At 52.5% G+C, this 558,432-nt stretch overlaps 18 protein-coding genes, 3 long non-coding RNA genes and 1 pseudogene across 78 annotated transcripts; 13 read left to right on the top strand and 9 right to left on the bottom strand.

The window, feature by feature from the left end:
- The first annotated feature begins 1,223 nt into the window (after positions 1–1,223).
- CCL22 (C-C motif chemokine ligand 22) lies at positions 1,224–6,965 on the top strand. The gene is made up of 3 exons (XM_004264923.4): positions 1,224–1,357; positions 2,574–2,697; positions 5,204–6,965. The coding sequence occupies exons 1-3, from the start codon at positions 1,285–1,287 to the stop codon at positions 5,286–5,288; spliced, it is 282 nt and encodes a 93-aa protein (XP_004264971.1). The 5' UTR covers positions 1,224–1,284; the 3' UTR covers positions 5,289–6,965.
- A 6,475-nt stretch (positions 6,966–13,440) lies between these two features.
- On the top strand, positions 13,441–25,614 carry CX3CL1 (C-X3-C motif chemokine ligand 1). 3 transcript variants are annotated; one of them, XM_004264924.3, is made up of 4 exons: positions 13,441–13,679; positions 13,976–14,699; positions 20,470–20,590; positions 22,502–25,614. In XM_004264924.3, exons 2-4 carry the CDS (start codon positions 14,432–14,434, stop codon positions 23,580–23,582), a joined length of 1,470 nt encoding a protein of 489 aa, XP_004264972.3. In that variant the 5' UTR covers positions 13,441–13,679; positions 13,976–14,431; the 3' UTR covers positions 23,583–25,614. The 3 variants fall into 3 exon arrangements, with proteins under 3 accessions (XP_004264972.3, XP_033274902.2, XP_033274903.2); XM_033419011.2 differs by lacking the exon at positions 13,441–13,679 and adding an exon at positions 13,732–13,863; XM_033419012.2 differs by lacking the exons at positions 13,441–13,679; positions 20,470–20,590 and having other exon boundaries at positions 14,566–14,699.
- Positions 25,615–37,065: 11,451 nt separating this feature from the next.
- On the top strand, positions 37,066–45,949 carry CCL17 (C-C motif chemokine ligand 17). Its single transcript, XM_033419306.2, has 5 exons — positions 37,066–37,080; positions 41,563–41,682; positions 43,170–43,191; positions 44,948–45,065; positions 45,701–45,949. The coding sequence occupies exons 1-5, from the start codon at positions 37,066–37,068 to the stop codon at positions 45,819–45,821; spliced, it is 396 nt and encodes a 131-aa protein (XP_033275197.1). The 3' UTR covers positions 45,822–45,949.
- An 8,900-nt stretch (positions 45,950–54,849) lies between these two features.
- Positions 54,850–68,707, bottom strand: CIAPIN1 (cytokine induced apoptosis inhibitor 1). Of its 2 annotated transcripts, none has more exons than XM_033419024.2 (9): positions 68,574–68,707; positions 63,750–63,931; positions 62,773–62,925; positions 60,783–60,859; positions 59,180–59,342; positions 57,671–57,744; positions 56,675–56,790; positions 56,102–56,183; positions 54,850–55,579 (listed from the first exon to the last, which is right to left on the bottom strand). In XM_033419024.2, exons 2-9 carry the CDS (start codon positions 63,904–63,906, stop codon positions 55,469–55,471), a joined length of 933 nt encoding a protein of 310 aa, XP_033274915.1. In that variant the 5' UTR covers positions 63,907–63,931; positions 68,574–68,707; the 3' UTR covers positions 54,850–55,468. The 2 variants fall into 2 exon arrangements, with proteins under 2 accessions (XP_033274915.1, XP_012386730.1); XM_012531276.3 differs by having other exon boundaries at positions 60,783–60,862; positions 68,574–68,706.
- COQ9 (coenzyme Q9) lies at positions 68,667–82,251 on the top strand. Of its 2 annotated transcripts, XM_004264926.4 has the most exons (9): positions 68,667–68,808; positions 71,079–71,247; positions 72,414–72,549; positions 77,829–77,971; positions 78,232–78,316; positions 79,377–79,481; positions 80,749–80,904; positions 81,205–81,258; positions 81,567–82,251. In XM_004264926.4, the coding sequence occupies exons 1-9, from the start codon at positions 68,739–68,741 to the stop codon at positions 81,600–81,602; spliced, it is 954 nt and encodes a 317-aa protein (XP_004264974.1). In that variant the 5' UTR covers positions 68,667–68,738; the 3' UTR covers positions 81,603–82,251. The 2 variants fall into 2 exon arrangements, with proteins under 2 accessions (XP_004264974.1, XP_033274912.1); XM_033419021.2 differs by lacking the exon at positions 79,377–79,481.
- Positions 82,252–82,405: 154 nt separating this feature from the next.
- Positions 82,406–92,418, top strand: POLR2C (RNA polymerase II subunit C). Its single transcript, XM_004264927.4, has 9 exons — positions 82,406–84,586; positions 84,757–84,806; positions 86,954–87,022; positions 87,165–87,217; positions 89,665–89,793; positions 90,237–90,288; positions 90,416–90,584; positions 90,730–90,804; positions 91,399–92,418. The coding sequence occupies exons 1-9, from the start codon at positions 84,501–84,503 to the stop codon at positions 91,541–91,543; spliced, it is 828 nt and encodes a 275-aa protein (XP_004264975.1). The 5' UTR covers positions 82,406–84,500; the 3' UTR covers positions 91,544–92,418.
- On the bottom strand, positions 92,337–105,665 carry DOK4 (docking protein 4). Of its 4 annotated transcripts, none has more exons than XM_033419020.2 (10): positions 105,499–105,663; positions 100,403–100,511; positions 99,656–99,886; positions 95,991–96,098; positions 95,718–95,832; positions 95,364–95,483; positions 95,081–95,270; positions 94,264–94,402; positions 93,979–94,102; positions 92,337–93,809 (listed from the first exon to the last, which is right to left on the bottom strand). In XM_033419020.2, exons 3-10 carry the CDS (start codon positions 99,719–99,721, stop codon positions 93,796–93,798), a joined length of 876 nt encoding a protein of 291 aa, XP_033274911.1. In that variant the 5' UTR covers positions 99,722–99,886; positions 100,403–100,511; positions 105,499–105,663; the 3' UTR covers positions 92,337–93,795. The 4 variants fall into 4 exon arrangements, with proteins under 4 accessions (XP_033274911.1, XP_033274910.1, XP_033274908.1 ...); XM_033419019.2 differs by having other exon boundaries at positions 92,337–93,861; positions 105,499–105,661; XM_033419017.2 differs by having other exon boundaries at positions 92,337–94,102; positions 105,499–105,665.
- On the top strand, positions 95,721–96,403 carry LOC125962649 (uncharacterized). Its single transcript, XR_007474080.1, has 2 exons — positions 95,721–95,851; positions 95,960–96,403. It is a non-coding gene; the product is annotated as an uncharacterized LOC125962649 (long non-coding RNA).
- Positions 105,666–111,877: 6,212 nt separating the features above from the next.
- On the bottom strand, positions 111,878–141,305 carry CCDC102A (coiled-coil domain containing 102A). 15 transcript variants are annotated; one of them, XM_049702814.1, is made up of 12 exons: positions 140,680–140,813; positions 132,353–133,103; positions 129,950–130,176; positions 128,210–128,318; positions 125,817–125,933; positions 125,257–125,466; positions 123,650–123,820; positions 122,650–122,753; positions 120,284–120,404; positions 116,877–120,194; positions 114,743–114,920; positions 111,878–113,556 (listed from the first exon to the last, which is right to left on the bottom strand). In XM_049702814.1, exons 2-10 carry the CDS (start codon positions 132,941–132,943, stop codon positions 120,147–120,149), a joined length of 1,698 nt encoding a protein of 565 aa, XP_049558771.1. In that variant the 5' UTR covers positions 132,944–133,103; positions 140,680–140,813; the 3' UTR covers positions 111,878–113,556; positions 114,743–114,920; positions 116,877–120,146. The 15 variants fall into 15 exon arrangements, with proteins under 15 accessions (XP_049558771.1, XP_049558775.1, XP_049558776.1 ...); XM_049702818.1 differs by lacking the exon at positions 114,743–114,920 and having other exon boundaries at positions 111,878–113,059; positions 113,437–113,556; XM_049702819.1 differs by lacking the exon at positions 114,743–114,920 and having other exon boundaries at positions 111,878–112,839; positions 113,437–113,556.
- A 4,651-nt stretch (positions 141,306–145,956) lies between these two features.
- ADGRG5 (adhesion G protein-coupled receptor G5) lies at positions 145,957–172,446 on the top strand. Of its 4 annotated transcripts, none has more exons than XR_007474282.1 (15): positions 145,957–146,093; positions 147,164–147,336; positions 150,851–150,952; positions 151,168–151,246; positions 151,877–152,033; positions 152,635–152,751; positions 153,463–153,579; positions 154,954–155,106; positions 155,842–155,963; positions 156,224–156,492; positions 160,039–160,316; positions 160,696–166,451; positions 166,856–168,358; positions 169,451–169,581; positions 171,925–172,446. XR_007474282.1 is itself a non-coding variant. In XM_004265066.4 (13 exons), exons 3-13 carry the CDS (start codon positions 150,889–150,891, stop codon positions 160,782–160,784), a joined length of 1,563 nt encoding a protein of 520 aa, XP_004265114.1. In that variant the 5' UTR covers positions 145,977–146,093; positions 147,025–147,336; positions 150,851–150,888; the 3' UTR covers positions 160,785–160,930. The 4 variants fall into 4 exon arrangements, 1 of the variants encoding a protein (XP_004265114.1); XR_007474281.1 differs by having other exon boundaries at positions 145,977–146,093; positions 147,025–147,336; XM_004265066.4 differs by lacking the exons at positions 166,856–168,358; positions 169,451–169,581; positions 171,925–172,446 and adding an exon at positions 157,104–157,221 and having other exon boundaries at positions 145,977–146,093; positions 147,025–147,336; positions 160,696–160,930.
- On the bottom strand, positions 167,708–168,311 carry LOC101275052 (nucleic acid dioxygenase ALKBH1-like; annotated as a pseudogene).
- Positions 172,447–172,889: 443 nt separating the features above from the next.
- LOC117199443 (uncharacterized) lies at positions 172,890–187,325 on the bottom strand. Of its 2 annotated transcripts, XR_007474284.1 has the most exons (4): positions 187,218–187,325; positions 186,367–186,428; positions 185,310–185,466; positions 172,890–173,282 (listed from the first exon to the last, which is right to left on the bottom strand). It is a non-coding gene; the product is annotated as an uncharacterized LOC117199443 (long non-coding RNA). The 2 variants fall into 2 exon arrangements; XR_004480685.2 differs by lacking the exon at positions 185,310–185,466.
- Positions 187,326–204,669: 17,344 nt separating this feature from the next.
- On the top strand, positions 204,670–275,268 carry LOC101281790 (adhesion G-protein coupled receptor G1). Of its 10 annotated transcripts, XM_049702786.1 has the most exons (26): positions 204,670–205,015; positions 209,229–209,330; positions 231,150–231,244; positions 231,738–232,160; positions 233,835–233,967; positions 234,535–234,709; positions 235,346–235,477; positions 235,828–235,944; positions 236,168–236,213; positions 236,472–236,575; positions 237,355–237,473; positions 239,370–239,638; positions 240,737–240,845; positions 241,855–242,123; positions 251,955–252,117; positions 261,601–261,739; positions 263,341–263,487; positions 263,650–263,742; positions 264,309–264,443; positions 264,995–265,034; positions 265,192–265,310; positions 265,440–265,552; positions 268,219–268,499; positions 268,698–268,791; positions 270,062–270,345; positions 272,119–275,268. In XM_049702786.1, exons 3-26 carry the CDS (start codon positions 231,184–231,186, stop codon positions 272,229–272,231), a joined length of 3,678 nt encoding a protein of 1,225 aa, XP_049558743.1. In that variant the 5' UTR covers positions 204,670–205,015; positions 209,229–209,330; positions 231,150–231,183; the 3' UTR covers positions 272,232–275,268. The 10 variants fall into 10 exon arrangements, with proteins under 10 accessions (XP_049558743.1, XP_049558741.1, XP_049558745.1 ...); XM_049702784.1 differs by lacking the exon at positions 209,229–209,330 and having other exon boundaries at positions 204,671–205,015; XM_049702788.1 differs by lacking the exon at positions 209,229–209,330 and having other exon boundaries at positions 204,672–205,015; positions 265,210–265,310.
- Positions 275,269–279,675: 4,407 nt separating this feature from the next.
- On the top strand, positions 279,676–298,244 carry DRC7 (dynein regulatory complex subunit 7). Of its 5 annotated transcripts, XM_049702795.1 has the most exons (18): positions 279,676–279,760; positions 280,044–280,274; positions 280,691–280,865; positions 281,905–282,030; positions 282,725–282,919; positions 284,653–284,808; positions 285,648–285,866; positions 288,350–288,478; positions 291,142–291,214; positions 292,081–292,209; positions 292,399–292,527; positions 293,541–293,761; positions 294,773–294,988; positions 295,712–295,822; positions 295,910–296,020; positions 296,897–297,091; positions 297,683–297,822; positions 297,916–298,244. In XM_049702795.1, exons 2-18 carry the CDS (start codon positions 280,078–280,080, stop codon positions 298,007–298,009), a joined length of 2,616 nt encoding a protein of 871 aa, XP_049558752.1. In that variant the 5' UTR covers positions 279,676–279,760; positions 280,044–280,077; the 3' UTR covers positions 298,010–298,244. The 5 variants fall into 5 exon arrangements, with proteins under 5 accessions (XP_049558752.1, XP_004264979.2, XP_049558754.1 ...); XM_004264931.3 differs by lacking the exon at positions 279,676–279,760 and having other exon boundaries at positions 279,767–280,274; XM_049702797.1 differs by lacking the exons at positions 279,676–279,760; positions 284,653–284,808 and having other exon boundaries at positions 279,767–280,274.
- A 1,210-nt stretch (positions 298,245–299,454) lies between these two features.
- KATNB1 (katanin regulatory subunit B1) lies at positions 299,455–323,520 on the top strand. 6 transcript variants are annotated; one of them, XM_033419056.2, is made up of 20 exons: positions 299,455–299,611; positions 300,754–301,047; positions 305,327–305,457; positions 309,232–309,349; positions 314,693–314,793; positions 315,184–315,225; positions 315,862–315,945; positions 316,160–316,275; positions 316,730–316,801; positions 316,963–317,113; positions 317,286–317,476; positions 317,583–317,713; positions 318,133–318,183; positions 319,118–319,185; positions 319,341–319,460; positions 319,552–319,701; positions 319,893–319,969; positions 320,057–320,131; positions 320,360–320,476; positions 321,262–323,520. In XM_033419056.2, exons 2-20 carry the CDS (start codon positions 301,008–301,010, stop codon positions 321,317–321,319), a joined length of 1,893 nt encoding a protein of 630 aa, XP_033274947.1. In that variant the 5' UTR covers positions 299,455–299,611; positions 300,754–301,007; the 3' UTR covers positions 321,320–323,520. The 6 variants fall into 6 exon arrangements, with proteins under 6 accessions (XP_033274947.1, XP_033274946.1, XP_012395024.1 ...); XM_033419055.2 differs by lacking the exon at positions 321,262–323,520 and adding an exon at positions 320,814–321,234 and having other exon boundaries at positions 319,392–319,460; XM_012539570.3 differs by lacking the exon at positions 321,262–323,520 and adding an exon at positions 320,814–321,234.
- Positions 322,244–357,878, bottom strand: KIFC3 (kinesin family member C3). 12 transcript variants are annotated; one of them, XM_049702850.1, is made up of 21 exons: positions 357,734–357,878; positions 353,622–353,829; positions 350,919–351,061; positions 347,332–347,470; positions 344,213–344,415; positions 334,626–334,691; positions 334,004–334,147; positions 333,642–333,881; positions 332,941–333,114; positions 332,278–332,425; positions 332,065–332,195; positions 330,773–330,884; positions 329,312–329,493; positions 328,162–328,266; positions 325,947–326,077; positions 325,335–325,458; positions 324,977–325,106; positions 324,645–324,874; positions 324,122–324,256; positions 323,565–323,673; positions 322,244–322,853 (listed from the first exon to the last, which is right to left on the bottom strand). In XM_049702850.1, exons 2-21 carry the CDS (start codon positions 353,785–353,787, stop codon positions 322,828–322,830), a joined length of 2,838 nt encoding a protein of 945 aa, XP_049558807.1. In that variant the 5' UTR covers positions 353,788–353,829; positions 357,734–357,878; the 3' UTR covers positions 322,244–322,827. The 12 variants fall into 12 exon arrangements, with proteins under 12 accessions (XP_049558807.1, XP_033274934.1, XP_004264983.1 ...); XM_033419043.1 differs by lacking the exon at positions 357,734–357,878 and adding an exon at positions 323,052–323,080; XM_004264935.4 differs by lacking the exons at positions 344,213–344,415; positions 347,332–347,470 and adding an exon at positions 323,052–323,080 and having other exon boundaries at positions 357,734–357,877.
- A 48,995-nt stretch (positions 357,879–406,873) lies between these two features.
- Positions 406,874–498,668, bottom strand: CNGB1 (cyclic nucleotide gated channel subunit beta 1). Its single transcript, XM_049702859.1, has 35 exons — positions 498,436–498,668; positions 475,608–475,762; positions 473,050–473,107; positions 472,672–472,744; positions 471,766–471,886; positions 471,619–471,664; positions 471,389–471,425; positions 469,701–469,776; positions 469,462–469,501; positions 468,927–469,086; positions 467,729–467,804; positions 466,416–466,452; positions 460,609–460,768; positions 459,572–459,640; positions 457,262–457,294; positions 453,105–453,198; positions 452,413–452,449; positions 444,631–444,662; positions 444,335–444,549; positions 441,325–441,423; positions 439,105–439,262; positions 437,479–437,634; positions 436,130–436,338; positions 435,046–435,096; positions 434,702–434,788; positions 432,494–432,558; positions 431,467–431,589; positions 425,576–425,717; positions 424,746–424,905; positions 422,825–422,922; positions 422,645–422,728; positions 419,588–419,706; positions 419,168–419,314; positions 412,542–412,758; positions 406,874–409,920 (listed from the first exon to the last, which is right to left on the bottom strand). Exons 1-35 carry the CDS (start codon positions 498,527–498,529, stop codon positions 409,489–409,491), a joined length of 3,960 nt encoding a protein of 1,319 aa, XP_049558816.1. The 5' UTR covers positions 498,530–498,668; the 3' UTR covers positions 406,874–409,488.
- Positions 482,253–489,664, top strand: TEPP (testis, prostate and placenta expressed). Of its 3 annotated transcripts, none has more exons than XM_049702862.1 (8): positions 482,253–482,340; positions 483,079–483,338; positions 486,783–486,844; positions 487,070–487,244; positions 487,673–487,734; positions 487,947–488,011; positions 488,365–488,397; positions 489,532–489,664. In XM_049702862.1, the coding sequence occupies exons 2-8, from the start codon at positions 483,116–483,118 to the stop codon at positions 489,563–489,565; spliced, it is 654 nt and encodes a 217-aa protein (XP_049558819.1). In that variant the 5' UTR covers positions 482,253–482,340; positions 483,079–483,115; the 3' UTR covers positions 489,566–489,664. The 3 variants fall into 3 exon arrangements, with proteins under 3 accessions (XP_049558819.1, XP_049558818.1, XP_049558820.1); XM_049702861.1 differs by having other exon boundaries at positions 482,285–482,340; positions 483,114–483,338; XM_049702863.1 differs by lacking the exon at positions 487,947–488,011 and having other exon boundaries at positions 482,285–482,340; positions 483,114–483,338.
- Positions 498,584–500,172, bottom strand: ZNF319 (zinc finger protein 319). Its single transcript, XM_033419308.2, has 2 exons — positions 498,636–500,172; positions 498,584–498,588 (listed from the first exon to the last, which is right to left on the bottom strand). Exons 1-2 carry the CDS (start codon positions 500,170–500,172, stop codon positions 498,584–498,586), a joined length of 1,542 nt encoding a protein of 513 aa, XP_033275199.2.
- Positions 500,173–503,446: 3,274 nt separating this feature from the next.
- Positions 503,447–520,601, top strand: USB1 (U6 snRNA biogenesis phosphodiesterase 1). 2 transcript variants are annotated; one of them, XM_033419060.2, is made up of 6 exons: positions 503,447–503,634; positions 504,496–504,662; positions 506,430–506,613; positions 517,235–517,288; positions 519,565–519,670; positions 520,468–520,601. In XM_033419060.2, exons 1-6 carry the CDS (start codon positions 503,537–503,539, stop codon positions 520,543–520,545), a joined length of 687 nt encoding a protein of 228 aa, XP_033274951.1. In that variant the 5' UTR covers positions 503,447–503,536; the 3' UTR covers positions 520,546–520,601. The 2 variants fall into 2 exon arrangements, with proteins under 2 accessions (XP_033274951.1, XP_049558817.1); XM_049702860.1 differs by having other exon boundaries at positions 520,441–520,545.
- Positions 504,505–528,776, bottom strand: LOC117199446 (uncharacterized). The gene is made up of 4 exons (XR_007474089.1): positions 525,725–528,776; positions 517,583–523,655; positions 516,716–516,871; positions 504,505–508,618 (listed from the first exon to the last, which is right to left on the bottom strand). It is a non-coding gene; the product is annotated as an uncharacterized LOC117199446 (long non-coding RNA).
- Positions 528,777–536,374: 7,598 nt separating this feature from the next.
- Positions 536,375–557,577, top strand: MMP15 (matrix metallopeptidase 15). The gene is made up of 10 exons (XM_004264942.3): positions 536,375–537,384; positions 547,917–548,065; positions 548,732–548,857; positions 550,626–550,933; positions 551,270–551,431; positions 552,366–552,619; positions 552,981–553,119; positions 554,121–554,271; positions 554,404–554,519; positions 555,592–557,577. Exons 1-10 carry the CDS (start codon positions 537,223–537,225, stop codon positions 556,047–556,049), a joined length of 2,025 nt encoding a protein of 674 aa, XP_004264990.1. The 5' UTR covers positions 536,375–537,222; the 3' UTR covers positions 556,050–557,577.
- The last annotated feature ends 855 nt before the right edge of the window (positions 557,578–558,432 follow it).

The following is a 558,432-nucleotide window of genomic DNA, read 5'->3' as shown; positions in this document are numbered from 1 at the left end:
AATAAAGGGAGACCCCACCTTCTAAGAGCTTGGAGTTTGGCTTCTGGGAGGAGATTGAGAAAGAGAAAACCTGATGTAGTCTGTTCAAGTCCACGTTCTAGGTCACCTCAGAGAATTTTGGAGTCCTGAGGGGGTGTGTTTACCTAGAAGGTGACATTTCAAATGGCTCTTGAGGCACGAGTAGGAGTTTACGCGGTAGAGAAGTGGCAAGGGCATTCACGGCCAGGGACAAGCCACAGACCTCTTTGAGAAACTCTGAGGACTGTGGATGTGATTCCTCAGGGGAGTGAGACCAGCTGGGCAGAGGTGGTGGGGTCGTGTCTGGAATGGAGGCCTTGAAGGCCACAGTCAGGGGCATGGGTTCAGGGGGCCACAGCAGGGTTTTGAAGCAGGAGAGAGGCATGTGCAGCTTTGAATCCGGGCTACTCACTCTGGTCACTGCAGTGTGGATAGGGGAATGAGGGGCCAGCATCTGAGCCTGAGGTGGAGGTGGCCTGGACTGGGCAGGGACAATGGGGATGGAGATAAGTGGACAGATCCGAGACAGACTGAGGTAGTAGAATCAGTGGGACACGGCGGTAGATTGAGAAGGGGCTGGGTGAGGAAGAGCGTGGAGACAGCTGCGAAGGAAGGACAGGCAAGATGGAAATGTGTGGAAGCTCTTTATAGCTGTTGAGTGGACCATGAACTGGTCCAAGCTGAGACTTTGTGAGAAGCCCTAGAGGACACCGGTGATGGGGCAGAGAAACTAACCCAATGGCTTCATGGGCTTCTCCCTTTGAAGACCGATCAGTGATGAAGGTCACCCTTCATCAAGATGGGCCTCAGTTCCAGGCGAGGGTTTAGGGCTATTTGGCTCCTGTCCACATCCTCACTTGATGTACAAACAACCACTGGGGTAAATACGTAGGACTGCAAAACCATCTCTCCCATTTCTACATGGGTAAACTCAGTCCCAGAGACATGGCCAAGGCCACACAGCCAGCAGACCCCAGGGAGAACAGGCCTCCAAGAGGCCCAGCTCAAGGGGATTTTGCAAGTCTCTTGGGACCCAGAGGGGAGGTCAGGGTGGGGGTCCCCTTTGAGTGGTTCCTGGCCGCAGAGAATTTCCTTCTCTTTGGAGGAAGTGGGAGTTCTTCTTTCATAACGTGAATGTCAGAGATTCTGGGCTCACCGGTGACTAAGAGTGTCTGAGGCTTGTGGGTGTAGCAAGCGTTTAAATACCAGAGCTTCCTGTCCTTTGGCGATTGTAGGCACCTGAGCTGGGACACACAGGACGAAAGTATGGCCAGCCTGCAGACCCCACTCCTGGCTGCCCTCATCCTCCTTGCTATGATACTTCAAGCAACAGAGGCAGGTGAGGCTGGGAAGAGGGAGGGCTCTCTGCAGAGGTCAAGGTCAGATACTGGGGTATCTTCCTCATGTGGTAGAAAGAGCACTGAACTGAGAGCAGAAGACTCCAATCTGCCACTGGCTCTTGGGCTAGTCCCATTGCTTCTCTGGACCTCAGTTTATACATCTGTTAGATGGATAGTCTTGAAGGCTTGGAGTCTAGGATCTATCTCAGCTGGGCTCGGGGTTGTAGTGGGCATGGCCCAGGGTCTCCTACTCCAGAGAACTCAAGGGTAGGGCCTTGGGATGTGAAGAAGGAGCCACTGAAGGAGGCCAGCTGGGGTGGGTAAAGGCAGGAGCAACGGTAATAGATGTTCCCTTGGAAAACCAGTCCTGCCCTCTCACCGCCCCATTTTTCTCCAGAACCTGCCCTCAACACTGGGTTCCTGATTTCTCTTTCCATCCCAATGTACACTCTTCTGCCCTATGATGGGTAGGGGAATGAGAACTGGACTGGGAGTCTGGGAGCTAGGAACAACACTGCTCAGTTATTGGGGTTCCTGAGTACCTTCCCTGCATGACAGGCCCCATAGGGTAGGTACTATTATTACCCCCTGGGTCTGAGGAGGAAATCAGGTCTCAGATATTAAGTGACTCACGGCAGAGCGAGACTCGAACCCAGGCTTCCATGCCTGGACTCTGCCTGAGCCCTTGTCCTGACTCTCCAGGGTCATGCTGTGTGATCTGGGCAAGTCCTCCCCCATCTCTGGACCTCAGCCCCACCATTTGCACCATGAAGGGGATTAGAGTAGATGTGAGCTGAAGGGACGTTCTCAGGTTACCTGGGAAGTTCTTCAGAGTGTCCACCTGGTTCAGCAAGGCTGGGACTAGGCACCGAGCTTTTCCGACAAGCTCCTGGGTGATGCTGATGGTGTGGGTCCACAGACCTCAACTTGAATAACAAGGTTCTAAGGCTCCTTCCTGTTCAGCGCGTCTGGTCCCACCTAGAGCTTAGGGCATTGTTGATGCTCGGTCATTCTGAATCCCTCTCCCTTGAGCTGACCAAAGCAGAGTGTAGACTTCGGGCACTTAGCGGCTTCTCAGAGGCCCCAAGAGTGGGGACTTTGAGGGCCCAGAATCCTCTGGACACCAACCTTCCACATGATAACAGAAAAGCTGGGTCAGAGGTTTGGGCCAAGGGAGAGCAGCCTGTGACTCCTCTGAGCACCCTTCTCCCCCAGGCCCCTACGGTGCCAACGTGGAGGACAGCATCTGCTGCCGGGACTACATCCGTCACCCCCTGCCCCTGCGTTTGGTGAAATATTACTACTGGACTTCGGAGTCCTGCCGGAGGCCTGGCGTGGTGTGAGTAGGAAGCCGGGGAGACAAGACCTTGGAGAGCTTGACGGGTGGGGCCTGGGAGGCTGCAGGTGCACCCAGGGATGGAGGAATGCAGCCAGATGTCAGCTGGGAGCACTTGGCCGAACTAGACGGCTCAGCTGAGGCTTGGGTGGACCAAGAAAAATATCACGTTATCATTCAACAGATATTCTCAGGCACCTCTTATGTGCCAGGCAGCGTGCCAGGTTCTGAGGATGCAGAGGGTGCCGCTCCACCCCGGCAAGGCAGATAGGTAGTGCAGAGCTGCCGTAGAGCGTAGGGTTCAGGGTACGGGCAGTATGCCTGGTTCCGCTGAGTCAGCAAAGATGCTCCCATCTTGGATCCCCAGTGCCCTGGGAGTCAGTTACTTGAGGCAGCCTATTCTTACTAGGAGCATATTAAGAGCTGACACTAAGTGCTTCCTCAGGGCCAGGCACTGTTCTGAGCATGACTGTTTAATTCTCACAATGATCCTATAAGGAGGTGCTATTCTTTCCATTTTACAGATGGAGAAACAGGCTTGGGGCGGGGTGAGGGGAGAAGTGACTTGCTCAAGGTTGCCCAGGCTGGAACCAGGACTCCTGGGTCCTCGTTTAGGGCTTTCTCCTAAGGTTCTTATTCTCCTTTGCTTCTTTGCTTCCTTTTCCTCGGCCTGGAGCCTGCCCCCGCCCCTGCCCCTCCCCCTGCCCCTGCCCCTGGCTGGGTGACGGGACCTGTCTTTTCTGGGGCAGCCCCTCTGGCTGCTGCCGGCCAAACCACAGAGTGGGGGGTGTTTGAGCTTGGGGATTTATGACCCCCTTTGGGGCCCTGTCATCTTCTCATCTGAATCCTTCTCACTCATCTTCCGTCCCTCAGAGGGGTCTGTGGGTAAAGTACAAGAAGGCTGAAACAGGAAGGCCTGCCACAGTTCTGGTCACTTCAATACTGGGCCTCAGTTTCCCAATCAGTATAGCGGGAGTGATCACTTTCATTTATTTTTTTAATCAAAGATGTAGAGAGTGCTTGTTAAGTGCTAGGCACTGTTATAGACGCTTTATAAACATTAACTCATTTAATCCTTCAAGCAACCCTATGTAGTAGGTACTGTTACAGTCCCAGGTACTGTTACAGTCCCCTTTTTTTTTTTTTTTTTTTGCGGTATGCGGGCCTCTCACTGTTGTGGCCTCTCCCGTTGCGGAGCACAGGCTCCGGACGCGCAGGCTCAGCGGCCATGGCTCACGGGCCCAACCGCTCCGCAGCATGTGGGATCTTCCCAGACCGGGGCACGAACCCGTGTCCCCTGCATCGGCAGGCAGACTCTCAACTACTGCGCCACCAGGGAAGCCCCTACAGTCCCCTTTTTACAGGTGCATAAATGTGCACAGCGAGTTACAGGGCCTCTCAGGCATCACAGGGCAGAATAATAGTAAGTGGGAGGTGTACTGCTCAACGCCTGACATATAATAGATACTCAGTGAGAGACGGTACACATGTGATTATTGGATCTCGAGCCGAAGGGATTCTAGAAAGAATGTGGCTCAATGAATGAGAAGATCAAAGCTCAGAGAGGGTCTGCGCCTTGTCCAGTGTCACAAAGCAGCCAGGGCAGGCTGTCCACGTGGCCAAGATCAACACTGCTTTGCTGCCTTCTTTGTTCTGTTTATTGGTCATCTGGGGGTGCATGTGTGTGTGTGTGTGTGTGTGTGTGTGTGCACGCAGATCAGGGGTGTTTGTTGCAGCTCTGGCAAAGGTGGAAGCCTTAGCCCACTACTGCCATGTGGTCTTGGGCTGTTGTTCACCTCTCCTCTCTGTGCTCAGGTCTCTCAGAGGGGCCTGGGTGGGGATGCTCGTTCACAGCGAGCACGATGAGTCAGGTCTTACCAGCTCTGGCACTTAGACAAGTTGCTTTACCCCATTGGGCCTCGCTTTCTTCAGCTATTAAGTAGATAGAATATTGGAGGCTCATAGGGTTGTTGTAAGGACTTATTAAGGAAATCAATGTTAAAAGTTCAGGCCAGGTCCTGGCACAATTATATATCACCTACTGTCTGCTGTGCACTGTTCTGAGCACTCCAGTTTATATTAACTCATCATATCTTCATCAAATTCCTATGAGGTTGGACCAGAATTATCATGCCCATTTTACAGATGTGGAAACTGAGGTTCAGAGAAGTTAAGGGGCTTGCTAACATGTGGCAGAGCTAGAATTCTAATCCGGATAGGCTGTCTCCAAAGTTCATGCTCTTGGCTACTACCCAATACTCTCTCCCAAGGCAATGTCAGCAAAGATTATGGGACTCCTGGGCATTCTATTTCCTGGCCTGCCCTGGCACTCATGGCTGGGGCTGAAGGTATGGGAAGTCTTTGCTGCTTATCTCCCCCTCTCCGTCTTAAGAAATGTGTTTGCCTACAGCAGGTGTCTCATAATTGCTAAGGTTCTGCAGCGGGGCTGTGGCATCCTTGCTGCATGCTAATGGCGCCTCCTTGTCTCCCTGGTGTTTCCGCCTTCCAGCTTGCTAACCGTGAGGGACCGAGAGATCTGTGCTGATCCCAGACTGCCCTGGGTGAAGAAAATTCTCCAGAGGCTGGACCAATGAGGCAGGCCCTGCCCTGATGACCGTGGCCTTGGCTCGTCCAGGAAGGCTCATGGAGCCCCACCTCCCTGCTGTTACAGCTGCTCCCCGACACAACCCTGTACCAACAACCCTCTCAGCGGTCCCTGATCTTGATGTCTGCAGCTGTCACTCCCAGTCAAGCCTCCCACTGTCACTCTCATCTCCCCACTTACCCTTCCAACCCATCCTCTGCCCCACCAAAGCCAGAGGGTCCACAGTCCTGGTCAGTCAGTCCCCTGCTCAAAATCCTTCCATGGCTCCCCTTTGCCCTAGGCTGAGGTCAGAGCTCCTGAGCCTGGCATCCCTGCCCTCCAGATCTGGGTCTTATCCTTTGCCTCCAGCCCTGCCTCATTTCCCTCCATGCATGTTGGACTCCGGCTCCCTGTTCTCCCAAACCCATGTCATACATTTCCACTTCTGGCTCTTTTCCCGAGCTGCCCCTGACACCCAGAATGTCTCCCCATCCTCTGCACATGTCCAACCCCGCCAGCCCTCCAGGGCATCACTCAACCTAAGCAGCCAGTAATTGAGTCATTTTTAGACTTCCCCTGGCCCTCTGCCCCCTTTTAACAGCCCTGATCACAGTCTACCCAGAATTCTCGGGAACTGGGAGCTTGTCCTCCAGCCCCACCAGCTGGACCAATATCCACACCTGAGTTACTTTGTCTCCCGGCCTCTGGCACAGAGCACAGGGCATGGCTCAGAATCAGGGCTCAATAAGAGGCTGCAGGTTGAATCAATAAAAGTAATGTCCGCCTCCCACCTCTCAAGGGCTCTGACACATCAATACAGAGACTCAAGGTCATCTAGAGAAGGGCTGGCGGGGTTCATTAGGAAGCCTCAAATTTACCCAGATTCACCTTTCTTCCCCATGTTACCTCTTTAACCTTCTTGCCTCCCTTGGGTTTTTTACTGCTTCTCCAACATCCAGGCCTGACCTCTTCAGAGTCCCGAATTTCCTCTTCCTCCTTCCCCAAATAGCTGACAACCAAATTCCTGCTATGGGGTGAATGAGTACCCTTGGCTTGGTATTATAAGCTCTAGTTATATATGTATAAGAAAAGAGGGCAAATGCTTAAAAGGCCCAATGGATGACTGGAAGAATTTTAAGAAATGTGTGGGAGGGGGACAAGGTAGAGATTTCCTGGTCCTTGGAGTGAATGTGTGGGGTATAGTTAAGTGAAAGAGCCTTGGATGGAGGTCGTTCTCAGGTGGCTGGGGCCAGGCTAAGGACTGGGACTTGGGACTTATCTACACCTCTTTGAGGACCACAGCTTCCCCAGGTATCTGTGCTTGTTCCTTTCGGAGGGAGCCTGGTATAGTATGGCAGGGTGGTTGTTGCTGTGTGACCCTGAGGAGACCATCTAACCTCTCTGAGCCTCACCTGAGAATGAGAATACCTACCTTATGGGATTGCTGTGGGGCTCAAATCCAAGTCACAGAAAATGTGGCTTTGCCGGCCATGAAACTCAGTGTCTTCCGGGGCTTGTGTCCCACCAGGAGCCCAAGGTCATTTGCCCACTATAGGCACCAGAAGTGTTAACCTACTGCCCATGCACAGGGCCTTCAATTTTTCTGGGATCTCCCTCCGCTGCTGTCCTGCCCTGCCCTTGCCCTTGCCCCTCAAGCCTTCTGGAAAATAAATCCTCTACAACAATGTCTGTTTTGTTCCTTGGCATGTGCTGTTCCTGTGAGGTGGGGCAGGGGACGCATGGCCCCTCTTTCCCAGTGGGGAGGCCCTTGACGTTGATATGTGAGCTGGCTTGCCCAAGGTCACCCTGTGAGAAGGTGGGAAATCCCAGCCAGACATGAGGACCTGGGAAGTAGCTGAGCAGGTACCAGCAGGGAACCCCACACATTTGTCCACCCTGGGACCACTTGTCAGGAGGAGCTGATAAAATCATTCATTCAGTCCTCAAGTCTAGATCTTTGAGCAGCATATTCATCCATTCATTCAATAACCCAATCTCAACCTTCCCACTTCAAGGGTGGACACAGAGGCAGAGGAGAGTATATCAGTCAGGAAATGCTACTTCTTGCAAAAAACAACCCCCCAAATCTCAGTGGCTCAACTCCATGGAAGTTTTTTTCTTCTCACACGAAGTCTTATCAGGCATTCCTGGTCTGTGGGCGACCTTCCATCCATGTGGTCATTCAAGGACCCAGGCTGCTTCCTTCTCATGGCCCTGCCCACCTCCAGGACCAGGTCTCCTCTCCCTCATCCAGCAGATGAGAAAAGAGAATAGAGGCTTGTGGGAAGGTTTTTTATGAGCTGGGCCAGGAAGAGGGGCTCATCACTTCTGCCCACGTGCCATTGGCAGAACTTAGTCACATGACCACCCTGACAGCAAGGGATGCTGGGAAGTACAACCAAGCTGTGTGTCCAGGAGGAAGAGGGAGTGGGTTTGGGGAGCACTTCAAACCCAGTTCATCTGGCGCTAACTTCCCTGGACCCTCAAATGGGCCTGCTTCCCTGAAGTTCCTGGACACAGCTCACTCTGCCAAAACAACAATAACAAAAGAAGGACTCCTCTGCCCTTGTTGCATCTTCATTATTTCCTCGGTGTGCATACCGTTCCGTGGACATCTTGGCACAAGTGGCCTTTGGGCCCTTTTGGATCTGGCTCTCACAGTGGGATTTCCAGGGTTGAAGCTACAGACACCTAGAACATTGTCTGGGAGGCATGGAGAAGCATGATGAAGGGCACAGGTCACGGATTCAGACAGATATAGGAACTCTCACTGGCTGCGTGTCTGGAACAAGTTACTTGGTCCCTCTGAGCCTCAATTTCTCCCTCTGTGAATAGGGGGCAATAAGAGCACATGGTGCATGTAGTTGTGAGAATCTCATAAGAAGGTACAGACAGCCCAATAACAAAATGGGCAAAGACTAGGATGGACAGCTCTCCAAAGAAGATATTCAACTGGTTAACAAGCACATTGTAGGGCAGCAATGTTTGCCACCCCAGAATGTGTCTCTTTGGCACGAGGACTAACTTAGGCTGATTATTTTTAAGAAACAGAAGACTCGGGAAGTTTTCCTTGTTACTTCCACCTTAACTGCCCGAAAGAATTTAGAGGAAGGACTGGTCACAGTTACAGAGCTATCGCCAGAGGTATCTGCAAAGAATATGGGGCTCACTGTGGTGGGGAGGACTCGGCAGCATCTAGAGATCAGGGTCCACTCTGTGTCCCGTTGTCTCTGCATGACCCAGCAAACATTTATTTACCAAACATTTGCTTTTCTATCTCCCTGTGGATTGTATTCCTCCCCTTTGAAGTCCCAAACTACTACCCCCAGCGACCTCTTGTCTTTAGCTGAAGATAGTATTTAACGTGAAGGTTTCAGCCATTTTGGCAAGTTACTCCGTTTTCCTGGGCCTCTCCCATATATACAAGTTATTAAACTTTTGTTTGATTTTCTCCTGTTAATCAGTCTCATGTCACTTTAACTCTTTTTTTTTTTTTTTTTTTTTCACTTTAACTCTTAGACCAGCCAGGAGAACCTAGAAGTGTAGAGGAAAATTTCTTCCCACCCAACACATGAAAAGATGCTTAACAACACTAATCGTTAGGGAAATGCAAATCAAAACCACAATGAGATACCACTTCATACTCATTAAGATGGCTATTATAAAAAAAAAAAAAAACAAGGTTGGTGAGAGTGTAGGGAAATTGGAACCCTCGTGCATTGGTGATGGGAATGTAAAACGGTACAGTTGCTGTAGAAAACACTGTGACTCTTTCTCAAAAAATTAAACATAGAACTACCATATCCAGAAATCCCACCTCTGGGCATACACACAAAAGAATTGAAAGCAGGGACAGGAGCAGATATTTGTACATCCGTATTCATTGCAACATTTTCTGAAATAGCCAGAAGGTGGAAACAACCCAAGTGTCCATCGATGGATGGATGCATAAGCAACATGTGGTCTATCCGTACAATGGAATATAATTCCGCCTTCAAAGGAAGGAAATTTTGACACCTGCTACAACAGGGATGAACTTTGAAGACATCGTGATAAGTGAAATAGGTCAGTCACAAAAAGACAAATACTGTATGGTTCTTGGAGGAGTCAACTGCATAGAAACAGAAAGCAGAATGGTGGTTTCCAGCAGCTGGGGCAGGAGGAAATGGGAGTTATTGTTTAGCAGCTCCAGAGTTTCAGTTTTGCAAGTTGAGAAAGTTCTGGAGATGGATTGTGGTGATGGTTGCACAGCAATGTGAACGTACTTAGTGCCACTCAACTGAACACTTAGAAGTGGTTAAAATGTTAATTTTTACGCTATGTGTATTTTACCACACTAAAAAAGAGCGTGTGGCCAGGCATGTGCACAGAGGGAGGAAATGCCCGGTGCATGCGGGTAGCCCTCTTTACTGGTCACAAAAGGTGAGCTGGGCAGGACTGGCTGGGGCAGGGAAGGCTGTTCCCAAGGGGCCCTGGAGATGACCACCGCACTGGCCACCACATTCCTCCTACCATCCTGGGACCCCACAGGGGTGCCCAGGGCTCCCCACCCGGATCCCCATGTTGTTTCTGTTCTGCTTCCAATGCTGGGGGAATCTCTCATGTTCCACAAGAACGACACAGGCTCCCTGCTCTGTGGGACACCCATGCAGGGCCCCAGCCATCTGTGGGCCTGCACAGGTATGGGTGGGAAGACCCCCATCCCTACCATCCCACCGACTCTGAGAGAACCTACTTGCCTGCTGCCCAGTGCAGCTCTAGTTACTCCTCAGCTCAGAAGATCCCCAGCTCCCCTTTGCCCCTGAACAGCATTCTCTTTCCTCACTCCAGCTTCAAAGTGTCCAGCTGCAGCCTCCTGGCCCACTCCTTCCTCAGAACCAATGGCATTGGACCGTTCCCCAACCCCTGCATAAGTCCTGTGCTTTCCACCTTGGTTAAGTTTTCCCTCTGCCTGGAATGGTCGGTCAAAATCCTGCCTGTCTGCATATGGCAAGTTACCTATGAATCACAAAGGGAATAACACTTCTGCAGTGGAGAGATCTAGCGGTCGACCATCAATCTCTCAAGAATAGTGGAATAACCTGTCCATCGTGGTGGATGTGATGGTGTACAAAGTATTACTCATAATGGATTCTTACCAAGGATTTGTAGCCAAGCTCTACGGGCCTCTAGATCTAACTTCCAGTTTACAGGAAATACATAAGGTAAAGGAACAAATTGGATGACATCACAATGAAACAATTCAATAAATTAAGAATGAAGGCTTCCCTGGTAGCGCAGTGGTCGAGAGTCCGCCTGCCGATGCAGGGGACACGAGTTCGTGCCCCGGTCCGGGAGGATCCCACATGCTGCGGAGCAGCTGGGCCCAGTGAGCCATGGCCACTGGGCCTGTGCATCCGGAGCCTGTGCTCTGCAATGGGAGAGGCCACAACAGTGAGAGGCCCGTGTACCGTAAAAAAAAAAAAAAAAAAAAGAATGAGAACAGCATGTGAGACAATGGTCCTGACTCTTCAGAAAGTCAATGTCATGAAAAATGTAAAGGAGGTCTATCGTACAATAAATAGAAATGACCACACGCAATGCATGAACCTAGATTGGACCCTGGTTCAATAGATAGATAGATAGATAGATAGATATGTATGGATAGATAAATAGGTAGATAGATAGATAGGAAAGAAGGAGGAGAGAGAAAAAGGGAGGGAAGGAGAAGAAACTTAAAATACATTTTGAGATAATTGGAGAAATTTGAATATTAACTAAATATTATAAGACATAGGAATCATTGTTAGTTTTGTTAGGTGGGATAATAGTATTCTATTTATGTAAGACAGTATCTATACAATGGAGGTACATGCTGAAGAGTTCAAGGGGCAAAGTATCAGGCATCCATAATTTACTCTGAGATGGCTTAGCAAAAAAAAAAAAAGAAGAAAGATGAAGCAAATATGAAAAAATGCTAATCATTGAATCTTGCTGGTAGAGATAGGAAAGCTCTTTGTTTCATTTCTTCTTTATTGTTTACAGATTTTTCAAAACGATAATGTAAAAAAAAAAGCAAAATTCTGCCCATCTTTTTTTTAAAATAAATTTATTTTATTTATCTATTTTTGGCTGTGTTGGGTCTTTGTTGTTGCACACGGGCTTTCTCTAGTTGCAGCAAGCGGTGTACATGCTTCTCACTGTGGTGGCTTCTCTTGCTGCAGAGCACGGGCTCTAGGCGCACAGGCTTCTGTAGTTGCGGCACGCAGGCTCAGTAGCTGTGGCTCGCAGGCTCTAGACCGCAGGCTCAGTAGCTGTGGCGCACGGGGTTAGTTGCTCCACAGCATGTGGGATCCTCCCAGACCAGTGATCGAACCCGTGTCCCCTGCATTGGCTGGAGGACTCTCAACCACTGCGCCACCAGGGAAGTCCCTCTGTCCATCTTCTGATTGAAATATCGTCTCTCATTCCTGCCTTCCTTGATTCCCAGACAAGAACAAAGGCTTCTCTCCCTCCCTAAAACCTGTAGCCTTTGAATCCCTGGTAAGATTTGCATCTTCTACCTCCCAGTGAGCTGGGGTTCCTTGGGGCAAAGACTTTGGCTTATTTGCCTATGTTCCCCCACCAACCCTGTCCCACCACAGTGCCAGGCACACATCAGGGCTGAATAACAAACACCAATGGTTTCTGTGTGCCAGGCACTCTGAAAGTCCTTAGTTTTATGAACTCCCCCAGGGAGTGATTTGATGAGGTGGCTTTAGCATCCCATTTTACAGAAGGGGAAGCTGAGGCTCAGAGATGTTAAGTCACTTGCCCAAAGTGATACCCCTCATAAGTGGTGGAGTCATGTTTGTCTCCAGGTCCCACCAACCTAAAAGCCTGGCTCCTGTGTCTGAATTGAATCTAAACTCAGTTCTTAACACCCTGATGAGATAGGTGGGGTGACCATTCCAATTTTATGGGAGGGAAAGCTGGACCAGTAGAAGATAGAGGACGTTCCCAAGGGCTGAACAAAGAAAAACAGTGTTATATCTGTGTTTTGGCACCTGTTTCGTGCCAGGCTCTGAACCGGCACCTTAAGGGCACAAACTCAATTCTCACAGCATTCCACGAAGTGGGGATGGAGGGAGGTGGTGTAGTCTGGTGATCAGGAGCTCAGACTCCAGAGCCAGCTGGCTGGGGCAAATCCAGCTCCCCCACTTCCTGGCTGGTGATCCTCAGAAAATTCCTTAACTTCTGCATGCCTCAGTTTCCCCATCCATAAAATGGACCACGATAATGGTATTTTGCTTACACCTGGGTTTGTTGTCATGATTTCCTGAATGAGTCATACAAAGCACTTAAAACAGTACCTATCTCAGAGTAAGTGTGAACTCAGAGAGGCAGGGAAGCCGCCCAAGATCACGCAGAGATAGTGGCAGAGCCAGGATCATCTGATCCCAAAGCCCTTGCTTTCTAAATCCTTCTTTGGAGCATAGTCTGGGGCCAAGGGAACAAGGGTCTTTACCCCCAAATACCTGGCCCAACCCGGATCTTGTCCTTTATGAAGTGTGGGGCTTCCCAGGACTTGCCTCTCGCCTCTCCCCTCTCCCCCTTCCCTCCTCCCTATTTCTCCCCCTTCCTCCTCCCACTTGTCCCCTATCCCTGGCCCTCCCCCTCCTCTTTCTCCTCCCCCTTTTCTTCATCTGCTCCTACTTGGGCAGAACAGAAAGCCTTGGACCTCAGTTTATTTCCCTTCTTGTCCGCCTCTGGGCCTCAACAGCTATACACCGAGGGATGTGAAGGTTACTAGCTTCGTATCTGCATGGGCTGCGACAGATTCTCCGAGCCTGAGTGGACATTGGCGAGTGCCAGGGGTGTTCCTCCCTGTCAAGGAGGGTCCAGGCTCTTAGCTCCACACCTGAGGCAGCTTTACTGTGCTTGGGTGAGAGACAGGTACCCTGGCCTTGGGAGCTGTGACCCCTCCACCCAGCCCAGCCTAGACCAATTGGCTCCGTAGCCTGCAACAGTGCCTCACAAACTGGTTTTGCTCTGGCTGGCAGCCCAGACTTGCCTAGACGGGAGTGGGTTCACAGTTAACTCCTGTCCCAGACTGGGCTAGGCTCCTGTTAGACTCTTCCAGAGTCTTGGGCATTATTGCCACTGCCTGCAGGGAAAGCAGCCATGAAAGCAGCTGTGCTGCACCCATTTATACCAGCAAGCCCTTATACCAGTTTGGTGGGAGCTGATGGCCGATCAGGCCTGGTCCTGTTGTCACCACCTCTAACAAAGAGAGAACCCAGAAAGTCAGAGCTGCGCAGCTCCCTCCTCAGTGGATAAGCCCAACTCCCTCCTTGTACAGATGGAGCCCCCGTGAGGGGCCGGACTTTTTCAAGCATGCTATTGAGTTAAGGACCAACCGAGAGGCCCTGAGTTACCAGGGGTGAGGCTGGCAGCTGTATTTTTCCCGTGGGCTCACAGGGGGCCAGAGCCAGCTATGGGAGTGGGTGCAAATGAGGAAACGACAGGTAGCGGGGCTGGAAGCAGGGAGGCCGGGGCTCTTGCCTGTGTCCTGCCTGAACTGCCCACGCCCCGCTCACGTCTACTCTTCTCTGTGACAGCGGGAGGTGGGTTCTCTGCTCTGATGACCTCTATGACCTGGCATGATTCTGCCCCCTCTCTGGGCTTCAGTTTGCCCATTTGTCCCTATGAAGTTGGGCTGGATCATTCTTTCGGCAGGCATTTGCTGTACGGAGCCCCTACTGTGTGCCAGGCTGCATGCTGGGCTCGGAGGATACTTCGATGAACAAGGTCCCCCAGGTGTTGGGGCTTTAAAAGGTAAGGGCTGGAGGTCCTTCTTGGCGTGGGAGAGCTACCTCCCAGAACAAAGGAGACTTCGTCAGACCCAGACTGACGGGCCCTGTGTCCTCCTGGCTTGCCCGCAGCCAGCATTCTCTAGTCTTCTGTCCTTTGGTTTACTGCCCACTTAGGAGCTAGGACCCCAGGTCAGACCCTAGGACGTGTGCCAGCTCCCAGTAGGAAGGTGGTCCTAGCAGATGGGAGGAGGGGAAGCCCTTTGAACCCTAGCAGGCTTCGTCCAGCCTCGCAGGCGGGTCCCCGTATGAGAAGCCAGCCCATTGCCCCCACCAGGAGCCCTCACCCAGAGCCTGGGAGCCGACTCAGCTCCTTGGCAACATGCTAAGGAATTCAGTCGCTGAACACGCTCCCTTCCTCTCCCCTCCCACCGCCTGCCTGCTGCCTGCGGGGGCGAGCGAGGCAGAGGCAGTGGAGCCCGGTTATAAACCGCGGCAGAGCTCAGGCAGCGAGGGGACAGCACGGAGCCCCGACGAGGGCCCCCACCGCCTGCCCCGGCACCCCCGGACCCCCTCGACCATGGCTCTTCCACCTCTCTCGTGGCTGCTCCGTTTGACTGCCCTCTGCCATCTGATCGTGCTGCTGGCTGGTGAGTGTGGTGGACTCAGGCATAAGCGGGGTTGGGGAGCCCCCAGCCCCACTTCTGCCCCTCAGGCCTCCATGAGAGCCCCCGGACCCTGCCCGGGTAAGGCTGAGATCCGTGGCAGCCCCTTCCTGACTGACATGCCGGAGGGGGCTGGGCATCTCCCTGCTGGTGGTCCCGGACTCAGGGCTGCCCCTCCGGCTGGAAAGATTTACCATCTCCGGAGACTGTCCCTGCCTGGCCCAGTGAGCAAGGTGGCGACAGCATGGCAGCACAGAGAGGTGGTGGGGGCAGCACAAGATGCCGGTGTGGAGGGGTGCCAGGAGGTGGGGCTGTGGGAAGCCCGAGGATGCTCTTGGTGGGCGCTGGGGTGGGAGGCCTGGCAGACTGTGGGCCGGTCTCCCTGCACAGCCCTGACTCCTGAGTCTCAGCTTGGCCCTGGGCTAAGCCACAGCTGGGACTTTCTCCTGCCCTGATTTCAAGTCCTTCCCAGGAGTAGGGGGCCCAGGACCAGTGGAGGTCAAGGTCATTGCAGCTCATGAATTCGGCTCATCACTGTTCCTCTGGCCTGTAGCCCCCAGTCCCTCTGCCTGTGTCTCCCCCATGATACTGCCTTTCTCCTACCAGCATAGCTTAGAAATGTTTGCACCTCCAGTCACTTGCTTTCTGGAGCCTGGGACCTGATAAGGCATGATGTATCCATCCCACCCGACATGAGTAAGATGGAGGCGCAAAGAGGTTTAGAAACTGGCCTGAGGATGCACAGCCAGCAAGTAGGGCAGGAGAGGGTAAGACCGGGTGCAGGAGAGAGTGTGGATGCATGCTCACCACATCTGTGCATCACACTGCCTTCAAGAACCGTTTGAGTCAGCCCCATCCTCAGGGAATACCCGGGCCATCCGGCAGGTTGGGGCTCAGAGAGGGTGGGAGGCTGCCTTAGGGCACACAGCCAGGCTGGGAAAATGAGAACCGGTCTCCAGCTTCCAGAGCACCTCCGTGGAGCAAACTGTCCCCCGAGTCCCTCTATTTGGGGAAAACCCACCAGTGGGGCAGAGAGCAGGTGGGTGGTGTGGTGCGGGCCTCGTGCCGCTGGCCCTCCTGCTTCCTGGGCTAGAACACTGAGCTCCGAGGGGTTTGGGGATAGTGGGTACTGGAAGACGTGGACTCCGATGGAGGTTGCTTTGCCATAGCCCTGACCCTGAGTGGGGTCTTACCTTCTTTGGTCCCAGCTGCTGCACGTTTAAATATAGCTATTGCCTCCACGTGGTGAGGCTCTAATGTCTATGAGGACGCTTTGAAAGTGGGAGGAGGAGGGATTACTTATACGAAGCTGGGGGTGGAGGCCTTCTATGTTAGGATGGAGAGGGGATCCTGGGGGCACTCTGGATGCTCTGTCCAGCAGCCCGAGGCTTCAGAATCATCAAGTTCCTGCCCTAATCTTGGTCACTGGTTTTGCTGGGACGTACTCACATATTTCAACCTTTCTGAGCCTCAGTTTCTCCTCCTTTAAGACTGGGCACTTGGCCGGGCTCATCTTGGAAGTCCTTAGCCACACTGACATTTGTGCCTCTGAGAGAGCCCCTGGGAACCCCTGCAGGACTAGGGAGTGGTCCACAAGCCAGAGAGGCCTGGAAGGGGGCTGGGGACTTCGTGGCTACTGCCCTGGCCGGTGCAGGGTGGCGGCGTCAGTTCCCAAATGTGGGTTTGCAGGGCTGTGTCAGGCAAGAGGCTCTTCTGCTTTATATAACAAACCTGCAGATAGAAGTCAGAGCAGAGAATTTTTCTCCCCAAGCGCTGACGCATTCACTCCCACTCAAGCTCCAGCAAGAAAGAGAGAAAAAAAAATCTGAATTAAGCTGCTGTCGTCTGCCCCCCTGGTTAGGGTGTGGGTGGGGGGAAGGCAGGGGAGGATAAATCCAGGTCAGGTCCAGGCCCAAGTCGAACTTAAATTAAAAGTCCTCTATGTCTCCGTTGGTTAGGATCTCATATGTCACAAAGCGCTTCCTTGTGCATTTTGTTGATTCATCACTGGCCGAGCACCTACTACGTGTCAGGCACAATGCTAGGTGCTGGGGCCACATCAGTGAATACAACTGCCAGAGATCCTAGCCCTCGGCGTGCTGAGCATCAACTGGAGAAGACAGACGGTCCTCAAAATAAACAGATTTGGTCTGTTAGAAGGAAAAAAGCGCTGTGATTTTAAAAAGCAGGGAGTCGGGGGTGGTGGGGAAGGTGTTGAGGTTTTAAGTAGTGGGTCAGGGAAGAAGGGGGCGTTGAGGGAGCTGGGCGGGGACGCATGGGTGTCTCCAGGGCAGCACTCCTCAGTGCGGGATTCGGCCTCCAAGGGGACATTTTGCAATTTCTGGACACAGTTTTGGTTGTTACATTTTGGTTGGGGGGTGCTCGGACACCTAGTACATAGAGGCCAGGGACGATGCCAAATGTCCTCACAGAACAGCCTCCATAACAAAGAATTATGTGGTCCAGGATGTCAGTGGTGTCTGCTGTTGAGAAAACCCTGCTCTAAGGGTCCAGGTATTTTTAAAGCTTCATTCTCATAACTATCCTGCAAAGCAGGTGTTATCATGTCCATTTTACAGGTGAGGGAATGGAGGCTCAGAGAACCTCAATCACTCGTCCAGGACACACAGCTGAGCAATGGCTCAAGCCTTCTCTACCACCCAAATACCCAGAACATTCCCATCTTTTCCTGCCTGTAATCCTCCAAACAGTCCTTGAGGTCCAGCCTAATGTACACCTCCTCTAAGAAACGTCTCCTGATCACTTGCAGCTGGAAGTGGTCTCTCCCTCCTGTAAACCCTGGCACATTTGGGGTCTGTTCTGGAACATGGTGTTTTTACCTGGTGTTTAAGGCAGCCCAGAACAGCGGATGTCTAGGGGCTGGGAGGAAAACCAGATCTGCCACTAAGCAGCTGTGTGGCTTTGGGCAAGTCATTAAACCTCTCTGATTCTCAGCTTCTGCATCTTTAGAATGGGGATAAAAATCATCCCTTTGCAAGAATTAATGAGAGCAGATGTGTGTGTGCTGAGCATAAGGTCCAAAACACAGTAGGTGTTCTACTAAGAAAAGCTCTGATACTTTGTGGTTATGTCTTAGCTGTCCATCAGGCTGGGAGACTTCTGAGGGCAGAGATGGGCCTTGTTCATCCCTCTACTCCTCACAGGGCCTGGCAAGAGCCAGGTCGGCATTTGTTGATTGACTGAGTAAACATGGTGATCTGATAGCATTCATTGGGATTGAGGTGCTCTCTTCAAGCCCAGCACCAGCACCTTCGGGAGAAGGAGCTCAGGGTTAAGGATGAGAGGGTCTGGGTCTTTGCAGATACTCAAAAGTAATTCAGACAAGTGTTGCCTGAATCAGGAAGTGGATGGATGAATGGATGGATAATGAAAGATGTGTGAGTGGGCTGGTGAGAGATGGAGGGGTGGGGAGATGAAGGGGGCGGAGGATGCGTAGGGGATGGACAGGTGATGAGTGGTTGAGTGGGGCACAGATAGACTGATGGACCAGGGTGAGTGGAGATGGATGGGAGGTAGACAGGTGGGTGGCAGGGAATGGGTAGGGGATTGACAAGGGGGTGGCAGATAAATGGATGGATGGATAGATGGATGGGGAGGTATGTGAAGGGATAAGTAGATTGAGACATTATTTCCTTCGATGAATATTTATATCTACCTTATGCTGGATGCTGGGAAACACTGTGACACCAAGACGTACAAGGTCCCTGTCCTCCTGACACTCATCTGACAGGTAATAGATGACTGGCTGGTGGAGGCATTATCTCCAGTTAAAGAAAAGAAAATTTCAGCTCTGAGAAGAAAAGACCCCCCAGTTAGTTCCACAACCTTCTCAAGCGGAACCAAGAACAGAGCCTGGCCGGGGCCATTCAGGCACCACGGCAGAGGGCGGAGACTTTAGGACAGGCCGCCTCTGCGGCTCTTTAAGCCCTGGAGGTGGGCAGTGGAAGCAAGTCAGAAGAGCAAATTGACCTGCCCGAGCTTATCCCTCCTGTCCGCCGGACAGCCTCTCCCGGGTCCAGGCCATCTGGGGGCACCATTTTTCTGGGGATTCCTCTGGAAGTCACCGGGCCGGCTCCTGGCTCTACTCAACAGGACCTGGGGGGGCTGCAGCTGAGTCATTCTGAGGTCCCATTGTGGGAGAAGGAGGGTGATAAAGCGCCTTTCACATCCTGTTTCCTCAGAGAGAAAGGGCTACCGGTGACTCAGGGACCAGCGGCAGGGAGCCCGCCGCCCACCTCGGGGCTACTACTGCTGCCCCCTGATGGCCCAGCCTCACCCTGCAAGCCCTGTACCCTCTTTCCCACAAAGCAGGGTGGGCCGAGGCAGGGGAAATGATGAGAGAAGGGGTGGCAGATTCTAGAAGGTGTGTGTGCACGCCTGTATTTGGGAAGGCGGAGCGTGTTTGGTTTGCGTGTCCACACACATAAGTATTTGTGTGTGAGCTGTGTGTGTTTTGGTGGAACCCCGGGGGGGTCACCTGGGGCCTCCCTAGCTCTGCAGAGCTAAATTAGTTTGTTCCCTCAGCTCCACTGCCCTGGAAGTCCTGGCCTCTAGATTTTTGCAAAACCCTCTAAGGTCATGCTTCAGGGGCATATGACCTTGACCCAGATCTGACACTCAGGTTCTTCCTCATTTTTTGCATACCCCTCTAGAGCTTACAGCAAACACAGTAAATTTTGCTGGAGATTTTAGGGGAAGGTGGAAATGCAATGCAAACCACTTCAAATGTTTATATAAAATATCTGGGTTCTCAGCTATCTGTTGGGTCACCGTCATTCTGTCCTGGGGTTTCTGTCTGGCTCCACGTGGGACGCAGCCATCTGCAGGCCCCCGCCCATCTCACTCTGTCCCCACTCCATGTACAACGCATCTCCATTCCTCCTCCTCCTTACGCCTGCTCCCAGCTTGCCCTGGGAATCCAAATGGCCCATTGCGTTCCTCCCAAGAAAGTGCTTCCAAAATCATCCTGGCTCTTAATGGCAGAACAAAGGATCACCTACTCAGCACACTCCTTAGAAGGTGGTTGTACTTATATATTTAACAAATTTTATTATCCGCTATGTGTGCCTGGTTGCATGTATGCCTTTATGTGTTTTTTTGGGGGGTGGGGGGCATATATATATGTGTCATTGTGTTTGTTGCTATGAGTGTACGTGTGTGTCATAGGGTATACACGTGGGCTGTGGATGGACCGAGGTCTGGGTGTGTCCCAGAGGTTGCGGCTGAGAGGGACGGATGGGATATGGTTGGGAGGGGGCGATAGTTGAGCAGGTGACTTTACTGGAGTAAAAGCATGGTGGGGGGAAGGGCAGCGCCCTGGGCCCAGAAGGGCCGGGAGCCAGGCCCGGCAGGAGAGCCTGTTCCATCACTTGCTGGCTGTGTGACCTCAGGCAGATCCTTGTCAGTCTCACACTCCTCTCTCCTGGGTGAACCAACTATAGCGATTTCATTTTTAAAATTAAACACAATGTGCCAGGCAATAAGAGCTTTATAAGTAAGAATTCATTTTCATCACCTTACAGCAACCCTCTGAGGTAGGTTCTATTGCTGTCTCTATTTTACAGGTGGGGAAACTGAGGCATAGAGAGGCGTGGCCGGGGACAGGGGGCTGAGGTCAAGGGTGTGGGGCATCGGTTCTGGTTTGGGGGGTGCGCGGCGGGGACAAGCTGGCGTGGGGCTGGGAAGCCAGATGCCCATGGACAGTCCTGCTGACTGGGGGCCTCTGTGGGCTCAGGACAGCACCACGGTGTGAAGAAGTGTAACATCACGTGCGGCAAAATGACCTCGGAGATCCCCGTGGCTCGTCTAGTTCACTACCAACGAAATCAAGAATCATGCGGCAAACGTGCCATCATGTAGGTACTGCTCTCTTGGCCTCTGAGTTCCTTTCAGGCCCCGGGGGTGGTTCCCTGGCCTCCGCTAATCCGTGTCCACATCCTGTCACCCAAAGCTGGGCTCTTCTCTTGCTCCTGACCTGCTAGCCTCCTCGCCAATCTTACTATCTGTGCCACAGGGCAAAGATGAGCTGTGGCTTCCTGAACGGCCGTGGCCTGGAGATGCCACCCAGGGTGATGATTCCTTCTGGGCCAAAGGGTGTTTATGCAGCCCTCGAACCTGCTGGATTTCATGGGGGATGAAAACACGGTGCTCTGAATGTGCAGGCTCCAGACGCCAACAGATCTGGTGCAAATCCTGGCTTCACCACTTACAGACTGGGTGGCCCTGGTCATGTTGCCTACCCTCTGCACTTTAGTTTCCTTATCTGTAAAATGGGTAGTTTGGGGAAGCTGAAAAGAGATAATGAAACTAAAGTGCTTGGCAGGGTGCCCAGAAGCTGCTGGCAATAGGAGAGGCCAAGGTTATTATCACCATTGGACAGATGGGGAAATAGAATCCCTCTGAGACTTTGGGGAGGGGTCAAGCCAAGCCAGCTTCCCCTCTGGCTGTTGGGATCCCTGGCCATCGTGGCTGCTTGCTCCTCTGGGGTCCTTCTTGGGTACTGCCAATCGCCCAGCCCTGAGGCCTTTCCCCAGGACTGACCTTTGGGTCTTAAAGCGGCCTCAGCCAGACTCAACCAGACCCTGAGTCTTGGCAACAGGAAATGGCCAGTGGGCCTTTGAAGTAGGGTCTCAGCTAAAGGAAGTTGTACTTCCTCCCACTGATTGTTACTAAGAGGAGCATGTCTGCTACTGCCTGACCTCTCTGCTCACCTGTCAAGACTCGCTTCCCCCAGACTCCCCCACGTATATGTTTCTATTTTGTAGGCGAAGGGGAAGTGGGACGCTCCAGAGAGGGAATGATGGCACTAGGGCAGCACTGCACCTGTGGGGCCTACAGGGTCACGCTTGCTTTCTGGACCTCTCTGGCTTCCTAGCATACTGGAGCCAGGCACATTTACATTACCTCTCTGAGCCTTGGTTTTCTCATCTGTAAAATGGGGGTGCACGTGGTAGCCATCTTACAGGATGGGTGTGAAGTTTAACCAGGCAAAATGCCTAGCACAGGTCATGGCGTGGAGCAAGGGTCCCCGCCAGCTCTGAGCTGTGGTCTCGGTAGTAAACCGGCCACACGCAGCTTCAAAGGAAGTTCAAGATTTGGATGGCGCTCAGGGTCCCAGCAGGGCCACCATATATAGGGTCGGAGCTCCCTAGGGGCCCTTTCAGTCTGAGGATACACACTAGGAGAAGAGGGTAGAGGTCCGGAGGGCAGCCTGCAACCGAGGGAGAGGAGGAAGAGGACGTTATGACATCGAGTCCTTTCCAGAGTGAGGAGGCCCCACCACCAAGCTTGCCAGAGAACACCGGTGACATCTTCTCCCAATCAGAAAACTTGCAGCCCACAGCCCCCACCTTCATGTTAATGACATTATTATTAACATTGTTATTATTTTGCTGATCTCCTACTCTGAACCAGGGGCTTTACATCATTTTCATCTTCTACAATAACACAGAAGTAGGGTGACCCACTTGTCCCAGTTTGCTGGAATTTTCACAAAAAGACCCGCATCTTGAGAACGCCCTCAGTCCCAGTTTTTCTGGGATGGTTGGTCACCCCGCGGAAGGTAGGACTCTCTTTCCGGTTCTCAGGTGAGAACACGGAAGTTCCATAAGCTGAGCTGCCCCAGCTAAGAACTCGTAGCTCCCAGCTAGTAAGTGGTGGGGGCAGGGTTTCTAGCCAGGTCTGCTCACCTGCAGTGCATGTGCGTGATACCCCTACTCCGCATGGCATCTGGGCATCACTGGGTCCCTCGTCTTCCTTCCTTGCAGCCTGAAGACCATGAAGGAAAAGTTATTCTGTGCTGACCCGCAGGAGAAATGGGTCCAGAAAGCCATGGAGCATCTAGACCGCAAGGCTGCTGCTCGGGCTCCAAATGGCGGCACATTCGAGAAGCAAATCGGCGTGGGTGAGCCCAGGACCAGCCCAGCCACCAGGGGGATGGACTGGTCTGAGGCCTCAGAGACCAAATTCACAAGCGAAAGCAGTAGCCAGGAGGCACAGAGGGCCTTCGGGACTTCCCCAGAGCTGCCACCAGTAGTGGCTGATTCCAGGGGGACCAGGTCCCCCTCCACTTCAAAGACTCCGGATGGAGGGCCCGAGACAACTGAGCTTTTCAACAAGCCTGCCGTCACCACCACCACGTCTTGGCAGAGCTCTACCGCCTACCAACCTGGGGCAGACCTCGAGGCTGACGGGAAAGCCTCTGAGGCCCCCTCCACCCAGGCCCCCTCCACCCAGACCCCCTCCACCCAGGCCCCCTCCACCCAGACCCCCTCCACCCAGACCCCCTCCACCCAGACCCTCCCCACCCAGGCCCCCTCCACCCAGGCCCCCTCCACCCAGGCCCTCACTATTTCACACACAGTCCCAGAGAACAACACTGGGTCCGAAGGCCAACCTGGGTGGATCAAGGGACAGGACCCCACGCCAGAGAACTCTCTAGGGTCCAAAGAATTGGGTCCCACTTCAGCTCACACGAATGCTGTCATGGGGCTCGACAGCGTGTCCGATGTCTTCGTGGTCCCTGTATCCTCTGAAGGGGTCCCCAGCACGGATCCACTGGCCTCTGGCAGCTGGACCCCCAAGGCCAAGGAGCCCATTCACGCCACCATGGATCCCCAGAGGCTGGGTGTCCTCGTCACTCCCATCCCCGACTCCCAGGCAGCCACCCGAAGGCAGGCAGTGGGGCTGTTGGCCTTCCTCGGTCTCCTCTTCTGCCTGGGGGTGGCCATGTTTGCCTACCAGAGCCTTCAGGGCTGCCCCCGCAAGATGGCAGGAGACATGGTGGAGGGGCTTCGCTACGTCCCCCGGAGCTGTGGCAGTAACTCGTACGTCCTGGTGCCAGTATGAGCTGCCCACCTGCCTGCATCCAGTTGTTCAACTCAGCTGCCTGGGGTCCCCCATCCTCACACTCACCCTCACCCAAGAGTCTGGCCCAAGCTGGAATGACTGGAGTGAGGAGGTGGGATCCTCTGGGCGGAACTGCCCCCAGCTCCTGGAGGCCACCCTTGACCATCCTTGACCTACTGCGGACCGAGGGGGTGGCCTCCACAACTCGCTCCAATGTCCCAAGTCAGAAAACTCCCCTCTGCTGTTGGCTGGTTAGAGGGTCCCTTAGATACCGTGCCAGCCCCAGTGAACAATTATTTATTGAACGCCCGGCCCCTCTGACCCATACCCCTGCGGGTACCACAATCATCCCTTCTTACCAACGAGGCTTAGGCCAGGCCCCTTCTCCCCACTCCCTCAGACCTCATCGTGTCTCTCGGTCCCGCTGTGGTTGCCAGTCACCCCGGCCACCTGCGGTGCTAGCTCCCCTGCCCCCTGTATAGACCCCATGCCCCAGCCGGGGGCCTGTCTTTTCTTGCATGAGGCTAGTGTGGTGTTTCCTGGGACTGATCCCGGCGAAGGATCTGCCCTCAGGTAGGCATCATGGGAATGGGAAATGAAGTTATCCAGTGGTTTTGATTCCCACCCGCTGCCTTGCCCCGTCTGTGCTGTGAAGGAGCATTGACTACGAGCGTGAAGGTCGGGGGGGTCTAGTCCCAGGCCCACCAGCAACCCATCAAGGCATTCATACCTCTGGTTTCCCACCTGTGAAAGGGGAGAGGGACAGCAAATATGTGGCAATAGCCTGTACCCCTGGCAGGCATCACTAGTTGATCCAGAGACCCCTTTCTGCAGACCCCGGGGGCAGCCTCTCAACCTTCATCAGAAGAAATGGTCTCTGCCAATCGATGAGACCGGCACTTCCATGGACGCTGGGACCTGGAGGTCCTGCCCCGTTGTCAGCAGTGTGGGCCCCCTGGCGGGGGCTAGGCTGGGGTACTTGAGGTGCAGAGACCAACTTTGAAGGCCCCCCCTCCGGCCCCGCTGGCTTTGAGACGAGTGACAGGCTGAAAGAGGAGGGGAGGCCTGCAGGCTCCGAGAAAGGAGCCAGGGAGCGGCTGCGGCTCCTTCGCTTCTTCGTTAGGGACCCGAGTCAGGCATTTTCTCTTTCTTTCCTGCGGCCTGGGTCCTCTTCCACCTCTCGTGCCCTGAAAACACTGTCCTCTGCACTCTGATTTCTTCTCCCCTCACCTTCGTCTGCCCCGCAGGCAGGGCCAGGAATTTCCATGAGATCAGAATCCACCAGGGAAAGCTGAGGTTCCCGTGTTTACTTCTGAAAGGGACTCTGTCTTGTGGGCAGGGGAGGGAAGCTGTGGGCATGAAGTCAGAGGTTCTCTTTTTGGCACTGAAGACTCGGGGCAGGCCTGGATGGGGCCGAAGGCTCACCGGGCCGGCCAGCACCCCGCAGTCAGAGCCGGACCTGCAGGTCTCTCAGGTCCCTGGCGGCAGCTCCCCACCTCCCTCCGATTGTCTCTGATGGTGTTCTTTGCCCTCCACCAGAGGGGTGTCCCATGGGCTAGGCTTCCCCCAGGTACAGGTGACATGCTCCTTTGTAGACAGGTGCTGAGAGGAAGCACCCAGGGCTCCGGTCCACAGAGAGGGAAGCCGTGTTTCCCTGCCGGCCTGGCTCTCCTGCACTCCCCTGCAGGTCATGGCACAGGATGTTGGGGCCTGGCTCCGGTTGGTGGCACTCTGACAGCTCAGAGAGGAAGACAGCGGATCTGAATGCACTTTTGGGGGCTTCTCTGGCCTGGGAGCCTTCAAGGGACGGGCACCCATGAAGGGGCTCCCCTCTGTGAGGAAGCAGCTGGGGAAAGCGTGTCCCCCTTCCACGGATTTTGTGAGCTCCGCCAAGCAGGACAGGTACAAAGACAATTTGGGGAGGACTTCAGAAGGAGTTGATTGATCCTTTTGCTTTTCCAACACTATCACCAATGTCTGTGCCATTTTGTATTTTACTAATAAAATTGAAAAGTCTTGTGAATCAAATAAAGTTGCTTTTCCTAGGGCAGGCTCAGGACCAGAGCCTCCGGAGGATGGAACAAAGGAGAGGCCAAGACTCTCTGGGAAAGCGGGACTTCCCTGGTGGTCCAGTGGTTAAGACTCTGCGCTTCCACTGCAGGGGGCATGGGTCAATCCCTGGTCCAGGAGCTGAGTTCCCACATGCCAAGCTGTGTGGCCAAAACAAAGAAACAAACAAACAAAAGACTCTCTGGAGAAGTACTGGGGACCCGTGGGGCAGAGGGGCAGGATCTTGACAGTCAGCAGGAGAAGGGGGCACTGGGAACGGGGCTGGGGAGGGTTGAGTCTCTGGCCTGGCTCTGCTCTGCCCAGGTATGTGACATTGGGCCATGTATAAAATCAGGTGTGAGACTTCTGGTGGCTCCCATCCCTGGCAGGAATCAGAATCCCTTATGAACCACCACCCCACCCCTGGCCCATGTCTACTAAACCACCATCTTGGGGGCCTTGGTATCACCATTAGTGATCTAGTGACCCACAGGAACAATCTGGGCCACATTTTCCTCTTTACTGCCTTGACTCATTGCTGGTCCAGATAAAGATCAGAGAGGGATTACTCCTCAAGGGGTGTTCATTGATATGACCCAAGTATAAACCTCCAGTGCCCGAGGTGGCATCATAAGAGCTGCTCTGTACAGTTGTGTAGGTTGGAAAGTGTACAAGGTGCCAAAGGCCAAGCCCAGCTTATTATTATACAGTATATCATGGATTCTTAGAGGCACATTTTTTTTTCACATTGTGACATCTTTGGAATTGGGATTTGTCCTACAGTCAATGACATCACAGTTTAATTGACAGGTCTTTTGTTCTTTATTAGTAGTTTATTAAATATCAGAATGTTTTGCAATCAAAGCCATCTTAGATTCGATGTCTACATGGTATTTTTAAAAATTAGAGGCAACATTTAAAAATCAGGAAATTGGGTTTCCCTGGTGGCGCAGTGGTTGAGAGTCCGCCTGCCGATGCAGGGGACTCGGGTTCGTGCCCCGGTCCAGGAAGATCCCACATGCCGCGGAGCGGCTGGGCCCGTGAGCCATGGCTGCTGAGCCTGCGCGTCCGGAGTCTGTGCTCCGCAACAGGAGAGGCCACAACAGTGAGAGGCCCGCGTACCGCAAACTAAATAAATAAATAAATAAAAATCAGGAAATTACACACACCAGCTCACTTTTCTATGTTCTCTCAGGTGATTCAGAAGGTCTGGTCCCACTGGGTGGTTTAACCCCCAGGATGACAGTGGGCAGGGCCTGAGCAGTGGCTGCCCCTTGAGAGGGGGCAGGCCAGGCTGAGAACCCCCAGTTTTCTACCATCCTTTCCACCTCTTGGTGGTCTGGACCCTGTGGCCATGTCAGTGGCCATTTATCATCACCGTTCTCTTGTTTTTCTTATACTAAGGATATTTTTCTCTGAGCCCAAGTCTTCATCAAAAGTAGGACAAGGAAAGACAGAATATGATGGGCACATAATTTTTCTTACACATTGCTTGCCTCATTTTCCTACCTGCCAAGCCCCATAGACATTTGCGTTTGAGGTTCCTGCAAGAATCTGAGATCGCTGCCTCTGCGCCAGCAGCACGTTCTATTTATTTATTTTTTTTCTTGGCTGCAGCCTGCGCGGCATGCAGGATTCCCCAGCCAGAGATCAAATCCACGCCCCCTGCAATGGAAGTGGAGTCTTAACCACTGGACCGCCAGGGAAGACCCTGCAAATTCTAGTACTGCCCTTAGCAGTGTGCAGTAGCTCTCCCGTTCCACCCCAAGTCCAGTCCCTCCTGCTTCTGCCCATTCCCACCCCTAGGAAGGAGCTTGGAGGCAAAGTCACAGCCCTACAGCCTCTCCCCGAATACCACCCTTTCAGCAACATGAGACACCAACGGAGGCTTTGAAATGAAAATGCTTGTCCCTGTCTTTTCATCACATTCTCAGATAAGGAACTCTTCATGTGCCAGAAGAGGATGGAGAGTGGGGAAATTTTATTCCCCCTCAGTCCAGAGCACCTCCCTAGGGACGCTGGGATGTTTGTGTTTTATTTTCTCTTTCAGTTACAGAGCTAAACTTTAGCTGAAGCGATGCCTCACAGTTAGTGCAGAGTTTCATAGAGACTTGGAGGCCTCTGAAATCTTGGATAGAGCAATCAGGGCTCTGAGATATAATAATAAAAATATTATTATTATTAAAATAGCCATTGTTTATTTAATGTTTACCATGTGCCAGGCAATATACTAGGTTCTTTACGTACCAGGGCTCCCACCTTACAAATGACGAGGGTAAGGCTTTCAAAGCGTACAAGACTTGCCCAAGGTCACACAGCTTGTAAGCAGCAAAGCTGGGATAGGACCTGAAGTCTTTCTCCAGGACTTCAATCTTAATTACTATTTCTGAAAGCGTGAGCCACAGATTGTCAAAAGTACAGACTCCCGAGCCCCGCTTCAGCCCTGCTGAATTCAGACTGCAGGGGTGGGAGAGCTGGGAATCTTCAAGCAGTGGCCCCTTCCCCCTCCTCCCCTCCTCTCCCCCTCCCCCACTGCCCTGCCTTCCAAATTAGGGGATTTGGCTCCTAGCCAAAGTTTTAGAGCCCTCTGCACCAGGCCAGCCCACCCCCACCCCTCCCAGGTTTGCAGAGTCCTTTGGGTGGTAGCTACCTGCATTCTTCTCACCCTCTGCCCTTTGTTGTTATTCCCCTTTCGCTCTTCTTTGTTCTCTGTACATTCCCCAAAAGGGTGAGGCCAGACAGAAAAACACAGACACAAATGGCTGGGAATTTCCAGCACGAGGCTGAATAATAGGCATCTGAGTGTGTGTGTGAGTGTGTGTGTGTGTGTGTGTGTGTGTGTGTGTGTGTCTGTGTGTGTGCCCCTGTGCGACTAATAGCTCAGGAGACCACCCCGTGCCCCATTTACTTCTTCTCAGTCATGTGCTTTCCTGGATAAGTAATGTTTCAGCTGCTGGGATTAAAGTAGAGATCTAGGGCTAGGCTGGCTTTCCCCAGATGACTGCAAACTTCAGCGGCCAGACCCATGCAGGATCTCATTAATCTCACCAAGTCGGCTGGTGATGGTGATGCCTCTGAACCTAGGAGAATTCCAAAGCAGGGAATGTTTTGGAAGAGATGCCCCCTCTTACCTTCAAGGGATCTGTTGCCCCCAGACGACAGAACAGAATTATTTATAATGAGCCTCTTGTTTTTTATCCATACAGGAGTGTAATGTAACATGGTGATCTTTGGCTGTATGACTTTAGGCAAGTTGCTTAACCTTTCCGGGCTTTGATTTTCTCCTCTGTAGAATAGGAATAATAACAACTCTCCTCGTAGGGGAAGATGTCATAAGATAATCCTTGCTGAACACTTAGAAAAATGACGTGCCTGTAGTGAGTTCTCGGTAAATTAGAATCTATGATCAGGCGATAGATATTTCCAAAGGGTTCGAAACATCCTATTTCTATTCACTTTTGCTATTGGTTACCCAAACAAGACTATAGCATTATAGGATGTGTATAAAGAAAAGCAGTCTTCCTGTTTTCGGTAAAGATGAAGACATGTTATAGTGTCAGCAAGCAGATAAAAATCATTTGTAATTTGCATAATTTTTTCCCTAAGCTGATAGATGCTGTTCAAATTGGTGTAACTTTTTTCCTCTAAATTGCTTTTGAACTTGGCAAGGTCAAAACTCATGAACCCCAAGTAATTAGAAGCAGACTAGCAAGACGCCTGAATCTTAGACTTGGACAGGATGGGAAGTTAGTTTCAGCATCAGTCTCTCTGAGTCGTTCTGGCTTACTGCCCCTAGGCATTCAAGAGCACTGCTCTTCTTGCTGCCTTGGCGTTGGTGAGATGCCACATGACCAGTTCTGAACTGGCAGTGGGAGAAAGGTTTGTCAAACCAGATTCAAACATTTAATTATCAGTGAGAGAGCCTTCAGAACTTTTAGTTCCTTGGGTCCAGAACTTGGCAATATTCCAGAAAATGACAGGTGCGTTACCCTGGGTCCCAGAGTGAGGATGACTTAGAACCTCCAGCCAGAGAAAGAGCCCCAGCAGATCTATGTGGAAGAAACAAAGCTTTGTGGTTTTAAACCACTGAGAGTTTGAGGCTACTTGTCATTGCAACATAACCTAGCCTATCCTGATTGATGCAGCAATCAGGAAGAAGAAATATATTACTTGGTCTAAGTAGGAATGACTTGTCAGTAATGTGCATGACGCTGTTAAAAGGCTCGAACCATTCCCTTAACTGGGGTAAACAAGCTTTCCGTTATCGAGCTCACCTGTCTTCACTTGCTCTCTTGGCAGATGGGATGAAGTTCATCCTTAGCCCACCGGCTGTTAATGGATTTATCTGGGATTCTCACTGAGTGGAGCTGGAAAGGAGAAGGGTTTTGTAGTTGCGTTGAGATACACTGATACTCGGGAGTTCTAATGACTCAGATACGCTGGTGATCACTGCAGCAGACAAGGAAGGAAACAGAGAGAAGAATATTAAAATGATTGAGCACCGGCTGTTTACCAGATGATCTTCATTAATCAGTCTTTCACGTACCTCCTAAGCCCAGAAGCCCAACCAGTGTAACCTAGGCCTGTTGGCACAGAAATCGAGCATAGTTCTAGGGACTGACAAGTGCATGTTCCGTGTCTTTGTTTTCCTAGAGGATTTCAGCTGGCCCGCTGGCTCCAGGCTCATTTCCCCTGATGCGGGTTCCCCCGTTCTCACTCTACTCCCCCACATCACCTTTGGCACACATTTTGTTTTGTTTTTTTTTACATCCTCAAGTCAATCTTCTCTCTCATACCTCTGAGCCATTGCACTGGCTGTTCTCTCTTCCTGGAATAACTTCCCCCTTCCCTGTTGCCCTTGCCAACTCCTACTCACCCTTTGGTCTCAGCTTAGATGTCACTTCCTCCAGGAGGCCTTCCCTGACTTAGCTTAATGAAGGCTCCCTGCCACGGGTACTCACCTCACCTGCGCCCATTGTATCCCTCATGTGACCCAGCTTGTTTCATGGTGCTTCCGTAAGACCCGTGAGAGCAGGCATGTGTGTGTCGTGTTCCCTTTGTGCCTCAGTGACCCCCACAGGTCCTGGAAGAAGAGAAAGAGGGGAAGGACCAGGGCCCACAGCTGTCTGTGTCCATTGGCCCTCTCTGACCTGGTGCCTGTGCCACACCCCTTTCTGATTTATTCAAAGCCCGCCCATCCATGGCGGGGAGGTGCATTTCAAGGCATTTCCTGGTGAAAATATTTAACTGCCTCAAAGGGACGTCAGAGACTGAAAGTGGCCTTCTGTGAAAATGTGTTCAAGTAACCCTGGAAACTCTCTGACCCTCCGCCATCTCGTTCTGGTCAAGAAATTGCTCCTTAGGCCCAGCAAGGACCCCTGGGAAGCCTGGACTGGGTCAAGGCTCTGATTGTCACCCAAACGCACAGAGGGGCGAGCAGGTCGAGGGAGAACCTAGCATCCTGGGATCTCAAGGGTCTCAGCGTGGGCGCCTCTGCCTGGCCTGGCCACTTTCCTGGGTCTTCCCTTCTCCTCCCCAGCCCTGGTTCTCACTGTCCCTGTGCAGCCTGCTTCCTCGTTTTTATATATCATCATGACTGCCATCAACATGATGGAGTTGAAGTCCTGTCGGCGTGAACACTCAGAGGCCAGGTACGTAGGCCCGGGTCCTCTTTCCAGGGTGTCAGGAGCAGAAGCCGAGGGGCCCCTGGGTGGGAAGGGGAGCAGGGGAAGGAGGAGAAGTTGTTCATTTACGGCCAGAGACACCGATGAATAGGACACTAGCCTCCTCCTCCTCGGGAGGCTCACTGTCCCTGTCACACACCACTGTGTGCCTTCGAATGAATTCTCTCATTTATTTATTTTATTTATTTATTTTTGGCTGCACTGGGTCTTCGTTGCTGCGCACAGTCTTTTTCTAGTTGCGGCGAGCGGAGGCTTCTCTTCGTTGCGGAGCACAGGCTCTAGGCGCGCGGGCTCAGTAGTCGTGGCGCACGGGATTAGATGCTCCGCAGCATGTGGGATCTTCCCGGACCAGGGCTCAAACCCGTGTCCCCTGCATTGGCAGGTGGATTCTTTTTTTTTTTTTTTTTTTTTTTTTGCGATACGTGGGCCTCCGACCGCCGCGGCCTCTCCCGTTGCGGAGCACAGGCTCCGGACGCGCAGGCTCAGCGGCCATGGCTCACGGGCCCAGCCGCTCCGCGGCATGTGGGATCTTCCCGGACCGGGGCACGAACCCGCGTCCCCTGCATCGGCAGGCGGAGTCTCAACCACTGCGCCACCAGGGAAGCCCCCAAATTTTCTCATTTAAATCCCTTCCTCAGGTTTCAGATGATGTCCTACTAATAGGAGCCCCATTTTCTAGATGGAAGTGCTGAGGCACAGACCGATTAAGGGAGCTTAACTTGACCAAGCCAGCAGGCAGTCCAGCTCCAGAGACCCCACTCTCCTTTTTGTAAATTGTAGTATAGTTATTGTATGGAAGAGCATACAATATAAAAAGAAAGAAATACATTGATACCTGTCAACACACATGACTCTCAAGTTCAACACTGCAAAATGTGAAAGTACAGATACAATATGACAGTGTTAATATGAAGCATAAAAACATGCATGAACAGTGCTATATATTGTTTAGGGACATACACCTATTAGTAAAATATGAAGAAATGCGTGGGACTAATGGATGCCCAGTTCAGTTTTCTCTAATGCATAGAGGGATGGATTAGGAGAGGCACACAGGGCTGCCGTGAGCAGTAATATTGACTCTTACCTGGTGGTGGGTTCATGGCTATGGTTAATGGTGCTGGTGTCCCGCCCAGAGCCCCACTCCCTTCGGCTGCTTTTACTTCTAATTCTCACTTAGAGCCCCTGCGGGGCCAGGCAGAAACTCCCTGGGGGACCGTGCCTGACATCACACCTTCTCTGGGCTTCCATCCCTTCCCTGCCCTCATTCCCACACTCCTCCCCATCTCCCCTGAGAGCACGTCCTTAATGAGCCCAACCTCAGACATCGGAGACAGCCTGTCACCCTGCTCCCCAGCCTGTACCCCACAGGAGGTGACTGGGGGAGGAGAGGTCGGACAGGCTAAGAAAAACTTCAAGGAGTAGATGGTACAGATACCCAGCTCCCTAAAGACATCTATACATTCAATGTGATCCCAATAAAAATACCAAATTATTTTTGGAGTTAGATTAGATAGTTTTAGTTTCATCTAAAAAAAACAACAACAACAAAAAAAACATGAGTCTGGAGAGTTGATGGGACGGAGGCAAGGCAGGAAGGAGGGAGATGCTCAAGCAAGTGGGGTTGAGGGGGAAGCCCCGCGTGTGGTAGGACAAGCACAACCCACCTGGCTGGGCCCGGAGGGCTGCTGAGGCGCCGGCTTCTCTCTGGAAAGGGAACAGGGCCTTAGCCTCTTCTGCGGGCTCATACTTCCCAGGTCTGGACCCTGCTCAGAAGTGGCCACACCCCCTCTGCCCTCACTGGGGGAGCCATGATCCACGTAGGACTGTGCCACGTGTCAGATGGCCCAACGCCGCTGCTCTTGTCTCTGTTGGCTTGTCTGCAGTGGCTGAGATTGGACAGGAATGCGGGGAAAGCCCTAGACTTTCAAAGAGGCCAGATCCACCAGGCAGGCTCCTTAGCAAGGGTGCCGTGTTCTCCTTGCAGGACGCTGGGCTCTGAGCGCTGACCCTGGTGCTGAACAAACCTTTCTTGGGAGCACGAGGGTCAGATTAGATAAGAAGGACCCCCACCCCGCCAGGCTGGCTGCAGACTTCTGACATCCGAACCAAAGATCCGTCATTGCTCCCCGAGGGCTAAGTGCCTTGAACCGGTCACTCGGCAGCACAGCCTGGGATTGTCCCAGTGATGTCAAGAGACCAAAGACCTGCCTGTGAAATAACTTGGAAACTGGGACACATGCTCCCCAGAAAGAGAGAGTTGGACTCTAGCGTGAATAAAAGGAACTGTTTTACAGGGCTGGAGCGGGAGCCCAGATGGAGTGCTAAAGCCCAGGCACGAGAGAGATTGAGACAAGTCCATCACCGGTAAGAGTGAGACTCCATGAGAAGTGCTTCTGTACTCTGCCCCCGGAACAATGTCAGCCATTATTGGTCCACTCACTGAATTCTACCAGTATGTAGAATATGGCCCACTGTGTGCCAGGGGGTATGCTTCAGACAAAGACTGAAAGGCCTTTGTCCCGTGGAACTTACATTCCAGTGGGGATGGGGGTAAGGGGATACGGGTAGGAGACGGGCAACGAACAGCAGGCAGAATAAGTAAGTCAGTGGTATAGTATGTTTGAGGGTGGTAAGTATTACAGCAAAAAGAAAAAGAAAAAATAGAGCAGAGGAAGAGGTGGGGGTGGGTTGCAGTTTTAAATAGGGTAGACCTCACTGAAAAGCGACATTTAAGTAAAATTTGAAGGAGGTGAAGGAACAAAGCACGCAGGTATCCAGGGAAAGAACATGCCAGCGTTAGCAGGGTAGGGATGGGTGCAGCGCACACGAGGCCTTGTAGCTGCTGTGGGGTCCTTGGTGTCTCCTCTGAGTGCGATGGAAAGCCATGGGGATGCTCTGATCAGAGGACACTCACGTTCCCTGTGGCAGCTGTGCTGACAGTAGATTGTAGGGAGCAAGGATGGAGGTGGGGAGACGGCAGGAGGCAGTGTAGGAATCCAGGGGAGAGATGACAGGCTCTGGATGGATTCTGGAGTCAGAGCCAGGCGATCACCGGACAGATGGGAAGTGAGGGGGTGAGAGAAAGAGGCGTCAAGGATGGCAGCCAGGTTTCTGGCCAAGTAACCGGACGGAAGGGGCTGGCACAGCACAGAGGAGGAGCAGGTGTGGGAGTGAACGGGAATGGGGAATTCAGTTTTGGACTTGGCGGTTTGCGACATCTGTTTGACACGTTGAGTAGGCAGCTGACACACAAGTCTGGAGTTGGCGGGAGGAATTTGGGAGTCATTGGCATAGAGATGATATTTAAAGTCAGGAACACGTACTATTTGCCAGAGATAGGCGCTAAGGCAGTTGACGCGAACTCAAAACTTCTAATGCAGTTACTATTATTATTTACACTTTATAGATGTGGAACCTAGGCTCAGAGGGAAATGACTTGCTTGAAATCCCCCAACTTGCTGATGGCAGAGCTGAATTCAAACCCGGGTTACCTGACTGTGTTTGTTCCCAGCCCCTCGGCTCCACATTGACCCCCTTGCTTAATCCGTCATGGCATGCCAGATATGAGAAATGGGTAGAAAGTGGGTAATCTAGAAAAGCAGAGGATAGGAGATGCAAACCCAGGCACAGAATATAAGGTGAACCCTGGGGATCCCTGAGATGAGACTGACTAGGGAGGGATGGACCAGATTGACAGTAGGGCTTAAAGACTGGCCTGAAGAGTTTCTAGTGGAGGCAGAAGGAAGCAGGGAGCCATCAATGGTTCTTGGGGGGGGGCAGTAGCCCTTGAGAAAGACCTATCAGACATAAGCATGCAGGTGGGTGGCGTCTAGAGGACCAGAGAGGAGGAAATAGGATTGGAAATTGTTGATACAGTCTGGGTGTGAAGGATTCGTGTGGAGCCAGTGGGAATGAAGAGGAAGTGAGAAAGCTGAGCGTTGCCTGACGACATCGCTGAGCAGAGTCTGTGCCTGATGCAATGTGGGGGCTGGAGGCGAGGAATGAGTCGAGGGCAAAGTTTCAGACCAGTGAGGCAGATGGGGAGGTAGGGAATGATATTGGCTTGAACAGAAAAAAGGGAAGTTGGTAAAAAGGGAACTTGGTTCTGCCTTTCTGGTCCTTGAGGCTGAGTGAACCGTGAGGGGACAGCTTTCTTCCTCTCTGGAGCTCAGTCCAGTGTGGGTGACAGACCTGCACAGAGCCGTCTAGACCGCAAGGCAGAGAGAGCTAAGGCATCTGACAGTGCAGGCAAGAGGAAGCCAGAGGATGGGGTGGAGTCCAGGGGTGTGTGTTTGATCTGTTGCTGGCAGAGGCTGGGGACAGAGATTGAGGAAGCATCCATCCCAAGATCAAAGGCCTGAGTGGAGACATCAGGGAGGGAGAAAGGGTTGCTTCAGGTGAAAACACACCCTAGGACAGAGCCCCGGGCATGCTTCTGCCACAGGCTAGCTCTGTGCCCTTGGAACAGTTTCTTTTTCTTTTTTTTTTAAATTAATTAATTTTCTAAACATCTTTATTGGAGTATAATTGCTTTACAATGGTGTGTTAGTTTCTGCTGTATAACAAAGTGAATCAGCTATACATAAACATATATCCCCATATCTCCTCCCTCTTGCATCTCCCTCCCACCCTCCCTATCCCACCCCTCTAGGTGGTCAGAAAGCACCGAGCTGATCTCCCTGTGCTATGTGGCTGCTTCCCACTAGCTATCTATTTTACATTTGGTAGTGTACATACGTCCATTCCACTCTCTCACTTCATCCCAGCTTACCCTTCCCTGCCCCTCCGTGTCCTCAAGTCTATTCTCTATGTCTGCATCTTTATTCCTGTCCGGCCCCTAGGTTCTTCAGAACGATTTTTTTTTTTTTAGATTCTATATATATATTTGTTAGCATATGGTATTTGTTTTTCTCTTTCTGAAATGGACCAGTTTCTTAACCACCGTGGTTGGCCCCAGTTTCCTCATCTGTAGAATGTAGATAATAATAGCTCTTACCTCCTAGGGCTGTTGTGAGGACAAAGCAAACCCGTCCATTAATCCATGCGTCCCCTCCCCCATAAACATAACTGCTAAGAACCTCGCCCAACCTGTGGTGAGAGCTCAGGGATGTTACTGAGAGGAGCCTACAGAGAGCCCAGGCAGGAACCATGTGTCAAATCCCATGGGGAGGAATGTCAAGAAGGGAAGTGGGTTCTCGGTGATGACAAGGAGACTCATCAGACCAGCTGGGGATGAAGAACTTTACATACATCATCTCAGTTCATTTTCCCAGTAATACCGTGAGGGAGAGTCTACCAACCTTCCCCTTTTTACAAATGGGGACAGTGAGGTTCATAGTCTTGTTCTTGGGTCACACAACCAGGGACAGATAGATGAAGGACTGGGGCTGTAGATAATGCTTCCAGAGCACCTGCTGGTAACCACTGCCCCACACTGCCCTCTGTGAGGGGATGGGAAGTTCAAGGAGTGGCCATGGAAGGGGGGGATGTTGAGAGGCCCAGAGAGAGTCGCTTCCGCAGAGTGTCAGTGCCAGAAGCCACAGTCTAAGAATTAAATCACACGTGGGTCGAGAGGAAATTGGTAATGGGAGGTGTAGACCACACATAGGAGAAGTTTGGTGCTGAATAAAAGGGGGAAATAGGAGGACAGTGTGCTGGGGTTTAGGAGAGAGGGGAGTTGGGGGCAAGGAGAGGTTTTATGGAAGCAGAGAAATGGGATCATGTCGTGAGCAGAGGGGAAGGGGACCATGGGGCAGGAGACTGTGAGAAGCCAGGACGTGGCAGCGTAATGGAAGGAAGAAGGCCCTTCTGGGACGAAGAAGGGATGAGATCAAAGCCACAGTTGAAGAAATTTAGGTTTGGCAAGAGGCAGGAAATGGCCACAACCCACAAGGAAGCTGTGAACTAGATGGAAACAGAATCAAAGAGTGCCTTGGTTGGGTTCCTCCACCTCATCCATGACAGAAGGATTCAGGTGTATCTCATGAACTGGTGGGACACACTAGATCAAAAATCACTTGTCCTTGGGACTTCCCTGGTGGTGCAGTGGTTAAGAATCCGCCTGCCAATGCAGGGGACACAGGTTCGAGCCCTGGTCCGGGAAGATCCCACATGCCGCGGAGCAACTAAGCCCGTGCGCCACAACTGCTGAGCCTGCACTCTAGAGCCCGCGAGCCACAACTACTGAGCCCATGTGCCTAGAGCCCGTGCTCTGCAGCAAGAGAAGCCACCACAATGAGAAGCCCGCGCACCACAACGAAGAGTAGCCCCAGCTCGCTGCAACTAGAGAAAAAAGCCCACACTCAGCGACAGAGACCCAATACAGCCAAAAAAAAAAAAAAGTCGCTTGTTCTGAGGTGAAGGAACCACTAGGATAGAATGGAAGCTGGGCCCAAGCTGTACTTCAGAAATGTGTTAGGTGTCCATCCATCCATCCACACATCCATGTGTCAATTCACCCATCCATGCATCCACTCACCCAGCCACACATCCATCCATCCATCCCTCATTCGTCCACCCATTCACCCATCCACCCAACCATCCACCTCTTCATCCATTCAATAAACATATCTTATAGAGTACTTACTGGGTGCTAGTCCTGGAGGTACAAGCTGAAGGAAGCCCCGTAACACAGGGAGATCAGCTCGGTGCTTTGTGACCACCTAGAGGGGTGGGATAGGGAGGGTGGGAGGGAGACGCAAGAGGGAGGGGATATGGGGATATATGTATACGTATAGCTGATTCACTTTATTATACAGCAGAAACTAACACAACAATGTAAAGCAATTATACTCCAATAAAGATGTTAAAAAAAAAAAAAGAGAGATCCTGTTTTCAAGGAGTTCACAGCAATAAACCAGCCATCACAATGCAATGGAAAGAAAGTGTAGTGGGAAAGTCAGTGACTTATGAGGACACAAAGGGAAATTGGAGCTGAAGGAAGGAAGTGAGAGTTTAAGCTGTGATCTGAAGGAGGGTAGGGTGTGGGGTGTGGGGAGCAGAGAGAGTGTTCTAGATGGGAAGCAGGGGACAGGCTGTGCAAAGGCTTGAGTAGTGTCAGTGAGAGCCTGGCATTTTCAAGGAACTGAAGAAACATCGATGTGGCTGGAAAAAAGTGACATGGTAGGTGGCAGGGCTGAGCACAAAAGTTGAGGCTGAGAGGGCTTCCCCGGTGGCACAGTGGTTGAGAGCCCACCTGCCGATGCAGGGGACGCGGGTTCGTGCCGTGGTCCGGGAAGATCCAACATGCCGCGGAGCGGCTGGGCCCGTGAGCCATGGCCACTGAGCCTGCGCATCCGGAGCCTGTGTTCCGCAAGGGGAGAGGCCACAACAGTGAGAGGCCAGCGTACCGCGAAAAAAAAAAAAAGTTGAGGCTGAGAAGTCGGTGGGAATCTGGACCTCATCCTGAGGGTAATGAAGGGTTTTGCAAGGGGAGAGCCTTGCTGAGGTTTGTGTTTAGGGAAGATCACTGGGCTTTAGAGAAGATGGACTGGAGGGCAAGGCTGGGAGTGGGGAGATGAGTGTGGGACCGTGGCCCAGCAGAGAGATGCAGGGGTGGCCATGTGGATGGTGAGAAGGAGGTGGATTCAAGACATGTCTATGTGGCCGACTCAGTAGGAGGGGAGTGGGGGAAGACCCCAGGGCAGGGATGACCCTTGCGTTTCTGACCTGAGGAACCAAGCAGACCCACAACCTGTCAGGAACAACCTGTCAGGACATCAGTGCATCAGTGAGTACATCAGGCCCTCAGGGCAGGGGAGTGGGACATATCTTGGGATTGGAGGATGGAGATAACTTTGGGGACCTGCACACCTCAGCCCCCATGGGCAGGGCAGGGCAGGACGAATCTGGCTTCAGCTGCCAGAGGATGGAGCTGAGTAGACAAAACACTCCATCTCCTGCAGGAGACCCTGGGCCTCAGCTGACATGGGTGTGACCCACGGTGACAACTTTGCTGCCCCAGTGACAACTGTGCAATTTGAAGATGATAAAGAGCTTCCACACCCCAGCAACCCGGTCCCTGCTCGGTGACTTGGGGCTAAGTTTTGGGGTGTGTGACAGCAGCATCCCCGGTTCCCACCCAGCCCGTGGTAGAGCCAGGGGTGGGCCAGGAACCCTCCCTCCCTCCCTCCTTCACCTGAAAGGAACCCGGAATCAGGCTGGTCCAGCTCCTTCAAGCTAAATCTGGGGTGGGGCATGTTGACCCCTCTAGCTGGTTTTACCCTCGAGGGACTCCTCGTGGCAGCAGTGTCAGGGCTGGGGCAGGAGGGGTGGCAGGGTGTCTGGGCGGCTTGGGGCAGAGGTGTTGAGACCTCTGGAAGCTTCGCCACTTCCTCCCGCTCCGATGCAATTCCCCTTTGATGCTGTTCTCTTAACAGGCCTGTATCTGGCCTGCTTCTCTGCCTGTGCCGGCCCCCTCCCTCCATCTGGAGCGCCCCCTCCCCTGCGGCCCCTCTCGGCTTCCCTCCCTCTCCCTCTTCCAGGGCGCATTCCTGATCCCCCTGACAGACCTTCGAGTCCACATAGCACCATAAAGGCCTTTTGAGACCCTTATCACAGGCCCACCCTCCAGGACACTCATCCGGAAGGTCCCTTGGAGTTTGTTTCGCAGCTGGGAGAACCAAAGAGGAATAAGTGGGTTAATCCCTGGTGAGGAAAGCACCTCAAAAATGTCCCTGGTCTCCTCTGTCTCTTGCAAGTTAGGCTGAGAGATGCACTCATCCCTCCCGGCCCCGGTTCCTACGCCGTGTCACCAACCTGCCTTTCCGTCCTGTACTCACTCAGTCAAGGCTCGTTGCGAGCTGCTGTATGGCAGGCACTGTGCTTGGCGCTGGGGACACACACGATGGTAAAGAAGGCAGACATGCTCCTGTCGCCACGGAGTTTACTGTCCCGGTGTCACATCCAGGCCATCTTCCCCACTAGGGTTCCCTGCTGTTTCCCCCATTTATCTCTGCACCTTTGCTCCGTGCTCCCCTCATGTGAAATGCCCACCCCTCCTCTTGGTATGAGTCCTCCCACCTGCCCGGCCCAGCTCACTGGCTGCAGCCTCCTTGTGGCCTCCAAGGTGGCCAACCTCTCCCCGCACCCAGGCCCTGCAGCCCTTTACCTCACCTGCACATTCCCCTGTGAGGCCAGGCCTTGTTTCTCCATGCTCACTTCCTGCGAACTCCCCCAAGGGCAAGGGTGACATCTGGCCTCTGCCCGCCCCATAGCCCCTGGCACAGTGCTGGGCACATGGCAGGGGCTCCCTGACACATTTGCTGCTCTGTTCCCCGTCCCCAGCTAGGCAGGCTGCGCCAGCCCAGAGCTAGTCCAGAACCCTCTGCTCCTGTTCTTATAACCTGTTCCCTAGAAGGGACAGGGGAACTTGGGTTCTTCCACAGAAAAGTTCTGAGTCTGTGGCAAAACAAGGGAAACTCAAAACCCACTCAGGGAGTTTCCCCAGCAGTGGGTGCTGGGGCGGCCTCACTGTTAATTGCTAATCATTGTCGTAACAGTTTACTGTTGTCCAACAGAGAAGAGCCCCTGTGGGAGGCGGAGTGTCCACAAGACAGGGGGCAGAAGCCACTAGGCAGAGGGCATGGGGAGCAGAGAGGATGCAGAGACTTCCATCCAGGAGGGGCTGCATCAGCAGACATGCCCCCTCTGCGTCCTCCAGGACACAGGCCCTCCCTGAGCACCTCTGGGCTTTTGTGTTTCCTTTCTGTCTCCAGGCCAGAGCTTCCCCTCCCAGCCAGGGTGGCTGAGGGCACCAGCACCCCTTCCCCAGCTGGGCCTGTTTTCTTCTGACTCAGCAGGAGGGGGGCTGCCGGGCACTCCTCTGTGGGAGGTACAGGTTGCCCCCTCATCTGTAGGAAGCTGGCGCCAAAGATGTGCACAGACAGGAAGATGACACTCCCCTCCCCTCTGCTCCACTGAATGTGCAAATGGAAACCTGCCCCGGGGATAGAAGGAACGCCAGCAGGACAGGCTGGGGGCAGAAAACCCTCCTGGGCTGTGGCTTGAGGAGTGGGTGGGGTTAGGGGTCTCTGGCAGGCGATGTGACCTTAAGAGAAGCAGACAAATTGTCCTCCACTAAGGGAGGACCCCATCTTTCTCAGACCTACAGTCTTGGTGGGGCCTCCTGAGTCCCCCTACAGGAAATGAAACTGAGGTCCAGAGAGGGTCTGCAAGCTTCCTGAGGTCACACAGCAAGGACACGACAGAGCATTCCACCCACAGGGTGGTCCTGCCATGGACAGGAGGACTCCCCCAACCAGGAACTGAAGCAGCCCAGCCTGTGGGAGGTGGCCCTGGGGGAGGAGGAAGAGCACGTGGCCTCCTCCTATGATCTAGTCCAGTGTCATGGTTTCCTTTCACAGGTGAGCTGTGAGGGCTGATGAGGTTATAGTCTGAGCACTGTTCCAGGTTTTAACAAACAGTGCCTGATTTTAACCTACCCTACAAAGCTGAAGTAATCAAAACAGTATGGTACTGCACAAAAACACATAGATCAATAGAACAGAATAGAGAGCCCAGAAATAAGCCCACACTTATATGGGCAATTAATCTGCAACAAAGGAGGTAAGAATACACAATGGGGAAAAGACAGCCTCTTCAATAAATGGTGTTGGGAAAGCTGAACGACTACATGCAAAAAAAGTCAAACTGGACTACTTTCTCACATCCTATACAAAAATAAGCTCAAAATGGATTAAAGACTTAAATGTAAGACTTAAAACCATAAAACTCCTAGAAGAGAACATAGGCTCAGTTCACGCTCTCATGAACTGAGAAATAACCAGTATTGGCATATAACCTGTACTTTTTATCTGTGTGCGTAGATTACATTTTTAATGTACAGTTTTATAAAATATACCATATATACTGTTTAAAAAAAATAAAAAAGAGAACATAGGTAGTACAGTCTTTGATGCTGGTCTCAGTAATATTGTTTTTGGATAGGTCTCCTCAGGCAAGGATAACAAAATCAAAAATAAACAAATAGAACTACATCAAACTGAAAAGCTTTGGCACAGCAAAGGAAACTGTCAACAAAACAAAAAGGCAGTCTACTGAATGGGAGATTATATTTGCAAATGACATATCTGATAAGGGGTTAACACCCAAAATATACAAAGAACTCATACAACTCAACATCAAAAACACGAACAAACAAACAAAAACCAACCTGATTAAAAAATGGGTAGAGCAACTGAATGGACATTTTTCCAAAGGAGACATACAAATGGCCAACCGGCACATGAAAACGATGCTCAGCGTCACTAATCATCAGGGAAATGCAAATCAAAACCACATGAGCTATCACCTCACAGCTCAGAACGGTTATAATCAACAAGACAACAAGTAACAAGTATCGGTGAGGGTGTGAAGGAAAGGGAAGCCTTGTGCACTGTTGGTGGGAATGTAAGTGGGTGCAGCTACTGTGGAAAACATTATGGAGGTTCTTCAAATAATTAAAAATAAAACTACCATGGAATCCAACAAATCTACTCCTGGGTATTTATCTAAAGAAAACAAAAACGCTAATTTGAAAAGATATATGCACCCCTATGCTTATTGCGGCATTATTCATAACAGCCAAGATATGGAAGCAACCTAAGTGCCCATCAATAGATGAATGGATAAAGAAGATGTGGTGTATATATACATATAAAAAAGAATGAAATAAAAAAGAATGATATCTTGCCATTTGTGACAACATGGATGGACCTAGAAGGTATTATACCAAGCGAAATAAGTCAGATAGCGAAAGACAAACACCGTATATTTCACTCACATGTGGAATCCAAAAAACAAATGAACAGAGTAAAACAGAAACAGACTCATAGACACAGAGAACAAACAGGACCTGCAGGACACCCATGCAGGTGAGAGCAGATCAGAGGCAGCAGGAGGAAGGGACACTGGGCAAGGAGGAGTGGGGGCCCTGAGACTACAGCAGCTGGCCACACACATTATTCCTACACCCCACTTATTCCTACAAAGATGCGAGAGGCCGGCAGCAATAGGATTTTTTTTTTTTTTTTTTTTTTTTTGCTGTACGCGGGCCTCTCACCACTGTGGCCTCTCCCGCCGCGGAGCACAGGCTCCGGACGCGCAGGCTCAGCGGCCATGGCTCATGGGCCCAGCCGCTCCGTGACATGTGGGATCTTCCCGGACCGCTGCACGAACCCGCGTTCCCTGCATCGGCAGGCGGACTCTCAACCACTGCGCCACCAGGGAAGCCCCAGCAATAGGATTTTGAGGGAGGCGTTCAAAGGAAAATGATGGAGATGAGGATGCGGATGCCCCAGGACTTGGGGCTCAGCTTCTGAGGAACAAAGTACTTGCATATCTCACACTGCAAATGTTGTGAGGCAGTGACTGTGGTTGTGTTTTGACAGTGGAAAAGGAAGAATTCTCACAAGTATTTGTTAGAGTCTATTTTAGTAATGGGTCTTATATACAATGAGAGGATCAGCATAAAGGCAGGAGAACTGGTTCCCAGAGCAGGTGAAAAAGGAGATTTTTATACTCAGTTGGGAAAGGAAGACTGAGATAAGACTGCTACTTTACAAATAAAGCTGGTTAGCGCCCTGTGTGGTGACATGGTGACACAGCTGCAGTCTTCGGGGTTATCTTAATGGGGTGATCTTCATAGTTGGCTGCACGTTCACTCTCACTTCATAAAACGCTGGGCCTGGTCAGCTCCGTGTTAGTCAAACCAAGTTCCACCCCCGAAGTGGTCAGAGGACAGTCAGAGCCTTCCTAGAAAACACTCTGTCGCGGCCTTAATTGTGGTCACAGATTACCAGCTTGCCAGCTAGCAAGTGCTGGATATTTTTTCTTGTGCAAAGATGAGGACACTGAGTCCCAGGAAAGTGTGTTCACACCCCAGACCTCCACTTTCTCATCTGCAGAATGGGGTAGTGACAGCACCTGTCTCCAGGTGTGCTTGAGGGCTGAAGGGGCAGCGGTAGCAAAGGCTCAGCCCAGAGCCTGGCCCAGAGTCAACATTTGGTGATTCGGGGCTGGTCTGAGTGTGAGCACACACGGATGCACACACATGCAGACACACACATACATGCACAGACTCCCCAAACACATGCAGATACACACATGCACACACACAGAGATCTCACACACACAAATATGCACACATACAGACACACACTCACAGGCACACACACAGACATGCATACACAAACCCTCCCAAACATACACAGACACGTGAACAGACAGACACACAAACTCAAAGGGCCCCCCAAAGCACACACAGGACCTCATGCACACAATCGTGCATGCACTGACACACACAGACACACACAGACACATGTGCAGACCCCTCACATACGCCCTACACAGAAATACAATTACAGACCCTTCCCAACCACACAGACACACACATGCAGAAATACACACACACACACGGATCCACCCCGATATCACAGACACACACAGGCACACCAACACACATGCAGATATGCACACACAGACTCGGCTCCAGACACACACGCACACACACACACACACACGTGCAGACCCTCACAGAGCCTCCGCCACAACCACAGCCATAGCCATGCACATGCCCTCCCCACGCAGACAGCCGCAGACACACCTGCTGCTGCTTTGTTTCCCCCGCAGCTCGAGGAGCCAATGTGGGCCGGGAGTGCTGCCTGCAGTACTTCAAAGGAGCCATTCCTTTCAGGAAGCTGGTGAGGTGGTACCGGACCTCAGGGGACTGTCCCAGGGATGCCATCGTGTGAGTCTGCCTGTCCCCACCCTGCCCCTGTCCTGGGAGCTGAGTGTGGGAGAAGGCAGAGCCTGGAGCTCCCAGAAGGGCCACTGGGGAGCAGAGAGGAGAGAGCAGGGCCTTCGTCCCTTGACCCCCTGGTCCCGCTCCTCAGGGCAGCCCCCGTACCCGACACTGCGAGCCCCCAAAGGGCCCCAGGCTGTGAGGTCTAAGCTCTTCATTGATTTATGGGGAAACTGAGGCCCTGAGAGAGATGGGACAGCCCCATATCACACGGGCAGTCAGCGGCCCATGTGGTCACTTCGCAGGCCCTGGGCTTGAGCCCTGAGCACTGGGCCCCTCCCGGGCACCCCTCGTTCCCAGGCCTAGGTGGGTACAGGCGGTCTGAGGACGGGGGCGGGCAAAGTCGTGCGGCCCCGGCTCCCTGGGAGGGCCAGGCCTGGCAGGGACCCTGGGAGGGTCAGGAATCACCGAGGACAGAGCCGGGTGTCTCAGAGCTGCCGCTGATGCCCTGGGTGACTTCAGACAAGTTTCTGCCCCTCTTGCGGGCTCAGGGTCCTCGTCAGTGCAGGGCGAGGCTGGTCCCGGGGCTCTGGAAGGCCTTCCTGCCCTGAGTGCCCGCGCGGTTTTCTCCCTCTGTGTAGGCTGGTGACTCTCCACGGCAGATCCATCTGTTCAGACCCCAAGGACGGGTGGGTGAAGAAGGCAGTCAAGTACTTGCAAAACACCACGAAGTCATGTGACCTGGCCGCCCAGCCGGCCTGACTTCTCCCTGGCCCATCTGGAGTCTTCCCGCCTCCACGTTCACTACCCCAACCCCGAGCTCCCTGGGTCCAGTGGAGGCCTTACAAGGACAAAGAGGCCCCTGTCCCCTTCTCTGATTAAAGTTTTTCTCCCCCAGTCTGGGTCAGTGTGTTCTGTCCACTCTGGCCTGTCGCCCTGGAAGGGCCGGCAGAGAACATCTAGTCTCACCCTGTCCAGGTCGGAGAGGGAAAATGAGGCTTCGAGTGTGCAGACCACCTTAAAGAGGGGAGGCCTGGGCAGGGGTAGGGCTGAGGGGGGTCTGTGGGGCGAGCAGGGCAGGGGTGACAAGAGGCCAGCAGGTTCTCCCCTCTGCTGCACGCAGGCAGGAGGGGGACCTGGGAAGGGCCGTCTGGATTCTCTCCCATCTTATCTGCCCATGGAGCCCTCCCAGGCCTGCCCCATTCTCCTCCGTGACACCCCAGCTGATGCGGAGCTGAGGACACGCTTCGCCTTACGCATTTGATCCAATTCCACAAATGGTTCTAGAATTCTTCCGCAGGCCAGGGTTCTGTCAAGTGCTGGGGAGCTCCCTGGCCCGGAGGCTCCCGCAGCCCCTTCCCCATCTCACCCACCTCCCAGCCCCCACCCACCCTCGAGCCCAGCCAGCCCCGCCCGGACGATCTTTGCAAGACCAGCTCCACCTGCGCCCAGCTCCCTCTCCCGGCTCCAACCCCAGGCCGCCTCCCAGGGCCGAGCTGCTCCACCTCATCCGGAGCCTCACCCCAGAGCCCGCTCATCCCCACTGCCCCCAGCCCTCGCCTCCCGCCCCAGCCTGGCCCCGTGGTTCCTGCCGACCTGAAGTGTGAGCCCTGCCCTACCAGGTGACATCTCACCCAGCCTCAGCCCAAGCCAGCCTCCAGGAAGCTGTCCCTGAGAACAGCTACCCCCATTCTCTCTCTTGCTCTGATTCCTCCCGCTTTCAGGGACTCTGGGGCAGCCCGAGGGGGTTGTTCTCCCGTCGACTCCTGTGTGGGTCTGTAGTCCTGACTCGTCCGTTAGGCTGGGAGCTCAGTGAGTCTCACTGGGGACCCCATAGTGCTCAGAAGGATGTGGACCAGGACCCATCCCCAGACCCCTCTGTCGAGGCGCAGCTCAGGACTGGAGCCGTGGGGGGCTGGGGGAAGTTAGGGTCTTCGGATTCTAGTTCTGCCTCACCCTCCTGACCAGCTGTAGGCTGTGGCTTCTCTCTCTGGGACTAAGTCTGGGAGCAGGCGCAATGGGTCCTTCTCTCCTAGGATTCTGTGACCTGTGTTGTTTGGCGGGGCTGCAATTGAGTTATTTTCAGGTAAAGCTTATGCCTTCTGCTGCTCCCCTGTGGCCAGTTGTCTTATTGCAGGGCAGATGTCAGAGCCAAGCCCACTTTCGAAGAGGGACAAGAAGAAAACAGCAGCAGTACTGCTACTACTACTACTAAGGCTGATGATGGTGATGAACTGTGAACTGCTCTGTGACCCCAGGGTCTCCTCAGCCACAGGTGGGCTCTTTCCCTGCCCTGGTCCCAAGGAGTATCCCTTGAACAGCTGCCTTGGATCCAGAGTCCTTGGGGCAGCCTAGTCTGAATTCTTTGTGGAAAAATGTCGTCTGGATACATGGGGTGAGGGGTGAGAAAAAGGTGATCTCAGAATAGGGGGAGGCAAGGAGGAGCCCCTGGGACAGCAAAGGAGAACAAGGGCTGGGGCCCAGATCCCTCGCCCTGCCAGAAAGACACTCAGAGAACATGCATGTAATCCAGTGCATTGAAAACTTGCCTTAAAAGAATCAAAACCTTTTTTTCCTAGTGAAATATGAAAGTGAAAGTGAAATATTCCTCAGAGGCCCATATTGTGAACTCGGATAAGTGGAGGACGATGAGGAGGTAAGGGGTTACCAGGGGGAGGCCCTGAGAGTGACCGAGCAGGGGGTTGGCTTAAAGGTCCCTCAGTGGGGGAGAGGTGGAGCCAGGACTGGCAACAAAATGCAGGATTCAGAATCCAAGTGTCTACTAGCGGAGTCAGGGTGCAATGTGGGTGGGGCAAGATGCAGGAGATGGGACCAGCTACCATGTTCCCCTGGGAAGAAGCCATTTTAAGGACTCGTGACTGGGAGACTCCCCATGACAGGCTAGTAGGGAGATAGGAAGAAAGAGGACAGGGCAGGAACCAGAGAACACAGAACGGTAGGGAGGGGCGCTGGTCTCTCATTGTTCCTTCCGTCTGAAAAGAGCTTCGCCTCCTCCACATCTGAAATCCAGTCCCCCTTTAGAGCTCAGCTCAAATGCTGCCTCCCTCAGGAAGCCCTCCCTGGTCTCCTTGGTTGCAGTTGATGCCCCACTCTGTGTCCTCCATGAGCTCCCTGCTCTCACCTCAGCTTTACCACATTGTCCCCGGTAAATGTAGTTACTTGCATGTTTGACTCGATGATGAGCTCCTTGGGGCAGGTATTTGAATCAGGCAACTCGGTACTTACTGACTCATTTATAAGGGGGGAAAAGTGCTTTGTGCATAGTGGAAATTTGACATATATATTTTCATCAACAAGCCCCTGGGTGAATCCCATGACGGGCACGTCAAGAAAGAAGCTCCCAGAGGAGCGGTGCCCTGATAACATAACTGGGCTTCAAGCCCGGCATTGAAGTGGAATTTTGAATTGCGCTGCTCTTCGGTTTCCCACCAGAGGGCGCTCCAGCTCCCAATAAAGATTGAGCCTGATTGATGTCCCTGACCACCAGGTCCCTGGCCTCAGTGCTGTCCCCAGGGGCTGGGGTCACCTACATCCGACTGTAGCTGCTCAGGGCCTAGGGTCAGAGTGTCTGCGGTTGGCCAGCCCTTCTCCTAAGGGAGCAGAGGCAAGGAAACCACCAACGACGCTGCCAGGGGTTAGCGAGATGAAGAGGAAGAAGGAAAACCACTGCTGGGAATTGCAGGGCCACTAATTCCAGATGCAACGTGGGCAGTGCTGAGAGCAGTGCGCCAGGGGTGTTCTCACCGTGTCTTCTTAGATTCTGTATTTGTCTACTTGGCATCCATTCATCACAAGTTACACCTCCCCTGTGATCCAGCTTTCGAAGGCATGCAAAAATCATATTGCAAACTCTCCAACCAATCCTGAATCCCCCAACCACTTCCTTTATATAACTCACTCCCCAAATGAATATTTCCCCAAATCACCCAGGGCCGGGTACCAGACAATGAGGGACAGCACCCACGCCCCAAAGCCCGCTGGAATGACTCCCACAGGCCAATCCTCAATTGCTGACCCTGCCCTGCCTTGCTTTTTCTACAGAAACCCAATAAGGGTTGTGGCCTCGGCTTTCCCCTTGCGTCTCCTTCTGCCCTGCGTGGTGTGGCATGGCCCCTTCTCTTGGGAAATGTAAGTAATAAATTCTTCTTTGGTGGCATTCAGTCACCTACATACATTTAAATCCCATGGGTTCATTTTATTTATTTATTTATTTATTTATTTTTATTGACATACAGTTGATTTACAATGTTGAGTTAATTTCTGCTGTACAGCAAAGTGACTCAGTTATACATATACATACATTCTTTTTTATATTCTTTTCCATTATGGTTTATCCCAGGACATTGAATATAGTTCCCTGTGCTATACAGCAGGACCTTGTTGTCCATCCATTCTTTATGTAATAGTTTGCATCTACTAACCCCAAACTCGCAATCCATCCCTCCCCCATGCCCCCTCTCCCTTGACAACCACAAGTCTGTTCTCTATGCCTGTTTCTGCTTCGTAGATAGGTTCATTTTTGTCATATTTTAGATTCCACATATAAGTGACATCATGTGGTATTTGTCTGGCTTACTTCACTTAGTATGATAATCTCTAGTTGCATCCATGTTGCTGCAAATGGCCTTATTTCATTTTTTTTAAATTAATTAATTAATTTAATTTTGGCTGTGTTGGGTCTTTGTTGCGCGCACGGGCTTCCTCTAGTTGCGGCGAGCGGAGGCTGCTCTTCGTTGTGGTGCGTGGGCCCCTCATTGCGGTGGCTTCTCTTGTTGCGGAGCACAGTCTCTAGGTGCACAGGCTTCAATAGATGTGGCATGCGGGCTCAGTAGTTGTGGCTCATGGACTCTAGAGCGCAGGCTCAGTAGTTGTGACGCACAGGCTTAGTTGCTCCATGGCATGTGGGATCTTCCCAGACTGGGGCTCGAACCCGTGTCCCCTGCAGTGGCAGGCGGATTCTTAACCACTGCACCACCAGGGAAACCCCTTATTTCATTCTTTTTTGTGGCTGAGTAGTATTCCATTGTATATATGTACCACATCTTCTTCACCCATTCATCTGTCGATGGACATTTAGGTTGTTTCCATGTCTTAGCTATTGTAAATAGTGCTGCTATGAATATAGGGGTGCATGTACCTTTCTGAATTATAGTTTTTTCCAGATACATGCCCACGAGTAGGATTGCTGGATCATACGGTAATTCTATTTTCAGTTTTCTGAGGAGCCTCCATACTGTTTTCCATAGTGGCTGCACCATGGGTACATTTTAACAGAAGAGGGTCAGGGACCTGTTCTGTCTCGGCTTTGCCACTGACTGGTTGTGGGGTTTTTTTGCGGTACGCGGGCCTCTCACTCTTGTGGCCTCTCCCATTGCAGAGCACAGGCTCCGGACGCGCAGGCTCAGCGGCCATGGCTCACGGGCCCAGCCGCTCCGCGGCATGTGGGATCTTCCCGGACCGGGGCTCGAACCCGTGTCCCCTGCATTGGCAGGCGGACTCTCAACCACAGCGCCACCAGGGAAGCCCTGGCTGTGGGTTTTTGACACGATCGCTTCACCTTCCTGGGCCTGTTTCTCCATGAAATGATGAAATCGAACCCTTCTCTAACCTGCTTTAGGGTGTAGCCAGTTAGAGAATGGGGCTTAGTCTGCTGCTGTCCTGCCTCTCACATTGCCCTTAGGGGAGCAGAGTCTTCGAAAACCTGCAGTTTCCCCATAATTGAATTGCCATGACCCCTTCTCCAAAACCACCACGCACACTGCAGGGATGAGACACTCAGACACGCAAAGGGGCTGGGGCCTTGTTGAGAAGTAAGCCTTAAAAGGACGTGTTCAGCACATGGACACACCCGTTTATAGCAGCGCTATTCACCAAAGCCAAAGGTGGAAACAGCCCAAGTGTCCATCAGTGGATGGATGGATAAATAGTGTATATCCACACAACAGAATATTATTCTGCCATAGAAAAGAGTGAAGTACTGGTACTTGCTACAATGTGGATGAGCTTTGAACACATGCTGAGAGAAGCCAGACACAAAAGGTCACATATTGTGTGATTCCATTTACGTGGAACGCTCAGAAGAGGCAAATCCATAGAGACAGAATGCAGGTCGGTTGTCACCAGAGGCAGGGGCATAGGGCAGCCTGCTAAAAGGGTACACGGTTTCCTTTGGGGGTGATGAAAATGTTTGGAACTAGACAGAATCAGTTGTTGCACAACCTTGTGAATACACTGAATGCCACTGAATTTTTCACTTTAAAATGGTTAATGTTATGTTATGCAAATTTCACCTCAAAAAAAAGAAAAGGGACGCATTTCATACAAGCTCTTTTCTGCAGAGTAACAATATAAACGTAGGCACAGGTGTGATATATGACCTCAGGATGGAGAACACCTCTGAGGAGGGTAGGGAGGGGAAAGGGATGACACAGCTGTGACATTTCACCTATTAAATAGAGTGATCTGAATCAAAATATGGCAAACCCGGTTGTCTGTTGTATTATATCTGTAGTTCTCTGTATCTGAAATCTGTCATAATATAAAAGAAAGAAAAGTTTAATTAATTGTTTAAAAAAAGAGAGAGAAAGAGAAAAGAAGGAAGGGAGGGAGGGGCTTCTGAGCACTTCTGAGCCCAGCTGGGTCTAAATGTAGCTTTCAGATCATCACAGGGCTTTGCAGAGGTAAAGGCCTCTTATGCTGGATGGTGGTGAACAGACCACAAGTTGACCACCCAGAAGTGACAAAAGAAGGTGAGGTCTGAGGCCACTAAGGTTGGAGTGGAGCGTTCAGTCCCCACTGTGTAGCGAGAGGGGTGAAGGGCTGCCTGCAGAGCTGCACTGTCCCTACCCCGCAAGTCTGTCACTGCAACGGGACAGCAAGGAAGCAGAGAAAGACTGAAGGAGCAGAGAGGATAACACAAACAAGCACAAACTAGAAACATTTCTGGACTCAAAACAACCATGTTTGTTCTGCTTGTTTACAGAGAGTATCACACGGCTTTCACGGTAAGGGACCCTAAGCATTAACAAGGCCCCCTTGCGATGCTCAGCCCTCTGCATGCGCGGGTTCTGGGACTAGAAATGCTAGCAAACAAAAGTATTACGTTTAGTATTGAACGTTCTGTATCTTTTTTTGTTTTCATCAATCTATGGATCAACTCTTGCTTTATTTCTGGAAAAGGTCTTGAATTACATCTTTAAGTAATTCATTCTGATTCCTTATTGGTGTTTCTTCTACCTTCTGTGCCTAATCATTTTCCCACTGATCCTTTCTCCCTCTTTATTTCCATTTCATTTGGTTGGTCTTTTATTCCTGTCCCTGTTTTTAGCCCTGTCCATTCTCCTAGTGTTATTTCCAATATTGACTTCATATCTAGGATGTTATTTTTTTCACTTCTTGCCTCGGCTCTGCCAGTGCACGTTTCCATCACGGCTCTCTCTCTCTCTCTCTCTGCCTCATTCATCATTTCCTTGAGCTCTTGTATCTCTTTGATATATTTTATACATTTGTGTAATTTGTAGTAAAAATTTTGGTCACAGGCAATGTTTATCTGCTCAGTGGCAATGTTCTCTGTTCCTGTTACTGTTGTTATTATTATCATTTGTGTTGGTTCGTTTTATAATTTTGAATGAGACGTTAACTGGGCCAAATATTTCCTGGAGGTTCCTGTCAGGGAGGCATGGGACTTTGTTCCAGGCTAGTGGGCATTTTCCTTAAGACCCAGAGTTTTATGTGTGGGTTTCCCTGGTTTTTTAAAAATGAAATTTCTTATCAATACAAAATACATAATGTATGGGGCTTCCCTGGTGGCGCAGTGGTTGAGAGTCCGCCTGCCGATGCAGGGGACACGGGTTCCTGCCCCGGTCCAGGAAGATCCCACATGCCGCGGAGCGGCTGGGCCTGTGAGCCATGGCCGCTGAGCCTGCGCGTCCACAGCCTGTGCTCCACAACGGGAGAGGCCACAACAGTGACAGGCCCGCGTACCACAAAAAAAACAAAACAACATAATGTATATGTAAGGTAGACAAACCAATAAAAAATAAACACCTGTATACCCACCATCCAGCTTACAAATAGAACCTTCCTGCTGCTCTGAAGTCCCCATCCCCCTCCCTGTTGTCCTCCTCCCATCAGCCTCCGGAGACATCTACGCTCCTGAATTGAGTGTTCATCATTCTCCTTGATTTTCTTTCATTTGTCACATGTGTGTATATACATACTACATATGCACGTATGCACACATCCCTAACAATATGTTGATGCATCTTGTATGTTTTTAAACTCTTGAACTTTATGTAAATGTAACGTATCTCATACACATGCTCTCCCGTGACTTGCTTTTGCGGCTCCCTGTTCTCTGAGATTCTTCCACGCTGATGTGCACAGACAGCTACAACTCATCATTTTCCCCCATGTGACGACCAACCCCTTCACCCATCCTCTTGGTAATGGCCACTTGGATTATTTCCAGATTCTTGCTATTACAAACAGTGCTGCTTTAAACATTTTTTAGCTTGTCTTCTGGTGCATGTGTCGAAGAATTTCTCCAGGACAGTGGCTCTCAACTTTGGAGGCACTTACCTGGGAAAGCTTTGCCGAAATGCTGACACCTGCAGCCCTATTCCAAAAGATTGACTTAATTGGTCTTTGGAAAGGAGGGATCCCAGGCAATGGTGTTTCTGTTGTTTTCTGGGGAGGGGGAAGCTACCCAGGTGATTCTAATGCATGGCTAGTGCATGTATCTTTTTGAATTAGTGTTTTTGGTTTTTTGGGTATATACCCAGGAGAATTGCTGGGTCATATGGTAATTATATTTTTAGTTTTTTGAGAAACCTCCACACTGTTTCCCACAGTGGCTGCACCAATTTATATCCCTGCCAACAGTGTTTGAGGGTTCCATGAGGGACTTTTTTTTTTTTTTTTTTTTTGCGGTACGCGGGCCTCTCACTGTCGTGGCCTCTCCCGTTGCGGAGCACAGGCTCCGGACCCACAGGCTCAGCGGCCTTGGCTCACGGGCCCAGCTGCTCCGCAGCATGTGGGGTCCTCCCGGACCGGGGCACGAACCCGTGTCCCCTGCATTGGCAGGCGGACTCTCAACCACTGCGCCACCAGGGAAGCCCTACATGAGGGACTTTTAACTACATCTGCAAATCCCTTCACGTCTGCCACACAAGGTAGTCTAATCACAGTAGTGATGTCCCATCATACTCACAGGTCCTGCTCAAACTCAAGGGCAGGGCATTATACAAAAGTGTGAGGCATTGGGGTGTCATCTTAGAACTCAGCCTACCACAGGGGCTTCAGAGTCAAGCCACACCCATAACTAAAATCCACCAGCAGGGACCAGGATAAGCAAAAGCAAACTTAGAGGATCAAGTCAAGTTTCAAGGACAAATACCAATGAACACTTTTCTTTATTGTCAAAATAGAAAAACCCAGGTCTCTTAAATCCACATGATCTCTCTGCTATTTGGCAAGATCCATTCCGAGTCTGCGTTGGTGGAGAACAAGAAGAACAAAGTGTCTCCTGCTCAGAGGTTTACTGTTGGGTCAGAATTGTGTCCTGCTTCTCTCTAAATGCTACCAACCTGGACTCTCCTAAAGTAGATGGAGAGAGGCCCTGATCTCTAAGTGCAGGACTGGCCCCATGTGGTGTGACTCAGCCTCTCCAGAAAAGAGTTTTGTGGTCCCAGGTGAGCTTGGATGGCTGTGTCAGACATCACGCGTACACACACACACACACAGACATATCCCCTCTTCACAGCGAATATACATTAGTACGTAAGTTTAATACCTGGAGATTAACAGAAATGACAGTAGGGCACAGATGCAACACAATAAAACAGGGATGGGGGGTAGGACTGGAGGGGGCAGAGGGACACTGGATATGATCACAGCAACCAAGGAGTGATTCCCTTGGTGCTCTGAGGTCATGAGACACTTGCCTCTTGTCACCAAGAAAACTGCATGGTGAATAAACCACCAACTCTGGAAGATAAGCCGTGGCACTACTGCGGAGCTTAGAATGGGGGGGGGCCCTCTCTGTCACAGTGTTAATACTCAAGGATGGCGGGCTTGGAGAGTGTTACGAAATGTCAGCATTTTGACCTGGCGAGAGGGGCCTATTTGGGATGTACCCCGTTTACCTAACACTGGGTGAAGGAGGTCCCCACTCAGGGTAACCGGGCCCCGGGATACTGTGGTCTTGATCTGCAGCAGCACTCCACACCACTGCTCCCAGCCAGCTCCACTCTGTCCACTGAGCACCCTCTCCGCAATGGACCTAAGCCAGAGTGAGCCAATCGAGAGGAGGCGGGAGGAACCACGTGGTGGGATGGAAGGGGCAGGAGCTGGCAGAGGAGCAGGCGTGTCTCAGGCCGGGCCCTCCCCTAGGCATCATTGAGGCTGCTGTCGCTCAGGAGCACCTTCTCCCCAGGTCTGAAGGCCGGCATCCCAAGGTAGGGGCAGCTGGCGCAGCGGAAAGCATCACCCAGGTAACACTGTTGAAAGAAGAGACCATCATACAGGGAAGCCAAGTGTCAGCTCTCCCAGAGATACAGGCCTGGAGAAAGGGATCCCAAACTTCATAGTATGGCCACAGCGGCCTGAAGAGAACGACTGCGTACATTTGTAGGTCCAACTGGGATCCAAATACTAAGAGTCTTTAAGATCTCTGATTTCATGAAAGACAAAAGTCTAGAGAAGTTCCTTAGGTGGACATACTTCTATATTCTCAGCAGTTCACATCACAGCCACACTCAGCAAATGGCTGAGTAGCATCAGGCCTAATGTGAAGCAGAAAGAAAGGGGCCAAAAATAAGAAATGACAAGTGCCTCCCCTACGGTCATGAGTGTGCTACCCACCCTCATGAGATAACCCCTCTTCCCATTACTACCTAGAGACACGTTCTCGCATGTTCACCTATTATTAAAATACTTGGGCAGTGAACTCTGTAGAGCTGGAGCTGGTCTGTGTTTAGTTTAGGCCTTTGTGAATACTGAGTAATCAACCAGATACTCACGTTTCCACAAGCCGACTTGGGCTGGGAGCTTATCTGGTCCCTCACCTTCTCTTTTTCCAGTTCTTCTGCGAGGCCACAGGTGCTGGGGGAAAGTTAGCAGCTGATGAGCGGGACCTGCCACCACCCAGAAACTCCAAATCCTTGACAGACCTTTTCCCTGGGAGCCTTCACAGATATGGAGTATTGACCTTTCCTGGCCTAGTCAGGTTTGGGCTCCACAATTCAATGATGGATTGTTTGGAGATTCACACATAGACAGTAAACTATCGAAAAAGCCAGGAGAGGTTAGCACAAATTTGGGAGAATGGTAGCCTCTTGTAAGGAGAGGGAGGGAGATGCAGCTGAGGGAGCACGCAGAGGCGACTTCTAAGGAACAAGTCATGTTCCTGGTTCTTCAGCTGGGTGAGCAGTACATGGGTGTTCATTTTATTGTTCTTTAAAATGTACTTATTTAGCATACTCTTCTAACCGTCTGATACATTTTACAATAAAACATGTTTTAGTAATTGTAAAGTACAGCGATTCCTTGATAATCAGAAGCCGCTGGCAGCCTCTTCTCACCCCAAGGCTTACCAGTTCTTGCAGGCCTTCCTCTTTTTCCCTTCCCCACAGGAAGCAGCCCGCAAGGAAGCTGGGTCTGGCTTCTTCATATCTTCTGGATCCAGCAGTTCATCTGAGTCAATGAGATCCTGGAGAATGTTCGAAGCCATTAATGACACAGTCATGGTCTCTGCTAAGGAACAGGTGAAGTGGCCACAGTCCACAGCAGCAGTTCGCCCATCTATGTAGAAGGCACCCATCATCCTACCCGGGCTTGATCATCACGCCCAAGCTGACCACACAGTGAGTACACTACGTGCACAGAAGCTGTGTTAGGCTGTGAGGGGGCTGGGGACTCATTTACGATGTGCAGAGAACATGTGTGTGGAGGGCAGGGAGGGAGGGGGCAGGAAGAACAAAGAGAGAAGCGTTATATTTATGCGAATATATAAAGGGCTGTCGTGTGAGAAAAGGGAATGGAATATTTTCTATATAATTCCAGAGGAAAAGGCAGATAATGATATATACACTTGTGTAATTCTTCGATAAACGTGTAGACAGTTAATCTGTAAGCTCTGTGAGGGCACAAACCGTCGCCTAGTTTGCTTACCACTCTAACTTCAATAGTTGTAGGAATGAAGAACTTTATTACAGAAAGCATTGATCTGAGTTGGAAGAGCATTACTGTTAAGACAGTGAGCATTTGGTGACTTGCCCAGACGAAGGAGCCAAAAAATATTTTAGCTGACAAACTCTTTTCAGGTTTACGCATGCCCACAAGAGTCTTTAATACATCACATGAAGTGAGAACAAGAAAATCTGCGGGGGGAAGGATGCTGAAAAAGAAGTTTAAAATGCCACTAGTGTGGAGTTTCCTTCTGAGTCAAAAAATGCCAGTGGCAGGCACAGCCACAAGGCTGGGCTTTAAATGCTTTCACACCTACAAACCCAGAGAGGCCGCTCCAAACAACAACATTCCCACCCAAAGTGGGAAAAGAAAGCAATCAGGTGACCACAGTGCTGACTCACCACGCTCTCATCCTCCATATCGTTGGCCGAGAGGGTCCAGAGCTTGGCAGCTGCAGGGTCCATAGCAGGCTTCCCTGAATCCAACCAATGAAAGAAAACAAGCTCCAGAAAAGCAGCTGGGAACAAACTCCAAGCACGTGTAAGCGCTTTCTACTGAGGCTGTGCAGGGAACACACTGGGCCGGCGGTCAAAAGACCTGGGTTCAAGGCCCAGCTCTGCCACTTAGAAAGGCATGAGAGGAACCCATCACTTTATGGCAATAAAAGCCATCATTTGTTAAGCTTTGTGCCAGATACTACATTAAACATTTTACATACATGATCTAATTTAGTCCTGCTCACCACCTTATGAGGAAAGTTCTTGTCATCCTAACTTTATAAATGAGGAAAGAGGTTTAGATACTTAGGCCAGTTACACACAGCCACAAATAACACAAGTACAGACAGAGTCTACCTAACGCTTTTAACTTCCACTCCATATTGCTTTCTCCTCCTTCTCTTAGTTCCCATCCCTAGAACATGGGGCTAATAGGATTCCCTATACCCACTGCAGGAGATTTGAATATTAAACAAGAAACTGTACCAAAAAGCATTATAAATAGCAAAGCTCCAGTCACATGTAGACCTGTTACAGACAAGAAAATGGGTTCGAGAGATGGTGGCGGCGGTGTAACAACAGATCAGTAGCAAATTACACCTCCTGATTCTCCCTCTGGGCCCAAAAGAGCTGAGGGTTCAGGGTGGGCCAGTCCACGAATGGGCCTTGGGGGGAAGTGCACCCCCCAGAGATCACTGTCACACTGGATGCTCAGATCTCCCGCAGGGCAGGTCATCTAAGCTGCTCCTACCCATCCTGGAACTGTGACTCCAAAGGTTAGGACGTTAAAGGATTTCTTGAAGATTTAGGCTGGACAGTCAAAACAGAGCAGTGTGAATGTACCTGTAAATTTTTGCATACCTCACAGCTAGGACAATTTTTCTCAAGTCAGGCATTAAAAAATAGTGATAGGAAGGGTGAGAATGGTGACAAAGGGTGGAGTGCGATCTTCTGAGAGGAGATATTTTTATAAGTGTCTTAAGATCCTCAAAGAAAAGCTGCATTCAGTGGTACAGAGAAAAGGACACATGGGAAGGGGAATAGCACACTCTTATCCGCCATGACCGTCACTGTGAGGTCTTCTGAGGGTTAATGTCATAATTCTGGGGTCTGGAAAGACTTCATCAACTAATGAAGCTACGGGAGTCTGACCTCTAGAATCTGGAGACCTCAGTGTCCTCTGGTGCAGAAGAAGGGGCTGAACTAGGTAATATCTATGCATCATTTCAGTTTTGGATCCGAATATGCCCAGAACAACAGTACATTAAGCATTCTTCCATTTGGAAATGAGGGAAATTAAGGAAGGGAATGATCCTCTGAAGATATCACCACCTCATTCCGATCTCTGGCTCAGTTTTTAATAGGGCTCTTCAGGCCCACTCAGACAGAACAATGTCCCTAGGCCAGTCTCACCGGAAGACTTCTTGGTAGTAGAAAGCTTAAGTTGACTAGAAGAACCCACTTCAAAATTGGGCTTTTTTCCTGTGATCTGCACAGAGAGCAGGCTGTCACTGTGGTAACCCAGGTGTTCTCGGACAGACTGAATCTCCTCAGGGCTCAAGAACTTGCGCTGCAGCTGAAATTCAAGATATCAGAGGATTAGGCCACACTTCTTCTACAGTATGATGGTGTACTATGTCCCCCTCACAGGTGTCAAATGCTCACATCTGTAGTAAGCACACGACAGCAGGAGATCACAGACATTGCCTCGTGCCTCACGTTCAGTTTCTCACTGATCAGGACCCTGGAGTGTAACTTCTGTCTACATGTTTATGTTGAGCCTGCCCCTTGGAGAGTTTTATCAAATATCTGTCTATTAGGTACAAGGCACTGTGCGAGGCATTGTGGAGATTGTAATGATTATGATTATCAAGATGAATCGGACATGTTGAAGAGGCTGTCGAATGGAATCGAAGCCTGTGGCGGGGGAGCATGCCCACAGTAAAGATGCTAGAAATGAAATACACAGTAGAGAAAGAGAACCACAGGGGGAGGGAAATGCTTTCTATGTTCCTTGGGAAGAAGCTGGGGGTGCCGCCTCTACGTCCGACAATTATGGAACTGCTACATAAACCACAGTCCATCTAGAGCACTGAACGCCGTTCCATCATTAGTAAGGAAGTGGGTCAATACACTGAGGTGGATAATGTCGAAGACAGCTAAAGGTGGGGAAAAGAGCTAGTGACTGAACACTGTATACATATGACCTTGTTTACATTTAAAAATGTGTATACACACACACAAAACACACTTGTAAATACATAAAAAGAAGTCCGAACAGCAACACCAAAAATGTATTGGTGGCTCCCTCTGGGGAGGAAAGTGTAAGCAAGGCCTGAGATGTCACTTTATATTCTTCAGTCTTAACTGAATTTTTATGAACATCCCATATTTTGGAATAAAAAATGGAAGAACTTTAACTAAAAAGAAAAATAAGAAAGGGTAGGCGTGAAGAAACTGAGGCCCTAGGTCATGTACAGATCAATGGTATAACAGCTATCGTGGTATAACACCTCTCACACAAGGAAATTTCAGCATTGGAGAATAATGTAGAACCATAAATACCTCTATTTAATGTTAATATTTCTAATGAATTGTCAGAAAAGGATTTCCCGCTCCAACCTATTCTAGCCTCCCACCCAAAAGCTGAGGAAAATACAGGCAACTGCCCTTCACTTAGGCCTAAGATTCGTGTCCACTAAGAGATGTGTCGCTCTCTCCCTGCCTCAGTCAGTGGTCACCACTAGTACTGAGACCAAAATATGTCCCAACCCACATGGGACCAAGCTGAGTCTCTTCAGAGGAGATTGATTTCAGAGGTTTCGTCCTTCGAGGCATCTGGTTTCTCCCATGCAGAGCCCTTCTCAACTTGTTTCCTAGTTGAGTGACACTGATCACCTCACCTTCAGGGTTGTTATTTCTCCCAGATTCTCTCTGTATCGTCTGACAAAAGAGATAGTGGGTTTAGTCACCCAAGGCTTAAATTCCCAGCAAAGAAGGTCGTCTACAAACATACCTCTTTTACTTCCACAAGACCAGAAAGAGTCAGGGCTGAACACAGCTTAGATGCCGTCTTCACTTTGCTATTGTTAACTGCTAAGAGGAAAACCCCAGTTAATAGCTTTATAGGTCAAAACAGGAAAAATAATAAAGGCTCTCTTCAGGTCAGCAGGCACTAAAACAATAATAACCTATTCTGTTCAATGTATATATATTTTAGTGATAATATTTTAATTGGACAACTCCTTTTGGTTGTTCAAAGTGCTCTTACTGATGCTCTTAAGTGTCATATAATAATTCCATTATTATTGCTTCATATCACTCTCTGTTTCTTTGAAAAACCTAACCTTCCAGGGGCTGTTGGATAATGACCAAGAGGCTGAGAAACTGTAAAGTATACAAGTATCTCTGTATAGTTCCGACAGACACTGTGTTTAGTCACCCAAGGTTTACATCCCAAAGAAGGCTATAGCTGCTATTAACATCACAAGCTTATATTTCCACATAAATGCCTTTACACATTTCAAAATACTTTTTTTTTTTTTTTTTTTTGTGGTACGCGGGCCTCTCACCGTTGTGGCCTCTCCCATTGCGGAGCACAGGCTCCGGACGCGCAGGCTCAGCGGCCATGGCTCACGGGCCCAGCCGCTCCGTGGCATGTGGGATCTTCCTGGACTGGGGCACGAACCCGTGTCCCCTGCATCGGCAGGCGGACTCTCAACCACTGCGCCACCAGGGAAGCCCTCAAAATACTTTTATTTCTATTATTTGATGAAATAAGTCTTCACATTTTGATAGAAAGTCTAGTTAAAAATGCTAAAAATCGGGCTTCCCTGGTGGCACAGTGGTTGAGAATCTGCCTGCCAATGCAGGCGACGCGGGTTCGAGCCCTGGTCCGGGAGGATCCCACATGCCGCGGAGCGACTGGGCCCGTGAGCCACAAGTACTGAGCCTGCGCGTCTGGAGCTTGTGCCCCGCAACGGGACAGGCCACGATAGTGAGAGGCCCGCGCACCGTGATGAAGAGTGGCCCCTGCTTGCCACAACTAGAGAAAGCCCTCGCACAGAAACGAAGACCCAACACAGCCATAAAGAAATAAATAAAAAAAATTTTAAAAAAAGGCTAAAAATCTAGAATGATTCTGACAGCTTTACCACTGAGCAAAAAAGAGGTTTTTATTTCTTGGATTCTATCTTTACTTTCACATGAATCAATACTTAGCTCATCACTCTCAGACTTCTAGTCACTATTTTTTTAACTTTTTAGTTTGAAATAACTATAGATGCATAGGAAGTTAAAAAAAAAATGTTCAGGGAGGTCTCAAGGACCCTTCACCTCTTCTCTCCACGATATATCTTACACAACTATCATATAATATGAAGACCAGGAAGTTGTCACTGATAGTCCACAGAGCTTATCCAGATTTCACCAGTTTTACATACACTTGTGTGTGTGTGCGTAGTCTTCATCACCACAAGGAACCCTCACACCACCCCCTTTACAGCCTCACGTACCCCCTTCCTCCCATTCCTAACCCCGACGATGGCCAACCTGTTCTCTGTCACTATAACTTTGTTATTTCAAGAATGTTATATGAACAGAATCATACAGCCTCTAAGCTTTTGAGATTGGATTTCTTTCACTCAGCATGATTCCTCTGAGATTCATCCAAGTTGTTGCACGTGGCAATAGTTTGTTCTTTTTTTAGTGCTGCATAGTTTTCCATGGTGTGGATGTACCAGTTTAAGCATTCACCTGTTGAAGGATCCAGCCATTTTCAGATGAGCAGTTTCCTTCTATTTTACTACCTAATGGGTCAAATATCACAATTTATTCAGATGTGCTGGTTCAGAGTTTTACAATAATTCATCCCTTATCCCTAAGGATAAGGTTCAGTACAGGACTGTTGATCTCCAAATTATACCTCCTTCTCAGAGAGATGCGGTAAACATACCTAAAGATTCAACCCTGTTAAACTCTAGTCTTTCAGGTGAAAATTTCCTTACCTACAGCTGTCTCTACCGGCTCTTTCAGAAAAAGACATCCACTAGGCCGAAGGATCCGGGCCATCTCAGCCAAAATCTCAGCACTGTGCAGAGTGGTGCTTCCAGGAATTATACCCGACAAAATAATGTCAAAGCTAGATTCTTTGTGGGCAGCTGAAAAGAAGGAAGACTCTAATCAACAATCACCTTGGCCCCAGAATCTCCCAATCCCTCCCAAGTCCCCACAAAGGTTACATGCGTGGCCTTGTAGAATAAACACCTACCTGTTCAGCAAATGCTATTATACCACCGTTACTAGCAAGAGGGGCAAGGACACTGCTGCCCTGCTCTCCCTCAGTCTTACTAACTTCATCTCCTTTTGTATGCTCAGGGGAAAAAGTAAAAAAGGAAGGTGGACGAAAACCAAGCTTTTTTAAAAAATGTGGAACATCTAATAAGAAATAAGAACTTACTTATACAAATCATCAACTATACTCCTAAGTCCACTGTATCTCAACTGAAAAAACTACTATCATGTGCCACCCCCCCAAAAAAACCCTCAGCTATTGGGCTTCCCTGGTGGCACAGTGGTTGAGACTCCGCCTGCCAATGCAGGGGACATGGGTTTGAGCCCTGGTCCAGGAAGATCCCACATGCCACGGAGCAACTAAGCCTGTGCGCCATAATAACTGAGCCTGCGCTCTAGAGCCTGCAAGCCACAACTACTGAAGCCCGTGTGCCTAGAGCCCGTGCTCCGCGATAAGAGAAGCCACCACAATGAGAAGCACGTGCACCGCAATGAAGAGTAGCCCCCGCTCACAGCAACTAGAGAAAGCCCGCACGCAGCAACAAAGACCTAGCACAGCCAAAAATAAATAAATAAATTTATTTAAATAAAAAAAAAAACACAAAAACCCCCAGCTATCAAGGAACGACAAGAAATGCAGCACTGCCATCAAAACCGCCCTCCCTGTAAGACAACCTGGGTAGGTACTTACACTGCAACAGCTGGTTGATGTTTTCCACAGACACTCGGCCCTCATCGCCAGTTAAGGCTTGAAGCTTATCCACCAGATCTTTTAGAGCCTCCATCGGAGATGACTTATCCCAGACCACTGCCACAAACTGGCCAGCTGAGATCCCAAAATCTGCCATTCCTGCAGTGCTGTGGACCTAAAAGCTATGGGCCAAAGGAGAGTCAAGAGTGAGCAGAGACAAAACGCAATTCAATCCATGGAGTACCACCAAATGTGCTTAGAATTGCAACCTAATTCTGACCTCCCACCAGGGAATGCTGACCACATTAGAAAAACTCACTGTAGATACCAGAGTGTGAATAAATAAACCCATTATCCCAAGGTTTCATAACCCCAACATTCCCAAATATGGCAGGTGGCTTCCTTGGTGAGAATCCTGACTGCGCGGTCAAGTAAGGAGGTTGAAGGCACAAATATTCTTTTCTCTTTGGTATGAGACAACTCAGCTTGAACAGAATGTAAAACACACAGGACATTAATTAGGCAGAAGTATGACTCAGCAAGGGAGGCAAATAAATTGGCTGATATAACCCAACCACAAGCTTAGTGTATTTTTTAAAAAGAGACAACATATGTAAATTTAGCAAACTGAATAATGATATTTTCCCATTCATCAAGATATGAAAATTCAATTCTATTGACTCTGCATTGATCAATAGTATCTACTACCTCTATCTCTAACAATTAACATTAGCCAGACTCTTCAAAGCATTTTACTACATTATCTCAATTGAACCTCAGTACAACCTTAAACTAGATACTACTCCCATTTTACAGTCAGGAAACAGGCTGTTGACTATGCCCAGGTCACACGACTACTAAGTGTTGTGTGGAAAAAGTAAAAGCTGGGATCTGAATCCAAGTCTATGTGACTGTAAAACCCATGCTTTTAACCTACGGAAATTTCCTCCTGCTGGGGTCAACTTTCTCTTTGACTTGATACTCAGATGAGTATAGAATGTCCTCACGATGCAATCAGGTCAGGAGATAGCAGTCTACTCAGTTCCCCATTTCTTTCTTAAACATTAATGACTCCAAGTCCCTGGCTTCAGACAGCTCTACCAAACGACATGAGACCAAAGCTGCGGGAGAGGGATCACACACAGATGGGTCTTAAGCCGAATACTTCTGTATTCTGCAGAGGTGGCTAACCCAGTGACAATTATGCCACCACAGACACTGCGGGACCAAGTTTAAGTCAGGCCTACACACTCTTCCTTCTTTAAAAATGTTCCCTTCAGGGACTTCCCTGGTGGTCCAGCAGTTAAGATTCCGTGCTCCCAACGCAGGTGGCCTGGTCTGATCCCTGGTCAGGGAACTGGATCCCGCATGCCACAACTAAAGTCTCCGTATGCCACAACTAAAGTCTCCGTATGCCACAACTAAAGATCCCGCATGCTGCAACGAAGATCCCACGTGCTGCAACTAAAGACCCAGCGCAGCCAAATAAATAAATAAATCTTAAAGAAAAAAAAAAGACATGTGAAGCAATCTGAGTGCAGAATCTTTAAAAAAAAAAAATGTTCCCTTCAAATGATTTGCTCCTCAGCCTACAAAACATGCCTAGGTCAGCCAGTCATCCTTAAATACTGTAGTACTTTGATTTTGCTGCTCGTTTCCTAAGGCTTTTATTTTCTAGAGCAAAGTCAAAACTCTTCAGTCTTCTGGATTCAGGTGCTCCGTAATCTGGCTCCACCTGTATCTCCCACCTCCCCAAAGTGAATCCTTCCTTGTTGTATGAAAAATCTTGGCATTTTCACTCTATCATGCTTTTTATCTGGTTCCTTCCCTGTGGAATGCCCTCTTTATTATCCTGACCTGACTGCACGCCATGGTAAAAGGATGCCAAGTGTTATCAGATAAACAGGATTCCTTAGTCATTGAATTGTGGTTTTTAAATCCCTAAAAAGCACACAATCAAGAACTGAAACTTTAAGCTTTCAACTGTAACATGTTGAGGAAGAACCCTTACAAATCTTTCAAGTGAACAACTCTGGATCAGTCTCACATTTAAGAACCAGCTGGGGAAGATAGGAATATGGATTGCTGGGTATGAAGTTATAAGAAATAAATGATCTCCTTCTAGAATGATGTTGGAACAGGCTCTCCCTTGGGACAATAGAAAGAGATGAGAAGTTCCCTTCCCACTACAACCTTGCACTGTACTCACAGAAAAATCCTCATGGAAGAACCGAGGGGCCAAAGGCTACTCATTAACTAGAAAAACACAAAAAGCCAGATGTTGAGACCTTTTCAGCAACCTTAATGGAGGCAGGGTTTTATTTTTTCATTTTTATTTTTTTGAATTTTATTTTTTTATACAGCAGGTTCTTATTAGTTATCCATTTTATACATATTAGTGTATATATGTCAATCCCAATCTCCCAATTTATCAGGCAGAGTTTCAGAGAGCACAGGTTTCGAATACGGATGAACTGGGGTTCTACCTACCACTAGATCTTCTATTTATTAGCTACATGACAATGGATCAGTGATTAGCCTCTTTTCTCATTAATAAAGTAGGGAGAATAATCTTATATTTTGCAAGGCTGCTGCAAGAAGTAAATGAGAAGATAAAAATATGCAATGTACTCAGCAGGACCTGGCACACAGAGCTCAATAAAATAATGTTCTAAGAGAACTCTGAGCCTCCACTTCTCTGTGGCCAGTTTATATGCCTTTGCTTCAAACAGTCCTATAAAATCTTGTTCTTCCTCCTCAGCCATACCTGCTGGGAGGACACCCCAGGGAGAAATGTGAAGCTCCTTTTTTATTGTTAAAGTTATACAACATAAGAGCTGCACTTTATGACATCTTATACAGTACTCCAGTGGGATTGTGTCTGTAAATTAGAAGAATGGAAAGTGCTTTGTTTTCCATATCCCCCCAAACTAATCTTCTATGGCAAAATGGAACTCATAAAATACATTTATTAAACATTAACTCTCAAAAAGACACAGCCACCACTTTCAGTCAGCGTTTTCCAAATAAAATGGGACACAATGTTCTTTTAAATATCTAAAAGCCAAAGTGTGATACTATTCATCATCAGAGTTTTATGTTGTTGTCAATGTCTTTTCTAAAAAAACAAGGAAAAAATGTCTGGCACCTAAGTCAACACACTTAGAAGTGTGACTCAGAGCCCAGTTTCATAAATAAAAAGAGGTGGAATAGAAGTCATTGTCACGTCACTGGACTTGTTAAGCATCTCTCCAACTCTGACTGCTGCACACACATGCCCACAGCCCTTCTAAAATGTTGTAGACAGGTAGTGAAAGCAGATGTCTGAGAACAACTTCTGGAGATGCACTTCTTTATTTTTAAGGCACCCAGTAAACATCAAATCCTGAGGCATTAGGCTCCTTTTAAGGATGAAGAGGGCCAAAAGAAAATAAATAAGATTGAAGTTTGGGTATCAGTTCAAACCAAGGATCAAACCTTTTAAGTCAAATGCATAAAAAATTCTAAGAATACTGACAGTTAACAGAAAGAAAAATTTAATTAAAATGAACTGACTGAAGCGCGCGCGCGCGCACACACACACACACACACACACACACACAGAAAAAAAGATGACAATCTGCAAGGAAACAGTAAACTCAAAGGAAAAGAAATAGAAGACTTTGTCTCCAGGCAATTAGGTGTGTGTCAAACTTAAGGGTTTCAGGAAGGATATCCAAGTGCTAGATTTTCCACAGGAAAGATTCATTCGAAGATAAGTGGACAAAACTCAGAAAACAAAACCTCATGGAGAGATCAGTAGTGCTTTACCGAAATCCAGAAATTTTAACATTTGGGGAGTAGTTTTGGCTTAGGGGGAGGCGTCCCCCACACTCACGCAGGGGAGAATAAGAGGTTCTGAAAAGGTTGATAAGGAGTGTGCAAAAAATACAAAGACAAGGGTCTAACTGCACAAAACTTACAGAACGGCATGCTTAGCTCCAGCTGTTGGTTATCCCTCATCCCCAAACCATTTACTTCTTCCGACTATTATGAAGCCTTCCCTGGTGATAGGTTTCCCAGTGAGGCGCTCCGCATTTACATATCTGCTCAGTGACTAGTCCATGACCTCTCTGAGTCACGCAGAGCTTGGCACTCAATGTCAGAATAAAGGCCACCAGCCTTTCCCAAACTTGCAGATCGTCCAAATCACCCGGGGGCATTTGTTAAAATAAGATTCCAGGGCTAAATAAGATTCCAGATGTACTGAATCAACTCTCCAGGAGAAAGACCTCGGTATCCGATTTATTAACAAGTGTCCTGATGGTTTTTCCAATCCGGCAAGTTTGGGAATACTCAATTATATTAACTCAACACTTTGGAGATTCAGGGAAGTCAAAGTTTCAAAATTACAACCTGGGGGGTCCAGGTACCCCCAAAGACGGAAACTTAAGCTTCCCTGATGTTTGCGAAGAGCGACTGAGACTCAAGGTCACAACATCTGGCTACTAGCAGAACCGGGTCTCAGATTCCGGTCTCCCGGACCCCAGCTCAGCGCTGTCCCCCGGGGCCTCAGGCCGGGTCCGGCAGCGCGGGAGATAAGGCAGCTCGGGAAGGGCAGAAGCCACCACGCCAGGAGACCGGGACGAGGCACGGCGGGCCCGACCCCTCACACCGGCTTCCCCCGGGCGAAAGCCCGCTGTGGTCCTCAGGGAGGTGGCCATAGCCACGTTTCCGCCGAAGGACGAGGCTGGGGATGGGAAATGAGAGGACATGGGCAGAGGGTGGGCCGGAACGGGGGCGTTGGGGAAGGTCGGGCTCTCGGACCACCTGGTGATCGCTCACCTGCCGCCCGGGTCTCGCTCCCGGCTTCTCAGCATCGGCCGGCTCCGCACCTCGCGCCTCTCGCGAGAGGACGAAGCTCCCGCGGCGCGGGGAGGGCGGATGTGGCCATGCAGCTGACTCGGTGCTATACGGCGCGTCGCTGTAGGCAGCGTGCCCGCTTCCAAGATGGCAGCGAGGGTGTCTGGCGCGCTCGGCCGGGCGGGGTGGAGGTTTCTGCAGCTGCGGTGCCTCCCCGGTGAGAGGGCGGCCGATCCCGGGAACGGGGAGGGAAGGGGAGGGGGCGCGAAGCCGATCTGGGCTGGGTGAGGGGCGGAAGAAGCCTCGTGGCGGCTCGAGAGCAAGGTGAGGTGAAGGGCATAGCGGCTCGCGCCGGCGCCTCGGGCTCGAAGTGGCCGCCTGGCTGGCTTCTGACCCCATTCTCGACCTGTGAGGAGCGAGAGCATCAGGGAAGGGTCTGTCACTCCCATTTCATGGAGTTGACGCAGCCCGAGAGAGGGCTGTGGGTGCCCAAGGTCACACAGCTCGGTCGGTTGCAGACTGGCACACTTGTACCCAGTCTCTTAACTCCATTGTCAAGTCCCTGGGCCCTGATCCCGGGAAACAGACACAGACAGCGCCTAGTCTACTTTTTCCCAAGTCAGTCATTTCCCCACCTCTTCAGTAATTCTTCAGTATCCTCGTACCACCTTTGCCACCATATAGTCAGTATTTTTGTTTATACGTCTGATTTCGTAAAAATATAGACGTTTTCTTAAAAGAGGAAGCTTTATATCACTACCATAAATGGAAAACCAATGTCATCTTCCACAAATAGAACGTATGAATTAACATATTAACATAAATATATAACTAATGAAATAATATTCTCCTGTATTTCACCTAAAATCTTCTCGTGGACTGCAGTGGTTCTGCAATATTGCTTTGGGACCTCCCAGGTCCTTTTCGAAGTTTTATGAATATTTGGTCCGTTTTTTTCTGTACCTATGCTAAGATAATTGATATTTTCACACATAGGTGCTGTTTATTTTAAAAATCATTTTTTCCTGATTTGGTCCACAGATTTTCTTTAAAATGAGTGCTGTTTTGTTGTTTCTATACAAAGCTCCAAACTAAATATGTTCAGTAAAAGTAATGCCTATGACCCAGAAAATCTACTTCGAGGTATTTACTCAACAGAAATGAAAGCAAAATGTCCACAAAAAGGTTTGAACAAGTATATTCATAGCACCTTTATAATAGCCAACAGCCCAGGTGTTCAATAGAATAGTGTTTCTTAGTGGAATGCTACTCAGCAGTAAAAAGTAACAACCTCCTGATTTTCACAGAAATATGAATCAATCTAAAAAGTATTCTAAGCAAAAGAAGTCTTATACAGACACAGGATACACAGTATGATTCTATTTAGATGAAATTCTAGGACAGGCAAGACTAGAATGAAAAATTCAGCATAGTGTGGGTGGGGAATAACTGGGAAGGAATAAGAGGGAACTTTCTGGGGTGATGTTAATCTCTAGATAGGGGTTCAAGTTAGGCAGGTGTATACATTTGTCAAAACTCAGAATTGGCCCATTTAAGATTTGTGCATTTCATTGAATGTAAATATCACCTCAATAAAAGAACAGTAAATATTCAATAAATATTGAACTCTAGTTAATGATGTGCATGTTGAAATGTTTAAAGATAAAGAATTCTGAAGTCTGCAACAAATGCATCAAAAAATAAGATGGATTGGGGAATTCCCTGGCTGTCCAGTGGTTAGGACTCGGTGCTTTCACTGCTGAGACCCAGGTTCAATCCATGGTTGGGGAACTAAGATCCCACAAGCCGTGTGGTGTGGCCAAAATAAATAAATAAGATGGCTTGATGTATGAAGAGTGTGGTGGATATACAGGTGTTCATGCCACAATTCTTTCCACTTGCTTGTATGTTTGAATTTTTTTTTAATAGTAAAATACTGGGAAAGAAAATAGTATGAGCCTTTGCTTAGGAAATACAGTACTGTACTTTTCAAAAGCCCTTTCCTAAAGTAAATGGGTGTTGCAATATTGCAGATGAGAAAACAGATAGAGACGCCACATAACCACTAGGGAGTCAGTACTCAGACCTTCTAATTTATAGTCCAGTGCTCTTGCCATGATATATAAATATATAATGTTTTCAAGTCACTTTCATTTTTTTGTTTGGGCCTCGCAACACTCCCATTGAGTAAGTAGAGATTATTTCTCTTAATTTGCGTATTTTAAAGTCGTGCTCATTGGGGTGAAATGGTTTGCCCATTAACACACAGCTAACAAATGATGGAAACATGTCTAGAAGACAGGTCTTCCGTTTCCTGGTTCCTGCTTTTGCCACCACATCATGTCGAAAGGTTCCCAGTTTACCCAAGAATTTTGTGTGGTTCTGGTTTTCCTCTGCTTTTCTTCCTCCCCATCCCTCGTACCACTCTGGGTCTCAAAGGGTCTTCTCTGGTGAGTGTCCCTGGCTGACCAGCTCGGTTTGTTTCAGTGTCCCGCTGCCGACCAGCCCTGGTGCCACGTGCCTTCCACGCTTCAGCTACACAGCTGAGGTCTTCAGATCAGCAGGAGCAGCAACCTCCCCCCTCTTTTTCTCAGCAACATTCTGAGACACAGGGCACAGAAGAACCCAGTCAGGAGTCTTCTCGTTCACCCCCCAGGTAGGCAGTAGAACGCCAGTCCACCCATTTCTGACCACTTTGCGTGCTTGGGTGAATCTGTGCTTCTCCTTCCTCTAGCCTCTCTGTTCCCTTCACAGCTTTCACCATTTTCAACCTTATCTTTGAAAGGAACCTGTTGTTTGTTTGTTTTATGAAAACGGTGCCTGTACCTTCTAAACCATTCTAAATAATACAAAGGAGTTCACAAAAGTAAAAAGATTATCAGAAATCGCAAACCCAGAGATAACTCTTTGTGAATATCCTTTTCTCTAACGTATTTCGTATATAACCCTGTATATATTATAAATGATTAATTACACTGTGCACTATACATGCTGTTCCAGAACCTGTTTGTTCACTCAATAGTACGTTTATAATGTCATTTCACAATCTATATTATTTTAATGGTTGATAGTATTCCAGCAAACGGCAGTACCAAAATTTATTTGACCTGTCTTTTATTGATGGATATTTAGATTTCCTTCACTGGTATGAAAAATAATGTGATAAAGTAGATGATTCTCTCAGCAGTGGGAGCGCTGAGTCAAAGGATATGCACATTTTACATTTCGTTACACATGTGAGGCCAAATTGCCCTCCAGAAAGGAAATAATAATTTACATCTCCGTTAGATGTTTCGTCTTTACTTAATCCTGCCGCTGAGAAGTTCCTCTGGCTCTGAAATTGGAGTGTTCCCAGTCATTTTTCTGGTCTCCCAATGAAAGTAGTTTTCATTTCAATTCAACAAATATTTTTTGAGGATCTACTTTGTGCCAGGCCCTGTGAATAACGTAACCGTTGTCCCTGTCCTCAATGGAGTTACAGTTTGGTACAAATCCAGATAAAGAAACAATGTGGTAAGGCTATAAACTGGGAAATCCAGGGTGCTGTGACAGCATGCACCTTCCTATCACCTGACCTCCTCGCTCATGGTTCCTTTCTCTCAGTGACTCTATGGGAGGCGAAGGATGATATGATTTTTGCTCTGTTGGCATTCAAATGCTGATACCGACACATAAGTATATGTCCTCTCAACACGTGCTGAGAGGAGGCACAGAGCCTGTGGTTTCTGGCCAGGCACCTGTTGCATGCCAGGCAGCAGGCGGTGAGGTGAGGTGAGGTGTGCCGGGCTCCGTCCCCATGTCTCTCTTGCATTTGGGTCTCAGGTACACAGACCAGGGCGGTGAGGAGGAGGAGGACTACGAGAGTGAGGAGCAGCTGCAGCAGCGCATCCTGACGGCGGCCCTGGAGTGTGTGCCCGCCCACGGGTGGACAGCAGAGGCAATTGCAGAAGGAGCCAAGGTGTGTATGGGTGCGGGCGGGGCAGCCTGACCAAGATCAGCCAGGAGGGAATCACAGCAGCCAGAGCAGAGGGCTTTCTTCCAGCCCAGCTCAGAGCCCCAGAGCTCCTCACTGCTATACGATTTTCTGGTTCTGTGTTGTTTGTTTTTCCCCAATAGGGTAGAAATGGCTTTGTTTTTTAATTATTTTTTAATATAAAAAGAATATACCGTGGAGTTGGTTCTTGGCAGTTAGGTTCTAAAGGCAGCTCATTAGACAAGAATAGCCTGTGATCAAAACTGCCAGGGGCTTCCCAGGCTTCCCTGGTGGCGCAGTGGTTGAGAGTCCGCCTGCCGATGCAGGGGACACGGGTTCGTGCCCTGGTCCGGGAAGATCCCACATGCCGCGGAGCGGCTGGGCCCGTGAGCCATGGCCGCTGTGCCTGCGCGTCCGGAGCCTGTGCTCCGCAGCGTGAGAGGCCACAACAGTGAGAGGCCCGTGTACCGCAAAAAAAAAAAAACCTGCCGTATTTCATTGACTCTAAGATGCCATTGGTTGTAAGAAGCGCCATTATTTTATGCATCACTAAAAAAGAAAAATGCTGTCTGTTAAACTGTGACGCATCATCAATTTATGATTCACACTGATTGTTTAAAATGAAAAAAAAATGGAGATCCTAGAATTGACAAAATGTGGTGTTTGAAAACTCCCAAGAAGGCACCACCTTGGAGACCAGCACACCTCATTTTTCTATGTAAGTCTAATAATCGGTGTTTCCTCCTGCAGTGGAGCAGCCTGCTCCTTTAGATTAAGCCATAGGCTCATGTTTAGGCCTCATTGTGCAGAATCATCAAGCATAGCCACATACCATCCTATGAAAGGTCTGTGAGGATGGAGACTGATGGAATTGCAGATTCACATCTCCCACCCCAAGCACGTGAGATATCTGCTCCTGAAATGGGACAGTGGGCAACTTTGCTGCTTTTTTAAAATTTAACTGTTATTTCTCTTGTCTTCTCTCACTCTCCCGAGAGCACGTATGGTAACAGAAGTCACATAAGTGGAATGCGTATACTATATGATTCCACTGTGTGCTCACTGTGAAAGCTTTGAACAGTACAGACAAATATAAAAAAGATAACAAAGATCAACATTTTGATCTTTCAAATTAGAAAAAAACCCCTTTCATTTATTAATCATTCACTCTTTAAATATTTATTGAACAGAGAGTGTGCTAGGTCCTAGGGACATCATAGTAGTCAGGGTGGGCAAAGTTCTGCCCTTGTTGAGCTTCCAGTCTAGTGACGTTAATCACATATATACAAATACATATTTATAAAACGTGGTAAGGGCTATCAGGAAAAGGTGCTATTGTGACATGCAGTGGAGGGACTGAATCTAACTCGGGGTGGGGTGAGAACGTGGTGAGGCAAGGCTTTGGAACTGAGAGCTGAGGAATGAGAAGGCTTTACCTGATTTGGTGGCGTGGGGGATGGACAAGTCCAGACAGAGACACAGCATGTGCAGAGTGGAAAGAAGCCTGCACATTAGAGGAACCAAAGAAAACCATCATGCCGAGAATCAGGAAGAGGTCTGAGCTGAGTGAGGCTGGGGAAGGGTCGGTTGAGGCTACATCAGGCAAGGTCCAAAGGTCATGTTGAAGAGTTAGGCTTTCTTTTATTCTAAGAATAATTGGAGGTATAGAATTCAATGTGACATTTCAAAACCATCACTTTGGCTGCTGGATGAAAAAGTATTGGAGTCAGAGAGTCACTGGGAGCGGCTGCTCGTCATCCAGGAGAGATGAGGGCTTTCTGACCTAGAGCAGGGGCAGTGAACGTGGAGACAAGTGGGTAGATTTGGTGAGAGAATGACATAGGAGGGAGTGACAAAATGCCACCAGAGCTGCCTGCCGGTTTGCATGCGTGGGTACATGGTGGCGCCGTTTTCTTAGATTAAGGCCACTGAAGAGCCAGGTTTGAGGAAGGCCCATGGGTACAGCCTTTTTTTCTTTCTTTCTTTTTTTTTTTTTTTTGCTGTACGTGGGCCTCTCACCACTGCGGCCCCGCCCGTTGTGGAGCACAGGCTCCAGACACGCAGACTCAGCGGCCATGGCTCACGGGCCCAGCCGCTCCGCGGCATGTGGGATCTTCCCGGACCGGGGCACGAACCCGTGTCCCCTGCATCGGCAGGCGGACTCTCAACCACTGCGCCACCAGGGAAGCCCCATGGGTACAGTCTTGAGCTTTGTTGAATTTGAGGGGTCTTTGGGTCGGCCAACGGGGGACCTCAAGCATACAGGCCTGAAACTGGAGGAGCTGCCTGCACTAGAGTATATGTTGGGGCATAATCCACATGTGTATGTGGTCATTAAACCATGGAAGTGAGTGAGATTGCCTAGGGTGGCATGAATGTGCCTAGAGTGTCATGTGAAAAGAGGGAGGAGTCTAGGTCCTCAGGGACCACTGACATTTAAGGGTGGGGTGGAACAGGGTGGGGTGGCAAAGAAGACTGAGGTAGAGGAGCCTGCGCTGGAGGCAAAGCGGGAGAATGTGGATGAGGCAACTAGACATTGGTGACTGCAGCGGCAGCCGTTTGAAGGGAGTACAGGTCCAAAATAACTGGTGGGTTGAGGAGTGAGTAGAGGTCAGGAAGTGCAGAGGTGTTTGGCTGCGAGGGGGAGAAGAGAGCTAGTATACTAAGCAGGGGAAGTGGGATGGAAGTTTGATGAGCATGTTTGAATACTGGCAGGAGGGCACAGAAACACCGGTGACGGTGAAGATACAAGAGAAAGTGGCAAAATAAAAAACGTGAGGTTCCTTGAAGGCAAGGATTATGAAATCCGGAAGACAGGTGGAAAGACTAGCCTTCGATGTATTAGGGGCAAAGTTGGAGAAGACAGCTGCAGGCTTAGTTTCTAGAAGAACCTTTAAGGAGTTCCCAGGGAATGGCTTCTGTTTTCTCTGTAACGTAGGTGTGGTTGTCTCCTGATCGTGAAGTTAGGAAACAGTGGGAGGAGACAGAGGTTCGGAGGTAGCAGAGAAGGTTTGAGAGAATCATTACAGAAAGGTGTGGAACCAGGGGAGGACAGAAATGTAACAGGATTGTTTGGAAAAATCTGATTCTATTGAATATTCTATGGTTAAATTTTTCACTCTTTTTCATATGCTTTTTCACTCTGCATATCTCCATTCATACGGCTGCATAATACCTATTGCATTTACTTGAACTCAACTGATAAACATTTGGGTTGTTTCCAATTTTTTTAATATTATAAGCCTATTTGTACGACAGATTTAAGTACATTTCTGGTTGGTTTCTTTAGGACAAATTCTGAGAAGTGCAGTTGGTCTTTCAGGGAGTGCATCAATCAGAAGAAATCACACCGGTTACTCAGAGAGAGAGAATTTAACACAAAGAATTGTTAACTAGATGTGAAATTGGTAACCAGGTAACTGAAAGGATGAAAGAACACTAAGGTATGGTAGAGGTAGCACCTGCAGGGAGGAGCTGTCATCCCAGGGGCTAAGGAAACAAAGGGAAGAGCTGGAATGATTACAGCTAGGAGCTTGAAGGAGAGTCCCTGTGGCGGTGAAACCCCCACGTCTCCGGAGGACACGCTCCTCAGCGGGTGCTGGTGTCGCTGACCTTGGAGGAAGGGTCCTTTGGGGCTGGCACTTGGCCTCTGGGGTTGGGGAAATGGCAGAGCGGCTGGGAGGGCTGGGAGAGGATGGTGGCTCGATGAAACTGGGTCTGCACCTGTCGAGAATACTGCAGACTGGGTTCAGCTGCTGCCACTGGACAGAACTGCTGCGGTGGTGAAGGAGGGCGCTACTCACACAGACCGCTAGCAGACGGGAAGTAAACCGCAAGGAGCCAGGCCCTTCCTCCTCCTCCAGCCTTGCAGTCTCCCTCTAGAGACCCTATCAGCGGACCTAACATGGAGCCAGAAGTGTGGCTTGCAGAGGAAGGGCAGGTTTGGAGCTGAGAGACAGTAGCTCAACAACTGGCCCAGGGAGTGTGTATATTTTCGAGGTTCCTGTTACATACATGTTAGAGGCAGCATAGCCTGGTGGTTAAGAGCTTTAAGCCTCGGTTTCTGTAAAATGTGGATGATGGTAATACCCCCCTGCTGGCGTTGCTGTGGGGCTGCAGCAAGGTCGTGTATATAGTGCGCTCAGCCAGGCACCAGGCACACAGGGAGCACGGTCACCCTTAGTACTGATGCTCCTGCGGCTCTGGTGTTGAGGTGAATATTGCCAAGCTGCCCTCCAAAACGGCCGTGTACTCCCACCAAAAGAGAGGCACTTTCCCAATGGTGGGAATTTAGAGTTAATGGTTTTTTTGGTTCCTTTTCTGCCCTCTGTCCCTGCTGCTGTCAGGGTTCTCCCTCCAGTAGCTGCTCAGTGAGTCCTGTATGTGAGGAATAGTAAAGGATCTCTGTGGCTTTGTTAACTCTTTGACAACTCATTAGGAAAAGTTTGTGAGGGACTTTCCTGGCAGTCCAGTGGTTAAGACTGTGTCTCCAATGCAGGGGACGCGGGTTGGATCCCTGGTCGGGGAACTAAGATCCCACATGCTGCGGTGTGGCAAAAAAAAAAAAAAAAAAAAGTTTGTGAGACTTTTTTTTTTAAACAACTGAGAGACCTACTTTCCAAGAGGCTTAGGTTAAGTGAGTTGTTGAGGAAGAGAGTTATGAGCGCTCTTCCCAAGCCCCTTTTTATAATAGTTACAACTCTAGGTTACAAGTGTCAGAACTCAAACTCAACTGGCTCAAGCAAGAAAGGGAGTGTTTGGCTCATTTAATAACAGAAAGGTCTGGAAGTAGCTCTGGCTCGGTGTTCTTAGATTGTTGCTGCTGGGAACTGTCTCTACAGCGTATCTGCTTTGCTTTCTTCTCTGTGAGCTTCATTCTCAGCAGGGGCTTCCCATGCAGGACTAAAAATGGCTCAGCAGCCCCAGAGGAAAGAGGGTACTTCTTTCCCATCGGTACTAGCAAAAGTGTGGAGGCGGCCTCGTAGGGCTGGATTTGGTCACGTGCACGTTCCTGAACTAGTTGCTGTGAACTCCATTTATCTAGGTCTGGATCCCCTGCTTTGCATCACACCCAGGGGCTTGATGGAGTGTGGAGGGACTGGTGGTCAGCTTCTCCCAGATCACACGGACAAGAGTGAAGAGTGGGGTGTCCCACTGAGAACCAAGCTGCTGTTACTAGAAGAGGAGGCCCTAGTGATGAACAGGCGGCAAATGTCCACTCCACCTACCCGCCACTTTCCCGTTTTCCCTCTCCCCCTTTGTAGTCTCTGGGTCTCTCCAGTGCGGCTGCCAACATGTTTGGGAATGATGGCAGTGAACTGATACTGCATTTTGTGACCCAGTGCAACTCTCGGCTCACCCGTGTGCTGGAAGAGGAGCAGAAGCTGGTACAGCTGGGCCAGGCAGAGTAAGTCCCATGGCATCATTGCTCGGGGTGGCAGCTAAGGTTCAAGGAGCTTAGGCGCCACTGGCTGTCCCCAGGAGGCCAATCCAAGCAGAGCCAAGAGGGTAGCACTGAGCAGCCCTGCTGCTCTGCTGGGACTGAAACGCAGCTGCCTGTCTCATCGGGAGCTGGTGGGGCCCTCCCCACTAGGGCTGAGTAAACAGTGTAGCACCGAGCCCATGCCTTTGATCCAGAAACACAGTGTTTTCTTTTCCCTCTTCCAGGAAGAGGAAAACAGACGAGTTCCTGAGGGATGCTGTGGAAACCAGACTGAGAATGCTGATCCCGTACATTGAGCACTGGCCTCGGGTACAGAGTCCACATCCAGGCCCCAGGGCAGAAAGTATTCGTGTTTATGATCCTCGGCACCTTCACTTGGAGGGTCTGGCACACGGTTCAGAAGTCAGCTCATTAATCTCCACAAAACTAGGGATTCGCAGTGCAATTGGTGGAGCTAGGTTTCAGATTTGCGAGAGCCAAAGAGAGGACCTCTGAGCCATCTGTGTCTCAGTTCCTGGAAACGTGGGTGGCGTGGGTCCTAGATCACGTCCTGGGTGGGGTCTTAGTGGCCCGAGTGTGCCACCAGGTCTTCAATGAGGAGGAATCCATGAAGGGGATTAGAAAAGTCAGAAGATTTTACTGGCCATCATCATTAACAGGCCTGTCGCGTTCTAGATCTCAGGGAACTGGGACTTCTTTTCAGTATGTCAGTGTGATGCTTAGAGAATTGGAGTATTCATTCCAAGGGCTTCCCACTCCCCTTTTCTAAAGGTCCTTTTTTCCTGTTTCAAAGTGTGTCACAGTGCAGGCCATTCTCTCAGTTAAGAACTCAAAGCACATCAGCACTGAGAGGGCCCACGGATCATCTAGTGTCCTCTGCCCAGCTGGGAGACGGCTGAGCATGTAATTTCAGTTGTGGGCGGGAGTGAGGGAGTACAGTCCAGAGTCAAGTCCCATCCCCTGCCCATGCTCACCACGCTTGGTTTCAGATCTCCAGCTTGACCCTTTCCACCTCAAATTCCACCCCCAGACTCCCCAGCTATCCCTGCTTCTTCCTCCATGTTACAGAATGGGGTGCTCTCAGTACTCAAAGCCACCAGTCTAGAGCTGGCTGTCTGCATTCCCAAGTCCACATGCTAGGGATTGAGAATCTGACTGGGTCAGCTGAGGGTCGGATCTGCCCCGGCTCCCATTAGCTGTAGTCGGGAGCATTAGACGCCAGGAGCTCACACGAGTGGGTGGAGATGGTGAGTCTCAGAAGGAGGGCCGGGCAGGCCCCCTTCCGTACCTCCAGGGGGAGGTGAGGCACTAGCCACCTGAGCCCGCCGCTGCCGGTGTGCAGTCCCACTCCTCTGCCGTCTCTCCTCAGGCGCTCAGCATCCTTCTGCTCCCTCACAACATCCCAGCCAGCCTGGGCCTGCTCACCAGCATGGTGGATGACATGTGGCATTACGCTGGGGACCAGTCCACTGACGTGAGTGCTCTCTGCAGGCCCGCAGGCTACTGGCAACGCTTGGATTAAGCATTTCCTCAGGAAGTTTGTGAAACTTCTTTGATAACAAATCCTTCACGGGACTACAGTGTCATTCCCATCTTGGAAAGGGGAGGCTAAGGTATGAGGAGGGTCCCTCCACAAGCCACGGTGGGATCTAGGTCATCTTCATTCAGGGACCAGTGCCGTAGCCATGAGCCATTGGTATTCCTTCCCCCACTAGACTGGTGACAAGGCATCAGAGGGCCTTGTGATTGGATTGCCATTTTATAATCATTTCCCCCTCAGTCTTCTATGATTTAGATTCCGTAGCAGACTTTCTCAGTGTGTGTCTTTTATGAGACTGATTAAAAAAAAAAAAAAAAGAATGCCATGGAGACACTCGTTGCTTTAAAAAGAAACTCTCTCCCTGTAGTCCATGTTGGCTTGCTTCGCTAAGAGATCAATAAGCCTTTAAACAGGCACCAGGAAAGAATCTGACTTGTTAGTGCTACCATATTTCTGGTAGGAAATTAAAAATATATATATATATACCTTCATAAAGGAAATTAATGTGTGATGGTACTTTGTGGAATCCAGGATGGGAGGCGAAAAAGATGCTCCCACCACAGTTATAACAAAGTGCTTTAATAAACTTCCATCGTGTGGGAATATACCACCAACAGAGATGGTAGGAAAATGAAATTAGAAAGCTAAGAAATCAGAGGGATAAAACACAAAGCAGCCGAGCTAGGGCTCTAAAGAGTGGTTCGCCAGGACAGTCAGAAGTTGCTGAAGGACTTGAACTCTCAGCTCTTCCTAGGTATTCCAGTCTGTCCATGATGCTGTCTCAGCCCTCACTTCACTGATGAACACGCGAAGGTTTGGTCATTACTGCCTGACCACAGGGCCTCCCTGGAACTTCGATGTCCTGAGACTTAGGCTTTTCACTGGCGTTTCCAAAGCCGAGTGGATGTAGCAAAATCACGTGGGGCGCTTATGAAACATCCAGACCCCGGCACTTATTTCAGACCTCTTGACTCTAAGATGTTGGGCCCAGTAGCTTGCATGTTTAATCTCCCAGGTGATTCTGACACCCAGCCTAGTTTGGGAACAGCAGTCTTGTCTAGAGGGCCCTGTGTATCTGTGAGGAAAAGAAGAAATCAGGAGGAAGCCCAGGAGTGCCAGTGGCTTTGGGTAGGAACTACCCAGACTTCCCCCAACCTGCAGCAACAGTGGTGACCCACCTCTCTGATGGGTTTCTTTGCAGTTTAACTGGTACACCCGCCGAGCAGTGTTGGCTGGCATCTACAACACGACAGAGCTGGTGATGATGCAGGACTCCTCCCCAGACTTTGAGGACACTTGGCACTTCCTGGAAAACCGAATTAACGACGCAATGAACGTGGGCCACACTGCCAAGCAGGTAGCTGGGGGCTAGGCATTTGGGAAGCCTCCTCACTAGGCACACTGTCTTCCTTGGGCTGCACTGGTCACTTGTCTGTTCTCTTGCTCCCCTTTGACTTCAGCTGACAGTCCCCAGGGCCTACCCCGAAAGCCACACTTGGCCCATTTGTGATTGTGTTGTCCATGGGCTCTTCCTCCAGTACACAGAGCCCTCTTGACTCTACCTGTCGGGGCTAATAGGCCTACTGATTTGTCCTACCTGTCTCACCTTTGAGCTAGTGGTGGGGGCCTGAGAGAACCTGACTCTGACTCCTTCTAGGTAAAGTCCACCGGAGAGGCACTGGTGCAAGGACTCATGGGCGCAGCGGTGACAGTGAGTACTGCCCAGCTCATCCCTGCCCATCCATTCTCACGTGTGTCACTGACCCCAAGTAGTTTTGTAGCCTTAAACTGGAAAGCTAATAATAAGACTGACAGTGGTTCAGTCCCAATCTCTAGATCCCAAGTACCCCACTTCTATTTTTTACTGGCATCAGGAAACAGTGCTTACTCCCGGGACCCTGGTATGTCAGATCTCTGCATCATAGCCACGCATGCTGCCTTGGAAATCTCAGTCTTTCCCATTGGAGTCCTAGGGTCAGGGCAAGGTCTCATCACTCTCTGTTTCCATCCCTTTGTCAGCTCAAGAATTTGACAGGTCTAAACCAGCGCCGGTGAGCAAGAAAGGGTGTAAGCTAGAGTGCCCAGAAGAATACCCGAGGATATATTTAAAGGGCTTTGAAACGTATGAGGTGCCGTCCATGAAACAGGGTGTTAACGAGAGAACACCGAAGGCCTCTACACACTACCACAGCCACCTGGAAACCACAGGGCACTGGAGGATAGATACAGTTGTAGCCCAGGGTTGGGCCACTTTTTCAGTTCCTAACACCGGGCCCGGCCTCCTGATGCCTTTCTGCATTGCAGCACTCAATCAAGCATTCAAGCCACAGAAACCCAGCACGCCCCTGTCCTCGTCTCTCAGGCACCTTGATCATGTCTTAACCTGCCTAGAAATGCTCTCTCGGGCTCCCAGGTCAGAGTCAGGGTCTGAAGCCACCCCAGGTGGTAGCTCATCCACAGCACAGCACAGGCCTGTGCACCCAGAGGGAACCATGCTGCCCTTTCCTTCTCTGGTGTCCTGAGATGCTGCACTGGAAACCCCCTCGCAAGCTGCCTCACCTGAGACAGGTGCGTGCTGGATGGTACTGCCCAGCCTGGCCAGAGGTGTGATTCCAGGCCCTGTGTTGAGTTACACCAGCATGCGTTGCAGGACTATTCATGAACTTAGAGTCTGTAAAAATTATAATAAATATGTTTGAAGCAATTTCCTGTTGTGTAGGTAGTTTCCATATAGACCATGGCAGGTATCCAAGACGCCAGAGTGAGACAACAGTGTTGTGGAAAAGGCTTGAAACTAGCAGCCAGGAGACCTGAGTTCTGGTCTTGGTGCTGCCTAATACTACTGAGCAGTTAGGACAGCTCTGCATCTGTGGGCCCAGGCTTCCCATCAGTAAAATGTGGATGGCAGCGGCCTTTTCCCCCTCACCATTAGCTCCTTTGACTCCTGTCTGTCACTAACTATTTCAGTGGCACAGTCTTTAGCTTTACTAGTTCTCTCAGCCTCTACACTGTCTGGGCTTCCTTTTTCAGTCCGGTTAACTCTGTTTCATTAGTCTTCCCAGGCTGCTGTGATGAAATATGGCACAGTTCTAGAAGCTGGAAGCCCAAGATCAAGGTGCCAGCCAACTTGGTTCTTAGAACTTTCTTCCTGACTTGCAGACGACCGCCTTCTCCCTGTATTCTCACATGACAGAGAGAGAACAAGCTCTGATGTCTCTCCCTGTTCTTATAAGGGCACTAATCTCATCATGAGAGTCCTACCCTCATGACCTCACAAAGAGCCCCATTTCCAAACATCCTCACATTAGGGGTTAGAGCTTCAACATTTTGGTACATACAGCATCGCACAGCAGCTGTCTTCTGCTTTGCTGTCTCCTACCCAAGTAGACTGAATGATGGGGGGAGTAACAAGCTAGTAGGAATTTCCAGTCTCTTCTTGTGTTCCTTCCTCTGGGTCCTTTCTGCACCTCTCTAATTCTTTTACCTCGACATCCTGTCAAATTCCCTGCAGTAGCTATTCCAAATTTCATTCCATTCTCTCCTTTATAGGATCTGTCTTATACTCAGAAGACTACTTTAATTCTTAATTTACTGAGATGACACAGGCTGTGTAGCAAGGGCCCCCTCAATGCTCTTCCCCTCTGTCTCAGGAGGAGGTGTTACTCCTTGCTAAGGCAAACTCCTCCTCATCTCCTCTGATTACTCTTCTTCTGCCCCCTAAATGTTGTCCCCTGCCAAGTTCTATTTTAGGGCTTCTCTGTATAAGCTGCTGCCACCTGGGAATTCCCTGGCGGTCCAGTGGTTAGGACTCTGTGCTTCCACTGCAGGGGGCATGGGTTGGATCCCTGGTTGGGGAACTAAGATCCCACAAGCCACACGGCTCGGCCAAAAAAAAAAAAAAGCTGCTGCCACCTTTTTGAAGCCCACTCTAACCTCTCTCTAGGCTGTTTAGGGGACTTTGGTAATTCTTTATTGAATGTTCAACCTATGAGATGCACACTGCCAGGCACTGGAGATGCAGAGATGAAGAACTCATACCTACTCACTGCAGCTACACAGAACTGTAGATGATATCAATACATTAAAGAGCATTGTATCTTCTTGCAGTTTCAGAAGTGCATGATCCAGACTTGGGGTGTGGAAGGGAAAGGGTATAAACCTGTTGTTCAAGTATACTTTGCTAAAGTGTACGTTCATCCCTCGGTATCCGTGGGATACCTGCTCCCCACCAAAACCTGTGAATGCCCAAGTCCCTTATGTGAAATGGTGTAGTATTTGCATATGACCTACACATGTCCTCCCATATAATTTAAATTATTTCTAGATTACTTATAATACCTAATACAATGTTTAATGCTATGTAAATAGTTGTAAATACAATGTAAATGCTATATAAATAGTTGCTGGGCATACAGCAAATTTGCTTTTTTGGAACTTTATGGAATTTTTTTTTTTTTTTGATCTTCAGTTGGTTGAATACACGGATTCAAAACCCTTGGATACGGAGGACCGACTGTACTTTTATTCTTCCATAAATGTACAGACTTCATTCTTTTAAAAAACGTTACTGTATTCCTATGTTTGTATATTTAATCAGGTCTCTGTCAATGGGCAAGTAGTTTTATCTTCTGCTACAGACTGCTGCAGTGAACGTCCTTGTAGATGTATCTTTGCTTACTACTGCAAGTACTTCTGCAGTATGAATTCCTAGAAGTGTTATGGTTGAGTCAAGCGCGTGTGCATGTTTTGCCAAATCGCCCTCCAAATGGTTGAACCTGGTGCCCTTTAGAGAAGGGGGCGGGGGTGGAAAAAACTTTGGGCCTCCGAGCAGCAGGTGGCGCTCTGAGCGCCTCTCCGCCGAAGCGGCAAGGCGACGCCGACCGACTTCCGGTGGCGGCGTTGGCGCAGGCGCAGTACAGCCGACGCTGGAGGCCGAGAGAGTGGAGGGGCGCGATGCCGTATGCCAACCAGCCTACCGTGCGGATCACGGAGCTCACCGACGAGAATGTCAAGTTCATCATCGAGAATACGGACCTGGCGTAAGGCTTCTGAGGGAAGAGGCTGGCGGCTCTGGAGAGCCGCGGGCCCCAGCCTAGGTGGGGCGGGGGTCATCTTTCCAGACCAGGGCTTTCGCTTTGGGAACCGTGGGTCGCGGGGAAGGCCTGTCGAGGCTGCGGTGCCCACACGCCGCTTGGTTTTCATTCCTCAGGGTGGCAAATTCTATCCGGAGGGTCTTCATCGCTGAGGTGCCCATAATAGGTAAGCGACCCCCGCCTTGTTGCCAGGGCCACCAGGTCTCCCCCCCAGCCCTCCCCATACCTTGGCGCTCCTGCCTCCAGCCTTGGTTTGGGCCGGGGATGGGGGCGCTGAGAGAACAGTAATGCTGCAGACTTGACTGGTCTCTGTGCCCTTGGCCCTGGGCCACTCTGGTCACCTCCCTGGGCTATTTAGTTCCACTCTTCCACGTGCGTTGGTGGAGAGCACGGGTTCAGGAGTCTGTGGACTTGGGTTTGAATACTGTTTTCACTTACTGTCTCTGTGAAATTTGGGCAAGTTATTAAACTGTGTGCTGCAGTTTCCTCTCTAACGTTCGGACACTAATGGTAGTTATCAGGATGATGTCAAGTATTAAGGAGGTAATCTCTGTGCATTGTGTTCAGTGAGTGTCTACTACCGGTAGATGTGAATCTGTTCCGTCAACTGTATTTAGGGAGCATATAAGCACCAGGCAGTGGTGCTAGGCATTGGGAACGCAGAGCTGTAAAGTACAGGGTTCCTGCCCTCCAAAGGCTCACAGTGAAGTTGCAGGAGAAAGATGAATTCACAGACAACCCAAATGCAAGACAGACTTTTGGATCAATTAAAGAGAAGCATAGCTACAGGGCCCTTGGTGCCTAGAAGAGGGAGAATCTGTTTCTGCTTTGGTTCCAGCCATTCTGCACTAGGCGTTCTACACGTTTACAGATACACTACAAATATCTTCTGAGTGTCAGCCCAGAGAGTTTGGGTTATAGTTGCTGCATCAAGCATGCAGACGCCTAAGGAAATAAGCAGGCCAAATGCTTGGTAAAGAAGAGAACGTTATAGTTTTTCCACCATTACCACCCCCAGAGACTTTTTCAACTCAGAGCTTGGAGGGCTGGTCCTCCTTCTCTGCCTGATCACTCCATGTCCCGGGGCCTTAGTTCCATCACGAGTAAAATGAGGGACTTGTGCTTTAGGATGCAGCCCTGACATTCTAAGTGCCACTTTTCCCACAAATAATATTGAGCACCTGCTGCATTCCAGGCCCCAGCTAGGAATACAGAAGTTAAGACATCTGAAGACCCTGCCCCAAGGGATTTTTGAAGCATGAGGTAGAGACAAGACACACAAATATAACACAAGGCAAAATATGACAGGTGTCTTAAGAGAAGTCTGGACAGAGTTCTGGGAGGGAGGAGCTTACAGGGACAGTGTTCGTCTCTGTATCATGGAGGGCAGGCAAGGCTTGGTTTATAGGAGGCTCAGGATTTTCAGCTGCACAGGAGAGGTTAAGGGCATGCCGGTGGGAGGAAAGACACAGAGGCAGAGAAGCATGGCTCATGGTCCTTATTTGGCTTGGGTTGAGGAAGCAATAGGAAGCATAGGACAAAGCAGGTTGGGGCTAGGTCATGTCTGGTCCTCTTCTGACCTCCGTACCTAGTGTCCATGCCCCTCATTGGGCAGTTGGGCTGCAGTGCCATTTGATTAATGAATTTAATTGTTTATGTGCAGATGTTTATTTGTGAATGAATGAGTGAATGTGTGTTTAAGTCAGGCGTGTGTGACAGGTACAGTTCTTACCATCCTACTAGCTCATTGCTGGTAGGGATTGGGTTGTATACTTAGTATGCCTCGCTCATTAAAGGATTCTGTAAGCATTAGTTGGTTGAGTGATAATAAAGTATTAACTTGAGTAATCTGAGTAATCTGGTCACTATATCATAAAATGAGATGTGGACCATAAGTCTGTGTTACTTCTGTGAGGTTTGTCTGAGTTTCAAGTGCTCTTGGATTTGGTGTTGGCATGAATAGCAGATTTAAGTGCTTCCCACAGAAATAATCAGCTCAAAGAAACACGTTCCCACTCCCGTGGTATTCTCTAATAAGTAAGTCAGTGTTTTTTCGGTGGTACAGGGAACTCTCTGCATCAGATCCACCTGAGCAGGGAAGCAGGGTGTGGTGTGTGTGGTTCTTGTTAAAATGCAGCTTCCTGGTCCCCACTCCAGAGCTGTGAAATCAGAGTCTCTGGCAGCCTGGCCAGGCCTCTGCAATTTCATAAGCATTAGATGATTTTTAAATCTGGAGAACCATTGCTCTTAAGTCTTTAGATAAATGTGGTGGCTAAACTGCATGTCTCCTTTTCTGCTTCCTTCATTCTTTAGCAATTGACTGGGTTCAGATTGATGCCAATTCCTCAGTCCTTCACGATGAGTTCATTGCTCACAGGCTTGGTGAGTGCTGAGTTTGGAGAGTTAAAGGGAGGGGGCTGTGCCGGTGTCAGAGGAGAAAGCCTCCTCACTCCCAGGGTGACTTCTGGGTTCTCCTTTTGGCTTGGCCCCTTGGCCTTCTTTAATGTGCTTTTCTGTCTTCCAGGATTAATTCCCCTCACGAGTGACGACATTGTGGACAAGCTGCAGTACTCCCGGGTATGCTGTGTGCTTGGATAGAAGGTCGGGAGTGGGGGGAGGCAGGGAACTTTAGTTCTTACAGGGATTTTTCCCGACATCTTGCTTTCAGCTTTTAGAAAGACAATGTGGAGATGTTGTCTAGAGCCCAAAGCAGGCATTGATTGGTCTTTGGTTCTGATGGACCTCAGATTGATTAGTCTCAAGGGGCATCGGGGAGTCTCATTAGCCAGCCACATAAGAGGGGGCATACTCCTGGATGCCCAATTATTCGGAACGGGTGGGGCTGTTCCTCTTCAGACTCTGCTTTCCAGAGCATCTCTTCCCAGGGACAGGGGCCTAGGAGGCTAAAGGAAGTCGACAGAGGTTAGAGGGTGAGGAGAAGGAGCAGAGGGAGTGAGAGCTGTCCCACCGAGCAGCACCTGAGTGACTGGGGTACTGGTGTCTGCAGGTCTGTGCCTCACCCCGTAAGTTCTGCTAGTTCAACACGGCTCCCTGCCTCTAGGGCCAGGTTTGCACTTCCATGACACGTTAACAGACTTAGAACTAGGGAGAGTGTAGGACAGGATTAGGTTACCTGCATCCTTTCAGCAGAGCTGCATTAGGTAACAGCTTGAGACTATTCCTTCTTGATGGCTGTAGGTGATCCTGAATCAGCCCATTTTCTAATATTCCCGAGGGCATGTCATTTTTATGGTGGCTAATTTGATATATTTTGTAAATTTATATGTGTTTTTTAAAAGAACTGTTCAAGCACACAGCAAAGTGTGGAGCTAATATAACAAATAGGCATGCTCCCACCAAACCGGTTGTCACATTCTAACATTTCACCATTTTGCTCCATGTCTCCAGAGTCTGTTTTTAAGAAATAAAACATCACATATATTGGTGAAGACAGTTGTACAACCAGTTGAAGACCAGTTAGTCAGTATCTTATATAAAGATATGCATCCCCCATGACCTAACAGTTCCTTCCGTTAAATTTGTTTCTAGTATTGCATTTACTGAGCAAAGATGGTATGGATTTTTTTGGGGTTTTTTTTCTGAAAATCTTCAGAAAAGTGAAAAGTAGAATAAATACTCATTGTCTTTTCACCTGTAATTTCCAGTTGTTGATATTTTGCTGTATTTGCTTTGTGTTTCATATAGATGTGATTTTTGCTGAACGATCTGAAAGAACGTTGCAGAAATCATGACATTTCTCCCCCGAGCTACATCAGCATGCATGTCCTAAAAATAAGGATATTTTCCTACATAGCCGCACTTATCATGCCTAGGAAAATTAGCCATGATTTGTACTATCTATCTACAGTCTAAATTCAGATTTTCCTAGTTATCCTCAAAATGTCCTTAACGGTTTTTTTGTTTGGCTGCACCACGCAGCTTGCGGGATCTTAGTTCCCTGACCAGGGATTGAACCCGCGCCCTTGGCAGTGAAAGCGAGGAGTCCTAAGCACTGGACCGCCAGGGAATTCCCCTTAATTGTTTTTTGTTTGTGGGTCTGTCATTCATGCATTGCATTCAGTTGTTATACCTCTTTAGTCTCTTGATCTCTTGAACAGACTCCTCTCTTTTCATTATTTTTTTTTTGAGGTTAAGTACCTTTTCATATTTTTGTCTTCCATTACATTTTGCTTCTTTAATTTCATATTTGTGAGTGATTCAGTCTCAAGGGTCTAGGTTGCCTTCCTGTCTCACCTGTGTATGATTGCAGACTATCCAGGTATGGCCCCTAGATCTTCCTCATTGTCTTGAAAACATCGAAAATAGGTTGGATTTTCCTCACTGGCGTGAGGGGGAGAACAGTTTGCTTGATTACATTCTAGTTAACTCTCGTCTTGCCTGAAGTTAAACGGTAGCAGCTAATCTCTAATACGGGAGTGTTTCAAGAATCAGTTTAAAGAATGGCAAATGTGAGAATTATTGAAGCCAAGTGATGCTTACATTGTGGCAGTCTCTCACACTCTTCTCTGCTTTTGTGAAAAAGTTTCCGTATGAAATTTTTAAAGAAAAGGTCAGTAGTCTGGAATTTAAAATGTACTTTTTTCTATTGTTCCCTGGATTGTTTTATTTTAAATGGCAATTGCATTCCCAGGCTAGTCCACTTAGCTCAGGGGACGCTGAACTATGCAGTGTGAAAGCCTCTTCCTTCTTACCGCCTTGGTTCTCTGAGGAAGAGCGCTCCGGAGCCAGGGTGAGATGTTAGTGTGTCTCCCAGTGGTGGCCTGGCAGCGAGGGGTGGGAAGGACACGTGGACGCCAGCGTATAGGCGGTCTCTGAGCTGGGATGCGCCTGCCCTTGAGCAGCCTGAGTGGTGGGCAGATGGACACAGCCCACGAGAGCCTGGAGGCTGTGATCCACCCTCTCCCAGATGAAGAACCTTAAGGAACAGGGTATTAGAAGCGGGGAGCCAAGCCAGGATTCGCCATCTCTCCGCAGACTCACTCCTGCCTCTCTTCCTGCCTCAGGACTGTACGTGTGAAGAGTTCTGCCCCGAGTGCTCGGTGGAGTTCACCCTCGACGTGCGGTGCAACGAAGACCAGACGCGTCACGTCACGTCTCGAGACCTCATCTCCAACAGCCCCCGGGTCATTCCGGTCAGGAACGCTCTCCCTACCCAGGACCTTTGCTCTCCTGGCTCCAAGTGGGCCAGATCGGGGTGGATTCTTATAAGACACCGACTTTCCCTGTGTTACCTTCTGCCTTAACCTAAGCTTGATGCCTAGAAGTGCTAATAATTCTGGACTCTTGCCAGTGTGGGCAGAAGCACTGGTGCTGTGGGCCCTGTCCACTAAGGACCCTTTTAAAGGCCATGGTACTGTTTTGACTGGGGAGGTTGTCACAGAGCCATGAGGTAGGGGTTAGAGGCCAGTAACCAGCACAGACTGGGTCCTAGTGGGCACTTCTGCCACCTCCTCCTCAGGTATCCTCTCCTCGGCTCGGCAGGTTGCGGTCTGGAGGTACCGGAAGGTGGGTGCCAGAAGGGGTGCGTGGGGAGATGCGCAGCAGCTAATAAGTGCCTCTGTCTGGGCCCCTACAGGTGACATCCCGGAGCCGAGATAATGACCCCAACGACTACGTGGAGCAGGATGGTAAGGGCCCGAGGGGCGGACACCAGACCCAGGCTCTCGCGCTGCCTGGCCCTTCAGTGGCGCTGCAGGTCGGACTGCGGAGAGCTGTGCCTCTGCTGGCCCTCGACTGACTCACATCTCCCCACAGACATTCTCATCGTCAAGCTGAGAAAGGGCCAGGAGCTGAGGCTTCGAGCCTACGCCAAAAAGGGCTTTGGCAAGGAACACGCCAAGTGGAACCCGACTGCAGGCGTGGCTTTTGAATACGATCCCGACAATGCCCTGAGGCACACGGTGTACCCCAAGCCGGAGGAGTGGTATGTTCCTGCTGGGAGCGAAGGCAGGCAGGGCGGGCGGGTGTGGAAATGGCTCCTGGTGACCGAGATGGGGCAGCCTCACTGTGAGACACAGGTGCCCTCAAAGCGGCAGTAGCAACCTGTGCTGATCTGTGTTTGATCTCAGGCCAAAGAGTGAGTACTCAGAGCTGGACGAGGATGAGTCGCAGGCGCCCTACGACCCCAACGGCAAGCCGGAGAGGTAAGAGCCCGGTCTGGCACTTGAAGGTAACGTGTGTAAGGACGTACAGTTCTGATGCAGCCTCTGAGTTAGGGAGGCCCTTTCCCGCCCATCCCAGTTCCCCTCAGCTGAGGAGGGGCTGGTAACTGCTGCACCCACCGTATGTGCACATCCAGGCAGATTATCATCCCCCTTTGGTCGCTGGGGGAAGGGGGGCCCTCCAGTTATCCAGACTGTTCCTAGTCTGATTTTTCAGCTCCCAAAGAAAGATCAACCTAGGATCAAACCTAGGGCCCCAAAGTGACCAGAGCCTTCTAGTGACGAACATGAAAGTGCTGGAGCAGGTGACATGCTTACTTATCGTTCTCTTACCCCCAGTGTAGAATACATCCATACACGGGTGTTTTGAGATATTGTTCTGAGGTAGCCGTGGCCTCCTCGAGGTCCTGCAAAGTGCCCTGGGACCACTGTTTGTAAGAGGTTGGATGGAGGTCAACCCTGGGGCAAGGTCGAGTTCATGGGGAGAAAGGAGTCAGGACCCAGGAGGGAGGCGGGCCTGTGTCCATAGCTCATGAGAGCCTCATGGAGGGCTCTCACCAGACTCTTGCCTCTCAGGTTTTACTACAACGTGGAGTCCTGTGGCTCTCTGCGCCCTGAAACCATTGTCCTGTCAGCCCTGTCTGGATTAAAGAAGAAGCTGAGTGATTTACAGACCCAGTTAAGCCACGAGATCCAGAGTGACGTCCTGACCATAAACTAGCTGCAGCTCACCTGTTTCAGCAGAACAGCAGTTGAATTTTAGGTCTCTCCTGAGACTCCAGATCTTGGCTCCTGGGGACTGGACAGCTGTTGCTCAAGCTTCCTGGCAAGTCTTCAGTACCAATTAGAAAGGTAGCAGCGGGGAAGGGTAGGTCCATCCCAGCCTTGCGCAGTCACAGATTACCAGGGCCAGCACTGCTGTTGGAGGCAGGACGGTCCCTTCCCAGACATTTAGCGTCCCCGGCCCTGCCTGCTGATGGGCAGTAGTGCTGCCCGGAACATCCCTTCTGCCCTGTATTCAGTGTGCCTCAGGGGGCCATGGCATTCCCCTGTTGAGAACCACTGAGCTGAACTCTCATCTTCTGGGTATTTCAGTTCTTTACTTCAAATCCTTTCTGTTCACAAGTTGGAATGTTCACTGTTGCACCTTAGGCTTCTGTGTTAGCGCTGAATCTAGGACCCTACTCAGGCTCCTGCCAGCCCTTCCAGTCCCTGCCCCGGCCAGTCTATTGGTTCTTCACTCAAATTCCCAAGTGTCCCTAATTTGAGAATCCTGTGAGAGTAGTGTTAGGCCCAGGCTATCCCCCTCTTCCCGCCAGTAAGCCTTGTATTTTGTTCTCTACCCATGAGTTTTGAACATCACCAACAATGGCCAGGCTATTTAATTTGTGGGGGAGGGCAAGGGCCTTCATGGAGGTCTGGCCTTGACCACTTAGCCCTATAGGTAGGAACATACCCAAAGCAGTTCATTAGGCAGCCAGGCAGGAGAAGCCTGGAGAAAACCAGAGATCTAGTACAAAAAGGAAGGGTTATTTATTAACAGTAGTTGTCTTTTAAAGTTTTTATTTTTGGCAATAAAGAGCAAAACGTACGTAATCGCCTTCATGCGTCATCGTGCCACTAACCAAGCCAGCCAGCTCTGCCTCCCCTCCGTGGCCTTTGGGCTCCCTTCTTCAGGCTAGCTTATTCCTCTAGGTGGTCGTTCCCTGGGTCAGGGTCAGAGCTGAGCGGGCTGTGGCCACCTCCTGGGCTCCAGTGCTCTGTTGGAGGGGGCCTCTTGCTTTAGCAGCATCCTGCCACGACTTGAATAATGGTTATTTACAAGAAGGTCTGTTCCCTCAAATCAGAACCCTAAAATATTAAAAACAACCCAACACACACGCAACTAAAGGTTTGATGTGAGTAAAAAGATAGCCCTTCTGCACGGTCGTCAGTAAATACCAGCACTAGAAAATCAGTTGCTTTAATTGCATTTCAGCAGGGAGCCTCAGCACCATGTGGAGGAGGAAATGGGGAGGTCTCTGACCAGCTTCTGAGTACTTTGGCTGCCGGAGGGAGGCCAGACAGGGCAGAGGGGCTCCCTCTGTGGGAGCACTGCCCACGCCGGTCACTGAGAGCGGGCAGCAGGGTGCTTCCCCACTCCCCCTCACCGCAGTCCTCCTGTGCGGCAGGCCTGGCCCGAGGGCAGGAAAGAGCCCGGGACTGGCTGTCCTCCCTGGGCGAGGTAACCAGCACCCCCCACCCCCAGGGCGTCTCCTCAGCCTGCTAAGCATGAAGGAGTCTGGGCAGAAACCATTTTCAAGCCAGATTTTTCACCTGAGGTGTCAACCAGACGTCACCTCTGCTGAAAACTCCAAGTGCAAGGCTACCAAGTGGCACAGTGTAAGTTCGGATCCTTCCTGTGCCACTCTAGGCCCAGAGGAACTGAGAAGCCACCTGCTGTCTCCGCCCCTGGGCTGCTTGGGAAAAGCCAGCAGCCAGCGCGGCAGCCGGGAGTGTGGAGTGTCTCCCTCCTCTGGCCCTGGCAGCTCAGGTCCTGGCAGCAGGAGGGCTGGTACCATGGGGGACAGGGAAACCGCTGCCCTCACATTCAAAACAGCCTTGACTGTGGCCTGGTCATGGGATTAAAAACTGTGTATGTGGTGGCAGGGAGGGTCAGAGGGGGAATCTTATTAATACAGAATACATCATAAGCCATATATATTAAAATCATTAACAGTATATAGTCCCATGGTAGCTCCAGCCCCTCACACATGCTCAGGTGGCATGGCCAGCCCTTTGCCTTGGTCCAGTCTCACCCTCGGGGGCAAAGAAGGGACCGCTTGCTCCCTTTCCCCAGGCTCTTGGCCCACAGCCCCTCCATGCCATCCGTGACGCGCTGCAGGCAGCCCCAGTGGTCATCTGTGTGCCAGCTCTGCCGTCACTGGGAAGGGGCCTTGGCCTCGCTGCTGCCCCCCTGGCTGGGCTTTGGCTTTAGCAGGATGAATCTGTTGAGGAGGTCCGTTTCTGAGCTGGCCTGGGCCGTCCCATACCCCTCACCTGTGGACACACAGGCAGGCTGAGGCCTTGGGCCCGGGACAGAAGGCCCCTGCCCAACATGCCCTGTCCTCCACAGAGCCTCCTGGCCGGTGCGGGTGGGGCCCAGCAGTGACTCACCGGCATAGCTGGAGGCCTCAGCGATGTTCTGGGAACCGGTGATGTGGTGCCAGTAGGCACTGCGGGGCAGCATGGTTGTGGGCGTGCAGGGGTATGAGTAATGTTCCGTGCCCTTGTTCAGCAGCTGTGGGGCAGAGAAGGGTCAGTGGCTAAGCCCAGAGCAGCCAGCCCAAGACCCTGCCTGCCTCTCCTGGACACACCAGCTGGAGACAGCTGCCACTCTCCCGGCCCCCGGCCCACCCGCCAGCCTCCCCCTACCCTGGACCGAGACACGCACTGCCTCACCCTCACGTTCTTCTCCATTTCCAGCAGGACCCTCTTGTGCTGCTCGGCGATGGCCAGGGTGGCACTGTGGACCCGCTGGTAAATCTGTTCCCCATCCTGCGTCTGGAAGGTGTAGAGCCCTTCCCCAGCGTCACACATCCTGGGGACACAAGTAGCGCCGAGAGCCAGGTGGTGGGTATAACCCCATGTGTGTGCACATGCAGTCAGGCTCTCGTCTGGGAACAGGCAGGGCTGTCATCTGAGGGTCTGACCACCCAGCTCAAACACGCTGAACATTTTCTGTGTGCCAGGTGGGGGTCTATATGCTTTACAAGGATTAATCCATTCCATTTTCCCCACCACCCCACTCTGGTCTGTGTGCTACTACAGTTTCCTCGTTATTATAATTTTTCTCAAGCCATTTTATAGATGAGGAAACTGAGGCATTCAGAAGGTAACGACGAAAGTTACACAGTGGATTATACAGAACTTGAGTCTAGGCAAGCTATACCCAGTCCTTACCGTAACCCAGTCTATGAGGTTAGGTACTTTTATTATCCCCTATTTGACAGAGGAGGAAACTGAGACTCGGGTCCACAATCACAGAGCTAGTCAATGCCAGTGCCAGCATCTGATCAGAGCCTGAGCAGTCTGACTTGGTAAACAGCTTCACTTGACCTACCTGCTGTGAGTCTCAATTTCTTCATCTGTAAAATGGGTTCCCCGTCAGCATGCTGTGCTGATAAATAACTTAAGCTTCCAGCACAGTGCCCGACACAGTGAATGGCAGCTACCATCATGACCGCGGTGGGACGGCGGGGAGGCGAGTGGGTCCTACCGGCCAGCCTCGAAGGTAAAGCGTGTGGCATCCCGGCCATAGCGGCGCAGGGCGCAGAGGGGCCACGAGACGAGCTTCACGCGGGGGTTGTGTATGTCCCAGAGGTAGATGTTCTCGTGGGTGATCTGCAGCTTGCACTCGCCATACACATCCAGGTTGGGGCAGGGCAGCAGGAAGACGTTGAAGCGATCTGGATGAGAGTGGACAAGTGGGCCTGGAGCTTTGTGGGGGGCCTGGGGGGGTCTCCCTCTCACCCCCACCCTGTGCCAGCGCCAGGCCTCACCTGTCTGCTCGCACTGCACTCCTGGGGCCAGGAGGTCCGGCTCTCCCAGACTGATGTCGTTGAGCCTCGACCCCAGGCACTCCACAGAGAGAGTCTTGTACCACTCCTCTGCCTCCAGCTCTGGAGAAGATAGTCCCTCTTCGTGCCGCCAGCTCAGGGGCCCACAGCAACCCACCCCATGTGCTTCAGCCGGAGTTACCCCACCCCGCCAGGCAGAGAGGGCAAGGCCAGTGGGTTCTGCGTGCCTGCCCCACCTCACCCTGGGGCTGCTCCCTCAAAGGTGCCCTCCACCCACACATCATACCCAGGCAGTGGACCTTGACCAGCCCACAGCCTGCAGCCGCATCCCCTCACCTGAGTCACAGGTGAAGGTACGTGCCGAGTCGTCGGTGAATATGATGGCCACTGCTTGTCTCTTGGTCTCCTTGGGGAGCCGTGTGACACACTTGACGTTGCTGATCTCTGTCACCTGGAACAGCATCCACAAGGTACTCGGCCAGGTTGAAGCATCTCCCTCTGCATCCCCCACGGCTCTGCCACCCCCAGGAGGGTCCTCTTGGCCCTCAGGACTCTGAACAAATCCTCGCTGCTTACAGGTTGGGAGAGCTAGGGCCCGGGCCCCCTAACCTTGGGGCAGCCTCGGAGGCACACTGACTTCTCATCTGGATACTTCTCCAGCCGCTGGGGCCCCTTGCTGGAGGATTTCCGGAACACCAGCCAGCACCTCCGGTAGATCTGTGGGACAAGATGGCAGGGGGATCAGACCCCGGACCACCCCCAAGGCAGCCGGTGACCCTGGAGTTACCCCTGCCTACCACAGCAGGCAGTGCCGCACAGCCTTCCAGGGAGCTCAGGCCCAAGAGATCTGGGGACAGCTGACACCAGCATGACACCCTGCCCTGGGGAAGAGGACCCTCCCCGAATTGAAAAGTCAGTCGTTTCTTGGCTGGCTCTGAAAGGCTGTCCCATAAAGGGTGCTCCTGAGTTACTGTTTACTGAGCTCAGCTCTGGGTGTAACGTAAGTAGCCAACATTTATGGAGTGCTTCCTATTTGTACTTTTTGTTATTAGCACTCTTCACATTTAATCTCAGGGTCACTCTTGAGGTCGCTTCTATTATCATCTCCACTTTATTAGACAGGGAATGAGGCACCCCAAAATTGAGTAACAGCTAATGAATGGTAGAGCTGGTATTTAAAACAGGCTGCCTAGAACCAGGGCTGTCCTGGGAGCCCGCTGTGCTAAGGTTCTGCCCAGGGCCCCAGGAGCACCCGCCACGACAGAGGCAGTGCTGCGGGGACAGGGATTAGGCCCTTGCCCGGTCCCAGCCTGCAAAGCACCGTGGCCCTTGTTCTTAGAGCCGGGGGAGGGCTCTTGATGTGGGTAACACCCCCTCTTGTCTCTAGGACCTTTCACTAACCCTCTCTTCTCATTCTCTGACCAACCCTGGAGTGTAGGGAATCAGGGTTAGTTCCCTGTTCCAGCTGGGAAACCAGAGGCTCTCAGAGATCAAGGGGCAGAACCAAGAAACTGGGGTTACCCCAGAGCACGGTGCCTTCCCGGGCAAGTTCCCTCCTTGTCCCAACCACTGCCCGTACCTAAATCCACCCCAATTCTCTGTAGCTTCACGGACTCCATCCAAGAGGCAAGAGCCAGGGAGCAGGAAGCCAACCACTCTCCGGGGCTAAGGGGCAAGCTGGCTTGTCAGACAAGCCCCCACAAAGGGGTGGCCCTAGCCACCTGCCTGGGCTGCTGACTCTTCCTCCCATGGCCCCCTCCCTCCCACCTTAGGCTCTCTTCCAGCCCAAAGTCTGGGTGGGATGTACCTCCTCTTTCAGCAAGCACTCCAGAAGCCTGGCAGAGCCATTCCCCGGGAATCTCCAGTGCTCCTCTCACTGGCAAACAGTGGGGAGACTGAGGGGCCCAGAGCAGAGGAGGCGAAGGGGCCTCTGGGCCACAGGCTCAAGCCCCCTCCCCTTCTCTGCCCTGCTGTGTGGGTACCAGGTCCTCGGCAGGCAGGATCCTGGGGTGCGGTGGGCTCAGGCAGTCCCCATCCCAAGAAGCTACTCACAACCAGGCTATTTCTGGCCCCTGAGACTAGGAGACATGTCTGTCCCTGCCCCCATGACCCTGGCTCAGCCCCTGGTCTATCCACCTAAACCCCAGCAGGCCTCAGCTCTCAGCTGGGGAGCTCCTTTAGGGCAGAGACTATATTTTATTCTCAGAATCCTCACATCCCAGTCGCTTCGTTAACAGACCTCTGCTGAACAAGTGAATGATAATATGAAGGGACCGTGAATGAATGGATGGATTGATGGATGAATGCAGGAATGCTGCCGACCCAGATATGCCCTGCCAGGATGGGCTCCATGCCGTCTGCAGAGGCAGGGGCAGAAGTCCTGGGGGCCTGAGCACTCCGGTTGCCTGGTTACAGGACACACACACACACACACACACACACACACACACACGCAGCACGCACACGCAGCACGCACACACACAGCCCCAGGGAGCCACTGCGCTCAAGAGCCCTCCTTCCCCACTTCTCATAGGTCTTTGATCAGCGCTTCAGAAACACTCTGCCAGAGCTCTGCCTTGGGAGGAAAGCCCTGGCAGGTAGGACGATCTGCTCCTGATCTCTTCCACCCCTTACCGCCTCGCCTCTGTGGGCTGAGGCAAGAATGGCTGCCCCGGGACAAGAGCAGCTGGGTGGCCGCAGCCCCTCACAGCAGGTCTGCAGGGGGAAGCCGGGTTCCCTGAGTGCGAGCGATTCCAGACCAGGCCTGGCCACGCCCCAGCCCCTAAACCGTCCCCCTGACTGTGCCCACCATGGGTTCCCAGGCCTGCCCCTGGAACAGGCCTGGTTCTGAGCCCAAGCGGCCACCCCAAGTGGCTTGCCTTCCTGGGAAGCTCTGCTCTGGACAGGGTCGCAGCCCAGCTGGCCCCTGGGGACCTGACAGGTCTGGGCCCTCAGGAACGAGTCACCACACTAGAACCTGGGCCCCCACCCCCTTGCCTCCCCACCTCAGCCTTAGTTCTTCTCCTTGTTCTGTGCGCAAAGTGGGTTCCATCCTTCTCTCAGGGCACGAACAAGGTGGCCGATGGCCACCACAGCCCAGGTTGGGATACAGTCCAAATCCAGTTAAGACCCCAAACATGCCCACCAGCTAAGCGGCCGCCTCCTGCCGGGACAGAAGAGCCTCCCGCAGGGGCCCTGGGGGTTGAGGGCACAGGAGGGGAAGGAGGTGCAGGAACCGCCCTGCTCCAAGGCCAGTCCTGCTCTGTCTGGTTCGCAGGCAGGGAAGCTGAGTATCAGAGCCCTGCTCCTCCCCCACCCCACTCAGCTGAGCCAGGAAGCCTTGAGCGGTCCATCAAGGCCATGGGGGAGGGGGGAACGGAAGGGCAGGGGACCCAGGTAAAACACAAGACTTGGGCCACTTCAGTCGCCAGGGTTTTCTTTCTACTGGGGAGACCCCTCACTGGAGGAGGGAGGAGGGTCCGGGAATAAAGCCCGCTCTCGGGACAATCTCACCAAGATTATTAAATTGGTCCCCGGGGCCCCTGCTCATGCCTTTTGGGCGGTTTCCAGCCGTACGGGGTGGGAGAGGGTGCACACCCAGCAGAGGTGTGTCTGAGGCCTCATCTCCACAGGCCCTCCAAGCCCCCAGCCACCTCCAACACCTGGGAGGAAAGCAGCCTGTCCCAGTGCCACGGGCCATCCAGCCCAGCCAGGTTCTCTCTCATAAACCACGTAAACACCGGCTTCTGCACCCCTCCCACCACTGCCCTCTCCCCAGCAACCAACCACTCTCCTTCTCAAATGCTTTTTTTAACTGGAAAAGCAACCACCAAAGATAAATAAATAAACGCCCGTACACAGAAAGCAATGGGAAGCAGGGGAGATGAGGTACTTAAAAGCAAAGAGGCCAGGAGAGGGGAGGAAGGAAACGAGGAGGTGATGGCAAGGGGAAGTGAGAAGCCCGTCTCAGCTCGGACACAGCCCGGCATTTCCAGCCGCTGCCCTGGCGACAACTTCAACAATAGCAGGGGAGCCGCCTGCCCATCGGCTGCCACCGCTGGCCCAGCCGCTGGGATGCCAGCCAGCCAGCCCGGCTGGGGCGGGAGCTGCAGCAGGCAGAGCCGGGCCCAGGCACATGCTGGGCAGCCCGCTGGCCAGAAGCCTCGAGACCAGCAATGCACGATGCCGGGCCACAGGCGGGCAGCCGCACACCCCAGACACGCCACCAGGCGCCAGCCCAAGTTCCTTGGCAGGGCCCCCTGGAGGTGGCTCACCCCGAGCTTCCTGCTCTTCATCTTCACGTAGCCCTGCTTGACGATGTCGTTGAAATTGGTCGCCATGGTTTCTCCACCGTCTTTGAGGCTCTGGCCGGCCCAGGCGAGGGGAGGGATGCCCAGGTGGCCTCGGTTTCCCGGCTCCTCCGATCACCTGTTCGAGATACTCCGTCGGGGCTGCCTCAGCATTGTTCTAGCAGCTCTTTCGCCCGGAGCCTGCTGGAAGTAAAACTGACAGGGAGATTACACAGTGACATCTTTCTCTTCCCCTGGCTGTCTCGCTCTTTCTTCCTTCCTCTTCCCACACTCCTCCCTCCCTTCCTCCCTCAGCCCGCCCTTCTTCCTTCCCTTCCCTCCCCACCCCAGGACGACAGAACCATTCAGGAAAACCGAGGTGGAGGCAGCTACGAGGAAAATGGTCCAGCCCAGTCCCCTCCCTCACGGCTGGGGCTGGCGGTTAACCCCTTCCTGGGAGGACTGGCTCCGGCTCCTGCTGTGGAGGTGCGGGCAGAGGAAAGGAGGTGGCCCCGAGCTGCTGTCGGGCCCTATCTCCTGCTACAACTTAGGGGTAGACTTAGAGCAGGCCCCCCTCCTGTGCACAGGAGGCTCCACACGGGAAAGCCTTCCCAGAGATGGGGCTCTTGGGAGATGGCACAGATTCTGGGACCCATGCTCCCCGAGGTTAGACAACTTCCCTTGTCAGTCTCAGCAGACCCCCCAATCCCTCTGCCCCACCCCGTTCTATACCTGGTTCTCCTCAGCTCCAGGCAAGAGGCTGAGAATCGTCACCTCAAGCCCACTCAGGCCCTGCTCTCTGCCCCTGGAACTCTTCAGCAGCTCGTCTGGGTGCTGCTTCCTGGGTGGGAGGGCAGAGTCCAGTGGGGCGGGCTCTCAGATAAGCCTGAGGAATGTGCTGGGCAGGCTGGAGGTGGCCACTGTGGAAGCAGTCACCTCGCCCTGGCGCTGGGAAGGTCAGGCTGGTCTGTGAGGGCACTGGGTCTGGCCAGGACTTGCGGTGCCCCACATCCTGAGCACAGGCAGGAGTTAATTACATGGAGAACTAGCAATCACCTGGGCTTGGGGCAGAGGACAAAGCTGGACCACACTGAGGGGCACCCAGGGGCAGCCAATACGCATCGGGAAAAGGGGTGCCGTCAGGGGCTCTCAGAATCAGGCAGATTACCAGATAACGAAGACTCAGACTTAGGGGGAGGTGTCTCAGGGATGACCCAGTCCAACATCCATTCTACATCATTTTACAGTTGGGGAAAAGAAAGCTGCCCAGAGGGGATAAGCAGCACGGCCAAGGTTACACAGCAAGCCCATGGTTCAGCCAGGGACAAATAAGTTCCAGAGTGGGAGATGGAGGCAGGCCTGCGGGTGGAATGCCCTGCCACATGGCTCTGGCGGCCTGCCACCACCTAAGCCTTCTCTGCCATCCAGGCTCAGAGGCAGGGCTGTGCCAGCAACATGGCCCCCCGTGTCTCCAGGATTGCTGGGTGGGAACGGAGCAGTATTTCTGGGGTCAGCTGGGCATCTGTGCTGCCAGGACAGGGCCCTGGGGCAAGCATCCTGCTGGAGCTGCCAGCAGCTTGGCATTAATTAATCTTCTGGAGGCCTGTCGAGTCCCTAACAAGGAATAGATGTGACTACCCCAGTGAGCACACGAAAACAGGCAGAGGGACAGACGGTAGTGCTCCCTATGCCCCTTGTACCCCAAGAGCCTCTTCAGCACCCCTCCGTGGCCTCCCTGCCCATCCACTCGCTCTCTCCCAGCTCCCTGGGGGCCAAGACCCTTCCACACCCAAGTGGTCTGCTTTCCTCCTATAAGGTCTAGCGTGGGGTACCCTCCCTAGTACTGACCCCCAACATCCTTGCCATACCTGGGTGCTGGCACTCAAAGAAGAGTAAGTTTTCCCAGCTCTGCCTCTACCAGCTGGGGCTGCCTTGTCCCCACAGCGAGGACCAGCTCCGTAAAAGCCCCTCCCAGGTGCCAGCTGGCTGGCTGCTGGCTGAGGGGCCGCAGCGCGGAAGGCCCCTTTCTGAACACACCTACAGCGAGGCCCCTGGTTCATCCAAGGCAGCCATAGACGTGGCCCAGCCAGGAACATGAATCGACTGGCAGGTGGTCCCGCGTAAGCCATTTAACTCCTCAGCGCCTCAATTTCCCCACCAGTTAAAAAAAAAGTGAGGATAAATCCACCTATTTTAAATGAGGAAATGAATCTATGAGGCACCTGCCTGCCCACGTTGGACCCAGAGCTTCTGCCTTGAAAACCCCAAGGGCTGTTTTTATTGCGAGAGCTGCTGCCCAGCCGAGGGCTGTGAAAGCACCCTAACTCAGCCTTCCACCTGCCCAGTGCAGGCCTGCTCCTTCCTGGCTCCACCAGTTACCTTCTCAGCAGCACCCCTTGAGTGACTGCCATCACCAAGCTCTCAGGAGCACCTGTGCCATGTCTGTCCACAGTCCCACACCCCATGCTCTAGCAATAAACCCACAGAGACAAACCACTGGGAAGAGCAACCTTCCAGGGGAAGCCTGGGTGTCGAAGGGCCTGGCAGCCCACACTGGCCTGGAGTCACAGGTGGTGCTGACCTTACTCAGTCCCTAATGAATATGCAAGAGCAAGACCCACGCTGGGGCCCAAAGTGGTAGAGCAAAGGGGAGTTGGGGAGGAGGGAGAGAGGGGGAAGAGCCAATAGGTAGACTCACAAATCTGATGGGCAATGGGGACAAGGTGAGAGGGGGCACCCAGAGCCAACCCATGCCCCAAAGGGACTGCACTGTGTTAAGCAACAGAAACGGCCCCCAGGCTGAGCCTGTGCGGACCCAATGAGGCATCAAGGGACGGAGAGCAGCTGAGCTCAGCAGGCCAGGAACTGGGAAGGCAGCCCCCGCCCTGCTGCACCTGGGGCCACTTTCCCCATCACTCCTGAACAACCACCAGCTCTGCCTCTCACGAGCCTAGAGCAGGGGAAAAGGCCCGTGGTCTCAGGTGTGCAAGGTTAGCTCTGAGCACCCAGAGGGGCTACGCAGGACGCCCAGCAGCCCCCTCAGCACTGCGGTAGGGAGCAGGGACCCCCGTTCCTCCTCCCAACCTGGCATCGAAGCAGCTGCTCAACCAGAGATCGTCCCCGCCCTGGACCAGGCCACCGCTAGCTCCTCCAGAAAGAGGAGGAGCCCCCCCTCTCCCAGGAAGGGCAGGTGTCCTGTGCGGAGGGGGCATGAGACTCCCTGGTGCCCAGCAGAGGGGTGGGGAGCGGCCCCCTGCTCACCTGCCCCATGTGGCAGCCGTCTAAGCACCCCTCCCTGCACCTCGATTCTGCCTGGAGGCTTTGGCTCCAGAACAAACGCTACCCGCTGCTGTTGGCAACCAACGACTGAGCAGGAGCGGCTGCCTGCCTGGCTGGGCCTCCCCACCCCATGACAGATCGGATCTTATCAGGGCTTCAGGGACAGCCCTACCTGGACACTTGGACACCGTCTCACTGACGGCTTGCTGTCTCCACCCCCCGCAAAGATCCCATTGGCGGGATTCTCTCTGGCGTGAGGGTCATTTCCCATCACCTGCCTGGTCCTCTCTACCCCTGTGTGATTATTATCAGGGGCCAGGAGGAGGTCATCCCCTCCCCAGACGGCTCCACCCCTGACCTCCACCTATGCAAATCCCCACAAGCAACCACCACCTGAAACACTGCAGGTCCCAAGATGGGTGGCAAAGACAGATCAAAAACCAACGGGGTGGGGGGGTGGGGGTTCACTGGTGGCGCAGTGGTTAAGAATCTGCCTGCCAATGCTGGGGACACGGGTTCGAGCCCTGGTCCAGGAAGATCACACATGCTGTGGAGCAAATAAGCCCATGAGCCACAATTACTGAGCCTGCGCTCTAGAGCCCACGAGCCACAACTACTGAAGCCCATGCGCCTAGAGCCCGTGCTCCACAACAAGAGAAGCCACCGCAATGAGAAGCCCGCGCACCGCAACGAAGAGTAGCCCCTGCTCGCCGCAACTAGAGAAAGCCGCACACAGCAACGAAGACCCAATGCACCCAAAAATAAATAATGAATTAATTATTAAAAAAAAAAACGAACTGGGCAGAGAAGACTGGCGGGAGGAGAGGACATCTGAACAGCCCTCCAGTTAGGAAAGTGGTGCTGTGTCTCCACACCACTGCCACTCCGCTCTCTCCAGGTTGCCTGCTCACCCGTCCAGCCTCATCTCCCCCGGGGCTGGCCTTCTTTCTGTTCTTCAACATGCCTAACTCCTACGCACACAGGATCACTGCACTTGCTGTTCCCTGCCTAAAACTCTATTCCCTCAGATGGTCCAAGGTTCATTCTACTGCATCATTCAGGTCTCAGCTCAAAGACCGTCACTTCAGAGAGGTCTTCACAGACCATGCTGGCCAAAGGAGCTCCCCAATCAGCCTCTATCGCAACACCCAGTTTCACTGTCCCCCTATATCACTATAGGGTTTGCCTCTTCATCTGCTGATTTGCTACTCGGCCACTCTCTGTCTCCTACAGCGCCCTAGAACGTCAGCTTCCTGATGGCTAGCCTGTGTCTGTCTAGTTAATGGCTCCATCCCAGCACCTAGAATGGTGCCTAGTATGGCGTAGGTGCTCGGTATTTGGGGACTGAAAACATAATTATTTCCAGGACTTGTTCTCCTCATCCTTTCTCCCACCACCATCAATATCCACCTGGTCAGACCCAGCTCAACTTCCAGAGACGTGTGAGCAGCAGTGGGTTCCCACCTCCCTGGGCCCCAGACCCACAGTTTGGTTCAAAGCTGATCTGGGGAGGAGACAGCACTGCTGACACTGTGTCCAGGCCTGGCCAGGTGGCCCCACCTTGGCCTCGGTTGTTGGATGAGGTCATGCCCAGCTCTGCTGCCCTGCCTGAGAGGGAAGAGCTAGAAGTAGCCAGTGCCCAGGCTCAGAGGGGCAGGCAACTGGGCGGGAGGGGGCACAGCTCCTGAGACCCATCCCAGGTGGGGGACAGGAATGGCCTGCACTGGAGCCGCATCCCCTAAAAGGGGCAAGAAAGGAATCTGCACTACATAAATAAGCCCAGCCTCGAACTGCTGCTGTGAATCCTGCCACGCTTGTCACTGCCCTTGACTCTCAGCCCCCTACACCTGAAACGCTCCATCCAAGTCTCCTGGCAACTGCCACGCACCCACGGCTGGGGACAGGGAGACTGCACAGAGGCCCTGCTCTGCCCACATCAGCCAGGTGCCCAGGCTCCGCTCGTACACCTCTGCAGTGACAGAAAGCATTTAACTGGAAGCAGGGCTTTGGGTGTCCTGGGAGAGAAAGTGGACAGGACCCCAGGACCAGGGAAGAAGAGTCAAGGAAAGGAGGCAGCTGGCTCCTCCTTTAAGTTGTAGGGTAGGAACCATTTGCAGGTAGGGTGGGCAGTAGGGGGGCAGATGGAGAGTGTTGGAATTTGGGGGTGGGGTTTGAGAGAGCAAGAGGCCATGGGAGCAGGGAGGGTGGGAGGAGGATGGGGGCTGTGATGCGCTGGGTTATGCCCCTTCGGGATGGCAGGCCCAGGGCCAGGGAGTACAGGGACCTGGGCTCCTCCGATGAGTGAGTGTGGGGTAGGCGTGAGGTCAGGCCCCGACCTGGGCTCCCCTGGAGAGGAGAGCTGGGGGTAGGTGGAGCTCAGGGGGTAGTTTTCAGGGGCCGGGGCTGGCTTTTGGAGGTGGACCCCTGAGGCCCCCCACAGGGTAGGAAGGTCCCACGGGCTTGGAGAGTTCTCAGGCTGGAGTAGCCGAGGGTCTCGAGAGTTCCGGCGCAGCCTAAGGTCCCTCCCCTCCTCGCGCCCCCCTAGTTACCTGGGCGCCGCGGCCCCTGCTGGGGGCGCTGGCTCGGCGGGCGGCGGGCCAGACTCATGCCCGCGTCACGGCGCGGCCGGCAGGGGCGGCGGGGCGGCGGGGCGGCGGCGGCAGCGGCGGCGGCGCCCGGCGCCGGGTGGGGACTGCGAGGGAGGTGCAGCCGCCCAGCTCGGTTCGGGCTGGGAGTCGGCGGCGCTGCCCGGCAGCCCGGCTCCAGCCACTCCGCCCCGCCCCGCCCCGCCCCCCCTCCCCTACGGCGCGGCACTCCCACCCTGGGCGCCCCGCCCCCGCCGTATTCCTCCGAGCCGAGGGACAAGAACTTCCGTCCCGGCTTCCTTTCCCTCCCCGTTCCCCAACCAACCCCCGTCCCCATCCCCAGCTCGCCTCCGCGGCCCCTTCAGGTAGCCCTCGGTACCCCGGCTCAGCCTCACAGCCCCTGCCTGGGCCCCAGATTCCAATCTCACTTCGCCTCTCAGACCCTGAAAGCTGAACACGACATCAGCTCCCAGCCTCCAGATCTCAACCACCACCCCGACAACTTCTACAGGAATCATACACACATCCACTGCTCCCCTATCCCCTACAGGACTTCCGGGGCCGTCCACAGCCTAGCCAGGACCCCCAGTGACATCCTTATCGCCCCACCCACCCCCGCACAATCCTGAAGCTTCGTGCGCGCCTCTCTCCTAGCCTGTCAGCTCCCCTAGCAGTCTGCAGCCTCCCCTTCCTCCCCTGGCCTCCTCACCGCCCTCAAAACACCCAGTACTCCCATCCTACCTCCCCCCCACACCCCGAGACTTTGCCCTCAAGTGCCAGCCCCGTTGCCCTCCATCACCTCCCAGCACACACACTCTCCTCATTGCCCCTCAGTCCTGCGCAGGTGTCCTGTCATGGCCCTGCTGGAATCACAAACCACAGGCCTCCCCAGCTGTGCCAGGCAGGGATGAGGACTTTGCCTAGGGCCTCCCCACAGGAGGGACTGTGTCACCCTACTGGTTTTCTTGTCTGCACCCTTCCACACCAGTGGTTTGCAAAGTGAAGGGTCAGCATCAGCATCACTTTGAAACTTGTTAGAAATGCAAATTCCCTGCCCCAGCCCAGACCTGCAAAATCAGAATCTCTAGTGGTGCCCAGAAATCTGCGTTTTAACAAGCCCCTACGTTATTCTAATGCACCCTAACCACTGCTTTACACCAAATATACAAAACTAAACAAAAGGCCACACCTAAACAACTGAAATCCTAAAAAATGAAAATGCCTCCCAGTCCAACCCCTGTCCAGGTTTCCTCAAAGGAAACCCCACTCTAGAGAAGCTTCCTCCAAGCTATCTAGGGCCCAAGGACCACAGCACTCACCCATGGAGTCCATGCCCCTGCCTCCTGGACACTGGGCCTCAGCCTGGCCTAGTCTTGCCCACGGAACTTCTTAGGGGGCTGTTTCTCTTCCCCTGAACATTTCCCAGAGAGGTCACTGTCATGCCGGTGGCCACCAAGGGAGCCCCAGGGACTCCCAGCAGCCTCTGCCGTGGGCCTGAGCTAACCAGTCTTACGCGGCCAGGGGAGGAGGTGGACGTGCTCGACCTGTCCCTGCCAGCCAAGCTGGCCTGGGTCTTGACCTCCTGACCTCCCCCATGCACCTTCCAAATTTGAGCCCACCTGCTTTGCTTCAAACCACAGCTCATAAAGCCCCCAGCACTTGATCCATCACAGCAAAGTCTTTTCACCACCAGTAACCTTTGGAGGAGTTTTGGCCAACAGCAGGCACCAAAAGAGTGTTCATAATAAAAAATCATCTTGTCTGGAGTGGGGTTTCTGAAACTTCTTCATTCTCTCATTCTCCTAATTTTTGCCCAATCCACTCTCTGTCTGCAGTACTGTCACCCAAATTTTTTTTAATTAAACTTTTTATTTTGAGATATTTGAAGATTCACATGCAGTTGTAAGTTGTAATACGGAGAGAATCCGTGAGACTTTACCCAGTTTCCCCAATGTGACATCTTGCAAAACTGAGTACAATATCACAACGAGCACGTTGACATTGAAACAGTCAAGATACAGAACATTTCCATCACACAAGATCCCTCCTGTTGCCCTTTTATAGCCAAACTCACTTCCCTCCCCCTCTCACCCCTCCTTAACCCCTGGCAACCACTAATCTGTTCTCTATTTCTATAGTTTGGTCATTTCCAGAACGTTTTAAAATTAGAATCATAAGTACATAATCTTTGGGGACTGGCTTTTTTTTTTACTCAGCATAATTCTTTGGAGATCCATCCAAGCTGTTGCAAGTATCAATACTTTGTCCTTTTCACTGCCAAATAGTATTCCATGGAACGCATGTGCCACAGTTTATTTTGCACATTCACTGATGTCTGGGTTGTTTCCAGTTTTTGACTGTGATGAATAAAGCTGCTATAATCATTCATGTATAGGTTTTTGTGTGAACATAAATCTTTACTGCTCTGGGATAATGTCTAGGAGTGCAACTACTGGGTCATATGGTAATTGTATGTTTAGTTTAAAAACTGCCACTCTGTTTTCCAGAGTGGCTGTATCGTTTTACATTCCCACCAGCAATGTATGATGACCTCATTTCTTCACATCCTTGCCAGCATTTGCTGTTGTTATCACTTTTCTTTTTTTTTTTCCAAGCCATTCTGATAAGTGTGCAGGGATATCTCATTGTGGCTTTAATTCGCATTCCCCTGCTGGCTAATGTTGAACATCTTTTCATGTGCTTATTTGCCATCTGTGTATCTTCTTCAGTGAAATGTTTGCTCATGTCTTTTGCCCATGTTCTAATTTGATAATTTGCCTTTTTATTGTTGAGTTTTGAGAGTTCTTTATATATTCTGGATACTAGTCCTTTTGTGGATTTACAAATCGGTTCGGGCTGGGACTCGGCGAATATGTAAAGCACCTTTTGTGGTTTATAAATATTTTCTCCCAGTCTGTAGCTTGTCTTTTCATCCACTTAACAGGGTCTTTCACAAAGTAAAATTTAAGTTCAATGAAGTCCAAATTATTATCGTTCCTTTTATGGATTGTGCTTTCAGTGCCAAGTCTAAGAAGTGCCAAGTCTAACAAGTGATTACTCCTCCCATAACCTCCACCCTCCAATGGGACTCTTTTGGCGGGGAGGGTGTGGGGACAGTGCTCTGTGAGGAGTTACACCCCGATATATTACCTCTCCCGTGCTGAGCGCAGCCCAGGCCTCAGGGCCTGTCCCAGGCGTCCCGCTGGGAGGGGGTACTTGAAAATCCTCACTCAGGACAGAGGCAGGGAAGCACGTGGGGGTCGATCCCAGATGTGCTGTAAGACCCTTCACCATTTGGAGCCTCAATTTCCTCCCCCTAAAATGGGAACAATGAGAGTTAGATAAAATAGCATCGGTGGAAGCATCTCCCCAGTGCCTGGTGTATAGAATGGAGGGAGAGCTATTATCACACGTTACTGGGTTTTGAATCATTAATAATATACTCAGGCCCAAGATTTACCCCCAGGAAACCCAAAGCCCTTCTCTGGTGTTGACCCTTCTGGTCCCTCGCCCACACTCCTGTTTGTACATCACTTGACAGTTTTCAAAGTATTTTCACCCAAAGTACTTTTGCCTGTGCTGGAACGATATTTCCCAAGCCCTAGCCACTCCAGCCCCTTTGTGATTTTTCCCAGATTCAAGTGTCTCCTGTGCTATTATTTGCTCAGTGCCTTTCTTTAAATCACCTCACATTTTTCTATTTGCTTCAAGAGCAAACTACATAAATAAAATACCTTGAAAAATAAAACAAATGCATTAAATGTGTGCTGGCTAACACTGCTGCCTAGAAAGCTAGCTCCAAGTCTTTTGTTAAAAAGGAGTTTAGCAAGTGTTAGAGAAACGCTGAACCTACACTTCCACCTGTCTGAGACCTTCTTGAAACTGTCAGAGGATGAAAAGAAAAATGAACACAGAATCGTTTATGCGTAGCACGAGCCCATGGTGGAGTGTGTGGAGTGTGACTCCCATCATTCTACCGGCCATGGTGGTGTGAGTCCACAGCTGGGGAAATGCCATCCGAGCTTACTGAACCTCATTGCAGCAACCTCGAGTAGATGTCGCAATCCTCATTGCACAGGTAGAAAAACTGAAGCCCAGTAAGTAGAAGAATTTGTCCAGGGGCTTCCCTGGTGGCGCAGTGGTTGCGAGTCCACCTGACGATGCAGGGGACACGGGTTTGTGCCCCGGTCTGGGAAAATCCCACGTGCCGCGGAGCGGCTGGGCCCGTGAGCCATGGCCACTGAGCCTGCACATCCGGAGCCTGTGCTCCACAACGGGAGAGGCCACAACAGTGAGAGGCCCGCGTACCGCAAAAAAAAAAAAAAAAAAAAGAATTTGTCCAGGATGATGTAGCCATGCCCGGACTTGAACTGGAGACCATGAAGTCTCTGTTTTTGGGGGCCTTGACATAACCTAGAAGGATGGGGATCCTTGTCCATGCTGGTCTCCCAGGGGGGCCTCCAGCAAAGTCCTCACTCCTCCCATACCCCCAGGTCTGCTCTTGGGAAAAGGGCAGGTTTGACAGAGCCAGAGCCAGAGGAGATGAAATCTGGAGCTGGGAGGAATCCCCAGAATCCCGGGCAACCTTACCGTAGCCATCAGATTGGTGAGTTCTTTTCAAATGTTGTCGGTGACAGGCTGGCGCCCCTCCACTTGCTGTACAGGAGCACTGAGATCTGGGCCAGTTCGCCAGTCAAGATGAGGCCCTGATCTGTCTCCCTCCCTCAGCTGGACAGTGACACAAACCAGCCTCCCCAGGAACCTTCACATCAAAGGGGACTAACTAGGAGGGGGGTGGAGAAGAAGGAGGTGGGCCCGCTTGCTCCCTCTGCTTCCTTCCAAGGAGGCTGGGCAAGGGGCAATTTCCGATGGATGCAGAGAGCAGCTCTCAGGAAGGAGGTGACATTCCAGCCCCATCTCCCAGCACATGGCTCTCTCTAGGCAGTTCTCTCTGGGCTGCCATCCTGAGCACATGTGTCATATGCTACTAGCAGGACTGACAAGCTGTTCCCTGGACAGGCATGGCAGCCAGCAGTAAAGGGAGGCCGCGTGGTCAGGTCAGCCTTCCCTCCCTCACGGATTCGCTGATTCATTCAACAAACATCTGAGCACTTAACTCTGTGCCAGGCGCTGGGCACTGGGGACACGGTGGTCGACAAGAACAGCCTGCCTCTCAGGAGTTCTTAGTCTAGTAAAAGCGATAGGCGTGGATTTAAGAACTCCACAGTTGCAGGTGCAACTCATGAGGGCAGAGAGGGAAAGAGGCTACAGGGTGCTGGAAGAGGTATGGGGAGCACCTGACCTGCCTGGGAAGGCTTTTACTGAGGAAGTGATTCTTAAGGTGAAAGCAAAAGGGTGTGTTAATGTGGTGGAGAGGGATGGCAGAGTGTTCTGAGTTGGGGGAACTGCCATGTGCAAAGGTCCTGTGGCTGAAGAGAGCCTGCCCTGTATAAGAGCGTGGGAGGAGGCCCGAGTGGCTGGAATGCAGAGGGAGATGGGACGCACGGTGCTCAGTGAGGCTGGCTATGCAGAGTCTTGACGGCCAGTTCAAGGGTTTGGTCTCCATCTTAAGAGTAATAGGGAGCTAATCAAGGGTTTTAAACGGGGAAGGGGATAGGATCCAATTTGCATTTTGCAAAAATCCTTCTGGCTGCCCTTAGAGAATACATGGAGGGGTCTCAATGGAATTGTGGGGAGCAAGACAGGAAGCGAAGGCAAGTCTTACAGGAGAGAGGTGGTCTGACTTAGGTAGTGAGCAGGGGTGATGGCAAGGGACAGATAAAAGAGATCCTCAGAAAGTCAAGTGTCCCTGACTCCTTGGCGATTGGCCACCAGAAGCCAGGAGAGTCAGGGATAAAAAAGAAGAAAAATAATGACCCCGACACTAACATTGTGGTGTCGATTCTTCCACACAAACGGAGAGAAAACCGAGCCGGCATTGTATGCTATATTCAGATCTGATTTTTCACTCACTCCCTTTTCTTTAACAAGCTTCATCTTGCTGACTGTCCGGCATCCCCCTGGAGAAATGTGCTGTCATGTATTTCACCAGCCCCTGACCACCGGCTGTTTAGCTGTCTCTATTTTTGCTTTGTAAACAATGCCACAATGAGCGCTGTGTGGCTAAACACTTGTACCCACGCTTCTATATTACACAGGCTTACAGCCTTCCTTAGGACAGGTTTCTAAAAGTGACCCGTCTTTGTTTTAGCTGCATTTTGCCAGTTTGCTCTGCAGGGATTTCTACCCTTTTACCGTCTAAGGATGCACATTGATGGAGGAAAATGTTCCAACACCTGTAAAAGGTCAAAGCCGTTGTACCTTTAATATCTGTTGCCTGGAGAAAAAAAAAACAACATGGTGACTGAGGGCTATTATGAATTCTACAGATCGTTTAAATGAATTCATGTCTCATCTGTTCTGTGGTTTCCATGCTTCCACTTGACGAAAGTGGTACCAGTCTGGAGGGAACATATGGATTTGAGAACCCCTTTGCTTTCCCCGTAGAAAAGACACCCTCCCTAGAATCCCCTCCCGTAGAGATGCCTGGAGAAGTCATTCCCCGCTCAGAGCCCCCATAGGGAGGAGATGGGAGCCACAGGGCTTCTGAGCTGGGGGATCTGGGGAACGTGAGGAAGGGAAGATGAGGGATAAGGCCAGTCCTCTGGATTGGAACGAGTGATGGTTAAAGGCAGGGGCTCTGCTCTGGGGACCCACCCTCTGGCCATTTCCTGAAGCAGGTCTGTCCCTTGACAGCAACACCAGCTACAAAATTTACCAGGCCTGGTGCAAAACGAAAATGTGGGACTCCTTGTAAAATTATTAGTAATTTCAAGACACTGACAACAGAGCATTAAACCAAACACAAGGTCCTTCAAAGTACGAGGCCCTGTGTGACTGCACGAGCCACACACCCAGGAAGATGGCCCTACTTGGCCAGTCTCTCCCTTCCAGAAAAGAGGTGTCAGGAGCATGGAGCAGCAGAGAGGGAGTGAGGGAGGCCGGCTCATGGGCAAGGCACTTAAGAAAGGGCCAGGGGCCCGGCCAGCCCAGCCCAGCCTCGGCTTGATGCTCTACAGCTGGGGACCCTCTGGGGTCTCACTGAGGCTGCCCGTCAGGCTGATGGAGTGGATGGCTGGGGTCGGGAGAGAAGCAGATCTGGCCAGAGGCCAGGCAGACAGGTGCTCACAGAACACCTCTACAGCCACAATCCTTGCAGCAGAGCGTGGAGGCCGATTCAGAGCCATCCCGGAGGGAGGAGGAAGGAGGTGGTCCAAGTCACCCTCAGGGGAGAGGGGCGCGGACCTGAGGGCCAGGAGAAGAATGCTGAGATTAACAACAGTGTGAGCACCAGCAGCCCTTCCTGGCTCTCTGTACGGCCCTCAGAGTCCCCACCTTGAACCTGGTGGCAGTGACACTCCACTGGACAGACGAGGAAACAGAGGCTCAGAGAGGTGAAACAGCAGAAGCTGGAGGTCCCAACTATTCACTCACCTTCTCTTCCCTGCCTGCTTCTAGCCCCACCCTGCAAGGGACAGATAGGGGAACAGAGGCCTGGAATGGTGTGGAACCGGCCACTAGTGGCACGGGGGTGGGGGAGGGAACCCAGGGGTCCCAACTCCCAGAGCAGGGCTTCCCCCCACAGCCATTGCCCCCACCCTTGGGCCCTCATCTCCTGTTTCTCCTCCCTTCACTGAGCCTGTCTATTGGGTCTGGGGGCAGGGGCAAGTGTAAGAGAGAGAGAGAGAGAGAGAGAGAGAGAGAGAGAGAGAGAGAGGGGGAGAGTGTGTGTGTGTGTGTGTGTGTGTGTGTGTGTGTGCGCGCGCGCGCGCATGCATGCCTGGGACGTGCAGGGGCTTCTCCTCTTCCCCAAATCCAGAGCCAACTCCATGGCCACATCACCTCTCCTGGTTGACCCCCAGATGGGTGTCCCTGGCGCCTTGGTGACTGTTTTTGAATCAGCTGTGTGGTGGCCCTTCTAGTCTATCCGGGTTTGATCGTCCATAAAAAAATTAATGGTCCCTGCAAACAAAGAAGCACAACAACAGAGGAAGGCTTTTTAGACAATCAATTAAAAGCCTAGGAGAGGGATTATCTCATTGAAATATCAATTTTTAATAGCACTGTATCTTTGAGTTTCCTCTCAAAAAACTTTGCACGGTCCATTTGCCTGCCCTGGTTTATAACTTCATCTCTTTGCTGCCTTGGACTGACCTGAGCCTCTGGGACTGGCCTTGGGGAGCCCAGAGCAGGGGCCTGGGAGGGAGCATGGGCACTCATTCATTCATTTGTTCACCCATTCACTCATTCATTCATTCATCGAAGTTTAGTGAGCTCCTGCTATGTGGCAGGCATTGGTGTCGGGGGTACGAATGTGACTAATAAGAACCAAATCCTAGGCCTTAGGGAACTCACAGGCTAGCAAGTCAGCACCAGCCAGGTGAGTAAATCGGTAATTACAGGAGAAACCATCTGGAAAAATCGACGTCAAGGGACTGAGAAGGAGGTTAATGGACACAGGAGAGGGAACATCTATGTAGCTCGTGAAGCAAGGGGAGGATACGCAGGCAGAAGAAAGAGCGTGCCCGGAGGCCCAGAGGCAGAAACGGACTTGGGGTTTTAGAGTAGAAAGGAGGCCAGTGGTCTGGATGGTAAGTGATGGGGAGAGAGTGGTAGATGAAGCCGTGCACAGACACCATCCAGACCTGCAAGGGCCCTGGAGGCCAGAGCAGGGGTGTGAGTTACAGTTAAAGTACACCAGGAGCTGCTGGGCAGTGGTTACCAGCATCCTTGCTAGAGAACAACGGCCCGGATTCACGGAGCTCCTGAGGGTCTCAACTTTGGTTTTCTCACTTATAAGGTGGGATGATACCTGGGGTCACCTCACTGGGGTGTCATGAGCATCCAGAGAGATAACAGAGGCGGACTGCCTGGCGGGGGTCCTCTTTTTTCTGACCCTACCCTTTCCCCCTTAGCTTGGCGGCTTCCTCAGTTTACCCTTTGGGGACTGGGGGATCAGATAAATTTTATCTGGCAAGGGACTCCCACCAGACAAATTCCCAAGAGATTTTGTTACACACCTAACTCCAGTTTATCAGCCAATGGGGCGGGTTGGTCGGAAGGGGGTGGTGGTCCAAGAACAGACAAAGATGCCTTTGTTCTCCCAGTGTTACCGCCTAAACCCCATTCCGTCCTGGAATTAGGATACCTGGGCGACTGGGAAGGTGATCAGGTGGTTTCTGAGATGGGACAGAGAGCAGGGACAGCTGAGTGTGGCAGGGCAGACAGGCAGAGGCAGATCCTGGACAGAGAACCCCACCCCAGTGTGGACAAGGGCACGTTTCCCGCCTGCACAACTGGTCTTCCACACAGATATGATGGGTGTCCTTGGACAAAGGTGGACAAACAACAGTAGCGCTGGGAGCTGAAGCCCATGCTAGGGGCTTGACAAATGTCCTTTCTAATCCCCACAGCACCCCGTGTTACATACGTGGAAACTGAGGCTCAGGTAGGTGATGCTTAGTTAGGGGTCAGAATCCGCAGCTCTTTGACTGCTCTCGTTATTAGAATGGAGATCAAAGGAGTAAACGATTATGACCCTATTAAAATAAGCTGGAGATTCCTCACACATAGTGCTGGGTGCCCCTGCAGAAGCCACTTGGCTCTCTGTACCTCAGTTTAACTCATCTAGGTAGTGCGCGTCCCATCTCAGACCTGCTTAAGTTAGAGCCTCAAGTCAGGTGCTGGGTGAGAAAGAACCTTGAGTGATCTCAAGAGAAGAGGGCTTGGTGACAGCGGTTCACACCATTATTACCTTACTCTCCCCTCCCCCTCTCCTCTCCCTGAACAGTCACAGAGCATCTGCTTTGAACCAGGCTCACACCTGGGCTGAGGGCTGTAGCCGAGAACACCTGGTCTCAGGAGTTGCCCGAATTCGAACCCTGGTTCTGTGATTTACTGGCTGGTTCCTTCCGTCTCTGGGCCTCGGTTTCCTCATCCTGCCATGGTCCACCTCCGGTGGCAGTGCATGTGCTTTGAATGCTACTCCCCCTCCTTTCCTGGTGGTGGGGTTGGGGAGGGGATTCAGGGTCCCATAGGCGGGGCCCCTGCCTTCAGAGCTTGAGGTCCCGGTGCAAGCAGATGAGGAACGCCCCAGCCACTGTGGTGCTGCCATCCTGTCTGACCACGCCACTGGTGCTCCAGCCGTGGGGCAGGCATGGAGAGGATGCTGGGGAAGCCAGTGGGGGCGGGAGAGAGGGGCCTGTCTGGACTTCATCCTAGAGCAACAGGGACCTGAGACCAAGGCCACTGGGGAACGTGCTTAAGGGCAAGTCTGAAACCCACCATGGGCCAGGATGTGGAGCGAGGCTTTATCGGTCCAGCAGTGGGGAGCCATGGCTAGTTCTTGAGCGGGGGTGGGGGACCCAGGATGCTCCTCACTGGTGTGGGGGAAGCCTGGGAAATGCGAAAGCCTGAGGAAGGCTTTATGTTTACACCTTTTCTGGGCCCCTCCCAGAGCGGGAGAGGAGAGTCTGAGCACCATGGAGACCACCCCAGCGCAGCTGGGTCTGTGGGGCTGGAGGAGAACTGGGAGGCCTTCCAGGGAGCCCTTGATCCACTGGGAGGCACCCACCTGGGGCCTGGGAGGCAGCTGGCATCTTGCAACCCTGCAATTAGTAGGCAGAGGAGCTGGGTGGTGGTAGTGGTGGGAGCAGCGGGCTGAGAGCTACAGCTGGTTCCTGGGTGCTGCCTCTGTCTCCAGCCCACCACCCACTGCCCCAGAGGGGTGCCCAGGGTGGCTGGTGGGCCCCCAGGCAGTCAGGGAGCTAGGGTCTTGGGAGACAATGCAGACCCTAAGCAAAGCCAGAAAAGTACTACTAACAGTGAAGTTATACTATGTCTGGAGAATCCAGTTGCTACTGTCCCCATTTTATAGATAAGGAAATGAAAGCCCAGAGAGGGATAGGAGATTGCCAGCAGACACACAGCCAATCAAAAAGCAGCTAGATCTAGAAGCCAAGCTTGCCTGAAGTGCTGGGGCATGGGGACTCACTCCTGGGCATAAATTTCCAGGCAGGGATCCCTAGGGGCTGGCTGGTAGGGGCAAAACAAACTTGGCTGGAGAGCAAGGGGAGGCCAAGCCTTCAGAGGACAGACTCCAGGGGCCCCAGCCTCATGCTGCAGGGGGAGGAGGGGTTGGGTGGGGCAGTGTCTGGCCCAGCAGGTTCTGCAGCTTGTCCGGGTACTCCAGGCCTGTGAGAAGAGGCCCTGGCACTGCTGCCCCTGGACTGCTGTGGCTTTCAGTGCCTGGGAGACTTCTCAGCTGACCAGCAGAAAGATACCTAGGCCTGGTCCTGCAGGTACTGCAGTGAAGCTGGAGTCAGGGGTGGGCGGTGCTTCTGGCTTCAGCCTTCCACCGTCTCATCCATCCAGCCATCCTTCTTCCCCTCCCTTAAAGATGTTCTCTAGGCCTAGGGCACTGTGCTGGCTGCTGGAAGGATTCTCTGCCCTCCAGGAGCATCTGGTGGGGTGGGAGAAGCAGACAGGTACAGAACCCACTAACACTCTAAGGATGAACCAAGTGGGCTGAGCTTTGAGGGGCTGGTGGGACTCTGACAGGGAAGGAGCAATTCTGGGTGGTAGGAAGGGAGTTCAACATGGCTGGAGCTGCAGGGTCTGCTGAGTGGGGTGGGGCTGCCGAGGGCAGGGGCTGCACCATCCAGGGCCTTGCCTTGGAGGGCTGGGGGAAGGGGGGCGTAACCAGGAGTGTGGGCTCTGGCCTCAGGTTGCCTGACCTGGAATGCCAGGGTCACCACCAACCAGCTGTGTGGCCTTGGGGTAGTCACCTGCTTCCTCCGAGCCTCTGCATCCTTGGTGTCAAGAGAGGTGACCACGGGAGTGCCTGCCTCACAAGACTGTAAAGCACATGGCGTGGCTCAATACATGTTACCTGTTCTCGGCAGTCACCCCTGTGGTGACAAGAAGCCTGCAGGAGTTCTGATCCCGAGAATGACACGTATACTTGGCCTGGCTATACTTCACACTGACTTTGGCCGGTGCCGCCCCTCTCAGCCATTCAATTTCCTCACCTGTTCAAAGAAAGACTGGACTAGGCCAGAGGAAGGGCACTCACATGCCTCGGGGGCCAGGCGGTAATAGAGACGAGGAGGGTGCAGGTAAGGCTGCAGGGAGCGGTGGGGACTGCTCCCCTTCCGGAGAGCACCTGCCTCTCAGCCCTGCAGCTGCAGCCACGCAGGAGTGCGAGCCCAGCGTGGTCTGAGGCGCTGATTTCTCAAGAGGGGGACACCCACATTTTTTATGAGAAAACCTCCCATTAACATTAGCAATGCATTAAATACAGCTTTTAAAGCATCGCGGGAGCCAAAGCTGATGCTCCTGTTGGCAGATGTTGCTCTCACGACCACCGGGAAGGAAGGGCTGTGAGCAGGGAGGCAGCGAGAGTTCCAGGCCCAGGGAATCTTGCAGCCCTTTGCCTGCGGCTGTGCTTCCCTCCCAAGGCTCTGGTCTCCCTTGTACACTGGAGGCGGAAGGCCAGACCCTCTCCTCTCTGATGTTCTCAGGAGCGGCCTCGCCCACAGACAGGGGCTATAATGGGGCCCCTGCCCCACACTATCTCGCTGGAGGTGCCAGGGAGTCTGGGAGAGCCTGCTGTGCCGGACGCTCTGCTCTGTGTCTGGGAATGGCAGGTCCGCCTGGGGGCCCAGGGGCGGCTCTCAGGGCTGCTGTCAGTGAGTGCCTGGATCCTGGCTCCTGGGGGTCAAAGGGCAGCACTTTCAGCCTCTTCTAGGGCCTGCTTCCTGTTCGGGAGAGAAAACAGAAAGAACCCCCCCCCCCGCCCCCCGCCGCCGCCCCCCCGGCAGGAAATGGTCCTCTTCCCCCAGCGCCTTTTCCCTTTTCTGCTGGCCCTGGCTTGTGAGGAAAGGCCCACGGGGGTGGGTGGCGGTGTGGATCCCGGTGGCTGGGTGTTGCCCACTCCCTCCTCTCCCACTCAGGGCACAGGAAGGGACATGGGCCTCTTTGCCATGACAGCAAACCCCACCTCTCCAGCATGGTTAGCTTAGGTTTGGCAACAGGGGACATGACACATTCGGTGCCCATATTTATTACCCCCTGCTGGGCTCATGGGCCTGTCTCTCCCCTCCTCTCAGCCCCCAGGGCTTGTGGCATCCACTGGGTCCCAGCACCATGGCCCCAGGGGTCCCTCAGACTGGGCCACAACAAGAGAGAAGTCCTTTAGTGCAGCTGCCCACTCCGGGGCAGGGAGCCCTTCTATCAATTGAATTTTTTTTTTCTATCAATTGAATTTAACTCCTCTTTGGTGCCAGGCCCCTGATCCAAGCCCAGCCTCTCCGTACTCACCTCTGAACACAGGGAACTCGCCACGGCCCGCATGCTAGAACAGTTCTGAGAGGGCCTCCTCCTGCAGAAAGCAGGCCCTGGTGCCAAGAATTCACGTAAAACTCCCATCAAGGGCAGGTGTCTCAAATGCCACCTCAACTTGTGAAGATTCAAAAATATATGCTACTGTGTTTTTAATAACCTTTTCCACCAGATTTAATATAAATTGGCTGGTTATAGAAGGTTTAGAAATTAAGTATCAAAAATAAGATTACCTATAATTTCACTACCTAGAGCAGGACTAGGGGAATGATAAAAGGATTATTTGTTGTGTTCATACCTACCTCTGGGTAAACACCCACCAGTCAGTTGTCTGAACTTCATCCCTTACGGCAGACCCCAGCTGGCAAAGCCCCCCTCTCCAGGGCATACCTTCAAGTATTTCAATTATAACTAACCTTTACTGAGCTCCAGATGAACTCACCGAATTCTCCTGATGGCTCTATGAGACATCTAATTTATAGATGGAGAAACCGAGGCTCAGAGAGGGCAATTAACTTCCCCAAGGTTGCACAGCCAGTAAGAGGCAGAGCAGAGATTTGAATTCATCCGGTGCCAGAACTGAAGTCTCCTCCAGATTTGACATGCGCCATCCCTTTTCCTTCCCCTCAAAGGAGCTGGATTCCAGACCATTCAGCAGTTCCAGTGTTCATTCATTCATTCTTTCTCACATTCATTCATTTATTAAGTCACTCAAGTGACTTAATATCAATATTCCTGAGCTCAGGTTCGGTGCCAGGGGTAGGCTGATCCTGTCTGTCCCCCACACTGCGTGCCCACATCTGCCACACTCTTAGGACTCCAGCCCGAGAACCTGAACTCCATTTATTACAAAAGACTGGGTTTATCACATTGTACTATGAACAGCCACAGCCCCCGCCCAACCCCTAGGGCCCAGAGAGGCAGCCTGGGTGGAGGCCCCAACAGCCCTCCTTTGACACCCGCTCCCCCTGCAAGAAGGTCGTGGGGGGGGTGGCACCTAGAGTGGGCCTCAGAGTGGTCCTGTGTCTATAAAACCAAATGGGTCCAAGGACCCCAGGCATATATATATATATATATATATATATATATATATACACACACACACATATATATATTATATATATATATATAAAAAACATAGGCCATGGCTTCCCTTTCACAGAGTGTAGGTAAGGTGGGACCACCGATGCCCACTGTGGGAGAGAAGGAAGTCATCTGTGGCAGGGACCGTGGTCTGCTCCCAGAGCGAGCACAGGTAGCTGCATCAGTTCAAGTGGCGGGTCAGCCTGGGCACCCGGGGGCCCGGGCTGCTGGCCAGTCCTGCCCAGCCCTGGGAGCTCTAGGCCACCTGGATCTGCAGGTCCTCATCCTCGTCCAGGTCGCTGGCTCCGTCCCCCGCCTCCTCGGCGCCAAAGCGAGCGCTGCGGATCTTTCCAAAGAGGGGGGCGTTCTGCTGCTGCCTTCGGAGCCTGCGGGGTGGGGTGACGGGCGGGTCAGGGATGAGCCTGATCAGCTGGTGCTACAGCAGCTAAGCCGCCCCTAGCGCTTCCCTGCTGCCAGGCACCAGACTGGGCCTTTTACAAACATTACCTCACCTCACTTCATCCTCCCGGAAGCCCCTGAAATGAGGGAGGTGCGTCTGTCACGCCCATTTTACAGACAAGGAAACTGAGGCACAAAGCAGTTGAGTAATGTGCCCGAAGTCCCACAGACAGCAGTGAGAGGTGCTGGGCTCTGAGCTGGACGGCTGGCTATGGAGTGGGCCAGGGGCTCAGAGAGGCGAAGCCGCAGGCTCAAGGTCATGCTGCTGGGATTCAAACCCAAGCCAGGCTCCAGAGCCCACAGGGAGAGAGTTTGGGGGTGTGGGTTCTGAGTCCCCCACATCCTCAATATCAGTGAGAAAGCGCTCCACCCTAGTTCTTCCCCACAGTAAAATTCCTAAAGCCAAAATTTACCAGGCAAACTTCCCTCTAAGAGGAGCTGGTGGCGGAAATGCCCATCCCCCCTTTCCCTTGGCTCCCCTGCCCCCCACCCCCAGCGGAGTAGCCGCCCAGGCTGCATCTTACTGGAAGGCATGAATTATTAACACGGCGGGGAGGGGCACAGGCGGGGGCCTCCATTACTGCACTGTGATTTAGTGAGCTGTCCCCGGAACATTAAAGCACGAAAAGTTGGGAAATAAAATGAGGCAGCGGTCCCGGGCAGCCCCGCCCTCCCCGATTGAAGCACTTGAGAGGCTGGGCAGAGCCTGCCTGCCCACTCTGGGAGTTTATGGCTCCCAGAGAACGTGGCCAAGACTGCGGGAGAGCCCTGAGGCTAGGCGGCCTTTGGAGGGGTGTGTGCTGGGTGGGGCCGGGGTTGGGGGGGCGGGGTGGGGGGGCGGGGCAGAGCTGGCCAGACACTGAGCCTGACTTGGGCTCATGCCTGGGCCCCTGAACAACACTTTACAGGCAGCATCCCAGGCAGCTGGGGAAACTGAGGCTCGGCTGGCCAGGTCACACAGCTGACAGGTCTGCCTCCCACAGCTTGTACTCTAAGCCACAGAAACTCAGCACACACAGTACATGCTCTGCAAATGAGGGCTCAGGCGGCAGATGGCGGGGGGCGGTGATCTGGCCTGACCACCCACTAGCTGTGTAGCTGTGGAAGGACTTACCCTCTCGTGCCTTAGTTTCCTCGTCTGCCAGCCCCCTAGGAAAAAAAATCTCTCCCTTTCCTTCTCTCATAGGAGCATGATTCTTACAGCACAATATCTGACCCAAATACAAAAGCTCCACTAATATTTAGCATCTATTATGTGCCAGGTACTTTTATAAGCATAGATCAGCTCATTTAATTCCCACAACCAAGAGGTAATAAAAACTGTTATCAGCCCCATTTTACAGATGAGCAAACTGACCAAGAGAGGTCAAGTAAGTGGCCCCAAATGACACGGCTACTAAGTGCAGAGCCAGAATTCCCAACCACCCAGGCAGCCTGCTGCAGAGCCTGGGCTCTGTCTATTCCATGAAATAAGAGGACGCAGGTACGGGCCTGCCCCAGGCGCGGCACAGGAAGACTCAGTCTCAGGTGGGGGCTTCTGAAATGGGGAGGGGCTTGGACTAGATATTATCTGTCATCTCATGTCTCTGAGGGGAGTCGGGGGAGAGAGCCATTCACAGGGTGTTGTGATGGAGAGGGAGGCAGCAGAGGGATGCAGAGTGTGCTGGGTGGGTCCCCCAGACCTTCTGGTCCTCCCTCACTGAGGCTGATGGGTCCTGTCTACAGATGAGGAGGTCGGGGCTACCATCAAGGCCGGGGCTCCTCCGTGGTTCCCTGCCCTCCAGTCCTTCAGGATCACCCCAGCCTGCTCATTCTTCTTATCAAAGACTCCCCAGACCCACTGTCCCTCCCTGCTGCCCCACGTTGGGCCTGACCTCTTTGGCCGCCCCTCCTATCCTCTGGACACACGACACAATTCCAAGGCTCCCAGCTGGTCTTACTTCCTGCACTCCCTTCCCCGGTTTCCTGGCCCTGGCCCTTCCTGCCTGGAGGGGACAGGATTCTGGCCCCAGGACGTCCAGATCTCTTCCTTCTCTGTCTTCCCCACTAGCCCCACTCAGGGCTCCAACCCTGACCCCTGACCCTTGGCTTCCCTCGGCTGGAAGCGCTTCTGCCCTGTTTCTGAGCCCCAGCCAGGAGTCCTCCCCCGGAGGGGCTGCACGCTGGGCCCACCTGGACTGCACGTGCTCCAGCTGCACTTGCAGGTTCTCGCTTTGCTCCGTCTGCTCGTCCAGTGACCGCTGCAGCTTACGCGCCTGGTTGTGGGCCTCGTCCAACTGGGGGGTGAGCAGGGCCAAGAGCGTGGGAGTCACCCAGGGCTGCGCCAGCCTCTGCCCCGCCATCTGCTTGGGACCAGCCACTCCTGCTGTTCCTCTGTGGGAATGACCTTCCCCAAGAGCAATTCCTGTCGCTCCTTTGAGGCCTACCTCCTCCAGGGAAACATCCCTTTCACTTCTCTTCTTTCCTGTTGCCCCTCCCTTCCAAACCTCCCCATCCTCTAACGCCCCAAGCTACTGACCCACCCATCAACCTACCTACCCTATGAACCTGTCCATCTGATCATTCATCCATGGGAATATCCTTCTGCTCATGGAGGTACCCACCACTCACCGTTCGTTAATCTCTTCAGACACCCATTCACCCTACCCTTGTGTCCTTCCATCCTTCTGTCCTTCTTTCCCTCTTCATTCATTCTTCCACCCACTGACCCAGTCAGCTGTCTGTCCATCTTTCCACTATCCACTCAGTCATCCATCTTTCCATATATCCATCCATCCAACCAATCACCCATCAGACATCTGCTGTTACATCTCATCCATCTATCCTCTCTCCCTCTCCCATCCATCTGCCCACCTATTTCCTCATCCATCTGTTCATCCATCCATGGAGTTATCCTTCTGTCCTTCTATTTAACCAACTCCATATCCACCCACTCATCCATCCATTAATCTATTCAACCACTTATCCACCTTGTCTGTCCATTTTTCTTCCCATCCTCCTACCCACACACCATCTGTCACCCACCCACCTGCTCTATCCTGGGTCCCTCTTGAGAGTCAGGCTTGTGCCAGGGGACCCAGCACGGACCGACATGGGAAGGCCCTGCAGCCCCACTCCCACCTCCCCCAGCTGAGGTCTGCAGGCTGTGCTTTGGGCCCCAGCAGGCGCTCACCTCGTCCTCAGCCTGGGCCAGCTCCTTCTTGAGCTCCTCCACCCGCAGCCGCAGCTTCTTCACCTCTGCCTCGTGCTGTTCCACCCGCCGGTTGGCGTGTGCCAGCTCCGCCACCTTCTCCTGGAATTGCTTCTTCAGCTTGCTGTGCACATGCTTCAGGTCTGCCAGCTCCTGCAGGGGAGCAGAGATCGGGGGAGGGCTCGTGCGAGGGAGTTCCATGAGGTCAGGCAGTTCTAGGGGTGCCGGTGTCTCTCTTGCCCGGAATCTCTCCACTTGCTGTCTAAAATACCAGTACTAGAGCTGGCTGAGCAGCTGGAGGCTACAGGTGCCGTCTAGTGAGGTGAGAAGGCATGCGGGGCAATGAGGGAAGAGGTGGGTGGAACTGGTGGCTCCACTCTGGACATGTAACTCTGGGGCGCCTGCGGGACATGACATGGAGGTGTCCAGCAGCCTACTTGAGCTGAGTCATGTTTTCTGGGGAGGGGTGAAGTCGGGATTCTTTGGTGTGTAAATGGCATTAAAGCCCTGGGTCTGGAGATGAGCTAAGATGGGGAGTGGGTGTCGGAAGAAAAGAGATCAGAAGCCAGAGTGGCTGGGAAGGGGATGCGCAGCCAGGAGAGGAGCTGCCCACCCCTGAGCTCTGTGATTTCTCTGAGCCTCAGTTTTTGCATCCATGAAATGGGGACAGGAACTACCTAAAGGTCTCTTGAATCCATCCTCTTTGTTCCATCTCCACCAACCTGAGCCTGGTCCTGGCCGCCATCGTCTCCCGCTGCCCCGGGAAATGGCGACAGACTCCCCACCGGCTTGCCTTCCTATCCGCCTTCCACACAGCAGCCAGTGAGCGCTGAGAACCACAACCTGCTTGCACCTACCTCTTACTCTTCAAAGGTGGCCCTGAGCTCCTCCTGCCTCACCTACCACGTCCTTCTTGCCCACCGCCCTCCAGGCACACCGGCCACCCTGCTCCTCCAAAGTTCCATGTCCCTGTCACCATGGGACGTTCATTCATGGTATTTCCGAATCCTCTCCCGGAATCAGTTCACTACCAGTCAACACCTGCTTTCGCTTGAGACCTGGGCTCAAACGTCACTGCCTCAGGGAAGTCTCCCCATGACCTGGGCCTAAGCCAGGTCCCCTGGTATTCCCTCTTCCCTCTTCCTGCCCAGTCACGGAGCTGTGTGACCAGCGTGAGTGTGTGAGGGAGGGAAAAACACCTGCATCGCCCTGAGCCACCAGCTCCACGAGGGGAGGCCACGTCCCTCCTGTCCGTTCACTGCTGTGTCCCCAGCACCTAGAACAAGGCTTACACACGGTGCTCAGTAAACATTTGTTGGGTTAATAAAAGGGCTGTTGAGAGGATTAAGTGATATCATGGACAAAAAGCACCGGCACAGGGCCTGGCCCACAGTGGTGCCCCATAAATGCAGCTACTATGATATCACTTAGCCTGGCCCACAGCAGGCGCCCGGCAGGAGCCGCGGCTGTGGCGACTACGACCTCTGTCCGTAGTTGTTACTTCAACGGTCCCTGGCCCCCTGCGGGGTGGAGCTGGACACCCAGGAGGCCCTCTGCCCCAGCCCTGGCCGCGCCACCCACTGCCCCACCTTGTTCTTCTCGAAGAGCGCGGCCTGGCTGGCCCGCAGGTCGCAGTCCAGCGCGCTGGCTGTCTGCCGCCGCCGCCGGGCCAGCGCCTCCTCCAGGTCCCCGACCTGTGCCCGCAGCTTCTTGTTCTCACGCTCTAGGCCCAGCTTCTCTGTCTCCAGCCGCTCACGGCGACCCCACTCGGCTGCGTTCTCCGCCTGCAGCCGCTCCATCTGCAACAGGGCAGGACAGGGGGAGGGGTCCACAGGGAGGGGGCGCGGAAGGCCAGAGCTGGAGGCTCCCCCTCCCCACCTCCTCCTGCAGCCGTTTTTTTGGCTCCAGGAAGCAGGTCCAGCTGCAGCGGCTATAATTAACCCGGGCTTATTTCACGGTGTGCAGGATGTGAGGGCGCTTCTAGTCTCTGTGTGGGAGAGAGGCCCACCCCCTGCAGACTGGAGCATCCTCGGGGTGTGGCTGGTTCCCCCTTAGTGTACAGGCCTGGTTCCTGCCCTCTTCTTCGTGAATGACTGATGGTGGCAGGGCCCCTGGTCCCTCGAGCCCCAGGCGCTCCCAGCGGCCTCACCTCGCCCCTCAGCTCCGCCATCTTCCTGTCCATGCTGGAGCGTGCACCCAGCTCGTCCTCCAGGTCTTCGGACATGCGGCCCAGCTCGTCCTGGTGTGCCTCCTTCAGGATGCTGAGCTGCATGATACAGCACAGCCTGGTGAGGTGAGGACCACCAGCCCTGGTGGGTGGGCACTGGTCATAAGGGCTCAGCAAGGAGCCTGAGGTGGTGCCCAAATGGGCCACCGGGTAACTAGAACAGACCCCAAACTTGACCACTTCTGCCTCTTCTAACATCTCTCACCTCTTACCTCATTACCATCTAGCCTCCCAGCGTCCACTCTTGCCCCTCATCTCCCCAGTCAACCCATTTTCCACCACAACAGCCCAGGAGGAGCTTTGAAAAAAGATAAACCGGGCTTCCCTGGTGGTGCAGTGGTTGAGAGTCCGCCTGACGATGCAGGGGATGCGGGTTCGTGCCCCGGTCCGGGAAAATCCCACATGCCGCAACTACTGAACCCACGTGCCACAACTACTGAGCCTGCGCTCTAGAGCCCGCCAGCCACAACTACTGAAGCCCGTGCACCTAGAGACCGCGCTCTGCAACAAGAGAAACCACTGCAATGAGAAGCCCGTGCACCGCAACGAAGAGTAGCCCCCACTCACCACAACTAGAGAAAGCCCGTGTGCAGCAACGAAGACCCAAGGCAGCCAAAATAAATAAATAAATAATAATTTTTTTTAAAAAAAAAGATAAAAACTGACCCCTCCCTATGGTCCCGTAAAGCCCTGCACGATTGGACCCCTACCTGTCTCCCCTCAACTGCATCTCCCACCTCTCTCCCTTGAGCTCTCTGTGCTCTGGGCACCTCGGCCTCCTCCCTAGTCCTCAAATACACAAGTTCCTGTCCACTGCAGGCTTCACACGTGTGGTTCCCTCTGCCTGGTGCCCCCGTTCAGAGGTATCTTGAAGGGCTGACTTTTCTCTCAGGTCTTGGCCTAAATGGTCCCTCCTCAGGGAGGCCTCTCCTGTCCTCCCTGCCTAGAAGGGGTACTTCTCCACACACACGCCCGTCCCCCCAAGAATGTGAGCTTGGGAGGACAGACAGCGTGTCTGTCTGCCCGCCTTTGTATCCCTGTATGGCCTGGGCCCAGGGCAGTGAACACTGGCTGAACGCACCCAGTGGATCTGAATCCGGGTCTGCCTGTGGGTGTGGGGTTGGTCACATGAGAAGCACCTGGGGTGCTTTTAAAATAGTGCAGATTCACTGTTGTATAGCAGGGAAAACTGCCAGATGAATGCTCTTTGCAACGGCATGGATGAGCCTTAAATATGGAATGTTGAGGGAAGAGAGCCTGATACAAATGAGAATCTTTATAATTATGTATCTGTAAATCTGCACGGTTTTGTCTTACTCACTTTTCTTCAAAAGATTACACAATTTGAAAAGATTAAAAAGACAGATTCTTGGACCCAACCCCCAAAGATGCTGACTCAGGAGGATGAGGGTGACGTCTGGGAAGCTCTATTTTAGGAGATTCCTTAAAGAGATTCTACTTAAAGACAGGTTTTCCAGGACAGTTTCAGGTTCTGAGGTCTGTGAACCTCACGCCTTCTGGAAAAGTAGGGATCCAGCCCAGCTTTCCGTGGGTGGCTGCGCCCCCTGGTGGCCATCAGGGCCTGCACAGGAAGCAGTAAGGGAAGCCCAGCCTGACCCCTGCCTGCCCTGAGTCCCCAGAATGCAGTGGTGGAATCCCCTCTCTGCCAGCTGGAGCTTCAATTTCCTCATTTGTAAGATGGGGACATCAGGACCCAGATTTCTTGACTGCTGTGAGGCTCCAGCGAGATTTTGCACCCACTATGTGCCCAGCGAACGTCCAGACTCCTCCCCTTCATCTTGGTCTACAAGGCCTATGGGATTTAGCTCCCCTTGCAATCTCATCTCTCAGTTACTATCCTCCAGCCACACTGGCCTCTATTTCCTGAACACACTAGGCTTGTTCTGGCCTCAGGACCTTTGCATTTGCTGTACGTTCTGCCAGGAACTTTGCCCCTATCTCCTCTCAAGGGTGGCTTCTTCTAATCACTTTAGCTCTTGCCTCAAATGTCACCCTCTTGGAGAAGCCTTTCTTTCAATGACCCACCACCTCATTTCCCTGATTGTGTTTTGAGTCTTTCACACCTTCTGAACTTATCTACCTGCTTACTGTTGGTCTCCCTCACCACGGCCCCCCCAAGGTGAGCTCCTAAAGGTAAGGACATTGCCTGCCCCAGTACTCAGAACACTGCATGGCACATGGCTGGTGCGTGACAGTGAATGAATGAATGCCCTTCTTTCTTCCATTCCCTCTGCTGAAATTCAGCAGTGCAACACTGCTTCCTCCAGGAAGCCCCTGTGGTCTCCAGGACTCACTTGCTTGAGCATCTCCTGCTTGGTCTTGCTCAGCTCCTCATACTTGATCTTCCACTGGCTGAGCTCCCCCTCCAGCTTCTCAATGTTCCTGCTCAGTGTCATTTTATCCCTGGGGAGGGGAGAGGGAGGGATAAATGGGGGTGAGTCCACTGGGGCCCTCCGCTGAGTCCTCCTATGTAGTCTACACCTGTCAATCCCATGTCCAAAGTGCTTGCCTCTGCATTCAAGGCCCTGGCGCCCCACTCTGCGGCAGGCACCCTGGTTTTGCATTTCTTCTGGAGCTCCACCCTCTGCACAGCTACAGGTGCCCAGCTCCCAGTGTGGAGTGACCGGGCCTCCAGGGCACTGGGCCCTGGGCTCATGTGCCAAATGAGACCCCCATTTCTTCCTATCTGTTTTATGTAGGCTTGGTTTGAACACACAGCTTTGCAGTTGGAAAAGCTGGGAAACACTGTCCAGTGACTCTCTGAAGGACGGGTCCCGTCTTGTCATCAGCACTGGGTTGCAGTCCCACGTGTTCTCGTGACCCCCACCCTGCACTCTGTCCTGAACATGAAGGAGGCGCTGTGGGTAACAAGCGTGGTATCTGGCCCCAGCACACAGTGCTTTACGACCAACCCCACACCATGCTGGTCTCCCGTTCTGGAAGTCTAGTATTTCTTTACATTTCAGTTTGTACAATAGGTTGAATTTTGTTTGTTTTGCTTTAAAAGAAAGGTACTGTCTCATAGTTCTGGAGGCTCCAATCTAAGACCAAGGTGTTGGCAGGGTTGGTTCCACGTGAGGGGGGTGTGAGGGGAAATCTGTTCTATGCCTCTCGCCTGGCTTCTGGTGGTTTGCTGACAATTTCTGGTGTTCCTCGGCTTATCTCTGCCTCTATCTTCACAAGGGCATTATGTTGATTTTTAAAAGACTTCTGTGTGTAGTTAAGTTAAACTATCTTTGTGTTTAGTTTCTGGACAGAAAAGAGGGTGTTACAAAATATTCATCATAATCGGGCTTGTGCCCCGATCAAGGTAACTGGTGACCTCCACGTCCTAAATCCACTGGTCAGTGCTCAGTCCTCTTCCTACTTGACTAGCTGATCACTCCCTCCTCCGTGACACAGTTTCTCCTGCTTTCTCTGCCCCCCACTGGCTCTCTTCTCCCGTCTCCTTTGCTGTTTCCCTCTTCTGAACTTGGTCAGCTTCAGGGCCCCATCCTCTGGCCACCTCCCTATCCACTCTCACCCCAGCTCACGGCTTTCAGTATCATCTACTTGCCAATGACTCTTGCGTTTTTACCTCCAGCCCAGACCCGTCTCACAAACTCCAGATTCATTCATGTCCCCAACTGCCTCCGTGCCATCTCAAACTCAACACGTCCAAAGCCAAATTCCCAGCTGCAACCCCCCAATCTCCCTATCCCTTCTTCCCTGCTTTTATTTTTGCCCACGGCACTCTCCCCCCATGAAGGCAGGGACTTCTGGTCTTACTGATGGCTGTATCCTCACTGCTGAGCAGAGCCTGACCCCGATGCCCAACACGTATTATTTGAATTAATAATAATAATAATAATAAAAACCCTCACACTGTGTCCTTGGGCAGAGCACCACTGTTCTAAAGTCCCAAGACTGAAACAGTACCATTCCGCTTCAGTGAATCTCACCTTCTGAGACACGGATTTTCACTCTGTGATTCTGAGGACGCCCTGGAGTGGCCTGGCCCGGCCCCCGGCCCCTGCCTGCCTCCCGGGACTTACTCTCGCTCCTTGAGCAGCACCTTCTGGGACTCATCCAGCCGTAGCCGCAGGGCAGTCAACTTGGAGGCATCCTCCTCGATGGTGGCGGTGTCCTCCCAGGGCAGTCGGCTACGCTCCTGGCGGCCCGAGCTGCCCCGTGAGGCCCCGGCCCCTACGCTGTGTGCCTCCCAGCAGCCCTCGGGCTCCTCTGGTCTGCTCTTCAGCAGGCCCTCCACCAGCTCCAGCTCCTGTGGGGTCCAAGGTGGAGGCGGGGTCAGTGGTCGCTGAGTCCTCACCCTCTTGGCCTTCATCGTGGCCTCTCCTAGGCCCAGGGTCTGGCATCAGCTTGGTGGGTAACCTTGGGCAAGTCACACAGTGCTTCTGGATCCCAGTTTCCTCTTCTGCTGCCTGCTTCTCCACCCCTGGAGAGGGAGGGACACACCCTCTCCCTGCACTGCCTAAAAGTGCACACAGAGTCAGCCACTAAGGTTCCCTGAATCCTGGAAGAGTCCCCAGAATAGGTGGTAAGCTCCCTGTCAGTGGAAGTATGCAAACATTTGGTGGGACACTGGTGTGAAGGTATGTAGAAGCAGGGATTCCTACAACGAATAAAGACTAGATTCCCTCAAAAGGAATTCCCACTCGAAGATCCCGTTTTTCAGGTGCAAACACCTGCAACACGATAAGTGAAGTGGCAAAAGATGCATAGGAAGGTGGGTGGCCTCTGCGAGCGGAACCAGCTCCCAGATAGGAAGCAGCGAGGGATTATTAACTCAACTCTGAGGCCTCTTCCTCCCTGCCAGGCTCCCCTTCCCCTCTGCCCTTGTCTGCCCCCTGGCCTGCCTCTGACTACAGACCCAAGACGCCCATGGCCTCTGTTACAGCCTGGCTTTTCCCACAGCCTTTCCAGATGAGTCTGGGCCAGCCCCTTCCCTGACTGGCCCTTGGTTTCCCTATCTAGACTGGGACAGTGGCCCTGAGGCCCCCCCTGAGGAGTGAGATTCTACTCCTCTTGTATCTCAGACTGTCTGGGTGGGGGCCTCTGATGCCACCTGGTCCAAAGCTCCAATTCACAAATGAGGAAACAAGGAGGGAAGAAGGGACTTGCTGTGGGTCACAGGGCTGGGCTGGAGAGCAAACTCAGACTGCAACTCCAGAGCTCCCACCGCTGGTACCTGCCACCCCGTCGACTGTGACTCATAACCAGAAGAAGGAGAGAACAGGAATAGTGCCGTGAGGCTGGCTGGTATACAGGGGCTCTCATTCCCTGCCCCGAAGAAAAGCAATGAACCCCAACTGCAAACACCATGCAGGCCTGGGGAAGAGGGGCTTCAGCCACCAGGAGGCAGCAGTGCCCACTCTAGCCCACAGGCAGGAGAGGAAAGGGGGCAACCAAGAATCTTAGCTAGAGGAGCTGGCCTGCCTGGGGACGGAGCTGGGAGCAACCTGAGGCTGGACTCTATCCCTAGATGGCCTTCTGGTGACAGGCCTGCTGGTTCAGGGGAGGCTGCCCTCCACACACACCATTAATATTCCAGATGTACTGATGACTATCACCATGGGCTCTGGAGTTCACTTGGGGGCAACTCCCAGTGACTCTAGTCACCAGCTGGGAGCCATTGGTACTTAACTTCTCAACGCCTCAGTGTTCTCGTTGGTAAAGGGAATACTTCCTGGGGTTGCTCTGAGAATTAAGCAGACGATGCACGTGCACAGCCTAGCGCCCTGTGGAGGTGCCCATCGAACCGTGGATGCCATTTCCCAAACTCACCAGGCACTCTCAGCCTCTAGGTTTTTGAACAGAATTTCCATCACCTGGAATGCATTCCTGCACTTTTCACAGCCAATTCCTCCGCATCCTCCTAGTCTCAGCTTAAATGGACTGCTTCCAGAAAAGCTTCTGTGCAGCCCCCTCCTCAAAGCCTGGATCTGGGACCTCCTCTGTGCTCCCACTGCCCGGATAACCCCCCACCCCTCAGCTTTGATTGACACCTCTCATAAATGTCTCCCCCTTCCCCTAAATTCAAATCGAACGAATGAATGGATTCAGCTCTGCTACTAATGGATGTCTTCCAGGTAAGTGCTTAGAACCTGCTCCTGCTCAAAGAGGATGATTTCTTGGTTCTGTTGACTACTCAGGTGTGGGAGTGGAGGGACCACCAGAACCGGGGACTCTCTGCCCTGCGGGCGGTCTCTGGAAGGGGGGTAAGCTGGGGCCCTGCAGTGCAGAGCCTGACCCCCTGAAGAAGTGAAACCTCCCTGCGGGCCCGGCCCTTACTACCCCTCTTTCTAAGCCAGGCGGCCACCTCTTCTGCCCGAGTCAATCAGCCCCTCCCACTTCTAAAATCCAGCGCGAAGGCCCCGCCCAGCAGCCCCGCCCCCCCCGCCGCGCACCTGGGGCAGCCCCGCCCCCCCGCCGCGCACCTGGCTGACCGTGGGTCTCTCCGACCCGACGTCGCGCACTGGCTCCTGCTCCCTCTCTGGCTCGGTCTCGGGACCGTCAGGCGTCCTGTCCATGACCCCCCGGGCGCCCCGCAGCCGCGCCAGTTCGCGGCCCCGCGCCTCGCACTCGCCCTGCGCCTCCTGGCGCTCGCGCCGCGCGCCCGCCAGCTCCTTGGTGAGCGCGTCGAGACGCTGGCGCAGCTGGCGCACCTCCTCGCGCGCGCGGTTGCGCTCGGCGCGCACCTTGCTCCATTTCTCGCGCCAGTTGGCCGTGCAGTCCGACCACCAGCGCATGGTCTTCTCCATCTGCGCCGCCCGCGCGCGCGCCTCCTCCAACTCCCGCAGCCGCAGCTCCTCACGGCTCTCCCAGTCCCCGTCGGCCAGCAGCGCGGGCGCCGGCGGCAGCGGCAGAGCAGGAGGCGGACCGGGCGAGGGCGTGCCGCTCGGCGGCGTGGGCGGAAGCGAGTCGGCCGGCCCCATGCGCTCGGGCGACGGGCTGCCCAAGATGGTCAGGAGGCTGCCTTTCGACAGCTGCGGGGACTCGGCCAGCCGGGGGCTCGGCCCGTGGCTCATGGTGTGGCCGCGGGGGCGGGCAGGCTCTCGGGCCCTGGGCTGGAACTCCCAGACTCAGAGGCGGCGCGGGGCGCGCGCGGCGGACGCGATACCACTGTGCATGATGGCCACTGCTACCCGCTGCTCTCCCGGCCACGGGGCGGGGGATGCCTCCTCCAACCTGTGGGAGAACACAACCATTATTAGGAGGTGGCTACCATCCGTCCATATCCTTAAGCTCAGCCATGGAAAGGGAGTAACCGGCAGAGGGAACAGCATGGGCAAAGGTGGGAGGAGTGAAAATGGTCACCTCCAGAAGCCCCAGTGAGGCTGGAATGGTGAGCAAGGGCCTGCAACCGCTTCCTCACTGGCCTCCAGACTCCCCCCTTGAGTCCCTTCACCCTGCAGCAGCTGCAGCTGATCTGAAACCTTGATCTGCTGTCCCTGACCTTCAGGTCCCATCTCACACAGCGAATGGCTTATACTATTCTCTCTCCACCCGGAATGCTGCATGCTTCCATGCTGGCCCTGCCGCCAGGAGTCCCCTCCCAGCCTCTTCCTGCACTGGGCTAACGCTTCTCATCCTTAAAACTTATCTGAGATATCACCTTCTTCAAGAAGTTTTCCCGGACCCCCTCAGGCCAGGTGGTCAGCCCCAGCCCATGTCTCCACTAGCCAATCTCACTGTACCACTTATCTGTGTCCCTGTGTGCTCCCCATCCTGACCCCAGGCTGTGAGTTTGCTGAGGGCAGGGGCTGCCTCCTGGTCTTTGTCCCAGCACTGATGACAATGACAGTGACATTTATGGAGGCCCAGGCACCATGGCTATGTGAACTATCCTCTCAACAGACTTGGGGGAAATTATAGACATTTACTGAAGAGGAAAGGGAGGCTCAGCAAAGTTAAGCCCTGGAGTTAATCCAGATACAGCACCCAGAAGTCCAAATGCAAACACTGGGGCAGGTGTGGTGAACACCTGCACGCACTGGTGGTACGACAGAAATAAGCCGGTGTCTAGATGGTGGCGGTGCGGTGTGGTGAGGTGCCCCCCATGCCTGCCGCTGAGCTCTGCTGTTCACGGGCCACGTCCCCTTTAAAATAAGTGAGACACATGCCCCTCTCTATCCCCAACCTGCCACACTCTCCCTCCATGTGGCTCTGTGCTGACCCCCAGGAGCAGCCCCTCGGGGCATCTCGTACTTCCTTCCCCATCCAGCTGGGCCTGTCCCACAGATCCTCACCCCGGCCCCTAAGGCCCTGCCCTGATTGCCATCTCTTCCTTTTTTCAGGGACCCACCAGGGCACTGCTGGTGGGGCTCTCAGCAATCCGGAACAGTGTCCCAACACTGTCTGGCCAACGCTCTGTGTCACCTCTTCACCCTCCTCTGGCCTCTAAGCCCCTCACTCTTGGCAGGTGATCTAATGTCAGAGTTTGCAGTGAAAAGAGAAGCTGTCAGGCTGGCACTCCCTCCCTGTCCTGCCCCAAGCCCCACGGCCCCCTCCTCTCTGCCCCTAAGAGGACAGCGGGGCTCTCCCTCCTTGGGTCAAAGTCCTCCCACATCCAGCTTCTCCCACCCCTGCCAGTGATGCCTCTCCAGGGGGCCTTCCCCACCTGCTAAAGTCTCTCCTGGCACTTCCACCTCACTTCTCTGTCTCCTCCCTTTCAAGGCCCATCCAGAGAGGTCCACACTTGCTGTCTCCACCCTGTCCACCTCCCTCTCTCTCTCTCATCAGGCCTTGCCAGGCTGGCTTCCGGCTCCCCTGCCCTACCCACTGGGCACATCTTAGCCCTCCCAGGTGTGCCCTCTCTAGCTCTGGGCACCTTCCATCCCTCCCTTCTTGCATCACTCTCTCCCAGGGTGTTCTCCGGGTTTTCCTCCTCTTCTCCAGCTGTTCCCCATCACCTTCCCTGGAGTGCTGGTGTCATCCAGTCCTTGCCCCCTTCTCCTCTCTGGCTGCCCCTGCCTGAGCCATCTCGCCATGTCCTCAATAACCCTGAATCTCTCTCTCCACCCCAGGCTGCCCTCCAGAATCGCCCAAACCACCAGCATGTCCCTCAGACAACTCAGACTCAGCTTGGTCGGATGGGATTCACCGTCTCCACTCTCCCCACTATTGGATCCTCCTTTTGGATGTCCCCTCTGGGAGAAGAGCATTTCCTTACTCCTTCACGCTGTGGGAACATCCTGGAATCTGCTTTCTCCCCACCTCCAAGTCATGTCAGTCTGTCTGCCACACATCACGTGGATCTATCCACCTTCTTCCTCCTCAGCCACTAACCTGTCAAGGCCACCACCATCATCTCCCACCTGGGAGACTGCAGCCACCGCCCTCCCTGCCCCATCCCCCTGCCCCCTTTTGCCTCCTTCAAATCCATTCTCAAGAGCAGCAGCCAGAGTGAGTTTTTAAAAACACAAACCTGGGACTTCTCTGGTGGCGCACTGGTTAAGAATCCACTGCCAATGCAGGGGACACGGGTTCGAGCCCTGGTCCGGGAAGATCCCACATGCCGCGGAGCAACTAAGCCCATGCGCCACAACTACTGAGCCTCTGCTCTAGAGCCCGTGAGCCACAACTACTGAGCCCACGTGCCGCAACTACTGAAGCCTGCGCGCCTAGAGCCCGTGCTCCGCGACAAGAGACTGCAATGAGAAGCAGTCTGCAATGAGAAGCCTGTGCAGCAACGAAGACCCAACGCAGCCAAAAATAAATAAATAAATTTATATTAAAAAAATTAAAACACAAACCTGATCATGCCAGTGGCCACAACCTTTGTCATTACCAATACCTGTGACTTCTCTCAAGAGTCAGTTCCAAGCTCACTCCCTCCAGGGAACCAACACCAAAAATTCTTCAATCTCCAAAGGAGCTACAGCCTACCGATCGCCCCGCCTGTTCACTGTCCCCACTGCCCACCCTGTTCCTTCTCTCCTTGCTACGTGCCACGGTCGCAACCTCGTCCTCACAAATGCCCTGAGTGCCCTAGCTGTCTCACCTGTTCTTGTCTCTCAGGCAACGCCAACCCTGGTCGCCTCCACCGCTCTGCCTGCTCCTGCCCTCACCCCTATAACCAGGCATCGCAGGTTTTACACCACTGTGTGGACCAGTGTCAGTTTCAATTCATGACCATCAGTGTCATAGTTCCTCAGCATTGATCAGTGATCCTACTACATTTCTCTAGTGCATTTGCTGTTTGTTTACTGTCTGCCTTCACCAGGCACCAGTTCTGGGCCCAGCTCTGTCACCAACCTCATGTAAACCACTGCCCCATGTACTGGGCCTCAGTTTCTCCGCCTGTAGAACTGGGGTGAGAGGTGAGGGAGGCCAGCGCTTCTAGATCAAGGAGTCTTTCAGATTCACCTGGACACTTGCTTAAAATGCAGTTCCTGGGCCTCACCCTCCAGAGAATCATGTTCAGTAGGTGTGGGGCTGGGAATTTGCATTTTAATCATCCAAGTTTGGGACATATGAGTAACTGGTGATGCCTTGTCACCACCCATAGTTCCAGACACACAAACATGCATGTATCAACCCCAGTAACAACTGCACAAAGTTATGTACACAGACACAGCCATACAGACCTAGGTTCCAGGTCCCTGTACACCCCTGACTCCCCACGGGATCCCTGGAAGGCTGAGTGCCCACTGTGACTCACTCTCTCCAACTGTGCAATGAGGTGGCTGGCCTAGATTCCATGTGCATTCACAGACATGTGCACACCCAGACACACAACTGCAGACACACAAGCAATCCCATACATGTAAATATAGACACAGAGACACGGGCAGACACACGCACACTCAGAAATGGCCCCATATGCACACACAACTGTATGTATGCACAGAGAGACGCTCCCTTGTAGATACAGTTACAGACACACCTGAAGACATATACATGCCCACAAAGATGGATACACAGGGACATGCAAAGATACATATTCACCCCTAAGACAAGCACACACACACGAACACATACACGGACACGCACACTCCTCCTCGCCCCATTTTCCTGGCCCAGCTCCACATGGAGAAGCTCTTGGAAAAGAAAAACAATGTGAGAGCCTACGGGGTAGGGGAAGGAGGCAGGAAACCCGAGTGCCAGCCCGGCAGGCAGCCCAGGCAGCCCCACCAGAGCTGTGCTGGGAATGGGGGACGGGGGGTGGTGAGGAGGGGGTGCTCAGGGCCGGGCCCCTGTCTGCTGGGCCTGTCCTGCAGCCCCTAAACTGAGAGGGGGGCGGGGGCGGGGGCGCACTGACACATTCTCTCTGACACTCTGGGAGCTGCCAGGCCTGGCATGGGGCTTGGCAGGGAGCGGTGGCCCAGTCCTTCCAGGAATCCCAAGCCTGTCGCGCAGGGGCAGGGCAGGCGCCACCCCGGCCCCTAATGGCTTCCAGGCGCCCACACTAAAGGCAGGGGTGGGCTCCAGACTCAGCTCCTGTTCCCCTCCCCAGGAGCCTGGCCCGGCCCCTCCCGGGGGCTGGTGGCGGGGAGCAGTGGGGACAGAGGGGCTCTGAACAGCCCTCCCACCTTCCCTCCTGCAGGCCCAGGGTCCCCTGAAGGGTGTGTGTGCGCGCACATGTAAAGGCACGGGGGTGGGAGCCCAAGGTCAGTTTTCTGGAGAAGCCTACTCCCCAGCACACCAGGAGCCCTGCACACACACTCAAGGGCAGCTAGACTCTGCCCAGCAACGCCTCCCCTCACCCCTACCCCCACCCCACTCACACAACACAGCCTTGGGGACATGGACGGACACACACACACACACACACACACCAAGCCCTGGTAACGTACACACTCACCGAGAGCTGATGCCACACAGAGGTTCAGCTTGCGGTTGTAGAGACAGGCTCCAGCTGCCCTACCCCACCAGGCTCAGCTCCTTCTTCCCCAGGGTTGCGCAGATATGTGTGGGGTGGCCTCCTGATTTCTGCAGGGTGTCACCACCTCCCAAGGATTAGGTGGAGGAGGGACCAGCCTCCACAGGCCCAGAGAGCCTTTCCCACCCACCCTCCCCTCTCTTGCCTCCCACCAGCCAGACGGGTCTATTCCTGCTTGAATCCTCAGGGTTTGTTCCCCAGGCTGTTCCCCCACTTGGGATGCCCCCCTCAGCCTCTAAACCCACCCACGCTTCAAGCTCAGTTCTACCCCTCCAGGAAACACCTTGGCCCCCCCAGCCTCACTCTCTGCCCGGGAGCAGAGCCCCATAACCTTCCGCAGCCAGACCTGGCCAGCTGCCCTCTCTCTTCTTGCAGTCCAGGCTTCCCCCAACCCAGGTAGGACATTTGCGCCACCCAGAGCCACTAGGACAGGCCCTGCATACAAGATTTACTCCAAGTTGACTGGTGGGGTGGAGAGCAGAAGGCTGAACCATGACTTCACATCCCCTGAGCTGGGCAGCGGGGCCACGCGGGACTCAGAGCCCCTGAACCCCATCCCTGCAGCCATCCTCACTGCTCCAGGCAGCGGCTGGCCACTCATAGGACAGAAACCATAATGTTTTGATCTGATATTTGCCTCAGGCTAGGCCCTCACCAGCCCTGTCTACACAAAGTGACCAGCGGTTCCTGCTGCTCATGGACCTGTTTGGAACGTTTGTTTCTCCTTTCTTTCTCCAGCAGCAAACTCCTATGCATCCTTTAAGACCTACTTTGGGATACGTCTCCTCTGGGTAGCCTTCCCTGACCTTGTACACAGAGTATGTTAGTGCTCCCAAAGCACTGGCACCTCCCTGTTCTTCAGCAATTGCCACACTGTGAAGTCCACAAGGGCATCTTGGTCTCGCTGGCTGTCAGCACAGGGCCCAGATGCTGCATAAATGCTTCCCAGGTTGATGGATGGAAAATGAACAGTTAAGGGTTGCCTATAACCTGGGAGGGTTGAGCCATCCTAAGGATCAGGAGTCACTTTGTGGCCAGGCTCTGAGCCAGGTAGGTGTCAGAGTCTGTCTGAGGCCAAGGTCACAGTGAGAGGTCATCTCATGGCCAGGTCAAGGATCAGGCATTTTATCTGAGGAAGCCTGACTCACAGGGGGACAACTTTGTGTTTCGCCCTTAGCATGTTTAGATGACTCATATCTAGTGAGGAGAGTAAGCAATGCTGAGGCCTAGATGGGGCTCAGTTTAGGGGATTGGGGCCGGTGCGCCTGGTGGCCCTACTCTTCCCTCTAGCTCAGAAACCCTCTATGTTTTCCCAGAACCTTTCAGGTGGGGCTCTAGGGCTGGCGTGTGGCCACAGGCCTGGCTGTGGGCAGGGAGCAGAGCCCAGCAGGAAACCACAAAGGACGGCCTGATTGGATAAGTGCAGGGTCCAAGGCTGGTCAGCCCACAAACTGTGGGCGCCTGTCCCTCTGACCTGCTGCCCACGCTCCAGTCACTGGACCTCCAGGAGAGGACTGAGAAGGAGGGAGGGAGCCTGCAGGTTGAAACGGAGCCCGAGGGGGTGGCCACCCCTGGCCTGTTCCCAGGTACCCCCATCTCATATCGAGGAGCCACAGATATCCTAAATCACCGATCAGAACTCCCTTCTTTATAAATGGGCCAACTGAGACCCAGAGGTACAGCTACTGGTCCACATCCACATAGAGGACCAGCAGCAAAGTAGGGCTGGGGGTGGGGTGTTAGAATGCTGGGACGGGATGCCTCCCCTCTTGGGTCGTGATCACCTGAGGAGCAAGATGCCCCTGGGACCACCTACACAGTGGGGTCCTCAGTCATCAGGCCAAGTGGCCAAACATAGCTGGCAGAGGATGGGAGCCTTTCATGGGGGCGGACCCCTGCCCCGGGCCTCTGAGCAACTCCTTGAACTATTCACTCTTGTACAGCAGACTTCCCACGAGTCTCATCTCTGCCTCTGTTATGCTGTGTGCTATCTGCAAGTCCGTGCCCTCTCTGAGGCTGTTTCCTTACTTGTAGGATGGGGAGAGGCACTAACAAGATACCTAAAAGCTTTGTCCAACAAGTGGGAAAAATCTGCGCCAATACGAACTAATCCAAGCTCCACAACAGCCCTACATAACCGACACTTAAGACAGAAAAAGTGAAGCCCCGGATGGGGAACGGGCTTGCCGGACACCAGTCGTTCGTACAATCAGAACGGTGGGTCAACCGAGGCCCACTCCCTTCTCCTAGCACTGAGCCGTCGTTCCACCTGCCCCTACTCCTTCCAGAAATTCCCCTTCTGCCCTCCCACGACCGCGAGCCGCCTTAGACCTCTCTTCCTTGCCCCCTCCCCAGCCTCCCAGCTCACCCGAGCGGCGGGCTAAGGGAGGAGGGTCTCCCGGCCCCTCGAGACGCGGTCCCGCCCACCCCACCACGCGGTCCCTTATTGGCAGCCGCCGCAGGCCTGGGGCAGTGGCGCCGCGCTCCGATTGGACCGCGCCGCCCGTCCATCCCGCACTCGCCATGGTGACCACGTTGGGTCCCCCGGGAGAGTTCCAAATTCCGCCCCCGCCCGCTGGCGCCCCCCTCCCGTCCGGCCCCGGCCCAGTGCATTCCGAGGGCGGCCCTGCCTTACCCCCAACTCCCGCAGCCCCTTCACTCCCGAGGCCCGGGCCCCAGGAGGTGGGGGAACCCGGGGAGGGGGCTAGGAAGTTCTGCTCCGAGTCTGGGGGTTGCTGCGGATGCGAGAGCCCCAGCTTCTCTCCTCTACTCCAACACGCCCCCAACTTAACCCCTTCCCTCCCGCGGAAAGTTCGCGGCCTGGAGGGAGTTCCCGGGACGCAGTGGCTTTCGGTCTCCTGCATTGGCGGCCCCGCTCACCTCGGCCGGGGACCCGCGGGCTCCGGACGTCCGACCCGCCGCGGATGGGCGGAGCGGGCACGGGGCTTGCTGCGGCCGCCGCCGGGAGGGCCGAGGGAGGGCCGCGGAGTCTCCTCCTCCCTCCCGGGGGGAGGGGAGGGAGAGGAGTCGGCGGGGCGGGGGCGGTGGGGCCCCGGCGGGTTGCGGACTGGCTCTGACCCTGGCCGTCCTAGTTGGTGGGGTGGGGGACCCAAACCTAACTTTGGGGCGAGGGGTGCGGGCCGAGCCGGCGGGATCAGCACAGAGCGTGCCGGACCCCGACATAGGCCCCACCCCAGCATGGGGGCCGAGAGTAGGGGGGAAGGAAGGCATGGTCTGGGGGCGCCCGCGGGGCTCGGCTTTCCCGCCTCAGGTTTCTCCTTGCGCCAGTGACATACTAGCCGCCCAGCAGCTGAAGTGGGCACCGGCTGTCCCGGGCTCAGCACGTGGAGCGTGTTTACCAAGTGTTCACTTTTGTTACCTGCATTCTTCCCAGTGCCAGCTCTGCCACCGAGTGGACGTGGAGGAGCAAGTCCCTGCCCCTCATCGGGCCTCAGTTTTCCCTTTGTACAACAGAAGGATTGGCCAGAGTAACCTCGCGCGTGTTGAGAAGTGTGATGGGGCACTTGGCCCGCCGGACGGAGGTTTTCTCTGATGTGCCAGGGTACTTCCTGCGAAGGGTAGGGCCGCAGTTGACGGCGCGGTCCCGGGCAATTACCTTCTGGGGCCCTTGCGTGCCCCTTCCACTTTGGGACTTCCTCCCTTGCGAGTGAGTGTTTTCGGTTTTGGCGAGATGGGGAGGCGGGCGCCTGGCGGCCCTGTTCTTACCACATCCTGTCCGCTGGAAGGCCACTGAGGTGAATCCGTCTAAAAAGAGGACCAGAAGTTCAGAGAGGTATATTGCTGTATTGGGACTTTACATGGGAAAAGAAACTAAAAATGAAGAAGATAAATTAGTTTGAACCGGTAATTAACAGTAGAGACACATCTCTTTTTATTGCCCTTCACAAGATGTTTTGTTTTAACAAATTGAAGGTTTGTGGCAACCCTGTCTAGAGCGAGTCTGTTGGCACCAACGGCATGTGCTTAATTCGAGTCTCTGTGTCACCGTTTGATAACCCTCAAAATATTTCAGACCTTCCACCAGCAAAAAGTTTATGACTTGCTGAAAGCTCAGATGATGGTTAGCATTTTTTAGCAATAAAGATTTTTAAGTTAAAAAGGTTTTTTTAGACATAATGCTATTGAACACTTACTAGACTACAGTATAGTGTAAACATAACTTTTACAGGCACTGGGAAACCAAAAAATTCGTGTGACTCGACTTACTGCAATATTTGATTTACTGTGGTGACTTGGAACCGAACCTGAAATATCTCCAAGGTATGCCTGTATTTAGATTATGGTTGCAATCATGCATGCGTTAGAATGAACAAAGTATTGGCTCTTTGCAGCAAGAGGATCAGTTTTTGCAGAAGTATTTGGGGTTTCACTCCCAAGGCTCACTATGAATCCTTTGATAGTCAAACAGTTCTCTCTGGAAGTTCTTGGTCATTTCTCTTACAGAAGTTCTCTTCCTCTGTGGTCAGCTGCTGCTCCATTTCCACGGCATCACTTCCATCAACTTCATGAAATCTCACGCTTTTTGCAAGATTTGCAGTTTCACTCATAACCATTTGCTTTGTATTTGCGTGGTTAAATGTTAATAGCATCTGACAGTCAGCTAGGGACTGATTTGGGTGGGGATATGTGGTGGTTGAGAGGGAACTAACCTGTAAATGTTGCAGTGGCTGGCCTTTGCTTACTGTGTGTATTTTGGACCTGAGAGATTCAGATATTGAGTACTCAGAGGACTGGAACATCCCCATTTTAAACTTGGGGAAATGCTCATTGAGGCTCTTGGCTCAGCCTTACCCAAAGTTTCACAGCCAGTAAGGACAGCCATGACCAAGAGTCTAGAGTTCTTTACCAGAGTTTTCTGGAGGTGGGGATACAGATAGTGAAGGTGGAGGAGGCTGAGTTGATGATGAACCTAAGCTCCAATTATAACATCATCACAATAGGGCTCTCTCTCAAGAAAAGAAACAAATATACTGTCCTGGGGTGTCTCTTGCAGGGGGTGAGGTGAGAACTGCCCGCTCATAGACCCTAGCTGTGTGTTGACCATAGGCTTGGGAGTTCACATGAATTAACTCAGTCTTATAGCCCTCCTATGAGCTGGGTGTTGTTACCACCATCTCACAGTGAGAAATGTGATCCTCAGATCAGAAGCCCGGTGACAGACTCAGGTCACACGGCTGGGAGGTCTCAGAGCCCAGATCTGACTTTCAGTTTTCCCATTCTCATTCCTTTTGCTAAAACCACCCCTCCTGGCAGTCTTCTGGATGCAGCGCTAATCTGGTGTCAGCCTCCCAATGGCCCCTGAGGGGTTTCTTTCCCCAATTTAGCACAGGAGGGTTTTGATTGAGGCTTGTGTTAGTATTTCCCACACTTCCGCAGTTCTCCGGCCTGTGTCTCTGCCGCCACTTTTTGCCAGCAACATATAGCACTTGTGCTATTATTTACTTAGTGTTTTTCTTTAAATCATTTCACTTTTTTCAGGACAGACGTGTATTTTAGGCTAAATAGGAAATGTGTTATCAGGTGCTGTAACTAGAAGAAAGTCATAAAAATAAACATCATGTAAATAAACAACATCATCAGTCTAGTCTAGCTAGAAACTTTCTCTCTTTTAAAAAGGGATACAATTTGTACACCCATGTTCATAGGAGCATTATTCATAATACCCAGAAGGTAGAAGCAACCCAAGTGTCTGTCGGTGGATGAATGGATAAACAAAATGTGCTCTATACATTCAAAGGAATATTATTCAGCCTTAAGAAGAAAGGGAATTCTGACATATGCTACAGCATGGATTGACCATAAGGACATCATGCTAAGTGAAACAGGCCAGTCACAAAAGGACAAATATTGTATGATTCCGTTTAAATGAGGTTCCTAGAGCCAAACAGAGACAGAAAGTAGAGTGGTGGTTACTAGGGGCTGTAGGGCGTGGGGAATGGGGAGTTAGCGTTTAACGGGTGCAGCGTTTCAGTTTCTGGAGGTGGAAAAGCTCTGAAGATGAAAGGTGGCCATGGTTGCAATATGAATGTACTTAATGCCGCTGAACCGTATACTCAAAAATGGCTAAAATGGTAAATTTCTTGCATATTTTGCCACCGTAAAAAAATCCCTAAAAATCAGGTGTCTTGTTTTCTATGTCCAATAGAAGGTTGAAGAATGAAAATCAAAAGGACAGAAGGCAGTGGTAGAAAGAGGTTAGAGACAATTTAGTTCTAAATGGGCGCTTCTGGTTGCCACCGGGATCGAGAAAGACTGAAAAGTAAATGACTTTTTCATGGTGTGACTCAGTAGTTTATCTAAAGGCCTGTCCGGGGTGCCACTTACTGCCCTCTCACAGATCACCGGGGGAGCAGCCCCCATGTGGAGAGACACTTCACTAGGGCTGGGGTGTGGCTCTCCCAGGCTGGGGAGTGGGAAGTGGCTTGCCTTCCTCCCTGCCAGGGGGACTGAACAAGGACCTGACACACCTCCTAAAGCGGAAGCATCTGGAATGTTTTATAGGGGAATTGGAGTCAGGAAAGGCTTCCCAGAGTAGGCAGGACTGGGCCCTAAGGGATGGAGAGGAGCTAGCGTGCCACCCAGGCATGTGTGTGTCAGAGCAGGAACAGAGCAGGGAGATGGGGATGAACATGGCAAGCACATCCCGAACTGGCTGGAAGTAGAAGTTGGATGGGGCTAGACCGTGAAGACAATGGGAGCCACTGCTGGCTTTTGAGCTGGGGAGTGTCTTGGCAGTGAGTTCCAGGATCTGGAGGGCAGGGTTATGTAACTGGCACCCCCAATTGAGGCGGTGCATAGTAAGGCTAGCACAGATCCAGGATGGAAAATAGAGGGGCTTTTGGGGTGAGCAGGGCTTCCTCCTGGGCCCTGAGAGCAGCTGCTGGTGTTGTAACCCTAGAGGTGGCCAGGAGACCTTGGAAAGGAAGGAAGGGCCTAGAGGTCAAGGGCTTCATCATGGCCACAGAAAACCAAAGTGTGGAGGAGGGCAAGTGTTTGTCCAAGTCACCCAGCAGGAGTGTGGCCGAGTGGTCAGGGCACAGACACACGGGTGTCCCTGCAAAGTCTTTGCACTGCAGCTGGGGTGGGCCTGCGCCTCCCCTAAATCTCCCTGCCCTGCAAGGAGCAGCTCCCCTCCTTCCCCGCACAGAGGCCACCTGAGCTACCTGTGGGCTGTGGTTGAGCAGATACAGCAAGGCCTCCAGTGTTGGGGCAGAGAAGAGGGAGACCATGTTGGGACCTGCTTCTTTCTCCCTGTTGCTGCATCCCCATCACAGCCTTGGGGGTAGAAAAGCACATTCTTGAGTCAGAATTTTCCCAGGGAGTCTGGCTGGGGCCCTGGCAAGAGAGAGCACCCTGTCTCCCCACCAACACACACAGACACTTCCCCCTGTTGCTTAGGGTTCTGTGGACGAGGTGACTGATGTAGGACAGGCTGGTCCAGACCCCTGGCTCAAGGAGAAGCTGGCCGGCCTTCTAGCCTCACAGTTCTGGCCATGTTTTCTGAGCTCTGCTCCCAGTGAGCCCTTTCTCCAAAGGGCTCTGCACTGGGTAACTCTTGTCCTCCCAAGGCCTCAGGCACCCCATCTGTGAAACCTGAGGGCTTCACGGAGCACTTCCGCTGACTCTGCAGCATTACCCTTGATAAGCCCCACACCACCCCATGAAGTGGTACTGTCATTGTCTCCATTTTACAGAGGGGAAACTGAGGTTCAGAGAATTTCCGTCACGTGCCCAAAGTTACCCAGCCAGGAAATGGTGGGCCTGGGATTTGAACCCAGGCAGCGTGACCCAGCCCTTGCCTGAGGTCCTTGCCATCATCCATCTCATTGATCATTAGGTCAGGCAGGGATCATTCTCCCTTTCCTACACAAGGGGAAACTGAGGCCAAGAAAGGTGACGTCTCTTGCCCAAGGGCACAGAGCTGAGTGGGTCTTGGACCCCGCTGGATGCCACATTGGCCAGCCCTCCTCCCTCTCCCCACGGACGCCCAGCATCTCTGCAGATGTGCAGCTGCCCGAAGGAAGTGCTGCAGGCCCTGAGGGGGTGAGATCAAGGGGTGAGCTGGGAGTGGCTATCAGCTCAGAAGTAACAAATAGCCTTCTTCCAGTGACAGAAGAAGGGAAGTGGGAGCGTGCAGTGCAGCTGTTGGGTGAAGAGAGCAGAGAGCAGTGCAGGGGCAGGGAGGTCGCCTGCCCGCAGCACAGAGGTCCCCAACTTCCCCTTCTTCGTGCAGAAGGCGGCGAGACGGCGGTGAGACAACAGCAGCTGCACAGGTCAGCCCCTCGGTCTGGGTCTTTCCATGCCCCACTCCCTCCAGATTCTGTCCTGACCCTTGGGTTCCCTAGCAGGCACTGGGCACGCCCCTGCCTGGGTGGTTGCTGGACTGGTGACATCCGTGGAGCCGCAAGGTGGGGACTCACCTTCATTCCCTTCACCAGTTCCTGGGCCCCTGATGACAACCCCAAATCTCAGGAATGTACAGATCTATGTTTTTGAAAAAAGGCATTTAAATTAAGGAGTGGTTGGGTGCTGGGTTCAACTATTTATCCCCCCCACCCCGCTACCCCATGTGGACTGGTGCAAGTTACTGAACTTTGCTTTTCTGCACCTGAGTTTCCTCATCTGTAAAATGGGGCTAGTCCAGTAACCTGCACCTCAGGTGACAGGGGTGAGGGCCTGGCACAGAGTTTATGTTGGGCGAATCAGAGCAGATGCGGTTCCTCTGAGTGACCTGGAAGGGAGCCTGGGGACAGTGTGTTCTCAGGCAAAGGCTCTGGACCTGGCTGGGTCACAGACCCCCTGTTGGGTGCTGGTGGAGCCTCCTTTTCCCTGCCTGTGAAATGGGGCTGATAATGGCACCTGTCAGGACTTTCCTGCAGAGACCACAGGTTCACTTTTCACCCAGGCCAGGGGGAGGCCAGAAGTAGGGACTTCAGCCTTTGGTTGGCAAGAGCAGCTGTTGGGAGGGGCAGGCGGGGCCCTATCCAGGAATGCAGTGGCTCAGTGGAGCCTGGTGCTGTTGGGGAGAGGGCGGGCACAGCCAGCTCTGGATAGGGAGGCAGGGCTTCCAAGCTCTCCCGCCGAGTGTAGTCCTGGCTGGCAACCTTGGGGTCAGAGCCTTAGATTCCCTGGAGTGTGGATCATGGAAATGGTTGTTTGAGTCTCTCTCCCTGGGAAATAGATGACCTTGGCCTCATTTTACAGATGAGAAAACCTGAAGCACAGAAAGGTCAAGTTCCTTGCCTAAGGTCAGACCTCAAGTGCTGAATACTGGAACTAGTTATCGAATTTACATCTTCTGAAGGCTCTGTTCTGCTCTCCACTTGTCGCCTCATCCAAACAGCAACTCAGCCACCAGGCCATCTTTAGGAGGCTGCAGCGCATTGTGGGAGAGAGCACTTGACTTGGAGTCTGGGTTTGCGTTTCGGCTGCCCACTGGCCTGCTGAAGAACCCCGGGAAAACCCTTGTGTGGTATTCAGTTTTGCCACGGTCAATGGAACCTTCTTGAGAGTCAGGTAAGGGATTTCTGTTTTCTAGAGGACCCCAAATAGCAAATCACAAAAAGACGGAGATGGCTGAAGGTGTGAGGTAATGGTGAGTGGTGGTCTCTCTGAAAAGATGAGGCGGGGGATGTTGGAGGTTGCAAGCAGAAGTGAAGATTGTGGTTGCTCCTGGGAAAGGGGGTGGAAACCACAGCTTCTCTTTGGGTGCTTGGTGGGGAGGGTGTCACTTCTGCTTTGGCCTTAATTTCCCCAGTTGCAGGGTGGGGTTAAGCTCCTCTTCCCTCTGTGTATGGCTGGCAGAAGCATGGCCAAGGGCCTGGGGACCCCGTCTTAGGGTCCAGACCCTGGAGGTCAAATCCACATCACTGTCTGGGCCTCAGTTTCCCCCTTCGTACTGTGAGGGGGTCTTTCCTACACTCTCGGGTTCTCAGTTTTCTCACCTGAAACATTCCAAATGGTTTCATTCAGTGGTTTCCTTTGTCCCCCCAAATCTTTTCCTTTAGTCGCTGAGGCTCTGAGAGGGTAAGTGAATTGCCCAAGGTAACACAGCCAAATAAATAACCTAATAGCCAAATAAATAAGAACCCAGCACTCTATGACTCCGAAGTCTTTATTCTCTTTTATTTATTTATTTAATTATATGTGTTATATTATATGTGTTATTTTTAACCTGTTCTTTCTGCTCAATGGTATGCTGTGCTCCTCTTTTATGTGGCTATTTGCATCGTAATTCTTAATAGTGAAATGGCAATCCATCGTACTGTATTTTTTTAACTTTTAATTTTGAAACAATGAAAAATTCACAGGAAGTTGCAAAAAAGGTTTTGTGTGCGTTTCATCCGGTCTTCTTCAATGGTAACATCTTTCACACCTGAGGTACAATATCAAAACCAGGAAATTGACTTTGGTACAATTCACAGCCTTTATTCAATTTCATCAGTTTTTATGCACTGATTTATGTGTGTGTGTGTGTGTGCTTAGTTCTGTGCAATTTTATGACGTGTAGATTCTTGTCACCACCATCACAATGAAGATACAAAACTGTCCCATCGCCACAAGGCTCCCTAGTGCTGCTCCTTTACAGAAACACCCCCATCCCTAACTGTTGGCAACCACTAATCTGTTCTCCGTCTCTATAATTTTGTTATTTCAAGAATGTCATATAAATCAAATCATACTGTATGCAACATTTCGAGATTGGCTTTCCCTTGAGACCCATCCAAGTTGCGAGAAACAGTATATTTTTCTAATTGCTGAGTTGTAGTTCATGGTACAGATGTACCTGAGGTTGTGTAACCATTCACCCATTGAAGGCACATTGGAATTGTTTCCAATTTGGGGCTATTGCGAATAAGGCTGCTATGAAGTTCTGCAACAAGAGAAGCCACTGCAAAGAGAAGCCCCCGCTCGCCACAACTAGAGAAAGCCAGTGCGCACCAATGAAGACCCAATGCAGCCAAAAATAAATAAATAAATTAAATTAATTGAAAATAAATAAACTATGTTGTGTGCGTTAAAAAAAAACAAAACAAAAACACTTAAGTGCCTGGTAGGGCTTGGTGACTGGTGAGGCTTCACCGTAAGCTTGGTCCTGGCTGTTTTATCAAGGAGCACCAAAATGTCAGTAGCTACAGGATACTTTTCTTAGAACGGTCAGTTCTGCGGAGAAGAATTTTCTCCTGCCTCGGAGCATCATTGCCTGGCTGCTGGCAGTCTTCTGGAAGCTGATTGGAGGAGGAGGTGGGGAGGGGATATGGCTTAATTTTCGTGTACCAGAATGGCACCTTGCAGATTCTCTCTGGTGCACTGTCTGCAGGGAATGTACTTTGTGTTGGAGGGTAGGGTTGAGGATGCAAGGGTGGTGAGGAAGGTTCCTGGATGCTCCAGGTGGCAGAGGAGATCTGGGGACCCAGCTGGTCATTTTAAAAACTCACAACCAGCAGGCCCCCGTTTTTAGCCTCACCCTTCATCCCACCTTCAGAGGTTCCCGATGCTTCCAGGGCTCAAGTGCTCCCACAGTGGTGAGGCTTGACCTAGCTGTCTTCCCCGTGTCCCCTCCCCGATCCCCCCACCCGCTGTATTCACCTCTCCTTACTGCAAGCGCTTGGGTTCAACGTCTTATGGTCTGCTAACTTTTGTTTTTTTAAGCAGGTGGCCACCTGCTTTGCGGCCTCCGAGGTTTCACTGATATCTCTCATCTGCTGTTGTCTTCTTTCCCATTGTTCTGTCTTTTGTGGCTTTGTGTCTGTTTTATTCATTCACTCTCATTTTAGTGGAGTTTCGGGGGTAGGCATAAATTTGCTATGTTTAAGCAGAAGTTTATTAGTTCATTTTAACGTTAAAAAAATAAATTTATTTATTTATTTTTGGCTGCATTGGGTCTTCATTGCTGCACACGGGCTTTCTCTAGTTGCGGTGAGCGGGGGCTACTCTTCCTTGCGGTGCGTGGGCTTCTCATTGCAGTGGCTTCCCGTTGTGGAGCACGGGCTCTAGTTGCGCGAGCTTCAGTAGTTGTGGCACCTGGGCTCAATAGTTGTGACATGCAGGCTCAGTAGTTGTGGCTCCTGGGCTCTAGAGCACAGGCTCAGTAGCTGTGGCGCACAGGCCTAGTTGCTCTGCGGTATGTGGGATCTTCCTGGACCAGGGATCAAACCCACGTCCCCTGCATCGGCAGGCGGATTCTTAATCACTGTGCCACCAGGGAAGTCCCTATTAGTTAATTTTAAAACCGAGGGAAATGAGGGCAGAGAGGGACAGATTCTTTTTTTTTTTTTAAAACCAAAACATTGGATTTATTTTCACAAATTTGAACCTGACATCTTCATTCATAACTAACAGCTGCCATAGATCCTGGCAGTCACAAAAATAAGTGAAAATGAAGAGAAGGTTGCAAAGCAAGTGTTGAATACAGTACTTAACAATATGTTCAAATCCCATTATACTTTAAAATGGGCTTTGGGGGAATTCTTTGTGGACAAAGGCAGTGGTTTTCCTGATGTCATCCAGCTGCTGTGATTCTTGGTGGCCTCTGACCTCCCACGATTGTCATCAAAACCAGCCTTCTCCTGAAACTCTTAGTTCTCGTCTTTTTCTCTGCTCCAACTTTCGGATTCCCCCAGCTGCTGCTGCTGGTAGTTTAATCAGAGAGGGACAGATTCTTGCCCGAAGTCACATGGTGGGTGAACGACAGGGCTGGACAGGATTAATGACAAGCAACTCCCAATGTTCCCCTGGGTAAGATCAGAGCCCCGGGGAGGCCCCCAGAGATACCATGTTTTGGGAGGAGGATGTGTCTCAGGCAGAGCTGCAAATGATCAAGGACTCTGGAGTAACAGAGACATGGCTTCAGGCAGCCTCACGCAAAGCAAGACGCCTTGCTCGCTGAGCCACGGTTTCCTCATCTGTGAGATGCAGGAGTGGTGAGGATCAAATAAGATGCTGCGCGTCCTATTCTTGGGGTGTGCCAGATGCCTAGCGTTAGAGGTGGCTCTTTCACCGAGGTGACAAAGACATGCACCTTTTCCAGGGCGGGAGCCAGTTCTTGGAGGAGACTCGGTACAGGACATGGATCGCTGCGGGGCCCTTTTCCTCTGCCTGTGCCTCTTGATGTCTCAGAGCAGAACAGAGGGTAAGAGGGCTCCGCTGAGCTGCAAGGGCCATCCTAGCCTGGACCCCTGGCTGTGATGTGAAGCGGGGAGGCCTCAAACCAAGGGAGATTGAAAAGGGGCACTTAGGCCTCCTGGGGCAGCAGGAGGCTGGGGCGGAAGGCCCAGAGGCCGTGGGGCGGGAGGCGGGGCAGCTGCAGACAGAGACTGAGGCGGATGTCTGACTCTCTCCTCACAGAGGCATCCCAAGAAATCCTGCGCTGGATGAAGAGAATGGAGACGGCAGCCAGGAGCCGGAGCCTCACTTCTTTTGCTGAGTGAGTTGGGTGTCCCTCCTCTCCCTCCCAGAGTCAGCTGTGCCTCCACCCCCAGCTTGCACCTTGAATCCATGGCCCAGGGTTGGTCCAGGGTAGACTGTTAATTCATTTATTCAACACTCATTTATTGAGTAGCTACTGTGTGCCCGGCACCAAGCTCTGGAGACGTGGGATAGACACATCCCTGTTCTCATTGAGTTTACTGTCTGGTTGGGGGCCCTTAACCATGGATGCCATGAAACCAGGCGCAGAATCACGGGTCTCCATGCATTTTTCTGGGAAGGGGCTCCAAGACTTGGGCTGGGCTCTCCAGAGTCTGTGACCCAAAAGCCTAGTAGCTCAGGGTAAGAGGCCAATGCTGATGACTGACCAGGGAATCATAGGGCTGTGGAGCACTTCAGTCAGTGGGGAGCTGCCAGGGAAGGCTTCCTGGAGGAGGTGTCAACAAACTGGAACCCAAACAAGAGTTAATGGAAGGAGATGGGTGGGGTGGGGAGGTGAGAGTGTGCCAGGAACACTGTATGCAGAGGTCTAGAGGTGGGAGTGACGGGTGTGGGATGGGGGAGGCTGTGGAGAGTGCCACTCACCTCCATCCTTACCCCGGGCTCTGGCCATCTCTCTCACTTTCAGGCTCATCCATGGCCTAGAGTCAAGGCTACTCAATGCCAGCTTTGGGGGCCATAACCTCACTTTGCGGACGCATACCATCCAGACACTAGCCTTCAAGCTGGGCTGCAACTTCACTGGCCTCTCACTGGGAAGTGCTGCTCTGCAGCAGGTCCCCCAGGTCAGAGGTGGCCAGGGATTGGGGGTGGCCAGAGCCTCTACCCCAGAAATCCTCCGGGGGTTTAAGGTCTGGACTTTCCCCAGGGTCCATCGCCCACCTTCCCACCAATCAGGGCTCTGCCTTAATAGCTGTGAGTTGCCGCCTCTGTAAAATGGGGCTGACGTTCTTCATGTGAATGATGGAAAGGGGGTGCTTGTGGCCCCTCAGGGGCAGTGTCCTCTTCCTGCTTTTGCAGGTTCCTGGGGTGAGGCAGTCGTGGGAGAGGCCAGGGGAACGGGACACCTTTGAGGGCCCTGGTATGATTCCTGCTGAATACCTGGGTGCTGGGGGATCCATCCCCTCCATCTTCAGGGACCCAGCTGAGTGGAATAAATAACCCAAATTCAAGACCAGAACAGCCTGAAGGGAAGGCCTGAGATCGGGGGAAGTTTGGGTGGAGGTGCAGCCTGGCAGGAGAGGGTTCTGTGGGCGGAGGCTCCAAGGTAGGAGAGGCTCGGGGCAAGGCTGGGAGGGCTTCCTGGGGAGTGGGGAGAAGTGAAGGTGTTGTGGTGGGTCTGGAGGCTTCGGACACCAGGTGCAGCCTATCTCTGGCTCTCCACAGGCCCAGGTCCCACTCGCCATGCAGTTCCCAGCTGAGTTGACTCATGATGCCTGCAGGGTGCGCCCCAGGGAGCTGACTCTCATCTGCATCTACTTCTCCAACACCCGCTTTTTTCAGGTCAGGGCCTGCTAGTAGGCCAAGCAGGGTGGATGTGGGCTCCTTCTTGGGGGGTCACTGCAGGCATGCATGCCACCTCCTGGCCTCTGGGCAGGGACCAGCCTACTGTGCAACTTCAGTCAATCAGTGCCCCTCTCTGGGCCTCTGTTTTAGCAAAATGGAAGGGAGGCATGATTATAATGTGCAAACAAGACCTAAGAAGTCTACTGTTTGTGTGCCTCTCCCTAGATGGGAGATAGACAAGTAGGTCACAAGATCTTTGTCCTCAGAGAGCTCTCTATCTCAACAGTTAGACCAGGACCTTAGAGACTTAATTTTAGCTTGAGGTTGATTATAACCATAGAGATTCAAAGGGATGGATGAGTCAGGGTGGGGTCAGGATGGTTCCCAATGAGCAGTCCTGGAGGGCTTCTGGAGGAGGTGCCTTTTAACCTTGGCTTTGAAAGTGAGTTAGGGTAGGGTGACATGGAGGGTATGAGGCTGGAATTCATTTAACAAATGGGAGGTGATGGTGGTGGTAGTGAGAAGACAGGGTTCCAGGTGGAGGGGGCAGCATACGCAAAGGCTGTGAGGCTGGCGCAGCTGTACAAGTGAAAGCCATGCTGCTTGTTCTCATCCGGGGAGGAGGGGCTGGAGAATGGGGGCTCTTGGACCTCATCCAGGGTCTCCTCATGTCCCCTCCAGTCAGTGCTTCTTCTGTTGCCCTTCCAGAAAGACATCAATTCATCTGTGCTCAATAACTATGTTCTGGGGGCCCAGCTGAGCCATGGACAAGTGAGCAACCTCCGTGAGCCGGTGAACATCAGCTTCTGGCACAACCAAAGCCTGGTATTGTTGGGGCCACCCCCACGTCCACCCCACCCCTACCCCCTTGTGGCTGTCCTGTCGAACACTGGTTTGATCAAACCCAGACTTGTGGAACTATCTTAGAAACAAGCTGCTTTAAATCTATCATACTTTGAAAATTCCTGCCAAAGAAATGAGAGAGAAGCTTTGACACACTGCATTCATCAGGATTCTTTGAATTGCACATGATAGAAAACCAACTCAAGCCAGCTTATTGGCTCATGTACATGAAATGTCCAGGGCTGTTCTAGCTTCAGGCACAGATATGATGCCATAATGGCTCAGTCTCCATCTCTCAACAATGGTTTCCTGCCTTGGCTTTCCACTCTGTGGCAAGATGGCAGCTGAAGTGCTGGACCTCCTTCCCCTCTTCTCAGCAGGCTCTTTCTTGCCAGTGCAAACCAGGATCCCATAACGGATTCTAAAGGTCCAGCTGGGTCATGTGTCATCCATCCCTGACCCATCACTGTGCCCAGGGGGATGGAACATGTAGATTGGCCAGACCTGGGTCACATGGCCCAGGGACTGGGCTGGATTCATTTGACCCGTCATTGGGAGAGGGATGGGTCCCCAAGGAAACTACAGATATTGATGCCGAAAGAAGGAAGAAGGGCTGCTGGGTGGGCACAAGCCCTGATGGCATTCCCGAAAAGCCCCAGAGTCTGGCCATATCTTCTGTCAGCCTCATCAGGACCGCTCTGCACTCCCAATTTCTCCACTGTCCTTTCCTTTCATTCTTCTGGGCTTTTGCCCCTGTTACATCCTTGCTCCACTTCTGTTGAAATCTGATGTGTCCTCTAAGGCCTCAGTGCCCCAGCTGTCCCTTCCCTTCTCAGGACTCCTCTGCCTTTTCCTCCATGGTCTTCCATGGAGTGCCCGTTTCATTTCCCTCACCTTTCCACCCACAGGGCTTGGCGTCAGGGCTGTCTGTAGATGACTCTCTCTCTCCCCCACTGGGATGGGTCTGGACTGTCATTGTTCCCCATGGGGAGGAGGGGAAAGCGGACATTGATTATAGGCACCTACTGTATTGGCCAGAGCTGGGCACTCAAGATTTCTCATTGCCTTTGATTATTCCACCATCCTTGTGACTTGAGTATAAATGATTGCATTTTGCAGATGCATAAACTGAGGCTCAGAGAACCTCTGTGACTTTCCCAGGTCACTCTCAGAGTCCGTTGGGGAGGTGGGGCTGGAATCTGGTCTGTCTGAGGCCGAAGCCCAGCCCGTGCCTGGTAAAATGTTGACAAGGGTGCAGCTGAGTCACCTTCGGCCCCCATAATTACCAGACCCTCCCTGATCCATGGCCCTCCCCTCCACCCCCTGGATGCACCCAATTCCAGCATCTCCCCTTAGGAAGGCTACACGGTGACCTGTGTCTTCTGGAAGGAGGGAGCCAGCAAGCACCACTGGGGGGCCTGGAGCACTGAGGGCTGTCGCACAGAGCAGCCCTCACCTTCCCAGGTGCTCTGCCGCTGCAACCACCTCACCTACTTTGCTGTTCTCATGGTATGTGTGCATCTAGCCTGGGTGAGGGTGCTCAGAGCTGCAGAGGGCCCCCTATCCAGGACAGAGGAGAAAGGCAAAAGCTGGTGCAGGGGGCAGAAAATCCAACTCAAATGGGCTTAAGGAAAAAAAAAAAAACCAGAACTCCTTATGGGTTCATGTTCCCGAAAAGGCTGGGTTAGGCTTCAGGCATGTCTTGCTCTAGGGGCTCAACGTCACCAAGATAGGACTCTATCTCAGTCTCTCAATCGTTCTTGCTTTGTGTTAGCTTAGTTCTCAGACAGGATCTCCCCATGGGCTTATAATATGGCTGCTGGCATTTCCTGTTTTATGTCCTACTAGGTTCAGGTCAGTAGAACGAGAGCTCTCTCACCGAATTCTGCCAGCCAAAGCCATAGGATTGAGTCCCACAGGCCTAGAGTGTGTCCCATGCCCATCCCTTAACCAATCAGTGTGGGCAGGAGGAGGGAAGGCTCTGATAGGCCAGGCCTGGTGCACCTGACTACATATAGTAGGAGAAGTGGAGGGTCCACCCACGTGCGGGAGTGAGGGAGGGGAGGAAGGGGAGATGGGAGTTGGGAGGCAGAAAAGCCGCTGTGTCTGCTGTGGCTGTTTTCAAGTCAGGACCACAGCTAGGATTGTAGGGTAGGGGGGCTTGAAGCTGAGGTCTTGGCAGGTGTCTTTGATTTAGGCAGTGGAGGGCATTTCCATGCTTCTGGCTCCCCTTCCCTCCCACAGCAACTCTCCCAGGCCCCGGTCCCTGCAGAGCTGCTGGCGCCCCTCACATACATCTCCCTGGTGGGCTGCAGCATCTCCATCGTGGCCTCGCTGCTCACTGTCCTGCTGCACCTCCTTGCCAGGTATTCCCCTGCCCTCATGCTGGGCCAGCCCACCCACTGCTGCTCAGCACCCCTCCTTCTTTCCTACTTGGGCCCCCAGAGTCAGGTGGGCTTTTCCAGAGTGCAGAGGCTGGGAAGCAGGAGACCAGCCTCCTTGCGTGTGGCTGTTGTTGGGTCCCTGCCCCTCTCGACCTGTGTCCCGGTCATTACGTGTCTATGAGCCCAGGGGGTGGCGCTGCCTGGTGACGTCCGGTCACGGAGGGCCACGCCCCCACCCGCAGGAAGCCGAGTGATTCCATTACGTGCATCCACGTGAACCTGCACGCCTCGGTGCTGCTCCTCAATGTCGCCTTCCTGCTGAGCCCAGTGCCAGCCGTGCCCCCCGTGCCTGAGTCAGCATGCGTGGCACTGGCTGCCACCCTGCACTACGCGCTGCTCAGCTGCTTCACCTGGATGGCCATTGAAGGCTTCAACCTCTACCTCCTACTTGGGCGCGTCTACAACATCTACATCCGCCGATACGTGCTCAAGCTCTGTGCCCTGGGCTGGGGTAAGCACGGTCTCCCTCTCGCTTGCTTCCTGAGGCTTCCAGCCAGACTGGGCGTCTGTCCCCTCCTGTCCTCTTTCTCCTCCACTGCCATGACCACTGGTCACCACCCCTGCCAGCACCCACCGCCGCTTCCTACATGACTATTCTTATCACCACTTCCACCTCCAAAGCATCTATATCACCACCACTTCCAACACCACCGTCACCTCCACCATCCTCAGCCTTGTGTTCACCACCATCTCTGGTACCACCATCATCGGCGTCTCTATCACCATCCTAGCCCCTGTCTTCATTATCTCTTTCCTCACCGGTTCCCAAACCCTCTCTCCCATTACCTTCCAGCCATCACCTCCCAGTGTGACCACTACTACTGCTGCTACTGTTCCACCCTACAGCCCTCATTCATATCAGCCTTCTCCAAGACCACCAGGCTAATTGCTCTGAGGCTGGACCACGTGACAGCGGCTGGGGACTCAGAGCGATCTCTTTCCCTCCCCTCCCCCCACCCTCTGCTTGCCCGGTGGAATCCTGTTTTAGCAGCCCCAGGAACCCATGACCAGCCCATCTCTGGGGTCTCCTGACAGATACTGAGCCTCTGTCCCACCCCTCAGGGGTCCCGGCCTTCCTGGTACTGCTCCTTCTTGCCGTCAAGAGCTCAGTTTACGGACCCTACAGGATCCCGCTCTCCGACAGCCAGGGGAACAGCACGGGTTCCCAGAACACGTCCATGTGAGTGCGCTCACGGCTGCGGCAGGCTCCCTGGCTCTAGTCCTGGGGCTCTAGACGGGGTGCCTTGTAGGCGGGACACTGACTGCAGGGCAGGGAGGGGACTACTGCTTACACGGGGCGTGGTTTCCAGGGGTCTTTGCCACGCCCCTTCTGCTGGATCCCTAAGGTCTCCTGCAGGACGGGTTCACTCTCTATGCTAGTTCTAGGAAGCACATGGGCCTCCAAGGCCAGGCCGGGGCAGGGGGGCCTTTGCCCCTCCCGGCCGCTGGCGGCCAGCGCCCCTCTGGCTCTCAGGCCGTGCGGTGGAGCTCAGCCTGTGCCTGGCTCTTCTCTCTCCTCACCTCCGTGCTTCGCTCAGGCGCTTGGCTGTGGCCCCCCCTGACCTGTGCCTGGCATGGCACTGCCAGCCCTCCAACCCTCCTAGTCAGAGAAGAGAGTGTTGTGGGGATTGGTACACCACAGGCACCGTGCTCAGAGTGTATGTGGGGAGGGGGCGCAAGGCGGTTTGGGGGACAGACTCTGTCGCCCCTTCCCGTGTCCTCGGACATTAACCTCTTTCTTTTGATGAAATGTTTCTAACAGTCAACATAGAGGGAGTAGCTTAACAACCCCCTGCAGACCCATCACCAGCAGTTGGCCGTCTGGCCTTTTTCCCTCTCCTGGCTGACACCAGCTCAGGACGGCTGAGGGCTGGCTCTGAATCCTCACAGCAAGGAGCAGGCCCCATTGTCAGCCCTCGTTTACAGTTGGGGAAACTGAGGCACAGGCGGCTGAAGAACCCTGGCCAAGGAGACCCAGCCAGTTGAGGGCAGAGCTGGGACTTGGCTCTAGAGCCCGGCCCCCAACCACTGCCCATCCCAGTCTCTGGGAAGTGAGGGCTCTGGGCACGGAGTGAGGCTGAGATGGGGTTAATTCCTCTCTGTGAGGGTGGGGGTGTTTTCTCAGAGCAAGTGTGACTTAGGACTCTTTAAACGTGTGTTTTTATTGTATAACACGTGACATGGCAGAAGAACTGCAGTGATGCTTCCACAGAACAGGAAGCACGTTAATGCAGGGATGTTAGCGAGCTCCTGCCCGAAGAACCATCTCCTTCCCGGTCTTCCTCACCTCTCCCTCTCCCCTCTCACCCTGGACTTTGTGACTTTTATTCTCCTGCATTTAAAAAACCCTTACTACATATATATGTCTTTTTTAAAAATTCTTTTACATTTTTTGTTTTATTTTTTAAATTGAAGTATAATTGACATATAACACTTCATTAATCTCAGGTGTGCAACGTAACGATTTGGTTGTATATATCGCCAAATGACCGCGACAATAAGTCTAGTTAACATCTGTCACCAGACATACAGAATTGATTTCTCTTGTGATGAGAACTTTTAAGATCTACTCTCTTCGCAACTTTCAATTATGCAATACAGTATTGTTAACTGTAGTCACCATGCTGTACATGACATCCCCAGGACTTATTTATTTTACAACTGGAAGTTTGCAACTTTTGACCCCCTTTACCCGTTTTGCACCCTGTCCCCCCCTCCCTGGCCTCTGGCAACCACCAGTCTCTTTTCTGTATCTATGAACTTGTTTTTTTGTTTGTTTGTTTTAGATTCCACAAGTAAGTGAGATAATACAGTATTTGTCTTTCTTTGACTTATTTCGCTTAGCATAATGATCTCAAGGTCCATCCATGCTGTCTCAAATGGCAAGATTTCTTTCTTTTTATGACTGAATGATACTCCATTGTGTTTATGTGTGTGTGCATGTATATAGCACATCTTCTTTAACAGCGATTTTTAAAAACCTTGAAAATAACTCCAGTGCCCACTGACAGGACACCGGACTAGTACATGCGATAGAGCCACCCCTGTCAGACAAATCATCTGGCAGTGAAAAGGAATGGTCCACCACCACACTCATCCACTTGGATGAACCCCCAAAATCATGTTCAAGGACTCTGTGACTGCAGTGAAAGGAGCCCGAGCAGGTGATCGTGACAGTTAGGGGCTCAGCCTCTGTGCTTAGACCGCGGGGCTTCAAGTCCCACCTTAGGCAGGTGTGCGTTTCTAAGCCTCATAGGGTCACCATGAGGGTCGCATGGCTGATTCACGGAAATCACGTGACCTGGTGGGGTAAAAGGCAGCACCTGCCTTGAAGGTGTTTGGGGGAAGCAGAGGCCGTGAAGACCTCACGGAGGGTCTAGGACCAGGGCTGGGGCCACTGTCAGGGATCTCTCTGACCTTCCCTCTGCCCTCGGTGGAGTTTTCCTGCTGCTCCCCCGGCTCCTCAGTCCACACATGGAGAGCGCCCCTCCACCCAGCTGTGAGTTGCAGCAGCTCAGGGAAGGGCCGGTGGCCCAGTCCAGGTGGGGAGGGGCTCCTGGCACCGCTGCACGAAGATGGGGATGAGATGTTGATAATCGTGTGGTGGGTGGAAGGAGAAGTTTCCAGCAAAGAGGACCATGGACCAATGATGTAATCAATACCTTATAAGTTGACAGTTGGGCTGGGCGTGGAAGGGGGAAGGGTTAGATGTTCAAGGGAGGAGAGAGAGAGTTTTCAGGTGGGTGAGAGAGGGTAAAGGAGGCATGCAGAGGCTTCAGGCATGGGGCTGAGGTGGCAGGTGGGTCCTACCTGGTGGCCTGGCTGGAAAGCTGAGCCCAGGACTTCACCACGTGTGCAGTCAGGCAAGAAATGACGGGTCTGAGCCGGAAGACCGGACCGGGTTCAAGAGGCAGTCCAGAGGCCCAGGAGACCGTGGCTTCCCTGCCACCAGTCTTGGGAGCCACACCAACCCCAGCGCTTCGCCCCTCCCTTGCAGATGCTGGGTGCGGGACGCCTGGGTGCACGGTATCCTGGTCATGGGCTCTGGTGGCCTCACATCCCTTTTCAACCTGGTGGTGCTGGCCTGGGCGCTACGGGTCCTGCACAGACTGCGGGCGCAGGAGAAGGCGCTGGGTCCCCGGGCCTGCTGGGATACCGTCACCGTGCTGGGCCTCACCGTGCTGCTGGGCACCACCTGGATCTTGGCCTTCTTCTCCTTTGGTGTCTTCCTGCTGCCCCAGCTCTTCCTCTTCACCACCTTCAATTCGCTCTACGGTAGGGCCTGTGGTTGACGTGGAGGAAACCCCAGGAGGGTAGTGTACAGCTGCTACATGTTTACTCCTGAAGGGCTCCAGGTTGAGGGGGTGAGTCAGGGGCTGAAATCTGGGCCCTGACAAGCTGGTTTGGGGCTACGCCCGCCCATAGGAAGGTGCGCCACCTTGTAATTTGCACAAAGGCAGCCTATGGGCTAGCGGTGGCTGGTCCTCCAGCTCCTACGCCCGGTCCCTTCTGGCCTCCAACAGGAAGGGCTTCTGAGAATTACTGCTGGGCCTCAGGGAGGCCCCACTTACCCCAGCCAAGGAGGTGCCTGGATCTTGGAGGAGGCCCCACGCTGTTCCTGAGACGCTTCCACTAACCAGTCTTTTCCGTGCAGGTTTCTTCCTCTTCCTGTGGTTCTGCTCCCAGAGGCGCCACTCAGAGGCGGAGATGGAGGCATTCTGCTCCTCCCAGATGGTGCAGTAGTCTGGACTGTCTGGACCTCCTGGCCTGGAGCCCCCAGCTTCTCTGGCTGCCTGCAGCCGGAGGCCCTGGCTTCCACTCGAGAAGATGGCAGGCCAGCTGCTGGACACCAGAGGCCACTGTCACCTCCAGGGGGCCTTTTCCACCTCCATGCCTTCCCCAGGCCCAGAGGGCCGCGTGTTGCTCTCTGTCCCCAGGCATTCTGCTCTGGGGCAGGTCCAGCCCCACCTGGGGGCAGCAAACTTGCCCCTGGTGCCTGGGCCCAGCTGGCCAGGCCTATGGCCAGAGCACTGGCCTGGGAGTCAGGAGGCCACGTTTCAATGCCTTTCTCTGAGTTTCACTGTCTGACCTTGGGCCTGTCATTTCTCACTGACTCTTGGTTTCCACATCTGTGACATGGTGGCAGATGGCTCTGGTCCTGCCTAATCCCAGAGCTTTATGCAGATTCAATGGCACCAGGGAGGACGAGGTCATAGTGGGGTGGGGATCCCCACCCCGGCCTGGGCCTGCCCTTGAAACACCTGCTGGGCCCTGCTTCCTTCCTCCGGGAGAGGGTCAGCCTTGGCCGGGGGTCCCCAGCCCAGCGCTTAGAGACCCACCCAGTGTGTGAGACCTCACCAGCCTGTAACTGAGGCCTCTTTTCCTTTAACCCCCAAATTATGATGACTCTAACTCCAAGTCCACCCTTCCCAAAGATCAGGAAGTCCAGTCCTTTCCAGAGGCTCCTCTTCCAGCGTTCCCCAGACCCCCATAGGCCATTAAGACCAGCAGCTGGGGCCACAGGGCTTCCTGGAGGTGGGAGGGGAGCACCTCTTTCCCCTCCATCTGAGTTCCAGTGATCCGGCTATTTGATGACTGGGCAGGATTGAATTTCACCTGGTAGGCGTGAGGGTGTGGGTTCTAAATCCCAAGCTTGTTTGTCTGTTCTCTTGGAGTTGGTGGGCACCTAAAGTATTTATAAATTGGTATAAATTATACAAGTCTTTTGTCAGGCTTCCCATTTCAGTTTCCTTCCTGTTTGTTTTGTTAGCTGTCGCAGTTGTAGAAAATCACCATTGCCCTTGCCCTGTCCTGTCAGGCCAAGTGGGAGACCACTCATGAAGCGAGCGCCTTTCCCAGGCTTCACACCAGGGGGCCCTGTCGGCCAATGTCAGAAGCCACTGGGTCCAAAACCATGTCTGGTGATGCTGTGGTCGCCTGTCTGTGGGTATGACACACCAGATGGAGAGGCTCTGCCTCCAGGACTGCACCTGCTGGGCGACCAGCAGGAGGAATGCTAGCATTGCCTACACAGCCATTTCTCTCTTTCCCAACGCAGCCACCCGCTCTGGCTCTTGGGGTCTCATGCTCTGGGCATACGTGGCACTAGAGCGCTGGGCTGGGGTAGGCTCTCAGGGCCCCGCTCCAGGCCATCAGATAGATTGCGATGACTTTGAACGTCACTGGGAGGGAGTTGGAGCCGGATCCCTTTTCTCCCAGGGGGACCCTCTGCCCTCTGTTCATTTCTTGATATGAATAGCCCTTCACTAATTGGTGAGTGGCGCAGGCTCCGCATACTGCCTGGGCTCAAGGGCCCGCTCTGTCACTTGTCAGCTGTGTGACTGTGGACAAGCCACTCCACCTCTCTGTGCCTGAGTTTTCCCATCTGTAAAATGGGGCAATAGTAATACCTATTTTGAAGGGTAAATAAAATAACCCATATAAAGAGGCGTAGCAGAGGGTAAGTGCTCAGTAAAGGGTTATCGTTATCATTCGTATTTTGTTATTATTATTACAGTGTCAACTGAGTCTCAGAGGCCGACCCTCTAAGGTCCAGTCTGCTCGGCCTCACAGGCCCAGCTCCTCGCTCAGCATATCCCGCTGTCCTTCGGCTGCGCTACCTCCTCTCCCACTTTCCCCAGAGCTGCCTTTGGTCCAGCCTTGCTGGCCTTTTGTTATTTTAGGGACATTTCTCACATGGTACAGGCTCCAGGCCATTGCCACCTGTCCCCCTACCCCTCGGTTTTCAAATCCTCTGATCTATCTAAATTCTCAGGGGCTCAGTTATCATGCCTCCCATGAAATCTCTCCAGTTTTCCCACAGAAGAGGTCTCTCTCCCACTCCTACTCCAGCAGAGTGTCCCCCTGCCTCTCTCAGGGTGATGTGAGCCCCCATTCGAGCTCCCCTAGTTTGGCCAGCCCTAGCTTGTACTAGGCTCCCCAGGCCTTGGGGTGGGCCCCCGTCCCAATGCGGGTGCCAAGGATCACGGGCACGTCCGGCCTCTCTCTTGGGCAGCTCCGGGGAGCGGTCCGCAGCCCACTGAAGCAGGGCCTTGCCTAGGACCCAGCCCAGCCCAGACCTGGCCTTTTAGATCCTACCAAGCCTAGGGCTGCCCAAGGGAGGATGTGGCCACAGTGACACAGAATGGTTCTGGTAATTCTAGGAAACGGCCCCAGCTCTGTGGCCCTGAGCCTGGTTGGGGGTTCAGGCGCTGGGCAGGGACCACTTCCCGGAAACGCCCTAACCGGGTGGGGGGCAGGGCTGAGGGAGCCGTTGATGGGCCTCAGTGCCCTCCCCTCACTCCCAGTGGGGTCCTGGCCTTGCCCAGACTGGGCACCGGGCCCATCTGTCAAGGGCTTCCAGACTTAGTGGGAAGATGGAGCTGGAGGCCCCTAGGGCTCACTGCTCAGGGCCAGAGTCTCCGAGGAGGCCCGGGGTGAAGGAGGACAAGTCGAAGCCAGAAAGGCCACAGACTAGCAGTTTCTATGTTGCTTTGTTGCTGTTTTTTTTTCAGAAAGACAATGTGTGTATGGGGGGAGGAGGGTTGAATGAGGGTTGCCCGATAAAATACAGGATGCCCAATTTGAGGGACAGATACAAAAAAATGTTCACTGTTTATCTGAAATTCAAATTTTATCCTGTAGATCTCCATCTATTTATTTTTTTCTTTTCTTTATTTCTTTTGCTAAGTCTGGCAACACTCTTAGAAAGGAGCATTGGCTCTGGAGTCCGAGGTGTCCACTCTTTACCCTTCAAATCGATCCACCCTGTGCTGACTGGGGACCCCTCTGCCCACTGCATGAGCCCTGCACTCAACTCGAGCCTCCTCCTCCAGGGCTCCCATTGCCAGCCAAGGTTGCCACCAGAATGCTAAAGGGCTCTGCCTTGTGGTGCCCCTCCCATCAACCATGGTGCAGACCAGCCTCCATCCGCCACAGAGCCTCTTCACAGGCCTCCCTGCCTCCCCACTCCCAGTCTGAGCTTGACTCAGAAGCCAGAGGGAATTTTTTTGTCCTGTAACCTGACCATGTCCCTCTCTGCTGAAACCCTCCTTGTAGTCGAATTCCCCTCCGGAGCTCGAAGACCCTGGGGGTCTGACCTGTGCTCACTTCTCCCACCCGTCTCCCACCATTCCTTCCTCATCCTCCTTGCTTCTGCCACCCTTAACTATTAATACTTCAAGTTCCCTGAACAGGTCCTTTCTCACCTCCAGGACTTGGCACAAGCTGCCTGGAGCACTGTCCGTCAGGTCTTTCATTTGCAGAAAGATGGCAACACACCCTTATGATCTCAGCTTTGCAGCCTCTCCTGATCTCCATGTGTCTGGACCAGGAAGCTGCCCCTGACCTGTAAAATCTAGGATGGGACCTTCTCTCGCCTCCATAGCCTTTGCCCTTCCCCCACGACAATAGTTATTTCTCTCTCTTATGAATGTCTGTGTCATTTCAAAAGTGAATTATCATCTGCAAATTTACTTCAACAAATCTTTTAAAAATTGGTAGACTAGGGAGACAAAGCCACCAGCAGCATGGGATATTTCAAATGCTTCTCTTAATTATTGATGGCAAAGCTGAACAAATTAGCCAAGATATGGAAGATTTGGACAACATAAGCAACAGACTTGATATAATGGACATTAATTGAATTTTGTCTCCCACGATCAGATTCTCCTTAAGCACTTATGGACTATTTTCAAAACTTAATAGTATACTAGATTAGAAAGCCACCTCCAAAAAAGTTTCAAAGAATTGCTATTAGAGCACATTCTTTGACCTCAGTGCAGTGGAGTTAGTAAGCACAAGCACAACTTTAATACTGTTTGAAGAAAATATAGGTTAATATCTTTCTGACTTCAGGGTGGGGAAACAACTCTTAAAGAAAACACCAAAAAGGTGTTAACCATGATGAAAAGATGCAACTGACCACATTAAAGATAATTTCTGTTTGAGATAGAGTCACAGATGTAGAAAACAAACATATGGTTACCAAGGGGGAGGGGGGGGAGGGATAAATTGGGAGATTGGGATTGACATATGCACACTACTATATATAAAATAGGTAACTACTAAGGACCGACTGTATAGCACAGCAAACTCTTCTCAATACTCTGTAATGACCTATATGGGAAAAAAAAATCTAAAAAATAGTGGGTACATGTATATGTATAACTGATTCACTTTCCTATACATCAGAAACTAACACAACATTTTAAATCAACTACACTCCAATAAAATTTTTAAAAAATTAAAAATAATTTCTGTTTCCCAAAAGACACCTGAAAATAAGTGAAAAGACGAGCCATATCTGGGAAAAGATGTAAGCACAGAGCTGGTATCAAGATCCCCTATGGATCAGTAAGAAAAGATAAACAACTTAAGAGAAAAATGAGCAAAAACCATGACCTGGCATTCCACAAAAGATGAAATGGCCAGAAAACATGATGGGATCTTAAGTTCACTAGCGATCAGGGACATGGAAAGGAAGACCACAATGAGACGTTATTTTTTACCCAGTTGGCTGGTAAAAAGTGCGACATCTGACACTGTTAAATGTTGGCTGGGATGTGGATCAGCAGGAACTCTCAAAATTGCTGTCAGGACTGTAAAGTGATTCAAGCCTCGTGGAAAAACAGTTTGGCATTCCTCTGTAAAGATAACAGTGGCACACCCGTGTCCCAGCCATTCCACTCCCAGGATTCTATCTGAGAGGAAGCCCTGCAGGTGTATCTAGTTACACATCTGAAAGTGTTCATAAGAGCACTGCTGGCAATCGCAGAAATGCTGCAACAACGTGGTGAATCTAAGACACGCGGTGCTGAGTTGAAAAACTCAAATCCCAGAGACTGTACATGGTTTGATACTCTTTAGTTTGAAACCCAGCACAAGCAAATGATATCTAAGCATGTATACTCTACTAAGCTCTACAGACAGAGTGAGTGAGTGACAGCCACAAAGTTCAGGACGCCTCTGGGGAGGGAGAGGGGAGGAGGGGGAAGGGTAGTGGAGGCTCCAGAATTTGGATTTTATTGGAAGGCAAAGGGGAGCTGGTTTCTGAGAAGAGTGATGTGATTCCAACTTTTTTTTTTTTAATTTGAAATTAAGTTTATTCGTGCATTAAACAGTTACAGAATACCCATGGGACATTTTTAGTCCAACAATTAAAATTGCATTTAAAAGCCAACTGGAAGAGTTTACAGACCAAAAAGACATCTGGAGTAACTACTGTTCCCCTTTCCTTGAGTTTATATATATTTACCTTTTAGGCAAGAGAGAGAACTGTGATTACTTCGTATTCCAGGGGATGTGATTTCCAGTTCCATTGTCTTAATGTGTATAAGATTCTTCTGTGAAGGCCAGAGAAGGTCAAAGAATTTGATGTTGATTGGAAGAATTAAGAAGACAAGACTAATGGTTGGTTCACGGACCCACAATTTTACCACAAATCACTAGATGGGGTGGGGGGGGTATTATATTTCCCATCAATGAAACCTCAGGTATGTATTTTATTTTTGGCTGTGCCGCGTGGCTGGCAGGATCTTAGTTCCCCGACCAGGGACTGAACCAGTGCCCCCTGCGGTGGAAGCATGGAGTCCTAAGCACTGAACCGCCAGGGAAGTCCCCTGAGGTATTTAAAGACTCCATAGATGTGGAGGGAATTCCCTGGCGGTCCAGTGGTGAGTACCCCAAGCTCTCACTGCCAAAGGCCCTGGTTCGATCCCTGGTAGGGGAAATAAGATCCCACAAGTTGCGCAGTGCAGGCAAAAAAAAAAAGAAGACTCCATAGACATGGAAACTCACCTCTACGTCTCTCACAGGTCATGGCGAGGCTGAGAAGGCTGCGGCGGGAGCTCATACCTACTTGGACTTCTCACATACGTTGGTGCCCAAACCTAACCAGGACTGGACCGTGTCAAACACTTCTCTGAACAAAGTGGTTCATCAGTTTTCTCTTCAGGGTGCATTCCAAGGCAACAGTGTGATCCATGATGAATTTTTCCTGGTCTGTTTTTGGCTTGTCTCGGTGCTAAAGTCTATGGCAATACAAAACAGCACGATCATTTACTGTGAGACCTGCCCGAGTCAAAGAATGGGCTCTCTTAAGTCTCAGCAGTCAGGGTTTAACCTAGCTCATTTTTCTTGGCTATTCTCATCATCCAGATGACAGGAAACTCCTGTGGGGCATCTCTTTTATTCTCCTCCATGGGTTCCAAAGGGCAGTCTTGACCTATGGCCAGCACCTGTCCGACAGTCACGTCAGCACGAGCAGCTTTCAAGTAGCTGGCACGCACCTGCCAGTCCTCCACAGAACAGGGCTCCACCACTGAGTCTCTGGGGAGGTCAGCTGGGAGAGGCGTCTCTAGGCAGCAAGGAAGGCTCTCCCCTTCTGGACTGGGAAGGACCCTCGGGACTGCATGGTTCAACAGGCGGCTGAGACCTGACATTACCATGATGTCACCGCTGTGCATAAACATGGGCGTGGGGGCTTCATCTCTTTTGAGGTCACCCAGGGGAAAGATGGCAGACTGTCCAAAGCTGAACGACAGCAGGGGTTTGGAGTGCTCTAGTTCAGATTTATCTACATGGGTTCCCAGCGTGGAGTCTCATCGGTAGTAATTCAGGATACCAGCTTCAGCTCGGAAACCCTGAAATCCACAGGCGGTGTCCACTTACCCTGAGAGGAAAGTCAGGTCAGCAGGGGAAGGTGTGTAGTGATCTGCAGAGTATTTCTTACTGTCCCAGTTACAATGGTAGCCTAGGGTCACCCAGTGCAGTTTCTCTAATAAACTTCAGGGTCTCCATTTATTCACTTCTTTATACCTTAGAAGCTCTTTGCTCTGTTCCCACAAATCTTGGGTCTCTTCTTAGTCACATGTGTGTCCAGGTTACATACATTGGGTTTCTGGGAATATGACTTAAGGCACTGCTTCACCTAATGCCGCTGGTGACCTGGGAGGAAGGGTTTGGGATAAAAATAAATCTGGGGTAGGCTTGCAGTCCGTAGGCTCGCCACTTGCTGGCCAGCTGAAGTCCTGCTCTGTATGCATCGTGGTCACTGGCTGGGGACACATTTAGCTGAGATTTGACTACCCTGGGGGCACCAGGCCCCGTGCCTTGGGCTGCTTGGGCCGCCAAGAAGTCAGTGACCCCTCCCAGGTCTGCGGTGCTGGGGCGGCTCTGCCGGCAGAAGCGGAAAAGCTTCGGAAAGGCGTCCTCCCCAGGCTCCGCTACCAGCATCGCCACAGCGCCCACGGCCACTGCCACCTTCCCCATCTTGCTGCCTGGCCTCGTCTCCATCCTGTTGTTGAAAAACAACGAAAGTAAGTGTGGAATTGCTACACCTGTGAGTTTTCAGGCTTTCCCTTCTCTGAGCCCCATTTTCTCCCTAATAATGGTAAGAGGGAACCCTTACTATGTACCCAATGCTCCCTACATATATTAGCTCACTTAATTTTCACAACAACTCTGTGAGGTAAGTTTGATTATTATCATGCTTGTTACACCCATGAGTCAACTGAAGCACAGAAAGGTTAAGTGACTTGCCCAAGGTCACACAGCTACTCGGTGCCGGAGGTGGGATTCAAATCAGCCTCTGCTTCCTTATCAGAACAGTAGAGGGATGGGAACAACCCCACTGGATGATGAGTCCTCTAGAGGCAGGGGCTGTGTGTGTGTGTGTGTGTCTGTGTCTGTGTCTGTCTGTGTGCCCTTGGGGAGCCACCCGGGAGTAGGGGCTGTGTGTGTGTGTGTGTGTGTGTGTGTGTGTGTGTGTGTGTGCCCTTGGGGACCCAGCCGGGATGCTCAGGAAGTCAGCCATGATTATTGTCCTAGCAGGGTTTGGCAGGGAGGCAGGGAGCCAGCATGGGAGGGAATCAGAGTCAGCCTGGGTTCGAATCCTGGCTCTGCCACTCACTCATCGCAGACCTTGGCAGTCCTCTTGAGGCCTCTCTGAGACTTAGTTTTCTCACCTATAAAATGGGGGCCGTCCTACTTGCTATTTCCAGGGCTGCTGTGAGGGATCAGGGAGAGAAAGGTGTGAGTGGCCTGTTCCACCGCCCAGCGTGATGAGCAGTGCTTAAATGTGGGCTGTTATTAGTCACCTGTTCACGGATGTCCTCAGCAGCTCTCTCTAGGTGATTTCTAACAGGACTTGGTCAGGAGTAGGCCCTTCAGAGTGTGAACACCGGGTCCAGCGCCTCTCACACCACTGGTGACGTGAGCTGTGCCTAAGAACATTCACATGGGAGCCTCAGCCTAAGGGCCAGAAGGTCAGCAGCTGGGGTCAGGGTGAAGGTGGGCTCCTCAGCTGGCTGGGCACCGCCAGGACCGCAAGTCTGGTGCTGGGGTTGTCATTCCTATGGTGACCACCAGGGGTCACGCTTGGCCACTTCTGCCTTCTTCCCTGGTCCCAGAGCCCATGGGCAACCTGCAGAGGGCAGCGAGGACTCCCACATTCCTGCCAACTGCAAGGTGGGGCATTTCCAGCAAGAGTGCATCTGAGGCCCTGACTTGGCTTTCCCACCTCTGTTAAGTAAGAAAACTGGTAAGTTTTTCCATCCCTCTGTGGGAATGTCTGCTGGTCTTTTATCTACCCATCCATTTACCTCTTTGTTCATTCACTCATCTGTTCATCCATTCATCCTTCTGTCTGTCCATCCATTCATTATTCCTCTATTTTCCATTTGTTCGTGTATCCATTCATCTGTCCTTTTATCCAGTCATCCATCCATCCAACATCCAACATCTGTCCATCTACCCTCTGTCTATCCCACATGCACAAAGACCCCATGTTGAGCCAGGCTTGCTCAGCCTGAGGTTCCCCATGAAGGGAGGAGGCCCATTTGCTGCTCCCACCACCCCTCTCCCCCATCTCCTCCAGGCTCACCATCTGGTGGGATCAGGGATGTACCAGGCAATGATAACATAAGATGATGTGTGTGGACAAAATTGGGGGTGCAAAAATGTCACATTTCATTATTAATTTTTATAGCACATTAGACTCCAAGGCTCTCCCATCCTCTGCATGGGGATCGACATTGTGGAGAAGGTCTTTGAGTTAAACAAAAATCTGAGAGGCTATGTTGCTCCTGGAAGGCAAGTGGGTGAAGGGCCTCTGGTTCAGCTTCAGCCCCTCGTAGTCACTCCTGATGTCCTAGTATTGGAGCCCATGGGGTCTCTTCGTCGGCTGGCTCCCGGCCCCTCCCCAGGCTTCCTGGCCCAGGGGATGCTTTTCTGAGAAGCTGCCTGTCAGAGGCGCCCCAGACCTTCCTCCGCAGAAACGGGAGCCTCTGGTCTCAGGCAGGCAGGTCCTGGCTTCAGTCCTTCACCACAGGGACCCACGCCGCAGGAACACAAACCGACCCGGACCCGAGATCCTGGAGCCTGTGGGCTTGGCTGCTTCCTTAGGCGAGCTGTTAGGGCAGGGTGAACGGTGTAACCCAGCCTGGCAGGAAGGTTTCTTATGAGAGGCGACTTCTAACTGAGACCTCCATGTTGAGTAGAGTGGGACAGGGGAAGGCAAGTGGGAGGGGGAAGTTGGGGGTGGTAAGAGGAAGAGAGAGTGCAGACACATGGGCTTGGTGGGCAGGGTGGCAGTGGGAGGGGCAAGAGAGAAACCAGAGGGGTAAGAAGGGGCCCCATCTTGGAACTTGGACAGTGGGGAGATATTGAAGGTCTTTGACCAGGTGAGCTCCCCATGCAGGTGGTGTTTCCAAAGAGTCACTCTGGCAGTGGAAACAGGTTGGAAAAATGTCCAGGGAGGAGTAGCCATCTCTGGTTGTTCCCGGGTGGACGTGAGACACTGGTGGGTCACCCCTCCCACGGTTGTGCTGACAGCAGGAATGGAGGGAGGGGGGTTGAGGCTCTGTGGGGCGTTGGGAGGGGGGACCCACAGGATGGAATTGCTTGGCTGGCCACCAGGTTGTGGGTGGAGTCATCAAGGCTGATGCCTGGGGTCCTGGGTGGTGGGTGGTCTGTCTGTAACTGGGGTGGGGAACCCACGAAGGGAGAACAGGTGGTATGTGTGTGTGCCTCAGTTAATCCTTTATTGTTAAACATTAATAAAATGTGAACTATAGAGAATACACAGCATCTATACACAATTTAACAAAAATTATAAAGCAAATCCCCATGTAACCCCCACCCCCTGAAACCTCCAGCCTCTTTTCTCCATCCCACACCTTCCTGGACGGAGCATGGAAACATCCTGACATTTACAGGCATCGCTTCCTCACTTGTATTGATAGTTTTACCCCCTATATCTGCATCTCTGAATAACATAATTTTGGTTTTCCCTGTTTCAGAAGTTTATGTAAAAAAAACCCATGTTCCTTCAACTTACCATTAAGTGGGTAGGATTCATCTGTGTCTTTGTGTGTAGATACAGTTTATTCAAGCTCATTGCTGTATGCCATTCCAGTACGTGACCACACTACAAGCTAGGAACCCATTCTCCTGTGGATGGACGTTTGGGATGTTTGCAGGTTAGGGCTATTGTAACCAATGCTCCGATGAACGTTCTCATATGTACGTAGAGGTGCACATTTATACACGTGTTTCTCCAAGCTGTATATCTGGGAATGGGATTTCTGAGCTACAGGTCATATGTATCTTCAACTTTACTAGAAGATGCCAGTTTTCTGAAGTGGGTGAACAAATTTACAGTCCCACTCTGCTTGGGTGAGTGTTCCCATGGCTCTCTGGTGCTGCACAAGGCATTGCTATTTTTTGGCAATCTGCTGGGTGTGTAATGGTATCTCGTCGTTACTGTAAGCTGCATTTCCAAGGCAATTTAATGAACTAGAGCATCTCTTCATATATTTATTGGCTGGTTGGACCCTCCCCCCTTTTAAAGGGTCTATTTAAATCTTTTGTCTATTTTCTATAGGGTTGTTTGCAGCGTATGCCTCTGGTGCCAGCATCACTCCGATTTCGGCCGCTGTGCGGGGTACAAACCTCCCACCAGAGAGCCAGTCTTTCCACATTCTACCCAGGGTCTTCTCCAACACTGTGGAAAAGACTGGAATGGGGGCGTGATAGCTGATGAATGGGCTCCCCACCTCCTGACCTTCATGGAGACAGCTCTGGAGCTCCTCAGAGGTCCTGGAGGTCCCCCTGCCTACAGCAGTGACCTTGATAATGCCCTTGTATTTGGATGTCTGCCTGCCCTGTCTCACTCTCCCCACCCCTCACTCCTCCCTCGGGCAACATCTTCTAGACGCCCAAGCCCTTGTCTCAGGCTTCCTTCTCCTCTTGTTCTTATTGATTTCTGGGGGATATTTACATATTCTGGATATGACTCCCTTGTCTGTTACACTATTGCAATTATATTTTCCCACTCTGTGATTTTTCTATTCACTTTTTTCCCCTGTAGTCTTTTTTTTTTTAAGTAAAAAATTTTTTGGCCTCACCACGTGGCTTGTGCGATCTTATTTCCCCGACCAGGGATCAAACCAGGGCCCTTGGTAGTGAGAGCATGGAGTCCTAGCCACTGGACTGCCAGAGAATTCCCTCTCCTGTAGTCTTTTGATGAATAGAAATTCTTCAGTTTAATATGTTCTAGTTGATTAAACATTTACCTGATGGCTGGTGCTTTTGTGTCTAAGAAATTCTTCCCTTATTCAAAGTCAGGAAGATATATTTCTATATCATTGCTCAGAAGTTTTGTAGCTTTTCACCATTAGGTCTTTAATTTACCTGCAATTGGTTTTCGTGACTGGTATGTAGTAGGATTGAATTTTTTTTTTTTTCCCATATGGATACCCAACCATCCGAGCACCATTAATTAAAAGTCAAGTCTCTCCTCAAGTCTCAGAAATGCCACCTCTGTCGTAAATCAGGCAGCCACGTATGTATGGGACCATTGGTGAGTGTGTCAGTTTATATCTGATGTCCCAATTAAGTTTTAGAATTTTATCTGAATTTTGTACATTTCTGGTTAGATTTACTTCTAGGTACTTGATATATTTTGAAGTGTTGTAGATGGTGGTTATATTAGTTACTTATTGACATGTAACAAATTATCCCCAAACTCAGCATCAAAACCCCAAACATTTATTATCTCCAGTTTTTGTGAGTAGGAACCTAGCTGGTGGCTCTGGCTTAAGGTCTTTTATGAGGCTGCAGTCAAGCTGATGGCCAGGGCTGTGGCTTTATCTGAAGGCTTTGATTCCCACAGTGAGAAGCTGGAAGAAGGACCTCGGTTGTTGTCTTCTTTGAAGAAAGAATTCAGCAAAGAGACCAAGGCTGTTAAAAAGATAAAAGCATTTATTAGAAGCAAAGTACGTGTGGAAGAAGCAAAGTATTTGTGGAAAAAACAAAATATGTGTAAAAGAGCCCACAGGTGAGTCAGATTGAGTTTCACCCAGTAGGGGCAGCTTAGATTGCTTATATAGGGGCAGTTTTCCTTTTTTTTTTTTTCCTGGCCAGTCATCTCCATATTTGGTCCTGGTGTGGGTGTGAATCTCTCAGCCAAGATGGATTCCAGCTGGCGTATCCTCTCTCCTTTTGTCCTTCCCGTAGACTGAGGGTCTTCTCTGTGCATGTGTTGGGCAGGGAAATCCACAAGAATGCACCCAATCAGGGCCCAATTCTCCCACTGGTATCCCATCTCAAAGAGTCAGCAGGAGACCAGCTGCAGCTGCTCAGCCTGGGGCCAATCAGTCTCCTACCTCAGCTTGATTTGTAGGTCTGCCTCATGTCATGGCAACTGGCTTTCCTGGGAAGAAGTGATTTGAGAGAGAGAGAGAACACCCAAGAATGTAAGCCACAGTCTTTTAATAACCTAACATCAGAAGTGACATCTCATGATTTCTGCCATATTCTATTCTTTTTTTAATTTTATTTTTATTTATTTTTTATTTTTGGCTGCTTTTGGGTCTTCGTTACTGCACGCGGGCTTTTCTCTGGTTGCGACGAGCAGGGGCTACTCTTCGTTGTAGTGTGCAGGCTTCTCATTGCGGTGGCTTCTCTTGTTGTGGAGCACGGGCTCTAGGCACACGGGCTTCATTAGTTGTGGCTCGTGGGCCCTAGAGCGCAGGCTCAGTAGTTGTGGCACACAGGCTTAGTTGTTCTGCAGCATGTGGGATCTTCCAGGACCAGGGCTCGAACCCGTGTCTCCTGCATTGGCAGGCGGATTCTTATCCACTGCGCCACCAGGGCATCTCCATATTCTGGTCATTAGAAGTAAGTTACTAAGTGCGGCCCACACAAGGGGAGGGGATTACATAAAGGCGTGAGTACCAGGAAGCTGGGATCATTTGGGGCCATCGTATAGTGAATAGAGCCTGTTACAGTGACCTTTTGAAAAGTTTATTTTCTAATAGTGGTTACTATATAGTACTGCATAGTCATGTGGGGTTATTTTTGGTTTTTTAAGGCAGAGGTTTTTTTTCTAGCTTTTTGTTTGTTTGTTTGTTTGTTTTCTGGCTGCACCCTGAGGCTTACTGGATCTTAGGTCCCTGACTAGGGATTGAACCCGCGCCTTTGGCAGTAAATCCTAACCACTGGACCGCCAGGGAATTCCCCATAATGATGTCTTAACATTGATTTTTTGTATCTGGCAACCTTGCTAAACTCTCTTATTAATTCTAATAGTTTGTCAATTTTTAAAAATGTACTCATTATAGCATCTATGAATAATGAAGTTTGTTTTTTTCTATCCAATCCTTGTCTGTTTTATTTCTCTTCCTTTTCTTACTGCATAGGCTAGGTCTTATAGAACAATACAGAACTGGTATAGTAACAGGAGGCTTTCTTATCTTGCTACCAATTTCAAAGGGAAAGTTTTTGACAGTTTCACCTTAAAGTGTAATATTTACTGTAGGGTTTTTTAAAAAAGTGTATACCCTTTATCAGATTTAGGAAGTTCCTTATATTTCTAGTTTACTAAGGTTTTTTTTTTTTTTAAACCATGAATGGATATTGAATTTTGTCAAACATCTCTTTTGCATACAATGATCATTAGAATTTTCACCTTTGATCTATTAATATTTGAACTACATTAATTTTTCTTCTAACGTTAAATCTACATTGCATTGGTTAAACCTAAGTCGATCATAACATTATCCTTTTATATGTTTCTGGGTATAGTTTGTAATATCTTGTTTAGAATTTTTGCCTCTGTGTTCTTGAGGGAGAGTAACCTGTAATTTTTCTTTCTCATATGCCTTGTTGGGTTTTGATGTCAAGATTATGCTAGCCTCATAAAATGAGTTTGAGTCTTCATTAAGAGTTTGGGCCAATTTAGAATTATTATGTCTTTCCAGAATTTTCTGTAGTATTTTCCAGTGACGCTCTCTGGTGATGGGTTTTCATTGTGGGAAGATTTTTGACTACAGATAGAAGTTACTTAGTGTACAGGACTGTTCAGGATTTTTTTTTTTTTTTTTTGCGGTACAGGGGCCTCTCACTGTTGTGGCCTCTCCTGTTGCGGAGCACAGGCTCCGGACACGCAGGCCCAGAGGCCATGGCTCACAGGCCCCGCCGCTTCGTGGCATGTGGGATCTTCCCGGACCAGGGCACGAACCCGTGTTCCCTACATCGGCAGGCGGACTCTCAACCACTGCGCCACCAGGGAAGCCCCTGTTCAGGATTTTAATTTCCATTTAGAATGCTTACTGCAGCTTAAGTAAGCAATGTTTTTCTAGGAATTTTATAATATTTAATTATATTAATTTTTAGATTTATTGGCATAAAATTGTTCACAATATTCTGTTTTATATGATTACTGTTATAACATAATGTTTCTCTTTTCCAACCTGACATAGGTTATTTGTGCCTTTTTCTTTTACCTTCATAGTTTGCCAGAGGTTTGTCAATTTTGTTAGTCTTTCACATAGTCAATTTTGATTTTTGTTGATTTTCTTAATTGTAAGTTTGCTTACTACTTTACTAACTTGTGCTTTTATCTTTATTATTTTTCTGCTATATACTTTTAATTTACTACTCTTTTTCTAACTCCTTGAGGTAGATGCTTACCTAACTAATTTTAAGCCTTTATTCAGTTCTAGTATATGCTATATATTTCCTTATAAGTATTACTTTAGAAAAATTTCCTACGATTTTGAATATATATTTTCATTACTGTTCAGTTTTAGAAATAGTTTAAGTTTTTAATTGTGGTTCCTTCTTTGTTATAAAAAGTGTGTCTTTAAATTTTCTGAATATGTGGGGATTTCCTTTTACATTGATTTCAAGCTTAATTACATTGTGGTCAGAGAAACATTATCTGAATGATTTAAATCCCTTGACATTTATTGAGATTTGATTTATGGCCCAGAATATGAGCTATATTTATAAATGTTCTGGATGGGCTTGAAATGGGTTTTTTACATTTGTTGTGTGCAGTGTTCTATGTATGTTCAAGTCTAATTTATTAACTGAGTTCATCAAATCTTCATCTCCCTTCCCTATCAAATTGAAAAAGTTGTCTGAAAATTTATTATGGCTGTTGATTTGTCTATTTTTCTGTGTAGTTCTATCAAGTTTTGCTGTATATATTTTGAGCTTATGTTATTAGGTACATAGAAATTTAATATTGTTACGTCCTCCTAGTGAAATTAAGTTTTATTATTATCTTTCCCTCTAGTAATGCATTTTGCCTTAACGTCTACTTTGTCTTTTTTCTTAAAATTAATTAATTAATTTTTGGCTGCATTGGGTTTTCGTTGCTCCGTGTGGGCTTTCTCTAGTTGTGACAAACAGGGGCTACTCTTCGTTGCGGTGTGCGGGCTTCTCATTGCAGTGGCTTCTCTTGTTGAGGAGCATGGGCTCTAGGCGTGGGCTTCAGTAGTTGTGGCTCGTGGGCTCTAGAGCACAGGCTCAGTAGTTGTGGTGCATGGGTTTAGTTGCTTCACGGCATGTGGGATCTTCCTGGACAGGGCTACGAACCCATGTCCCCTGCATTAGTAGGTGGATTCATAACCACTGCGCCACCAGGGAACCCCTACTTTGTCTTTTTATGAATATAGTTATAACAATTTTTTTAAAACTAGTATTTTTATTTTATTACCTTAAACTTTTCTCTAGTCTTATGTTTTAGAGGTGTTTGTTCATTTTTTATTTTATTTTTTAAAAATATTTATTTATTTATTTATTTATTTGGCTGTGCCAGGTCTTAGTTGCTGCATATGGGATCGTCATTGCAGCATGTGGGATCTTTAGTTGTGGCATGCGGGATCTTTAGTTGTGGCATGTGGGATCGAGTTCCCTGATCAGGGATGGAACCCAGGCCCCCTGCATTGGGAGTGCAGAGTCTTTTTTTTTTTTTTTTAAGATTTTTTTGATGTGGACCATTTTTAATGTCTTTACTGAATTTGTTACAATGTTGCTTCTTTTTTTCTTTTTTTAGTGTTTTGGGTTTTTGGCCACGAGGCATGTGGGATCTTAGCTCCCCAACCAGGGATTGAACCCACACCCCCTGCACAGGAAGGAGAAGTCTTAACCACTGGACCTCCAGGGAAGTCCCTGTTCATTCTTAAACAAAATAAATTTCCCCCATCCAGTCTGAAAATTTTGCTTTTTAACTGGAGCATTTATAATTAATGTATATGTACAGGTAAATGTAAATGTAAGGTACACCTACTGTAAATATTTGGAATTAAATCTACCATCTTATTTTGTGCTACTTATCTTATTCATCCTATTTTTTTCTTTTCTTTCTGGCTTTAAAGAGTTGTCTGTATATGTTTTATCATTTAACTCATATCATTTACTTCCTTAATAAGTTTGAAATGATATACTCTGTTTCTATTCCTTTGGTGCAGGAGCTGGCAACGTTTTTCTATAAAAAGCCAGATGGTAAATATTTTAGGCTTTGCCTGCCACAGACAGTCTGTCACACATTCTTCTTTGTTTGGATTATTATAACCCTTTTCATATGTAGAAACCATTCTTAGTTTGCAGGCCATACAAAAACATGTTGCAAGCTGGGTCTGACCCATGGGCCAGTGTCCTGACCCTTTTTTTCAGTGTTTACCCTAGAAATTGTAACATGCACACTTAATTTATTAAAGCCTAAAATTTATCAAACCTTTGCCCTTCCCCTGAATACCACATTGATATTAGAATATTTTGATTCTATTTACTTCCCACTCCCAATTTATGTTAGATTGATATTTTCATTTTATTTTAAATTCCACTAGACTTTATGATTACTGTTCTATACAGTCAGTATTTTATACATTTGTCCATATTTTTTTTTACCACTTTCTCTAGTCCCTATTCTTTTTTGTATCCTCAACCCTCCATCTAGATAATTTTCCTTCTGCCTCAAGTACATGTTTTAAAATTTTCTTTAGTGAGGTTTTGCTGATGATGAACTCTCTCAGTTTTTGTTTGAAAGAAAATGTCTTTATTTTGCCTTCATTCTTAAAAGATATTTTAGCTGACTATAGATTCTAGGTTGGCAGTTATTTTGCTTCATTACAGTGAGGATTACGTTCTATTTTTCTATGATTTCTGTCATTGCTGTTGAGAATGATTTGTAAGTCTAATTGCCATTCCTTTGAAAGTAAATGGTCTTTTCTCTCTGGTTTTGATATTTTCTCATTGTTTTTCTATTTCTGTTAAATATCAATTTCTTTGTATTTGTTCTGTTTGAGATTTTTTGGGCCACTTGTATCTGTGGATGGGCCACTTGTATCTTGCATCAATTCTGGAAAATACTCAGCCACTACCTCTAAATATTTCTTCCTCTTTCCTTGGGATTCTGATTAAATATGTGTTGGATTTTTCTCTCACTATATCCTCCATGTTTCCTATCTTCTTATCAGTATTCTCCATCTTCTTGTTTTTATGGAATACATTCTAGATAATTTCTTCTGATGTATCTTCAAGTTTCTAAAAGTTTCCTTTGGCTCTTTAAAAAACATGCGATGTCACTTTCCATAGTTTACTGTTCCCTGAAGATATCTTCAGGTTGTTCTTTTTTTTTTTTTTTTTTTTTTTGCGGTACGCGGGCCTCTCACTGTTGTGGCCTCTCCCGTTGCGGAGCACAGGCTCCAGACGCGCAGGCTCAGCGGCCATGGCTCACGGGCTCAGCCGCTCCGCGGCATGTGGGATCTTCCCAGACCGGGGCACGAACCCATGTCCCCTGCATCAGCAGGCGTACTCTCAACCACTACACCACCAGGGAAGCCCCGTTCATTTTTTATAGAATATAGTAAGGATAGTTATTTTATCCTCTTTATCTGATCATTACAAAATCTGCAGTAACCATGGATCTGCTTCTACTGGTTTTGACTTACATTCTCTCTTGTCTTTATGTACTTTGTCATCTTTGACCTGGTTATGGGCATTGGCTTTGAAAAATTATTTGTGGGGCTTCCCCCAAGGAATGGATGTGGTCCCCTCCAGCCTTGTATTTGTTTTTTTTGTTTTTGTTTTTTTGTAAAATACATATTTTATATCTATAGATGCACAGAAAAAAATCATTAGAAGAACATTCACTACATCATTGTTTGCCCAGAAGGACATAATTATAAGTGATTCTCTTCACTGTCTTTTTGAGGCTTTTTACATTTCTATGAGCACGTTACTTATTTTTTTTAATTTTAAAATTTTATTTTATTTATTATTTTATACAGCAGGTTCTTATTAGTCATCCATTTTATACACATCAGTGTATATATGTCAATCCCAATTGCCCAATTCGGCACACCACCATCTCCACCTCGCCGCGGCTTTCCCCCCTTGGTGTCCATACGTTTGTTCTCTACATCTGTGTCTCAACCTCTGCCCTGCAAACCGGTTCATCTGTACCATTTTTCTAGGTTCCACATATATGCGTTAATATATGATATCTGTTTTTCTCTTTCTGACTTACTTCACTCTGTATGACAGTCTCTAGATCCATCCACGTCTCAACAAATGACTCAAATTCGTTCCTTTTTATGGCTGAGTAATATTCCATTGTATATATGTACCACATCTTCTTTATCCATTTGTCTATCAATGGGCATTTAGGTTGCTTCCATGACCTGGCTATTGTAAATACTGCTGCAATGAACATTGGGGTGCATGTGTCTTTTTGAATTATGGTTTTCTCTGGGTATATGCCCAGTAGTGAGATTGCTGGATCATATGGTAATTCTATTTTTAGCTTTTTAAGGAACCTCCATACTGTTCTCCATAGTGGCTGTATCAATTTACATTCCCACCAACAGTGCAAGAGGGTTCCCTTTTCTCCACACCCTCTCCAGCATTTGTTGTTTGTAGATTTTCTGATGATGCCCATTCTAACAGGTGTGAGGTGATACCTCATTGTAGTTTTGATTTGCATTTCTCTAATAATTAATGATATTGAGCAGCTTTTCATGTGTTTCTTGGCCATCTGTATGTCTTCTATGGAGAAATGTCTATTTAGGTCTTCTGCCCATTTTTGGATTGTGTTGTTTGTTTCTTTAATATTGAGCTGCATGAGCTGTTTATATATATTGGAGATTAATCCTTTGTCTGTTGATTCATTTGCAAATATTTCTCCCATTCTGAGAGTTGTCTTTTCGTCTTGTTTATGGTTTCCTTTGCTGTGCAAAAGGTTTGAAGTTTCATTAGGTCCCATTTGTTTATTTTTGTTTTTATTTCCATTACTCTAGGATGTGGATCAAAAAAGATCTTGCTGTGATTTATGTCAAAGAGTTTTCTTCCTATGTTTTCCTCTAAGAGTTTTATAGTGTCTGGTCTTACGTTTAGGTCTTGAATCTATTTTGAGTTTATTTTTGTGTATGGTGTTAGGGAGTGTTCTAATTTCATTCTTTTACATGTAGCTGTCCAGTTTTCCCAGCACCATTTATTGAAGAGACTGTCTTTTCTCCATTGTATATCCTTGCCTCCTTTGTCATAGATTAGTTGACCATAGGTTTGTGGGTTTATCTCTGGGCTTTGTATCTTGTTGCATTGATCTATGTTTCTGTTTTTGTGCCAGTACCATATTGTCTTGATTACTGTAGCTTTGTAGTATAGTCTGAAGTCAGGGAGTCTCATTCCTCCAGCTCCGTTTTTTCCCTTGAGACTGCTTTGGCTAATCGGGATCTTTTGTGTCTCCATACAAATTTTAAGATTTTTTGTTCTAGCTCCATAAAAAATGGCATTGGTAATTTGATAGGGATTGTATTGAATCTGTAGATTGCTTTGGGTAGTATAGTCATTTTCACAATATTGATTCTTCCAATCCAAGATCATGGTATATCTCTCCATCTGTTGGTATCATCTTTAATTTCTTTCATCAGTGTCTTATAGTTTTCTGCATACAGGTCTTTTGTCTCCCTAGGTAGGTTTATTCCTAGGTATTTTATTCCTTTTGTTGCAGTGGTAAATGGGAGTGTTTCCTTAATTTCTCTTTCAGATTTTTCATCATTAGTGTATAGGAATGCAAGAGATTTCTGTGCATTAATTTTGTATCCTGCAACTTTACCAAATTCATTGATTAGCTCTAGTAGTTTTCTGGTGGCATCTTTAGGATTCTCTATGTATAGTATCATGTCATCTGCAAACAGTGACAGTTTTACTTCTTCTTTTCCAATTTGTATTCCTTTTATTTCTTTTTCTTCTCTGATTGCCGTGGCTAGGACTTCCAAAACTATGTTGAATAATAGTGGTGAGAGTGGACATCCTTGTCTTGTTCCTGATCTTAGAGGAAAAGCTTTCAGTTTTTCACCATTGAGAGAATGATGTTTGCTGTGGGTTTGTCATATATGGCCTTTATTATGTTGAGGTAGGTTCCCTCTATGCTCACTTTCTGGAGAGTTTTTATCATAAATCAGTGTTGAATTTTGTCAAAAGCTTTTTCTGCATCTATTGAGGTGATCATATGGTTTTTTTCCTTCAATTTGTTAATATGGTGTATCACATTGATTGATTTGCGTATATTGAAGAAACCTTGCATCCTTGGGATAAATCCCACTTGAGCATGGTGTATGATCCTTTTAATGTGTTGTTGGATTCTGTTTGCTAGTATTTTGTTGAGGATTTTTGCATCTATATTCATCAGTGATATTGATCTGTAATTTTCTTTTTTTGTCGTATCTTTGTCTGGTTTTGGTATCAGGGTGATGTTGGCCTCATAGAATGAGTTTGGGAGTGTTCCTTCCTCTGCAATTTTTTGGAAGAGTTTGAGAAGGATGGGTGTTAGATCTTTTCTAAATATTTGATAGAATTCACCTGTGAAGCCATCTGGTCCTGGACTTTTGTTTGTTGGAAGATTTTTAATCACAGTTTCAATTTCAGTGCTTGTGATTGGTCTGTTCATATTTTCTATTTCTTCCTGGTTCAGTCTTGGAAGGTTATACTTTTCTAAGAATTTGTCCATTTCTTCCAGGTTGTCCATTTTATTGGCATAGAGTTGCTTGTAGTAGTCTCTTAGGATGCTTTGTATTTCTGTGGTGTCTGTTGTAACTTCTCCTTTTTCATTTCTAATTTTATTGATTTGAGTCCTCTCCCTCTTTTTCTTGATGAGTCTGGCTAATGGTTTATCAATTTTGTTTATCTTCTCAAAGAACCAGCTTTTAGTTTTATTGATCTTTGCTATTGTTTTCTTTGTTTCTATTTCATTTATTTCTGCTCTGATCTTTATGATTTCTTTCCTTCTGCTAGCTTTGGGTTTTTTTAGTTCTTTCTCTAGTTCCTTTAGGTGTAAGGTTAGATTGTTTATTTGAGGTTTTTCTTGAGGTAGGCTTGTATAGCTATATACTTCCCTCTTAGAACTGCTTTTGCTGCATCCCATAGGTTTTGGATTGTCGTGTTTTCATTGTCATTTTTCTCTACGTATTTTTTTATTTCCTCTTTGATTTCTTCAGTGATCTCTTGGTTATTTAGTAATGTATTGTTTAGCCTCCATGTGTTTGTGTTTTTTACGTTTTTTTCCCTGTAATTGATTTCTAATCTCATAGCATTGTGGTCAGAAAAGATGGTTGATATGATTTCAATTTTCTTAAATTTACTGAGGCTTGATTTGTGACCCAAGATGTGATCTATCCTGGAGAATGTTCTGTGTACACTTGAGAAGAAAGTGTAATCTTCTGTTTTTGGATGGAATGTCCTATAAATATCAATAAATCTATCTGGTCTATTGTGTCATTTAAAGCTTCTGTTTCCTTATTTATTTTCATTTTGGATGATCTGTCCATTGGTGTAAGTGAGGTGTTAAAGTCCCCCACTATTATTGTGTTACTGTCTATTTCCTCTTTCATAGCTGTTGGAAGTTGCCTTATGTATTGAGGTGCTCCTATGTTGGGTGCATATATATTTATAATTGTTATATCTTCTTCTTGGATTGATCCCTTGATCATTATGTAGTGTCCTTCCTTGTCTCTTGTAACATTCTTTATTTTAAAGTCTATTTTATCTGATATGAGTATTACTACTCCAACTTTCTTTTGATTTCCATTTGCATGGAATATCTTTTTCCACCCCCTCACTTTCAGTCTGTATGTGTCCCTAGGTCTGAAGTGGGTCTCTTGTAGACAGCATATATATGGGTTTTGTTTTTGTATCCATTCAGCAAGCCTGTGTCTTTTGGTTGAAGCATTTAATCCATTCACGTTTAAGGTAATTATTGATATGTATGTTCCTATGACCATTTTCTTAATTGTTTTGGGTTTGTTTTTGTAGGTCCTTTTCTTCTCTTGTGTTTCGCACTTAGAGAAGTTCCTTTAGCATTTGTTGTAGAGCTGGTTTGGTGGTGCTGAATTCTCTTAGCTTTTGCTTGTCTGTAAAGCTTTTGATTTCTCCATTGAATCTGAATGAGATCCTTGGGGGGTAGAGTAATCTTGGTTGTAGGTTTTTCCCTTTCATCACTTTATCATGCCGCTCCCTTCTGGCTTGTAGAGTTTCTGCTGAGAAATCAGGTGTTAACCTTATTGGAGTTCCCTTGTATGTTATTTGTCGTTTTTCCCTTGTTGCTTTCATAATTCTTCTTTGTCTTTAATTTTTGCCAATTTGATTACTATGTGTCTCAGCATGTTTCTCCTTGGGTTTATCCTGTATGGGACTTGTTGCGCTTCCTGGACTTGGGTGGCTATTTCCTTTCCCATGTTAGGGAAGTTTTCAACTATAATCTCTTCAAATATTTTCTCGGGCCCTTTCTCTCTCTCTTCTCCTTCTGGGACCCTTATAATGTCAATGTTGTGTTTAATGTTGTTCCAGAGGTCTCTTAGGCTGTCTTCATTTCTTTTCATTCTTTTTTATTTATTCTGTTCCGCAGCAGTGAATTCCACCATTCTGTCTTCCAGGTCACTTTTCCGTTCTTTCACCTCAGTTATTCTGCTATTGATTCCTTCTAGTGTATTTTTCATTTCAGTTACTGTATTGTTCATCTCTGTTTGTTTGTTCTTTAATTCTTCTAGGTGTTTGTTAAACATTTCTTGCATCTTCTTGATCTTTGCCTCCATTGTTTTCCGAGGTCATGGATCATCTTCACTATCATTATTCTGAATTCCTTTTCTGGAAGGTTGCCTATCTCCACTTCATTTAGTTGTTTTTCTGGAGTTTTATCTTGTTCCTTCATCTGGTACATAGCCCTCTGCCTTTTCACCTTGTCTGTCTTTCTGTGAATGTGGTTTTTGTTCCACACGCTGCAGGATTGTAGTTCTTCTTGCTTCTGCTGTCTGTCCTCTCGTGGATAAGGCTATCTAAGAGGCTTGTGCAAGCTTCCTGATGGGAGGGACTGGTGGTGGGTAGAGCTGACTGTTGCTCTGGTGGGTAGAGCTCAGTAAAACATTAATCTGCTTGACTGTTGATGGGTGGGGCTGGGTTCCCTCCCTGTTGGTTGTTTGGCCTGAGGCAACCCAACACTGGAGCCTACCTGGGCTCTTTGGTGGGGCTAATGACAGACTCTGGGAGGGCTCACGCTAAGGAGTACTTCCCAGAACTTCTGCTGCCAGTGTTCTTGTCCCCGTGGTGAGCCACAGCCACCCCCCACCTCTGCAGGAGACCCTCCAACACTAGCAGGTAGGTATGGTTCAGTCTCCCCTGGGGTCACTGTTCCTTCCCCTGTGTCCCGATGCACACACTACTTTGTGTGTGCCCTCCAAGAGTGGAACCTCTGTTTCCCCCAGTCCTGTCCAAGTCCTGCAATCAAATCCCACTAGGCTTCAAAGTTTGATTCTCCAGGAATTCCTCCTCCCATTGCCAGACCCCCAGGTTGGGAAGCCTGACGTGGGGCTCAGAATCTTCACTCCAGTGGGTAGACTTCTGTGGTGTATGTGTTCTCTGGCCTGTGAGTCACTCACCCAGCAGTTATGGGACTTGATTTTACTGTGATTGCGCCCCTCTTACCATCTCATTGTGGCTTCTCCTTTGTCTTTGGATGTGCCGTATCTTTTTTGGTGAGTTCCAGTGTCTTCCTGTCAATGATCGTCCAGCAGCTAGTTGTGATTCTGGTGTTCTCACAAGAGGGAGTGAGAGCATGTCCTTCTACTCCGCCATCTTGGTTCTTGCAGAGATGTTGAGAGGATTCATTGACAGAATGTACATAAAGCACTTTTTTCTTTCCCTTTGCGCTTGTCTAGTTTCATTCGAAGTGCACCCAGCTCTTCAGACCAGAGTTCCTATGTGAAACGGCTGTGTCCAACACCTCAGCTCGGCAGGCCATGTGCATGAGTGCTACGCTCAACACTGCAATCTGTTTCTTTTTTTTATATTAATAAAAAATTTTAAATTGAAGTATAGTTGATTTACAATGTTGAGTTAATTTCTGCTGTATAGCAAAGTGATTCAGTTATACATATGTATACGTTCTTTTTTTTAAATTCTTTTCCATTATGGTTTATCATAGGATATTGAATATAGTTCTCTGTACTCTACAGTAGGATCTTGTGTTTATCCATTCTATATATAATAGCTTACATCTGCTAACCCCAACCTCCCACTCCATCCCTCCCCCAATCCCCTCCCCCTTCTTTTATTTGTTTCTGATAGGCAGTTGTGACGCTTAAGGTGGAAAAATTTCCGACCGAGTTCATAGCTTGAGGTTCCCTGTCTGCCCCTGGCTATGGTACCTGGAGTGGCAAAGTGCGTGCGTGTCAGTCTATGGCTATAGTTCTCAGAATGGGCTTCTTCCCCTGATCCTTTGCTTCTGCTCTTCTCAATTCCAAATTGCTTTCTGGGGCCAATGGGAGGGGCATGATTTAGTTCTGGTTTACCCTTTTCCCGAGGAGGGATTCCCAACCTACACGGGAAGGGTCTGCTTTAAGACTCACCTCCCTTGACTGGCCTTTGGCCTGGACTTCTGTCCTGCTTACCCTGAAAGCCCCCAGATCTAAGCCCAAGTGGGTAACATCTGTCAATACCCTTCATACGGAAGTGGCTTTGGTGGTTCTGTTACTTTGCTTACCTCTCTGGGGTTATATTTTCTCCTCAGTTTTAGCCTGCTGCTTCCCCATGATCTTTTTAGCTCTGCAATTTAAAAAAATATTTTACTCAGCATTTTAAACCATGTTCAGAGGGTAAAGGAAATCTGCCATCACTGAAAACAAAAATCTTAATATCAGTTTTAGATGCACTGGGTCTGAGGGTCTGAGGGGACATTTGCATAAAGGAAAGTCTTCTCTTTATTAAAAAAAAATTTTTTTTTTTAAATTTTTGGCTGCATTGGGTCTTCATTGCTGCATGCAGGCTTTCTCTAGTTGTGGCGAGCGGAGGATACTCTTTGTTGCAGTGTGCGGGCTTCTCATTGAGGGGACTTCTTTTTTTGCAGAGCATGGCTCTAGGTGCGTGGGCTTCAGTAGTTGCAGCATGCAGGCCCTGGAGTGCGCGGGCTTCAGTAGTCGCGGCACTTGGGTTCAGTATTTGTGGCGCACAGGCTCAGAAGTTGTGGCTCATGGGCTCTAGAGCACAGGCTCAGTAGTTGTGACGCACGGGCTTAGTTGCTCCACGGCCTGTGGGATCTTCCCAGACCAGGGCTCAAACCCATGTCCCATGCACTGGCAGGCGGATTCTTAACCACTGTGCCACCAGAAAGTCTTCTCTTTATAATGCCAGTCTCTACATATATCCAGCCTACAACTTGTCACCACTTTGGTGTACCATTGCCAGGATGCTGTGTCCTCTGAGATGGTGTGAGCAGAAGTGAGTTAGATACAACCGGCAGAACTCAAGGAAAGATCAGATGCCTTCCCTTCCTTGGGGAGGCAGGAAAGTGGAGCCCGACTCCCCAGCTCGTGGCACATCTCCCAGTGACCTCACCTGTGTCCACCTGTCCCCAAACTGCTGCCGTAAGGACCTCTTGCCTCCTCCTCCGTGGATGGCTGGTAAAATGGGCACAGTGCTGTGGGCTGACTGCAGCAATGACTAGGCAGAAATCCTAGCTTCCTCACATACGAGTTATGCAACCCCAGGAAGCTACACCTAACCTCTCCCAGCCTGAGTTGACAGATCTGCAATATGGGACAGTCATAATAGTAACTAGCTTATAGCGTTGATAGGAGAATAAACTAGTTAATAACTGTAATGCCCTTGAGAGAGTGCCTGCAACATAATAGGCACTATAAAATCTTTTTAAAAATGGGATGATAAAAAGTGTCTCACATACCTCTCTAGGTCAACTGAAATAACAGAGAGAATATTACTATTGCATTTACTCTTTTAATCTCATGAAACCCTTCATTTTAGATATGAGAAACTGAGACCCAGAGAGGGCATGGACTCCACCAAAGCCGCCCAGAAGGCCACCGGCTCCCTAATCTGCAAAGGGGCGCTCCAGGGTTCTAGCCCCAGCTCTGCCACCACTGTGTGATTGTGGCCTGGTCTGTTCCCTCTCTGTGCCTTGGTTTCCCCATTGGTGAGGGTGTTCGGACCAAGCTCCAAGGTTTGTACTGGGAGATTTGGGGGTTGCAGTTGCCAAGGTGACTCGAGGACCCAAAAGAGCTGGGAGGGTGTGCGCTGGATGATGAGTTGAAGCTGCCAGCCGGGAACCCAGAAGCTTGAGAACTCGCAGCCTCAAACCAGCTGCCTCTACCACCAGTAGCAGCGCTTAGGAAGGTGTAACCCAGCCACAGTCTTGGGTGAGTGGCTTCTCACAGGGGGAGGGGTGGATAACAGCGAGGGGTGAGAATTCGCAGCAGCCCTCTGGCTGGGGGGCCCCAGGCAGGCATGCTGAGCCCTACTCAGACTTGTCTTCCCTGAGCTGAGGCAGGACACCTAGGCTCTGGCTTCTGACTGTATGTTTCAAGCCAGTCCCCGCCCCACTCAGGGCCTCAGTCCCCTGTCAATGAAATGGGACCAGAGACAGCGTAGATAAGTCTAAAGGGCCCCCCATGACCTGCGCATCAGGCAGAGGTGTGACTGTCCCTCCTAGTGTGGACACTAGGGTCTCCACCTGCCCCACCACAGGGGAAAGGCAGCATTGAGCCTGAGCAGGGGCACTACTGCCCTGACCACCTATCGTCTGACCTCTCTGAGCCTCAGGGCCCCTCACCTGTGCATGGGGAGAGCAGCAGAACCAACATGGCAGGGCCGGGAGGACTACCTGACACTGTCACCCAGGGCCTGACACAGCTGTCAGTGCAAAAAGGAATTCCCACTCACCAAGGCCCCCTCCCACCAGGCCTTAGGGGCTAGAGGCAGCTCCCAGGCCCCGGCCCCAGACCTCCATGCCCAGAGGGAGCCAGACCTCGGAAGAGGCCTTGGCTGTGGTGGTTCCAGAGCAGGTGTCGCAGCCCCACTCCTTGACCAGGGCTCCCACACACCCATATCCTGCCTCCAGGCCAACCCCCAAATTAGTTGTCATTTAGTTAGGGCCACCAACCCGCAGGCGGTTAATTGTGCCCATTAGCAAAGCAAGAAGAACTTCTTTAAAAAAATAAATTTATTTATTTATTTTTGGCTGCGTTGGGTCTTCATTGCTGTGTGCAGGCTTTCTCTGGTTGCTGCGAGCCGGGGCTACACATCATTGCAGAGCACGGGCTCCAGGTGCGCAGGCTTCATCAGTTGCAGTTCGCGGGCTCTAGAGCGCAGGCTCAGTAGTTGTGGCACACAGGCTTAGTTGCTCCGCGGCATGTGGGATCGTCCCGGACCAGGGCTCGAATTGGTGTCCACTGTATTGGCAGGCGGATTCTTAACCACTGCGCCACCAGGGAAGCCCAGAACAGGTAGAACTTTAATGAGCAATTCATTAACAAAACTGGGAACTGCCAGAGCCTCTTCTTTCAGAAGGGACTGATTTCATTAACCACTTCATCACTCAGGCAAAGGCTGATGATATCGGTGGTTTGCATCCTCCAAGATCCTAGGGGAAATAAAACAACTGCTTCTCATTTACAGAGAGCCAGCTCTGCCCAGCGGTGTGCTTTGCAAACCCCTGCAAATTCAGTCCTTCCAGTGAGGTACTACTATTATGGCCATTTTACAGGTGGGGAAATTGAAGCTCAGAAAGGTTATTCTCATCCCCAAGGACACATAACTAACTACAAATAGATCCCAGTCTCTCTGACTCCAAAGGTATTTTCTCTTTGACCCCTCAAATACATGTTTCCTTTTATGGATGGAAGGTCTCAGAACCTGTGAGCTAAGAAACTGTCACAGGCTTGCAGGGATGGGGGATGTGGACTGAGTTCTGTTCCTAAAGCAATTCCACTGCTTTAGTGCAAAAGGAAGCCCTTAGGTCCTGAGACACACTGAGGCTGGCTTGTCCCCTCCAGCCACTCTCTTGCCCCTCAAGCCACCCGCCTCCATCCTCAAGTTCTGGATTCTTCCTCTGCAACTCACTTACCTCTTCTATGTCTGTGGCTCTTTCCATAAGAGGCAATATGAATGGGAGTTTAGATGGCACAGGGAGATTAATTTTTAACTTTAGTCTAATGAGTAGCTTTTCATTAATTATGGCATGTGACCCTGGTCATTTAACACAGGATATTGTGTTTTCTTTTAAAAGCAATCATTTGGAATTAAATGTTAAAAGATCCATAGATCTAAAAGAAAATATTAAGTAAATATTTGGCAGACTTGATTTCTAGACTTGGAAAAAACTGTGAAGACAGACTTGCCTGCCTGAGTTGGGGATACCTAGCCTGGGTTACCCTCCTACACACCCTTCTTAATCAAACAGGTCCAAGGAGGTGTTTGTCAGTCTCAAGAGAGTAGTCCTTTCCTGGAGGGGAAGTTGGCCTTCCTCCTCAGCCAACAGGCTCATGCTGCAGCCGGTTTACTTATTTCTCTGAAAATGTTATCAATGTACTACACGCACACAGTTTAGTATCATGGTTGCCTGGGGTGGGAGTGGAGAGGAGGTTGACTCCAAAGGGCACAAAGGAAGTTTCTCGAAAGATGAAAATGCTCTATATCTTGATTGGGGTGTTTGCTACACAAGCGTGCACATTTGTCAAGTCATTGATTTGTACACTTAAAATGTGGAAATTTTATTGCAGGGAGATAAAACCAATTTGAAAACAAAAACCAAAGCCACAGGTATTCATTTATACTGGTAGCCACTTCATATTCACTGCCAGTTTTAAATTCTGAGATTCGTGCTTTGCTGCATGACAGTATATGCTGGTCTCATTTAGCTGTCATTTCATTTGCTCCCAAAGTCAGCAGTTACAGAGTTCTGCCACGTGCCGGTCACAACAAGGGTGCTTAAAATGTCAGAGAGTTACATTTGGCAAAGGGACATCGCAAGTCAGCCGGGAGAGGATGGATCAATCAGTAAATGTTGGGACAACTGGCTCTCCATTTAGAAGGAAATAAAATTAGATCCTTACCTCACACGTTATACACACGTGTAAACATTCCAGATGGATTAAAGATGGATGGATTAAATGTTATACAAAAACTATAAAAATATTAAAGTAAAATATAGAAGAATATTTTTAATAAGGTCCAACCAGTAAAAGCTAAGACATGAGGGCCAAAATTCATAAAGGAACATTATGTTTGACTATATAATAATGTAAAACTTTCTATGACCAAAGAGAATTTAGCTAAAAAGCATACAGTAGACTACTGGAAAATATTGCCTCGTGTGTATTAAAGAATTAAGATTTTTAATATGAAAAGAGGTCCTATAGATCCGTAAGAAAATAAATCAGTGACAAAAAGCCCAATTAAAAATGGGTAAAGGATAGATACGGTTGTTTCACACAAGAAGAAATAAAAATGGGAAGTAAAGTTATGAAAAGATGTTCAGACTCCTTCACAATTATGGATAGGCACATTAAAATAATGGCATCAGCCCTCTCCGGATTGGCATAAAAAACAGTGGTATGAGTATGGGAAAATGGGCATTTTCACACAGTATTGGTGGGAATCTAACCTGGTACTGCTTTTAGGGAGGGCAATTTAGCAGTATCTATAAAAGTTTTAACTGCACAAACTCTGACCCAGCAATTCCCCTTACAGGAATCTATTCTTCAGAAAGAGCCCCATGTGTGCCCAAAATATATATTCATTGCTGTGAAGCATATTATACTAAAAATTGGAAACTGCCTAAGTTTCCTTCAGTAGGGGGTTATGGAAAAATAAATTTTACATTGTGTGCAATGGAATTCTTGCGTCAATTAGAAAGAATGAAATAGAACTCTATGTACTGGCCTGGAATGATATCCATTATGTCTTAGCAAGAGAAAAGAAAGCAAGTTATAAAACACTATGTATAGCATAATAACCCTATTTTTGTAAAACAATTGCTTATACGAGTTATAAATATATAATGATAATGTCTCACAATTATATGTGCTAGCAGCCTGGAATTATTATTATTCCTATTCAGTAGATGAGGAAACTGAGGCACAGAGTGGTTTAATAACTTGCCCAAGGTGGCACAGCTTGCCAGTTGCAGAGCAGGGATTTGAACCCTAGCAGCCTGACTCCACAACTTGAGTGGAGTCAAAATAAGGCTTATTTTGACTTATTTTGGCGTTGTAGGCCCCAAATACTTCTGTTAAGAGTGGTGACCTCCCGGGGCTTCCCTGGTGGCACAGTGGTTAAGAATCCGCCTGCCAGTGCAGGGGACAGGGGTTCGAGCCCTGGCCCAGAAAGATCCCACATGCCGCGGAGCAACTAAACGCGTGTGCCAAAACTACTGAGCCCGCGCTCTAGGGCCCACGAGCCACAACTACTGAGCCCACGTGCCACAACTACTGAAGTCTGCGCTCCTAGAGCCCATGCTCTGCAACAAGAGAAGCCACCGCAATAAGCCCGCGCACCGCAACGAAGAGTAGCCCCCACGCACAGCAATGAAGACCCAACGCAGCCAAAAAAAAAGAAGAGTGGTGACCTCCCAAAACAACACTGCAAGGGCTGAGTCACTTTTTAATAAATACTTTTAAGAGATAGATATTTGGGCTTCCCTGGTGGCGCAGTGGTTGAGAGTCCGCCTACCGATGCAGGGGACACGGGTTCGTGCCCCGGTCCGGGAAGATCCCACATGCCGCGGAGCGGCTGGGCCCGTGAGCCATGGCCGTTGAGCCTGTGCATCCGGAGCCTGTGCTCCGCAACGGGAGAGGCCACAACAGTGAGAGGGCCGCGTACCGCAAAAAAAAAAAAAAAAAAAAAAGAGATAAATATTTAAAAACACGAACTGGTAAATAAGACTTATCAAAAGGCCCAGTTTCCTGCAAACCCCCTCCTCAGAGTCTACCACTTACTTTAATTTATGTGGTGGTTACCTCGAGGGCAATAAATAACATGCTTATACTGCTATTTCTTGACTTATTAACCTTGGGCATAATTTATGGACTTCGGCAAGCACTGGAAAAGAGAAAATTCAGCTTATCTTTTTTTTTTTATTTTTCCTCTTCCTGTTGTGGTGCAGTTTGCTGCTCTAACTCTAGGCTGGACCCTGGGCTGGGCACTTTATTTACTGTATTGTTGCTAAGACTAGGCCCACTGAGGCTCAGAGTCGAAAGGGACTTGCCCAAGGTCGCTGTGAGTCAGTGATGGAGGGGGGACAGGAGCCTGGTCTGCATGTCTCCAGGGCTGGGCTGTTTCTGTGACATCCTGTGGCCCACCCCATGGGTGACTGTGGTACATTCCTGGCCTCTCACTCTGGCAGAGGCTCAGCATGGCTGGGGCGTGGCGGCCCTGGCTGCATGCCCGCCAGGGGCTGACCTCAGGCCTCCTGCTGCTCGGAGGCGTGTTTGTGGAACAGCAGGTGCAGCTTCTGGGTGTCTGGCCAGCAAAGGTTTCATTTTCCACCGCTGATGGGCACAGACGTTGACTCTCTGGGCCTCTGCCTTCTGGATCATTTGCCCCCAAGTACCCTATACCTCCAGGGGAAAGGCTGAGCCAGTGACTGAGGCTGGGGGAGAAATGGGAGCCTGATACCCAAGACCCTCCGGAAGAAAACACAACTCTTCCTCTTCCCTAACACTGAAGTCACCTGGTAGGAGAGGCTTGAAAAAAATGACCAAAGTTGGGCGTCATCCAAAACCAATTAACTCAGAAACTATGGCAGGAGGCCTTGGGTCTAGATGGAGAAGAGCCCAGAGAAGGCAGTGATTCTCCAGAGGTCACACAGCTACTGTGGGTTGAGGACATAGGAGTCCAGTCTTGAAGCCCTCCTCTTCAGCCTGGAGAGAAGCAGGTTGAATTTAGCTATATTTCCAATAAGGAAATGCAGGGCTGGGGCAGAGGGGCCGGGTCTGTGGCCGGGTCTGTGTGTAGTGGGGGTGGTCTTCCCAGCGGGGCCTGGCATGACAAAGGTGGGAGAGGGAGGGCAGGGACAGCCATGAAGGGGGCCACACGGACGGTGCTCTAGCTGAGCCGGGCCCCAAGTCACTTCATCCTCTGCAAGAGCTGCGTGCAGGTGGTGGGAACGGCGCCCCTTTCAGGGATTCAGATGGGCTTCTCTCCATGGCAGGGCTCTGAGGCAGGGCATGGAGGGGGCAGTGGGGATGTTGGGGGTGCAGGTAGGGGAATAGGAGAAATGTGGCCCCACAGACCCAAATCCCAGAGCCTCCTCCTCCTCCTGAACTGCAGCACTCAGCACCCCTAATCCCATCCTCCAGGCGTCCCAGTGAACCCCTCCTCTGACTCACAGCAGATGGGGCATCACGTGAGCAAACCCAGCAGCTGGGAGAACCAGGACAGATGGCAAGTGGGGGCAGGGCAGGGCTGGCACAGAGGGACCTCTCAAACGGCGTGGGGTGGGGTCCTGGCTGGGCCCCAGCCTCCCAGGCTTACCCTCCACCAGTCTGGCCCTCACGTCCCATCAGGAGTTCCTTGAGACCCATGGGGAATCCTGCAGATTTGGGGGTCAGGACAGGGCTGCTGAAGGGGAGAGCTTGGGACATACATTTTCTGATCCCTGCCTGGTGCCTGCGCTGGCACCAGTGGGTTGAGACACCCCCTGCAGACCCCTCAAGCCCCCAGCTCTCCCTGGTTCCCTGGTGGCTCGGCTGGGCTAGAACAGTCCTGGACCCTCCCTGCCCTCGGACTCTGCTGGACCCTGGGCTCAGTGCTTTGCACGCACCTTTATTCCTGCCAGGCACGAGCTCCTGATGTGCCCATTTTAGAGATGAGGACACTGAGGCACAGGAGGCTTACCCAGGAGTGACCTCTATTTCTTGGGGGCTCCAGAGTCTGGGCTGTTGTCCACTGTACTCTCCTGCCCCCCTCATTGGCAAGGGGCCTCCCCAGCCAGGCCAGACTCTGTGCTGGGGGCCCAAGGACATGTGCTCTTGTCTTGAACCCCATCCCTGCTGCTGCCAAGCCCAAACCTGTCTTCTGGGGTGAAAGGACCCACTGAGATAGCAAAGCTGCTTGTCTGAGGAGAATCCTGGCTTTGTTTCTCTCTGGTTTTGTGAACTTGGGTGTCTGTGCTTCAGTTTCCTCATCTGGAAAAAGTGGATAAAATAGTATCTACTGTGGGGCTGCTGTGAGCATGAAGGAGTTAATGCAGTAAAGTGTGGACAACAGCACGTGGCCTATATCAATGTTAGCCTTTGTGATCTCCCTGTTGGGCCGATGGGGCACTTGGTCACGTGGCCACATTTAACTGCCAGGGAAACCAGGAAATGATGTCTTTATTCTGGGGAGCTATGAGCCCAGCTAAAAATATGAGGTTCTATTCCACTAAAGGGGCATATAGATATTGGGGAACACTCAAAGGCTCTGACATGGGGTCTGGAGGTTGTCAGTGAGAGGCCCATGGGCGGTGTCTGGCCCTATGTAGGCTTTGACTCTCAAAGGCTTGAAATCCATTTGAACTCATTCTCAACTTTTAACAATTTAGATTCAAATATAAAAATCAGCTTCCGGTTTCTCTCCAAAGACTGAAGGATCAGGCCACACGGGGCCCAAACCCCCTCAAGTGACATTTGGCTGGAGCTGGGCAGTCATCCCCAAGTTGGCCTGTGGTCTCCAGATCACCCCGGGCTCCCGCACTCCCTCCTGTCACCCACGTACTCCCACCTCCCTCCTGCCCTCACTAGCTTGGTCTGCCCGGACCTGGTGGGCACTGCAGTTTGTAGCTCCTGCTCTGGTACAGCCATCAGCTTCCGCAGACAATGAAACTGAGGCACAGAGAAAGGAAGGGACTTGACCAAAGTCACGCAGTGAGCCTGGACAGAGTCGGGACCCCAGCTCCAGCCTGCAAACTCAGCTTCAGCATGTCTTCTGCCATGCTGGTCACCTGAGGTTCAGGCAGATGTCCACGTGCCCAGGGGGAGAGGATGGGTCAGTGGTTAAGCCAGTGGGCATTGGAGCCTGTCGGGCCTGGGTTCAAATCTCGGCTCTGCTACTTTCCAGGGCAAGTTAACGTTGTGCTCTTCTCTGAGGCATGTGCTTTTCATTTTGTTTTGACTTTGAGATGAGATCATAACAGAGCCTGCCTCATAGAGTCCGAGGCAGATTCGAGCAGGTGCAGGGTCATTGGCTGCTGGCAGTGAGGCACCCCTCCCCCCACCCCACCCTGCACAAGGCAAATCTAATGTTAGGACAGGAGCTCAGAGACGAGGGAGAAAACAGATTGGGAGGGCATGGCTGCCCCCTCCGTGTACAGGGGAGGACTTTCCTCCCTCCGGGGCCACGGCAGCCCTAAATTGCTGAGGCCTCTCGCTGCAAGGCGCCGTCAGTGTTGAGGGGAACGGAACCCGTGTCAGCTGTGCAGGTGGGCCTGAGTCGTGCCTGTGCTGGGCTTCCCCAGAAACAACAGACACTCTCTCTGATGCAGGAGCTGTGCGTGTTCACCTCCTCCCATTTCCTCAGCTTGCTGAGGATTTTAGTTCTGACATGGGTTAGCATAACCTCAGAGAGGCGACCAGCTGCATCTCCTATCAGCTGTTCTAAAGCTATACCTCCAGGAATGGCACGTTTTGGGGCCAGCCGCAGCATCCTGGGAGCAGCCCCCATCACACACCCCTCCACAGTGTAACATTTGGTTTCAGGCTCTATTCGTATACAGCTATGTACATAGATACCTATGGTTTTCGTTTTGTTTTGATTGCATTGCGCAAACAACCTTAGAACAGCCCTAATGGAAATAATTCTAAAATGGAAAAAAATACCCACAATCCTTCCAACTGGCTTTGCTTTCTGACAGCGCTGCCTAAGTGCTTGCCGCATGCCAGGTACTGTGCTATCTGTGGTTGCTCTCACTGAAGCTGCACAAACCAAGGTGGTAGGAAGAGTTTATAGATGGAGACACTGAGGCACAAGGCTGTTAGGTTACCTTCCCAAGGTCACACAGCAAGTGTGTGGTAGAGCTGGGATTGAACTGGCTCCAGCGTCCTGCGCTTACCCACCCCTCAGGGTTGCCTCTCCTTTCCCCACATCTCTGCTCTCTGGAAGCTGGACCCAGAGACACAAATTTGATACCACTGGCTCTTCAGAGTATTTCTGAGTAGTCCCTGGGTACCAGCCCTGCCTCAGAGCAGAGAAACAGGTCCTTGGGATGGGTAGAGATGCCACCTTTGTTTTCTGCTTATTTTCACTGAATTTAGTATTTATAAGCTTTTTTTTTTTTTGGCCCTGACCATATGACCATGAGGTGGGGATGGCCAAATGCCTGGCTTGTCAGGGACCGAGGCATTTCCTGGGGCCCAGAACGTTCAGTGCTAAAGCAGGAACAGGCCGGGGCGAATAGAGATCGTCGGTCGCCCTAGGAGGGGCAGAGCTGGGCTGTGCTTTCGGAGCCATTTCCCGGTGCTGGGCCCTTGGACTGTTTCCAGCTCTTGGGTGGTTGTGTTGGGCGGCCCTGAGACCACAGCTTGTCACTGGAGCACTCTTCCCTCAGGACCCCTTCCTGATAAGGAGAGACCAGGCTCTCAGGGTTCCTCACAGGGTATGTTCAGGACTTAGACCCAGCTTTCCTGACCTGTCCCTCATCTGAGCCTGCAGGGAGGTCGGCTGGGGACTTGGGACAGGGCTGAAGGGAGGTGAGGGCCACTGGTGAGCTGGAGCCTATCCGTACGGGCTCGCAAGAGCCGGTTATTGGTGGTGAAACACAGCCGTTGTTAAGAATTAAATTGTAAAAACTTAAAATTATAATCAAAATAGTAATAAATATTCAAAATATACTACTTTCTAATTATTATGCCACATTTTGCCATTATCTATTGTTATGGGTTTGTGGAATTGTGTCCTTCCCCCAATTCATAGGTCGGAATCCTAACCTTCAGTACTTGAAAATGGGATCTTATTTGGAGATGGGGGTCTTTACAGACGGAAACAAGCTAATATGAGGTCATTAGGGTGGGCCCTAATCCCATAGGACTGGTGTTCTTCTAAAAGGGAGTCATTTGGACACAGACACACACAGGGAGAATGTCATATAAAGGCAGAGATCAGGGTGAGGCTTCCACAAACCAAGGAACACCAAAGATAGACAGTAAACCACCGGAAGCTGGGAGAAAGGCATAGAACAGATCCCTTCTCACAGCCGTCAGAAGGAACCAGCCCTGTCGACACCTTGATCTTGGACTTCCAGCTTCCAGAACTGTGAGACAATACATTTCTGTTGTTTAAGCTGCTCAGTCTGTGGTACTTAGTCGTGGCAGCCTCAGCAAGTGAGCAATCTATGTTCTTGTGGTTTTTGACATCCATCACACTGGTACAGTAGAAATGCTATAGAATAGTGAGCTACAGCACATCTCTTCTCCGGTTCCACGTTCAATGCTTGCATCTTGGAACTGGCCATGGTGGGAGTGTTTATACCACGGAAGTCTGCAGATGCTGCAAATCAGGCCTTGATATATCATTTTGTTGATTGTCTAGCTAGACTTAAGGCAGTGGGCAAAATGTTAGTAAGGCACATTCAATCCAGTGTGTCACAGCTGTGGTTGTTATCTCGTGAATAGCACAAAACAACAGAAAACTGTTATCCCATTCAGCAGTGTATTCAAAAGCTTTTATGAGTCAGCAAGAATTCCAGGATGCGAGGACTATTATCATATCCAGCAAAAAATGGCTCATGTCATTGATGAACAAGTGAAGTTCCAACATGTCTTTGTCATTTCAGTTTTGTCTTAAATGTTGATGTAAATGAAAATATCAGTTATGGACTTCCACGCTCCCACTGCAGGGGTCACGGGGCTCGCTATTGGTGAGGGGCAGAGGAGGCCATCTCTGGACCCAAGGCTGCAGAGGGCTGATGGGTAAATGGACAGACAGACCGCTGATGGATGGACAGATGCCTGCCTTCCAGCTCTGTGGGAACCAGCTACTGTGGGTGGACCAGAGTCAGTGTCTTCCTCCTGGACGGGTTGGGAGGCTGCCCCACTCTCTGCCCTGGGGGACTTCTGCAGGGTTCCTGCCTGCTTACCTCTGTTAGGACCCTTGACCCAGCCTTGACCAATAGCCTTGACCTGGGCAGGGCAGAGCCTAATCCTACAGCTACTCTCCTTGAAATGTAAATCGATGCCCTCACCCCCTGCTTAAGTCCACCCACGACTTCCTACTGCTCTGGGATCAAGATTGCACCTCCCGCCCTGTCTTCACAGCCCTCCTCTTTGGCCTCATCTCTCTTGCCCCAGTGCTCCAGCCACGCTTACCGGCTGCCTGTTTCCCCAACGCTCTGAGCTCATTTCCCACTCTGAGCCTTTGTACATGCTGTTCCTTCTGCCTGGTACACTGTGCCCCAGACCCACTCTTTCCAAGGCTGGCTCTTCCTCATCCATCAGGACTTTGTAACAAATGTCACCTTCTCCAAGAAGCCTTCCCTGATTACCTGGCTAAAGCAGGTTCCCTGTTGCATGCCATCTCTGCCCCTATGTTTTTTGGTTTGCTTTCTTCATTGCCCTTACATTTTATGTAATTATTTTTCTTCATACTTCTTGAATTACTTGATTCATTAATTACATCATTGATTTTTTAAAAATTCCTCACCCCATCACGCTATAAACTCCATGAGGGCAGGGGTGGTGTCTGTCTCATGTCCACAGAGCCCAGGGTGAGGCCTGGCACTTAGTGGGCACTTGGAAAATGTTTGTTGAATGAATGAATGAAATGCATTTACTGAGAAGCTGCCTGAAAGAGACAAATCATGGTCCAACACAGATACGGGTTCAAATGCTGGCTCTGGTACTTACTGGCGCTGTGTTCTGGGGTAGGTCACTAAATCTCTTTGGGCCTCAGCCTCCTCGTCTGTAATAGCACCCCTCCGTAGGATCGTTATGGGGATGAAATGAATCAGTCCATGCAGAGTTTAAGGAAGGGGCCTGGCACGGAGGTGCTCAGGAGAGTTGGATGGTAATATTCTTGTAGACAAAGTGCTGCAGGACTTTTGAGATGTCGGGGCTCAGGGAAGGCTGCCCCGAATACGTCACAATGGCACATTGATTATTTTGAATTGAAGTTGCTTGAGAAGCAGCCGATGCAAGAAGGAAGCTCTGACCCTCCTCTGTTCCCCTGAAAAGCAGGAAACAATTCTCTCATGTGAACAGTGCCCTTCCTGCATCTGGAGGAGTAAGGACAGCCTTATCGCCAGAGGGAGAATTTGGGGCCAAGCCTGCACAAACAAACCTTGTTACTTCTTTACTAATTTACTGCCCCAAGCCCAAACTCTGTTTAGATTCTTCACTAATTAAGTGCCCAAACCTAAGTTTCTTTATCCTGTCAATTCCTCACAAATTTATTGCTTCTCTGTCTAAAAAGTATAAAAGCTGCCAGCTTTGGCCATTTCTTGGGTCCCATTTTTATTTTTTTTTTGGCCACGCCGTGTGGCATGCGGGATCTTAGTATCCCGACCAGGGATCAAACCCACGCCCCCTGCAGTGGAAGCATGGAGTCTTAACCTCTGGTCCGCCAGGGAAGTCCCTTGGGTCCCATTTCTGAGATCTCCCTGCACACAAATTAAATTTTGTTTCTGTTTCTCCTATTAATGTCTTGTGTCAATTTTATGATTAGTCCAGCCACAAGAACTCAAGAGGAGCAGAGGTAAAACGTCCCCCTTCCCAACAGAGGTTCAGAGGCTGACTTCCCGTAGGGAAGGATGGGATAACTCCAAGAGGGTTTCTTGGAAGAGGGGGCATTTGAACTGGGTTATAGGGGCGGGTGGGAGGGATTTGTCTGGGCAGAGATGGGGTGGGAGATCAGGAGAGACGAGGGACACCCGATCCCTATAAGAGACCCATGGGCAGGTCAGGGCCGTGCTGGGGCTGTGATGAGATGCCCTCCAAGCTTCTCCCAGACACAGGCCCGGCATGAGCTGTTCTAGGCCCACAGCTCCTGCCCCTGTAGTCTTGACGTCGGGTTTGTACCCATTTCCTGTGTTTGGTTGCTACACAGGGAGTGCTGACTCCGAGGAGATGTGGCGGGACCCCAGGAAAAGGTGACTCAGTTGCCCTAGAACTCAGTCACCTTGACACAGGGTCAACCCAGAGAGGACCCCTGAGACTACACAAGGACAGCTTCTGCTGTCACGGAATGCCAAAGATGTGGCCTGATGCCACAGAAACACATGGGCTATGAGCAAATTTTTCTCTCTGCCCTTGGTCTCATCTGTAAAATGGGGACAGACACTTGTCAGAGTTGCTGGGATGGTGAAATGAGTCTTTTGGTTGGCAAAGTGGTTCCCTGCCCCAAGTCTCCTCATGTGAGTCATTTGAAAACATTGCAGCATGGGTCCACTTACTGTCCCCATGACACAGACGGGAACACTGAGGCTCAGAGAAGGGCCCTGACCTGTGCAGCGTCACAGGGCCAGTGAGTGGCAGACCCACGACTGGAAGCAGGTCTCCTGATCCTCAGACTGTGTGCAGACGGATGAGCAGGTACAGACAGAACCTGGAAGCTGTGTGACCAAGGATGCAGGTGGTGGAGAATGAACTCCTCACGGGAAGCAGGGTAATGCCCTTGGCTATCTCTCTGCCCATCCCAGCACAGTGAGGGCTGTGGGCTTGTACACCCACATCTGACCGGGGAGGTCACTTTCTTCCAGATGTGGCCGAAAAGGAGGAAGAGGCCAACTCCGTTCAATACAGAGGCCACAGTGAAGACCAGAAGGGGCTTTATAAGGTCAGTAACTTCAATTCCCCTCTGCATTTGGATATGGCCAACATTGACTTAGCCCTTACCATGTCCCAGCCACTGTTGGAAGCACTCAGCATTTTCTCATTTAATCCTCATGGATTGATACCGCTATCACCCCCATTTTGCAGATAAGCAAACCAAGGCTAAGGGAGGCAAGTGGAACTGGGATGCCTCACCCAGGCAGTCTGCTCTAGAGCCCAACGCCCAATCAGAGCGCTGCTGCCTGCCCTGTCGGCAGTTTGTTTTTGTTTGTTTGTTTCTGGTATGCAGGCCTCTCACTGTTGTGGCCTCTCCCGTCGCGGACAGGCTCAGCGGCCATGGCTCACAGTCCTAGCCGCTCCGCAGCATGTGGGATCTTCCCGGACTGGGGCACGAACCCGTGTCCCCTGCATCGGCAGGCGGACTCTCAACCACTGCGCCACCAGGGAAGCCCAGCAGTTTGTTTTTAAAAATGTGAGGAAGGTCCTGGCACCCAGTAGTTATTCTGCAAATATCAATTTAGTGAATGAATACATGAATTAGTGAAAAATGGCCCACATGAATTAACCTGTGATTAGAAAATGATTTTAGAGACCACTGAGTCCTCCTCACAGATGTGGCAGGTGTCTTCTCTGCAACACTCCAGCTGAGCACCTCCTTGGTTTCCCCTGGGGACGGGGAGCTCACTCTCTCCGTTGTGGGCAGCACTAGCTCTCAGAGGGAGCTTGGAGACTGAGCCTGAGGTCCTGCTAGAGCATGAGAGGTCACAGCTGGAGCCCTTCACACCCTTCCACACTTCCTCCTTAAAGGAAAGGGCCCGCATGTCCTGAGGCTCCCCTCTGAGTGGGGGTGGGGGGAGCAGAGGGAGGCTGGGCTCGCCCAGGGTCAGATAAAGGGCCCCAGTCCTGGATCAGACTGCCTGGCTATGACCTCAGATGTGTTACTTAACACTCCCCCCACCCCAACCCCGCCTTTATCTGTAAAACTCACATTAAAAAGTGGCTCCTGCCTCATAGGGTGTGGCGAGGAGTTGATGGGATAATCCACAGGTCCTGGATGGGGCTCCTAGAGACCAAGCCCCCAGCCCCACCAACGCTCCTCAGACACCTGCTCTGACAGGTGTCTTTCCCAGGGCACTTTCCTGACCCATCTATCCCTTTTCCTCCCTTGGCCTCTGGAAGACAAGAAGGGCGAAGGCATGTGTTTTCATTTCATAGATGACCTGAGGCACAGAGGTTAAGCAACCTCCCCAAGTGCACCCAGCGAATGAGGGCCCAGCCCGGGGCTGCAGCCCCAGCCCCTCCTGCTCACCTGACAGAGCCTGGTGATTGCATCACTAGCCAGGACCCTGGGGGCAGAGTGGCATAGGGTGGGGGGTGGAGTGTGGGTGTCAGGAGTGGGGGAGTCACCAACGGGTATACAGGAAGTCAGTGGGACTCCCTTGGTGTCCTTACTGGGGTGGGTGTCATCTCTGGGGCCATGGGCACAGCTCTCAGGACACTGGGGAAACTCCAGGGTTTCAGGGGTCAGGCCCTCTTCCTAAAGGCCTGTTTCTCTCTGACACCCCACTTCTCTCCTGGTGCCCGCATCTGTGCTCAGCCAAGGGGGTAGGGGCACAGCTTCCTGCTGAGCAGAGCAGGCACCCATGCCCATGGGCAGAGCAGAGGCCGTATCAGCAGTTGGAAATTTCCCCAGGTGAACTGGGGAGGTGATCTGAGGACAAGGAACCGCCGTGGGATCTGGGCTAGCCTCCAGGAATGAGTCTGAGCTGTGGCCAAGAGGCAAACCCTCCCTCAGGGGGCTGGAGCTCTACCACACTTCATCAGATCCAGGTCCACCACCCTTGTTCCCATCTGTCCATCTGTACATCCATCCTTCCTTCAACTCCCTGGGCTCCTCTTTACCTCGACCCCTTCATTCAGCCATGCCCGGATCCTCTTTTTTCCTTAAACACACCAAGCAGCCACCTACCACAGGGACTTTGCATGTGCTGTTCCTGCTACCTGGAATGCTCTCCCTCCAGACATCGCAAAGTCTACCTCCCTTGTCACATCCAGTCTGTGTCAAGTGTCACCTTCTCCAAGAAAATCTAAACCAACCCTGTCTCCTCCATCCTTCTCTCTGCCTCCCTTGCTTTGTTTTGCTCCATAGTTCTTACCACTGGATATATTTCATATTTATTTCCTTATTTAATTTATTATCTGTCTCCCACAGCTCTAAGAGGGCAGAGATTTTTGTGTTTTGTTTGCTGCTGTGTCCCCAGTGCCTAGAACAGTGCCTGGTACACAGTAGGCCCTCAGTAGGCACTCTCTAAATGCATGACTGAATCTATCCACCTGTCCAGCCTTCTGTCCATCCATCATCCGTTCCTTCTCCCCACATTTTCTCCTTCACCCACCAGTCACCCACCAGGCCCTGGGCTGGGGCGTGGTTTTGACGATCTGGCAGGGCACACGGGCTAGGAAAGAAATGACTCTCACACTAGGGGATGGGCCCCAGGTGAGGGGGAACCCAGGGGACTGTGGGAGACATGGTGTGTGTTGGCAGGGGAGGCGAGGGAAGGCTCTCAAGGTTGCAATTATGTACCTCAGTGCCTAGCCTGGGGCCAGCCCACAGTGGCTCCTGGTACAGGCTTTGCCAAATGAATCAACAACTGCCTGGATGGCTTCTTGGAAGAAGAACGGGTGGCTCAGTTCTTAATACTGTGGGTACTGGTGGTGGGGGTGGGAATCAGAGCCACCTGGGGGAATGGGTACGTGGAGTGAGAACTTTGAAAAGCTCCCCAGGAGAACTACTGGTCTCGGGTGAGGCCTCAAGGGTGATGCAGGGGCTGGGCAGGCAGGGCTCGGGGGGCAAGTGGTCCAGGAGGAGGCTGGGAAGGGTGTACTCAGAGGCTCCGTGGGGACGTCGTGCGTGAAGCAGAGCCTCCCTGGACCACTCCCCTCTGCACCCCGGGATACCTGGAGCAGCTGCCCCCAATCCCTGCCAAGGAAGAAGCTTCCATTCTTGCCCCCTCCCTTCATCTGTGTCAGCTCAACATTCTGACAGCGAGGACCGTGCCCCCCGGACCCCATCACACCCCCGCACTCCACCCTCGCCTCCTGCCTCTAAGTAGATGCTGGTTGCTGGCTTGTTTATCTTGCAGGCAGGTGAGTCTGGGGGCCAGGCTTCAGGTGGGGCCTGAGCACGGAGGAGGCAGGTGGAAGCTCGCAGTGTTGGTGATTGCATATGGCGGTGGGGCAGCCACGCCCACCAGACCTGGGGAGGCGGGCACTCAGAGCCCTTTCGGGGGCCACGCTGGGCCAGCAGCCCAGGGGTCCCTGGGTAGGGGTGCTGAAAGCCCATTAAGGGCTGAGGTGAGGGTTTGGGGCATGCAGCACCCAAGGGGCCAGGTCCGCTCCTGCAGGGAAACGCAGGAATGAGAGAGGGAGGCGGGAGCTGTGAGGCCACCGGAAATCGGGCAACACGGGCAGGCGGAGCCACACCTGGGGCCGGCGGGCCCGGACGCGCTCAGGTCGGTGCCTGTGAGCCCTGGGAGGAGGTGGAAGCGGGACAGGCGGCGCAGGCAGAGTCCGGCCGGGGCCTGCCCAGACCCGAAGGTAAGAAGCTGCTGTTCGGGCCAGGGAGGAAGAGGATGGGGGAGTGTGGCTCCCAGCCTGGCGCGCTCGACCTTGGCCGACCCCCGGTCTCGGTCCACGCCTGAAGGCATGTGTGAGGCCCGGCAAGGCCTCAGGCTTCTGCGCTGATGTGGAGGCCCAGGCTGTCGCGGGGTCACCCCTTGGCGCCCCGAGTGTGGGCCGGCCATGCTCACGTGGTGCTTATGTTGGCACAGGGAAGGGCGCAGGGTGTGAGCTGTGCTCTCTGTGCTCGGATGAGGAGACTGCCGAAGGGAGGGGACTGAGGGGAGGCTGCAGACCTGGGTGCTTGGACGGGGAGGCGGGAGGCGTGCCCCCGGCGCCCAGAGCCTGTTTCCACCAGGGGTCCCACGGAAAACGGGTTTGGGAGCTGGTGGCGCAGGTCGTTTGGCTTTTGACAAGGAGCAGGAGGGCGGCCTCCCCAGGTGAAAGGGAACAGGGCCCAGGCCTGGGGCTGTACCTGCCCCTCTGGCCAGCACGGGGTCCCTCCGCCTCTCCGCGGCTCCCCCAGCGCGCAGCGCGGCCCTCCCGGCCGTGGCTGCCAGAGGCCGGAGGCGAAAGGCAAGCGGTTCCCCAAATGGCCGCTTGCTGACCCGGGCCAGGCCTCCGTCAGGCGACTCCTAGGTGGCGGCCCAGGACACACCAGGGTGAGGGCGGCCGTCCTGAGGAAAGGGCCGGCCCTGCCGGTGCCCGCTGTGGGAACTTCAGCCAGGCCTGCGGTCTCTGGGCTGGTTCCTTATCTACCTGGACCGAGGTGGCGGGAGCAGAGGTCTGAAAACAAAGACGGGAGCGGCAGCCTTCCAGCCCCACCTCCGCCCCCACACACCCAGGCTCCTGGCTCCACTCGGCAGCCAGACAGAGATGGGTGGCTAGGGCGGGTGGGGTGGGGGCCTGGCGCCCGGCCAGCTCTGCCCCTACCCACTTGGCTCCCTGGGGCATTGCGGTAGCAAAATGGGCCCCCCGTGTTCCCTCTGTTGCTTAGGCCTCCACTGCTAATGAGTGTCTGTCATCCTTGCCCCATTACGCCTCCTAAGCCATCTGCGCCCCAGCACCTATGGGGAGACCCCGGGGGCGCTCCTTGGCTGCCGGGCCAGACGCACAGGCGGGAAGCAGTGCTTCTGAGAGGCGCTGGGGGTGTCTCTGGGGGCGAGGCTGGCCTTTCCACAAAGTACACAGACTCTTTATTTCACCAAAAGAGAAGTGATGGCTGCCCCCATTGCCAGGTGAGCACACTGAGGCACCCTCTTTATGACTCCCAGGTGTGTCTCCTGTGCCGGGCGCCAATGAATGTGTGTGTGGGTAGTGGGGGCGGGAGTGGCAGTGGGACACATGGGGACGTCAGAGTCGAGAGCCTGGGCCCTGGGAAGCCTGTGACATTCAAGCGAGATGGCACATTGTCACCCCAAGACAAAACAAGACCTGCCATCTTTGCCCACTGCTGTGCCACCTGGTGGGTAGTCCCTCAACCTCTCTGGGCCTCATTTGCCTCCCTTGGCATGGGCGTGGCGGTGCCTCACCCCTGACCCGAGCCACCTGGCCCAAGTCTTGGGCGTCTGAGCAGCCGCCACCCAAACCTCAAGGGCCAGGGCTGGGGTGGGGGGCACTGACAGAAGGGGCACAACCACAGAGACGTCGGCGGCAGCTGGGATGGCCTGTCTGGGCCCTCATGTTCAGGAAGGGAGGCTCCTATGGAGGAGTTAGAAGCCTCTTCTGCTCCTCCCACGGGGGCATCTGCATTGAAAAGAGAGCCTGGGATAATGACGGTACCTGTTACTACCCGGAGGCCCTGGCTGCAGACAAGCCCGCGCGGCCCCATTTTACACCCTTGGACACTGAGGCTCAGAAGCTCAGATCTGGACAGTTTGATGCCACGTCCCATGCAGTGCTGTTTGGAGGACTTTGGGGGCAATGCTGGGAGGAATCTGGGGGGGGTGGGGTGATGAGGGGCAGTTTGGAGCCTCCCAAACCCAGTCACTGGGTCTCCCCCAGGCAAACCTGCCTCTGAGCAGAGCCCCAGGGGTCCCCTTGGGAAGAGTGGTTCTCCCAGATGTCACACCCCAAGGAAGGGCTGCACTTTTAGCTCCGGTGACTTAGTGGTGAAGCACCACCCAGCCCACGGGCTCCAATCCCCTGAGCTGCAAAGGGGCACCCTGTGTTTACAGATGGTTAGGGTCTCACCTGAGGAACCCAGGCCTCTGGGTACCCGGCTCTGTGCCTGCTTCCTGCAGTAAGGGTGGTCCAGGCCAGTGGCATGGGAGTGGGGTTGTGGAGAGGGCTTGTGGCCTGTTGTTGGTGGGCCTTCCCTTGCCCTGGGATCAGGGGCTTTTGAAGCCTGGGAGGCAGGAGTGTGGCCTGTTCTGGCTGGATTCAACCTTCCTGCCAAGTGTACTTGAGGGGCTGGGCTGAGGTCAGACATTCCGTCATATCTAGGAAGAGCAGGCGGCCACCCTGTCTACCTTCTATCTTGGGTAGCTGGGCACCCAGCCATGCCCGCCTCCCGGAAAGGTCAGCAGGGGTGGCCCTTGGAGACCCAGCCAACCTGAACTTTGTCTAAGGCCCTGAATAATGTTCCTGGGCAGGAACAGGGTGACCGTGGGGTTTGGGGGATGTCTGTCTGCCTGCCTGTCTGGGGCAGGTCCAAGGACACTTCTTGTAGGCATGTGGTCACTGGAACCAGGAGGAGGGTATTGGGGGAGGAAGGAAGCCTTGAAGTCAGATCCTGTGTGACCTTGGGCTGGGCGACCTCCCTCTCTGAGCCTGTCTCTTCCTTCAGCAAAAGAGGCAAGGCTTCCTGGGCAGGATCATGGGAGAAAATGCAAGTCACTTGTGTTATACACAGTAAGAACTCAACAGTGGTGCATGGGCTCTGAGTCTGAAGCCTTCAGGCGGAAGGGGTGGAGAGAGGTCAGTGCTGGGGACAGGAGCCCAGACCACAAGCCCCAGTACTTTTGAAACCTGATGCAGGTAAACGTGGGTGGGGCACCTGCCTGGGCTCCACCCCCGAGAGAGCCAATGGGGTTGAGTCTGTCCTTGGAGCTCCAAATAAGGCCTCAGAAAACCGGCTTGGACCTGGGCAGTCCCTGCCCTTCTGCTCGCCTGGCCCTTCATTCCATCACCGGGGCTGGCACCAGCCTCCTGCACCCCAAGCCTGGGCTTGAATCTCCATTAGACTTGTCCTGTTGGCTGATGGTGCCTCTAATTCTCCCTGCGTCTTGGATATGTCAGGCTACCCGCTCCTTCTGCAGCTGGGGGATGGGTGGTGGGTAAGGGCGGCAGGCCTGAGGCACTGGGCACACAGTTCCCTTTGTGAGGGCAGCTGAGTCACATGGGCATTGCCATCCCCCTGGGCCTGGGACGGCTGTGATGGTGTTATCATGGGACTGCGGCTGCCCCCGTGCCTGCGGCCAGGAGGCTTTCCCACGGGAATGTACTGGGAGGTGGCTGGGAGCATTGGCCACAAAGCACGTAGTCTGGGTCACAAGACAAGGGTTCGAATCCTGGCTCTGCTGCTGATGTGCTGTGAGGCTTTGGGAAAGTTCTCTCTCTGTGCCTGGGTTTCCATCTCTGTTAAGTGGGATCAGTCATCACAGTTTGTAGAGGAGACACTGGCCATGAAAGGGCTCTGTCAATGGCGGAGTGCTGGGCCCTTGACATTTGTGTTGACTTGATGATAATCATGACATTGGCCAACATTTGTTGAGCACCTACTGTGTGCCAGTCGTGGTGCTCAGTGATTTACAAGACCACTCAGCTTGCAAGGGAGAAGCCTGAACTCGAACAGCTCTTGTCCAATGAAAACCCACCTACACACAGGCAGTGGTTGCCCATGACTCTTCCTGCAGGTGGGCACGGCTCTTCACTGGTTGCAAGGCTGCCCAGGCTGGAGAGTTAGAGATGGAAAAGGCCTCCAGGAAGAAGCCCTGCTGTGTCCTCCCACTTGCCCAAGCCTCTGTCACAGTGGCCACCACAGATGTCCCGTCCTCCCTCCTGTCCTGGGGAACACATGCCCTCCCACCTCCCTGGCAGCCCCCTCTCTGTCTCCTTCTCAGGCTGCTCTGAACAGCAAAGCCCTCACAATACATCAGAGCACGCATTTGTCCCAGGGCTAGGCCATGAGCTTTACGTACGTGGCCTCATTTTTACTATTGGTGGTGCTGTTATTATCCGCATCTGACAGTGAGACAGCGGATGGCTAGAGAGATGCTGCCTGAGTCACCCCGGCTGGCAGAGCTGAACAGAAGCCCGTTGGCCTGAGCCCAGAGTCTGAACCAACCTCCAGGTGGTAACATTACCCCCTCTCCTCCATCCCTTCAAATGAAGACCTTTCTGCAACTTTCTGCACTCTCCACCCCATCTCTGGTCACCGTCACCAGCCAGTAATGTCTATGACCTTCCCTGGGCTTGGGGGACCCCAGCCCTTCACCCTTGAGTCCTAGTGATGTGTTTCCAGTTGCCTTTCAGAGGGTTCCCCAATATGTCGCAAGGGTACCCCCATTCCACTGTGCCTGTCTTCCAGATCTGTACCCCGTCCAATCCCACCACATACTTGAGGGAAGTTTCTGACATCTTATCCCCTCTCACATGTGAGAAGAGGTCCTAGCCCTGCTTCTGGTTTCTTGGACCAAAGTCTCCCCCCTAGCCTCCCACCCACCTCCATCTTCTCCAGTGCCCCCGCTGGGTCCTGGCCTCCCCTCCACATCCCATCCCATCCCATCCCATCCCATCCCATCCCATCCCATCCCATCCCATCATTGCTGGTACAGCCCCTAGAGTAGACCAAAGTTTCTCCTGCTTTAACAAATGCTGGGGGACTTCCCTGGCAGTCCAGTGGTCCATGCTTCCACTGCAGGGGACACTGGTTCGATCCCTGGTTGGGGAACTAAGATCCCACATGCCATGCGATGTGGCAAAAAACAAATGCTGGAACCACCTGGGATCTTGTTCAGATACATATTCTGATTCACCAGGTCTGGGACACACCTGAGATGTGTTCCTAAAAGATCCACTTAAGTAAGAACACACCTGAGGTGGATTTCTGACAACTTCTCTGGTCATGCCGTAGGTCTGTGGACCATTCTGAGTGCTTGTCAGCAACTTTGACGAAATACCATCAAAGGCAAACTCCATGCTTTCAGAATCTGCCATCTGCCCTTAGCCCCCTAATTAGATCCTACTTCCTTCCAAGGATGTCTCCCATGTCCCACCTCTCCCCCTCTGTTGATGCCGTTCCCTCTACCCAGAATGCCCTTCCTGCTGGTCTCTGTTCACTGAAACCGCTTCTTCAAGACCCAGCTGGGGCTCAAGGGCCGACAAGCCTGGTTCAAACCCTGGCTCTGACCCTGAAAGGTGAGGGCAAGGTCCTCGCCCTCTCTGTGCCTCCTTCCTCTTCTGTGGAGCAGGATAGCAGCTGTCATGAGAGGCAGAGGAGACGATGAATGTGATGAACCTGGCAGGGGCCTGGCACCTGGTGGGTGCTTGGTTAGAGCCCACAGGTCTGGAGGTCCAGCCACAGACCAGCTGTGTCTCTGACATACCAGTGGGACCAGCCTACAGGGTTGGGAGGATACAGTGAGAAGGATCCACAGAGAGCAGAGGTCTTAGACAGTGAACCCTATGGACACAGCCCCTGTTATCAATCCCATAGACGTATCGAGGCTAATAAGAGGTAGTGTTGTAATTAATAATAACTTATTTGGTTTCTCTCCTCTGACTCTCAGAGCCCTCTGGGGCTCTACGGTGCTGATAACTGACTGTCTGGTGTCACCACCACGTGAGCCAGGGTTGTCTCCACCCTCTGGAGCCTAGCACAGTGCCCAGCACACAGCAGGTCTCTGAGCAGCCTGATGGTGAGAGGGCAGGCAGAGCTTGGCAAGCAACTCCTGCCCCGGCCGGGCCACCGCATAGGCCTTTCCTGGGTGGCCAGGGTGGCAGCTGGCTCCAGGCTTCTCCATCCCTTGCTTGGACATCCAGCTCAGCAAGCCCGTGCCAACCGCAAAGTAGCGCCACTGACCCTCCATCTGTGCCCTGCAGGCCAGCACCCTCTGTGGCATGTGTGTGTGAATGGGTGGGTGACTGCTGTCTGGCTGGCCTGGACCCCGGGGAACAGCTGAGGTTGCCCCAGTGAACAGCTGGCCCAGCCCTGAAGGACAGACCTTGGGGAAACTGAACCCTAGAAGTGGTGACTTGCCCAAAGACATGCATGTAAGGGAATCCCCATCCTTTCCCAGATCCTTTCCACCCCATCCTTTTTCTGCTCCCTTGTTTCGTGGTCCCCCTGGGGAGGCTAAATTCATGAGTGCTTAGAACAGCGGGCTGTGGAGCCGGACCACCTGGGCTCCCACCCCATCTCTGCCACTTCCCAGCTGTGTCATCTTGGGCGAGTTAACTCCCTTCTCTGGGCTTCATATCTCTTCCTTCTGCATCACCACATTCACCATGAATATTGACCGAGGGCTCATCAAGTGTCAGGCGCTGGTCTGAGCAACATGTTTTCCTGTGGCACCGTGGCGACAGTGCCAGGGAAGGGTCTGGAATGTAGTAAATGGTCAGTGAATGTAATCATTATTACTCTTGTTATTGTTGCTGTCATCGCTTGTCCTCATTAGGTTGTGAAATCCTTCCAGCATCTGTGACTTGGGAATCACCTGTTCACGTTGGAGGGATGAGGGAAGACGGAGATCCCCGCTCCGCGGAGGGTGGTGGGGGGTGCCCTGGGCCATCCGAAGCTTCCTGACTCCCAGGATGGCCATGAACCTTAGCAGTGGGAGGGAAATGCTGACAGAGGCCAGTGACCAGAAGGGGAATGGGGGCGTCAGCCCGTTTCCAGATTTCTCTCTTTGAGCTTTTGGAACCACCAGGAATGGTTCCTCACCTGGGCCTCAGTTTCCCCTTTGGCCCAGCAGACGGACTGGGCGGCCATTTCCAGAAGCCCCTGGGGTCTCAGAATCCAGATCTTGAGTCTTGGAATGTTGAAACTGTGAGTGCTCGGGGGAGCGCTGAGGTGGATCCCCTTGCCGGGGGGACTAGCGGAGGCTCAGGGAGGAGTCAGGTCAGGTGGCCAGTTGTGTGTGGCGTGGCTGGCCGCATGCCAGGCTGCTTGACACCCCCCTTCCCCGGCGTGCCTTCCGCCCTGCTGGTCAGCGCCGGCTCCTGCCTGCTGCCCAGGAGGCTGGGCTTTCTTTCAGGAAAGGGCCGTTGTTGCTGGGCCTGGGTGCGGGGTCGGGGTGGGGGGGGCAGCATCGGGGTGGCCTGTTGCCATAGCAACCCTGGCCTCTCGGCGGGAACTCTGTGGAGAACAGCCCTGGGGAAGTAACAGATGGAGGGCGAGGAGGAAGACTTATCTCCGACCAGCATCCGTCCATGAAGCCTGGCACCTGTCTGCCTGGATCGGGGGCGGGTGAGGCTGAAGTGCCCCCCTTGCCCAGAGCTGAGTCATGGGCATCCCCCAGTGTCCCCGCCTCGGCTCTCTCAGCCCTGCCCCCTCCCAGCCTCCCTCTGAGAAATCTGTGACTCACGTATGGTCCCGTCATCCCCAGCCGAGCTGGGAGGAGGGAGGAGCCCAGTTGGGGCAGGAGGGGGGTGTCCCCCGACCCAAAAACACAAGCCGGCGCATCTCCGGGCTCCACACTGGCTGCCTGCCTTGCCCTGCCTCAGGAGAGGGGCTGGGAGCCTCCACACGCACCAGCTCTCTCAGAAACGGGGCCACAGCTGGCAGGTTAAGCCTCGGAGGGGGATCCTGAAAGGCGGTTCAGCTGCCCGGCCCCGCGCAGGACCTTCTACCCAGGTACCAGATCAAGGGCATGACGGCAGGAGGGAGGAGGGATGGGAGTGTGTGCAGCAGAGGGTGGGGTGGCAGTGGACCGGGGCGCCGAAGTCTTGGTATCTGGGTGGGAGCTAGCCTACGAGGGCAGTGCTGTGCAGGGTCTCTAGAGTTGGGGGTGGATGGACGGGGAGACGCCTGGGAAGGGGATGGGCCTGAGAGGATGGAACCTCTCAGAGCCACTAGCCATTTGTTAGCTGGGGAAACTGAGGCTCAAAGTGATAGAGTCCCTGGGCGCTGCAAGCTGGGTCTGCTCTGTGGGTGGTGAGATACTGTGCTCTCCTGCCCCCACTGTACAGATGGGAGAACCAAGCTTGTGAGAGGACAGGGGGCTTACCTAAGGTCACAGAACAAGTCTGGGGATGGAAAGCCAGCCTCCCGCCTCGGGGAGGAAAGGATGCTGCCGGGGGCTGAGCATGGGCACGTGAGGGCAGCCTTGCCTCAGTGCCCGAATGCTGCATCTGGGGCCCCCCAGTGAAACAGGGGCAGTCTGGCTCTTCATGGCCCGGGCCACCTTTAGGAGGAGATGGTCCTGGCAGTGGGGTCTGAACATGGGGGACCTGGGATGAGAGAGAACGTCCAGGAAACCAGCAGCAGTAGATGGGGAAGCAGCGGCTGAGGGCTGGAGCGCTCTCTGCTTGCTAACCGCCAGACCCCAGGCCCCCGTCTGCCCGGTGCTGATAGGGTTTCCCCACCTGGGAACTGCTGGTTCCTCTCCTCCCCACCTCCCCAGCCAGCCTCCTTCCTGTGGTAACGAGTTGGGGTCTCTCATGGCCCCATGGGAAGGGGCTGGTGTTCATTCTACTGAGGCAGTGGGGGGGGGGCGGCGTGAGTTAAGGCAGGACCCTCTCACCTGCCCCACTCCCATCCTGCCTTGGAGCAGCTCTGGCCTGGGCTAGGTGGGGTGGGGAGGAATAGCCTTTGAGGCTCTAGAGGGCCAAAGAAGTTTTGTTTTTTTTTTAAAATAAATTTATTTATTTTATTTATTTATTTTCGGCTGCACTGGGTCTTTGTTGCTGTGCGCAGGCTTTCTCTAGTTGCAGCGAGCGGGGGCTACTCTTCGTTGTGGTGCGCAGGCTTCTCATTGCGGTGGCTTCTCGTTGCGGAGCACAGGCTCTAGGTGCGCGGGCTTCAGTAGTTGTGGCACGTGGGCTCAGTAGTTGTGGCTTGCAGGCTTAGTTGCTCCACGGCATGTGGGATCTTCCCAGACCAGGGATTGAACCCATGTCCCCTGCATTGGCAGGCGGATTCTTAACCACTGTGCTACCAGGGAAGTCCCAGAAGTTATTCATATAAACAATTATTGAGCACCTACTGTGTGCCTGGTACTGTTCTAGGGAGGGGGGACACAGCAGCGAATGAGACAAATGAGGTGTGGGTGGTCCAGAGCCAAGTCCCTGCCCGCTTGCTGCAGATACCCTGAGGGCAGAGGGTTGATTCCTCTCGATTGGAGGCTGAGTGGGGAGAAGCGTCTTGGGTCAGTGAGAGCCACCAGCTGCTGAGTTGGTTCCCCAGAGCCCAGGCCAGGGGTCCCGTGAGGTCTTCCCTGCCAATATCCAGGGCAGGACTAGATCTTGGGACCAGATCTGAGTCCCTTTACTGCAGGGACTCTAGGGACCTGAGATGCAGCCCCACCTTGGTCATAGCATCACCGTGGCCACCTTGCCTTGCCTCTGTCTCTGGGCCTCAGTTTTCCCAGCTGCTAAGTGGGCATGTGGGGTGGGTTAATAGCTGCCCTGCCTGCCGTGGTCCCGGTCTTGGCTCCGAGAACGTCAGGGTCGTGAAGGACACCTCTCCAAGTGTGGTGTGGGAGGCGGAGGCTGTGCTAGGGAGGCTGCACTGTTGTGCTGGCTTTGGTGCCCTGGGCCACTGGGCAGGACCTGGTCAGCCTGGCCGGGACACCCTCATCTTGCCAGGGACACAAACAAGGCAGGATCTGAGGCTGACGAGTGAGATAAGCTTGCTGGTGGAGGAGGAGAGAACCTCCTGACCTGGGAGGACCCGGAGGCTCTGCAGAGGGCCCAGAGTCTGGCCTTGGGTGCTGGTGGGGAGGGGGAGGAGGGTTTGGTGTACACGTATGGGGATTGGAGGGAAGAGGCGGGCAGCATTCCTGGCAGAGGAAGCTGCATGGGAAAAGGTTTGGGAATGATGAGAACTGCGGGGAGTGGGGCAGGCAATGGCACTGGAGACCTGGCATGCGTCATTTTGGGGACCTGGAGTGCCAGGCTGGCAGGTCCCAATCTGCTCTCAGGGGAAGGGATGGCGGGAAGACTTGGGTGGTACTGCAGCCAGGCCAGGTGGGTGCCAGGTGGGGTCTGGGTGCCCAGGATGCCACCCCAGCTGGGTAAGGAGGGCAGGGTTGTGATGCAGGGCTGACCTGGTTGCCCCAGGCCCGAGGCTTCTACTTGGAGGGCAGCTTCATGGCTGTGGGGATAGAGAGGGGCGGTGGTCGCCCAGCCCAGGAGAAGGGCAGGTAAAAGAGGGGCCGGGGCTGTGGCCGGGTCTGTGTGTGGTCGGGGTGGCCTTCCCAGCGGGGCCCGGCATGACAGATTTGGGAGGGGCAGGACAGGGACAGCCATGAAGGGGGCCACACGGACGGTGCTCTCGCTGAGCCGGGCCCCAAGTCACTTCATCCTCCGCAAGAGCTGCGTGTGGGTGATGGGTGGTGGGACTGCGCCCCTTTCAGGGATGCAGTGAAGAGTCAGGGGCAGGGCTGGTGAGAGTGGTGGGGGAAATGTGGCAACACAGCCCAAATGTCAGTGCTGCCAGCCCACCCAGAGCCAGAGCAGTCTCAGCACCCCAGCCCGACCCGGGGTGGCCCTGTGGACCTTTCTTCCGACTCATAGCAGATGGGGCATCACATGAGCAAACGCAGCAGCTGGGGGGACCAGGACCCCGGGGACCAGGCAGATGGCAAGTGGGGGCAGGGCGGGGCTGGCACAGAGGGACCTCTCAAACGGGGTGGGGTGGGGTCCTGGCTGGGCCCCAGCCTCCCAGGCTTGCCCTCCCCCAGTCTGGTCCTCACGCCCCATCAGGAGTTCCTTGAGACCCATGGGGAACCCTGCAGATTTGGGGGTCAGGACAGGGCTGCTGAAGGGGAGAGCTTGGGACATACATTTTCTGATCCCTGCCCGGTGCCTGCACTGGCACCAGTGGGTTGAGACACCCCCTGCAAGCCCCTCAAGCCCCCAGCTGTCCCTGGTTCCCTGGTGGCTCGGCTGGGCTAGAACAGTCCTGGACCCTCCCTGCCCTCAGACTCTGCCGGGCCCTAGGCTCAGCGCTTTGCACACATGTTTTTGTTTTGTTTTGTTTTTTGGCCATGCCATGTGACCTGTGGGACCTTGGTTCCCTGACCAGGTATCGAACCCAGGCCCCCTGCATTGGAAGCACGGAGTTGTAACCACTGGACCGCCAAGGAAGCCCCTGCACACACATTTATTCCTGCCAGGCACAAGCTCCTGATGTGCCCATTTTAGAGATGAGGACACTGAGGCACAGAGGCCTACCCAGGAGTGACCTCTTATCTCCAGAGTCTGGGCTCTTTTCACTGTGCTCTCCTGCCCCCCTCAGTGGGGAGGGGGCTCCTCAGCCAGGCCAGAGTCTATGCTGGGGGCCCGTGGACATGTGCCCTTGTCTTGAACCCCATCCCTGCCGCTCCTAAGCCCATGCTCTTCTGGGGCAACAGGACCCACAGAGATAGCAAGGCTGCTTGTCTGGGGAGAATTTTGTTCCTCTCGGGTTGTGTGAACTTGGGCGACTGCCTCATTTTCCTCATCTGGAGAAAGCAGATAACATAGTGTCTACTTCAGGGGGCTGTTTTGAGCATCAAGGTGTTAATGCAGTAAAGTGTTTACAACAGCACATGGCCCATATGTTAGCGTTTACTATTAGGATCTCCCCCTTGGGCAAATGGGTGCACTGAGGCCCGGAGATAACGTGTAATAACTTGGGGGCACTTCTTCCTGCCTCCCCGCCCTAAGGGAGCTGGAGCCACCTGGGCATCAGCAGGACTCTGCCCACCCCCACGTGCAGCCTGACTTGTGCTTTGGTGGGGAGGCCAGGGTGGTGGGAGTTGGGCTGGCGCCGGCTCAGGCGGTTTGTGGTGCACTTGGCAGTTCCAGGCAGGCCGAGATAAAAGCTGAGCCCTGGAGGAGCTGGCAGGGCTTCCAGGCACCGGGGAACAGGCCTCTGCATTAGAGGAAGATGGCCTGGGGGTGGGGGCCTCTCTGTCCGGGAGCCAGTCCCGCTCCAGTGCCGTGAAAGGCCGGTGGTTAGAGCAGAAGGCGTGAGGCAGGAGGGTGTGATGGAGGAGTTGGGAAGGGGGATGCTCACCTCCCAAATTATCAGGGAGCCGATGCTGCCCCTCGCTCTCCCTCATCCAATAGGCCTGCGCCTGGTAGATGCGTGCCTGGCCTCGTTGTGGGACTCCGTCTCCCACACACCTGCATGTGGCATTGCCTGGCGAGAGCTGTGGGCAGTGGGCAGGGCCGGAAGGAATCCTTGTGCGATTTCCTCAAAGCTGTACTTATCCTTTGTCCATGACCATACCTGGTGCACTCTCACGGGGCTATGCACACACCCCAGACCAGATGGGCAGAGTCTCTTCTCCGTCTCCTTGGCTGGCAACCAAGAATGTGCAGGTCCCAATACCTGGGCCGGGCCCTGGTGCAGCACACGTCGCCATTTGTACTGGAAAGGACAGCCAGTGTCTCCTCAAGGAAACCCTGCGCCGGGTGTCAGCACACCCAGGAGTCTGGCCTCTGCTCCCCCAACCTGGGTTTGGGGAACCGGAGTTGGGAGCTGTAGTAACTGTTGTCCAGGTAGGATGGGGATGCTTGCAGACCCCAGGAGCCTAGGGATGAGGGTCTGGCTCCTGGGCTGCGATGCCTTGGACCCACGGCACATCCTCTTGGGCCTCGTGCCATTCCCTAGAGAGGTTGTCACCTCCTCTCCATGTCCTGCAGATTCCAGTGCTGCAGATGGGGTGCCGTGCGAGACAATGGGGGCAGCACAGGCAAAGGAGCGCACAGAGCTGGGTGTGGGTCCAGTTTCATCAGCTGTGTGACCCCACCCGGGAGAAGCCAGCTGGGAGAGTGGCTTCTCTCTGAGCCTCAGTTTTCCCAGTTGTAAAATGGGCTTAATAATGCCCACCGCTCACAGAGTGGCTGTGTGCATTGCAGGAGGCCAGGTGCACATCGTGTGGTTCGTGCTCCCGTGTGGTTCCCGTCACTGCCCCAGCTCCCTCACGAATCTCTGCAGGCTGGTTCTTGGGATACACCTGCCCCCAGGTGCCTAGACCCCAGGATCCTCCCTGGCCACAGGCACGTGCCATTTCCCCTCCTTGCTCCACCTTAGGGAGCCCACGGGGAGTCCAGACAGAAGCTTTGGCATTTGCAGCAGTGGGAATGTGACCCACCTTCATCAGCAAATCCCATGCCTGTGCCTCCTCTAGCCCTGGGCCCCAGGAGCAGGTGGTTGAGGGGCATGGCGGTGGTTACTTTGCCTTCATGTAGAGAGAAAACTCAAATTTTGATCACAGATTCAGATGGGATCTCAGACCTCAAATAATCCAGCACCTGCAAAAGTATGTCTGTGGTCCCATTGGTTTAGGAAAGCCTTGTGCGCCCAGGCTTCTGCACTGCAGGACTTCTTACGAGCCTTTACCAGGTGGATCTGTATTGGACGTGAAGTTTCGGGTCCTGTCCTGGCTCTTAGGCTGTGCACAGTCTTGGGAGCTCCTCTCTGGCCAAGCACCTGGCAAAGGTGTATATGCCCCTAATCCCATCAGAGGCTGGGGAGTGGGGACAGCTCAGTGCTGGAATCTCCCTGCCCTGAGCATCAGGAACTGGCTCCGATTGGGAAGAGGCTTGGAGCCGGCCTGGCCTAGTCAGAGTCCCAGCTCTGTCTCATTCACTCATTCATTTATTAACTAGCTGTCATTGAGCATCTACCGTGGACCAGGCACTGTGGTACTAGGTACTGGAGATATGAGTGATGAGCAAGATGGATGAGACAGAGCAAACATGGAGAAATGGATAACAAGCACATTGCAGGGTCATTTCAGACAGTGTGAAGTGCTATAAAGTTTATAAGATACGGTGACATGGAAGAGAGTGATGAATGGGGAGGATAATTTTGGTTGGGTTGACACGGAAAGCTTAGGAGAGGGGACATTTGAATTAAGACCCGAGAAGGAACCAATCAGGGAAAGAACCCCGAAAGAATGTTCTATGTTGAAGGGAAAGCATGTGCAAAGGCCCTGAGGTGTGTCTGAGAATAGAAAGAAGGCTCGTGTGCTGGAGTTGGTGAAAGCAAGGAAGACGTAGGGTGGCGTAAGGTGGAGGGAGTGGAGGGGGGTCGCTAGCTTGTTTTTTTGGCAGTCGTGCTGCTCCGTGAGCATCAGTTACCTGATTTATGAGGCTTATCATTTTGTCCCCGACCTCCACGCTGGTCAGGAGCGTTGTGGGTGTTAGATGAGGATAGTCAATCTCTCTGGCAGAGACTTGGTTCTGGGCAGCCCTGCGTTATTGTAGGTTTTAAAAATTATTGTCATTACAAGTGCTTAGTGACTATGGGTGGAACCGGGGATCCTGTGCCTCTGTTTCTGTGTGTCACTGCAGTTAGTGAGCGCCAAGTGTGTGTACAAGGCCAGGGGTGCCCCATCTGTGCCCTCCCTCTGGCTTCACTGAACCACAGCCCCCTGCCAGCTCCTTTTAAGTGTAGGATCTTTTGATCCAACAGTGATTGCCTTCTCTGGCCCAGCAGGCCCTGGAATCCTTTCCAGGCAAAGGTTCCACTGAGAACAGGAACTCCTTTCTTTGCTTTCTTTTCCTCTTCCTCTGGGGGCCAAAAATAGTGCCTGAATAGGACACAGCTCTGGGCCGGCAGCGAGACAATAGCCGCCTCCTGGCTCTGGTCCATCGGTGGGGGAGGAGGTGATGTTGGTGCAGGGGCACACCATCCCAAGGACCCCAGCCCCTGCTGCTTTTCCCATGGCCTCGGCCAGAAAGCATCCCAGAGCCCCTTGGAGTGTGATTGCCAAAGGGATTCCTGCTTTTTCTGGGGAAGTGCTCTGAAGACCCTGGGCCCCTGAGCAGCCCCACTCTACCTCCTGAAGGCCTCAGTGGGGGCGCCCGACGGCCCTGGTTCTCTTCTGGGCCCTGGGTTCTCATGGGGCCACCCCATGGCTTTGATGTCCTTTTCCCTTTGACTCAGTGGCTACGAAAGACGTTTTAGAGATCAAAGGGATGTGTCCTCTTCAGATGAGGTGAGCTCCCTGTCACTGGAGGTGATCAAATAAAGTTTGGATGTGCACTGAATGGGGGGTGGGATTAGTCAAGCATCAGATGGATATTGGGTCTTGATGTCTTCGTGTCTCAGAGGAGATCATGGGTTGAATTCCATACACCGCTCTTACCAGCTGGGTGGTCTTGAGCAAGTCACATCATGTTCCTGAGCCTCTCTCTCCGCATCTGTAAGATGGGTTCAACAGGGCTAACCTCGCAGAGTGGTGGGAATGGATCTCCAGAATGCTCAGTGTAGTGCCTGGCACATAGGCAGGGTTTCAGAAGCTTTGCCTCTGTTCTCCTCCCTCCCCAGACTGGTACTCACTCTGGGGTACAGAAAGGACCCACTCTTGGACCCCAGGGAACTCTGGAGGAAAGCCAGGGGGAACCCCCAGCCCCAGGGCTAACTCAGAAAGAAGATTCCTGGTGGATTGTGGCAATCTGGGAAGGCTTCCTGGAGGAGATACTCCCCTAAGATGCTTCTAGGGAAGTATTGTGCACATTCTGTGCTCATGGCAGCCAGTGGTGGAGATTAGACGGGTGTCTAGTGTGTGTCAAGGCCAAGGCCACAAGCTGGCAGCCTTCAGGGGCAAATGTAGCTGGTAGTAGGCATTTTTCATCACAGGGGTAGCCCCCACTAGTGTTCTAAAAAGATTTGGTCTTTAAGTCAATATTGACAAACATAGGCAGGTGTCCCCCAACGTACCCCATAATCTGGTGTCCTAAACTCTGCCTTTCTTCCTGCCAGCTCCCTACCTGGCCAGCATCCAAGTAAGGGGACTTGGGCACAGGACAAGTCAGGGCCTGCGCTGTGCTGGGTTGGAGCTGGGCAGTGACGTAGTCCCTGCAGCTGCCAACGGTTGCCAGGGCAACGGTTGCCAGGGGCTGCTGTCACCTGCGCCCCTTTTCCCGGGTTGGCGGCTGGGACTTGCAGCCCGTCTTCCCAGGCTGCCCGCTTTGTTTGAGGCTCCGGTGAGGGGGGTGGGGACCGAGGCTGGGGAGGCTCAGCTTCAAAGTGCCCCTCTGGCCTCTTGAAGTGGGGAGAAACTGACCCACCACCGCAGCGGGCTGCATCCTGCAAACAAGGCGAGCCCTTGGCCCACTCATTCACACTCTTTATGTATTTATAATCCACTTGATGACACGAAGGAGGAATCCAGGTATGATTCTTCCCCTCCTCCCGCCATTGCTCTCATTCGTGCTCCCGCTCCCCTCTCCTCACCAAATCCCCGCTTCTTATCCCCTCTCCCCTTTCCCTTGTTCACCCCCCTCCCCCTCCATCTCTCTTCCCCTGTATCATCATCTTCTCCCTCCTCCTCTCCCCTCCATTTCCCCTCCATCCCCCTTCCCCCTCTCCCTTCTTCCCAACACTGAGAACTTAGCGGATGGGTAAGGTGGGGTTGGGGCTGGGGTGACACTAGGGACCCTGGGAGAGTCAGAGATGCTACTCTGAGGGGACCTGGTCAGTGAAGCAGACAGCAGATCAGAACCACCAGGAAGTGGTTGGGGGTAAGGGCCTCACACCCCACACCCCTTCCCTCTGCCACACTCCAGCTAAACTTCAGTTTCCGGGCTGTACCCCCATCGTCAAAGACAAGCCTCTGAGGATGCTGGAAGGGGCAGTCCAGGGCCTGCAGGTGGCTGAGAGTGTAGGAGTGGGGCCGGGATACGGTCCTGACAGAGCTCCAGGTCCAGGGTCCTCAGTGGAAAGTGTTCATCTCATCTCGAGGAAACACATTTTTGGAAGCATCTTTTACTACGAATTTTAAAGAGAAGCCCTTTCTAACAGTCAGTTCATGTCAAGGGGAAACGCTGCAAAATCAAGAGCATGGGTTCTGGAGTCAGGCTCTGAGGCTGCACCACGAGCTGTGTGATCTCCGGCAGGTAACTTGATCTTCTAGGGCCTTGTTTGTTAAATGGGCATAATGGTACTCGTCTCATAAGATTTGGGGGAGGATCAAATGTGTTCGCTTGTGTAGAGAGCTTAGAATCAAGTCTTGCATTTTCAGAGAGCTTCACGAATGCCAGCTTTGTGACCAAGATCTATTAGTGATGGCATCGTGGGTCTGCGACATTTGGTAATTCTGTTAGAGGGCAATATAGAATACTCTATTTCCACTTTTTCTGTTAGACATCCCTAACAAATTTTATATTATACTCCAATAAAAATTAATTTAAAAAAGAAAAAAAAATGCTAGCTTTGTGGCTGGAGGTGGTGAGTGCCCTGTCTGTGGGCGTGTGCAAACAGCAGTGGAGGACCCGGTGAGGCAGCGATGTGTGCTCAGAGAGCTGGGATGGGATCCTTGTCTGTGCCTCCGCTGACCTTTCCCGGAGGGAGCTGGAACCTCAGCCTCGCCCAGGCCCACTGCCCTCGTGGGGGAGGACGCCTGGCTGTGTGTCCTGTCCACCCCTCCGCCAGGGATCTGGGACCCAGAAGAGAAGATAAAAAAGGGAGGGCTGGCGGCTGACCTTGGGAACGCTAAGGGTCCTGTGCTCCAAAGGCGGGCATTCTGCCAGGCCCGGGGGAGTCGAACTGTAGCCCCCCTCAAAATGAGCAGGGAGGTGACTGGGCTGACCTTGTAAGCCTGGCCTTGGGCAGTTCGGGAATATAGATGCTGAAGGGGAACTGCAGCCATACAGCTGAGGTCCGTCTGTGGTTTGAGAGGGAAGACAGGCTGGCCAGGAGAGGAGATGGCCAGCATCTTCTTTTCCCTTTGCTGGCAGCTGGGAGGTAAGCCCTGCCCTTCCCTGGAAGCATCCTGAGACCCTGGGCTATGGAGAAGACAGACAGGGGACAGGGATCATAGTCACCTCCTCGATGGAGGAAGAAGCTGAGGCCCAGGGAGGGGACAGGCTGGTCCAAAGGTCTCAGGGCCAGTTAGCTGTGGAGCTGGTCCTGGACCCTATGCTCCCCCTGCTCTGGGAGTCTGCATTCCTTGGGCAGGTGCTGACTGGGGAGTGCTCTGGGGTCCTGGGGTCCAGCCTCAGCTGCTCCTCTTGGGGAGGGCTGTGGGGAGACTTGGCTGTGGGCTGCAGGCTGCCCCAGGGGCGTGGAGCTGGGCAGGGCCAGCGCCACTGTCCCGGGACAACTCGTGAGAAGTCCTGCTGCCTGAGCCCCACTCCAGACTGGGCCAAACCTGGGACCCTTCCTAATCCCTCCTCTTCCCTGAGGTTCTAGGTCTTTTCCATCCACACTCAGATTCTGAAAGGCTTTGATTCTCAGCTCCTAGAAGCTCTTGCATTCTCATCACCTTTCTCTCTCTCTTTCTTTTTCTCTCTCTCCCTCCCTCCCTCCATTTCAGTCCCAACATTCTAAGTGTCTCAGCTGCTTGAGGTGACTGTGGCTGGCTTTAATGGAATAGCCAATCTGGAAACAGGGATGGTAGTGCCCCTTTCCCCAAGAGCTGGTGCTGCCGGCCAAAGGGAGGTGGGATGGGGCCAAATATAACCCAGGCTCCCCCAGGACCTCCCACCTGGAAGTGTCAAAGATGGTGATGAGTTGCCCTCGGGCACATCACAGCCTAAATGGCTCCTGCAGCCCGTCTCATGCTAGTTAATGGCCTCTGGGACAGCTCGGAGGGGAGGGGAGGGGAGGGGAGGGGGGATGCTGACAGGCTTCTTTTCTATGTGGTGTCAAGATTTCTGAGAGCTCTTTTTTTCATGTTGGTAACCGGTGTCCTGCAAAAGAGGATGCACCACCACATTGGGCTGGGAAACTAAGCCTGACCAAGCTCTGTAGATTTTCTTTCTGCAGGACTTATCAGAACCTTTGATGTGTTAATTCACAAGACCAAGTAGTGCCTGCAGTATTTCTCTAACTTGGGAACTAGAGCTTCTTAGGAAGTGCTTAGCAAAGTTACCTCTTGGTAAAATCAGGGAGATAGCCCCAGAGAAGGGAAGGAAGGGACTCCGGAGACCACAGTGGCTAAAAGCACAGGCTTTGAGATCTGGTAGACTGGAGTTTGAATCCTGGCTTGGCTCCTTGCTCTGTGATCTTGGATATCACTTAGCCTCTTTGGACTTTCGTTTCCTTGTCTTTAACGTGGGGGCAATAATAGCATTTGTTTCACAGAGGTAAGGTGAGGATTGAACGATCATTTGGGAAAAGTGCTTTGCACGGTGCCGGGCGCAAAGTGAGCGCTTGCTGAACGGGAACTGTCATCCCCCTCACTCTTCTTCTTGGATTCCAGGGCCCTTTTCACTGTGCCAGACAGACCTCTGTTTATTCCCACTCGCCATCTGCTGTTCTGCCAGGCACTGTGTGGCTGGAGTGTGGGGGGCAGTTGGGTGAGGATGTGGAGGCCTGAGGCCCAGGGTGTGGGGACCTTCACAGACGTGTCACAAGGCTGGCATCCCAGGGAGGAGGACTGGTGTGTGCAGAGCTTGGGAGGTGGGAACACTCAAGCCCAGGCTCATCTCTGGTGACTGTCGGTTGGCCTCTCTGAGGCCTCGTAAGCAAACACTCCAGTTCCAGATAAAGCAGGCCACCAGGTGGGTGGCTCTGGATAGCTGGCTTTCCGGGAGAACCCAGCGTCCTTTCACCTGGGCAGGTGCCCCGTTCCTCCCCTTCCCCGGTCTCCCCGCAAGGCCAGGGCCCGTCTGGGCACGCAGAGGGAGCCATGGCCCAAGGACGTGGCTTGACCAGAAGGTGTGGGGTGGTGGGCCCTGCGCGGGCGGGGCAGCCCTCCAGCGGGTCTGGTGCACGAATGTGGGACCCATCCGGGCAGTGAGCAGGCCAGGCCTTGGCATCCGCCAGCCCCTGCAGGCAGGCAGCTAGCTTAATTTTTATTCTCTTTTATTGTAGAAAAATTCCTGAAACCTGAGGTCACTCTGTTTTCCCCAGCCAGGCCAGAACACCCTTCCTGTGGGGAGTTCTGTGTGGTCACCTAGCTGGGGCCTCGGTCACCCGGCTTGCAGAGCAGGACGAGAGGGAGGAGAGAGGGGCTCCATGTGTGCCAGCTGTGCTGCCAGGAGTCACGGGCACTGCTGAGAGGCTGGCGGCTGGGCTGGGAGTGAGGCGTGGTCCGGGGTCCCACCGGCTCTGATGGGGTACCTCATTTGTTTGTTGGGTACGTGGTGTTTCTAAGTTAGATTGACATTTACAAAAGAGTTTGGAAACGGCTGGTGGAGGGTCCTCTCCACCCCGACACCACTCCTGTGGAGGAAACACCTGCGGTAGAGCCTCCGCTCTCTTCTAACGGTCCTCCTCACTCTCGCACACGTGTGGTGCGCACACGTGCGCGCACACCTACATCCACACTCGTGTGTGCTTCTGCCCTCAAGGACTTCACGCTCGCCAACCCTCCCTTGGCCAAATCCTTCTTTCCTAAGGCCCTTTGCCCAGGGCTCGGGGGAGGGGCCTAGCCGGCAGCTCCCTTTTGCCCCCTCTTCCCCTCCCCCCACTGGAGAGCAGTTGAGGATGGGGGCTGGAGCTGCAGAGCTGAGCTGGGTCCTCTCTCTACTGTCCCTCCCCCCGCCTCCCCCAGGAGGGCAAGACCAGGCTCACACCTGAAGACCCACTCGGGCAGGGGCTCCTTCCCCCACCCACCCCCTCCTGCGCCCAGCTGTGCCTTGGGAGGCTCCTTCCAGGCTCCTGGCACCCTGCTAAATGCTGGGTGAACCAGCCAGGGTGGTGATTCATCCTCACCACCAGTGAGGTTGAGAAGAGGTACTGCGGGGAAGCAAGCTGTCCCGGACCCCGTCCAGGGCCAACCTTTCACCATCTGAGTGATTCGGGGCTGGGCCCCCCCCCCCCCCCCCCCCCCCCGCCTCTGCCTCTGGTAAACAGGACTCCTAGTGTTATCCCAGCCTTGTAAGCCGGTGGCTCTAAGCCCGCGGAGTGTCAGTCAACAGGACACCTGTTAAAGCCAGACTCCCGAGCCCCACCCCAGACCTGTAGCATCTGCTCCTCCGGGTGCAGGGCCCTGTGGATCTGCATTTTAGTGAACTTCCTCGGGTGGTTCTGACCCGTGGGTGTGTTGGGTACCTCTGATATTAACTCCTCGTGGCAAAGGGAGCACATAGGGTTGAGTGTAGGTCATGGTTGGCCCCCTTCCCTGAGCCCCACCCAGAACACAGAAGTTAGTTCTGACGGCAGATGGGCACTTAGGCGAAGCTTCATGGGGAGGGTGTGTCTTCACTGAGTTTCAAAAGATGAGTTGGGTCATGGAGTTAGGAAAGGCATTCCAGACAGAGAGACAGGTTGGCCGGGGGGTGGATAAGTTTGTGGTCCACAGTGTATGTTACGGGCAGGAGAAGGAAAGGTATGGGGGCCCAGGTCCAGGTCATCTTCCTGGGGAGGTGCCTTCCCAGGAAGGGTTAACCGCAGAGCTGCCCAGGTCCTGTCTACTCAACTTCCACCTCCATCCTCCGAGGAAATGGGTTTTCCAGGAGCCTGGACTGGGCCCGCGGTGACTCGTGGCTCTCCATGGATGGCAGAGGAAGTGACTCAGGCCCCGGCGGGAGAAAGTGAGCCACGGGTGCCCTGCCCGTTTCCCCCTCCCCCACCACGAGGATGGGCAGGGCTGGGCCTGCGCAGCCGCAGCCCGGGGCCCTTCCTCCCGGGCCCAGCCAGCCCTGGGGGGATGGGCAGTCGGGGAGTCTCGGCTTAAAGGAGCCCTGGTCCCCTCCGCTCTGCCTGGATCCTTGGGGACTCTGTGGTGGTGGCCCCCATTGTGTCAAGCTGGGCCAGACTGTTTTGTTCTCTGTGTTTACGGAAGGCCTGAGGTCAAGGGCAGCTGCTCCAGAAGGGGAGCTGGGGGATGGGGGCATCCCTAGGGGGCTCGGCCCCCCAAATCCTCTCTCCCAGGCTGGAGTTGTCTGCACTGCCTGTGGTCTTGGCTGACCCCGGCCCCACCATTTTTCTCTCCTTTTCTTTGGGGGTCTCCCAAAGCCAGGGGGGCATGCATCTCTAGAAACTGACAGTGCCAGCGCTGCAAGGAGTTCTCCAGGGTGAGACTGAGGTCTGTGTCTTGGCTCCACTGGTGGAGATCTCGGAACAGATGGCCCTTCCCTAGTCTCAGTTTCCTGATCTGTAAAATGGCAAAACAGTAGGACCAGCCTTACGGGGTGGCCTTGAGGATTCCTTGGTAACGTAGATGGTGCCCCAGTTGAGCTCTCCTGTCCTTTAGAGGCTTCTGGGGACAGGCTCAGTTCCAGGCTGTGAGGAGGGAAGTTTTCTGGGTGGGGTTTCAGTCTTCCCGGAAAGGAAATTCATGCTCTAAGAATTTCCCATCAAGGTGCTTTGGAAGTTGAGCTGGCTGTGGGGGCCCCGAGGGGATTACATGGAGGGTGGGAGGGAAGGTGTAGGAGTAGGAACCCGTGACAGGCCCAGGGGTTGATTGAGGGGCACGCGTGAGCTGGTCAGGAAGGATACAGAGATATCTAGCTGACACCTATGGTGCGTGCCGTGTGCATGGCCCTGCTCTAAGTCCTCTACAGGTATCAATTCATTTAATTCTCACAACGACCCTTGCAGGAGTCTCAATTTTTATTCCTATCTACAGGTGATGAGAGGGAGGCCCAGAGAGGGTGAGTAACTAGCCCAAGGATACACAGCTATTGAGTAGGGGGACTGGGATTTGAACCCAGACAGTCTGCCTCCAGAGTCTACTAAGGGTGGGTTAAAGGAAGCCAGGCAGTCCCTCTCCTCAAATCCCAAGAATGTCCATAGGACTAGAGTTGTTCACCTTGGAGTGGCTATTCAGGAGCCAGGAATGTCAGGTCATGCCATTGATCCCTGTCTGTTGGAATCATGGTAGTTCACAGTGGTGCAGCCTCACTTGTGTCCCTCCAGTGATGGGGAGCTCACTCTCTGTTTCCACCTTTTTGCTCTCAAAGGAATCAATCCAGGAGGATTGATGAAAGCAGATGATTCTGCCCTGTCCTGGGTGGGCCGGAGAGATACATGGATTCTGGCCAGCTCCATCCTTGTTTTCTGTATGATGTCAGGAAATCACTGGCCCTCTCTGGGCCTTGAATCCAAATGCCATAGATGGAAAATTGGGGCCAAATTTGCAAAGTGATTGTGAGCGCTGAGTTCAGAAATATAAAGCAGGGGTCAAAGCAGGGGTCGGGGGGGGGCTTCCTGGAGGAGGTGTCATTTGGATTGGGGATCAGATGTAGACAGCGACAGCGACCGGCAGAAAAAAGAAGGAAAGAGAAAGGGTCCAGGAGAGACATGTTTCTGTCCCTGGATGCTGGATTTCCTTTCACTGGTCTGGAGTGGCAGTTTCAAAAGGAGCCAAAATGGGAGACACTGCTTTGGAAAGATCCCCAGTGTTCTCCTTACTTGCAGCAAGTAATAAATCAATCCTTCTCCCTAAAAACAAAAACACCAAAAACCAAAAAAAAAAACCCCAAAAGGAGCCAAAATGCTCAGAGAGGACGCAGAGTGAAACCTTAAATATCACAATGTAGGAAACAGTGGCCATTCCCCCAAACACTTTCACATCCTTCCTCTCAGGGGTCTTGTGATGTCACCAGGGCAGGATGATGAAGCCAACTGACCAATGATTAGACTGACCAGGCCCTAGAAATTGGGGTTCCATTACACATGGTGGGACACTGGAGACGGGCTCTAGCTTGAGGGGGCCAGCTTTGTTCAGGGAAGGCCCAGCCCAGGAAGGAGACAGTGAACTCCTGCATGGACCACCCCTCCATTTAATGCTGCTCTTAAATATTCCATCCAAAAGCCACTTCTTCCTGGAAGCCCTCCTTGGTTTCCTCCCAAAGCCAAACTCCTCTCATGCCCCATAGTTGCCAGGCTTCCTTTTGTCTGGCTTGTGGCAGATGATTGCATCTGTCACCACAGCCATATGTAGTGCCTCACAGGATGAGGATGGCTGTTCGTGACTGCCAGCACCCAGCTCAGTCATAAGGCCAGCTGGCAGTGGGGAGGCCAAGCCACCCGGCATCTCTCTATAAGTACCAGGCACGCAGGTTCCCTGCCAGGCACTACAGTCCTGACCAGGCAGGGAAAGCCCATGGTGTCTGGAACAATCTCGGGCAAGTCATTTAATTCATTGGATCTCAGGTTCCCTGTCTGTGAAATAGGCCAATGGTAGGGCTGACTTCACAGGGTTGGAATGAAGATTAATACAGGTATAGGGGTGAGGGGGGTGGGTCAGCACAGGCTGGCAGGTAGTAGGTACTCAGCTAATAGAGGCTGGGCGGGGGGGCATTCTACAAGAGGATGGGGCTGAGGGGAACTGGATCTCCCCCGACTTGGGCCACACTATGTCTCCCGGCCAGACTGGGACGTCCCCCTGCCTTTCCAGCTGCCCTGGGAACTGGCTCCCCCTGGTGGCCATAACAGGAAGTGCCTGTCTCCTCTATCCCCTGGCTGTAGAGGGCGCTGTGGCTGCACTGATCCTTCACTCCATTTCCCTCACTGTCCACCTGCCCAGCGACCTCCGTGCACACTAGGCCCTGTGCACACAGATGGATCAGCAGCTCCCTGGCTAGCACCAGGAGGAGGGATGTACCATCCTGCACCTCCCAGAGTTGGCTAACGGGACCCTATGAAACAGAAACAAACACACAGACATAGAGAGCCAAAGGAGGCCAGGACTGACTGTAGAGGGAGTTGAGAAAGGCTTCCTGAAGGAGGTGACCTCTGAGCTGGGTCTTAGGGGTGATGATGGTGAGGTTCCAGGAGGAGAGCCCTGCAAGCCCCCTTTTTCCTGTGTCTTCTTCAGGCCTGGAGGGGGCAGCGTGGTTGGGGTGGTTCCTGGTGGTGCTGGGGAACCTCTCCCCCCACCAGTTCTAGCCTGATTACCCCATCACTGCTGGATCTGGAGGGAGGTACTATTATTCGTCCTGTTTTCCATGACCCTCTTACAGGGTCATGCAGCGAGCAAGAGGTGGAGCTGGGACTTGAACTCAGCCACTGCCTCTTTTTAATTTTTTTTAATTTTTGTATTTTAATTTTATTTTATTGAAGAATAGTTGATTTGCAATGTATTGATTTCTGCTGTACAGCAAAGTGACTCAGTTATACATACATATTCTTCTTCATATTCTTTTCCATTATGGTTTATCACAGGTTACTGAATATAGTTCCCTGTGCTATAAAGTAGGATCTTGTTGTTTATCCATCCTATATGTAATAGTTTGTATGTACTAATCCCAAACTGACAATCTATCCCTTCCCCACCCCTCCCTTGGCAACCACAAGTCTGTTCTCTATGTCTGTGTGTCTGTTTCTGCTTCATAGATATGTTCATTTGTGTCATATTTTAGATTTCACATATAAGTGGTAGCATATGGTATTTGTCTTTCTCTGTCTGACTTACTTCACTTAGCATGATAATTTCTAGGTCCATCTGTGTTGCTGCAAATGGCCTTATTTCATTCTTTTTTATGGCTGAGTAGTATTCCATTGTATATATACACCACATCTTCTTTATCCATTCTTCTGTCGATGGACATGTAGGTTGTTTTCACATCTTGGCTGTTGTGAATTGTGCTGCTATGAACATAGGGGTGCATGCATCTTTCTGAATTATAGTTTTGTCTGGGTATATGCCCAGGAGTGGCGTTGCTGGATCATATGGCAACTCTAGTTTTAGTCTTCTGAGGAACCTCTGTACTGTTCTCCATAGTGGCTGCACCAATTTACATTCCCACCCACAGTGTAGGAGGGTTCCCTCTTCTCCACACCCTCTCTAGCGTTTGTTATTTGTAAACTTTTTAATGATGGCCATTCTACCTGTGTGTCGATACCTCACTGTACTTTTGATCTGCATTTCTCTAATAATTAGCGCTGTGGAGCATCTTTTTGTGTGCCTGTTGGCCATTTGTATGTCTTCTTTTAGCCACTGCCTCTTGATGCTCAGCTCCTGGAAGCTCTGGGGAGGTCCACGGCCTGTTTCCACACTTGCCTCCCCACCTCATATGCCACATCCACGCTACCCTGGCTTCTCCCTCTTCAGGGTTGGCACAGCCACCCTGTGGGTCAGGCCCTCAAGCCAACACTCTTGTCCTCTTTCAGGCGGTGACTTCTCAGGGTGACTTTGGGGAGGAAGATGGCTGCCCAAGTGCTGCTGCCGACAGTGCCGTTCCTGCTGGGTCTGCTCCTGGTTCCAGGTAGGCTTTCCTGGAGGTACCCTAGGACTTAGTTAAAATGCCGTCCATATGTTAAGGATGTCTAGGTCAGCTGCCAGCACATCCACTAACCCCTTTGGGCAGGCACAGGCCTGAGGACACAGCTTAGCAAGTGGATGATGGTACCTTGGAGAAAGGAACATGGACTGGGTTTTGGCCCTACTCACCTCTGCAGCCAGTGCATCCTTGTGCAGTACACAGCCTGCACAACTGTCTGTGGCAGGCATGGCCTCATTAAATGTTTTATTGCTATTTAAAATATTATTTTGTCTTTGAAATTATTATTGATTTTGAGTTTGTTCTTTTCATATTTTGAAGCCAATAATCTTTGAATAGGGTAGACTCACATTTTTGGAGACCCTTTGAGGTATAGGTCCTTGGAATGTGTGTGGGTCCTAGGCACTGGGCTCCTGTGTTCTGGGCCCGGAGCCTGCCCTTGGGCCCAGAGTCCCATCTGCAGTCTCTGCTTCCTCAGGTGCCCGTGGCGGGGGCCCCCGGGAAGACTTCCGCTTCTGTGGCCAGCGGAACCAGACGCAGAACAGCAGCCTTCATTATAAGCGGACATCTGAGCTGCACATCTCCATCAGGAACACTGAGGAGGCCCTCACAGTCCATGCGCCCTTCCCTGGAGCCCATCTGGCTCCTAGGTCATTCCCTCATCCCAGGGGCCTCTACCACTTCTGCCTCTACTGGAACCGCCATGCTGGGAAATTGCATCTTCGCTACGGCAAGAGCGACTTCGTGCTGAGTAACCAAGCCTCTGACCTACTGTGCTTCCGGCAGCAGGAGAAGAGCCTGGCCGAGGGGGCCCCACTGTTCGCCACCTCTGTCAGCTCCTGGTGGAACCCCCAGAACACCAGTCTGCCCAGTGCGGCCGGCTTCATCTTCTCCTTCCACAGTAAGGCGACTTCCAGGCACAAGGAGCAGCTTGGCCGAAGGCCTGGAGGCGGGGAAGGCAAAATGCGCGGCGGGGTTAAAGCAGACGGGGCCGAATGTTCCGCAGGCAGTGGGGAGCCAGGGAAGGTGTCTGAGGAGTGGAAGAGTGTGATCCACGGTGTGCTTTGGGGAGGTTTGTGGGAAGTTAGGGGTGAGGGCGGAGGGGCTAAGTGCCATCCAGCGGCTGCGGGGAAGGCCCAGGTAGAGGACGATGAGTGAACAGGGTGGGAGCAGAGCGAATGGAGAGACGGGCCTGCGGGGAAGGCCCAGGTCAAGGACGGTGAGTGAACAGGATGGGAGCAGAGCGAATGGAGAGACGGGCCTGCGGGGAAGGCCCAGGTAGAGGACGATGAGTGAACAGGGTGGGAGGAGAGCGAATGGAGAGACGGGACTGGAGGTCAGGAGGCGGAGGAAAAATTCTGCTTCATCAGCATCACCTAGAGTGTTTAATCCCCATTTCTCGGAGGAGAAACTGAGGCACAGAGTTGCACAGCTAGTGAGTGAGGGAGCCAGGATCTGAACCCCGCAGCTGACTGGCATGAGGGGATGGGGGCAGGGGTGTGGGGGAGAGCAAGAGGTCAGAGGTCAGGACGCAGCGAGGCCGGAGGCTGACACTGAGGTGTGCAGACTGTGTGTCTGGCTGGGGTGTGACAGGTGTGGTGTGGCCGCTGCCTTCTATTCAGTGCTGAGTGGGGGCAGGGAGGAGGGGGTGGCCCGAAGGAGGTGGAGGCTCTACTCAGGGTCTAGGATTTCCCTGATTCTGGGGCCTTTCAGGCAGCTCCAGTTTGGGGCGGGGCTGCCATGCGCGGGGGGGGCAAATGGCGTTGAATATGTTAGCAGCTCTGGGCCCTTGGAAATGCTGGGGGGTGGCAGCAGTGGGCCCAGGTGCTGCCCAGGGCAGCAGACAGGGGCCAGGGCGGTAGATGGGGCTCCCCGCCCCCCGGCTGGGATTCTGCCCCAACCTGGGAGGGTTTAGGGCAAAGTCAGGCATAGCTGCAAATTGACTTCCTGAATAGCAGATCTGGCCTGGCCTTATTTGGTCTGTAGAGAGTTTTTTGAAAACATGAGCCAGGGTTTTCAAATGATCTAAAAAGCAGGCTTTCTGCCTTGTAAATTCAGATGGGAGCACAGGGCCTGCCTTCCTTGCTGGCATAGGGCATGCCCCCTCCCCACATGTCCTTCCTCCCGTCTGCCTACCTCATCTGAGTCCCGTCTGAGCCCTGGAGGTGCCTGAGTCTGCAGCCCTTGGGTGCATGGTACCCGGGTGGAGGGCCTGGAGCCAGCACACAAGCCGCCCACCCGCCAGCTCCTCCTGAAGGGGGCCTGGCTGGCCCTGGGGAACTGGCCCTCCCAGCTCCCTGTGTGTGTCAGAAGCATGCCTGGGTAGGTGTGTCCCAGCCCACCCTGCTGGGGCTGGAGTTGCCGGGGGCTCCACAGGACAGAGACCCGTCTGGCTGGCTGCAGCTCTGAGTGCCTTGGGGGAGTCCACTGCACCTCTTGGAGCCTCAGTTTCCTGCTCCATAAAATGGGGATAGAAGCTTTCAGAATCACAGGAGGGTTAACGGAGAGTGTAATGAGTGTGGCTGGGCACCTCATTCAACAGCCTTCGGTGGGTCTGTCCATCCCTCTCCCCCAGCTCCTCCCCTGAAGACCTCCCACAGCGCCTCGGTGGACACATGTGAGCTGAAAAGGGACCTCCAGCGGCTCAGCCAGTTTCTGAAGCATCCCCGGAAGAGCTCAAGGAGACCCCCGTTCACCCCCACGGACCAGTAAGTGTGGGTCCCAGTGTGTGAGGGGGAAGGAGGAGGCATCCCCCAGACCCGGGTAGGGCAGGGCAGGGCAGGGACCTGGAGCAGGCGGCTGTATGGAAACCTCCCCTGGGGCTGGAATGTTCTCATCTTTCCATCTTCTCCGGGAGGAACTGAGATACAGCCCTGGAGGCCAAGCCCCTCCCCTGCCTGAGTCGTTAAAAACAAATGTCACACCCACCAGCCCAGGTCAGCGGCACCCAAGCCCTCCTCTCCACCAATAAAGTGAAAAGGATTGACCCATTTTACAGCTCAGCAGACTGAGGCCCAGAGATGGGTAGGGCTGCTCTGTTGCACATAGTGGGTCGGTCCAGGCAGAACTGGGCCCACAACCTGATGGCCGAGTCCGAGGATAGGTCCCCACCCCCCTCCTTTCCTGTTTGCTCTGACGCTCTGGCTAACTCCCTGCCACCCCCGCAGGTCATTCTGTCTGCCCCACATTCTTTCCTGTGTATCTGCCTGAATCTCTCCTCTCCCTCTGTCTCCCTGCCTACTTGCCCGCCTGGATCCGCCCCTCACACCCAGCAGTCACCCACCCTCTCTCCCCACTGCCAGGCAGCTGCAGAGCCTGGAGTCGAAGCTGACCTCTGTGAACTTCACAGGGGACACGGTGTCTTTTGAGGAAGATCTGGTCAACGCCACGGTGTGGAAGCTCCAGCCCACAGCCAGCCTCCAGGACCTGCGCATCCACTCCCAGCGGGAGGTCAGGGGTCAGGATAGTGGCCAGGGCAGGAAGCAGATGTGGAGGCCGTGAGCACTCCCCTCCTCTGGGCCTCCGGGAGCCAGATGTGTGCTGATGAGGAAAGCCTCAGGCCCAAAGACTACCTCAGTCAGTGGCTACCCGGTGGAACTGAGGACCCTTCCTGATACAGTGGTGGGGACAGAGGTGGGGAGGGACCTGGTCCCTGCACAGGGGGCTCCTGTGGCACATCCTTGTGGACAGACAACCAACACCAAAATGCCTGTGCCTGCAGCCCTCTTGTGAGCCTGCCCTTGGTGGGCCTAGTTGGGGGCAGAGGGCTACACACCCTGCCTTTCTTATCCCCCAGCACACCAGGGAGCCATAGGCAGGGTCAGTGTCTGAAGCCCAGACACCAGAATACCACGTGGTTCTCCCAGGCCCATTTGCCCCTGGGGCCCTGGGCTCTAACGACAAGCGCCCCAGCCAGCGCTGGTGCCAGGGAAAGGAGGGGTGAGAAGGGCTGTTGTGAGTCAGGCCTGGCTTCCTGGAGGAGGTGGGCTTAGAGATGGCAGCGCCCAGGAAGGCATGTGCTGGGGGGATGTGGGGGGATCTGGAGGCCCACCTCTGGCTGAGCCCCCGTGGGACTCTGGTCTGCAGGGGGAGCAGAGCGAGATCCTGGAGTACTCGGTGCTGCTGCCCCGCGAGCTCTTCCAGAAGACCAAGGGCCAGAGGCAGGAGGCTGAGAAGAGACTCCTCCTGGTAGACTTCAGCAGCCAAGCCCTGTTCCAGGTATGGGGCTGTCGTCCTCGGGCCCTCCCCCGGGGGAAAGCAGCTTCTGTCTGACGGAGAGGTGGAAGGGTAGGCATGGAGCCCAGCCCCTTCCTGCAAGAGTCCTTGTAAAGTCAGAAATCGGACAGCAACGTGCAGGTCTCCCTGGGAGATTTAGACCTGGCAGAGTGTTATTCTCACTATGGTGTAAATGACTACCCTCGCAAGAATCTTTTTCGAGAGGGAGACTCAAAATCTGGGAGCAATGTGCTGGGCAGAGACAGGAGTCTAGAAGGTCTGGGGAACTTCTGAGCTTTTCTTCTCAGTCCTGAGCCCCCTCCCTACCCTCTTCCCCCACCCCATATACCTAGGACAAGAATTCCAGTCAGGTCTTGGGGGAGAAGGTCTTGGGTATCGTCGTGCAGAATACCAAAGTAGCCAACCTCTCGGAGCCCATGGTGCTCACCTTCCAGCACCAGCCACAGCCGGTGAGTGTGAGCAAAGCAACCAAGGACACAAGGGTCCCCGTTGTCCATGTCCTCCTGTCCCCCTCTCTTCTGAATCACTTGTCTTTAACAAAATGACCGACTGGCTGAGGGCATCGGCCAGTCAGGTACAAAAGGGGTGGGGCCCTGGCACTGACTCCCTCAGCCTGGCTGGAAAGGAGTAGACTGTCGTGAGACCCACTCCCCTTCTTTCCTGTCCCTACAGAAGAATGTGACTCTACAGTGTGTATTCTGGGTGGAAGACCTAACATGTGAGTGTGGAGGGGCCTCTGAGCTGGGCAGGTACCTGGAGGCAGGTACCAGGGGGTCCTGGAAGGTGGGGGAGATGGAGTTAATCAAGGGGGGCTTCCTGGAGGAAGGTGAGCTTTGAAGAGGGAGTGATGTCAGGCTAGGGATCTGCGGAGGGGAGCAAAGGCTCAGAAGAGTGATGCAGTCGTGCATTTGTGGGGTATAGTGGGGTGCTGGGGTGCTGGGCTTGATCTCAGAGCCCCATGCTGGCCCCTCCTCAGTGAGCAGCCCCGGGAGCTGGAGCGATGTGGGCTGTGAGACCATCAGGAGAGAGACGCAGACGTCCTGCCTCTGCACCCACCTGACCTACTTTGCAGTGCTGATGGTGCGTGGCCCCCTCCTTCCCTGCTCCCATACACAGGCCGGGTTCTTGCTGTGTGGCCCCCACTTCTCGCATATATGTCATCCATTCCTCACAACAAGCCCCGAGGTGACTCCTGTTGTTGTCCCATGTTATAGATAAGGAAACTGAGGCTCAGAGAGGTTAGGCAATTTACTCACGTTCACACAGCTAGTAGTAAGTAGAAGAGCTGGTCTCTAAAGCCCTTGTTCTTTATTCCCAAAATCTGGTGCATGATAAAAATGCAGGTTCCTGGTCCTAACCTAGGATTCTGATTCCACAGGGCTGGGTGGGGCCAGGAGTATGTTTCTAAAGAGCCCTGAAGGGGATGCTGAGGCCCTTGTGATGGACCTCAGTGCCCCCAAGATCTCAGAAGCTTTGTGTCCGAGGCTCATTCTCCCCAACTCTTAGGACCCTAGCATCTGAGGGACCGGAGTGGTCTTCCAGCTCTCTCTGGGCGTGGCGAGCTCACTGCCTCACAGGAAACTTATTTCTGTTTTGAATGCTACAGAAAAATAATTAGTGCCAGGACAGAAAAGGGATTCTCTGGTGGAGGGTTCTTGACCTTGGTGGGACAGGGATCCATTTGAGAATGTGGTGAAAAATGCACTCATGGGACCACACTCTTCTCAGTTTGGGGGGCAGGTGTGGTTCATAGACGCCCAAGGCCGTCCAGGGACCACGGGTTAGACCACCATCTGGGCAAACCCTCAGTGTCGAGTTGGGGGCACTGAGGCCAGCCCTGACCTGCCTCGTGGACCCAGGTTACCTCTGTGGAGGTGGACGCCATCCACAAGCACTACCTGACTCTCCTCTCGTACGTGGGCTGTGTCATCTCCGCCGTGGCCTGCGTCCTCACCATCGCTGCCTACCTCTGCTCTAGGTAGGACCTGGGAGCAAGAGGGAAGGGGGCAGGGAGAACCTCCATTCCAGGCCCCCGGGTTGGGACCCCACGTTGAGGGAGACCCACCCTGGAGATTGGCCTGACCCCGAAACGTGTGTATAGTTTTGGAAGCCCTGGGAGGTGCAGCCAGCTGACCCCCAGGGGGGCATTTCCTGCTCAGATCTGTGGTGTTTGGGTAACATAGCATTTCTGGTTTACATTAACTGCCAACATTTAAAATTGGGAGAGTTGACATAAGAATCTAGATTCCTGTCTTCGAATAACCAGATGTGCTACCGCTGGGGGCACATGGTAATATGACAGTGATGGTAATGATAACGGTGGACACTTACATCAAGCGGCCCACATGCCGCACACTGTTCTAAGTGCTTTACACACGTGAACTTGGTTCATCCTCGCAAGGGCCCTATGGAAGAGTGCTCAGAGAGAGTAAGTGACTTGACTGAGGTCACACAGCGGGGAAGTGGTAGAAGCAGGCTTGAACCCAAGCAGGCTGGCTCCAGGCCGGGTTAGCGGAGCTGCCTGGCAGTGGCCGCTGTGGACAGGTGGAGCCTCCAGCCCCTGTTCCCTAGTGCCTGTTTTGAGGCCCGACCCCCTGGCTCCATGGAGGCGTGTGTCACCCCAGTCGTTGGGGTGCCTGCTGAGAGAAGGGGCCGCCTTCGGTGGAGTGAAGAACGCCTCCACCCACCCTCAGACCGGCTGTGTGTGGGGTCTGGATTGGCAGTGCTGGGCTCGGCCTAAACTGAGGTCCACCTGTAGTTGGGCCCTGGACCCGTCTGCGTGGAAGGGGACATCCTTAGTTCTGCTGTAGAATGAAGACTCCTGGAGTGTGCTCACTGTTCTTGCGGGGACCGGGGAGGGTAGAGCCGCGTGAAGGCGTGGCCACAGCTGCACACGTGGTGGGGCTGGAGCAGGCGATGAGGAGGGACGGCTGGCAGGCTGAGTGGAGAGCTGGGGGTGAGGGCACAAGCCCCTCCCAGCACCTGCCCATTGATCACAAAAGTGCCCCAGGACAGAGGGACAGGAACCCTTAGGGACTGAGCACCTTATCTGTGCCGGATGCTTCGTACCAGTGTAACTCTCACCCCAACCCTGCGAGGGGGGCCGTCCTCCCACTTCACAGATGAGTACACTGAGGGTAAGGGGGATGAGGCCAGCCTAAGGTGATGCCTCAAGTTAGGGGTAGGGTGGGCATGGGGATCCAGGATGGTAGGTGTCCTTCTGCACTCTCTGGAGCAGGCAGTGGATGGTGCCAGGCGGACAGAAAGGCTGGGGACAGGAAGGCTGACAGTGCCCTGCACCACGCAGTATCTTGGGATGGGAGCAGGACGTGCACACACAGACTTGCAACCTCAAGGACACAGGCCACACAGCGTGTGCTCACAGATGCACAGTAGTGCAGACAGACAGGCAGACACAGAACATGGGTGGCATGGATTCTCCAAAACAGCAAAAAATCCAGTCTTTCCCTTCTGACTTTGGGAGCATCTGGTTGATTGTAGCGGCTGATTTGTCTTCCTCGCTGTGCTTGGTTAAATCTGCCGTTAGATGCACACACGGTGCCTGAGCCTGTGGGTGTTGGACACATGGAAGGTGCACGGGGACAGAGCCTAGCTGTAGCCACGGGAGGCCGCGCGCGCGTGTGTGTGTGTGTGTGTGTGTGTGTGTGTGTAGCCTGGGAAGGCTGCCTGGAGGAGGAGGGGTGGGCAGGCATACCTCCCACCTCCCACCTCCCACCTCCCACCTCCCACCTCCCTCCTCCCTCCTCCCTCCTCCCTCCTCCCTCCTCCCTCCTCCCTCCTCCCTCCTCCCTGCCTTCCCACGCTGGCCACCAGAGTGACCCTGACTGCCCTACCTCCACCCTCCCCTGTGCAGGAGGAAGTCTAGGGATTACACCGTCAAGGTGCACATGAACCTGCTGCTGGCCGTCTTCCTGCTGGATGTGAGCTTCCTGCTCAGCGAGCCGGTGGCCCTGGCAGGCTCCGAGGCTGCCTGCCGCGCCAGTGCCATCTTTCTGCACTTCTCCCTGCTCGCCTGCCTCTCCTGGATGGGCCTCGAGGGCTACAACCTCTACCGGCTTGTGGTCGAGGTCTTCGGCACCTATGTGCCAGGCTACCTGCTCAAGCTGGGCATCGTGGGCTGGGGTGAGTTGGTGGAGGGGGTTGGTGGGCCCCCCAGACCTGCCTTTTCCTCTTGGTTTCTGGCAAAACATGGGCACCTGGTTCCACTTCTCCACCAGCCCTCTGACCATTCCCTCACTGCTTCCTTCACTCACCCATTCTCAGGGGTGGTTTACCTTGGCTAGGTCAAGGTCCTCTTCAGGAAGATGAGGTGATGAGCCCTGTCCCCAAGAAACGCTTACATACTCTCTACATCTGTCACTCTTTTACAAGTGGGGTTTGCAGACGGAGCCACCATGTATGGATGTGCAGGTTGCGCACTGCTCAAAGGCACCCAGCTGTGGATGAGTGGGGCCGTAATTCAGTCCTCACCTGATTCACCCAGGCTCATGGTGGCCCTGCCTGTGGATGCCCATGAACCTCAGGTAACAGGTTCCCCGTGGCTCTGGTATTTGTTCTTGGCCGACAGCAACCCAATTCACCTGTGGCCCAGACCTCTCTTTTGTCAGACCTGGAGGCCCAGGGGCACACACCACAAGTCCTTGAACATTGCACAGGCCCACCGACCTCCACATGTCCCCGACCCCAGCTTGCGGCTCCTCCCGTGTTTCTCATTCGGCCCTTTCTTGGTTCACTTCATTGATATATATGAAATTCCTTCAGAGTTGGTTCTTTGTCAAAATCCAGGTGTTTGGTGGAGGGCAACCTTCCAGGGAGCTCTCAATCTCCACCTCATGGACAAGGTCGAGGCCCAGGGCAGACATCCCCTCGGGGTATAACTCTAGATGTCCCCTGTTGAACTGTCCTCCACCCCACCAATGCCCTGTCTGCTCCTCCAATCTCTCCTTGTGACAGCCAGCCCCTCAGCAGGGAACTGCAGGCCCTTTCCCCTAGGGGGCCCCAGGATGCTGAGGGTGCAGGGGTAAGGTCAGGGGAGATGGGCTCCCTTTATGAGAAACCAGAACTGGAAAGGAGAAGGGTGGGTCCGAGCTTGGAGGACCTGCCCCAGATGGGACTGGGTAAGCTCTGGGACCACAGGTCTGAGAGGGGGTCTCACCAGAGGGAAGGGGAGGGCAGGCCTCAGAGGGTGGGAGATGGAGCTCCGTGCTTTGTTGCCTGCAGGCTTCCCCATCTTCCTGGTGACGTTGGTGGCACTGGTGGATGTGAACAACTATGGCCCCATCATCCTAGCTGTGCATAGGACCCCAGAGAGTGTCATCTACCCTTCCATGTGAGTGGCTTGTGCAGTGGGGGCAGGAAGGTGGGCCTCATGGTGCAGAGGTCAGAGAGTAGCCTGGGCCCAGGCCACGCTGACCAGGAGACTCCTGGGTGCCAAGCTGCTGGAGGTATTGGGGTGACCCTTTTCTCAGGGAGGGTGAGAACGGGCCTGGATCTGCCAGTCACTTGCCAGATGACCTTGCACAGGTCCTAGCCCCTCTCTGGGCCTCAGTTTCCCCACTTGCAAGTGGGAGTATGGGTTGGAGCAGCTGAGCCTCCAGCCTGTTCCTTTGCTGCACCCTTCTATCCTCTTCCCCATGGAAAAATGGAAAGGCTGAGACCCAGAGAAGGCAGGAATCTACACCACGCTGCTCAAAGGCACCCAGCTGGGGGATGAGTGGGGCTGAAATCCAGTCCTCCTCCACTCACCTAATTCACCCAAGCTGGTGGTGGCCTGGCCTGTGTGTCCCCCTGAACCAGACTAGAATCCAGGGCTCCTGAGCCCTAGGCTAGGAAGGAACCCTTTCCATTCCTTCAATGTTTTGAAAATTTCAGTTGATTTTGCCTCCCTTTGTGCCATCTGTATTATTATTTGTTTAATTTTTTTCTTTAAATCATCTGGCTTGTTAAATGTATTTTTTAAAAAATTATATCAACTCTAAATGGGAAATAAGCATTACTTGTCATGAACAGTGAGTAGTCATGAAAGCAAACACAGGAATAAGGAAACCCTGGTACTAAATTCTTGATGAAAGCAGTGGGCCTAAAGTCTGGCTTTTTTTGAAAAGGGAGACCAGCAAGTGTTAGAGGTGTTAAAAACGTTTTAGGACCAAATTAAGTCTTTCTCTTGACTGCAGAGAAGGAATAAAGGAGAATTGAAAGGAGAGTGGCTTTTTGGCCCTTGAGTCAGTGGTGTTTAAAGCAGCTGCCCTGTACTCGGGCTCACCGTGGTGCTTGCCCAGGGCCCAGGAAGCACCGTGCCAGCCCGGCCTTGCAATGAACCTTCGTGCCCTTGCCCATAGGTGCTGGATCCGGGACTCCTTGGTCAGCCACGTCACCAACCTGGGCCTCTTCAGCCTGGTGTTTCTGTTCAACATGGCCATGCTGGGCACGATGGTGGTGCAGATCGTGCGGCTGCGCCCACACGCCCAGAAGTGGCCCCACGTGCTGACCCTGCTGGGTCTCAGTCTGGTCCTCGGCCTGCCCTGGGCCTTGGTCTTCTTCTCCTTTGCTTCTGGCACCTTCCAGCTTGTGGTCCTCTACTTTTTCAGCATCATCACCTCCTTCCAAGGTAGGCATGGAGAAAACCCCACCCCCTGGCCCAGGCAGGGTGCCCATATATAGAGCACAGACCAGGGAAGGGATGACCCAGATGACCTGAAGGGCCTTCTTTGGACCTCAGCCTTCCCATTCGTAAAATGGGGGCATCCAGGCCATAGTTGACAAGCCTTTGTTGAGTACTTATAGTGCACAGGCCCTGTGTTAAGCCCTAGTGCTGTAGTTGTGAACTGGTCGTGCAAGGGCCTTTTGCTTCCACAGAGCTCATCTCTACTGGGAAGGCCAGGTGTGACAAGCAAGGTCGCAGACATCAAAGGGCATCCAGGAGAGGAGGGAAGTAATAGTGGGCAATGTGATGGACAGTCTGAGCTTGGGTGGGGGACACTTGGGGGAGGGAAGCCTCTCTGTATAGGAGACATTTGAAGACAACAGAAGGGTCCAGCCATGGAGAGATCAAGGGCCCATTCCTCCAAGTGTGTTTCTCAGACCAGCAGCATCAGTATTATGAGGAGCTTGTTACAAACACAGACTCTGGCCCACCCCAGACCTGCCGAGTCAGAATCCTCCTTGTAACAGGCGCCCAGGGGATGCAGCGCATGGTACAGGCTGAGGAGACCTGGTCCGGGGGTGGAGTGCTCCAGGCAGCGGGAGAAGCATGAGCAAAGGTCCTGAGGCTAGAACTAGGTTATGTGTTGGAAGAATAGTGAGGAGCACGGCTAAGGAGTAGTGAGGCAGGGGCAGGGGAGGGGAGGGGAGCAGAGGGGCTGGATCATGAGGGCCTGGCTTGATGCCATCAGGGTCCCTTCCTGCTCTACCTGCACCCCTCTACCCCCGCCCCCCAACATCTCACACACACACATATACACACACACCTACCTTTGTTTTTGGCCACGCTGGGTAGGGAGGAGGCCTTGCCTTCCCTGTTTTCCTGCCCAAGTCCTCCCCATTGCATGGGGTCCCCGTGCAATGGGAGTGGTGTGTGAGGGAGGTGAGTCTTTGTTTTCTCATCTGTGAAGTGAAGGGGACTCTGTAGGGATTATAAATCATGCCCATAAATGCACACATTTACTGAGCTATTAATCACAGTATTGTGATTTGGGGAGGAGCGTATCACATGGTACTTAAGCAGGTGGGCTCTGGAGGCTGACCACTGCTGCTTGACTCCTGGCTCAGCCAGGCCCCTTACCTTCATGGGCCTCCATCTCCTCGTTTGTAAAACAGAATAGTGATGATGAGGTCTGATCTCAAGGAACCTGGAGAGGATGAAGTGAGATGATGTACAGGGCACTGCCCAGTGCCTGGCGCATAGCAGGTGCTCCGGGGATCACATCGGTGTGGGGAACCTGTGTAGGGAGGAGGACAGGGGCAGATCTGGGTCCAAGGAAGGGAGTGGGGTTGGGCTGGGGCTGCCCCCAGCCTCTGAGCCCTGTGCCCCCCACAGGCTTCCTCATCTTCCTCTGGTACTGGTCCATGCGCCTGCAGGCCCAGGGTGGGCCCTCCCCTCTGAAGAGCAGCTCGGACAGTACCAGGCTCCCTATCAGCTCGGGCAGCACCTCGTCCAGCCGCATCTAGGCCGCCAGCCCCCCGCCGATGCGAGGAAGCAGAGTTGCGGTCTCTCTTCACTGCTGCTTGCAGCCCCTGCAGCCAGGCCAAGCCAGCCGGAGACTTGAGAAGGCCCAAGGACCTCGGAAGGATGGGGCTGTTGCCATGGCAGCCAGACTCCCAAGCTGGGCCTTCTGAATTGGCCGGGGGGCTACTTGCCTCTTGGGTCCAGCTCAGGGGACTCAAGGCTGGTCTTAATGCACCACCACTGGACTGGCCCTCACGGCTGGAATCTGCAGGCCTTGGACCTTGGAGGCTGGTGGCATCCTTGGCCCTGTGCCCCAGCCCAGGACAGGAATGTGCTGTAGCTGTTCTGTCTCTGGTGATCACCATGAGGGCGCTCTGTAGCCCCTGTCATTTTAATCTAAGGATGGTCCGCAGGGGAAACGAGTTGGGGCAGAGCTTTGAGCCAGACCCCTGGAGGAGGAGCATTCCCTCCCTGGAGCATAATGACAGCCCAGGGAGGGAGCCGGGCTGTCGTTATGCTGGCCCTCTGAGCCCAGGGCCATCACCCTTTGTCAGCCTCCCCAGCCCTCCCTCTCCCCTTCCTGGTCCTCCCTCTCCTTGGACCTCCTTAGCCCTCCACTCACAGCCCGGAGTCCCCAATTCCAATGCTGGATGTTGGGTAGTGGTTCCCAAGAGCTACCTGGTGCCTACTGTAAACGTTTATCTACTGCATGGGCGTTTGCCTGCCCCTGACTTGGCTTAGTATAAACGTTCTGGGCTGGGCTAGGCCCATCTTCCCATCTGGCCCTCTCCACAGCTGCATCACCCTAGCTCACCACTGCCAAGCCGACACCTCACAGGGGCCCGCAGCCGCTCCTGAAGCCCTCTTGTGGCAAGAACTGTGGAACGTAGCAGTCCAAATTCGTTTCCACCCCAGCATTCCAAAGACTGAGACACGCCTCCCCTGGTGATGCTTGTAGAGCCTGACACGCTCCGTAGAACCCCTGCAGATGATCTTGAGCACACCTCGCAGCCCATCACGGTTAATTCTGTTGGACACAGGTGACCAGACCTGGTCGCTTCCCCTGCGAGCTCTCAGTCTAATGTGGGAGGCATGCATGAGACAAGAACTCTTAGAGGTACAGGCAGAGTTGGGGGAGCCCTCATTCCTGGCTGGGGCTCCAGGAAGGCTTCCTGTAGGAGGCAGCATTTGATCTGGCTCTCAGCCTTAAAGATGGGGAGGATTTTCTTTGTAATTACCAGTTCATTTGTCTTTTCATATTAAAAAGAAGTACGTGTTCATCGTAGAGAATTTGGAAGCTGTAGAAGAGTACATAGAAAAAATAAAAATCAGCTGTTATCGCCTAACCAGCCGCGGCAAGAATTTCCTTCTGAGCTTTTTCCTGTGCTTCTCTTAAGAATCAATGATAAAAAACACCTGGGGGCCAATCAGGAAACATGAACAAGAGAAGAGGGCCATGTGTGAAAGACATCTGCTGGAAACATTGTCAGGGCAAAGGTGGGGGGGGGAATGGCAGCTGGGTGTCAGTGCTGGGGGAGCTGCGCGTGGTCTGTGGTGAACTGAAGGTTACGAGCCCCACGCAGAGGATGCAGCTGCTGCTCTGCTGCAGCCGGTCGCCACCTCGGAGGGTTGAAGGCCCGTGTAGCCAGACTGCCTGCCTTTTATGACAAATAAGAAATCCAGATCGTGCTGGTGTAAAATCCCCTGATTTAAAAAATCTTGGCTAATCCAGAATATTCTCTGGCCAAAGAAATCACGTCTGAGGGCTGAATTCAGCCCTTGGCTGGTCGCGGGACCTGTGTAACCAGTTTATTGCCCGGTGTGAAGTGGACGGGCTGCAAGAATGAAACGACTGGACTTTTCTGCCATCGCTGCCTTACAAACTGGTCCCGGCAAATTTCTCCTCTCCATCCTGTGACACAGGTGAGGCAGGTCAAATAAGTTTCTGTCCCCCTTCAGTTATGGGAGCAGTCTTGTTCGATCACGGCTCTCAGTGTCCAGGTCTAAAGGTCCAGCACAGGTCCAGCCCAGGCCCACACCTGAGCCTTCCGCCCCTGCAGTCTCCTCCCTCCTCTCCTGGCTGCTCTGCGGGGAGCACAGGCTGGGGAAAGAGGCAACTCTCTGGAGTTGGACGGGAGGGGTGTGAGGTGCCTTGGTGGCTAGGAGTGGGCTGATAGTGGTGGGATGAGCGTGAATGTGGGATCTTTGGGGACCTGCAGGGACCTTGGCACATGGGAACCCCCTGCCCCCTGCCTCTCTTCCAACCCCTCCTCCTGCTGCTTCCATTGGCCTCTGCCTCCACCTTCTCCAGGTGGTGGACTCCTCTTATGCCCCAATCCCTGAGGACAAACCTTCCCCACAGTGTCCCGGTTGAGCAGCTGGGTGGGATCAGAGCCAGCTCCGCTCTCAGAGACCTCTCTCGGGTCTCTCAGACCCCCATCACTTGGCTAGACCTGAGGGGATACCTACCCCATCCTCAGGGAAGGAAGGGACCCAGCCCCCTCCCCCGGGCAGGTGGGACTCCCCTCAAATTCTCCCACTTCAAAGAACTCTCTTGACACCTACTTTCTGTTTCCGAGGGCAGCTCAGGTAGTGGGGCTGGGGTGCTGGGTCGGGTCCCATCCTCTCGTGACCCGCCCTGCACGGGCCACCTGACAGCTCCGTGGTGCTCCTTGACACTGATGGTTCTTATCATGCGTTTCTCTGGGCTGTGGGACTTTGGACAATAGGACCACTCTTCCCACCAGGACGTAGCCAGGTTTGTTTCCCCTTTGGAGTGGGAAATGGATTGGAGTGGCCAGGGTGTGAGTGCTGGCCAGGCCTGGCCAGAGTACTGGAGGCCTCGCACCTGGAGACAGGTGCCCACCTGGAGCCGTATGGACAAGCTGGGGGTGGGAGGTGGCAGAAGGGGAAGGTTTCCCCTGGAATTTAGCGGTCCCAGGGCTCCAAGTGGCCCCAGGCCAATCCCCAGCCCCCGTGGGGCCCAGGAGAGGTGACCCTCCCTCTGGCTCTGCCGGACCCTCCCTTGTCACTTTGCCAAGTCCCCGGTTCTGTCTTCCCAGGTGTGCTGCACACGATCTGGGTCCTGGTCTGCAGGTCTCCAGCCTCTTCATTACAAACAGGCATCCATGAGCCCCTCTGGAGGGCCCAGGGGCCGGGTGGGTCTCCAGTGGTGGGCCTAGCAGGTCACAGTTCACAAAGCCGTCCACCCTCTCCCCTTGCCGGGACGTGCGGCTGGGTGGGAGGAGGGGCATTCACCTTCCCAGCCTTCCCTGCAGAGGAAGTGCCTGGGGCCCATGTCAGATTCCCACCTGCCACCCAGGCCCCATGAGTGGCCCTGACCCTCCCCAGGCCCAGAGGGCTTAGCAGGAAACTGAGTCCTGTCCGGACACTGTGTGGGAGGAAGGGGAAATAGAGGCCAGTCAGGGCTGGGCGGGTCCCCATTAGACCCCAGGGTGGAGCAGGGCCAGCTCTGACCGTGTGGCCCCGAGAGCGGATGCCGGTGATGATGTACTTCCTTGGCAGAGTGCCCTTCACCTTCTGATCTCAAAGTAGCCGGCCAAGGGCCCTGGCCTCATCCACATGGCCTCCTTGGGGCCACCACAGTGGGGGCCTTGGTGGTCAGCCCTTCCCCTGCCTACACACTGCACCCCATGTGTGTTTGCTGCCCCACTTCCCATCTGGGCCACCCGTGACCCGCTGGTGATGGTGATGCTAATTTCACGGTACTGATAATCATGATAGTGATGATAATGGCTGCGCTCACTGACTGAGCAACTCCACAGGCATCATCTCATGAGTTCTCCCCATGCCTCCTGAGAAACTTGCCTCCTTAGCAGAGGCCGGCTCACGCAAACGGGCTGCCAGGAAGTGGCCAGGACAGATGTCAGCCCAGGCCCGACCAACCCCCAGGGCCCACGCTCCTGTCCCGTCCCCCCCCCCCCCCCCCCCCCCCGGCCATCCTGCCCCTCCTGTTATTCAGTCTGCTGGGTGGGGGGGCGGGGCCTCCAGGCCAGACGACTCCTCTCCTTCCAGGACCCCAGCAGGCGTGGGCTTGAGCCTGGTCTTGTTCAAATCACAGGCATGAATGAGGGAGTGCGAACACTCTCCACATCTTCATCCGCATCCCTATAGCCAGGCCCTGCGCCCACCGGTCTCCTCAAACCCCAACACAGCCCTAGGGGGCAGCCGCACTGCTATATGCGCTTTACAGAGGAGGAAACTGAGGCTCAGAGAGGCCCCCAGCTTGTGAAAGGAGGATCTGAGGTAAGAGTTCCTGACTCCAAAGCCAGGGCTCGCCGTCACTCCCCAGGGGCCTGCTTGGGTGCAGAGGCCTCTGTGGCCGCTGAACCCCAGCCCCGCAGCACCCATCCAGACGAGGCCTTGGGAGCAGCACCCCTGGGTGGGTTCAGCAGCTCCTGCCGAGTCGGGCCCACTCTGCAGGTGGTCATGGGGCGGGGTGAGACTAGGAACACTGCCCGGTTGCACACACTCACCTTTCACAACCCAACCGATGGTGCCATGGAGCAGGAAGGGCGTGGGCGGGGCCACAGGAAGCGGCAACGCTGCGGCCACGGCGCGGGGTGGGGCCGGCTCAGCAGAGCCTGGGAGCTGCGGGACGTGCAGCTGCGGGGCTCCGGCCGGCGTGGACCAGGCTGGCCAGGGATGGTGGCCCGCGGGGCCCTGGGAGTCCTGCTCCTCCTGCACCTGGCCTCAGGTGAGCAGCCAGCCCCTTACGCCCTCCGGCCAAGCCTGGGAGACCCAGGGTCGGGGACAGGGAGGGCGTGTCTGGAGCAGGTCCTCCGAGGAGCCCAGCTGACGGCCGCAGCACCTCCTCTGTCGTCGGGGTCAGTTCTGCTCTCCCGATAAACTTTGGTCAGCACTGGTCTCAGGTCCCCTTTGCTTCCCCACAGCGCCCTGGAGATGGGAGAGCATCGGGGGTGCGCCCACACTTCGTCCCTCAGGCTGCGGCTCCCCGACAGGCCTGGCTCTGGGACACGGGTGGGCCCAGGACAAATTCTTCTCCAGCTGGCCTCTGAGCTCCAGGGGAAGGCGGCTGGGACCCTCGAGGCTGAGGCCAGGCCGGGCCTGCACGGCCCTCCCCGCACCCCGCCCACCCCCGTTCCCCGTCACGCCGGCTCCCCTCCTTGTCTCCTCAGCGGTCCCCTGGTGCTCAGTCACCCAAGCCGAGAACAAGGCCCTCCCTGACCCTTCGCTCTCGGCCTTGCCCACAGCCAGGCGGTGGTTCTCCAGAGGCAGCTCGAGGGCGGCAGGCCTGGCCCTTGCCGTTCCATTCCGCTCCCAAGAAAGCCGGCCCCACCCCTGGCCCACCTGGCCAGCTCTCCCTGGCGCTCTGTGCCGTCTGCAGGGATGCCCTTGGGCAGAGGAAGCTGCGCCCTCCCTGTGCACCCATCTCCGAGCCTTGCCTGCTCCTGCTGTTTCGCTCTTGGTTCAGTGAGTGGCCTGCGTGCCTGTCCCCCACCCCTGTGTGTGTCCAGCATGCGGTCACACGGCTTTGCGTGTACGGACCGACCTCTTTTTGGGGCTTAAAAAAACCCTCGTCTCTTCAAATGTTGGGAGATTCAGCGAAAAGCAAAGTTTAGTCTGTGGCTCCAAAAAGTGTGAAAAATGGCCGGGCCGTCCCAGCGGGATGGCGGCAACACCTGATGGATTAATTAACTTCATAACCACTAGTGGCTGTTGCTCGATCTCATAAGGACCCTGGGCCCCTCACGAAAGATGTAATTTTCTGGTCGGGCCTTGAAGGCTCCCCCGAGTGATGGAGTTTACCCTATGGTGATGGGTGCTCTGGTTCAGCTGTTTAAACAGTGTGAGGAGCCCTGAGAGGTTTATGTCTAGAGGGAAGCCTCCTTTTTTTTAAAAAAAATTCATTAATTAATTAATTTTTGGCTGCATTGGGTCTTTGTTGCTGAGCGTGGGCTTTTCTTTAGTTGTGGTGAGCGGGCTGCTCTTCTTTGCGGTGGCTTCTTGTTGCGGAGCACCGGCTCTAGGTGCGCAGGTTTCAGTAGTTGTGGCACATGGGCTCAGTAGTTGTGGCTCGCAGGCTCTAGAGCGCAGGCTCAGTAGTTGTGGTGCACGGGCTTAGCTGCTCTGCAGCACGTGGGATCTTCCCAGGCCAGGGCTTGAACCCGTGTCCCCTGCATTGGCAGGTGGATTCTCAACCACTGCGCCACTAGGGAAGCCCGAGGCTCCTTCTTTTGTGGACATTTTGGGGCAGTTGCCATGTGTTCATTTTCTTTCATTCATTCATTGCAGAAGCGCTGGTGGAGCCCTCTACTCAGTGTCAGGCCCTGTGCTTATATACCATGTGGTCCCTGCCCTCAAGGGACTCACAGTCTAGCAGAGTGATGGGATGCTTCAAAAGAGTCCAGGGCATGGTGGGGGCCCAGAGGGAAGCAGACACACTCTTTAATAAAGGGATACTTTACCAAGGACATGTCAGGGCTGGCACAAGGGACAAGAAGCTGTGGCTGTTGGCAGAGGGAAGCAGGCCACTGGTGGGGAGCCTTAGGGAGGGGCGAGTACTGCCCTGACCTCTGACCTCCTCGCCCCCCCCATATGAACCCAGATTGAGGTGGTCCTTGGAGGCCAACCTCTGGGGCAGAGCGGGATGGAGAAGAGTAGGGTGGGTCTGGAGGACCTCTTGCACACAGGCCTGGTTCAGGCTCTCCCTGTCTGGGCTAAATGCTTCTTCTAACGTCTTCCAAAAATAATTGCAAAAACTAAGTTTCATAATCTTCTCTGCACCAGGTACTTGCCAAGAACTTCACAAGCCCAACGGCCCTTGTGAAATTTCATGGCAGGCCAGGAGGGAGGCTCTGTTAACACCCACCGAGTTGCCCCCTGCACCCAGCACCCACGTGTGACCCCTCAGGCATACAGAGGGCTGGGATTACAAAGAGGATGGTGCCTTCCCCGGAGCTGACAGTCTCCTCCCCCTCTCTGCTCTTCTTCCCTCTTTTTCTCTTTTTCTCTTTCTCCTTCCTTCCCTCTTCTTTCTGTCTCCCTCCTTTGTTTAAAAAGCAAACATGGATGTTATTATGCACATGCTCATCCCTCATGTGATTTTTCCCATTAAACATGTCATGAATATCTTTACAGTCTAACAGGAAACTGAAGTTCCTTTACAAGCTACTTCAAACATTGTCACATATAGGGCTAATTATAAGATCCACTTGAAAATGTTATTTTTTTACCTACGTTTACCCTAACTTTGGTCTGCCATTATCTTTACCGTGTATTTTATTTTTGTCTTAAAATTTAACTAGTTTCATTGAATGTGAAAGTAATATTGTGCATAATTTTTTTAAAAAAATCAAACACTGGAGAAGGGTGTGAAAAAATGAAAAGTAAATGTCTCCCTGCCCATTTCACCCCCAGTTCCTGGTGGGCCAGTCAGAAACGTAAAGGTGCAGATTGTCAAGACCCAGCCCCACTGCCCCCATAAAGGGTACAAGAAAGCCGTCCATGGAAAAAGACATACAAATAGATGCTCAAACTCCTTCTTAAATTAAAATGAAATTCCATTTTACCCCTCAAACTGGCAAAGATTTGAAAGTTTGGTAAAGTCTAGGACTGTGAACATGTGGGTAAATAGTCACTCTTGCCCACTTTTGGTGCGAGTGTAAATAGGTATAGCCATTTTAAGAAGGAAATTCGATAATACTTAGCAATTTTTAGAAGTTCATACATTTTTTTTTTTTTTTTGCGGTACGCGGGCCTCTCACTGTTGTGGCCTCTCCCGTTGCGGAGCACAGGCTCCGGATGCGCAGGCACAGCGGCCATGGCTCACGGGCCCAGCCATTCCGCGGCATGTGGGATCTTCCCGGACCGGGGCACGAACCCGTGTCCCCTGCATCGGCAGGCGGACTCTCAACCACTGCGCCACCAGGGAAGCCCAGTTCATACATTTTGATACAGAAATTCGAGGATAGGAATGTTTTCTATGAATTCTTAACATAAGCTGACAAAGATGTAGGTAGCGTTATTCAAAATAGTAAACGAAACAAAACAAAAACACCCTAAGTGTTCACCAACAGGGGACCAATTGAAAAAGCATAACAACACCCGTATACTGAGATAGTATGCAAGTATATAAAGAATGAGATGGGTATGAGTCCAGCTCAGGTTCACACAGTTAGCGTAGAGGGATGGAGCTGGGGTTGTAGTCCACACCACCAGACTCTGGAGCCTGAGCTCCCCTTCCCGCTGCCTTCCCATGCAGCCCATTCACACTTTGCATCCCTCTCTTAGATCAGAAGAATTCCGCAACCATGCCTGAGGAGTCAAGACAGCCCTGCAAAGGACTCATCAATGCAATCCGATTTGACAACTTCGGCCTTAAGGACACTGCTAAGTGCTTCAAAGCGTGTGCACCGTCAGGGAATGAACCCTGCAATCTGAGAAACTTGCAGAGGTAAAGGGCCCTCTGAGATGGAGAAGGAATCTGGGGGCTCTGGCAGGGGTGGAGTAGGGAGGCTGTTAAGAAGGGATGGAGCTATCAGCCCTTTTGGACCCAGAAGATGCTCCTCTCATCTTACCCTTCCACCTTGTTTGACACCCACATTCCCCCTGACCACCAAGACCCTATGATCTAGGGGATGCAGAGGTGAAATTAGCCCCTGTCCCTGTCATTGGGAGTTGTAGAGGGAGAGACATGGCCCCAAGTGATGGTGATTCTAGAGTGTGATCATACAGAGGGTAGACAAGGCACCAGGTTAGCTCAGAGGAGGGAAATCTGCTAAGGCTTCACAGATGAGGCCACCCATGAATGGGTTTTGAAGACTGCATAGGAGATTTCCCATTGGACTCAAGCAGTGTTAGGGGATACAGGGAGAACTACAGTGCTTTGAACTGTGAAAGAGTAAAGTGCTGGGGATGGAGGCAACAATGGGGAGGTTGGGTGGGGGGGTTGGACTGGAAATCTAAGCAGGGACCAAAGTGTGAAGGGTTGTGTAAACTATACCACTGCGGGAGGGGGCAGGGCAATGATACATTTTAAATACAGGAAGAGCATAGTCAACTTCGCATTTTTAGAAAGATGGCTCAGGCTTCAGGGAAGTATATGAGGGTGGTGATGTGACAAGAGACGTGAGCAGGTAGGATGCAACTGTGGTGGTCTGGGTAAGAGTGAGGGCTGAACAACCACCAGCACCACCACCAATTGGCACTGTGTACCTGGATAGGAGGGATGGGTCAGAGACATTGAATGATGTAGAATCAGTGCGATCAAGAGACTGATAAGACCAAGAGACCAAGAGATACTGGATTAAGGGAGAGGAAGGGGTTTGGAATACAGCATCTCCAAGAGTCACCTTCAAAAGATCTTTGCCTTTCTCCCCTCCTCTCCCTTCCAATCAGAGTTACCCATCCTCTTCTGGGATACTCAGGACAGGCTTGTATGCACTCAGTATATATTTGTTGGAGAAAATGAGTGAAAAGTTTATGTTCTCAGACTTGGTGTTAGCACAACAATCTGATTGAGTGCCATCACTTCAGTGGCCTGAAAAGGCTCCCATGAGTACCTGCAGCTGCTCCGGGAGCTTCGGATCTCCAAGCAGCTGTTCAGGAGGCTCCTCTTTGTGCTGCCTTATGGAGGGCTTAAACACCTTGGGGAAAGTAGGAGCTCTGACATCAGAAGATGTGGACTTGGTTCCCAACTCTATCACTTCACCAAGTTATCTCCTTTACCTTTACAACCCTGTGAGGTAGGTCCTGTTATCAACCCTTTTTTCAGATAAGAAAACTAAGGCTCCCATAGGTTAAATAACTTGCCCACGTTACACAACAGGTAGGTAGCAAAATCAAACATGAACCTAGGTCTGGAGGGCAGTAGGGGAGGTGTACAGTAATACAGACTAGGGTCAGACTGGCAGTGCTCAAAAGTGGAATTGGACTTTGGACAGGTTAACTTTCAGTTTCCTCATCTGTAAAATGGGGCTGAAATAACACCTGACTTGTAGAATACTGCAAAGATTAAATACATAATTCAGACACGTTAGCTGTTATCATTATCTTACCAGCATTGTCATTTCATTACTGTTGCAAAGCCTTTATTCTTGATCTCTCTCCTATACCTTCCTCCTGGGGTGGTTGTTGAGATTAAAGGAGATTATGCATGGAAAAGTTATTAGCAAATAATAGGAACTCAATAAATTTGAGTGTTCTTTATTTTAATGACTCTTTCTGATTATAAAAGTAATTTTATATTTTTTTTTAATAAATTTATTTTATTTATTTATTTTTGGCTGCATTGGGTCTTTGTTGCTGCGTGCAGGCTTTCTCTAGTTGCAGTGAGCGGGGGCTACTCTTCGTTGTGGTGTGCGGGCTTCTCATTGCAGTGGCTTCTCTTGTTGCGGAGCACAGGCTCTAGGTGTGTGGGCTTTAGTAGTTGTGGCACGAGGGCTCAGCAGTTGTGGCTCTCAGGCTCTAGAGCGCAGGCTCAGTAGTTGTGGTGCATGGGCTTAGCTGCTCCACGGCATGTGGGATCTTCCCAGACCAGGGCTCCAACCCGTGTCTCCTGCATTGGCAGGCAGCTTCTTAACCACTGTGCCACCAGGGAAGTCCAGTAATTTTATTCTTCATAAAATATTTAGAAAGTAGCTATAAGAAGGAAAGTGGAAAATTCCCCTTCTTACTATCCAGAGATAATCATTATTTTCATTTTGGTATATTTCTTTAGATAGATAGATAGACAGATATGGATGGATATAGGTAGCTATAGATATATCACATACCTCATTTATCCATTCTACTATGTTGATGGATAGTAACATTTGGGTGGTCTCCAGTTTCTGGCTTATACAAAGAGTGTTGCCGTAAATATTTTTGTTCGTGTATTTTGGTGAATGTATGTATTTCTGTAAGGTATATTCCTAGGAGTGAAATTGGTGGGTCATAGGGCAGGCATGTGATTAGCTTTAATAGAAACTGCCTAACAGTTTTCCAAAGTTCTTGAACCAAATTTCACTCCCACAATCAGTGTGTGATAGTTCTAGTTGCTTCACATCCTTGTCAACACTTGGTATTGTCTGCTTTTTCATTTTAGCCATTCTGGCAAGTTTGTACTGTATCATATGGTGATTTTAATTATATTTGCCTGATTAAGTTTAACTTAATCTTTCATATATTTATTAGACATTTTGATATCCTTTTTGTGAAATGGCCTTTTAAGTCTTTGGCTTGTTTTATGGTGTTGTTTTAATTTTTCTGAGTGATCTTTAGGGGTTCTTTATACATTCTGGTTACATGTCTTTGCAAATAGATACACATGAATATGTTCTCCTTCATTGTGGATTGCCTCTTCATTCTCTTAGCGTTGTCTTTTGACTACAGACAGATATTCTTAATTTTAATGTAGTGTGATATACCAGATTTTTACATTATAGTTAATGCTTTGGGGTCTTATTTAGGAAATGTTTGCTACCCCAGGATCATGAAGATACTCTTCGATGTTTTCTTCTCAAAGATTTATTGCTTTATCTTTCACGGTTGTCTCTATGATCCACTAAAAGAAAGTAAAATACTGTGGAAAACTCTTACTTTTCAGAATTTTCAGCTTAGCTAGTGCCTCTCAGACTATAGAGTCTCACAATTCTGAAAAATGTCTGGAGGAGAAATCAGCTGTACATTTGAGACCCTTCGAGTGCCCAGGTTTATTTCTTCACCCTCTGCACTGCCCCAACACCACCACCAAGACCACCAAATGCCCTGTTTATACTTGACAAAGTGCTCTTGTGCCTGTTTGCAATCCAAACCCAGCCACAGTCAACCACTGATCTGTCTGGGCATTTTATATAAGGAAACCGTACAACATGTTGTCTTTTGCATCTGGCCTTCTTCACTTAGCACGTTTTTGAGGTTCATTCATATTGTGACAGCAGGGCATTTTTTTTTTGCAGTACGCGGACCTCTCGCTGTTGTGGCCTCTCCCGTTGCGGAGCACAGGCTCCGGACGCGCAGGCCCAGCGGCCATGACTCACGGGTCCAGCCGCTCCGTGGCATGTGGGATCCTCCCGGACCGGAGCACGAACCCGTGTCCCCTGCATCGGCAGGCGGACTCCCAACCACTGTGCCACCAGGGAAGCCCAGCAGGGCATTTTTTATGACCAACAGTGACCTCTATTCAGATGAAGCTCAAATTCCCAGCCTTTCGTCCATGCTTAGACAAAGGACATGCTTAGAATGAGCACATGTCCCCGGGGGAAGAAAAGCAACAGCAGATTTTCAGTTCATTTCTCTATGATGCTCCCTCTGCAGAATTTTAGCCCCTCTCTGCTTTAGCAGCTCTCTGATGGCATTAAACAAATTATTTCTGTATTATATCTAGCTTTTCTATTTGTTCTCAGTGAGAGCATTGATCCATCACAAATAACTCCACCCTACTCAGAAGCAGAAGTCCAAAGCCTGAATTTTTTCCAAGAAAATCTATTTTGAGGTATTTTTTATATATATATATATATATATATATATATATATATATATATACACACACACACACATATATGACAGCAAAATGCATACATGTTAACGGTACAGATCAACAAAATTTTACATATTTATATACACATCCTTTAATTACCACCCACATTAAGCTATAAAACTTTTCTAGCCTCACAGAGGGGTCCCTCCTGCTCCTTCCCCATCAACAGTGCCACATCATGGTAACCATTATTTTAAGTTCTATAACCAAGTATTGATTTTTCCTGTTCTCAAACTTCCTATAAATAGAATCACGTAGTGCATACTCTTTTGTGTCTGTCTTCTTTCCCTCATCTGTATGCCTGAGTTTCATCTTTTTTTGTTGTTTTGTTTTTTTTGTTTGGTTTCTTTAGTCTATCCATAGTTTGCCCTCATTGCTGCCGTATAGTATTCTGCAGTATTAATATACCACTATTTACTATCTCTTCTACTGTTGATGAGCATTTCCATTGTTCTGATTTGGGGCTGTCTTAGTTCAGGCTGCTGTAACAAAGTACCATAGCCTGGGTGGTTTAAAAACAAATTTATTTCTCACAGTTCTTTAGACTGGAAGTCTAAAATTGGGGTTGGGTTCTGGTGAGAACCCTCTTCTGGGCTGCAGAGTGCAGACATCTTGTACCTTCACATGGCAGAAAGAAGGATGAGAGAGCTCTCCGGGGTCTCTTTTATAAGGGTACTATCCCATTTATGAGGGTTCTACTCTAGTGAATTACCTCCCGAAGTCCCCACTTCCTAATACTGTCACGTTGGGGGTTAGGATTGCAACATATGAATTCGATGGGGCAGGGACACAAACATTCAGTCCATAACAGGGGCTATTATGAATAAAGCTGCCATGAACATTTTTGTACATGATGAATTTTGGTAAGCACTGACATGGTGACTGTATCCATTTACACTCCCACCAGCAATGTGTGAGAGTTTGAGTTATCCCACATCCTTATGATACTTGAGTCTTTTTTTTTTTTTTTGCGGTACGCGGCCCTCTCGCTGCCGTGGCCCCTCCCGCCGCGGAGCACAGGCTCCGAACGCGCAGGCTCAGCGGCCACGGCTCACGGGCCCAGCCGCTCCGCGGCATGTGGGATCTTCCCGGACCAGGGCATGAACCCGCGTCCCCTGCATCGGCAGGTGGACTCTCAACCACTGCGCCACCAGGGAAGCCCAATAATTTGTTACTTTTTTATCATTGAGTAATATTCCATTGTAGGGACATACTTCATGTTTATTCTTTCACCAATTGATGAACATTTGGATTGTTTCCAGTTTGGGGTTATTACAAATAATGCTGCCATGAACATTTGAATTCAAGTCTTTGTGGACATACGTTTTCATTTCTTTGGGGTAAATACCTAGGAATGGAATTGCTGGTATATATAGGAAGTCCATGTTTAGCTTTTTAAAAAACTGCCAAACTGATTCTCAAAGTGGCTATATCATTTGCTTTCCCATCAGCAGTATAAAAGGGCTATAGTTTCAATACATTTTTGCAGTATTGTCAGTATTTTTGGTTATAGCCATTCCACTGAGTGTGGGTAGTATTTCACTTTAATTTGCATTTGACAAATGACTAATGACGTTGAGCACCTTTTCATGTGCTTATTATCCACTGGTGTATTTTCTTTGCTGAAATGATTATTCAGATCCTCCCCTCTTTTTTTTTTTTTTTTTTTCCAGTACGTGGGCCTCTCACTGTTGTGGCCTCTCCCGTTGCGGAGCACAGGCTCCGGACACGCAGGCTTAGCGGCCATGGCTCACAGGCCCAGCCGCTCCGTGGCATATGGGATCTTCCTGGACCGGGGCACGAACCCGTGTCCCCTGCATCGGCTGGTGGACTCTCAACCACTGCGCCATCAGGGAAGCCCCTTTCCCCTCTTTTTAAAAATTGGGTTGTCTTCTTATTATTGAGCTTTAAGAATTCTGTACGTAATCTGGATACAAGTCCTTTATCAGACGTATGATTTGCAAATATGTATTTTCTCCCAGTACATATTTTGTCATTTCATTTTCCTAATAATGTCTTTTGAAGATCAAAAGCATTTAATTTTGATAAAATCCAACTTAAATTTAAAACATATCAAAGAAATGTTCATTTAGCCCACAATTACAAAAGTTTTCCTCTAAGTTTTCTTCTCTATGTGTATAGTTTTAGCTCTTATAATTAGGTTCATTTTGCATTTGGAGTTCATTTTCTGTGCACAGTGTGAGGTAAATGTCTAGCTTTATATTATTACTCTCATTTTGCATTTGGATATCTAGTGGTTTCGGCACTATTTATTAAAAAGACTATGCTTTGTTCATTGAATTGCATTTGGGAGGGCATTTCATTGAACAGCCAAATACAAGTTCCTGGAATGTCTTCTTCCCATTGAGATAGTAAACCAGAAACAAACGACGTTGCTGGGGGGAAATGTAGAGATTAATGCTGCCATGAAAGGCTTTAACGAAGCAGGAGTGATGGTGATACCTATTAACTCCATTTAACTCACCAGAAGTCAGGTGGATCTTGGAGAATGACTATGGACCGTCATTAACTTAATCAGGTGGTGAGTCTAATTGCAGCTACTGTCCCAGATGAGTATGTTTACACAAAGAAATCAACACAGCCCCTCACAATTGGTATACAGCTATAACGTGGCTAATGTTTTTTTCTCCGTACCATTTTTCAAGGACTGCCAGAGGTAGTTTGCTTTTGCTTGGCAGAGCCAAGAGTATAGAGCCACAGTGTTCCCTCGGGGTTACATCACGTCTCATTGCTGTCATAAGATAGTTCACAGAGAACTCATTTATCTTGACATTCTACAGAGTCCACTGTATTGACAACATTATGCTGATTAGATCTGATGAGCAGAAAGTGGCAAGTTGTGAAGATGCCTTAGGAAGACATATGTGAACTAGAGGGTAAGAGACAAACTTCACAAGAATTCAGGGTCCCATCACCTCAGTGGATCTCCTGGACATTCAGAGGACTAGAGAATATCAATATATGCCCTCCAAGGTAAAAGACAAGTTGTTGAACCTCACACCACTTACAATGAAAAAATGTATCATGCAAACATGAACCAAAACATATCTGAATAGCTAAATCAATATCAGACAAAGAAGATGATCCTTAAATTGGTGTCAACTTTATAATTAAAAATGCAGTTGTAGGGGCTTCCCTGGTGGTGCGGTGGTTGAGATTCTGCCTGCCGATGCAGGGGACACGGGTTCGTGCCCAGGTCCGCAAAGATCCCGCATGCCGCAGAGCGGCTGGGCCCGTGAGCCATGGCCGCTGAGCCTGCGCATCCAGAGCCTGTGCTTCGCAACGGGAGAGGCCACAACAGTGAGAGGCCCGCATACAGGAAAAAAAAAAAAAATGCAACTGTACATCCATGGTTTAAACTTTTTGAATATATGTTACTTTTCACAACTAAAACAATTTTTTTTAAGTGCTCTGAGAACCAGATCAGGAAATCTTCTCTCAAGAAGATAAATTCATGGGCTGTTTTGTAAGGCCAAGGAATTTTTTAAGTGCATGAGGTGAACTATATGTATTGTGAAATACAATTCTCTATTTTATTTGGTAACAATAAAAATCACAATACTTCTTCATTTAGATTTTTAAAAGATAAATAAAAAACTAGTATCAGTTGGTATAGCTCAATCAATGGATTTGGACAATCTCAACCCACTGTTTCTGGATGAATGTTCTAATTGCCTGAACCATCCAATCTTGTTTACACATATTTGCATGGTTTACTCTTTATATTTTACAATATTTTTTTCCTGTGGTTTCCTTGGAGTTTTATTCCTTGGTAACTGTGTTCCAAAAAATGATGTCAAAATAAAAGCCTCCCTTTTGCCTCCCTGGTAAGCCCTCCATAGCTACTCCTTTCCAGTAGCCTCGATCTGGCTCTATCTGCTCTTGTTCCCCTTCTATACCATTGCTACCTCAGCCTTCACCTGTTTAAAATTGCTTTAAAAAGGTGGGCAGCAAGTCTTAGGACCCCAGGCTTGGGAAAAGGGACTCTGGCCAAAGAGAAGTTTCAGCACCACGGAGAGCGCCAGGATAGGGACGTGGATGGGAAGGGGGACTTTGCTCACCCTAACTTTCTAGCCCATGGCAAGGGGGCTGCGGTAAAACAAATGGCAATTAAATTTGTGTTTATTTTATGTGTAAATTATGTGTTTCCAAGACCAGCTCAGTTCCCATACAGCTAAGTCTTCAACGGCTGAATTCCCAGTATTCATCTAGCACTCAATAAATGTGAGTTAGCCCTCACACCACACAGTGATCATCCCACAGTTTGGAATACTCAGAAGAATTTTTCTAAAGAAGATTTACAGAGACCAATAAGCACATGAAAAGGTGCTTAACATCATTAGTCACTAGAGAAATGCAAATTAAAACTGCAGTGAGATACCACTTCACACCCACTAGGATGGCTATAATTGCAAATGAAACAAAACAAAGTGAAAAACATCAAGTGTTGGCAAGAATCTGGAGAAACTGAAACCCTCATTCATTGGTGGTGGGAATATAAAATGGTGCAGCTGCTATGGAAAACAGTTTAACACTTCCTCAAGAAGTTAAACAGAATTAACACAGCAATTCTACTCCTAGGTATCCACCCAAAAGAATTAAAAACAAGTCTTCTAACAAAAGCTTTTACGTAAATACAAGCAGCTCTATTCACAATAGCCAAAAAGTGGAAACAATCCAAATGCCCATCAATGGTTAAATGTATAGACAAAATACGGTATATGCATACAAAGGAATTTTATTCATCCATAGAAAGGAATGAAATACGTATACACGCTACAACATAGATTAACCTTGAAAACATGCTAAATGAAAGAAGCCAGACACAAAAGACCAGATATCATATAATTCCATTTATATGAAATGTCCAGTATAAGCAAATTCATAGATTAGTGGTTGCCAGAGGCTGCGGGAAGAGTAACTGCTTAATGGGTTCAGGGTTTCCTTTTGAGGTGATGGACATGTTCTGGAACTAGATAGCAAAGATGGTTTCACACATTGTGAATGTATTTAATGCCACTGAATTGCACACTTTAAAATGATTAAAATATATTTTGTAGTTTATAAAATACATTTTGTATTTTATTTTATTTTGTATTTTATGTATACATAAAATACAAAGTACATTGTAATGTATTTTGTTACAAAAAAAGAGAAATACATAAAATACTCAGAGGGGCCACTGGCTCCGGAATCCCTCAGAACCAGCATGAATCACTCCCGTGCCACCCCTCTCCTCCTGCAGCATCCCAGGGTCTTCCCTTTGATATTCTGGGTCACCTCTCCTACACCAGGAGCCTGATGATTGCTGCGCATGGTATCTCTCCTCCCGTCATCCAGGTGAGTGGACCAGGTGAGCGGGTAACTCAGCCTGCAAGACCCTATCTTCCCTTGTAGATACTGGCTGAACTATGAGATCCATCTGGTGGAGAAGAGTCTGACAGAGACAGTGAATATGGATTTTTTGAAGGCTCTTGTCAAGAACATCAACACCAACATCTCAGAAGACCTGCACTTCTCTCTGACCCCCTCTCAGGTGAAGGCTTCCCCCCATCCCCACTGGCTGGTCCTGGTCCTACTTTCCTCAGGCATATTTTTCTGAGAGTCATGGTCTGTGCTTGGTGCCCATCAACAGTTATCCTTCCCATGTCCCGTTTAGTAGTTCTCTGCCACCTGGCTAATGGGTGCTGTGAGTTAATTGGTTGAGTGGATCCTGGTAATATATTACCCAGGGTGCTAGGATGAGACCTTCAGAAGATCACCGAATCGAGAGTCAGGATTCTAGCCCTGGACTTCCCACCACCTGATTAGGTGTCCTCCAGGAAATCCCCTCCCCTCTCTGGGCCCCTGAGTCCTCATCTGTAAAATGAGCTCGAAGGCTCCTCCAAAGTCTGAGGTTCCCTTGAACTCTTCCACCAGGGGACACATTAGAAACCAGGTAAAGGCACTTGTAGAGGTGCTGCAAAGGGTTAACGGGCAGACTCTGGGTTTACATAGGTCTGGATTCAAATCCCAGTTCCGCCCCTTACCAGCTATTGTGATATTGGGCAAATTACCTAACTTTTCTGAGCCTTGGTTTCCCCATCTGTAAAATGGGGATGGTATTGCCCACTTTCAAGGTTGTCAGAGGGAGCAAATGAAATAACTCACCGGGAATGCTTGGTGCAGCAAGGGCACAGCCTCACTTAAGGCATAAAGCTGAGGGTGGAAGTTTGGGCAGCAGGGAAGTGGCCTATCGTGGAGGGATTTTAGGTCTGCCTGGAGAAGGGGAGATGGAAGATGGACGGGACCTTTCTCAACCCTTTATCACGTCACCCCAGCAGCTGAGCCCTCTGCGTGGGGTAGGCACCGGCCTGTGAAATCAACCACATGTCCTTTTGACAAGGTTCTGGATTGGGAAGCAGAAAGTTGAGGCTCTCGGCTACAACACTTAGCGCCCCCTGTTCCAATGCCCATGGGATGCTTTTGAGGCAGGACCAGGTGGGACCAGGCTACAGTCCCAGGGGGAGCAATGAGGTCAGAGAATGAACAAAACATGCTTCGCAACTATCAGTAAAATTTAGTTTAATATTTTGACCATTCTTAGCTTTTACAAAATGTGTTGTTGTTGGGTGAGGGTGGGTATCACATTCAGTGTGAATTCTTGTGTCCTCCCTCTTGGCCCTTGCTGTCTCCCTTCCTGATGGCCTTACGCTTTCCATTTATCCCTGAGTTGGAAAATAGACACTGTCCCCATAGCCGTATGTCAGCACAACGGGGGTCAGGACCCTGGCCAAAAGCACCACAACTGACCCTCTCTAACACTTGCAAACTGACCTGTCCAGGTGTCGCCCCTTCACAGCCCACTTTCAACCTGATGGGTGGCCGCGCGGGCATCTTACTGGCTCCATTCTCCATATTGGGAAAACCGAGGCTCCACAAGGGCTGTGATTTGGCCAGGAGCTCACAGCCTGGACAGAGCAGGGCTAGGACCGTGTCCCCAGGTGTCCTGCCTCTCAGAGCTGTCCTCGGTCCTCAGTGCTGCCCCACCACCCAGCATGCCTGTTTCTCCTTCCACCTGGGGGAGGGGTGGGCAGGACCTGTGTTGGGGGCTGGGCTCCTCAGGGAAAGACAGAGCGGCTGGGTCTGTGGTTGCAGATTCCGAAGCAGGTGACAGAGGACGAGCACCGGCACACTGACAGAGTCCGGCTGCCCAGGAGCCTTTTTGGATCCTTGCAGGGCAGCAGGCCAATGGTTCGGTTGGCCATAACCATCCTGGATATTGGTTCAGGGAATGTCTTCAAGGTGAGGAGAGGCTCAGGGTGGCTGAGGTTCCATGCTTGGTTAAGCAGGACATGCTTGCCCTCTCTGGAGTCTTTGCTGAGGGGCCCGATGGGGATGGAGGAGGTGAGGAGCCTCTGGAGGGTGCCTAAAGCAGCCGAGGCCATCCCAGACCCCCGTCTCTAGGGTCTGTGGACTGCGGGCTCACGCCGGTTATTCACGCTCCGCTGTTTGGACTGCCCACACCTGTGCCCTTGGACTCCTGTGTGTGTATCCCAAGTGTGTTCATGACCCCTGTGTGGCCTCGTGCACGCACAAACATGTATCTCCTTCCTTATTCCTGGTGCGCACGTAATCACGTGTGCTGGTGTGACCATGTTCACATGAGCAAGTGTACCCAGGCCCTTGCAAATTTGTACCAGGCGTGTCCCCAGAGGTGTGTCTCCACTCCCATGGGGACATGTGTATCCCTGAGTGCTGATGTGGGCAGGTGCGCCCCACCTGTAGGCACCACTGCCCTCCGTTTCCCGGCTGATCTTCCTTCTAAGCCTGCACTCCAGTTAAGAGGGCGGAGGAGGCCTGGAGACCAGCAATGGAGAGCCATCAGGTACACGGCTTTGCAGCCGTTTGGCCTGGAGGGTAGGGCCCGCCCTGGCCCAGCTGGAGCAGACTACAGAGAGCAGCAGGAAGAAGGTCGCCCATGACTCCCTGCCCCCTGTTCCCCCGGCCCCAGACTTTGCCCTCCAGGCAAGGGCCACAAGCCCTAGAGGCTCCCAGGAGCCCTGAGAAGGGCTGGGTTGGGGCAGCCGCTCGTGCAGCCTGGCCTCACCCGTGTCCCTCCACAGGGCCCTCGGCTCAGCCTAGAGGATGGCAGCAGCGTGTTGAACAATCGCGTGGTGGGCTTGAGTTTGGGTCATATAAACGTCACTGGCCTGGCTGAGCCTTTGGAGATCACCTTCTCCCACCAGCACCAGCCTCCTGTGAGTCCCCCACCCTGGCCTGGCAGCTCCTGAGGGGCAGACATGTGGGTGGGCACCCCTGGGCATAGGGGCAGACACACACGGACTCTGCACACCCCACGCTCCCACATCCATCTGGGTTTACATAGGTCTGGATTCAAATCCAGACACACAATTGTGCCCAGGGACACACGCCCACCCTGTGCACGCATGTCTCCACATGCCTCCCCGACACCCTCCGCTCCTGTGCTCACAGAGATGCCCAGGGGACCTGGCAAACACACGTGCACGCGCACGGCTGCCCACACACACGCTCCCCTAAAGGCACGTGCCTGCAGACATGCGCCCCTGCCAGCCACAGCCCCGCACCTCTTCACACCCCCGACGCGCTGACCCAGGATACATCAAACGCTTCGCGTTCCTGTGTGACCACAGGCTGAGACTTGCTTCTACCTAATGCGTGCCTGTGCTGAGACCCAGAGCACACTGTCTTCTCCCCCTCCCCGTCCTACCCTCCTCTCCCCTCTCCCAACTTCCCCTGCCTCGCCCCGACTCCCAATCTCTGGTTTCAGAACATGACCCTCAGCTGTGTATTCTGGGACGTGACTAAAGGTAGGGCCTGGAGGATCTTCCCTGGGTAAGATGGGCAGAGGGTAAGGGCTCCTTAGGGGACAGGACTCCAACCGCAGGGCCCCTCCCCTCTTTCTTTCCTCTCTTTCCCTGCCTTCCCCTCCCCTCTGCTTCCCTATATTCCCGGCCCCTCCCCTAGGCTCCCTCTCCTCCCCAGCGTCGTCAGGAGACTGGGCTTCCAAGGGCTGCTCCACAGACGTCGGAGTCAATAGGACCATCTGCCGCTGTGACCACCTGACCTTCTTCGCCTTGCTGCTGGTAATGGCGGGCCACCCCACCCCCCGCCATCCTAGCAATTCTGGAAGTGCCAAGGCTCCCGGCCCAGGGAGGAGGCTGCCTGGCCTGGTCTCCAACTGATAGGATTCTTATTTGGGGGATCGTCCACAGAGGCCGATCTTGGACCAAGTCACCGTAAAGACCCTCACACGCATTTCCCAGGCTGGCTGTGGAACCTCCATGATCTTCCTGGCCTTCACCGTTGTCCTCTACGCTTTCCTGAGGTGGGTCACCCCATCCCCACCCCACATCTCCCTCCTGCCCTCAAGGGCGGCAGCAGGGCAGGGTAGAAACCAGCAGGGTAGTGTTAGTCATGCAGCACTATACTGATATTTTCTCCAAACCTCCGTTTCCTCACCTATAAAATGGGATTGGAGGTTGAAATGTGTCTGGCTATTTCAGTTACAAGTGGCAGAAGCTCAACTCAGATTGGCTTAAACATAATAGGTAATGTGTGGTTCACAGAACTGAAAAGCCCAAGGTGAGCTCACTTCAGGTGATGTTGGATCCAGGGGCTCAAAAGATGTCCCCAGGACTTGGTGTCCCTCTGATTCTCAAAACTTTGCTTTCTCCTTTGTCAGTCATGTCAGGCAACTTCTCCATACTCAGGGGCCTTGGGGAGCCCCAGGCTTGCATCATAGCTTCTTAGCTGCCTGGACAGCTAATATTCTAAACTAAGGCCCAGAATTGAAGTTTCTAAAAAAACTTTATTGGACTTCTCTGATGGCACAGTGGTTAGGAATCCGCCTGCCAACGCAGGGGACACGGGTTTGAGCCCTGGTCCGGGAGGATCCCACATGCCGCGGAGCAACTAAGCCCGTGCACCACAACTACTGAGCCTGCACTCTAGAGCCCAAGAGCCACAACTACTGAGCCCTCATGCCACAACTACTGTAGCCTGCGAACCTAGAGCCCATGCTCCGTAACAAGAGAAGCCACCTCAATGAGAAGCCTCCGCACCACAACGAAGAGTAGCCCCTGCTCGCTGCAACTAGAGAAAGCCCACGCACAGCAACAAAGACCCAATGCAGCCAAAAGTAAAAATACATAAATAAATAAATTAAAAAATTTTTATTTTGAAATAATTATAGGCTAACAGGAGCTTGCAAAAATAGTACCTAGAGTCCCATGGTTCCTTCATCCAGCTTTCCTCAGTGATGACATTTTCTATAACTGTAGTACAATATAAAACCAGGAGATTGACATTGGTACAGCACTGCTAACAAGACTACAGAGCTCATTCAGTTTTCACCATTTTCCACATGCACTCAATTGTGTGTGTGCGCGCATGTCCACACACGCACACAGGACTGGCTATATCATTTGTAGGGCCCAGTCCAAAATGAAAATATGTAGCCCGTTGCTCAAAAATTATTAAGAATTTCAAGATGGTGACAGCAGAGCATTAAAACGAGCATAGGGCCCTTCTGAGTGCAGGGGCCTGCAGAGGTCATACACCAAGGAAGCTGACCCTGTGCATGTCCTGTGTGTGTGTGTGTATATATGTCTATGCAGTTTTATCCCATGTATACCAGAGTTGAGTTATACTGGTCTAACTTAGACCATGTGCCCATGACTGAACACGCCACTGTGGTGAAAGGATGAATTACACTGATTGGTCAGGCCACCCTAGTGCCTGCTCTTGGGTTTGAGAGTGCATGGCTGAGAGTGGGGAAGGGTGCTCCCAAGGGAAACCTGGGGCTGTTTCTGGAAGAAGGAGGAGCAGAAACATCAGAGGCTACTGCAGCCTGTGCCCAGGCCCCGGCCATGGCGGAGGGAGCCACAGGAACTGCCAGCCTCAAGAAGCCTGTGGGAGCAGCCCCACGGCTGGCCTCCCGACCCACGACGGGCCTGGAGCAGCCCTTGGTCTCCTGACTCCCGGTCTGGGGCCCTCCCACTGCCTTCCTGCACATGCTGGCACTGTCTGGCCCTGGGCTGAGGCCCCCACCAGCCCTGCCCACTCCATCTCGGACCGAACTGTGAGTGTAAGTGGTGCCGGCCCTGCCCGCATCCCCCGAGCCCTGGCCGAATACAAGCTGAGCATGACTTGCCAGCTGGCTGCACTGCTGGACCCTGTGAGACGGGCTCGGAGCACCAGGAGGAGCCGTCAACCTCTCCCAGGGGCAGGGCCTGGCATCTCAGGTGAGGTGGACATTATCCCTCACGCCCGCTCCAGGCAGCCCTGAGCTCCCACCCCTCCAGTGAGAGTCCTTTGGCAGCTGATTTGCTAGGAATTCGCAGTGGGAACTCCACAGAGGGGGAAGTGAGCCCTGGGAAGAAGCCCTGGACTGGGAGTCTGGAGCCCCTGCCCTGTGCTGTGACTCTGAGTCCCTGTTCCTCTCTGAGCCTCACCCTCCCTACTAAGTTCTAGGCTTCATACATCCATGCCCTGTCTGCCCACTCACTCAACCAATGCAGGGCTTCCTCCTGCTTATTGTGTTAGGCCCCAGGTCAAAGCCTGGGGAGAGACGGAAATAAGGGGTGGGTGGAGAGTTACGCTGCGCTCACTCCTGGGAAACTTCCAAATAAGCCTGGGATAAGTGACGTTCAGAGACAGCCTTCCCAGAAAGAAACACCCAAGGGGGATTTTGAAGGTGAAGCAGGGAATGGCATTGAGAGCAGAGGGAAGAGTGTGGGCAAGTCCGGGAGGCGTAGAGAAGCAGAACGCATTTAGGGAATTGCCAATTAGGTAGTTTGGCTCAAGCGTGGAGTCAAGGGATGAAGCCAACAGGATCCAGAATCCACAGGGCCCTACGGGTCGTGAGAGGGCTCGTGGACTTGAACTGGAATGTTCTCACACGCTGGTTGCTGGCAGGGATGGAACAGAGGTGATCGGACGGAGAGGCCTGGGTGCCCCCTTGCAGCCTCTCACTGGCCCTTCTCGCCCCAGGTTTTCCCGGCAGAAGTTGAACTCCGAAGACGTCCCCAAGATCCACGTGGCCTTGAGCGTCAGCTTATTTCTCCTGAATCTGGCCTTCTTCATCAATGTGGGGTACGGCCTGAAGGGGTCCGATGCTGCCTGTTGGGCCCGGGGGGCCGTCTTCCACTACTTCCTGCTCTGTGCCTTCACCTGGATGGGCCTGGAAGCCTTCCACCTCTACCTGCTCGTCATCAAGGTCTTTAACACCTACTTCGGGCACTACTTCCTGAAGCTGAGCCTCGTGGGCTGGGGTAGGTGCCGCTTGGCCAGGCAGAGGGGATGGCTGACTCTGGAAGACGCAGCAAGGGGACCAGCCTGGGGCGAGGGAGGGGCAGCTCCCTCTCTGATTGGCTCAGAGCTCGAGGGATGGACAGCTGGAGGGGGATTTGGAGGAGGACGTGCCAAGGGAGCCCCAGCAATGCCATACCTCCTCCTCCCCTTGCCCCCAGGCCTGCCTGCCCTAATAGTCATCGGCACTGGGAGCGCCAACAGCTATGGCCCCTACGCCATCCGTGACAAGAAGAACACCACCACGCTGGAGCTGTGAGTGCTGGCTGTGGAAGCTGCGGTGGCCTCAGGGTCCTGGGGGCCAGAAGGAGGTGGAGGTGGGGAGAGGAGGGAATCCTGGGAAGAGAGACGAGTAAGTCAAAGCAAAGGATCCTCAGATCCAGCTAGCGCACGGCCTGCAGGGGTAAACTGAGGCCCAGAGAGAGGAAGTACAATGAGAGAGGGGGTGAGAAGGAGAGAGAACCGGACCAGGAGGCAGGATGCCTTGCTCTAGCCTGGGTCACCACAGCCTATATAGCACCTTTGGGCAAATTTTAAAAGGTACCCCCCCATCCCTCTGACCTGCCATGCCAGGTGCTCAGCCTGGTGAGTGGAGGGTGATTGGATCTCAGCCCCCACCTGCCCCCCAGCCAGGTGCCCTTGTGCAGGGCACAACCTGCCCAATATTTGCAGCAGCGCTGATTCCACCCAGACTCTGTCTCTGAGTAGCTGTGTGACCTTGGGCAAGCCTGTCCCCTTCCAGAGCCTCGGTCTCCTCATCTGTACAATGGGGGACTGATCCACATGCTCTTTTGGGCTTTCACTCCTGCAGTGCAGGGAACAGGGGAGCTGAGCTGAGCCTCTCCCAGGGTACCTGCCTGAGGCCCATGGTTCTGTGCTAAGAAGAGCTGGTGGGGCCTTGGTCCTGTCCCCAGGGCCTCAAATGCAGGGCCCCAGGGGCCAGGCAGGGAACATAAGTACATGCAGCGGCCTGGGTGGGCACAGCGACAGACTGGCAATCACGTGCCAGTCTAATGGGCAGCTGACTACTGTCCCTCCGGAAGGCATCCACAGAGCTGCCAGCTGTATGGTTTTATAAGAGAAGCAGAAATCTGGATGTTTCAGGAATTCCCTGGCGGTCCAGTGGTTAGGACTTGGTGCTTTCACTGCCAGGGCCTGGGTTCAATCCCTGTTCAGGGAATTAAGATTCCACACGCTGTGTGGCGTGGCCAAAAAAAAATTTGGATGTTTATGCCAAACATTTCACTTTTAAAAGGTGGTCATTAATTCAATTTTTTTTTTCTTACAACATAATGTGGGGTGAACGAAACATGTCTTTGGGACAGAACTGGCCTTTTACACTCACTGGTCTAAAGAGACAGCAGCCTGGAGCCTCGTGACAGCCCCTCCCCCGGGAGAGTGGGGAATGGATGGGTGGAGATGGGAGAAGGCATCTTTTTGGTCAGAGAAGATCTGGCAGGGAGACAGCCCAGGGCTTGCTCTCAGGAGACTTCCTCTGGTCCTAACGGCCATCCGCCTCCTCCAGATGCTGGTTCTGTGAGAAAACTGCCACCTCTGCGCTCTACGTCACTGTCCACGGCTATTTCCTCATCACCTTCCTCTTCAGCGCCGTGATCCTGGGCCTGGTGGCCTTGAAGATCTTCACTATGTCGAGTGCCACAGCGGGCAAGGAGAAGCGGCAGCACTGGAAGGGGGTCCTCACCCTGCTGGGCCTCTCGAGCCTGGTGGGCGTGAGCTGGGGGCTGGCCATCCTCACACCCCTAGGCCTGTCCACCACCTATGTCTTTGCACTGTTCACGTCTCTGCAAGGTGAGGCTCCTGGGCCAGGGAGGTGACGAGCTGCCTCGCCTGCACCAGGGGGTGGGGCTTTGGGGGGAGGGGGTAGATGGCAAGAAACAGGATTCTACTCAGGCTCGCTCAAGTCCAGGGCACTGATTTTAAATATCCAAGGCTCCCCCAAGGACCCCAGGACAGGAAGCCTGGCTGACCTCATGGGAGCTGGTAGCAGGGTCAGGAAAAGCCACCCAAACCAAAGCAGATACTTTCCCATCTTTTTCTCTGGAGTCACACGTAGTCTCTCACCTTCTCTCTGTGGAAGCTTCTTCATTCTTCTCTCCACTGGCCCATTCCTACCCATGGCCCCCAACTGGCTGCCCAATATGGCCCCCTCATCCCTATGTGACCTTCCAAGTCTAGTGACCATGGTCTGCTTCAGTCTCTTCCATGTTCTTAGGAGAGTCAAGGATCTGACTGGGCCATCTTGGGTCAGGTGTACATGTCTGGTCCAATCATCTGTGACCAGGAGGGCGGGATCATGTGATGTGAAGGCCACGTGACACAAACAGAATCTCAAAGGGGCTGTGAAGGCAGGAAGCAAATGGTTAGTGGAGGAAATGCTTGCTACGTCTGCTCCCTGCTCCCGCGGGGTTCTTTCTCTGATACCCAGCAAAGGGGCAGGCGCCCAGGGTGCATGTGGGACACGGTTTCCCCGCCCACACCTGTCCTCTTTGTTCCTCTTACTCCTGTTTCATACACGCAACTTAAAGAAGCATCACAGCCTGACTGTGAAGAGAGGAATGACAAGGAGTTACTAGGAACCGAGGGGTCCTAGATCCGGCAGGTGCAAGCCCACAACAACAGGGCTGGCTCCCAGTGCCTCACAAGACTACATGGCACCATGGTTGGCAGCACTTGGGGACAAGCAGACCGGGGTTCAAATCCCACCTCCACTCACCACCCCAGCAAGTCACTCAGCTCCTCTGATCCAGTCACCTGTACAGCTGGGATAATTCCAGTACTTTTCTCGCCAGATTTCATGATGAATAACTGAGATAATGTGTGTGTGTAATACAGGAGGCCTTCAATATGTGGGAACTATGTTAACAACAACAGAAGTCGTTATTATTAGGCCACTGGAGACTGTCCCCAGATGAAGAATTATGAGTCCACCTCTGAAAATTCCCAGGGGTTACGGCTTGGAGAGGGATGCACCTTGAAACTGTGGATTATGTCATTATCCTTTCTGAGGTTACCCATCATAGTTAAGTCTGAACACTTCACCGCACTGAGTTATTTCAACTGAGTGTAACTCAGTATTTCTCTCTTCTTCCCAAACAGAGCCCTCAGCCCACTTTAACTGCCCTTGAACTCTTCTCAATATTTTTTATTGTTGTGTAGGGTTTTAGTTCTACATTTCTTTTAAAGAAACACAAAGATTTTTACTTTTCTATCAATTTCTGTACTTACTACAATTTTCATACCTCACGTCTTCCCTTTTCTTCTTGCTGAAGCACATCCTGCAATAATCCTCTATAAGAGGGGCAGGGTAGTTGTCTTGCATGTCTGAAAATTCCTTCTTTTCGGTCTTTCTTTTATGAGATAGCTGTGTGTATAGATTTTATTTCGAGGACTCTGGATTTCATTCTCAAGTTATCTATTTGGTTCTTTTTCAGGAGTAGGTTTCATTTTTTGTCTGATTTTTCTATACATTCTTGAACTTTTACAGTGGAGCGATTCCTCCTCTGAGTGGCCGCCAGCCCAGGCCCCACCCCAGGCTCACTGAGGCCCTCTCCTCCCTGACAGGTGTCTTCATCTTCTGCTGGTTTGTTGTTCTCTACTTCCCAAGACAGAGCACCGTGACCTCGTCTTCCGGCACTGCCCGGGCTGACCAGACCCTCACCGTGTCTCATGAATAGCGGGCTGCCGTGTGGCCAGGCTGGGGCTGGCCTGCACTCTGGACTCAGCTCTGATTTGCTGAGTGACCTTGGTGGGAGGGAAGAGGTGCTCCCTGCTTCCTTCTGGGCCTCAGCGCCCTTCTCTGTACAATAGGACTGGGGAGCTAGGGGATGGGAACCAGGTTGGACCATGTGGCCTCAAAGGTCTTATCCAGATACACCTATGGGTCTGAGAGTTCACAGATCCAGGATGGCAGGAGTCTCAAATCCCTGTAATCCTAAGACCCTGCCGGCACGCCCACCCCCTGCCTTCAGAGCAAAGCGGCCTTCTGGTCTCAGGAAGGGCCTGAGCCCAAATAAGGAAGTCTGTCATTGGCCTCTTGAAGGAGCCCCCAGCCGCTCCCCTCCCTTCCTTCCCCTTGTCACTGCCCTCCCACAACTCCACCCTCTGGCCGGGCACCTGGGGGGCCCACAGGGCCACCATCCCCTCAGGCACTGGGGCAGTTGTGGACTGGAGGTTTGTTGCCTGGTGGCGGGGGGGGGAAGTGGGGTTTGGTCCTCGCACCCAGGCTGCCCCTAGTCTCAGCCACTCACCAGGGCCCATCCTCATGGAAGACCCCCTACCGTTCAGGGGGCTGCCAGCCCTCCAACTGTTGGGGACACCGAATATCAAAGAATGCCACTTACTCAGTAGGTGGGATACGTCAAGCAAGCCCCCGTTCCCCACTCTGGCCTGCCCCTGTCTCGGGTCGACGGGGCGGGAGGGGACGGGAGGGCGGGGCGGGGCGCTGCACCTCTGACGCCTGAGGAGCCAGGGCCGGGGGCAGGGGGTGTGGGCTGAGCAGAGACAGGGTGGGCATTTCTTCTGAAGTCTGAGCTCCTATAGAGCAGGCGGGCACTTTGACAGCTTTGCTCGCTCACCGGTTCAGCCCAGCCCCACGTTTGGCAGGCCCTGAATAAATATTAGTTGGCCCTCGATGGAGGTGTGAGTTTGGCACCAGCCTGACAGGGCCCTGAGCCAGGGGAGTGCCTCAGGCCAGACCCAGCTGGGTTTGTCACTTCCAGTGGCTGGACTTGGTTTCGAAACCACTGGTTTCCTCAGTAGGAAGCAAAAAAGAGGCAGTGACAGTAGAGACAGAAGTAGGGATACAGAGATAGAGAGATGGAGAGAGAGAGAGAGAGAGAGAGAGAGAAAGAATTAACAGATGAACTGCCACAAAGAAAGAAAACAAAAGGAGAGAGACGGACAGATGCAGAGACACACTGGCCCCCTGGCCTGGCCCAACCAGGAGGGCAGGGCACTGGTATCCGTCCCCGTCCCCTTACAGCCACTGCGCACTTCAGCCCTAACTTACTACTGGGACAGCTCACCCTCCCTCCCCAAACCTCACCCTTCCCAGTGTGCTTTGCAGACGGTCCAGCGCCTTCTACAGGTGAGAAGCCTGCCTCTTCCCCCCAGATGCCCTGGACTGGATTCCCCTTCTCCCTCCTCCCACCCAGCAAACAGATGAAAGAAAGGAGGCCCGGGACCCTTGGTTTATGCAAGTCACTGTGTTCCTGGAAGGAATCTTAGAGTGTGGACATTGTGACAGTTGAGCCACATTATCAGTTTTTGTGGGCAGACTTGGTGGGTTTCGGGCTTATCTTCACAAACAGCCGTTTCTCACACTGAAGGTCTCAGCAACCTTACCCCAAAGTCTCAGGGTTACTAACCTGTCCTCAGAAAGAACACTGATCCAGTGTCTGACAGGCCTGGGTTCAAATCCTAGCTCTGCTGCTTAGGGCCTGTGTGACCCTGGGCCTGTCACCGCACCTCTCTGAACCTCAGTTTCACCCTGTGTAAGATGGGGCTCATTGAGTCCTTGCCTTGTCCTGAGAGCATTAAGTGAGGTGACAAAAGTAAAGTGCCCAGCACTAAGTCAGCAGGAGTTAGGTTGCTCCCTGAGAACCCCCCTTGGCTTAAAGAAAACCTGGGTGTAAAGCAGATTGTGAGCTTCTGCAACCTGTTTGTAAACTGGGAGGGTGTGAAGTTTAAAGCTCCCTTCCAGATTCCTTGTACAGCTCTGCCAAGTGGACCAGCCCTGGGTGGGGAGGATGAAATGGAGGCCGAGAGAGGCCCAGGGACCCACCCAAGACCACCCTGCAAGCTGGGCCAACAGTAGAGCTGGGGTCTCCATGGGTTTAAGAATTATCACCTCATTCCTGACCCCCGAGTCTCAAGGGAAATCCTGGGTGGTGGCTTTTTCTTTCTTCTTCCTTGCTTTCTCATTAAGACGTACTCAGTGGGATGTGCGACCAACAGAACAACAAGCGCCGGATGGGCTGCGTTTCCAGGTGCAGATGCGGAGGGCAGACGGGGAGCGTAGCTAATAGTACAGATGTCCTTTTCTCTGCCTGGCTCTCCACCCCAGGGCCAGGCAGGGGCAGAGGGCCTGGGGTCCCTCATTGCCTGAAGTCACTGCAAAAGTGGCTCCAAGTGCCAAGTGGAGCGCGTGCTCAGGCCAGGGAGGGCTGTGGCAAAAATACATCCCAAGGTCCAGCGTGGATAGACAGGGTTCCCCTGCCACTGAAACATCACAAGAGCAGCCTGGGAGGTGGATAGCACCATGGTTACGAGCATGGACTCTGAGGTCAGCCTCCCTGGTCCAGATTCTTTGCCTTGGACCAATTCCCCACTTACTGAATCTGTAAAGCAGGGATGGCAGTAGCTGCCCGACAGGGCTGATGATTAAATGAGATACTGGCTAAGACGGCTGCCCACCTGGCTCAGCGTGAATGTGACTAAGCCAGAGCTTGGCCTTGGCTGACACTTTATCAGGCTCTGGGTTGCAGTGGTCATCTGTGTGCTGCAGGAAGAGTGTCCCCTCACCGTGGTTCCCTGCCTGGTTCTCTCTGTTCTGCCTCAATTTCTTCATTCCTAGTATTTTTTCCATTACAATCTAACAAATAGACAGGAAATAAGAAGACCTATTTGCTCTGTGCTTTCAGAGAGGTAACAATATCAAAAGATAAGAGTTCTTCACAATTTGATCTATGAATACAATGTGATTCCAGTAAAGATTCTAAATGATATTTTTAGACTTTCTAAAACTTATTCTAAAATTTATATTAAGGCATATAGTCCTCAAATAGCTAAGTCATCCTTAATGAAAGAGGACATAGAAAGAAGAACTGACCTGCAGATATAAAGATTTTACAAGGCCATAGTGATAAATTCACCATGGAGTCTGTGCAGGGATAGGCATGAAGACCAGTGGAACAGAACAGAGGGCTCAGTGGCAGACTCGTGTGCACCTGGGGGATTTAATACACGACAAGAGTGACATCACAAAGAAGGGACGAATGGTCTGATGGTGGTATTGGAAAATTAGCTCATTGTATGGGGAAAAATAAAACAAAATCCTTACTTAACCCCTCATACAGAGATGGGCTCCAGGCAGAGTAAAGGTCTAAATGGGATGGCAAAATTATAAAGTTAACATAGGAAAATATTTTTGTGACTTAAGTGCAAGGAAGGATTTCTCAAACAAAAATTCATAAGCACAAAACATCAAACCCAAACCTGATAAATTTAATTACATCAAAATTAAGGTTTTCTGTTTAATGAAGGTCACCATGGGAGATGTTAGAAGACATGTGACAGAATGGGGGGAGGTATTTGCAGCATCTGAAACCAGGGATTAACATCTGGAAGTCCTGCAATCCAAACAAGATACTTCCCCAATAAAGAAAAATGGTCTGAGGTTTTAAAAGACAATTTCAGAGGAGGAAACGCCTAAAACTAACACATTAGCACATAAAGACACATTTAAAATCATTAGTAATCAGAGAGAGGCATGTTAAATTACAGCGAGATCTCATTGTACCTCTATGAAACTGGCAAACATAAGGAAGGGAGAGAATATCAGCTGCTGGTGGGGTCAAGGGTACCAGGCTCCCCCGTGCATTGTGGGAGGTGGGGACCGTGTAGGTTTCGCTGCCTGGAGAAAAGTGAGGTGCCGCTGCTGAGCCAACCATCCCGCTCCTGGGTATTTACCCCAGAGAAACATTTACTGGTCTAGAAAGGACTCCACCGATGACATGTGTTGCATTACCTGTGCATAATGGAAGTTGATGGCAAAGCAGGGTGTCCACTGCTGGGAGAGTAGAGAGGTAATTATTGTGTGTCCATGGACACACAGCAACTGGGGTGGATCTTAAACACACAGTTCTTAGTGAAAATGTAAGAAATAGAGATATTAATACAATATCATTAACACAAATTAAAAACACCAGGAGTATGCCAAAGAATGCTCATTTGGCGGGGGGAGCGCATCAGAATGATGTCTATGTGGGCAGGGAATGGGAGTGGGTAAAGGGGAATAACTCACTTTACAAAGGAAATTAGGTGTTGCATGGGAAAAAAGGGGCAATGAGGCCTGTGCTCCATTCCACCAGCCTAACATATCACATTTGCCTTTTCCTCCTCCCTTCCTGGCCTCATCCTGGGTGAATTCCCCACAGAGGTAATCCCAGGGCGAAATCCAGGACTGATGTCCACATGCCTTCTCTGGGGATTTCCCTTGGTCTAATTTATCCTTCACACTTTATTTTTCATGACTACGTAATGTTCCAGCCAGAAGAAAAAATTATTCTTTATTATTGAGAATGAGGTGATTCCTACATTTTCATCAATAACAGCAACTATATAACCTTGTCAGGACACCTGCAGTATTTCTCTGGACCCCGCTGCCCACTACAAGGCAGCATTACAAGTTTTGTGGGCCCTTTCCTTTAAAAACAGAACAGAAAAAATTATATTTTGTGACTGCATTGGTACAAAGACAATTATAATCCTGGGTGGATTCATAATTATATATTCATTATCAGTCTATTCATTTTTTCTTCGGAATTTAAAATAAATTAAAATTAAGCATGTTCATGGGCCACTAACCTAATGGATAAGTTTTCTCTGTCCCATGAGTTATATACTAAACCAGCAGTCCAGCCTGGACTAGAACCAAGACTCAGGGAGCCTGGCTCTGTCCACTATGACAGGCAGCCATGCCAGGACCCACACTGGTTTCCGTATGTTTTGAAGAAGGCCACATTGACCATGCATGGAGCAGAAGCCGTGGTGTCCTGGTAAATGTTTAACAACTACCTGATGAGAGAAAAAGCCCTAGTCTGTAGCATTTGCCAATTTCTGTGGTGTAAATAATCTCATGGCCAATTTTAAGCTATCAATATGACATCACTGAAGGAAAAAGATTCAGAGTAGCTCACACTTACATAATATTTTCGTTGTAAAGATACAATAGGCATAAATGACCTCAAGAGCTTAGATAATAATGAAATGCAGTAAAATAATTAGGAACTGATGAGTTTTGAGTATTTATTACCTTTGTTTTTAATATAATCTATTTACTTATACGTTTTTATAATTTAAATTTTAATAATGGCTGTGTTTGTCAACGGGCTCACAAACATTCCTGAAGTTTAAAAAAATCAGCTCTTGCAAGCTGGCACAAGCTGGCTCCAGCCCACCACTGGCTGAGGGACATGCCACAGTGGGTCTTCTGGACCCAGACCTGAGTAGTGTCAAAAGACTACATTTCCCAGAAGCCTCCTCTCCCAGGACCGGCCGTCAGCCTTGAAAGATGTTACCACGGAGACGAGCTAACAGAGTGTACAGGCTGTCCTCAGAGGGGTGAGATGGGAGCAGGGGTCTGGGGTGGCTGGACCCTGCCTGGCAGCCTGGCAGGGGGAGGGCGTGGGTGTGGGTGGTAAGGGGGCTGCTTCTATCTGGGGGGCTTTCAGCCGCAAACTTTCTGGGGAAGTTTTCAGCGTGCGTGAGGGGAGGGGCGGGGCGGAGGAGGAGGTTCCGGCTGGGGAGGGGGATCCAGGGAAGGGCTTGTGGATGGGGAAAACCTCTGGGCAGAGTTGGGGAAACTGTAAAGCAGGACTGCCTTCCCCAAACTACGCTGTAGCTGATGAGGCAGCCTGGTTTAAGGAATAAATATTGCAGGTTCTGGCCCAGCTCCACCTCTGATGACGGTGTTCTGTGACCTTGGGCTCAGGGCCCATCTTAGTGGCTGTCCCCCTCTGCACACTGACACCTTGGCCTTCTCCCCTTATGTGTCTTTCCTTACCCTGCCTCCAATAAACCATCCCTTCTAGAACTTTCCCATCTCTTTAGGCCCTTAAGTGCATGGGTTTCAGAGCCAGAAATATACAGGTTCAAACCCCAGGTCTGCTACTTGCTCTGTGACCTTAGGCAGAGCACTTAACCTCTCTAGGCCTCGATTTTCTCCTCTGCAAAGTGGGTATTATAATTATATCTGCCTCATAGGGTCTGTAATGGAAAAACTCAGTTCAGTCTCCCACCTTCTGTGTTTCTCCTTTACTACTCACACAGAACCCTTCACTTTTGACACTTCTGGTCACCAAATGTGTAGGTTTTTCCCCCACCGAGCAATTACCCATGACACTAGCTGGGTGTCCTACAACTGAGCTCAATTCTGATACTGCCTACTTGGAGATAGCGTCAGATCCCCCAGGTTAAGGGCTTAGTCCCACAAGCCTCTTCCCACCCCATTTCAGATGCCAATGGCAAGTAGTCGGTCCCCAGATTACCCACAACTTCTGTCCGGCTTGGCTACCATTTGGGGGTTCCCATGACTCCCTCCTTGGGTTCTGTTAGTTTGCTAGAGAGGCACACAGAGCTCAGGGGAACAATTACATTTACCAGTTTATTAAAGGACATGGTAGAGGATACAAATGGACAGGTAAATGAAGTGATACGCAGGGAGAGGTCTGGGAAGGTCCTGAGAGCGGGAGCTTCTGTCCCTGTGGAGTTGGGATGTGTCATCCTCCCAGGACGTCACCTTCCCAACCTGGAAACTCTCTGAACCCCCTACTATTGGGATTCTATGGAGGCTTCCTCATGTAGGCTTGGTCAATTATTAATTCCATTTCCACTCTTCTCTCCTCTCTGAAGGATGGGGGAGGGGCTGAAAATTCCAAGCTTCTAATCACGGCTTGGTCTTTCTGGTGACATATCCCCATCCAGGAGCCATCCAGGGGCTCACCCAGAGTTGCCGCAATAGGAAAAAAGACGCGTCTGGTGTTCTTATCACTTCGGAAATTACAAGGGGACTGGATCTTTGGTCCACCATAGTGAGGCTGGGCTCTGAAAAGGGCTTCCCTAGGGCACACAAGCACATATGGTATTTCAGTGTGTCCCACCACACAGAGGTCCCCCACCCTGAGAGCTGACACAGGGCTTGGCCAGGAGAGTGAGGCTGTGTCACTCCCACCTGCCCCTTGTCCAGGTGCCTTAATGGCAGCCCCATTTTTGCCCTCTCTGTGTTCCAAGTTGGTGATGTTACCTCTTTTTTTTTTCTCTTCCTTACTATTATGAATAATTTTCTTTAAATTTAAACTTACTGGACTTCATAAATATATTTAATAGGAAACTTCATAATACTACAGTTATCCATACAGCATTAACATCACCTGCCAGAAAGAGAAGGTCACTGGCAGAATAAATATACAGAAAACAAAGCAAGGTTAGTAAGCCTGAGCTACCCGCTCATGTGCTGACAATAGCTCTCAGTCTGTGACCTGCGCTGTCGGATTTAAAGGGCAATTTGCAAATGTCAGAAATGTGTTACAGGTGTGCTAGCACCACGTGGAGACTTTCTCCTTGATGGAAAGGAAGTTTAGGAGGGACTCGCCTCCTCCCTTCGTGATCTAAACCACCTAAAACCTCCGCCGAGGGACACAGGTGATGTTGGTGGCTCCTTCCTGGTCTGAAGTCGGCCACTCAGAGTGCATTTATTCCTCCTACAGAGACCTCATCTCTAGACAGTCGGAGACACAGCAGATGGAGGTCCTGAAGGAGAAAGTGGAGGAGGAAGAGGAGGCCGAGCGGGCCGAGCAGGCCGAGAGGGCCGAGAGGGCCAAGAAAATGATGAGGCCGATGGAGGTGCGGAAGGAGGACACCACCAGGACGCAGGAGATGCTCAGAGACCTGGAGAGGAAGCTGTCGGAGATTGAGGTCTCCATCCCGGAGAAGCCCTCGTGAGTGCCGGGGGTGGGGAAGGTGGGGGCTTTGGCCCAGCAGCCCCAGTGAGAGTCAGACCAGGGCCAGGCAGCAGGAGAGCCGGGCAGAATGGTGGTACCTGGGCTGGGAGGCAGGACCAGGACCTAGAAGGAGGTGGTTAGGAGTGAGGGCTGTGCTCTCAGGCTGCCTGGTCCAAGTCCCCACTCTGCCCCTCCCTAGCTGTGTGATCCTGGGCAAGTCACTCAAACTCTCTGTGCCTCATTTCCCTCATCTGTTTAAAAGGGCAGCTGATAAGAATGATACTTCCCTCCTAGGTAGTGGTGAGGATTTAATGAGGACGGGATAGAGCAAAGGCAGCTAAGGTGGATGGAGGGCTCCCTGTGTGCCAGGCCCAGCCTCACGCACACTGATGCCACCCCTCTTACGGACACAGGACTTTTACCAAGGATGCTATTGACACCTCCAAGCTGCCCCTTTCCTACCAAAGCAACACGCCCAAGGAGGAACACCTGCTGCAGGTGGCAGACAACTTCTCCCGCCAGTACAGCCATTTGTGCCCGGACCGCGTGCCCCTCTTCTTGTACCCAGTGAACGAGTGCAACGTGCCTGTAAGACTGGGCAGGGCCAGGGGCTGGAGAGCAGAGGGTGGAGGGAGGTGGGCCAGGCACAGACCTCTCGTGGGTCAAAGCTTATATTTCAGGGGCAGCATAAACTCAAATGTCCACAGGCCCCAGCAGGCCCGCTGTGAGTCAGCCCTGGGGGCCTGTGGTGGCTTGGAGCCGGCACACCCCGCCTAAGGGGCAGCCAGACACGCAGTGCGGTCTCCGGCCCCCGAGGCCAGCCCTATGCAGGGAAAAGCTGAGAAATAAGACAAAATGGGCCAGGACCCAAGCGCTGGCCTCCTTCCTTCCCGCCCTGTGACCCAGGGCACATCCCTGAGTCTCTCTGGGCCTCAGTTTCCCCACCTGTAGATGGCATGGCAGGGGACGAATCCAAGGGTTGCAAAGCAGCAGCCCATAGGCTGACAGGGACTCACAGACTGTTTTATCTGGCCCACCTGGTGATTTTTCACCCTGGTATTAGCTGCCAGCATTTGAAACTCAGCCATTCCCGTCCAGATCCCTAGTCCCCTCTTCTCTGGATCTGGTAACCCCAGGCCTGCATCTGCCCTGCTGCCGTCAGTGGGGTCTGCACCGGGGCTGCCCCTTAGGTGGGGCCTTCCTCAAATTCACAGGGCGACCCCAGAGGCCTGGCCCCCAGCCCCAGGGTGGTCAAGACAGACCCAGCTCTGCTACTGACTGTGAACCTGAGCAAGTCAGCTCACCTCGCAGAGCCTCGGCTTCCTCATCGGTCAGCGGGACCTGCCTCACAGGGCTGTTGGGGGATCGGGGAGGTGGTGCAGGTCTGGCGGCACCGAGTGGGGCGGAGGTGATCACATCACTGCACCCCGGACAGCATGGGGTTATTCTAGATCTGGGGAGAAGGGCCTTGAGGGATCCCTTCCTCCAACTCCCAAGGCACCGAGGAGGAGCCTGAGGCCAGAGAGCCGTCGCCTCCCTACCCCGAGGCCCCCGGCCTCCTGGGAGCACCATGGTCTCCTCCCAGGTGGAGCGCTCCCCCCAGGACCTGTGGTCTCTCCCTTTGCAGAAGTTCGTGAGCACGACCATCCGGCCCACACTGATGCCTTACCCTGAGCTCTACAACTGGGACACCTGCGCCCAGTTTGTCTCAGACTTCCTGTCCGTGGTGCCCTTGCCCGACCCCCTCAAGCCGGTAAGCACCACCTGGGGCTGCCATGAGGCCTGAGATGGGAAGCCAGGCGGGTCGGGAGAAGGAGGCTTGGCCAGCCTCAGGACACAGCCCATGAGTCTGTCTGGGCTGAGAGAGCCGCTTGCCTGAGGTCACACAGCCAGCCTGGTCCCCGGGCTCCCACCTCTTGGGCTGCTTTGCCTCTTTCTGCCTTCAGAGTCTTCCTTTCAGGACTTCGGGAGGTGGGGAAGGTGAGAGAGGGGAGGGCCTGCTGCCCATGGTCCAAGGTCACATCTCTGGGCTTCTGACCAGCTCAATCTCATTAAGAATGGAGGGAGGGAGATGAGGATACGTACACAGTGGAGAGCTGAGAAACAGAGAGAAGAGAAGGATGGAGGTAAAAGGTGAGGGTAACTCTGGAATAAAACCATAAAATGACCAATCAGAGAGCAACAGACCAGAAGCTTCGACATCCCAGACGGTCTTTCCCATCAGGAAGTCCATGGCCCCTTGCAATTCTAGGCAAACCTGGATTGCACTTTATGGACACGGGATCTGTGGTTTTCACCCCATTCTTAGCAGGCTCCCTAACCCGACAAAGGGGATGAGCCCTGGTGGGGCCCAGCCGGCCCCCTGGCCCCGGCGCCCAGCCCTTGCTGAGCAGGGAGGGCGGGTGGGGGCAACCGGGTGGCTATGCTGACCAGCTGGCTGTGCCCAGCCCTCCTACCTGTACTCCTCGACCACGGTGCTCAAGTACCAGGAGGGCAACTGCTTTGACTTCAGCACGCTGCTCTGCTCCATGCTCCTCGGCGCCGGCTACGATGCCTACTGCGTCTACGGCTATGGCTCGCAGGACCTGTGCCACATGGACCTGACTCGAGAGGTGTGCCCACTCACCGTGAAGCCCAAGGAGGTACGGCCGGGCTTATGCTGCCCTCAGCATCGCGCGAGACACGCCACCCTTAAAGCCACCTGTCCCTGCTGCTTCCGCCCCTGCCCCAGCTCCATCGCCAGGCAGCCCTTCAGGAGTTCATATTTCAAACCACTGATGGTTTCTCCATCTTTGGCATCTTAATACTCACAGCCCATTTCTCCAAACTGGCTGCTCCTCTCCCCTTGTTGTAACTCAGTTTCGGCTACTGTGTTCCCCGCATTTGTGAATGCCGTATGGCTGATACCTTAAGCCAAATTCTTCCAAATTTATCCTATGCATTTGATAAAAATCCATCCAGCCATTTTCATATAAGGAAAATGCAGACAAACAGACAGACGTTTACTTCTTTTTATTTCCCCCTCCCAGGTAAAAAGGACCTCTTAACAGTACAGAATTCACCAGCCCTCCAGCAGCTGGTGGTTGTGTTTTTATATCAGTTGACTGAGAGCACCGTAATGACCCGAGGCTGCTGTGAACACAACACTCTTAAGTGAATTTAACTGTGGGAATCATAAAAGCATCTCTTTGCATTTGGAAAATAGCCATACTACTGGCAGGAAATGCTTTTCATGAACTGGATTGATTCCAGGACTCTGTGATCGGGGTCAAGCCCCAGCGGGTGTCTGCAGCTCAGGGCAGAGGATCCAGGGGCCTGGAGCATCTGGCGTGATGCACATGCACCTGTGTTACACCTGTGTGAGCACCTGGGGCCCCCGGGGCTGCAGTCTGGCGGAGAAGGAGGGGGAGGTACCAGGTGAGAGCCCTGCCTGCTCTCTCAGGGCCACCTCCCCAAGAAGGATGGAATAAAAAAGCTCCATCACTGCTTTTGGCTCCAAAGGCCTGAGAACTCACATACGGGCCTCTTAGCCCAAATTTTAATTATGAAAATGATATCAATAGCTAATGGATGCTGAGAGCGTTCCAGTCTATAAACAACTCACATGTCCATTGACTTGGTTGCTCCTCTCAATAGCGCTGCGTGGTAGGAATTATCACTTCTCTTTTACAGATGAGTGTGTCGAGATGAAACAATTTTTGTGACCAAAGTCACGTAGCTGGTAAATGGGGACCTGGGAGCTAAGGCCCAGTCTGTCTGACTCTAAACCATGGAGATTCACTATTTATTCCTCATAATAGGCCCCCTTATGCAGCCTCTGTGGTGTCTTTTCCTGGACATTTTTCTTGCCACCTAGCACACATTTGTATACACGTGCGCACTCATGCGCGCACACACACACACACACACACACACACACACAAACGCACACACACGAAGGCTTTGTTCTCTTTCCTAGCCCAGTAAACTCTCACTTCAAGTCAACATATGAAATCCTGCAGTGACAAAATCTGGAAAATCTGACTCCGGGCAATTTGTCCCACTTTCTAGATCAGATCCAGATCGAGCTAGTCTAGGCCGTGGGAAATGAAGAGGGGAAATCGCATTTCCTGAGCTCCTGCCCGGATGGGCAGCTCAGACGGACATTTTCCTGTCTTTACTTGTCAGAATAACTCTGGGGAAAATGTTCTCATTATTCTCAGTGACTTTTACAGAAGAGCCTGTGGGTAGGGAAGTGGGAGGACTGGCCCATGGTCACAGGTCTGGAGCTGAGGCTCTTTCTACGTTCAGGGTCAGAAAGCCAGCAGGCTCCGGGAGCAGCTGTGCAGGCGGGCCACTAAGGGCTGCTGACCCTTTTTCTCTTGTTGCATGACAGATGGTCAAGGAGGAGGAAAAGGCACCACCTAAGAAGTACGCCGTCAAACCGCCCAGGGACCTGACAAGCAGGTTTGAGCGGGAGCAGGAGATAAAAAGGCAGGAGGGAGTCAAGGCCGAGGAGGAGAAGCGGCTGAAGCAGGGGGAGCGCCTCGCGGTGGGTCCGCCATCCTCAGCCCTCAACCCTTGAACTCAGCTCCAGAGGGGGGGTTGCTGGGAATGGGGAAACAGACACGGATCACGAAGGGATGTGTTTATGGGCCCCCAGGTCCAAATCCCCTCCTCCAACCTTCCACCACCCCCCACCTCTGCCCGGCCTTGTGGGAATCCCCAGTGTAGTCAGCCAGCTTCTGGTGACAGAGTTCTAACATCAGACAGCTCTGCCGCCTGAAGCAACTCATTTTATGCTGTGCAGTTCTGGTGTCCTTGTTCAGACTCTCACTGAAGATTTACCTACATACACTCTACATCCATTCTCCCATCCTTCCTTCCATCCATCCATCCTCCAATCTCTCCTTCTATCCACCCACACTCTCATCATCCCTCTCACCTATTTTTCCTCCCTCCCTTCTTTCCTTTCCTTCCATATAGTATTTACTGAGGGTCTACTCTAGTCCGGGCCCTGGGGATGCAATAATGAACGTGGCACAGTGACCCTTTGCCCAGAGGGATGCAGACAATGAAGCCACATGGTGTCCCTCTATCTTTCTTTGGATGAAATCTCACCCAGAATCACAACATGGAAAGACAGTAAATCCCAGATACCCTAGAGCTCTAAAAGGTCAAGTTTGTAAACCACAGGTCAAGTCAGATCCTCCAATTTATTGATAAGAAGATGGGTTCAGAGGTGGGGTGATGTCCTTAAGGCCACAAAGCCAGCCAACAGCGCAGTGTAGATCAGCATTCAGTTCTCTCGCCAGTTCCCCAGCCCCAGGGGGCCCCTGATGGCCCCCTTCCCATCCATCTGGCTCATGGTCACCCACCTTTTCCATGCAGGAGCAGGAGAGTGCAAAGACCGACCCCCTGCATGGCCTGCGGGTACACTCCTGGGTCCTGGTGTTGTCGGGGAAACGCGAGGTGCCCGAGAGCTTTTTCATTGACCCGTTCACTGCACGCAGCTACAGCACCCAAGACGACCACTTCCTGGGAATAGAGAGCCTCTGGAACCACAAGAACTACTGGGTCAACATGCAGGACTGTTGGAACTGCTGCAAGGTGCTGGGCGGGGCCTGGGCGGGTATGGCTGGCACAGTGGGTGAAGGCAGGTGTGACCTGTGGGGAGATCTGGCCACCAGGCCAGGAGGGCTTTGGACTTTCCCTGTAGCTGAGTGCCCAGGGCCCACTCCTTTGCCCATACATAATCGTTTCAATATGATTATTGTCGCTCTTTTGGTTTGTATATTCTTATAAAATGTGGATTGTTAGTTCATCTGATTTTTTTAAAATGTTGTATTGAAGTGCAATACACATGCAGGAAAGTGCACTCATCCTACACGTCCAGCTCAATGAATTTCCATACATACATACGTATAAAAAACTCAGTGCCATTTACAGAAGTTGAAAATACGTGCACACAGTTGGAGGGAGGTTGTAACTGGATACCAGGGGACTTTCTGGGGTCTGGACAATGTTCTGTTTCTTGATCCGGGGGCAGGGAACCTGGGTGCACCCAATTTATGGAAATTCATTGAGCTGTATGCAAATAAAAAGAGAGACAGGCTCCAGGCACCAAGTCCTGTGCTCTTTTGTTATTTCCAAGGTCCTCCATTTACAACCAGGCCAGTTTCCCAAAGGTAGGTCCTGGGCCCCTCGCCCCCTATACCGAAGTGAACATCTCCAAGGGACTGCTGTCGCCCCCGTGTGGGAGGCGGGCAGATTTGATACACATTCAGATGCACCTGCCTTCAGCAAAGGAGACACAGCCAGCCCCCAGCCTCCCTGAGCCCCTGAGTCCAGGGTGGCTCGGTCCTCAACGACCTCACAGGGTTGTGGAAAATAACATTCGGTAGGTGCTTAGAATAATCCCATGCTGTTCAGTAAAGGTTAGCTAGCGTTACTGTCATTTTAGAGAAAGAACGTCTTCCTCACCACACAGATGGGGCAGAGCCCAGACCACCTCCGCCAGAGCCCAAGCTCATAGCCGCCACGGTGGTCAGAGCCCTCTGAGGGATAACAGCCCTTCGCAGGCCGCTGCAGTCCTCCTTTGGCCCTCTTCTGGGTGGAAGTTCCTTCAGCCTCCCCCCAGCACACCCTGTACCAGTGCCAGGTGGAGGAAATTTATATCAGGGATAATAGAAGTAATGAGATGAAGATGGAAGGGTGGCCTGGTGGGAAGGTGAGGCCAGAGGGGCAGTACTGCATCACCAAGTGAGGGCACGAAGAAAGAGACCGTGACACTGGCTGTCACTTTTACTGCCCCATGAGCACAGGAGTGGTTGCTTTGTTCCTTCAAAGAACCTTGATATTTTTTCTTCCTAATTTATTTTTTGGCCACGCCACGTGGCATGTGGGATCTTAGTTCCCTGACCACGTATTGAAACCGCGCCCCCATCATTGGAAGCGCGGAGTCTTAATCACTGGACCGCCAGGGAAGTCCCCTTCAAAGAACCCTGAAATGGCCTTGGAGTGAGGCACCACTCAGAGACTGGGATGTCGTAGTTGTCCCTTCGTTTATGCTTTTCCTATAGAGATAGAACTTTAAGATAAAGCAGCAAAACATCTAACTACCGCTTACTACTTACAAAAGTGACAGAATGGGGAATTCCCTGGCTGTCCAGTGGTTGGGACTCCGAGCTTTCATTACTGAGGACCCGGGTTCAATCCCTGGTCGGGGAACTAAGATCCCACAAGCCCCACGGTGCAGCCAAAAAAAAAAAGTGACAGAATGGAGGACATGATTTTAAGAAATTCAAACATCTGTGTAATTTGATTCCTCTCCACGAAGCCTGGACTATTGGCTCTTAAATCTACAAGCAGTTCTTTCCCTCACTACCCTCCCCCCTCGTGTACCCCTCCCACCTCCCAGCAGAGCCCTCCAGGACTCAGGACAGTGAGGACTATAGCATTAGGACTGGTGTCAGCGGAGCTTCATGTTGAAACCATTGTGGGCAGCTTCCATCTTGGAGTTGGGAGCGGGGGCACACCACCCCGGGGAGGTAGACGGGGACATGGTGCTCCCCACCTGCTGGGAGTTATTTGGCAGGTGAGCCCAGGCTCAGGTGGGCTGGACTGAAAATAGGTGAAGGACCCACACCAGGGGAGAGAAATTCGCACTTCCCTCTTCTGCGTGCATGTCTAGTTCCCTTCCTGCTGGCACGGGGTGAGAAAGATGAACCTGCCATTTCCCTGCCTGTACAATCTCTCTGGCTTGCGTTTGCTCTAAACACTGCCCGGGTGCCGCTCTCCCCCGACAATGTAGACTGACCTCCACATCCAGGCCATCCCAGGCCAGAGAGTTTCCAAGTCTCTCACAGAGACCAACACAGGAAGGGAGTCCCAGCCCCCCTGGGGCCTCGGTCTCCCTGCGGGGATGAGGAGGGCAGGTGTGGACGCTCAGAGGCGGCCTGGAGCCACATTCTGCCCCCCTGAGACCCAGCCTGGTGCCTTCTCCCCCTGGGCGTGGCTGTTCCCTGCCCCCCATGGAGCAGGAGGGGGCGTGGCGACTGTGGAGGGCTCTCAGCGATCCCCTCCTCCACCAGGACCTGGTCTTTGACCTGGGAGACCCTGTGAGGTGGGAGTACCTGCTCTTGGAGACTGACAAGCCTCTCCTGTCCCTGACTGAGGAGGAGGACGACGGGATGAACGATGACGATGATGTGGAAAATCTGGTGAGCCTCTGAGGGCTGGAGGCCGGGGAGTGGAGGGGACTCGACAACCTGTCTTGCTTCGGGCCAGCCTGACACATGTCCCCGTCACGTGTATGGGTATGGCGTGGGGGGCAGTCCACATAGACCAATTATAGATTCCTCAAAGCAGAAGGGCCTGGGCCATGCCCTCGTTTTACAGGTGGGCAGACTGAGGCCCAGACAGGTCCAGTGACCTGCCCAGGACCCCCCAGTGGTGCAGGGGAGGGCTGGGACTTGCATTCAGGGGTTGCCCTGCGCCTAGCGAACATGCCCCTTGGAGGAGGGTGATAAGACCCTCTCCACAAGCCAGGGGAGCCCCAGGGCCAGCCATTCCTCACATCCAGGCCTTTCCTGCGTGGTCACCATGATCCTCCACACACACTTCCAGGCCTTTCTTGTCCATCCAGTCAGCCCTTCTGACGGGCATTGGCCTTGTCATCTCTGATCTCCTAGTCAGGGGCCGTCAGGCAGGTCTGCATGAGGCCCTGTGCGTGGAAGTCAGGAGTCCAGAGGCCTTCACTATTGGCTCTGACATCTTGGGCAAACTTCCTAAATGTTGGAAGCTTCAGTTTCAGCGTCTGCATGTGAAATGGGGGAGTGGGGTTGGTTACATTCATGGTAGTAATAAGTGATGTATTCATTTGCTAGAATTGCCAAAACAAAGCACCACAGACTGGGTGGCTTAAGCAATAGGAATTTATTTTCTCACAGCCCTGGAAACTGGAAGTCAAGGTGTCGGCAGGGTTGGTTTCTCCCTGGCTTGTAGAGGGTGCCTTCTCCCTGGGTCCTCAGCCTCTTCCCTCTGTGCGTGTCTATGTTTTAATCTCCTCTTCTTATAAGGACACCAGTCGTATTGGATTAGGGCCCAACCTAATGACCTTAGTTTAACTTAATTACCTCTTTAAAGATCCTATCTCCAGGGACTTCCCTGGTGGTGCAGTGGTTAAGAATCCACCTGCCAATGCAGGGGACACGGGTTTGAGACCTGGTCCGGGAAGATCCCACCTGCCGCGGAGCAACTAAGCCCGTGTGCCACAACTGCTGAAGCCCGCGCACCTAGAGCCTGTGCTCCACAACAAGAGAGCCCACTGCAATGAGAAGCCTGTGCACCACAGTGAAGAGTAGCCCCTGCTCGCCGCAACAGCCCGCACGCAGCAATGCTGCCAAAAATAAATGTTTATTAAAAAAAATAGAAAAAAAAGATCCTATCTCCAAATATAGTCACATTCTGGGGTGCTGGGTGTTAGGACATGTGAATTTTGAGGGGACACAATTCAGCCCATAGGTAACACGCATATGCCCCTTTCTCAGTGCCAGTAGGTGCTTAACTTAAATTAACTTGTCTAAGTCTTCACAACTACCTGGCGAGGTGGGTACTAGTATTATCATGTCCCATTTTACTGATAGGAAGACTTACACACAGAGGGGTGAAGTAACGTACCCAACGTTACACAGGCAGTAAGTGACAGAACTAGGATTTGAACCTGGGATTTGACAGTCTGGCTCCCAAGTCTGGGTTCTCAAAAGTGGTTCTGTTCTACCTCCTGGGACTGGTTGAGGACAAAGTGAGACCACTGGTGTGATGTGCTTGGCATAGCTGTGTAGACCCACCTGCACATGGTGTTGAGTGTTGCCAGCGTCCTCATGTCTGGAGACCAGAGAGCCTCCTCCCCTGTGCAGTAAATCCTGGGGCACTGGCGCCCCCTGCTGGCCTCAAAATGTGAACAGATTAGCTGAGCAGGCGTCAGAGGTCTGAGCAATTTGGTGGGGAGAAAAGTTTTAAATTGAGAAAATCTTATCCAAGTTTCTGTGGTTACCTAACCTGAGGACCATTTGTCTAGACCAGGCCTTATTTGCCAGATGGGGAAACTAGGCTCAAAAAGAAAAATAATAAGGGCATCCAGGCAGTGTCCCAAACCCTTATGTACATTTATCAGTCAATCCTCCCAGGGGGTTCAGTTTACAGTTAGAAAACTGAGGCTTAGGGGTCCTGGGCAAGTCCCTTAACTGCTTTGAGTCTCAGTTTGTTTGTTTGTTTGTTTAATTTAATTAATTAATTTATTTGTGGCTGTGTTGGGTCTTCGTTTCTGTGCGAGGGCTTTCTCTAGTTGCGGCAAGTGGGGGCCACTCTTCATCGCGGTGCGCGGGCCTCTCACTATCGCGGCCTCTCTTGTTGCGGAGCACAGGCTCCAGACACGCAGGCTCAGTAGTTGTGGCTAATGGGCCCAGTTGCTCCGCGGCATGTGTGATCCTCCCAGACTAGGGCTCGAACCCGCGTCCCCTGCACTGGCAGGCAGACTCTCAACCACAGCGCCACCAGGGAAGCCCGAGCCTCAGTTTTAATGAAGGGCCTGTGGCTTTCCTCATGCCTCTGTTGACAGAGGGAAGGTGGGGCATGCAGGGCAGGGTGTTGCTGTCCTCGCCGGGCACCAGGTGGGTACAGGGAGGAGCTGACTCCTCCTCTCTCCCCCCTGTCTCGGGTCAAGCCAGGTCAGAACTGCTCGAGACCTCTGGGCTCCCCTGGGGGAGCTGACGAGCCACCCCAGCTTGGCCCTGGGGGATGAGGCAGAGGCTCTGACCGTAACTTCGGGTCCACGGCCCAGCCCTGATCAGAACCACCACCCCACCCCCACTTCTCCCAACAGGGCAAGGAGGATGAGGATAAGAGCTTCGACATGCCGTGCTCGTGGGTGGAGCAGATTGAGATCTCCCCAGAAGGTATTGCACTTTCACTCGTTTCCGGGCTTCTGGGGATGTCTGTGGCAACAACTAGACAGGGGGATACCAGCAGAGGCTGCCTTGGTCCCTCATTTCCACCCCCATGGCCTGCTTTCTGCTGCAACCTCTTCATTTTTTCCTTCTCAACATACGCACTCAGCTCTGCAGCCTGGGGCCTGACCCCAGCCTGGCATACAGGACAGGGCTCAGTTAACCCAGCCGGGATGATGGAGTGTGGCCGGTGATGGAGGACCGAGGACCAGGACACAGCTGTTCCCATCCCTCACCCCACTCTGCCAGGAGGAGACTGTGCACAGTACCCAGAGGGCACAGGGGGTCTCAGGACCAAAAAGGGGCAGGCAGGGAAAGCAGGGGGACAGGCACGCTTGTGCCCCATACCAACCTCTGCTGGCTGCTGAGGTTCCCGTGGGGGAGTGCCTAGACCCATGGGGAGGGCCCAGGCCATCCCAACAGGGTAGGAAGGGCTAAAGAGGGTGTCATGGGAACCCAGGGGGTTGGAGGCTGGGGTGGGGGGCAGAAAGGGCTTCTGGGAGGAGAGGTCATGGGAACTAAGTTTTAAGGGATCAGAATAAGTCAGCCCAGTAAGGGCAGGAGGGGATGGTGTTTCCAGCCAAGGCCTGGCAGTGAGAGTGTGGTGTGGTCAGGCTCAAGCTGAGATCTCGTCCAGGGCAGGAGCCACCCCTGGTGACTCTTCCTGTGCCTCCATGGAGCAGGTTTGAGGGCTGGAGGAGCCTTGCAGACAGCACAGTGCACAGAGGCTGACGAGTGGCTGGGGGGCTGGGGGAGCTGGCCCTCCCTTCCCCTGATCTGGGGAGGAAGGACCCCAACCCACTCTGTGTCTGCAGCGTTCGAGACCCGCTGCCCAAACGGGAAGAAGGTGATACAGTACAAGAGGGCAAGGCTGGAGAAGTGGGCCCCGTACCTCAACAACAACGGCCTTGTGTGCCGCCTCACCACCTACGAGGACTTGCAGTGTAAGGGGGCAGCCCTGGCTGCGGGGAGCAGGAGAGCTGGGTCCCCCAACATGCCACGTGACCTCGGTCATGTCACTGCCCCTCTCTTGGTGTGAGTGTGGGCCCTGCTGGCCTCCGTGTGCTGGGAGCGGTGGCATGGAGGCTGAGGGAGCTGGCCTGGCTGCTTCAAGCACGCATTGGGGCCTACAGGTACCAAGATTTTGGAGATAAAGGAGTGGTTCCAGAACCGGAAGGATATGCTGGAGCTGAAGCACATAAACAAGGTCACGGGCCTGAACATCGACTACTTCAAGCCGGGCCACCCCCAGGCTCTGCGTGGTGCGTAGACCCCACTGCTAGGCCAGCTAGGTGCCCAGGTTGGGGGCCTCACGTGCTCCTTAGAGCAGCCTCCCTGCAGCTGGCATGTAGTGGGAGGAACCAGCATCCACGTATTGACAGGGTTCTTGGGCGGCAAGCAACAGAAAGGGCCTCTTCCTCCCTAGGCAAAGCAGACACATGGGAGGTAAGGGGAAACACAGAAAATCCGAGGAAACGTTGACAGGTTTCTTCCAGGAAAGGCAAAGCAGGGCCGCAGCCTATGCTGTGGCTGGGATCGGGCATCCAGTGGGGGCCACATTTACAGGGGTTAGGATGCTGAGCAAGAAAACCAACAAGTGTCCCCACAAGACTGATGCAGAGGGCAGAAGTATGGAGGTGCAGACACGGCCACGAGCCCAGGAGGCTGGGAAGGGAGGGAAGAACACGTCCTGGGAATTCACAACCTGATCCAAGAATTCACAAAGGAAAAACATAGGGTCAATATACATCTAAAAACATGACCAACCTTGCTTGGTGGTTGAAATTTTAAAAAAAGAAAGAAAGAAAGAGAGAGAGAGGGAGGGAGGGAGGGAGGGAGGGAGGGAGAGAGAGAGAAAGAAACTAAATCAATAAGGGACCATCTTACAACCCTTATGTTGGCAAAGATGAAAAAAAAATGGTCCTACCAGGTGTGAGCAAGTGAATCCCTGTCACTGATGGTATGACAGCAAACTGGCGCAACTTTTCTGGAGAGCAGTTGGGCAAAACAATCAATAATAGCTTTAAAATATGTAGGCTTTTTGACCAGCAGTTCTACTGCTCAGCAAATAGCAGTCAAGGACAAAAAATGCAAACTGCAGACGTTCATCATGGTGTTGATCATAGCAAAAAAGTTGGAAGCAGCCTGAATACCCAGCACTAGGGCACTGGTTACGTACTAACGCTCCTCCCTGGGGCCAGGGGCCGGGTTATCAAGCCAGGGGCCAGAGCTCCTAGTGCTCAGCCAGCCCTCTCCGCGGCCCCTCCCCCGGCAGCGCACTCATACACGTCTATGCAACCCGAGATGGACCGCGTCATGGAGTTTTATGAAACGGCCCGCGTGGACGGCCTGATCAAACGGGAGGAGACGCCCAGGACAATGACGGAGTACTACCAAGGGCGGCCCGACCTCCTCTCCTACCGCCATGTCAATTTCGGGCCCCGGATCAAGAAGTTGTCTCTGAACAGTGCAGAGTCAAACCCCCGGCCCGTGGTGGTGAGCACTCGCTGGGACTGGGGACAGGGTGCCCGCCCCCTCTGGTGGGCCAAGATTACCCCTGGAGGCGAACAGCCCTGACTCCCTCCAGGGAAACTTCTTTACTGAGCGACCTTTCCAGTTTTACCAAACACACAGTCTCAGGTCTGTCCGATGCCAGATGGTGCCCTCAGCCGCTGGGCCAGGGAGGTATTATTTCCTTACTGTTATAAAAAATACACACTTGTGGGCTTCCCTGGTGGCGCAGTGGTTGAGGGTCCGCCTGCCGATGCAGGGGACACGGGTTCGTGCCCCGGTCCGGGAGGATCCCACATGCCGCGGAGCGGCTGGGCCCGTGAGTCATGGCCGCTGAGCCTGCGCGTCCAGAGCCTGTGCTCCGCAACAGGAAAGGCCACAACAGTGAGAGGCCCGCGTACCGCAAAAAAAAAAAAAACAGACTCGTGACTAAACATGTAGAAAACATGTAAAAATGTAAAAAGTAAAAATATCTCAGAATGCCAATTCTCAGATATTACCACATATTAATAGGTTTGGTTTTGAGAATCTTTTCTAACTTAAGATTTGTGTGTGTGTGTGTGTGTGTGTGTGTGTGTGTGTGTGTGTGTATAGGTAGAATTCCTGTATCACCCTCTTAACATTAAAATGTGAGATTTTTTTCTCCATATCATTACAAATTATTTGCAACCTATGTTTAATGTCTGAATAGCAAAGAAGCTCTTTCTAGCAGTAAGGGATGTCTAGCTGTAGAGCAGGCTGCCTGCAAAGGTGGTGAGCTCCCCATCTTGTGGAGGGAGCTAGAGAAGAAATCCAGCACCATCCAGGGCTGGAGTGGCCAGACACCGAGAACCCCTGGGGCCTTGAGATCCATTGTTTAGCTGGGAGGGGCTGTTCCACATGACCCCCCAAATGACCCCAGACCCCAGCATCCCTGAGTGTCCTTTGCTGCTGTCGTCAGCTCAGGCACAGAAATCCCTTCCCACCTCCCATCCTACGCATGTTCTGGCCTGCCAGAAAATCACAGAGCGATTCTCCCGCGACCCTGCGAAGCCTGCAGATGAAGACGTGGCAGAGCGCGTGTTTCTGTTGCTGGATGAGCGCATCCAGCTGCGCTATCACTGCCGCGAGGACCACCTCACGGCCTCCAAGCGTGAGTTCCTGTGGCGCGCGGAGGGGGACAGCAAGGGCAACAAGATCATCATGACGCCTGACATGTGTCTCAGCTTTGAGGTGCGCCTGGGGGCCGTGGCGGGCAGGGGCAGGTGGGGGTGGGGTGAGGAGAGTGCCCTGGGGCCCTCTGTCCTGTCCCAGCAACTTGGGAGAACTGGGATAGAAAGTCCTGGTTCCCAGCCTGGAAATTCATCTCTGCCCCTTGGGAACATCAAGAGCTCCCATGTGGGATACTTCTCTTTGAGCGCCTCTGAAAATCTTCCGCTTTTCCACCAAGAAAGACAACCCAGCTGGCCTCCACTACTCATTGTCCCTGCCACCTAGTCCTGGGCAAGAGCAGATCCTGGGACCAAGGCTGGAGTAGATCTCACCACCTCCACGGGGCTGGTTTTCCTGGTTCAGATTCTCACTCTCCTGGCACATTCCTTAGCCCCTCTGAGTCTCCAGTCCCTCTTTTATTATTAGCTGTGTTTTTATAGATGAAGAAACAGGCCCAGGGAGGGCAATTCCCTGGCAGTCCCAGTGGTTAGGATGCTGCGCTTCCACTGCTGGGGGTACAGATTCGATCCCTGGTCGGGGAACTAAGATCCCTCATGCCACGGCACAAAAAAAGAAAAGAAAAGAAAAGAAAGAAACAGGCCCAGAGAGGTTAAGCAACTTCCTTGAGATTGCACAGCTAGAAAAATGGCAGGGGAAGATTTGAACCCAGGAGGTCTGCCTCCAGAATCTGCCTACAACCCCAGCCATTGCTGCTTCTCCGTGTCACTGTGGTGGTTGTTCCAGGTGGAGCCCATGGAGCACACCAAGAAGCTTCTCTACCAGTACGAGGCCATGATGAAGCTGAAGAACGAGGAGAAGTTGGCCAGGCATCAGGCTTGGGAGTCAGAGCTGGAGGTCGGGTCCCAAGGGAGAGTGGGCAGATGGGAGGTGGCAGGGGTGGGGGTGTGTCTTCACCACGTCCGCCCCCACTTCCCAATTCAGGTGCTGGAGATCCTGAAGCTTCGGGAGGAAGAGGAGGCGGCGCATGTGCTGACCATCTCCATCTACGACACCAAGCGCAACGAGAAGAGCAAGGAGTATCGGGAGGCCATGGTGAGCCTTGCTCCCTGGCCCTGGCTTTCCCTGACCCCTCCCCCAGCCACACTCCCTGGCCTCCAGGGTGCTGATGATCAGGGATTCTTTCGGAAAGCCCTTTATAGGGGATGAAGTTATCGACACCATGGTGGTCGTCCTTGCTGCTGAGCTGACCATTTCCATGCGTCACCCCAGAGAGCACTCAGGACGCAAGCCAAGTCTCCCCCACTTCCAGGGGCTGTGGCCAAGCCAAGACCTCTACTGCACGAGGAAAGAATGAAATTTGTGTGCCCACCTCCACCTGGGGCTCCCCTGGAGGTCGCGGCCTGGCCCAGTAGCTCTCACAGCTGACTCTGGCCTCAGGCCTGAGTTATCCGACCTCTGCGCGTAGGGCGTTCATGTTACCGCCTCAGGTTGCAAGACCCAGCTTGGTTTTCGAGGCCAGCTTCTAAATCCCCTTCACTAACCAATTGGTTGAGGTTGGCGAGACAGGACAGGGCATCAGATGTCTGGTTCTCAGACTCCCAGGGCTGGGCATCGGCCCCCACATCTCCAACTTCACTGGCCCCTGGCTGCCAGCACAGGACATAGATAAGGCCCCAGGGTGGAAGAGAAAAAGGGACTCACCAGCAGTTTTTGATTTAACATCATTAACAACCACTCTTTATTACCACTTACTGAGCAAGCATCTGCTGAGTGCTGGGTATGTTCTGGGGCTCAAGTAGAGACACGTGAATTCACGTGAGACACGAGAGTTGGCTGTTACCAATAATCGCGGCTACAAGAGACAGCACAGGCCCCTCGGAGGCCTCAAGCACTTCTGGGTTTGAGGCCTGGTTTTGTGCGGTCACATGTTGATGAAGAGGACTCCCCCCTCCGGCCCCCTCTCCACAGGAGCGCATGATGCTCGAGGAGCACCTGTGGCAGGCGGAGGCCCAGCTGGACTACCTGGCCCCGTTTCTGGCACAGCTCCCACCAGGAGAGAAGCTGACACGCTGGCAGGCCGTGCGCCTCAAGGATGAGTGCCTCAGTGACTTCAAGCAGCGGCTCATCGACAAGGCCAACCTCATCCAGGCCCGGTTTGAAAAGGTGCTGCCAGGGCCCTGGCAGGGGAGGGGACCTCAGCGTCCTCAACCAGAAAACGGGCCCAGGGCTGTTTGCTCACCATCTCAGACTTGTGAGGGACTAATCGGGGCAGGGGGAGGATGTCAGTGCTTGGGGTGTCCAGATGACCGAGTTGTCCTTCCTCACACTTGTTCATTGGGTGGAAGGGTGGATGGAGGGAGGGAGGGAGTGGTGGGTGGATGGATGGAGCCTTATAACAGCTCCTAGTCCTTGACCCATTTCTGTTGGTCAGGTACACACCACACAGTTCCCATGCATTCTCTTAACTTAAGCTTCAAAGAGCTCTGTGGTGGGGGGGTGGGTTTTACAGACAACAAATTGGAAGCTCTGAAAATGTACCTTGACCAGAGTCACATGACTCTCAGTCTTGACCCCTGCTCTAACCTCGTGGACATGATATCCCTCTAAACAAGACCCCAGTGGCTCCAGGCCTGTGCTTCTCTGGCTCCTGTCAGTAGGGGTAGCGGGTCCGACCCTTGTAGGGATTTCAGCCTGCAGCCTGGCTAAGAGTCAGTCGTCATCAGCCCTCCTGCTCTCTCTTCCCTGTGCCCACAGGAGACCCAGGAGCTGCAAAAGCAGCAGCAGTGGTATCAGGAGAACCAGGTGACCCTGACACCCGAGGATGAAGACTTGTACCTGAGTTACTGCTCTCAGGCCATGTTCCGCATCCGCATCCTGGAGCAGCGGCTCAATCGGTGAGGAGACGGAGGAGCTGAGAGGACCCACTAGGAGCCTTGAGCACTAGCTTTGTAAGCCTTTACCACCTCTCATTCCTCCCCTGATTTCAGACACAAGGAGCTGGCCCCACTGAAGTACCTGGCTCTGGAGGAAAAGCTCTACAAGGACCCACGCCTGGTGGAGTTACTGAAAGTCTTTGTTTGATGCTTCTCAGTCCCCACACCTGTGGTCCTTTGCCCCTCCTGAGGCCTCAGTGAAGCTGCCAGAGAAAGACACCTCCCCCAAAGTCTGGCCCACGTGCTCCCTATGCCCAGCTAATGACCATCCACTTGGGCACCTGGCCTCGCTGCTGCACCACCTCCCTGCAGCCATCTGTTCCTGCTTCTCCTGATTTTCCTGTAAATAAACACTTGTAATTTGCCATTTGTACCTCATGGTTCACGGGCCCCAGCACCAGCCTTTTTCTCCTTCCCTTCTTTATCTATGGCCTGGGACCACCTTTACAAGGCTTATTTAATACAGCAATGCCATCCCCATTTCACAGATGGCTAATTAGTGACTGATAAGAAGAGGCGCTGGGATCCAGTCCCTTGCAGTGTAGCGTCAAGACCCCAAGTTCTGGGGCACACACCTTGGGCTTGCCATTCCCACTCTGTGAGCTGGGCCACCCTAGCCATGGTGGTGGTGGTGGTGGTGGTGGGTATACGATGACCCTCATTTTGCAGACAAGAAACTGAAAGCTCTGAAAATACACCTTGTCCAGAGTATGTGTCTGTCTAAGTCTTAACCCCAGCTCTGACCTCATGGGCATGATATCCCTCTAAACATGGTTCCAGTGGCTCCCTCCCAAGACATTTTTGTGACCCCTGCCTCTGTTCCTCTGACTTCCGTGGGTAGCGGCCCCAATTCACGGCGGGTCACGACCCTTCCCTCAGCCCACTCCACCCACGAGTCCCAAACGAAGTCGGCCTTTCTCGGGTTCCAGGTTGGTGGTCCGCCTAAGGGTTCAGCCGACTCATCCATTCATTGAGGCCGAGGCCGTAGGGGCTTCCCTCCAGGGCTCCACGACTGACTCGGACCCGGAATCAGACTCCGTTTCCCTCTACGCCTCCTGTGAGGGATTCAAGCCGGCGTCCGAGCCAGGGAGGGGCGTCAAAGTCTTCAGAGCACGGAAACGCCGCCCACGAGCAAAGGTAAGAAATAGGAATTACCGCAAAGTGCTGACTAAGGCCTCGTCCCCGCTTCGCCCCAATCCAAGATGGAAGGTCCGAGGCGTCACGCTGCTCCCGAGGTCCCGTTCCCATTGGCTATACTGGAATTGGTTTTCCAATAATGCGGACGCTGATTGGTCAAGCCGGGACGGTTGCTAAAGGGATTGGCGCAGCAGCCCTTGGAGGGCGTCTCAAATTTTGAAAATGCAAACTAGGTTCGCGGAAGAGATGGAAAGGGGAGGGCAGGGAAAACTTGAGGAGGAGGCGGGATCAAGGACACGGCAGCTCGCATTGGTTCATTAGAGGCCGAGGGGCGGCTCCTGAACACTCCTTCCTCGTGATTAGTCCAATTCAGGAAAAGGGGGAGGGCACTAAGGAAAAGCGGCAGAAGCGCCTGCTTCTATTGGTCAAGCCCGGAGGGGGTTGGGGCGCTCGCGGCGGCTGATTGGTGCGAGAGGTGAGGAAGGCGAGGCTCTGAGCCGGAGGTTTTGTTGTGAGGGTCGGTTGTCAAGCAGCGGCCAATCAGGCCAGGGGATGGAGGCAAGTGGGGGTCGCGCCTGGAGCGGAGCCTCGGCCTCCAGAGCCGCAGCTGCAGGTGGAGTGGACGCGGGGCCGAGGGCGCAAGGAAGCGAGGGGAGGATGAGCCCGGGGCTGGGCTGAGCCTGCCGGGACCGGGACGGGCTGCGGCGGAGAGGGCTCTGGGCGGAGGGAGGCTGGAGCCTGTGTCCCGTAAGCTGAGAGGAGTGGGAGGATTAGGCGAGGCCGGGGGACCAGCCCTAGCTTCGGGAGGGGTGGGACCGGCGCGGAGGCCGGAGGGGAAAAACCAGGGAGGCCGGAAGCAGAGCCGGGGGTCTAGTAGGAGGAGGGGTGATGAATAGGGACGCAAGAAGCAAGAGAGTGAATGAATGGGGATACTGTTAGCGCAGAGGAAAGGGGGAGACAAGAGGGTCTGGCGAGGCAGGGGCCAAGTTAGGGAGCCCAGGAGACAGGATGTGCACGCATGGGGGGACACAGGCGGCAGGGAGAAGGAGGAGTGAATGGAGGACTAGAGAGTCTGAACTGGGGAACCCAGGAGAAAGGGGAGGGCGAGGATAGGGTTCGTGGGAGAGAGGCTTGGAGGAAGGGGATAGGAGGCTCCATGAGGTCGCCTTTTAGAGTTGAAGAGTCATACCGACTCACGACCAGACTGGAGGCCTAGTTCCCAGCACTGTCCTTGGGAATTGCAGGGACCCGGTGTAGTTCCCTTGATACGAACTGGACCCCCAGGGCCCTCTTTGAGGCTCTCCCCAGAGAAGACTTCAATGCCTATCTCTAGGGTGCCTCTGATGGGCCCCTAAACTTAGCCTCTGACTCCGCCCCCTTCCCATACGTCAGACAGACAGTGACTCCCAGCAATCTATCTGAACTGCAGACATGTGGTCTTCCCCGCCCCACCGCAGCTGCTGCATTTCAGGCAGCCAGCTTCCTGGAACAGAGCCTCCTCCCGTCATCCTGGCCTCTGGGAGGACCTTCTTTTTCCCTGTATTCCAAGTCACCCTGCCTGAGGTACCCCCTCTCCAGATTCTCAAACCCAGTTTGCAGCGTATCTCTTGGCTCTGGTGGCTTTGGTGGGTGTTTGTCTTTATCAAGTGGCCTTGGTCATCCAGGGAGCTGCATCTGCAGGTCTGCAAACCCAGGGACCCCCTGAGCTCCCCCTGAGTGTTTGCTCACAAGCCATCACCTCTGTTTGTGTTCCAGCCCAGTGTTGAGCTGAGATGGCTCAAGCCTGACATTCCATGACCCAGGATCCCGACGGTCACGCACGGGCTGCTGCTGTGGATGATTTAAAACCACGAGGTGGTCCGGGGCTGGGAGACGAAGCATTCCCTCTGCCTGGATGTGTGGAAACTCCCTGCCAACTTGATTGGCGGATCTGGGGGGGATCCACCCCCACCCCACAAGGAAAGCACTGTCTACTGTGGGTGGAACTTCAGGTGCCAGCCAGCTGAAGGATGGCCACCCCTGTGGTCACCAAGACGGCCTGGAAGTTACGTGAGTGGTTTTCTTTCTCACCCCATTTACCCTGATAGCTGTTTGTTGCTGGGTGGCCTGAATCCCCAACTGTGTCTCCAGTTCTAGGCACAGGGGGAGACTCCATGCTTTGGAGTAAAGTAGACCAAGATGCAGATCATGCCTTTGGCGTTTTGTAGCTGGGTGACATTGGCCGGGTGACTTAACCTGTCTGAGGCTTAGTTTCCTGTCTGTGCAAGGAGATAATCACGCCTCCATTCTAGAGTTGCTGTGAGATTCAAGTGAGAAAATGAACATAATGAAGCACTTAGCAGGATTTCCAGTTAGGCTGGCAGGCGGGATGGGGCAAGAAATCCTGAAAGATGTTCTTGGTGTTTTCAGACATCTCACAAGTCAAGCTCCCCCGTCAAATGAGGGCATCTTGGGCTGGGGGCTGGGGTGAGAGGATAGGCAGAGGGATGCTGATAGCCTCTGGAATGTACCTGAGCCCAGGCACCACCCACCCCCACCGTTACTCTATACTGACAGCTCTAAACTCTTTGGTCTTAGGACACCTTTATACTCTTAAAAATTATTGAGGACCCCAAAGAGTTTTTGTTTATGGGAGTCATATCTATCAATATTTACCACGTTAGAAATTAATACTGAGACATTTTAAAACACAAGAACGCAGAAACATGCCGTTAGTGATGACGTCCTCACATGTCATATATCTCCTGGAAAACGCCACCATATTCTTGTGAGCAAATGAGAGTATAAAAGTCAAATTCCATCTTAGTATTATGATAAAAGTAGTTTTGTTCTCTTGGACCCCCAGAAGGATCGTGAGGATCCCAGTGTTCTCCAGATCATATTTTGAGACCTGTTGCTCTACACGTTGGTGCTTCTGTGGGCTGTACCCCGCCTGTAATAACTGGTTGGCATAGATCTGGTGTGTCCAAACTGGTCACCCTCTGCTATGAGCTGTCCCTGGGCTGTTTTCAGAAGCTGGGGCAAGGCTCCTTCAATTTTTTAACTGTGAGAATCTGGGCAAAACTCTTTGCTGGGCCTCAGCATCCTCATTTGTAAATGAGAGGTTTGGGCCATTTTCAAATTGTTCCTCAGCCCTAGGGTTCTGGGAGAATCCTGTTATGGGCTCCCAAGGAGGGTATACTTTGGACAGAGTGGCTTTGTATTTATTGGAGTTATGAATGTATACCTTCAACAGCTGTTTTTCCTGAGAAACCAGGAAAGAACCAGGCACTGGGGAGACAGTGGGGGACAGAATAGACAAGGTCCCTATGCAGTGGGGCTCAGAGCCTGGGGAGAGCAACAGGCAGGAATCAGATAATCACACTGACCCATCTCTCCTTGGAACCTAATTCCAAGCTTGAACAGTTAACAGTTGTGCTTTGAATCAGTTAACTAGGTGATGAGGGGTGGGGGTAGGGGAGTGCTGTAGGCTGCCTAAACAGCATGTGCAAAGGCCCTGAGGCAGGAAGCTTGGTGCATTGGAAGGCCTCAGAAGAGGCCATGGGCTGCAGCACAGCAGTGGGGAGAATGTGGTGTCACGTAAGCTGGTGAGGACATGTGTCTACAGGACCCCAGTCCTTCTGAGGTTTTGGCTTTATCTGAAGGGCAAGGCTAAGCCCTAAAGCATTCAAGTGGGAGGTGATGTGATCAGGCATGTTGGGCATCTGCTGACAATTTCATGTGCACAGCAGTTTCCATGGGTATAGACTGTTTGAGAGCCCAAGCCCAAATGACCTCTGGCTCCTTGTGGCTCTGGAGTCTGGGGAGGATCAGAACGTGCTTGGCCAGCGTGAGGTCATTGAAACCTAGTTCTTTGTGTCTTCTGTTTGGGGTACAGGTGCTCAGTGCCTCTGGCCAGAATGCAGTGTTCCCCCAGCTCTGGCTGGGATGTGGGGTCCAGGTTGTGCCACCTGAGCTTGGGAAACTAGCATGGGCCTGTGCCACAGGGTAGAGCAGCAGCCATCAACCTGGCCTGCTGTGAGGATCTCTATTTGTTTTTATTTGTTTGTACATTTAAGTTCAGTACCCAGGCCTGGACCATTGCTGGATGCTGTCCTTCAGGCCAGAGTGGGAGCTCTTGGGCCAGTGCCCTATGCCGAGGCCTATGCCTGGTGCCTGAGGTGTGCCCGCCTTTCCCCACCCCACCGCCTGGTCCCTCCAGGGGCTCCAATCAGCCCCCTGCTCAGGCTGCTTGCAGGGGAGTGGTCTGAGCCCTTCTAGAAGGGCCCAGCCTTGAAATCCTTCTCACCCTAAAGTCTGTGGTTCTTCAGGCTGGATGCCCTGTTTCAGGGACCATCTGATCAGGCTGGAGTGTGAAGACAAGAACCTTATTGCTGTCCCTACCCACTGTCTCTTAGCACCTGGCCTAGAGCAGGTACCCAGGAAACATTTATATCATGCATTAATGGCTGTCTCTGGGGGCAGTAGTCCTGAGGTGCAGAGAGGGGTGGCAGTGTGCCCAGGAGGCCCAGTGCCATGGGGGCCAGCCAGGACTTTGCCTGGGAAGGGTGAGAGCCGGGGTGGGCAGTCAGGCCTCTAGGTGGGTCACACACACAGGGCAGCGTACACGGGGAGTGTCTTCAGGGAAGGGGAGAGGACCCTAGGCTGGGGATCAAAGTGCTCAGGGGGAAGGTGGTTTGCCCTCTAGCTGGGTTGGGCTGTCAGTTTGACCCAACAGAAGCTCTTGAACATATAAGTGTCTGTGACCAGAGCCCCAGAGCATCCAGGCATCTGTCCCTACAGTGTCCAGAGGACAGAAGGCTCCTTGGCTGAGGTGCGGACCAGAGAGAGGCCCAGCTTCCTCGAATCCAGTGGTGGGGTCCCCAAGGCCCTGGCTCAGGTTTGGGCCTGCTGGGAGCTCTCGCCCCGCTGGGGCTGGCCTAGCCGGGCCTTGAGGTGGGGTGTTGTCTGTGAGGTTCAGCCTGGAGCCTGGTGCCCTGGGCAGCTCTGACAGCCCCTGTGAGCCACGCCACCTGGCAAGCATCCCTCCTGGGCCCAGCTTCCCAACCTTCCTGCCATCTGAAGTGGGCACCACAGAGACCCCCAGGCAGGGTGGAGGCCAGAGCAGGTGCCCAGGAGGGGCCTCTGCAGGGCAGCCGCACCGGCCTCTCCCTCAGAGTCACCCACGCCGGCCTCGCAGCTGCCTCCGGGCATCAGCGCGTTGGGGTTTTCCCTCATCTGTGTGGGGAGACCTGTTTCTTCCCTCTGCGTTCTCAGGAGGAGCTACTCAGGCCCTGGCTCGGAGGCCAGGGCTGCCTCTTGGTTCCTTGCCCATGTTTTGTTCCCTGGAGGCCCTGGCAATGTCCTCTGAGACATATGTCTGCTGCCCCCCCCAGTCCAAGCCAGGGGCCCTCGTGGCCGCCCACAGTGACCTTGCCTCCCGCTCTGTCCGGTCGGCCCTCATACCTAGACCCCTCAGTCGTCTGCGTCCTGCTCCCTCCTCACCCAACCCACCCTCCTGGGCCCCAGTGCCCGCTCTCCATGGCGTCTGGTCCTCGGCCTGCCAAGCAGCCGTGAGCACTCAGCCCCTCGCAGCAGCCCACAGGCATGTCCTCACTGAACCCTCAGTAGCCCAGTGAGCCAAGTACTGTTATTATCCCCATTTACCCGACGAGGAGCCCAGCACTCAGAGAGGGTGAGCAACTTGTCTAAGGCCACACAGCTTGCAATAGCAGAGCTCAGACCAGAACCCAGCCCATGATTCTGAAGCTGCGGACTGAAGCCCTGGCTGAGCTCACCTGGGGTCAGCTCGTCTGTGGTTGACCTGCACGGTTCTGAAAGTGTGTTCCCCAAAGCAGGAACACCAGGCGGCGGCTGAGACGCTTAGGTGGTTACATGGGTCAATATTTTTTATTTTAATAATTGTTTTCATTTTTCTTTTTGTGTCATAGAAAAAATAGAATGAACATATCAAGCTTAAAATTTCATGCATATTATTACTTAAACGACACAGCTAAATAGAAATAGCAAGTCAGTTTTAAAAATTGAGCATAGTAAGTCAATAACAGTACCTGTGGCTATACAGAAAAAGGAAAAAAATCATGAGGCCTAAGGGAAGGATGGAAATGACTGAAGTTGAGAAATAGTCATTTCTGTCTCAGGCCCAAACTCTGCCTCGTCCCACGGCTCATGGGGGTGTCTGGGCACCAAAGGGGAGCCACACGGGGCAGAGCCCTGCCGCTGGGCTTCGGGTGCCAGGGCTGGTGGCCGAGCAGGGCAAGGCCTAGCCCTCCTCCCTGTGGCCCGTCAGGCCCCTGACTGCCTTGTCCCTCTGCTCTTTCCTGTATAGAGGAGATCGTGGCCCATGCCAGCAACGTATCCTCACTGGTGCTGGGCAAAGCCTCGGGCCGGCTGCTGGCCACAGGCGGGGATGACTGCCGCGTCAACCTGTGGTCCATCAACAAGCCCAACTGCATCATGGTGAGGCTCGGCCGGCAGGTGGGGCTGGGAGAGGTGGGTGGGCAGGCCAGGGTTGGGGGCTGGGAGCGGGCAGCTTTGCAGGAACCCAGCACATCAGTGCCTTCCCCAGCTGTCTGCTCAGGAAGGCCCAGGACAACCCTGATGGCTGGGACAGTGACCTGTCCTCAGGAATGGGGGTGGGGGGAGGTCACCTGGCCATGGGACAGAACCCTGGGGAGCCTGCGTGAGAAGGGTAAAATAATCCCACGGACCCGAATTTGAGCCTCCCCTGCCCACTGGCCTATCCGCTTGCCTGTCAGTTACACGTGCGGCTGTTTTGATTCATTCCCCACCTCATTCCACAAAAAAGATCTGAGCGCCCCTGGTTGGAGCTGATTAGAGGACTGGTTCTTTGACAGTGTTACCAAACTTAGGTCTGGCTGCTCGCAGCTTGGAAGCCAATACTCGAGAGGCAAGTGTTGGTTGAAAGGTAAGGTTGCTTTATTCAGGAGGCCGGCAACTGGGGGGAAGGCAGACGTGTATCTAATGGCCAACTCCCCCCCGTTGATCAGAGGGCAAGAACTTCTAAAGGAGAGTTTCAGGGGTATATAGGTGCTGGGAGGGTGCCATGCAGAGCAGCACGCCAGCTCCGACAGTCATCTTGAAATTGTCATGCAGTGGTCAGATCAGCAGCATCTTTAGTACCGGGGCCTGTTTGGTCCCATTTCTTTGAGGCCAGTTCGTGGAAGCAGCTTATGTCATGGCTATAGTCTGGTGGTCATGTAGTCAACTTTTTCACCTGGTGGGAGTTTCAGTATCTACAAAAAAGCTCAAAAGATATGGTTCAGATTATTATCCATAGCCCTTGAAGAGGAACTAAAGGTCCTTGACTTTGTGGAATGACTAAGCTATTATTATTTGGTCTTGTTTGACTGCTTTCCTTGCTGCTGCTGCATTTTCCTCACTTCTCTGATTAAATTTATCCTTTGACAGAAGTTTCTCTACAGACAAAAGGCAGGCAGAGGACATGCGGGGAGGTGTGTCTGTCCTAGGAAGGCCCCACAGGGTCCTGCTCCATTTCAGTGGCACTCTCTCCCTGTACACAACTATATTCAATGCCAAAAACTGTTTTCCAATACAGGAAAGTGTAAAGGAGGGAAAAAAATAACAAAAATGAATCACATATAGTTTGATTATCTAAAGACCATTACATTTGGTATTTTGGTCTGTGCCCTTCTAGGTACGCATGCGTGTGTGCGCAGACTTGTGCCTGTATGTACACGTGCACACATGCAAACACGCCTACGTGTACACACACGGAAACGTATAACAGTATGTTTCCAGAACACTATCTTACTCTTCTGTAGCCTGTTTTTTTTAAAAAAATAACAACATCGTCAGCATTTTCCTGTGTCAACAAATACCCTTTTATGATGTGATTTCTAAAAGCTTCGCAGTATTTCATCGTAGGGATGAGCTTGGCCACGCCTGGTTCCCAGCGTGGAAGTCATTGCCGGTTTTTTGGCTCTGCTCAGCCGCAGCGGGGAACATCCTCCTCTCCCTAAATCTTTGAGCAGATCTGCGACTTCGCATTGAATCTGTGGGTGTGGCATGTTTTAAAAAGCTCTCAAAACATATTGCCAAACTGCCCTCTGGAAATCAATTTACATTCTCACCAGCAGCACAGAAGCCCGCCCTCTCCCGCCACAACCTTGCAGCACAGGGCAGTATCAGTCTTTTGACTCTTGGCCAAGTAAAGATAAAGATAAAAAGCGGGCGGGAGGTGATATTTATTTATTTACTTATTTGGTTGCATGGGGTCTTAGCTGCAGCAGTCGGGCTTCGTAGTTGCGACTTACCAGTTCCTTCGTTGCAGCACGCAGGCTCCTTAGTTGCAGCTCCTTAGTGGTGGCACGCGGGCTCCTTAGTTGTGGCATGCATGTGGGATCTAGTTCCCCGACCAGGGATCAAACCCCAGCCCCCTGCATTGGGAGTGCGGGAGTGCAGAGTCTTATCCACTGCGCCACCAGGGAAATCCTGGGAGGTGATATTTATTAGTAGACACTTAATCAGCTCAGTGTTCTTGTGAGGTCCAGTGGACAGCTGAGATCTGACCCGAACCACGGCCAAGGTTAAGGACAGAACTGAAAGTGTTTTGCTTCACTTTGCTTTGGGGGTTCAAATGTGTTTCCCCTCTCTGAAATGCCAAAGTAACATACACCAATTGAAAAAGAATCAACAGAGGCTGACAAAAAATGGACATGAAGTGACCCCCATGCTCTCGCCCTCAGAACAGCACAGTGGACAGCATGGGGTCTGGCCTCTAGACTAAGCCGCTTAACACCAGGTGCCGCTCGCAGGCCCCCAGCAGGCCTCATCCCCTCACTCGCCACAGAGCAGGCCTCTCAGTGCCTCAGACTCACCAGGTTCTTTCTCACCTCAGGTGTATACACATGCTACCACCTCTGCAGGCAGTCTTTGCATTTCTGTGTGTTTTTGACTGTGAGTGAACTTGTATAGCTCCCTGACCCACACATTCCTCCCTGGAGACAGCTGTGGCTCCCGATGCCTCTGTGTCCTTCCAGGATTGTTTTATTTGCAAGCAAATGTGCATGCCTGGTCCCCTTCCCCTTCTTAGTTTGCACAAATGCTATCGAACAACATATACTGTCCTCCACCTTTTCTCACCTAAGAGCGTCGTGGAGATTAGTCTTTCTCACATTCAGAGGGTGCCTCGTTCATCCTTGTGGCTGAATGCTATTCCATTGCATGGTGGCCACAGCTCATCTAACCAGTTTCCTGTGGTGGGCATATATATTGTTTCCAGTCTCTTGTCAGATTCACGGCAAAGAATGACCTTGGGTCTGTGTTGTTTCACGTGTGTTGCGTGTGTGGGGGGTAAGCCCCAAGGTGGAGTGGCTGGTGTGCAGGGAATGTGCATTTCTAAATGTGGATAGATTTTTGCCTAATCACCCTCCATGTAGTTTCTACCCATTTATACTCCTGCTGGTGATACTGGGGAGTCGGGCAAGCTGCTTGTAACTGTCTGGCCTTTGGGTCGTTCTGCTGAGGAGCAGTTTTCCCCTACTGTCCCCAGTTCCCATGGGAACATGGTCTTAGCAAACGCTGATGGCATCACCACTGTGCATTCGGTGGCCAGTGCTGTACGGGGAGTGACAGACACCACGGATTTAAGATTCCAGCCTCCTCTCCAGAAAGCTGGAAGTTCCAGCACCTCCCACCCCCATCCCTGGGCTCAGCCCTGCCCAGCTCTGGCCTGGTCTGAATTGGGGGGAGCCTCTGTGTCTCCCAGCAGAGTCACTCCCAGGTCCCCTGGGTTCCAGAGCCCCTGCCTGAGAACATGGCTGGGTCCTCCAGAGGGGGCCGCCCCTGGGGATCCACGCATTCCAGAGGGGCGAGGTGTGTGCCGCTGACGAGCCAGGCCTCAGTTCTGCTGTGGTTTCCCCTCCTGAGGGCTGGGTCGGGCAGAGAGTGGAGATGGGAGCACAGCCCAGGTGGGCGATGCTTTGGACTTTAGACTAAAAGGTCAGCTGCCCCCCTCCAAGGGGCCCAGGGCCACTTCTGCAGGTGATGTTCATGTCAGGAGCACAGGGGTGATGGGTGGAGCATGACTGGGGTCTGGCCCACTTTTAGCCCTGGGAGCCGAGAGGCCTGGGGGTGGCTCGGTCTAGCACAGCATCCCTGCTTGACATGCCTCCCAGGGACCCAGATTTTAGGGCCATAGCCGGGGGTCTGTTCATGCAGAGTGCTGAAGCTGCCACCCTCTCTTCACAGAGCCTGACGGGTCACACGTCCCCAGTGGAGAGCGTACGTCTCAACACCCCTGAGGAGCTCATTGTGGCCGGTTCCCAGTCGGGCTCCATCCGCGTCTGGGACCTGGAAGCTGCCAAAAGTAGGTGTCCGCACTTGCCTTCCCCCCCACCACACCTGCAGTCGTGCTTGTCCTCAGCTTTGCTGTCCAGCCGCTTCCTCCAGGAAGCCTGTCCTGACTAGGTTTGGTGCTTTTCTCCTGGGTGCACTGACCAGACAGTGTGGTGACTCCCCATCCCTGTTGACCTGGCAGCAGTGACGTACATTGCTTTCTGAGTGATGCCACTGAGGGGGCGTTCTGTAAATGTCTGAATGATGGACAGATGTGTGCATGAGTAGGTGGGTGTCTGTGGATTCAGAACCTGGAATGACATCAAGTGCCACCAGGGACCGCGCAGGACTCGTAAATGAGTGAAGGGGCTGTGTGCGGAGAACCAGGGTGTGTGCCCCGCTCCCGGGGGTCCCCACTCAGCTCCAGCTAACTGTTGCCTGCAGGAATGGGGCCTGGGCGGCCAGACTTTCTGTTTCCTTGTGCTTTGTTTGTTTTAATTTAGTTTTCATCTTTATAGAAGTTATGCATAGTCTAAAAAGGCAAATGCTGGTAGTTCACAAATGGTCACAATGGAAAGAGGAAGCCTTGCCTCACTCCAGGGGCCTCAGCCTTCTGTCCTTGCACCTGGTGAGTGCTAATCGCCTCCGCTTTTCCAGGCAATGTGGATATACTGCAGTTTCTTTTCTTTTTAAAAACACTTCATACGTTAGCTGTGCCATCCTCCTACAGAAAAGGAGAATTGAGCTCTCAGTGCTACCCCAGCTCTGTCACTCACAACATTTCCCCCCCATCCTCCCTGAATCACCTTTTAAATACTCAGTGTTTCCATTATCAGGACCTATAGATATTATTCAGAGCTGCTTGTATTTCTTTTCTTTTGATAATTTTGTTTCCCTGGAATTAATAGTTGTTCTATCTTTTTTTCATCTGCATGTTTTCTGTGTCTTTGTTACTAATCCAGCCCCAACTTATCTGCCAGAAGAGTAACCCTCCTCCTTGAGTTTACCCCCAAACCCATCCCATCATTGAGGTGTCTCTTCCCAGAGCCTCTGTCCCCAGGTCCTAGTGGCCTGGGAGCTCCCAGGCCTGCAGCCCAGCTGCCATCCTGGGGCCCTTGTCTCCTCCCCGGGGAACTCTCTCCGTCTCTGCCACACTGGATCCCACGTTGTCACTTTTCTTGGTTCCCCCACTCTTTTAGGTGCAGCACATTCTTTCATAGCTTACTGTGAAAGGGTACACTGCAAGCACAGTTTTAGAGGCTGAAAATGACTTTATTCTTTTCTTTTTTATAAATTTATTTATTTTATTTTTGGCTGCGTTGGATCTTCCTTGCTGCGTGTGGGCTTTCTCTAGTTGCAGCGAGCAAGGGCTACTCTTCGTTGCGGTGCGCAGGCTTCTCCTTGCGGTGGCTTCTCTTGTTGCAGAGCACAGGCTCTAGGCACGTGGACTTCAGTGGCTGTAGTGCATGGGCTTCAGTAGTTGTGGCATATGGGCTCAGTAGTTGTGGCTCACGGGCTCTAGAGCGCAGGCTTAGTAGTTGTGACGCACGGGCTTAGTTGCTCCGTGGCATGTGGGATCTTCCCGGACCAGGGTTCGAACCCATGTCCCCTGCATTGGCAGATGAATTCTTAACCACTGACCCACCAGGGAAGTCCCTGAAAATTACTTTATTCTAAAACCACCCCCCTTTTATTTCTAAGAGTTGGAGTATAGAATTCTAGGTTGGGAATACTTTTTCCTCCGAATTGTGAAGGTGCAGCTCCGTTGCCTTTTAGGTTCCAGGGTTGTTGTGGGGAGGTCAGTGCTGTCTCATCCCAGATCCCTCTCATGGGACCTGCTTCTTTCCTCCTTCTGCCTCTCTCTCTTCACAGGTTTGTAGGATCTTCGTCCCAGTGTTCTCAGGTTTCATAGAATAGGCCTTGGTGGGCCTATTCTCATCCCTATGCTGGATCCTCACTGGGATCTTTTGGTCTATAAACTCATGCCCTCAGTTCTGGGCCAACTGGGGAGTCCTGCCTTCCCTGGAAGGGGGGCTGCCTCTCAGCCTTGCTGGCTGTTGCCACACAGCAGTCTGGGCACAATGTTGCTAGCTGTACAGATTTTTCAAGTGAAGCTGGGAATCTGGACATTTATGTGGAATCCACCCATTTCTGAAGGTTGACAGCTAATTCAACATATTTTTCAAGGGCTTCCCTGGTGGCACAGTGGTTAAGAATCCGCCTGCCAGTGCAGCGGACACAAGTTCGAGCCCTGGTCCGGGAAGATCCCACATGCCGCAGAGCAACTAAGCCCGTGCGCCACAACTACTGAGCCTGCGAGCCACAACTACTGAACCCGTGTGCCACAACTACTGAAGCCCGTGCGCCACAACTACTGAAGCCTGCACACTAGAGCCCGTGCTCTGCAACAAGAGAAGCCACCGCAAGGAGAAGCCCACACACCGCAACAGAGCAGCCCCCGCTCGCCACAACTAGAGAAAGCCCGCATGCAGCAGCAAAGACCCAACGCAGCCAAAAATAGATAACTTAATAAGTCAATTAATTTTAAAAAAAACCATATTTTTCAGAACACTCTGCAGGCTGACACTCAGAGGTCCAAGTAAAACCTGTTTGCTCCCTGCTTTTTGCCAACCTCTAGTCTGGACCTTCCAGCATGCCAGGCGGGAGGCCATCCCCTACCTGAAGGACAGGAGAGGAAAGGGTGACGTGGATTTTGCTGCGTCTGCCTCTTCCAGAAGAGATGCCCCCCTTGCCTGGCTGAGACTTGAAGGTCATTCCAGGCCTCTACTCTGGTGCTTGCTCTACCTCTGCTGCAGGACGGCGGCCATTGGCCATGCATGGCTGGTGGCTGGGTTCATTCTGCTCTTGTATAGGTGATCCTCAAGAAATGACCTCAACCCGAGCCTCTTGGGTGGTGCTTGCCCACCCAGTGACAGGCTGTTTAAGAAAGACAGAACCCCGGGACTTCCCTGCTGGTCCAGTGGTTAAGAATCCGCCTTCCAATGCAGGGGACACGGAATCAATCTCTGGTCGGTCAGGTAACTAAGATCCCACATGCTGTGGGGCAACTAAGCCTGCGCGCCGCAACTTCTGAGCCCGCGCACTCTGGAGCCCACGTGCCACAGCTAGAGAGCCTGCGTGCGGCAACTAAGACCTGATGCAGCCATAAATAAATAAACAGACAGAGCCCCAGGCCCTCTTAGATAATAAACGGGCTGAGTGCTTAGCATCTCAGCATGCGGTCCCACTGCCTGGCCACACACAGGACCCACAGTGCGGGGGCATCGCTGGACAAGGGGCCAGGGAGGAGCAAGCCTGGGCTGGCTGGGCTCCAGCTGAGAAAGCAGAAAGGCTCGGGCAGAAGGCAGTTCATTTCCTGGGAAGCCTCTGCCTGGACCCAGATCCCAGTGGAGGGCACCAGCCATTCACCATTCACTGAGGAGCAAAGGAAAAAGAGAAGCCAAGGGCCGTGATTTCTCAGCCATGACTTTCATGCATAAGGGAATGTGAGGAATTTCTTGAGGTGGGCAAAGAACGGAAACTGAAGACCTCTGGAATTCCTGAGCCCTGGACTCCCAGAGCTGGCTGCTCTACAAGGAGCTTGTTACACAGTCCAGACCCCACTCCCGGAGAGCCTGACTCAGTAGTGGGATGGGCCCAGACTCTGGCTTTCTTAAGCTTCTAGGTGGTTCTGATGCAAAGCCAGGTTGGCACTGTCTCCTTATATGACAGATGGACAAACTGAGGCTCAGGGAGGGCCCTGAACTTGATAAAGCCTCTGTGGCTGGGGGTGGCGGAATCTGGGACTCAAATCCTGGTGTCAAGACTCCCATCCCAGTGTTGTCCGCACTGCCATTTGCGGGGGGTTCAGCGATGGAAGAGAAACTTGCCCGTAGCATCCTCGGCAGGAAGAGCTAAGACCTCAGGCCCACCTCCACCCCCAACCCACCACAGTGTGAATGGAAATGATACAGAGGCAAACTGGCACCCCACATGCAGGAAGGGGTTCTCAAAGGGCTGCCTTACTGTCACATCAGTTGCCCATCACTGGAGGGTTCAGCTACTCGGCTGGAAGGGTTTAGAGATTCCCATGTGGGGCAGACAGACCCCGGAGACCCCTCCACTCTGCAGCTCCTGGATCCTGCGACCAAGTCCGGCCTCAGGAGGCCTGCCGAGAGCCCTCCTGGGACAGAAGACCAAGGGCAGAAATCACGCCGGAAGAATGTGTTCCTGCCTGCTTTCCACAGAGCAGCCAGAGGGCGAGGGTGGCTCAGCTCAGGATTCCACAGGAAGGCATATGCTTCATGAACGTGAACCTGCCACATCCTCTCAGGGCGGGCCAGGATTTTGGAAGCCTGGCTTGTGGGATGCAAAGCAGGTGGGCTGGCGGGGGTGGTGTGGACTGGGGCAGGAGCCAGACGAGTCTCCTCCCTCCAGGACCTGGACTGGGCAGCATGTGCCCGAAGTCCCCTTGGCCAGCCAGGCAATGCTGAACCCCCGAGACAACTACAGAGAGTGAGGAGGGCAGCTGCTCAGGTTTTGGTGCGGTTGCATCTTGTCCTTAAAGCATTACATCTGGGGTCTGCTTGAACACCTCCTCCAACAGACAGCTCACCACCTCACAAGCCAGCCTGTTTCACCTTGGCACAAACCTAAGGATGGCTGGACTGCCACACACCTTGGCACCAGCACTCCTGGGGTGGACGGTTTCATTCAAACAGCGGAATTATAAATCTTATAAAAAGCAAGACACATGACGCCAGAGAGAAGAGGCAAACTTGAGTGGTACCGGAGAACACGCTGAGACAGAAACGCAAGGTTTGCCTGCAGCCTCCCTCATCTGCCACCCACTAACATCCTGTTCAACGACCACCGCCTCCAAAAAGCCCCCCTGGATTTCTCTTTTCAACCTAGCAGCTTCTCCCCCAGCTTGGACCTCTCCTGCATCTCTCTCCTTGCACTGTCTCGGGTGTGGTGGGATGCCTGGCAGACCATAAGCTCCACGTCCACATCCACAGGGCCTGAGCCAAGTACAGTAGTTACCTGGCTCTGCTGACTCTGGGGCTTCACTCTCATGAGAGCATGCTGGGACAAGCCCAGAGGTGCAAGCTGCGGGGAGCTTGCAGGGAGTTTTCTGAGGGCTCGGGTAATGGCAGAAATGGCTGGCATCTCTTGAGAGGAAAATAGGAAAGTTAGTTGTTAGGGTGGTAGGACTCTGGTTGATTTTTCTCCTTGTTTTGAAAGCCTGTGATACTGTTGTGTTTTTCTGTGCAGTCAGTATGAGAGCACACACACAAACGAACACAACAGCCCTCGCTCCACCAGCCATCCTGTTTGCCTCTCACGCCATTGTCTCTGCTCTCTTCCTTGTTAGTCCTTCGCACACTTATGGGGCACAAAGCCAACATCTGCAGCCTGGATTTCCACCCGTATGGCGAGTTTGTGGCCTCGGGTTCCCAGGACACGAACATCAAGGTGAGCCACCACTCTGCACCCTGGCTCTCCCACTGGGCCAAGCAGTGGGACTGGGACGGTGTGTCCCGTCTCGGGTGGGGGGGGTGGGCTTTGGCTCTTCGGGGGACATCTTCCCCCTGTGTGGCAGCATCCGTGCCCTCCCGGGGCAGCGATGTGGAAGCGTTTGCCAGACATTTCTGCTCGGGATGCCCAGCTTTAGTGAGCAGTTTCCAGACCCCTGTCACTTGGAGGTGTAATGACCTGGAGGTGCCCAGAGCCCCTCTCTGCTCATGGCCACATGTTGCCCTCCGACCCAGGCTCCAGGACTTAGCTTGGCTAGGCCTCCCCAGCCCAGCCCACCTTGGTTGTGACCTGTCCTGACCCTGCCCCCCTCTGCTCCTCTGCTCACAGCTCTGGGACATCAGGAGGAAAGGCTGTGTGTTCCGATACAGGGTAAGCAAGGCACCCTCTGTCCGTCATTCCACAAGCACGTTGCAGGCGCGGAGCATGGGGTGGTGTCCAGACCCTGGCAGGGGCTGGAGGGGACTGTTGTCCAACCTGGGTGAGAACGTGAGAAACAAGAGTCCAGATGAGAAACATGCATCTGGAGCAGAGCAGGAGTGCGGTGGGTGGTCTACCTGGACCCCCGGCTTTCCGTGACTCCCCGCAGAGCTGTGTTTACCAAACTGCTCCACGGTTTGCAGGCCGCTAGCAGGAGTCATTAAGTGAAGGGGGTTCCTGTTCATATGAGTTTGGAAGGACTGGGTTTAATAATTATTTTGGGGGGTTTCTAGACCCTTTGACATTAAGAGGAGGCATTTAACTCTCCAAAAAGAGACACAAGACACATTGCTTCCCAAACTGTCAGGCCACGCAGTGTTATTTCCTGGAGCGTCCTGCAGGACTGGGGGTCCGTGACCGCATGTGGAGAAGTGTCCCTCTGTGACATCTCCCACATGTGGCTGTCAGTCCCCTCCTTGCCTGCTCCCAGGAAGCACTGCTTATGGAGGGCAGGGAGGAGTGGGTGGTGGGGAGAGAAGTCCGCTGGGCCCAGGCCCCTCGGGTGCTCACGCTCTGTCCTCCCCTCAGGGGCACAGCCAGGCCGTGCGGTGTCTCCGGTTCAGCCCCGACGGGAAGTGGCTGGCATCGGCCGCAGATGACCACACGGTGAAGGTAGCTCCCGGCCTGACCCGGGCCCAGGGCTGGGGACTGGGGTCTGCTGATCACACTCAGGTTGGGTCCTCACCTCCCTCCTGATCGGGCTCGCACATCCCGAGCCTGTCCAGAGTGGGAGGTGGTTCGTGGATAAAGAGCTCGGGCTGGATTGGAGGGCGAGCGGGCAGCTGAGGGCCAGGCTGGCCCTGACCTCCACCCTGACCTGCCCCAGCTCTGGGATCTGACTGCTGGCAAGATGATGTCCGAGTTCCCCGGCCACACAGGGCCTGTCAACGTGGTGGAGTTTCACCCCAACGAGTACCTCCTGGCTTCTGGCAGCTCTGACAGGTGAGGAGGAGCAGGGCTCGTCGCCCGTGACTGCTGTCCCTCACGTCCCTGTCCTCTGGCATATGTCTGTCCCCAGTCTGGTTTTGTGTCCCAGGGTGTCATATGATCCCAGGTAGGCTGAATTAACTGTCAGCCAAGCTGGGATGGGACCCGGGTCACATCTCTCTCCCAACCCTGGCCCCAGTGTCCTGGGACTTCATGGTATGTCTGGATCCGGCCCCAGTGTCCTGGGACTTGATTGCGTGTCTGGGTCCAAGGCCCATATTCACCTCCCAGGTGCCGAGTCCCCTCCCGCTGCCTGTGCAGGGCCAGCCTATGGCCCCAGGCATTGCTCTGAATGGCCGTGACCTGGGGCGGCAGGTGTCTGGAGAGAAGTGGGCTCCCCCGGCCACTGGCCTGTGTGGAGGCCAACACGTGGCACTGGCTTCCCAGCACAGCCTGACTTCCTTTGCAGGACCATCCGTTTCTGGGATCTGGAGAAATTCCAGGTGGTGAGCTGTATCGAAGGGGAGCCAGGGCCTGTCAGGTAGGTGGGCGGCTGGGCAGTGGGCCAGGGCCCTCCTCCCGGGCAGTGGGGTGTGGCTGCAGGTGGACCTTTCCCATCTCCGCTTCCGCTCCCTCCCGTCCTGGGCTCCCCGCAGCCTCTCCGGTGTCTCCTGACCCACGGCCCACTCTCGCCTGGCCCAGGAGCGTCCTCTTCAACCCCGATGGCTGCTGCCTGTATAGTGGCTGCCAGGACTCACTGCGCGTCTACGGCTGGGAGCCCGAGCGCTGCTTTGACGTGGTCCTCGTCAACTGGGGCAAGGTGGCCGACCTGGCCATCTGCAATGACCAGCTGGTGAGAGAGCCACCGCCCACCGTGCACCCTTCTGCTGGGCCACTCGCCTGCCTCCGCCTCAGGCCCCCAACTCCCACCTAGCCCCGGGGGGTCCTGCCCACCCCCCACCCCATCCCCCCGTCCGCCAGCACCACCGCGAAGGGTCCCGCCCCAGCTCTGCCGCTTCCCGCAGATAGGCGTGGCCTTCTCCCAGAGCAGCGTCTCCTCTTACGTGGTGGACCTGACGCGGGTCACCAGGACGGGCACGGTAGCCCCGGACCCCATGCAGGACAGCCAGCCCCCGGCACAGCAGCCGCCACACCCCAGCGCCCCGCTTCGGCGCATCTACGAGCGGCCCGGCGCCACCGGCAGCGAGCCTCAGAGGTGGGGTGCTCGGGGCCCCGGAGGGCGCTGGGGGGCGCAGGAGGCGGGCCCGCAGCCCCTGCCTCACCGGGGCCCCCGCCTCCTTTCTGCCCGGCCTGCTCCCCAGGGTGAAGCAGAACTCAGAGAGCGAGCGCCGCAGCCCCAGCAGCGAGGATGACCGGGATGAGCGGGAGTCTCGGGCGGAGATCCAGAACGCCGAGGACTACAACGAGATCTTCCAGCCCAAGAACAGCATCAGTGAGGCCTGGGCCCTCCCCTCCGAGCCCCAACGTTCCCCTCTGTGAAAGGGAGGCAGATGGTCCTTTCTGGGGATGGCGTCCATGTTGCTGCACTCCCTTAGCTTAATTCCTAACCCATGTCTGGGCCCAGGCTCTGTTCCCTGGTCCTCTAGGCCCCAGCAGAGGCCCAGCAGCCGCTCAGTGCTCGGCCTGCCCCAAGCAAAGGAAGGCCCAGTGGGGCAAGGGGCCGGGAAGGGGCAAGCCTGAGGGTTCAGGGCCCGGGAACGGGTCAGTCTGCAGCTGTGCGCACGCCTGGGAACCACCTTGCATCTGCCGCATCCTGACGGGCCCAGGGTCCCCGGCTGGCCGGGCCCTGAGGGCTCAGACAGCAGCCCTGGGCTGACCCACATGAGTCCCCAACCCCCTCTACCTCCACAGGTCGGACGCCACCCCGAAGAAGTGAGCCCTTCCCAGCACCCCCAGAGGATGGTGAGTCGGGGGGCAGAGCCTGGCCTCCCAGGGTCCCCAGCTCCCTAGTCCTCCCCTTCCACAGCACAGTTTCCAGCCTCTCTCCCACTGGATCTTTTCCCTCCACTCGCCCCAAAGCACCTGCTGTGTGCCAGGCCCTGTGCCAGGCCCTGGTGATTGAGCGTGAAAAGGCAGGTAGGTGCCCCCGTCAGGAGCCCACACCCAGTGAGGAAGGCGAACGGTAGGCAGCCACAGGGTAGGAAGGAGCCGGGAGTGGTGAGAGGCTCTGGGGCCCGTGTAGATGGGGGGCCGTGAGGCTCTGAGGAGGCGGCACATCAGGCAGGCCTGGGGGCCAGGTGAGGAGACAAGGAGGGAAGAGCCTCAGGTGGGAGGGAGCCGAGAGGACAGCGGGGGCTTGGGGTCCGGGAGCAGGAGGCCAGGCCCTGCAGGCCCTGGGTTGGGGGCTTGGGGTTTTGCTGCTGGAGGGCTTAAGAAGGGAGAAAACCTGCTCTGCTCACTTACGATTGGAGAAGGTGGCAGGGCGGGGCACCCTCATCCTCCAGCCCCTCCCTCCCTCCCCTGCTTTCTCCTCAAGGGGCCATCTTCTCGTGCCCCTCGGGCTGGGTTCCTGAAGGGCCTCTCTCTCTCCCGCACTGCCACTCACCATCCACTATCCACTCACCGCCCCCCTCCCAAAAACACTCCTTTCCTAGTGAGGCGACAGGAGCGCCCCTCCCTGGAGCTCCCTGGGTCCTGTCCACACACAGTGCTTGGCGCCTGCTTTCTACCAGCCCTGTGGCTGAGTGGGTGGCAAGGGAGGGGACAGGCCCATCTCCGGCCCGCAGGCCTCCCGTTAGAGGTGCCGCCCACAGCCCCAGCCCAAGCCCTGCCTTCTGCCCGCCCGTCCCTTCTCCTGGCCTGACCTGACCCACTGATCTTTTCTTTCTGCCTCCAGACGTGGCCACAGCCAAGGAGGCAGCAAAGCCCAGCCCAGCCATGGACGTGCAGTTCCCGGTGCCAAAAGTATGTCCAGGTGGAGCGGGCAGGGTGTGGGGCTCAGAGAGGGGCTGGAGTCCTGAATCGGCGCTGGGGCGGCCCTTGCCGGGGAGGGGGGCTGAGAGGGAGGGAGGGAGAAGAGGCCTTGGGCTGGCCGCCTGCTGAGCCCCAGACCCCTCCAGCTCGAGGTCCTGTCCCGGCCCCCAGTCGTCACTTCCACCCCCGCACCCAAGGCCGAGTCTGCCATCATCCCTGCCACCCGGAACGAGCCCATCGGACTGAAGGCCTCTGACTTCCTGCCTGTGAGTGGGGGGCCCAGGCTGAGGGCGGGTGGAGGCCCGTGGGGTGAGGGCAGAACTTGGCTCCCAGCATCAGGGCACCCGTCCCATGCAGGCCGTGAAGATCCCCCAGCAGGCGGAGCTGGTCGACGAGGATGCCATGTCACAGATCCGCAAAGGCCATGACACCATGTGTGTCGTGCTCACCAGCCGCCACAAGAACCTGGACACCGTGCGGGCCGTGTGGACCACGGGTGACATCAAGGCAAGTGCCACCTCTGCCCGGGTTTGGGGTTGAGAAGAGGGCCGCCCGAGGGGCACAGGGGGAGCTAGGCGGCCCCTGTCACCACGCCGAACAGTCTTATGAACAGCCCGCAGTAAATCCCATCATCACGCCACACCCAGGCAGGGCCACTCAGTCCCCAGTCCCCTCTGACGGGTGCTCTGTTTGCACAGACGTCGGTGGACTCGGCCGTGGCCATCAATGACCTGTCCGTGGTCGTGGACCTCCTTAACATTGTCAACCAGAAAGCGTAAGTGGCTGTGGCGGAGGGGGGGGGCGGTGGGGGGAGTGGGCAGGGCCGGGCACTGAGGGCACGTGTTCCTGGCCCTCTCCCCAGCTCCCTGTGGAAGCTGGACCTATGCACCACCGTCCTGCCACAGATCGAGAAGCTTCTGCAGAGCAAGTATGAGAGGTACGGGTGGGGAAGCCGCACCTGCCTCCCAGCAGGGAGGGACCATGGGAAAGACCCCCAGGGCCGGTGCCCTTGTGAGGTGGCCGTGCAGCATTGCTGGGCCCTCCAAATTTGAGAGGACAGAGTGAAAACGAGCCCATGCTGCCTCTCTGATCCTGTTTCTGCCCCCTTTGTCTCTGTGTACCTTGCTCTCTATTTGTGACTCCATCTATCCCTCTGCCTCTGAAGCTACGTCCAGACGGGCTGCACCTCTCTGAAGCTGATCCTGCAGCGGTTTCTGCCCCTGATCACAGACATGCTGGCGGCCCCGCCCACCGTGGGTGTGGACATCAGCCGGGAGGAGAGGTGAGGAGCCAGCGGCGTGTGTGGCAGGGGTGCCAGGTCAAGCGAGAGCACAGGCCTGGGGGCCCAGCCTGCTTGTTGGCGGCCCTGCTGAAGCAGCTGATAGAGGTCATTGTGCCTGGGACGGTGGCTCAGGGCACGGGGTAGGGTTGCCAGAGCCTTGGTTCCCCCATGGCCTGGCTCTGCCCTGGCCCAGCCTCAGTGGGTCCCGCACTCTGGGCCTCAGCCTTCGTCCGGGAGGAGGGCCGGAGCGATTCGTACAGGAAAGGCTCCGGGATCGGGTGGGGGTAACGGTGACCGTGCCGGCCAGCCACCTTAAGCGTGGCCCCTCTGCCCGCAGGCTGCACAAGTGCCGGGTCTGCTACAAGCAGCTCAGGAGCATCAGTGGCCTCGTCAAGAGCAAGTCGGGCTTGAGCGGCCGCCACGGCAGTGCCTTCCGCGAGCTGCACCTGCTCATGGCCAGTTTGGACTGAGGAGCCCAGAGGGTGGTGGCACCCTCAGGCCTGGCCTCGGCCCCCCACTCCTGTTCCCTGTGCGCCCACCGGCCCATGAGCCTCTGCCCGGCCCCCACTGCTGCCTGCGGTCATCCTAGAGGCGGTGGCGCTGGCCCATTGGCCACCTCCGCAGCCCTAAACTCTGACAACTTCTCTCCAGCAACAGCTGCCCAGCTTTGTCCGACTCCTGCTTCCTGGGGCAGCGAACCGAGCCCTGGGGCTGCTGCTGTAATTTATAAAGTGAATTTTATTAAATTTGTAACTATTCCCTGCTTTCCTTGCTGGGAGGTGCAGCCTCTGGCCACAAGGCTCTCCGGGGCCCCATATTGCCTGCCTGGCTCTTCAGAGATGAGACCACGCCTTCTCCAAGACCCAGAGGCGGTGCACCAGGCAGCGTGGCCAGCAGGGGGCAGCAGAGCGATGGGCCGGCGGGAAGGGGTAAGTTCAGACTTGTTCTGGGGAGAAGAGGGACCCAGCAACTCCCCCTTTCACGGCTAGGAGAAACAGGTGAGGAGTGGGCTCATCAGCTCATCCCCTGTCTCAGCCACACTCCCACTGTCCCGTGGATGCCTCCAGGGCCAGCAGGTGTACACTGCAGGGGGCCAGGACCCCAGCCTTGCAGGCATGGCCACCGCTAGGCTGACCCAGGGCCCACCACCCTCCCCCATCCCTCCAGGAGGCCTCCAGGGATAGGACCGGAAGGGCAGCTGCCCCGTCCTCCAAACAGCTTTCACTCCCTGCAGGAGCCCCCAGTGCTGGCTGGCCGGAACAGCTCCCCTGACCCAGTGGTCGTCCCTTATGCTCCTGAGGCAGGTTCCACCCCAGTTTGGTGGGAGGGCCTCACTGAGCCCTGCCCATGTTTTCCCAGGTTGGGACCGGGTGCAGGCCAGCACAGCCCCCGTGGTGGCGCTGCCCTGGTGGGTGGGGTGCTGTCAGCAGAGGGAGGAGGGGTGCAGCACTTACCTGTGGCCAGTTCACTTAAGGGGGCAAGGCCAGGGCAGGCGGTGGAGTGGGGCCCACTCCGGCTGGGTTTTTGGCAAGCCTGTGGAGAGCTTGAGTTTCCCATCTATAAGATGGAGGTGACAGCACTGTTGTATGGGTCACAGTCATGATAAGGGTGGGGGGAGGGGGCCCCTCCTAGTCAGGAATGTTCAGAAAAACATGATCCTGACTTGGTGACCAGCCAGCAGTGGGGAGCCAATGGCACGTGCCAGTGCCCTGCTTGCCCCCTGCGACCTGACCGGGGGTTCACGAGACCAACTCTTCCAGACGATGCTTGTGTAAAAAGGTTATTTTAATAAGTAAAAATGCCTAAGCTTCCAAAAGTTCTTAAATAGGATTTCAGAGGGAGGAAAATGTCAAGAGGCCAGTGGGCAAGGCGATAGCCTGGTGCCAGGCACATGAGGGGGAGCAGCAAGATCCCCACCCGCTGGCCTCCTGCCGGCCATAAATACAGCCCGGCCCGCGGCGGCGAGGGCCGTGCTCCTGTGTACACCTAGGAACACTATATACACGCCCAGTGAGACACTCTCCTCCCTGGGAGCCAGGGAAGAGTGGCGCAGGGCCGCCCACCAACCGCCCAGTTCCCACCGTTCCTGTGCCTTCTGGGGGCTCCTCAGCCCCCCCACTAGGGAGGGGCCCTGCAGGGTGGGGAGGGCTGGGCCAGCCCATACCACCTGCGCCCAGAGCCACAGCCGAGACACCCTTTCCTTCTGAGCGTGTTTCTTATCTCTGAGGGGAGACGGGCGAACGAGGAGCCTCCACTCTGGCCTCTGCCTTGTGGGCTCCAGGCGCTGCAGCAGGAACAGGCCAGGCAGGCATCAGGACCCAGTCCCTCATCCGGCAGAGTGGGCATGTCCATCACACAGGCAACGGCCTCGACTTCCCTGCAGGAGGGGGAGGGTTCGTCAGCACCAGGACTGTCAGCCTCTGTCCCAGAGCAGGAGGGAGCTGCAGAAGCACACAGGCAGCAGGCAGCGGACCCCAGACCCCGCCCTGAGCAGCCAGCTTCCCGGCACAGCCCTGCAACCCGAGGCGGCCAGGCGGCTGGGCGGGCAGCCCTGGGCTGCGGGCCCGACACTCACCTGGAGACTTTGCAGCCCCAGCCGTCAGGCTGAAATCAAAGCAACAGGTATCTCACCGGTGGGCCCGCCTTGGGCCAGGACCCCCCGGGACCCTGCTGCCCCCCTCTCCCTTTAGACTCAAACACTCACCAGGCCCTTCTGTGAGTGGGCCAAGCTGGAGGCTGGAGCCCCGTATTCTAGTCCTGTGGCCTGGCTCACTCCTCATCTGGGACAGGTGAGCCTTGTCCTTTCTACCCCCCGGGAGCCAAGGCCTGCCTTGGACAGTGTATCGTGCATGAGCCCAACCAGCCCAGCCTCAGAGGATCAGAGGATTGTGTCCTGGGCCTCCTGTCAGCAGCCCTGCTAGGAGCCCGGAGGGCTGGACCCAGCACTGTCTGCCCTGGCTACTTCCCAGGGCCAGGGAAGGTTGTGAAACAGGTTCTGGAGAAGTTTTATAAACTTAAAAAAAAAAAGGAAAGAAAAGAAAAAGCCCATTCAGATAAGGAAAGCCTGGCCCACTCCCTAAAGACTCACCCGAGGGCTGCAGCTTCCTCCTGATGGACCCTGGGCGGCTAGTGGTCCCAGAGCCAGGGGCCGAGTGGGCTCGTGCTGAGGGCTGTGGTGTCTGGCAAGCTGGCTCCCACTGTGGGCAGAGAAGGGCAGGTGGGCGGGGCCTGCTGCCCTGGGTCTGCCCCCTACCCCACACGTTTCCCCTCCCCAGCCACCTGAAACGTTTCCTCATCTGCAAGATGGACATGATGATGGTACAATAACCGTGGGGGGGGAGGGTGTGAGACATATGTAAAGAAGTGAACTAGTTACTACTGAGCGCCTGTGTGCCAGCCTGCACCCGCCCCCGCCCCACCTCCGACCAGCTGATGACCCCCACAGGTACCTCTGAGGCCGAGAAAGAACACCTGGACTAAAGAGGCTACTGGGTTTGGGTTCAAGTCCTGGCTCCACCCCCTCTGGTATCTTCCCCTCCTCCACCATTCCACACTGTCCTCCCCTCCAAACCCTCCCTCCTGCCCATGACCGGGATGTCTATGACCCAGTACTGGCCTGAGGCAGGCCTGTGGTGGTCCCCGTACCTCTAGATGCTCCTGGCTGGACCAGGACACGAGCTCTGCCCTGCGGGACCCGGGGCCTAGCTCCACGGAGCGCACCCTCTCAGCAAACTTGAGGGAATAGAGCGTCTCACTGGTGTTCTTCTCCACGGGGGACACCTAGGGGACACGAGAGCTCACTCCCCACCCAGCTGGCCGGCTGCCCTCGCAGAACTGGAAGGAGCACCAAAGGGAGCCCACAACCAGGGGACTCTAGAAGGCTCCCTGGACAAGACCGAGAGGGAGGGGGGCAGGAGGGCAACCAAGGTGGCAGAAACGGAGGAACTTGCCAGGCACACGGTGCACGTGGCCAGGTCTGTGGGGAGGCTGCGGGAGATGGGAGCCACGTGTCACTGACTTCGGAGCCGCTGATGACCGGAGGCTCTTCCCTGCACAGCCTGGGAGGGTACCTGGGCCGCCGGGGAAGGTGGGGGGGTCCCTGTTCTTGGAGCTGGTTAAGCCCCTACACGCTAATGGTCATGCCATCTGACCCGCCTGGGCCCCTCACCTGCACCACCATGAGGGTCTTGCTGTCCCCGCTGAGCGAGTCCTGCAGCAGGTAGGTGAGCTTGGAGTTGCGGAAGGGCACGTGGCCCTGGCGGGAACGCAGGGCAGCAATGACGTCCCCCAGGGCCGACAGCGACTTGTTGATGTGCTGTGCCTCCCGCAGGCGGCTGCCCTCAGCCCCCGACTTGCCCACGCGCTCTGAGCCAGCCAAGTCCACCAGGTTCAGCTTCCCTGCGGAGAGGGTGCTGGGCAGGTCAAGGCTGCCCCGGGAAAGGCCGGGAGGGGGACCGGGCGGGGGGGGGCTCAGGCCAGGTGGCTGGGGCCCTCACTCACCCGTGGTGCGGAGACCGGTGCTGCCGTCCACGCCGTGCACCGTCACAATAAGCAGGGCATGCGAGCGCGAGCTGTGCTCGTTCAGGTTGGTGAACTCCGTGGTGCGGTTGGTGTGGCCGAACTCGAACACCTGGGGCCCGGGGAGGGCAGAGTGAGGCACAGGGTTTGGAGTGGGGTCCCCGAGTACCCCTGTGAGGGGGCGGCACCCTTTGCCTCGTCCAGGGGAGGAAACAGGCTCAGAGAGGCCTGGGGACCTGGCAGAACCTGCATCCGACCCCCATTCTGTCCTCCGGGGCAGCTCTGCTGTGGGCAGGGTCTCCCCAGCCTTTCCCCACCCCCGGCCCCCGCAGCCCCACACCTTGTTGATGTCCTCCACGCTCTGCACCTGGAACTCCGTCAGCCCTGGCACGTACAGCTGCCCGCTGCCGTCAGGACACAGGCGGATCTCCAGTTTCTCCTGGGGCTCCTGCCCCAGCAGGTCCCTGAGAGCAGGAAGGATGGTCACTCCCTCCTCGCAGTCTGCCCTCTGCTTGCACTGCACCCACCCCCAGCCTGGAACGTTCCCCCAGCCATCACACTTCTGGGAAGCCTTCCTGGACCATGGGGCTCTGCGCTCAGTCTGCTGAAGGGCAGAGATGGAACGTTCCCCCAAAGTCCTGGGGTGCTGCTACTCCTGCCCCCACAATGCACTGAGCCCCTGTGGGCAGGTCCTCCCAAGACCCCACTCTCACTTCACCAGCTGGTGCAGCCTGCAGGTAGGGTGAGGACACTTCAAGGGGAAAAGGAGTGCCTTTGTCTGGGTATCCCAGGTGGGCTCAGACAGCCCTCCTCCTCCTGCCTGCTAGCGTGGGAGAGGGGCCTGGGACCAGTGAATCCCCTGGGCTGAGTCAGGACATACATTCGGCTCCCACCTAAGGGCTCCCATCTGAGGGGCTCCCACTCAAGGGCCTTCCGCCTGAGGGCTCCTCACCTGAGGACCTCGTTGTAGATCTCGGCCGCGCTGACGGTGATGGTGTACTCCCAGTCAGACGCCTTCTCCTGCACCTCGGAGAAGAGCAGCTGCAGGGCCCGCTGGTTGATGCCTGGGTTCTCGAGGGTCCCCTGCAGGCAAAATCAAGGCCCCGGTGAGCCAGGCCTCCCCCCACCACGTGGGCTGGCCCGTGCAGATGCTCACATGGTATCTGGGGTCCCCACCTGCTCTGGCTACCCCTCACAGGCCAGCCTCCCTGACTGAAGCTCCCCACCTGCGTGCCGGTCTGCCCCCAAAAACTCCCTCCACCAGCTACAAGCAACTTCACCTCCTTGGGCCTCAGTTTCCCCGCCTTTAAAACGGCCCCACCCTGCCAGGATTGGGCCTGCACACAGGGGCTGCTGATGGATACCTGGCCGTGGTGGGCCACCTGGGAGGGGGCACCGGGAATGTACGACACGTATGAATGTATGACAATGAGGGGCTCATTGTCAGGTAGGCCGTGAGCCAGGCTCTGTGGGTGATGCAGGGGAGGCACAGGCAGAGCTGGCAAGTGAACTGGGGCCGGATGGGCTGGCCGGCCTTTCTAGAAAGAAATCTGGAGTCCTCACCTGGGCCTCCCTTATCATGGCACCTCCCACCCTCACTTCACTTCTGCCACCGGGGCCTCCTTGCCGGGCCTCAGTATCCTCCCCAGCACGCTCCGGACTCGTGGTCCCAGCCCTGCTGTTCCCTCTGCCCGGAGTGCTCGTCCCCATTCTCCTCTCCGTGACTGGCTTAGGTGTCTGCACCAGTCACCTCCTCAGGGAGGCTTCCTCTCCCTCCAAATGCCCGATCCCTCCCTCACTGTTGGTTCCTCATACCTGGCCGAAGTTTCCTCCCTAGCACCTGACAGGACACATGCTGATTTGCCGTGTGCACTGCTGTCTCCCCACTGGTGCGCTGGCTCCGTGGGGTCAGGCACCCTGGCCACGGCTGTGCCCCAGGCACGGTGCCTGATGCACAGTGGGGCTCAGCGGGGATGTGTTGGAGGATGGAGGCCCCTGGTGGTCAACTCTGAGCACCCAAGACAGAGCTGGGAGCCTAGAAGGTGCTGCACGCACCCCTTCCCCTTCACCTCCCCATCTCGCTTGGCTGCCCCCTACTAACCAATCTTGCCAATCCCAGAACCGAGGGAAAAGAAGGTCCAGATTGGGGGAGAAAGGACCACCATGACAGCCTTCCCAAAGGTGCCTAACAGCCTGGGCCAGCAGGGCCCTCTGGCGCCCATTGTTGGGACACCAGGAGACCCGCCCCCCTCCCCTACCTGGAGAATCCCACAATACCCCCCCTTAAGAGGCAGGGAAATGGCTCCATTCTTATCTACAGTCAAGTTTCTTCCTCCTCTCAACCCCCCCACTCCCAGCCACATCCCATAGAGGGGGGCAAGGCACAGGCAGGGAGATGAGGCCCTGGGAGCTACAGCTAAGAGCTGGGCACCCAGGACTTCCCTGGTGGCACAGTGGCTAAGACTCCACGGTCCCAGTGCAGGGGGCCCGGGTTCGATCCCTGGTCAGGGAAATAGATCCCACACGCACATCACAACTTTTTCACACGCCACAATTAAGGAGCTGGCGAGCCGCAACTAAGGGGCACACGTGCCACGACTAAGGAGCCCACCTGCTGCAACTAAGACCTGACAGGACCAAATAAATAAATATTAAAAAAAAGAGCTAGGCGCCCCACAACAAGTCTGGCCAGTGTCTTCACTGGCCAGTCTCTCCCACTGCCCGGGTATCTCCTTGAGGGCCAAGATCCCCCCCTCATTCATCCTGACACTCCCAGGGCCCAGCATGGCAGCCCTACGACAGGAGCCCAATAAATGTGTGTGGGTGAAATGAAAGCCAATCCTGAGAGACGTCACAGCCATCTCCCCTGGACTCTGGGCCCAGGCCGAGACCCGTCCGAGGCCAGAGGTTGTCGTCAGCACACCCTCCCCTCCCCCATACCTACCGGGACCATGCAGGTGTGCTTGGGCAAGGCGCCCCCTCCGCAGGCCTGGTGCCTCGGGGCTAACATGGATAACTATGGGCTCTGCTCCAAGGTGGTTATGAAGACCAAGTGAGGCAAAACACACCCCACGCAGAACCTCGACACCAATGAGGGGAGCGCCCATCAATGGCAGCAAGGGGTTGGGGTTCACTCTGGATCCCCGCCCCATCCAGCAGGTACCCACCTCCATCGTGTATGTCTTGCCAGCACCCGTCTGGCCATAGGCGAAGATGCAGACGTTGAAGCCGTCGATGCAGGAGGTGATCAGGGCCTGCACCTCCTGGAACACCTGCAGAGGGGACGTGGGATGGAGGGTGGGTCCAGGGGCCCCCACCAGCCACCTCCCCGACTGCTCCCCTCCCCTAATACGGCACCTGTCATCGTGGGCAACCAGCTCACTGTGGAGGAATCTGTGACTAATAAGTCACTTACACTAGGCGTTAGTGGGCAGCCTCATTGCCGAAAGACTGAAGGGAAGTCAGGGCAGTAATTACTGCCCACCAGCACCTGGGGAAGGGGCCGCCCAGCCCAGGAACTCAGGAGCCCTCTCCCAGCTTCTCCCCCTCTCAAGGTGGGTCAGCAAACGAAGGCCGAGAAAGCATGTGCCTGGCACCTCCACGGGCCGGCTGGCCTGCCTGCCTGCCAGCCAGCAACAAAGGACGGGGGCAAAGATAAAGCCCAGCATAGGGACCGGAGGGCACAGGCAAAACAGGCCTCCCAGGTTGGCCCTGGCAGAGATGAGGGAAGAGTGGATGCTGAGAACACGTGGCTCCCACAGGCTGAGGGCTCCTCCCTGAGGCCTGGGCGGCAGCATGGGAGTCCCTAGGAAGACCCATGGGACTGATAGAGGAGGTGCTCCTGGCTGGAGGGGCCTGCCTCCATGCAAGCCAGGGTCCTGTGGATGGGCGGGGCCACATGACTGGGAGAGGCTGTGAGAGTGCACGTGGCTGAGTATGGGAGAGGAACCATGTGAGTGGGAGAGGCCATGTGAGTGGGTGTGGCTATGAGGGTAGGAGGGGTCACATGGGTGGGATGAGCCTGAGAGTGGGCGTGGCTGTGAGGATGGGTGGGGCCACGTGGGTGCCCTAGGCTATGTATGGATCTGCCCTTCCTAGCAGAGGCTTCCAAAGCTCCCAGTTTACCTTCCCACCCTCTTCTCTCCTCCAGAGGTGAAAAGAGAGGGACCGTGGGGCACTGGGCTTCTCCATCCTGTCTGCCCTCCCTTATACTTATTTTTGTCCAGCTCCCAACATCTCTCCCTCTACAGGTGAGGTGAGTCTGTCTCCCCCTCCCTCCACTGTTCTCTGTCCCTCTCCCCGAAGGGCCACACTCACGTCCTGCTGTGAGGCTTTCGGGGAGAAGACTTTGTCCAGCTCAAAGGAGACGGGCTTTCCTTTGTGCAGCAAGTGAATGATGGAGTCGTCGTCGGGATCAAAGGTCACAGCATTGGTCGCCTCAGGTCCTTCCCCATCCTCTTTGGTGACTGGCCGGACACGGGCAATCACCCGGATGTTCCCTGCATTGGGTGGTGGAAGAGAGAAGGGTACAGACCAGGTCAAGACCAGACTGCCTCCACACTGGTGTCCGTTGGCATCTGGAGCAGACTAGTGGCTCAAGAGCCCCCTGCCTTCTAAGTAAGGCCCCCAAGGGCAAGGTGGCCCACAAAGATTTGATCAGTCACTCACACTATAGTATGAATTAACGTATCAATACATTTTCTTGCTGAGCAAACCAGTTGACAGTAGGAGCCACACCTTGGGGACATGGAGGAAAGGGCAGTGGTGGGGCTCAGACACTGCACCCAGTTTGGGTGGGATACCAAAATGGACAACTCTTTATACACCTGGACTTCAGTTTCCTCACGTACACGAGGGGCTTGGATCCCAGCAAGCCAAGGGGCTTATTCTATCACTCTAGAAGGGCACAGCGAATGCCAGGACAGGGCTTGGGAATCAGATGGGCAGAAAGGACCAGGCAGGAGATGGGCACAGGCAACAGGGCAGCCCCAGGGGTGTCTGACGCACAGATCTGATCATGCCACCCCCTTGCTTCAAGCCTTTGGGTGGGATCCCAGAGTTCCTGGAATGAAGAGAAAACGCCCCATCACATCTAGCACGGCCCCACCTTCCCTTCACCTGTCCACTCCACCTCACAATCCAGGTCTCAGCCCTGGTTTTATCTCCTACGGGAAGCCCCCTGGACACCCTCAACTGTCAGATACCCAGGGGCTCTCAGAGCCCCTCCCCAGCCTGGGTAAAGGGGTAGTGATGGGGTTTTCTGAGTGATTAATGATCACTGTCTGCTCGCCCCCTGCTGAAGTAACCACCATGAAGGCAGGGACAGGTTCTGTGGCGCCCAAAGCCACATCCTCATTGTCTGGAACGGCACTTGGCACAGAGCAGGTGCTCCCTAGACCTTTGTGCCGTGAATGGGTGGTGTCTCGAGCTTGACCAGGCCCTAGACCAGAATAAGTGGCATTCTAGCCACCCACCACCCAATGCTTCAATACCCTACCCCTCCGGCACCTGGTAGCCTGCCATAGGCATTGGGCAAAGGTTTCAGAGTTGAACAGATCCAAGGTGGACCATTCACTAGCCATGCAGTTTTGAGCAAATTCCCTGTGACGTCTCTGTGCTTCGGTTTCCTTATCTACAAAGAGGGAATTACAATAGCTCCCCGATGACAGGGCACAGCTCCAGGGAGTGGTGCTGGGGGCCATGGGGAAGGACAGGATCACTTCCGAGGCAGGTCAGGGCTCCCTCCGCTAGGCACCCCCGAGCCCGCCCAGCGGTCACCTTTCAGCCGCACGAGCTCATTGTGGCACTTCTTGCGCAGCTGCAGCTCCCGGCGGTACTTGCGCAGCAGCTCCTGGTTGTTGCTGTTGACCTCGTCGATGGCCTGGCCGATCTAGTGGGGGGGGGCGGGGCGCAGCACCATCAGGGGCCCAGCTCCACCCGCTTTGCTTGCCCGGCTGCTTGCCCTCTCCCCTTCCCCCCAACAGTCTGCTCACTGCCTCCTGCCCTGGACTAAGTACCTGACATGCGCTGTCACGTGTCACATCTTCCCAATAACCCCTCTGGGTAGGTACTGCGAACAGGCCCATTTTACAGAGGAAGAAACTGAGCCCTAGAGAGGCTAAGCCAATCTCAAGGTTGCCCTGCAGATGAGTAAAGAGCCGGGACTCAGCCCTCACTCCACAGCACCAGCACTTGACTACATGATTCAGCTGGACCCAAATCCCAGCTCTGCCCTGAGGACCTGGGGGACCAGAAGCAACTGGCTCAACGTATTCAAGCCTCAATCTTCTCATCTGTAAAATGGGGATAACAACATCTAACTTGTGGATTTGTAGGAGCTGGTAGGTAAAGATCTCCAAGTTACATTTCATAAGGAAAAGAAACAAGATGCAAGCCACACATACACCTGCTCCCCTTTATTGGGTGAAAGGGAAGTGCGTGTCCATGTACATATATGTCAACAGTTTTCAGCATGCTCAGAACACCCTTTGGGGGAAATGCTGGGAGACAGGCCTCCTTTGGGGAGCAGGCTGGGTGGCAGAAAGAAGCCTTTCCTTTTCATCTGACTGCCCTTCTGGGAGGTGGGTACTTTCAACGTGTCCATGTATTATTGACATAATTTTTTAAAGGAGAACTATTTTTGATTCCCAAAATACATGTCTCTCTACCCTGCAGAGCTGTCATACAGATTCAAGGAGCCGACGGCTATAAAAGGCTCAGCATGTAGGAGGCACTTAAGAGACATTGGCTATTCTCATACTGCACAAGTACAGCTTAAAAAATTAAATTAAACCTAACAGATCTAAGGATACGTGTAGCATGTTTGAGATACAAAGATATGCATAGCACATATGAGATACAAAGATATATGTGACATGTTTGGTTTACACCCAAATACCTGCTCTTGACCAGACTGTTTTTCAAATGGTCTGGGGACAGCAGTGCGTGTGTGGGACAGGAGCTGCCATCTGGGGGCTTTGGGTTTGGGAAGGGCGCGCTAGGTGGCTGCTGCATCTGCCCAGGGGCTCCAAGGCCTCTCCCAGCCCCGCCCCGCCATGGCCTACACTCACCTCGGCCTTGACACTCTTGAGGGCCTCCTGCAGCAGCAGCGGGAAGCCGCGCACCTGACGCTTGAGCCCATTGTAGTCGTTGGTCAGGGTCCGAAGTGCTGGCTGCAGCGTCAGCAGGTTGGTCCGGACACCTATGGAGACACAAGGGGTGAGAGGCAGACGGGGTGAAGGGCTGCGGCGTGGGGCAGGCTAGAGCCCGGCTGCACGGCTCACCTGCCAGGTTCTCGTGCACAGCCTTCATCTCCACCTGGGCTCTGGCAAAGGCCTCCTCGATGGCCCGGTTCTTGTCCTCCTCCAGGGACTGCATCTCCTCCAGCATCTGCCCGTGTGCCCGCTCCAGCTCCGACTCGTACATGGTGATCTGCAGCCAGGGCCAGAAGCTTAGTGCCGTGCGCCATGCAGAGAAAGAAGCCCCGCCCCTCACGCCTTGCACACGTGCACACACACACAGGTGGGGTAGGGTGGCCGTCGCTCTCCCTGAAAGGGCTGGGAGCTCCGTGCAGCTACTTCCCGGCATCAGCCCAGCACCAACCTGGGTCCCGGCACACAACACAGGTCACAAGCCACAGGTCCCAGGAGAGCAGGGGAAAGCATCTGTTATGACACCGACTAGAGCACCCTTCCAAGAGCCTGTGTGCCGGGCCCTGAGCGAATCTTGTGAATAGGTCAAGCCCCACTGGGAGGTGCGTTCTGTGATCAGATCATTTTACAGATGAGGAAACAGAAACCTGCCCTTGGTCACACGGCCAGTGGGGAGAGGAGGGACTGAAACCCAGGTCTGTCGAACCCCAAGTGCTCAGCCGCTGCACTGTGCCAAAGGCCGGTCTCTGGCGTCGGGGCCCGGTGTGCACATGCTGCCCCGATAGACGTGCACACCTGCGCCCGGAGCTGTGCGGTCAGCTGATGCGAGCTCTGCAGCTGCTGCTCCATCTCCTTCAGCACCTGCCTCTGCATGGCCACCTGCTCCTGCAGGTGCTGGTTCCGGGCCTGGGACTCACTGAGGGCCTGCTTGGTCTTGGACGACTCCACCTCCACCGTCTTCATGACATACTGTGAGGGGAGGGAGGGGTGGGTGCATGGAGGTGCGTGGGTGCCTTGACCTTAGCCTGGGACCCTGGGGGGCCCCTCAGGAACATGTCACCAACGGCCTGCAGAATAAACTAGAGGAGCCCCGAGGTCTGGGCTTTCCAGAAAGCTGCAAGGGCCTCCTGGAATCTTCTCATCTTAATGAGCCCACCTGGAGCCCGGCTGTGGCCCACGACTGGGCCCAGAACAGACAAAGAGCAAAGACGAGGGCAGAATCTAGTGATGCATCACACCTGTGCCCGGCACACAGCGGGCACCTCAAGCGTCAGTTGCTGGATGCCTACATGGCCTGGCCCTGGACAGCAAGAAGGGGAAGGGGCCAGGTGACAGCAGATCTGGAAGGATTCCTTCAACCCCCCGCACCTACTTATTCACCAAGACAAGCCCCTCCTACGTCCAGCCCATCCTGGGCTCCAGGGACCAGAGTCGAGGCGTGGCCCAGGTGCGCGCGGGGCACCGCAAGCGGTGCGGCCGCCCGGCCCCAGGCTCACCTTGACGGGCGGCGACTGGGCCCGCAGGCTGGCGATGGTCTCGTGGCTGTCGCGCAGGCGCCGGCTGAGCCGCTCCTCCTCCTGCGCCTTCTCGGCCAGGCAGTCCTTGAGCCGCAGCTCCACCTCGGCCAGCCGGTCGGTCTTCTGCTGCACCTCCAGGTTCAGCTCTGACAGCAAGCCTTTGTTCTCCGCCACCTCCAGCTGTAGCTGGGACAGCTTGTCGCGGAGCTGGGCGCTCTCCTGCAGACAGACGGCCGCGGGGGCCGGGACAGGTGTGAGACTACTGGGCAGGATTCAGCATGAGGAAGTGGGGTGACCATTGGGAATCGAGCGCCCCGGGACCGCCCTGGCCCTGGGCCCACCTGGCTGTGCTCGCAGCCTGTGCAGGGCACCGCAGGCTTGGCCCTCATATCCTGCAGCTCGGCCTCGCAGCGCCGCATCTCCTGCCTCAGTCGCTCATTCTCCACTATCAGCAGGTCCCGGTGCTTCTCCAAGTCGGTGCCTCCCTGCAGAGAGCCAGAGCCAGGGGTTGGGGGCGCATGTGGCGAGGGCAGATCAGGGGGAAGGACAGAGCAGGGAGGCAGACAGTGCAGGGGCAGGGGAGAGGGGAGAGGTGGGGAGACAGAGAGAAGGAGAAAAGAGAAAGAAAGGCCAGTGATGGATGGAGAGAAGAGAGGAGGGGCTCCAGAGACGATAAAGACAAAGGCAGAGGAGAGGAAGAGATGCAGGAGGGTGGTGAGACAGGAACTGCTCCCGGCTGCACCCCACCCCTTTCATTGCATTTTCCTGAGTGTGAAAGTTACAAGGAAAGTCATATTTATACACAGAGTTCACACTCCTACTTTACATCAGCAAATAAGAATTAACCTCCCTCCTGTTACGGGTCACACCACCTCGTGGGCACAGTAAGTGGTGATAAGTACATGGGGAGCATCACCCCCCCCCCCCAGCCCCACCCCGCTAGGATGGCGTGGTCGGGCTCACCAGCTCCGATCGAAGGCGGCTCACTTCCTGGGCCTGGCTTATGAGCTTCTGCTTCAGGTGTTCCACCTGCCAGCACAAAGCCGGGGCACGCTGAGCCTGGATTCTCTCCTCCAGCCCACACCCAGGCCTCTCGCCCAAACCCAGAGCCCCAGTCCTCCCTGTGTTCAAGCATCAGGCCACCCCTGGGACTCTAGGTGCAGAGCACCTGGCCTGGTCCTGACAGCTCTCAGCACCCTCTCCCGTCACAGGACCAGCCAGTCTGGGCTCACAGGAGAGTCCGGGGAGCGAGTGCAGCCGAGGCGACCCCTGTGCCAGCCTGGGCCCACGCCAGGGGCAGCTCGCCGGGGGACTCGGGAGGCTGACTGTCCGGACGCCTGCCTTTGCACAGGCCCTGACCCACGCCTGAACCTGTTTCTGTATTTGTCATTTAACATTCTTTATTCTTTCAAGGGCCTCCAGAGTGTATAAACTCCAGGCACTACAAAACCTGCATCGGTCCTTGACCAGCCCCTAGAAGTTTCTACTTTGAGTGGTTCCTGGTGAGTCTGTCTGTGGAGATGGGCCTGCCAGTGACCAGGGCACATCTGGGACCTGCCTCCACCCCAGCTCCCAGTCTGCCTTGCAGGAGAGCTATGGCCAGTGGAGGCTGTTAGAAAGAGAAGGGGTGTGCACCCCATCAGGAGGCAAGGGTGACCTGGTTCAACCAGAGCCCAGGGAGGGGAAACCAGCCCCGAGAAAGAGCAGGACCCCAGGATGGCTGCCTGCCCTCCCCGCAGGCCTAGACCCTGGTTCCACATCAGCGCACCTCCAGGAAACTCTCCCCCCGGGAAATAACCCAAAACGCAGACAAAGACTTTGGCACTAGTGTTCATCAGAGCCTGTTTGGGCTTTTTCTTGCAGAACATTCTGTGTTGATCGCACGGAACCTTGGAAAAGGTACAGTGAGAGTCAGACTCTCTCTCTGGGGGATAAGGAGGTGTGGTTTGCACAAGCTTTGGGCTCTTGTTACTAAACATAAGGAGACAAAGCCCACCACCTACAGGGGCCACCAGCCAAGTAAGGCAGGTGAGGGGCAGTGCAGGACTAGATGCCCAAGATCCACCTGAAGGAGACAGAGGACTGCAACTGGGGGGGTGGGGTGGGGGGGACACAGGCCCAGTGTCATCAAACTTCTGACCTTTCAAGAGAGGCCAGACATTGGGATTTTGGGGGTGTGTGTGTAAAATCTCCCCACTACATATGGCTGAGGTGTCATCAACAGTCTGTGTGCAGCACGAGCTCAGAGCCAACCGTCTCCTGGCGCTGGAGAAGGCGGCTGGACCACAAATCAGCCTCTGCTTTTCTGAGCAAGTTGGGGGAGGGCCATGGGCGCGACCCCACCTCCAAGGAGAAGGCCTGTGACACCAGCGCTGCTCACTCGTAGCTGGGGAGGCAGATTCCAAGAACACAAGACCCAGAGAGGGGTTGGGAGACACAACCCGGCTGCCCAAGGCCTCCTGGTGGACAAGCAGGTGACTTAAGGGCTGCACCCGAGAAGGTCACCTCTGTCACCTGCTCCATCAGCACATTCCTTCCTAGCAATGTGCTGGGCATGGACCAGGCCAGGCAGCAAAGCCCGTGCCATTTCTCTGCCCGCTCCAATACCCCCTTCTGTTAAAAGCCTGGTACACGGAGCCTCAGTTCCTTCGCCCTGGAGGGGAGTGAGGGACAGTTTGAATAAGGCAGCCTTTCATTCCTTAGTCATGAAATTGGGAATAACCTCAATGCCCAGCATTAGGGGAATGGTTAGGCGGATTGCAGTATCTGCACTCATAGACTACTGTGTAGTCGTTACACTCATGTTTATCAGGAGTTTTAAATGATGTGGGGAAAAGCTCCTCAACATATTAAGTCAAAGAAAAATCCCAAAACAAAATCGCATATGCAATACAAAAAATAGAGGGCTCTGGACTATGGAATGATGTTTGACAAATTCTTTTCGATTTGCAGTAAGTTTTAAGTCTCAAAGAATATATATTCCTCTTGCACTCCCCCCACCCTGAAATAGGTGGAGTCTACCTCCTTTGGAAAGGTTGGGGTCCCCCTCCTGCCTCCCCTCCCTCAGAAATCACCCCAGGAAGATCCACTTGCACGGAGCTGGTGCCCCAGGCAGGCTGCTTCCTTGGCACCAGGCTGGGTGGGCTCGGACCTTGCTTGTCCCCAACGCCGCTGGCGCTCAGACCCGATGCAGTGAAAGTGGGGTTTCCCAGTGTTTCCTTGGGAGTCAGGATGCCGGCCTGACACCTGCCTGCAGCCCAGTTCCTGTTCTCTCCTTACATCACAGTCGGAACGCTGGGAGCTCCTGGCCTCTGTCTGGAATCTCTGAGGGGCGCCCCAGAAGGAGGTGGCTGCCCCACGAGGCAGGCTGGGGGCGGGGTGGAGGGATGAGGAAAAGGCTGTAAAAGACCCCTTTTGTCAGAAATGTCAGGCACTCGTCATCTCCTGGCTAGTCTCGGGCAGCGGAGGAGCACGGCCCACGGACACCGCAGGGCGTCCGGTCAGACACAAACCACCCCGTGGTGCGCGGTGCCTGCGCCCTGCCGGCCAGCGCCACTGGGGGCTGAGAACTAAGGAGGCGTGCCGCCCAGGAGCGGGACCCTTGCCCTCCACCCCCGGGGGGTCGGCTTCGGGAGGGCCTGCAGGGAAGACAGCAGACTTCTCCCAGCCTGGGAGGGAGAACAGGCGAGTCTCTCAGGGTCAGGGAAAACAGTGAGCACAGGAGACGGAGACAAAACCAAGTACGGGAGGAGGGCTCGGAGCAGAGACAGGGAGCTGAGGGTGAACCTGACCAGAGAGTGGGGCCTTCTGCGGAGGGGGCCCCTGCAGGCACGCCCTTCACCCACCCAGTACAGCTCTGAGTCAGCGACGGTGCCTGCATCAATACGCAAGGGGTCGGCGGGGGGTGGGGGGGGACCTCGTCCATCAGCTCTTCGGGAGGTGCCCAGCACACCCGGAGACACTCAGCACGGAAGTGACGGCGAGGGGGCAGCGCACTCACTCCTGAGTGCAAAGAGCCAGGCCAGAGGGGCAGGCAGGCTCCTGACCGGCTGCTGTGGTGGCCCCCCGGACAGCACAAGGTCAACCCCAGGGCTGAGAAGGGACCAGGCTGGGTTTGTGCCACAGCCCTCCCTGGGCTCAGGCTCCTAGTCATGCTGAGAAACTGAGCCACGAGCCTGGTGCAGGGGGGCCTTGAGGGAGAGGGAGCTGGTGCCTGTCTGCTGACCGACGCAAACCCATAGTTACATCTCCCAGCAGAAGTGGGCTCAGCGGAGGGTGCGGCTGCCCTGTGCCAGTCTGTGTTTTCCCAGCTGTCTGCTCCTCTCGACACAGACAACCTGCTGATTAGCCCCCAACCTCCCACCAAGCCTGGCCCTCCATCATCGGCTATCTTCTGAGGAACGGAGGGCTCTCCCAGTGGCAAGACCAAGGCATTGCTGAGCTGGGAAGATGAGAGGGCCTGGGATCCAGACGGCCCCAAGGAAACGCAGCCCAGAGGCCTGAGGGGCAGCCCCGGGAAGCACCCCATCCTGTCCCCAACACACTCCCCCTCCCGGGAGACCTGACTCCTGGTTACCTATGTACATGACCACTGACCACGCCCGACTGGCTACATCCATCCCACCCTGCCTCCACTGCTGAGTTTTCACATTTGAGTCCTTCTGCCACCAAGGGGCTTTGGGAACATGGACTCTCAGGCCAGACTGCTCGGGTTTCTAATACAGACATCACCCTACCTCGCCAGACAATGTTGGACATGTCTCAACTCCACCGTGCCTCTCCATTTCCTTAGCAGTAGAATGAGGCTACCTCACTGAGGAGGTCTGGAGGATTAAGTGAGATTACATGAGTAACATATATAAAGTGCTTAGGACAGGGCCCAGCACGTAATAAGTCTATTACTAGAATGAAAGTCCGCGAAGACAGGGATATTTGTTGTATCAGTGCTGTACCCCCAGTGCCTAGAACGGTACCTATCATATAGTAGGCGCTCAGTAAACACATGTAGAAAGAGTGCTGAATGCATGAGGGGCCAGGAGAAGCAGGGTCTGTGAGAGAGCGGTCAGGCAGGGCACGGGGGAGCAGAGGTGGTGGAGGCTGGGGTGTGCTGAAGGATGCTCACTTCTGCCAAAGGCAGGAGCTGCTAATGGGCTCCAGGCAGTGCATGCCACGTGGGAATGTCAGCCCAGAGGTGCCACGACTTCCAGTATTTTATGACAAACAAAAGGAAGTTGAGATTTTTATATGAACTTAACTAAGATTTAAATGGTGGCAACTAATTTGATCATACAATCAGGACAGTTGGAACTAATAAATTCAGCAAAGTTGCAGGATATAACACATAAAAATCAGTTGCGTTTCTATGCACTAATGCTGAACAGTCCGAAAAGGAAACAAGACAGTAATTCCGCTTAAAATAGCATCAGAAAGAATAAAACATGTAGGAATAAACTTAACCAAGGAGACAAAAAACTTGTACACTGAAAATTACAAAACGTTGCTGTAAGAAATTAAAGATGATACCAGTAAATGGAAACACAGCCTGCATTCATAGTCTGGAAACAGTATTGTTAAGAGGTCAATACTGCCCAAAGCAATCTACAGATTCAATCCAATCTCTATCTAAATCCCAATGCCATTTTTTGCAGAAATATTAGCATCCATCCTAAAATTCATATGAAATCTCAAAAGCCAAATAGCCAAAACAATCTTGAAAAAGAAGAACAAAGTTGTAGGACTCGCACTTCCTGATATCAAAACTTACTACAAAGCTACAGTAATCAAAACAGTGTGGTACTGGCATAAAGACAGACATATGGACCAATGGAATAGCAGAGGGAGCCCAGTTATAAATCCTCATGTGTATGGTCAATTGATTTTTGACAATGGTGCCAAGATTTTCAATGAGGAAAGGACAGTCTTTTCAACAAATGGTGCTGGGAAAATTGGATATCCACATGCAAAAGAATGGATCAAAATGCATCAAAGACTGAAACATATAAGCTAAAACTATAAACCTCTTAGAAGAAAACATAAGGGAAAAGCATCATGACATTAGATTTGGCAATGATTTCTTGATGTCAAAAGTACAGGCAATAAAAAAAAAATAGGTAAGCTGGACTTGATCAAAAAAATTTTTGTGCAGCAAAAGACTGTCAGCGGAGTGTAAAGGCAACCCACAGAGTGGGAGAAACTATCTGTAAATCACATATCTGATAAGGGGCTAATATTCAGAATATATAAAGAACTCCTACAACTCAACAACAACATAAGAACCCAATTCAAAATGGGCAAAGGACTTGAACAGACGTTTCTCCAAAGATTATATACACACAGCCAATTAGCACGTGAAAAGATGCGCAATATCACTGATCATTAGGGAAATGCTAATCAAAGCCATAATGAGATACCACTCCATACCCGTTAGGAGGGCTATTATTTTTTTTTTTAAAAAAAGGCAACTCAGAAAATAACAAGTATTGGTAAGGATATTGAGAAACTGGAACCTTTGTGCCCTACTGGTGAGAATATAAAATGGTGCACCCAGTGTAGAAAACAATGTGGTAGATTCCTCAAAAAATTTTAAATAGCACTTCCATATGATCCAGGAATTCCACTTCTGGGCATATACCCAAAGTTATTGAAAGCAGGGTCTCAAAGAGATATCTGCACACCCATGTTCATAGCAGTATTATTCATAACAGCTAAGATGTGGGAGCAACCCAAGTGTCCAATTATGGATGAATGGATAAGCTAAATGTGGTCTAGCCATACCATGGCATGTTAGTCTGCCTTAAAAAAGGGATTCCTGCCATTTGCAACAACATGAATGAACTTGGAGAGCATTATGCTGAGTGAAATAAGCCAGACACAGAAAGACAAATCCTGTGACCCCACTTACGTGTAATACCTAGAACAGCTAAATTCACAGACAGCAGAATGGTGGCGGCTAGCAGCTGGGGTGATGAAGAGTTACTGTTCAGTGGGGACAGTTTCAGTTTTGCAGGATGAAAAGAGTTCTGGAGATGGACGATGGTGACGGTTGCACAATAATGTGATACATTAATACCCTGAACTATACAGTTAAAAATGTTTAAGATGGTAAATTTTATGTTACGTGCATTCTACCACAATTTTTAAAGTGGTTAAAAAAAAAAAGAAAAAAGCAGGTCAAACAAACAAGGCGCATTTGAGCGCTAGATCTAGTCTTCCAGCCTGTGGTTTCTGCTCACAATGTAAGGTTCTATCTTGAGGTGTGGGGGCAATAAGAGGAGGGGTGCAATCTGGGTGTGTGTAAAACGATGGTAGGAGCCTTGGAAGCATGAAGGCCACTGCTCCAGGGACATCCACAGAGGACAGGGGAGCTCAAGGCCACCAGCACGTGGCCTGGGGCTGCTGGGTGCCGCAGGACTGAGGACCTTTGACCCTAGTGCTCCCCACAAGGCACACAGTGAGCTCCCAGAAAATATAAACATCTCCATCTGACACATCCAAGGGGAGGCCTGAAAAAGACTCCTGAAGCCCTCACAAGTCCGGGTTCCAACAGGGGCAATGGCAGCCCCAGTTGCTGAGTCAGCTTTGCCAGTGGGGCAGGGGGGCTTCATAAGATCATCACTTTGAACTCCCCAATCCTGTTAGGTACATACTATTATTATCGCCATTTTACAGGAAGAAAAACTGAGGTTCCAAGAGATTAAGTCATGGTTAGGCAACTTGTTCAAGGTCACCTGACCACTAAGTGGTGACCCTAGGACTGGAACTCCTGCAGAGCAACGTATAGAAGACCAGAAAGGTCAATCTGTGCCAAACCACAGTGAGGCTGACAGGAGACCAGAGCACACAGAAGTGACACCTCACAAGGCACAGCGCTTTACAGTTTACCATCCATTTTCCTGTCCAGCCCCATAACTGAGCTGCCCAATAACCACGAAGCAACATCTATTTGACCCAGTGTCGAGACTGGTAAATGTAGGCTCAGAGAGGAAGTGACTTGCTACGGCTGCACAGCCAGGACTAGGACCCTACTCACGTGATTCCAAATCCAACACCATTCCTGTAACAATGATTGGCGGTGGTGGCAGTGGCGACACCAATAATACTGGGTCATCTCACCAGGTACTGTTATTATGTCCATTTTAGAGATGAGGAAACTGAGGTGCAGAGCAGTAATTAACTAGCCCAAGGTCACACAGCTAATGAGTAGTGCCAAAGTCAGGATCTGAACCCAGCTCTAGGACCAAGTGGTCGGCCACAGCTCTACGGAGTCAGACTCTCCAAAGAGTGGCTCAGAGACCTGGAGCTTCAGGGGCATCTCCTGAGATATTTTTCAGAAAAGAACTGGCAGTCAGAAAATTCAGGAAAAAAATATGAGCAAAGACCAGGAACCATTCTGAATTCTCCAAATCATCCAGAGGCGCGGAGGTTGGCCGGGGGGGGGGGGGGGGGGGGGGGTCAGGCGCATCTGGAGAGCTGGCCCTCAAGGACACCAAAGAGGCTGACATGCTTGACCTGCAACTTCCCCTCTAAAAAGTCAGTCAATTTTGCTAATTCAAGGAAAAAGCGTTTCTTAAACATTTGTTTAAAGTCGCAAAAGACCGTATATTGTTATTTAATTTACGCGCAACATTCAGAAAAGGTAAATCCATGCAAACGAACAAAGAGAAAAGCAGAGCAGGGTGGCCAAGGGTGGGGGGAGGGGCACATGGGAGTGAAAATAGGTCTTCGCAGGGTGATAAAAATGTTCTACAATTAGACAGTGGTGATGGCTGCGTCACCAATATACTTAAGACCGTAAACTGTACACTTCAAAGGGGTGAGTTTCATGGTATGTGAATTACATCTCAGTCAAGTTCTTTAAAAAACAAAACTTGTTTCAAAAGTGAAGTGCCCGGACAAACTAAACCAAGGGGAGGAAGAGCTCTTGCCACAGGTCAGACATGCGTCCTGCAGGGAGGGCCCTAGACCAGCCCCACAGCCCCATGGGGCAGCACCTCGTGCCACGTTCCAGCTACACAAGCCTTGGTTCGCCCTGAGATTCATTCTGCTCCCCCTGCCACGGTCCCTTTGCACTGACTGTTCCCTCAGCTCAGAATGAATGCACTTCCTCTGCTCCGTGCCGGACCTCAGCTCCAGAGCCGCTTTCTCAGGGAGGCTGCCCCTGACCTCCCCTACAGGTCCTGATCTCCCCGACAAAGGCACGTGGTAGAAACCCTCATTCCCTGTGTGTGTACCCGCCTGCAGAGCCCTCGTTACTCTTCCAACTTTCATAAGTGCATGTAACAAACATCTGTCCTCCCCTAGACCACAGCCTCCGTGCTCAGGCCAGGGCGTGCCTGTCCACCTGGGCATCCCCACTGCTCAGCTGGGTGCCCATACAAACCAGGCGCCCCGCAGACATCTGAGGCAGAAACACAGGCGGGCACCGCAGGAGGCAACAGTGATACAAAGCTGGTGGGTCACACCTGCCACGAGGAGCTCCCATTAGTGGGGCAGACAGGCCCAGAGGCGGCAAACAATGAGGTCACTGTACAAGCGGGAGACACAGGGCACTAGGGATGCCCCAAGGAGGCCCACCCAGCTCAGCCAAGGACAGGTAGTCAGGACAGAGTCCTTGAGGACACGCTTGTAAGCTGGGAAAATGCTGCATTTTAAAAGTGCATGAAAATAACCTGCTGCCCCTGGAACTGAGAACGGTATTCAGTGATGTTCCCCCCGAGTAGAAGGTCCACATGCTGGGAAATCACAGAGAAAGAAGCTGACCCAACCGAAGGCAGGGCTTTCCAGAGAGAGCTCAGGCCCAGGAGCTCAGGCATGGGCTCCAACATGGGGATGGTTTGGAGACAGGGCTGGGGACCTTGGGGAAGTGGGGAGGGTCAGACACAGGCACGAGAGACAGACACGGACAATTAAGAGTGGGGAGCTGAGCCCCAGGAAAGGGGTCTCGGGGCCTAGGTGGTGATGGGAAGGAGGGTGAATTAGCCAGGCATACGGAGGAGGGCTAGGGGTCAGCCCACAGGGACTGTGGCGTCCCCAGCGTCCTCCTGGCTAGCTAATAAAGGAGGAGCCCTAGAACCTTCACTTTCTAGGGCTTCCAGAGATTTGAGAGCTCCCTTCTCTCACTTGCACACATGCCAGCCTCTCATCTCCTGCCAGTTTTCCGTGGGGTGACCTCTGCAATGAGTTTGGTCCACCTGGGCTGCCCAAGCCAGGGCACCTTGGAAGATGGAGTGGACTCAGCACTGGCCTCGGGACGGGAACACCCCTGCGCTTTCCTGATCCACTCATGCCTACACGTGCTGCCTGTCACTCCTGGAGAGGGGGGTCCTGGCCCCTGCTAACCACGAGGAATGGGGCGCACGGATGGCCAGCATGGGAGGCCCAGGCCTCTGATTCTCGCCACCTCGCCCTCTCGTGCACACCCAAGCCAGGCGCGGAGACCCCATCCGTCCATTATCCTGGTGGTCTGGTGGGTTCCGGGTGCCCTGGGCGATGTCCTCCGACCTGCTCCACAGTGGGCAGCGGCCTCAGCCCGTCCCATCCTCCCCAGGTACCTGATTCTGCAGCTGGGTGGATGTGGCTTGCTGATCACTGTCGCAGACAGCCAGCCTCTCCCGCAGGGCCACCAGCTCCTCCTGTAGCTGGGCTTTCTCCTCCTGCAGCTGGGACATGGCCTCCACCATCCTATGTACCACGGGGGCCGCACCTGGCGGCCCCGACAGGCTCGAGCACCTCCCGCTGCCAAAGAGCCGCCCACCTATGAGCAAAGCAGCCGCCGATCAGCAGGGCAGCAGAGGCCCCAGCCTGGCCAAGGACAGGGGGCCCGTCATGGCAGGGGAGGGGATGCAAGCAGAGGGGACGAGGGAGCCGGGCAAGGGCTGGGGGCGGCAGCAGCATGGGTTAGCCGGGGGCCTCCAGGGCCTGCCTCGGACGAAGCCGCTTCACAGCAGGCAGCTTCTGGGGGGTGGAACTGCCTAGACCAGGACTTAGGAAAGCAGCTTCCACTGATTACTCCCCCAAAGCCTGTGTTCTAGGTCTGATGCGCAATACCCTCTCCATGGCCAGCCTGCGTGGACTTGCAGCTGAGAAAGACATAGCTCTAGCAACAGCTGTTCTCTCCTCAGAAAACACTATTCTTGGTGGAACATGATTTCTTTAAACCCCAAACCCTCTCCAGAGTACAGAAGAGAGGCGGGGGCTCCCCAGCCTGCCCCCTGCCTTCCACAGCGAGTGGTTACCCGCACACAGAGAGGGAGCAAGTGGAGGTGTGCGTGTGCAAGGGACAGACAGACCAGGACACGGGGACAGACACAGCACGTGGGCAGGAACACAGCCAGGCGCGCTCCCAGGTGGACCCCTGCGGGATTGAGCACAGGGACCTCACAGGAACGAGGAAGGGATAAACACAGGGGTGGGTGGCGCCTCAGCCTTCCACCGTCCTGTCACCGAGAGCAGAAGAGACACAGACAGACAGATAGAAGGACAGAGACACACAGTCAAGGCCTGTGACCCGCTAATGGGGCCTGGCATGCTTGTCACAGCTTGCTTTGGCCCCAAGAATGGCCACGGTCTCTGCAGGTGGGGAACTGGCAAGGAGGCGGGGCAGTGGGGCGGAGGAGAGGCTGGAAGGGCAGGGATCTTCAGGCAGCCCAAACTTGGCCAAAGCCTGAGAGGCGGGGCCAAGTGTCCAAGAGTGAAGCATGAAGAGTGGCATCTGCTGGCCACGAGCCTCCACCCTACCTCAGAGCACCAGGGTGTCTGGGCTCCGCCACACTGTGTGGGCAGGACGTGGTGGCGGGGGGATCCCAGACTCTGGAAACAAAGCCACCTGCACCTGAAGTCACACATCCCAGCTTCAACCCACAGGGAGGTGGCGAGTGTGCTGCTCACTGAGACAGCACAGAAGCCAAAGCAGCAGCCTGGCTTTGGGACTGGGCTGGAGCGGGGAGCGCAGATGGAGCTGATTCCAGGCTGGGCAGGACGTCTCCGCACTGGGCCCAGGAGAGGTAGACAGTGAGAAGCCGCTCTCACTCTAAAGGGAGCAGGCCACGCACACACACACTGCCTTTTCGCTTCCTCCCAACCCCGAGGGACAGCTCCGACTCAAGGCCCTCTGGAAAGCGGGAACAGGGGCCATCACCGGCTGGCTAGGAGCCCTGGCCGTGCGGCCTGCATGTGACACAGCATGCGTGGCACACACAGTTGGCCAAGCTTCTGCTCTCTGTTCTAGAGAGAGCGAGCTCAGACAGATGCTTCCAGGCCTGCACACGGGGCTGCCATGGGCAGCATGTGACCAGCACAGCCCTCTGCCCTCTGCAGACTGCCGTGGTGTGGCAGGAAATGCTCTTGACTCCAGGTCCAAGAGCTGGTTCTGCCACTTCAGACAAGCATGGGAGGGCCCCTCAGGGGCTTCCTTTGTAAAATGGGGACAATGGTCCTTATCCGGAGGCAACCTTGGGCAAGAGCCTGGAACCCACGAGGGATGCGCAGGTGTGAGTGAGTGTCACCCAGCAGGACATGGAATGGCCCTTCCTGCCCGGGACACTGCTCATCTCACCCTCAGAGCCCACAGCCAGGGGAGTTCACCTTGACCTGGGCACAGTGCCCGTGTGTCAGGGGAGCCAAGAGGGGCCCGGAGAGCACTTGCTGGGCAAGAAAAGACCTAGAGGAAGCTAAGGGACAACAGCAGCGGAGGAAGAGGTGAGATCAAAGGAGCACTTAAGGGCGGGGACTGAGGGACCTTTGCACCCTCATAGTAGGTCAGCTGTCAGTCCGAGTTTTCAGAAGACAGTTTTTTTCTCAGAGACCCTGCCTGGACACGGCCCCTCAAGGACACTCAGGCTCGGGGGTCCCATCCCCGGACCCACTGACAAGAGTCAGTCCTCCGGATTGGCTGGACGATGCCCCCCCTTCCACACCCCGGCCAGACCCCGACACCGGCCCCCGAATCAGTGCCGGGCCCACGGGTGAAGGCGGCTCTGGATCAACCTCAGAGAAGGGAGTGGTTCCTTCCACCTCGCAAGTTCAGACAACAAATCAAGCTCTGACAGGAGGAGGCAAACCCTCGCTCTTGGCCTTCCCCTCAGGCTCCTTGAGAAAGGCCAGCTCCTTTCCCCCCTCGCTCTTGGCCTTCCCCTCGGGCTCCCTGAGGATGCACTTTCCCAGTGACTGCTGGGCTCTGGGTTCTTGCTGGGGAACCCCACAAAGGGGGCACACAGCCTCTTCCAGAGCCTGTCAGCCTTGCCGGAGAAGAGCGGAGCCACCAGCTCCTCTCTCCCAGCCTCGACGCAGCAGAGCGAAGCCGTGTCCTAGGGCTTCTGGGTCCCTGATGGACCCACGGAGACAAAAGGAGGGGGTCAGGCCTCTCTCTGCAGGAGGTGGCGTCTTTGAGGCTGCCACCTTCACCCTGCTTTTGACAGGCGCTGGGGAAAAGACAAAAAGCGGGGAAATTCAACCCCAGCCCATGCCGGCCAAAGCTGCTTATCACCGGTGGCGCGGCAGCGGCCCTGGGAGGAGGGTGTCCCTGGAGTGGGGACGGGCAGGCTGCAGTCTCTGAGTTCCACGTCCAGGGGGCCACCTCCAGGGGAGGAGGACGGTGTCTGGGACAAGAGCCTCCCCTCCGACACCGGCTTTAGCCTGGGCTGTGCCAGGTCAGCGGGCAGACTTCCTTTACCTGTTTTCTCTACATTCATGGTGCCACCAGCTTCTTGGGCCTCCCGGCCCCTCCTGGGGGCCGGCGCCTGCCTCTTCGGGAGTTTCTCTTCTTTCGCCCCCTGACTCTTGCTCTCGCACCCCTTGTCCCGCAGGGCCTGCTGCCAAGACACAACCAAAATCCTCACGTGAAGGGGGAGGGGGACTGTGGCGGGGAGGGGACCCCCCCTTGAGCCTGAGGACGGTGCGCTCCTGGAGCTGGTGAGGACCTCAGACCCGGCCAGCCCATCCCTCACGCTGTGGGTGGAGACAACGAGGCCCGGAGTCTGGAAGAAAACATGCCCAGATCTCACAGCAAGAGGGGGGCAGTGCGTCCTCCTGGCCCCCATCAGCAGCCAGCCCTCTGTGCCAGCAAACAAGGTTCCTGGGCACTTAGAAACCCTCAGGTGAAGCTCACTCAGCTGACCTGTGAGCCCCGAGTCACCACTGCAGTGGCCTGATCGCTTCAGGTGCACTGTCCCAACATTCACAGGTTTGTCCAGCCCCACCAGGCACACGGCAGTCTCAGGGCAATGCCCGCTGCCCCCCATCATGATGTCAGCTGCCCTCACCTTCAAACGGCACCAGCCTGGGACTGCCTAGAAGGGGGCACCCGGGTCCATATGAGCAGGGAAAGGCCGTGGCCCACCGCCCAACATGGCTATCCGGGACCGCAGGACCCTGTCTCTAGGTCAAGGAGGAACCAAGGCAAAGAAGGCTGAGGTAGAACAGACCAGTGAACTGGTGGGGAGACGGAGGGGAGAGGCAGAAAGAGTCTCTCACGCAGAGAAAACCACCTGCAGCTCACACAGAAAGACGTCCAAGGCAAGCAGCAGAACCACACGTAACGTGCGATTCCATTTAAGGATAATGGAAATAAAAGAGGCCTCCAAAAAAAATCTGGGGAAATATACACTGGTTTCCTCTGAGAGGTCGGATGATGGTGCAGGGGCTAAGAGGAGAAATATGCAGCATTTAAACTCTGGGGGAAATCAAAAGAAACTTCACCGAGAGAGTGGGAAGAAAGGAAAGCCTTTACATTTCATTTTGCATCTTTTTGGCATTTGCATTTTTAACCTCGTAAGCTTCTATGGTGTACTGCTTTGTTGTCTCTGATAACAGAAGTTAGCTGGCAAGGCAGATTACAGACACTTTTGTGCGTGTCTTTGTGCCCACCTTATTCAAAACAAAAAGACAAATGCTACGTTTAAAAAATGTTCAGAGCCTGGGGTCGGAAAGGCCTGGGTGTGAAGCCTGGCTCAGGTGAGCTGTGTGACCGTGGGCAAGTTACTTACCTTCCCTGGAGTTTCATTTCCTCATTCTTAAAACAGCAACTCTACTTTCTGCTTGAGAAGGGAGGGTGGTGAGCAGTCTCTCGTATTTAGGAAAATTCCCATGACTTAATTTTGTCCCCACCCTGTGACCAACTGCCACACCAGCACGAGCAGCCTTGTCACTGGTGGCGGCAACGGGGGCAGCTGGAAGTTTCCATTTGCCGCCCAGAGCAAAGGTTACACTATTTCTGGCCTGTTGGCCAAGCCACAGGATGGGCAGGCAGGCCCCCGGGGGGTTGGGAATTTCTGCAGCCTCCGAAGGGAGCGACTCAGGTTGTAACTGCTTGAGAAGCTGGCAGGGGACCCACTGGGTCCCCTCACTGTGTCTGGGTCCCTACTTGGGCCCCACATCCGCCGCCCACCTTGAAGCCCCTATAAACAGAACGAAGCTTCAACGGCCCAGGACACAGCTGTGGAAACTGGTTGCTGGTGGGAGCTTCTCAGATCCTCAGCAGACCTGCTGACCCCAGGACTCAGCGGCAACCACAACCCAACACCCCATAATCAAAATCCGAGAACAGAGCCTCCGCCCAGCTCAAGGCTGCTGGTTTCTGACCACCTCCCGATTTAATTACCAATGGCTCAAGTCATAAAAAATGGTTTCTTTAACATAAAAACAGTTTCTTTAACTGTCCCTGCAACATGCTTTTCTCGCAGACCTTACAGATAAAAGAAGGACCATTCGGTTCCATTTTCAGATGAACCACATAAGAAGGGCGGACAAAAACCCAGAAGCCCAAGATTGTCCCTGAAGCGACAAACAAGGGGTCCATGTTCAGACCCGGCTTGGGGCCACACGAGGGAGGACAAACACAAAGGGCACGTATTTCCCACAGCCCCTCCTGCCCTCCATCTGCATGTGTCCCTTCAAGGCGGCCCCCTCATGCACAATCTTTCTTGCGGGGAGGGGCCTTCATCCCCTCCTTCATCCTCGGCCACTATGTCAATGTTTGCGCATACATTTGTGATCATTTGATTACTCCTGGCCTCTCTGCTGGACTGCTGGGTCTATTTCTCTTCTCTGCTGTGTGCTGGCACCTAACAGAGTAGGCACTTCATAAATACCTGTTAAGAAATGCATCCATTTAAAAATTACAGAGCCTGTGCTATCCTGAAATTGCTCAAGCTGTAGCTGCATGAATGCATCGGTATTTGTTTAAGGATCTCTTTGCAATCAGAAACAACACAGAGGATCAGTTAGATAAACCCTGAAGTAGAATATTATGCAGCAGTTTAAAAGAATGAGGTAGTTCTCTAAATATTGACAGGCGTGAAGAAATAACCAAGACTTACTGTTGAGGGAAAGAGCTAGTCACAGAACAGAAGGTAAAAATAAAGAATAAAAATTGTATAAATCCAACGAAGTGGTTGTACAGGAAAGATAAATAAACACCAAACTCTTCATAGTGGATTTCTCAAAGATACAGGATGACGGGAGACATTCAATTTCTAGATATTATATTCCTGCCACGTGTGAATTCTTTACACCATGTGTTATAAAGCTCATTATGTTCAGATCCCAACTTGCTGTGTGACCACTAGCAAGTTACTTGACCTCTCTGAGCCTCCCTTACTTCATCCATAAAACTCACATAAAACGGTAACCGTGTCTTGGACTGATGTGAGACATACAATACATGCCACAAAGCCTGGTACAAAGTCAGTGTTCAATGAGGAGCAGCTATTACTATTGCTATCATGATGTATTAATTCTACAACCAAATACTACACATATATACGTAAAGTTTGTCTTTTGAAAGTCACATGATAACTGACTTGCAGTGATAACTGCAAGAGAAAAGAACCCAAGTTTTGGTAAAGTCCTCTGTCTAGCTTTAGGTTCTCACTTTAAACGAGGAAATGTAAATAAGTATTGCCCCATGGACTCATATGCCCTAGTGGGAATAAACAGCTCCCCTAAAAACCTGCCCATCTTCCCAATAGCTCCTCACTGAAGGCCCCACAGTTCCCACTTTAACACTTCAGCCAGGGCGTGGCTGAGAAGCTGCCGTCATCTCCTGTGAGATCTCCCCCAAGCTAACCTAATAAGCACATTGCCCCATTCAGGCAGGCTCAGGGTGGATGTGCCGTGAGGAGCTTGGCAAGAGGCAGAAGGCAGGCCCCCAGCTCTCCCTCCCTGCTTCCCTCCCCGGAGAAGGAAGCTGCTGGAGCTCAGAGGGCCACGGCACACTGGCCCAGCTCGAGCCCTGGCATTTCTGACCGCCCCAGGGCTCACCTGCAGGGTCAGGTAGAGCCTGTGAGGGCTCCCGGGGCTCGCCCAGTCCACGCTGAGGGCTCGGCACTGAGCCAGGGCCGGGCGAGCTGCACTTCGGGTGCTGGAGTCCTCGTCGCCGCCAGCCGGGCTGTCTCTTCCACGCCCTGTCCCAGGACAGAGGAGACAGGTGAGATGCTTGATGCTGGCTGGAGACTGCTGGCCGGGGACCACTGGCCAGGGCCGTGCCTGAGCTCCCCTTTCACACACTCCAGGCAGCCCAGGTGCTGCCAGGAGGGACTCACACGCCCTCACATGCCTGCCCTACACAGAGGGAAGGCCTGGCACTCGGCGGGGGCTGCGCTCCTTCCTAACCACAAGCCACCCTGGGATCCTCTGCAGGAAGTCGCCCAAGACCCCGCGGGAGGCGGCGGGCTCCCCTCCCTCCCCGGTGGCGTTAGGGCTGGCACCTGCCCACTAACACCCTCTACAGACAGCAGCAGAAGGAAGCTGATGCCACCCTGGCTGCGCTAATCTTCACAGGAGGTGCACCCTGGGGCCGCGGCCTCATTACCGAGGCTGCCTCTAGGTGGCAATTTCTCCCCTGCCTTCATAAAGACCAACCCACGCTGGGTGGCGTGGTCCCTGCAGCCTCCAAAAACACACTCAGGACCAGTTAAGGCACATCCGCTCGAGCCTCTGACACACCGCCTCCCTCACTGGGTGCGGGGAGAGGGCTGCAGCAGCGACACCCCATTCACCCCTCCCTTGACCCACCTCCAGAGCCCGTGGGACCAGACGGGGCAGGAGAGGGGATTCGCCTCACAGGGCAAGCCACAGAGCTCCCACCCTGGGGGGCCATCACATCCTGAATGCCAGCACTGGGCCAAGTGCTTTCCAGGCCTTATTGCCCTTCTTGATCCTCAGTTTCCTTCTCAATACAATGGGCATAAGGAACCAAGCTCAGTCCTGCGATGAGGATTAAACGGGGCGACACATGTAAAGTGCTCACACAGAAGGTAGCCAGCAATGCAGGCCATCAGCTCCTCACAACAACGCTGAGAGGTAGGAACTGGAGACCCAGAAGGGTTAATAATGTGCCCAGGGTCACACAGAGCCAGTATTCCAGTCCCATGTGCTACCCCACCCTCTGCTTGCCTACCCTTCTCAAGGCAGCAATGAGAGAGGGGTGGGGGTAGAGAGGCCCAGGGACATCCACAGTGGCTGAGGCTCTACCCAGTGGCAGGCACCACGCTTAGCATTTCACACACACGATTTCACTGGACCTTTGTCTTAAATTTTAAAAGTAGATAAAGGTCTGTATGGTCATATAATCCTCATAACACTAATTTAAGAGACCAATACATACACACATAAGACTAGAATGAACTATATAAAATGTTTAGTGACAGGCTTATAGGTGATTCTTATTTTCCTTCTTATACTTTTCTGTGTTTTTGTTTTGGTTTTTTTAGTTTTCCAAGAGAACATGTTTTTGTTTTTTTTCAATTCTTGCTTTCTTTCTTTCTTTTTTCTTTTTCTTTTTCTTTTTTTTTTTTAACCAGAAAAGCAATACTGTTCATTCACCTTTAATCCTTTGGACAACCTTGTTGGGTAGAGACCATCTTCAGCCCCTTCCAGACAACTGGGGCTACCTGACCCAAAAGCCCAAGCTTTCCCCGGCGCCCTCCAGGGTCACCCCCAGCCTCACTGTCCCCTGTAGAGAGACCTCGGAGGGCAGCACTCTGGCTGCCACCTATGGCACAAGTGTGATGAGAGAGAGGGAACTGGAGTTTGCTATGTGCCCTCTCTGGGCCTCAGTTTTCCCTTCTGTACATAGAGGGGGGCTTGGACCTGATGTCCTGGAGGGACTCTGCCAGCTCAGGCAGGCTGGCAATCTCCCCGTAGGTCAGGGGCAGTCAGACAGCAAACCCCTGAAGGCATCTTGTCTGAAGATGCCCCCGTCCCCACATTTACAGGACAACCTACCCAAGCCAAGGCTGGCAGACAGTCATGGGGCAGCTCCCCGGTCCTGACGATCTAGCTCCCACCGGGAATCAGAGGAGCTGCCCACTTCTTGACGCTGGAGGCACCAGGGGACATGACCCAGAAAGGAGAGCTGCTGTTGACAGCTCCCCCAGGGGCACAGCGGGGGCCCAGACTCGGGGGCTCCCTCACTGCCCACCTGCTGTCGGGGCCACCTTGGATGGCACCTAGAAGGAGCGCATGGCACCCACTCCCTGCCAGGCCACGCTCCGGAGCAGCCTCCGTCCACTCCTCGCCATCCGCGGGCGAGCCCTGGCGGAATCAAGTGTCAGATCCGCGCAGGGCACCGGGCAGCAGTTCACCTACCTTGTTTACCGGTCGCGGGCAGAAACCGGAGCGAGACCACGAGCGCTCCGCCGCCAAGGACAGGCGGATCGCAGAGCCACAGCCACCTGGCCGGGCCAGAGAGCGCGTGGCTATGCGCGGCGTTCTCCCCCTGCGCTACAGACTGCGTTAACGTTTAACTCGGCGTCCCCGGCGTCTCTTTACAGACCGGCGCGGGGCAGGAGCGCCCAGCGAAATTGACGCCCTGACTCCACGCCCGGCTCGCGGGCTGCCGATACCCTGTAATTACCTGACAGCTCTGACTGAGCCTAGGAACTTGCCAGAAACCCCGATCTCATCGCTGGTATCTGGAGGAAGGAAAGGAAATAAAGAGGCATTTTAAAAATGCGGACTCACCAGTTCTCAACCTCCCCGGGCCGGTGTGTGGGAAAGGGCGGGCGGCCGGGCTGGCTGGGGCGGGGCGAGCCATCCCCGGCTCGGGCTCCCCGGCCCGGCCCACTCGCCACAGGCCGCGCAGCGAGGGCGTGGCTCCCAGGTTCCACGTCCTGCGAGACGGGACCATGGCCCGGCGGGGCTCAGCAGCCTCCTCCGGGCGTCGGGCAGCCTGCGGAGAGAGCAAGAAAGCGAGATTGAAGCCCGCTAGCCGGAACCCTCCGCCCCCATCCCAAGCTGATCGGAGCCCACCATCTGGAAGGGTCCGCTGAACTGGGTCACCTGTAAACCAGAGCCCCAACTCGAATGTCCCCCAAGGAGCCCCTGGGCTCACGGGCTGAAACAGAGCCTATCACCATTTCAGGGTACTAGTTAAGGAGAAGGGAGGCTCAGAAGCGGGCAGGGAGCCCATCAGGTTTCTGCAGCGCAATGTGGAGACCCCACAACTCAGCCCCTCCACTCGGAGCCTGGCAGCATAAAGACAGGTCACAGCCCCACACGGAGGAAGCACCAGTCAACAGCGTCTCCATGAATCTATTCAGAAGGGGCCTTGACTGTGGCTGTGACATCAGGCTTACATATAGCAAATTCTCTTAAAATCAGCTCATTCTTGTATTCAACTAGCCTTCACACTGTACCTACAACTGGCAGACACCGAGCTAGGATTTGAAATACAAAGATTCATTCATTCCTCATTTAATAATTATTTACCCAGTACCTGCTGTGTGCCAGGCACCTGCCAGGGGTCCTCTTTGATCAGGAGAGACATGGCCTCAAAGCTCCCTGTCAGGAGGGAGGTAAACACTTCAACAAACCTCCACAATCAAAACAGGATGCAGGGAGGCACCAGGTGGTATGGAGAACGGGGGTGGGTGTGGGGAACACTGGTCTGGGTAGAAAGCCCCATGGGGCCCTTATGAACAGAGCAAAGGAACAGAACAGACTTCTTTTACTGCACAAGTCTTTATTGAGTACCTATTGTGTGCAAAGCAGCTCTGAGGGCATTTAAGATGACATCAAGCTGTGACACCAGACTCAGAAAACAAGTAATGCCATTTACAGAAGAAGCCAAGTCAGCTCGGAGGGGCAATGTGGAGTTTGCTTTTGGTTTTAAAATGGAGTTGGAGGCACCCAAGGACTTTCTAATGGCGCCACCTGGGCTGTAGGCCACTTTCCCTAACCCTCACTGCACTGACCACTCTCTACCAGGCAGTAAAGATATCTGTTTGAACAGTGTCCATCTCCCCTGACCCTCTATGGCTGCCCAGGGTGGGTCCCACAGCACCCAGCCTAGAGCGAAGCTACATCCACACCAAACATCTGGTGATGGCTTTTGGGTGAAGGCCCGGAAATGAATGCACACAAAAGCTCAAACTTAAGCTTGGAAGAGAGCAGGGCTGGAGATGGAGACACAGAACCGGGAGGCTGACGGGGGTCACTGTGGCACAGGTGAGAATGCAATCACCAAAGGTGGTGCAAGATGAGAGGCAACCAAGAAGGATGGAGCTCACTCCAAGTGGGAAGAAAAGCTGGAGAAGGAAGGTCAGAGGTGGCAGGAGCACCAGGCAGGTGCAGAGTCCTCAGAGGTGACCGGAGAGTAAGGGGGAAGGAGAGGATGGTCAGTTCCCAGGGAACCATGGCACGGAGAGGTCAAACTGGAAGAAAGGTCAGTGGAGCAGGGCAGAGGGCAGATGTGGGAAGGCCCAAGGGGGATGGGGGCTAGAGGAAGCTGCCACTTCCTTCACTTTGGAGAAGCTGGCTAGGATGGGAAGGAGAGGATGTGGTATTTAGCATAGGAGAGATGTGCACATGCTGGGTCAACAGAGGGACAGGAGTGACTGAAGCATCGAGAGGCAAGAGAAGAGTGCAAGGATGGGCGGCCTGAACATCTGGTGACCGATGTTCGCAGAGCTGAGCCCTGGAAGAATGCCAGCCTCCTGACTAGGGCGTCATGGTCGCTGCCTTCCTGGACTAAGGAAGACAACTTGGAGGAGGAAGGAGGCTCCTGGGTGCAGTCTCCCTGGGAGGGGGCAGGACTGCCGGCCAAAGGGTGGGTTGGAGGCTAATCCAATATGGGGGCAGCTCTGCTGAGGAAATGGGAGATGGAGAAGTGTGGAATGGAAGGAACCAGGAGGAACCAGATGTCCCCTTCTCCAGGCTGCTTGGCACGGAGCTGGGCGCACAAGCAACCCTGAGGCTCAGCTGCCCAAGGGATAAGGAGGGAGTGAGACAGGCTCCACCTGCATGCCAAGCTGCTGGGAAGGTGAGATGGCGGAGGACACTGAAGGTCGATGTCACAGTTGAGGGAGAAGACTTTTAAAGGGCATCAGCTAAGTCTGAGGGGGTCAGGGACAGAAGGAGACAATATTTCGTTGGTTTCAGGAAGGGAAGTTGTGAGGCAGTCAGGAAGATATCAGGAAGAAAGAGGAAGGATGTGTGCAAGATGCTGAAAAGGAAAAAGCAGCTGAATTTAGCAGCCTGAGGGGTGTGAAGGTCAAAAGTATCAAGGACTTTCAAACAGCCCAAGGCTGGAGACTCAAAAGCCTAGGTCATGGGGCGAGGTGACGGGGGCATATGAGTAGAGTGGTTATGACCGAAAGCTGCTTCAGAACCCGGCTGTGCCACTTACTAGATGTGTGACCCTGGGAGAATTACTTTGTCTCTGTGCCTCAGTATCTCCATCTGTGAAATGGGGAGAACTCTACCTTATAGGGTTGGTGTAAAGTTTAGACAATCATATATACAATGTTCAGAACAATACTGGCATATACAAAGAATACCCAAATTTTATTTTTTCAGTGACCTCTATCCAGTGGTGGGTGGATGCAGAGGGCTGGCTGCAGGAGAGCCAGCACCTGCCTCTCTGGGTTTAGGCCGGGGTAGTAGAGCTACAGCCCCCTTGCCCCAGACCAGGGATATTGCAATGACTGGGGGACACATTTGACAACTGCCCAGAGACTGCTGCCCAGGAGGCTTGGTCTCCCTGGGAGAGCAGGCAGAATGTCAAGGAGGTTGAACAGGGGCTGGACTTCCCCTCCGCACAGTCACACGTCCTGGGTTTTGCAGGTCAACCCAGATTTCAAAATCTCTGCTCCCTGGTGTCCATAAGGACAGCAGAACTCATGACCCTGCGTCCCTAAAATCCAGTCACTGCAAACACAGGGCCCCATTCTGAGACTGCATTCCTTGCAAATGACTCTCTGGCCAAGGAGAGGGTTACTTTTATCAAGGGCATGGGGAACAGCCTGGGCCAGCGTACCGTGCTCACTCAGCCTCAGGCAGACAGAAAGCCAGAGAAGATGAAAGGCCAGGGGTGGCCACGACCCCAAACCTTGAGACAGATGTGTGTACTGGCGGGGGTTGGGGTGTCGGAGGTGCAAATGGTACCAATTTATATGCCGCTTCCTCTTTAAAATCTGCCAGGACCAGGCCCTTCACTGCGCCAGAGTTCTGCTCTAACTCACAACAGGGGGTTGAAGGAGGTGGCTTCTGGCTCGCCCTTCCTGCTGGGCCCGCTCCCCCCCCCGGCCCCCCCCGACCCCCCCTCCGCCAACCGCCCCAGGCTACCGCTGTCAAAGGCTCAATTTCGCCCACTGCCCAGGACGGCACCGGCCCAGGCCCTCCTTCCTAACCTGCGGCTGGCCCACCCCATCCCGGCCCTGCGAAGGGGAAAGTGAACTGCCCAGGGGACCTACGGGGTGGCAGGGCCCGAAACTGCAGCCTTCAGGGGAGCCCTGCGGATGCAGGGACCTCTGCCAGGGGAGGGGGCGGCGCGGACGGGCACGCGGTTCCCCGGCAGTGTCCGGCTTTCCCGGGCCATTGAAATCGGAAAGGGGGTCCCGAGGCTGCTTGGATTCCAGGGGACATGCCGCCCCCATGCCCTGCTCGGCTCAGACTGGACGGCGCAGGCGGGTGGGGGGTAGGATAGCGCAGGGCCGGGTCTCCGGGGCCCGGCCCTCCCTGCGCCCCCCCAACGGGGCCGCGCAGGGGGATCCAGGACGCGACACCCCGAACGACAGGCCGGGCGGAACCCGAGCGCCCAGCCCGTCCTCAGCCCGCGCGAGCCCCGGACTCACCGGCCTAGTGGAGGCAGGATCCCTGCGTCGCCGCAGCGCCCGGGGCTCGGCCCGGCCCTCCAGCGGGAGGCAGCTCCACGCCGCCGCCTCCTCGGCCCGCCCCGCTCCCGCCCCTCTCTGGCCCCTCCCGCACACTTTCCACAGGAAATGATTAACTCCGGGCCGCGGCGCGTTCCCATGGCAACCGGCTCAGACCCAGGTGGGGGGTGGTGGCGCGCGCGCACACGCACAAACTCACACTCGCACGTGGGGCCGCCCACTCTGCTCAGACCTTCCCGTTGAGTGTCCCCACGCCCCACAGACGCCCGTGCACACGTGCGCTCTCACCCCTGGCGCACACGCACCTTCTTCGTGCTCACATACATAGACAGTATACGTGGCTCTCACGTATGTTTGCACACATGCTCTAGTGAGTCCACATGAACACATTCACAGTTCTCACACACATCCCCGCGCTTTTGCACTTAAACTTACACTTTCGTTCTCACCCCCTCAAAGCCTAGTACTACAAAACTTTCGCACACAGTAGTTACTACTCACAGGCATACTTACAAGTGCTCCCTGGCTACCCTTCACACACTCTCACAACCTCTAGTACACGTCTTCTTGACCTTCTAGCGTGCACACTACACACACACGCTTACACAATCTAGCTAGTACGTGTGCACACTTGCACATTCTCACGCACTTTCCACGTGCACTCACATTCCTGTATGGTGCTCAGACTTAACCCCATGCTTTCCCACAAATGCTGCACATGCGCCTGAGTACACAATCCACTTGCACACGCTCACACACGTTCTCACACGCTCTCTGACTCTTTGTCACACTACAGCCTGTACATGCTTTAAAACCCCAGTACACGCTTCCACACACGCTCTAGTTAGTGCACACAGGCATGCACTGTCACACATTAGCACACGGGTTTTCACACACATTTCTCACTAGCTCTATTAGGAATACACAGGCCAGGTTGCCTGCCCAGCCAGGACACCACCTGCTGCCCCCCGCTCCTCAGCCACCCTATTCCCCTCTCGCACCCCCTCAATAGATAAACGTCTTGCAGAGCAGGGAAGCTGTTTGGGATTTTTTAAGGTAAAATATTCCTTTGCATTCCAGTGAAAACAAGTTCAGAATGCAGCCGCTCCGGAGCAGGCAGAAGCTCCTGGTGTAGCCGCAGATGGCCCTCCTCATAGGATGCCCCAGAAGAAGCCTGGGGAGGCCAGGCAGCCGGCCGGCCAAGGAGAACCAGCTGACCCGGAGGAGCCACTCTGTTCTTTGTCTCCCAAACAGAGGCGGCATTTCACTCCAGTGTCAGCAGCAATATTCCCCCTCCAGGGTGTGGAAGGAGGAGAGAGAAAAGAAACTCAGAAGCCAGCCCAGTGCAGGCTGATGGTCCCGCAGACAATCCCGGGAGGGGGGCGCTCTGCCTCTTCCTGTTTAACAGGGGACGACGGCCCGCTGGCCTGGGAGGAGTGAGGAGGGGACTGGAGGGGGGCGTGCAGCTCCAGGTGGTTCTGTCTCTTGCTGCTGAGCAGGCGCTGGGCTGGCCGTCAAGAATCTCAACCAGAGACAGAGCCGAGGTTCTGGGCCTCAGATTGTTCTGGACGCCAGACCAGGACACTCACAATCCCCCTACTGCAAGTGGGTTCGTGTGTGTTTTATTTTCTCACTGAGATGTCCCGGTGCAGGCCCAATAGAGGGTGCCTGTCACGCTTCTGGAATGGTTCCCTGGAGAGAGAGATTTCTAGCTAAGAACCCCAGATAATCCTCCCAATGGGAGAGCAGGCCATAATTTGAGAGGTACCTTCTCTGAATCCCCCTGCCTGCCCTCCAGACAGCACTGGTCAGGGGGACCGCAAGGTTGGATGAGGGCAAATTTTCTCTAGATTTCTGACCAAGTATCTCCCTTTGTTACAGACCTAGCCTTTGATTGAGGAGGGCAGTGGGGTAGGGGTGTCTGTCTTTAAAGTCCTGATATAGAACCGGAGGCCATGTCTTACTTGTGGTCTGTTCGTTGACATTAACTGCAGGTTCCTTCCAACAAAGCCAAAGCCAGATTTTTAAATTAATAATAACATTTATTGTTCCTTTTCTCTGATTACCAAAGTAATAGATGTTCATTGTAACCATAATCCCACCCACTAGAGATAAATGCTGCCAACATTTTAGTACAGTTTTTTTCCTCTGTGCACATAATAGTGACCATTTATCCACAGCTATCACTGTGCCAGGCGCTGCACTGAGCTCTTTAAAAACAAGATCTCATGTAACCCCGAACACCCTTTGAGGTGGGTATCGTCATATCCTCCATTTTCAGGAGGGAAAACTGAGCCTCCTGAAGTTCATTCACAAACTCAGTGTGTGGTAGCGCTGAGATATGAACCCAACAGGTGTGTGTATATATACATATACACAAACATATAGCACTACTATATGTATATAGGTGCCGGAGTTTAAGTTCAAAGCACCTTGGGACTTCCCTGGTGGCGCAGTGGTTAAGAATACACCCGCCAATGCAGGGGACACGGGTTCAATCCCTGGTTCAGGAAGATCCCACATGCCGCAGAGCAACTAAGCCCGTGCGCAACTACTGAGCCTGCGTGCTACAACTACTAAAACCGGCGCGCCTAGAGCCCTTGCTCTGCAACAAGAGAAGCCACCACAATGAGAAGCCCGTGCACCGCAATGAAGAGTAGCCCCCGCTCGCCACAACTACAGAAAGCCTGCGCTTAGCAACGAAGGCCCGACGCAGCCAAAAATAAACAAATTAAATACATAAATTTTTTTGAAGAAGTTCAAAGCACCAGTGAAGGAAAAAGAAAATTGAGACATGTGAGGAAGCATTTTCCGAATTCCAGCAAAACTCTGCCTTGAAATGCAAAACCGATTTGCTTCATGATTGTTGGAATTTAAGATTGCACAATGTCAGGAACTACATACCAATGACTTCAAGGTCATTTCTATCCCAGAAACTTCACTGATGGTTTGTTATGGAGGCTGCCAATTCTCCCTGGCCATACGGAAAGTGAAGGATTTGCCAGAAACTCGGCCACCGCCAACACTGAGGTCCTGAACTCATGAGTGAGGACTCTTGAGTTCAAGAGTGGACTCAGCCTTTAGCCTTGACCTCCTGCCTACCTCCTGGCAGAGGCATAAGGGTCCCACAATAAGGGTCCCTCTTGTGGGAGGGCCACAAGAATGCAGTAGCCAGAACACTGCAGACCCATATGTACATCTACCCCATCCCTCGAGGGGGGGGCGTGAGGGGCAACACCATTGTTGTTCAAAGGGCTTGAAACTCCTTAACTCTCAGGCATCCACCTGAGAGGTAGCCAAGGGCCTGAGGGTTCTTCTGCACAGAAGGCAGCAAGGAGGGGGCAATAACAAGCCAGACTGTGTTTAATCTGATTCTCGTAGCACCCCCGAGTAAAGCACACCTAAGATTTACATGATTTTCCAGTTTAAATGACTTGAGATTCGATCACCTCCAGGCCTTTGCAATGCTATTCTCCCTGCCCAGAAGGCCTCTCTCCTCACCCCACTCCCACCTGCCTCTACCCACCTTCACCTGGCCGGCTCCTGCTGTCCTTCAAGTCCTTCAAGCTTAGAGGTCACCTTCCTTGACCCTCCCAGACACCACAGTCCCCTGACCTCTCACCCCACTGGCAGAACCTCCCACACTGGATCGTAAAGGCCGTTCCTGTCTACAACATGGTCTCCTTGAGGGCAGGGTCCTTTCCTGGCTTGATCACAGGTAAAGCCTCTGCTACAGATTCAGCTCCTACAGGCACTAGGTGCCTGGCATCACATCAGTTTTCGCTGAATAAATAACTAGATCACTTAGAATTTAGAGGGAGAGAACAGGTTGCATTAAGCATATCCAAACAGACTTTCTTCCCATGTAAGTTAACGATAAGTCTTATTATCAAAAGCAAGTAAGTGAAAGGATCCTTAAGGAATTATTTCAATGTGGTCAGTAAGGAGCACCCTGCAGCTGTGAATACGGTATCTGTGCACAGTCCTGGGTAGCAGCTTCTGGAAGTCAGAGAATACCTTCTGGAGCTGAGTCACATAGTGAGTAATCCTGACTCAATTAGCCACTGTTCTGAAGCCACATTTTCCAGTAGCCCTGAAACAGCCCCGTCATGGACAGCACAGAGAGAGCTGGGAAGCTCCCGGAGGGACGGGCGGGGCTCTGCACCCAGCCCTGCAAGCATTCATCGTACTCCTCACCAGCAGCAGGACACGGGCCCTCAACCTCTGAGCATATCGGGGGGCTGGCCCTTGGCTCACACCTGCCAGCTCTGAGGAAGCCACGCTCCTCAGTGGACGTGAAGGGGCTGGGTCTTGCACAACCCCGGGGGCACTGTAAATCCTGTCTCTCTCCTCTGCTACAGACTCAGCTCCTACGGGCACTCCGTACCCAATAGATATTTGAACAAGTGGTACCTTTCTCTCCCTTCTCCATTTCCTGCTCCTTCCGTACCCTCCCTGTCCAAGGGTGCCTTCCTTCTAAAAGCTGTATTAACTGGGGAAACAGTTCTCCCATTTCCAAACCAAGGCAACCCTCCCCTCAATAAAACCACCTTGCTCTAAAATCTCTAGACAGTGACTGCCTCTCTGCACTTGGCAGGGAGATTGGACTTCAGCAGCAATTCCCAGCTCTTAGGTGAGGGGCACCTGAAACCTCTTGATGACGAACTTGGCAGAGAGACCCTGCCCGCAGCATTCCAGGGTTGAAAGCAAACGGGGGTTTGTTTCCGTTATCATTTCCCATCGTCTAAACAATGAGAGGAATGCAAACATCGAGGAGATATGTAATTAAGCATCAGGTAATAAAAAGATTTAAGAAGGATGGCTATGAGAGATGAGCCCTGCCGCCACCGCCCTCCCTCTGAGTCAGCCCTTCCCTGGGATCGTCCAGAAGCCTGGGCTCCCTCTCCCAAAGCTCCCTCCCTAGCTTCTCTTCTTGCTTCTAAATCATTCTCTCTCCTTGTTCTAAGCCAAGACATGCATTATTAACATCATTTCCACTTTTTTTCCAACTTCCCCATTCATTTTTCCCCTCTGCTGCAAATTCTAGGTAGCTGAAGTTTTTTTTAACTTTAATTTTTATTTTTCCTGCACAAGGGCAGGAGAAATCAAGAGAGGAAAAAGCACCCCCCTCTCTGCCAAATCCCACCACCCTTAACTTATTCTCATTGGCTCAGATGTTCTTTCTGGTACTTGACTTTGAACAGACATTACTTCCGTATGAAGGGGAAACTGTATAGAGCAGTGGTTAAAAGTGGGTTTGGGGGTCAGATGATCGTGGGTTTGAACCTTGGCTCTGACACTTCCTCCATGCCTCAGTTTCCTCCTGTGACAACGGGGGGAGCAATAGTGCCTGACTCACTGGGCTGTCTTGAGAAGTAAATAAGAGCAAACATGTGACACCCGGAGCCTGGCGCACCAGCTGCGGTTATAGTGGAAGACAGACCATGGATACAATTTTCTACTCTGCCTTTTTCTCACTTTAAATCACAGGCCAAGCATTTTCCAAGTTACTTTTTCCTACTGGGGCCTGCTCTTTTCTGAACTGCAGGTTCCAGACAGGATGAGGCCCAGGTCCCGTCCGACCTTGGGGTCACACTGTGTAGGGCACAGCCAGCACTCTGTAAAAATGACTGAAAAGAATAAACATTGTGAATGGCTGCGTGATATTCCTCCGAACAGCTCTGCCCCGACTGAACTGGCCGTTCCACGGAATCAGACACGTGAGGAGCTCCCATTTTTTCACATTTATAAATAGCATTGCTGCAACATCTCCCCACATGCAGCCTGTTCATTCCCTGGGGAGAGGGTAGGAGATGGGGGGGAGAGTGGGGTTGTTAATTTCATAAAAATCTGAATAGTCTGAGCTTTTTTTTTTTTTTTTTTTAACACTTTCTAAACATGTTGCCAGATTGCCATCAGAAGGGCTGCACCAAATTTACACTTTACACTGTCGCTGGCAGCATTTTGGACGAGAACTACTTTTCGTACTAATTTACAGTTTTTCTCTCGGATCTGGAATTCTCGCCCAGGCTGGTTCCCTTGCGAGGCATGAGCCATATGAAAAGTCTGAGTGATGGCTGTCAGGGAGGGAAGCGTCTGGTTCCTTTGCTGGGTTTCTGTCTGCTGGGCTGGGCCAGGCCGAGAGCACTGAGTCAGCGCACCCCCTCCCTGCCTGCGCTTCGAACCCCCAGACACTTTCCCAGGTGGGTTCTGGAACATCCCACAACCCTGGAAGATTCTGCTCCGGCGGCCACCAGCATTACTAAGGTTATCCCTGCTCCGACGCCAGCCTGCAACTGCATTCAGGCTTCCGGCAAGAAGTCAATCAACCATTTCTACAAAGAAAATCCCTCAAGAGATGCTGGCATCTGCAATCAGCTTTCCATTCCTGGGGGGCAGGAGGGGGGCGCACAGAGGCAGCAGCCGGGTGAGGGCAGCCGTGTTTTCCCAAGAACTGCAGCCACGGCCCCTGACCACCCTGCCAGCCTCCTGGCACTGCCAGCACATCTCACCCAGGTTCTGGGGCAGCCCCGCGGCCTCTTGCCCAGCCTCTGGGGGTGGCCCTTGTTTGCAAACAGCCATGGGAAGTTTTGACACTGCTGATTAACCAGACTTCCACAGTTCTGGGTTGTTAGTCATCAGGACGAGTCTCAACCTTCTGCCTGCCCTGATGACATCACCAGCTTCCAGGTGACCGAGAAGAAGTGACTAGGACCTTGGTAGTTTCAGTGGCATACATCGTCATCTTCACAGGAGATGAGTGGCTGCCAGGGGCTGGGAGGTGGGGAAAATGGGGAGTGACTGCTAATGGGGTTTCTTTTGGGGGTGATGAAATGTTCTCAGATTAGATTATGGGGATGGTTGCACAATTCTGCAACTATACTAAAAACCGTTGAATCGTACACTTCAAGTGAGTGAACTGTATGGCTTGTTAATTACATTTCCGTAAAGCTGTTTAAGAGAGGAAGGAAGGAAGGGAGGGAAGGAGGGAGGGAAGAAAAGAAGGTAGGAAGGAAGTAAAGGGAAGGGGGAGGGGCGGAGGAAGGAGGGAAGGAGAACGTACGGAGGTTGGGCCAGAGTTGCCTTTGAGATTTGCCTCCTGGGAGTGGGCCCTCACACCCAGCGCCTCCCCAGTCACCCCTCCTCCAAGTACCCCGCGCCTCCGAAAGGTATGTATGAAGACACCTAAGTGGCAGGTGACGGCTCCAGATTCCAACCAGAAGTAATGGGAGCCTCTGACCTCCTCGGAGGCGGAAGGAGTCAAGAATCAAAGAGCAGGTGTGGGCCTGGAGGGTTGGGGGATCGGCGGAGGATGGCAAGAAGATGGATGGAGGCCAAAGGAGGGCTAGTGTCAAGGAGGAGACCCTGAGGGTCAGGGCAAGGCATGGCTCCATAAAGGAAGCCCAGGAAACAGAGAGCCTGGGCTGGCCAGGGCCTCTGTCGGTGCCCTGAAAACATTGTGGCACCCCAGAAAGTGTGCGTAGGAAGCCCCTGCGGCTCCTACGGGCCCCTCAAACTGGTACAGTTGTATTCTGCCTGGCACCAATGTAGTCGCAGGCAGATGCAGCCAGCCCAGAGGCAACGTCGACCCAGACTTGACCCCGAACCCAGTGCCCAGGCACAGGGGACCCAAAATGAGAGCAGAATTGGCTAATAAGAGTGAAGAGCTCATTCCACTTCTGCTGTTAGGGCAACTTATTGCTGAAAGAGGAGACTCCCAGAGGGTCTTAGAGGCTTCCCTGTCTAAAGCTCCAAAGGCAGACAACCCAGGAAGCACCTCCTCCCAGAGGAACCGCCCCCCCCCCCCCACGCAGGCACATCCCCTTAGGCCCACCTCTTTGGGCAAATGGCAGTGGACGTCCCAGCCATAAGGGAACAAAGGAAATCACATCTGGGAGGCTGCCTCTGCGAGTCCTAGCCCTGGGGTCAAACCCACGTGCCTGGCAGCCAAGCTGGTAGAGGCTGAGGGGATGCATCCCGAGGCCGAGGGTTCCCGCCTTATTCCCCCAGCCCTGGGGTACACATGCTGCTCTTGGCCCCGCTCTGTGGATGTGACCCCAGGCAGGCTGGCTCCAGAGGCCAGGTCTTGAACCACTGTACCATACAGCCTCTCCAGGGTACAGCCGGTGGGGTCCTTGTCACCCGTGTCAATCCTCAGCGTGCGTTCAAGGCTCTTTGCCATCTGCCTGCAGCTGACCTGCCCAGCCCTCTCTCCCACTGCTCCACCCAAGGCACGCTCCTTCTGTTCCCTGAGTTTACCATGTGTCCGTGCTTCCCTGCCCTTGCACATGCTGTTACCTCCATGATGACAGCCCATTCACCTAGTGAGGCCCAATAGAAATATCATCTCCTCCATGGGACCTTCCTGGTGCCCCCAGGACCATCTGCTCTTCCCTTAGTACACTCGATTGGAGTTTGTAGGGGACTTACCAGTCTCCTCCATTACCCTGGAGCTCCCTGATTCAGGCCCCCGTGCTGTGTGACCTTGGTTTAGGTACTCAACCTCTCTGAGCCTCTGTATCCTCATAAATGGCTGCCCTAATTATAATAGTTATTATTATTCTGGGTAATATTTACTGTGCACCTCCTATGTGCCAGGCACGATGTGCTAAGTACTTTATGTGCAAGATCTCATTCAATCCTTATAGCACCTTAGGAGGTGGGTGTTATTATTATCCTTTGTTACAGATAGAGATTACTGTTAGAATTACTGCCATTATCATGATTGCTATTCTTTCTTCTGCCACAAAGCCTAGCGTGCAGCAGATACTCAAATCCTGTTTGTTGAAGTCAAGTGTGGATAAAAATAGAAGGGGACTTAGATAGGAAAAGAGTTCCAGAAACATGGCCATACAGATGCTCCAGCATGTCCAGGCCTAGCCTCATCCTGGCTGGGATGATACCATCTCTGGAGCCCGATGCTGGCAGACAGTTGAGGCCGGGGACCTGGGCTGGCCTGCTTTTGCTTCTCCCATCAGTCCTATCTTTACCCACAGAAACAGACTCTGCCCAAACCAGACCTGCGATGCTCAGAGCCCCCCAGCGAACAGGCCTCCTGGGTAAATGGTGACCGAGGCTCTGGAGGTCCTGGGTGTCTGGCTGGTGGCAGAATTTGTGCATATTTGTAACTGGAATAGCTTCAGGGTTGGCTCTGCCGGCTCAAGGCCAAAGGTGCAGAGTGCCCTGTGTCTCCACGCTCCAAGCTCCACTGCCCCAGTGTTTTCTAGGAACCCTTGCACCAAATTTTTCCTGGAAGCACCAGGGGCTGCTTGCAAGGTTCTTTGCCCATCACTCCTACCAGCTGATCTGGGACCACATCAGCATCTGGCCTGACTGTCTGACCAGGATTCCCTCCAAGACCAGTGCAGATACCTGAGCCCCCATCGCCAGAGAGGCTGGGGGATGCCCTAAACATGTGCTGCATGTGATGTTGGAAACATAGGCTCTAACAGTGAAAGTGAGGGGCACACCCCTGAGAAAAACTCCATTCAGGGCATGGGGAGAAGGGGAGAAATATCTACTGTCTCAATTATGCCCAGCCATGCTTGTCCCATGGCAAAGTTGCCTGGGTTCGTGGCATCACAGTGTCCTGACATACCACCAATACCTCCAAGACCCCAGATTCCTTTCCTTGCCTCCGCCTAACCTGGGCACACATGCAGTGCTTGGTGCCTGGATTAAGTCTGTGCCCTGTGGTGAGATCTGCCCCAGAGGACCCAGCGTCCATTCATACAATGGACTAAGCTGGGCTGCCCCTGCCCAGCAGACAGGCTTTCACAGCCTTGAACTTCAGCTGGGTTAGTCCCTTTTCCCCTCACGGCCTCCTCGGTCCTGATGTAAATTAGTGGACATAAACAGGAAAGGATGTGGTCAACCCCCCCGGCGTTCGACCTGCTACTCCGTCATTCATGGTGGGGCACGTTTGAGGGAGGGCACCTCCACTTCTGATCACTCCTCAAATCCTCAAAACATCCCCATCTATAGGTGAGAAAACCGAGGCCCTAAAAGGTCAAGTGGTCAGTCAAGGGAAGTGCGAGACCAGGTATTCTGAGGCTGCTTCTCTCCACTGCCCACTGACCTGAAACCCCGACATTGACGCTGCTTGCCCCAGACCCAGAAGTTGTGACAGGCCCCCGAGGAGGGTGGGAAATGGAGTCAGATCTGTCCTCGAGAGTCTGAAGGACCCCAGGGGCCTGTGTGTCCCTGCCTTCCTGCCGAGGAAGGGCCTCAGAAGACCCGCCTCCAGTGGCTGAACAAGCCGGGCAGAAGGCGAGGGATCTGACTGACACAGGGGAAACTCTGGGCTCAGAACTGCCAAAGTGAGTTCCTCGTCTACAGGTTACAAAACCACAGTGAGCTGTGGAGTGGCAGCCGGCTGCCCGAGGGTCAGAGGAATGTTGTTGCCAGACAGGTTGCTGAGGCCTCTGTTGAGGCAGGCTCCAGAAACCAGGCCTGGGCTGTCACCACGCCAGGCGACTCCCAGGAGGCCAGCCACCTGACCTCACCCCCAGCAAGGTCTAAGGTGAGAAGACTGCAGGGCTTTCCCACAACCAAGTCTGTAGCCATGACAACCTACTTTAAACCATTAATAAAGATAATTATAGGGACTTCCCTGGTGGCTCAGTGGTTAAGAATCCGCCTGTCAGTGCAGGGGACATGGGTTCGATTCCTGGTCTGGGAAGATTCCACATGCCACGGAGCAACTAAGCTCGCGCGCCACCACTGCTGAAGCCCTAGAGCCCGCGTGCCGCAACTACTGAAGCCCTACGGCCCATGCTCTGCAACAAGAGAAGCCACCACAATGAGAAGCCCGCGCACTACAATGAACAGCAGGCTCGCCGCAACTAGAGAAAGCCTGCGGACAGCAACGAAGACCCAGCGCAGCAAAAAAAAAAAAAAGAAAGATAATTATAGGCATGATAACACTAATAATAATGTCTAATCTTTCTACAGCACTTACTACATGCCAAGGACCACACTGGACACTTTTTCTGGATCTTCACATGTATTAGTTTCCTGTGGCTGCTATAATAAATTACCACAAACTGGAAGGTTTAAACAAAAGAAGTTTATCCTCTCCCAGCTCTGGAAGCTAAAGGTCAGAATTCAAGGTGGCAGCAGAGCCACATTCCCTCTGAAGGCTCTAGGGAGGAATCCTTTGCCCCTTCCAGCTTTTGGTGGCTGCTGGCAATCCTTGGTGTTCCTTGGCTTGTAGACGGATTATTCCAATCTTTGTCTCCGTCTCCACATCATGTTCTCCTCTCTGTCTGTTCAAATTTTCTTCTTCTTATAAGGACAAGAGGTGTATGGGATTAGGGCCCACTCTAATCCAGTATGACCTCGTCTTAACTCGATTGCCTCTGCAAAGACCCTATTTCCAAACAAGGTCACGTTCACAGGTCCCAAATAGACATGAGTCTGTAGGAGACACTATTCAACCTACTGGATCACAAGTAATCCTCCCAACAACCCTGGTGCCGCTCTTATCTCCATCTTACAGGTAACAAAACTGAGGTTCAGAGAGGTTAAGCAACTTGCCTGAAGTCACACAGCCAGGACCAGAACCCTGTCTGTCTGATTCTAGAACCCACACTATATTGTCCCAAGCATCATCCTCATTCCCGCCTCCTCACAGGGCCCAGGGGTTCAATGTTCACAATGCTTCTCCTGGCCATTGTCACATCTTGCCACCACAACCTCGAGGGCGCTGGTTTGCAGTTTACAAAGGAAACAGAGACTCCATTAATTAACCTGACCAAGGTCACACAGCTAAAGAGTGACAGTCTTTCAAACATGGGTCCAGCACTCTCCACGATGTAGGCTCCAAATGGGGGCCTAACGGGAACATTCCAGGGCTTTGTCAAGTCAGTGGAGCCTATTTCCCCAGCGTGATCAATGGCTGCGCTGTGTTTACTGATAACACCCACTTCGGCTACACCTGCCAAGCTCATAAAAGGTATTGTAAATCTGCAGTTTAAATTCACCTCCTCAGGTTTCAGCCCCTTGTCCAGAGCTATTCTCTGCCAGCAGCAAGGCCAGCTGTTTGAGTGGTTACATAGCAGAGAAAAAGCAGGTCAAGAATCCATGAGGCCCTCACAGCTCACATCTGAGCCTCAGGGCCTGGGCCGTGGCAAGAGATGAGATGGGCACCGTTCATCCCTCATCCCAGTTGCTCCCGGCTGAGAAGGGGTGAGACACAGATACAGCCTCATTAGCCAGGGGCCAGTCATGGCTCCAGGCACCATCCAACTTTTTCCATTAATCCACACAGGTACCCATGAAGTCGGTGCTACTGGTAGCCCCGCTTTTCCAGAGGAGGAAACTGAGGCTCAGAGGAGGCCACACTCTGCTGGTGAGTGGCCACACCAGGACTTGGTCCCAGATCTGCTTGAGTCCAGAGCCCCAGTCTTGGTCTCTGCAGGAGGGACATCCAGGGAGGCCTGGAGCCTGCGAGTGGCCACTGTGATGGAAGCACCTTAGAGCTTGCAAGGGACAGAGTGGGGCTGGAAGGGATTTGAGAGAGGGAGGCCAGGCCTGAGGCCCAGGATGCCCAGTGAGTCAGTGTGTCCTGGAGCCAAGCAGGGTAAGGGAGGGACGCTAATGGGCACAGGCAGGACCCTGGAGGACCTCCCTCTGACCCACTTGCAAGAGCCAGAGAGGTTTAACACGAAAAGGAGACCACGTCACCTTCTGACTCTAAAAGCACCAGTGGCTTCCCGTGAAGCTTACAACAGAATCCAAACTCCTTACTGTGGCCGACAAGGCCCTGCAGTGCTGGCCTGATGACCTCCCTCAGCTCAGTTCTGCTCCAGCCACACAGGCTTCCTTCTTGTTCCCTAAACATGCCACGGGGCCTTTGCACTTGCTGTTCTCTCTGCTTAGAATGCTGTTCCCCTCTAGAAAAATGGTACAGATGAACCGGTTTGCAGGGCAGAAATTGAGACACAGGTGTAGGGAACAAACGTATGGACACCAAGGGGGGAAAGCGCCAGGGGTGGTGGTGGTGTGTGATGAATTGGGAGATTGGGACTGACATGTATACACTGATGTGTATAAAATGGATGACTAATAAGAACCTGCTGTATAAAAAAATGAATTAAAAAAAAAAAGGATGCTGTTCCCTGAACTCTGTGCATGCTGCCTCCTCGTCCTTAGACTCTCAGCTCAGCTGTCCCCTCCTCAGAGTGGCTTCCCCTGGCCACCAGTCCAGAGTCAGTAACCCCCAGTTATTCTCTATGCAATCCCCTTGTTTTCTTTTCTTCTTAGCATGTATTGCATCTTGCCATCGCTGTTTGTTTATTGTTTGCCCCTTAATCGTCTTTCTGCCATGAAGCCAAGGACTTTATCTTGTTCCCTGCTGGTCCCAGTACCTCGCACAGTGCCTTAGCCATAGTAGATGCCCAGTGGATGTTTGTTGAATGAGTAAATGAATAAATTCTCTAGAAATGTGGAATCATAGACGGATCACCCAGAGAAAGACCCGGGAACGTACTGCGCCGACAGTTGTGATGGGATGAGAAGAGCAGCCCAAGATCAAGGCCTGAGTGGAAGCTGCTGGGGAAATCCTGGGAGAAGAGAGAAGTGTATGAGCCACAAGGGGCCAGCCCGACTGCAAACAAGGGCAGAAATGCATGGAAAGGAGGTAGTTTTCTCAAGAGCAGTGCAGACAGAACTCATGGCCAACCAGCTGGTATATGAGATGAGGGAGAGGCTGGTAAGAGCTTAAGGGTGATTTGTCAGGGTGACAAGCAAAAGGTAGGCCCCCACGGCCCATTCATTTATTCATTCATTCATAGATATCGAATACCTACCATGTGCAGGGAGTGAGGATGGCTGTTCTGGAGGGGTCAGAGGCAGGGAGAGTAAAGCAGGGTCAGAGTAAAGGAGGTAGGGGCTACCTGGGGCTGCTGGGTCTTAAACCAGGAGGACTTCCTGGAAGAGGGTGACCAGCCCCTGTGAGAGGATGCTCTACCTCAGGCTGCAGCTCTGGGCAGAGGCAGGAAGGGGAGCCAGGTGACTCTCTGCTGCTTCAGCTCCAGCCACAGCCACAGCCACCAGACCAGAGAGGGTTCCTCAGTTCATATCCTGCTTCAACCGATAACAGGGACTCAGATCAGAAGTTCACCTTTAGCCTCAAAGGTGAACTTTCACCCCATAAGCCTCGGCACCCATTTGCTCACAACCTCAAGGTTCTGAAGGCTAATTGCCCCCTCCTTTCTTATAGGCCTGGGGAAAGTCGAAGGGTCAGCCATCTTATCTTGATATGTGTATGGGGGACAGTTCTGGGTAAGGGATGGCTGGGGACCTTGACAACGATTTGCTGACCTCAGAGTTCCAGAAGTCAAAAGAAACAACACCAGCAAGTAAAATACCAAGAAAACTCCCCAGGCCACGATGGTCCAGCGGTTAGGAGCTTGGGCTCTGGGGTTAAAATCCAGGCCCACCTCTCTCTGGCTGAACCATCTCAGGCAAGCCCCTTAACCTCTCTGATCCTGTTTTCCTCGTGTGCAAAATGAGCATAAGCATACCACTTATCCTTCAAAGGGTAGTTGAAGAGATGAACAAGATAATGTATGGGAAGAGCCTAGTACACGGTGGGCACTCAATACATGGCAACACTTATTAGGGGGCCAGTTACACGGCAGGCACTGCTGGAGGGTCCTTCATTCTACAAAATACCTGGCCTGCCCTCTTCAAAAACATCAACATCATGAAATACAAAGAAAAGACTCAGGCACTGTTGCAGGTGGAAGGGACCTAAATAGACGTGACAACTCAAGGCAACACATGGGCTGTGTTTCCTTTCACCATAAAGGGTATTATTGGGAAAGTTGATGAAATCCCAGTATGGTCTGACGATTAGATAGTAGTGTTGTTTCAAAATTAAGTGGCTGATTGGGGTCATTGTACAGAAGTTATAATTTCTTATTTTTAGGAAATTTACAGTGAAGTGTCAAGTAAAAAGTCATCACGTCTGCAACTTCAGGGAGAGAGAAAAGGATAAAGCAAATGTAAAATGTTTACACCTGGGGCATCTAGGTGGAGGGTATCTGGGAATTCTTTGTATTATTCTTGCAACTTTTCTGTAAAGTCTATAATTATGGAAGAAAAGAAAAGAAAGAAAGGAAGGAAGGAAGGAAGGAGGGAGGGAGGGAAGGAGGGAGGGAGGGAAGAAAGAGAGGAAGGAAGGAAGGAAGGAAGGAAGGAAAGAAGGAAAGAAGGAAAGAAGGAAAGAAGGAAAAAGAAAGGAAGGAAGGAAGGTAGGAGGGAGGGAGGGAGGGAGGGAGGGAAAGTGGAAAGAAGGAAGGAAGGGAAGATGGAAAGAAAAGAAGGAAGGAAGGAAAGAAAGGAAGAAAGGAGAGAGAGAGGGAGGGAGGGAGGGAGGGAAGGAAGGAAGGGAAGATGGAAGGAAGGGAAGATGGAAAGAAGAAAAGAAAAGAAAAGGATGCAGAGAGTCCCAGCATGTCTGTCTGGTGGCAGGCTTCCAGGGAGGGTGATGAGCCATCCAGGTCTGCCTGGGACTGTTCTGGTTTTCGCACTGAAAGTCATGATCCTGGGAAATCCCTCAGTCCTGTGTGAACTGGGATGGTGGGTCGCCTACTTCCAGGTGAACCTTGTGGATGAATACTGTGGGCCTCTGTGGGTCCAGTGGGCCTCCCTGCCATGGCGGGGGCCCCAAGGTTGCCTCTTTGGTGGGGGTCAGGTTTGCCACGAGTGGGCAGAGTGCAGGCTGGACGCCTCATCCCACGCAACAAGAGCCAGGCCAGTGACTTCCTGGCAGTTAAGGTGTTCTCCTCAGAGGACAAGATTTCAAAGTGGCCAAGTAGCTCTGTGCCTTGAGGCCCCAAGAGTGGAATGAAGCAGATGGTGAGGCCAGCCCCACCCCACTGACACCTCTTGACCAGCTGCTCGCTTAGCCTCAGGCAAATAGTTAACCCGCAGCTGAAGCCTGCTCATCTACCACTGTGACCGGAACCCAACGTGTGAAGGATGGATGGACACCAGGCCTCTGGAACTGTCAGCAAGGCACTCCATGGCCGAGGAATGTGGCCTGCAGCACAGCACACGCAGCCCAGCCTGCCTGGCAGGTTGACCTCTGCCTGGGGCGGGCCCATAGGCAACCCAGGCCGCTCAGCTACACGATGACCTGACCTGCTGGTGGACCTCCCACCTGGGTCAGGCAGGGCAAAGGCACATCTGTCGGTCCTCACGAGTCACTGCCCAGTCCCCTCCCTCCTGTCCCTCCCCAGCAGACGCCAAGGGTTTATGCTATAGCTCCCCCAGCCTTGAAGGGCTCTGAGGTGGGGTTTGCACACATGCTTTGAGCTCCATCCATGAAAACCCTAGACACCACGATTACGACGAGGATACCAGCTTGCGGGCGGCAGGCTGTCAAACGGGTGCCCTGCAAGGAGGGCACCCGTCCACTGAACTCCCCCGGCCGCTGCGGGGCCTGCTGTGAGTCAGCCTTTGACCTCGGCCCCCTTCTTAATTTAGAAGAGCAGCTGCTGCCCACCCAAATTAGCCCCTTGTTCAGCATCCGTTCCTCCTTTCACATGCCTCCCTGCTCAGGTTCTTTAGAAAATCAAGTCGGCATGTTGAACGACCCTGGGGGGTTGTCCTCTTGTTGGACTGTTTTTGCACCAGACGATTTCAAACAGTACGAACTCTAGTGAAAATTTCCCTTTCACGCCTGACCTCTATCCCCAAATTCACTTCCTCTGAGATGGTCATTGTGATCAGTGGCTGGTGGATCCTTCCAAGAGGTAGTCCCCACATACAAGCTCACGCTGAGAAATGCCGGTTCCCCAGCAAATGTCAGCACAGCACACACACTGTTCGGCACTTTGCTTTTCTTACTTCACCGTCCTGGAGAGCCTTCCAGCTCATACACAGACTTGCCCCTTACCGTTGCATAAAGGGTGAACACACCCAAATGATTTAACCAGTCTCTGTTGACGAATAATCGAGTTATTTCTAGTCTTTTGCAACCACAAACGATGCTTCCAGAAACGTTCTTATCCCTGGATCTTTGCTGTCACTTACAAGTAGTCATAGATATTTCTAAAAGTGGAATGGCTAGCATTATCATTTTAAATTTGGGGGTAGGGACCACCGACTCCTTTGAGAATCTAATGACAAATTAAAAATCCTCTCTCCAGAAAAAAACCTTTGCAATGATTTTGCATTCGATTTCTGGAGGGAGGCTCTCAGATGCCACATTAAGTCACCGTATAGGGGGAAAGAACACGTGTAAGAAAATTGCATCCGACCATCGCTTCTGTGTATGTGTATAGATTTGGTCATGATACAGGAAGCTACCAGTTTGTTCCACTGACAGCCACAGAAACAGCCAGCGGAGTTCAGTTCAAATTCCGGAAGTCAGATTCCTTAGCATGCTTTGTCCACCAGGGTACATACCTCTTGCGCTTGTCATGTTTCTTGACCTCTGCTCCCCAGAACGTGGCTGTGGGATGGGCGTGCTGGGCCGGGGCTGCTCCTCCCAGCAGCCGCGGGGGCCCTGGACCCTTCCTGCAGCTGCCTTCTCGCCCCGGGTTGTGAAACCAGACCCCACGCCTGGAAGGCTCCGGAGCTCACACGCTCAGTTAGGTATTAATATTTTATGCCGGCAGCCAATGAGGACTTGGGTTAACAACAGTCTCTCCAGGAAAGCACCGTCCAAAGAGTACAAACTCCATCACCTCTCAGTGAGGATTCACATCGGACTAAAGGGAATCCACTAGAGAAAAGCTAAAAGGAAACAGAGCTGGGAGCAGCTTGTGGCTGGTCAGAGTCTGGGGTCAACGGGCTCAGGGTCTGAGCTTGGGGCCCTCGGGAGGCAGGAGCTTCCCTTGGGCCGTGGCCATGCGCTGGTGTCCAGCTGGCTCTAAGGCCGAGGGCACTGCCCACAGTGAGGACATGACAAGAGCTGAAGCCAGACAGCCAAGGGCCCTGGCTGACTGTGTTCCAGGCCACTCCCCTGACAGAGCTTCACACAAGGCCGTTTCCACAAATCCGGAGCAGAGCCCAAGAGCCGCCTGGCCGGTGCCTGGCTCAGGGGAGGCATTCAACACCTGTTATCCCTCCCGTCCTTCCCTCTTTCCCTCAAAGTTCCTGGAGCTCAAACTCGCTGCAGAGCCTCATGCTGCCCGTACAACCCGTCCCGGGGATTTTCAGGGTGACAGCCTCCCGGTACAAGCCCGAGGAGAACTCATCAACAGCCAGGAGGCCATGGTTGGTTAGGAACTCCCCTGTGCTCCCTGAGCTACAAATCTTCCAGTGGGCAGTTTGGAGAGGAAGGAACTGAGAACTCCCATTTCCGGAAGCCCATGTAAGTTCTAGAAAGTTCTGTCCTGAAGGCTAAAGCCATTTTGCCATCCGTGGCTTAGGCACTGAGAAAAAGTTACCTAACGTCTACTGAGGACTCACTGTATACCAGGTAGCAACATAAGTGTTTCCAGGTGTGTTCACTTTTATCCCTCCAACAGCCCCTTGATGTGATTTCTAGGGTTATCCCTCTTGGATTTGTAGCTCAGGCAGCTCTGCCTGGGACCCCCGGGGGCTTTCCCCTGAGCGGCTTCCTGAAGGAGAAGGGAGGAGAGAGCAGCTCCACGCCCTTCTCCTGCTCAGGATGGAGCCCCGGGTGTGCTGTCACCGCTTTACCTGTGTCATCGTGCCACCTTTGCAAGTGCCCCGTGAGGTAAGAAGTGTGTTTATGTCCCTTTTGCAGGTGAGGAAGCCGACCTGAAGTCAACCTGCCCAGCAGCTCGGTGGCAGAGCTGGGATTCGGCCCCAGGCTGGCGGTCAAAGGCCAGGCCCTCGCTGGGCACTGCACGCTGCAGTCCACGTGGGGACGTGGCCTTGAGGAAACAGAGCAAGGAGGGGGAAAGCCTCTGCAACATGGACGGCGGGAGCTACGTTTGCAGTAAAGTCTGGTCCGCGTCTTTGCCAAGATCTGCGTGTAACTGTCTCTCTGAAGAGACAGCCTGGGGTGAGGACTGAATGGCTCTGGGCTGGGGTCCGAGCCTGGGTTTCTCGTCCCAGCTCTGCCCTGACAGATCCAGTCTCTCCACGGGCCTGGGCAGAGGGCAGGCTCTGCCGACCCTTCTGGCCGTGATGCAGGAGTGGGAAGAAGGGCTGAAGGCAGAAACCCTCACTGATACTGACCTTTGAATATGTGCCTGAGGAGCAGCCCACCCCCAGGGAAGCTACTCAGCCCGCCTTGACGGCAAGCCCATCACCCCGCCCCCAGCAGAGGGCAGGGACCGCAGCACCGGATTGAGCACTAACTAGGTGCCAGGGGCTGGGGCTACTTTCACGCAAGCCGCTTGCTATGGATCAAAGCAGACGCTGTCACTACACCCATCTTACAGATGAGCAAACCAAGGCTCAGGAAAGTCAAACAACTAGCTCAGGTTCACCACAAACCCAGTAAAGCAGCAAGGCCAACGTATCCAGTAGGTGCAGGAGACACGGTGCCCAAGACCTACAGTACTTTTAGGGGCCCATGAAAATATTATAATTTCACTTAAAAGCAGACGGAAAAAAATAAACATTCAGGATGAAGAAAATGGTTTAACATATAACAAAATATTTACCTTTACGCCAACATCGTGGTAAATATATTTTTAGATTTTTCTTTTTTAAACAAAAAGAGAAAGGGGTCCACAAAGGCAAAAGTGCCTAGGACTTGTGAACGTTATCGTGCTGAACCTTGAACCTAGATCCATCCCCTCTTAAAGCCAGAGCTACCAAAGAACCGGCCAGCCTCTCCCCTGGTGTCAAAGGAACAGTGCTCAGGAATTCCCCAGCAGTTCAGTGGTTAGCACTCGGCACTTTTGCTGTCGGGCCCTGGGTTCAGTCCCTGGTCGGGGAACTAAGATCCTGCAGGCTGAGCAGCACAGCCAAAAACAAACAAACAAAAAAAAAGGAATAGCATCCAGAGCCATCCTGGGAGCTGCAGTGTGCACTGGTCCCTGAGAAGGCCACAGCCAGGACAGCCACTCAGCCACGGACACTCACCCTACTCGCCACTATCCCTGGTGGGCAGGCCGCCCAAGCTTAATTCTTGGCCTCCAAGAAGCTATTGGAACAGAGCAGCCATGTTTCAGGGGCTGAGTCATTCATGGGCAGAACGTGAGCCCCTGGAGGTGCCTGCCTGGGAGAACCCGGAAAAACATTCCAGCTTTTCTTCCTCACCTGAAGAAAACAACAGATAGCCTGGACTGTGTTTGAAAGACCTGGTATAGGGCTTCCCTGGTGGCACAGTGGTTGAGAGTCCGCCTGCCAATGCAGGGGACACGGGTTTGTGCCCCGGTCCGGGAGGATCCCACATGCTGCGGAGCAGCTGGGCCCGTGAGCCATGGCCACTGAGCCTGCGCGTCCAGAGCCTGTGCTCCGCAACGGGAGAGGCCACAACAGTGAGAGGCCCGCGTACCGCAAAAAAAAAAAAAAAAAAAAAAAAGACCTGGTATAGCCCAGGTGGACAGAGAGTCACACATACCTGGGTTTGGGTCCCCACTCTGTCGTTTAGTTTGCTGTGTGACCTTGAGAAAGTTGCTTTACTTCTCTGACTCTGTTTTCCCTTCTGGAAAGTGGAATAATAACTCCCCTTCCTCCATACACACACCCCAATAGGGCTGTAGTGAGAATTGGTGGAAATAAAATACTTTCTGTATAGAAAAGCATTGCAACTAGTAAAAGCCAGAAGAATATTCATTTGTTTGGGAAAGAAAAAAAAGAATTGATCCCAACATCCCTAGGGTCTTGAGTAACCAAAGCCACCGTAACCTAGGCCACATCGTGAGGTCAGCCTCCTTTTCCTCCAGGTCTTTGAGGGGACAGTTTAGACGGAACCTTACCAATGAAAGGGGAATGTCACTTCCGATAAAGCCATCAGCGGAGTCAGAAATTCATCAGCCCTGGTGACTTTCGCCACACTTGAGCCTGGCAAGTCCAGGATTACAAAACCGCAGGCAGAAACCATGAAATTAGACCATAGGCATGAGTAATGAGCAGACCCAGTGTTCCCTCCAGGTGAGCAGCGCTGCTGCCTATCAGGTGAGCATGTCTCACACCAAACTTCAGTGCAGTAGTTAGAACCACAGCTGCGCACGGCAGGGAGGCTGAACCCTGCTAATACAACATGAGTTTCTCAAGGTGTTCCAAAAGCCCTTGGCAGGAGGCAGCCTCCTCTGATGACAGCACCACCAGCCCCCTCCCCCAGAGTAGCGCTTCTCAAGCAGCATCACGCACATGAGTCACCTGAGACGTTGTTAAAATGCAGCTTAAGGGCTTCCCTGGTGGCTCAGTGGTTGAGAGTACACCTGCCGATGCAGGGGGCGCAGGTTTGTGCCCTGGTCCGGGAAGATCCCACATGCCGTGGAGCGGCTGGGCCCGTGAGCCATGGCCGCTGAGCCTGCGCGTCCGGAGCCTGTGCTCCGCAACGGGAGAGGCCACAACAGTGAGAGGCCCGCGTACCGCAAAAAAAAAAAAAAATGCAGCTTAAGATTCAGTGGGGCTTCCGATTGTGCATCTCTGACCAGCTCCTGGGCTGATGTTGATGCAGTTGGCGAGGATGAAGACCTAGAATTTCCTCTGGTCCCACCGACACCTGGGGTTGCCCTTCGCCGGATAGACCAGGGGCCCTGAACAGTTTGTACTCCAGAACTTGGGATTCAAGGAACCAGTAGCATTACTATAAATTAGATCCCTCACGATTTCTTTATTGGGGGGGCAGGGAATGGGGTACAAAATGAATTAAATGTAAACATCAGTGGCAGGATAATTTGTGAAAGGTTAATTATTTTTTCTCCCAACATATGCACTCCCTTTTCAGGAAGGTAGCAAGACCCTTCGGTGCTCTCTTGCCCCAGAGATTTTAAATGACAACTAATTGCAGTCATCTGATGCTTTCCTTTTAGAAACAGAAGGCTCTAATAAAGCCAGATCTGCTCCCATGACCCCTTCTCCTAACCCCTCCCCGCTTAGGACTCCCCTGCTTATGTTTATGGAAAAGTATTTTTAAAGAGGGAATTTTGGGGCTTCCCTGGTGGCGCAGTGGTTAAGAATCCGCCTGCCAACGCAGGGGACACGGGTTCGAGCCCTGGTCCGGGAAGATCCCACATGCCGCGGAGCAGCTGAGCCTGTGCACCGCAACTACTGAGCCTGCGCTCTAGAGCTGCCGAGCCACAACTACTGAGCCTGCGTGCCTAGAGCCCGTGCTCTGCAGCAAGAGAAGCCACTGTGATGAGAAGCCCGCGTGCAGCAACGCAGCCAAAAATAAATAAATAAATTTAAAAAAAAAAAAAAAAAAAAGAGGGATTTTTGCAGAATCATCTTGGAGTGGCTCTTCTTTCCTTTCATAAAAATATCAGCCCAGGGACCCAAGAGCGGGGAGGGGACAGCAACTCCCTCTTCCCATCTTGTGTGAGATGTGGTAGCAGGAATAGTGAAGCTTGGGGGTCGTCAGCCTCCCCATCAACGCCACCAGGACCCCCTCCCCTAACTCTTGAACATAGACAGCTTAGCCACAGCACTCTGGGGATGCAGGTCCAAGCCCCCTAGGCCATTCTCACCAATGGGGACAAGCCTGGTGCTGGGGAGCAGGGCTGTGCACCCACTGAGGCAGACAGGCAGGGCCAACCTCAAGGAGGAGCTTCCAGCCACGTCCTGAGCTCCTTGTCCCAAGCACGCTCCACCTGGAAGCAGCCCGCAGGGACCCGCCACCCCACAAGAGGACCCAAAGGCCGGGACACCCATGGTGTCAGCATCAGAGACCAGGACATCAACCAGCAGAGCCCCTGCCCCTGCCTCTGGGTGAATTCCCCTCTCTGATGATACCCGGGAGGAGGGGAGGCCCCAAAATTATTGAAAGGGAACTTAAGGCCACCCTTCTGCTCCCCAAGGGAGCTTGGGGACAGAACTGGACTGTATCACTGGCAAGTTTTAAAGCGGTGTTATACCCACTGCATATACTTAGTTGAATAATATTCAATATTTAGGAGAGCATTTACCATTTTACTTTTAAAGTAATACACGTATGGTGGTTTAGGCACACATGACTAGATAAATTGTTTGATAAAAAAATTGCTAAAGGTTACCATCTGCTAAAGTAATCTTACTGCTGTTTCTTAGTGGAGCTCTCCTCATTTCAACTATTCGAGGCCTAGGAAACATCAGGTTGCCCGAGCAAACTGTGCTCCCTTACATTTTTTAAACATTAAAAAAATATACTGCCAAGGTTATACACATTATACAGTTCATTCAATATTCAGTAAAATATTCACCTTGAAGCTTTTTTTTTTAGTGTTCAAATTCTGAAATTTCTGTAAAATAAAAACACCTGCAGATGGCATCTAGAATAGGGGTTAGTTACCTTTTGGTGTCTCTACTGCCCTCTGCTCTGCAGAAGCAGCAATTAATTAGCGATGCTCGGACCTTCCCTCCCTGCAGCCTCGTGCTCTTCCCCAAGGAAATAGATCTAGGAAACGGCGGGAGATACCTGCCTCTGATAGTGAAGTTCAGGAGGATAAAAAAAGCAACAAAAAAGCTTCCTTCTTTGGCTTTCCTCTTTGCCAAGACTGGATCCCTGCCGGGTCCCTCCTCCCTATGAGTAAGACCAGAGGAAGAGTCATTCATTCCCTCTTTTTTTCTAGGCACACGTCATGGGAGGAATGCTGCCTCTTCCCTGCAAGGCACTTCAGCACTTGAGATATTTGAGTCGGTGATAGGGGACTTCATCATCAGAAAGTCTCGGCAACAGGAAAAAGAAAAAACACTTTCTTTTAAAAACAAAATTTAGGGCTTCCCTGGTGGTGCAGTGGTTGAGAATCTGCCTGCCAATGCAGGGGACACAGGTTCGAGCCCTGGTCTGGGAAGATCCCACATGCCGCAGAGCAACTAGGCCCATGAGCCACAACTACTGAGCCTGCGCGTCTGGAGCCTGTGCTCAGCAACAAGAGAGGCCGCAATAGTGAGAGGCCCGCGCACCGCGATGAAGAGTGGCCCTCGCTTGCCACAACTGGAGAAGGCCCTCGCACAGAAACGAAGACCCAACACAGCCATAAATAAATAAATAAATAAATATTTTAAAATAAAAACAAAATTTAAAAATTACTAAATCAAATCAACTCATTTATCAACAGGGAGAAAAAAATGTTTGTCTATTGCATCCCAACCAGCTCTGAATGAAGAAGCTGCAATGAATTTCAAAAAGCAGCAAAGACACACAAATGGAAAGTTAAAGCACATATCTCCCAGTGATGACAATTGGATGGTACACTTTTCCTTTGTGGATTTCCGGAAGTGAGCAGCATGAATAGAATAAGAGAGATCATCTATGGGGTCCTTACTCCATGCCAAGGATTTCTATGGCATTTCATTTAATTATCAGAACAGCCCGATGAGGTAGCACTCCTCTTGTCAGCCCCGTTTCATAGACTAACAGAGGGATTAAGAGACTAACTCAGAGTTTCGTAGCTAATAAAACTCGATTCCAACCCAGGCACCTGTCTCCGGGCCCTTGCTCCTCACCCAGGCCAAACTGGACTCCAGAGTGAAACCGAGCCACGACCAGCGTGTGGGTCACTCCTCAGGGGAGTGAAAAGGTTGCAGGGATTTTCTTGTCAATCTTTATTAGACTTCCCTCCCTTCCCCCTGTAGGGCTAAGAGCATTACGTTCTCTTGAGAAAAGGCTACACCACCCGCTCAAGAAGTTGAAGAACTCATGTGAGGTCAAAAAGGGAATTTTCATAGTAGAGTCTTTCGGGTGTCAGGTCGAAAAGTCTATCCCGTTGAACTACCCCAAAAAGTCACAAAAAGAACGCAAAAACGTGCCCGCTTCCTCCAAAATCATTTTCCTGGCTCTCATCTCAGCCCTTTAAAGGTGCATCATCTGCTCTGTTACAAACCAGCGTGTACAGTGTGTTGAGTACTTGTGAGTGTGTGACTGTGTGTGTTGAAAGGGTGACAGAGATGGGGAAGGAGGCAACAACTGAGGAAATCAATCAACCCAATGGGAGAAAAATAATCACAACACTGCCAATGTAGCAGCCAACATGAGCTCGGGTTGCCATAGCAACCATTTAATTGACATTTTCATTTTCCCAGCATTTGTTCTGGGCAGGTGTGGGCAGATACGTATCCTCGGGGATGTGTGAGGATGAGGTGCGCCCATTTGCCCCTGTGAGCCCGCAACTGGGGAGTGGTACTGCCCCCAGGTGAGGCCCTTGGAATTGGGGTCTTAGTCAGTGCACAGAGGACCCTGTGTCTCTGAGCATCCGTGCCACACATGGCATCATTATTGTGTGACAGAGGTGGAGGTGATGATATTCCTGTACTTCATCACTGCATGGATGAGACAATGAGGCCCAGGCTAAGGGTCATGCCGAGTGGCCATGGCAGAGCCCGGCTCAGACCCAGGTCCACGCTGGCTTGCTGAAACCAGGGTCAAGTAGCAGGGGGCTGGGGAAGAAAATGAGGTGAGGAGGCAGCATAGCACAGTTTAAATCCATCCACAGAGCAGGCTCAGCTTTTTTCTTCTGAGTGGTAGTTTTCTGCACCAAACCATGCACTGCAGGCAAATCTGCCTTCAGAGAACAAAGAACAGAGAAGTGGGGGGTAGGGTAAGGCAGCATCCCCACGCTCAGAGGATGGAATTAAGCTCGGATTCACCTGTAAGAACAGCTCATGTTTTAGCTACAAACCTCCTCCAAGCAGCCTCAAGATTCAAAATTCATGTACCTTGCAAGCTGCACAGCAATCCTAGAGGCAGCCCTGGCTGGGTCCTCGAAGCCTCGACGCAAGCGGAATACTAAACACACCCTGAGTTCCCGACGTGGCCACCTGGTTACAGCCCTGCCCGAGCTTGTCTGCAGCAATTTCTCTCAAAGGCGAGGCTACATGCGTATTTGTTACCAACCATCCGTAGACAAGACAGTGCTCAGAAAGCACAACTCCGCGTGGGAAAATATGAGCTGTCAGCACGTCATTTTCGTGGGGGCAGGAAAATCTTTAGGTGGAAAGTGTTGCTTTTATGCTTTCCCCGTGAGGAAAGAACGGGCTGAAATTGCTATGGTTCTGTAGCTTCTGTTTTCCAAGAACTAAATGCTTTCAAGAAGCCCATCGAGGCCGGACTACAGCATAGCTTTGCTTAATCCATTTCTTCCCAGGTTTTGCATTGTCATCTTTGCTTCCTGAACTATTTCTGCATCTTATAGTTAGCACAGACTTGCATCTCTATGTGTGAAAAGCAAACGACAAAAAGGCACCACTGCATGAGATGCATGAAACTCTAGGTGGAATGCTGACTCGGCTGAAATGGCCCCTGGGAAATATGGGGGAGTCCTGAAGGGTCCCAGGCAGAGGACAAACCACTGGTCTCTTCCTAAAACCTGAGAAGAGCATTCTGGAAAGTAACCCTTATTTTGGGTGGTATTGCTTCCCAAAATATTAAAGATTATTTTTAATTGTCTTTGTAACTGAAAGGCTAAAAAAAAAAAATTCCTATAAATTGGAGACCTCCCCCACAGTCATTCCCTTCATTTTATTTTAAATTCCATTGACATTTGTTTTAAAGCGCTTCCTGTGACTTAAAAATATAGGCATGTTTGGCTACTATTATTATTTGATGCTTTATACTTGAATGTAATCAAAGCGTCAGGTTTATTTACCCAAACTTACTCAGCTGTAGGTTTGGGATTTTTTTTTTCTGGATCTAAAATTCCAAAATACTTGAGCAACACATATTTGTCAAGTTGACAGTTTCTCCACTATTTTCAGCACTTTCTTTTTCATCGCCATCTTTTTGCCATTGACAATGCCACTGCGTTGTCTAACAGACTTTTCAAGTTGATTATTCTAAGTTGTCCCCTCCCTACTCCCTGCTTTCCTCCACCCGTCTCAGTAAACAGCCACAGTTGCTCAAGTCAAAATCCTAAAGCGAGTCCTTTCATTTTTCAAACCCTCACGCAAGCCCAGCGGGCCCTACACGCAAGACGGTGTCACACCACCTCCCACACCCTCGTCCTGGGGGCTGAGGAGGCGACCTCACCAGGCTCCCCGTGTCCCCACTGTCCCCCCTCCACGAGGCAGCCAGAGGGACTTGTAAAAGCAGAACCTACAACATGTCACTTCATTCAGTCTTGCATTCAACAAATATCTGCACGCTTCCTCTGGGCCAGCACTGTTCTACCACCTTCTAGATCTTGCTAGACATTGCATGCTTATCAGAAAGAGGACAACCGACAAAATTAAAGAGGGGAATGTGGAGTGTGTCAGAGGATAAGAAGAGCTGTGGAGAAAAATGACACAGGGAGGGAGGACATGGAGTGTGATGAGTGGATGAATTTACTACGGCTCTTTAAACAGGGGATTGCAATTTTAGGTAGGGTGGTCAGGGGCAGCCTCGCTGAAAAGGGCGTATGAGACCAGAAGGAGATGGGAGAGTGATCCGTACAATACGTGGGGGAAGAGCTACAACCCTCCAAGGGCTCCCTATTCCACGAAAACCCCAGTCCCTTACTCTCACCCATGGGGTCCCATAGGACGTGTCCCGCTGGCCTCTTAATGCACTTTGTCCCCTGTTCTTCAGCCACCACCTCTCTCGGGTCTGTCACCATGCCATCCAGGTGCTTTCCCATTTCAGGGTCTTTGCTCTGGGTGTTCCCCTGTCTGGAACACCCCATGCAGACCTCCACACACACCCCATTCCCTTTCTCCTTCTCTCAAGGCTGGCGTCTGTCCATCCTCAGGTCTTAAGGATGTCACTTCCTCAAAGAGGCCTTCCCTGACTACCCCCCAGCCTCCCATCACCTGCCTTCTTTCTGTGTTTTATTCTCATCGTGGCTCTTATCACCATCTGAAATCATCTTGTTTCCTGTTTGCCTCCCCTACCAGGAATGCCAGCTCCAAGTTAGAGAATCACATCGGCCTGTTCACGGCCTGGAACAGGCTCTGGTACAGAGAAAACATTCAATGCATATTTATCGAGTGAAGACATCAATCAGTCAAGTCAAGCTAGTTAATGAGCTTGTAAATAATTAAAGCGATCCAGGGCAGCAAATTGAGAATCACCCCAAACCAATCGACCCTCATCTCAGGCTCCACCATTTTATCAACAATGAGAACAACAACAGCAATAAACAATAAAACAGTTCAACAATAATTCAACAATTGCATTTCATAATTCAATAAAACAGTTCAACAATACTAAAAACTTGAGCAGTTTTTGAATTCCTTCACCTTTACTATCATGTTTTATCCTCATGACAACCCAGCGAGAGAGAGCCCATTATTCCCACCTTAATAAGTCCAAAAACTAAGGTTTAGGGGATGTTCTGTGACTTGTCCAAGGTCACTCAGCCAGTATGGGCAGAACCAGCATCCTAAAACCAGGCCACACGGTGGTACTCAAGTTCCTCAAAATAAATATCATGGAGCACCTAGTGTGTGCACGGAACTGTGAGGATTTCAAAGACTGATTATCTCACAGGCAAATTGAGATGTTACAAAAGAATTTTCAGCTAATTCTGAACTACGTGAAAGGAATCCAATTATAGTATGGTCAAAATGTGACTATTACCCATCACAGCGCTTACTGTCCACGAGGCCCTGGGCAACGCCCTTTGCATGCATTACCTTGTTACTACGTATTATTACCCCACTTTACAAATGAGGAAACTGAGGCCCAGAGCACTTAAGTGACCTGCTCAAGGTCCCACAGCCAGGAAGTGACGGAGCTGGGCTACTGAACTCAGACAGGGAAAACCTAGTACTCTCTGGGTTAGATCTGGTCTGTTGGCAGAACTTTTGAGAGCATAGAAGATACTAGAAATACCTAAATCTGGCCACCTTCAGACATGTTTGCAGGACTTGAAGAAAAAAATCCATATATTCCATCCTGGAGGAGTTTCTTTCCTTTATCTAAAAGCAATATGAGGGACTTCCCTGGTGGTGCAATGGTTAAGACTCCATGCTCCCAATGCAGGGGGTCTGGGTTTAATCCCTGGTCAGGGAACTAGATCCCACATGCATGCCACAACTAAGGAACCCACCTGCCACAACTAAAGACCCAGCACAACCAACCAAGTAAATACATAAATATTTTTAAAAATAAAAAATAAAAGCAATATGAGCCCCTGGGCAAGGTCTGGTCCCTCAGCTCCTTACCTGTAAGCCATGGTCCATTATCGCAGAGACCAGGATGCATTCTGGGGAGGATGCTTGGAGTTTGGCAAGAACAGCTCCGCCAGAGGTGCAGGGGCCAGGCCAGTGCCAGCCATGACAGCCAGGGGCCTCCTTCTGGCCTGTGCTGCGGTCTCTCTCCCACCGTCCCCTCTGCAGGGCCCAGATATCGGAGCTCAGCCTCACCAGGGCCAGAACCACGAACATGACGGCCCCGGCCCAGCTCACCCTGTCAGGCTGTGGGAGCAGAATCTTCCAAACTGGAGAATGCAGTAGCCTATATCCTGGAATTTTCTGCTTGCTTCACCAGTTCCTAGGGGGACCAGCAGTGGCTTCGGTGTGGAACAAGGTGGGCATTCAGTCTTTAGTCCAGTAATTAAAAGCCTGTGAGGACAGGATCTTCAGCTTCCAGGGGGATGTCCCGGGTCGCAAGCAGGGTTTTTAAAATATCACCTGTTGAGTTTTCTACCCAACGTGTCTCCTCTTTGGTCCATTCCGTCTTGAAAAGAATTAGAATTCTAGAGCAGGAGGGCAAAATAAAGTAAATTAAGCTCTCGACATTCAAGTGGGAACTCAAGATGTCCAAAATTGAACCTTAATTTTCATCCCTCTGAAATCCTGCTTCATTCCCCAGCCTTCCCATCCCAGCTAATAACAACCACATCTTTCCCGAGACTCAAGTGGAAACTGCAGGCGTCTTAGACTCTTACTCTCTTTCACACCCCACAGCCTCTCACTTACAACTCCTGGCAGTTCCTCCTTCAAATGTCATCCAGAATCTGACCACTTTTCCCCACTTCTACTGCGCCCACCATCTCTGTCTGGGGTCCTGCGATAGGTCTCCCACCTCCGGCCCTTAACCCACTGTTGTCACTCCTCAACTCAACACCAGACCGATTGACCCTGTGAAAATTAAAGCTGAATCGTGTTACCTCCTGCTCAGAGCCTTTGGCGGCCGCCATATCCCTCCAAGGAGAAGCCAGCTCTTCCAGGGACGCTTGAGACCTCTCTGCTCCAAGCCCTCACTGTTCCCCAGTCCTCCAATCTGCCCCTGAAATAAGTCAGGCACACTCAGGGCCTTTGCACGAGTTGTTTCCTCTGCCTGATACTCTTTCCTCATGGAAATAATCCACCTGGCTTCCTCCCTCCCCGCCTTCACACATGCTCAGATGTCTTTGCCTTAAAGAGGCTTACCCTGACCTTATTGAAGATAAAAACTCAACCCTCACCTTCCACCTCCACCCCCGAGCTCTCCTGCCGTCCCTTACCTGCTCTGGTTTTTCTTTTCTTCCTTCGTAGCACTTAACACCCCTGACCTGCTAAATAATGCACTTATTTGTTGTGCCTGGTGTTCATTATCCGCTTTCCTCTGTGAGACAGAGTAAGTCCTACCACAGGTGAAGACCTTTCTCTATTTTGTTTCCTAGTATATCTCAGGCAGCTGGACCGAGCCTGGCTCATAGAAAGGGTTCAGTAAATATTTGTGAAATGAAGGTGAGGCCCTGCAAAACACAGAATTTCTGCTAAACAAAGATGAGAAAGAGAGGAGAAGAGATGTTTTGGACTTTCCTGCCCCTCAGGGAGATGAGATGGGAAGAGGGAATCGGGGAGGGGCTGGAGAGACCACGCAGGCACCCCCTGTAGCCACTCATAAACCTATGCCCACCCCCACCCAAACAGAGAGGGGAGGACCTTGACCCCTAAGGTCTGGTGGCTGGGTGGAAGGAGACCTCCACCTCTGTCCCCAGGTGCAGCTGGGCAGTGGGGGACCCCCCATCCCGGGTCCTCAGCTACCCTGAGAGCACTGTGACCCTGAAATCCGGCAGAGAGAAGCAGACAGAGCTGTAGGATGCCTCTTTCCCTACCTGTGGCCTCCCAGCTGCCTCCAATCTGGTGGTGGGCTCTTCCAGGCATTCAGCTTTCTAAATAGAAATATCTACTGCTGAAAAAAGCAAAGGGTTGAGAGTGATGCTAAGAGAAGCAGTCTCTCTACAAATGCTGGAATGCCAAGTTCGGCTGGGACACCTCGCCACCAGGCCTAGACAGGATGCCACTGTTCACCCCACACAAGTGCAAATTCAGTCTATCCTGGCCCTGACTCTTTAATGAATCTGGTCACAGCCTGTCCTCCCTCCTCTCTCTCCCTCTCCATCTGGGTGTTAACAAGAAAAGCAGATTAGAAATGTCACTTCCATGGCTGGTTCAAAGCTGCACGACCGGTCCACGTGCGTTCCATGCCGGCAGGTCCAATTTCCTTCCCCCAGAAAACACTCAGGTACTCGGTTTTGAGTAAACCTTCTACTTATATAAATTTTGTGAGCTCGACTATGACTCAGGGTAACTATTTTATGAGCAAAACCAAGAAATGACCAATAAAAAGGAGCTTGTTTTCCTTTGTGTTTGCAAATGGAGTCCGTGCATGTCAAACACACACAGGGCTGCCCAATTTTCTATTATAACCAGGGGAGGTGAGTCCTGTAAGGGGATTTGCAGAGGGTATGGGTGAATAAGAGAAGATTGACTTCTTTTTCGTCATCTTATTGTTCAAGAGTAAATACTTTTAGGTTAAGTCCTGATGCTAGAAGAGTCCTTTGCTAAACAATTTTTAAATACTCTGAAAAATTATTATTAGGGCATCTTTGTTGTTAATTATAAAATAAATCAGAAGCCAAAGTTTTATTATCAATCCATTGTTTTATATCGAATGCCCTGAAACTGCTATGCGTTTTGAGACATCCACTAAAACCATAAGCTCATTTTATCCACATGGGTGTTCATTTGTTATTATGATGCCCTTGGGAAGTAAGAAGTGTCCTGGAATGATTGTTATTTCGTCATTGTTTTCTTTAGCATGAAGCTGGAAGTGAACAGGAGTGATTTAACTACAGAAGGAGGACCACACAGAGAGCTGAAATTCAGGACCAGCGTCAAGATGCCTCATGAATCTCATTTTCAGTCCTGTGTACTTACTGACCACTAACGCGTCTCTAAAGAGAAGCCCAAGGAATGACCACATCGTGTGTTTAACAGAAACATTTACCACAACTTAGGACTTTCTGCTTGTGATAACTTTAGCCGGCCTTAAAGAAAAACTGCAGAGGTTTATATACTTTTCAAGGTATTTGTTAGAAGAAAAAAAAAATCTCAAGAATTGAGGCAGTGGAGGCAGTGACCTTAAACTTTGTTTTGTTTTCAACGCGGAAAATAATCACATAAAATTAAGCTTTGCAAGAACATTTCTACTATGATTTAATTTCAACTTTTTCTCCCCTCAGTGAAACATTAACCCTAGAATCCTAACAATATTCTCTTTAGATGTCATGACAAGTAACCCACTTTTTAAGGGCTTTTTAATAAGCAGTCAGCAATAGTGCTGAGTGATCAGATGGTACGAGGGATTAGCAGAGAGGTTAGCAAGAAGCTTTAAAGGTTTATACCTGGAGCGCCATTAGTCAGAAATTGGGCCGCACTGTTGGAAGCAAAAACCAATTAACCAATTGAAGACACTTAACCATAGTTTCTGGTAACTGGTGATCTCAGAAGAAAGGGTAAGTTGTAAATAAGCACAGCAATGAAACCCAGTTTTCACACATCAATTTATTCCCTACAGACCAGTTTAATTGAGATGAATTACCTTGTAGATAATGACAATAGAAGTTACACACACCAGATCAATTGAGATCAACTGCTGTGTGTGTGTATCTGTGAAGGCACTCATTTTGTCATTCCCGGTGTAATTATCTTAAAGCACTTAGTCAAGCGCTCGGTGGGTGCGCAGTGGAACTTTCTGAAGAATCTGAAAGTCAGTACAGTCTATTAAACTACAGAGTTATCGCCCTGTTTTTTAGAAATGAAAGACATAAACTTACTGCTTCTAGAACAGATGTTGAGTAGAGGCGCTTAGGATGAGTGTTTAATGTTCTTCACAGCACGATGCTAAGACTCAAAGGATTTCCAGTGGTTCACTCTTGTTTGTAATGTGAAATTTTTGAAGAAACTACTTTTCCTCTGCCGCTTAGTAGTGGTAATCTCTGAGTAACAAGCACACTGTGAAAATACCTGGACAAACCTAAGATATATGATTCCTTAAAGAATGTCATCCACTGTGTTAGACACTCAGCAGGATACTTTCATTGGAGAAATTCACATGCTTCAGTTGTGGGAAACTTCCTGTGTTATTTGCTGCTTTCCTCCCCTCCATTTTTCTTAGTTCTCTCTAGAATTCCTTTAGGTCTGTTTTTTTTTAAATTTCTGATTTGATTCTACCTTTTTCTATTTTTCATCTCTCTCTTTTTGTTCTAGCTCATGAGAAATGTCCTCAAGTTTATCTTCCAACCCACCTACTGATTTCCCCCTCACGTTATATTTTTAATTCCCCAGAGGTTGCTGTTTTTTGAATATTCAGTTTTAAAAGAACATTTCAAGACTGTATTTGCATCTCATCACTCCGGGACTATTAATCATAGGGTGTTTTTTTTTTCTCTCTCTTTTCTGCTGCCTGGATTGTCTGTTTTTTCTCTCTTTTCTCCTGTTTGTTTTATTGCGGTATCTGTGTTTCAGATACAGACTTCCTGTTAAGTATTCTTGACTTTCTGTTTATATTTCAGGATGGAGCACTACAAAGTCAATTGGAAATTGCTGTATGGGAAGAGCTTGTGACTGGAGGACTTCCTGCAGGGGGATGGAGTGGGGATCGGGACCTTTCACTGGAGGGCCTCCATTGTCAGTTCCATTAGGGCTTTTCTCTTGAGCTGGTCAACTTTCCCGGAAGTGAATAGTCCTGTCTCTGGCCTAGGTTGGGTAATAATCCTGGCTACTGATATTCTGAGACCTAAGAGAGGAAGCAAGGCCACATGCCTCATTGTTCAGAGTCAGAGTCTCACTTGATCCCTGTTTTGGGTTCAGTGCCTCAACAACCCACCCCTCTGTGCCAGGTGTCTCCAAGTCCAGATTCCTTGACATCTTTTGTCTGCTGTGGTTTCCTCTTTTATTATCTTCATCCTTATGTGTTTTTACTTTTCAAATCCTTTATAGTCATTTCATTTGGGTTCAGGACAGAGTGAAGATAAATGCACATGCTCCAGCCTCCATGCTTAACCAGCAGTCCTACTCATTCATATTTTACTCCAAGAGGTTTAAGGCAAAGCACATTCATAGTAGGATCAATAGTTGTTCTGTGAGCTCCAATGAGCTCAACTGGGGCAGAGTAAAGAAAACCACATGGTGGGGACTTCCCAGGTGGTCCAGTGGTTAAGAATCCACCTTCCAATGCAGGGGACGCATGTTCGATCCCTGGTCGGGGAACTAAGATCCCACATGCCGCAGGGCAACTAAGCCCGGTGCCGCAACTACTGAGCCCACGCACTCTGCAGCCTGCGCGCCACAACTAGAGACAAGTCTGTGCACCTCAACTAGAGAAGCCCGCACACCGCAACAAAGAGCACATGCCAAAACAAAAGATCCCGCATGCCGCAACAAAGATCCCGTGTGCCACAATTAAGACCCGACGCAGCCAAACTAATAAATAAATATAAAACAAAAGAAAAAGTCCATATGGTGAAAAGATTTCTACATTCCACTGAAGCCGTGGAACATCACATTGCAGGCGGCAAGAAGTGTGGTCCAAGCAGCTGGCTCTTCTCAGCGGACACACATGACAATGTTCACGGCAGTGTGGAGGGGCAGGAGGGCGCCATGTGATCAAACAAACCCTCTCCTACAGGTAAAATATTTTTGAGCTCAGGGAGTAGGAAGACCGGTCACTAACGTGTTTAGACAATCAAAAAGTGAGGATGAGCTTCTGGGTACAAATCCCGGCAGAGTGGGCTTCCTCACAGCAGCCCAGGCCTGAGAGCTCTTCCGTTCCATAGATGACGGCTCCTTCCCACCCTTGAGCTCAGGCGTCACCTTCTCAGAGAAGCCTCCCTTAACTGCTCTGTCTAAACTAAGTACTTGTTCGATGTGAATAATGAAGCGGAGCCCATAACCTGAGTTGCAGCTTCCTCATTTGTAATGCGGAGAGCCAACACTCTCTTTAGACCTGCACGGAGCCCCATCACGTGCTGGCACGGAGTGAGGCCTGGGGGCGCAGAGGGTAGCCAAAGAGGAGAGCCGAGCAGAGATTCCTTGGCAGGGGAGGATCCCGGAGCATTAGAGACAAAATAAAAACATACCTGACACGTGGTAAGCCCTCAATAAATGGGAGCTTTCATTACCTCTTAAAGAAAACCCCAGACTTGGAAACCTATGTAGACAAAACAAAGAAATGATCATATGCTTCAAACTTTGAAAGGATCCTCATTCTACCCAGGACATTGCTGTACCTCTCTCTACTCACAGCGCTCCCAGGCATGTTTGAAATAGGATTCAGTCCAGAGGACTTTTAATTTTGGATGCCAAGAGACCTTAATAGTAATAATAAAATTATTACTGCTTGAGTAGGACAAGAGGAAAAGAGGATGGCTCTGGACTTGGAAATTCTTAAAAAGGCCCTCCAGGGAAAAGTGACAGCTCAGGGCCGACCCAGAGCAGCCCCCCAAACTCTGCTATTCCACCTACAAAGAAAGGCACAGCTCCCCAGCAAGCAGGCCACTTCGGGCTGGTCTTAGTAACGGTGGGTCAGGAGAGAAAGACGATGCCCCCAGCCATCATCAACGGTGGCAGCCCGAAGAAAAGTTCTCTGGTGGAAACAGAATTTGGACAAATAAAAGGAAAGCATCAGTGGCATGGTCCAGAAGGGGAGGAGGATGGAGATGGTGGCAAGGAGAGGTCTATTTCTTCCTAATTCTAATCAGTCGCTGCTGAGGGAGGACAATGGGGCGGTGTATTCATAATCCTTTTAAGTCGGGTGGGAGGGTTGCTCTACAGGAAGATTTTCTGTACTTCAACTTGGAATGCCACTGAATTGCATTTTTCAAATAATTTCCAAAATGTTATCCAAGTAATATATGCATTTAATTAAAATAATTTCTTCAATGCTTTATAAGTAATTCAAGCACCAGAATTGTAACAACCCTCTAAGGATAAGGATTACAGGCCCAATCACTGTTTTTCAAAGAGAAGACGGTCGCTTCCACTCCTGAAATCTCCCTCACACAACACCTTCCCCGGCCAGCCCTACTGCCACCCCGACCTCGCGCTGCTCTGTGACACCAGCCTCCACCTCTGAGGCTTCCTTGCCTCTGGGCTTCCATGCAGCTGCCAAGGTGCTCTCTCTGGAAAGCAAATCTGTCCACGCCATTCTCTGAGCATGGACATTCTCTGAGCTCTACTCTTTCCTGGGCCGTCCCACCAGATAAAGTGTGTAACACCTCAGGCGAGGCCTTCGGAGGCCGGTCCCCTCCTTCCAGGACTGCCAGCTGTCCCTTTGCCCTGTGCCCTCTGGGCATCGGCCACAGCAGCTGCTCTCCAGCAGCCTCTCCTCCTTCTCTCTTGCTCTTCTCTGCCTGCGAGGCCCTTCCTTCCATTTCTCAGCCCCCATGACCCTATGTGTCCTTCAGCCTCTAATGTTCCCTCACTGAAATCTTCCCTTTAAATTCCTCATGCAGCTGGTTGCAAATTCCTCTAAGTGACCAGACTGTACTATCATCACTTCTATGAAAGCATCTTTGATTTAAGGTGTGATTTTTTTTCCCTTCGTTTCTATATTCCCTAAGAGAACGTGAGTTCCCAGGTTCCTTATCTGATTTGTTTGTTTTTAATTATCGCCAGCGCCTGGCACTGTGCAAAGCAAAAAGGAAGCATTCGACAGCTGTTTCTTGGATGAACGAATGAGTGAATGAATGGTACCTGGTAAATGATACCTTGCAGCTGTCAGAATGCTCTTTCTGCACAGCAAATCTGGCCGACTCCCTCTCTGAGCTTTACTCCTTCCTGGGCTCCTTCTCAGGTGATGAGGTTACAGTGGGAGCTATTAACAAATAGGAGGAGAGGGGAAGGGGGAGGAGAAGAAGAAGAAAAGTCTAGGGGACTCTGACAAATTGCTTATTTTCACTGAGTTTCAGTTTCCTCGTTTGTAAAACGGAAGTGCTGCCCAGATTACCTTTGAAGGGATCTTCCTGTTCTCAGGTTCAGCCCTCTTGACTCCTCCAATAACTACTTTCCTGAGTCTCTGGCAGCTATAACCAACTAGATGGTCTTAGCACCATCTAGTGATACACAGGCACAGCAGCAGTGAGGAGAAAGGCGGAGGGGTAGAGGATAGACGGGAGAAGGAAACCTCAAGCGTAGTTATTTCATGAGGCGGCAAGAAATGAGGCCAAATGTGAAGTTAAATCAAGAGGCCTAACTTCAGTGACTTTAAGTCCTTTCACCTGGTGATGGAATAACTAACCTCGGAACACATACGAAGCAGCCAGTTAGGAGGTCTGAAACACGAAGACGACAACGAAACAGTTCCTGAGTCCTCCCGTTCTTTTATCAATGTGCTGCTTGTTATCCTAATTAAATCCTTACCTTGGGAGGAAAGGTACTTTTGAAGCACCTGTGGCGTAGAACTCTTAATAACCCGGTAAAACCACACACTAAGTATTTGCTTTAAAATGTACACATTTTTTCAAATTTCTGTTTATACCTTCATCGGAGTGTGATAAGAAACGTTAAAAATCCAAATACTGCCAGTTAACATTGTAGAAAATATTAGGGACAATTCTGAGAGAAGCAGCAAAGCCCCAGTGTCTAAATAACGCTCATGTGTAAGTTCCATTAAAATGTACTGACCTAAAAACTTTATTAACCTGATATTTGATTTCTAAATTAATTTCTAGTTGCCAAAAACAAGAATCAACCAACCAGCTGAACAAACACATAAAACATTTTTTAAAAATTGAACATACACTGAGGAGAATGACACTGAAACAACTCTCTGGGCAAAGCAAACATTTCAAAGGATAGGTATTTTATAGACACTTAAGAACATTTTAAAGGGTAGGTATTTTATAGACACAAGTATATAAGGGCCCTTGATTGGGGAGGAGAGAAATCAGTCCTACACTTAAACCATCTCTTTAGAGATGGGAGATCCTATTGTAGTGCGTAATTATACTTGCAAATAATAATAACCTATATCTGCAGAGCACATTACCTTATAAACCTGTTCTTACTCATCCTACCTCATCGAGGTCTGATAGAATCTTGCTAACTATTGATGAATACATTACACGGGAAGAAATTATTATTGCATGACCCCAGATATGCATATGGTACGACATTGAAACTGGACCATTGCACTGCGGTGACCCTATTTTGCAAACCAAAAATAAGGCCCCTCGTAATGACAAGAATGTATGTGACCATAGAGACAGAAGGGAAACTGGAACTGCCAATACACATCACCTGCAGATTACTGCTTTCTTGGGAAATTCATAATCTAGAAGTGTTAAAAGGCAGAAGCTACAGAAGGAAAACCAGTCAGTCTCTTTATGACTGGAATCAGAATCCAGTGGGTAGGTCTGGGAGACAGCTTTGAAGGAAGGGCATTAACAACATAAAAGAATGTAGCGAGTTATGGATGATGGACTTATGAGACAGGTCTGTGCCTGATTTCTGTATTTTACCTGCCATTAAATGCACGCCTTAACCTGTAAGCTTACCAGATGTACCTCGTTTATGCCTGACAGTTACATAAAGCATGATGTTTTCTTTGGATCAGCTCAATTTTATCTGACAAATTCAAAGAGAGTTTCAAACATACAGAGCTGAAAAACAAACTTGCCATAAATAGAACACTGAAATTCTAATAATGCTTAACTATGTAACCAAAACCGTTGAGAAGGCCCATTTGCCCAGTGCAAAGCGTCAAAGCCAAACAAGGAAAACACCTGCGATTAATTTCATGGTGCTTTAAAATATATTAGGTTATTGTGAACAATTACCTTCTGAACTGGCACCCATTGAAATGTAAATATTTCTTATTCTCCACCCCCCATTTTTTTTATCCTGAAATTTCATTTGGAAATTGTATATCCATAGATGTCACGGTCATTACCTCTTCTTTGTTGATAAGGGTGCTCTGCTTAGAGGATTTTATGAGAGTTATTTTCCCTGTAATGAAGACTCAGCAATTCAAGCCTGTCTTTTCAGCTTGCTGCATATAAGTGTCCTTTGATTAATGGACATGTCGACTCCATGAGCTGATCTCCGACAACAAAGGCTCAGCTGAAAATGTCACTTCTTATCCTGGTTGCCCGAGCACTTCTCGTTTCCAAGCTTTGTGCGTATACCAGATGTACCTAGTATTTCATTTGGGTTTTGTTTTTAATAATAAGGCAAGTTACATTCAAGTAGATAATTGAATTATTTAATTCAATCGAAATAATTTCTTTTGTTCAAATTAAGCCCTTCATGTGATGGAGGATTTTTTTTCCCCTTTCTGTTTTTCCACTACTATCCGCTGAACTGCTACCTAGCCATTTAAATCAATGTATAGATCAATACAAACAACATTAATTTTTTTTGCTGGATTCCTTCTGGAGATAAAGGCTTGCAAGAATAGAATTGCTTGAGAGGGGAAAAAAATAAGTCCTTAAATAAAAATATTTTGCTTTAGTAAGTCAAAGGCATAGAATCAGTTAAAAGCTAAGGCTGTGTGCTTAGTCAGTTTTGCTTGTGCTTTTGTGTTGTCAGATTCCATTTCAGGGGAAGAATCAGAACTCTCAGATTACAAATGAGCAGAATTATGGGCTACTCCAAGCTTCTAGATAGGCAATATTCTTGAAAAATTACATAATTTGGGGGGGTAGAAACATATCAGGGGAATTATGAAGACAAGTTGTCCCAAAATTATAAACCACTGGACTACCTCAAAAAATGTATTCCACAATGTGAATAAAGGAAAGTACCAAATGCCATGCTGGGGCTCAAAGAAAAGAAGGAAAGCAAAAAACTCTTCTTTCAGTGCCTGCAGGGGATACATATAAAATGCAGACCTCAAAGGAAACAAGGCCTGGAGTATGGGTCCATGCATACATCATTTCCATAGCCATAAAACTCTAAAAGGCTATAAAATAAGAAGAAAGGGGATGTAAACCTAGAGCCCAGATGGCTGGACACAGCATCCAGTGGAAAGGAAGCAGAGGGTGGCATTCCAGGGCTAGCACACGAGGATGAGAAGGCTAAGATGAAGCAGGGACATCCAAGTCACACAAATACCAAATCTAAGCAACATCAAGACTAAAGATCAAACACCCAATAAAGAACCAATGACAGGGACTTCCCTGGCTGCACAGTGGTTAAGAATCCGCCTGCCAATGCAGGGGACACGGGTTTGAGCCCTGGTCTGGGAAGATCCTACATGCCGCGGAGCAACTAAGCCCGTGTGCCACAACTACTGAAGCCGCACGTCTAGAGCCCGTGCTCCGCAGCAAGAGAAGCCACCGCAGTGAGAAGCCCGCGCAACGCAAGGAAGAGTAGCCCCCGCTCGCTGCAACTAGAGAAAGCCCGCGCACAGCCCGCGCACAGCAACGAAGACCCAACGCAACCATAAATAAATAAATAAGTTAAAAAAAGAACCAATGACAACGCATGGGGCACTAGCATTCTAATGGCACTGAGATCAGCAGTTCTGTGCTAAGTATGAGTAATAAAACACTCAACTGAATACAATATAAGAAAGCTCACTGAAGATCCCACAAATATGCAGCTTACTAATACATAGGATTAAAAGAGAATTAAGCAAGCTTTCAGCAGAAACGAAAGTTTGTGATGAAACAAAACATTAAAGAAACATAAATTTTCTATAGCTGACCAGTTCCTTATTCTGTTATATTTTTTTCTAAAAGAGTAACCACCTCTTCTCTTAGATATCCTGCAAACATCAACAAGGAGTTGCTGAACAACTCCAAATCCCCAAGCATACATAGCTTCGAGTGCTGTTTGTTAGTTGTGTCATTCAACATCATATCATTGGCTGACAAATTAAGAGAACTATTCTTTTCTTTCATGCTAGCAATCTCATGCAGACATCGTTAGGGTTCCGCTATTAAACATGGGTGGGTGCCCACTGATTTCCTTCTAAACAAGTCTGGGAGATGCTGATTCAACAAGCGTTATTCTTTTTTCAGTTTATTGTTTTCAGGGGTATTACTCATATCTGGAAGAATTATCTCAGATTGCAATGGATAATTCAAATCTGAATCATACGAAGTTTCTAATCTCCTTTTTTAGTCTTCAAAAATTTCTTTTCCATAGACATCATGTAGTGATCCAAAGGAGTAATTTTAAAAAGGATCTACCTACATCCTCAGGTCTATCCTTTGAAGTAAATTTAGATTCTGATAGAATGCAAAGTATTATTTTTTGGTACAAACTTTTGTGGCTCTTACTTCTTCCTGGTAGCTTTCTTTCCTGGTGGGTGCTATTAATTACAAATTTGCCCAAAGTCATCCAATATAGTATCCTCCATGGAATTCAGGTCAATCTGACTTTAAAATGTTTTAAACATGGAAGTTTTCAGTATTATATGAATTATTCATTTGGACCTGTCTGGGAATATTTCAAGTTCTTTTTTCCCTTTCTTTAAGGAGCAGAACACTTTGGGTTTCAGAAATCTGGAAATGTGAAAGGGGGGGTTGACCACCCGCAGTCTGTATGCATGTTTTTATAGAGACTATGGGGAAATAAAACTTCCCTGAATTTCTCAGGGAAAAAGCCCTGGCCTCCGGAGACTCTTCACATACCATGATAATTAGATCTGTAGTCATTTGTCAAGTTAATTGCTCACCTCTGAAAGGATGATAAAGTTCCTCTTATCTCAGCGAGAGGCCAAAGGGCTCCAGCTGGGCCCAGGTCCCTAGGTTAAGCCCCAGGGTGCCAGAAGACTTCAGGGTCATCTCCCCAGGTATTTACTTCAAAAGAGAAGTTCCAGAACTTGGAGACTGTCCTAGACAGTAAAAGCAGAGACACTGACGGCTGTCTAGCTCCTGGAAAGACTGTTTACATACCAAAGGGTTGGAGTTAGGTTTCAAGCCCATTTAAGTTTTCCAAGGAGAGTTTCAGAAAGGGAGGGGGATAGTAACCTCCTTCCTTTTTTTTAAGGAAACATTATTTTTCCTTGTGCCTCACCTGTGGAGTGTCCAGCTACTTGCATAGAACAACTGATTCCTGGCCAGAGGTGAGGCCTGGTGTAAGTGAAGGCGATGCACTTATTATTTAATTTAAAGCAATTGATAAGAAATCTGGCTCTGAACCAGAACACCTCATGTCTGCATTCCGAAGAAAATTAATAACAATCAATATTAAAAACCAGGCAAGCACTGACAAATGGTTACCCAACTGGGACAGGTCCTTTCCCTCCTCCTCTACCTGCTCTGGAAAAGGGAGGGAGCGGGACATCCAAACAAAAGCCCAGGCCTGCCTTTGCAAGCTGGGAGGTGCCAGGTGCCTGAGGGCCAAGGTCAGCCAGCAGTGGAGGCCAGGGCTCTTGTTTACAGTGCAGGAGGTGTAGGTCTCTGCCAACTGGAGTCCCCAGATAAAATTCAGGACACAGTTAAATATGAACTTTGGATAAATAATTTTCTAGCTTAAGTATATCCCAAATATTGCATGGCCCATACTTACGCTAAAAAGACAAAACAAAAACCTCCTCTACTCATTATTTATCTGAAATTAAGATGTGACTGGACACCCTGTTTTGTTTTTTTTGTTGTTGTTGTTTTTGGCTGTGCCCTTCAGCTTGCAGGATCTTAGCTCCCGAACCAGGGATTGAACCCAGGACATGGCAGTGAAAGCCCTGAGTCCTAACCACTGGGCCACCAGGGAATTCCCAGACACCCTGAATTTTTATTTGCTTGATCTGGCGCTGTATTTTGTGACCCCTTGTGAAACCGCACACCTCAGCTTGGGACTTGACCCCATTGTCTTTTAATTAAAATCACTCACCTGATGTCAGGACTTACTGAAGTTCAGATTCTTTATGTCTCAGCGCAGAAGGAATTCGGCAAAGGCAAAGGAATAGGCAAGATGTAGATTTATTAATATAGGACACTTGTGAGGGATACAAGTGAGCAGGCAAGGGGGGCTCTACCCTGAGTACTAGGTGGGAAAGCAGGTTTATTTAGGGAGATACACACTCCATAGACAGAGTGTGGGCCATCTCAGAAGGCGAGAGGCCCTGGGAGACAGAACATGGTCCCTCTCAAAAGGTGAGAGCAGTCCCGAAATATGGGATGGTTAGTTTTCATGGGCTGGGTAATTTCATAGGCTAACAGGTGGGAGGATTATCCAACTATTTTGGAGAAACGGTGGGATTTCCAGGAAGCGGGCCACTGTTCACTTTTTGGCCTTTGCTGGTTAACCTTGGAACTGTCACGGCACCTGTGGGTGTGTTATTTAGCATATGCTACTGCATTACAGTGAGTGTATAATAAGGCTCAAGTTCTACTGGAAGTTGAATCTTCTGCCATCTTGGGCCTAGTAGGCTCTAACCAGTTTTTGTCGTATCCTCAACGGCTATGTCATTCTTTTAAAGGTTGTGTCCTTTCCCTCTTCCCTCCTGTCTCACTTGGAAATAGCAACACCTCATGCCCATTGAAAGAATGAAATAAAAAGGGCACTCAAACCTTCTTTCTGAAGGAATGGTAGAGGAGCTTGTGCTCAGGTACTGAATCTAGGAAATGTTGACATCTATAATTTATATGTTATGGACTGAATGTATTCCTCCCCCTACCCACGCCCCACCCCACCCCGCCAAATTCATATGTTGAAGCCCCAACCTTCAGAGTGGTTGTATTGGGAGATGAATTTCTCTAAGGAAATAATTAAGGTTAAATGAGGTCATGAGGGTGGGGCCATGATCCAATAGGATTAGTGATCTTGTAAGAAGAGACACCAGAGAATGTGCTCTCTCTCCACATACATGGAAGAAAGGCCTTGTGAGGACGTAGTGAGAAGGCAGCCTTCTGCAAGCCAGGAAGACAGCCCTCACAGAAACCAAACCTTGATTTTGGACCTCCAAGCTCCAGAACTGTGAGAAAATAAGTTTCTGCTGTTTCAGCCACCAGATGGTGGTATTTTGTTATGGCAGTCCTAGCAGACTAAGATAATAGGGTCACAATAAGCTTATTAAGCATCCATTGACTCTTCTTACAACCCTGGGGGGATTGTTTTATTCTTCCAGCTTAGAGATGGAACTCCTGAGGCCTGGAGAGTGACTAGAACAGAGCTTGGCACATAGAACTTTTTAAAATGTTTTCTGAATGAACGAAAGTTACCCTGCAGAGGTCACACTGCAGGTCTGTGGCAGAGGCTGGATGGTGTCTTCAGAGGTCCTTTCTCTTAGCTCTTTCTGTCTCTGCCAAGGTGCTGATTCCCTGAGGGTAAATCCCTTGCCTAAGGTTTGGATTTCCTCATCTCTAATTTGGTTATAATAATTCCCCTCCTAGAAATTCCCTGGCGGCCCAGTGGTTAGGACTCTGTGCTTTCACTGCCGAGGGCATGGGTTCAATTCCTCATTGGGGAAATAAGTTCCCACAAGCTGCACGGCCAAAACATAAACAAATAAAATTTCAAAAAAAAATAATTCCGGGCTTCCCTGGTGGCGCAGCGGTTGAGAGTCTGCCTACCCATGCAGCAGACGCGTGTTCATGCCCCGGCCTGGGAGGATCCCACATGCCGCGGAGCAGCTGGGCCCGTGAGCCATGGCCGCTGAGCCTGCGCGTCCGGAGCCTGTGCTCCGCAACGGAAGAGGCCACAACAGTGAGAGGCCCGAGTACCGCAAAAAAGTAAAAACTAAAAATAATTCCCCTCCTGATCTGCGCACAGCAGCATGGTAGACAAGACCACCTGAATGGTGGAATCCATGAAGCACAATCACCTGAGTTCTTAGCGCTTCATTGTAAAAGAAAACAATGAGAGGCAGATCAGTCTAAAGGATCATTAACGAGGAGGGGTCTGTCCCAGGGGTCTTAGCTGTTGTGTCCTTCTTCAGGACAGGGAGGGAGCTGGGAAAAGCCTGTGGGGAATAAGCCTTGATGCTCTGTTATGGGCTGCACCCCACAGGCCTACGCTTGCCCAGCTTCAAAACCAAAGAAAAGGCCCAGAGTCAGCAACAGAGACATCAGTAGTTTAATGGATGGGAGAGCTTACGTGTCTGAAGCAAGGTCCTGGAGCAACATCCCACTGCGTGCAGCCGAAGGGCAGGACATGGCGGCCATCTTCCCTCCCGGAGGAGCTGGGGAGGGGAGACTACCTTTTATAGGGGAATTGATGTCAGGTGGGCTCATTAGTTACCAGAGACCAGCAGAGGGGCACGCCCCTCATGGCCCCTTTGATAAGAACAATCATTGGCTGGGGCCTGGGGCAAGTGGGCAGGAAGGTCAGTCCTGTGAGTGGGGTGTAGGTGACAGGCACTGGTCGGTCAGGGGATGTACAGAGAGCAAGAGAGCAGGGCTTCCCTGGTGGCGCAGTGGTTAAGAATCCGCCTGTCAACGCAGGGGACACGGGTTCGAGCCCTGATCAGGGATGATCCCACATGCCGCGGAGCAACTAGGCCCGTGTGCCACAACTACTGAGCCTGCGCTCTAGAGCCCGCGAGCCACAACTACTGAGCCTGCGTGCCACAACTACTGAAGCCCGTGTGCCCTAGAGCCTGTGCTCTGCAACAACAGAAGCCACCGCAATGAGAAGCCCGCACACCACAACGAAGAGTAGCCGCAACTAGAGAGAGCCTGTGTGCAGCAACAACGTCTCAACGCAGCCAGAAATAAATAAATAAATAAATATTTAAAAGAGAGCAGTCATCTTGAGTGGCCTGACAAGTTCTTCTTGCGGGATAAATCACTCTGTCCCAGTCAGTTTCCCATCCACGGAGAACTATTTGAACTTGATCTTGCTTACAGCAGCTCTCTATCTCCTCTATTCCCTTCTCCAAGAGTCTCTTCCTGATGTTTGAATTTAGAAACCACAACGGTCCGCACTAGACCAAACAATCACACCCAGAATGAGTGGCTAGCTCTTGACTTTGAAATAACCAGGAAACTCCCTGAAGTACTTTTGTCGGCAGCTGGTGAGGTTTCTTACGTTGTGAGTGATGGAACCAACTCTGACTGAAGCCAAAGGTGAATGAACTCAAAATACACAAGGTAGCTCCTGTCATTTGGGAAAAGCTGAAGACCCGACGGGGAGGATAGGAACGTCCTGAATCTGAACAACTTAAGAATCCATCGACGAATGAATGAATAAAAACTTGTGAGATATATATATATATGTGATATACATATGTGAGAGATATATATATTCCATATAATAATATGGAACATTATTCGGCCATTAAAAAAACAAAAAAACGAGGAAATCCTACCACTCTGCGACAACATGGATGACCCCTGAAGGCATTATGCTAAGTGAAATAAGTCAAACAAAGACAAATACTGTGCGATCTCGCATGTGAAATCTTAAAAAACAAACAGGCAAACAAACCTTTTTGAAAAAGCGGTCAGACTTGTAGTTTCCGGGGTGGGTTGGGTCTGGGTGGCGTGGGGGTGGGGGGCGGTGTGAACAGGGGTGGAGGGGGCATTGGAGGTAGGTGGTCAAAGAAGTACAAACTTCTAGTTATAAAAGAAATAAGTACTAGGGACGTAATATACAACGTGATGACTGTGACTAACACTGCTGTATGATACATAGGAAAGTTGTTAAGACAGTAAATCCTAAGAGTTTTCATCTCAAGAAAAACATTTTTTTCCTTTCTTCTTTTCTTCTTTTTTTATTGTATCTATATGAGAAGATGGATGTTAGCTGAACCTACTGTGGTAATGATTTTACAATATATGTAAATCAAACCATCAGGCTGTACACCTTAAACTTACACAGTCATGTTGTCAATTATTTCTGAATTAAACTGGGGGGAAAGAAAGAATCTGAGTAACAGGAAGGAATGATGGGTGTGGTCAGTGTGCGGAAGTTGTGAGGCATCTGACCCTGTTTTCTCTCTTTCCCCCTCCATTCCATTGCTCTTCTATCAGGATGCTTTCAGCTGCAGGTAACGGAGATCAGGACTTAAATAACAAAAGTATGTCATTATGTCAAGTAACAAGAATTCTGGAGATAACTGATTTGGGGGTTGATTTGGCAACACCAGCACATCACAGTTTGCATCTCTGATTCTTCTGATTCTTGGAGTCTTCAGCCACAAGAGGTCTGTTCCATCTCCAAATACAATAGATTCTCCCCACCAGTATTGCAAGGAAGAAAGAGGGACCAAAGGATGGAGTTGGGGGTGGGGTTCCTTTATTAAGGAGCCGCCTATCATCCTCCCCTTTATACTCATTGGTTGGGACTGGGTCAAATGTCCACCCCTAGCGGCAAGGAAGGCTGGGAGAGTCTCTGGCATAAGGGATGGGAAGAGCAGTGATTGGCTTACAGCAGGGCTTGCTTCATCCCCTGGGGCTGGGCATGTTGCTGCCCAGAACTAAATCAGGGTTGTTCTAGCAAGGAGGATAGGGCAATAGCTCTCAAGATTCAGATTCCCAGGAAAGAATCAAAGGGCCTAGCTTGGGTCATCGTGTTTGAGTCACAATATATGATTGAAAGGTAATCTTCTGAAAGGAAGCAGGATCCTGTGGCTGGAAGAAGGGAGATGGAAGCTGAGTGTAAAAGAGACACAGCTCCCTCTCCCATTGACGTTTTCAGATAGCATGACAGGCTACATAATTTGTGGGGTCCAGTGTCAGTAAAAATGTGAGACCCCTGTTCACAAATTATTATGAATTTAAAGATGGTGGGACTTCCCTGGTGGCGCAGTGGTTGAGAGTCTGCCTGCCAATGCAGGGGACATGGATTCAAGCCCTGGTCCAGGAAGATCCTACATGCCGCCGAGCAACTAAGCCCGTGTGCCACAACTACTGAGCCTGTGCTCTAGAGCCCGTGAGCCACAACTACTGAGCCCACGTGCCACAACTACTGAAGCCCGGGTGCCTAGAGCCTGTGTTCCACAACAAGAGAAGCCACCGCAACGAGAAGCCTGCGCACTGTAACGAAGAGTAGTCCCCACTCGCCACAACTAGAGAAAGCCCGTGCACAGCAGTGAAGACCCAACACAGCCAAAAATAAATCAATAAAAATAAACAAATTTATTTTTAAATAAATAAAGATGGTGACTAGCATGGGGCCATGTGTGACTGCACGGGTCACACACCCATGAAGGCCCTGGGCCTGGCTCAGAATGGAGTGACCATTTCAGGAGAGTCAGCCTTGGGTGGGTGTTTCAGGGTCTGCTTTTGTATGAAATTGGATTAAAGACATTCATGAATGGTGGGGAAAGTAGTGATTTATATTGTTATAATTCACATATGTCCAGGCTTTTATACAAACTATTAAAGAGCAGCAAAAGAGGTGATCACACCCCAGCTTTGTGTATAACCCCAGGCAGAGGCAGAATTCAGAGAAGACAGAGTTCTGAGGGGGCTTCTACTCTATCCCAGGTAGACTAAGCGGGATGGCACACAGGCTTTATTTCTCGTGCCTATTCAGAGTTGGCCGTGCCAGTCTATTATTTGATCATCTCAGTGGCCCTGTACGGTGCAACGTATTATCTCCATGAGGTCACTGAGGCTCAGAGAGGTCATGGTTATCCGTGGTACATGGTCAAGCTGGGATTGGAAGCTAGGCAGTCTGAATCCAGAGTTCGTGTATGTCAGCACTCTGAACTGGCAGCATTAGAACAAGTCTAATGCGATTGAGGAAACTGTAAGCTGTGGGCTTGGTAAGACCAGACATAAAAGGGCTGTTTTTGAGGGACTTAGACTCCTAGGGATGGTTTGATAAGGGCTATCACTCCAGCAACAGAAATGCAGGATGGATTATAGCCCCAGCATGTCAACAGGAGATCAGTCAGGGAGGCTGAACCAGAAAATAAACTTAATTTTTCTCACAAAAGTGTCTGTCATACTTGGTCAGTTCCTGAAATTAATCCACTCGCCAGGAACATCTGCCTAAATACTTTTAATTAAAATGCATTATAATAGGATGAAAACCAGAGTACAAACACAGTATTCATGTTTACTAAGAAAACGGATGAAAATATTCCAGATCGCTGAATACATTTGGATAATGAAATTGTAAACAGCTTCTTGGTTTTAATTTTATTTAAAATATCTATATAGTTAAAAAAATAACTTGCTGTTCACTTTCTACCAAAATGCAGGAAATGTTGAGACATTTTAAATTAGTAGAGATTCAGCACACATAAATAAAAGTCCTGTTTCAACTGCAGAATGATAATATTCCTGACCTGTACCACCCATATCTTGGCGATCAACCAGTCCCATTCCATTTGGAGAATAATGTCAGCCTCAAATTCAATTTATCTAATGTCCAAAGTTTGTGAAAGTGTCAAGTTTTATGAGATTTCTCAGTGAAATTAAGACACTGCTAAGCTCATTTCAAAATCAGTTTTCTTTCTAGGACAATTCTTAGGAACCTCAAGAATCTCTCACTTTATATAATAAGCAGTATACATTCAAGGGTTGATATCTAAAAGAATAAGTACATTTACATAAAAAAGATTCCTTATTAAGTACATTTACATAAAAAAGATTCCTTATTTATTCCTTACATAAAAAGATTCCTTAATAAGATTCCTTATTATTCCTTCCTGTTCACAGTGAAGGTATCTTTGAAATATTTTGCCATCTACTAAAGGGCAATAAGTTTACTTTATTGATATATCTGAACTACTTGCTAAAGATGGAAGCATTCTCTATGCTTGGGTCATAGAACATATAGTACAAACATGAAAATGAGGAATGGGGATGGTAAAGAAAAAAATTAGCCCAAACCTCCATACTTCTCTTATTTAAAAGGTGTTTACCAGTGAAATTCTGTCTGTACAATATTTTTTAATTACAGCATTATTTTTAACAGCATAAGATTGGAAACAATGCAAATGGCCATGGATGGGACAGTGGTTAAATGTTATGGTACGTCCATACAGTGGACTAGATTGCAGTCCTGAAAACATAAGCGCACCCTTTATGTTCTGATAGGAAACAATCTCCAACATAAATCAAGTGAAAAATAACAGCAGCTCTAGTGTGTTACCATTTGTGGGGGGAAAAAAAGGAAGGAAACAAGAATGAATTTACATATTTCCTTGTGCAAGCTTAAAAATATCTCTGAAACAATAAACAAGAAACTGATAATAGTGGTTGCTTCCAGGAAGGGGACCAGGGAGGTTGGGCGTCTGGAGTAGGAGGGAGAATTTTTACTGGATATCCTTTTGTACACATGTAAATATGTCATTACATTTAAAAATAAATACAAGCTTTTTAAAAGGTCAAATAATAACATTGCTCATCACTAGATTCAATATCATGATTACTCCCATCACATATGTCATGGACTAGATGAATCTGCTTATTACCCTGGGATTTGAAAATGCTTAGACCAGTCTGGGAATTCCCATACTGTTTACTTCTTTTCACAGGGGAAATGAAAGTTCAGCTTTAGTTGAATGGATAAAAACACAACTTTGCCAGCCTTCAGAGGCCCCTTCAGTAGTTCACAAGGTTCCTGTGATTTTATATGAAATGGGCAGGACTGGAATAACAGGTCTTTTGTATTCATTGTTGCTGATGGAAACAAATGGCCTAATACTAGTTTTTGTTTTTAATCACTGAAGAGCCATTCAGTATGCAAATATAATCCTCTCAATAAATATTCATTTGACTGAATGACTCTTTTTCCTTTTTTTTTTTTAAATTATAAAAGCAACACGACTTGATCTGAAGAAACCTCAGAAACTTCAGTGATGTCGGCCATGAGACTCCACCTTCTAGGCTTAAAGGAAGTTACTACCATCCTCTCTAGAGCAAGGGTGTAAAAGGCAAGTAATAGATTAATCCCCGCTGAGGAGGCTTGGGTAACTGGCAGAGCAGATGCTCAGAAGCGCTCAGACCCCTTACCAGTAAGCCATTTCCGTTGTATCTGTTCTAAGATAACAGCATCACTGAGAAGGGAATATAGTCTGAGGAAGGTAAGTACTAACTGTCCTAAGGAGCAGCGCGTTCCTTATGTGACCGCCCAGCAAACAAAAACAGCATCGGACCATGGGTCACATGTGCCGGAATTCCCACTTAGTCAAAAAAACAGTGTAGCTGCCCTCCCTTCCGCCGGAAAGGTTTTCTATTCTTGAAATGTGGGAGACAAATTCCTGAGGGGAAAACCCAAACATTCAACAACGTTTGCTTCTCCAACAAGGCTTCCCATATGTTGAAGCCCCACAGAAGAGTATTTTGTTCTTAAAAATAATAACAGGCGGGGGGCAGGTAGGGTTCTCTAGTGACGGTGGGAACTTCGGGGCACAAACACTGTGAAGTTTGTTAATTTCAAGACCAGCCCTGGGAGACAGAGAAGCTGACATCAGGGCAGGATCGCTGGCCGAGCTGCTAACTGAGAGCAACTGAAGCCACTACTGCAGACCAGCGTCTTGGCCTTCTTGTGGTGCAGGGACTCAGGGCTCACGGGGAGCAGGGGAGCGGGGGAGTGGGCGGGGCGGGGGGGCGCACCTGCTGGGTTGTGGCGCACTAGCTACCGCCTCCCTATTCCTCCTCCTTCTCCCCCTCCTCTCCCTCCTCCCCCTCCCCCTCCTCCTTCTCCTCCCCCTCCTCCTTCTCCTCCCCCTCCTCCTTCTCCTCCCCCTCCTCCTTCTCCTCCCCCTCCTCCTCCTCCTCCCCCTCCTCCTTCTCCTCCTCCTCCTCCCCCTCCCCCTCCCCCTCCTCCTCTTCCTCCTCCTCCTCCTTCTCCTCCTTCTCGGGGATCTCCACCAACAGGATCTGTTCCCCGGGATCCGGGCCTGGGCTCATGTGGACCCGCACCGAGTGCTCCTCGGGCCAGGCCGCACCCCCCTCTTCTCCCTCGGACCTCCCCTGGGATGCAGGTGGCGGAGAGCCTGGGGCCGGGGTCTCCGGGGCCGCGGGCTGTTTTGGGATAGCTGATCGCGTCTCTCCCGCTGCGTCTTCCGAACTCTTGGCCTGGAATCCAGAAAAAGTGACTCGTGAGGCAGAGGGGTCTTGGACACTTCCCAGTTCCCTCCTTCTGGGACCCCTGGGACCCCTGAGGAGGAAGACGGCGCTCCGAAATCTAATAGCTGGAAGGTTGGGCGGAGCTGCGTCAGGGTTATGTGGTAGAAACAGTATATTATGGGGAAGTTGAAGGATTAAAAGCCCGGTAGGATGTGGTGAAGCTCTTTGGGATATTTTATGTCTCTGTGGAGTTGCAGGGCCGGAAGCCTGAGTGAAGTTGCGAGTTCAAGGGCAGAGTCCCGTCAACAGTCACTGAGCTACTGAGGGAAGAGAGGCTGTGACCAGGAGGGAGCGCCACCAAAACCTCTGCAGAGCTCAGCCAGCCTGCCCTGCCCGGTTAGCCGGGATGTGTACTCCCTGGTGAATGAGAAAAGCTCTAAGCAAATACTAAGGTAAAGGCTGATGAGGGCAGGAGCAGCTGTGGCCTGGCCCGTTTCCCGGAAGGTCTCGAAGGTTGAGACACCACCCCCGCTCCCCACCGGCGGGAGAATGGGCTGGGTACCACTGGCATTAGGCTGGGCTGAGCCCCTGTGTCTGGAGACTTGGTGGGTACCTCCAACCTCCAGCCTGCAGGTTTCCCATGAATGGGGTTCCCGTGGGTAGAATTCGGGAATTGGGTGAAAACCCAAGCCTTGTGGATACCCACGGCCCCTCCTGCTCTCTCTGACGCCATCTCTGCATGGGAGGAAACTGGGGAGGGAGCAGCCCCCAGAGCAGGAGGCCCAGTGGTCTGTAGGGAGTTTAAAGTGAGAGCAGTCAGCGTGCTTATGAGGAATAGAGAAGTCAGAGGGCGCTGAAGGAGGGGAATTGGGTGGGGTGGGGGGAGCCAGGACACTCCTAGATCCCACGGCAGCTCTGGGGACCTGCCGCTCCCTCTGTCTCCACGCGCTTCTGCATGTTTCGGTGCACCTGTTCCCCCCACCCCCGCCCCGCCCATCCACTGTCAACTCTGACAACACGCTTCCAGGGCAGGATGCCCAGATGGTGCCCATTATGGGATCTTCTTGAAGCATCCTGCTGTGAGTGGAGCCAGAAGGATCATGGCAAGTTTGATCAAGTGCTTCACTGTGTTTAACATGCTTTTATGAAAGTATCCAAGGTAACCTGCTTCATCTCTGCTACCCCATGTGACAGCCAGGAGTAATGTGGGCCCCAGAAGGTCCTGGAGGAGATTCCCCAGGACACAGGGCTGGCAGTGACAGAGTCAGGATTTGGACCTGTGTCTATAGGCTTCTGTTTAAGAGCTCCATGTACTCTGCCCTTCTGCCCTGGTTGTTCTAAAATTGCCTCTTATGAGAACACTCATGCAAATTTAATTCACATCTCCAAGCTGCCTGGGTGAAGAGCTAACACTTAGAAGCAACAAATCCCATTTCAGATAAAACCTTTCACTGAGAACATTCTCGGAGGTCATGTTCACTCAGCCCCACACACCAGCCAGCACTAAAGACCCCAACTTGCCAGCTCGACCCTGCCCTTGACAGTTTGTGAGCCAGACAATCACACCTGTCCTCAATTTGGGGCCATCGGTGGATGCATCTGGAGAATGTACTGGAACCCTGGGTGACTTTGGTGTCATTCCCCAACTCCTGCTGTCAAATGACCTCTGGATCGGTCTCCTGGACCAGCCTGGATTGAGACTGAGTTCACCAGCCTCCTCTGATTTCTGTCATGTAGACTGCTGTCCCCTCCCTGCCACTGAGCTTCTGCCTAACCCCACCCCCCCTTTCCCAGCAGCCTCCCTAAAGGACAGTCATGAACAACCATAATTAGTGCAATCATCCTAATTGGCACTCTTGGCATTAGTCACAGAAAAAAGTCCCAGAACTAAGTTAAAAATTCCCTTTAGATTTAGGGGGTGGGGACAGTTGACACCATGCCTGTCACCTTGGATTTTCCTTTCAGATCTTTTAAATGGTCACAGACACAACATTAAATATGAGAATATCACTGTGGTCTGGGGAGGGACATTCCCTGCCCACACCCACTGCTCCTACCTCTGCAGCAGCAGCCAGATGTCCATCTGGGGGAATGCGCCCACCCCAATCCCCACTCTCAGTCCAGGGATGGGCATATGAGCCAGTCTTCCCCAGAGCACCACACTGAATGGCTCAGGAACTGACATGTGACCCAATTCTGTCCAGTGGCTATGAGCCCTGGGACTTTTTGCTGAAGCTACTGAGAAAGAGGTACTTTCTTTCTGTGGGAGTTCCTCAACCAGGAGGATGTGATCTTGGGGGATGTCCTCTTAAGCTCTTGGGGGACTGCCTGGGAATGGAACCATCCCCAAGGGAAGCAAAGGTGATAGAATGGCAGAACTCATCCTACCGGCATCATTTGAACTTTTAGATCCAGCCTTGCCTGAACTTTTCAATGACTTGCTCCTATAAATCCCCTGTTTTTTCAAGCTAATTTGAGCTTGCACTGTCACTAGCATTTCTGTCACTTAAAACCAAATGAATCCTGACTGATAGGAAGAAGGAAAAACAGTCCCTAAAATGGAATGCGTGGGTCCCTAGGCCTTCTTCCTGGCACGCGGTTGAAATGGACCAGGTCTCCAACGGCATTACCTGTTCCAGCACCTGCTGCTGTCTTGCGGCCGCCTCCAGCGCAGCCAGCTCCTTGAGTCGCGCCCTGAGGTGGGCAAGCTTGCCATCTTTGGCCCCCTTGGCATCCATCTTTCCTGCTGCAGCCAGGGCGGCACTGAAGAGCTTGGGGGTGCCTGGCCGTGGAGGAAGGATGAGTACGCTCTGCTCCTTGGGTTTGTTGTCATTTCTCAGCATTCTCCTGAAAGAAAGCAGCGTCCACTAACATGACCAGCAAGCTCTGGGAGAGAATGAAGCCGCGTTGGTTTGGGCAGAGCCCTTTAGTTGAGTTGTGTGATGGTGTTTGTTTTGACTAACAGTTTCTGAGCTCCTTTTCTGAGCCCAGCACAGTGCTGTTTGAGGCATCACATCTCACTGAACAATCAGAACAACCATAATGTTGTGGGTCTTATTGCCTGTACGTTATAGATGAGGCTCAGAGGGGTTGAGTGGCTTTTCTGAGGTCACACAGGAAATGATGCAGGATACTTTAGTATATAGAATCAGAAATAGGATGTCCAGATGAAAAAGAGCCCGAGCTTTCTGCTTCTTCTTCTTTTGCTTCATTGTCATTTCACCATCATCACCATCACCAATGTGGACACAAGTGTCTGTATGTGTCAGGCTCTGTGCTCAGACCTTTACAGGCAGGCATTCTTTGGTGACCCCTGTGATCCCCCTTCCTGGTGTTCACACCTCTGTGTGACCCCCTCACCTTGAGGGTAGTGGGTGCTTTCAACCAGTGGAATACAGCAAGGGAGATCAAATGTCATTTTTGTGAATGTGTCACATAGGATTGTGGTCTGTGTCTTGCAAGGAGACTCTCCCTTGCTGGCTGTGATGAAGCAAGCGGCCATGTTGGGAGAGGCCTACATGGCAAGAACCTGAGGGCAGCCACTGGCCAATGACTAGCTAGGAAATGAAGCCCCCAGTCCCACAACCACAAGGAACTGAATTCAGTCAACAACTACGGGACCTTGGAAGCAGATCCTTCCCCAGTCGAGACTTGAGATGAGACCCAGCTCTGGCCCACATCCTGATTACTGCCTTGTAGTGGATGCATCTAAGCTGTCCCCAGACTTCTGACATGTAGAAACTTTGAGATAATAAATATGTGTGGTTTTAAGCCACTCAATTTGTGGTAACATTGTTACACAGCAATAGATAACTGATACGCACTTTAAGTCTCACAGTAATCCTTACAGGTAGGTCCTATTATTCTCCTTCATTTCAAATGAGGATGTGGACGTCCAGAGGGGCTGAGTAACTTTTCCAAGGCCACACAGCTAGGAAGTGGCAGAGCTGGAATTCAAAGCCCTGCCTTTGACCCCAGCACCCCAAGTCTTAAGGATTACAAAGCAGTATCATGGTCATTATCTTCTTGGACGCTGACAACACTCCTGGAAAGGGCTGGGATTACCGTACCTAGAAGGATGGGGAAACAGGCTCAGAATGGGAGGAGTGACACGCCCAAGGTTACAGGAAGTGGCAGAGACAGAATTACAACCCAGATCCAATGCAACATACCGCCCTGCTTCTCTAAATAAGGAGAGAATTTTCCATCAAAGAGAGCCCCAGCCTTTATTAAGGAATTCTTCACACTACAAATACATGATGAGTGGTTTGGCTCAAGAACAAATGAGTTTCGCCTGCAGTCTAGCAGGTCTAGACGACTAATTGGCAAATTCATTCATCAGGGTTCCGGCCAAACTTGTTTGTTTAAAAATGAGGCCATTACTGGCTGCTTATCTAATCAGAGGCAATGGATTTAAATTGTGCATATTGATATTAATTGCCCAAGACTTCCATTTTTGAGCTCTCCCAGGAGACCACAAACATGATAATTTTCAGAGGCCTCTTCCAAGCCCAGCACTGTCACCTGTGTTATTTGAGTCCATAATTCACAGCACGGCAGTCCGTGGGAAGGCTCGGCGTGGTACTCAAATGACACGAAAGAACCATCTACAGGCCCTTTGCTGGTCGCTAATTATCTCTGTTTTGAAACACTGAGCTGACTTCTGGGACATTTCCAGATCAAGGAAATTTATCCTCATTTTCAGATGACATGAGTTTCACTCTAATTACTGTATAATTCACCCCCGGAGAGAGTGGCATGCAGGAGAGCTTTTTGCCCCATTTCTTGGAGTGGCCAAGTCAGAGAGTGAAGTGTCTCACTTCTTTGGGGCCTCAGGTCCCCCATCTGTAAAGTGGGGAGCTTGGACAGAATCTCAGCAACTCAGACTTCCCCAGGCCCTGTGGTTCTCAGACCTATATCTCCTGGGATGGGCAGAGCTCATCTGTGATCCCCTGCCCCTCTCCTCAAGCTTGCCTGTCCAGAGAAGCAGCCTCTGATGAACCGTGCCACGGCCCACTGTGTGCAGCACGGCCCGCCAGCCCCTCCTCCTTCCTCTGGCTGCCTCACCCCAGCACACCGCAGGCATGGCCAGGAGCAAGGCCTCTGCGGGATCCCGGCTGACTTGCTAAACCCACACCTAACCCAGCCGGAGGAATGGGATGACAGCTATGAGTGTGTCTTTTCTGAGCCATGTTCCTCTTGCAGGGGGCAGGAAGGCAGGGGGAGGGGAACCCGGTACCTATTCTCAGACATGAGCAGTCAGTTCTCATTATCCGCGGTGGTTAAGTTCTGTAAAGTGTCTGCAGACACGGAATTAGTGACTACTGAGCCATGGCTTCTGGGGGAAATACAGGATTCGGTTACGGTGAGCCTCTCCACACGTTTTCATCAACTGTTCATTACATAATCTTGTCTTGTGTGTGTTTCTGTTTAAAGACATCTTATTTAATATACATCATTGATTTGTTTACAATGAACGCGCGGCTCTCTAACTCAGACCTGCGTGGGGTGACACGAGATAGCGCTTCAGCACTACACCTGGGGCCATTTCAACAGCAAAATCACCAACAAAAATCACAAAAATGTGAAAAACATGCTACATGATGGACCACACAAAGACACCTGTTTACAATATGAGCTGAAACAAGAAGGCAGACCGTCACCTTCTTCAACTTTAGCTGGGAACGTGCGCTGTAGGTGACTCAAATTTTCGCCTCTGGGCACACGTCTGCGAGTGTCTGCGTAAGCCTTTGAGTATTGATTTGGGGATTACAAATAAATTTAGTGAGTAGGCGAATTGCAAGTATGGAATCTGTGAATAATGGGGATTGACTGTGCATCCTTGTCCCTTGGGACAGTAGGGGGACGTGGATAGACTTGGGGGAAAGATCACGTAGACCAGCCACTGGAAGGGCCCCATGGCTTCTCTAAGAACAGCCAGGTAAGATGAATTACAGGGCAGCTTCCTTCCCTGAGAGACCCCAACGCCTTGTCTATATTATGCTTTAAGGTCAACACTGCATCCACTCACCAGGGAGCTGCCAAAGGGATTCTGTAAACACTTAAGTCACAGAAAGTCACTCCTCAGTGTAAAACCCTGCATAGCTCCCATCTCCCTCAGAGCAAAAGCTAAAGCCATTGTGAGGCTTCCCCTACAAGGCCCTACCCAATCTCACCCCCTACACTGCTCCCATCCCATATCAAGCTACATTCATTTTCTTGTTGGTCTCCATGTAACACTGAGTCTGTGCCTCCTTGGGACCTTTGCACATGCTGTTCCCTCTGTCTGGAATGCTTTTCCCTGCAGGCAGTTCCCCAGCTCACTCCTTCACTCTGGCAGGTCTCAGTTGAAGTGCCACACCCTGAGAATAACTTTTCCTGACCAACTTATCTCACGTAGCTCCCTCCATCACCTCTATCTCTTCATGTGGCTTTATGTTTCCTTATGGCCTTTATCCCCAGCTGACACATCACATAGTCATTCCTTTCTCCGTTGTTGGCTTCCCCGACTAGAATGTAAGCTTTGTTTCCTCCCTCCTGTGTCCCCAGGGCCTCGAATTATCAGCTCAATAAATTATTGTGCTGTATGAATGGACATGGTGAGTTTGTTCCCTTTATGATGACCACTCTCTGTACAGATTATTTATGGTGACTGAAGTGGAAAATATGAATATGTGATAAAAGGCAAGGGAGGAAATACCAGATAGGTGGATTAAAAAGGCTTTATCCCATGGGAAAATTATAGAGAGAATTTAATGGATAAAGAGGAACAATTATTATTATTAACATGTATTGAGCTCTCCTGTGTGCCAGGCCCCCTGCTAGAGACATTCGCATACACTATTTTATTTAATCGTCTCCACAACAAAGTGATTACCCTTATTTTACAATGGAGAAACTGAGACCAGAAAAGTAAAGTAACTGTTCCAAGGTCACACAGCCAGTACTGCACATGGACAGGACTTGAGCCCTATCAGCCTCCCAAGCCTATTGTGCATTTTCTACCACATCGTGCTGCTTCCATCACTCAATTCAAAACCTGATCTTAAGTGTTTGAAAGCAAAAAACTGCTTTTCTTAAAAATTACCTTTTCCAGGGAATTCCCTAGCGGTCTAGTGGTTAGGATTCCAGGCTTTCACTGCTGGGGGCCCAAGTTCAATCCCTGGTTGGGGAACTAAGATCCCACAAACTGTGTGGCATGGCCAAAAAAAAAAAAAAAATTACCTATTCCCCAACAATACAAAATACAGATGCACAAAGTTATTCATTGCAGTACTATTTATAATTGCAAAATATTGGAAATAGCCTAAATACAGTTGTTAAAAGGAATGAGGAAGCTGTCTGTGGACTCAGTGAATGTTTTCTGGGATTTCTCGTCAAGTGAAAAGAAGTCAAGTGCAAAAGAGAATCTGCAGTGTAAGACAGAAAGGGAAATAAGCAAATATTCACAGATCTGCCTATTTTTGCAAAAGGAAACACAAGAAGAAAAAAGCAGAAACTAAGGCGATTAGGTTCCTGTAAGGGGTGGGTGGCAACAGGTGCAGGGAGTTGGGACCCTGAATGTACCGTTTTGTAGCCTTCTTCCATGTTCATGTTCTACATATTCAAAACACAAAAAATCAACAAGGGTCAGCGTGGGGGAACCCTGAAATGGAATGCAAACTGAAACACGTGAGCCTAGCTGTATTTCAAATGAACGGAACAACCACAGTAAAGGGAGGAAGACAGAGAACCAATCCAGATAACCCAGAACACAACACCTACATCATGGGTCCTCAGGCTAAAGACAGAAAGAACTGCTCTCTGCTTAGAAGGCTTTCTTCTTTCCAGTAGCATGAAATAGGGATTCTGGTGCTACTTTCTCTACATTGTAGGAGGGAACAAAGGAATCAATGTAATGAGGAGAAAGGGAGTCAAATTTCTCAGTGTTGGAGAAGGAATTTACAAATATGGAAAAGGAGATTAGAATGAACTCTGTGATGTTGGATCGAAATTGTTAGATAGGTAGAAGTAGAGACAGAGATATACAGAGATAGACACAGACAAAAAAATAGATGTTGATATATATGTCTGTGCATATACATATATGTATGTGTGTATATATATATATTTGCATTTATACATACAGGTGTATATGTAGATGTATTTCCCAGCTCTGTCCACTGTGGAGGCCTAGTAACACCCCAGTAGCAATGAGAGCACTTAGTACTCATATCTTGGTTTCTAAAAACCATTCCCCTCTAAAAGGAATCAAGCCTCCTTGGAGAAATGGCCATTTCCAGGGATGCAGCAGGGAAAGTATAAGATGAATCTACGGCATCTTAGTGTGTCTATAAGCAAAAAAGTGCTAAGATATAACAGGGATGTAACAAAAGTTCACTATATTCAGCCTAAAGAGGTGTCCAGTGGCCAATGTGGAACAATTTGAGCGTGAAAATGATTGTAACAGGATATTCATGGAATACAGCAAATCCATACCATTATAAATAGATAAATGAAAAATCAAACAAATGGGAAAGAAAAGAAAGTTCTTCCTCACAGCACATTGCTAGCTAATAAATGTAGAAAGCATGACAGAGTTAGAAAATCACCGTTTTGCAACCACCATGGCGATCATTGCAAGGAACCTTCAGTGGAGGCTGAAAGTAGTGAGGTAAAGTGAGATAAGGAACAGGAAATCTACATCATCTCAAGGTGACTCGCCACTCATTACTTATTAATTTCAAAGGGAAAAATAGTAACTTGAGAGTGTGGAAACTTTAATCAAGTGATCAGAGTAAAAAAATCATCAGAATAGGGAGAAAGCAGCCTCTCAATACACTGTGCCGAGAAGGACACAACATCACTTCTGAGTAATTCCTGCCCCAAATGCAGAACCTGAAGGTAATGATGAGAAAACATAGAAAGTGAAATGGAGGGACATTCTACAGAATAACTGGCCTGTCCTCTTCAGAGAAGTCAAAGTCACTGAAGATAGGAAAAGGTGAGGAACTTTGATCCCAGATCAAAGGAGACTCAAATGGCAACATCATGCAGAGGGGGATCCAGGAATGGAAAAGAAGAAAAGCAAAGCTATAAAAGACACTATTGGGACGATTAACAAAATTTGACTACGGATTAGGGATGAGTATTGCTTCAATACTGAATTTCGTGATTTTCAGAAAGGTACTATGGTTATGTAAAAGAAAGTCTGAGTCCTTAAGAAATGCACACTAAAGTATATATGGATTTCTTTTACTAAAAAAAAAAAATGTACCTGGCCTTCTTCCGGAGCAACTTCTGAGACTCCGGATAATGCACCAGAATGTCGTTCAGGTCCTTCTTATCCAGAATGAAGAGGTTGGTAAACCCGTGGGCGATCACGTTAGCCGTGCGCCGGTTCCCGCCCCCAACGGCCAGCAAGCTGGGGCAGAGAAGGGAGGGAGGTGAGACCCTCAGGAGGCTGCAGTTCTGATCACACTTAGCATCTTCACTTTCACCCCTGCCTAGAGCATCATGATGGCCTCACACGGGTGACAGCTGGGCCCACATTGCATATGTCAGCAGGTGCCAGTGCTGTATGCATAGCGGTTTCCTCAGACCCAGCGAAGGGCCCTTGAGGACGTAGTCCCACCCACTGGCCATCCCTCCCTTCCCCAGCCTTTGCCGAGGTCCCCCTGTTTCACCCCGTTCTGACCTTATTTCTCCAAACACAGATCCAGCTTTCAGCGTCACCAGTACGGACTTCCCATCCGGGCCACCCAAGACCTGCACCTGCCCCGCCTGGATGATGTACATCTCCCGGCCTATCTCCCCCTGAAACAGAGAAGGGGGCAAGTCCCTCTGTCATCACCAAAAGCAACCACAGAAGCAGCAGGGCTGGGCCCAGGCGCTGGTGGCACAGTGCAGAGGAACCTGGGCTGGGATCGAGCCCTCCTACCGACTTGGTATGTGGTGTAGAGATAGTCACTTCCCCTCCGGGCTCTCAGTCTCCCCACCTGTAGATTGCAGGATTACGGTGGGGAGTTAGTGGTGTGATGGAAAATGCTAGATAACGAGGCCCAGGTGTAGTGGTATTTGGTAAATTTCCAGTTATACGCACCCATGGAGGGCCCAGAGGCATGGAAAAGCTCACAGCGGTTCATACAATCAGCTGATACCTGCGCCTCCCCCATATCCTATCAGGAGCCCGGGCGGCATTTGCTTACTGAAATAGGAACGATAACGGCTTTAATAGGAATGTCCACCATTACCTAACGCCTCTGTGCCAGGCGCTGCTCTATGTGACTGAGCTGCTTAGTCCTCAACAGCCCTCTGCGGTAGGAACTCTGCCCAAGGGCACAAAGTTAAGCAAAGCCGAGCCGGGATTTGAAAACAGGCAGTCTGGTTCTATGAACCCAGAGTTCATGGTTGTTATGAACCCCCATTCATATGTTGAAATCCTAACCCCCCCCGCCCCCCCCCCCCCCCGGCTCCTCAGAATGTAACCTTATTTGGAAATAGGGTCATTACAGATGTAATTAGTTAAAAGAAGATGAGATCATACCGCAGTTGGGTGAGCCCCTAATCCAATAGGATGGGTGTCCTTATAAGCGACCTTCGGGCACAGAGACAGGCGTAGAGGGAAGACAGTGTGAAGAGGCACAGGGAGAAGGCAGTCATCTACAAGCCAGGAGAGAAGCCTGGAGCAGATCCTTTGCTCACCGTCCTCAGAAGGAACCTACTCCACCGACACTTGGATCTCGGACTTCTAGCCTCCAGAATTGTGAGACAATACAGTTCTGTCCTTTAAGCCATTCCATTTGTGGTACTTTGTTGTGGCAGCCCTAGCAGACTGATACAACGGTCTTAATCACAAATGAAACCAAATGAACGAATGAATGAATAGCTTTGCTTCGGACTAGAATCAGAAATACCCAGTCTGCCAGCACCTTCCAATCCTCGTGCCTTCATAGACCGGTGCCCTGGCCTGACACCTATCGGCCACACATGGTGTGTGTAAAGGGAGAGTGACCAAAGACTGGTAAGTGGCTTGTGCTTTTGATTCATTTGACACATATTCCCTGGGCATCTCACACATGCATGGCCTTCTTAACAAAAAGGAAGAAAGTCTCGTTCCCCTGTTTCAGTGTCCAATTTGACATGGGGCTGAAGTGTGAGGGGCTGCAGAGCTCACCCTCATCTCACTGACCCGCCCAGGGGTGGTCCTGGGGTGGCCTCGGGTTGTCTCAGCGAGATTGTCACAGCGCCAAACCTGTCAGCAGAGGGCGCCATGTACACACGTTCACCAAGTGTTCACTTCAGCTCCCACGGCAAACTTCCCAACAATCTGATTCATTTTTCCTCATCAGAGGTAAAGTCTACATCACCCACAAGGATATTGGCAACAGCAATGGCACCGACTCTGTGCCAGCCATGGTGCCAAACTCCCTATGCATATCTTCGTCAATTCTCACAGTCACCCCATCACTATCAATATCCCTACTTACCCATGAAAAGAGTCAGGCTCAGAGAGGGCAAGCCACTTCCCCAAGGCTGCACAGCTAGGAATTGGCTCCAACGTCAGACAAATCATCCTATTGTTCCCAAACTTCTCTTGGCCGCTAAGGCTGCAGCTTTAAATTCTCAGCCATACCCTTGTCCCCATTCCCCCAGCTCTTTGCTTCCAGAAACTTCACTGTTATGCAGCATACAGCTTGGAGATGGGGCCTTTCTGGGGCTGGGGGTTCCTGAGTTTCCCAGGGGGTTCTTGGGCAATATTTTCACCCCTGTATACACACTAAGCTCCTCCACCCTGACCACTCACTCACCAAGTGAGCTCGGTCTCACCTCGAATCCCAAAAAATGGGAGCACAAGGGGCCTTAGACACTGTCTGGCCCAGGCATTCAAACCCAAATGAGTCCCAGGATCGGTGGACGATGTCAAGGAGAGGAGGGAGCCTGTGGGGCAGTGGAGAGTGGTGGGACCTGTGGCGTCAGGAGAGGACGACATCCCCTTCAGGGCCAGCCCCTTCTCCACTCCACATGATTCTGGCTGTTTGGGAAAGTGGGGCTCAATGCTAGCCGATTTTCTGTTTTCAGCCGGAAATCTGGATTTTTATGTGAAACCTTCCAGTTTTTTTTGGCAATGCTGCGCACTTTGCAGGATCCTAGTTCCCTAACCAAGGACTGAACCCAGGTCACGGCAGTAAAAGCATCAAGTCCTAACCACTGGACCTCCAGGGAATTCCCGAAACCTTCCAACTTTTAAAGGCTGGAGACTAATTCAAATTTTTATTTTTAGATTAGTCCAAAAAAAAAGAAGGAAAAAAAACCCCATGAAACATCTGTGGGCTGGCTCCTATGCAAGAACCATTAGTTTGCAACTTCTGACCTATCCTACCCCTCCTCCAGCCCCATTTTCCTGACAGGAAGACCAAGACCCTGGAAGCAGGTCCATCTACACAGTCAAGACCCTGCCCCTCTCTATGCTCCTCACTTTCCTCTTCTATAAAGTGGGGCTCCTCGTCCTGGCCCCCATGGCCCCAGGAAGAGGGAGCAAGGCCTGAGGCCCATCTGAGTTCAGTGCCTAGAGCTGGACAGAACCTCCTCGTGCCAAACAAGCCAGGAGCCCTGGGGTCAGCTCACCACCCTCCTCCCCTCCTGGCAATTCCGCTCGCCCCGCTGTGCCTTCATAGGCCCCCACTCCAGCCCAGCTGCGACAGGCAGTGGCTGTGAATCCCAGACCGCCTTGAGGCTGCCCTGGGCCACTCACCTTCTTGCACACGTAGTCGTTGGGCAGGTAGACAACAGAACGAAGTCTCTTCAGCATGTCGAAGATCATCTGCCGGTCACAGCCCTGGCCCCGAGAGGACGGGAAAGGAGCCGTTTAGAGGAAGGTGTGGGCTCTGGACCTTCCAGAGTCTTGAGGGTGGGGACACTGTGTGGGCCATACCTGGAAGAGTGCCACTTTGCTGACGATGTTATAGTTCACATCGATGGCGAGGTCCAGCCGCATCTTATCTGGAAGCTGCACCATCAGCTCTGACTCGTCTGCAAATGAGACCCTGCAAGGTTCAGAGGCACAGCCGGGCCCCTCCTTCACACACACAGGGCCCGTCCACACCACACTGGTGGGGACCCCAGGCACACCATTCCTCTACCACCTGGAACCACTCTAGATTGGGAGGGTATCCTCTCTGCCTCCAGGCCTTTGCCAATGCCGTTCCCTCTGCTGGGAACAACCCCCTTCACCTTCCTGGCTAACCCTACTCATTCTGCAGAACCCAGCACTCATGTCACCTCCTCCAGGAAGCCTTCCCTTGACATCCTCCCACCTAGCCATTACGTTATCAGTCCCTGTGCCATAGCACGTATCACACCCTTTACTGCAATTGTTTGCCAATGATCTGTCTTCTCCACTCACGTTATAAGAACAACATTAGCAAGAAATGAAGTATTTGGAGCACTTACTATGTGCCAGGCAGTTTTACAGAGTGCTTTACCAAGATGATTTCATTAAATCCTCCCAGCAGCTCAAGAGGTGCACACTATAACCCACTTTACAGACAAGGACAGGGAGACTCCGGAGGGCAGTGACTTGCCCATGTCCATGCAGCCCAGGGGAATGGAATCAGGACCCCACCCAGGCCCTGTGACTTCAGAACCTATGCTGGGAGAGTAGTATGTCTGCCCACCATGGGGTCTATGGTGCGCAGCTGAGAGCCTGGCACAGAGTGAAGGTCGGTAACTGGAGACAGAAATGTACCACGGGGCGCCAGCCCCGTGCTCTGTCCACTGCACCACAATTAGCTTAGGGCTCAAGTGCTGGGTCTGTGCAACCCTGGGCAGGTCAGAGCCCTCTCTGGTCCTCAACATGTGCCCCTGTGAAAAGTCACAAGGCTGTCACTAGAACAGAATGAGGCAGTGGAAATGAACATGCCTTGGAAACTGTAGTCATGTGCTTTGTCCACAGATTTGCCAACACCCCCAACTCAGGAGACCGTGGGCCTCGAGTGTGGCTTCTTTGAGACCAGAGTGAACCCCACAGAAGCAGTGGGGGGCCCTTTCATTTTTCTGAGGGCCTTGGGAGACTCTAGGCACAGTGCCAGTGGTCCATAAGCTTTTCAGAGCCCTCCAAAACGATGTCTAGGCTCTGAAAACAAAATTACTAGCTCCCCAAAGTAAAAAGGAAACAGGAAAAAAATGAAGTCAATTAACATGTAATTAACCTATTCAAATTTCACTAAGGATTCCATTTAGAATCTGTGAAAACTTCACTATATTTGGAAAGTTTACAGGTAAGATTCTCCCACTTTGCAAGAATAACGGAGCACACCTCATCATTGACAAGAAAGCAGAAACAGCAGTGAATGAAAATGCATTGTTTTAGCCAATTTCAGAAGCAAAGTATAACATCAAAAAATTTTTAAAAATATATTGTAATAAACTCTAATGGAAAATAATCTGAAAAAGAATTTTTTAAAATTTACAAAATATGTATTATATGTATGGATGTATATGAAGAGGAAGAGAGGAGAGAGAAACAGAGACAGACAGAGTCTTCCCTCCTGGTTCCAATTGTACTTCCATCTTCGAATGGAGATGCATTTCAAGGTGGGGGGCGGCATTCGGAAGACAAGCCCTTCATGTCTTCAGGGGTCTCCTGATGGCTTAACTTGGGCACCGCCCAAGGCCTCCCCAGGCCGCTCTCACTTAAATGTTGGGGCCAAGAGAGGCCCCCATGCTCGGGGCCTCAGGGACATGGGATGAGGCCAGGGCCCAGGAAGGCAGGGCAGGGCACCGGGTCGGGCTGGGGGAGCTGGTGACAGCTGGGTTGGGGCGGGGAGGGGAGTGGGGAGGGGGCGTGGTCTTACCCAGCATGCCTTGGGAGTGCCAGGTGTACTCATACCAGGTCTTGACCCGGTTCTGCACGGACCTGGGGATCTTGTAGAAGTTCATGTACTTCACTGTGCTGTCCATACAGCTGCGGTAGTAGGTCTCTCCCGCAGTAGCGGCCCCCACCACGTCTCTCATCTGGGGATAAGGAGGGTGGTCAGGGGAGCCGCTGGGTCAGAGCGGGGCCGGGCTCTGGGGACGTGTGTTGTGGGCACATTTACTTAGCACAGGCCAGGGGTACGTGCCTGCGGGGCTGGGGGGAGATCAGGAGAGAGGGAATCCCCGCTCATGTCCACACACAGGTTTTCCGACGATGCTGCACGTGGAGGAGCGAGGCTGCTGGCCCCCTCCCGTGGCCTCAGGTCTCTGGGGCCACACAAGGAGGGAAGGCCTCCCTGGGCTGGGCTGATTCTGGTACAACGTGGCCCCTTGGTGCCAGAGGTCACTTTGACACCATGCGCCACCCTCCCGCCCCGCCCCGCCCCTCCCCGCCCCGAGGAAATATGAACCAGGAGTGCTGCTCCTTGGAGCAGAGCCCCCAAAGGTAACTCTGAGGACCCCTGGTGGTTGCCTCAGGCACTGACTACAGTATGAGCCGCACCCCCAGTACATTAGAATCCACCGGGGACTTCTCTCCAAGGGAACAGCCCAAATCCTCAGCCCCTGCAGAAAGCCATTCAGCCCAACTCTCCAGCTGTCCCAAAGGACTGACATTTCAAATGGGAAGCAACCTCAGAGAGGAAATGGCAGCAAGAGGGCAAAGGGCCCTGCAGGCAGGTGGTTTGGAACAGACTAGTGACCCAGCTACCTGTCCGATCATCACGGAGAAAGCGAAGACACCTGTGAAATAGTTCAGACCCTGGAAGACAATTTCAAAGAGCGTCCTGGGGTCGGGCAGGCCGCCGATGGTGATGAGGGTCTTCACAGCCCAGTAGTAACAGCGAATGTAACTAGGGAGAGAAGAGGAAGGGGACCTCAGTCATCACAGGCCCCGCCCTGTGGATCCTGGGCAGCCTGGCGTGGATACGTGTACACTGTACAAAAGAGAAAAAGCTTTACGGCTCATAAGTGCAAACAAACAAACAAAACCAAAAAAAAAAAAAAAAGCAAAAAGCAAAAACCCTGTCCCAACTTCAGAGCCCTCTGCCGCTTGTAGAGCACGTTCACAGGTACTGTGTGGTTTTGTTGTGGCTCTGCCCCGACCCTGCAGAGATATGTTGTCATCCCCATTTACAGATGTGGAAACTGAGGCTTCCGGACATTACTTAGAAGACTTGGCAGGAGGATAAACCAGGGTTTTCCGGCTCCTGATGCCTGGGATCCCTCAGTTTCCCTCAATGTGTTTTCAATGTCCGCAGTCTTTCCTTTGCTATCCCATCATGAGGTTTAAGAACAAGCTCAAAAGTGGAAGATATCTGGAGGATCACCTTTTCTGACCCTCCCCCTTGCCTGTCCACTAACCAGATAGTGAAATTGAGGGCCGCAGAGGGAAAGGGAACACCCATGGTCACCAGCTGGCAAGTTCCAGAGCTCAGACTGGAAACCAGATGTCATCTGCTTCTCTGAGCTAGCACCCACCATCAGTAAGCCTTTGACACAGCTCATGAATCATCGGAAAGGGAGGTATGGGTGATGGGGCCCTACTGTGTGGTAAAAGGCATAGGAAATGCCTGTGCTTGTCTAATTATCACAAAGCAGTGAGAGTCCCTCCCTTTTTTTTTAAAGTTTTGCATGTTTATTTATAATTACAAGTGTACACTACTCCAACAGAGCAGCCCCATTGTTATGTTCTAATTTTTAGCCACTAAGTCCTACAAAAATAAACCTAAGCTTTTACAATATCTTAAACAATACAGAACTAAAATCTTTATAGCTACTTAAAGGGATTTAGTTACCAAGGTGTTTATGTTCATACCTTCAGACCGTGCCCTCCCGTCAGCAAGGTTGAGGTCAGCAGGGCCTAAAGCCAGGGCAGTCTCAGCAGGCTTTCCTGTGCTTCCTGTTCTCCCACCAGGGCACAGGAATTGCCCAGAGCCTGCCCTGGCTCCAGTGTCCTGATACACCCATGTTTCCAGGGTCCCTGCTCTACTGGGAAATGGAGAACATCAACCAGCTGGCCAATCATCTGGTCCAAGAATGACCCCACATTTGTCCTCCCCTGGGCTCTGCTCACCAGCTATTTATGCAGCACCATGCTTAGAGCATGGGCTCTGGAGCTGGACTGCCTGGGCTCAAATCCAGCTCTGCCACTTTCTAGCTTCATAACCTGGACAAGTTACTCATCTAGTCAAGCCTCAGCGCCCTTCCCCTGAAAGGGACATGGCAATAGAGCATTCTTCACAGGGCGATCATGAGGGTGACATGAGGTGCAAAAGAGCGCCTGGCACACGGTGGGCTCTCAGTAAATGTCAGCTATCAGAGCCTTCCCTGTCACTGGTGCCAGCAGTGGGGAACAATAGACTCACCTATGTCCTCAAGAAGTTCACTGTCTAGTGGGGACAGGCAAGTCAACGTGCAATGAGCACTGGTGGGTGGGGAAGCAGAGGTTGCTGGGGAGTTGGGGCAGTGGGGGGGGAGGCTCTACCTCTGAATAGCTGCGAGGCCTGGGGCAGGGCTCTGGGCCTCCTGACCCCTCATTACCACCTAGTGCAAGAAAAATCTCAGAATCATGAGACAGGCCTGCCCTGTCAATCCCCATCATACCAGTCCTGGCCACCAGAGGGCGTGCTGAGCAGCCTTTAGGAGGACTGAGCTGGGCGCCGCCTGGGTACTGCCTGGACTCTGGGTGCCACTGGGCCACCAATAGAAGATGAGTGATATCCACACAGCTCCTGCTTTGCCCTAAACCCTTACTGGCTGCAGAAGTCAGCCACTGGCATAGATGGCACATCTTAGGGGCCTCCCAAGTCTTCCACGCCACTGGGTCTGTGGGGACCCCTGCATGCTGCCCCAGACCCGGCCAAAGCAGAGCAGGATGAAGAACCCAAATATTAATATATAGGAACTTAGGTCCTTACGCTCCCTGGCCTATAGCAGGTACTCAAGGAATGGTCACTATTTTGAAAGTTATTATTACGGATGATGTTGGATTTCTACAGGAATTCTCCTTCACTACTTGTGCTTTTGCATATCCTGGGGTTCCCTACAGGATTCCATTTCGAAAAGGGTAACGCTGCCAGAAAAGTGTGCCCCTCCACTACGGAGCAGTGAGAACTCCCCAGGGCCATGCAGAGGGAAGTCCCAGATGGTTGGCCCTGTCCTCCCCTGCCCTGCCTGCCATTCCTCCCAGGCCTACCTGTGATGGGGGCCAGGCCCAGCTCCAGGACGTGGGTTTTTAGCCTGTTGGGGCACAAACCCCTTTGCAAAGCTAACAAAAGTTATGAGGAAGCTTCTCTTTAGAAAAGCCAGCATGTTCCCAAAATTTAGTTCCAATTTCAAGGGGTGGTTGTGACCCCCTTAAATCTCTGGACCCCTGGTTAGGAACCCTTTCCTGGTGTGCCGGCTTCCCCATAAGAATGGCCATAGCTAGGAAGTGAGGTCACTGACTCCTGTCCAGGCACAGGCTGGACATGTTACATACTTTATTTATTCTTCACGAGAAATCTGAGTGTAATCCTACCCCCATTTTATAGATGAGAAAATTGAGTCTCAGAAAGGGTAAGGGCCTTACCCAAGGCCACAGAGCAAGATTTAATGAATAGCTTCTGTTCTTCCCTTTGCATAGAATGTCTTCGAGTCCTCCCTCTGCCCCCTTGTGAGGGGATGAATGAATGAATAAATGAGTGAATGAATGGTCTAGTCATGGGCTCAGGAGCAGGGCTGTGGGTGGGTTCAGCCGCGGGGAAGAGGGAGCGGGGCCAGTGGTGATGTAAGCGTGCTGGGCCCTGACCCCATCCCCGACACACTCCACCCCACAGCAGATGGCAGGATTCCCCCCGCCTGCCTGGTTGCCCTGGACCCTGTGACTCTCTAGGTGAGCTCCCCTCAGGCCACAGGCCCGTCGCAGAGGGTGACAGCTGTGGCCATTGGGGCCAAGGTTGGGGCATCTGTACTGAGAAGGGACTTTCTGGACCAACAATCACTCTAGAGAGAAGCCACCTTGGACACAAGTGGCCTGTTCTAGTGCCAACTGGAAACAAGCACGTGGAGGAGGTGAATGTGTTGACAGCCGGACTGAGAGCATTTTGTGTCACTAGTGGGCACAGCCCAGGGTGAGGCAGGGCCTGCCTGAGGGGACTCACTGACCCCCTGGGCCTGAACTCTTCCTCCGCCTCTTTGTCACCACAGCTGACCGAGTGCCGGCTGTGGCCTGGCATGGGATCGGTGACTCAGATGCACCCAGTCCTCACAGTTACCTCTTCAAGGTGTGGGGCTCCTATTATCAGACCCATTGGGCAGATCAGGAAACTGAGGCTCGGAGAAACGAAGTGAGCTGCCCACTGCTAGCAGGTGGCAGCACCAGGAGTGAGCTCCGGATTCCTGTTTCTAAAGCCTGTGCTCTGAATCTCCAGGCCCATCCCTGACCTTGACCCTAAGTGCTTCTGTCTCCTTCCCACACTGCCCTCCATCCTCGTTATCACACAAACCCTCTCTTGACCTTTTCTTTTTTTTTTTTTTTTTGCCCTCACGGACAGGGCCCTAACCCCTAACCAGTTCATCTGTCTGCTTCCTGCCTGTCCTCCCCATCCATCCTCCCATCAGCCATCATTGGGAAAACCATCTTTCTGGGATTCCCCTGGGTCCTGTCATTCTCCTGCTTAAAAGGCTTTGAAAGGCAAGTGGTGAGAGGGTAAATGGGCAGCTTTCAATAACCAACCAAGCCTCAGAAATGAGGTGGTGGACGGGAACTCTCTGTACTTTCCAATCCACTCTTCTGTAAACCTAAAACTGCTCTAAAAAAATAGTCTCTTAATAAAAAAAAATAATAATTTTTTAAACACTTCATAAAATGTTCATACCCCTGGCCCTGCCATCCCTCTGTAGGAATTTATTATGAGGAAACTGTCAGACCAGAAGACAAAGATTCCTAAACACAAACACTCCCTGCAGCATCACCACGTGTCATCATGAAAAAACTGGAGACAACTTAAGTAGCCAATGACAAGGAAATGGCTAAATAAATGGTGGTATCTCTGTGTGGTGGGGCACTGGTACCACGGTTTTTAAAAATTTACTGATGGGAAAATATGCACAATATTATGTTATTCTATTTCCTTGTTGGTGACAATTCTTTTCACATTTCTAAAATAAGGATTATCTTATAATCCATGTATACGTTTAATGTAATATTTCCTTTTTTCCCAAAAAGCTATATTGACTCAATAATGTATCATAATTAACTGCATCTTAGACTCAAAGAAAGAGAGTATGTTCCTGATCTTTCTTTTATAATCAGAATATATATATATGTATATGAACAGTAAAAAAGAGACTTCTGCTGGTTTTGCCTAGGGCAGCTCTATCCAATAAAAATATGATGTGATCCACATATGTAATTAAAAATTTTGAGCAACCACATTTTTGAAAAGTAAAAATAGGTGAAATTAATTTCAATAATGTATTGCAGTTAACCCAAAATATCAAAATTAATATCATATCCACATGTAACCAATATTTTAAAAATTAGTAATAAGACACTAATCCAAAACCTGTGTGTTCTCTACAGCTGCAGCGTATCTCAGTGGCCCTTGCACTTCAAGTACTGTACTCGGCAGCCTGGGGCAGCCCGGGGCAGCCAGTGGCTTCGGTATGGCTCAGGTAGGAGGCTGTTTGGCAACCCGGCCCTGCCTCCCTCTCTGGATCCTTCCACACACCCTGCCCCCTCCAGCGACAGAGGACCCCTGGCTCCCTGACTCCACTATTTCGCTACTCCACACCTTTCTTCCTGCTGTTCCCTCCCCCCGGGATTCTCTGCCCCTTCCCTCCACCTACCCAGGCCAAGCTCAAACTTAACTTTTCAGAATTGACCATCCCACGCCTCCCTCTCCCCACCCAGGGCACTGGGCAGATGGTACCACACGTAAGATTCTGTAGCCGTGCTGTCTGGATTCAAATCCCAGCTCTCTGTGTGATCTGGGGAAGTCACTTCACGTCTGTTACCTCATCTGTAAAATGGGGATGCTGATGGTTCCTGTCTTGTGTGATTGTTGGGAGGATTAAGTGAGATACTACGTGAAGTGCTTAGAACAGGGCTGGTCTGTATAAGCCTTCTCCAATGCTTGCTATTATTAGTATTACTATCATTGTCACCATCATTAACATTTGAGCATGGACCTCTATGTGTGGCAGCTCTCTGGACTGGCAAGTAGATTTCTCCTTGTTTGCTAGCTCCTCCACGGCTAGCAATGCCCAGGAAGCATGTCGAGCAGTATTCCCTGGCCTTGTTCCCGCACAGCCGTGCCCACAGGGTGGAGGAGTGGACACGCACGTGCTGTGAACTGGCCAACTCAGTAGACTTTGGGATGCGAAAGGATCTTTCTAGCAGGTCTTGTTCATGTCTGCCCCCTTTTGCCTGGCACGTGGCAGGTGCTCAGAAAAATGTTAGATTAGTGAGGATGTGGAGACTTGGCCCTTGAGCCTTATGATGACAATGATTCTTTGGGAGCGAGGTGACCTCGGCAAAATGGCGGCGGTGGGACTCCTTTCTGGGAGTCTCGGTACCGTGAATTATTAAGACACAGGAGGAAGACTGCGGCTCACCTGTTTCCCACGCCATCGTAAACCCAGTGAGTGGAGCCAAGGCCCTCATAGGCTGAAGCCCAGTAATACAGACATGAGTTCAAATGTAGACTGTAGAGCAGGTAGGCTGTGGTCCTGATAACCCTGCAAAAGAAGGAAAGGCACGAACACAGTAGCAGAAAGGGTGGCAATGACATATCACCCCAGGGGTCAGAACTGCAGGGAACAAGCCAGTCTTCACCCTTCCCAAAGCCCACCTCAGAGCCCTCCCTGTCGGAGCTGCACAGCCCTGCCCAGCTGTCTGGTGCAACGGACACTTGACCGATGGGAACCAGTGGCTGGACTGGGCCAACTGGCTGCTCTGTTGAGACTGTGCTGGTTAGGACTGGTGATACTTGAACAGAAAGTTGTCAAGACTGGGGGCTGGAATAGGCACACAGCTACATGTGCAGACAATTCCAGGGAAGTGGAAGAGCTGAGTGGGGGAGGCAGCGGGGCGGGGGGGCAGAGAAGGGACAGATGCATACAGAGGAGCGCTGCTCCATGAGAGATGGGGAGAGGAGCCCTGTCCCCGAGCGTGGCCTGGCTGGTCCTGGGTCCCAAGCTTGGACATCTGCAAGATGGCCCACTGTGTCCATACAGCCACTACCCCCGTGCTTGAGTGGTTAGGGGGGTCAGTTTCCTGAGCTGAGACTAAATTGAGACCCAGTTCCCTGGAAATGCAGGGGAGCCGTGCATGTCAACCTACGTGAGACCTCCTCACAATTGGGGGAAACGGGACATTCCTGGTTCTCTAAAAAACAAACATCCCTTCGCAGAAGGGCCAGGAAGAGGCCCAGCTTCCGGTGAGTGGCAGTGGCGAGGGGGCCTGGGGGCCAGGGGAGCCGAAAGGGGAAGTGATGGGGGTAGAGAATGCCTTGCTCCGTTCTTGCTGCAAACGTCCTGGGGCATGTGTGTACGTGCATGTGTGTGCACGTGTGCACTTCTCTGTGTGTGTGTGTGTGTGTGTGTGTGTGTGTGTGTGTGTGTGTGTGTGTAGGGGTCTCACCTGTAAATGTAGGCTTTGCTGAGGATGGATTCCAGGCGGTTGTTAAACTCGAAGAAGGCCATGTACTGGGAGAAACAGCAAGGCATCAGGGGCGGCCCGCTGCCCTCACCTCCCAGACCATTCTCCACAGACCCCCGGTGGGAGCGGGTTGGAGAGTGAACATTCAAAATCAGAAGTCCTTAGCCCTTTGAGGAATGGGGGGCCAGAAACTCCATTTCTGAATCTGATGGAAACCCTGGACCCTCTTCCTTGGAAATTACATATAATCATGTTGTCACAGTTTGTGTATAACTTCAGGGACTCCTAGACCTTCCAAATCCTATCATGAAACTTTTAAGGTACATGCATCCCAGGTTAAGGACCCTGTTTTCAAGGTTTACTTATAAAGACAACAATTATATAAAGAAACAGCTGCTCTCTGATCTCCTCAAAAGGCTTATTTATAATAATAAAAGTGTAAGATAACTGCCCATTACTGAGCCCTTGTACGACTGCACTTTATACACTTTACCTTAGCACTTATTTACATGTATTATCCTTCTCCTTTTACAGAGAGGAAACTGGCACTCAGGGGAGTTCAGGAACTTGCCCAAAACACACAGCTGCTAAGTGACAGAGCCAGGGTTCGAAGCCAGATCACACTCAAAACTGCAAGCTCGGGGCTTCCCTGGTGGTGCAGTGGTTGAGAGTCCGCCTGCCGATGCAGGGGACACGGGTTCGTGCCCCGGTCCGGGAGGATCCCACATGCCGCGGAGCGGCTGGGCCCGTGAGCCATGGCTGCTGAGCCTGCGCGTCCGGAGCCTGTGCTCCGCAGCTGGAGATGCCACAGCGGTGAGAGGCCCGCGTACCGCAAAACAAAAACAAAAACAAAAAAAAACCCTGCAAGCTCTTTCCACAATGTTACACTTGCCTCTAGATCTCTGCACACATGTTGTTTGACCTTTGAAAATAACATTGATGAAGATTCCCTGTGGGCCACGCTAGCTATCATCCAGGTGTTCATTCTAATTTCCACCTGGAGTTTGCATTGGATGAAGAAGGACCATGGACTTGGATCCTCACCATGGACCCAAAGAGTTGCATCCTCTGAGTCCTGCTAGAAGTTAGGTGCTTGAGTTACGTTCACTACTACCACGTGGACCAAGATATGGATCCAGCCTCTGTATTTGGGGTAAAACTTGGGCTGTGGATCTAACCCTCCTCACTCTGATGTATGGCTCTAAAGCAACCTCTGCCGCCCCTGGAAGGCTGGCATGTGTCAAATAACACTGGTGCCACTTCCAGTTTCCCTCTTCCTCTGGGCAGCCAGGAAGCTCAGAAGCAGCTTTCATGCTCCATTCCAGATATGCTTTCTTTTCATCGAGGTACTTGCATTCTTCCAGCTTTTCTCTGCCCTATTTCTCCAAGTTATTAAGGTTATTGTGTTTTCCTCTTTTGTAAATTCCCTCATTACCATTTTGGGGAAGAAGCATCAGGTATTATGTAAGGAGAAAGATGAATTTACTTGGTCTGCCAGAAAAATCCATTTGGGGGATCCTGAGTGCTCTGACTAGCTGTCCACTCTGGTCACATTAAAGGATGTTGCCAGGTCTCTACTCTACACTGTGTCACCCTCTCTGAGACATTGGCTCTGCCCCGGTGACAAGAGGAATGGTTGTAGTGACACTGTAATGACAACAACTAATGATGAAACAGGTGTCGGGCTGCATGTTCAAATCCATCCTGGGCACTTCCTGGTTCCTGTGACCTTGGGCAAGTCACCCAAGCTTTCCAAGCCTCTGCTTCTCCATCTTTTAGATGAAGACCATCATAAAGCAGAAGTCTCTCTGTTGAATCTCTATAGTAACTGAAAGCATAGACAGTGGAAACAGGCTGCCTGGGTTCAAATCCAGACTCTACTCCTTCCTACCTGTGTGACCTTGGGCAAGTTACTTAACCTCTCTGTGCCTCAGGCATCTCATTTGTGAAATTCTGGTACTAACAACACTCATCTCATGCTGTTGAGAAGTAGGCACTTGTAAAGCCTCCAGAACAATATGTAACACACAGCACAAATAAGAAGCGCTAACAATTGTAAGGAATTTCCCATCTCCCCTCGGGGCCACCCTTCCCAGATGCCTCCTGCTCCCCAGTGCTGCTCAGGCCAGACATTAAGCTGCCACTGCAGGTGCAGAGCACGGAGGAGCTGAAGGCCTTGGATGGTCTTACCTTCAAACAGCGGGGCAAGCGCAGGAGGGGATTCACACCGAATTTCAAGTAGAGAAAGTCCAAGGGCAAGAGGCAGAGCATATCCATCTGAAATCCCAGCAGGACACCACAGTGCATAAAATAGTATATAACTCCCAGGGTTGTGGGCTGGGGTGAGTGGCAGGGGTCTCCACCTTCAATGGAAAGGTGAGGTCAGAATGCCCCTGGAGGGGCTAAAATTAGGGCAGGAGGCATCCTACCAACGAGCTCCAGCCCGTGCTGGTCCTGGCAGGAACCACGTCACGTTGGCCCCAAAGCAGCCAGGGACCCCAGAGACACCACCTCCCAAGATCCCTGGCACACACCTTAAAGCGCTGAGATTTCAGATAATTGTTGCGCATCTCCTTTTTGTCTGTCTGGAATAAAATGGAATACTGACTGTGAAATGGCCTGAGAGCTTAATCCCTGACCCCATGGGAGCAGCGATGGAAATCCCCGCACAACCTCCACCTTCCTATTGAAGTAACAGCCCCATGGATGTGTAGCAGAAGGGACCAGCAGAGCTTCGATGAAAGCCTCACAGTCTACAGATAGGGAGGGTCGAGCTCCTGGGGGAGGCATGGTGGGTGAGGGGGGAAGTTGTCCAAGGGCACTCAGCTCAATTCCAACTTCCTGGATGGAAAGCAGGGACATTGAGCTTATTCTCTCTTACCTGGACCATTTGTAACCTTATTCACTGAGGAGCTGGCCACTGCTCTGATCAGATCAGGAAAGAGGTTGCTCAGGGAGTTCTCTTTCCTCTAAATTGTTTTAGAGGGTCAAACTCAACTTGTCTGCACACAGTGGAGCAGGCTCTGCCAGCATGGGATTTTGAAAAGTGACATGCACAGGGAGATGGGAACTCTGCCAAGTCACAATCAGGACTTAGGTTTTCTCCCTAATAAGTGCACCAGAACACAGGCTCCCAAACTGGTCTGGGTAGTGCGGCAGGAAATGTTGATTGTCAGCAGATACCTGTGCTGAGCATTCTGCATACATCACCTCCATAGATCCTCACAGCAATGGTATGAGGTGGGAGCGATTACTATCCCCATTTTATAGATGAGGAAACTGAGGCTCCAAGAGGTGATACAGTTGTCCTGGTTGAGCCGAGATTTGAACCAGGTCTGCCTGTTCTAAAGGTCAATCTCTAGGCCACTTCTTCATCTCTCATTGCCTCAGGTGGTCCAGGAACCATTTCACCCATGAGCAAGACTTGATGTGTGTAATTTGAACGTATCAAAGATGTGAGAAACAAGCAATGACGCTGTTGAATAAGCATGGGTGGACGGCCTGAGACTTCCTTGTTCATTAGCTTCTGGTCCCTCCCAGCGTCAGGGGTCAGCCCCACGAATGCTCTGGCTGCAGGGCCTGCTCCCAGCCACCCCCCCACACCTGTCTGTGACTCACAATGATGTCCCCGCCTCTGACAAACTGCAGACGCAGCTGGAACACGGTGATGTCCAGGAGGTAGATGAGGTCACACAGGTAATCCACCAGCAGCCAGAGGTGGATGTTGTCCGGCATCTGGTAGGGGAAGGCCCAGCGCACGGGAATCAGCCAACAGTTCCAGTTCCAGGCCAGCACCACGAAGAACAGCCACACGATGTACATCAGGTCTGCAGGGGTGGGAGGGGCCAGGAAAATGCTAGAACGTCAGCCAGAGAAGGGCTCCTCGCCACGGGATGAGGGTGGGACTTTCTGCTCCCCACTTGTCTGTCTGCACTTTCCTACAAGCCCTATATGCGGCCCTTCTGTAATTTCGGGGGGGGGGCATGTAAAACTATCTTTGATATAAAAATAAATCACGGCTAGGCCCTAACAAATTGAGTACTCTGAGTAGGGGATATGGGATATGGGGTCATTACTAGTTAATAGACAGCTAACCAGAAAACACTTCTGCTCTCATTCTTGTTGAATTTTTTCCAAAAATGTATTTCCTGCCTTTGTAAATACACAACAGTATATAATGCATAGAAGATGGACAGATGGATACACAGATGGACAAGTGCATGGATGGATGGATGGATACTGTAGGTCACCTGGGCATTTTATCATTTATTTATTTATTTTTGTTTTTAATTTTTTTGACCATGCTGGGCAGCGTGTGGGATCTTAGTTCCCCGACCGGCGATCAAACCCGTGCCCCCTGTAGGAGAAGCGCAGAGTCCTAACCACTGGACCACCAGGGAATTCCCCCCACCTGGGCATTTTAAAGGACCAATGGACACCAGGGTTGAAGTCCTGCCCCCCAAGTGACTTCTTATGTGTCCTTAGGAAAGTCCCTCTCTGGCACCTGTTCTGTCCTCCTCAGAGAAGTCATAAGGAGAAGTCAGAGAAAAAAGGCAGGGCGCTCCTTTGTAAACTGTGAAGTGCTGTGCACATATGAAGCGTCGTTATTCCTGAAGAATACAAAATGGGCTAAAAGGCAAGTGAGAGGGACTTCACTTTAGATGTTGGAAGAACTTTTCCCCTTTTCTGCTCAGAGCAGCAGCTCTGGGAAGGAGCCAGGAAGAGCAGAGTAGAAAAAAGACTTGGCCAAGAGTCAGGAGTCCTGAGTCTGCCACTGACTAGTTGTGTCTTTAGGCCAGTTAACTTCTCTGTACCTTAGTTTGCTTGTCTGTTAAGATGGGTATGATCTTATGGTCCTAGTTCAGGGACTTTGTTTGGGGCCCGCCCTTGCACTGCCCCCACCCCCTCCCATTCTCCTGCCCTCTCATGTGACATGTGGCAACGCCCACCGCCTTCCCAGGACTCACTGGTCGTCGGGTCGATGCTCTGGGGAAACTGGTACTTCTTCCAGGGGCGGCGTTTGAACTTGCAGCAGAGCATTTCACAATAGTGTTCCTCCTCCACCTGCCCCGATTCAGCTGGCTTCACATCCAGGGCCGGCTCTGGGGCTTTCTTGGCTGGGGCTATGGGATGACACTGTGACCCTCTGACCCAGCCCTGAGGCTCGGGTAGAGGATGCAAAGAGAAGGCTCGCAGGACTTCCCTGGTGGCGCAGTGGTTAAGAATCCACCTACCAGTGCAGGGGACACGGGTTCGAGCCCCGGTCCGGGAAGATCCCACACACTGCGGAGCAACTAAGCCTGTGTGCCACAACTACTGAAGCCCGCGAACCACAACTACTGAAGCCCGTGCGCCACAACTACTGAAACCCATGCACCTGGAGCCCGTGCTCCGCAACAAGAGAAGTCACCGTAATGAGAAGCCCGCACACTGCAACGGAGGGTAGCCCCTGCTACCTACCTACCCCTACCCCTACCCTAGAGAAAGCCCGCACGCAGCAACAAAGACCCAACATAGCCAAAAATTAATTAATTAATGAATGAAAACACAAAAAAGAGAAGGCTCCCAACTGCAGACTCTGGAACTGAAGCTGAGGGGACCCTGGCACCATCCCATAACCTGCTACAAGCTCTGGGTGCTCTCCTGCAGCAAACCACAAAGATCTTCCTTAATAGCAACCTGGGCACCTGCTCCGAACTCTTACAGCTACCAGTCTGGGACCGCTTCTCAGGAACTGCCTAAAATGAGGTGTTTCTGGGCAAGCCGGATGTTTCAGTTGAGTGTGTGCTTGTGTGTCTGTGCTTGCACCCCTTGGTTTCTCTGGACGGCTAGGGGCATTGGTACCCAGAACTTCCACCACCCAGGGCCAGAAATCAGGAAAACATTGTTCTACGTTTTTCAGAGCAGAAATCTCAGCTGTCTCATCTCTAAAACAAGACACCAGATGGGATCACAGTTTTCCTGTGCATCTATGGTGATGTTGTTGGTGACCTAGAAATTGGTTCTTACAGGTTTAATATGGCTATGTTTCCAGCTTTAGGAGTGTGAAGTCAGGCTCTGCTAGGTCCACTGTTGGCACCATGAGTTCTAAGGCACAACCCTCCTTTGAAAAGACCTAGAAAACCTCCCTGGCAAGACAGCATGGTTCTTATTTCCTCCTGGCACTTTGAAAGCAGGAAACTTTCAGGTAACCCCATAAGAATATTGCAGTGGAGGCCTCTGAAAAATAAGACTGTGTAGTTCCAGAGTGGGTTATGGACACCATCTAAGTGCAAGACCATGAGATACATCCCAGGGTGGACCACCTGCCCGCCAGCTGGAAAGGGGCAGGGGGTCAACAAGGGAACTTGCCCTGTGGGAGGGAGAGCCAAGTACAACTGGATCACTGGTCAGAACTTTGACATTCTTTCCTCCCCTGGACACGTAGCTAAACCTGTACATAAAGGACCTCAAATTCCAGAGAATGGAGATCTGGGCTTCTCTCAAGCACCCCAACCGTTTCCTTGGGGCCACCTTCCCCAAGAATTGACAGGGGCCTTAAGGGGCCCCACCCCACCCCTGGTCAGGTGGCCCAGCCCCAGCTCTGGACTCACAGGGCTTGGGGCTCTCTTCATCAGAGGTGACATCAGGGTCGATGAGCTTCTCCTTCACCTTCTCCGTCCGCTCCTTGAAAAGCTTCACCAGCTCCTGGAGCCGGTTGTTGATGAGGGCACTGGTCTGGCTGTCTGTGGAGGCTGCGCGGTCCTGGTCACTGAGGGAACACCACCCAGAGCTGAGCGGGCTGCGTGGGGAGGGACCCCTGCGCCACCGGGCAAGAGCTGAATCTATATCCCACCTGGCCTTAGGGGGTAAATCCTGGCCCAGTCTTCTTCTGACATCAAAACATCAAACCCACCTTAATATCTCCTGGGAGGAAAAACACCCGGGTGCCCAGCTTTCAGAAAATGTACCACGAATGCTCTGATTCAGATGGGCAATTCCAAAAACACTCGGATTCCACTTGTGATTCAGGGGGAAACTCTGGAACTCAGTTCAGGGCTGTTAGTCTCAGTTTGGGGTTCACATGAGATACAGGACAGATCAGAGAGGGGACAGGGGCTACTTTTTTAGGCTTAGGAAATAACTGATGGAAAAAACAGTGCAGGGAATTCCCTGGCTGTCTGGTGGTTAGGACTCTGTGCTCTCACTGCCGAGGGCCCAGGTTCGATCCCTGGTCAGGGAACTAAGATCCTAGAAGCTGCACAGCGCAGCCTAAATAAATAAATAAATCTTAAAAACAGTGCAGATACATTACATATTCTTTTAGTTTATAGGAATTTAAACTGCATGAACTTGCAGCAAGGGAGAGACAGACACAGACAGAGAGAATGAATGAGAGTCTTCCGCTCAGTGTGTGTCAAGAGCCCTGGGTGAGTTGAGATGGGCGGCCGTGTGAACCAGCCTATGTTCTATGTTCTCCTCTGAGTAGCCTGTGATCTTCTTGCTGAGCTGAGGGTAACACTAATGTTTACAGATCTACTGTTTTTTTTCATACATTGAGGCACTGAAACTCAAGCCAGCTACTCTTCTTGTGTCAGTTGAGGGAGCTAGCTGAAGAAAATCAGTGGGGGGGTCATAATGAGAGATAGTGCTGGGGGGCAGAGGAGACACGAGCTGCTCACCCACACCCACTCCCTCCTGCAGGGAGGGGTCACCACGCAGCCAGCGACTACATTGCCCAGGTGTGGCCGTGCGAGCTCTCACGGGTGGACATGCTAGTGCAATTCCGGGCCTCCTTGTGGAAGAGCGTCCTAGCACTCCCCCTTTCTAGTGGTGACCAGCAGGGTCTTGAAAGCCACACAAAGGTGGCAGAGCCACTGTTGGCTGGGGCCCTAAATGACTGCAGGGGGCAGAGCCTTCCACTGACCTGAAACACACCACCAGTGACACAACTGTGACATATGAGACGTCTTCTTCCTTAAGCCACTGAATCACTGAGGTCTATTTGTTATAGCATCTTAACCTACTCAGGTAATACATGGGGTTCCATGCTGACCACCTTAAGAGTTTTCAAAGGTAGTTTTTATTATTATACCTGATTTCTGGCTTATTTTCTGATAGTAAACCCTACCCCTACCCCTACCCTACTGCATAAGATGTGACTCCACTGTATGCTAAAATGGATCACTGGACTATACGTGAGGTTTGGGTTTTTTCCTGCTTCTTTTGCTTTTCTGAACTTTCCACAATACTGTTAAGCATAAACTCCACAAAATTATGGACAGAAAAAAGGACTGGAAGGAAAGTATATTGTCTCCTAAGGTCAATCCAGAAGCAATGGCTGGAGAGGAGGTGAGGATCCCAGGCCAGAGCCCAGGGCTGGGGTATTCACTGTCACCAGCCTACGTAGACTCTTCAGGAAAACACCTCCCACTGGCCCAGCCCTTGTGACACTTCGATGTCAGAGACACAGGTCCCGATGCCCTCGTAGTTGCCTCTAAACATTGTTCCACAGACCAGTTGCATCAGAATCACCTGGGGAGCTTATAAAGATGTGGATTCCCCAGGGCCCACTCTCTGTGGTTCTGGACACAGCTGGGCCCAGAGCTTGAGCCCATTCTGCTGACCAGATTTTTCAGAATTTCTGGGCTGGTCAGAAGCAGCCTGGCCAGGAGACCCGGCCCTCTCTTACTGCCGGGAAGCCACGGGCACAGTCTGCCTTGGGGTGGAAGGTTCTAAAAACATCCATTCTCCCCCCAACTCACCTCCCTTTGCTTGCCCATCCCCACCCAGACTTCTGGTTCCCTGAGACCCCAGAGGTGGCCCCCACTTACTCAGTGCCCTGCGGGCTGGTGGGGTCCGAACAAGCGACCACGGGCGATACAGCCGGTGACAGCTCTTCAGCCTCATCATCTTGGGAGCACAGCCTCTTCCTGCAAGAGCACAGACATGGAAGGGAGGGGCCTTCAGGGAGGCAGGGGCCGCGAGGGGGTGAACCAACTTTGAGCCCTGCAGATCACCCAGAGCGAATCCTGGGGGGGAGGTGGGGACAGAGGATGGTGCTGCCAAAGGGTCCTCGCTTGCCTGCAGGGAAACAAAAAAGAGAAGAGGGGACACATCCAACCTCTGGATCTCGGTCTCTGCATCCATTCAATGGCCTAGCATAAAAGTAACAGCACTGACTTGGGATCGGGCAAACCCGAATTTGCACCCCAGCCCTGCTTCTTCCCAGTGTGTGACCTTGGCAAGTTACTCAAACCCTCTGAGCTGCCTCAGTTTTCCCCCTCTATAAAATGGGACTAAACCTACCCAATTCAGTGAGGTGCTTATCCCTCAGTCGGGTCTCAGTTTAAACATCCTTCTCCCTTCCACCTCCCAGTCTGAGGGCACTGCCCTTCCCAGTCCACCCCGTCCCCTTCTCCATCACACCACCCTTCCAGCTACTGAGAAGGTGTGAGGGCTCACATTCCATCTTATTAACTCTCCTGGAAGCTCAGCTTCTCTCCCTTTGCAGATGTGCCCCTGGCTGGAAAAGCTGACACCCACGGGCCATGAAGTCTGTTTTCCAGCTCATGGTGTGACCTGGGGAAAGCCCATGCCCTCCTGGAGTTCCCGCTTCCCTATCTGAAGAATGAAGGCTAAATTATGTCCAGGTCCCCATCATTCAGTCCAAGTCTGCCACAGAGTGCTGCATTTGGAATCACTGGTGTCTCAGCTGCTGGTGTCTAGATTTGAATCCACTTGGTACTCTTCCCATACTCAACCACTGTGACTCAGGACTCCATCATTAGGGCTCGTAAAGGGATACAGTCAGAGGGATGTGCAGCACTTGCTTTATTCCACAAGGCTCTGAAACCACCCTATTACCTTCCGCCAACTCGCCTAGAATGGCAAAACTCATGGGTTCACCTCTTTTACGCTCTAATTAAAAGGATGCCTGCAAACAAGAAGACTGGGGCAAAAATCTCACAACTGGGACTTAAACTCAGGCCTCTTGCTCCCAACCCAGTGCCCTCTCCGGGCCTGGAGAGAATCAAGAGTGTGGAACTAAATCAGCAGCTATGCTCCTCCAGCACCGCCCAGTGCCTGGCCCTGTGCTGAGCACCTCACATACAGTAGCTTGTTAAATTTTCATAATCCTCGTAGACAGGGGATGTTCGGGATTCACTCCAAACCACAGCATTGCACTGTGAGAAGGGCCTTGCCCGTGTGCCCCTCTGTTTTGGTGGCTTTTCTGTTCCCATCAGTTGCCCCCAGTGCTCATTCCATCCCGGGCCACAGGCAGCCGCACTGGCCTCTCATGTCAGGCATCAGAATTCCCTCTTGGCGCCAAGCTCAGGCTGAGGCGTCCCAGTTTCTCATAGTCACATTCTCCTTAGCACTCTCTGGAAAAACCTTGTGTGATTACTTGTTCATTGTCTATCTCGGCCCCACTGGAATGTCGGCTCCAAGAGGGCAGGCCCCTCTCAGGCTTCTCCCTGATGCAACCACTGCACCTAGAGCAGAGCCTGGCACGTAAAGATGTTCAGTAAATGTTTGCAAATGAATGAATGAATGATAATAAGAGGAGCCTCACAGACCCAGCTCATAAGCAAAAGGCAGGAGGCTTTGATTCTTGTCCCAAGTGATCTTAGTCCCCTCCCTCCTCCCGAATATCCACCTCTAACCCAGCCTGTACAGTTTCCCTACCCTTATAAAGGGAACAGAGGGCGGTAGACCAGATGTCTACAATTATGGTGGTGCCCTGTCTTCTGCTCTCTGTACTTTGTGCATGATTCAGTGAATTAAACGTGAGGACTGATGTGTCTGTGAGCTGTGTTCCAAGGCTGGGTGAGATCATGACTCTTTTCTCCACATCAAAATCCAGGAGCCTTCTGTTTGCTACGTCCAACCATCTCTGTTTTGGCAGTCTTCTGACCTCAGCTGAGAAATTACTCAAGGGTTCATGGATAAAAGCAAGAATTAATCAAGAAAAAAGAACCATCCCTCAATCTAGCCAGCAAAGGAGATGCACTGGCAGCTCCCCTTTAGCTTAATTGACCATTCACACAGCACTGCACTGCACTTCACAGACTACCTACAGCTCTCTGCAGGCCCTCTCTCAGTTACCTGGCTCAGATTGTCCAAAACCAACTCTAACCATGCAGCAACTAACCTATCTCGAGAGGCACAAAAACACACGCAACCCTGACCAGAAAACCCACTCTCGAGAAAGGAGCCCAAGGACAGAGGGCAGAAGACCAAAGAGATATTTGTAGCACCACTGTGGACAGTATTCAACCACAGAGGATTGTTATGTCTATCCTGGCACACGGAGCTGGAGGATGTCAACACAGCATCACAATGAGTGTTAAGGAGACAGACTAGCAATACGGAAAAGGGCTCAATAAATAAGATGTGGTCTCAAATGAGATATGATCCAATCACTCCTTCAACTAAAACCACTCAAAAGCATGGGCCCACGGACAAGGTATGGAAGAGAAGGCAGAAAAATAAAAGTACCACCTAGAGTGGTGGGGTTAGGGATGGTTATTATATCTAGTGTTCTTTGGTATGTCCATTGTATTATTTAACAATAAAATTAGCCCTGTCACATTTTTTACCCCCTTCAAATGTACAATTGAGGGTATTCTGGACAGGGCTTCCTCAGAGAGCTCTTTCTATAGAGCCTGAAGCCAGAAATTAGGAGAACGGAAAATGGTGGGGCCATAGTCCCAGCGCTGACAGCAACTTGCTGAGTGACTTGGGCCAGCTTCTTCCCCTCTCTGGCCCCAGTGTCCTCAAATGCCAAATGCACAGGTGGCACTGTGCTATGAAAAGCCCAAGAGAAGCATAAAAGGTGACCTGAGGCTCCCTGTGGCTGATCCTGGGACCCCAAGTGTGTCGCATTTGGCAGGAGACGGGGGCAGCGGCACGGGAGAGGGTGGATTCTCCTCCTCGTTGAGGGACTGGCTGTCAGCATCAGCGTCTTCCACCTGCACTTCCGGGGGCTCTTCCGTGGGAGAGGGTGGATTCTCCTCCTCGTTGAGGGGCTGGCTGTCGGCATCAGCGTCTTCCACCTGCACTTCCGGGGGCTCTTCCGTGGGAGAGGGTGGATTCTCCTCGTTGAGGGGCTGGCTGTCAGCATCAGCGTCTTCCACCTGCAATTCTGGGTGCTCTTCCGTGGCAGGTACTGGGGAGAGGAAGGAGGCACAGTGTCAGAGAGAAGCCAGGTCCCAGGGCCTTGCTGTGTTCTACAGGGAAGCCACAGAAAGCGTGTGTGGAGGGGCCTCTGGAAGCCTTGCCTCCCAACAGGGCCCACAGGAGAGATCCATGCAGCGGGCACAACGATGCAGAGCCCAGGGCCCTCTGACAGCCACGCCCATGCCAGCCACTAACCCAGGAGCCACAGAAGAAGCCACGATGCCACAGAAGCCACAGGAGCTCCTGGACACAGCCTGGAGCCCAGCTCTCTAAAACCCAGCCTGGTTTCCCTGGGCCTGGAGGAGCATCAAGGCCCTGGAGTGGGTGATGGGGGTGCATCACTCAGATAGAGCACGGGGAGCCTGGGGGTGCCACGTCCTAGGGCCTCGCCTGGTGCGGCCTGGCTCAGCTGCTTCCCCTCTCTGGGCCTCAGTTTCCCCATCCCAAGGTGGGAGTGACAAGGCTTTCCCAGGCCTGTGGGGGCATGAGACACGGGGCTAAAGGGCCTCACACTCTTTTTATATTTGATTTACCATGTTGTGTCAATCTCTGCTGTACAGCAAAATGACTCAGTTATACACATATCAATATTCCTTTTTTTAATATTCTTTTCTATTATGGTTTGTCACAGGATATTGGATATAGTTCCCTGTGCTCTACAGTAGGACCTTGTTGTTTATCCATCCTATGTATAATAGTTTACCTCTGCTAATCCCAAACTCCCAGTCCTTCCCTCCCCACCCCCTCCCCTTTGGCAACCACCAGTCTGCTCTCTATGTCTGAGTCTGTTTCTGTCTTGTAGATAGATTTGTGCCATATTTAGATTCCACATGCAAGTGGTATCATATGGTATTTGTCTTTCTCTTTCTGACTTACTTATTTAGATTCCACATGTAAGTGGTATCATATGGTATTTGTCTTTCTCTTTCTGACTTACTTCACTTGGTGTGATAATCTCTAGTTGCATCCATGTTGCTGCAAATGGCCTTATTTCATTCTTTTTTATGGCTGAGTAGTATTCCATTGTATATATGCACCACATCTTCTTTATCCATTCTTCTGTCAATGGACATGTAGGTTGTTTTCATATCTTGGCTATTGTGAATAGTGCTGCTATGAACATAGGTGTGCATGTGTCTTTCTGAATTATAGTGTTGTCTGGGTATATGCCTAGGAGTGGGATTGCTGGATCATATGGCAACTCTAGTTCTAGTTTTCTGAGGAACCTCCATACTGTTCTCCATAGTGGCTGCACCAATTTACATTCCCACCAACAGTATAGGAGGGTTCCCTTTTCTCCACACCCTCTCCAGCATCTGTTATTTGTAGATTTTTTAATGATAGCCATTCTGACCAGTGTGAGGTGGTACTTCAATGCAGTTTTGATTTGCATTTCTCTAATAATTAGTGATGTTGAGCATCTTTTCATGTGTCTGTTGGCCGCCTCTATGCCTTCTTTGGAGAAATGTCTATTAATGTCTTCTGCCCATTTTTCAATTGGGTTGTTTTGTTATTGTGTTGAGTTGTATGAGCTGTTTGTATATTTTGGAGATTAAGCCCTTGTCTGTCACATCATTTGCAAATATTTTCTCCCATTCCCTAGGTTGTCTTTTTTTTGTTTTTGTTTTTAATGGTTTCCTTTGCTGTGCAAAAGCTTGAAAGCTTGATTAGGTCCCATTTGTTTATTTTTGCTTTTATTTCTATTGCCTTGGGAGACTGACCTAGGAAAACATTGGTACTATTTATGTCAGAGAATGTTTTGCCTATGTTCTCTTCTTGGAGTTTTATGGTGTCATGTGTTATGTTTGAGTCTTTAAGCCATTTTGAGTTTATTGTTGTGTATGCTATGAGGGTGTGTTCTACTTCATTGATTTACATGCAGCTGTCCAACTTTCCCAGCACCACTTTCTGAAGAGACTGTCTTTTCCCCATTTTATATTCTTGCCTCCTTTGTCAAAGATTAATTGACTGTAGGTGTGTGGGTTTATTTCTGGGCTCTCTATTCTGTTCCATTGATCCGTATGTATGTTTTTGTACCAGTACGATGCTGTTTTGATTACGGTAGCTTTGTAGTATTGTCTGAAGTCTGGGAGAGTTATGCCTCCTGCTTTGCTTTTTTTCCTCAGGATTGCTTTGGCAATTCTGGGTCTTTTATGGTTCCATATAAATTTTTTGATTATTTGTTCTAGTTCTGTGAAAAATGTCTTGGGTATTTTGATGGGGATCATATTAAATCTGTAGATTGCTTTGGGTAGTATTGTCGTTTTAACAATATTAATTCTTCCAATCCAAGAGCATGGGATATCTTTCCATTTCTTTGAATCCTCTTTAATTTCCTTTATTAATGTTTCATAGTTTTCAGTGTATAAGTCTTTCACCTCCTTGGTCAGGTTTATTCCTAGGTATTTTATTTTTTCTGGTGCTGTTTTAAAAGGTATTCTTTTTTTACATTCCCTTTCTGATATATCATTGTTAGTGTAAAGAAATGCAACCGATTTTTGAATGTTTATCCTGTATCCTGCTACTTTGCTGAACTCATTTATTAGATCTAGTGGTTTTTGCATGGAGTCCTTAGGATTTTCTATATATAGTATCACGTTTTTGCATAGAGTGACAATTTTACCTCTTCAGGGCCTCACAGGAGAGAGACACGGTGCAGCGGGGACTTCCCCCTGCTTCCCTGAAGACCTTGAGAGAGGTGAGCTGGAGGTGGGCTAGGGGTGTGGAGGCAGCCAGGACAAGGGCAGCTTCTCAAAAATGCTCAGGGCCCTGGGGTGCCCCCAGCATGGCCCCCAGGCAGCAAAAAAACACCCTGGTCTCAGCACCATGAAGCTGTCTCACGGAACCTGGGAAGGAGAAGGTGGTCCCCTTACCCCCTGCCTCGCCCTGCACAAGACCCTATGAACTCAATCACTCCCAGGGGAGGGCGGGGAACTCCTAAGCCTGATGTTTCATTTCCTGCCAGCTTGGCAGAGCAGAAACTCAAAGTAGAAATTATATTCGTTTATATTATACTGATTTATAGAATAAGAATACTATAATTCCGAATATAAAGAATATCTTATGCTTAAATTGGTTTAGAGAATAACAATATTTACTGTTAAGCACTTCCTATATGCCTGCTAGGCATTAATTTCACTAAACTCTAAGCGCTTTATATATATAAACTCCTTCATCGTTCCCGGCCACTCTATGAGGTCCCTGTTACCATTGTCCCCATTTTGTGGAGAAGGAAACCGAAGCACAGAGAGATTAAGAAACTTTCAGCAGAGCCCAGATTTGGACCCAGGCAGCCTGGCTCCAGAGCTGAAACTCTTCTCCCATCCTGAGGTTGGTGACCAACATACGTAGAGGCCTCTGTCAAAATGAAACCTTGGGGGCTTCCCTGGTGGCGCAGTGGTTGAGAGTCCGCCTGCCGATGCAGGGGACACGGGTTCATGCCCCGCTCCGGGAAGATCCCACATGCCGCGGAGCGGCTGGGCCCGTGAGCCATGGCCGCTGAGCCTGCGCAACCGGAGCCTGTGCTCCGCAACGGAGAGGCCACAGCAGTGAGAGGCCCGCATACCGCAAAAAAAAAAATTAAAAAATTAAAAAATTAAAAAAAAAGAAACCTCGGCTGAGAGGTGCCAAGCAGCACCACTGAAATGGGAATAATGTTCTCACTACATGCTGTCACCGCCTTGTCTGCAGCATCTAAGATCATCGTGTGTCCTACTGTTTAGATTGGGCGTAGGTAGAAACCATATATAAGACCAGCAAACTATCACCGAAGGACCTTGCTCTTGATCCTAGATAGTAAATGTTTTAGAACCAAGTCTGGGGAAGAAGGCCTTGATTTACATCTCTCTATTCATCTGTGTTGTAAATTCGACCACTACCGTGGCCAATACCAAGCCTTATAGAAATCCCTGTTTTTTAAATCTTTTAATTATCTGAAAGATTTTTTTGACTGACAATATTTTCTATTTCTCTACTTGTTTTATTTTTAATGGCTAATAGAGTCATTTTATAAATAGTCTGTATTAATGACTATTTAAACAGTGCTGCAGTAAACATCCTTGCCTATTCATCAGTAAATAAAATAAAATCATCATGTGTCAATGACAGCCGGTTCCACCCACTGTCCCAATGTGTCACTGGGACTATTTCTCAAAGTGTGGGGCTCCCAGGGACCAGAGAAGGCACACGATGACTTTAGATGGCATAGCCAAGGCAAAGGATGACAGAACGGAACCATTTCTCCCTGTCCGGTTCTGTCTGGATCCTGAGAAGGCAGAGAGAAAGCCTCAGGTTAGTGCTGCTATGGCCTTAACACCTCTCTGACACGTCTGAATCCCCCTTTGCAGCTGGGAGAGCAGACTCAGCTATGAGCCTTCAGCAGGCCACGTACCTCACTAGAAACTACCGACTCTGCATTGTTCTCCATACCTTTGTGGTTATTTCTGTTTATGCCTTCTCTATATTTAGGGCAGGCCATGCTGGTTTTCCATTTGAATTATAATGTAAAGCTTCCTGTTTAAATACACTCAATTAAATGAAAAAAGTGAATCCACTGAAAGAAAGATGGTAAGTAAATAAACGCAGAGTTGGTACAGAGTGCACAAAACTCGAGCCGCGATATAAGGGTAGAGGGCGTGGAAGACCCTTTGGAGTGAGGAGATTTAGGCCCTACCCGGAACACTGAGCCTGGCGTGTCATCCCCTGTCATGGGGTTGATCACGTGCCACCTTGCCCCAACTCTGTGCCCACCCCAGGCCAGGAGGAGGGAGAGGACGAGAGTGGATCTCTTCTTGTGAAATGTTCAGCTCGACCTGCCTGTGAATCTCAGAGGCAAACTTGCCCAGTGTAATCCAAAAACAAAGAAACAAATTAAAGGGAAAATGGCAGGTCTGGTTTGAGTCAAGGCAGAAAGTGACAGGGGTTAGCCCAGAGGCACCAGTATGTCCCCCAGCACTTTCCGAAGGCCACTGCAGGGATCTTGTCACAATTAAATGGATCCAGACAGGCTCTCTCTCTGCACTGGCCCCTGAGGACGCCTCCTCTGGGTCTGCCTGTCAGCACCTGGGGGCCTCCCCTTTCCTGAAAGGGAATTTGCTGAGCAGATAAACAGTCCTCAGAAAGTCTAGCTCCCAGCCAACTCTCAAGGTCGGTAGATTCTGTCTGCAACGGACCTCCACATTCCTCTTCTGGTTCATTCCCCTCTGATTATTCTCTTCCCCCACCCAGCTCCCTGCCCCAAGCCTCTTGGCCTGGAGATCTGAGTGACTTGTTTAAACTCGGGTATGAGTGACTACCTGTATAAAAATTGATGATCTGCAAAAAGCCGTGTTTAACCCAAAGAAATGAATTGCTCATTGTGGAATTTTAGGCACAGAGAGAAGGGGACTAATACCCTTCAAGTCACCACAAAGCAAGATGAAGGCACTGGTCAGCAGAGGAAGAAGGGGTGGTGTTCCATGAGCCCAAATAGTGGTCCCACGCCAAGACCATGGCACCCATGCAGGAAACAGCCCAAGCCATGCAGAAGCACACCACAGACACCAGCGCGCTGGGTGGTCAATTTCACACTACCTAGGCGACCGATGGAGCTCCTGGTCTCCTTGGCGAAGCTGGAGTTGGACAAGGCTGTCCTCCGGGAGATGAGGACAGGGGTGCGGGTGATCGGGGGGTGGTGGCTGGGCACATTGGGGAGGTGCTCCACCAGGTTTGGGGGAGTAAGCCCAGGGGTCACTTGGCCAGGTGGCTGGTCCTGGACCAGGCGATTCAGCTCCACGTCCCGGCCTGATTTAGCCATGGTGCTGGGGGCAGGGGATCTCAGGCAGAGGCGGGACCCTGGGGACTGCAATGAGGAGCACAGAGTTGGGAGAGGCAGGGTAGGTGGGGCTCTTCCCCACCAGCGCCACCACGGACCAGCCCGGTGCCCACCTGCGCTCGCAGCAGCTGCACCCTAAGTCTGAAGCATCACCCTTGTCCCTGGAGTTCAGTGTCAAGAGCATCACCAGTCATGTGGCTCGCCCACCCAACAGCTCTGAGAGCCAGCCCTGAGCGCCCCAGTTCTGGAGCTTTCTCTGCTAACCAACCATCGTAGCATTTCATACTTTAGACTCAAAGAAATTAGAATCAGAGAACCCAGAACCCCTCAGGCTTAGGCTCACAGACTCAAACGTTCTTAGCCTGGTAGGATTTTCCATCCCAAAGAAATCCTGGAGCTCAATTAATTTCACTTCCAACCAGAAGCAGTAACTTTTCCTAGGTCCCTGTTTCCCCAAATGGGCTGCATATTGGAATCGCCTGGGGAGGTCTGGAAATGCCTGATGCGTGGGCCCATCCCCAGAGATTCTGATTTAATGGTCTGGGGTAAGGACTGGCCCCAAGATTTTTAAATCTCCCCAGATGATTCCAATGTGCAGTCATGATTGAGAACAAGGGCTCAAGGCCATTGCCTCTCAAACACAAATGCGCAGAGAAATCACCAGGGATCTTGTTAACAGTGCAGATTCTGGTTCAGCAGGTCTGGGATGGGGCCTGGGATTCTGCATTTCTAACCAGCTCCCAGGTGACACCAAAGCTGCTGGTTCAAGAGCCATACTTTCGAGTGGCGGCAGACAAAGGGCTGTGTTTCAGTGTTTCTCAAAGTGTGGTTCCCAGGCCACCTGCTTCCAAATGACCTGGGGAAGGGGGTGGAACCAGCCCCACGGAACCTGAGTCTGCAACCGGGTGATCCTGGTCTTGTTCATCCGTGTGGGGTGCAGACTTAGTAGGTTTCCGGCAGATTTGGGTTAAAGTTAACAGACGATGTTTTTCAAAGATCAGGTGGGGGGCAGGCTCAGGACACCTGGGGTTAAGACACGCGGGTCCAGTCCCATTTCCACCAATGGCTGCCTGGGACACAAACGTCATTGTCGTGGTCCCCATTATGGTCTCTTCTTTCAGTTCCAGTGACGCACTGTCACCCCCACTCTGCCCAGCAACCCAGTGAGGTAGGTACTGTTATAGCCTCTTTCCTGATTTGAGACCCACAGTTAAGAGAGGTCACAGAAGAGTGAGGAAGAGGGAAGAGCCAATAGTGAAATGCAGGTCTGTGTCCTTGACCACTGAGCCAAATGCTGCCCACATGGAGCCTCAGTTTTCTCATCTGTAAAATGGTCTGTCTGCCTCAAAGGGCAGGTGGGGCACCACCCGTGTCTTGAGGCCTGTGGAAGTTTGCGAGGCCAGGGCTCAGTGTCCAGACATCCTCACTCCCCTAGGCTCTGTCCCCACCATCCCTGAAGTTCTCAGGATTAGGGGTGGGAGTGACAAATAATCAAATTGTGCTGGGGATCTTAGCAGTAAGGAAAAGCTCAGAGGACACAGAGTCTAGGACACAGCCTTAGCGAGCTCTGGCCCCAGTTTTCACTCAGGTACGTTACATTTGAGCCAAATGCTCGCTGGGCAGTAACCTAGAGAGCTGTGTTCCCAGTGAGGGGGGTGGCAGGAGGGGCTGGCTGGGAGTATGGTTTCCCCAGGCCTCTTGGGGTCCGGGGGGGGGGGCCTCAGTGCAATTCCCCTGGGGCCTTTGAAATACATCATCAGGCTCTGACAAAGTGGCCCTAAGATGCACAGAATGGGTTTTGCCTGAGGATGGGATGGGGCAGGGGGACGAGTTGAGAGGGACAGGAGGAGGGTTTGCCCCTGTACCCTGGCTGCCCCCAGCCTGAAAGCATCCTGGACATTCTTATGCAACCCCACCACACGCCTACCTCCTGAGCTGGCGGCCACGGCCTCCTCCTGCAGCTCCTGCAAAAGATAAAGAGGAAATCGAAGCTGTGACCATCAAGCCCTGTCCTAGCCCTAGTCCAACCCAGCCCCTTGGGGGGACCTACCCTCAGGATGGGCCCCAAGACTAGCCCGTTTGGTCATACCCTCCAACTCACCTTCTGGGGCGTCCAGTGCACATAGGAGCCCCAGGCCCCAACACCTGGACCTGTCACATATAATGAGGGGAAATTCTCGGGCAGCCCTCTGCGCGTGGGGACAAAGCAACTGAAGCAGCCACCATGGCACTCTCCATCCAGCACCGCACTTCACAGTGTAGGACTGTATACAGCACTCCAGGGAAGGGTTTTTAGCCCCATTTTACAGAAGTGGCCACTGAGGCCCAGAGTGGGGAGGTGACTTGCCCAGGGTCACACAGCCACGTGAGGACTGGAGTCTAAGCCCACTGCTTCCCACCCATGGCCGTACCACCCGGGGCCCCTCCTGACACCATCTGACCCCTGCTACAAGCAGGGCCTCACAGCACGCACCACCCTGCTCACTTCTGTCCCATGGGCATCTCATGAGCCAAACCCCGCCCCTGTAAGCAAAGGGGACAAGGCCCAGCCCCTTCCGCCGACTCCAGTCCAGGCCTCTGAGGTAGCCCGGCCGCCAGCCTGGTGCTGTTCCGTAGTACCTGGTGCGAGGGGCTCTGGCGCTCGGCTCCACCTACTCCACTCTGGTCCTCGCCTCCCTGCGCCACCAGACAGCTATCCAGCAGGACACTGTGACTGCGAGGGGGCAGAGGGAAGGGCTGGGGTTAGGGGTGTTAAATGTTTCCTGAACTGTGCTGAGTGCCAGGCTCTGTGCCAGGAGCTGGGGCACAAAGACGCCTAAGGATAGGTCCTCGCCCTCTTGAAGCTCCCAGCACAGGCAGGTGGCAGATCTCACATCCTGCTAACAAGTTCCCAGTCTGAGTCACACTCTGGAGCAAGTAGCTATGAAGGGCACAGCACAATTCTGCCTAGGAAGGAGGGCTTCCCAGAGGAGGTGGCCTGCGAGCTGGGCATAGGTAGAGAATAGTGTCCAGGAAAGGGGAACAGCAAGTGCAAAGAAAATCATGGAGGACGGTTTTGAGGAGCTGTCCTTTAGGGGCTGACCAAAGGGCATTGCAGAGTGTTCAAAATCTATGCCCAGCATTTCCCCTCTGAGAGTCTCCAGGCAACCTTGGGGATATAGGCAGAGCAGGGAGTATGAGAAAGGTGAGGCACAGAGAGGTCAAGTGGCCTGGCCAAAATCACACAGCAAATTGTCCCACATCACACAAACCTTGGACACAGACCCTGGTTTTTTCCATGCCATGAGATCAGAGCCACACTGCAACTGCTGAAGGTTTCAGCGGTCCCTGGCCCAGGCAGAGGCATACATGAGTGATGGGGGCCGGGGTGAGACTATAGGAAGGAGAGAAGAACCTGTGCCCATCTGAGTCAGCAACCCCACTCTGCTTGGAATGGGAGTCCCGTGGCCAGATCTGCTGATTTTCAAGAGGAGCCTGAACTACACATTTTAAAGGGGGGACCTCCCCATCTCTAGATGCTGATAATTAATCCAAATGAATAGATCTATATTAACATCTGTATTATCTATATTAATATCTATATTAATATGTCAATATCCAAAAGAGCCTGTCTCCAGACTAAATTGGGCCCTGAGATGCCTGTGTGCAATCTCTGGGCTAAAATGATGACTTGGGACCAAGGGCTAATGTGATTTCTGGGGTTAGAATTAGATTCTGCTTCCTAACGGCCTCACCCCATGCCATGGACCACTGTTGCCAAGGGGCTCATGGAGGATGCCCTTTGGCATCCGCTGCCCAGAAAACCTGAATTCCCCATCCTTTACCCAGAGGGCCCAGTCTCAGCCCTCCTGAGGTGGGTGAGGAGATGGGGATGGAATTACAGCCCAGTCGGTTTGGAGCCAGCAGCCTGGGAGCAGGAATCAGCCAGCAATCATATTGTCACAGCAGCTCCCAAGGGCTGTGTGCCAGGCGCCGGGCCAAGCACATGGAACGCACAGCGTCTCACCAAATCCTCACCCAAATAAACCCGAGAGCCCCGCTATGGCGGATCCTATTTGAGCTCAGAAATCGGAGGCTCAGAGAGGTCAGATGGCCTGTCCGAGGTCACACAGCCTGTACCAGGTGAACCTGGATAAAAGATGGGTGTCTTTGACTCTAGCACCAAGTCTTTAATTCTCCACTGCCTGCCTCTGAGTGTCTGCACAGCCCCAGGTGACGTGGAGGAGTGAGGCGAGTGTTTGGAGGATTCAAGCACCTAACTCACTTTATTTCTCTCCATTGCATATGTATTTCCATTGTGAGGGGCCTGAAGTGTCAGTCACACTCTCTACCCTGCCCAGGAAGACACAGCTTTTCTTAAAGAAAAGGGCATATTATGACTTCCACAGGGCCTGGGCACTTCAGCCTTCACGGGCCCCTTCCTCCATAAATATATTTTTAAAATTCCATTTTGTGACTGCATTCATATGAAGATTAATATGTTAATATTGTATATTAAAATATTCTCTTCCAACTAAAAGTTCATTTTTTGGTCTGATTTTGAAAGAAATTAAAATGTTCTTGGGGGCCTCTCAAAGTATTACAGGAACCGTGCCTTCCACACCTGACAGAGAAGTCGGCCCTTCCTGGAAGGGTGGGATGGGCTTGTGATGCGAGGGGCAGACTGGGTTCTCCTTCCCTGGAACAGATGCAGGGGCCTCCTCGGTTCTCAGAGTGCAAAGGCCCAGGAAATGAACTTCCCACAGTCCCAGTCAGAGGCTTCCTGGCGTCTTGCTCATTCTAGAATCCGGCCTGGAAAGCAAGTCCCCAGGAAGCCTCCGTTTGCTTATCTGTCAAATGGGTAGGACTCATCCAGCCTGTACTGCACAGACTGGCTTATTTGAATGAGGTCAGAAGGGCCAGTGAGAAGCTCATGGAAAAGTCAAAAAACCTCCCCATGTCCGGTGTCATCTGGGTTCTCCGTCTCTAAACACTGGTAAGCAGCTTTCCTTGTCTGTAGTACTAGGTGTCCGCTTAGGAGCCTAGCCTGACCTGGGACAGAATCCCAGCTCTGTGCTTGCTGGCAGGACACCCGTGGATGTGTGGGCTGTTATCTCTGAGCCTCAGTTCTCTCATCTGTGAAATGGGATTAGCAGTAGGAGCCTTAGCACCACGTCTGGCACGGAAAACAAGTGCTAATCAGGTGACAGCTGTTATTATGACTGTTCTTGTCATTATTATTATAAATCCCAGAGGAGGCGGCCTTCTGCAGGTCTGTGAACCACCCACAGAGATTGCGGAACATTTTGCACAAACATCTCCAGCTACGGAGACACGTAACAAGCCTTACGGTGGGCCTGTCAGCCCCACCAGGGGCTGTTTGGGGACCCATGTACCCCCAAATCATATTGCCCCTGGTTGGCAGGTTGCCTGGTGCCTGCTGAGGCCCCCTCTTGACCAGCCCAGATGCAGCGGGCCATCAACTTCTGGAAAGTTCCCAAGTTCCAGGGATTTCCAAGTAGAGGATCAGACAGACTGGCTGAGGCGGGCATCCCAGAGGTCCTGGCTCTCCGAGTTAAAGGTGTGGGGAGTAGCCGCAACGGCCAGCCCACTGTCCTCCCCCAAGTCACAAAACAGGCTGTGCCCCCAAGTTAAGGTCCTCACTGTTGCCTTCAGCAGACTCGTCACCCGGTCCCCCAGCCCCGAAAGAAGGAAGGAGGGGAGCCCTTAGGGAGAAGCAGCCACCTACTTGGGTCTCTCTGTCTCTGCTGACAAGGACGCCCGTGGTGCAGGAGTTCAGCTGGGGGTGATGACATTCATTCCAAGCCCCAGGTCGGTGCATGCCAGAGGAGGATTGGGGGAGCCCGAGCCCGGCCCCGAGCCCGTGAGGCCAGCTCTGGAGCCAGTGTGGCTCGGGTGGCAGATGAGCCACCAATCCTTCCTGCTTCTAATCAGATTGAGGGAATGTGCGGGGGAACTCTGCGGAAATGGCCCCAGGGAGGCCAGGTGGGGCCCAAAAGGCTTCCGTTGCTATGAAAAGCTGAGCTGTTGCCAACAGAGACCAGGTCGCTAGGCGACCATCTGCCCGTTACCAGGGCTTGTGCGTTGTCGTCAGTAACCCCTGTGCCTCCGCAAAGCTGGCAAAAGCATCCTTCCCCAGCCAGTGACAGCCCAGCCCACCTGTCCCACGCCTGACACCCTCTGGCCTTGGCCCTGGGATCACTGGCTCTGTCACCACAGGGCCCTTGTCCCTACCTGGGGCCCCGGGCCCCAAAGTGCCCTGAGTTTGAAGCTCTGGGTGAACATTGTATGAGCCTGTGTGTGCCTGCAGTGTTTGTAGGTAACTGTATGTATGCACTGTGTCTAGTGTGGATAAGTGCAAGTGTGTACACGTGTGCCCGTGTGTGTTGCTTGTGCATGTATCAGGCCGTGTAAGTGTCCTGCCTACACATAAGTGTGCACATAACCCAGCATGTGTGGCTGTGTTTGTGTGCAGGTGTGTATGTGCGGTGCAGATATGTGTGTCTGTGTGTACTGTGCAGAGAACACGTGTGTAGTTAGTGTGTGTGCCTGTGTGTGTGCACGTTGGCTCACTGGCTTTCAAGTGGTATTTTAGCTCAGGAGCTGTGACATATAAAGGGATTTGCAGACCTATGTGTTGGGCATACGGGTTTGGTGGCAGAACAGCTCAGAGCTCTGCAGTCTACACAGAGGCAGGTGAAAGCAGGGGGCAAACAGAACTGCACTAATGCAGCCAGGCAGCATCTAAGGTCTTCATTTAGGGGAGGGGCAGTTACCTGTTAATGAGAGGATCCTGGCTCTGGAGAGGCCTGGAGGGTAGAATTAGGACTGGGTTACAGAAGCCATAGTTTTGGCAGAAGAAATAATTTCCTAACTCAGAGGTGCATATGGATGAAATGGATGGCCTTTGAGAGGTTGTGAGCTCCCTGTCACTGGAGGCAATCAAGTAGCTGTGTGGCCTCCTGCTGAGGATAGAAAGATTATAGGTGAACTGGGCAAGCGTGGACTCAAAGTAGATGACACTAAGCAGGCTTCTAGCCCCCAAATCCTGTGTGGCCTCATGGTTTAACTCTTTCCTGACTGGGACTAAAAGTGACCCTCAGTAGGGATGAGAAGATGGGTGACTTTTGATGGAGCACTTACTCCACACCAGGTCCTACCGCATCCATTCTCACAGCCAGCCCTCTGACCACTCAGGAGGGGCTGTTATCAACCCCGTTTTAGAGATGTGGAGGCAGAAGCTCTGTGCCCACCTGCCACTTGCCCAGGTCACTCTGCTGAGAGAAGAAAAGCTTGTGCTCCCAATACTTGTGATGATACCTCGCCTCAGGCCATGGCCAAAGGGGCAGGGAGGAAGTGTATGGGCCGGGGGTACCACAGAGGGCAGAGAATAATACAAGGGGGATGGAGCAAGGGGACAGGTTAAATCATCTGGCCTGATCTATGGTACAACGGCCACCACGCTGCTCCTCCTGCCTCAGTCTCTGCACAGTGCAGCTGCCAGCCTGTCACTTCCCTGCTCACAAACCTTCCACGGCTCCCCACTGCTCCCGGGAAATCAAGTTCAAGGCCTTCACGATCTGGCCCCACCACCTCCGAAGGATCATCTCCCACCCCTTCCACGAGCTACACTGTCACTCTTCCTGGGACATGCGGGCTGCTCGCGAGGCAGCAGTTCACTCCCTCCTCCTTGAGACACTTTCCAACTGGGCCTCCAGGCCTCACACCCTTCTCATTTCCCTCACCCCCCATGGGCGCCTCCCCCTCCTTGGTCCTTTCTGGTTCCTCCCCATCTCCCTGACCTCTGATCTGGCATTTTGGCCTCTCCTCCATCTACACTCACTCCCCGGGCATCTCCTCCAACCCCACTTTCATTCCGTCTGTGAGATCAGATGCCCATCTTTACATCTCTGGTCCAGCCTCTCATCCCCTAACTCCACTCAGGCATCCAGCCATCTGCTCGTCACCTCCACGTGCATCCACCTCTCCCTCTGCCCTTCTGTCCAGCCCACGTTGCTCAGAATCACCTCCCTCTTAGTGGTTTCTTTTCTTATTATTCAAATATATTTGACATATAACATTTTATAAGGTGTACAACATGCTGACTGATACATTTGTATATTATGATACGGTTGCCATTGTAGCGATAATGACCATTCTATCACATCCCCTAATTACCATTTCTTTTTAGTGGTGGGAATAATTAAGATCTAGTTCTTGGCAAGCTTGATTGTAACTTTTAGCGTTTTCTGAGCTCCATTTTTAAGCTCTTACTGTAACTGAATTCTTTTGTGTGTTTTGATGTTGAAATTTTTATGGATGTGGATACAGGATCAACCATTATGGAAGACAGAGCAGAATCCAGGGCAGCCTTAAGGGGCATCAAAGGCAGCCACTGGGGACCGACTGTTGGGGAGGGTGTGAGGGACGGAGACAGCTCTGCGCCTCGGCTTTGTTAATCACACGGGAGAGCTGGGCGCCCACTGCGTGCGTCCGCGCATCCTTCCATGCATTCAGCCAACACTGATTTGGTGCCTACTGTGCTAGGCACTGTTTTGGGCTCTGAAGACACGGCAGTGAAGGCAACAGACAAAAATCCCCACCCCGGGGCTTCCCAGGTGGCGCAGTGGTTAAGAGTCCGCCTGCCGATGCAGGAGACGCGGGTTTGTGCCCCGGTCCAGGAAGATCCCACATGCCGCGGAGCGGCTGGGCCCGTGAGCCATGGCCGCTGAGCCTGCGCGCGTCCGGAGCCTGTGCTCCGCAACGGGAGAGGCCACAACAGTGAGAGGCCCGCGTACCGCAAAAAAAAAAAAAAATCCCCACCCCGTGGAGGTGCATTCTACCTCTGTACGTGTGAGTGTGGGTGGCGTGGAGGTGGTCGCTGAGTATTAGGTACTATGAATCTCAAGGTCATTATGAGCACAGTGGGTCTCCCAGCACCACCTCAGCCTCTCTGGTCAGTGTCCAGCGGAAGTGGGCACGGAAGAAAGGGAGGAGCTTCCGTGAGCGGCAGAAAGCACCCTGACCCCAGAAGCCCTGGCAGCCCCTCCCCGAGCCATCCCTCAGCCAGGGGCACGGGTCCTTACTCAGCTTCCTCCTCCTCTCCATCCTCCTCCTCCTCGTCTTCTTTCTCCTCTTGAATCTGAGGCAGCTCCCTGAGTTGAGGTCAAAGGCAGGAGGTCAGGTCGCCTGTAGCTGTACCCCGAATCCACCTCCTGACCCCTATTTTCAGTACGATGGACTGTGACCTGCCCCCCAGAGACCAGACCTTAACTTCCCACCCAAGACTTTACCTGGGGAGCCCTGCCTGAGCAGCCCCGGCTTCTCTCTAGCAACAGAGCTCCCTCACTGCATCAGGAGCTGGTCCCAGCACCCAGCTGTCCTGGTGCTGACCCTAGGTCAGCCTCTGCTCCTCCCTGGACCTCAGTTTCCCCATCTTTGCAATGGAGGTCATAGGCCTGAGGACCTGAGGCCTCCTGGCTTGAGCAGCTATCACCCAGCTCACAGGTGGGAACTAAGATGGTTCAGCCCCTGTGGAGGGTGACCCAGACATCACTACCATGGTTACACATTCCCTTCCCCGAGGACCTTGCAACTCCCTTCTGGAAATGTGTCCTGCAGGGGGTACACACATGCACATGCAAGGACATGTGGACAAGAGTGCTTGTCGCAGAATTGTTTATAATAATAAAATTTTGGAATCAACCTAAAGGCCATCAAGGTTAAATACATTCTGGCATATCCATAGGATGGAATACTATGCAGTTGTAAAAAAAAAATGAGGATGATCTCCACGTACTAAATGTGGAAAGATCTTAAGGTACGCTGTTGAATGAATGTAGCAAGGTGCAGATAGGTCAGTGCATGTGATATGCTATCTTTTGTACAAAAAAATGAAGGGAATCCATGCTCATATATGCTCAGATGGGCCCTGGAAAGGTACAGAAGATGCTGGCAGCCACTGTGCCTGTGGGGAGAGGGATGCGTGTCTGGCGGGAGGGAAAGGGAGGAAGAGGCAGACTTGGGGCCCGCTCTACGCCCTTTTATACCTTTGGGATTCTGTACCGTGTGCCTGTTATCTTCCCAAGCACTGTTGTTTTTTAGGGCTTTCTCTGGCTCCCACCTGGGCATCTGCTCCACCTCCTCGCTCTCCTCTTCATCAGCTGGAGCTGTCTCTGAGCCCCGTTGGCTGCTGACCTCCTGGTACTCATACTCCTCCCAGTGAGGGTCAACATCTTCTAGGATGAGACTGGGCTCCTCTTGCTCTCCCGGGAGGATGCTGACTACAGGGGACACAGGGTGAGGGGGAGAGTGGGCCTGGGCCTCTGAGACCCCGGGACCACACAGGGAGCCTTGGTCATCACCAGCTACACGCCAGCTCTCAGCCAAGTAGCAGAAAGCGCACCGCTGTCAGTGGGACCGTTGACAGCCAGGTCAGTGCTAAGGTGATGGGCTGAAGCCCCCCGCAATCACTCATCCTGTCTCCCTCCATTAGTTTTCCCTCTCTTTTTCCCTTGAGACAGAGCTTCAGTTACAGTTAGTCTTGTTTCTCACTGGAGCCTCCTTCTTGGAGGTTTGTGCAGAAGCAGAAACTATGCTTCCACCACAGTATTGCAGGTGATGCCAAGAGACCCAGGCTCGAAGTCCACCCTGCCACATCCAGGTGCAGTGGCCTGGGATGTCCCGAGGGATACAGACACAGCTTGCCCACCACCTGTTCTCTAGATGCCGCCCCCTGGTGACAGCGTACTACATGCCCATCATCTCAGAACCTCCTTCCGGGAGTCTAGGAAGACTTCCTCCTGGACTAGAGGCTCCAACCTCCAAGGGAACTGAACTTGACTTTCTCGTGGAGGTGGTCTCACTTTCAACCTTTCTCCACGTACCCTGGTCCCTGGCAATGAAAACACTGTGGGGCTGTGACCTTGGCAGAAGTGGGTGCAGGGGAGTCTCATCAGGAGCCTTAAGCCCACCCCAAGACAGGAGAAAGGTGGAGATTGCCTGGTAGCAGGGGTTCCCAAAAAGCTCCAGCAGTCTTGGTGGCCTTCAGGCCAGGCATGAGTTACTAACGGCGACTTTAAATGGAAGCTAGCCTCAAGTCTCATCCTTTGACTTTGGAAGTTATTGTTCATGGTGTAGACTAATAATATTAATAATAGTAATGGTAATAATAACAACACCAGCTACATTTATTGAGCATTTACTATATGCCAGGCCCTGTGCTAAGTGATTTACATGGACTAACTCAATCAGTCCTCACATCAACCTTTTGAAGTGGGAATAACTATTACCCTCATTTTATTTTCCCTCTTTTATATCTTATTCCCCATTTTACAGGTGAGCACGCTGAGATGCAGGTTAATACCTTCTTTTACGGGGTTCTCCCCACGTGCCAGGCATGAGGCTGTCTGCTTTCCAAGAGCCACCTCACTCCCCACTCCTGCCTCCTGGCTTCCAGGTACCGATGTCATCCAGCCTCACAGAGGACGCTACTGCCTGGCCTCCAGAGGAGCCTCCCACATGTTTCCTGAACTACGGTCCTGGCTCCCCCATCCCTACAAGCAGCCCCGGGGTTTGACCAGGGAGGATCCTCCAACTGTGGCCCTGAATCCATTGGTGGGACATACATGTCATAGGTATGTGTCGTTCTATGTTGCCACCCAGTAATGTTGCAGTGTCTTCATCCTGATCAGCCGCTGAGGGTTCAGGTTCCTGCCTGACATCCAGGTGACATCCAGGGGACAGAATATCCCCTGGCCTGTGAGCTCACGAGCTTCCACGGCAACGCTGCCGGGTAAGAACACTACTCTCCTCCATTTTATCGACCAGAGAGGATGAGTGACTTGTCCAAGGCCACACAGGATGCTGGAAGCAGTGCCAGGTCCCCTGACTCATTGCCCTGGTGCCATCCCAAGTGACAAACACGCCCCAGGAGCGCCTCCCTGCCATTGGCAGCCACTGCATAATGGGCGCTGGAGGCTGTCCTTACTTGCATCCTTGCTTTCCCTTGCATTAACCCTTTCTTTTTAGGTACTAATTAGCGAGTAGGCATTTTAGAAACACGTCCTCCTTTCATCTTTGTGCCACGCCTGTCCCCATTTTACAGCCAAAGAAGAGGATGGTGCCGGAGGGTACCAGCCAGGAAGGGCAGGCAGGGGATACCGCTCCCTGGGCAGGGCCCTTCCTCCCGTGGAGCTCCCAGCCCTCTCTGCAGGCATCTGACTCACAGCTCTCCCGGCTTTTCCAGGGTCCACCCAGGTCACAGATGGGGCTACGATGCACCACAGGTGCTCAAACTCACATGGAAACTGCTGTTACATCCAGGGCTTAAATTTCCCCCTGGAGCCCCTCACGGGCACACCAGCTCTCGCACAGCATCCTCTCTGCCAGCCTAGCATGGCCCTCAGGGCAGCTGAATAGGGCTCTGACCCCGGCAGTGCATACCAATAGCCCCATATGGGGAGGAAGCTGCTGTTTCTAGGAGCAGCAGGCAGGAAACCCAGGAGCATGGATTCTAGGCCAAGGCCCCCGCCCGGTCCCTGGGCTGCTGGCAAAGCCCAGGCCTTGACTCGAAACCCCCATCCTCCCTGGCAGGCCTAGGTCGTGATACCCACTCCCTCTGCCTCTCCCCGGTCCAGAACCACATCTTCGCCCATCTGACCCCCAAAGCACTAACTTCTCACTAACTGGTATTTCTCAAATCATGGTCCTTGCCGCTACCCCATCATCAGAATCATCTGGGGAGGTGGGTGTTTCTTGAAAATGCAGATTATCAGGCTCCCACACTCTTCAAATTGAAAGGTCTGGGCATGGGACATCCTTCACATCTCCCCCCAGATGTGGCCTCAAGTTCAAGAACCCTTGTGTCCATTGCGTTCTCTGCCTCCAATGCTTGCTCAGCCAGGGAGTAATCTTGGTCAAGTCACTGCCCTGCTCAACCACCTTCAATGGCTCCCCACTGCCTACAGCCTCGTCCCCCAACATCAGGCCCCAACTCTTCTAGTTTTACCTTCTGCCTCAAGGACTCTGGGCTCCAGATTAGCTGCAGTGCCCACACTCTCACCTCCTGGCACATGTTCATTTTATTACGTCTACCAGCTTGCCCTCCCCTCCCTGCCAGTTTGAGACCTCAGGGGTCTCAAACTCCAAGGCCTATGTAGCCAGGGAGATGGTGCATGTGGGTAAAGCGGAGGGTGCCACCTGCCCTCAGGTGGCAGCTGCCACTCAGACCGTCCTCACAAGCACAGCGCGGGACCATTACAGCTCGATCTTCCCAGTTTTCAAGAGAAGCCAGATTTTTCTATGCAAAGCCACCTGATTTTTAAATGTTGACAACTAATTCTAATTTTTAAAATCACGCCTTGCCCCAAATGAAGACATCTGTGGAGCCAGCTGGGACCCAGGGCAACTGGCTCAGGACCCCTGGCTAACTCCTTCCGGCAACCCCAATACCACGGGCCGTATGAATCCACCCACTTCTCAGACCTAGCTTCTCGCTTTAGCCTTATCTGAAGCAATAATATCATGCGATCACAGGTTTGATGTGCTACCGTATGCTTTTTAATGTCAAGTAAAGCACGTGCCGCTGTCCACTGGTAGTCCCCGACTCTTTGAGGCGGAGAACATAGCCGAGCCTAAGGAGATCCTCTTTGGGGAAAAACTGTGTCCTGGGGGGGCGCTGAGTGTGCCAGGCACCATGCTGAGGCTGCGCCCGCGGGCTTTCCCGCAGCCTCTGGTGGGAAGTCCTCCTGCTGTCTAGCCTAAATCCCACAGGCTGCCCTTGGTTGGCCTTCCCCTTGCTCTGGTGGAGAGGGGCCAACTTGGTCTCCGAGAGGCAGTTCTGGGACTGGATCCCCCTCACCCTGCCTGGGATTGGGGGCGGGAAGCAGGGGGTTCAAGGAGGGTAGGGTGTCAATGTCCACCTCATCCCCCTGCCCTGCAGGTCTTCTCTTCAGGGAACCCTTCTTTCCTTCCATCCGTCTGTCCATTTGTCCATCTGCGCTCTCCCAGGCTCCCCTCCCTTTTGTTTCAGAGGCCTCCAGCTGCAGCCACCCCTGAAACAAAGGAGAAGAGAGAAGGGTGGGTGGCGGGGTGGACAGGCGGAGGGAATGAATGAGCGAAAGGATGGGGAGACTGGGGGATGGAGTGGGGGCGGGATACTCATCCCTCACCCCTCAGGGTCACCCTTGTGGTGGGTTGAATAGTGTCCCCCCAAAAAATGTATATCCAAGTCCTATCCTCTGTTACGTGTGTGACCTTATTTGGAAATAGGGTCTCTGCAGATGTCACTAGTTAAAGATCTCAAGATGAGGTCATGCTGGATTTAGGTTGGGCCCTAATCCAATGACTGGTGTCCTTATAGAAGACAGGAGAGGGAGACTTGGCAGACGCAGAGGAAGAGGCAGAGATTGGAGGGCAGCTAGATGCCACAGCGCACCAAGGATGGCCAGCAGCCACCAGAACCAGGAGAGAGACCAGGCACGGTCTCCCACTCAGAGCCCCAGAAAGAAACAACCCTGCCAACACTTGGACTCTGGGCTCCTGGCCTCCTGAACCGCGAGAGAAGACACTTCTGCTATTTGAAGGCACCCTGCGTGGTCCTTTGTTATGGCACCCCCAGGAAACTGACACACCCCGGGGCTGAGCCCGCCCCGGGGCTGCCCCAGGCCCCACCATGACCCGCACGCTCCAGGCACGCAGGGAGGCCCTGCTACAGCTGGCTGAGACCTGCCTCCTTCCAGAGGAGCAGGGAGGAGGGTGAGAGGGCTGGGGGCTCCGTCCTCAGCGCTCTCAGCGGCCCCTGGTAGGAGGGGTGCATGGATGGCTCTGTTCCAGGGAAGGTTTTCCACTCCTCTAACCTTGGCCTGGCTGAGCAGCTGCTTCGCCCAGGGGACTCTAGTCACTGCTCCACGACAACTTGCTTTGTGACCTTGGACACGTCTCTGCCCCTCTGCCTTCCCCAACAGCCATAGGCGGCCCGCGCTGGGCCCTCCAGGGTGGCCACGAGCTGGAGACTGAGCGAGCCCTGCTCTGAGCCTCCCCTTCACGACGCTGTCACGATTATACAAACCCCGTGACACCCACACCCGAGCTCCACAGCTGGCCAGCCTGTGGTGGCCGCCCATGTCAGAGCGCTCGTAAAAGCCACCAGTGGCCCAGCGGGCCTGGGGCTGGCAGCCCTGGGACACCCGAGGCCCACGGTCCAAGGGCCTGTGTCCAGGGTGGAATAGGGCCACTGCTCCCAGGCCTTAACTCTGCTCTGCTCACCCTCAGCGCTCATTGCTGGCCTGGCACATAGCAGCCCTCCATGAGCATTTGTGAATGGATGAATGAATGAATGCCCCATACACCACATGCCTTTCCAGAGGCCATGAAATGAAGGAAGAGCAGATTTGGGGTCCTAGCCCTCCCCTCCTGGCCTCAGTCTGGGCCCCAGTCCTGGTGCACAGCTGGGATAAAAGGCAGCACACATACCCCACAAGGGAGGGGACGCCCTCCCAGCTCAAGGGACCCAGTCCCCCCAGAGAAAGCCCATCTCCCCTCTCTCACCCCACAATCAGGGACTCTGCTTAGCCAAACCCACTGGCCCAGGGGGCTGTGGGGAGTTCTCACTAGGGGCTCCTAGCAGGAAAGGGGGGCCCATCCAACTTGACCTCAATTATTTTTTCTGGATAGAAGCTGGAAGGCAAGCCAGGTTCCTGCCCATGTGTGCATCCCCCCACCCCCGGCTCCCAGGAGGCGCCTCCAGCCACCATCTGGCTCTGGGCCGGGCTCTGGTGACCTGGCCAGGCTGACCTGAGGTAGGGCCTATAGAACATGGGGCTCTCCCAGCTCCAGGTCCGGAGGCTCTGCCTGCCCCATGACCCGTGCACACTCAGACCAAGCATCCCCATGGAAACACACACGAGGACCCACGAACGTGTCACTTACTGCTCTGCACGTCACATGTCACAGGGGAGTCAGGCTCCTGTATGGGGAGAAAAGGAGAAAATAACTGCTGTGGACTCCTCACCGGCCTCCCTGCTTCCATCAGCCCTCCTGGCACAACGCAGGAGCAACGGGGTTTCCTCACGGCTCCCGGGACACTGCAGAAGATCCCGTCCTGCTTCTTCCCTGCTGCCTCAGAGGTCACCCGCTCCTCCAGTCACTCCGCCACCAGGGTCACCACTTGCCTCGTCCCACCTCAGCTCCTTTGCCCAGGCTGGGCCCCTGCCTGGAATGCCCTCTCTCTGGTTCTCTATGTATGAAAAACCTCTCCCATCCTTCCCTGGAGTGTTATCTCAAAGTTCCATCTGCACGAAGGCCTCTCCCCGCCAGCACCACACCATCCCCCCGCAGCCCCGTCCTCAGGGATCCCCCCCTCAGTGAGCACATCTTCATCCACTGATCGCTCCTGCCACTGGACACCCCGCTTTCCTCCTGTTGGGGAGCTCCAAAGCTGAGCTTCCTCTGCCACCCACAGAGGCCATGAACGTGGAGCCTGAAGGCTCAGCCCACGGGGAAGGGACCCTGAAGCTTCCTGTCCACCTCCTACTGCAGGGGGACTGCGATCCAGGCCTCCTGCCCCTGAGTTCCAGGTGCTTCTATGAAGATGGCCAATTGTCCCCAAGAGAGAAGGGCCAGGTGGGAGGTTCTGGGAGAGGGAGAGGTGGGGGAGGCCCTGCTCCTCCCACCCACCCATGTGGGAGCTCTAGGTCGTCAGAAATGCACACAGGGCCCACTGGCTTCCTGAGAGCCCCACTTCTTCCCAGAACACTCCGGGCCTCTCTTGTCTCTGGGCCTTTGCACATACGGATCCTCTGCCTGCACCGCCCTTCCTACACCACCCCCTTCACTTTCACCCACCCTCTTCCTCCTCCCCCTCCCCCTTCAGTTCTCAGCTTGCAGGCCACTTCCACTAGGAAGTCTTCCTTGATGCTCCTGGGAGGCTCCTCCTTTGCACCCCACATCCTCTCTGCCCGCCCCCTGGGGAAGCACCTCCCCCACTGACTGTGACCACCTGGCAGGAGGGGCTGGGCCAGCACTTGTCAGCCTTGTGGCCACAGTGACCAGACAGTGTGTGTGGAATGAGTGTGAGCCATGCAGACAGGCGGGCTGGGTGGGCTGAGCTCCAGCTGCAGGTTCCCTTCTTCCTTCTGTGCCCTCCCCCCCCCCCACCCAGGGACCATTCCACCCTTGCCTGAGCTCCCAAGACGCCTCCAACCACCACTCAAGGCCCCCACTCCCCCCAGCCCAGCACCGACCTGCTCCCCAGCCTTCCCAAGGACCACTGGCTGCGGCAGGGCCATCTCCAGCCGGTGCAGGAGCCACGCCATCAACCTGCAAGGGGGAGAGAGAGAGTCAGATCCCTCCCAAGGCAGGTAGCAAGCTCACCCGAAGGTGGACTGGAACCCAAGCCCCCGGCCCTGAAAACCACTGCCCCATCCCTGGCCTCCCCAGGAAAGCCTCTGGCTACTGTTCCGACCCCAGCAGGTAGCTCTGTCCCCGCCACCCTCCCTGCCACCCCCAAGGTGCATTTCAGGCCCCTCACACACTGCCAGGGCGGGAGCACCTAGCAGTACCTATCCTGATTTTATTTTTTTCATTTTTATTTTTTTAATAAATTTATTTATTTTTGGCTGCATTGGGTCTTTGTTGCTGCGCACGGGTTTTCTCTACTTGTGGCGAGCGGGGGCTACTCTTCGTTGCGGTGCACGGGCTTCTCATTGTGGTGGCTTCTCTTGTTGTGGAGCACGGGCTCTAGGCGCCAAGAGCTTCAGTAGTTGTGGCTTGAGGTCTCTAGAGCGCAGGCTCAGTAGTTGTGGCACGCGGGCTTAGTTGCTCCGCGGCATGTGGGATCTTCCTGGACCAGGGCTTGAACCCATGTGCCCTGCATTGGTAGGCGGGTTCTTAACCACTGCGCCACCGGGGAAGTCCCTATCCTGATTTTAAATGCATGTACCACTTGGACCAACAACTCCACTTCCTCCGATTTACTTGCACGTGAATGCAATGATGCCTGTACAGCGCTATTAACTGCAGCAAAAGTGGAAACAAACCTGAATGTCCACTGAATGCTTAAATAAAAGCTGGTACATCCGTATAACATACTATGCAGCCGTTGACAGAATGGAGCAGACCTCTATGCATAAAACCACCTCTGAGTTACGTCTTTAGGTGAAAAATGTGAGATGAGGAACAGTATCTAGAGTTTGCTGCTGCCGGGTACGTGAGTTTAAAGGAGAAACGTGCTCAGAGCTTGTCTACGTGTAGGAAACAGCGCGGAAGCAGGAGAAGCTGCTGATGCGAATGCCCGGGGAGGGCGCGCTGCAAACCCCTTTGAATTTTCTCTCAGGTGCATGTGTTACTTTTCTAATTTAGAAGACTCATTTGGTGGATGCTGGGCTGGGGCCACGCACTGAGTCTGCTGCTTGTGGGAGGAGAGGCGTTTGGGAGGCTCACCTGGCAGGGTCCTGGGTGGGCGGCAGGGAGGAGGCCTGGATGCCGGGCTGGGGCTCTGGAGTCAGCTCCTCCTCGGGCTTCGGGGGGACAGGAGCAGGCAGGGATGGGCTCTCCTGGGCCTGCGGCACAGGCTCCATTTCCAAGGCGGGTCCTGGGGGCTCTATGCAGCAGGGAGAGCAGGAGACTAAGGATGACGTGGTGGGGCTCCATGCAACCCCTAGGGCACAGAGTCCAGATTCAAGGTGCCAACGTGACTGAGTGGGGAGCCCCTTGGGACCACCCCAACTCCCCTCATCATCAGACAAACACAGAGCTGAGGTGCAGGGAGGGGAAGGGACTTGTTCAGGACCTCACAAGGCTGTCCCAGGCTACTGGCTTCCCAGCCTGGACCAAGGAGGAGGGTTTAGGACTCCCACAACAGCCTGCTCCCTGCAAGCACTGAACCCCGCCCTGAGCATCCTTCAGGCCCCAGTTGTACCCCCAGCCCAGTCTGTGACCATCCCAGGCAGCCCCTTCCCAGGTCCCCTCCCTGTACCTGGACCCAAGGCAGCATCTGCAGGCTCATCTCTCCAGCCCTGCGTCGTAAACAGGAAGTGACGTCAGGAAAGACGGTCAGGCGCATTCCCTGCCCTGGCCAGCCCCGCCCACCCTTCCCCTGAATGCCCTGCCCCTCTTGCAGCCACTCGGTGGGTCCCAGGGGTGAGGACAGCCTGCTGGAGTAGGTAGGCACTTCCTGGGTGGTCAGCTGCCTGCTCCCCCTTTGCCTCGACTTACCTCGGAGGTTTTCGGAGGCTGAGGCAGCATTTTCTCCAGATTCTGCTCAAGCCACCTGAGCAGCCAGGGCCCGGGCCTGAAGAGGGGCCAGAGGTCAGCCGAGCGGCCTCAAGGAGTGCCCAGCCACGCTGTCCTGACCACCTGCTGGGGTCCCAGGCCTCGAGCAGCCCTTCCTCAGCTCCCATTCTGCACACTGGGGACCTTGGACTGGATACTCTTAAAAGGCCTCCGGGGTGGGGGACTTCCACCAACCTGAAATTCTGACCCAGGGCTGGACCAGGTTCTGGAACAACAGGCCCAGCCTTGGCCTCCTGGGCACAGATGAGAACGGGGGCTGCCTGGGGACCTGAATGCAGCCTGGGGGCCTCCCTGTGACTGGGACAGAGAGCTCTGGCTTCATGGGTATGTGAGCAGTGTGGTCACACAGGGCCCCATACTTAAAGGGCCCATTTTTGGTTTAATGCTCTATCGTCACTGTCTTAAACTCTTAATAATTTTTTTAAAGGAGTCCTACATTTTCATTTTGCACTGAGCCCCACCAATTATGTAGCTGGCCCTGGGACAAACGTTGGGTCCCCAGATCCATCTGACCTCCAGGCAGCCCTGTCCTCTTCAGGGAAGCTCTATGCTCCCAGAGGAACCCATCCCCCATATACGGCCCCCAAAAAAGCTGGCAAGTCCTTTGGGTGCCCTCATCCTAAATCGTTTTACTGGTCTCACAAGTCAGTGGAGTGGCCCTGGGGACCCATGACCAGGGCAGCCTCCAGGGGACTAAAGAAATAGACAGCAAACTGGAGCAATGGATGAATGAATGGAGTGTGTGATTGTACATGTTCATTCATTCATTCATTCATTCATATATTCATTCATCCCTTCTGTGCTGAGTCCCCTTTGTCTGGCAGGCACTGTGCTGGGCACCAGGGCGTTCAGCAGTGACTGAGACAAAAGCCCCGGTGCTCAAGGACCCGACAGTCTAATGAATGAATGAGGGAAGGAATGAATGGGTGGGGTGAATGGAGATGAAGGCGTGACTCTGAATTTCCAGCAGAGACAGCAAACTGAAGGCTTCAGGTTTATTGCGGGAGCTCACAGTGTTTTTGAAAACTTTTCAATTCGTTGGCAACATCTAAAAATTAAGGATTATGTAAAAACCTAAATTTCTAGCTTCTCTTGAAAAACTGGAGGATCTGGCCACACCGGGTCAGCACTCCTGCAGGGCAGAGGGAAGTGGAGTTCAGTGGGGCCCCTCTCTGGAGAAAGACGTGGGCTCCCCCGTTTGCCACAGTTCCCATCCAGCCTGCCACCCGCCTCGGTCAGCTCTAAGAAGTCTAAAGCTCTTGCCAACCGTGAGACCAACCTGGGCACCCCAATGTCCCCCACGGTAGCCCAGGCCCTGCTTCCGGGCTTCACACGGCACCCACCTACTCGAGGCCCATCTCTGAGGAGCTCATCCATGCCTTCCCCCATCCTCAGAAGGTGGCCCCCACCCGGGGATCTCTCAGTAATCAGCACAAAAAACCTTGAGCAGCACCGAACCCATCGTTCCGGTTTTGTGGATGTGAAAAGTGAGGTTCAGAAGAGATGAGGGGCATGTCCAAGGTCACACACAGGCGGTGGTGGACCCTGGGCTCTGGGCATGCTGAGCCCACCACACACACTACAGATGGGGTTCAAGGATGGGGACTCACCCGGTGTCTTGGGCCCTGGGGGACTCACTGTATCCATCTGCAGAAGAAAGGAAGCCAGTCAGCAACAAGAGGCCTGCCCGGAGCTCCCCGGTTAGCCCAACTCAAACCCAGGTTCGAACCCGGGCCGAGTCAGATGAGAAGCTCTGGCCCCGTGGACTCACCCCAGGGAGCAGGGCCCAACTCAACAGTCCCTGAGCCCACCCCTAAGCCATCCTGCTTCCTGGCCTTACCTGAGCCCCCAGTGCTGCAGTGCCCAAGGATCTGTCCTCCTGCCTGCTGGGACAGACAGACAGACGTGGGCAGAGAGTCCAGGGCCATCAGCCTTCCTCCCACCCCTTCCCCACCCGGCTTGCCTCAGCTCCCGGCCCCAGTAGTACCTGAGCTGGACCCTCCAAGCCAGCAACGGTGCTCTGGGCAGGCCTGCCACTGTGGACGGGCTGCGGAACGACCTTCTCCACACCCTTTCTGAGCCAGGTCAGCACCCGGCTGCTGGGACCACTGAGAGACAGAGATACCGGCCTGCCCTCAATGTCCCCAGCCCCTCTCTGGTCGGCATGGCAGTGCACAGCATCCTAAAGAACTTGGTTTGAACCCCAAACCTCTATCTCCCCACTGTGACACTTCAGACACATCACCTCCCTCCTGGAACCTCGTGTCCCTCTCTGGAAAATGGGGGATGCCAACCCTTGGTGCCATTCCAAGCCCACCGCCATCAGATACTCAGTAAAGGCATCACCGTATCACCCTGCTGCCCCATTAGCCTGGCCCCAGGGGGGCCCTCCTGCACTCGGCACATGTCTTGTGCTCTGAAAGCGTTGAGAGTTTCCTGTGAGGTGTTTCCTTGTGATGGAGGCTAGTCAGCCTAAACATGAGGGTCACAGACTCACCGTCTGAGGCCAGCCCTCCACACCCTCTGCAGACACGCTTACTTGGATAAGCACCAAGGGTCTAAAATGTCTGAGCTATCTGGGAGATTTCATGGAAAAGTCTGGATTTCTGTCTTCATTGGGAAAATCAGAAGCTCTGGCCACACTCCATCTGCGTTTCACCCAAGCGCTGAGAAACCTCTGGTCCCCCCGCTCCATTTCTCTTGGTCACATGGTCCATTTGGCCCAGGAGACCCCCACCTCTGCCTGAGCCTCCCTTCAGCCAATTCCTAGGATGTTCTGGGCCTTTGCTTGGGAGCGACTGTAGACCTGAGAGCAGTGCCCATCCCCACCCCCTCCATGGCTCCCTAGCTCGGGGGGGGCTGGCCCTGAGGAGAGGGGAGGGTGGTGCAGTACCTGTTCGCTTCTGGAACCGCAGCGGCCTGAGCCTGGAGGGATGTGGGTGGAGAAGGGGCAGCCTCCTGGGTTTCTGGAAAGGAGTCCCTCATACTTTAGAACTGGAGCCTCAGAAAGACCTGTTTCTACCCTGCTGGGGAGGTCAAGTCAGAGGCAGAGGAGAGGGGAGAACCCTGAGGGAGTCAGAAGCCCAGGGTTCCAGCTCAGCTCAGCTAAAAGGTCCCCAGGAGCCCACCCTTAGCTTCTCTGAGCCTCAGTTTCTTCATCTGTGAAATGGGTCTGCCAACCTCGTGGGCTGCTTCAAGGTTCCGAGCAGTGGAGAACACAGCCCTTTCCCCGCCTCCAGCCGCCCTGCCAGCCTGGGCTTCCAGCACTCACCTTGAGGGCCCGGATCAGCCTCAGCCACTTCCTTCCCCACGCAGGCCTCCTCAGGTGGCTGGAGGGTTCAAACAGGACCATGTAAACCCTCAGAGAGACTAGCCTAAGGCAGGAGCAGCCCCTGATCCCCCTCACAACCGACCCCCCACAGGATCAAACAGCTCTATCCTCACAGTGGTCTCTGTAAATCCTGGTGGCCTCACCTTCCACCTGGGACACTCCCTTCTTCCCAGCCCCAGGGGCCCCTCATCCAGGGCTGGCCCTCACCACGCCCCCCCCCAAGGTGCCCCCCAGGCCTGTCACATCCCCCAGGAAGCTGCCCCACTCAAGTGGCCTGAAAAGAAAGAGGAAGAGAGTTACAAGGCCTTGGGGCAACTGAGGGGAGGAGGAGGCGGGAAGAGCCCAGCCCCCGGCCAGCCCCCAGCCAGCTCCCTCTCCTTCTGCGCCAAACCTTCCCTTGTCTCCCTAGTAGCTGGGCGGCCTTCAGCTTCTGCCCTCTGCCTCTCATCTGCCTCTGCAGCTGCACCTCTGCTGCTGTGTGCGCACGTGTGCAGGTACAGACAAGCATGCACATGCATACAGACACACATGTGTGCACACCTACACTAATACACTCACTCTCATACTTCACACACACAGACACAAGCACATGTGCATACAGAAAGTGACACACAGACACGTGTGTATACACACATGCATACACACACAAGCTGACACAAAAATAAGTCCATCTGCTCACACATAGATGTGCACATGCAAGACACAAAGCACATGTGCATATACATTTGCATGTGCATGCATGCCCCAACACACGCACATGTGCATATAGGCACATGCCCACTTGTGCATGCATGCAGATGCACACATGTGCAAATATCTGCAAGTGTACAGACAGACATACAAACATGCATATGCACACAATACATTTGCATATATACACAGATATCTGTGTGTACACACATGAACATATGCATGCTCAGTCACATAAACATATACACACGTGTACCTGCACTGACACACAAACATGCACTCATGAACACATTATTTCATATGTGTATTAACACACAAATACACACATAGATGTGCATACATGCACAGGTGCACAAAATATGTATATATACAAACATGTAGGCACATACCAATATGTCCATCCACACAAACATACAAGCACAGATACGCAAACGAGCATACATGTACACACACATGAATAGATTCACAGACTCAGAAACACACACTTATACACACTAGCCTGCCCCACATGCACATGGAACCACAGGCACACGAATGCGTGTGCACATACACATATATGTGCGCACATGTATTGTGTACACACACCTGTGAATCGGCATGCATGTGTTCGTGGGCACACAGTTTGCTAATACACACGCATACACAAACGTACCACTAAGAACACGAGGCACACATGTATGTACATACACATGTGTGCACATGCAAACACATATGCACAGCAACCCTATACCTGGATAGCTCACTGTTTCCTAAACACACCCTGCATTACCCAGTAATAGCCTTTCCTCTGCCAGGAAGGCCCCACCTCTTCATCTCCTCCAGTTACGATTTGGCCCAGCCCACTGTGGTTAGGAAGCACTCCTCCACCAGCTTCCAATCTCCAAAATTAAGATGACTCTCTCCTCTGAGCTCCCAGAGTTTCCAGTCTGATACACTTATTTGGTCCTCCCGGAAGGGTAAGCTGAGGATGCCGTTGAAGCTCCCCACCTTCCCTCATCACCTCTGTCTCCTAGAAGAATAACCTGGTTGGGTTCTTGTCTGCTGACCCTCAGGGGCAATGCTTTATTCATCACTGTGCTCCCGGCACTGCACACAGGCCTGGCATCAATTAGAAGCAGAATCAAATCTGTCTGAGTTTCTGAATTGGTTGTCATCAGGTTCCCGAATGAATGGGATACAGAGCTGGGAAGTTTGATGTGCTTGACTGAAAGTTCTAGAGCAGTGCTGCTCAAAATGTGGTCCAGGAACCAGTGTCAGTCTGCAAACTGTTACTGGTCCACAGTGATTAAGCAGTTTGCAGCAGATTGTATAGCAACACACTGCTTCCCTCATGCAGAAAGTCTTAATGCAAAACAAATACAACTGAACTAAGCAGTGTGCTTACTTATATAGTAAATTTACATCTGGCAAGCTTCTGATCGCCTCCTGGACTGGTAACAAACAGTTAATGGATTGGCTACTTTGAGTAGCTCTAGAGGTTGGTAAACAATGGTCAGTGGGCCAAATCCAGCCTATTGCTTGTTTTTGTAAATAAAGTTTTATTGGAACACAACCAGCTACACTCATTCATTTACGTATTGTCTATGGCGGTTTTCACACTACGGTGGCAGAGTTGAGAAATTAACAGAGATAGCATGACCTACAAAGCCTGAAATATTTACTAGCTGGCTGTTTACAGAACCAGGTGACCACCACGTTTCCTTCTGGCTCCAATATCCTCTGTTGTGGAAGGTCGCTGGGATCAGCTGACCTGAGCTGGGGATTCTCCGAGCAGTGAGGCCAGTGAGGCCTCACCATTCAGTTCTTACCAGGGACTCTTCCTCTAGCTCAGTCTCCTCAGGGGCTGTTTCAGGCTCCGGCTCCAACTCTGGCTCTGGTTCTGCCCCCTCCTCCTCCTCTCTCTTCACTGGTGTCCCTGGGGGCTGAGGCAGCACCCTCTGGACCCAGCCCAGCATCCTGACACCTGTAGGGGACCGAGTACTTAGGCCTCTCCAGAATGCTCACAGTTGCTCCCACCATTCATGGGCTCCTTTTGTGAGTTATATATTTCCCTTTTCCTTCTTCATCTTTAAAAATATTTTTGCAGTTATAGCTCCAGGTATTTTCCTGATAGAAATACTCAAGCCCACAGACATATGTGTGTAAAGAGGTCGGTCACAACAGTGTTAGAGCAAAAGATGAAAAACATCCAAATATCCATCAGTAGGAGACTGGTTACTGGGAAGAACCTAATCGGTCTTCTGTAAGAGGGGCACAGATTAAATAAATTATAATACATCCAATAATGGAATATTATGGAGCCATTTTTTTTAAGTAGATCAATTTGAACTAACATGGAAAGATCTACACGCTTTGGACTCCAGTCATGAGCAAATCAGTTAAATGCTCCATGCCTCAGTTTGCTTGTCTGTAAAATGGGGATGTTAATAGTAGCTATCTTGTGGAGGTTAATGTGAGGATAAAATAAACTGATGAGAACAGTGACTGGCACACACTGAGAGCTTAATAAATGTTGGCTGTGACTATCATTGGATGTTAAGCAAAAATGCTAACGATAGACTATCATGTTCAGCATAACCCCATTATAAATTTTTAAAAATACATTATGAGCAGCATATGAATGGAAAATATTTTTTGTTTAATATAAGATAAAAATCAACCTATTTTCATGATTTAGAAATTTTTAAGAGAAAATAACAAGCCCCTTTTTTCGTGGTTTACTGCGATAGTTCAGCCCTACCTTACACGGGCTCAGCTTCTGGCATCATTTACTTTCAGGGAATGGGCATCCCTGCCCTTATGACTACATCCCTGCAGGATGGCCTGGCCCAGCGGGCGCCACACAGGTCAATATATGCAAACTCCCAGCCTCGAAGGGCCCTTCCGAGGCCGTGCCCGGCATGATGTATCCTCCCTCCCCCCAGCCATGGGCAGCCAAAGTATTCTCTGTCCCTCGTCTGCCAGGGACCCTGGCCACAGGCTGCAAAGGGCAGGCACAGGGCCCAGGACCCCTGCCCCAGTGCCCATCTCCCCACAGCCCCGGCCATGCTGCCTCCCCTACTACTCACAGCCCTGACTTATGTCCCTGCTCTGGCCTCAGCAGCCCAGCTTCCCCTAAGCGAAGCTGTGCTGAAGGACACAGCTCTGAGTGGGGGGTCAGTTCCCTGGCTCAGCCACCAAAAACATGACTTGGGCCAGACATGACACCTCTGGTCTTCCATTTCCTTGTTGGGTATGGGGGTAAAAACACTGATTTCCAAGGTTGGTAGAGCCCAAGATTGCATGTTTAGGATGGCAGATTCCACCGATCCCAGCCAGCCCCATAAGCCATGATCACCTCATCCTCACCTCCTCCCACTCAGCCTCAGTAAATAAGCGTTTTCATCACCACTTTATAGCCAAGGAAATGGAGGTACAGAGAGGTCAGCAGACTTGCCCAAAGTGACACAGCCAGTAAGGGGCCCAGCTGAGTTTACGCTCAGGTCTGCCTGGCTCCAGGTGTCCCACATCTACCCCGGAGGTACTGACGTTTGCCCAGGATCGGCTGCTTCTGCAGGCCAGTCCTGCAAGCCATTTCCCAGCAGGCAGCAATGCTGGCTTGTGCTTCTGAACCTTCTGGAAATGACTAGGGAAGCCTTCCCCACTCCCAGTTTCCCTTCTTCCCCCAGACCCAGCCATTTCCTCCTGCATAGAAACACGTGCAGGCCCCTCCCATCTTTTAGCCCTGTTGCTGCTGATTCCACGTTGATGAGGGAGGCACAGGCGGGAAGGGGGGCCTGGGAGTGGTACCCAGAACAACAACAGTGCTTGGACCACCAGCCTTTCAGAGTCTTCCGGGGAGCTGCGGAAGATACAGATCCCTAGGCCCCTCTAAACCCTCTGCAGGATCTGGAATCCGTATTTCACAAGCTGCCTTGAAGAGTCACTAAGGTTTGAGCCTCACGGGGGCAGACAGAAGCCTCAGGTTTCCAGCCTTGCCGGGTTCTCCATGTCTAAATGGCTTGATGGGAGGAGAGCACAGAGGGAGTCTCATCAGGGGTCCCACGGAGCCGCGACCTCACCCTGAGTTACCTGCTCAGATGCCGTCCACCAGCCAGGAATTGCCTCTTCCTGCCTCTCTCAGCTGGCCTCTCAGACACAGAGGGGATTAATTGGCAGCAGCTGGGCCGGCCCGTATGCAAAGGATTAGGAGGTTCTAAAGAGGGTGAGGAGGTGGCAGTGGAAGAGACGAGATTGATGAGGAGGGAGCCGGGAGAAAACCCCAGGGGCCACCAGGAATCGGCCCCGGGGAAGGAGCCCTACATGGCCCTGGTTTGGGGCACCATGAGCTGCCAGGGGACCTGGTTCCCTGCATACCCTGGCCAACCCACAGAGCGGCTGGTGGGAGGATAAGAGCTTGGAGTCCCCAGGTGATTCTGGGGGACTCCTCAAGGTAGCAGGGGCCTGTCAACTCAGTCAGCAGTGGCAGGAGGCACATTCCAGCTCTCCAGCCCCAGTGCAGGAACTCAAGCAGAGTCCCTCTGTCTCAGAATCTTCTGCAGCTTGGGCAGGGCCTCAGTACCCCCTGCCTTGGGCTCCACCAGAATGGCTGTGGTCCCAGGGCTGGGCCTTTAGGGAGGGCCCGAGGACGGATAGATGACTGACTGCATCCAAGCCGGCCTCCTGAACTAGGTCGAACCCTGGAGGGGGATGGCGATCTCAGGGGAGAGCGGGAGAGGGACAGAGGCCCAGCACAAAGGGGCTCAGTGAGGTGGCAGGACCTGGGTGGGGGGCAGGGCAGTGGGCTGTTTAGCAAAGGGGCAGGGGATTGACTTGCTCAGCTACAACATTTCTCGACCTTGCCTATGTGTCAGGCAGCCTGCCAGCCTTAGCACATTGAGAAGGACAGAAATAGGACCTGCCCTCATGGGGCTTACATTCCAATGGAAGATTCAGAAGTAAAAAAGATTAACAATGAACTTAAAAATATTGCAGATATGCTGAGTGCCATGAAAGAAACACACAGGGCAGAGACGTGTGTGAGGTGGTGGGAAGTGGGAGTGGGCACAGGTGCCTCTATGAAGAGGGACATATTTGAGCTGAGACATAAGATCTGAGTGAATGGTGTTCCAGGCAAGGGTAAATAAAGGTCCTGAGGCTGGAATGAGCTTGGATGCCCCTGAGAGACAGAGAGGGGCCCAGGGGCTTAGTGGGTGTAGGGAGGAGTGGTGGGAGATGAGGTCCAGGACAGATCAGGTAGGGCCTGTAAGCCACGGTCAGAAGATTGGGTTTTAGCTGATGGCCCATGGAAGCACATGATGGTTTAGAACAGGAGCCGGACACCACCTGTGCAGCTGTTTTGTAGTGGGCAGGTGTGGAAGCAAGGCACTAGTCAGGAGGTAGCGGTGGAACAAACCAGTGTGTGACTGGACGATCCCTGTCCTCTACTTCCTCTGCAGAACCTCTGATATGCAACCACCCTCAATGCAACTGGTGTGGGAGAAGGTTCTTTCTGCCGTGCTCTGTCAATACGCCAGGCTGCTGGGGATCAGCGCTCCTCCCCATGGCACCTGCAGCCAGAGAGGACAGTGAGCTCTACTGCTCTGCCTGGGTGTGCAAGTGACGGCCAGCGTCATCGGTGATGCTCACCCTTGCCTCTAGCTCGACGGAGGCCAGTGCAGAGGCGACGAGGCTTGGACCGAGCAAGTGGCAGGAGAGAGAAAAGGGGAGGGGAGGGAAAAGGGAGGTGTTGAGGGTGTTCAGCTTAGGCAGCTGGCAGGTGGTGCCGTTTACTGAAAAGAGGGAGCCTGGGGCTGTGGCGTGGAAGAGTCTGGGGGGCTCTACTTCGTTGAGCTCTACTTCGTTGTCTGAGAGACATCTGAGTGGAAATGTGCGCCAGGTGGTGAGAGGTGTGTTTTGAGGGGTGGGGGCTGTCTGGAGTCTGGGAGAGGTGGACGACTGGAGATGGAAACTTCGGAGGCATCAGCTCAGCTTGTAGATGATGCTTAAAGCCACAGGACTCATTGAATCAAAAGTAAAGAAGAGAAGGACCAGAGATGATGCCTGAAGCACACTGGCACATTTCGAAGTTGGGAAAAGGAGGAGGAGCTAGGAAAGGAGACTGAAAGAGCTGCTGGTGGGGTAGGGGAAGAGCCAGGAAGCCGGGTTTGCTGCAGCCAAGACGGCTGAGTGTGTTGGGAGAGGATTGGCCACATGGGACCACCGTGTGAGCGGAGGCTGACCTGTGCCCCAAGGCTCGGCAACCTGGGGGCATGGAGACCGGCCAGTGGTCAGAGTCACGCGGGCCTGGCTGAAGAGTAATGAGCTCTAGGGTGAGGCAAATGAACGAACCTCAGCTCCACCCCCGTTGGATGACTCTCGTGTGCATATATACGGAGGGAAAGAAGCCAGACTGAAAGGACCCCAATGGCCCACGCGTACAAAGCTCAAATAGGGCACAATTAGCCTGTCTTATCTATGGCTGCAAACATAGGTAGTAAAATTATAAAGAAAAGCAGTGGTTCTACTACACGGCTAGGAGAGTGGTTACCTCTTGCAGGAGGTGGGACTGAGAAGGGGTATGCGGAAGCTTCTAGGGGCTGGCGGGGTCCTAACTTGCTTTCTTTAGCTGACATCAATTTTTTAAAACAACGTTATTGTCATGTAATTTGTATGCTGTAAAATTCACCAGTTTTAAGGGTACAACTCAATGATTTCTAGTAAATTTACTGAGCTATGCAATATCTAGTTTCAGAACATTTCCATCAGCCTAGTAAGATCCCTCATGCTGGTTAGAATCACTCCCCATTCCCCAGCCTCAGGCAACCACTAATCTGCTTTCTGTCTCTAAACATGTGCTTTTTCTAGACATCCTATATAAATGGAGCATATAATATGTGGAGTGTTTCTGTGTCTGGTTTCTTTCATTTAGCATAATGTTTTGATGATCATCTACATTGTAGCACGTATCCATAATTCATTTCTTTTTAATTCCCAAGAGTATTCCATGGCATACTGTCAGTTTCCATGGCATAGATATATTAGAGTTTGTTTACCCATCCGCTAGTCAATGGACACTTAAGTTGTTTCCCCCTTTTGGCTATTATAAATAATGCTGCTATGAACATCTGCATGCAAGTCTTTGTGTGGACATATATCTTCATGTCTCTTGGGAAGATTCCCAGGGGTAGAATTGCTGGGTCATATGGTAAATTTATGTTTCACTTTTTAAGAAACTGTTACACTGTTTTGCAAAGTAGTACCCATGTCTTGACCTGACTGGTAGTTACACAGGGTCTCACTTTATAAAATTATGAGTTACATTATATATTTATGCACTTTCTGGATTTTGTTGTATTTTTAACTTTAAAAGAGTTAAAAAAAAAATTGCGATGGGGTGGTGAATGAAGTCCAGGTAAAGTTTTCTTTAAGGGGTGGGACTTGGGGACGCTGCTCTGGGGCTGGATGGGGCACTGGAGGAGAAGCAAATAGGGAGCCAAATCCTACTTGAATCTCACAGTAGGGGTGCCCGGGCCCAGCAGGCTCAGCACTTGGGCAGGTGTATGCAAAAGCACGTGCCAAGATATGCAAATAAGTTAAGAGTCTCCCCAGGGTTTCCTCATGGGGATGGGGGGACAGGGTCCACCTCCAGTGGTTCTTTTTTTTTTTTTTTTTGGCCTCCCTGCGAGCCTTGTGGGATCTTAGTCCCCTGATCAGGGATTGAACCCCGGACCACGGCAGTGAAAGCGCTTAGTCCTAACTACTGGACCGCCAGGGAAGTCCCCCGGTGGTTCTGACCTTGATGGTGGTCAGGCCCCAGGGCTTCAGGGTGCTGGGTTTAGGACCTCATGACCTCACTTTTTTGGGAAGGTGGGAGGGAGGCTGCAGGCCTGCAGGGAGAGTATCACCTGCTAATCCCTGTCCTGCTGAGGCCACCACTCTCCCTGATCCCCTTATGCTGACCCTGGATCCTGGAAGCCACTAATCGCCACCTCTGGAGACTCAAGGACTGGCAGGCAGGGCAGTGCCCTCTTCCGTGAGGCTTGTGAGGAGGGGAGCAAGTGTCCGTGAGCCCTGCCAGCTCACAGGCACTCCTCCCGGCAGGGCCGGGGGCCCTTGCCTAACACAGATGGGAGCTTTGAGGCCCAGAGACAGACAGTAAGTAGTATAGGGTCACACAGCCTGCCCTGGCCGGCCCTGGCCAGCCCTGGCATGGCCACCCCCAGGGAGACCCAGCTCCTTGTCTGATTTTCCCAACATGCCCAGCTGGTGTGAGGCCTGGGAGACAGCATCCTTCAGGAAGGCTGAAAGAGGGGGCCAGTGCAAGGACCCCTGGCAGCAGACCCTTCTCCTCGGAGCCTCCGGTTGTCTTGGTTGCCGAGGAGCTGGTGCCCTCACAATCAGGCTGCAATGGGCGTTGTCTCCGCAGAATGTCCCTTTATTCTCCTACTGCCTCATAAGGCACTGGGCCTCGGCCCATCTCCCTGCCTCTTTTCCCCATTGAGCAGTCGGAAGAGCGGAAAATCCCTGTAAGCCTGTGCACCTGGGGCCCATAGCCTGCAGGTGAGGTACCACTGTGGCGGACCAGGAGCAGGGAGCCCTCCCTCCCCTCTACCCCCACTTCCCACTTCCCTGTCCCTTCCCCACGAAGGCCCAGCCTTCGAGCCGGCTTCCCCATCTGGTCGCCATGCCCTCTCTGTGCTCCTCCATGGCCCAAGGTCCTCTCTCCACCTGCCCACCTCCCTACCACCTCCATCTCTCACCTCCAACTGGGGTCAGGAAGAAAGCAACGGGACTCAACAAGTTCTCACTAAAGTTTAAATGACTCAAAGGCTCTGGGAATATCCACTTTTTAAAACGAAGCACTGGGGAACCAGCCATATTTTTTCTAGTTCCTGTCTATCAGGTCTCTCCCCTTATTTAAAACCTTTCTATGTCTCCCTGTAGAATGTTGAGTAAATGCCAGATACCTTAGCTAAGGCCAGAAGCCCATAATTAATTACCCAGAGGCAGACTGAGCTCAACTGTGAATCCACTTGCTGCTGCTGCCGCTTCCTGCTCATTATTGAAGAACAGACACAAATGGCATCTCTTTTTAGACCATTCGCTGAATCCTCCAGCCTCCTCAGACACACATCCCCTGTACTGACCTCTGCCGAGGTCCTCAGCACATCCCGTGTGTGTGTGTGTGTGTATTTGAGCGGCCCTGAACCCACCATAGCTCCTGGCACACAGTAGGTGGTCAGTACCTGTTGGACGAGTAGACAAATTGGCACTGGCCAAGGTTGTGTTCCCACACAGAAGGGTGTCTGGTTGGGGTGTCTCTGCCCCCCCAGCCATGGCCTGCATCATCAACCTGGTGCCCTGGGAGGACGGTTCCACCCACGTGTACGCATCCCCGGCCACCCTGCTGCCCGTGGCACAGCGACGCAACAAGCTGGCCGGCGTGAAGCAGCAGCTCTACCACCCAGCCCTGCCCAGCCTGCGCCGCATGGACATGGACTCCGTCAGGGCCTGCCTTTCCGACGAGCACTGCCAGTCCACCACCTACTGCAGCAAAGGTCAGGCCACCTGGCCACCACCAGCCCCTTTGGGCCTTCGGGGATGGCGTGGGTGGTTTGGAGGAGAGAGATCTCGGAGGGAGAAACCATGAGTGGCAGGTGAAAGGGGTAAAGGGAGTCGCCCCAGCTCTGCTCCTCCCTGTCTGGGTATCCTCCAGGTCTGAGCCTCTGTTTCCTTATCAGTAAAATGGGGATGCTGACAGTGCCGGCCTGTCAGGGCTATTTTGAGATTAAAATGAGATAAGGCATGAAAAGCACTTGGAGTAGTGCCTGGCACGTAATATGTGCTCAACAATAATGTTAGTATTATTAATGGAGAGGGAACTGTGCAGAGGCCAACAGTTGCAGGAGGAGGAGGAATAATAATAGCAATAATAACAACTTCTGCCCAATCATCTCTCCCTTTGAAAAAGGAAGAGAAAGACACCTGTCATGAAAGAGAGGTGGACATGGGAGCCTTTGGGGTAAAAGGCCACACGGGGCTAAGGAAGAACCCTTCATCGATTGAGAAGCTTGGGGATGGAGATAGCGGTGCCACACAGACACCCACACTCACTCATTCCAGCACATTTATTAATTGCTTGCTTTGTGCCTGACACTGTGCCTGGAACAAAGGCGCTCCAGCTAGCGGGAACGGCACCTGCAGAGGCCTGGAGGGGAAAAGCTGCGTGAGGTGTTGGTGAACTTGAGGGGCGTGCTTAGGTGGGAGGATAAGGAGTGCGGGGGCAGCAGGAGCTGTGGCTGAGGAGGAGGACACAGCTCAGGGAGGGCTAATCTCAGGGGTCTGGGCTTCCTGGGGAGGTAGATAAGAACCTCTGAAGACTTTAAGAAGGAAGGAGGTCCGAGCATTGGGGCCGTGGGGAGTGGGTGACCCAGAGAGACTAGAAGCGGATGATGGGGGGGAGGGTGAGTGATTAGGACACTGGGAGGGACCACAGTCTTCAGGAAGTAGTGATAGTGTCTGGCCACAGGGGAGGGATTTGGAAGGTATTTAGGAGATAAAGTAACACGATTTGTACCAGTGTGGGTAGAGGGGCAAGAGTGAGGAGTCCAGGGTGATACCCAGGTTCAGACCCCGGTGGCAGGTGGAGTGAGGGTGTCAGAGACTATAGGGAGATCTCCAGAGGCCCCACAGAGACCCCTGCAGGGCCAGGATGGGAAACACAAATACAGGAAGTGGGTGGGGACACAGTGGGGGGAAGGGGTGAAAGGTGAGGTGGAGTCCCAACACCCCCCTCCAAAGGGGAGCAGCTATGGGGTCCTGCTGATACTGTGTGGGAAAGGTCAGCACAGTTCTACCAATTTCCTGGCTTCCAGGAGAGGCCAAGAGTCTCGATTTTTAGGGAGAGCTCTTGATTATTGCAAGTATGTTTTTAATAAAAGCAATGGAGTCACAGTTTCAAAATTCAAAATGCTGTAACAATGTACATTTTAAAAATTCTCACTCCTCCCCCGCCATCCCCACTTACAGGTAACCACTCTGAGCTCCTGCTGAATCCTTCCATTGTTTACTACTGTAAATACAACCTATTCTCTTCCTCCCCAACTTTTTTTATTAGGAACATATTCAAACATAGAGGAAGGTTGAAAGACTAATACTATGAACATTCATTACCTTCCACCTGCTTCAATTAATGTTTTGACACATTTGTTTTCATTCTCTCTCTCTCTCTCTCTCTCTCTCTCTCTCTCTCTCTCACACACACACACACACACACACACACACACAGACACACACACACACACTTTAGCAAGCAGTTCCCAATGATAGAAACAACCTCAATACCATTATCACATCTAGGAAAGTTAAAAATAATTCCCTAATATCTAATATTCAGTCCATATTAAAACATCCCCAGTTTTCCCCAACTATTATTTCCCCATCCCCAGTCTTCAGAGGTTCTTATCTACCTCCCCAGGAAGCCCAGACCCCTGAGATTAGCCCTCCCTGAGCTGTGTCCTCCTCCTCAGCCACAGCTCCTGCTGCCCCCGCACTCCTTATCCTCCCACCTAAGCACGCCCCTCAAGTTCACTAAGATCTTAGTCTAAAACAGTCTACCCACTTTCCCTTTTTCCCTCATAATATTAACTTTTTAAAGAGTCCAAAACAGTTTTATTGTAGAGGAGTCCTACACTGTGAATTTGAGTGACTGTTTCTTTATGGTGTTGTCTACCTTGATAGTCTATTTTCTGGGAAATAGAAGATAGATGTAGAAGCTTGATTGTAGAAGGTTTCACAGGTGTTGGAGGCCATATTTGCCATGATGGCTCAGAAGGAGGCACATAATGTCATTATCCCACTATTCATGATGCTACGTTTGATGACTTGGTTAGGTGATGACCTGAATCTATATTCTTCTTTGCCTCCAATCGTCTCAATTTTAGGCTTTAAAGCCATATAAAGGCATATACTCTTCTGCACCTTGGAAGGGTTTGAATCAAGAACTTCCTCTACTGATTTTTAATCAAGGCATAGTGAGGATGTATCATAGTTTATTTAACCAGTCCATTAATGACAGACTCTTGAGTTATTTCCAATCATTTTCTATTGCAAACTATGCTGAAATGGGTAAACTTTCTACCCACATCATTTCCCAGTTGTGCAACTGTGAAGTAGGATAAATTCCCAGAAGTGGGACTATAGGGTCAAAAGGTATGTGTATTTATAATTCCAATAGATAATGCCAATTTCCTTCCGTAGACTCGAATCAATTTATACCCCCCCCCCCGCTGGCAACATATGGCAATGGCCCTGTTTCTGATAACTGCACTAACTTTTGGATTCTTTCCAATCTGATATGAAAAATTGGTATCAATGTAGTTTGAATATGCATGCATCTTATTATGAATGAAGCTGAGTGTCTTTTCATAGTTTAGGGACCATTTGTATTTCTTGTGTTTGTGTGTGAACTACCTGTGCAGACTGTTTACCTATTTTTCTTTTTTTCTCTTTTTCTTCTATTTTGTTTTATTTTATTCTATTTTGTCTTGATTTATAGGAATTCTTTCAATATTAGGGAAATTGCACCCTATCTACAAAATAAATGGAAATATTCTTTTCCCATTTGTCTTTTGACTTTCCTTATGTTTCCTTATGTTGCCATGCAGAAGTTTATTTCTATGTAGTCCAAGTTATCAACATTTTCTTTAGGCTACCTGATTTTGAATTAGAGTTGGTAAGGCCTCCCCCACCCTAAGGTTATAAAGAAATTTATCCATGTTTTCTTCTAGTACGTCTATGGTTTCATTATTTTACATTGAAATTTTTTATCTATTTGGAGTTTGTTTTGTTGAATGGGGTGTGTTAAGTAAAAATCCACTTGATCTTAGATTTTTTTTAAGTTGTCAAGTATTTCAAAAACCTTTTAAAGCAGTGTGGACCAAACCTCTCCTGTGTGGGCCTGTGACCACTGGTGGACTCCTCCCTTTCTCTTTCTCCTTTAGATGACTTTGACAATGCCTACTTCACACTCCTCAGTGTCCCCAACAAATCCCTGCAGTGCTTGGTGAGTGTCCTTTGCCCCTGGCCCTGGGTTTGCTCTGGGGACCTGAAGGTCCCGCGTGCACCCAGCCCCAAGCACCTCGAATGCTGGGCTCTACTCCCACGCACTTCCTCAGCTACCAGCTTGGGACCCTACCCCCTTCGCATCTCCTTCAGGGGCTTCAGGAACCCCCTGGGTCAGATGGTTCAAGTGCCTCCCCCCGCGCCCTGACTCCCTTCGTCCTGGCAGGACATCACGGCGACCAGCCAGAGGCTCCGAAATAGGTGCCGCGAGGGAAAGCTGGCGCCCATCGCACCGGGCATCAACAGGGTCGACTGGCCCACCTTCACGCGCGCCATCGAGGACTGGTCCCGCTTCGTGTCCTCTGCCGGCGAATGCAAGCTGCCCTGCCCGAGCAAGAAGGGTCAGTCCACCGGCGGGCAGGATGCCTTAGTGTGGGAGAGACAACTGGGCCGCTGGGTCCCTAGAGCCCTGACCCCGAGCGCTGACCGCGGGCGGGGGTCTTCGGGGGTGGGCTCTGACAAAGACAGGTCTAGGAGATAGGAGCAGCTGGGGCACTCAGAGCGGGCTGGACCCAGACAGATTGAGGTTCATAGAGACAGGGCTTGACCTGGGGAGGGGGCGGGGCCAGGTCCGAGCCAGTGGGAGCCAGTGTGGTGGAGGTGGAGGGCAGGGTTGGTTCTGGGACTGACGGAGCTTAGTCCGGAGGGGGGACTGGTTCTAGGAGCAGGCGTGGGCGTGGCTTGATCTAGGGGCGGGGCTCAGGTAAGAGTAGGGGCGGGGCTTGCTCTGGGCTGGCCGGGGTGCCAGATGTGGGCGCTCTCTCCGCAGTCGAGAGTTTCAGCGGCAATGCGGTGCGGTACTTGAAGCCGGAGGTGACCCAGAACTGGCGGGTAGGTAGGCGCACTGCTCCGTCCCTGGCGGGGCAGGGGTGGGAGAGAAGCGGCTAACACGGGGTCGGGGAGGGGGAGAGGAGACCGAGAGTAAGGTCTCCCAGTGCCCAGGGCCAAGATCCCCAGCAGAGAGTGCTGTGCGGGGCCTCGGCGGGGGAGTCCGTCTCCCCTCTACTCAGTGGACCCCCCCGCATTCCTCTGGCCCGCCCCAGTTCTGTCTTAACCAGAATCCCAGCCTGGATCGCTATGGACAGAAGCCCCTGCCTTTCGACTCCCTGTAAGTGACCCCACAGACCCCGGGGGCCCCATACCTGGCGGAAGGAGAATGGGGTCTTGGCTGCTTTCACCACCGCATACCTAGTGGTCCTTGAAAATGTGAGACCTAGGAAGAATTGATTGGCTCCAAAACACCACAAGAAAATTGCGATTTCAAAATGACTAAATGTTTAATTCCTACCAAACGGAACATCCTGTCATCCAGTCCCTAGCAACTCCACCTTTCAGAGTGGAGGAGTTAAGGTGGGGCGAAGGTGCAGTGTAATCTTGGTGGGATGGCGCCTGCCGATGTGTTTGTTCCCAGAAAGGGTCACCCTTCCTCACCTCGGCCTCACCCTCCTCTCTCTTTTGCAGGAATGCTATCCGACGCTTCGGCTCGATCTACAGGTAGGGCTCCAACTGCAGTGGGGGTGGGGGGCGGGTGGGAAATGACCCCGACCCCACCCCACATTTGGCCACGCCCCCCAGTCAGGCAGCGCGCGGGCCCTCGTGAGGGAGGCGCCAGAGAATTGGTACCCTCCCGGATGATGTCAGGGGGGCGCGAAGGTCTTCCGCTGGAGAGATCTTCGCCAGGCAAAAGTGCAGCCCACTGGGAGATGGAGGGAGTAGAGTGCCTTTCCCTCCCGATTTGGCCCAGAGGAGGCCAAAAGGCAAAGACGGGGGTTAGGGGGATTGGGGGGGCGGGGTTACCTAGGAGAAGAGCAGGGACTGGAAGAGTAAACAGACATATAAGAAATATAATGTAAGGAGCCAAGAATTTGCCTTCCAGGAAGCAGGTGAAGTGGTAAGGGCTGGGACAAGTGTTCCCAGGAGAAGAATGCAAGATATTCAAGCACCTTCATAATTTGGCCATCTCCCACCTCTCCAGCCCCATTCCCTACACTTCAGCAGTACCAGACTCCTGCGTGCAACCCAAACCAAGCAACCAAACACTCCATATCTTTGCTTGTGCTGTTTCAGCACCTACGTGATCTTTCTGCCTCTGCCTGGAAAACTCCTTACACTTTAAAGCCCAGCCCAGGTGTCCCATTGTCCTTGAAGTCTTCTCTGACCTTCTGCCTTTCCCCTCCAGCTCCAACCCCCCTCCAGTTGGTCTCCGTATGTGCATCCCTCTCCATCTTAGAGCACACAGGCTATTGCATTATAATTATTGATGAAAGTTTGCCTTCTCTCACCCACCCTGTGCACACACAAGGGAAAGCTTTTTTTCTTTTTAACTGCTATATAATGCCTGCCAGAGTAGGCTCACTAAATGATTGAAAAGTGAGTAAAGCTCACGGGAGATAAAGATGAGGCAAACTGGAAGTGGGGCTCGAAAGTCAAACAGACCAGCCAAAAATATATTAAAGGTAATAGGGAGCCGTTGAGGGCTCTTGAGCCATAGAGAGACAGGACAGAAGCTGTGTTTTCAGAGCCTCGAGGGCAGGAAGGTGGGTTTGGTGGGGAAGGCCTAGAGAAGGACAGCCTGATTTTTCCCCAGGACATCCTAGAGGCCCCCACCTCACCTGTTTCTTTCCACAGTCGTGTCAACTACCTGATGACCCCCTGGCGTTGATCTGAAAAGGAGGCCGATCCCCAGGCTGCCGAACCATGCCACCTCAGGGTCCCCAGCAGGACAGAGGGTGTATGGTGGCAGCACCGATCTCCCTAAGAGTTTAGCCTGACTGGAAATAAACCTTATGCTCCATAAGGAGGCACCACACCCGTGTGTGTGTGTGTGTGTGTGTGTGTGTGTGTGTGTGTGTGTGAGAGTGTGTGTGTGTGTGTGTGTGTGTGTGTGTGTGTGTGTGTGTGTGTGGTGCAGGGGCTGGGGGAGGGTCAGGACCTCAGGACCTCAGGATGTCTTGCCCTTACCTGCCTCCTGCCAACTCCTGGAGGACTGGTGGCGGTGGGGGGAGTTGGGAAAGATGTCTGGTGACCCCAGGTAGAGAATTAGGGTCTAGGCCCCAGGGCCCCGCCAGGGATGAGGTACAGAGGCAGGCCTGCCTGAGAATTAGTTTTCCTTTGTGACCCCGTTCCCCTGCTCATAACCCTACAACAAAGCCCCTTCCACCTCAGACTCTGAACTTGAGCCCTAAAGAGAAAAGAGGGGGCTCGAAAGGGATTTTAGACACCTCTCTCAGAAGCCCTTGCCATCCCAGTGTGTGCTGGGGGCCTCCCTGGGCCCAGGGTTCCCCTGAAGAAGTGGAATCAGGCCCTGGAGGGTTGGCCTATGGTCTCTATTCCCTGTGAAGCAACTGAGTGTGGAAGTAAGATGAGGTGCCCAAGCCCACTCAGAGAAGAAAGTTTCCTCTCCCCAAAGCACCGCCAATGAACATACCATGTAAGCAAAAAGTTATCTGCTCTATTCACATAGCTTCAGGACTAGCCCTCATCTGCCTACCAACCTACAGAAAGGAGGCCTGATGTGCTGGGGACAGCCGTGGGGCTCCTGCGCCAGGTCCAGAATAACCCTGCTCAAAGTTTTGGGCTAAAGAAGAGTGTCTCGGCGTGGCTGGGTGTTAGAGCCGCCAGCATCAGCATTTAGCTCCAGGACCTTCCAAATACCATCCCACCTGTGGCCAGTCTGCAAGGACAGACCCAGATCAGGGTAAATAGCCACCAAGCTCAAGAACTGTTTGAACAGGACTTCTGGTGCTAGGATCTGAGGCCTCAGGGATCCACGAACCCTCTGAAATCATGTGCAAAACCGTGGGTCCACCCACATGTGCATTTTCCATGGAAAGTCTCCTTGTTTTCATCTGATTCTCAGGCGAGTCAGTGCCCACAAAGGTTAGGAAACCCTGACTTACATCCTCCTCATCCCCTTCCACTAATATTTACTGAGCACCTAGTGGATGCAAGCCTGGTCTCAGGTGGAAGGAGTTTAAAACAATAATACCAGCCCCTCACCTCTGGACCCTGTGTTATACTGGTTAGAACACATCACCTCCTCCAGGCCTCATACTCCATAAGCACCCAGGAGAGTGAGCAGAACCAAAGCTACTCTACTTCACAGATGGGAAAACTGAGGCCCAGATCAGGGAAAGGCTCCAGCCAAAACCAGAACCCAGGACTCAAATTCAGTCCCAGCACTTGCCACAGTACTCACATATAGTTTGTGCTCAATATTCGTAGAATAAGTTATTTCCCAGAATGGGGGTCTTTTGTTCAACCTTGGGTAATAAACAAGGAAATGAGTTGTTTTGTTGTCTGATATGCAGGCAGAGCCTGCCTTACAAATTCGAAGCTGATTTTAATTTCTTTTGGGGGTGGTGTTGGAGATCATCACCCTTATACCGAGGTGAGGGAAGGAGTCTGTCTCTCTGTCCTGAAGTATGGGGCTCTGCTGACAACAGGGCAGGAGACAGGAGCGTGGGGAGGAGGGGATGGGAAGTGGTAAGCAGATCAGAGCCCTTTCCTCCTTGGGGGCCTGTCAAGGAGGTATCCAGCTTCCTGCCATTTCATGCAGGAAGAAGCACTTTCCTCCAAGCCCAGGGGCAGTCCACCTGGATTGAACCTTGGGAAGCCATTGGCGAAGGCCCCTGAGGTGTGAGAGCCACATTCTTCAGCCCTGAGTGTCCCCTCCAACATGACAGCTCAGAGAGAAATAGATTTGCCCAAGGCTCATAGCAGAGATGCTGGAGTCCTGGCCTGTGTGAGACTGGGGGCAGTCAGGGAGCTCCAGAGAGCGTGCTGAGATACCAGAGGGAATCAAGCGCCCATGTGTCTTCTCGTGGCCCTGCTTCCTTGACACTGAATAACTGGACAAGTCCCTCTGGGAATTTGGCCCAGCAGACATTCAAGGCCTCGCCAGACCCCATGCTGGGTGCTGGGACACAGACCAGAAGGCTTGCCTGCCTTAGAGGTACTTCTAGTCCAGTAGGAGAGAGGTAAACCCAGCTGATTCAAACCTGAAAGCAGAAGGTGAGAATGTGAGCACACCTAGATCATGTTCCTCAAGCCTAGGAATTTGATTAGGTCCTTCCTCACCAGTTGTACACTGAATCCTAATTTCGTAGATATAAAAATATGTGCCCAAGAATAAAGGAAATACAGAGCAGACGCGCATTAACAAGTAGCAAGCATGCACTTGCTATTTTTTACGTGCAAAGGCGATGTATCAATATTAAGCACTTTGCAGTACCCAGGAGGTGGGCAGTTTTAGACCCATTTTACAGATGATGAAATGAACTCAGAAAGGCTAAATGACTGGCCCATGGTCACACAGCTGGTGATTGGCAGAGCTGGGAATTGAAGCCAGCCTGCCTGACCCCCTGAGCCTGTGGCCACCATACTCTACTGCCTTCCTGCTATGAGAGAGATGCACGCCAAGAGTCGGGGGGAAACCAGTGGGGACATTCGACCTGAGCTTAGAGAGAGGAGAAGATGTTCCACCAGAAAGTTCTCTTGGAGTTACTGGCAGTGGCAGAATCTGCAGGTTGAAAATCCCAAGAGATGGAGAGAAGCCACCCAGCCTGGGCCACTGTCTCCCGGCCTGGAAGTTCCCTCAGCCTCAGGGGGCTCTTTGCTCCTCATAGAGAGATCACAGTAGAAATCCTCCCTGTGGCCATTGCCTTGGGGACAGCCCAGCCTCCAGGACTTCCTGGCCTGATCCCAATCCAGTACCCAGGCCCTGGGCCTCCATGCGCTACCCCTACCCACAACGGCATCACCAGTCTCCTTGCTGTTTCAAACACCCAGGCTCCTGTCTGCCTCCTAACCTTTAGTCAACGCCTTCCTCCCACCTGAAATGCTTTCCCCATCTCTTCCTACCCAAACCTCACCCTTTCTTCCAGGCAGGCCTCTCTCAAATCCTCCCTTCTCCCCAATTCTTCCCCAAGACTATGAGGACAGGAACCGTAGCTGTTTCAGGGGGACTAACTCATAGCCTCTGGCCCACCGTAGGCTCTTAGGAAATACTGCACTCGCCGGCCCCTCTTGTCTCTCTAACAGGATCTGGGACTCAGGAATGGGGCCTGGGGCCTCCCAGAACCAACACACGGGCGTGGACTAAATGATACAACTACTACAAAGTAATAGTTGTGTTTATTACAAAGTAACACGCAAAACACATACCCTCACCCTGGGGCTGGCAATGGGGAGGATCAGGGGTGGAGTAAGGGTCCTAGCTCAGGGAGAACAGGGTGAGGGTCAGGGAGGACTCTCACAGGTAACGTTTTGTACTAAATACCAGCAGCTTTGACATTTCTGACCCTACCTTTTGATACATGAAAACCTCAAAACTCTCTCATCTGAAGTTCTACCTTCATGCTCTGCCGCGCCAGCTCAGTGTCTGGCAAACAGCAGGTGCTCAGTGATGCTTATGGATGAACAAAGGCAGGAATGCAGACCCAGAGTGGGGATGGACACACACGCATAGTGCGGAGGGAGACCCCACGGGCCGCAGCCCACCTCCGCCCCTCCCCTCGACCTCCTTTTCAGGGCCCCGAAGGAGGACTGGGCATTCCTGCCAGAATCTGCAAAAATCAATAGCGGGCCAAGGCTTTTCCTGGAGGCATGACCTTCAAGGAACAAAGAAAGCACCGTCTTGAGGATGGGATGCGGAGCTTATCACAGGCCAGCCCGGCCCAGGCGCAGAGGCCTTGGGCAAATTTCCAAGGCCTGAGCAGTCCATGGTCCTGTCTGGGGCCTGCTCTGGAGGAGGGATGAGGCTGGGGACTGGGAGGTCTGGGGGAGGCTCTCTATGGAGCTGCCTCTGCACAGATGGCAGGACAGAAAACGGAGGCTGCAGTCCCTCAAGGAGCTGAGAGCAGGCCCGAGGGCTGGCTGCCCCCTCTGCCTGCTGGTGGAGAGCTTTCCTGCTTCCATGGCCAGCCCTGGTGCCAGCACCAGTCCCGGCCATTGTTCCCGGCTTCCTGGCCCGCAAAGAGTGGGCTGGAGCCAGAGCCCCGGGCTTCAGTGGCTGAAGCTGGAGGTCTGTGGGCTCAGAGCCCAGGCGGTCCCACCCCGCCACCTATCCCCCCACCTAGCCAGACCCCACAATGCCAGGCCTCTCTCATCACTAAGCGTACGGCTTTGGGAAGCGCCTAGACTTCTCAAGGATCAGCACAAAACACTTCCTCAGGTCTGCCCTGCCCATCTCATGGAGATGGTATGAGGCTCAGACCAGCTGGTGGATGGGAAAGGTCTTGTGTAGCAGGGTGCGTGTGGGAGAGCCCTGACGCTCAGGTAGGAGAGCTAGGCTGGCTCCCTTCTGCCCCTGACCTCCCAGTCCTCTGCTTTCCTGAGTGGCCACTATGTGGCAAACACTCCACTCAGGTCATTTCATGGGACCCTCACCCTAAGCCCAGAAGAGAGCATTAATGGCTCCATTTCACAGATGAGGAAAATGAGGCCCAAAGAGGTCCAAAAACCTTCCCAAAGCTTTGGTGCTGATGAGTGGCAGAGGCGGGACTCCAGCCAGGCCTGACTGTTGTGCTCTTAACTACGACAGCACAGCGCTGCCACAGTGGTTCACGAGCACAGGCTCCACCCCTGGAGAGCAGGGTCCTCTCCCACTGCCCCCCTGGGAGGCTGAGCACAGAGCCAGCCGCACAGTGGGAGTCTGACAGAGCCGTCAAATGATGGGCTCCCTAGGGAAGCTGTCTTTGGTAGCCCAGCTTGCTCTGGCAATGACTTCGAGGACCCAGGAAAAGGGACCCCCATCCCACCCAGCAGTGCCTCTTTCCCCAGGAAGGGGAAATTATTAACTCCAGAGTGTGAATTTATGTCAGCCTCTCGCTCTCGCTCCTCTGGCCCTCATCCACATGTCACCCCTCACCCCAAGGTACCACGTTCTTCCCATCCTGTCAGTGGTTGGGGCAAAGGGAATGATTACCCGGAGATTAAAGGTGATAGTGCTAGTTTGTAGCCCTAGCCACAGCACCTGAAGTTCCCCCATGAAAATTCCATGCTCTAAGAGATGGGGCCTCACATCAGCTATGGGACACAGGAAGCGGCGGGGCTCCTGGGCAGGTAGGTGGGAGAGGTACCTGTGTGTGTGGCCAGGTACAGTGTGTGGCTGCTTAAGCCAGTTTGCGCTGTTCCTGTCACTTACAATCAAGAGAGACCAGAATGAGACAGGTGGGGAGCAGACTGGAGGCCGAGAGAGGCAGGAAGGGGAATAGGGGCCACGGGTTGATCCGGTTACCTTCCCAGAATCAGAGCGACAGGTCTCTAAGGACCCTTAGAGATCAGAGGTCAAGACCTCTGCTTCAGATGGAATCAAGACCCCAAGAGGAACAGAGCCTGCCTGTGATCACTTGTTATCAAAGGTCTAAGACCTGAGCCTGAACACACAGGCCCCCAGGCCAGGGCTCCATTCATGGCCCTGGTTTTGGCCCAGGTGGGAGCCCCACTGCTTTGTGAGGGGAGGCAAGGTGGGGACAAAGGAAGAAAAAGTCATTGCACCCTCCATGTGGGCCCATCCAGGGCTCCTGTGGCCCCTGGCACACGCAAAACACCATCTGTTCAGGAAGAGCAACCTGAAGCTATAAAGCACCCAACACGTGCCAGTGCTTTCCAGGAGTCTCTGCGAGGTGGGTGGGTTTTGCCTAAGGTCACTGAACTAGAAAGGAAGCCAGGATTCAAGCTGGGCACAGGGACAAGGGGCCCTGGGCGTCCTCGCTGAGAGGTAGACGCTTGCACACGGCTTCTCAAGGGCAGAGTCCTCCTGTGGCCACACGTGGAGGGAGTAAGAGGACCATGGGGTCCTGATCACATCCGGGGTCCCCCCTGGCCTCTCCACTAAGACTTCTGCAGCCAGTTTTGAGCTCTCTGTGGTGTGGGTAGCTCCTTATCCTCTTTCTACCCTCACCTCCACCCCTACCTTCAGGGCAGGGGTCCCTCCTGACCACCCTCCACTGGCTCTCAGACCTGGGGGGAGTTGCTTCTACCTTCCTCTCCCCACCTCCACCCTTGCCTTTGAGAAACAGGAGCCTGAGTTGCAGTTGGCCCACTGCGGGACAGAATAGGGGACAGAAGAGGGGTGCAGGAAGGCTGAGATGCAGGCGGCTGGGCTAGACATGCAGATGGATCACCGCGCGACAGGGTGAGCAGGAGTGGGGTGAGAGCGTGTGATCCTCGGGGGCGGCGCCTGTAAGCTGCTCCAGGCAGACCCTGATTTTCCACAGGGGCTAAGCAAGCTCTCCTGCTTACCAGGCCCAGTGCCCAGCTTCTGACCATCCATGAGCTGCTGGTCCCTCACAGATCAGCTCCCTTTACAGGGGCTGCAGTTAAACCCCAAGGATGTCAAGAGGTCACAGCCCAAGGATCCCAAGTGTCGTGCAGTTGGTACCGTCAGCATCGTCACAGCTTCCCCACCAGGGCCGCCGTATGCGATTCCACTTAATTCTCACAAGAACCAAGCAAGGCAAGGGTTAACCTCCCCATTTTATAGATGAGGCAACTGAGTCCCAAAGAGGTTAAGTGACTTGCCCAAAGTCACACAAAAGGAATGTTCAAAACATTCGAACCCAGCCTTATGTCCCAATCCCAAGCCTGCCACCCTGGACTGCACACCTCACTCCCTCTCCATGTCCCAACATTACCCTCTGAAGAATTACCAGAACAAACTGTGCTTTGGTCTGTGAAGGTCAATGTCTTTACTTCTAAAGCATACATTGGACTCACTATATATTAACATCAAAAGGGCTATCTAAAATGGAGTCATTCTTTTTAAAAATCCAAATTCTCACATTTTATATAAGATCCAAAATGACATGAAATTAAACTATACAATGTTATGAACAGTATAACAACTGCTTTTAGAAAGCAAAATGAAAGAAAAACATTAGCAGTTGGGACTGTTGTCAGCCTGGGTTCCGCGTCTTTTGAGGCATTGTGACTAAAGCCAGCCCCCAGGGGAAGGCCCAGCCCCGCTCTGCGGGCACAGGAAGGGAACCTAGGCAGAGGGGGGGATGAGGGCTTTTCAGACTTCTGAAGGTGAGAGTGGGACAAGACAGGTCTCCCTGCTCCTCTGGGATCTTGGGGTGGGCACTGATTAAAGTCTCCTTTTAAGACCCAGGGAAGGGGGCTGGGAGAGGGTGGGGCAGAGCTGGGTTCAAGAGAATCATTTTGATAGTAAAGGTCTTCTGGCCTTCCCGAGGACAGTCCCGGCCATCAAGCAATACCAATCGACTCCATCTACCTACCGGTTTCCTTAACAACCCTCTTCCCCTGCCCACTCCTTATCCTGGACACCCTCGGCTCCATGAGCCTAGTGGGCAGCCAGAGACCTAGGGGGACCCTAGGAGGACCCGAAGGAGAACACTATGGCCTTGGAAGTAGCTGGATGTTGTCCAGAGCATCTTGGTAGAGCAAGACCCCTGAAGTACAAGCCAGCAACCAGACTGATGGGGGAGGGTGCGCATGGGCTGGGAGGGCACTGTGAGGTCAGAGGCGTTCCCATGGTCCTTTCACCTCCCCTACCCTGGGTACCCAGGCATGGTCTTGGCCCTGAAGCAGGGCTGGGGCGGCCTGATTAGGGCCACGCCCTTGAGGCTTTGGTTCACACAATTCAAAGGGGTGACACTTGTTCCCATCCACTGGGAAGATCACAGGCTTGGCCCTGCTTCCTCCCAGGCACCAGGTGATCTAACAACCCCCTCTTTCACATCAGTAGTTCTGTAGGGCTGAGAGCACATTCCCCACCAGTGCTTGGAACCATGCCGCAAAGGTGGGAGGGGCACTTCCAAAACAGTGGGATTAGCCCTGGGTGCAAAGGCTGCCTTTCCTCCTTTCCCTGTGGACAGCACTGTCCCTGGCTGAGTGAGTCACAGGAGAACTTCTCTGCCTCCTCCCTTCTGGCTGGGCCAATTGTTCTCCAAGCAGACTGAGCCCACAGGTGTGTAGCACCCCTGTATGTCTCGCCTGCCAGAAACCTGGAGGATGCATCGCCCCTGGCTGAAGCTGACGGAGAGGCCGGTGGCTCACAGTTTGCCCTCCTCGTTCCAGGACTACACCACGGAGCTGGCCTTCTCCCTCAAACAGCAACCTGAAGGGGGATGCCCTACACCCAGCTTACCTCTGGAGTCCAGCCCTTCTCCCAGGCCCTACCGTGACCCTCCTCTTTCCTAACCTATCCGATTTCTAATTAGGCTGAAAGGTCTGGGAAGGTTGGGCTAGCACCACCCCCTCGTTGGGGTGGAGAGAGGCCATTTGACTTCCAGCCTGGTTCCAGGCCCCCAGAGACAAGGGAGGCTGAGGTCTCTCAAGAAAGTGAATCCTGTGATGGGAAAGAGGTCTGTGGGGTCAGGACCAGCCACAGCAATCTGCCGCCCCCGCTCCCCACCCAGGCCTGTACCGGGAGTGCCAGGCACCCACACCCTCCACCTGCCCAGGGCCTCCCTCAGAACACCGAGCCGGGTGCAGGGATGGGTGCGAGGAGGCCGGGCCGGGCCTGGTGGGGGCCGCGGCGGGGACTCAGGGCAGGCAGGCGGCTACCTGGTAGGCGCCCTCGGCCGCAGCGGCGGCGGCGCTGTGCTGCGCGCTGTGCTCCTGCAGCAGGGCCACGTCCAGGAAGCGCTCGCCACACCATACGCACTTGAACTGCTGCTCCCGGGCGTGCACGCCCTGGTGCTTGTTGAGGTGCTCACGCTGCTTGAAGGCCTTGTCGCAGTTGGGGCACTTGTAGGGTTTCTCGCCCGTGTGCACCCTCCGGTGCCGCTGCAGGTCGGAGGCGTACTTGAAGCGCTTCTCACAGTCCGGGCACTTGAGCGGCTTCTCGCGGGCCGGGTCGCAGCGGTGCTGCACGAACTCGGAGGACGAGAAGAAGCGGCGCTCACACAGGGTGCAGCGCAGAGGCTTCTCGGCGGCCGAGCAGTGGGCCAGCTGGTGCTTCTGCAGAGCCGACGCCCGCTTGTAGGCCTTGTTGCACACCGGGCACTTGAAGGGCCGCTCGGCCGCGCCCGGCAGGCACTTGTGCCGCAGCAGCTCGGCCGACTGGTCGAAGCCCTTCTGGCACACAGGGCACTTGAAGAGGGTCTCGAGGGTGTGCACGTGCTGGTGGTAAAGCAGGTGGCTGGGCTGCCCAAAGCCCTTCTCGCACAGGCCGCACTTGAAGGGCTCCTCGGTCTTGTGCGTGCGCCGGTGCCGCATCAGCGCATACTGCTGCTTGAAGCCCATGGGGCACAGGTCGCACTTGAAGGGCCGCTCGGCGCTGTGCGTGCGCTCGTGCTGCCGCAGGTCCGACGGCCGCTTGAAGGCCTTCTGGCACTCGCCGCAGCGGAAGGGCCGCTCCCCGCTGGGCGTGCACGGGTGCTGCAGCAGCTCGGATGACTCCTTGAAGTGCAGCTCGCACACGTTGCAGCGGAACAGGTGGTGCTCGCCCGAGTGTGCGTACATGTGGCGCACCAGGTGCGAGCGGTGCTTGAAGGTCTTCTCGCAAACCGCGCACTTGTACGGCCGCTCCGAGCTGTGCGTGCGCTTGTGGTGCACCAGGTGGGACGACTGGCTGAAGCTCTTGTCACACAGCGTGCACTTGTAGGGCTTCTCGCCTGTGTGGATGCGCTCGTGCCGCGAGAGCTCCGACAGGTGCTTGAAGGGCTTCTGGCAGATGGGGCAGCTGTAGGGCTTGTCGGCCTGTTCTGCAGGGGCTACGGCGGGCGGAGGGGGTGCCGGGGGCAGCGAAGGGGCGGCCGTGGCCGCGGGCTCAGCCGCCTCGGCGGGCTTGTAGGTCTTCTCGCAGATGGAACATTTCACGAGGCCCCCAGTGCCGCTGTGCGCACTGTGGTGCTGCGCCAGCGACGTGAGCAGCGAGAAGCCCATCTTGCAGACGCCACAGACAAAAGGCTTCTGTTCGGCCTGCACGCACTGGTGCTCCAGCAGGTCGGTAGCCTGGTGGAAGATCTTGAGACACTGCGTGCACTGGAACGAGCGGTCGTGGCCTGCCAGGCACTGGTGCTCATGCGGGCTGGACAGGTGCGCCAGGTCGTGACCGCACACGCCGCACTTGGGGCCTGGCTCGCCTGCTGGCTGCAGGGGCGCATGCTGCGGGGGCTGCAGGCCCGGGTCAGGCTGCAGAAGGATGCCATAGACGGCACAGCCCAGGGGGTTCTCAGCTGTGCCTGGGGTCAGTGTGTGCTCGGCCAGGGCCGGCGGTGGTTCTGCGTGGTGTTGAGGCTGCGGCGGCTGCGGCTGCTGCGGCTGCGTCTGCGGTGGCTGCTGCCAGCTTTCCGACATGCTTGGGAAGATGAAACAGGGTTTGGAGAGTAATGGCTTCAGTTTCCCCGCTTAAGATGACCCACACCAGAGAGAGAAGCTGCCCAGGATCAGGTATGGATGAGGACCTCAGACAAGGCACAGAGAGAGGCTAGTCAGGCGGCCCAAGTCATTAACCAAGACAGACTACAAGGCTCTGCCTACAGGACGGGGGTCTTCGAGGCAGGGTGCCAGCAATGGCGGGGAAGCTCTGCCTTCCCTGATGATTGGTTCTGTAGAGAAGAAAGAAATCGTGAGCTTGAGGCAGGGACATGCAGCTGCTCCCGGGGCCTCTCCCTGATCTGCCTGCACTCGCCACATTGACATAAACCACATCAGGGAAGCAAGAGGGGCTCAGGGCTGGGAGATCTGCTCCCTTCACATGCTACCAAAGAAGTCTGCTGGCGGTTCAGCTCCTCCGGCAAAGGGGATGGTGGCTGTCTCCATGCCCAACCCCCATTCAGTTCCCCATCCCTGGGCCAGGCATCCCAACCTCCCAGCTCACTGTCATCCCTCTTTAATTAGCTGTCTCACAGGTGACAGTCCGGGGTGATCTGTCCACAATACAGAGAAGTCACAAGTTCTGCTCTTGCTCCAAAGAAAGAAGGAGGTGACCAGATAGGGCCCTGGAATCCAAAACAAGAATCTTAGTAACATAACTTTATATTTTGCCAAACACTTCTTACTTGGAAGCCCAGTACCTAAGATAGGTAAAAGCAGAAAGGCTCTGGTTGAGGCCTCCCTGTAGGCCTGCCAGCTTCTCTCCTGTTGCTGAATCTCAACCCAGGACACAACTGCTCATAAGAACAGACTGTGGGTCTAAGAGGCCAGGCCTCCCAGACCTGAGGGCCCCACAGCAAACGGCCTCAGTCAGTCAATATCTAAAACAACTGCATGAAACTGAGGACCATCTCAGAAACCTTCTCCCATCAAGGGCTGGCCCATACCCCTCTCAACTACCCCCCAGGCCCTCCCCCGACCATGTGTCTGTTCTCTCTTCACATAAGTGGGATGGCTTTGCAGGGACCTGAGCCAGTGCATGATGGGGGTTAGATGGCGGGTCCACAGACCCACGCAGCCTAGATGTCTGCATAGCAGAAGTTCCCTAGTCTAGTCATCTCCCAGAGCACCAAAACAAGTCCTAAATCCTCTTCATCTGACAGTGTCAAGGCCTGTAGGAAAATGTAAGCAATTTCGAATTTGCCCCTGCAAGGTGGGAAGTGGCATGCTAACCACAGAGCGTTCGTCCCTATCACCTTTCCGGAGAGAACCCTGTTCCCTTGCTCCAAGTCTGTAACATTTTGGATAATCAGTGGAAGGTAAAGACCACCCAGCTCAGGCAAATCTCTAACTCACCACTTTGTGGCAGCATAAGGTAATGACAGCGAGAGGGAAGAACTTTTAGAATCAGACACAACCCACTTTCAGGTTCCCAGCTCTTCTGCCTCTAACATTGAAAAGTTTCTAAGTTTTCTCCCGATGAAAAGAGAAGGAAGGGGATGCCTTTACAGGCCAGCCTGGCCTCTAACTGCCAAAGAAACATAAGAGTCAGGCTAAAAGCTGTCAACCTCAGCATCTTTCTGGGAAGAGAAGAAGTAAAGAAGCCGCTGCTCTGGGTGGAGGCAGCAGGTTGCATGAGTGAGCAGGTACTGAAGCCTCCCCAGGAAAGAGGGAAGCAGAACTACTCTGAGCGAGGTCTAGGTCAGGCTGCGCCAACCCAACTGTTTTTTGTTTTTGTTTTTTCCGGCATGAATGGCTGCCACACAGGGTCCACGGTCCTAGGCCCCCAGCTCAGCTGCCCACCCTGTCCCCCCTCCAGGAAGGTGCGGCCAGAGGCCTCTCTGATCACTCAGCAAAGAGGATGAGAGACTAGGGTGAGGGCAGCAAGCGGAGGCCCCCACCTGAGCCCCACCCCAGCCCTTCCTCTTCCCTGGGAAACCGAATGAAAGCCGATCACCTCCCTGCCTGCAATGCCCGCCGGCCCAGCTGGGCTGCCTCCTGTCAGCCCTCGCCGGGAATGGACAGGCCGCTGCGGCCCGAGGGCCGGCCCCGCGGGCGACTGGGCCCGAAAAAGGCCCCAGGGCTGCAGGCTTGGCCCGGGAGACAGTTGCGCGTCGAGGTCGGCCTGGGCCGCCCAGGAGCTCAGGAGGCCGCAGGGTCGGGCTGGAGGGAGTGGAGGGGCGGCCGGGCCGGCTTGGGAAGGGGTGCGGCGGGCGCGGGAGGGGCGCCCAGCCGCGGCCCCGGGCGCCCAGCCGCTCACCTGCTCCAGGCCGCCCGCGGGGTCAGGCTCAGGGCGAGTGGCCACCAGCTGCTCTCTCAGCCGCCCCTTTATTCCGACTCCATCCGCGGCAGCGCGGCCTACGCGCTCTGCCAATCCCCGGCCTCGCGTAGCGGCGGCGTCCGGCTCGGGGGCGGGAACGGGCTAGCGGCGGCCGGAACCGAGGAAGCGACGTGCGCGGCCGGGATAGCGGGGCCGGGGCGGAGGAGCGCTGGGAGGGCGGGCGGACGGACCGATGGCCTTGCAGAAACCGGCGGACAGGCGGGCGGCGCGGGGGCCAGGGAGGCGGGGCCGGGGGGAGGAGCGGCAGCCTGGGTGGCGGCGGCAGCGGGAGGAGCGGGCGGCGTGGAGCGAGGCCGCCCCCTGCCGGGGACCCCGCGGCCGGGCCGGGTCGGACAGCCGCGCGCGCCGGGCCGGCTCTCCAGTTGCTCGGCCGGCACGCCTCAGCTGACCCAGGGAGGGCGCTCTGTTTCCGACCACCCTACTCGGCCATAAGGGTGGGAGCTCCCAGGACCCAGTCCCCGACCCCTGAACCTGAGAGGAGGGGCCTCGTAGACTCTGAACTTCTGGAACTGACCCGCCTCTGACTGTTCAGCTCGCTCTTAGGGGAGGGGACCCCGGAGCTCGTACTTTGGGCCAGCTTGAGGAAAAGGCCCCGGGACCTCTGACCCCGCCTGGACGGCGAGGGCAAGGGTGAGGGCACTAGACTCCGATGGGTCTAATGCGCTGACCTCTGACCCAGGGACCATCTGCTGCTGGGAGGTCCCGAGCTGCTGCAGACCGAGCAGCGGACAGAGAGGTCAGAGCCGAGAGCGATCTGTTTAATGGGCACACTGAGGATGGCGGTTCCGGGAGGGTTCAGGTAGTGGTCAAAGCGCGGCGAGCTAGCAAGCGTAGTCTAGGTGGGTAGCTTCTTGGCTCGAGTCCTGCCGGGCCCCGCCCCAGACCCCGCCCTGAGGCGGTGCTAATCCGGGCCCCGCCCCCTGGAGAGCACTTCCGGCGCAGAGGAATTCCGGGTGTGGTTCGACTGCTGGCGGGCCTGCTGTGCCCTAGCGAAGGGGGTCCCCCATGAGTGCGGCGCCCCTGGTGGGCTACAGCAGCAGCGGCTCCGAGGATGAGGCTGAGGCCGGGGCCCGGGTCCGGCCGGGGACTAGAGGCTGCAGTCGGTGAGGAGCGAGGAAGACTTTCTGGGGAGGGTGCGGGTTGGCACCCGGACCGGACCCGAGCTTTGGGGTGGTTGGGGAGGGTGCCGGGCTGCTCTCAAGGGAAGGAAAAGGGGCACCGGGGGAAAGGAGGATCCGGAGGACAGCCTTGGACAAAGCCCCGGAGTGCCCCCACCCGGCTGGGCCAAGATTAGGAGGCAGGAAACGTGGGCTCGGGTCCAGCCTCCGCCGCTGGCCCACTCGTCTCCCGGCGCGCACCGCTGTACCACCCTAGGTCTGCTTCCTCATCTGGAGAGTGTTTTCCTTTATCCAGTATATATTCATTGAGCACCCTCTCTGCGCCAGGCTCGGGACTGAGGACTCAGCAGTGAGCAAAACCATCCAAGTCTCCTCCTTTGTGGAGCTTCAGTTCTTAATTGCCAAGCCTGGTGCATCCTGAGTGCTTTTCAAGCAGTCTCCCGGTTCATCTCACAATAGCCCTATCAGGTTGCAGTGCACTGTACAGATGAGGAAACTGAGGCCCACAGTGACTTGCCCAAGTCCACGGAGCTAGGAAGTGTCATTCCAGCTGAGGCCTGTCCAGTTAGGGCATGTGACCTCTGAACCACATATTGCCACTTGCCCCGTTGTTAACCATGGGGACCACGTTCCCTGCTAAAGTCTGCCTCCGCGAGCCGTTGGGAGACCCCAATGAGACAGTGTTGGGGAAAGAGCTTTGTGGTTATCTAGAAGCTGCTTACAGCACCTGGTGAGAAATAGACACGCAGACTCACCTGGTACAAGGTGTTACAACTTTCATTGTGTGTACAGAGGTAGAGAATGCTAAGAGGCTAAATGTGCTTGATTTCTTCTTTTCTCTTGCAGGGGCCAGAGCCCCCTTCCCAGCCAGAAGTTGCCAGTACCCGACAGTGTGCTGGACATGTTCCCAGGCACCGAGGAGAGGCCTGAGGATGATAGCACAAAACATGGGGGCCGGTTGCGCACCTTTCCCCACGAGCGGGGCAACTGGGCCACCCACGTCTATGTACCATGTGAGTAACGCGTGACAGGCACGTGGCTGACACTGACAGGTGCCCCTTATGGGAGGAAGCTGGCCCCAACAAGGAGGAAGAAGCCAGAAACCTCTGACACTGGTGGTGGGAAAGAGATTAACTCAACAGAGAGAGAACAAGTTTCAAAAACTAGGGAATTTTTCTGTTAACTTGGTTTCAGGTTTTCTGGCCTTTGTTTTTACAGTGGGATGTAGTTGATTATCAATGTTGTGATAGTTTCAGGTGTACAGCAAAGTGATTCAGTTGTACATATACATTTATCTATTCTTTTTCAAATTCTTTTCCCATTTAGGTTGTTACATAATATTGAGCAGAGTTCCCTGTGCTGTACAGTTCAGTTTTGAATTCGTTGCCTGAAATATTTTTTACTAACCCTGTGTATACTGTTCTCCCTGCTCATGAGGATGTGACCAAGGGAGGGTCTAGGGCAGAGTGTCAGGGCCATCCCAGACTGCAGCTGTAGCTGGTACTTTATTTCAAAGAGGGCTGTCGGTGTGCTGGCCTCCAGTCCCACCCAACCCTAGCCCTAATGAGTGAGTGGCAGGCAGAAAATGCCCAGGGTTCAGAGTCTGACCTCACTCCAGTACCCACTGCTCTGTGTGCCCTTTAGTAAGTTGCTGACTTCTCAGAGCCTCAGTTTCCTCATCTCTAAAATGGGGATAGTAGTAATACCTATCCTCTAGGACTTTTGTGAAGATTAAATCAGATAATCTATGTCAAGTTCTTAGCATGATACACGGAGAATGTGGTGGCTCTTATTACATTGTGTTAGATCAGGTAAACTCTTGGAACCTCCATTTCCCCATCCACAGAATGAGAATGATTCTCTCTACTGCATACTCTACAGGGCACTTGAGCAAATCCAGTAAGTTATTAGTTGTGAGCAGACTATTAACCATACAGCTCTAGTCACATGTTTGGTTAAAAAAAATGAATAATCTGTGAAAATACAGTGGTGGTCCTTGTTGCATTCTTTGTCTTTATGAACAATCAGGAGATTCTAAATGTCTGATTAAAAAAATGAACTGTTTCTGATTATGGGTTACTGTGGAGCTGTAATTATGGGCTTGATTTATGTAATGAGAGGAAGGCTATCCAACATGTAGTGTTGTATGGAGAAAGCCAATGGAAGAACTGGTATGCCCTCATCTTTTTTAACAAATAAGATATATACGTTAGTACATGCACTGAGAAAAGGCTGGGGAAATAGGCATCACATTTGACAGCCTTTATCTCTAGGGTAGTATCTTGAAAGTGGGCTGTATGTGCCTGGGGACGGGATCAAGATGATCCATTAGAGAGAAAAGTATTAAAACCTTTTAATGTGTTTCTCTTTATCTCATCTTTTAAAATTTCTGTTGTTCCAAGTGTATATTTTATAACACACACAATTTTGCAGTGTAGCGCATGTTTGTAATTTATAAATAAATACACATTTATTGTGGGTATGTGGGCAAGCGTGTTTGACTAAGGGCCTGTGCAATCACAGTAGTTTGGAGACCACTGCTGTACGTGATAGGATATCAGGGGCCCCTACTTTCTCTGTCACATATTTCTTTTCTCACTTGAATTCTTTTCAAAGAGCATGTATGTGTTACTTCTGTAGCCATAAATGCATATTAAAGTATTATTCGAAATACATAGACATAGGCTACTCTCAAAAGCCTTTCTCCGCCTTCTGGGCTTCATCCAGCCATGCCGCCCTGGCTAAGAGAATGGCCCACCCTCTCCACTCCTCCCCTCCAGATGAAGCCAGGGAGGAGTTCCTGGACCTGCTTGACGTGCTGCTGCCCCACGCACAGACATACGTCCCCCGGCTGGTAAGGATGGAGGCCTTCCACCTCAGCCTGTCCCAGAGCGTGGTTCTGCGCCATCACTGGATCCTCCCCTTCGTGCAGGCTCTGAAAGACCGCGTGGCCTCCTTCCAGAGGTGAGTGCCCAGTGCTTCCCTCCCCTTCAAGGCTCCTCTTCCTGTCCTGAGCTCTTGTGGGGATGGACCTGTGGGATGCACTACCCCTTCAAGCAGGCAAACCTAAAGGTTAGCACACCGAACATCTCCCAGAGCCGCCTGCTGCGCGCTTCATCCCATGTGCCCTTGGGCGTGCCACGTAAGCTCTGGCAGCCTCCGAGCCTTACCTGTGTGCGGGTCAGGGGAGTGGTGGTGGCTCCTTCAGAGGGGACTTGTGAGAGTGAATGAGATCACGCATACCCTCAACGTGGCACTTGCCGAACGATCAGAGCTCACCCCCACTCTGGTTTTATCTGCCAGCCTAGGCTTCTTTTCCCTTGACTATTTCATACCTCTTCTTTCCACTAGAAATGCCCCTCCTTCGAGACTTGGCCAGATCAAAGCACTGCTCCTTCACTGAGGCTGTCCCAATTGGTATCTCCTCCAGAATTCTTCAGGCCCAGGGACCCTGCTGTCCTGTGCTTGTCTACACCCCAGTGCTCGTTCCACTCATCCTCATATCCATATTCAGTCATCCCCATGTCCCATCTCCCGCTTGGAGCCCAAGTTCCTGCAGGCCAGGAATGCGGCTGCTCTCTGAATTACCCCACAGCTTTTGTCCAGGTGCTTTGCTCACTATAGGCATCAAATGGGTGTTTGTTGAATGACTGAGCAGGAGAGAGAGAGCCCAGAAATCCTCCTCTGGATCCTCTGAATGTTGGTTCCAGTAGGAGCCTAAGAAGCCATCCAGGTGGTGGTTTTCTACTCCTGGTCTTATCTGCAGAGTCCTTTCTTCTGATGAGGTGTTACACAGATCCCTGATGTGTAGCTGGGTAAGAGAGATAAAAACAGAAGTCTTTTAGCCAAAGCCCCACCCTCGCAGTTCAGGAGGCCCGAGGCCCAGGAATTCCATAGAACTACTCTGCCCCATTGGAGGACTGCCCATTTTGTGTAGCCCCTACTCGGGGCCAGAGGAGGAAGGGATCTGCTCCAATTCAGTCAGTTAGCCAGCGACTCAGGACTAAAACTCATCTCTTTCCCTAATCCAGCCCCCATCCCTCTTTTTATTGAGTCATGTATGTTAGTCAGGACCCTCTTGATCGCCGGTGCCAGAAATCCAACCAAAAGTGGCTTAAACGGGGAATTTATAGGCTGGTGTAACTAAAATGTTTAGAGGTAGCACTGGCTTCATACATGGGACCGGGAGACGTCAGATGGCAGCAAGTCCTTTCCCCTTCTACATGAGAATGCTTCAGTTATCCTGCTTCTAGCTGTGTCCCTGGATAAAGGTAGAATGCCAGATGTGTTCTTGGGCCACGTCACTTATGGTAAAAATGACTTATGAGCACGTCATGTCTGGGCTGGGAAGACTGTGAGTGAACTAAGCCCCTCCTGGGAAACCATGGCTTGGGCCTCCCTGCATGCGGTGGTTCCCTACCTAGGCAGGTCCCTTGCTGGGCCTCTGGAAACTTTGCGCAAGGGCTATTACAAGAGGTATTGCTCCCCAGGGTGGCTGGGGTGGGTGGATATAGCTTGTTCTCTTGCTCATTTAGGGAACAGCCCCTGGACCACTGGGTTGGCCCTCCCTGGTGCTGCCCTGCTGGTGCAGTGTTTCCTAGCCTGTATCCTGAAGGAAGCTGGGCCGGGTGGCCTCTTCAGGTTTGACTGGTTGAGCCTAGGATGACCAAGAGTGGGTAGTGCACCTTTGATTCTATGGCTGTGACTGAGGGAATGCTATGCTCTGATTGTCCAGGCCTGTCAAGTACACACCCCTGGGTGGGGGCAGGTTGACCACTCTACCAGCACAAAATGGGAGAGCAGTCCTCCTATATAAGATCACCAGGAGAAAGGGTGTTGGTTGATGTATTAGTCAGGGTTCTCCAGAGAAACAGAATCAATAAGATATATACAGATACACATAAGAGGAGATTTGTTATAGGTATTGGCTTATGTGGTTATGGAGGCCAAGAAGTCCACTGTCTGCCATCTGCAAGGAGAGAACCAGGAAAGCGGGTGGTGTAATTCAGTTTGATTCCAAAGTCCTAAAAATCAGGGGGCTGATGGTGTTAAGTCCTGGTGTGAGCCTGAAAGCCTGAGTACCAGCACGCCAGTGTCAGAGGGCAGGAGAAGATGGACGTCTCAGCTCAAGCAGAGAGGGGGAGTTTGTCCTTCCTCTGCCTTTTTGTTCTATTCAGACCCTCAACAGATTGGATGATGCCCACCCACCCACATTGCGGAGGGCCGTTTGCTTTACTCAGTTCACCAATTCAAATGCTAATCTTTCCAGAAACACTCTCACAGACAAACCCAAACATAATGTTTCACCAGCTATCTGGGCATCCCTTAGCCCAGTCAAGAGGACACATAAAATTAACCATCTCAAGTCCACCCCTTATCAACTTGACACATATGCATCTTCTTAAACCATACTTAATCTCTAAATTAAGACCACAACAAGGTCATAATTCTGCCTAACATGATACAACGTCCAGTGTACATCTGAAAATGCATTAATCCCTTCCCCAGAAGAGGAGGTAATCTTGGGCGATACTTTTTACTCCTCTAAAAGCCCATAACTTGAATACTATGATGTAAAATTAACAATACTTGAATACTAGTATAAAGTCACTACATATTATGGTACATGGTAAGGGAATAAGAGAAGAAAACAGATATCTGCTCAACATATGTACAGGCAAACCTTGTTTTATCATGCTTCACATATACTGCATTTTTTACAAACTGAAGGTTTGTGACAACTCTGCATTGAGCAAATCTGTCAGTGCCATTTTTCCAACAACAGTTGCTCACTTTGTGTCTGTCACACTTTGGTAATTCTTGCAATATTTCAAGCTTTTTCATTATTGTTACATTTGTTGTAGTGATCTGTGATCAGTGATCGTTGATGTTACTATTGTAATTGTTTTGGGGCGCCGGGAGCCACACCCATATAAGAGGGCAAACTTAATTGATAAATATGTTTGTTCTGACTGCTCCACCAACCTACCATTCCCCCACATCTCTCTCCCTCCCCTTGGGCCTCCCTATTCCCTGAGATACAACAATGTTGAAATTAATAACCCTACAGCGGCCACTAAGTATTCAGGTGAAAGAAAGAGTCACACATCTCTCACTTTAAATCAAAAGCCAAAAATGATTAAGCCTAGTGAGGAAAGGCATGTCAAAAGCAGAGGTAGGCTGAAAGCTGCTAGGTCTCTTGTCCCAGTTAGCCAGGTTGTGAATGCAAAGGAAAAGTTCTCGAACAAAATTGAAAGTGCTACTCCAGTAAACACAAGAATGATAAGAAAGCGTTTCGCTGGTTTGGGGAAAGTTTTAGTGGTCTGGATAGATGATCAAACCAGCCACAACATTCCCTTAGGGCAAAGCCTAATTCAGAGCAAGGCCCTAACCCTCTTCAATTCTCTGAAGGCTGAGAGAAGTGAGGAAGCTACAGAAGAAGAGTTTGGAGCTAGCAGAGGTTGGTTCATGAGGTTTAAGGAAAGAAGCCATTTCTATAACATAAAAGCGTGAGGTGAAGCAGCAAGTGCTGATGTAGATGCTGCAGCAACTTATCCAGAAGATCTAGCTGAGATAATTCATGAAGGTGGCTACACTAAACAATTGATTTTCAATATATGAAACAGCCTTCTATTGGAAGAAGATGCCATCTAGGACTTTCATAGCCAGAGAGGAGTCAGTGTCTGGCTTCACAGCTTCAAAGGACAGGCTTACTCTCTCGTTAGGGGCTGATACAGCTGGTGACTTTAAATTGAAGCCAATGCTCACTAGCTATTTCAAAAATCCTAGGGCCCTTAAGAATTATGTTAGGTCTACTCTGTTTGTGCTCTATAAATGGAACAACAAAGCCTGGATGACAGCACATCTGTTGACAGCATGGTTTACTGACTATTTTAAGCCCACTGTTGAGACATACTGCTTAGAAAAAAAAAGATTCTTTTTAAAATATTACTGCTTATTGACAATGTACCTGGTAACCCAAGAGCTCTGATGGAGATGTACAATGAGATCAATGTTGTTTTCATGCTGCTAACACAACATCAGTTCTGCAGCCCATGGATCAAGGAGTAATTTCAACTTTCAAGTCTTATTACTTACAAGTCTTATTATTTAAGAAATACATTTCATCAGGTTGTAGCTGCCATAGATAGTGATTCCTCTGATGGATCTGGGCAGTCATTTGAAAACCTGGAAAGGATTCACCATTCTAGATGCCATTAAGAACAATTGTGATTCATGGGAAGAGGTCAAAATATCAACATACACAGGAGTTTGGAAGAAGTTGATTCCAACCCTCATGGATGACTTTGAAGGTCTCAGGACTTCACTGGAGGAAGTAATTGCAGATGTGATGGAAACAGCAAGAGAGCTAGAATTAGAAGTGAAGACTCAAGATGTGACTGAACTGCTGCCATCTTGTGATAGAACTTTAACAGATGAGTTGCTTCTTATGGATGAGCAAAAGAGTGACTTCTTGAGATGCAGTCTACTCCTGGTAAAGATGTTGTGAAGATTGTTGGAATGACAACAAAAGATTTAGAATATTCCGTAAACTTAGTTGATAAAGCAGTGGCAGGGTTTGAGAGGATTGACTCCAATTTTGAAAGAAGTTCTGTGGGTAAAATGCTATCAAACAGCATTGCATTGCATGCTACAGAGAAATTATTCATAAAAGGAAGAATTGATCGATGTGGCAAACTTCATCGTTTGCCTTATTGTCGTCTTATTTTAAGGAACTGCCGTCGCCACCCAGTCTTCAGCAACCACCACCTTGACCAGTCAGCAGCCACCTACATCGAGGCCGGATCCTCCACCGGCAGAGATGATGACTCACTGAAGGCTCAAATGATGGTTAGCATTTTTTAGCGATAAAGTATTTTAAAAATAAGGTATGTACATTGTTTCTTTAGACATAATGGCTTTGTTTAATAGACTACAGTGTAGTATAAACGTAACTTTTATATGCACTGGGAAGCCAGAAAATTGTGTGACTCACTTTACTGTGGGGCCCTGGATCCGAATCTGCAATGTCCCTGAGGTGTCCTGTGTATATATACTCGCAGATGTATTCATAACAAAGTAAGGAGGAAATACTCATGACGATTATAGCCCTCATTTTTGTAACTGGTCACATGGTCGTAGCTGATATTTACAACTACCTTCCACTACCTAGCTCTCTGTTCCCTTTGCCTTCAGCAAGCACCTCAGATGGTTGTGGTTCTTTACCTGGGGTAGTGACCCAAATCTTCATTCCCGAAGGGTCTGGGCCATTACTAATCCTGCCTGGATTAGGTTGTTGTAGTTTTCCTTGGCCTGAAATCAGTAGGCATGGTAATACTAAAAGATGCCCTAACAGATCTCCTGTATTCCAGATATCCTCTTCCATATCTCCATTGTGGAGTAGTAGTCCAGTTTCCCCTCGGTAGTCAGGATCAATGACCCCAGCCAACACTGTAACTCTTTTGTCTGTTGATTCAAAGGTACAGGAGCCCAGAGTGGCAAGTCTCAACTTCCAGTTCAGTGGAAGCACTACATCTCCTGGTGGAAGCATTCCTCCCTCGGAACTAAGACCTCTGGGCTAGCAGAGCATGAACTTGTGGGAACAGGAAGCAAACGTTTTGCTAATGTATCACTAGGGCAATGGTGAGTGGTACCACTCCCATTTCTACCCCTTGACTCCTGGCCCCGTGAATCCTGGCTACAAGAGAAACAGCACCATATGTGGCTGCTGATTCAGAGCAGATACAGATACTGTGGGTTCTGTTCCAGAATAAAATAGAGTGAATGACACGAAGTTTTTGGTTTCCCAATGCACATAAAAGTTATGTCTATAAAGTGTGCGATAGCATTATGTTTAAAAAAAAAAGGTACATACCTTATTTCAAAACTACTTTATCCTTCATCTCAAAGGGGATATCTCGATATGCCCCACACCATTGGACCTCTAGACATTTCACTGAGGTAGAAGGCCCTGAATTTTAGTTGGATTTATTTCCCACCCTCTGACACACAAATGTCTTAGCAATAAGTCTAGAGTAGTTGCCACTTCCTGCTCATTAGGTCCAGTCAACATAATGTCATCAATGTACTGGAGCAGTGTGATATCTAGTGGAAGGGAAAGGTGAGCAAACCCTCTATAGTAAATTAGGACATAGGGCTGGAGGGTGCTATAGCCCTGAGGTAGGACAGTGAAGGTGCATTGCTGGCCTGAAAGTAAACTGCTTCTGGTCCTTATGGACAGGGATGGAGGGAAATGTATTTGCCAAATCAATAGCTGCAAACCAGGAACCAGGGGATGTGTTAATTTGCTCAAGTAATGAAACCACATCTGGAAGAGCCACCACCTCCGATCATCAGTTTATGATCATCCACTGTCATCTTCCACGATCCATCTGTCCTCTGCCCAGACAGAACGGGGGTTGAATGGAGATGTGGGAGTCGCCACCCCTGCGTCTCTCAAGTCCTTGATGGTGGCGCTGATCTCTGCAGTCCCTCCAGGGATGCGGTATTGCTTTTCATTTACCATTTTCCTAGGTAGAGGCAGCCCTAATAGCTTGCACTTGGCCTTTCCCACCGTAATAGCCCTCACTCCACAGGTGAGAGAATCAGTGTGGGGATTCTGCCTGTTGCTGAGTATGTCTATTCCAATTATACATTCTGGAACTGCAGAAATAACCACAGGATGGGTTTGGGGACCCGCTGGGCCCACTGTGAGATGGACCTGAGCTACAACTCCACTGATCACCTGACCTCCATTAACCCCTACTCCGAGTGATGAGCCACAGTGACATTTTGGGTCTCCAGGAGTTCGTGTCATTTCAGAGCCAATGTCCAGTAGTTCCCCAAAGGCTGGTTATTTCCTTTTCCCCAGTGCGCAGTTACCCTGGTAAAATGGCATAGGTCCCTTTGGGGAAGGCTGGGAGAAAGATTAACAGTATAAATTTGTAGTAATGTACCGGGGTCCTTCCTCAAGGGGACCCGACTTCCCCTTCATTCAAGCGGCTCTGGGTCTGTGAACTGGCTCCATTCTGGGAATTGAGGGGCCATGACTCTGCCTTTATGATTCAAGTTAGACTTTGGCTCACCTGGCCTAGAACTTTCCTGCTTATACAGATGAAGGAAGAATTTAGTAGGCTTCCTATCTATGTCACTTCTAGAAACAGCCAACGCCCTGTGTCTGCACAAGTCAGACTTCTGATTGCTGCTTCAACTCTGCTGTCCTTTACGGTAACTACGCCCACCTTGCGGGCCAGGTATTTCCAGTTCACTCACTGTGGGCCACCTTTTGGTCCGTGTTTCAGCCACCTAACCAAACAGACCCCTTTCCAGCTCCCGGAGCTGCAGCGTTACATGCCGAATCTCTGCTTAGCAAGCCCATATCCGTAAATTCAGCCTGATCCCACTTTTGATCCTTCTGTCATTGCCCCACACCTTTTTTTTTTTTTTTTTTTTAAATATTCACTTATTTTTGGCCGTGTCGGGTCTTAGTCGCGGCATGCAGGATCTTTCATTGTGGTGCACGGGCTTCTCTCTAGTTGTGGCACGCAGGTTCCAGAGCATGTGGGCTCTGTAGTTGCGGCACACAGGCTCTCTAGTTGTGGCGTGCAGGTTCAGTAGCCCTGCGGCATGTGGGATCCTAATTTCCTGACCAGGGATTGAACCCGCGTCCCCTGCACTGGAAGGCGGATTCTTAACCACTGGACCACCAGGGAAGTCCCACCCCACACCTTTAATATCCATTCCCACACACGTTCCCTGGATTTCTGCTTGTATATGTTAGGAAACTCAAATAGTTCTGGAGTGTAGCACATCTCCTCGTGGGCCACACATGGTACCTCACCTTTAGGGGGTCTGCTGGGACTTGAGTCTAGTTATAGGTCTAGAAGCAAAGAGGGGTGTTGGAGGTGGGTCCTGAAGCATTTTCTTGGCATCTGCCTCAGGGGAGGCCATTACCATTTCCTCAGGCAATGCAGGGTTAATCCCCTCAAAGGTGGGAAGGTCCATAACACTAGGTGGGGGAGGACACTTCCACTGAGTCCGAGAAGACTCATCAGAATTTAAGGGCTCGGGCATCCCTGGTGGTGCAGTGGTTAAGAATCCGCCTGCAAATGCAGGGGACACGGGTTCGAGCCCTGGCCCGGGAATATCCCACATGCCGTGGAGCAACTAAGCCTGTGTGCCACAACTACTGAGCCTGTGCTCTAGAGCCCACGAGCCACAACTACTGAGCCCACAAGCCACAACTACTGAAGCCTGCGCACCTAGAGCCCATGCTCTGCAACAGGAGAGGCCACCACAATGAGAAGCCCACGCACCGCAAGGAAGAGTAGCCCCCACTCACCGCAACTAGAGAAAGCCTGCACGCAGCAATGAAGACCCAATGCAGCCAAAAATAAAATAAAGTAAAAAAAAAAGAATTTAAAGGCTCAATATGCTGAGCTTCATCAGAGTTTCCCACAAGTCCCCATACTTTCCCAATCAGTGCCCTCACTGTAACTGTAAAATCCTGCTTGTTCAAGGAGTTCAACTTGTGTTATAATTCAGCAGATGGCAGGATAAGGTTCCAGATTTGATTTTCAGCAATTTCAGCCCTGCAGCTACAGGGAATCAAGGTCTCCTTTAGGGCACACCGAGAAGCTCTTAGGTCCTTTATGCTTGAGTTGGGAATTCAATACCCTGAGCTCATCTTTTCATTTCACCACTTTGTCCAGCAACATTAGGAGCAGCAAACCAACATCATTATATTCCTTAGTTTTCCAAAAACGTTCGCAAGTAGCATATAGGGTCACTCAGCTCCTTGCTTCTAATAAATGGCTGATGAGGGGCATCAAGGAAGACATTTTCACATCTCCAGAAACAGTCCATGCGGCCTATCAGTGCTCTCTTTACTACTGGAGATAACAGTCATTAGCGTCTTTGAATCGAATCAGATTAGAGAGCGAATTCCAGAAACCCCAGAACCAATTCAGAAAACTCATCCTTAAAATTCTGTTCCTGTAGAACCATTCTCAGTGCCAAAACCTGTATTAGGGTTCCCCAGAAAAACAGAACCAATAGGATAGAGAGAGAAATAGAGATAGGAGGAAATGCACTGTAGGAATTGGTTCACACAGTTATGAAGGTCAGGTCCCAAATCTGCCAACAGCAAGCTGGGGAACCAGGAAAGCCAGTGGTGTCATTCAGCATGAGTCCAAAGGCCTGAGCACCGGGGAGGGGTGGGGGGACCGGTGGCGTAATGACTGATATGAGCCTGAAAGCCTAAGAACCAAGGACCCCAACGTCCAAGGGCAGGGGAAGCTGGATGTCTCAGTTCCAGCAGAGAGAGTGTGCATTTGCCCTTCCTCTGCCTTTCTGTTCTATTCTGAAAAGTAGGATGATGCCCACCCACACTGGAGAGGGCAATTTGCTCCACTCAGTTCACCAATTCAAATGCTAATCTTTCTGGAAACACCCTCACAGACACCCCAGAAATAATGTTTTACCAGCTATCTGGGCAACCCTTAGTCCAGTCAGGTCAATGCATAAAATTACCCTTTATAGTTGGGTGCAAACGCCCCATGTCCACCCCAGGACATCTGGCAGGTACTCTACACTTAACCGAGCTCCTGCTGCTTCTATCACCCCTTACATTTTCCCCAGAAGGGATGCACTAGGAGGCTGAAGGCTGACAGGAAAGCCAAAAGTTAACTGACTTCGTGCCCTTGGACAAGTTGTGAGATTCTAACCGGCAAGCTGGGTTGTTGTGTTCCCTCAGATGAGGGTGAGAGCTTGGCCTGGAGCCTGTAAAATGAGTGTTTCCTGTAATGGGATTTGCCAAGTTGGTCCAGGAAGGGCAGGAAGCCAGTTTGTTCCCTGAGATCACCTAGTGTCCCAGAGAACACAGGCGGAACCAGCCAGGGTCAGAGCACTTACCTGGCAGAATTTGATGGTCCCCGTGTAACTGATCTGAGAGGTGGGTGACGGTATTTCTGCGGCAATCTCACACCAACAGAGACCCCTCACTAAAGCATCAGGTGAGAGCAAGGGCTCTGGAATCAGGCAGATTGAAGTTCAAATTGTGACTCACCAAATTCAGCCTCACCAAGCTTCAGTTTCTGTGTGTGTAAAATGGGTGTCATTGTAGCACCTGCCTCACAGACTTGTATGAGGATCCCCAAGCTCAGCCCAGGCACACGGAAATGTTCTTGTTGCTTAGACTGGATCAGAATTGGTTTTTGTTAACCTGCAAAGAAAAAAACTGGCTCTTAAGTGATCTATTATCACCGGCCTAATGACTTTCTCAGTTCCCATCAGTAAAGCTGGGGTAGTCGCAAATCGCTTATTGGAATCAGCTGCTCTTAATAAAGTAAAATTTTTGCTGGCATCTGAGTGAAGCTATGTGTTACCTGGACTGGGTGATTATTTAAGGTCTTGCCCAGCTCTAATATTTTAGGGTTCAGTTTACCACCTGTATAATAGGGTGACAATACTAAATGTGAAATTAGTTAACTGAATTTTCAAAGTGATGTTTTTTAATATACACTATTTTCTCTGATTTTTTTCCTTATTATTCTTCCTGAAATGTGGTCCTTCTTCTAAATTTCAGATTCTGCTTTACTGCCGACCGGGTAAAGATTTACACCAATCAAGAGAAGACCAGGTGGGTCTCCCCACTCTGCCCCCAGTTGTTTCCAGAAGAGGATTCTTTGGAGTAAAGACTTGAGGAGGCCTTGTCTCTCTCAATTTTTTGTTTGTTTGTGTTTTAACCGGCCCTATGACTACAAGGGCAACTGTTCCCAAATCTGAACCTTTCATTAAGAAAAATAACTCAGGGAGCATGGGAGGAGGAGCAGAGGGAGAGAACAACATCTTGGTTTAGTGGGAAAAGTCTGAGACTCAAAGAAAACCTGGGTGCCTGACCAGCTCTGCCTGCAATTTAACGTTGAGCTCATACCTTCAACCTCTGTGACCTGCCATTTCCAAGCTGTCACATCATCCATCACATCCTGTCCCATTTCCAAGCATCCATCATTGGGCAGTTGTGAAGCTCAGATGAACGAAACAAGTTTTATAAAAGCATTCAAGGATGAGATGAACATAAGAAACTGTTGTTATCAAGGCTTCAAAGCAAGCCTCCCTGTCAGATCCACTCACTGGATCTGAGCTGCCTTCTGCTCTCAGCACCTCTAAGAAGAGTACTCATTCGCTCATTCATTCATTCATTCTATGCTGCACAAACTTGTTAAACACCTCCCGGTGCCAGGCACTTGCTGTACACTACAGATCAGCAGTGAAAAGGTCGGCATAGTCTCTGCTCTATGGGATCTCACATTCTGCAGGGGAGACAGACAATAAACAAGGAAATGAGATCGTTAATAACTATCGTGTGAAACGATAGTCTGGAGCAAGTGGCCAAGGAGGGCGCTAGCAAGGTGGCATTTGCTGGTGACATGAGGACAAGAAGGAATCAGCCTTGGGAAGAGCTACCCCAGGAGCCTCCAAGCAGAGGACACAGCCAAGGAGGTGACTGAGGAGGAAAGAGCCTGGCATGTTGGAGGAGGCCAGTGAAGCAGAACTTGGGGAGCACGTGGGAGAGTGTGAGGAGATGAGTCAGGCAGGGTTAACTCCCGCAGGGCCTTCAAGGTCAAGGTCAGGAGTTTGGATTTTCAGTGTCACAGAAGCCATCGGAGGGATCTAAGCAGAGACGTGATCCAATTTACGTTTGTAAACGTCAGTCCGGCCCTATCGTGTCTGTGTCTGTGGCTCCTGAGTGGAGAAAAGATCTAAAAGAGCAAGGTTGGATGCAGGGAGAGCAGACAGGAGACAGGTGAGGCGCCAGTGGTGGCCTGGCTTAGGCGATGGCAGTGGAAGAGCCAAGAAGCAGACACATTCCCGATATACTGGAGGTAGAATCAACTGGAGTTACCAGTGGGTTGGGTCTGTGCACAGTAAGGGGAAGAATCAAAGCAGATTCCCGGGTTTGGGGTTTGAACAGCTAGGTAAATATAGATAAATGGCCCCATTGTCTGTGATGGGAAACACCTGTGGGAGGAAGAGGAGAAGTTCTGCTTTGTACCTGGTGCATTTTGCCGCCTGTGAGACCCCCGGGTGGAAGAGTCGCACACACAAGTGGGTATACAGGAGAGGTGCCAGCCGGAGATAGAAATGTGGGAGCCATCGGGCTGTGTGATACTGAAAGCAGGGCTGGGTGAGATCAGCCTGCGGGGGAGCGCAGGCGACGCCGGCTCTGCAGCCCCTGACCATTTAGAGGCTGGAAAGGAGAGAGCGGCAGAGGAGACTGGACAGGAGACCAGAGGTGGCGTCACACCAGGACGGTGTGGTGGGTGGTCTCTTGGAAGCCAAGAGAAAAAAGGGCTTCAGGGAGGGAGGAGTCAAGTATCTGAGTTCAGGAACACAGGTGGTTGGCAGCTTTGACGGGAGCGGTTCCTGGCCGAGTGGACTGAAGATGGGCGGAGAGGCGTGAGAGACTGCCGAGGGAGACAAATCGTCGGAACGCACGTTTTACCGGGCAGGGGATGGGGGCTGGCTGAGGGTGTGGGTTCAAGGGAGGGGTTTTAGAGATTAGAGGGTGCTTACGGGAGGGAGAGGGAAGTGCCAGAGAGGGAAGCCCTGGAGAAAGAGTCCGACATGGGAGCTAGGCCAGCAAGCCTGGGCGCCACAGCCTGGGGGTCCATAGCCTTGGCAGCAGCAGGTGAAGACGGCCCTGCTAGGGTTCTTAGACCCTGGGGAAGGAGGGGGGATGTGCGTGCGATTAGAGTCAGGGAAGGATGGAGAGCCAGCTCGGAGAGCAGGGAAACGAACTGACCTCCCTCCCTCCCGGCTTTCCTCTGTCGCATCCTCTGCCCCCTCGAGGATGGTTTCTGTTCTCAGGCTGCGTCTCATGCCCGTGTGGTCTCCACCTCTGTCTCCCCCCAGGACCTTTGTTGGACTCGAGGTCACCTCGGGGCACACCCAATTCCTGGACCTGGTTTCAGAGGTGGACAGGGTCATGAAGGAGTTTGACCTCACCACTTTCTACCAGGTAATCAGCAGCGTCTTTTTCTCTCCACTGACCCATCTCTAATAGGAATAAAATCAGTCTTAAAGAAACCCTTGTTAGAGGCAAACCGAAGAGCCCTCTAGAACTTGCCCATGGGAAGTGTCCATTCGGCCAGCCCTCAGAGGACACACAACCCTGGAGAGTTGAGGGTCTGAGGTGTAGTCGGATGCAGCCCAGTGGAGGTCCAACATTTCTTACAAATCTTCTGTTATCTCTTCAATATGCATGAGATTTATGTCTTCTACTCTATAATGTATCCATGTTTATTTTTATATTTTTTAGGAAGTAGTTTTCCCCAATACTTTTTAGTCACGTTGACACTCCAGGTAGAGTTGCAGCTTCGCATACCTTCCTGTGCCTTGCCCCGTGCCCTCTAGGGGAACTTGAACTCCAAGTCGAATATCAAGGCTTTAAAGGGCCAGTGGTTTTGCTTGATATATTCTTTTAAAATCATGCTGAGAGATATAAGTATGAATTTGAGTGGAGATAATTTATAGTTTTATAATTTTAGACATTTTGGTTTTTGTTCATCTTAAAAAGTATGTCATCTCTTGAAATATTTTTGATCAGAAAACATTAAATCTGGGATGTGTGTTCTCTTCCACATTCCAGAGGTAATGACTCTCTATGATATGTAAAGGAGAGCCTCTGAGAACAGGACTATCTTAGCTCAGGCGGCCATAACCAGATACCATAGACTGGATGACTTACACAATAGAAATTTACTTTCTCGGGCTTCCCTGGTGGCACAGTGGTTAAGAACCCACCTGCCAATGCAGGGGACACGGGTTCAAGCCCTGGTCCGGGAAGATCCCACATGCCGCAGAGCAACAGAGCCCGAGCGCCACAGCCATTGAACCCCGCGTGCTTAGAGCCTGGGCTCCGCAACAAGAAAAGCCACCGCGATGAGAAGCCCGCACACTGCAACGAAGGGTAGCCCCCACTTGCTGCAACTAGAGAAAGCCCGCACACAGCAACAAAGACCCAATGCAACCAAAACTAACTAAATAAATGATTTTAAAAAAGAAATTTACTTTCTCACAGTTCTGGAGGCTAGACGTCCAAAACCAAGGTGCCATCACGGTCAGTTTCTGTTGAGGCCTCTCTTCCTGGCTTGTAGATGGCCATCTTCTCACTGTGTCCTCACATGATGGAAAGAGAGAGGAAGCAGCTCTCTGCCATCTCTTATATGGGCACTAATCCCATCATGAGGGCCCCACCTTTAGGACCTCATCTAAACCTAATTACCTCCCAAAGGCCCCTTCTCCAAATACCATCACAGTGGGGGTTAAGGCTTCAATATATGAATTTGGGGGACACAATTCAGTCCATAGCAGGGACCAATCCAGGGCTATTTTATCTGTCTGTGGAGGGTGCTTGGGGTCAACACTGAGGATCTAGTCTCCCATGAATCAGGTCAGGGATGCAGCAGGGATACGGTGACAACTCTGTCACAGAGCTGCTTTGATGTCTGAGCCTGCCACGACCTGTCTCCCCGCCGTTCCTCTGCAGGACCCCTCATTCCACATCAGTCTGGCCTGGTGCGTGGGTGATGCACATCTCCAGCTGGAAGGGCAGTGCCTGCGGGAACTACAGGTGAATTCCCAGGGCAGGAGCATGGAAGGTGCTGAACCCCAGAAGCTGGGGGATGGAGGGGAGCTGACAGGCGCTGAGGATTAGGCATGCAAACCTGAATCCTGGCATAGGAAATAACTGGCATAGCCAGAGACCCCAACACCTTACCCTGCGCCTCACAGTGCAGTCCCAGACCACCTGGGAACTTATTAGCAACACTCACTCAAGCCCCAATCCAGATCTAAGAAATCAGAATTTAACAAGATCGCTAGGGATTTGTGTGCACGTTAAAATTTGAGAAGCCCTGCCCTAGAACACTAATCTGAGAGGATGCTGCGGGCCTCCCCTGAAGTCCTAGACCCTCACCCAGAGGTCAAAGGCTCGGGTGCTCCCAGGGGCCTGGCAGGTGCTGGAAATGAGTGAAACGCACCAGGTCTAAAGAACGTCCACCCTCACAGCCTTTCTCGTATTGTGATAAGTAGGGGATATCTTTCACTTTCCCGTCAGTGCCCTCAGAGAAGCCGGTACTCACCCCTGGTGCAGGCAGCTGCCATGCAGGAATGTGGACCTCGTGTTGCAAGTACTTCTGTTTTTCAGGAGAAGCCAGAAATCTTAATTTTTGTGGGTAATCCCTCTATTTTCAAATGCTGGCAACCAATATGTATTTTTTAAGAAAACATTTTGCGAGCCAGACAACACATGTGCAGACGGGACACAGCCCGTGGGCCATCATCAAGTAGCCACATCTGCTCTTGGTCTCATCATTCTGGAGGCAGCAAGGAGCTCCGGTCTCAGGCTCCAGTAGACCCAGGTGCCAAGCCTGGTTTTATTGGATTCTGTGGTCCAGGGCTCTGAGCATCCATTTCCTTATCTGCAAAGTTGGGATGATAGGACTGACCTCACAAGACTGCAGAGCTGATTAGACAAGGTAACCTGGAGAGCCTGGCGCCTGCGTGGCCCTCAGCCTCCCCCGAGCAGGCCTAACCTCTGAAGGATTTCAGTAGGCTGGCTTTGTTTGCAGTGCCCTCTGGGTCCCTGATTCCCCTTAACGTGATGGTCCTCTCCTGGTTTAAGGAAATCGTGGGTGAGTTTGAAGACTCCGAGACGTTGCTGCGTGCGCACGCCGAGCAGATCCGCTGCAAGTCTGGGAACAAATTCTTCTCGATGCCTCTGAAGTGAGCACCAGAGGCCCTCGTTGTCCTGGGCCCCGCCCTCTGCAGCCAGGCAGAGATGGAGGAACCCACTCAGACTGATGGGGACGCTGCCAGTCCCACCACTGGGAGGCCCGGCCAAATGTGCAGCCGCTTCTGGCCCTCCCCGGGAGCTGGTTCTCTTTTGGCCCTTTTGGGGTTGCAGGTTGGGTGCTGCTGCGTTGCGATCATCCCCAGAAATCACCAGTAGAGGGCAGCCAGGGCTTCCTAGTTCTAGGTCTGTGGTGGTTATGCCTAAAACAAGACACAACAAAAGATGGGGGGTCACCTGGTGAGCCCACCCAGACTCAGCCTGAATCCCCACTGTAGTCCCTCCAACAAATGGCCCCTTCCCCACAGCCCCGTGGGCTGTCTGCATTTTGATGCCATTGGCCCCAGATGAGGAGTTTTGTAAGCCATCATGCCCTGGCTCATCTCTGCTCAAGCCTGACACAGCGTGCTTCCACGGGCCTGTCATCCTCCCTCCTTGACACGGTGTCGCTTTTATTTATTTGTTTGTAGTCTCACCCCCTCCTATGCCAGCAGAGGCCATTTCAGGGCCAAGGCCCAGGGTGCTAATTTGTGGTTTAGCATCAGTTTTCTCCATTCCTTCCTCCCACTCACCCCCAGCCAGGTGCCTGGGGAGACTTGAGCAGATGTTTCATCTTGGCCTGACTGGTGGCTTTAAGCCAGGCCTCCAACGCTCTGTGACCTCTGGCTTCCCATCAGCTTCCCAAAGAAGCAGAGAGGAGCCTTCACCAGGCAGAGTTGTCTTTCTGCTGCCTCCAGCTGCCTGCTGTGGCCTGCGGGCATCCCCAGGGGCTGCAGAGGAAAGGCCAGGGGCTGCACAGGGGTTTTTGTTTTTCTTCGAGCCCTCTCGGGGAGCAAAGGACCAGTTGCCATCTGATTTCTAGTGATGGAGGAAGAGACACTTTGATGTTTTAGTTTAAAATTAGGTTCAGCAAATAAAAATCGCAATTTTTATTCTGGATTTTGTTTTGGACCACTTCTTTTCAACTAGGTGCAAAGATGACTTTCCTCTGCCCCCATCTTCCCCAGCCTGCTTCACAGTTTGGCGGTGCTCTCGGGAGTCTCTGTTACGACGTCTAAGGTGGCTGGGAGAGGCCTTAGCGATGCCTCAGTACAGGGTGGGGTCACCTGGCCTGCCAGGCCTGCTGGCCAGAGGGTCGCACACACCGCACCTAGACCAGGGCGTAAGCACAGACATTTAGACGCGATCCTGCTATAACACTTCTGAGTCCTTTCTAGGACCCTCTCAGCTGTTCCTCCCAAGAACCCATGAAAAGTAAACTGGGTTGGAATGATTATTCTGCTTTTCCAGAAAAGCAGGTTCCATGACTTGCCTGGGGTCACATGAGAAGTCAGGTAAGGCCCTAACCTCAATGCTGCCCTTTGCAGCCTGCCAGGTCTGCTCTCCCTACTCCACCCCGAGCCCCCAAGGGAAAGATGTGGGGAGAGGGGGCCTGTGGCTCTGGCCCCCACTGTGCCTCCCATCTGCGCTTCCTGAGGCCAGCTCCCCATCGCCATGCTGAGAGACCCAGGAGATCACACTCTGTGCCCTTCTTCCCCAAGCCCTCTGCATTGAGCTGCTGATTCAACTAGGACTGGCCAGTCAGTTCTTCTGGCTTTTGCGGTCACGCGGGCTGGAGAGGGAGAAGCCGGCCATCCTTCCTGGCAAATCTGTGCAGCCAGCACTTACTGGCACCTGCTCTGTGCCAGTCCCCGACCTGGGCAGTTGGGTGAATCAGACTCCTCCGGCCCTCTGGATACTCGCAGTGATGCGGGGGGATGGTGGTAGCAGACAGGGTGCAGAGAAGAATCCCCATCCCCAACCTTCGCACTTCTCAGACTGGGAGATACAAGCAAAGCCTCCCAAATTCCTACAGGTTCCAACCTCAGGATGGAGGCAAGCCTCCAACAAGGCGGGTTCTGTGGGCACAGACCCCCTGATCTTTCTCATCAGGGACATGGAGCCTGCATCTCAGGCACTCGCTCTTCCTGGGAGGGGCCCCCATGTCATGTAGCATCACCATTAACAAACCCAGGAGGACAGACTGGCCGGCCAGGCCCCTGGGGGAAGATGTGGCACGGATGGAATTAGCGTACAGCGACTTTGATAAATGGGCCAAGATCAATAACCGGCTCTTCAAGAGAGGATGGAAGGTGGTGATAGAGGAAGGAAGCAGGAGATCCACCAAGCGGGGAGGGGCAGCAGGCGGCAGGGCTTGGCGGGCACCCAGACACTGAGAGTGCAGCTGGAGAGGGTGCGTTCACGGGCGCCGCGCTGACAGTGCAAGAGCAGCTGGGGCTCTTCCATAAGAGGAGATGTGCTCCGGAGACAGGAGGCAAGACCAGAGCAGGCTGGGGTCCACCCCTCGGCAGGCTGGCTCGGAATAAAGACACGCTCTCGAGGGGGATCTTATCACACCAGGGAGGGTGCAAAATCAACACATCTGGCCTCGGTGTCCTCAGATGTTCCCCGCAGGGCAGAGAAATCATCATCTCTCAGCCTGTTTGGCCCTTTTCCACCTGGCACTCTCCCTTCTCTCCACACGCCTCTCCAGACCACCCCAGCTTTGTTTCCAAGGAAGCGGGAAATTACCTCGGCTTGTTTGTTTATTCCCTGTCTTGGTACCAGAAGCCCAGGGGGCCCGCAGGGGGCGCCAGGGGTGGGGGTGGGGTCTCTGGGCCTGGCTCCAGCCCACAGTGCCTTTCCTTTCCTGAGCGGGGGATCTCAGTCTCTACCTGAGCCAGAATCTGCCTTTAACAGATGAGGAGGCTAACCCAAAGAAGGGAGATAACTTGCTCAAGGTTGCCCAGTAAGTAAATTCGTGCTGGGCAGGAACCCCTGGCCTGGCTTCGGATCCAGAGCTGTTTGTATAACCTCTCACACCACAGCAGGGTCTCAGAATGAAACTGTGCTGTGAAATGAGGTGTCTGGGCTTTAATTCAAAAGACTCCAGGAAAAAAAGCGGGGAGGTTAGGGGCTAGATGAAAAGATAGAGGTGAGATGGGGGTGGTGGTTTAAAGCTGGGTGACTGAGGATACATTCAGTTAGATATACATATATATAACTGAATCACTCTCCCCCTATTGCAATAGTCTTTCTGAATAAAATGTCTCTTTACTACTTTAACCTCTGTCCAGCTCTAGTTCTCTTGAACAGTTTTTGGTGCCATGATTCAGATCTGGATCAGAACCACCACTGAATCCTCAGATGCGACAGCCAGGCCTCACAGGGCACACCTACCTACACGTTTTGTCTCCGGTCTGCTTGCTGGTTTGGGGATCCAGTGGTGAGGCCGACTCCAAAACCCAGTGCTCTGGATAAATGTCCATTGACGCGGAATGAGGACAGATCTTGATTCTTAGGACTCAGAGTATACTCTAGAAACTGGGTTAGAGCCCTAGACAAGCCAAAGCCAGGTTAGAGTCCTGGGTTTCTCTGTAACAAGCTAGGTCAGAGTCCTAGGCTTTTCTGTTGGTACGAGGCTGGTCCCTATAAGGGACAGGCTGGGTTAGAATCCCATGTTTTTCTGTTCGTACGTGTAAAGGCACTATTAGTCAAGAACATGGGGGCTTCTTAATCACCGGGAACTCTCCTCAGACTCCTGCTGGCCACATCCTTCTATGGCCCTAGTACTGTCTGCTTTTGTTGGCAAAACTTGACCACAAACTCTCTTAAGCTAACACAGCCCTTCTGGGGCTCCTGGGATCTGCTCAAATTAGTCCACCCAAGGGGAAGCCCTAGGGCAAAAGGGAACTAAAATTTCTGATGCACAGTGGTCCACTTTCTTCACTCGGTATGAAGAAGCCGAAAACAGCTAAATGATTCAAACCTCATTCAAACTATTGAAGTTCTTAAATAATGTCTTCAGAAAATGTTTTCTGGGACTTCCCTGGCGGCGTGGTGGTTAAGACTCTGCGCTCCCAATGCAGGGGGCCCAGGTTCGATCCCTGGTAGGGGAACTAGATCCCACATGCATGCCGCAACTAAGAGTTTACATGCCACAACTAAGGAGCCCGCCTGCCTGCCACAACTAAGGAGCCTGCAAGCCACAACTAAAGAAGCCCGCCTGCCGCAACTAAGACCCAGCGCAACCAAATAAATAAATATTTAAAAAGAAAATGTTTTCTGACCCAGGAAACCTAGACACCTTCATAGTGCCCCGGAGTTCCCCTCCCAGCTCTCCATGATATCTGTCCCTCTCTCCCAGAACGTCCTTCACCAGCGGCACCCCAGCCCCTCAACTCCCTGAAACTGTAAGGTTCTCCAGATCCCCACCTCTTGTAGATGAAGCTCAGGGTGTGGTTGTTACCCATTCTCAAGGGAGGCAAACAGAAAAGAGAACATTTAAACCTTGGTCTCTCTCAGAATTACATGCCATCATCAAGAAATTTCCTGGACTTCCCTGGTGGTCCAATGGTTAAGAATCCACCTTCCACGGGCTTCCCTGGTGGCACAGTGGTTGAGAGTCTGCCTGCCGAAGTAGGGGACACGGGTTCGTGCCCCGGTCCGGGAGGATCCCACATGCCGCGGAGCGGCTGGGCCCGTGAGCCATGGCCGCTGAGCCTCCGCATCCGGAGCCTGTGCTCTGCAACGAGAGAGGCCACAACAGTGAGAGGCCCGCGTACCACAAAAAAAAAAAAAAAAAAAAGAATCCACCTTCCAATGCAGGGGACGTGGGTTCGATCCCTGGTTGGGGAACTAAGAACCCACATGCCGCGGGACAATTAAGCCTATGTGCTCTAGAGCCCGCGTGCCACAACTAGAGAGCCCATGTGCGCAACTACCGAGCCCACATGTTCTGAAGCCCGCGCACTGCAACTACTGAACCTGTAGAGAGAAGCCCACAACTAGAGAGAAGCCTGGGCGCCACCATGAAGAACCTGCGTACTTCAAGGAATGATCCTGCGTGCCACAACTAAGACCCGATGCAGCCAAATTAATTAATAAGTTAATTTTAAAAAGAAAAGAATTTTCCTGAGTCCCGAATGAAAAAGGAAAGATTTCTTGAAGATTTATTCAGTCTTCAATTGAAGATTGTTCTGGGAGCATACTCTCCAGATTCCCCAATTTATGTCAACTTATCCACCTATTGGCTGGCCCTGGGGATACCTCCCTTTGGCTTGGAAAGGCCAAATGGAGCACCATCCCTGAGGACCCTCAAGGGTCTCAGATGACCCTGATTCTCATTGGAGAACGAAGGAAGTAAGAGGAAAGTTACCAGGAGCCATCCCTCGGGTCCCTCTCACCAAAACTGGTCGGCTGTGTATTCAAAATTGTAAACAGCAAAGAGATGAACTGTGGCTGACCATCACCATCAATTAGGAACAACAGGAAAGAGCATCTGGGGCTGGACCTGACCTCCCTAACAGCCTCTGCTCTGGCCACAAGCTTTGTACATGGCCTCAGACCAGAGCTTCATGACACGTTACAGAGAAATAATATTAACTGGCAAAATGCAAACATGTCTGAGCTCCAGACATCAGCCCAGCATTATGAAGATGTTATTTCCAGAAAATTGGAAAATACACAACACAAGCTTATGGCATTTCAGTTAAAAGAGCTAGAAGGACATGAAAATTTTAATCTATGGCAAGCTCCAAAATCACGGTCTCCTATGGATCAAGACCCTTGCTGAAATTGTAAGAAAAAAAGACATGGGTCTGGGAGTGGCCAGACCTCGAGAGGAGGGGGAAGCCTACCGCTTAAGATAGAAGTCGATCTTTCCATGCCCCTCCACAGGATTCCCCAATAGCACTGAAGGCCAGAAGGCGTTGAGAGGCTCTGCCCGATAATCCAAGATTAATCAGACAGGAAACGTCGAGCTCCCACTTGCAGTCCATGCACAACTCCCATTTGGATCATCAAAGCCCCCAATGGGCAAGGATGTTCATTAGTCCAGATCTGAGATTTATCAAAATCGTGAAACTCAGATTTGCCCTGGTGCCCAATCCCGGCCCTATCCTGTCTGCTATTCCTCCCAACACCCAATATTTCCCAGCCCTCAATTTGTGTTGTGCGTTGTTTAGGATTCCCCTTTATAAGGAATCCAGTACTTGTTTGCCTTCTCCTGGGATAACCAGTAATATACCTGGACTGTTATGCCCCAGGGATTTACTAAGGCTCCTACTTCCTTCTCACACACCCTGAATGCCAGTTTGAGGGACTTAAATTCCCAGGAGACTCCACTTTAATCCCGCATGCAGATGACCTCCTTCTATGTTCTGGCAGTTAGGACAACTCCTTTTGGACGCTGAATACCTTTTTAAGGCATTCGCAAGAAAGAGCCGTGAGGTGGCTAGAGACGAAATTCAGATATGCTCTCTGTGTGTCTGATATCTGGGTCATGATATTTCAGCTGCAGGGAAAATGATCACAGACTGAGCCTCTGCTATTCAACATTTTCCTCTCCCTGAAAGAGAAGGGCAACGGACAGGGTTTTGGGGTCTTGTGGTATATTGTAGGCCGTGGATACCTAATTCTCTATGATTGCCTTACCCCTCTATGCTGTGACTGGGGAGGCACCCCCCAGACCCAGTAGTCCAGGACCCCCTATCCAAAGATGCTTTCAAGAACCTTAAGGGCTCTCTGCTTTCACCTCCCACCCTTGAACTTTCCAACGACTCCCTGTCTTTTTCCTTGTTTGTGCACGAATGAGAGGGTCATGCCCTCAGTGTTATCCTAGAAGCATAATGGACACCAAAGACTTTTGCGATATTATAGTTTGGCCTTTGACCCAGCAGCTAAGGCATATCCCCCTTGCCTGTGAGCCATGGCTACAACCACCAAACTTGTCCAGGCTACCTCTGAGTATTAGGTCATCTGCTTACCATACATGTCCCTCATGCTGCACAGACCCTATTGCCTAATGAAAACACACAGTACTTTTCTGCATCTCGACTTACCTCTTATGAAATCTTACTACTCTTTCCCTCTCACATCACAATACGTCACTGTCAAAACCTTAACCCTGCTACCTTGCTTCCTTTACCCACTGATGGGACGTCCCATGACTGTGTCATTAACACTAGATCATTATCCTGTCCTAGGCTAGATTTAGCAGAAAAACCCCTCCCCCAAGTTGACCTCACTCTTCATGCTGAAAGCTCCTACCTCCGGAAGGGAGATGGGGCCTTCCAGGCTGCATATGCCATCACTGATCAATATAAACCTCTAGAATATCGAGCCTTGCCACATGTCAGATCAGCCCACGTAGCCAAGTTAATTGCTCTTACTTGGGCTTGCCTAAGAGCATAAGGAACGAAGGTGAACATCTATGCTGATAGCTGCTACGCCTTTGGGTTAGTGCTTGATTTTTGGTACATGATAGAAACAGAGAGGATTCATGACAGCAGCTGGTACCCCAGTCAAAAATGAGCCCCAAATAGCAGAACTTCTAGAGGCATTGTTATTGTCCCAGCAGATCATGACAGCTAAAACTGAAGGACACAGCACAAAAACTTTCAGATGAGGCCCGATAAATACGATACATTAGCAGCGCCTTCCCCAACCACCCAAGAAATCCAAGTGGTTTCTAAGCCTTGGGACCATGCCCCCTGCATCCTGCTTCAAGGCCCTAGACCCCAATGGGATTATTCACCTTTTCTTGAAGGAGAGCACTCATTTAGGATGACTCCTAAGGAAGTCTTAAAAGCGGTCCACATGACCTAAATAACAGCTTCAGACTCAGAAAGAACTGGATGGGGAAAAGCTGGCTGTTCAAGCCATTCAGATGGACTTTGCAAGCACCCAGACGGCTGCTTGGTAGCTCTTAAGTATCTCTCTTGAGTCACTGTGTGTGGTTTATATGACATGACTCACATGCAATGGACAAGATGCAGGATGCATTACACAGACAGTAGTTTGGACCCTTTGGCTTTTATTTGGATCAAGCAGTTCACTTGCCTCGATTGCCAGTAACATGACCCTGGCAAACCTGTAAAGGTGGGGCAAGAAGGGAGGCACCTCCCCCTCAGATCTTCCTTCACTAGCAAATAGATTTTATCCAGTTACCAAAAGCACAAGGCTACCAACGTGTTCTCACTGTCGTCTGCCTGTTTTCTAAACAGTTAGAGGCTTTCCCCTGCCCAAATGCCTCAGCAGCATCAGATGCCAAAGTGTTCCTGCAACAAAGCTTCCCCACTTGGGGCATCCCCTCTGCCATCTCTAGTGACAGAAGATCACCTTTCATTGGTAAAATTATACAGGAAATTGAAAAGGCAACACATTTAGTCAAAGACTCCACCATCCTTACCATCCTCAGCCATCAGGTGCCATAGGAAGAGCATAGAAACAGCATCCTCAAGACCAAACTGGCTCCACTGTCTGAAGGACTGGACTTACATGGCCACAAGCACTGCTCCTTGCTCTTAAGACTCTCAGATCACCACCCCTCTCTCCAGACAAGCTATCCCCTTTAGAAATGATCACAGGAAGGCCCACAAAGACGCCTTATTCATCTTGTCTAGTGGAAGAGTCTAACTTAATTCAATGCAACATCCTTAGATACTGTCAAGGATTAACAAAATATACTCGATCCTATAATCAACAAGTCGAGACTTCCCTTGATTGCCTTCCCTTTAGAACTTCCTGACCCCTCATGTGCTTTACAAGTAGGCCATCTGGTATTCTAGAAATGCCACCATTAGAAAACCAATCTTGAGCCCAAAAAGGACCATATACTGATTTACTCGTTGCTAACACTGCTGTCAAATCACAGGGTATTCAACCTTGGGCTCATGTTTCACAACTAAAGAAACACAAGAGTCTATTTTTTTTTTTTTTTTTTTTGCGGTATGCGGGCATACCTCTCACTGTTGTGGCCTCTCCCGTTGCAGAGCACAGGCTCCGGACGCGCAGGCTCAGCGGCCATGGCTCACGGGCCCAGCCGCTCCGCGGCATATGGGATCTTCCCAGACCGGAGCACGAACCCGTATTCCCTGCATTGCCAGGCGGACTCTCAACCACTGCGCCACCAGGGAAGCCCAAGAAACACAAGAGTCTTATACAAATAACTCATACAACTCAATGTCAAAAAAAACCAAACAACCCAGTTAAAAAAAATGAGTAGAACTGAATAGACATTTTTCCAAAGAGGAAATACAGATGGCCAATAGGCACATGTAAAGATGCTCAACATCACTAATCATCAGGGAAATGCAAATCAAAACCACAGTGAGATATCACCTTATGCCTGTCAGAATGGCCATTATCAAAAAGAACACAAATAAAAAATGCTGGAGAGGATGTGGAGAAAAGGGAACGCTTGCACACTGTTGAAGGAAATGTAAATTGGTGCAGCCACTGTGAAAAATGGTATGGAAGTTTCTCAAAAAACTAAAAATAGAACTATCATATGACCCAGCAATTCTACTCCTGGGTATATAGCTGAAAAAAACCAAAACACTAATTTGAAAAGATATGTGCACCCCAGTGTTCATAGCAGCACTATTTACAATAGCCAAGATATGGAAGCAACCTAAGTGTCCATCAACAGATGAATGGATAAAGAAGATGTGGGGTATATATATATATATATAAAATGGAATACTACTCAGCCATAAGAAAGAATGAAATTTTCTCATTTGCAGCAACATGGATGGACTTGGAGGACATTATGCTAAGTGAAATAAATCAGACAGAGAAAGACAAATACTGTATGCTCATATGTGGAATCTAAAAAATACAACAAACTAGTGAATATAACAAAAAGAAGCTGACACACAAGTATAGAATACAAATTAGTGGTTACCAGTGGGGAGAGGGGAGGGGGAGAGGTAATATACAGGTAGGGGATTAAGAGGTATAAACTATTAGGTATAAAATAAGCTACGAGGATATATTGTACAACGTGGGGAATATAGCCAATATTTTATAATAACCATAAATGGAGTGTAACCTTTAAACATTGTGAATCACTATACTATACACCCATAACTTACATAATATTACCGTACATTGACTAAACTTCAATAAAAATAAAATAAAATAAAAATTTTTTTTAAAGAAATACAGGGCTTCCCTGGTGGCTCAGTGGTTGAGAGTCCGCCTGCCGGTGTGGGGGACGCAGGTTCGTGCTCCGGTCTGGGAACATCCCACATGCCGCGGAGCGGCTGGGCCCGTGAACCATGGCCGCTGAGCCTGCGCGTCCGGAGCCTGTGCTCCGCAACGGGAGAGGCCACAACAGTGAGAGGCCCGCATACGGCAAAAAAAAAAAAATCAGACTGTGGAAGTATTCCAAGTGGGACTTCAAACCGGGTCTCTGTTGAGAGCCTCCATAAGCAGATGACAGCCAGAGCAGAGAGTTGCCCCAAGAACCTTGGAACAGTAAATGAGGTCAGGAGGGAGTCAATTTCCACTCAAGACCACAAAACAAGACCCACCTGGGTCCCTCCCCTTTCTCCTCTGCTTCTTACTCTTAGCATTTGCGTGGAGACCCTCCTGCTCTTCCCACAATAACCTTCTGCCTTAACTATGACTTCCTCACCTGAGATGAGTCTCCACCTTCATTTCTAAATTTATGAGTTCCTGCTCCTCTTCCACGCCCTGCTTTTCCCTCTCTCAGCAAGACTATTTTGCCCACAGAACCTGTAAGCTTGGCTAAACTAGTTGCCACTTCCATTAACGCCACAGACTATTGGTACTGTCCTCCCTTTCCTGTGCGCACATCTGATCTGGCATTTCCCAGATCCCTTGATCAATCAGGATATCTATTTTGCTAAAACCCTCCCTCTCTTTCCCTCCACCATTTTTTTTTTTTCCGGCTGCTCTGTGTGGCATGCGGGATCTTAGTTCCCCGCCCGATCAGGGATGGAACCCATGTCCCTTGTAATGGAAGTGCGGAGTCTTAACCCCTGGGCCGCCAGGGAAGTCACCCCTCCACCATTTTATACTGTAAGAAACCCCTGCACCTATTCCAGTCTATCCTCACAAGAGTCAAGTCTGTTGCCATCGTCATTTTACCACAGGCTCCCTTCTGAGAGTGAGCATTCACCATTATACTTCCTTAGCTGCCACTAGATCAAATATAAAACCCCCAAGCCACTATAGGAACCCTGGATATCCCTCACATGAGTGGCAATGACCCCACTGCCCCTCCCAGCCTAATTTCTGGGACCCAGACCAACCCCACACGACTACCTTCAAACAAATCTTTTCCCTACCCTAAATTTAGCACCCTTTGGTTACCCTCAGCCATCAGATAACTATCTCTATGGCCCCTCGCTAACTCCAGATGATTCTTATTTTGTGCATGGAACCCAAGTTTATTGGCTGTTACTTGCCAACTGGGCCAGATCTTTCTACCTTGCCAATCTTACCAATCCCTTCATCTTACTCTATTCCCCACAACCTCCTTCCTCTCTTAAACTGTCTCTAAAACAATCACTCACTCCCTCAGGTTCATCTCCTCTCATTGTAGGAACAAAAGGTATCCAGGATCATTGTAGATGATCTTGGTTCCCGGGGAGACAATTTAGAAAAAAACAGCTACGGAACTGGGCCTACATTCCATCCACGACCTCACTATTTTGGGGGAAACAGTTTGCCACCTTTTGGGTACCATTCCCAGGAATCTATAGCCTGGCTCAAGAAGTTAGACTCGGGACTTCCCTGGTGGCGCAGTGGTTAAGAATCCGCCTGCCGATGCAGGGGACACGGGTTCAAGCCCTGGTCCAGGAAGGTCCCACATGCCGCGGAACAACTAAGTCTGTGTGCCACAACTACTGAGCCTGTGCTCTAGAGCCTGTGCTCTAGAGCCCATGAGCCACAACTACCGAAACCCACATGCCACAACTACCAAAGCCCATGTGCCACAACTACTGAAGCCCACGTGCCACAACTACTGAAGCCCACACACCTAGAGCCCATGCTCTGCAACAAGAGAAGCCACCGCAATGAGAAGCCCGCACACCACAACGAAGAGTAGCCCCCACTCACCCCAACTAGAGAAAGCCCGTGCGCAGCCAAAACTAAATAAATAATTTTTTTAAAAGATGAATAAAAACAAAAGAAGCTTGACTCAATGACAGAATCATCTACTCATTGCTGAAGCAATTCACCCTGTCCCCAGATAACATCACCACTGGCCTGAAATCAGTGACTCACCAACAATGAGAAACCCAGTGTGCTATTCTCCATACCTGCATTGCCCTTGATACGACCCAAAAAGGGGGCACGTGTACAGTGGTTGGAAGCAACTGCTGCACCTTTGTCCTCAGCAATCTACCTGACATCTCTGCCATACCAGGAAGGTTCGAGCTGTGAACGAAGAAATGTGTGCATCACCGCAGTCGCGCTGACACCACCCACTGAGGAAGGACAACAGGTCCTGGGACTTCTGGTAGATCCCTGAAGGTCTCCAAAGTTGGGCACAAGGACCAATTCAGCCTCTAACCTTCATCTTTCCATTTATCTTCAAGGTATTCCTCTCATCAAATGTCTGTGGATCCTACAGTACAGCAATTAGCAACCATCAAGTCTCAACAGATGATTCAGCTGGTTCTAAATGAATAAAAAGCAATAAAATGAGAAATGGATGTATATTGATCAGAGGAAAGAATGCCTCTCCTTCCCTTGAATAAAAGTGGGAAGTGAAAAAGACCCTTTGCTTAACCAAACTTTAGTCAGTCTCCCTTGAACCTTCTCCCCAACACAACCCATCTCTGTACTTCCTTCCAGAATCCAGTTTTGGCAAGAATCTTGCTAAGTCAGTTTAGCTGAATGCCCCACCCTTGATATCTGATCAAACGCAGCATCCCCACTATGCCCCAGGGGATATCTGTTCACCCTCACCTGCCTTCAGCCAGAATCCCCCCAGACTTGATGTCTCCCCTTAGTAATTTTCCATCCACCAATGCCACCCCGCCCCCCACTTGCTCCTTGGCAGTAAATCCCCACTTGTTCCAGTTGTATTTTGAATCAGGCCCAGTTCTATATCGGAGTCTCTATTGCAATCTTTTTTTTTTTTTTTTTTTAATAAAATCTATCTTCATCACTTTACTGCCTGTTCTCTTTAACAGGGCTCTTTTTCTTCACCTGGCAGGTCGGTGAACAGGCCATTTCTGAAGCTCTGCCAGATCTCTGTGGATTTCCAGGACGTGAGGCCTGCCGGGCGACCTGAGGGCTTACGTTAGGGAAACCCGCCCTCAGGTAAGGAAAGCTCCCATTTCCGGGGCTGGGAGGTGGCGTCGGAGGGGGACGGTCTCCGCCCTCCTGCCCTCCCGCGGGGGCCTTCACCTCAGGACTCTGCCCCTCCCGGACTTCCCTTGGTCTGGATGCGCAGCCTCTGTGGACCTTAGACACAGGCCTCCCACCTCAAGCCTTCAGCATCCAAACCGACCGGATCTCAAGCCGCTCTTGGAATAGAATTAAACTAGCACTTTAAGCTCCGCTCTGCGGGGAGTTTTGCCCACCCGCCCAGCACCCTGTGGGGCTGCATTGTCACATTTCATTTGCACAAAATAGTGTTCTTTGCTCGGACACCTAATGTGTGCTAGGCCAGCAGCCAGAAGTATATCTAACCCCCCACCCCAGCCCTTTGCCCTGCGTTCCAGATAAGGACTTGGAGGCTCAGAAAAGTTAAGTAACTTGCCCACCTGCATACAGCAAGTATGTGGCAACCCAGGACTGCAACCGCGTCTCTGTCGCTTGGCACTGCCCATCCAAGGTACCCAACGCTTCACTTGGCAACTGAGAAAAGTCCTGAAGGGCCAAAGACACCCTGAGGCTTTTGAAAAGAGACCTCAGGCCAACAAATCTCTAGATTTTTATCTTTTTTTTCCTTTTTTTTAGCCTAAGACCAGACACTTGGGTCTCTCCGTCTCGGCTCTCCCTGCTCACCGCTGCCTCAGTGTCCCCACCCACCCACTAGGCGGGAGAAAGAGGCGTCTTCATTCCTTTTTGCCCCTCCCTCTGTGGGGCGGGTCTCTTGGGGGTCAACCCAGCTCCCCAAAAGCAAGGAGGGGAGTGACGGGGGCGGACTGGGGAGGATTCCCGCCGTCTGGGAAGAGTAAAAGGGTCGCCTGTCCGGCTCCACCGCCGGCACCTGCTACCAAGAAGCCTCTGGCTGAGGTACCGCCCCCGGACCCCGCCTGGGTCCGCCCGCCACGAGAGCACTGGCCCTTTAAGAGCGGCGGTAGTGCATCGCGGGGAGGAGGGCCGGGAGCGCTCGGGGTTGTGCGGAATTCGCCGGGAACGTCTGGCGCCGGCTCTCTGGCTCGCTCACTCGCTCCGACCGGCTCCCTGCGCCTCATCCCTGGGCTGCGCGGGGACCCGGGCCCGGTCGGGCGCGGGGCGAGCAGGATCCACGGGCGGGAGGCGCGCGCTCTGGGCAGCGCCTGGCCCCGGACATGGACAGAAGGAGCTGGGCGCGCAGGGGGCGCCGCGGGACCGGGCGGCCGGAGCGCTGAGCCAGACAAAGGCTCAGGAGTTGCGCTTGCTCTCGAGAGCCGGGCCGCGGGCGCCGAGGCTGCAGGACCCCGCGGCGGGCGGCTCCGGCCCGCCCTCTCCCCCGTGGGCAGGCTCCGCGCGCCCGGCCCTGCCCGGCCCGCTTTTCCTCGGGCGTGGGAATTTGCCGAGGAGACCTAAGCGGCTCCGCGGTGGCCGGGACCGGGAGGTCTGCCTCGCGCCCGCCGGGCGGGGAGCCAGGGAGCGTCGCAAGTTTCCGAGCCGCGTGCGTGGACCCGGCGAGCGGGCGAGCCGCGCGTGCAGCAGCGCCCCGGGCCAGGCCGGTCGCCGGAAGCATGGGCAGCGACCGGAGCGCGCCCGGACGGCCGGGCTGGGCGGGCAGTCTCCTTAGCGGCCGGGAGGCGGCTGCGCGGCCGCGACTGCTGCCGCTGCTGCTGGTGCTTCTGGGCTGCCTGGGCCGCGGCGCAGCGGCGGAGGACGCAGAAGTCAATGCCGAGGTAAGGACCCTCGCCCAGTCCCTTTGCCACGGCTTGGAGGACTTGGGGCTGGGGGACTTGGGGTGGGAAGGAAGCCACGCCCGCAGCCTGAAGCGTGGAGAGGAAGGGCGCGGAGATGAACCCTAGTCCCGGAGTTGGGGGCGGGGAAGAAAGGGGACCCGGCAAGCTGCCCCTCCCCAGCTAGCCCTTGGTGGTGCACCTCTTCCCAAACCCTGGAGGGCGTAGGGCTTGCGCCCGCTCTCTACCCCTACAGCCCCGCCCTGGGCACTGATCCTTCCCAGCCCGCGTCCCGGGAGCCGCTTCTGCCGCCCCCAGCCCTTGCTCCTCTCCTTCCCTCCCTACCGGACTCCTGATTCCTCGAGAGCTCTGCGGACGCACGGTGACGTTCTTTGCGAATGGGAAGGGGGCTGCTCTGTGTGTGTGTGGGGGGGTCTTGGGCACAGCAGGCAGCGCTCCCGCCTAGATAGACTCTAGTTTGGGTGACACTGAGCCTCGCGCGGCGGGCTGGGATAGGGGGAGGGGGTACGAACCTCTGAGGTAGCCCATTCGGGTTGAGGGGGCGCTTTGGCGACTTTCTCAGACTCTTGCGCGCAAGCCGCGCCACGGCCAGATGGCATCTAAGAGGGAGACCCGGTCTCACCCGGCGCTTCCTCCACCAGCGCCCCTACGCCAAGGCCCGGGCCGAAGAGGGTGGACCCCGAACATTTTTTCACCAGGAGCCCGGCAGACGTCCCTACCGGGGCCCATCTCTGGAGCGGTCCCGTGGGTGATTAGGCGCCGCCTCCTGGCGCAGAGCTGCGTCCAGCCAGCGCCCCCGGCTCCATGGGGTCGCCGAGCGCCGTCCTCCGGATTAGGGACAGTGAGGGCACTAGCTCCGTTGACCCAGAGCAAAAGCGTAGACGTTTTTTCCCGACTTCTAAGACCCTGCTCCCCGCCCAGGAGAAGGGGAGAGGTTTGGCATGGTGGGGAGACACCCCCCTCAGCGCGTCCCCGGTAGGCTCGGGCCTCGGTGCCCTTGCGCCGGCCTGGAGCCTCCTGCCGTCCGGGCTGCTGCCCTGAGTGATGTTTCTATTTGCAGCCCGGCCGGTGCTCCCTCCCAGCTCTCAGCGGCTTCCCCACCTCCCCGGCTGCCTGGGAGATTTTTCCGATGGAAGCCTGCCCTTCCCCGCCCTACTTTAATAAAAGCACTGAGGAAGGGCAGGGAATTCCTCCCAGCTCAAGTTACACCTCCCAGCCAGTTCCCCACCTGCTCTGCCCTCCCTCTTCGGCCTGGCCAGGGAAAGCTACCGGGAGCCAGGCCCTGGCAGGAGGCAGAGTGGGACCCCAGGCCATCCCCAGTCCAGCTCCACCACCCCACCCCCGATTCACACAGGCAGGCAGGCAGGGGCTTACTGGGGACCCCTGCTGGTGGGGACTGCCCCTCAGCCTGCATCCAGGTACTAGGCAGAGAGTGCTGTTTGGGCCCACCTGCCACTCTCTGGAGTTGAATACCAAAGAATTGCAAGTCATAGACCCACCCCCGAGGAGTTTATAATCTATACTTAGAAACGGCATCTCCACACAGAAAGCAATTGCAGACCAAACTGGAATTTGGTAGCCAGGCATTGTGATTTGGCATTTTAGATGGCCAGGAGCTGGGGCACTGGGACCTGTGGTCTGAGGGCCTTCGTTCTCTCTTTCCTTTGCTTCTGCTCCTCCATCACCTCCTCCTCTCCCAGCTGCGGGAGTACCCAAAGCCCAGGGCCTGCACTGGGCCACAGACCATGGCCATGGCCCTATGCCTGTGTGGCACTGACTAGGGATTCTGTGACTGACCTGCAGCCCCTCCCCTCGGGAGAAACTTGGGTTGGGCTATTGTGGGAAGAAACTCTGGAAAGTACAGGGCACCCTTGAGCGCTGGAAGCCAAGGTAGACGCAGGATTAGAGACCGGTGGGCTATCCCAGAGCCTAGAGTTGGCTTTGGAGTACAGGCTGTTCCATGGAGTCCCATCAAGTCTGGCCGGATCTGGGCCTAAAGAGTCAAATCGCTACAGCAGCCAGCGCATTTGCCCGGAGGCTGTGAAAACTGTCCCCAGGTCCATGCTAACCAAGAACCAGCATCAGAGATTCCTGGGCCTGGCTGCACCCTGTTTCTAGAGGCTCTGTCCCTTGGAGAAGGGTTTTGGTCCTTGACCACAGCTCCAGACCTCCAGCCAGGTCAATGGCTGGGACTGTCTCTGAGCAGCTTAGAAACTGAGGCAAGGCCAGCCCCTCTCCCTCTCTCTCCCTCCCAGGGCAGAAACCAGAGGCATCTCATCAGACTAAGGAATCAGACGTGTACTAGGAGCCAGTAGACACCGGCAGCCTGCCAGGCCTCAGCCTGGAGAAGGCTGTCTTCCTTGGGGAAGCCACCACTGAGCTACTCTGCCCTGTCCCACTCCCTCCCTTGGCTGTCAGGTCCCAGTCTCCAGCCATTCTGGCCCACATAGACCCAGGCCCCACCTGACTGAGGTGCCAGCTGCAGCTCCTGGCCTCGCTGACCTGAGAGTCCAGGCCCGCCTTCAGATTTCTGTCTTGCTCTTTCTGGCTGTAGCGCATACTCCACTTAAGTGCCTTTGATTTTTCACCAGAGAAGCTTTGGCTCTCCCCAGCTCCCCCTACCCCCCAGACACACCTCTAGGCCCTCAGCCCACCCACGCCTCCGCATGGAGGTGACTCAGGCCGCTAGAGTTCAAAGGTGTGGCGCCACTGCCACTAAAACATGGACACACCCACCTCCTTGCCCCTACCTGGCAGCTTAGCAGGAGAGCAAAAAAAGGGGTAGGAGTCAGCTGGAATTCTGCTTTTGACCTTCAGGTCTGACTGTGGCGCCGCAGCCCCAGGCTTCCTGTGCTCCAGTCTCTGCCCGCGCCTCCATGCTGGCCGCTGGGGCCCCACCGTGTGCTCCTGTTAGTGCCCTTTCCTAACTGGAGCAGAAGCAGCAGGGGCCCCCGTGCCCACCTGCGAAGAGAAGGGGTTAATGTGAGGGCTTGTCTTTGGGAACCTACAGAAGCTGAATCTTCTCGCCTTCTTTCTCCCTCTCTGCTTTTTAATCTGTTCTCCTCTTATCACTAACAAGCTACTGCTCTCCATACTTTATTTCAAAACCCAGAGAGAACTGGGCTGACTGGTGCTGCCAGGCACTTGGGATCCGACTGCGCTGTGCCCTTCATGCCCAGCCCTTTGCCGGGGCCCTGTGTTAGGTCTGCCCTGGGGTCCAGTCAGTTAGCTTCCTCCTTGCAGAGAACAGCCCAGTGTGTGCTCCATGTGTGTGCATCACCTGGCCTGCCCATTCTGACCCCTGGACTCAAGACGCCTTCCTTTGCCCCACCTCAAGGAGGGTGGAGAGGAAGCAACCTAGAAACACACCCAGACCCCCCTTAGAAGACTTCCTGCAAATCCCTCCAAATACTACCCATGTTCTCTGATGCCAATTCAGAATAGCAATGCTGCCCGGCAAGGAAAATCCTCTCCCTGCCAAGCACTTGGTTCTGGTCACTCCTCCATGCCCCCTTTGTTGCTTGGTCCAGATGCCCCTTGCCATCGACGCCTCTGCCCAGCTGGAAGTTTGACTTCTGCCTGAGGCCAGCTTGCGGTGGTTGTAGTGGTGGCCACTGCTTCCCACCTCCAATTAAAGTTGGTGCTGTAGGCCTTTGGGAGGTGATTAGGTCATGAGGGCAGAGCCCTCGTAAGTGGGATTAGTGCTCTTATAAGAACTGCCTGAGGGGACTTCCCTGGTGGTGCGGTGGTTGAGAATCCGCCTGCCAATGCAGGGGACACAGGTTCGAGCCCTGGTCCGGGAGGATCCCACATGCCGCGGAGCAACTAGGCCTGTGTGCCACAACTACTGAGCCTGCGATCTAGAGCCCGCGAGCCACAACTACTGAGTCCACGTGCCACAACTACTGGAGCCCATGCTCCGCAGTGCGTGGGGGCCGCCGCGGTGAGACGCCTGCACACTGCAACAAAGAGGGGCCTCCGCTCATGGCAACTAGGGAGAGCCCGTGTGCAGCAATGTGGAACCCAACGCAACCAAAAGTAAATTAAATAAATAAATTTAAAAAAAAAGATAATTAAAACTTCCTGAGAAAGCTCCCTTGCCCCTTCCACCATGTGGGGGCACAGCAAAAAGTTAGCAGCCAGGAAGAGAGCCCTCACCAAACCAGACCATGTTGTCGCTCTGATCTTGAACTTCTTGCCTCCAGAACTGTGAGAAATAAATATTGTTATGAGCCACCCAGCTCATGGTATTTTCGTTATAGCAGCCAGGGTGGATTAAGGCCGTTGGCATCTTCAGTATCGTCCCAACATTCGTGTAGTTCACACAGCTGACCACTCGGGCAGGGGTCAAGCCCCATGGTCAGCTCTGCCCTGGGCATGGAGATGTGTTCTGTGAGTTAGCAGAAGCAGAGAGGGCTTGGGGGCTCTCTGCTTAGATCCTTCTCCAGCTCAAAGAGGGCCCAGGGAGGAGTCCACAGATGAATGTGAGGACCTGGGACCCTGCAGGTAGCTGAACACTCCAGGCCTGAGGCACACAGTAGGTGCCTTCTGACTGGACAAGCCCCTGCTGAGTTAGAGCTCATATGAGGCCGTTCCCCAGAAGAACAGTGGTTCTGGGGATGCCTGAGCCCTTTAGGGGAGGTAGTACAGATTTTGCAGCCCTGGGCAGGTACAGCAGAGATGTATGAGATGGTCCTGGATCAGAGAGACAAAGAGGGATGCCTCTTAACCAGATCCCATTTCCCTTGTGGGAATAGCAGGAAATGAGCAAAAAGACCCAACTCAACCTCCAGTATCTGGACAGACAGATGGGGACCTGAATCCCAGCCATCAGCCAGCCCTCAAAAGATGCCCCACAGCCACGGAGCCTGGAGGTCAGGGTCTGGAACTGCTCTCTAGGATTTGCCCTTAGCCCTGGACACCACCTGGTCCTCCCAGAAGCAGCTTCCCCCACCCCCCAGAGGGGTGGGAGCCCAGCTTCGTGTCCACCACACATGGGCCTGGCGCCTGGTACATAGGAAGCGCTTACAAAATGGTGACAAAATACAGTGACCATGAGAAGCACATGGCATTTGCTGTTGTGGGCAAGTCACTGACCCCATCTGAGCCTCAGTTTCTCATTTGTCTACAAAATGAGACTAGTAATAGTATCTACTGGATAGAGTTACTGGGGAAATTCAGTGCGTTTATGTGTAAAATGCCGAATGCTATGTACGATGCCCCTCACGTGGGGCCCATGGAGGATCAAGTGTTATTTTTGAGCACCTTCAACATACTTGGTGCTATCCTGGGCAGGGCCTAGGGGTGTTTTATAAGCATTTTCACATTTAATCCTGTATTAACTGTAAGTTTAGGTGCAGTCATGACCCCATTGTACAGAAGAGGAAGCTGAGACCTTGAGGTGAGAGACATTACCCGATTCCCCAGCCTGGGTGGTGGCAGAGGAGCCTGAGCTCCCAGCCCCCAAGCTGGGTTAAAGGCTACAGGTCAGAGCCCAGGGTGTCATCCTTTGGAAGTGCCGCCAGGCAGGAGCCTGCTGGGCCTGAGCCAGGTGGGAAGGAGGGTGTGGAGGTAGAGCCAGGGCCCGCCCCCAAGCAAGTGAGCCTGGAGCCCTACCCCTGCCTGTCCAGCCACCCAGGCTCTGCCTGGAAAGCAGCCCCATGTAAGAGACAACACCTACAGGGGGTTTCCAGGTGAGGCCCCAGGCCTGGCCCTCGGCCAGCCCGAAACCACTAGCAAACAGGACCCTTTTCCCCACCCCTGCCCGCCCACTGGCCGAAGGACCCGGCTGCTTTTCCCTCCGGGTTAAGGAGTGCGGGGCAGGCTGGGAGGCCACAGGGTAAAGAAGTGGCGTCCACTTCCTTCCTGCTTCCCTGGCTGGACGTCCCCCACCCGGCCTGCTCTCCCCACCACCCAGAGCCCCTTCCCCACCTGCAACTTTCCCATCTTGGGGGGTGGGTTAGATTTGAGCCCCAAATGAGCAAGTGTGTTCTTCCAGAACTGCTTAAATATGGACTATGCTGCCTCTAAAGGGAGTAAATGATCCACTGAGGACAGGCTGGGCTGGCTTGGCGCCCCCTTTCTTCCCTGGCCTCGGACTAGCTATGCCGTCTGCGGGCACAGTGAGGACCTCAGCACACCATGAAAGGTCTGCGTCCATCGCTGGCGCGCCTGACAAGACACCTTTTGTGCCTGTCTGGGCAGCCCTGCTAGGGTCTGCTTGGCCTGCAGAGAGAGCCGTGGGTGAGTGAAGCAAAGCAGAGCCAGGAGAGACTTTTCTTATCGCACAGGGTCTGATAAGGCCGGGTGGGAGGCGGCTTGCTTTGTCTGAGCCCCAAGGAGCTGGATGCGTCTGCAGCAGCACGCTCACCCTGCCCCCACCGCTGCTTAATGCACAGTATTGATCGGGCAGCTCCTTCCCAGACACGCCCACCCCGTGGGGAGGGCCTGCCTCGGGGTTGTCTCGGCAGTCCTGGGGGGCAGCCCTGCTGACGTGGCCCAGCGCCCAGACCCAGCCGGAGATGTGGAGTGTGGGGAGGGCTGGGCGCCCTCCCCCAGTGCCGTGCTGGGCGCTGTTCCCGAGAAGGGCCAGAGCCCAGTGTCACCTGCCTCAGGCCCAGAGGAGCTGCTACTGCTTCACAAACAGCCTGGTCCAATAGCACTGCTTATGGGCTCCGGTTCTAGCCATAGACCAGCTGCGTGACCCTGGGTGGGCCCCTCACCCTCTCTGAAACTTGCTGTCTGTGTAATGGGGATGGGGTACTTGTGAGCATTGAATGGGGTGACGAGAGTGGACAGTCTGGCCTCCAGCAGATTCTCAGCCCCTGGCTGCTGCATTTGTGTCCTCTCCTAGGGGCCAGGGGGCCAGGAATTCCCCCTCAGACTCTTGATGGCTCTACATCTCTTTGCCTGGGGCCAACCACTCACCTGAAGCCTCTACACACACTTACAGGATGGGGACTGGAGCTTGAGAAAGAAATGGCTGAAAGAACCAGGGTGGGTGGGGTCTCCTGCAGCGGCCTCCCTCCCTGGGCTGCAGGCAGGAGGGGGACTCGTGGCCCAGAGCGCTCTCTGCAGAACACTTACCTGCCTCCCACTGGACAGTGGTCCTCATGGAGGAGGGCCCACCACTCTGCTGCTTACTGACCTCCCTGAGCCTCAGTTTCCCCAGCTGAGCAACAGAGCTTCACTGCTTGGCTCACCCCACCTGTGAGACTCGAGGTGACCGGACAGAAAAGGAGACACCTTATGGAAGGAGGAGATACCTTATGGAAGGGACAGTCTTTACCGGTAGGAGCAGCAGGGGCTTGAGCACAGCCCCTCCCCGACTTTGAGACCAGGGGTCAGTCATGACCTTGGGAATTGCTTCCCGCTTTTGTCCCAGGGCTGCAGAGCCCCTCAGGAGGCTGGAGTTAGGGCAGCACCTGCCATGCTCCTGTGCCCCCCATGGTCTTTCCCCTCCACCCCCAGGGCTTGTCGAACTTAGCAGAGCAGTAAGGTGATGAGAAACTTCTGGACACTGGGGGAAAGAAAAGCCCCAGCCCCGCGGGCAGTGTAGACTGACTGGCGTGTTGCCCGTCAGGCGGGCTCAGTCAGCTCCTTGTCTTCCGGGGCCTTAGCTGCTCTGGGCCAAGGCTGTATTTCAGCTTAGCCCACTCTTGTCACCAGTCCTCAGCCTCAGCTTTTTACCCAGCAGTAGCCGAGAGACATTTGTCATCAGGAAGCCTTGGCTGATACCGAGATGGAAGCTTCTGGCTTCCCTGGGACTCAGAGGGTGTTTGTCTGTGTGAATGAGGGTCCACAGGCACCCTCGGGCCTTTCCCGTCAGCCCCCTGAGCTGTGCCCAGTATTGAAGGGGCCCCTCTGCCCCATCCCCCACCGGGCTCTGGAGCTCTTCACTGCAGACAGGCCCAGCTCCCTCCCCTCCCCAGGGCCCCAGCCTGAGCCTCCCCCGCCCTGCCCTCCTCCTGTCACTCGCCACACTGCTAATCAGTCCCTTGGTGGCCTGTGATTGCGCTCCCCAGGATATTTTTACCTTATGCAAATAGGTGATATAGAGGTGCCCTCATCTGTCAGCAGCAGCCCCAGTTCTCCCCCCACCTCCAGCTGGATTCCTTTCACTGTTAGAGCTGGCCGAGCATCACAGCCTCGCCTTCTAGATCTTTCCAGGCTTCTTCAGGCAAACCGTGTCCATTAAAGGTGGTGGACATCCCCCTTCACAGACACACAGGAGCCTCAGGAAAGGTTTCCATGCTTGGGAAGAATGGGGAGGGCGCCCGTAACACTGCCAGTGTCTGGTGGAACTGAAGGAAGGGAGCCCTGGGCAGGAGGGGTGAGGGGGGTCCATGGGGGATGCCACAGGGTGCTCCTGCCTCCCCCAGCTGCCCTGCCCCCACCCAAGGCTGCCTTGTCGGAGCCTGGATCCTTCAACCCTGTCGACCGACACAACAGGCTGCCACTCTAGGAACAACCGGGCAGTGCCCCTGCCCCCACCAGCCTCTGTCATTAATACCATGTTGACTGAGCACTTTCCCCTGCCCAGCACAGTGCCAAGGGCTCCTGTGGACTTGCCCATTTCATCTTCACAGAAATCCATGAGATGAGGCAGGTCTTGATTCAACCCCCTTTTACGGACTGAGGCACAGCGAGCAAAGTGGCTGGGCCAGGATCTGTACCCAGAGCCGTGGTCGTTTCTCAACTCGGTGTCTGCCGCGTTGTCCTGCGAGGCCTCGAAGTTGTGGCTGGGCATCCTTAGGCTCTGGCAGTCTCCCCGCGCCGCCCTCGTTGGCTCAGGCTCCGCTCCCTCCAGCAGCAGCCTGGGCGGTGCTGAGCCGGGCTGTGTGGGCAACCCATCCATACCAGGGGCCTGGGCAGGGGCCAGGGCTGGGCTGGCGAGTGGCACTGAGGGAAGCCAGTACCTTTGGAGCTGGATGTGACCCTGGTGGCAGACAGATGTGAGCGTGGCCCAGGCCAGCTGACACATCGCTGTCAGCCCAGAGCAACTACCATGTCCAGCTGCCATCCTGCCCCGTGGGCCCTTGATGTGCAGCCCTCACCTTCCAGAGCGTCTCAGAGAGCAGGCCTTTAGGTCCCCTCACTCTGGGGGTTTCCAGAGACCAAAGATAGACAAGGAAGGGTTCAAAGGACATGCTTCCATGTAGCCCAGGCCCACAGCAGTCCCTGCCTCTGCTCACCAGCCTCCCACAGTGGTCACCATGTTCTCGTGGCCTTGGGAGCACCAGGTGGGCAGGGCAGAGTTCCCTTCCTTACCACCACTCAGCTTGGCTCACTGGGGATCCCGTCCACCGGTTTTGACTGCAGTGGTCCTGTCTGCTCACAGACTTGCCAGCGTGAATTCCTCACTCTGCGTGTGCACCGGGTCTCCCCAAGGAGATAATAAACCCCTGGAGGTCAGGACACTTCAGCCGCCTCCTCCACGGCCTCCAGCTGGCATGGCACCTGGCACCAGACAGGGTGCTCAGAAACACTTGGCAGGATGGCTGGCTGGGTGGGCCGACACACAGACAGATGGGGGTAGATGGATGAAAAGACTTGCCCAGCAAGTCTTGAAGGGGACGGGCACCCCCACTGTATCCCAGCTGCTTTTCCCAGGTCCATCTCTCTCACCCCACCCCCTGACAACCCCATGGCTCCCATTTTGCACACGAGGACACTCAGGCCCGGAGAGGAGAGTTTGTGGCAGAGCAGAGACTGGACTTCAGGCCTCCTGTCCCACCCTCCTGGGCCTGGGTGGGCGGCCTGAACCCACCTGCTTTCCCTCCGGAAGGTTCAGGGTCTGTTGGGGAGCAGCACCAAGGGGCGGGTTTTCCTACTTGGTGAGAATTCAAGAGCTTCTGAACCCTGTAGGGTCCCCAGTGGTCTGCCTGGAATGGTAGAAGGCCCCACCCTGGAGGGGCCGGCACAGTAATAAGGACGGCAACTTTGGACTGTCCTCAGAGACACAGCTTCTGTCCTAATGGGGGAAGGCAAATAATAAACACCTAAGTGAAACATACAGCGTGTCAGATGGTGGCAAGTGCAGGGAAGCAGGAGAGGGAGTACAGGGTACAGCGGATGGGTGTCTTTTTTGCATTTGTCAGAGAACACTCCTCCAATAAGGTGATGAAGCAGAGATCTGAAGAAAATGAGGGCATGAGCCATGCAGATTTCTGTGGGGAGAACACTCCAGGCAGCAGGAAGAGCAAGTGCAAAGGCCCTGAGGTAGTTCCTGTGAGAATTGGCTTTTCCTCTGAGATGGGAAGTCTTTGGAGGGTTCTAGACAGAAGACTGACCAGACCTGACTTGTAAAGGCCTTTTGTTCCAGCTCTTGTGTGAGAACAGACCGTAGGAAGTGGAAGCACGGAGAGCGTACAGAAGCTCACATGGTCACCTGGAGGGAGGTGGTGACGGGAGGTGATGGTGGTGGAGGTGAGAGGTGGTGGGATGCAGGCCATGCATGTTTGGAGGTAGCGGAGCCAGAACCTGCTGACCAGGTCATGGCCTCTCCTTTGCAGAACTGGCTGCGGCTCTATGGCTACCTGCCCCAGCCCAGCCGCCACATGTCCACCATGCGCTCCGCCCAGATCCTGGCCTCGGCCCTCGCCGAGATGCAGCGCTTCTACGGGATCCCCATCACGGGTGTGCTGGACGAAGAGACCAAGGCGTGAGTCCCTCGGTCGGGCCATTCCCAGACCCCACTGGCACCTGCCCTCCTTCTGGCCTGCTCTGATGAAGGCTTGGCATGTGCAGTTTCCAGAAAAGAGTGGCCTAGATAAGAGATGGCATATGGCTTGATCCTCCGTGCTAGCTCTGATTGGTTGGGAATGGCTGCCTGCTGCCTAGTGTTGAAAAAGCTCCTGAGGCCAAAGCCCAGTTCAGCAGCAAGGAGCATAGGATTGATTAGTGATGTCTGCCACAGGCATGGGAATGGGGAGGTGCAGCACACATGCACACATGTGGTTGCCTAGCTAGGCCTTGCTCTGAATCTGGCAGAGGTGATGTGACCCAAAGCCACATCCTTGATGAGCACACACAGAGCATAAGGTATCAGGGATAAGAAGCCTCAGGGTAACTCTCCTCCCATTCCTGGGTGATAGTGCTGAAAAGGGGCTCACCTTTGCAGAGCCACTGCTGGGCACCCAGTCTTCCAGTACAAGGTCACTACCGTTTTCCTGATGAGGAGCTCGAAGCTGAGAGAGTCCCTCACCCCCTCCACACCCATATAAGGGGCAGCTGGAGGCCAGTGGGGGGAGGGTGGGAGACGGTGGACTGCCTGGAAGAGGCAGAGCCCAGCAGGCAGGCGTGTTGAGGGGAGGCTCTGTGCACCTAGGTGGATGAAGCGGCCCCGCTGTGGAGTACCAGACCAGTTCGGGGTACACGTGAAAGCCAATCTGCGGCGGCGGAAGCGCTATGCCCTCACCGGGAGGAAGTGGAACAACCACCACCTGACCTTCAGGTAGGGAACCTGGCTGCCCAGGGTGGTGTCCCCCCAGGGTACCCTCCAGAAGCAGCTGGCCCCTCTCTGCCTGGCCTGAGGCCTCAGGCTTCCCAGTGGGCTCCTCTGGAAGGCTTCCTTTCCCAGCAGCCCACTGCAGGGTGTCCGGCCTAGCTATCCAACCTTGCCAATCCCGCTCCCATGCTGATTAGATCGGTCACCCCACTCACCCACCCACCCCAGGAAGTCTCCCTCCAGAGAAGGGCAGGACCTTTGAACTGCTTCTGCTCTGTCCTCCTTCCCTCCATCCCCTGACCCGCCAGCAACCTAGGGCTGGCCTCACCTGCCCAGATGGGCTCCTGCACCAGTGCAAACTGGGGGCTTCAGGCGTCTGAAGGGTAAGGGAGGACTGGGGTGCCTGAATCCAGGCAGATGCAAGCAGGCAAGCAGCAAGTCACCCGCGCAGACCCTGGTTCAAGCACCCTCCTCCTTTCCACTGAGTCCTTTGGCAAGAAACCCCCCTGAGCCTTGAGCTCTGTGGCAGGCCCCAAGGGTTCCCCCTTCCTGTTCCAATCCAGCCACGACCCCACCCGCAGCTCCATCTCCTGAGGAAGAGCAGCCCACAGGGTCGCATAGACCCAGGCTGCCAGAGTGAATTCATGATCCATGAGTTGATTCGTGATCTTTGATGGAGATCTGTCCAGCACATGGACTCTTAATCTGCTTTATGTGGGAGATAACAGGCTTCATCATGCTGTGTGTGTGTGAGTGTGTGTCTGTGTGTGTGATGCTTGTTAATGTTTAACATTTACATGTTCTCAGAATAAAATTATGTAAGAAAGAAAAAGTCAGAATATGTACCCTTTATAGGCATCACAGTTTTGTTTGGGTCAAGTGTGAGGCAGAGTTGCCTTTAGTCTGTACTCTTCAAGGCAGTGGAAATCTAGAAGGACAGATACTTATTATTAGGGGCTGGTATATTTGCTTAATATTTATCTGCAAGAATGATAGAATTGTTTTTAGGAGAATATGCATAGTAGGGTAAAATATAAGGGGAGAAAGAGCTCTTTTAGAATTATACATAGATTTAACCTACTAAATTGCATAACATTGGTAGTAGAGAAACAGCATGGCATGTTGGAAAGAGGTATGTTCTGGAAGCCAGCAGTCCTGAGTTTGAACAGGCTTCATCATGCTTTTGTCATGTGCAGGCTCATATATGCCCATGTTCTACCTGAGTTCAGTCATTTAATCCTCCCAGGCGCTCCATGATGAAAGCGCTGTCCTCCTTTTCCCACTTTACAGGTGATGAAACTAAAATTCAGAGAGACTAAGTCACTTGCCCAAGGTCACACAGAAAATGTTAGAGCCAAGCCTTGAACTCAGGTCACCCTGACCCTGGAGCCCAACATTCAGAACCTCTTGGCCTGTGTTTCCCAAACCTCAGCCATTTGCATCCCACTTTCTAGGTCTTTCTCTTGGCTCTGTGTCACCTATACTTTTAATTACTTAATGTTTTTCTTTCTTAAAATAAGCTTATTTGGCACATTGCAACCTTATTCAGTGATCTCCTAATGAATTCCTTGGCTTCACGTTCGTTCTTTTTTTTTTTAAATTCATGTCAAAGTAAACTAACCGTTGATATTGATGAGCATTGTCCGTGAACCAGCTCAGATCTTATCCCCTTTCCTTCAGACCATGTGTCCCCGCCCCCAGCCCAGTGAGTGCTAGCAGTGGACAGCAGCCCCAGGCCCTGTGTTCACTCACACCTCTCTCTGCCCACCTGCAGCATCCAGAACTACACGGAGAAGCTGGGCTGGTACCACTCGCTGGAGGCGGTGCGTCGGGCCTTCCGCGTGTGGGAGCAGGCCACGCCCCTGGTCTTCCAGGAGGTACCCTATGAGGACATCCGGCTGCGGCGGCAGAAGGAGGCCGACATCATGGTACTCTTTGCCTCTGGCTTCCACGGCGACAGCTCACCGTTTGATGGCACAGGTGGCTTTCTGGCCCACGCCTATTTCCCTGGCCCTGGTCTGGGCGGGGACACCCATTTCGATGCGGATGAGCCCTGGACCTTCTCCAGCACTGACCTGCATGGTGAGAACAGCTGGTCAGGGTGACAACAGGGGAGGTGAGCTGGAGCCTCAGGGCTCAGAGGAGAGAGCATCCCCTGTGCAGTCCTCGGGAGCAGTGACGCTTGGTCTCAGTCTCCTGCCCATCATCTCCAAGCGGGGGTGGTAGGGAAGGGAAGGGATCATCGTACCCATTTTCCAGATGGGGAAGCTAGAGGCCCAGAAGTCAGAGCAGTTTAGCTTCTTCTAAGAGTAAAGCATGGCCAGGCTCTCTGGCCCCCTCAGCCCACCCCAGCCCTGTCTGGGGTGTCCAGGTCCTGGGCCAGGTCAGAGCTGACTGTGCTGCCTGCCCCCACTACAGGGAACAGTCTCTTCCTGGTAGCAGTGCATGAGCTGGGCCATGCCCTGGGGCTGGAGCACTCAAGCAACCCCAGCGCCATCATGGCACCATTCTACCAGTGGATGGACATTGACAACTTCCAGCTGCCTGAGGACGACCTCCGGGGCATCCAGCAGCTGTACGGTGAGCGGGCGGCATGGGTGTGGCCGTGGTCTCTGCACGCTGCTCTCAACTCCCAGCCCTATGAGGCGTAGCTACTACTGCTACCCCATTTTGTAGACGAGGAAACTGAGGCCCAGAGAGGATTAGTGGTTGTCCACATCATTCAGTGAGTAAATGGTGGTGCTAGAAATCAAACCCAGGGCTGGCCAACTCCAGGACCTGGCCCTCCCTCAAGGCCCTCACCCAGAGCTTTCATGATGGCCCCAGGGCTCCTCACTGCCCCCCTTTCCTCCTCAGCCTGAGTGATATTCTTATTAGACCGAGGGTGTCCCTGGGGTCCCAGGCCCCCATTCCTACCACTGTCACTCCCAGCCCGTGCCTGTCCCAGGCTCTCCACTGAGTGTTGCTGGTTTATCACTTCCCAGTGCCTTTGAGGCAGGTGGCATCCCTGCCGTCCCACTGCAACCAGGCCCCACCAGAGAAGGCCTCCAGTGGGGAGGTGTCCTGGGGGCCACTTCGGTGGGTCAGGGCCACACTCAGTGCCCACCCTCAGCCCTCACTGTGTTCCTGGCCACCTGGGAACCAAGTTCTTCCCTCTGCTTGTGTCCACTGTTTCCTGGAGCCTCCACTGGAGCAGGCTGGCATCCTGAGGGGAACATCACCGAGCGGGGGTGGAGCCAGCGGCAGCCTCAGGGGCGCAGTGACCCAAGCCCAGTGTGGGGAGGTCAAGGAAGGGGCTGTGTGGAGGAGGATGGAGGTCCTCCCAGGGCTGATGGCCGTGCAGGGGAGGGGTCTGCTGTGGCCAGATAGGGCCTTTTGCCTGGGTGGGCTGCCCATGGAGCACAGGTCTCCCCAGGCTAGGGACCCCAGGCTCCCAGGGCTCTAAGTAGGAGACCCTGGCATCCTGGCTGAGTTCCAGGGCTACCCCCTCACTTCCCCCTGCCGCCCTCCGCAGGCACCCCAGATGGCCAGCCACAGCCCACCCGGCCTCTTCCCACTGTGACCCCCCGGCGGCCAGGCCGGCCAGACCACCGGCCCCCCAGACCCCCTCAGCTACCTCCCCCAGGCGGGAAGCCGGAGCAGCCCCCAAAGCCAGGCCCCCCAGCCCAGCCTCGAGCCACGGAGCGGCCCGACCAGTATGGCCCCAACATCTGCGACGGGGACTTTGACACAGTGGCCGTGCTGCGTGGGGAGATGTTCGTGTTCAAGGTCTGGCCCTGCCTGTGCCTCCCCAGCCCCTTGGCCCAGGCTCAGAGCAGAGAGCACCCTCCCACTTCTCCCCCAGACCCTTGCCCCGCCTCCACCCCTGCTTCACTGAGCTGCCCCTGGGGAGCCATCAGACCCTAGACCAAGAAGAAACCAGCCTGAGGGACAAGAGGATTGCCCGGGATCGTACAATAAGCCTAGGAGTCCACACCCCACCCAGGCTCTCTCCCTGGTGCCGCCCTGGCTTCCTAAGCCACCTCCCCCTGGACTCTCCCTGACCGGGGAAGGGGTGGGTCGAGGAGGGCCTCCCCCCAGGCCAAGGCAGCAAGCCTGCCATGCTCGCTCACACCCATGCCCTCCCCAGGGCCGCTGGTTCTGGCGGGTCCGGCACAACCGGGTCCTGGACAACTACCCCATGCCCATCGGGCACTTCTGGCGTGGTCTGCCCAGTGACATCAGTGCTGCCTACGAGCGCCAAGATGGGCGTTTTGTCTTTTTCAAAGGTGAGCTGGGGCAGGTAGGAGGGAGGGGACTGGGCGGCCTTCCTGCCCTTACCTCTGGCCTGACCTCTGACCCAGCCGGGACTGAGGGAGGAGGAGAGGGAAGGACCGTGCACATCTCGTCTTGTTGCCCACTGTGGGCTTACTCGGGGGAGCCGAGTCCTTCTGGCAGCAAGGCAGGGGTTGGGGACGTAGACAGAGACCAAAGGACTGGGTGGCAGAGGCTGCTCTGATTGGAGGCAAGTGTCCATCTTCTGCCGCACAGGGCCTCTGCCCCATCGCCCTCCTTCCTTGCATCCTGTGCCCCTTCCTTGCCCCTTCCTCATAAGAATGGGTCCCCGAGCCCACTCTGGGGCAGGATTCCTGAGTCTGTCTGTGGAGACAATGGCGCTCCCTGCCCTCAGCCCCCCCTCTGGGGCCTGCCTTCCTGGGGAGGGCCTCAAGGGCAGCACCCCTGATGGATCAGCTGTGTCCCTAGCCCCACTGGCCCAAGCCTCAACCAGGCAGGAACTCCCCGAGGACAGGGCTGGGTCCACACTAAAAGTAAGGAGCCCTGGGCCATGCACTGGGGTGCCCCAGGGATGCAGCCCCCAGACCCAGAGGCCAAGCAGGGCTCCCCCTCTTTCCTCTCTCTATAAGAACTGTGTGGGGGGTGGATGTTCAAGTGGGAATGGAGGCCCGTATACAGTGCGACTGTGTGTGGTGTGTGTACAGGTGTGACCTGGCAATGTGTATGTGTGTAAATGGGTGTGTCGCAGGTGTCCATGAGTGTCCACTGTGTGTGATGCAAGGGTGAGTTGTGCTGTATGTTGTCATGGGTGTGTAGGTATCAGTGCCTGTCCTGTGTACGAGGATGTGTGTGTGTGTGTGTGTGTGTGTGTGTGTGGTGAGTGTGGTAATGGATGTGAACAGATTTGGGAGCCCAGAATATCCCTCCCGGTGCCCCCTTCCTGCACACCCCCACTGGCCCCAGGCCTGTCCTCACCCCCACGCCCGTCCCACAGGTGGCCGCTACTGGCTCTTCCGAGAAGCGAACCTGGAGCCTGGCTACCCACAGCCACTGACTAGCTACGGCCTGGGTATCCCCTACGACCGCATTGACACAGCCATCTGGTGGGAGCCCACAGGTCACACCTTCTTCTTCCAAGAGGACAGGTGAGCACCCCTCGAAAGGGAAAAGGCCCGCACTGGGCCCTCACCCTCAGGCCTGCCCAGAAAGAACCCATGGCCCGTGCGGACCGGGCTCCAGTCCCCAGCTGGCCTGCAGCCCGGTGCTTTTGGTCACAGGTATTGGCGTTTCAATGAGGACACGCAGCGTGGAGACCCCGGCTATCCCAAGCCCATCAGCGTGTGGCAGGGGATCCCCACCTCCCCTAAAGGGGCCTTCCTGAGCAACGATGCAGGTACCGGGGCCAGCCCCCTCCCAGTCTACCCAGCACTCACCCTCCCCCCTCCTCCATACACAGAGAACAGGGCTTGCCTGAGGTCACCAGCATCGAGATGGAATGCATGGGGGACACAGCTGTGCCAGACTACCATTTACCCCATTTACAGAGGCCAAAGAGAGCTTGCGTAAAGGGCCCCAAGTCCCGCAGTGAGGAAGTTACGGAGTCCAGCCAGACCTGCCTTTGTCCAGAGCTGGTGCTCAGAGCTGCCCCGATCCCCACAGAGCCTTGAGCCTGGCGGGGGTGGGCGGTGAGCTTGGCTCAGAGCGACGGGAGCGGGAGTCCTCCCGGGGTGCCCCCTTACCCGCTTGGCAGGGAAGCGTGATCTCTGTCGTTATAACTGAGCAACAGGGAGCTGTGCCTTTTATTTCTCCAGCAGGGTCTCTGGTGAGTTTAAGAAAACCCATCAGCCCTGGTTCTCAGCCTCTGGGTTCTCGGCCTCAGGGGAGACCCGGCTGGCTTTGCTAATGCTCGGGTGGGTCACACAGCTGCCGTGCGTGTCACACAGCTTCCATGCGTGATGGTTTCACTCTGCAGCTGCTCTGACCTCCTTGTGCTCAGCTGAGTATAGACGCACCTGGTGGTTCAAACCTGGCCCTTCCTGGAGTTAAAAGGGATGTGGGTGGAGTGCCCAAGACCAGAGATCTGGTCCGAGGCGGCATCAGTCCCCTCTCCAGGTCTGATGCAGGCTGGCTGTGTGGCCTTGAGCAAGACACTGGCCTCTCTGGTGCCGGAAGAAGCCAGGCCTGGGTCCCCTGACTGTAGCCCACAACCCAGCAGGCTACCGGACCCTTCTGTGCGCTGCCCTAGTCAATGTCAGCCCAGCCGGGAAGCACAGGATTCTAGTCGTGCCCCTGACCTAAACCCTGTTCTTCTCTGAGCATGGTCTGGCTCCTATAAGTTGGTAAGCAAGTGAGAAGGATGGTGTTTTAAAGCTGGGGCCCCTTCAGCTCGCCCTGGTCTTCTTCGAGGTCTCTGGCCGGTGGGTGGGCCCCGGCCTGACACCCCTCCGGTCTGCTTGCCCTCGCAGCCTACACCTACTTCTACAAGGGCACCAAATACTGGAAGTTTGACAACGAGCGCCTGCGAATGGAGCCCGGCTACCCCAAGTCCATCCTGCGGGACTTCATGGGCTGCCAAGAGCACGTGGAGCCGGGGCCCCGATGGCCTGACGTGGCCCGTCCGCCCTTCAACCCTGACGGGGGTGCAGAGCCCGGGGCGGGCGGTGACAGTGAGGAGGGCCACGAGGCGGGCCCCGGCAGCAAGGAGGGGGACTTCGGGGAGGGGACGGACGAGGACGGGGGCAGCCGCGTGGTGGTGCAGATGGAGGAGGTCACTCGGACGGTGAACATGGTGATGGTGCTGGTGCCGCCGATGCTGCTGCTGCTCTGCATCCTGGGCCTCACCTACACGCTGGTGCAGATGCAGCGCAAGGGCGCGCCCCGCATGCTCCTCTACTGCAAGCGCTCCCTGCAGGAGTGGGTCTGACCCTCCGCACCAGCCCGTCCTGCTCCTCACGGTGCTAAGGGGCCGGGCTGGCTGCACCTGTGGTTCTGAGACAGCTCCTGGGGCCTTTCATCCAGAGCCTTCAGTGGTTCCCTCAGCCCCTGGGTGGGGGCCCCTCCAGGCCCTCTAACGTCCCTGCCAGGCCTGTCCCCTTGTTTATTTATGCCCAGGTATCTTTTTTTTTTTTTTTTTGCACACTAATTGAGCATTTCTTCCTACTTTCCTGACCAGGGCGGTCCCTCAGGGCAGGGGGTTAGAGTTTTCTAAATGTAGTTCTGCACCAGACAGGGAATTAGGCTCCCACCCGCTCTGGCTTAGCCAGAGGAGCAGAGGGCCAGAAGGCCCGGCTGGAAGAGTGGCCAAAGGACTGCTGGGCTGTGCTTCAGCCTGAGCACCAGGGCCAGAACCAAGGGCTCTGCTGGCTTTGGAGCTTGGTGGGGCCTAACTGGTCTCCAGCCCTCTGAGTCTCTGTGGTCTTAGAAAGAGCTTTCACCCGGTGGCAGCCCCAGGCCAGAGGGGGCAGAGGGGGAGGTGGCCCACTGATTGAGTCCTGTTGAGGTCTGGTTCCTTCCCACCCACCTCTGACAACTCCAGCAGCCTGGTTCCCTGTGCCTAAGAACCTACCCTGCCCCTGGCCAGCACAGGGCCAACAGCCCCCCAGCTCCCCTGGACCCCTTGAGCCCACACCCCCTTCCCTCTCTGGAGAAGGGGCCCTGGGCCTGCCTTACCAAGGACCAAAGGGGGTCTGCCGAGGCCCCTTCCCCAAGGGTAGCACCAGCCTCGGCCCCAGGCTGGGTCTCCACCCCCGCCCACTTTCTCCTCTCTGAGCCGTGACCCGACTGGGCTCTTTCCGTGAGCCTCCTCCCTCCCTCTGTCACCCACACCACCATCCTCAGAGGTCTCAGAACCCCAGCAGCCTCAGGCTCAGCTGCCAGTGTCCTGGCTCTCCCGGGGAGAGACGGGCGGATGGGCGCCCAGGCTGGCACGGTAGGTGTCCACAGACACGTGCCCACCAGCCTGCGGGTGTTCCTCCTTGCCAGCTCCCTGTCCCCCAGGGGCACTGGTAGGGAGAGGCCAGCAGCTCATCCCCTCACACAGGCTGTGGGACAGGGCTGTGGAGCCCCCAGAAGAGCCCACTAGTGGTAGCCTGGAGATCCTCCCTGTCCTGGGCTCAGCCCTGAGCGTGGAGATGATTCCTCCCTCTTTTCCTTCCCAAAGTAAGCAGGAGGCGAGGCTGCTGTGGGAAATGGTACTGTACAGCCGGCTCTGTCCCCTCTGCTTCCCTGCAGCCCTGAGCAAGCAGGTCTGCCGCCCAGAATCCCTGAGGCCCCTGCGGGGAGGGGCTCCTCATGGGCTGGCCCCAGTGCGGGTCCAGCAGCTTCCTCCCCGCTCCATCCTCAGAACCACCGGTGAGCCAGCCAAGGGGGGCGGGGAGGGAGGGGGTCAGTGTCCACCCCCATACGTTTCTTTCTGTAAATAATCTGCACTGATTAAATCCTACGGCCGGCGAGTGTGCCTCCTTTGTAAGAGGCCTTGGGCTGGAGCTTACAGCTGGAGGGGCTGCAGGTGACTAGGGTGGGGAGGGCGTGGTCCAGGCTGGGATTAGGGGACTTGCCCCCCACCACACCAAAGAGACCTCGTTCACAGTTCTGCGGGGGCTCCTTCCCGATGGCCCTGGAAGGGGCAGAACTCGGGTAGAGTGGGAGGCGGCTGCCCTCAATAGACCAGAGGAGGGTGAGGCAGGGGACCAGGGGTGGCCCTGCTGGGGTCGGGCAGAGAAGGGGTGGGGAACTTACTGGCCATTCCTTCATGGTGAGAAAGGGCACCCAGCTTCCCGCACACCCTGCACGTCTAGGAAGGGTGGGATAACCAGTCCAGGCCACCCAGCCTTCCCACCCATCCGGACTGGTTCTAGGCAGCCTGAAGACCCAGCTTGGACAGGAAGAGATGAGAAACGGTGCCACCGTGGATTCCAGAAGTCCCCCTCATGCACATGCTCTGCCCAGAAGGTGAGGGGCCACCCAGGACCTGCCCTCTTCGAAGAAGCAGAAAACCTCGCCCCGGGCAGGGGGCAGACGATGCCCAGGAGTGCAGGAGACGGGCGTCGCTGCCCTCGGGTCTGAGCTTGGCTGGTGAGCCTCGCACTCCACGCCCGACCTCTGGGCCCATCCTGTTGGGCGCCAGCCTGGGCACCCAGGACTGCGATGCTCAGCCCTGCAGCAGGCCAGGCCCCCAGAGCTCCTTAGGTAGGGTCCTCCAGCCTGCTCCAGGCCCACCCTCCCCCGCAGCTGCGTGCCCCCTTCATCCCGCCCTTTCCTCTCTTTGTGTTGAAAACTGGCTGAGGAGATTAGGAAACGCTGGCCCT

The sequence above is a fragment of the Orcinus orca genome, chromosome 20 (assembly GCF_937001465.1).
Source record: "Orcinus orca chromosome 20, mOrcOrc1.1, whole genome shotgun sequence".
Lineage (NCBI taxonomy): Eukaryota > Metazoa > Chordata > Mammalia > Artiodactyla > Delphinidae > Orcinus > Orcinus orca.
The sequence above is the reverse complement of the archived record's forward strand: the minus strand, read 5'-3'. Positions and strand labels throughout refer to the sequence as shown.

Coding starts and splice junctions, on each gene's coding strand:
- USB1 (XM_049702860.1), top strand. CDS start 503,537: ATGAGTGCGGCGCCCCTGGTGGGCTACAGCAGCAGCGGCTCCGAGGAT. Junction 504,663..506,429: donor CACCCACGTCTATGTACCAT/GTGAGTAACGCG, acceptor CCTCCCCTCCAG/ATGAAGCCAGGGAGGAGTTC. Junction 506,614..517,234: donor CGCGTGGCCTCCTTCCAGAG/GTGAGTGCCCAG, acceptor TCTAAATTTCAG/ATTCTGCTTTACTGCCGACC.
- COQ9 (XM_004264926.4), top strand. CDS start 68,739: ATGGCAGCGAGGGTGTCTGGCGCGCTCGGCCGGGCGGGGTGGAGGTTT. Junction 71,248..72,413: donor TCTTCTCGTTCACCCCCCAG/GTAGGCAGTAGA, acceptor TTTGGGTCTCAG/GTACACAGACCAGGGCGGTG. Junction 78,317..79,376: donor ACATTGAGCACTGGCCTCGG/GTACAGAGTCCA, acceptor GTCTCTCCTCAG/GCGCTCAGCATCCTTCTGCT.
- CCDC102A (XM_049702816.1), bottom strand. CDS start 132,943: ATGAGCCACGGGCCGAGCCCCCGGCTGGCCGAGTCCCCGCAGCTGTCG. Junction 125,467..125,816: donor TGGCGGAGCTGAGGGGCGAG/GTGAGGCCGCTG, acceptor GCCCTGTTGCAG/ATGGAGCGGCTGCAGGCGGA. Junction 122,754..123,649: donor TGGCCCAGGCTGAGGACGAG/GTGAGCGCCTGC, acceptor CTCACCCCCCAG/TTGGACGAGGCCCACAACCA.
- DOK4 (XM_033419017.2), bottom strand. CDS start 99,721: ATGGCGACCAATTTCAACGACATCGTCAAGCAGGGCTACGTGAAGATG. Junction 96,099..99,655: donor TGAAGAGCAGGAAGCTCGGG/GTGAGCCACCTC, acceptor CTTGTCCCACAG/ATCTACCGGAGGTGCTGGCT. Junction 94,403..95,080: donor TTTACCTTCGAGGCTGGCCG/GTAGGACCCACT, acceptor TTGTGTCCCCAG/GATGTGTGACGCTGGGGAAG.
- CCL17 (XM_033419306.2), top strand. Junction 41,683..43,169: donor GTCATGGTTTCCTTTCACAG/GTGAGCTGTGAG, acceptor GAGAACAAACAG/GACCTGCAGGACACCCATGC. Junction 43,192..44,947: donor CCTGCAGGACACCCATGCAG/GTGAGAGCAGAT, acceptor TTTCCCCCGCAG/CTCGAGGAGCCAATGTGGGC.
- KIFC3 (XM_049702850.1), bottom strand. CDS start 353,787: ATGGTCCCGTCTCGCAGGACGTGGAACCTGGGAGCCACGCCCTCGCTG. Junction 333,115..333,641: donor CCCAGTCGCCGCCCGTCAAG/GTGAGCCTGGGG, acceptor CTCCCCTCACAG/TATGTCATGAAGACGGTGGA. Junction 325,459..325,946: donor ATCTACAACGAGGTCCTCAG/GTGAGGAGCCCT, acceptor TCCTGCTCTCAG/GGACCTGCTGGGGCAGGAGC.
- MMP15 (XM_004264942.3), top strand. CDS start 537,223: ATGGGCAGCGACCGGAGCGCGCCCGGACGGCCGGGCTGGGCGGGCAGT. Junction 551,432..552,365: donor GGGCATCCAGCAGCTGTACG/GTGAGCGGGCGG, acceptor CGCCCTCCGCAG/GCACCCCAGATGGCCAGCCA. Junction 554,272..554,403: donor TTCTTCTTCCAAGAGGACAG/GTGAGCACCCCT, acceptor TTTTGGTCACAG/GTATTGGCGTTTCAATGAGG.
- TEPP (XM_049702862.1), top strand. CDS start 483,116: ATGGCCTGCATCATCAACCTGGTGCCCTGGGAGGACGGTTCCACCCAC. Junction 486,845..487,069: donor ACAAATCCCTGCAGTGCTTG/GTGAGTGTCCTT, acceptor TCGTCCTGGCAG/GACATCACGGCGACCAGCCA. Junction 487,735..487,946: donor AGGTGACCCAGAACTGGCGG/GTAGGTAGGCGC, acceptor GGCCCGCCCCAG/TTCTGTCTTAACCAGAATCC.
- ZNF319 (XM_033419308.2), bottom strand. CDS start 500,172: ATGTCGGAAAGCTGGCAGCAGCCACCGCAGACGCAGCCGCAGCAGCCG.
- KATNB1 (XM_012539570.3), top strand. CDS start 301,008: ATGGCCACCCCTGTGGTCACCAAGACGGCCTGGAAGTTAC. Junction 316,276..316,729: donor GCTTCTGGCAGCTCTGACAG/GTGAGGAGGAGC, acceptor CTTCCTTTGCAG/GACCATCCGTTTCTGGGATC. Junction 317,714..318,132: donor CCAGCCCAAGAACAGCATCA/GTGAGGCCTGGG, acceptor CTACCTCCACAG/GTCGGACGCCACCCCGAAGA.
- ADGRG5 (XM_004265066.4), top strand. CDS start 150,889: ATGGATCGCTGCGGGGCCCTTTTCCTCTGCCTGTGCCTCTTGATGTCT. Junction 151,247..151,876: donor AGCCTCACTTCTTTTGCTGA/GTGAGTTGGGTG, acceptor TCTCACTTTCAG/GCTCATCCATGGCCTAGAGT. Junction 152,034..152,634: donor CTCTGCAGCAGGTCCCCCAG/GTCAGAGGTGGC, acceptor GGCTCTCCACAG/GCCCAGGTCCCACTCGCCAT.
- CNGB1 (XM_049702859.1), bottom strand. CDS start 498,529: ATGGTGTGGCGAGCGCTTCCTGGACGTGGCCCTGCTGCAGGAGCACAG. Junction 439,263..441,324: donor ACCAGCCCGCAGGGCACTGA/GTAAGTGGGGGC, acceptor GTGTTCCCTCAG/TGACCAGGACCGCGCAGCCT. Junction 419,707..422,644: donor ACGACTACGTGTGCAAGAAG/GTGAGTGGCCCA, acceptor TCTCTGTTTCAG/GGGGAGATAGGCCGGGAGAT.
- POLR2C (XM_004264927.4), top strand. CDS start 84,501: ATGCCGTATGCCAACCAGCCTACCGTGCGGATCACGGAGCTCACCGAC. Junction 84,587..84,756: donor ATCGAGAATACGGACCTGGC/GTAAGGCTTCTG, acceptor TTCATTCCTCAG/GGTGGCAAATTCTATCCGGA. Junction 90,805..91,398: donor CCCAACGGCAAGCCGGAGAG/GTAAGAGCCCGG, acceptor CTTGCCTCTCAG/GTTTTACTACAACGTGGAGT.
- LOC101281790 (XM_049702786.1), top strand. CDS start 231,184: ATGGCTGCCCAAGTGCTGCTGCCGACAGTGCCGTTCCTGCTGGGTCTG. Junction 236,576..237,354: donor CCTACTTTGCAGTGCTGATG/GTGCGTGGCCCC, acceptor TCGTGGACCCAG/GTTACCTCTGTGGAGGTGGA. Junction 242,124..251,954: donor CATCATCACCTCCTTCCAAG/GTAGGCATGGAG, acceptor TCCCTCTCTTAG/ATCAGAAGAATTCCGCAACC.
- CCL22 (XM_004264923.4), top strand. CDS start 1,285: ATGGCCAGCCTGCAGACCCCACTCCTGGCTGCCCTCATCCTCCTTGCT. Junction 1,358..2,573: donor ACTTCAAGCAACAGAGGCAG/GTGAGGCTGGGA, acceptor CTTCTCCCCCAG/GCCCCTACGGTGCCAACGTG. Junction 2,698..5,203: donor TGCCGGAGGCCTGGCGTGGT/GTGAGTAGGAAG, acceptor TCCGCCTTCCAG/CTTGCTAACCGTGAGGGACC.
- CX3CL1 (XM_004264924.3), top strand. CDS start 14,432: ATGCTAAGGAATTCAGTCGCTGAACACGCTCCCTTCCTCTCCCCTCCC. Junction 14,700..20,469: donor TCTGATCGTGCTGCTGGCTG/GTGAGTGTGGTG, acceptor CTGTGGGCTCAG/GACAGCACCACGGTGTGAAG. Junction 20,591..22,501: donor TGCGGCAAACGTGCCATCAT/GTAGGTACTGCT, acceptor CCTTCCTTGCAG/CCTGAAGACCATGAAGGAAA.
- CIAPIN1 (XM_012531276.3), bottom strand. CDS start 63,906: ATGGCAGATTTTGGGATCTCAGCTGGCCAGTTTGTGGCAGTGGTCTGG. Junction 59,343..60,782: donor GTCTTGTGGAAGTAAAAGAG/GTATGTTTGTAG, acceptor CTTGAATTTCAG/CTGCAGCGCAAGTTCTTGAG. Junction 55,580..56,101: donor CCAAGTCGGCTTGTGGAAAC/GTGAGTATCTGG, acceptor TTCTTTCAACAG/TGTTACCTGGGTGATGCTTT.
- DRC7 (XM_004264931.3), top strand. CDS start 279,982: ATGTTGGTGGCTCCTTCCTGGTCTGAAGTCGGCCACTCAGAGTGCATT. Junction 291,215..292,080: donor GATTGAGATCTCCCCAGAAG/GTATTGCACTTT, acceptor CTGTGTCTGCAG/CGTTCGAGACCCGCTGCCCA. Junction 297,823..297,915: donor CTGGAGCAGCGGCTCAATCG/GTGAGGAGACGG, acceptor CCCTGATTTCAG/ACACAAGGAGCTGGCCCCAC.